Genomic DNA, 523795 nt, shown 5'->3' on the forward strand with positions numbered 1-523795 from the left:
CTTCTGCCTGTCATGAGTTGTTTCTCCTCTGTGATGTCTCTCTGCCATGCCACCCTGCCTTGGACCTCGCTGACTATGAGCATAAATCTCTATAAAATGTGAGTAACACAAATCTTTTCTCTGTTAATTTTGGGTGTCAGTTTTTTTTCTCATCGGTACTGGGAATTGAACTCATGACTGCGTGCTTACAAGGCAGGTGCTTATGCTACTGAGCTAAATTCCCAGCCCCCAGGTGTCAGGTATTTTGTTTCAGAAATAAGAAAAGTAACTAAGGCAATATTTATAGATCTAACTATAGTACAATTTAGATGTCTCTTTAATGTAGGGAGTATAGTATACAAAAGTAGAGGATATATCTCTAGTGATATAATTAATAGAGTCCACACTTATTTAAGGGTCCAGAATTTAAATTTAATCTTCTGAATTTAGGTTTTAAGTCCTTTCTGCAGAAAACTCATCACTAAATGTTGACTTAAACAGAGTGATAATAGATTTCTTGAAAACCTTTTTGAAATTCTCCCCAGTAAATAGATAGAGTATAGGAGAAAAGATATTATTGAAAGATGTTGTCACCACTGTAATTATCAGACTCAACTCTAAAAGTTGTGACTGGTTCTTAGTGAGAAGTAAGCCCTGGTATACATGGTAAGGCATCCAACACACAAAGAAAGAGACAATGGCAGTTGTCATAACTTTGAAGGGCTTCCTGGATTTAAACAGGCCCCTCTCTTTCATCTTGCTGGCTACCCTTCTGTAACAAAAGATGATGATGAATAAAGGCAGAAAGAAACCTAGCAAGAAACGGCTGATGAAACAGGCCACATGAATCTGTTGCCTTAATGTTTGTATCTCTCTGCTGTTCCAGTTGCTAGACACAGCATAGTTATTTCGGCAGGTCACAATTCCTTTGCGGTTGTGATGTGTCTCCCTGAAAACCAGATAGGGTATACCGAGGGCAGTGGCAGAGATCCAGATTCCCAGGACAATGCTGGAAGCCCAGCGTGGGGTTCGGTGCTGCTGGGACCATGCCGGGTGAAGAGTGAGGAGATAACGATCCAGACTGATGGCAGAGAGGAAGAAAACTGAGGCAAACATGGTCACAGACAAAGTGCTGTTGAAGACTTTGCACAAGGCAGTTCCAAAGTTCCAGTGATTGTCCTGGAGAAGGGAGGTGGCTAAAAATGGCAGGATCAATGTTGGAATAAAATATGAAAGAATGAGGTGGAAGAATAAGAGGGTGTTAACAGTCTTTTTCATTTTGAACTTTAGCACCCATAGGTAGAGCCCATTGGTGACGGTACCGATTATAGATGATATGAACAAAGGAAGGGCAATGATGATTTTTGAGGCAGGTAATGGAAAGTGAGTGCTATTGTTTACTAAAGTAGAGGTATTGATTGGATGATTGGTGGAGTTGATCAGATCCATAATTACCTAAGGAGAGAAAAAGTGAAAATTACAACTATAATTACAAGTTTAAACAAAGATATTAAAAGGGTTTTTTTTTTAGCAGTAGTCCAAATGACAACATTTTTAAGAGTGACAAACAATATTTCTATGATAATTCAAATACTGCGATGTGAGGAAAAAGGAACACTTCTACACTGTTGGTGCGAGTGTAGACTGGTGGAACTCAGTGTGGAGATTCCTTAAGAAATTAGAATTAGAGGTTCCATTTGATTCAGCAATTCCCCTTCTGATATTTGAAAACATCATCATACCACAGCTATATGTGTGCACCCATATTTATAGCTGCACAATTTGTAATAGCCAGATCTTGGAAACAACCCAAATGCCCAAATGCCCAGCGATCACAGAATGGATAAAAAGGTGTGGCATTTTAAAATAACATTATACTATTTACATATAAATAGGGTACTATTATACTATTATACTATTATATATACTATTATACTATTATACTATTACATATAAATAGGGTAAACTAGAGACTTTTATAGGTAAATGGATGCAACTAGAAACCATACTCATAACTGAAATAAATCAGACTGGCGTGAGTGAAAACTGTATTGTCTCACAAGTGTAAGAAACAGAAAGAGTAAATAAGACCCAAAAGTTACAATAGGTATAGTGAAAGGGAAAGAAACTGCTCAAAGGAGAAATCATATTGTTTGATCAATTTTACATGCCTGTATCTGGTAACCTGAGCAACTTATTTTGAAGATAACAATATGCAATATTACAACCATTGTTGAATTCCTATCATCTTGTTTTGAAAACCTATATTACTATTTGTTTTGGTCATTGTTTGGCCTTTTTTGTTTGTTTGATTGCTTTTTCTGTGTTTCTCTCTCTCTCTCTCTCTCTCTCTCTCTCTTTTTTTTTTTTTTTTTTTTTGGTACCAGGGATCAAATTCACAACCTCGAGCTTTCCAAACAGGTGTTATGTCCCTGAGTTAAATCCCTGGCCCCGTATATTTCTCTTTAAAATAAAATTTAAAAATAATTCAAATACTTGTCTAAGTCCTGTACTTTTATGCTGTATGAGGCATTAAGATCAGATTAATCTGAGCATGAAAAATAGAAATATTATAGATAAAAAATATAAAAGACAAATAAAGGTTGGGACATTTTGGCAATTGTTCAGTAATTTAGATGGGTAAAAATCTTCTTTTAGGAATTAACCAGAAGTGTAGCTATTTTTAATGGTCACAAAAAACTTGAATAAGACAATTTAGAATCAGTTTTACTTGACTAAGCAAACTTGAAGAGGACAGATGTTGCTAATGAAATAAATTTAAGCAACAAAAATAACAGTAACTGTTGTAGAATAGTAATCAAAGGAGGCTATATTTAGATTTCTCTCATAAGCTATGTATAAATAGTAAATACTATTATTTAGAATTCTAATACTTAGCATTTGATAAGTCTTGATATTGAAGCCCTACGTCACTAAGCACCTTCAAAATCATCAACAAAGGGGAAAGTGTGCTGGAGAATGCAGTTCTTTTTCACTCGAGGAGGGGTGGAGAAGGATCTAGAAGTCAAGGAATTCACATTTGTTTGATACTTGTTATATGCCAGGAACTTTCTATAAAAGTCATTCCTTCTTTTTCCGCAAGGTTCAGCAGGCAAATCTTTAAGCAGAGGAAATTGTGAGGCTTAAAGGTGTTAACTTTCTTGGTGCTGGGAGAACTGGCTATCAATATGTAGAAGACTGAAGCTGGATCAATTATCTTTCCATGTACTAAATTAAAATAAAGATGATTCAAAGATCTTAACATTAAAATAGAAGCAATCTACTGGAAGATAAAATAGGTAAAACTCTTGAAATCATAGTTGTAGGAAAGTAGCTTATGAACAGAACTCCAATTACTCAAGAAAGTCGATGAATGGAATTATATCAAATTAAAATCTTCACAGCAAAGCAAACAATCTGTAGGGTGAAGGGACAACCTATAGGACAGGAAAAAGTTTTGCCAGCTAATCCTCAGACAGATGACTAATATCTAGAACACGTAGAGAATGTAAAAAGTCAAACCACCCAAAATAAAAGACCCAATGAGAAAATGGGCAAATGAAATAAATAGACACTTCTCAGAAGAAGAGGTACAAATGGCCAAAGAGCATATAAAAAAGAATGCTCAATGTCTCTAACCATAGAGAAATGCAAAACAAAACAACACTAAGGTTTTATCTCACAACGGAAAGAACAGCTATCATCAACAAATACTGTTATGGTTGTGATGAAAGAGGAACCTTTCTCCATTGTTGGTGAGAATGTAAGTTAGCACAGGGGTACCTCAGTTCATAAATGCTTTTGTTTTCAAACAACTTGGTTTGCAAACACAGTTGCTTGGCAATTTTTTTTTTTTTGCAAACTCTGGATCAGGTGCAAACATGAACACGGCCATCTCTCCCATACAAACACAAATGGGGTCATTTCCACAATCATAGAACAAATAAAGTTTGTGAGCAAAAGTGCCACTGTACAATCACTATGAAAATCAGCCTGGAGATTCCTCAAAGAAATAAAAAATAGAAATTCCATTTCTATTTCCCTTCTACGCATCTTCCCCAAATACCTAAAGGCACCACATTATAACGATATATACATACTGATGTTTATAGTAGCATAATTCATAGCAGTTAAATCCTGGAAACAATGTGTGTCCAACAGACAAATGGATAAAGCAAATGTGGTATCTATACATAATGGAATAAAGTCTGTCTAAAAGAAGCATAAATGTGAGACACTTATAGGACAATAAATATACATGGTAAGCACAATGTTAAGTGAAAACTCAGATATATGAACTTAAATACCACGTGGTTCCTTTCACTGAGTAATGCAAAATATAAATAAGGAGCAAAATAATATATTGATGAAAGGAAACAGAGGGATAGAAATTTTGAAAACTGAAATAGTTTTGAGAGAGCAAAGGTAAATGGAGGGGAGGAGGAGAAGGAGACATAAAAAGATTTAAGATGTGGTGTGTATATATGCACCACATATTCCCAAAGAATGCAGACATTTTATGTCAAAGACATGGATTAAAACATAATAATATGGAAATGGAATCTAGAGACAGAGGGAAATGAGGGAGGGGAGGGAAAGGAGAATAAAAAAGAATCATGGTATGTTAAGTACATGTACTTACTCCTTAAGGGGTATATAAATATAATGTATTGCCAACATACACTAATAAAATAAAAATTTAAAAAAAGTGTTACATTTCTTGTATCCACCAACATCTCTACCACACATTTTCTGTTATGAAGATGAACCCTACCACTATTTTAGATAGCTTCTTTGAAAACTGGTAATTCATATGGAGTACTTTTGATAATGACCCATGAATCAGGGCCTGTAAATATCAAAGTATCTAAAATATCCAATTTTTTGGATAACGGTTTTGATAGTACTGAAAATACAAACCTGAGAACAGATTTTGGAAAATAGCTATTACAACAGAATCATATCAACAAATTGGTTTTTGATAAATAGAATAAAGCAATAGAAATTACTATTGATGTAGTTTCCTCACTAAGCAAAATCATTCTAGGAATATAAAGAGAAAAGAAAATTAATTGCTATCAAAAAACCCCAACTGTCTTGTGTTAATTTTACCTTCTAAAAGAGTTGCAAAGTTTTTCTTTAAAGTAGAAAAGTGGTTCCCTCATCAGAAAATATCTTAACAGTTTGCTTTGGGAATAAAAAGTGAAGTCCTTAGAGTTTGAAATAGACAGTGCCAAGTAGAAGAGTGCAAAGCCTTTTTTTTTTTAAACAGGGCCTCACTAGGTAGAACATACTGGACTTGAACTTCCTTGTGTAACCCTGGCTAGCTTTGAACTCATGGCCACTTTCCTGCCTCTGCCTCCTAAGTGCTGGAATGACAGGAATGTACCATCATACCTGGCAAGAGTGTAAATTCTTAAAAGAGGCTGTGTAGAGCCCCTGAGACCTTGGGAAGGGAGTTGAGGATGGTCGTGAGACAGGATGGGCAGGAAAAACTCAGCAGAAAGTCAGAAGGCCTAAATAGGAGAAAGGGAGAAGTAGAAATGACACAGGGTGTAAAACTTGGTGTCTAATACTCCATTTTAATCCACGTGCTGTGTTTTGATGTAAGGTAATGTCCTTTCTTCCGATTAACCTACAACTCTTATGTAGGTGATTATTCTGGGGAATCAAAGAAGTTGTGTTAACTAATTGTTCTGGAGTGAGACAGAGAGAGAAGAGTAGCAGAAGGTGAGATGTGAATGATGTGATGTGTACGGTAGAAACTAGACCGTACTAGGGTTTGAGTAAACAAGAAGAAATAAAATCTCTTGGAGTATTTTCCAATACTCTGTGTGTGTTTGTGTGTAGGTTATGTCTGGCTTCTCTGTATCTGTGGTGTACTTGTGTGTATACAGTCAGGAATATGCTCTCTGTGGTATGTGTTTTTATCCATGGAGTATATATTTGAACCTTTCTCTGTGTGTGTGCATATTTGTGCGAATGTAGTCTGTGTATCTATAATGTATCTATGTGGTGTGTGTATGTGTGGTATGTGTGGTTTGTATGTGACTGCCTGCCAGCATTTGGAATGCTGTCTGTGGTGTTTGTGTACCTGTGCATTGTGTATATATGGGGATTCCTTTGTATATGTGCATATTGGAAACTGAATTTTAGGGGCTTTTAAAACAAATTACATGACCAAGCTCCACAAAGGTATCCAAAAATATTGTAGGGTGTGAGCAAAATCAAAGTGAAGCTTTGCTGATCTGTGCTGGTAGTGGTTCTGAAAACCACATCACATTCCCTGGGACCTTTGATTTAGTCCATGTAATAAGAAGTCTTCATTCTAAACGCTCTTTTCAGAAGGTTTTACAGTATGCGAGTATAAACTAATGGAGCAGAGCTCAGGCTTAGTCATGCCACAGTCCTCAGTTTGCATCCAACCTTACAAGCTCTGTGAGCTTAGACTCTTAACTCTTTTAGTCTTTTTCTCCTTGGCCTATGTGAATTTTTATGAAGACTGAGAAAGCACATTTAAATTACTTAGTTCCCTTCATGGCATATGGTAAGTACTCAGTAATTGTTTTAACCTACTATTGTTCAATTTGTTAAATTAAGAGTGGTAAGAGCCTCACATTGCCCTTTTTTTTTTTGGTCTTTTTCCTTTTTATCAGTACCGGGGATCGAACTCACGACTGCCTGCTTGCAAGGCAGGCGCTTATGCTGCTGAGCTAAATCCCCAGCCCCCCTCACACTGCCCTTTTAAAATTAATTAATTTTATTTATTTATTTTTTTAGTACCAGGGATCAAACTCACAACCTCACACTTGCCAGACAGGCGCTTAGGCCACTGCGCTAAATCCTTGGCCCTAATTTACTTTTTCAATCAGATTTTTATCTTGTCCTTTTAATCCTGCAGGCCACAATTCTTTATTCCTCAAGGTGCTGAAGTATTCCTGGGATTTCTGAAAAATCTACATATTCATCTCCTCTGCTAACCTCTCAAAAGAGCTTTGTTGTAATGATACCAGGTGGCACAAGTGACTTTCAGGAAGATGCTCCTCCATAAAAGTATGTAGAGCTACTTTGTGGGGAAGGGTCACAGGGAGGGTCTATTCAGGAGATAGCACTGGAGAAATCTGCTGGTCCAGGGAATCTTACCTCCAAGTGATGTCTTCAAGCCTGATGGTCTCGAACATGCCAAAGTCAATCACCAATCTTCTTTCTAGAGATGGAAGCAAAAATCAGTGACATTTTGTCTTCATTTTACCTGCCTTCTTGCTGATGCAACGTCTCAGTTTTAAATTTAAATACTCCGTGAGTTTTCTTGTTCTTCCTTATTTTGGGGAGTGTACTACTGTAAGGTGGAAGCAGAGAGAGTATTACTTCTTCAAATAATTTCATTTTAAAGGGGAATATAGAAATTTCATAAACAAAGTAATTTCTATTTAATGTCAACAAGCTAATTTCAGATATTAAAACACTGATTAACAATTACTTTCTCATAGTCAGTCACTCAACCAGGCATCCAGTGTATCTCAATTCTAGGGTTTTTATTAGCATATTGATGGAGGATGTTGGGTACATAGGAAGGTGGTAAATACCTGGCATGGAGAAAAACTGGAGAGCTAACTAATCTTCTGGGAAGAAAATGGTTAGAGAAAATTTGAACACTGAGTTACTGAGTTTCACATTAAAATGAAATGTTTGAGCCAGGCATGGTGGCACTTCTGTAATCCCAGAACTCAGGAGGCTGAGGCAGGAGGATTGCCACTATGAGCCTGGACTATCTAGTGTGATAAAGGCCAGTATAGAAAAAAACAGAGAGAGAGAGAGACAGAGAGAGAGAGAGAGAGAGAGAGAGAGAGAGAGAGAGAGAGAGAGAGAGAGAGAGAGACAGCGATAGAGAGAGAGAGAGAGAGAGAAAGAGAGAGAGAGTTGTATGAAGACAGGCCAAAGAGTCATATTATTGGAAAGATGAAGACTGGCAGGCAGAATCATCTGCATTTGTGCAATTGTTGAGAAGAGTGGAAAAAACACACAGTTAGTTACCACATCTTAGAAGACGATCTTATAAAAAACACTAAAATTCAGGGTTATGCAATTAGAACCATTACTGACTCAGTGCTATATCTCCTCTTTTCCCCTCTCTAATCCATCTCTGAAATTTTTCTGAATTTCCCTCTGTGCTGATATGGGTGTCCTGATTTCTTTTCTGCTTTCTTTTCTCTTCATCTTTTCACTAGCAGTGGAGAAGGTACATCAAAACCCCTGTGTAGCTGTAGTGCTAAAGACTTGGGCATCAGAACCATTACTGGGTTACACTGAGATTGTAAAACTTTAAGACGGTAGTTTCATTAGAAATAGGCTTCCATTTGTAGCTGTGACCTTCAACCTAAGAACTGACTTTTCCAGGCTGGGTATTACTTTTTCAATCATTCTACTGCATTTTAAAAGGGGTTTCTTACCAGGTTTTCAGAACTTTTGAGTTAATGCATAGATCCAGAAGCCATTAGAAGTATTATGAGATCCAAGCCTACTAATTTTGCAGATTAGCAAAAAGAGACACAGAAAGGCAAAAAAATAGGTTTTCACCAAATTCTCATTCTATAGGCAAAGAGACTAAGATCCTTAGAGATATTTAAGAAGGTGTCCTAGATCCCATTATCAGTTAATGAAGAAGTTGAAGCAGAAATAATATGCACTAAAAGTACTTGTTATACTTACTGATTGCACAGGCAATATAGGCTAGAAAGCCAAACCCTAGATAAAATTCACACTCTGTCCCTTTTATGTTTCAGTTTCCTCATTTGTTAGTGTCTGACAATGACAACAAAAATATGAAAAGCAATATATCTTTAAAGTATTCTTGGGTGGATTAAATGAGATACCATAGGTAAGGTCTTAGGGTTAACACAAAATATGAAATAAGTGGTAGTTAATACTAATATTGTGCAAGTTATAACAGAACACCAGCAAGCCCAGGGGGCTGGAGCAAATATCTGAGCAGTGTGATTTAGGCAACATTTATTGAGTATCTATTGCACACCAGAGAGTGTTTGAGATTGGGAAAAGCAAGATAAATAATTTAGAGTAATTCTCTTTAATATTTACAGTTATTAAGGAACACAATATCTGAACCAAAGAGCCTGGGGATGTTGAGGAGATTATGTTCTGGACTTTGGAAATTGTATGTTTAAAGGTCCCTCAGTTATGTCATCTGCATCTGCATTGGTAATCTATTTCATACTGTAGTTGTATCAGAACAACATAAAACAGTTTCTGTTTCTATGAGTTCTTTTCTTGAAATCACCTGATTTAATTTGAAATATGAAAAGCGAACTGAATGAAACCACATCCCTAAAGCCACAGAAGAGAAGTTAATTCCTTTAATACAGTCTGCGTATTTCCTGACCATTAATATCATTGGTTTAATTACTTACTGGAAGAAAATATTACCGAGATTATTTGGAGGAGTTATAGAAGAATTCAATTTTGGACTACCTAATGGTGTTATTAGCCCCAGTGCCTGTTTTTCTTTGGGGAAAATTAAATACAGTCACTAATATATTTGCTATTTATATATTTTATTAATTATAGAATTTGGAAGTCTAGAATGAGAGCGAGGAAGAAGAACTTGGCTGAAATTCCTTTTCTTTCTTTCTTTCTTTCTTTCTTTCTTTCTTTCTTTCTTTCTTTCTTTCTTTCTTTTTTTTTTAAAGGATTAAGTAGTGTAGGAAGAAGCAGTAGGCCAAAGCCAGAATTACCTATCTTTTAACAATGATGGAGCATTCACGAGCTTTAATTCATTCACCCACTATTTAGTCAGCATATTGAATTTGAAGCATCATTTTAGCTACAGAGGATACAGAGTAAATGAGAAGAACTATATTTTCATGGAGTTTACATTCTAGTGGGAAGAGATGGCTGATACACTAGTGTATAAATATATAAAGGAAAAACATCAGCTGGCACTCCAGTGCTATGCAGAACATTAACACATGAAAATGTGGTGAGCGACTAAGTGGTCACTTTAGATAAGGTAGCTCAGAGGCTTTTCTATAGGTGACGTTTGATGAGATTAGGGTGACTTGAAGGAGCCAGTTAGCCAGTGATCAAGAGGATGGGCCTTGCTCTGAACCTGCATCATGTTCCATGTCTTTTTACCCCCTATCGGTCCCTTTTTGCTGTCTGTTTGCTTTGTTTTCTTAACTGGACTTTCCCATTTGTAGGAATTTTTGGGTCATGGCTTCTCAGTTTCAGCCATGGTTTGTGGCTTTGAGTTACCGTCCTTAGCAGGATGCCATGGTGTAAGTATGGCTTGACTGTGCCCCCCAAGAGTTCGTATGGTATAAGCTTGGTTCCCAGGATGGCAAAATGAGAGATGGTAGAAACTTAAAGAAAGACAGCTTCATGTGAAGTCTTTGGGGGTGCTTCCCTGAGATGGAATGGATAAGGGTGCTTGTGTGACCCTGATTAGTTCTCATGAGAGGGTTGTTTAGGTTGTTATAAAAGAGCAAGCCTGGGTCCTCTCCATGCTGTCACTTGCTATCTCATCATGTGATTGCTCCTTCTCCCCCTTGCTTCCACCATGATGACAGCTGTCATGAGATAATGCAGCCAGGGACTTCCTCACCACAGCTGGAACTCAGATGTTTGAATTATCAGCCTCCAGAACAATCAGCTAATAAGTGCTTTTCCTAGGTTGTCTAGCTGTGGGTCTTTTGGTAGAGTAATAAAAATGGAATAATACACAGTCCTTGATAGAACTATTGGAAACAAACTCAGCTTTATTCAGGAGCCTGTACTGACAAGCTGCTTTCAACCTTATTGACTATGATCTACAATACTGAGCCTTAGATCCTATTTGTGTCTGAATAGCATTCCCAGCACTGTGGGCAGGATGTACCTAAAAGCGGAAATAGGGAGGTGGAGAACATTGGCCTGGATCTTGATTATGAAAGGATTCTGGTCAGTCTCTGGGGACACAGGGCTGGGCTTTGAAGTACAGGTGCAGAAGATAGACCTTGTACAGAGTCCAAATGTTAAGGTTCATTTCTCTGCAACTTCAGACTCAAGTTGATCTGAGAGTGAACAAACACAGGATGCTGGAGAATGATGAAGGTTCAGATTTCCTATGAAAGTAATGAAGCATATAAAATTATAGGGTGGGTTAAGAATTGGAGATTAGGGACCACTTACTGATGGGTCTACCCTCCAGGGAAGGGGAATATACTTCATCATGCAGATTTTAAATTTTGAGCACTTCAGTATATTATTTTTGCTTCCAGCTGAGTGTAGGTGCAGAAGCAGATTGTTAAAATATTCTGGGCTGATGGTTTCCAAGGTAATATTAAAGGAGAGGAAGCCAGCTGAGCAGACAGCACTGATAAGAGAACAGTGGAAGTGATATAGCATGCTGAGGGTTAGGTGAGAAGGGAATGTGTAAAGCCTTTATGAGTCAGATGGGAGGAAGGGAGAGACTGAGGAACTGGCAGGCAGAGAGTAGTGTTTGTACAACACAAACAAGTATGGGATATTGGAATCTAACATTTTTGAGGTGCAATAGTTCTGAGTGACGGCAAGGCCTCTGTAATGTTGCAACAGAAGTAAGGTAACAAAGCAGCCACTAGAACAGACATCAAGAAATCTGAGTGCTGGGGACCGGGATGGTGGTACAATCTAGAAATTTGGAAGACTGAGGTGGGAGGATCACAAGTTCAAGATCAGTTTGGAAAAATTTTTTCTTTCTCACTGTGTAGTTCTGGCTGGTCTTGAATTTACTGTATAACCCAGCATGACCTTGAACCCACACCAATCCTTCTGCCTTAGCCTCCTGAGTGCTAGGATTACAGGCATGTGTCACCATTCCCATACCAAGACCGTCTCTTTAACATTTAAATAAAAGATTTAAAACAGGCTGGGCATGTAGTTTAGTGATATAGTGCTTGCTGTCATTTTTGAGGTTTTGGGTTTGAAACAAAACAAAACAAAGCAAAACAAAACAAAACTTAAGACTAAAATTTTGGTTGTATCCTAAGAGCGGTTGCAATCACTGAAAGGTTTTAAGCAAGAAGTGATGTAGTCATAGTGATAGTTTATTAAAAATACTTTCCCTATGCGGCAGAGACTGACTGGATTTGTGAGGCATGAGAGTGAAAATAGGAAGCGCAAATAACTTGGTTTGGGTACCCTCAAAAGCAAACTCTGTGACAAGAGTTCAAGGGCAGATGGGGAAGGACTTGGCCCTGAGGGTGCCAGGACACTGTGCCAATCTGTGCCAGGGCATGGGGAGTGTTGGAGCTGCTAAAAGGTCCAGGGGGAGGGATCTGGCTGTATTAGGATTTAAGGGGCGGTGGCTGAGTCAAAAGGGTGTGGGTATTGGGGGTGAGGTAGTTAAGGAGACTCGGAACTAAACAAAGAAACCAAGCTATGTTGGGGAAGAAGTGGGACAAAATTGGGGAACTGAGAGGAGGAGGCCCTATCTGCTGTTTGCCTGGTGGAGATGGCGGACAGATCACATCAGACACAATGGCTGAATGGAATCGATACCAGGACTCCTGGACATACTGCAGAGTGGTGAGCAGCAAAGAAAGAGTCTCTCCAAGAGTTGGTGTCCAGACACTGGAATATAGCAACATGAGAAAGAGAAAAAGGAGGGTGGAACAAGAATCTAAAGTGAGCTTGAAACCCATGGAGAGAGATAATCTAGGGATTCAGCAAAAATAAGAAAAATAGGCCTGCCACTGCAGGCCCAAGGAGAAGAAGCCACACCTCGCCTGTCAACCAGTAGCCAGACTTGGAGAGGAAGCCACTGTCCCCTCACTGAGAGCCATCTGCTGCAGGCCTGGAGAAGAGCCCCTGACCCTGTGGTAAACCTGATGCTAGAGACCCGAGGAGAAGAATTCATGTCCCATGGGGAGCCCCACCCAAAACAAGTCCAGGAGACAGACACCGAATAAATTGGAAGTTACACACCTGAAATTTCTGAAATGATAGCAACTGAAGTAAAGAAACAACTTAGTACTTACATTGTTTGATTAATTTTGCATGCCTATATCTCACCCAGAACAAGTCTAGGAGACAGGTACATAGAAGAAGTTAGAAAAAAAATCTAAAAAAAAAGAAACCACACATCTGAAACTTTTAAAATGATATCAACTGAAGTAAACAAAACAACTCGGGGCTTTATATTGTTTGATTAACTATTTGGAGGATAACAACATGCAGTATAGTAACTATTGTTTATTTCCTACTGTCTTGTTTTTGAAATCCAAGGTTGTTCTTATTGTATTGTCTCATGTTATTGTTTTGTTTTGTTTCTCCGTAAAATAAAAAAAAATTAAAAAAAGAATTCAAGGGCAAGTGGCTTATGTGCTAAATGATACGAGGATACCTAGCAAGGGTGGCAAATAGAGAGGAAAAGACAAAGCAACAAAGGGCAAATTATTAAACAAGTTACAGCTATAGATTGCTGTAGCTTAATCCCACTGAAAAATTCTTGGCTAACTTTATGTGATTCAATTTTGTAACTTGAACAACTATTTCTAGGATGGGAATGTGTGATCTATTAGCTGGTGATTTCTTACTGTTTATTTTTTAAATTTTATATTACGTGTACCCTTTTTCTGTTTTTTTTTTCCCTTTTTCTCCTTAAATAAAAAAATTTCAAAAGAAAAAAAAAAAAGAAAAATTCTTGGCTATACCATATACCTTTGGTTACTCCCGCTGAGATGTGAAGAGCTGTGTATTTATACAGTGTCAGTCATTGCTTGAGGGTGTTAATTGGTTCTTTATCTGCCACACACATGGACAGAGTGGGCTTCTATAGCAAAGGAAAAATTAGAGCAGGAGGGTAGTAGGTTTCAGCAGAAGAAAATCTGGCTAACAAACATTGAAATGGTAAGGGCAAAGACTCGTGCGTGTTTGTTGATAAGGTTGGATAAGGGTTTGTCGATTTTATTTAACCTTTCAAAGAACCAGCTCTTCAATTCATGGATTCTTTGTATTGTTTTTCAGTCTCCAGGGCATTAATTTCTGCTCTGATCCTTATAATTTCCTCCCTCTCATGAGCTTTTGGATTAGCCTGCTCTTCTTTTTCTAGAAGTTTGAGGTTCATCATTAAGTTGTTTATATGCTCTTGCTCTGTTTTCCTGATATGAATATTTACTGTTATAAATTTCCCTCTTAAGACAGCTTTTATTGCGTTTCATAAGTTCTGGTATATTGTATTGTTATCATTCAACTGTAAAAACTATCTCAATTTTTTCTGTAATTTCATCTGTGATCCATTGACTGTTTTGGAAGGTTCTATTTAATTTCCATGTGTTTATGAAGTTCTTTGGTTTCTTTTGCCATGGATTTTCATGGATGTATGTTGAAGAAGATCTGATACATCTGTTAAAAGGCTAAATTAGTCCGTGCAGGTAGTGATGCTTGGTAGTGATGCTACCTCTGGAGAAAAGTGAAAAGAATTTTAAAAGGAGCAAGTATGTTATTTTTGTTCAGACTGATGTCACTCTCCATTTTATTAATCAGAGTTGTTAAAGTCTTGCATTTTTGATTTTCTTTAAAGTAAATTGTAAGATATCCCAGGAAGACAGAAATAAAATCTTATACTCTAACTCCTGATCGAGATTACTACTTAGAGGTGAAAATCTAAGGCAATGTTGGGAACATGGCCAAGAGTACCGATTGTCAGTATCAAAAACCCAGCCAAGAGTATTGTTAGTCTCAAAATGTCATGAGAAAAGTAAAAAACAGAGACAAGTATCGTATTTTAACAATGGCGGGGAGGTTAATGTCTCTGGATTTGACTACTTCCACTGCTAAACAGCCACCATTTATTTGGTCTATACAGTGATAGGTAGGGCTAGCAAAAGGTTATAATTTATCTAAAGACTCTGACTCCAGAGGGTGCAAATAATCTTATATTTGAAGTATCTTGACCCAAGTATAATTCTGCGCTGACTTAAGAAGGTGTAGATGATCTCATGCTTAGAAGTACCTTGTTTTTGAGTATAATTCTCAGATGACTTAAGAAGGTGTAGATGATCTTATGCTTGGAAGAGTCAATGGGAAATCTCAGAATGGGTGGTATCAACAATCTCCATCTTTTCTTTCATCCCACAGGGAAATATGCAAAACCAGTCACTGTGAATTTGTGGTTCCTAACAAGGCAGAATTATATAATAGAAATACTACATGAGTTTCACTAAAAAGTGTTTAGAAACTATATTAAAAAGCAAAAAGAGATGGGTAGAATTAACTTTAGTAGTATATTTTATTTAACTTGATATAATCAAATATTCAAATACATATAGTTAATATAAATATTTTTGATGAAGTCTTTCATATTTTATGAGCTAAATCTTTAAAACATCATGTGTATTTTACCCTCTAGCACATATTAATTTCAACTAGCTATACTTCAAGGACTCAGTGTCTCCCATAGTATACGGTGCTGGTGTAAGGCATGATTTGCTTAAGAAATGTATTCTTATTTTGCATTGTGCTATAAAAAGCAACTTCTGGAGAGAAGGCAAATATTTTCCATTTCAGTATTGAATGTTAAAACTAAAAGGAATATGCAGTATTAATATGGTTTCAAAATTTCTAAAGAGAAGTTCCTTGTATACATATTTATTTTGACATTGCCAAATCAAGCAGGAGATAGAATTTTTAAACTTGGTGTATTTTCTGCTAAGCCAACTAGATAACTAGGAGGACAATTTTTCTAACAAAGAAATTTTTTGTGTGTATCCTTAAAAGAAAATAACATATTGTTATCTTCAAAGTAGTTGTTCAGATTACAAGATACAGGCATGAAAAAAAAATCAAACAAAGGTGGCTTCCTGAAAATAAAGATTTCTTTTTGTTTGTTAGCCAGATGGGAACTGTTCTTTGAGATTTTGACATCAGAATTAGCATTAAAAAATTGTAAACAAATAAACAAAATGATGATACAGAATTTCAAAACAAAATAATAGGAGATTAATACTGGTTAATATAGTGCATATTATTATCTTCTAACTAATCATTCAGATTACAAGATGTAATCATGAAAAAAATGACCAAACAATTGAACAATGAAAGCACAAATTGTTTTTTAAAATGAACTAACAGAGGTTAGTAGTATAGTTATCTATCTTGTATATATTTGTATATATATATATATATATACACACACACACAGGTTTTATATATATGCACAGGTTTTTTTAATATATACAGGTTATATATAAATATAGATAAATTTTTATATATTTATTCATATTAATACATAAAATGTATATAAAATATTTATAAATATATTATATATAAATATATATAAAATATATAAATAATATATAACCTGTATATATAGAATAAATCTGTTCCCTTCTTTCTTTTCCTGCTTTCCCCATTTCAGTTGTTCTTCTCTTTTTTCTCTTTCCCTTCCACAATATCAATTGTATGTTTTGAATCTTAATTTACTCTTTCAGTTTTTTATACTAGGGAGACAATACAGTGTTTATACATGCAAGCTTGATTTATTTCACTTCTGAGTAAGGTCTCAAGTTGCATCCATTTACCTATAAAAGCCTCAAGTTTATTCTTCTTTAGAGCTGAGTAATACTCCATTGTATAAAAATATCACATCTTTTTTTGGTCCATTTTTGTAGTTGATGGGCATTTCTGTTGTTTCCAAGAGTTAGCTATTACAAATTGTGCTGCTATAAACATGGGTGCACACATATTGCTGTGGCATTATGTTTTCATTTCTTGGAAAATACCCAAAAGCAGAATAGCTAGACAGACTGGAGCCTCCCTCTTTAGCTTTTTGAAGAATCTCCACACCGATTTCCACAGTGGTTGTACCAATCAACATTCCCAGCAACAGTAGAAAAGGTTTCCTTTTTCCCCACAGGCCCACCAGCATTTGTAAGTGATTTTTTTGTCTTTTTTGTCTTTATCAGTACCAGGGATCAAACTCACGACCACACACTTGCAAGGCAGGCGCTTATGCTGCTGAGCTAAATCCCCAGCCCCTATTTGTTGCTGATTGATTTCTGAAGATAGCTCTTCTTTCTGGAGTGAGACAGAACTCAGTGTTGTTTTAATTTGCATTTCTCAAATGACTAGTGATGTTGAACATTTTTTCATGTATTTATTTGCTAGCTGTATTTCTTCATCTGACAAGTGTATGTTCATCTTAGATGCTCATTTTTGCAATAGGTCTTTGAATTTATATGGGTCTGACTTTTTCAATTCTTGTGTTCTGGATAGAAGTTCTTTGTCTGAGGGACAGTTGGCTAAAATTTTTTCCCAATCAGTGGATTTTTTTTCATTCTGTTGATTTCTTTTGATGTGCAAAAACTTTTTTTAAAAAGGAGATCTCAGTTGCTGATTCTCTGAAGTACATCCTGTGCAGTCTGGGTTTTGTTCACAAACACTTTGCCTACCCTTATGTCTTTGAGATTTCTACCTACTTTGTCAGTTAATTTAGTGTTTCTGTTTTAATATTTAGATCTTTGATCCATTTTGACTTGACTTTAGTGCACAGTGATAGACATGTGTCTAGTCTTAGTCTAGTGGAAAGCCAATTTTTCCAGCACCATTTATTCAAGAGGTTATCTTTCTTCCAGTGAAGGTGTTTGGCGCTTTTGCAAAAGATAAGGTGGCTTTGTAGTTGTATCCACGTCTTCTAATCTGTACCCCTGATCCTCAGATCTGGGTTTTTTTTTTTTGCCAGTACCATGCATTTTTTTATGGCTCACGTTATTTTTTCTTTTAGGCAGTATTCCAGTGTCCTCTCTTTCTTATCTTATTTCAAATTATAGTCATGAGAAATTCATGTAAGATCGGGATTCAGAACTCTTTGTCTTCTTAATTATGTGTCCCTTTTCTTTTTCCACCTTCTTGATGGCAACAAGAAATTTCCATTATAGGTATGAGGACTTAAAGGAGGGAGGAGCCTTCCTTGTTTTACACATAAAGAATTCTCCTGAGGAAGGCAGGTCACTGTATGAAGAGAGGGCTGGGGTATAGCTCAGTGGTTTATGTCACACTTATCTGTATGTTAAATTATTTTTTCTATATCTGGAAATTTTTCTGTTATTATTTCTGTAAACAGGTTTTTTATGGCCTTTGTACTGTTTTCTGATTTTTCACTCATTCTAATTAATTTTAAAGTAGTATTTTCATCACCAAGCAGCTGTCAAGACTCATTTTTTCATGTTCTCTTGTTATTTTTAAAGTATCTCTTATTAATTGGTAACTGAAATCATCCCTGTCTTCTATTTCTGACACTCTGTCCTCATATCAGCCACTTCTGCTGCCCATTCTTTTATCTGTGCATGTGAGCCCTTGGTGACTAGATGTACAATTCTTGTTTATTAAAGAACACCAATAAGATTGTATTAAAGCCCATCCTAGTGGCCTCATTTTAAGTTAGTTACCTCTTCAAAGGCCTCATCTTCTCACATTTGCAGTGGTACACACCTATAATTCCAACTACTCAAGAGTCTGAGGTGGGAGGATCATAAGGTTGAGGTCAGCCTTGACAGCTTGCTTCAAAATAAAAAATGTAAAAATTTTAGAAAAGGGATAGGTCTCCTTGATAGAGTGACTCCTTAGCACACCTAAGCCCCTCAGTATGATCTCTATCACTTGGGGCAACAAAAGAAAACCAAAAACCAAAGACCCTATCCTTATAGAATCACATTTAGCGATCCTGAGAGTTAAGACCTCAATATGTGAGCTTCATGGGGACACAATGTAGCCTATAATGTCATATACGTGCTGCAGTACAGAGAAAGACTAGGAAGGGGACCCGGAGGGGGTCCAATTGAGGCTACTGTGAGAGATGACAGCAACCTTCCCAGGGTGTGGGCTTTAAGGAAAGAGCAAAGACAACTGGTTTAAGAAGCAGTTTAGTATATGTGCTGTCAAAGAATATAGGAGCACTCAAGAAGTATTTTGATGGAGGTTAAGTGAAATATGGGTGATAGGAAAAGGAAAGAGTTTAATTCTCAATTTTTGTTTTCTACCTCTGACTATCTGGTTGTATAGTTTAAGAATAATGGAAAAGAGGCTTTCTGCCTACTTTGCCATGGACTGTTTCGCCTCTGCCATGCCTTTCTGCCAGCTGTCTATCAACTGAAACCTCTACAAATTGTCAGCTGTAGTACACTTTTACCTCTGGAAAAATAAAGAAGAATAGAAAACAGGAAAAAAATGGTGTATAGGGTAAGGTGATAGTTTCAGTTTTCTTGTTGAATTTAAGATGCCTGTCAAACATCAAGCTGTTGATGAGTAGGCTGGAGAAGGCTTGGAGAAGGTCTAAGCCTCTGCAGTACTCAGAGCTGTGGTCCTCTAGGTCACTTCTTATTGTGGACAAAGTTACTTACCACCCAGTGGTTATAGTTTACTTTTCACGGAAAAAATTGTGCCCCTTTAAAAAAAATGTTCTGTTACAACTCTTAGGAATTTAAAATATGCTAAATTAGAGTTTGGTAGCATTTTGTAGTTAATATTGCAGAATATTTCTCTAAGTAACAGTTTCCCATAGTCACCTTGGCATGCAACTATTGTAATGAACCTTGCAATTGCTTAATGTCATTACCTTCCTGCTGAGAATGAATCTACAGTACTCTTTTCATTTCTTTCCTGTGTGCCAAGTCTTAGTGAAGAAGGAAGTCTTGCCCTAAAAATGAAGTCTAGAAATCTGATATAGATGCTAAAAAAAGAAGCTTTTCTCATAACAGCACAACAGCATGGCTGTATGGAGCTTTGGTGGTCTCCTCAGTAGAAGCAAAGACATTAATGATGGATAAGGAGCAGAAAAGCAGTGTTAGGAGCAGAATGTGCTATGGTATTAGGGTTGAAGGTGTCCTTGGTATGATGACTGCCATGATCAGCTGAAGACAGCTCGGCTAAGTCAGAGTCAATCAGCAAATCTGATTTGCCTTAAGTAGCCTTCATTCATTATCTCAGAGACTAAGGTGGCAATGCCATCTTGCTAAAAAGCAGCTGTATGGGAATAGAATGATTGGGTTTCTTGGTTTGCCTGGGGCTTATGGGTTCTCGGAATATAGGACTTTCAATCAGAAAACTGGGAAAGTCCCAAGGAAATTAAAGCAACTAGTTCACTCTATAAAAAACTCTAATAGACTCAGGTTTGTGATTCAATGGTCCTTGAAGAAACAATTTTATCCTGCAGCAAACAAGACTGATTATGCGACTTAACTATAGTCTTCTTAGTAAAAGAATTATTACAATTTGCTTTATCTTCTTAATAAATTAAATGAGTTTATGTTTTTTTAATAAATTAGAATTATTAGAGTGAATGTTCCAAATTGCCTAAGACAGTCCCATTTTCTCACATTATTAATAGTGTTCTATTCATTCTCAAAACTGTCTGGAGTTGAATGACAAAATGTATGATTACTCTCTCTAATAAAATTATCTTTTTAGTTCTTAAAAATACTATTTTGTGGGTCTTGGCAAAATATACCAATATTTTATTATGGAATATAAAATCTTATTACTAATTGAACAAATTTTCAAATCATTTTATAAGCAAGAAAATTAGAAGTTAAAAATTATACAAGAGCCAATGCAAATTAAGCAAAGGTAAAGAAGAAATTATCCAATTAAGATTATTTAGAGTTGCACTCAATACTCAAATATATCAGGTAGTTTGGTATGAAAACTACATTTTTCTAAACAGAAAATCACATTTAAGTAGTTATTAGAGTATAAGTATTCAGAGAATATAGAGAATGATGATTTAAAAATTGTATACTAAATAAATCACTTCTCAGTCATCCATTTGGATATGCTTCACATTTATGTACAATGAAATTGAATGTTCACCCCCACGTCATCCGTATTTGAGAACACTCTTACACAATTTTTCCATCTTAATGAATGTTATTGACCACTAGAGGGAGAAACAACAAAAGCTTTGAAAATTTTGATAAATCTGAGAGATTAAACATCAGAGTGAAATGTACTAAGTGTAGTAAAATATGGATTCAAGGAAGGAATCTGTGGAGACTATTGGTTTTTGAGGAGTTGTTGATTCTATAGGAATCTATAGAATTAATGTAAAAGAAGACCACATCACTTTTCTAAAAAGTGAGGAAAAACATGTGCTGAGATGGTTGTTTAGCTAAATTACTTTTTTTACATTATAGTTTTCACCCATGTTTGTGCCCAATGAGTAACTACAGAAAGTAAACCTGTTTAATAAGAATGAATGATGAAAGGATTAAATACTCAAGATATCTAAGTGGGAAAATTTGTAGTAAAGAAAAATACTAACATAATAAAATATAATATTTTTATAGTGGTATTAAGTGCACTTGTCCATTAACACTTAAAATTACAAATACATAGGTTTGCTAAAAGGTGACCAGAATTCTAACTGGAGGTCTGTTTATCTTAAATTAGCCAATACGTGACTCTATTCAAGAGATAATTATTTAAAGTCCATGTTTACATAGAAAGTATCTTTGAACTACTGTTCACAAAAATACTGACTCATTTAGTTATAAGGAAAATATATATTAATTCAACAAATAAATGTTGAAAATATATTCAATATAAAATATTCAAGAGACTCAGGACAGAATTGGATGTGAATATTTTCTTCAAGAAAGTATAGGTTTATAGGTTAACAATATTCATTAAAATCTATAAAACAGATTTCCAGGTGAACATGGCGGATAGATAGCAGCAGCTTCGGAGGCTCTCTGAGAAACCACACTTAAAATCCAGGAATGGTGCCAGGCGAGAAATCCTAAGCAAGGGGAGATATACTTTGCCGACCCAGGAACGAACTAAACTAAGAGAAACCAACTGGAAACACAATCCCGGTGATATAACAGGAACAGATAAGGTCTCAGCGTGGAAGCTGGACTCTGTGCCACTGGAAGCCACGATTTGAATTTCCTGCAGCCGCTGCTGCATCCCAATTGGCCTGGCCAGGAGAGAGGTGCAAAGGCTCTGAGTGTGGGAAGCGGTGAATGGAGTTGAGAGCTGGACTGGCCGGGAGGCCCGCATCGACCTGCGATGAGTGAGTGGATCAGGGACCCTTCCATAGAGTAGGAGGCTTCAGCAAAGGACATACTGGGACTGGGCAGGCTGGCCGGGACAGGACGCTGCAGTAACTTCAGTCACATATTCCCTTCTCAAGCAGAATTGGTGGGGAGTGCCTAGCTTGGGTGATGCCACTGACTAAGACCCAGTAAGCTAGCCCAAACCAGGTCCCAGCACCTGGAGGTGCACCCTAGCAGTGAAGCCTTCAGTAGGTTGACCTGGAGGGATTGGCCCAGCATAAGCTGCCCAGGTCTGTGTCTCCCTAGTACACTGCAGTGGACGGGAACACCTAGCTGGCACAATTCAAACAAACTGTAACCGACAAAGAAAGAAACTGGGCCTCCTATGTACGCTTATATAGCAGGAACAAAAAATATGGGAAGAGGGAGCAACAAGAAAGGGTCCTCAGCCCTCAATCCTGAGAACATTGATCCAGGAAAGGTAAATGCAAAGGAGGACAGAAAACATGCAATATCAGACACGGCACCAATAGACATAAAGCATTATCTCCAGAGTCTTACAGACGAGTTCAAAAGTAAAGTATTTAACGGAATAAAGCAAGATATAAGTAGAATAGTTACAGAAATGCTAAGCACCACCCAAGAAAAAACAGATGGTGGAATGGAAGAACAGAAAAAAAGGGGAGAATTGTTTGAGGGAGAAAATAGAGAAAACATAGAATATGTGAAGCAGGTTCAAAGAGATTACCAGGAAACTAAAACTCTATCAAAAGCTGGTGTAACAGCTTGAAAGAAACTAAGGATAGATTATCTGAACTGGAGGGCAGATTTGTAACGTGGGAGCATGAAATGAAAAACTTCTTAAAAATAACAAGAAAACAAACAGCAATAATATAAAGGCTAGAAGACAATAAGAGGATCTATAACTTAAGAATTAAGAACATAAAAGAAGAAGTAGGGACACAAACAAGTGAGCTACAAAAGCTATTCAGAGAAATAATCCAGGAGAATTTCTCTAATTTAGCAAAAGGTTAAAGATACTCAGATGTATGAGGCATACAGGACTCCAGCCACCTACGACCCAAACAGAGCTACACCCAGGTGTACAATAATCAAAATTCCAGAAATCCAATATAAGAACAGAATATTAAAAGCCATCAGAGACAAGAAACAGATCACTTACAAGGGAACACCCATCAGAATTACAGCAGACGTCTTGGCACAAACCATCCAGTCATAAAGAGCATGGGGGGAAATAATTCAAGCTTTGAAAGATAATAACCTCTAGCCAAGATTGATATATCCTGCACAACTGTCCCTAGAAATTGATGGAAAAATAAGGTGCTTCCAGGATAAAATAGGGGAATTTGCAACCACCAATTCAACTCTACAGAGAATACTGCAGGATATTCTAAAAAAAGAAAATACCAAGATTCCAGAAATAGTGGCAGAGAGGCCACAATGAATGGAGCAGAAAGCGAAATGAAGAAGACAAACTGACAAGAAATGACAGAAAAATAGCTCAACAGAAATGAAGCAGAGAAGATCAGATAGTAGGAACAGCTATTTTGGAGAAAACAAGACATCACAATAGCTACTGCTGATTTAGTATCATCTTGTTTTGAAGTCCCATCAAACTTGTATTCTTCAGTCTCCATTGGTCTTAAAAGGTTGTATCTTATTGGATTTTATTATATGTGATAATATAAGCAAAAACTTTTCTAGACAAGGAGATTATACAGAAACCATTGTTCATTTTCTGATAATTGGTTTTAAATACCCTACAATAATGTCATTCTCTTGAATGGTTTTATAGTGTCTTGATATGTTTGGTGCTACAGTATACGAAGTTATACTCAAAACTTTCAAGGAAAGAGACACTATGGTAACTACTTTTATGTTGGGATTAGCTTGTAGTAAAATAATATTTTGCTTAAATTTTTTTTTTTGTCTTTTCCCTTTTTATTGGTACCGGGGATCAAACTCATGACTGCCTGCTTGCAAGGCAGGCGCTTATGCCGCTGAGCTAAATCCCCAGCCCCTTAAATGGTTATGTTTTGACCTGTGCTGTTCTGTTGTTATGCCCTCTTTTCTCTCAATCCCCTTTTTAAAAAAATTATTTACTTTTTTCTTTTTATCTTTTTAATTAAGGGAAAAATAAATAAAAAATAGCAGGATACATTATAGTAACCTACTTTGATTTCCTATTAACTTGATTTGAAATCCTGTATTGGACTCACCATCTTGTTTTGACTGATTTTCCCCTATTCTGCTTTGCTTGATAGTACCAAGTTCGAAAGTATAGGCAAAACTGTGAAGACAATAAGATTCATTATGACGCCCATTCCGGTTGACTATATTATCTTCTTTTAAAGTCCTGTAATGTCTCCATTGCTTTGGTTTTATTCTTTACTGTTTTGTTCAATTTTATTATAACTGGCAATTCGTCTTAAAATAGCAAGAGGCAGTATGGTAACCATTGTTGATCACCTTGTATTTTGTTTTTACATTATCTATTATGTCCATCGTTTTGTTTTGACTGACTCTGTTCTGATATGTCGCATTTGGTTTCAAAAAAAGTAATAAGAATTGTGGAAGTAATAAAACCCAAAATGTGTAATTGTCATTGTACAAAAGAAAAGAAAAGAAAGTGCTCTAAAGGTTATAACTGCATATATGTTTAAGTGTATAAGATAGATAACCATATTACTGAGTGTTTTTGGATCATTGAACAAAACTGTTTGCACTCTCACTGTTTGAAAGTCCACGTTATATGCTTCAATTTTGTAACTTGAAACAACTATTTCTAAGATGAGAATATGTAATCTATTAACTAGTGATTTCTTACTGTTTATTTTTTAAATTTTGTATTACTTGTACCCTTTTTATGTTTTTTTCTTTTTCTTCTTAAATTAAAAAAAAATCTATAAAACAATGCAGGTCTAAAACACATCATTACAGAAGCAGATCCAAGGCAGAAACATGGAAGAATAGAAACACGGAAGTGAAAAATCCTGATGGACAAATCTAGATGCAGCAATGGACTGGGGGGCCCAACTACCATTCAGGGTGACAGCAGAACTTGGTAGCATTCACACTGTGCTGGTTTTATGGTCATGAAGAATGCAAGAGTTATGGGGTCACAGAGACTTCCATGCAGATTTCCGAAAAAGGCCGGGAAGCCCGGCAGTGTGCCCTGAGAGGGGAATATGTGAAGCTGTGAGAATGAAGCCGACAGTGAATGGGAGACCCCAGTTTGCCTCAAATTCACAGTAATCTTCCTACTTCAGCCTCCCCAGTATTGGGATTATAGGCATGTGCCATCATGCCTTGACTCTTGAAGGAGACTTTGGGCTTGGATTTTTCAGTAATACCAGAACTGTTAAGTTTGGAGGCTGTTAGAGATGAACTGAATGCATTTTGCATAAAGAGACAAACATGAGTCAGGTAGGGTCAGTGGTGAATGTTCTGGGTAAGACCTAAAATGGCTCCCAAGCCTTTTGTGTTTAGAAGGTGATTTGATTATGGAAGTCTTATAGCTGACTTACTGTTAGGAAGGATCTTGTAGGAAAAGGGGTGTGACCAGAAAGGATATATATCCCTCCCTATCTCTTCTTCTTTCTGGCTGTCCCGACATGAGCAGCTTTCCCACAGCAGATCCTTCTACTATGCCATTTCTGTCTTGGAACTGGCCAACTATGGACTGAATTCTATAATAACCATGAGCTAAAATAAAGCTATCCTCCTTTAGGTAGTGAAGTGCGGTATTTTGCCTCAGCAATAAGCAATTGACTAAGGTATGTCTTTTGATCTTTGTGTTGGCCTCTTCTATCTGGTCCAATGGAATTCTTTCATGCATGCAACTGGAGAAGCTGACCAGTAACGAGCACTAAAATTATGGTGGTCCAGTGTCAGAGGTAAGAGAGAACTTTCCATTTTTTTTTTCATATACATATATCTGTCCTGGGGAGAGATAATGGTGCACCAAGCCTGTGCACATCCAAGGTGGGAGGAAGACAGGACAGTAGTGATTACTAATCTCACCAAGATCATTGGAAAGGGAGAGGGAAATTCCTCAAAGAAAAAGTGAAGTAAACACACACACACACACACACACACACACACACACATTTACATGCACAAGATTACTAAGGTAATTGTACTACTAATTCTCTTAGTTCAATAAAGGAATGGTTAGTGCTCATCTTGTTTGATCGATTTTGCATGCCTATATTTGGTAATCTGAGCAACTCTTCTGAAGATAACACTATGCAATATAACAACCATTGTGAAATTCCTATCATCTTGCCTTGAAATATAAAAAAAAGACAAAATGAAGTGTTGATACCATAATAGGTGGATTGACTGAAACAACACTTGCCAGTGACCATTTTTTGCTACTAAAATGTTATTGTTTTTCTAATTTACCTTTCTTTGATGTTGAAGATTTGCCTATTTATAAACCTTTTTTAAAATTTAATTTCCTTTTTAAAGAAATTCCACTTTAATATACTTACTATGCATTGACAAATAACCAAGAAAAATGTCTGTACTTGACAAATTGGGCAGCTGAACATTCTCCCTACTTGAACATGATCTCAACTTTGTGCTTATAATCTAATATTCTCTACCTGGAAGTCTCAACCACAGGGGAAAGAAAATACATATATTCTTTGTGATACCTATGTAGACATACTCTAATGATTTTAAATATAGTGAGAACAGAGGCAATTGTGCTAGGCACAAATTTGATTAATAAGTGTGCTTGAGTCATGAAGTATATTTAGTGTGGAGAAGTTAAAAATATAGTAGATTATCCTTTCTGGAAGCTAGCTGAATTGATTTTAATATATTACCTTGTGAGAAAGCTTTTTTAGCTATTACACTAGCATGTTGGCATTATAGGTTGTTCCTGAAGACTCTGAATTATTCAAAATAAGATTTAAAAAGCACATTCAGGATTTAAACTTTAGATTAAGATTTAGAAGTTTTTTAAAAGGAGCCTCACATAATATTCTATTACTTTTTTATTTGCTAAACATTAATTCAGCTAGCATTTATGACCATCATTCTATATGTTGCTATGGTCCACGTGTCAGCCTGTGACTCTGGAGAACAGAGGGGTGGTTCCAGATTCTCTGGTTATTCATTTGTAGATGTCAGTGTGAGAGTAGCTTTGGACTGCTGTCTGAGGTACAAGGGGAGAATTTAAGTCATTGTTGTGCATCACATTCTCCCTCCAAATTAAATGTAAATACCCCTCCAAAAGAGGGGAGATGAGATCTAAAAATAAGGGAACTATTGATCATGCCATGTACCCAGATTATCCAACCAGTTTGATTCCCATTTTTCTTTTAGGAAGATAAAAGTGTTTTCTTTGCCTTTCCAGTTTTTTGCCATGTCTGGCTGATTCAGATGCCTGCTATCCTGTGTCATAATGTACTCAAAGTGGCCCAGACAGAGCTTATTTGTTCGTTTGTTTATTTTTTCAACTCTTAGAGTATAAAGGAAATAACAGATAGAAATATCAGACTCATAATGATTTATTGATAAATGTTAATTACAACCTGGATGTGTGCAACAAAAGTATATTCAAAGAAGTTTTTTATTTTTTTTGAGAAGTTCTTACTATGGTGTCCAGGCTGCTCTTGAATGTTTGTGTTGAACTGACTCTGTTTCAGCTTTCCCAGTTGTTGAAACCATAATCGCATGCCACCACACCCAGCTTCCAACGCCCTTTTATGTGGCAGCCCGAGAAAGTGACATTTATCTTCCAAAAGATGCCTTAGGTCCTGAGACCGCGTACAGAGCAACATACAGCTTAAAGCATCCTGACAGCCATTTGATCTTATGTTTCTCCTCTTTGCTTATATTTTCTAATCTGTTTAAAAGTGTGCATTTTTGTCCTTTGGGTTCAATGTAAATTTATGTTCCCTTGGAAGCAATTTTTTGAGTGTTTGCATTTCATCATGACTTTAGGTGTTCCCTGTCTATACTCTCAGGACATTTTGTGCAAAGTCATATAATTAAGCCCAATTCAATTGCTTTTTCTACCTTCATATTCAACTATAATTTTAGGGCAGAGTGGACTATGTTTTATTCATCTTTGGAACCCTATAACCTATCAAAATATCTGGCTCAGGGGGTACAGAGTATTTGTTGATAGGTCAGTTGAAGTTTAATATAGGGGTCCTCTCAGTTCTCTACTTACTTTCTTTCCTTTGTTTCGTGGTCCCTGCTCTGTCTCACCCAGTTTTGTCATTTTGACTCCTTCATCCATTCTTTTCCTGGCTTGAGGGTGTTTTTTTGCTGCAAGCTCCTCTCTGAGTTTGGAAATAGTTTCCTTGTCATAAACTGCAAATCCCTGGAGAATGAGGAAAGAGTTAATCATCCACTCAAAAGCTGAATCCCTCAGTAATCAGCAACACACCAGTATTTATTTACATTTGGAAATGCATTTCTTTTTTTCCTCCCTCCATCCCTCATACTGCTCCTCCTCTTCTTTTTCTTTCTCTTCCTCTTCCTTCTCCTCTCTCTCTTCCTCTTCCTTATCTCCTCTTCTCCTTCTCCTTCCTTTTCCTATTTTTCTTCTTCTTTCTCCTCTACTTTGTTCTTCTTCTTCCCTCTCTTTATTTCTCTCTTTTGTTGGAAACTGAACCCAGAGCCTTGTGTATACTACACAAGTGTTCTACCTCTAAGTCATATCCCAAACTTGAAATCTGTATTTATTTTATCCATGAGTAAAAATAATACATGTTCATTGTAGATAATTTTTAAAAACATAGACTATCAGTTATAATAAAAACTACACAGCTGTAGTTTTTTTTACCATCAGTATTATAGATAAACATCTTCATATTTTAGCAGACCAGTGCGTACAATAATTCTTTTTTGTGTGCACATGCCATTTTCATTTTACAAAATTGTGGTCATATGGTGTAAGGGCTTTTGTCTTGCTTTTCTATTTACTATTATAAGATAGATGTTTTATCATGACAGCAAGTATTCTTTTAAAATATCATGTATTGAATACTTATTTCTGGACATTCAGGTTTCCCATTTTTTAGTTTTCCCTTTTATAAATAGCTCCAAGATGAACATTCCAGGCATAAATTTGTGCATTTTAATGATTTAAGGTAATTTAAAGTAAATTTACAGAAGATTTATTGATTACTCTGTATTTTAAGATAATTTATTTACATACTTTTATTATTTTAGTTTATTAGTCCATGTGTGTAGTAGATAATGTTCACAACATTGTGGTAACTGATACATGCGTGTATGTAACACAGCTTAATTTCTTGTTTCACTCTTTCTCCTCCCTCACTTTTCTCTCCACTCTTCCCTTAACTTTTTTTTTGCCTCACTATGCCATTTAGGCTGATCTTTAGCTCATGTTGTAGCTCAGACTCATCTCATACTTGCAACAATCCTCCTGCCTCAGCTTCTGGAGTGCTGAGATAACAGGAGTATGCCACCATGCCTGGTTCACCCTTGATCTTCTGATACAGGTAATCAAGACTACTCTGGAAATGTTATATCTTTTATTCATTTATCAACCATTTGTAGAGGCTTTACAGCATGCTAATATTCACTGTGTGGAAACTTGGATTATAATGGCAAATATTATACTCAAGGTATTTGCTCCCAAGGAATTTATATTGTGCTGAAGAGCTAGCTGTCTAGCAAACAAGTAAGAGTACAAAGATAAAAGAAGAATGGATTGTTATTGGTGTTCTGAAGCGGTGCAATCCCTTACTTTTGATACAGTGATGAGAAGAGTCTCTGCTGTGAGAATCCATCTACCTGAAATCTGAAATACTGAGAAGGTACCAGCTGTAGAAGTGGCGAGGACTGTCTGCTGGAGGAAGAAAATGGTAAGAAATGAAGTCGAGGTGGGTAGTGGTCAAGGGACCAAATCACGGTTCTCTACTGGGTGATAATGAAATATTAAAGTCAACCAATCAGGACAATATGTTTATAGGTATAGCCAGATCAATGCTTTATTACTTTTAGTGACTGCTTGCATTTCCACAGACATCTAGTGATGTTTCTCTTAGCTACAAAGAATCCCCCTACTGGTAGAATTTGTGGCACTGTAGTTGGTGGGCATTTCACAAGTTTCCTTGTCATAAACTTCAAACCTCTGGAGAGGAAATTATGCTACAAAGCTACCGTAATAAAATCAACATGGTCCTGCAAAGAAACAGACCTGAGGATCAATGAAACAGAATAAAAGATGCAGAATATATCTTATCTTTGACAAAGGGGCCAAACATGTTCACTGGAATACAAATAGACTCTTTAATAAATGGTGCTGGAAAAACTGGCTTTCTACATGCTGAAGACTTAAATTACATCATGCACTAAACTAAAGTCAAATGGATCAATGATTTAAATATTAAAAAAATACACTAAATATACTGGAAGACAAAGTAAGTAAAAATCTTGAAGACATAGGGGTAGGCAGATGGTTCATGCACAAAACTCAAACTGCACAGGAATTACTTGAAAGAATCAACAGCTGCCTAGCAAGTGCAAGGTCATGAGTTCAATCCCCAGTACAAAAAATAATTAACAACTAGGGTCTTGTCTTATTAAAAAGTTTTTGCACATCAAAGGAAATCTCCAACAGAGTGAAAAGACAACTCAGAATGGGAATCATTTTAGACAACTGTCCCTCAGACAATGAGTTTCTATCTAGAACATAGAAAGAATTGAAAAAAATCAGGTCCCTACAAATTCAAAGTCCCAAACCAAAAATGGGCATCTGAGATGAAAACACATTTCTCAGATGAAAAAATATAAGTGGCAAATAAATAGATAAAAAAATGTTCAACATCACTGTTCATTCAAGACATGCCAATTAAAACAACACTGAGATTCCAGCTCACTCCAGAAAGAATGACTATCATCAAGAAATCAATCAAAACAAATGCTGATGGGGTTGTGGAGAAAAATAAATGCTTCCCAACTGTTGGTGGGAGTGTAGACTGGTACAACCACTGTGGAAAGCAGTGTGGAGGTTTCTCAAAAAAATAGGTTTGGAGGTCCCATTTGATCAGCTGTTCCTCTTTTGGATATTTTCCCTGAACAACTGACTGAAAACATCATACCACAGCAATATGTGTATACCGATGTGTATAGCAGCACAATTTGTAATAGCTAAATCTTGGGAACAACCCAAATACCTATCAACCACAGGCTGGACAAAAAAATGTGATATTTTTATGCAATAGAGTACTACTCCGCAATAAACAAAGATAAACTCAAGCCTTTATAAGTAAATGGATGCAACTTGAGACCATAGTCATTAGTGAAAAAGTCAGACCTGCTTGTGTAAACATTGTATTGTCTTCCTAGTGTGAAAAACTGAAAGAGTCAATAAAATCCAAAATGCTGAATAGATACTGTGAAAGTGAAAGGGGAAGAAATTGTTCAAAATCAAAGAACAACTGTGATGGAAAAAAGGACACAAGAAATAAAGAAAATAATGTGTATATATATATGAAAGATAATTATACTGCTAATATCTGTTAGCTCATCAAAAAAAGATTTTGTGCTTTCAGTGTTTGATCATTTTTCCATGCCTATATCTTGTAATCTGAGCAAGTACTTTGAAGGTAACAATATACAATACATTAACCTTTGTTAATCTCCTATTATTTTGTTTTGAAATGTGAATAATCATTTTAATTCTCTTGTCATTTTAAAATAAAAATAATAAAATGCATTTTAAATATTTAATTATTCTTGCTACAGTTGCATACTGTGCATTACCATCTTATTTACCAGACTTGGTTCCATGCAACTCTTAGCTGTTCTTTGAAGTCCAGATGACAGTGAGAAGATTTGTTTTGAAATGATTCAGAACCTTGAGGCAGCCATGACAGCACAACTAAAGACACTTCAGAAAGTGGCAAGAACAATGAGATAAGTGTGCTCAAACTGAAGGAGGAAAACCTCTCAAAAAATAAACAAGTAAAAAAGAATCCAGTGTGATGGCACACACCTGTAATTCCAGAATTTAGTGGACTGAGGCAGGAGGAGGAACACTATAAGTTTGAGGCCAGCCTGGGCAATACTGAGTTCAAGACCAGTCTGCATTGTAGAGCAAGACCCCATCTCAGATTAAACAAACCAAATCAAAATGATGCGTATGTTTAAGTAAATAATTTATTACGGTATTTTGAGTGTTGTTAATGTCAGTGTGTCTTACTGAAATAAATTTTTTTAAAACTTTTTATCAGTACCAGGGATCGAACTCACGACCGCCTGCTTGCAAGGCAGGTGCTTATGCTGCTGAGCTAAATCCTCAGCCCCCCTTACTGAAATAAATTTAAAAAATTAAAAATGTAATCATGTCATATTTATAATTGCATTTTTTGCTTGTTTTTTGAGACGGGCTTGCTCTGTAGTTCAGGCTGGTCTTGAACTCAGTATGTAACCCAGACTGGACTCGAATTGCAGCAATTCTCCTGCCTTAGCCTCCTGAGTGCTGGGATTAGTGGGGTGTACCACCACACCAGGTTTACGATTGCATATTTTGTGATTAAATACACATATATTATAGATACATGAAGAGATATATGGACAATGAAAGTAATCTTTCGTATTCAGAATTAGAAAAGAATTAATTTCCAAAAAGCTTTACAGTAGTAACAGGGGTACATATATTGACATTCAATAGCAGGAGCTGTTGCAAAAATATAAATTCTCTGCTTTGATTAGTTTATGTTTATGTTATAAATCAGAATCCTTATTCAGCTTTCAGATTTATTTTTGATTATTGTACATTGATGTTTACTGAGCGCTTTCAGATTTATCCATATTTATAAATGAAAAGCTTATTTATTTATTCTGCTTTGGTCTAGAGTTTACCTATCTCTTTTCCCTCAAGAAGTAAATGATTTTTTATTAGAATTCAAGTGTTTTCAACATTACTCTGAAATCAAAATAGAGAGGAAAGCTTTCTTTGAATTCCTTGTCTAAAAGAAGCAGTTCTGTACAATGCCATTCTGATTCTTCACTTTGACAAGATATATTATGATAAGCAATCAAAAACTGTCTTGCATCAAATCACATAAAATCAACAAATACTTACTGAGTGTGTGTAGTGTTCCAGGAGCCCAGTAGTGACTAAGAGGACAATGGAGAGGTGCAGCATTTAATTCCTCCCCTGGAGGAGCTTTCAGCTAGACAAGAGGAGAAAAAAGAGAGGCGTGGGAGGAAACCTAGGGCACTGCCAGGCATGGGGGCACCTGCTATAGCCAGGAACTGTGCTCAGTGCTTCCTCCTAAGTGTTCTCATTTCAGCGAGGTTTATTGTCATTCCCCTAATTCTTCAGTATTTTCTCTCCTATTCTCTATCCACAGTTCCAGCTTTTAGGTCACCCACAGTTCCTGACACCCTTTCTCACCTCTCACATGTAAGCAATCATTAGCAAATTCTGTTCCTGGATTCTGCAGTTGGCCTCCAAAATGGTCTCATTGCTTCTGTTTCCATTCTTACTAGTTCATACTTCTTCCATATTGTAGGCAGAGTAAACTACCTAAAATGAAAATCTGATTAGATTAATTACACTCTTTTGAGATACAAGCAGTGGAGCTTATTTGAGATAATGTGAGCAAAGCCAGGCACAGTATGCTTGCCTGTAGCTCCAGCCACTCAGGGGAATGCAGCAGAATATTGGTTTAGCCCAGGAATTTCAGAGTTTGAAGCCAGGCTGTACATAGCAAGACTCTATCTCTTAAAACAAAACAAAACAAAACAAAACAAAACAAAACACCCCAAACCCCCACAAATATATATATTTATACATGCACACACAAAGGGTAATTTATCATTATAACTGTGTCAGTCACTCTTGGATACCAGGAGTAGGATGCAACTGGGCTGAGAGAACAAAATGGATTGAAATATTAGTCTTTTATATATCTTGTCTTAGCTGCTTTTTTTTATATGCTTACTTTGTTTTTTTACTGCAGCTCAGATTTTTTTCTCTTCTGGTCTATGTGGCAGAAAAATGACACTCAGCCTTACCTGGGCGCTTGCAGCTCCCATTCTAAATTCTTCAGGGAGAAGTCTTATTGGACCTGCTTAGGTTGGGTGTCAACCCTGCATAAGTCACTGATGGTAGTCAGGTTTACTTGGGAAGGACAAAATGATTGAAACCCTGCTGTTGGAGGAGAGGAGGAGTAGTTCTTAGGAAAAGGTTTCCTGGGTGGAAAAATCAACAGGTATTTCTTGGAAAAGCTGAACATTGGAGTTGATTGAAGAATATGGTTGATATAAGGATTAAAAAAACCTAAGGCTGTAAAGTGACAATTTGGGGCCAAAATTTCAATAATTTTTATGTGAAGCTAAAAAATTTGAACTGTATCCTCTACACATTAAAGAGTCATGGCAGCATTTTAGAGAAAATGACACAATGAATCACTATTCAAAATAATTAATCGGGAGGCGGAGTAGGCAGATTCAAATAGGGAGAAACTTGAGCAGAGTCCAGTTTAAAAGAAATTGTAGGAGTCAGATGCAATGATCAGTAATGTGAGCAAAAATATCAGGGAGGACACAGATTATTTCAATTAGGTGATGACTTTTCTCTTTAATCTTTCTGAATTTTTATGATTACCATACTATGATGGAATATAATGAAAATCAACTCACATGCCTCATAGTTCCTAGGCTGGATTCATGTAGTGCTGACAACTCTATCAAGCTCCTTACAGTTTAAATTTTTTTTCCCTCTGAGAGATAAAGCCTAGGTTTTTTTTTAAACCCTTATTTCCAGTCTATCTTACTGTATATTGGGAATATTATGAAAGGTAGAAACAAAGCTGCAAAACTCCAGGGACCAGCTAGAGACAGACGGGACTGAGAAGACTATGATAAATTGTTTTCAGTTGAAAATTGGAGTTTCTGTAACAAGGGAAAAAGACCAATATTATTAGTCAAAGAACTGGTAAGTGAGTCATGTAAAGGAAGCTATATTAAGTTGCCACTGGACTTTCAGAGTTAAGTTTATTGTAGCACTGATCACATCTCATCTTTGACGTATTCCATGTGGCCCCTTCCACACTGGGAAACTTCAATAGGGCAGACCCTCTTGTTTATTAATCTTTGTATCTATGGTGCTTGGCACAATTCTTGATTCGTTATAAGCGCCCAGCAAACGTTGAACATCTTCCTTTGGTTCTAGGCTCTTAATAGTAGCATCTATGCTTTATCACATAGTTTACAATGTGCTTGAAAGGGGAAATCGAACAAAATGTGTGAATATGTGTATTTTCAGCCTTTCTCCTCTCTTGGTCTTTTTCCATTTTTATAGTAAGAACAGAGACAAGTAAGAATGTGAGAGAAAGTGCTGTTCCCCTGCTGTGCTTACTGGTGCAAGGAACTGATCATCTTTGCTCCACTCTGCTCTTCTGCCATGTTTCTGCCTCGGAGCCAGCCGATCACGAATTGAATCTCCTGAAACCCAAGAAAAAAGTTGTCTTTAAACATGCAGTTATTTTGTAGTGTAGTTCTGATTTATATTAGTGAAGAGATAACTTTAGATAATTAATCCTTCCAGTATGATTAAAAATATTAATAGCTTACAGTCTTAAATTTTTAAATAATTTCTTTATAAGTGAAATTCATGAAAACAAATGTTAGTTTAAAAAGAATACCCTTAGCCGGGTGTGGTGGCTCACGTCTGTAATCCCAGCACTCGGGAGGCTGAGGCAGGAGGATCATTGTGAGTTCGAGACCAGCCTGGGATACAAAGTGAGTTCAAGGCCAGCCCGAACTGCATAGAGACCCTGTCTCAAAAGGACAGAAAAAAAAAAAAAGAAAGAATACCCTTGTGTGCAGTGAAACCAGTTTTCTAGAGAACCTTTTTAGAACAGTTAAATGATGATAGTGGTAAGGGTGAAGTACTAAGCTGAGTGGCTTGGAATCACCCAGGGAACATGTAAGTACAGTTTTGGGTGAATTTGGGTGACTCATGGAGATGTGACCTCCTAGGGCTCTTATCTGGTCTTACCCTTCCCCCTCCGGGTCAGCACTTTTGCTGAGCCATGTCCTTTCACCATGATGTTCCTGCCTTGCAGTTGACTGACCATGAAATTAAAATTCTGAAACCATGAGCCAAATTAAATGTCTCCTCCTTTAAATTGTGAGAGTTGGGTATTGTGTCTCAGCAATGGGAAAGCTTACTGATAAAATAGTCATATTTTGAAAAAAATGAAAGAAGAACAAGAGGGCTAGAGTTGGATAAACAGTTTTCTAGAGGCTCATACAGAGAAAGGCAAAGAATTATCTCAGCTATGAGGTCAGTGTGTGAGAGAGCGTACAAGGGGATTTTAAGAAGTGCTAACATAAATTGTATGCCCTTTTCTTGGTGTTCAAACAACACAAATGGAGGACTTGCCATATCTTTTATATTTGTTTTTGTCCTTGGAAAAATGTTCCTTTGATGGCAGTACTCTAGGGATAAAACTATGTAGGTTTTATACTTAGTATGTATCTTAGAAAAGAGAAGAAAAGAGACAGAGCTGGAGGAAAGAATAATTGCAGGGTTTCACATTAATGTTGGATTTCATGAAGGAGGTCCATAAATTTATACCTTGCTTTCTGTTTTGAAGCAAATATGATTCATCATAATTATATGCAAATTTTCTAAGATACCAATGAGATTTTCACTTAGATGTAAAAGTCTGAGTGAGTTTCTCTGAGAATCAAAAGCAAACTTATTTTGCATTAAGAAATTCACCTGAACTGGGCATGCTTGTAGTCTCAGCAGTGAGGAGGCTGAGGCTGGAGGCTCATTACAAGTTTTAGCCCAACCTGGACTGCATAGTGAATTCAAAACCAGCCTGAATAACAAAGTGAGGCTTTGTCTCAAGAAAACATTCAGCTAGATTTTATTAGAAACAAAATAAACACTGATTAGTAATTAAAGAAAGCATTTATCATTTAAAAATATCTGAATTATTAGTTTATAAGATGATATTTTATAGAGAGGCCAGTAATTTTTTTCCAAAGGAATTTTCTCTAACATCTAGCATTTTTATAAAAGAGTATCTTTCATGGGGCAAATAAAAATCCCATTTTTCTCAATAATATATTTAGATGTTGAGATGAATGTGTTATGTTATATTGGAATATACCCTGAGGTACTTTAAAATAGAACATCAAAAATAATCAAAGAGCAAAAGGAACTAATTTCAAGAATGAATTAGTTTTTAGGGTCCTGTATAACTGCTGTTCTTGTATAATATATTTTTGAGTAAATGTCAGAAGTGTGCACGAATGAGCTCAAAGATTATTTTAAAGGTATCTGGAGGCTTTTTCACATTTTAAAAAGTCAGGTTATTGATTCAGAGTCATAGACTTTTGAAACAGAAAGTACTTTTGAGATAATCTTGTTCAATTCGCTCATTTTATAGATTATTAAAGGGTGCTGTTTAGGTGGCAGCAAATTCAATGTCTTCAGTGACTGCTTTTTTTTTTAGGATCACAACTACCGTAACTGAAGCCAATCTTTCACAAAATCACAGCACTGCACATCACACAACTGCAGAAACAGGAAGAACAAAAGAAACAGCAACAAACCTTGGTGTTTGCTGGCAGTTAATATCCTTTCCTCTTGAAGTAAGAAAAGCTTTGGACCAGGAAGGTAGTTGGCTATTTAAACTGAGCTTGCATTTCTAATATTATGGTAGATTTCTTTTTATTTTGCAGTACAGTACTGGGTTTGCACATGCTAGGTAAGAGTTCTGCCTCTGAGCTTCACTCTCACCCCACTAATGGTGGATGCAAAGACACTGAGTGACTTTACTTGAGCAGTTGTGGTGGTCAGGAATTAATTCTTATCCTCCTGAAATGCGACCTGGTCTTTACCAGGTGGTAGATGAACTCCTTTCAGTGAGACTATTTTTGGCTACGTAATACAGAAGGGCAGGATTTATAGCATATGGTGTACATCTACCGACCCATCTGCACAGTTAGGAATGGTAAGATGCTTGCTTGTCTCATAAAACTGATAAGTGCAGATTCCAAGTAAGTTCTGGTGACTAGCAGATGTGCTACTGACCATGAGTTCAACACTGAAGTACACACACCTTTTCTAATAAGTGGTGCTTGCTTTTTAAGGAGGAAATATAAATATCCCCACAGGAAGTCCTAAAACTCCTGTTTTTGATTTATTACTGAAGGTACGGCATATACCACATCCTGACTGAAGAAGAAATGTGGTGAAATTTTTATCTCATGTTTCTCTTAGTCTTTGACATAGCAGGCTCCCTGGTGCCCGCCCAGTAGTCCTTCCCTTTTCTTCTTTGACACACCATGTCTCCTTATCCTCACAAATACGTATGTGTCATTTAGAGGATAGTTACTTTTGTGGATGTGAAGGGATATCTCAATATAGCTTTGAGTTGCAATTCATTTATAGCTAATGATTTTGAAAATCTTCAATGTGATCATTGACCATTTGTTTGTCTTTTTTGAGATTTATATATTTAGAGCTTTTGCCTATCAATTTTAAATTTAGGTTTGTAGAAAACATGAGAAAATAGTAGAGTTCTCAAATATTTCCTTACCACCTCCCCTCCCTGATCCACACATAGTTTCCCTGTTTTTAACATCTTGCGTTAGTGTGGCACATTTATTGGAATTTATGAGCCAATGCTTATACATTACTATTACCTAACATACATAGTTTAAGAGTTTACTGGCTTTATTGTGCATTCTATGGGTATTAACAAATTTATAATGATATGTGTTCATTATTATAGCACCATCTAGAGTAGTTTTAGTGCCCCCCAATTTTCCTGTGCTTTACTTGTTTATCTCTTCTCCCCTTTTGCTTTCAAGCCCTGGCAGCCTCAGATCTTTCATTATCCTCATAGTTTGGCTCTTTCTAGAAGATATTTGGAATCTTACAGTATGTAAGTTTTTAAGTTTGCTTCTTTCACTTAAATACTGATGCATTTATGTTTATTAATGTCTTTTCATGGCTGGAGAGCTTATTTTTTTCTTTACCATTGTATAGATGTACCACATTTATCTGTTTACGTATTATGTATCTTGGTTGATTCTAAGTTTTATCAGTTATGAGTAAATGAGTCTACACAATAGCATGTAGGTTCTTGTATTTCTATGAGTCCAGTTTCTGCATCATATAATATTAGTATTAGTTTTTAAGAAACTTCTAGGCCATCTTCCAAACTGGCTGTGTTGTTTTGCATTTCAACAAGCTATGACTGAGAATTAGTGTCACTCTTTTTGTCAATTTTAAATTGGGTTATTAGTCTTTTTGTTATTGAATTGTAAAAATTCTTTATGTATTCAAGATATGAGTTTCTCTTCAGGTACATGATTTGCAAAAATCATTCACATTATGTGGTTTATCCATGTTTTTTGGTTAGTTTCCTTTGAAGCACAAACTTTAAAAAAATGAAGTCCAATTTATCTTGTTTCTTGTTCTTTGCAAAGTCGTAATTTATTAGTTCTATAGCTTTAGCTCTTTGATTCATTTAAAATTAATATGTGTATGTGGTTAGGAACTCAAATTTATTCTTTGCATGGAAATAGTCTGCTGTCCCAATTCGTTGGAAAGACCATTTGTTGGAAAGACAATTTGTTGGAAAGACCATTTATTCCTTCATTGAATTGTCTTGGCACTCGAATTAAAATGAATTGATTGTAAAAGACAGTCTTTCATTTTGGACTTAATTCTGTTTTGTTGATGTATATTTGTTTCCTCATAACATTACCACATTAACTTGATTACTGTAGCTGCATGGGAAAATTTGACATTGAGAAGTATGACTTCTTCAACTTTATTCTTTTTTTTTCAAGATTTTTTGCTTTCTCTGGGACACTGTATTTCCATATAAATTTTAGAGCTGGTTTGTCATTACTGTAAAGAACTAGTTATGATTTTAACAGGATTGCAATAGCCTAAAAATTGATTTTAATAATACTGCCATCTTAACAGTAAGTCTTATGATCTATGAATATCAGGTTTCTTTCCATTTATTTAGATCTCTAACTATTTCAATAATGCTTTGCAGTTTTCAAAAAATAAGTTTTATACTTTTAAAACTTACATTTATTACTAAATGTTTTATTCTTTTGGGTGCTACTGTAAGTGAAATTGTTCTTATTTCATTTTGGAGTGTTTCTGAGTTATGTAGAGAAATACAATTAGTTTGTATATTTTTATAAATTTATATTTCATATATTGTTCTTAATGTGCTAACACCTGTTAATTGGTTGATTAGCTATTTCTTTTAGTAGATGTATTATGATTTTCCATATAAAAGTTCATATATGAAAATAGAGAGTTTTACTTTTCCTTTCCAATACAGATCATTTTATTTAGCTTTCCTGACTCCTGGATCTGTCTAGAACTTTCCATACACTGTTGAATGGAAATGGGGAAAGTGGACATCTTTGTCTTGCTTCTGACATTGGGTAAATAACCTGTTAGATATCTTTCGTTAGATGTATTTGGGGGGAAGAGGAGACAGCAATGAAGCAATAAAAATAGGTATTGATGTATCTCTTACTGAAGGTCTTATGCCTTATGTTTTGGATCAAGCCCCAAGGAAAGGGTGAAATCTTTGGCTAAGTTATCAAAGAACAGAGTCAGACTGTGTCATGCCCCATAGAGGCAGAAATTAACTCCAAAATAGAAACTGATTTGACTTTTAGGAAAATAAAGCTGCATTTCTTATTCACTTATATTGTGAACTGAGAGTCATCATAATCACTATTACTATTAATCACTGATAAGTCTTTTTTTTTTTTTTTTTTTTTTAAATTTTTTTTTTTAAATTTTATTTAAGGAGAAAAGAAAAAAAAGCAGAGAAAGGGTACAAGTTATACAGATTTGCAGAAAAAAAATGAACAGTAGGAAATTACTAGTTAATGGATTACATATTGTCATCTTAGAAATAATTGTTCAAGTCACAAAATTAAAGCTTGTAAAGTGGACATTCCATCAATGATACTGCAAACAGTTCTGTTCAATGATCCAATAAAATTCTGTGATATCATTTTCTATCTTATACACTTAAATATACATGCAGTTATATAGTACAGAGCACTTTCTTTTCCTCTCTTTTGTACAATGACTATTACACATTTTGGGTTTCATTGCTCCCATGGTTCTTATTACTTTTTTGGAAGAGAGTAAAACCAAATGTGACATAACAGAACAGAATCGGTCAAGTCAAAAGGGTGGACATAATAGATAATGTGAAAACATAATACAAGGTGATCAACAATGGTTACCATAATGCCTCCCGCTATCTCTAATAGAATTGCCTATATTGTTAGTTACAATACAATTGAACAAAACTGTAAAGAATAAAACCGACAAAACCAAAACATTGGAGACATTGTAGGTCTTCAAAAATAGATAAAAGTCAATGAGAATGGGCGTTATAATGAATCTCATTATCTTCACAGCTGATGCCTAAATTTTCGAACCTGATACTATCCAGCAAAACAGAATGGGGGAACATCAGTTAAAAACCAGATGGTGAGAGTAATACAGGGCTTTAAATCGAGGTAATGGAAAGTCAAAGTGGGTTACTATAATATATCCTGCTATTTTTTTCCTTTAATTAAAAGGATAAAAATAAAAAAGTAAATAATGGAGTGGAGATTGAGATAAAAGAGGGCATAACAACGAAACAGCACAGATCAAAACATAACCATTTAAGCAGAATAGTGTTTCACCACCAGATAATCCTGACCTAAAAGTAGTTACCATATTATCTCTTTCCTTGAAATCCTTGAGTACAACTTCGTATACTGTAGCATTAAGTATATCAAAACAATGTAAAACCATTCAAGAGAATGACAGCATTACAGAGTATTTAGAATCGACTAACAGAAAATGAACAATGGTTTCTGTATAATCTCCTTGTCTTTAAAAGGTTTTTGCTTATACTATCATACATAATAAAATCCAGTAAGATACAACCTATTTGGACCATTGGAGACAGAAGGACAAAAGCTAGATGAGACTTCAAAACAAGATGATACTAAATCAGTATTACCTATTAAGATGTCATTTTCTCCAAAATAGCTGTTCCTATCATCCAATCTTCTCTGCCTCATTTCTGTTGAGCTCTTATTCTGTCAGTAGCTGTCAGTTTGTCTTCTTCACTTTGTTCTCTGCTCCATTCGTTGTGACCTCCATTATTTCTGGATTCTTTGTATTTTTCTTTTTTTAGAATATCCTGCAATACTCTCTGTAGAGTTGAATTGGTGGTTGCAAATTCCCCCAGTTCCTCTTTATCCTGGAAGCACCTTGTTTTTCCATCAATTTCGAGGTACAGTTGTGCAGGATATCTCAATCTTGGCTGGAGATTATTATCTTTCAAAACTTGAATTATTTCCCCCCAAGCTCTTCGTGATTTGATGGTTTGTGCAGAGAAATCTGCTGTAATTCTGATGGGTGCTCCCTTGTAAGTGGTCTGCTTCTTGTCTCTGACAGCTTTTAATATTCTGTTCTTGTATTGAATTTCTGGAATTTTTATTATTATATGCCTGGGTGTTGCTCTGTTAGGGTTGTAGGTGGCTGGGGTCCTGTATGCCTCATACATCTGAGTATCTTTACCTTTTGCTAAATTAGGAAAATTCTCCTGGATTATTTCTGTGAGTAGCTTTTGTAGTTCATTTGTTTGTGTCCCTACTTCTTCTTTTATGTTCTTAATCCTTAAGTTATGGCTCCTCTTATCATCTTCTTGTCTTTGTATTATTGCTGTTTGTTTCTTTGTTATTTTTAAGAAGTTTTTCATTTCATTCTCCCATATTACAATTCTGCCCTCCAGTTCAGATAGTCTGTCCTTAGTTTCTTTCAAGCTGTTATGCCAGTCTTCGATAGACTTCTTAGTTTCTTGGTAGTCCCTTTGAACCTGCTTCACGTATTCTATGCTTTCCCTGTTTTCTCCATCAAACACTTCTCCCCTCTTTTTCTGTTCTTCCATTCCACCATCTGTTTTTTCTTGGGTGGTGCTTAGTATTTCTCTAACTATTTTGCATACTTCTAGCTTCAGGTCGTTGATAACTTCATTCCTGAATTGGTCTATGAGGCTCTCTATATGGCGCCTTATGTGTAATGGTGCGGTGTCTGTTATTGCCTGTTTCTCAGAATTGGGGGCCGAGGAGCCTTTCTTGTTGCTGCCTCTTCCCATATTCTCTGTTCCTTATATATGCAAGCTTATATGAGAGGCCTAGCTTCTCTCTCTGTCAGCCACAGCCTGATCGAATTGCGCCGGTTAGGTGTTTCCACTCACTGCTGCACACCAGGCAGCCTAAGCGGGGGCCCGCCCCTCCCGGCCTCCGTCAGGCTCTGGGATCTGGGTTGGGCCAGCCTACGGGGTCCGCCGGCAGCGTCACGCAGGCCAGGCACTTTTCACCAATCCCGCCCGACAGGGGAATGTGTGGCTGGAGTCGCCAGCACGCCCTGCTCCCGCAGGACTGCCCGGGCCCAGAAAGTCCGCTGGAGTCAAACTGTGGTGGAGTGTCAGTTTCTCTCACTCACCTCGCCACAAGTCAGAACATGCCTCCCTGCCTGTCCTGTTTTCGACTCCGTTCACAGACTCCCGTTCTCAGAGTTTCCGTGCGTCTCTCTCCTTGCCGAGCCGACGTAGAGGCAGCCAGCCACCGCGCGGCGGGAAACCCAAATGGCGTGGGGTCCAGCCTCAGCAGCGAGGCTTTTCTGTTCCTGTTTTAGCACCAGGACTGCATTCCAAGTTGGTTTCTCTCAGCCGAGTTCGTTCCTGAGTCAGCAGAGCATAACTCCTCCTGCTTATGTCTCTTTAGTCCGCACCATAGCTGGCTTCTGAGCCTAGTTTTCAGAGAGCCTCCGGTAGTTGCTGTTATCTGTCCGCCATGTTCTCCCGGCTCACTGATAAGTCTTAATTTCACCCATAACTAGTAATGGGCATATGTAATAATAATTTCCTGTAAGTTTTTGAATTCGTATTCTTTTCAAGATGAATTTGTCCAGTGTTATAGAGAATTAAATTTAAAATTCTGTCATTTTTTTGAAATTAACATTGATATTTTTAAGAGAAAACCTGTGGATATATCAGAGTATTTTTAATTGATTTGGAGTCAGAGAATAATGCGTTCACACAAAAAGAATCTCATTTCACAAACAAATCAATTACGTTTTATCATGTAAAGGATTTTAGAAATCTGATGCAGGGTTTAAATTTTGAAATGTTACCTTGAAATATTTGTCTGTATAAAGTTTTTTAATTCTATTTTAAAATTTTATTTAAAGAAAAAAAAAAAAACCAAAACAGTAAAAGGGTACAAATAATACAGAATTTAAAAAAAATAAACAGTAAGAAATCACTAGTTAATAGATTACATATTGTTAGCTTAGAAATAGTTGTTCAAGTTACAAAATTAAAGCATACAAAGTGGACATTCAGACAGTGAGAATGCAACCAGTTGTGTTCAATGATCCAACAAAAACTTAGTAATATGGTCATCTATCTTACACACCTAAACACATTTGCAATTGTATCCTTTAGAGCACTTTCTTTTTCTCTCTTTTTTACAATAACATTTACACATTTTGGGTTTCATTACTCACACAGTTATTATTATTTTTTTTGGAAGAGAATAAGACCAAATGTGACAAAACAAAGCAGTCAGTCAAAACAAAGGATGGACATAGTACATGATGTAAAAACAGAATGCAAGGTAATCAATAATGGTTACCATAATGCCTCTTGCTACCTTAAAAAGAACTGTCTATATTATCAGGTATAATAAAATTGGATAAAATAGTACAGAACAAAACCAATAAAACCTAAACATTGAAAACATTACAGGACTTCAAAAGAAGATAATAGTCAAACCAGAATGGGCATCATAGTGAATCTTATTGCCTTCAAAGTAGTTGCCTATACCCTCAAACTTAATACTATTAAACAGAACAGAATAGAGTAAACTAAGTCAAAACAAGATGGTGAGAGCAATACAGGGCTTCAAATCAAGTTAATAGGAAATCAAAAAAGCTACTATACTATATCCTGCTAATTTTTAAAATTTTTTTTCCTTAATTAAAAAATAATAAAAAATAAATGAATTTTTTTAAAAAGGGGGAGATTGAGATAAAAGAGAATATAACAAATAGGACAGAACAGAACAATTTAAGCAACATAGTGTCTCACCACAAGATAACCTGACTTAATAGTAGTTACCATAGTGCTCTTTCCTTGAAATATTTGAGTATAATTTCATATACTATAGCATCAAACATTAAGACAATGTAAAACCATTCAAGAAGATGAAAGTATTACAGGGTATTTAGAGCCAGCTAACAGAAAAGGAACAATGGTTTCTATATTATCTTTTTGCCTATAAAATTTTTTGTTTATACTATCACATACAATAAAATCCAATAAGATACAACATGATAAAAACCATAGAGATAGAACAACAGTTTGATGGGACTTCAAAAAAAGATGATATTAAGTCAGCACTAGACATTATGTTGTCTTGTTTTCCTCAAAATAGCTATTCATATCATCACAGACAATAAAATCAAGTAGCCCAGAATAAAACCATTCCAATTAATGAGTGAAATCTTTAAAAGGCTTCAAAGCCATATATTGGGGAGTCATGATTACCACATACTTTTATGTATTTGTATTATTTCTTACACTAGGGAAACTTTTTGGTATTTATACATGTGAGTTTGATTTATTTCACTTATGAGTATGGTCCCAAGATGCACCCAATTATTTATAAATATCTCAATGTGATTCTTCTTTGTAGCTGAGTAGTACTCCATTGTATAAAAATAACGCAACTTTTTAATCCATTCCTCAGTTGATGAACTCTTAGGTTGTTTCCAAGATCTGGCTATTACAAATTGTGCTGCTATAAACATAGGTGCACATGTATCACTGTGTTATGATGCTTTAAGTTCTGGGAATGTGTCTAGAAATGGAATAGCTGGAACAAATGGGACTTCTAATCCCAACTTTTTGAGAAATCTCCAGACTGACCTCCACAATGGTTGCACCAGTCTACACTCCCACCAACAGTGCAGGAGAATTCCTTTTTCCCCACAGCCTCTCCAGCATTTGTTATTGGTGGTTTTCTTGATCCTGGCCATTATTTCAGGAGATGGGATCTCAGTGTGGTTTTAATTGGCATTTCTTTAATGAGTAATGATGATGAACATTTTTTCATGTATTTATTTGCCATTTGTATTTCTTCATCTGAGAAGTGTGTATTCATCTCAGATGCCCATTTTTGGGTTGGATCTTTGAATTTTGGGGGTCTGATTTTCTTTAATTTTTTTATATGTTTTAGACAGAAGTCCTTTGTCTGAAGGAGAGTTCCCAGTTTGTGGGTTTTCTTTTCACTATGCTGGAGATTTCTTTTGACATGCATTTTACATACATTTTGACATACATTTTAATAAGACATGATCCCAGTTATTGATTCTGGGAAGTATTTCCCGTGCAGTTTGAGTTCTGTTCATGAATTCTCTACCTACTCTTATGTCTTCAAGGTTCTTACCCAATTTGTCTTCCAATAGATTTAGTGTTTCTGTTTTAATATTTAGATCTTTGATCCATTTAGATTTTAATTTAGTACATGGTGATAAGCATGGGTCTAGTTCTAGTTTTCTGCATATGGAGAGCCAGTTTTTCCAGCACCATTTATTAAAGAGACTGTCATTCTTCCAGTGAACCTGATGGGCCCCTTTATCAAAGATAAGGTAGTTGAGTGTGTTTGTAGTTACGGTTGTATCTTCTAATCTATTCCATTGATCTTCAGCTCTGTTTTGATTCCAGTACCATGTTGATTTTACTATGGTTCATTTGTAGTATAACTTCAAGTCAGCAATTGTGATGCCTCCTGCCTTGCCTTTGCTGCTTAGAACTGTGTTTGCTATTCTAGGTCTTTTCTCACTCCAGATGAATTTTAGGAGTGATTTCTTGAGATTTATGAGGTATGTTGATGGCATTTTTATTGGGATTGCATTTGAATCTGTATAAAAGTTTTGGCAGAATGGCCATTTTCACAATATTTATTCTTCCTATCCATGAGCAAAGGATGTCTTTCCATTTTCTGAGATCTTCTTTGATTTCTTTTTCAGGGTATTATAATTTTCCTGTATAGGTCTCTCACTTCTTTGTTGAGATTAATTCCTAAGTATTTCATTTTTTTGGATGCTACTGTGAAGGGTGTGGCTTCTCTTATTTCTCAGTGATTTTGTTGTTAGTGTATAGGAAGAGTCTTTCAATGGAGTTTTGAGTTTCTTCTATGTAGAGTATCAAGCATCTGCAAACAATGATAAGTTAACTTCTTTTCCTATCTTTACCCCTTTTATTTCTCTCTTTTGTCTAATTTCTCTGGCTAGTATTTCCAGTACTATATTGAATAGGAGCGGTGATAAGGGACATTTTTGTCTTTGAACTGATTTTAAAATAAAGGCCTTCAATTTTTGGCCATTTAGTATGATACTGGCTGATGGTTTGTTGTAGATCGACTTTATCATATTGAGGTAAAGACCATCTATTCCAATTTTCTGTAAATTTCTTATCATAAATGAATGTTGGATCTTATCAAAAGCTTTTTCTGCATCTATAGAAATAATTATGTGATTCTTACTTTTGGCTTGATATGGTGGATTACATTTATTCATTTACGTATATTGAACCATCCCTGCATGCCTGGGATGAATCCCACTTGGTCATGGTGTATAATCTTCTTGATGATTTGCTGCATCCTATTTGCCAATATTTTATTGAGGATTTTTGCATCTGTGTGCATTAGGGAGACTGGCCTGTAGGCCTCTTTTTTAGTTGGGTCTTTCTCAGGATTTGGTACTAAAGTAATATTTGCTTCCAGGAATGACTTAGGAAGGATTGCTTCCCTTTCAAGTTCATTGAAGAGTTCAAGAAGTGTCAGCATTGAATCTTCTTTGTGTTTATTGTAGAATTCTGCAATGAATACATCTGGGCCTGGGCTCTTCTTTGTAGGTAAGGGCTTAATTACATTGTCAATTTCATTAATATAAATTGGGTTATTCAGCAGTTTTACATCTTCTTGACCTAGCTTTGGTACTTCATACGTTTCTAGGAATCTCTCTATTGCTTCTGTGTTATCAAACCTTTGAGAGGAGTGGTTTTCCAAATAGGTATTGATGATCTTCTCTATTTCTATAGAGTCAATAGTGATTTTGCCTTTTTCATTTTTTATTGCATGAATTTGAGCTTTTTCTTCCCTTTTAAAATAAGGTTGACTAGGGGATTATCAATTTTATTTATTCTTTCAAAGAACCAACTCTTTGATTCATTGATTCTTTGTATTGTTTTCTTAGTCCCTATTGCATTGATTTCTACTCTGATTTTTATAAAATTTCCTCTCTTCTTTTTACTTTGGGTTTGACTTGCTCTTCTTTTTCTAGCTGTTTGAGATGTAGCATCAGGTTTTTTATTTGCATTCGTTCTGCTTTCCTGATGTGGGAACTCAGTGCAATAAATTTTCCTCTGAGGATGGCTTTCATGGCATCCCACAGATTCCAGTAAGTTGTATTTGTATTTTTGTTTGCTTGTAGGTATTGTTTAATTTCTTCTTTAATTTCCCCTATGACCTACTGATTACTCAAGAGTGTGTTATTCAGTTTCCATGTGTTTGTGGGATTTTTGCAGTATCTTTTATCATTCCTTTCTAATTTCATAGCACTATGATCCGATAACATGCAAGGGATAATTTCAACTCTTTTGCGTTTATTTAAATATGTTCTGTGAGCTAATATATGGTCTATTTTAGAGAATGACCCATGTACTGCTGAGAAGAATGTATATTCTGATGTTTTTGGATGGGACACTCTGTATATGTCTATTAAGTCCATTTGGAGGTGTGATTCAGTTCTGTTATGTATTTGCTGATTTTCTGTCTGGTTGATCTGTCCCTTGGTGTCAATGGTGTGTTAAGGTCTCCTATTATAATTATGTTACTGCTAATTTGATTTTTCATTTCTGTTAATACTTGTTTTATATAACTGGGTGCTCTGGAATTTGGTGCATATATATTTAAGATAGTTATCTCTTCCTCTTGAAGTTTTCCCCTAAGCAGTATGTAGTGACCTTCTTTATCTCTTTTGATCATTATTGGTTTAAAGTTCACATTGTCTGCAAACAGAATGGCTACTCTCGCTTTTTGAGGGGTTCCGTTTGCATGAAGTATTGTTTTCCTTCATTTGACTTTCAGTCTGTGAGTATCCTTTTGGGTTAGATGGGTTTCTTGTAGACAGCATATGGTTGGATGTTGTTTCTTGATCCATTCTACCAGTCTGTTTCTTTTAATTGGTGCATTGAAACCATTTACATTAATGGTTATAACTGTTATATGTTGGTTTATTGTTGACATGTTATCTTTCTGCTGTTGCATCTTTATCTTTCTGTTCTGTTTAATTGTCTACTTTGCATAGTGGTTTTTTCCTAAGTGTATCTAAACTGTCTTTCAATATTCTTTGCAGAGTTGTCTTGGTGATCATGCAGTTCTTTGGCTGTTCTTTGTCATGGAAGTATCTTATTTCTCCTTTGATTTTGAAGGACAGTTTTTCAGGGTACATCAGTCTAGGTTGGAAATCATTTTGCTTTATGATATGGAATACTTCACTCCCATGGTCTTCTTGACTTTATTGTTTGTACTGAGAAGTCTGCTGTGATTCTGATAGGTTTTCCTTTATAAGTGATCTGTCTTTTCTCTCTGATAGCTTTTAATATTCTATTCTTATATTGGATTTCTAGGATGGTGATTATTATATGTCTGGGTGTAGTTTTATTTTGGTTATGACTATTTGGAGTTCTATATGCTTCACTGATCCTGATGTCAGTTTCCAATCTCATGTTTGGGATATTTTCAGCGATTACTTCTCTAAATATCCTCTTGACATCCTTTATGTTGTCCCTTCTTTTTCATTAATCCCTATCAATCTTATATTGTTTTTCTTTGCATCATCTTGCAGTTGTTGAATTGTTATTTCCTGATTCCTTGTTATTTTTCAAAGATCTTTCCTTTCCTGTTCACTAGCTGAAATCTTGTCTTTGAAGTTTGAAATTCTATCTTTACTTTCATTGAGGTGGTTTTTACAGCTTTCAATTGAATTTTTGATTTCCTGTATATCTCTGTGCATCTGCTTTATGTATTCTGTTTATTTCTTATATTGCTCATCCAGGGATTCTATCTTTTTGTTTAGTTTCTCCAGTTTTTTAACTGTGTCCTCTTTAGATATGTTCAGCATCTCCTTCATTTCTTTTATCATTTCTTCTTTTACCTGGGAGATTATTTCTAGTTTGAATTCCGTTATAGCTCCTCAGAGTTGCTTCTTTATTTTACTTGCTATTATGTCTGATATTTCAGGTGTATGGCATATATTTACTTTTATATACATAGCTTCTGAGGTTTCTTTGGATGGGCTGGAGGTTTGAGATTGTAATTGGGTCTTTTGTTTCATCATTTTCCTATATTTCTGTGTTTCAAGTGTTTCAAGTGTTATTCCAAGGCTTCCCCAGGGTCTGCTGAAAATCCTCTTCTATGACCTCAGCTCTTGGGACTCTGGCCACCTAGTTCCCTGGTTTTAGACAAGGTTAGTGGAGGTGGTGCTGGCCAGCTCAAGCCCAGCCTCTGTAGCTGATGGTGTCTGCTTGCTTTCTTAGAACTCCAGAGTCTGCCAAGCACGGCCAAGCACAGGGAGGCCATTGTACGCCTGCTCAGGACCCGCCATGCTGGTCCAGTGCCTTGTCTGTATAAAATTAAGAACTTATACTTTCCTGTTTTGTTGGACTCTTGCATAATCAGAAGCAAGATTTCAAAAAAAATGGAGATATATGATTTTCTTAGCAAGATAACATATAACATTTTAATTTTTAAACATCCAATCTAAGCTCTTAAATTTCAGTTTTACAATTTCAAACAAAAATATTTAACACATAATTTTTCCTAACTTTTAATGAAAATTACTCTTTGAGAAGCATGTATATCATATTCATTTGAGTGTTTACTTCATTTTTGAAAACAAAAAAATTGCTCAAAATGGTATGTTCTTTGCTTTAAATCAGTGAGTCATAATCTTGCCTAGACAGAATAAATTGGGCTGCTTTTAAAAAATACAAATACTTGGGCCCTAGCTAGCCCTGGGGCTGGGGTATGTCACTGTATTCTTTTTTTAAAATTAAAATTTTTTTATTCTAAAGAGAATAAAACCAAACAAAATAAAACAGAATAAATCCAATCAACCCAAAACAGTGCAATTGATACAGGACTTCAAAACAAGGTAATAAGAAGTCAATAATGGCTGCAATAATGTCTCTTGCTTTCTTCAAAATAGATGTCCATATTACAGACCTAATAAAATTAAACAGAACAGAGTAAAACCAACCAAAACAAAACAATGAAAGCAAACAAACAAATAAACAAACAAAACAATGAAAGCTACACAGGACTCCAAAACAAGATAATAGGAAATTAACATTGGCTACTGTAGGAACAAGAAGTCAGTTCCCCTTTCCTATAACCCAGCACAAGCCATGGGGGTCCTGGGAGGAGAACAAGCCAAATTTTCCCTGCCTATGAGTTGGCAGAAGCCATGCTGGGCCTGGGAGGAGTAATAAGAACAAGAAGCCAATTCACTCTTCTTGTGAACTCACTGATACATAGTCTGGTAGACAAGAACACCCCCCAACCCCTGGAAGCAACTGATTGATTCAGAGAACTGACTGAGTTGATAGGATCTGAGGTACCAAAATAACTTAATGCTTCTATCATTTTATTGACTTTGCAGGCCAAAGGCCTGTAGTCTGAGCATCTATTAAGAGGATAACAATACGCAATAAAGCAAATATGGGGGATTTCTTTTTGTCTTGTTTTTGAAGTCAAATATTGTTCTCATGTTTCATTTTGTTCCATTTTATTGTTTTGTCTTATACAATATTCTGTTTTGATTGATTTCATTCTGTTTTGTTTGATTTTAAAAGATAACAAGAGGCATTATGGTAGCCATTGTTGATTTCCTGTTATCTTGCTTCAAAATCTTTTCTTCTTCTTTTTTTTTTTTTGTCTTTTTGAGGCAAGGGTCTCACTTTGCAGCTCAGACTGGCCTTATTGAACTTGCAATGATCCTCCTGTCTCAGCCTTCCAAGTGCTGAGATTACAGACACGCATCACCATACCCGACTCTGTTTTGAGATCTTTTAATTATACTTTCTCTGTTTTGTTTTGATTGGCTTTATTCTGTTTTATTTTGTTTGGCTTTATTCTCTTTATGCTTTCATTCTTTCGTTTTGATTGGATTTATTCTGTTTAGTTTTGTTTGATCTAATTATGTCTGATGGTATAGGCAGTTATTTTCAAGAAATCAAGAGACATTATGATAGCCATTGTTGATTTCCTATTATTTTGTTTTGAAGTTCTGCATTACTTTCATTGTTCTGTTCTGATTAGCATTATTTTGTTTGATTTTATTCTCTTTAAAATAAAAAATGGCTACCATAATATATCTTGTTATTTTCAAAACAGTTGCCCATGCCATCAGATATAATAAAATCAAACCAAACAAAACAATGAAAATGATACAGGACTTTCAAACAAGATAATAGGGAATTAACAATGGCTAGCATTTCCCCTTTTATACTTTTCTTCCTCTTTCATTTTCACAACACCTACTGTGCATTTTGGAGCCTATCAACTCCTTCAGCTTCTTAACATGATGTTCACCCATGTGAGTCTGAACCATTTCACCCAAAAGCATGATCTTAAGTTGCATGCATTTACCTACAAGAGCCTTGAGATTATCTTTCCTTATACCTGAGTAGCTTTCTATCATATAAAAATGCCATATCTTTCTTATCTATTCTGCAGTCGATAGGCAAATTACCCCTGATTTTTTCTGGCTCCTTGTTATCTGTCCTTTCAGTCTATGAATTTTCTCTCTCCTTTCAATCTATGAATTTTCTTTTGAGTTACAGTATGTTGTCCACAGTATATTGATAGATTTTGTTACTTGATCCACTCTGCCTGTGTTTCTTTTTATTGGTGAATGGAGGCCTCAATGTAGAGGCCTAGTAAGAGGATAACAATATGCAATAAAGCAAATATGGGGGATTATATACACCTCTTTCTTTACTTGGTCAAAGTAACATGAAGAGATATAAAGACAGTGCTAGCTTTTTATCTTTTTGGAACTACTTATTATTATTCCTCTCTCCTATGCAATCACTCATTGGAACTTTGTCCTTTAGCTTCAAACCTTGCCACCTTTAGAAATTACTCTTTTGGTGCTAATCGTTGGCACACTGTCACCAAATCCAATGTGTCACTGGAGTGTATTGCTAATCTCTTCCAGACTTTTTTGTTTGCTTTACTGTAGTATTGGACTGTTTTTGCTATTATATGTTTTTTTTTGTTGACTATATTTTTTTCTTTTTGCTCTCTGAGATTAAATGCTTTTCATGGTACTGTTCTTGTATCCCTTTTCTAAACTATTTATGCTCTTAATTTCATATTTTCCCTCTTATCAACTGATGTTACTTTTTCTTCTCAGTAACCCTAGCTTCTCTGGAGTAACAATGGAAAGGCAGATCTTTTTTGAAAAATCTTAGAAAACTTCATTGTTTTCATGATAAGTCTTGACATTACAGGAATTAACTTTGATAGATGTTTACATTGTTTGCCTTAATCAATTGAAAACTTCACCAAGAACTCTCCATTACATCCCTAGCATTTAGCAAAGTGCCTTGAAGAGCAAAGTGCCAGAATTTTTAAAAATAGTAGTGTATCTTCAATAGAAACACATTTTTGGTTGCTTCTCAGTTCAGTCTCTCTTACATCATACTAAGTCACATGCCAATAGAAGTAGGGGGAATGTACAAAGTCAGCTTGTAAGAGAAGAGGTTTGTTTTGAAACATTGCTGGATTTATCTAGATACTTAAAAGATGAAGGTGTTACCATTCCAATATCAATCAAATGTCAAATTCCATAAATCATAACAATACACTCCAGTTTCAAAAGAACTACACCGCACTCTAAGTAAGAAAAAATTCAGATGAAAGGTCTGTAAGGGGCCTTTGAAGAAAAGAACTCAAAGGGGAGAATTTGACATCCTGTGTCTACTTTTGCCTAGGAAAGCAGTGGACAGATCACCATTGTTCCCCATCAAATGTCTCTATGAAGTTAGCACATCAAGCTATCCTAGCCCTTAAAAGCATTCTTGTAATTGTCCTAGCTCTGATTCTGTGATTAACAAGCGGGAATCAGCTCACATTCTAGCTTCCAAAATAGACATCTATGGACATTAACAAGGTGAACTCTACAGTTGTGTCTCATTTAAAGTTATATTTTTCACTTAAAATTAAAATCTTGACTTTACATAAATTTGTGATTTTGTTACATGTTAGTTGTTCCAGTCCTAGACATCTCTGGATATACCGAAAAAATAGAATTTTTTTGACTTGTAAAACTGGAAAACTATGGTTTCACACAAAGATGATACTACTCTGTGAGCAGTTGACCTTTTAGAAACATGTCTGTTTTTTCTGCTTCTAGCTCCAAAATCCCTAATTAGTTTTTTAGCTCTAACTTTTCCTTAGTTCTATGTAACTGGGCATCTCCACATGGGTTATGTCAGCTTCATCTCAAACTGACTTCTAACTAAAAATCAGTTGTCTCAGACTTTTGGTTCTATCTCTCTCTTTTGGATTTCTTCATAAGTTTCCTAGTTTTTTAGAGCACTTATTTGTTTCATTCGTTTTTTTCCTCCATCAACCAGAATATAAATTCCATGAAAGAGGTGTTTTGTCTGTTTTGTTCACCTATTCAGTGCTTGGCACGTGGTGTATATTTGCTGAATGAACAAAGTCCTTTCAATGTTGTTTGCAAGCATCTTTTAGGTTAATGTCATCCCTTCCCTTCTCCTTGCTCCGGTTATGTTAGACATTTGAAAACCCTAACTGGGACTGTGAAATAGAACCTGCCAAGTCTCCTGTTCTCTAGATTTTTGCTATTTTAGTTAATCTCATGTATCTTTGCCAGATCCATCTTACTTGGGGCACAGTTCTCATTATGTCACTCCCTTACTTGAGATTCAACACTGTTTAAATACAGACTCCTCAGCCAAGCATTTGGAGCCACCCCAGTATGACCTCAATCTGTCACTTAAATTTTATCTCTCACTTTTCTTTTATATATTCTCTACTGTAAAAACAAATTGGGATACTCATTTATTGAATACTTTTTGAACTTTCCTACCTCTGTGCTTTTCTTATGCAATTGCTTTCATTAGGAATATTTATTACTAACTATTTCTCATGGTGTTTCCTTTCATATAACTAAATAATCTTCATATAGCTTTGTCTTTTGATTCATCACTTTTAAAAACATGGACTTTTTGTAGTTGACGGATGATTTAGTTCTTGTACACTATCACATATCCCTTCTGTACCAGGTACTTTTGTTCTTCTCTCCAGTTCCTCTGTTCTAGGAGTCTCCGCTGTACGGAACTCATGAGCAGCTCCCTCATCCTTGGCTCCCTGTTTGGTTTGGTCAAAAGGTCTGGGGGGTTGAAGTGAGGAAGTGAGGTTATTTTTCCAGTATTCCTCAAACAAAGGTCATGCTTCCTTTCATACTGGACTTTTCCTTACAACCTTATTTTGTATTTTTATAACTACTCTTTTTCTTTCTTCTTTAGGTGCAGCAAGTCTAGCTCTGGGTCACTATCTGTGTGATTTCCTTACAAGCTTCCTACATCTTTGTAAATAACCCTTTGGCAAAGAAGCTCTCCTGGTTTATCCTCATCCATCTATTTGGGGTCTGACTAACAGATACATTCCTTCCATCCTCCCACTGAGGCTAAGGACATAGTTGCCAACTAGGCTGACTTACTTCACTTTCTAGTCATAACTTTTGGAATCCCTTGGACACCCAAGCTTCTTATCCACTGGATAAAAATTTAGGAATACTCACAAGCCTCTAGTGAAAATTCACTAGAAAAAGTCATAGAGCTCAGGAAAGACCTATACTTTTGATTATAGCTTTTCATGGTTGGGATCTTCACTTGCCCCAAAGGTCATCTATTGAAGGCTTAGTCACCAGCCTGTGGTGTTGTTAAGAGGTGGTGAAACCTTTAAGAAGTGGGATGTAGGAGATGGAAGTTAGGTCATCAGAGAGGAGACTTTGATGGGCATATTTGGGCTGTAGCTCCTTCTTCTCTTTCTTTTATGCTTCCTGGACGTCTGGAGGTGAGCAGCTTTGTTGTACCATGTTCTTCCCAACACTATCTGTCTTGCCGTGAGCCCCCAAAGCACAGGATCATCTGATTGTAGATTTAAGCCTCTGAAACTATTGGTCAAAATAAATCTTTATTCTTTCCAGATGATTTTCTCATGCATTTTGTCATTAAAACAGCAAGCTGAGTAGCACACGACTTTACTGTAAAGGATACAAATAAGAATCAGCTAAGAAAATACACAGGGAATGGTTAAGGAGATAGTTAAACATAGGGATTTCATGACCTCTCCTCATGGAGTGAGGATATCACCCTCTCAGCACATGAGTGTATTAATTACCTTAAGCTTTTGGGTCCAGAGTATATATGGGATTTTTATTGCATAGGCATGATTCATTGAATTGCTGACTATATGACTGAACTCAGCCCGCTGTAACTCCTTACTCCACAGAAGAGATTGGATTGGGTTGATATCATCTGTCTCAAAGTCTCTAATTTAATCACATGGTTGATGTTTCTACCATGGCCAACCTCCATTATGAGCCACTATATTGTTCTAAACCCAGAGATGGTTTGAAGGGTTCATGTGTAACAAAGGTATTGCTATTACTTGGGAAATCCCTAGCACTTAAAAAATCCCTCCCAGGAACTAAGGATGAAGGCCAATCCAATTCTTTACTATAAAACAGGTACAGACTATCAACATGACTTATCATTGAGGATATTCAGCTTGATTATTTGACTAGGATAATTTTTCTTACTGTAAAGTTACCTTATCAACCCCCCCTTTTTTTCCCTTCATTACTGGGGGCTAAATCCAGGACTCTCACACTCAGTTATATTCCTAGCCCTTTTAAAAGATGTGTTGTAATCTTGAGTTAGAATCTCCCTAAGTTGGGTAGGCTGCACATTGAAATTATAACCCTTGGGATTAAGCCAGGTACTATATCTGGTACTATACTTGACTAAAATATGATTTTATTTTTCAGTACTGGAGATTAAACCCAGGGTCTCATACATGCTAGGCAAGCACACTATTCCTAAGTCTCTACACCTTGTCATACTCTTTGGAAGAAAATTACTGGGATGTGTGAAATATTTTCAGGGGGAAGACTCTACACTAAATAATTTGTAAAAGGAGATTTAGGTCTTTCTGCCTATTTATTAATTCATTATTTATTTATGCCATTATGGGCACATGCATATTTTATTCTTTGGGTTATAATTTCATAATACTTTATTGCTCACATTGTTTTCTAGTCTTGGTCTTTGGGAGCCTTTCCTGTTGGATCCCATGTCCCTTTGACATACTCCCATCATTGTGTTTTGTTTTGTTTTTGTTTTTTAGCATTTTCCTTTTTTTTCTTATATGCTTTAAGCTCACATTATATATTTTCTGCCTCCATCCTAGGATCTGACATTTTTTCAAGGAGTACTGTTTACATAAAATTGGAGAATAATGTCATCTACATTATTTTAAATCATTTTTTCCTAATTATTTGTTTAAACTTTGTTTTTGGAACAATATTACTTATTAGTGTTCATTCCCATTTTAATTTGGATGGGCTTACCAAGATGTAAGAACTATTTCCTTTTCTCTTGCTTGCACTTTTTTTTTTTAACTTTTTTTTTATCGGTACCAGGGATCAAACTCACGGCCGCCTGCTTGCAAGGCAGGTGCTTATGCCGCTGAGCTAAATCCCTAGCCCCTTCCTTTTCTCTTGCATAGGAGAGTTCTAAGTAAAAATTTCAGTTTCAAGAATCTTGAGTGTTTCTTTTTTGATAACATTTGCAGTCCGTGCATGGAGAGAGTTATCTAATACCAGATACAGAAATGCAGCCAGGGAGTTGTATGATGAAGCTACAGAAAAGAAGTAAAGAAAATATGATTTCAGTTTTATTCTTTTTGTATCAATTTTTAAAGATTTTATGTTAGAATTCTGTCTCAATGAGGCCTCAGTCATATCTTTTCTCTTCAATAATTTATAGTAAGAATTTAAAATTTAAAGTGTAAAATTTGAGTGAATTTTATAGTGAAATCTATTCATACCACCTAGGTCTTGCCATGTACTGTTTATTTGTTGTGTAAATATCTATCCATCTATTTGAATCTCTATCCATCTCTTAATCTCTCTAATTGTTTATGCATATAAATTGCAGGCCTCAGATTATCCTTAAACATTTCAGCATGCATATTAATAAGGGAACTCAATATAGTATTTAGCTACAGTTTTTAAAAATGCAGAATTTGTCTTTAATGCAATTTTCAAGTCTTATATGTATATTTGCTGAGTTTTGACAAGTATGTATATGGTAACTCAAACTACTGGGATAACACAGAGCATTATTATCATTCCAGAAAATTGTCTCATCTTCCTTTCAAAGTAATGTCTTCCTTTACCTTCACCACAGGGAAATTGCTGATTTAACATTTTCTCCATTATTGTTTTGTTCTAGAATTTCACATAAATGAAATCATACAGTATATATTCATATATGTTAGATTTGTTTCACTTGTGTGGTTCTGATATTCATGTTTACTATTTGATGTTTTGTTCTTTTTTATTGCCTTTACTTATGAATATGCCAGAATTTTAAGATTCATTCTTATATTGGTTGACTTGGACTATTTCCTATTTGAGACTATTAGAGCTCCAATTTTCATTCAAGTCCATGTTATGAGTCATGTTTCATTCAAATGTGCTTTTAGTTCTCTTGGGCAAATACCTAAGAGTAGAAATGCTTGGTCATAGGATAGATATTGTTATGATTTGTGTCTAGATGTCCCCCCAGTAGCTCATGAGTCATGAGGGCAGGCTTCTAGAGTTTGTGAATGCTTCATGGTCCATTACTGGGATTATGGGTGTGAGTGCTACATCCAAGTGGGTGTGGCCTACATACAATATAGGAGATAGAAAGTTTTCATTCATGCCTTTTCCTTGTCACTTCTGGTATCTGCTGCCACCATAAACTATTACCCTCTGCCACCAGCTACCCTGCCTTGGGTCCAGCAGATTATGGACTAAAACCTCCACAAATTGTAACCTAAATAAACCTCTCCTTCATTTTGGGTATCAAATATTTTTTCTCAGCCATGAAAGAAAAGTAACCAAGAAAGATGTATATTTAATCAGGCCATTTTTCAAAAGGTTTTTATTATTTTCATTTTTTTCACTAGTGTATGAAGTTTGAAGTTAGCCCACAACCTGACTGCATTTGTTTTTGTCAGTTCTTTAAATTTTAGCTATTCTAATGAATATGTAGTGATACATTACCGCATTTTTTAATTTGACTAATGGTATTGGACACTTCTTCATATACTTATTGGCTACTCCTGTAGCTTAACTTTTATAAAGTCACTTTTTAATTTTGTGCCTTCTTTTTCAGCTAGATTCTTAAAACTGTGAGTTGTGATATTTCTTTTTTCTAGGTTAGTGTTGTCCAATAGAATTTTCTGCATTGTCTGATACGGTGATCATGAAATGTGCCCTGGTGAAAATTAGGAACTAATTTTAAAATTGTATTTATTTCAATTAATTTATATCAATATAGCTGTATTGGCTAATGGCTTTCACATTGGATAGTTCAGTTCTAGAAATCACTTCTTTTCAGATACATGCTTTGTGAATATTTTCTGCTGTGGCTTGGAATCTCCTGATGAACAGAAATTTTAAGTTTTAATCAAACTTAGTTTTTCTCATAATTGGTTACATGCTCTGTGACTCTCTAAAATTTTTTGATCACCCTCACTTCAGGAATGGATCCTCCAATTTTGTTCTTTTTCAAAATTGTCTTTCTGGATATTCTAGGTTCTTTGCAAGTTCATGAAATTTTATAAATGCATTAATTGCTGGAATTATGACTAAGATTTTGTTGAATTTACAGACATGAGAAATAAAATGTTTATTTGATATTTCAAATTTGGGATTTTTTAAAGAAATGGATGTCTGTGTAGGTTGATATGTCTCAATGCTATGTCAAAAAAAGAAAACAGATTCTGATCAGTCTTCTGTGTTTTAGGTCACACACTAGATAGCTAAAATAATTATACTACTATTCCTGTTAGTAGAAAGAAAATGTGAGTGCTTATACTGTTTGATGTGTTTTATATGTCTATATCTTTTAATCTGAGCAACTATTTTGAAGTTAACAATATGTAACATAGTGACCATTGTTAATTCCCTATCATCTTGTTTTGAAATCTTATATTGCCTTTATTGTTTTGTTTTCTCTTAATACTTTTAAAATTTAAAAAAGATAGTGTTTCTTCTATTTTGCACTGTTTATTCATAAGAGATTTTGGATAATTATTTTTGTTTGTGTTAATTATATTTACATATAAACTCAAAATTATACTATTAATAAGGTAATATATTTATATAGATGTATATATTATGTAATGCTTAAATTAGTTTAAACATATTTAACTCCCCAAGCATCATTTCTTTTTGGTGAAAATATTGAAAATCTTTTCTTCTAGATTTTGAGATATTCAATATATGATTGTTATCTTTATCTACCCTACTATGCAATAGGATACCAGAATGCCTTAGCTTGATCTAATTATAACTCTAATTATACCCATTGATCAACTTTTCATGGTCACCTCCCATGACTCTCCTTGATCTCTAGTAACCACCATTCTATCCTCAACTTTTATGATATCAAATTTTTTTGGTTCCACATATAGCTAAGATCATGCTGTAATTATTGTTCTGTGCCTGGGCTATTACTTTTTTAAAATTTTTATTACTTTGAAGGTAGTAAAATACAACAGAACAAGACAGAACAAAGCCAATTGAGACAGTGAAGTGACATTAGTTCAGAATGTCACAGCAGGTTACTGGGATAACAGTAACAGGTACTATAGTATATCTTGTTAATTTCACAATAGTTGTTCTTTCAATCAGATATGGCAAAATCAAACCAAATACAGAACATTATAGAAATTATCAAAACAGAATATTGAATAGAGCAATACAATTAATCAGAACAAAGCAAAACAATAATAACAAGGTTTGCTTTCAAAGAGATGATAGAAGGAAATCCCCATATTTGCTATATTGCATATGGTCAACCTCTAAAGAGATGCTCAGACCTCTGGTTCCCATTTGCTAATGAGGGTGGGGTGGATGGGATATTTGATTCTCAACCCATGTACCAATAGGCTTATGGCTGTTTACCAGGGAAGTGAGTGAATTGCTTGCTTTCCCAGTGCCATAAGTTCCAACATGGCATGGATCTTGAGAGACGCTGGCTGGTTCTTTCCCTGGAGTGATCACTGCTTGCCTGTGCCACAGTTGCTTACCAGGGAGGTGAGCAGGCTCACCCAGGCTATTTCAAGTGATGTGATGATCTCCAATTGCAAATGGTTGGAACTCATTTTTAATTTTCTGTATGTACCACATTTTCTTTATCCAACCACCCATTGATAGAAATTTAGATTCTTTTCCTTTCTTGACTGTTGTGAACAGTGCTGCAATGGACTTGGATGTATATTTAAATGTGAGATTTCTGGGTATTCTGGTAGTTCTATTTTTATTTTTTGAGGAATCTCTGTAAATATTTCATAAGTACAGCTATGTTTCCATAATGGCTACACTAATTTACATTCTTGCCAACAGTGTGATGTGTTCCCTTTTGTCCATATCCTTGATAGCACTTGTTACCTTTCACTTTTTGAAATAGCAATTCTTACTGGAGAGAGGTGATAATCTATAAGTGGTTTCAACTTAGATTTCTCTGATGATTAGTAATGAACACTTTTATATTCCTGCTTGATACTTCTATGTCTTCTTTTTGGAAATGACTATTTAGGTTAGTTGTCAATTTTTAATCAGGTTATTATTATTATAATCAGGTTATTATTATTATTTGGATATTGAGTTTTCAGAGTTCCCTAATAGTTTTGCCCATCAATCCCTTGTCAGATAGTATTATTTGCAAATATTTTTCCCATTTTTATGTTGTCTCTTTATTCTGATGTTTGATTCCTTTGCAATACAGAGGCTTTTTAGCCTTAATTGTCTTTTTTTAACCTTGTCTTTTTTTGCTTTTGTTTCCTGTGCTTCTGAAGTCTTGTCAAAAGAAAAAAAGTTCTTGTCCATTCCAATATCCTGAAGTGAAACTTTCTGGTTTTATTTTAATACTTTCATAGTTTTAGATATTATGTTTAGTTTTTAATCCATTAAGTTGATTCTTATAGTTGGTGAGAGGTAGTGGTCTACTTTCATTTTTCCATATATTGCTACCCAATTTTATCACTATTGTTTACTGAAAAAACTGTCTTTTCTCCAGAGTATGTTTTCAGTTCCTTTGTTGCAAATCATTTGTACAACATTGTTTTGGGCAGAACCTGGAACTACAATTGCAGACTCTTTAGATCATGAAAAGTTGAGAATGGAGAGGATCATTGAAGATGGTGGATCAATAAGCAGCAAAGTAAAGAGCCTCTCTGAGGAAACAGCTCAGATGCTGGAATAAACATCCTGGAGAAGACCAGATGGAAGGAGATAGATCCTCTTAACCCAGGAAGAAACTAAAGTGTGGAAAAGAAGAAAGAAAAGAAAAACATGGATGGAAGGGTGTAGCCTGATGTGTTCTCACCAGAGCTGGTCCCACTGTGTACAAAATGCCTCTGGAATCCGAAGATGCGCAGTTGTGGTAAAGTTGGGGATGGGCGAGAGCCTCCGCTGGAGGACACGGTCACGAAGGGGAGTGGCAAAGTGGAGAACAGCACTGGCTTGGATATCTGCACTGGCTTGGTTCACAGTGAGTGTGGGAAACTCAGTCTCCCATGGGAATGGGCAATTGGCCAGGCAACATTTTGGAGTTGGGTAGGATAAGCTCAGAACCAGAACTGCAGTGGCTTCAGTCAGCCACTCCTAGTGCAGAGCAGATTGGTGAGAATTGCTTGGACTGAGTCCTGGCTCTGTGCATGATCGAAGGACACGGTCTCCTTGAAGCTATCCCTAACCAGCCCATCTGCATGGCACACACTAACATGGGGAAGACACCCAGTGGTTGTCCAGCCCAGAAGGGAGGGGCCAGTTTGCCCCACCCCTGCTTGTACTTCAGTGGCCATCAGCAAACTCAGAAGGCAGCAATCTCTAGACAGCATGCTGCAGAATAATTGTAGCCAACACAGGAAGTGCTGGGGACCACCAATTCTCATTTGCCTGGAAGAAATCAGAAATATGACAAGAGGAAGAAACAAAAAGAAGTCTCCAGCCTCTAACCCAAACAGTACTGGCCCAGGAGAGGCAAACAGAGAAGAGATCGGGGGTTGCACACCTTTGGTCTGAAAAAGCAGCATCTGACATAAAGAATTATCTTTGTGACAATATAAAAGAACTAAAAACAGAAATACTAATACATGTAAAGGAAGCTATAAGAAAAATAATACAAAAATGCTACATACCACTCAATAGAAGAATGGAGGAACACAGAAAAAGGAGAGAAACATTCGATGGAGAATATAAATAAACCTACAATACATGAACCAGATTCAAAGAGATTAACAGTAAATTAAAAACTTCATTGAAAGCTGGCAAATCTACTTGAAAGAAACTAAAGATAGATTATCTAAGCTTGAAGAAAGAATTGTAATGTGTGATCACAAAGGGAAGGATCTCTTAAAAATAACAAGGAACCAGGAAGTAACAATACAAAGGCTAGAAGATGACAAGAGGATCTATAACTTAAGAACAAAAAATGTGAGTGAAGACACAGGGGTAATCACAAATGAAATACAAAGACTATTTACAGAAAGGCTATGTAAAGAAACTTCCCAAGCATAGGAAAAGGAAATGATATTCAGATAGATGAGGTATGCAGAACTCCAGGCAGCTATAACCAAAATAGATCTACATCCAGACATATAATAATCAAGATCCCAGAAATTCAACACAAGAACAGAATATCAAAAGCTATCAGAGAAAAGAAACAGATCACCTATAAAGGAAAATCCATCAGAATCACGGCAGACTTCTTGACACAAATCATCAAATCAAGAAGAGCTTGGAGTGAAGTATTCCAAGTCCTGAAAAAAATAACCTCTAACCCAAGTTGATGTACCCTACAAAACTATCTCTGTAAGTTAATGGCGAAACAAGATGCTTCCCTGATAAAGAGGAACTGGGGAAGTTTGTGAACACCAATCCAATCCTACAAAAAATACTGAAGAACATTCTAGAGAGAGAGAGAGAGAGAAAAAGTCAATGGTTTCAAGAACAGCAACAGAGGGGGCTCATTCAATGGAGCAGATAGTGGAATGAAAGGAAAAAGTAGACAACCAACAGCAGAAAAATAGCATGTCATAGATGAGGCAGAGAAGGTTGGCCCTAATCGCTAATATGGATGGCCTCGATATACTAATAAAAAGAAACATAGCAGAGTGGATCAGGAGATAGGGTCCATCAAGATGCTCTATATGAGAAGTATATTTAACCTGTAAGAGGGTTTATGGACTGAAAGTCAAAAATAAGAAAATAATGCTCTATGTGACAGGGAACCAGAAAAAAGTGGGGGTAGCTTGCCCATCTGCTGCAGATTGATTGGAAAGACATAATACTTTTATGCAGTGGAGAACTACTCAGCTAATAGGAAGGAAAATTTTGAGGCTCTTGAAGGTAAGTGGATACAACTTGAGACCATGCTCAGGGGTAAAAAGGTTTAGAACTATTTGGGTGAATAGAGTGTTGCCTCCCTAATCTAAAAACTAAAGGAGTTAATGGGATACAAAATGTACAATGTACCCTGGGAAGGTGAAAGGGGAGGAATTGTCTAAATAGGGAAGGCAGAGGACATTGGTAATCTTGTATCATGGTTTGAAACCCATATTGCTTTCATTGCTCTGTTCAGTTTGGTTATATTCTGTTCCAGTTTGTCTACTTGTACTAGATTTGAGGGTATAGACTGCTATTCCCAGGATATACTATGGTAACCATTTTAAATTTCCTATTAACTTAATCTGAAAACCTGTATTGCTTTCACTGCCTTGCTTTGACTGATTTTATTTGAATATGTTTTGTTTGATAGTATCAAGTCTGAGAGTATAGACAATTACTCTGAAGATGATAAGATTCACTATGATACCCATTGTGGTTTGACTATTATCCTTTTTTGAAGTCCTATAATGTCTTCAATGTTATTTTTTTATTTTGTTCTGTACTGCTATGTTCAATTTTATTGTACCTGACTATATGGGCAATTCTATTGAAGATAACAAGAGACATCATGGTAACCTTGTATTATGGTTTTAAATCATGTGCTCCATCCTTTTGTTTTGAATGACCCCATTTTTTCTCATTTGGTTTTATTCTTTTCAAGATAAAAAAGTTAAGAATTAAAAATTTCAAAAGACAGAATAGAAGCTGTTTCTAAGACCTAATGATGACAAATGTGAGAAATCCCATGAGTCTTTATTTTGTTCTATTTAAGGAAAATGATTTTTATTTTTTCTTACCTTAAGTATATCTAAACTATTGCCCTGAATTTTTCAAAATTATTTAAGAATGTGAAGTTAAACACATATATTTCTTTTAATTTTTTATCATGATTCAATATCAACTTGGAATATAAACCTAAACTATTTAGCATAATTGCTTCATATTGCATGGAAGAAATAAATTCAAGAGCTGTCTGATTTGTACAACATAACACCACTCATTAGTATCAGAGTTCTGATAATATTCCAGATTTTACAACCTCTCTACTGTACTGATAATGCTACTATGCAGATGCTAACCTGTCATAATATCTAACTTGGTCAGTAACTCTTGATGCTTTCCAATGTGTCTGGCACTAATAATACAATTTTGTATTATCACTATGATATGGATCTGATCATCAAATGGCAACACTGAATTGTGATTGAAAACAGGATGTATAGGAGACACTTGATAAATGTGGTTTTGCTAACTTAAATGTATAAGACAAAGGCAACTGCTGACAACTTAAATTCATGCTGCATTAGAAAGGTTAAAGGATCCATTGCTGAAATTAATAAAGACATCTTTATGGGAAAAAGGATTTGAGATAGACTTCTAAGAAATGATAAAATTAGGGCAGAAAGATTACGAGCTATCATAATAGAGACATGAACAATATTTTAATGAAAATGTGAGTACCTGGTAAGTTAAAACGTGATTTCACTGCAGTTCAAAGGAAGCTCATTAGGTATGTTTGTGGGCTTCTGGAAAACATTATTATTATATTCTATTTTAAAAAGATTAAGATAAAAGAGGACATAACAAAACAGATCAGAACAGAACAATTTAAGCAACATGTTTCACCACAAGACTACTCGACGTAACAGTAGCTACCACAGAGTCTCTTTCCTTGAAATATTTGAGTATACCTTCATGCACTATAGTATCAACCATAACAAGATAGTATAAAGCAATTCAAGAGAATGAAAGTATTACAGGGTATTCAAAACCAACTAACAGAAAATGAACAATGGTTACTATATTATCTCCTTGTCCATAAAAATTATTTATACTATCACATATAATAAAATCCAATAAGATACAACATGATAAAACTGATGGAGACAGAAGAACAAAAGCTTCCTAGGACTTCAAAACAAGAGGATATTAAATCAGCACTAGCTATTATAATGCCTTGTTTTCTTCAAAATAGCTGTCCATACCATCACAGATAATAAAATCAAACAACCCAGAATAAAAACCATTCCAACTAATGAATGAAAACATTATAAGGCTTCCAAGCAATATAATGGGGAATCATGGTCACAACTTACTTTTATGTATTCTTATCATTTCTTACACTAGGGAGACTATACGGTATTTATTCATGTGAGTTTGATTTTTTTGCTTATGAGTATGGTCTCAAACTGTGCCCATTTATTTATAAATATCTCAATGTGATCATTCTTTATAGCTGAGTAGCACTCCATTGTATAAAAATACCACAACTTTTTTTATCCATTACTCAGGTGATGGACACTTACATTGTTTCCAAGATGTGGCTTTACAAATTGTGTTGCTGTAAACACGGATGCACATACATCACTGTGGTACGATGTTTTCAGTTCTTCTGGGAATATGCCTAGAGTGGAATATCAGGAACAAATGAGACTTCCAATCCCAGCTTTTTGAGAAATCTCCAGATTGACCTCCACAATGGTTGCACCAGTCTACACTCCCACCAACAGTGCAGGAGAATTCCTTTTTTCCCCACAGCCTCTCCAGCTTTTGTTGTTGGTAGTTTTCTTGATCCTGGCCATTCTTTCAGGAGTGAGATGGGATCTCAGTGTGGTTTGAACTGGCATTTCTTTAATGAGTCATGTATTTATTTGCCATTTGTATTTCTTCATCTGAGAAGAGTGTATTGATCTCAGATGCCCATTTTTGGATTGGATCTTTGAATTTTGGGGGTCTGATTTTCTTTAATTTTTTGATGTTTTGGACAGAAGCCCTTTGTCTGAGGGAGAGTTCACTAAGATTTTTTTCCCAGTTTGTGGGTTTTCTTTTCACTATGCTGGAGATTTCTTTTGACATGCATTTTACATACATTTTGACATACATTTTAATAAGACATGATCCCAGTTATTGATTGTGGGAAGTATTTCCCGTGTAGTTTGAGTTCTGTTCATGAATTCTCTACATACCCCTATGTCTTCAAGGTTTTTACCCAATTTGTCTTCCAACAGATTTAGTGTTTCTGTTTTAATATTTAGATCTTTGATCCATTTAGATTTTAATTTAGTACATGATGATAGGCATGGGTGTAGTTTTAGTTTTCGGCATATGGAGAGTCAGCTACCCACCCCTATGTCCTCAAGTTTTGTTTTTTTTTGTTTTTTTGTTTTTTTGTCTTCAAGGTTTTTACGCAGTTTTCTTCCAATAGATTTAGTGTTTCTGTTTTAATATTCAGATCTTTGATCCATTTAGATTTTAATTTTGTAGATGGTGATAGGCATGGGTCTAGTTTTAGTTTTCAGCATATGGAGAGCCAGTTTTTCCAGCACCATTTATCAAAGAGACTGTCGTTCTTCCCAGTGAACCTGTTTGGCCCCTTTATCAAAGTTAAGGTGGTTGAGTGTGTTTGTAGTTGTGGTTGTATCTTCTAACCGATTCCATTGATCTTCAGCTCTGTTTTGATTCCAGTACCATGTAGATTTTACTACTGTTTCTTTGTAGTATAACTTCAAATCAGGGATTGTGAGGCCTCCTGCCTTGCCTTTGCTGCTTAGAACTGTGTTTGCTATTCTAGGTCTTTTCTCACTCCAGATGAATTTTAGGAGTGATTTCTTGAGATTTATGAGGTATGTTGATGGCATTTTTATTGGGATTGCATTTGAATCTGTATAAAAGTTTTGGCAGAATGGCCATTTTCACAATATTTATTCTTCCTATCCATGAGCAAAGGATGTCTTTCCATTTTCTGAGATCTTCTTTGATTTCTTTTTCAGGGTATTATAATTTTCCTGTATAGGTCTCTCACTTCTTTGTTGAGATTAATTCCTAAGTATTTCATTTTTTTGGATGCTACTGTGAAGGGTGTGGCTTCTCTTATTTCTCAGTGATTTTGTTGTTAGTGTATAGGAATGCTATTGATTTTTGAGTACTGACTTTGTATTCAGCTACATTGCTGAATTTAATTATTATATCTATGAGACTTTCAATGGAGTTTTGGGGGTCTTCTATGTAGTGCATCATGTCATCTGTAAATAATGATAATTTAACTTCTTCTTTTTCTATCATTACCCCTTTTATTTCTCTCTCTTGTCTAATTGCTCTGGCTAGTATTTCCAGTACTATATTGAATAGGAGTGGTGATAAGGGACATCCTTGTCTTGTCCCTGATTTTAAGGAAGAGGCCTTCATTTTTGGTTATTTAGAATGATACTGGCTGTTGGTTTGTCATAGATGGCCTTTATCATATTGAGGTAAAGACCATCTATTCCAATTTTCTGTAAGGTTCTTATCATGAATGAATGTTGGACCTTATCAAAAGCTTTTTCTGCATCTCTAGAAATGATCATGTGATTCTTACTTTTGGCTTCATTGATATGGTGGATTATGTTTTTTGTTTTACGTATGTTGAAACATCCCTGCATGCGTGGGATGAACCCCACTTGGTCATGGTGTATAATCTTCTTGATGATTTCCTGCATCATGTTTGCCAAAATTTTATTGAGGATTTTTGTGTCTATATTCATTAGGGAGATTGGCCTGTAGTTCTTTTTTAGTTCAGTCTTCTCAGGTTTTGGTACTAGAGTAATATTTGCTTCTAGGTATGACTTAGAAAGGATTGCTTCCCTTTTGATTTCATTGAAGAGTTTGAGGAGTGTCAGCATTAAGTCTTCTTTTTATTTCTTATAGAATTCCACAGTGAATCCGTCTGGGCCTTGGTTCTTCTTTGTAGGTAAGGATTTAATTATATTGTCAATTTCATTAATAGAAATTGGGTTATTCAGCAGTTTTACATGTTCTTGATCTAGCTTTGGTACTTCATATGTTTCTAGGAATCTGTCCATTTCTTCTGTGTTATCAAACCTATGAGAGTAGAGGTTTTTGAAATAGGTGTTGACGACCTTCTGTATTTCTACAGAGTCTGTACTAATTTTGCCTTTTTCATTCCTTATTGCATGAATTTGAGCTTTTTCTTCCCTTTTAAAAATAAGGTTGACTAGGGGCTTATCAATTTTATTTATTCTTTCAAAGAACCAACTCTTTGATTCATTGATTCTTTGGGTTGTTTTCTTAGTCTTTATTGCATTAATTTTTGCTCTGATTTTTATAATTTCCTCCCTTCTTTTGGCTTTGGGCTTGATTTGCTCTTCTTTTTCTAGATGTTTGAGATGTAGCATCAGGTTATTTATTTGTATTCGTTCTGTTTTCCTAATGTGGGAACTCAGTTCAATAAATTTTCCTCTGAGGATGGCTTTCATTGCATCCCACAGATTCCAGTAAGTTGTATTTGTATTTTCGTTTGCATGTAGGTATTGTGTAATTTCCTCTTTAATTTCCCCTGATACCCACTGATTACTCAAGAGTGTGTTATTCAGTTTCCATGTGTTTGTGGGATTTTTGCAGTATCTTTTATCATTCATTTCTAATTTCATAGCATTATGATCTGATAACATGCTTGGGATAATTTCAACTCTTTTGCGTTTATTTAAATATGTTCTGTGAGCTAATATATGATCTATTTTAGAGAATGACCCATGTACTGCTGAGAAGAATGTGTATTCTGATGTTTTTGGATGGAACACTCTGTATATGTCTATCCAGTCAATTTGCTCACAGATGTGATTCAGTTCTGTTATGTATTTGCTGATTTTCTGTCTGGTTGATCTGTCCTTTGGTGTCAATGGTGTGTTAAGGTCTCCTGTTATAATTGTGTTATTGCTAATTTGATTTTTCATTTCTATTAATACTTGCTTTGTATAACTGGGTGCTCTGGAATTTGGTGCATATGCATTTATGATTGTTATCTCTTGCTCTTGAAGTTTTCCCTTAACCAGTATGTAATAACTTCCTTTATCTCTTCTCATCACTCTTGTTTTGCAGTTCACATTGTCTGCAAACAGAATAGCTACCCCTACTTTTTTTTGGTTTTCTGTTGCATGAAGTATTGTTTTGCATCCTTTGACTTTCAGTCTGTGAGTATCCTTTTGGGTTAGATGGGTTTCTTGTAGACAGTGTATGGTTGCATGTTGTTTCTTGATCCATTCTGCCAGTCTGTTTCTTTTAATTGGTGCATTGAGACCATTTACATTAATGGTTATAATTGTTATATATTGGTTTATTGTTGACATGTTGTCTTTCTGCTGTTGCACCTTTATCTTTCTGTTCTGCTTAATTGTCTGCTTTGCTTAGTGGTTTTTTTCCTAAGTGTATCTAAGCTGTCTTTCAGTATTCTTTCCAGGGTTGGCTTGGTGATCATGTAGTTCTTCAGCTGCTCTTTGTCATGGAAGTATCTTATTTATCCATCCATTTTTAAAGACATTTTTTCAGGGTACATCAGTCTAGGTTGGAAATCATTTTGCTTTAGGATCTGGAATACTTCACTCCATGCTCTTCTTGACTTTATTGTTTGTGCTGAGAAGTCTGCTGTGAATCTGATAGGTTTTCCTTTATAGGTGATCTGTCTTTTCTCTCTGATAGCTTTTAATATTCTATTCTTACGTTGGATTTCTGGGATTGTGATTATTATATGTCTGGGTGTAGTTTTATTTTGGTTATGGCTATTTGGAGTCCTATATGCTTTACTCATCCTGATGTCAGTTTCCATTCTCATGTGTGGGAAATTTTCAGCTATTACTTCTCTAAATATCCTCTTGATATCCTTTGTATTGTCCCTTTCTTTTGTATTTATCTCTATCAATCTTATGTTGTTTTTCTTAACATCATCTTGCAGCAATTAAATTGTTATTTCCTGCTTCCTTTTTATTTTTAAAACATGTTCCCTTTCTTGTTCATAGCTGCAATCTTGCCTTTGAGATCTGAAATTCTATCTTCACTTTTGTTGAGGCGGTTTTGACAACTTTCAATGGAATCTTTGGTTTCCTATATATCTCTTTGAATCTGCTTCATGTATTCTGTTTGTTTCTTATATTGTTCATCCAGGGATTCTATCTTTTTGTTTTGTTTCTCTAATTTTTTAACTGTGTCTTCTTTAGATGTGTTCAGCATTTCTTTCATGACTTTTATCATTTCTTTTTTTACCTGGGAGATTATTTCTAGTTTGAATTCCTTTAAAGCTTCCCAGAGTTGCTTCCATAGCTCCTAAGCTTTCTTGGGATGGGCTGGAGGTTTGAGATTGTATTTTGGTCTTTTGTTTTGTCATTTTCTTATATTTCCCTGTTTCAAGTGTTGTTCCAAGTCTTCCCCTGGGCCTGTTGGAAATCGTCTTCTATGTCCTCAGGTCCTGGGATTCTGGTTGCCCAGTTCCCCAGAGTGAGAGAAGTTCACTGTGTGGCCTAGGTAGGCCCAAGACCTGCAGGCCATTTGAGTGTGGCAGGAAGGTGGGAGGTTCCTTGAGCATTAGGGAACAATAATCTTGGACTCCTGTGGCTCGAGATGGTGCACAGACACTCACTTCCGGCTTCCCAGTTCCCCAGATTGAGAGAGGGTCACTGGGGGTGGATCAGGCAGGCCTAAGACCTGTGGAGCAGGTTGAGTATGGCAGGAAGCTGGGAAGTTCCTTGGCTAGTGGGAGGGATGATCTGAAGACTCCCAGGCTCAGGATGGTGTGCAGACACTGCTGTAAAACATTATTTTTAAGTTGAGCTAACACAACTTAGATTTACAGAATCAGCTTAGATGTGGAATCACTTACTGAATTAAGTAGTAGAGTTGGAATCTAGGTTTTTCCTGCATGATGTTGTGGTTTCCCTCAGGTCCTTTTTCTATGGTAGCTAGCCATAATGGAATACTATTTTCTCAGCATTACACAGTCTATTTTATTTGCTAGGAGACCTATTTGCTTTCAATAGTTTTCTCTAAAACAGATCATTTAACGTTTTATTTCTTTACCCAGAGTTGGAATTAACAATAATTACTCAACCAACCTTGTAGCAGTCATGAACTCATATACACACAAATTTTGTGATTTACTTTTCAACAAAGCTGGAGAAAAAAAAGAGAATTATAGAGTTAAATGAAGATTCTGTGCAGATAGTCTTAGAACTAAATTCTGTAGACAATGCCTGCTATGAGTCCAACTGGAGGCCTAGAGCCCATGACAATGTCTCATGCAAGTATGTTTCATGGATCTGGGCTGGGAATGCCCAAGGTCGGTGGTAGAAGCTAGAAAGTCTGTGCCATTAGGAGGAAGGATCTATGCCAGCAGGCTGAGGGATCTGCACTGGAGCTAAGAAGTGACATTCAAAATAAGGACCAGAATGCTTGTGAGAATAACAACAGCCATCGTTAACCACAATGAGTCCTGAGCCCCTATAACTATGAGAACAGCTGAGTTCATCTCAGGAAAGCCAGCATGACAAGCTCCTCCAGGAGAACTAACAGCATCAGCTCTTCCTGTTCAGTTCTCCTTTTTATATTGTTGGCAATAACCCTCAGGTGGGCCTTCCATACCCAGCACCACGCTAATTCAGTTCAGCTGGGTGTTACAACTTGACTACTGGTTGTCAGTCCACCACGATGCTTAACTAACAAGTTAACAGTTCTCAGTGAATTATTAACAAAAGAGCCAACTGGGGTGGCACATGTCGGTAGTCTCAGCATTCTGGGAGGCGAAGCAGGAGTGAGCTCAGCCTAGGACAACTTAATGACTTACTGGGATCTTGTCTGAAAATAAAAAATAAAAATGGCTGAGGATATGAGTCATTGTGAAAGCCCTGGGGTCAATCAATAAACAAGCCAAAAAAACAAAAAACAAAAAACAAAACAAAATAAAGAACTAATTAAACACATTAAAACAAATATTTAATTTCTTAATAAAAATGTGATTTTTTTCCCCAGAAAACAATTGCTCACAAAAAATTGTACCTTGAGTGTATAGTCTGATTAAAATATGAGTGACTGCCAGCTGTGGTGGCACACACCTGTATTCTCAGCATTTGGGAGGCTAAGGCAGGAGGATCATTGCATGTTTGGGATCAGCTATATTACAAAGTGAGCTCAAGACCAACCTGAACTCTACAGTGAGACCCTGTCTTAAAAACATTTTTTAGGTGGCTACTAAATATTAGGTATTTGTTTTTCTATAACAAGGTAATACAAATTTAATGGTTTAAAATGCACATATTTATTTTTCTACAGATTCTGTGGGTCAGCAACTGGGTATAACCTGAGTCTTTGGCGTTATGGTCTCTCACAAGTCTGTAATCAAAGGGTCAGCCAGTCCTGGAGTCTCATTTGAAATCTCAACTGGAAAGAATATGATTCCAATCTCACATCGTCATTGGCAGAATGTAGTTTCTTGCAAGGTGTTTGTTGAGGGCCTCGGTATTTTGCTGACCATTGGCTATTCCTTGCCACCTGGGCCAATCACAGCAGCCTGTTTCATAAAGCCATCTGGGGGATCTCCTAGTAAGATAGAAATTATGGTCTCATGCAGTGTTATATAGAAAGGACATCTTATCACCATTGCAGTACTCTGTTGGTTAGAAGCAAGTTACAGGTCTTGCTCATTTACATTTTTGGGGGAGGGTGGTAATGGGGATTTAACTCAGGGCCTTGCGCATGCTAGGCAAGCACTCTACTACTGAGCTACATCCCAAGCCCTGGCTCACTTGTTTTCATGAGGAGAGGATTATACAAGTGTAAGAATATCAAAGGTGGACATTACTAGGACCATTTTAGAATCTAGTGGGTAAGTTCTATCTAATATGACATATAGCATACTTAAAAAGAGAGAAAAATCTTAGGTATCCAGTAACAAGCCATATCAATTCAACTTATTGCCCAGAAAAAATTAATAGGAATGATTTAACACTGAGAAAATAAAAGAAAAATTATGATGAAAGCACCATTAAAAGAGTTTTTCAAAATGGGGTTCAGAGAGAACCAGGCCTCACTGAGAGGTGATCTCCACCTGGAAACCGGCACCAAACAGGGGCTGCTGGCAGAGGGGGGACAGCCACACTGAAGCCTCTCTTCCTGAGTTAGTGCCATTCGAGGACTGTGGAGGGAGAAAACTAGGCCTCATTGGGAGGTGATCCCCACCTGTAAAGCATATCATGTTCATTGTTTTTCTTTTGTTTTATCTGATTATGTTAAATCTGATGGCATGAGCAACTATTTGAAAGATAGCAAGACATACTATGGTAGCCATTTTGGATTTACTATTGGCTTGTTTTGAAGTCCTTTATTGTGTATTCATTCTTTTGTTTTTATCATCTCTGTTCTATTCTCTTCTGTTCTGCTCGATTTTTACTATGTCCGAAGATATCTGCAGCCATTCTGGCATTATGGTAAGTATTGTTGGTTTCATAAGGTTTTGAAGTCCTGTATCACTTATACTGGTTTATTTTGATTGGTTTTATTGTTTCATTTTCTTTGATTTTATTCTTTTTTTTTTTTTTTATCGGTACCGGGGATCGAACTCGCGACCACCTGCTTGCAAGGCAAGTGCTTATGCCGCTGGGCTAAATCCCCAGCCCCGATTTTATTCTCTTTAAAATAAGATAAATAAAGTTTTTAAAAAATGGAGTCCAGAGGCCATCAGAAAGCAAGAATTATGTATTATTCTAGCTGCCACCTTGAATGTGAACTTTGGTTACCTCCTTCCTGTTACTACTGACTTATGGAATGAATGGAATGATAAGACATTTACATCGTGTCCTGGAATTCAAGTTGTATGTCAAGAGGGTACAGAAGTCTTCTTCTATGAACACCTCCATTGTTCGTATATTCTGTTCTTTATTTTCTTGTTTCTTTTTAGCCCCTGTTCTTTCTCAGGCTTCAATAGTCCATTCAAGTTACCATTGTTCCTGCCTTCTTCGGACACTAATTCAGAGCTATCTGAACCTGTGTCTCCTGAACTGCAATAGAATTTTCAATCATGTCGAATCATAAACAAACCCAAACTACTAGGTACATTATTTTCTTCCACAGTTTTGTCCTTTGCCAGTTATGGAAAAGAACCCCACCTCACATCACCTTGGAAAAGTGGTAAATGATAGCATTTCAGAAAAATACGTTAGAGAAAAATCACAATCTTTAAAAACATTTTATTTGAATAATTCCATCTATCAACAAATGCTGTTGATTTTGTTTTACTGGTAACTGAAATCATTAGAAGTTGCATTTCTGGTAGTGCATTGTCAGCTTATTTCCCCACCGAAATAGCACTGGCTAAATAAAATAGCAATTTTTGCACATGATTAGAAGTTAGGAAAAGAGATTAAATGTGGCATTGACATAAGTAAAGTCTTTAATTCATCAAAATTTTATCAGATATATAAAAAAGCTGTTTGTATTCTTATCCAGGTAAAAATACCAACTTTTAAACTACTTATGACAGTTAAGCCCCAAATGAACATTTTCTATGCAAAACCATTTTTATTTGTTTTGAAGACTAGCAAAGACTGAAAAAGCATAAAAGAGGAGAGTCATAGTTATGATTTGAATAATGTTTGAAATGAGTTATGGTTAGTGAGTGGAATTTAATAAGATTGAGAGTAAGTTCATTAGCTTGTATCATGGGTGGTCAGGAAAATTCTATTTTAAAATGTAATTTAGTTAAGCTGGAGAAGAAAATGCTGTGGGAAATTCATGCTCTCTGCCTGTAAGGGTGGTTTGAACGAATTGGAGTATTTCAAGCAGCAATGGAGCTATGCATGAAAGGAAGAAGATGAACTTTATACTTTTTAATGTTTTTGCAGTGTTGAGAATCAAACCCCAATCTCCCACATGGTAGGCAAGTGCTCTACCACTGAGATACATCCTCAGCTCTAAACATTATGCTTTAAAATGTGCCTGGAATATTGATGTTATACATATATAAATAAATACATATAATGTGTAGTATCTTTATACATGCCTTGAAAATCCTAGAAGGAATGATTAATAAATGAATTTGTTACCAGAACCCCAAACAGACTAAGATATAATCCAAGCTGCACAATTATACAGGAAATTGTCACATTGGCAGTATAGTAAGATAGACAAAAATTGCAGTATCTTTTTTCCCTGTAGAAAGTAGAACTTAGTGAAGCAAAGATTTGGTTTCTTGATGGGGCTCTGCTTTGCCATTGTCCTTGGTTTGTCTTCTAAAGTACAAACAGGAAAATTCTCTTCTGAATACATAACAAAGTAAGGTTTTAGCAAAGTCTTATAGAAATTAGTCTTCTAATCTCTAAGACAGGATTGAAGGGTGGGAAAAACTTGGCTGAAAGAATATGTGTTCAGTATCAGAGAAAATGAAATAAAAAAGCAAAAGCATGGGAATATTGAGGTTCTGCATACAGCAAGTATTTGCCTTGGATGATGAATACGTCTTCCAAATTCTGCTTATGTAGCTTCTATTTCAGGATAAGATCTTCTTTGTAGTTTTAAATATTATGTATATTTATAACTTTATCGCTGTATCTAATCTAATCTATTCATCCATAAAGCAAGACTATGAGTTTTTTTCCAATAATTCAATTGTCTTATAAATCATAATTTTAAATGTTAAATCATTTATGATTTGTCCTGCTTTGGTTACTGGCATTTAGAAACCCATCCAGTCATATTTTAGAGACAAAGGATTTGTCATTTGAAGGTATATTCCTACCCACTCTAATTATACATACACACTTAAAATTTTCACTTGTAAGAACAAGGAACAACTTCTTTCTTTCACCTGCTTCTCCTTTTTGACGCTGGGATGGAATTGAGGCCCTCACACATGCATTGTATATCAAAGTTGTACTCCTGGACTTCTGGGAGAACATGGTGGACAGATAACAGCAGCCACGGGGGCTCTCTGAGATTGCCAGCTTAGAATCCAGGAATGATGCGGTGTGAGGAGTCCTAAGCAAGGGGAGATATACCCTGCTGACCCAAGAACGAACTAAGCTGAGAGAAATCAACTGGAAATGCAATCCTGATGCTATAACAGGAACAGATAAAATCTCAGCGCGGAAGCTGGAACCCGTGCCTCAGGAAGTCACGATTGGAATTTCCTGCTTCCGTTGCTGTGTCCCAATCGGCACAGCAGGGAGAGAGATGCCAAACCTCTGAGAACGGGAATTGGTGAACCAAACGGAGTTGAGAACGGGACTGGCAGGGAGCCCTGCATCGACCTGCAGTGAGTGAGAGGAACAGGGACCCTTTCATAGACTAGGAGGCTCCAACAGAGGACATTGTGGGACCGGGCAGACTAGCCAGAACAGGACGCTGCAGTGACTTTAGTTGCATATTCCTCTCTCAAGTGGGATTGGTGGGGAGTGCCTGGCCTGGGTGACGCTGCTGACTAAGACCCAGTAGGCTAGCCCAAACCAGGTCCCAGTGCTTGGAGGTGCACCCTAGCAATGAAGCCTTTGGTAGGGTGATCTGGAGGGGTGGACCCAGCAGAGGCTGCCGAGGTCTGTGTTTCCCTAGTACACTGCAGTGGATGGGAACACCTAGCTGGCGCAATTCAAACAAACTGTAACAGACAAAGAGAAAAAAAACTGGGCCTCCTATACTCGCTTATATGGAAGGAACAAAAAAAAAAGATTATACAGCAATAAGAAAAGGTCCTCAGTTCCCAATCCTGAGAACACTGATCCAGGAAAGGTAAATGCAAAGGAGAATGAAGACAGAAAACATGCAATATCAGACACGGCACCTATAGACAAAAAGTGATATATCCGGAGTCTCATAGACTAGTTCAAAAGTGAAGTATTTAACGAAATAAAGCAAGAAATAGATAGAATAGTTAGAGAAATGCTAAGCACCGCCCAAGAAAAAACAAATGGTGGAATGGAAGAACAGAAAAAGAGGGGAGAATTGTTTAATGGAGAAAATAGAGAAAACATAGAATATGTGAAGTAGGTTCAAAGAGATTACCAGGAAACTAAAAACTCTATCGAAAGGTGGCATAACAGCTTGAAAGAAACTAAGGATAGATTATCTGAACTGGAGGACAGATTTGTAATGTGGGAGCATGAAATGAAAAACTTCTTAAAAAGAAAAAAACAAACAGCAATAATACAAAGGTTAGAAGATGATAGGATCTATAACTTAAGAATTAAGAATATAAAAGAAGAAGTAGGGACACAAACAAATGGACTACAAAAGCTATTCACAGAAATAATCCAGGAGAATTTCCCTAATTTAGCAAAAGGTAAAGATACTCAGCTGTACGAAGCATACAGTACCTCAGCCACCTACAACCCAAACAGAGCTACACCCAGACATATAATAATCAAAATTCCAGAAATACAATGTAAGAACATAATATTAAGAGCCATCAGAGACAAGAAACAGATCACTTACAAGGGAACACCCATCAGAATTACAGCCGACTTCTCGGCACAAACCATCAAATCACGAAGAGCGTGGGGGGAAATAATTCAAGCTTTGAAAGATAATAACCTCCAGCCAAGATTGATATATCCTGCACAACTGTCCCTAGAAATTGATGGAAAAACAAGGTGCTTCCAGGGTAAAGAGGAACCAGGGGAATTTGCAACCACCAATTCAACTCTACAGAGAATACTGTAGGATATTCTAAAAAAGAAAAATACCAAGATTCCAGAAACAGTGGCAGATAGGCCACAATGAATGGAGCAGAAAGAGGACAAACTGACAACTAATGACAGAAAAAGAGCTCAACAGAAATGAGGTAGAGAAGGTTAGATGGTAGGAACAGCTATTTTGGAGAAAACAAGACATCATAATAGCTAGTGCCGATTTAATATCATCTTGTTTTGAAGTCCCATCGAGCTTTTATTCTTCTGTCTCCATCAGTCTTAACATGTTGTATATTATTGAATTTTATTATATGTGATAATATAAACAAAAACTGTTATAGACTAGGAGATTATACAGAAACCATTGTCCATTTTCTGTTAGTTGATTCTAAATACCCTGTAATACTGTCATTCTCTTGAATGGTTTTACATTGTCTTGATATGTTTAGTGCTACAGTATACGAAGTTATACTCAAAGATTTCAAGGAAAGAGACACTATGGTAACCACTTTTATGTCGGGATTAGCTTGTGGTGAAACACTATTTTGCTTAAATGGTTATGTTTTGACCTGCTCTGTTTTGTTGTTATGCCCTCTTTTATCTCAATCTCCTTTTTTTATTATTTACTTTTTCATTTTTATCCTTTTAATTAATGGGAAAATAAATAAAAATAGCAGGATATATTATAGTAAACCACTTTGATTTCCTATTAACTTGATTTGAAACCCTGTATTGCTCTCACCATCTTGTTTTGACTGATTTTCCCGTATTCTGTTTTGCTTGATAGTACCAAGTTCAAAAGTATAGGCAACAATTATGAAGACAATAAGATTCATTATGATGCCCATTCTGGTTGACTATTATCTTCTTTTGAAGTCCTGTAATGTCTCCAATGTTTTGGTTTTATTGGTTTTATTCTTTATTGTTTTGTTCAATTTTTTTATAACTGATGATATAGACAATTCTTTTTAAGATAGCAAGAGGCATAATGGTAACCATTGTTGATCACCTTGTATTTTGTTTTTACATTATGTATTATGTCCATCCTTTTGATTTGGCTGACTCTGTCCTGTTATGTCACATTTGGTTTTACTCTCTTCAAAAAAAAAGTAATAAGAACAGTGGGAGTAATAAAACCCAAAATGTGTAATTGTCATTGTACAAAAGAGAGGAAAAGAAAGTGCTCTAAAGGACATAACTGCATGTATATTTAAGTATATAAGATTGGTAACCATATTACTGAGTTTTATTGGATCATCGAATAGAACTGTTTGTAGTCTCACTGTTTGAATGTCCACTCTATATGCTTTAATTTTTAAGTTGACCAACTATTTCTAAGATGAAAATATGTAATCTATTAACTAGTGATTTCCTACTGTTTATTTTTTCTGAAATTCTGTATAACTTGTACCCTTTTTCTGTTTTTTTTCTTTTTTCTCCTTAAATAAAAATTTTAAAAAGCATATGAAAAAAGTTATACTCCTAATCATAGGAAGTTCTTTGATAGGGCTGGTTTATATGAGCTAAGTTACTGAAAATCCAAGAAATTCTTTAAAATGGGAAACTCCACAAACTTCCTAGGCTGAAAGGCTGATTACTTAAACAGAATTATCCCGTATTTTATTATGTAGGTTTATATTAAGTTAGCAAAGAGATAGTTTCATATTTAAAGTCTTGGGCAGAGAGGCTTTGAATGTAAATATCACTGGCAGGCAAAGGAGGAACAATTAATAGTGTCATTTAGACAAGTCCTATAGATGGGACTAATGTAAGGTTTTTTGGTGAATATCCAGACAGTAGTAGAGATTCACTTCTAGGCACTCACCTTCAAATAAAGGAACTGACACTGAGCTTTGTTCCCTCCCTATATTTAACAGAGACACATATTGTCTGTGACACCTTAGTTTTCACGCATGAGTTGCACAAGGGAGTGAACAGCATGATCTCAGTTGACTATGAGGCAGTCAGAGATGTACAGACAGGAAATGATGTAAGCTTCTCCCCTCATCTGCATGGGAATCAAGTTTCAGACAGTTCTTGGTCAATTAAGCGGGATCTTTTTTAGGGGGACAGCCAACATAGCAGTTACAAACACTTTCTTTCTGAAAAATAACACGACATATTATCCCAGACAAAGGAGACATTTAAAAGAACCCTCTTCGTTTCAATCAGTATTCACTTATTTAAAAATTTCTGTCAAGGTGGTGGAAACAATATAGACAGTTTCCACCAGGGCTGTAGCTAAGCTACAGGAAGCTTATGTAATATCCAAATGTCATTACAGTGTGGCGAATTTAATCCTCAGGTCATCATCTATTCAAACCAGTATCCATGGAGATGCCACCTGCCTAACCACACAGATTGCTGCCAAATGTTCTCTTGCTCATGACTTTCAGGTCTTTTTGGGATTAGCTTTCTCTCAGCCACTTTTGTGGCTCACCCAGACCTGTCTGCCTAAACAAAACACTTGTTCTTGTATCTCCCAAACAGATTTGGGATTCTGTTGTGCCCCTTTCTGCTGGGGCTAAATCTTGGATAAGCAGAGGAGGCGTAAGTACAGAACATGGAGTTTCTTCTTAGGGGCCACTGTATTAACAGGCGTAGATTACTTTAGTTTGAATAACAGAAATTCTAACTAACAGAGGCTTAACCTAGTAGTTATCACACACAACAAGAGGCCTCGGACAGCAGCTTAACTTTTTTACATCATTTGATTGCTATATCTCCACTTTATTATACTTAGCCATTGACTTTTGCCATTGTGTTTGTCGACACTGTGCTTTTCCATATCTGCCATATCTCCAGGTGTCACATTTATGGTCAAAGTTGGATACAGGAGTAGCCTCAGCTATAAAAGCAACCCCGTCTCCATTTCCTTACATTATCTCTAACTATATCACACAAACCCAGAACTATGTCTACAGTTAGTGTGTAATACTGACAAAATTAGTATATGGATTTCCAGCCTGTATAGTTGAAAGTGATAATGAAATGGGTCGAAAGACATTTTAAGTTCTCACTTTTCTTCTTACTCTTTTCATTTCCTATAGTCTCAGGAAATCTTATATAGTCTCTTTAGGACAGATATTGATTTGCCTCACTCAGTATCCATTTCTATATACCTTCTCCCTTGCTTTCTTATAGTCTGTGTGCTGGATTTCTCAGCTTCTCCAGCCAATTCTGTGTGTATATAAGTACGGCATTGATGTGGGGCTTCTTGTCTCAAGTGAAAAAGTCAGAGGGGAAAATTCTTTATATTCGTCACTCCATTTTCTTCCTATCAGGAGCATGGTTTTGATGCCCGCAGGTGCAGTGGTCATCTTATGAGGGGACAAAATGAAGACATAAGATGATGGATGGAATACAAATAATTTGAAATATGATGACATTGTGGATCTATTATGTCAGATTTCTAGGGTCTACCTCTAAACTTTTGATATAAGACCAATATACCCCTGGTTGTTAAGACAGCTGTAGAGTTTTCTGCTGTTTGCAGTCAAATGTATCTCTCTTTGGCAAAAATGAATATAAATAGTAGCACATGATGGTAATCTCAGTACTCCAGAGACCGAGGCAGGAAGATCATATGCCAGCCTGGGCTACACAGTGAGTTCAATGCTGGCCTGCACTGTATTAGTGGGAACTAGTCTCAAAAAAAGTTCAGACATCTTTCTGACATTTTTCTGTGTCAGAAAACGATATCATGTAATATAAGGAAAAAAGTCTTGCTTTATTTATGAAAACACACATGTCAGCATAATTACAAGTACACAGAAACCCACTCATATTAGGCCACAGCAGGAAGAGAATTTACTGGATGGACATAAATAAGCTCGTGGACCTACTGATGGCAAGTCCAGCCTGCACTTCAAAACACACTACAACCAGAACTAGAAAGTCCCGGAAACTACTGCACATACTTCTCTTTTCTTCCACAAGCACACGATCTCTTATAATCTGCTTTCTTTTTTATTGGCATTGACTTTTTCTTCTTTGTGTAAAAAGCAGAAAATAAATCCTTTCTGACATATGAGGTTAAATAAGAATCTCAAATTGAGTAACATTACTTCCGTTTTTGAACTTTGGTGAAACAATCAGATTGGTCCAATTTTTTTTGTTGTGCATCAATTTTTAATCAAATTAGTGGTAATGGGGTGGGATCAAATGTCTTAGGGGCTAAGGGAGAATAGCCCTGTAAGTGGCCACTGGTGAAGAAACAATGGGCATCTCTATTACTTTTCTGAAATTTGAATCAGCTGAATGGTGAAACAACAAATGATCCATTCATTCTACAGACATTAGTCTCACTTGTTCTTAATCATATGTTCTCTCTCAGGGAATGACAGTCCATTCAGGTAGTTCCCATGTCACAATCTGTTGGAGACCACTACAAAGCAGCTCTGAGAAGGATTTAAATTTTACTAATTGGCTTTCTATGTTTATCTGTGAGTCTGTCCTAGGCCTCCGCCCCTTGCCTGGCGATGGGAGCTGATTCAGAGTGTCTATGAATCACTGGTCCTGGCTGAGGCCTGTAGTGGCCTGTGAGGCCAGCAAGATAAGGCCACAGCTGAAGACACCTTGGCTCCAACATTAAGTATACAAAACTGTGGCTGCAAGCATCTCACTCTTGCAGTCTCAATCCTACCATAAATGTTATCTTGGAGATAAGATGGTTTTCCTAAATTGGGTTAACCTACTACTTGGGGAAGTCTTTGAAGTGACCTCCAAGTCCTGTTCATTTCCTTAATTTATTAGTCTTTTGTCTTAGTCCTAATAAAAAGGACTAATCCAGAGAATGCTTTGTCGTAGCCCTTGGATTCCTGAGCTTTAACTAAAGAATTTTGGCCCTCCTGGAGCCCTAAAACTCATACAATTTGTCTCTTTTTATTTAACTTCTGCCACCTGACTCCTTTGGAAGAGCTGGGGATCTAGGTTAGAACCCGATAACAAACTTCTATGCAACCAATAATGATCACAACAGTTAATGTTTATTGACCATGTGCATTGTATAATAAGCATTCTACATGCATTATCTTAAATTTAACCTGACTACAACTCTACAAGTAAGTATTATCTATTTTGTTGATAAGTGAAGTGAAATGAAATTCTGAGATGTTAAATCAAGCTTTTACTATTTCTTTTGGATTACTGAATATTTTATGTTTTCTTATCTGTGATCTTAACTCTCAAATCCCCCCTTTCAAACTCAGTGATCATAATGATGCTTCTAAAACACAAATTTGATCAGGTAACATTCCTGCTTAACCTTTACATGAAATATGAAGCCTTCCAGGATCGGGCCAGTCTTTGTGACTTCCATCCAAATCTTTTTTCACTCTATCTTTAAACTGTGCAGATTATTTGCAGTTGTTGTGTCTTCTATTGTTAATTGACATAATAATGTACACATTTATGAGATATACATTTGCAGTTCATTTCCTATCCCTGTAAAACATCCCTCTAGTCATTCTTCCATCTCACTCCTACATGTTACCTACACTCACAGTGCAGGCTAGATGCTATCCTGTTCAAAAACTTCTGGGTTGAAGTGAATGCTTTGTACTCCTGTAGCACTGAGCACTTTTCTCCTTTACATATCATCAGACTGCAATTGTTTGGTAATTTATCCCTTCTTTTGATCTAAACTGTAAATTCTTTGGAAGGATTATGTTTGTTTCAGTGATAAATCTTCTAAGACTGGTATAGTGCTTACCACATAGTGGCTGCTTAATAAATATTTGTTAAATGAATAAGAAGTACTCCCAAAGTTACATGGAGAGAAATGAATATTCAGCATTTCTTCTTTAGTGAAGGATTATTTTGACAGTTATACCCCTTATCAACAAGCTTTTGCTGTACAATTTATAAAAACTGAGCACCAAAGAATTTAAAATAAAAGTAGTTGAAAAAATGTGTCATAAATAAGTGATATACAACAAGAGACAGCTTTCAAACTTAGTGTAAGATAAAGAAAGTTGTATGAAACAATATGGTTGTGAAATTGGTGGATAAAAAGCAATAAATATTTTTCAGAACTTACTAAATAAAATGCACTTTGTTGGTAATATTTTGTCTTGCAGTAATTTTTTGATATTGTTATGCCCAATAAGGTTAAAAGATAATTAAAATTCAAATTAGATACACTGAATGGTGTATTTTGGATACAACAGCAGACCTACAAATAAGCAAATGAAGGAAATTATAATCAATCCCAGAAAATATTATGGAGTTTATTCCAGGGTAAATCTTACCACACCCAAATTATCCTCTTGCCAGGAGAGGCGTTTTGTATCGGTTTTTGAGCTCTTTCTCCTAAAGTGATTTCTTTCACTTTCTCATCTGCTTTGTATATAGGAATACCTCCTTCCTTTCACCGAGATAAAGTCTACTTCCTCCCTCAAATTCTGTCTCACTGTAACTCCTTTTTTTTTTAAAACCCCGTAGGTACTTCCCAGTACTTAAAAGTTTGCCAGTGGTATAAAATGGCCCTACCACTGAGCTACACCCTGACCCTTAAATTTCTTTTGAGCAAAACTTGCTTCATGAGATCTGTTTTAGATTTAGCTTTCCTTTTTTCCAATTTAATAAAGCACTATGACCTCTTTTTAAGGGAATTGTCAGCAACACAAATGGTGAAAACCAGACTTATTGTAGATCACGCAGGGAAACAAATTAAAATCTTTAACAGTGGTTGTGTTTATGTGACCATATTCGGTACTGTGCACGATGGAAAAGTCCCATCATTTCCAACTTCTGTTAAATTAAGTCAAATACTGTTTTAAACTTTCTAAAGGCACATTGTGTTACTAATAAAAAGAGGATATTAGTAAGTCTTCTGGCTACCCTGACACTTCTGTAAAGATTATATGAGGTGTTTTATGTGAAAATGCTTTTCAAATATTTGGTAAAATGCTGCAAATGTTTGTACCTAGCTACATACAGAACCAAAAAAACTGAGCTCCTGTGCCGAAGTAACCCAAGAAACAGGTCTCCGGGGAAGCTGCAGAGCACAGCTCACCGCGTGACGTCATCACTCCGCGCCCGCCGCGACGCTTTCCCAGCAAGGCTCAGGGCAGGCTTGCTAGCCATGGGGATTTGGCAGCGACTCTTTAGTGGCATGTCGCTTCGGGGTAGTGTTCTGGCCTCTTGGTCGCTTAGGGATATCCGAGCATTTGTTTTTCGCCGCCAGGTCCGTGGTGCTGCGGAGAGAGCAAAGGGAGGCGGGCGGGTTGGCGATGCAGGTCGATTCGGCTGCAGGTTTCCTGTTCGCCACTTGCAAAGGACTCAACTCTCTTGGCTCCTGCCCTCCTTTGGAGTTACACTGAGAGCTATATGGCTGCACTTTCCCATTTTCTGACAGGTCTATAATTGGTCCAGGATGAGGCGTGGCGGGCCCTGAAAAAGATGGTTAGAACAATGGTGTATGTCTTGCACATCCCTTTTGTGATTTGGGGTTAGTTTGTAAATATGTTTTAGAGAAGGCAAACGTGCAGGACTTTATACAGAGGCAACTTACTTATTTTCCAATTTTCAAATTAAGCGTGTTTTGGCAAATTTCAGTTTAAACGTACTTTTACAATGGTGATCCTACTGATAGTAGATAAATAATAAAGAATGAACTAGCGGAGATGAGAATTAGAAAAGAAATCCCTCTTAATGGCAAAGCCCGAGTTGTTTTTACTTTTACAGCAGAAAAACTTTCTTTTTTTTTTTTCTCTGAAGTTATCTGGCGCTGAGAGTGAGAACCTAAAACAGAGAAGAACACAAATCATGTCCCGAGGACTTCCAAAGCAGAAACCCATAGAAGGTGTTAAACAAGTTATAGTTGTGGCTTCTGGAAAGGGTGGAGTTGGAAAGTCTACTACAGCAGGTATTACAGGATATTCTGATACTGATTAAGAACTTATAGTTTTTTTGTATGGTATTTTTGAAGTTTCTAACCGTTCCTTAATATTAGGAGTTGATCATGAATAGGAACTTAGATTATGGAGTTAGACAAAACTAACTATAGAGCTAAGTTGCCTACTCCTTAACTGGTCAGGTGTCTGACTAGCTGCTCTTCAGTTTATCTAGGTATGAAACCTAAGCCTCTTTTATGAGACGGTTAAGCAAATTAAAGAAGCTAACCCCTTAGGCCTGTGACCCCCACAACTGATTGTTGTGAGTTTTAAAACGTGTAGTAACATTAGTACTAAATTATTTCCGTTCTTTTGCAGTATTTATTGGTGGACATATAGCTAGATATTTGCAATGAGCTTGTTTGTATGACTTTTCATTTAACCATAATGCCATTTTCACCGTCTCTATAGTCAACATAGAACTAAGATTTGGAAATGCATGAGAGATTTAACATTGTTATAGTTACTATCTTTTAGTACCATAATAATGTACTACAAGCAAAGATTTTTTTTTGGTAGCCCTTTTTATTGATTATAGTTGTCTCTTTCAAAACATGTGGAAGTGCCACCAGAACTGGAAGAGTTAGGATTTCAGTTAGTTCCAAAAATTTTGGAAGAAATTTTTTATTTCTAGAAAACTTATTCTTGTAAATATAAAAGAGAAAATCACCAGCAGTAAATCGAATTACATTTTCAGCTTTATTGAGGAATAGCGACAAATATTGTGCATATTCAAGGTGTGGGATTTGATGTTTTGATACGTGTATTGTGGAATGATTTCCACAATTAAGCTAATTAATGCATCCATCACCTCAAGCTGAGAATTTAGCTCAGTAGTTGAGGGCTTGTCTAGATGAGCAAGGTCTTGTGTTTAATCTCTAGTATTGGGAAAAGCTCAAACCAAAACAAAACATGTATAACTTCATTTAGTTACATTTGTGTGTGTATGTATGATGAGACTATTTAAGATTACTCTAATGAATTTCAACATGTTATACATTAGGTCTGCAGAATTTGTTCATCTTGTAATTGCAAGTTTGTTCTTTGACTTGTATTATCATAAAGTACTTATATCTTTCACTTATTTTATTGAATTTTCAGTCATTTTAGTAGGGCAACCAAGCAGTCCTTTTTTGCAGTTGATTAAAAATGATCATCTTTAATATACTTTGTCAATTTTGGCCTAGTTCTAGACTGACAAAATTTTTAAAAATTTGAGTTTTTTTTTAGACTATTAACCTAAAATCATAAAGCATATTTACATTAAAATTCTTTAGTTCCATCGAGGTCAACATTTTGAAATAAGAAAGCCCAGGTACAGGATTCTGTGAATGTTGTGGGAGATCTCTTGTGTTGACTGGAAGCCTTGTTTTATCCTTTCTAGATACAACAATTATACTACAGCCAGCTGTAAATCCAAATAGAGTGTCAGCAGCTCCCCTCTTCATTTTAAGTTGAAGAGAATTGTAGAAGAGTTTTGAAGAAATTAAGATTTAGCAAATATTGTATTCATGATATACTCTTATTAGTATTTGACATATATTATTATTAAAAATGGTGGTTTGTTCTTAACGAATTCATGCATGTCCTACACATTTTTGTTTTCTTTTCTGAGGGGCTACCATCTATTTGATGCTTTATTTTTAAAGTCTTTGATTCTAGAATCTGCTTCTTCCTATTTTTGAAAGATTGAAGTTCATTTACTCACACAATGATGTGAGTCTTTTTTGCATGCTCTGTAGTTGGTTGGACTGGATGAAAATGGGAAGTGTTTTCAGGATCATAAGTATAAGTTTTTGGATTTTGTGCAGTGTTAGTTGTTGGGTCTGTAGGTTAGCCCTTTTTCAAAAACAAATTGCTTATTTTAGCTGGAAGATGATCTGTTTCTGTGGAATGTTAAAGCATTTAAATAGGAGAATATATGAGACAGTATACAGTGAATGACACATAGTAGGTGCTTAAGAAATATCCATCTTCATTTCTTTTCTTTTAACATTATACTCGGTGTTCCAAGTAGCTTAGTCTGTACATTTTTATAACAGCTTTGTTAGTATACCTGAGCCTTAGTAATGTAACTTGATTGGTATTGTGTTTCTTTCCTTTGTGTATATTTATTATTGTCCCAAACTATTTCAAAATACTTACTATTTGAATATGTGTGCAGAGTTATTTTGGGTTAGAATGTTGATATTAGTACAAACATGGTCTCTGATTTTCTTGTACGTACACAGGAAGAACTGAACTTTAAGATCAGTTAATCTCTAAGGTTTCTGCTTAAAAGTTGGATTATGTTTATATGTATCTGAAATTCAGAATTATTTTATAAGAATGAGTTTATCAAGTTCCATGCTCTGGGCCAATGATGGTGAACCTATGGCATGCTTGCAGCAATAGGCTATCTGTATCACTAAAAACTCTAAGAGGTTCTGCATCACTTTTCTAGGATCAGTATTTTACATAGAGTGTTTCATTTAATCCTCAATAGTTGTAAAGTAGGAATTCTGTTTGTTTTGTAGAGGAGGAAACAGATTTACAGTTAAAATAACCTAATCAGATTTATATAGTAGGTGGTAATGAACTTGTCTTAAATGTATGCTCTTAACTACTTTAAAGAAAACATTTACTTTATTGTTCTGTAAGAAAGTATGAGTATCTATTTATTAAGTTTAGAAATATATTACTTTAGGATCTCTCTTCTCATATGTCTGTATACTTACTGTAGGGTAAATAATGACACTAGTTTTCCTCCTTTATGTCTCTGGGATTTGCTGCCATAGGCATTTGGAAAATACATTTTATTCCCTTACCTCTGCACAGTGGCCCAGCCTTTTGTATATAAGGGTAATTTATGTATTAGATACTTGGAACTCCTGTCATACCAGCATTTAAAAAGGACAATAAGATTATATCTATTTTTATTAATTGGTATATAATTTTTCTACAAAATGTGATTTTGACAATTATTTAACTATATATTTCATTAACTTTAAAAAATAAAATGAATTATTTGAACAAAATTGCAACAATACAAATGGACTATTTAAAATCTTAAGTTTTGGACAAATGTATATCAATTATATTGCAAAATTAGGTGTTTTTTTTGGTCTTTTTATTTTCTGAATTTTCTCCATGTTCTTGTTCTTTACAAGTAAGGGAGATATATAAAAAATTTCTGTGCTTTGGTTATTACACTAAAAATATTAAAAGGCACAATAGTTTAACTGAAGGAAAGTTACTAAATTTAATTACTTTTTTTATTTTTCAGTAAACCTTGCACTTGCACTGGCAGCGAATGATTCGGTAGGTATTAATAGAAATATTAATGCATTAGAATATTTTTAAGGCAGTGATAAATAGCATATTATTTTTCTTTTTCTCAGAAGCTGTATAGTATAATTTCTCTCAGTCGCACATTTTTAAGGAACTTAAAGTACTATGTTAGCACTTGTTTAATTTAATGATAATGATGATGCATTTATATTATTTGTTTTGTATTCCAGAGAACTCTTTCATGTTCTTATATGGATGTCACATCTTAAACCAATTTTAAGCATTTACTATCTACAGAAGATTATTCTGGGTTCAGTTTTTAAATGTTAGTTTTGTTTTTAAGGAAAAGATACTCTAAAAGTATCTTTAATTGAAACAAAATTCAAATAGAAACCGGTTGTGGTAGTGCACTACTGTAATCCCAGCACTTGCAAGGCTGAGAGAGCAGGAGCACTGTGAGTTCAAGGCCAGCCTGGCCTACATTTTGAGACCCTGTCTCAAAACAAAACAGCACAAAACAAAATGAATATGTGCAACATTAAAAAAAGGCTCAACAACTCTCCCTTTAATACCACAGGGTTAACTGTAGGCAGTAACTTTATATACATCCACTTAATTTTTCTTCTCCATATAAAAATTTAAAAAATATGGATCTATATGTATGTGTATATATATATCTTTCTGTGTTAGGCCTCATTTTTTTTGTCATTTCATTATATGCCTCATTCTTGATTGCTGCTGCATTAGTGGCTGACCATAAAATATTTAACGAATTCTGGTTCTTTTTTGTAGTTTTGAGACAGAGTCTCACTATGTAATTCAGACTGGCCTTGTACTCACTATGTGACGCAGGCTGGTCTTAAACTCACAGTGATTCTCAAGCCTCAGCCTCCCAAGTGGTGGGATTATAGGTGTGCACTGCCATACCTGGCTCAATCAGTTCCTTTTTGATGAAATAGTTAGGTTAGTTCCCTTTTTTTCCTTCTTATTCTAATAATAGTACAGTGGAATGTTATGTAGTAATTACATGCTAATTAATAATATTTGTAATATAGATTCCTGGCAATAAAGCTAGATCAAAAGTAGGCACAATTTACATTGTATGTATATACTTAAAAGTTTGTTTTATTCTAATTGCAGTCAATTGGAATATCCATTTTTCATTTTCCCAGTCATGTTAGTTGTCATCTATCTTTCTAGATATTTAAAATAAAATTGAATAGTGAACATATTTGGATTGGCATAAATTATCAGTAAAAACACAGATTTTTTTCAGGATTGTTTTGAATTTTTCCTTTATACCTATTTTATAAAGTATAGGCAAGAATCATTTAAAATGTGTAGCTGTGGCTGTGCTTCTAGCTTATTTCCTACCATTACCATGCAATTCAGTTCTCAGTAGATAGCACATACGGGAAAATCATGTGTGATATCTGTATAGGTCTGATATTGATTTAGGGAGCCCAGAATCTGCCAGAACCCAGAACTACTCATGTAGAAACTTACGTGTTTTGATTCTGTTATTTCTGAAAATTGGAAAATATTAATAGTAATAAGTACTACTTGGCATAATAAATGTAGTCATGTTTCTCTTAAGTTGTGCTCCTAGAATGAAAAAATTCTGTAATTAAGGTCAACTTTTTTCTTTTTCAATTTCCTTGCAATTCTTTCTTTTATGGGGAGCCTACTTTGTTGTTTCATCTGTTTTCGTTCTTGAACTTTGTTTTCCTGGAAGACATTCTTGAATCCTTCTGTAGTTTGGTGGGACAGAATAATGACCAGCCAAAGATGTCAACATTCTAGTTTCTAGAGTCTGTGCATGTATCTCCTTTCATGGCAAGAAACTTGCTATATGATTAAGTAAAAGATCTTGAGATTGAAGATCTCATTATCTGCGTAGGTTCAGTGTAATCAGAGGGGTCCTTATAAGTGAAAGAGGGGAGCAAGAGAGTCAAAGTCAGAGAGCTTTCATATGAGAGAAATTCAGTTCACCATTGTTGACCTGGAAGCTGGAAGGAGGACCACTGATCAAGGAATGTGGGGACCGCCTGGGAGCTAGGGAAGGCAAGAAAACATACTCTTAAACCTTAATTTTAGCTCACTAAAACTCACTTGAACTTTGATAATATGTATAGAAAGTAAAATTTCTCAGTTTTTTTTGTTTAACTTTTTGGTTCTTAATTCCTAAGATGTTCATATTTAATAGTTTAATGAGAAATGTAATTCCAGATTCAAAATAATTTTCTCTGTGAATTTTGAAAACAGTATACCACTTTCTTTTAGCATGCTAATAAAGTATCTGATGTTAGGCTGCAGATTCATTTATAATTTCATGTATTTCATTTTTTCAAAATTTTTAGTTTTTTTTTTTTTATGAATTTCAAGTTTTTTTTAAAAATGACTTTTATTGTGTTGCCTAGGTTGGCCTCAAGCTCACAATCCGGCCACAGCTTCTGAAGGAGGTGGGATTACAGGCAAATGTCACCAGACCTGACTGGCTTTTAAGTTTAAAATTGTCCTAAAATTGTGCTTAGTTGTTAACTGTAAAAAATTTTATCTGCTTAGAAACGGCTCCTGCAGTATCAAGACTGAATCCTTTTCAGTTGAGGGAAAATTTCTGTTCATTGATTTTTTTTGGATGATGTGTTTGTTTTTTCTCCAGAAACCTATTAGGTAGAATTGATGTCTTATGCTTGTTACTTTTTCTCTCTATTCTGTAATTCTTTGTATTTGCTGTGATTTTCAAGATGCCTTAGACCTGTTCACAGTGCTATATTGGATTTTAGTTGTTTAGCCCTCTGAAAAATTAATTTTTAATTGAGAAATGATTTTTTCTAGTTTTCCAGAACTGTTTAATATATTTCATTTGCCTCTGCAAAAAATGGTTTTTCTGTCCTCTTTAAACTCTCCAAGGATGCTGAGAAGGGTTAATAAGAACCATTTTTGATGATCTTTATTTAATATGGTTCTCATAATGTGGTCCTCTGACTGGCAGAATCAGCAGCACCTGGGAACTTAGGACCTATACCTGAAACCTTACCCTAGCCCTGCAGATCAGAAGGCATGGGATGCAACTCTGTGGTCTGTGTTTTAATCATCTTTGTAGGTTATTTGATGCTAAAGTTTGAGTCTGTGGATCTGTGGGGATGGAACTCCCGCGTATGCTGAATAGTGCTCCACCCCTGAGATATATCCGTATTGTTAGAGTTCTTTTAACCTCTAGCCTAGGACCTCAGAAGGTGATACTGGACTACATGTGATCCACTGAACATGTGAATTTATGTCACCACGAAGGCAGTTCGGAAGATCATAAGGAAATTCTTTCTGTAAAATGATTTCATTTCAGCCAGCAACAATAAATAAACTAATGCACTTTCACAATTAAAAAAAATAAACTTCTAACCTGCTGGTAGCATACTTTTTGTTTTCTAGAGCAGTTAGTAGTTTAGTTTTAAATTACCTTTTTTTCCTTGTCATTTCAGTGGAATTTGGAAGAAAAGAGATGTACATGTATGCAACCTTCCTGAGCCAAGATGTTAAGAGCTAGTGATTTTTTTTTTTAAGTAGGACACTTAATCCTTTGGGGAAAGGTCCCTATCTTCCTTAAGAAAGGGAGGAAACAGGAAAATTCAGTAGGTCGGAAGGTAGATAAATTTTCAGGTGTGAGTCCTTAAATTTTTAAAAATCATTTTACCTAAAGCATTGGTTGTTACAATGTGAAGTAAGTATGTGCTAAGGAAACAAAAAAATGAAAAAGATAGTTAAAAAGGTGTTGATTCCTTTATATTAAATGTTGCTAGTTGTGATGAGATGTTAGCTTGGGAAATTTCTTTTTCTGTTTTTTTCAGGCAGCAGTGGTGACAATAACTTGATTTTTAATGCTTGTTTATATGACAAGAAAATTGACAACAAAAACATTAACACTGTCTTTTTAAAGTGTTTTAAACAAGTTTGTTAAATCTCCTTCAGGAAAGTCTTTAATATAACCCTTAAACTTTTTTTTTTTATCAGAAATCGAAGTCAGGATTTGTGCTTGCCAGGCAGGTGCTTGTGCCACTGGGATATATCCCTGGCTCATGTTTTACGATGCTGATGAAGAAGTTGTTTTATTTTCATTTTTTGACATTTCATAGAAAGTTAGTGCAGAAATTATGAAGAAAACTAAGAAATGTGAGCAGCATGTTTTGGTAATTCTAAGGTAATATGACAAACTACGTTGTACTTTATATATAAATCTAATAAATTTATATATACTTAAGAGAGAAATTTAAGATAGCTTATATAATTGATTAATAGTGTTTTTGATTGGGGAGCAGCATGTTTGACCTAAATAAGATTTTGAAAATGTGATCTGCCGCAAGACTGCCTGACAAAACAATCTATTCTACCTGATTTATATGAATCTGGCAGGTTGTTTGTTCTGTGTTTCCCAACTTAAGGTCTTATTATTACGCTTACTTAGAGGGCATATTTTGTCTTTGGAGAAAGCTCATGGCTCCTAGCCTTCAGTTTACTGGTTGGATGCAGATGGGTAAGGTCCATGGACAGTCATTAAGTATGGTATGATGTGTGTTTTTAAGTGGTAAAAGCTACAGTTAGAATGGTGTCTTTGGAGCCTGTCTGGTCATTTATTCTCAAGGAGTCTAAAATTAGTCATTCATTTCCTATATAAAAGGGTCTGTGCCTTGCTACTTCTTAAATCAGCTTTGCTGAAGACCTTGCAAACTCTTTTCTCACTCCTTTTTAGCATGTTGGTGTCTGTTTTTCAGCACCAGAATAGGAAAATCTGGTAAGATAAGGTTGTAGGGCTAGGACAGTGGTAGTGAACCTACAGCAGGTGGGCTGCAGTAGGCTGTTTGTATCATTGAAAGCTCTAAAAGATTTGTCATCACTGGTCTGTGGAAAATAGTTCCAGGAAATGTTTTATTTACATTTTTACTCTTTTATTATTTTTCTATGTGTTGAGCTTGGGATTAAGGCCTTGCACATGGTAGCTCATTTTATTTTTGATACTGACTTTAGTAATCTGTGAAGTAGATTGTGTAAAGCTAGAAGGGTGTATAAGACAGTCCACTGAGGTATGGGAGGAAAATTTCATTTTCTGTTTATATTAATTTTCTCATGTTTTTTGTGTATGCTTTTTAGTTTATGCATTATTAGTATACTAGTGCTAATGTAATTTATAAATAAATATATTAACATATATTGAGGCTGTGTGCTCAAATATCTATATAGATTTTTAACTGACTGGTATATATGATCAGTAGTATTTAAATGTCACTGGTCTGGGTATAAGGAATTCTGGGTTAGACTACATGCCTGGTTGAAAAGAAGATGGTTGTGTGGCTTGAGGGTACAGGCTTATTGGAATGGGCTGTGAGTTTTCCCTGCTTTCTCCTTACCTTTTGTACTTTTGTTTGGGAACACAGATGGACAGTACTGTAAATCAGAATTTAGAGATGTATGCTGTATATAAATATTTCTCCCAGTGGTATACTGGAGTTGGCTTGTATTGGCTTTTGAGAGCCAACTGTTAAATTTTATGCTGAATTTTGCAAATCGGCATATACAATGTTTTTAGCTCAAAATAGGCCATGGTGTATTTAAACCATTGAAGCTAGAAAACACTGAAAATCAGGCTCCCACTGTATCCCAACTAGTTGTTAACATTTACTGTTACTCTATTGGTCAAACATATTGACAATCATATTTTTTAATTTTTCAAATTGCTTTTATAATGAATCTTATTCTTTTACAGTATAAATTTAATAGATAGTGTGAAAGAGCAGTGAGCTGGGAGATGGAACATGAGTCTGTCAGAAGCCACTGATAAGCTCTGCATGGTTCTTAAATCAATTAAATTCAGTTCATTTTAATTCAGCAAATATATCGAATACTTATAACACTCATTGCCAGATACCCACAGAATGCAAAGTAAATTGAACATACACTATAGAAGCCATAGGCTTTTAAGAATACCTTCATGAAAGTGTTTTATATATTTAAATATACAAAAAAATGTATATATCAGGAAAAGAACACTCTCTTATTTATTTTAATACTAAATTTACTGAGATGTCATGAGATTAATACAAGTTACCTTTGGCATGTACAATTATAAGAAGTGCTTAAAGGACACCGGTAGCTTCCAGACATTTATTAGTACAGTGAACTCTGAAGCATGCATATATCTTTTGGTGGACTCTGTATTTTTTAATATATGTATTTATGCTATAAGTGTTGAATCTGTATTTTTGGATGGTCTGTAGCTGAAATGGTTTTCATGGTAGTTTCCTCTGTGAACGATAAAGTGTTAATAAAAACAATATTTAATAAGATTTTACTGAGCTTCCTAGTAGAGTAGATTCACGATATATACTTAAAGTTTTATAAGCCAGCAATGATAAAAGGAAAACAATTATCTTAAGATGATGAGTTATATTCAGCATCAAATATAGTAGTAAATATTCCCAAGATGAGTAGTTTTTATTCTAGAGTAAAGGAGTCTTTTTTTCATGAGTAATTATATTTGATTCTGACAAAAAATGTGGACCATATAGTATTTGTAGTTTTATAACATTTATTGATTCAACCCTGCCTTGCCACATTTTATCAGCCAACAGATATCCTTGTCTGTGGGTCTGCAACATTTTTCCACTTTGTAGCTTTTGACTATTTCAACTTTAATTAAGGCTTCATTTTGGCAATTCATTTATTTGTCTTAGGCAGTTACTGAGTTCCTCCTCTGTCCCAGGCAGTATGTTAGTTTGGAAGACACAAAACTGAATGAGCCATGAAATTCCTGCTTTGAAGAACTCAGATTAGCACACCACTGCAATGACCTCTTTCCTACCTGCCTATGATCAAAATTCTTCCAGTCCATGATGCAGGTTGCTCTTTATTGGAATCACCTTAGTCACTTGTTCAGCGTCACAGTGGAAAGCCTTGCCAGTATTGAAGATCCTCTACCTTCAACCATTCTCAGTGGTTCCTGTGTGCCAGCTAATCTGGGTTACTTACAGAAGCCAATCTGTGTTAGATATGCTGTTTCTAGAGAGTTTACAGTCTTTTTCTTCATTTTTTTAAAAATTAAATTTATTGGTACATTTTAGGAATATATAATGATCATATTCCATCATAAAAAGTTTATATCTGAACATAATACATCTAGATTATTTTCCCCCATTACCCTACCCTCTCTTCAGCCCCTCTTCCCCTCCTTATTTACAAAAGCTTTGTTTTCCTTTTTTCATTGTTTTTTCATTTTCCTTTACCTTCCTTTCCTCCGCCCCCCTTCCAGTGCCCCTTCCCATTTAAATATTTTCTTCTTATTTCACAATATCTATTATACATTTTGGTCCTTATTACTCTTTCAGTTTCTCACACCAGAGAAACAACATGGTATTTACTTCTTTGTGTCTTTTATCTTACTTAAGAGTGTGGTTGTCCATTGCATCCACTGATCTAAAAATGAGTCAAGTTTATCCTTCTTTATGACTATGTAATACTCCATTGTATAAAAAAATCTTTTTTCTACATTCATCGGTTGATGGGCATATGGATTGTTTCCAGTATTTAGCTGTTGCAAACTGTGCTGCTATAAACAGGGGTGTGCATATATCACTGTAGTATGATGCTTTTAATTCTTTTGGTAAGATACCAAGAGGGGAACAGCTGAGTTGAAATGGAACTTCTAGTTTTAGTTTTTTGAGAAATCTTCACACTGATTTCCACAGTGGTTGTACCAATCTACACTCCAACCAACAATGGGTTAAAGGTTCCTTCCTCCCATAGTCTCGCCAGCATTTGTTATTGGTTGATTTCTTAATAATAGCCATTCTTTTGGGGTGAGATGGAAACTCAGCTTTTTAAAAATTTGCATCTCTCAAATGACCACTGAGTTTGAACATTTTTTCTTCTGTTTATTTGCCATTTCTATTGCTTATTGAAGAAGTGTCTATTCTATTCATTTCAGATACCCATTTTTGATTGAGTCTTTAAATTTGAGATACCTGATTTTTTAAATTCTTTGTGTATTCTAGATAGTAATTCTTTGTCTAAGGAACAGCTGGCCAAAATTTTTTCCCGTACTGTAGGTTGTCTCTTTACTGTGTTGATAGTTTCTCTTGCTAAGCAAAAGCTTTTTAATAAGATGAGATCCCAGTTGTTACTTGTAGTAGTTCCTGTATGATAGGGGTTTTATTCATAAAGTCTTTGCCTACATCAGTATCTACCTATTCCATCTTCTAGCAGACTGAAGAATTTTTGTTTTAATATTTAGATCTCTGAAAATGGACAAAAACTAAAACCTTTCACTCTAAAATTAGGAATCAGTCAAATGTCCCACTGTTACCACTCTTATTCAGTATAGTTCTGGAAAGATTAGAGTAATTAGACAAGAGAAAGAAATAAAAGAAATAATGATAGGAAGGGATGAAATTAAACTATCATTATTTGTGGATGACATGATACTATATCATCCTAAAAAATCCACCAAAAGAATTCTCATTTGATAACCAAATTCAGAAGTGTATCTGGATATAGTTAATGCTCAAAAATCAATAGCCTTCCTGTACACAATAACAAACTCATTGAGAGAGAAATTAGAGGAACATTTTTCATAGTAGTATCCAAAAAATGAAATACATAGGAATAATCTATAAGAAAGTAAAAGACTTCTACATTGCAAATTACAGTACTCTGAAAAAGTAGATTAAAGAGGATATCAGAAAATGGAAAGTTATCCATTGCTCTTGTGTAGGAAGAACCAATATAATGAAAGTGGGTGGTGGTGGGGTGTATAGCTCAAGCACAAGGTCCTGAATTTGATTCCCAGTTCCAAAGGAGAAAAAAAATGGCCAAACTTCCAAAATTATTATACAGATTTCATGCAATCCTGATCATAATGCTAACACCATATCTCACAAAATTAGAGAAACAAATCCTAAAATTCATTTGGAACCAGAGGAGGCATAGAATAGCAAAGGCAATTCTGAGCAACAAAGGAAAGACAGATATCACAATCTGTAACTTGGAAACTATACTACAAAACTACTGTGACAAAAACAGAATGATACTGGCACAAAAACAGACCTGAGGATTAATGGAACAGATTAGAAGATGTAGAAACAACTCCAGATATACTCAGCCACATTATCTTTGACAAAAGAGCCCCTTTGATTAATGGTGCTGGAAAACTGGCTTTCCACTTATTAAAGACTAAAACTAGACCCATGTCTTTCACCATGAAATAAACCACATTTCTAATGAAATGTTTTCTGTTGCTGTTATATACTAATTCTAATTATTTTTAAAACAGTATAACATTTATTGAGAATTTATTGTGTTAAGCACTGTTAATAAATGCTGTACATGAAATAATTTACTTCTTATGATGTAGTTTTTAGCTTACTTCCTCTTCAGAGTAACCAGATCAGAATACATACTGTTATACTTCTTATAAATGAGGAAATAGAAATGCACAGAAGTTAAGTAATTTGCCCAAGGTCACCCCGGAAGAAAATGGCAGAGCTAAGATTTGAATGACAACCTAGGTTCTGTGTTCTTTGCTCCTGTTTTGCCTAAATTCTTATGATTAAGAACTGAGTTATAGCTTGACAAATGTAGCTAGACCCTATCTCTACACAGAACATTCTGGGCAGATATGATAGTATATGCCTGCAGTCCCAGCAACTCAGGAGGCTGAGGCAGGAGGCTTGCTTGAGTCCAGGGGTTTGAGGCTTGGGCAACTTCCTGATACACTGTCTCAGAAACAACACAATGAAAACTTGTTTGTCTTCATCCTTGGCTGCACTCAGCAGTTAGCATAATGCCTATGACTTACAAAATACAAAGTAAATGTTTTCTAAAAAAGATAGATGACTTAAATGCATGTATGAAGTTTTATTTACTTCACTAAGCTTTCCGAGGAGCGTGTGGTGGAATGAGAGCATCTAGGGTGACTTAATGGTCTGCATACTATTTTTGGTTGTTTTTTGAGCCTGCTTTCTCAGCAGATGGCATGCTCTATGATTGTACTTAGCTGTCATCTCATTTTATACTCTACCCTGAAAATATCTTTCCTCATAGCCCATTATTACTGTGTACCCTTGACTCCAAATACATCCACCATCTTGGGTATCTCTGCTGGGCCACAGACATGTTGGTGTAGCTCTCTCCTGTAAGTGACCACTTGAATATTCTGTAAGCATTGCACATTCAGCATGTGTAACACCAAACTCTGCTTCCTTATAACTCTGTCCTATGAGCATGGCATAACTCCTTCCCATCCCCAGATAAATTAAGGTTTGTTTATCTCTTCTGCTAGTCTGTGAACCTTTCAGGGACAGTGATGTTAGTCTTGTTCCATTTTGTTTTCTCTGTGCCTAGTTCAGTGATGACATGTAGTATGATCTTGAAAAATGTTGGAACATGTTAAGTAGAGAGTGTGTGCACATACACACGTGTACACACACAAAGCATGTATGACAGGTTCCAAGTACTGGATAAATTGTCCAAAGAGTATTCAATATAAATTACACTTTTTTTCTCCTGAGCAAATGAAATAATTAAAATTTAAATGGGATGATATATATGAAGTACACAGTGCAATGGATGACCTCTAGTAAGTCATAAACTTTTAGTATAAATAGGTAAAATAAGCAGTATTTCAAATTTTAAAAGTTGACTTTTTTTTTTACTTTAGCAGAACTAATTTTAATTAATTTCCATTGAAGAATGAATCATTAACTAAAATTTTAATTGAATTTAAAAGTGTAAAAGGATACAGTATTATCTTCAAAGAGTTTGTGTGTCTTTGGCTATTTCTTTCATCGATTTCTCTCTCAAAATACAGTAGTTCCTAAGTATTTGTCATTAGTGGGTTCCAAGAGGTATGATGAAATGATGAGGACCATACAAATTGTTTTGATTAGAACTGATAGCAAGTTGAAAAGTTCAGTAGTCTTGAAACAGAACATATTTTGTATTACTACTACTAATACTGTTAATTTGTTCATTAATATATATGTATATGGACATTAATAGTCTTGATATTTGGTATTATGCAGACCTGCCCATGATTTTATCCCTTGCAAACTATATGATTTTTGCCTCTTCTAACTCAAAGAGTTGTTGTATTAAAGCAGCTAATACATATGCATGGTCATACCGTTAATGCTCATAATATTAGAAAGAACTACTCATATTAGTTGTTACAGTACTGCAAACACCAGTCTATGTTGTTATTCTCTGAAATATTATGTGAATTTGGACTAAGATGGATGAAACTTGTTTCTCACAATTGTGTTTAAGAAATCTGATGTAGGGGCTGGGAATTTAGCTCAGCGGCATAAGCGCCTGCCTTGCAAGCAGGCAGTTGTGAGTTCAATCCCCGGTACCGATAAAAAGCAAAAAGACAAAAAAAAAAAAAAAAAAAAAAAAAAGAAATCTGATGTATAGCTACTTAATTCAAGTTTGTAAGATTGGGCCTTTAGAATTTTAAAAAATTATATTAGCATATGTTTGCAGTACATAATAATTAGGTTCAGTATGGGGAGTTGGTACCTGTACGTAATACACCTTAATTCTATTTTTATGTCACCTTTTCTCCTATGTCTCCTCCTTTGGGGGATTTTCTTCAATGCCAGTGCTATAAAGGGATTATATATTAATCTGTTTTAATGTTTTATTGTAAGTTGGAAGCTTATATAATCAATTTCCTAGGGAAAAATAGTTTTAGTATTGTGATTAACCATTTTGGAAGAAACTACACTATTTGTACTTACAGTTATTTGAAAGCTAGAGGAAAAACTAGGGCTAGAGGTCAGATCCAAGAGGAACATTTGTAAGATCACTGGTTTGCTTTTTGTTCCTCAGTTCAAAAGTAATTCATGGTAAGAAATACATTTTGTATATAAAGTACATTTGAATTCACAAATTTTGACACTTACTGAGAAAAGAAAGACTGATTTTTTTTTTTTCCCCCTGAAATAGGGTTTTGCTTTACAGTTCAGTTTGGTCCTGAACTCACTGTGTAGCCTGGACTGGCCTTGACCTTGCAGCAGTCCTGCCTCAACCTCCCTAGTCCTGGGATTACCAGGTATACACCACTACTCCAGGCCTTAAAACTTTTGTGATTATAGCAAATTATTTACTGAAGAATTTCTTTTAGAGTCAGAAATGGGACTATTCATCATAATGGATTTTCTTGTGTCTATCTGATAATTGTGATACCTACATACACAATTAATGCATACTGAATAGATACTAAACAATTACCTTCTCTTGTTCCTTCATACATAGGCACAGTCCTTCATTCACCAGACACATACTGAAAGTCCAAGGTGCTATACTTAGGATGGGAGATACCATGTTGAATGAGCCCTGCCCTCGTCCTCACCTCAATTTATAATCTGAGTGACTGTTTTTGGAGTTTATTACTTCTAGTTTGTACCAGGCAGTCAGTATGACTTGATGATTCTTTGGCTCCAGTCTCCTCCTTTATCACTGATGCTCTTCCTAGTCTTCCCACATGTTCTTAAGTCTTCGGTCCCATTTCTGCTTCTTTATCCCTCACACAGTCTTTCTTACTATTCAGCATGATGAATTTGCTTCACTGTTTTCTGCCCCTATCAAGTGCATCTCTTTTTAAAATTTTCTGCCTCATCATTATTTTTTGCCTCAGAGGAAAAGACATCTGTCCAAATACCTCTACTTGGGCTCTTCATCCGTTGTTTCCTGTCTCTTCTAGGCCTTTGACCTACTATTTTTTTTCTGTTATTTTCAGTTTCTGTTTACTAATTCCTTTCCCGAGGTCTAACTCATCTTAGTCATATACCCTGAGAAATAGAAAATGTATATTTGTTGAGCGAGTGAATGAATCAGCAGACCTCTAACCTCAGCTTATTGTGCAGCTTCTGGCCCTGTTGTCTTTTCTTGTAGCCCTACTTAGAGAGTGACCTGTGCGGACTGTGTCAGTTTAACCAATTCTTATTTATTTTTTAATTTCTGTTATTTGACTTATCACCAGTGTTTTACTATCTTGGTTACCAACAGTATGCCAAATGTTTTTTCTTGATTCTTCTTGATTTTCCCTGCATCTGATGTTGACCACCAGTGCTGACATCCTAGAGAGTTTGTGTTTTGTTGGCTTCCCAGGCCTTATTCTTTATTTATTCTTCTTTCTCTGACCCTTTTGATCTCTCTCAACTTTTCATATTACTTTTTTCCTATATCTTATTTCTTTCCCTTTTGCATCCACTCTTTGCTTCTTCACTCTTTACCTCCTTTTAAAATTCCAGACCCTTCATTTCAATAGCTTACTCAGTATCTCCATTTGATGTTTTCTAGATGTTTTTCTAGATATGTTAGATTAAATATGGTCAGTGTTTTCTAGATGTTTTCTAGATATGTTAGATTAAATACATTCACAATGGGACCACTTTTGTGCATGTCTTGCTGCCAGATGACTCTGATTAGAATCCAGTCATTCCTGCTGGCTTGAACCACCTGTGGTACATGCACGACCAACCCAAGGGGCAGCTTGTACTACTGCTTCTCAGGGTCTTTGATTACAATAATGCAAATAAAGACATTTACTTAGCGGATCAGATATCATCACATGACAGTTCCTTAAGGAAAAGTTATAAATGGTATAAGAAAATTATAATACAGGAACATTTTATACTATTATTATACAGTGGTATAAAAATACTAATTTGTAGTATAGCAATTGTAAATGTACGTTACATACACAACCAGTGACATACTTGTAGGATTTCCATGTTCAAATTTAGAGAATTATTGTTATTTCTTAATCAGATTTTATTGGTACATTTTAGATGTGTGTAATGATCACATAATTTGTACCTGTATATGATATAATTTGTTTTATTCCCATTCTTATAGAGAATTTTTGGTAAACCATTCATAAATATAAATAAATTAAAAAATAAATACATTTTTTAATTGTTGTAATAGTTTTTGAATTAATATAAATGCTGTTACTTTATATTTGGGCAATAATTATTCAAAGTCAAGCAATGAATTAGATTTATAGACTTTTTATTAATTTTCTTAGTAAAAAGAAAAGTCATTAGATCTGTGTCTTGGTTACTTTTCTCTTGTTGCTGGAACAAAACACTTGACACACAAATGAAGGAAGGAAAGGTTTATTTAGCTCACTGTTTGTGGAGGTTTTAGTCAGTAGTCAGCTAGCTCCAAAGCAGGGTGGCATGACACAGAGGCAACACTTCAATGCAGCAGCCAGCAAAAGCAGCCAGAGCAAAAGCAGGGAAAACAAGCCTCTTCTCCTCCCTTATATTGTAAGCAGGTCACCCACACCCTCCTGTAGCACTCACACCTTCTGTGCCCTCCTCTTGCACAGGAAGAGGATGTTTACAAAGACCCTGGCTCCTTGCTGAGTCTCTTAGTTAAACCTTTAAACTTCTCAAGTTGATGCAAGGTATCAACCATAGCAATCTGTTTGTACCACCAGTGGTACAAGCTGCCCAATAGAACAGCCATGCATGGACCTCTGGTATGTTGAGCCACTAGGAATGTGTTAAATGATCTAAATGGAACTTGCCTAATTTTTTTTGTATACAAAGTTTCCCATTCTTATATTCCTTAATAATTCACTTAAATGTTATTACTACCTGTTTCAGTCATCTATTGATGTGTAAGAGACCATTCTAAATTTAGTCATGTAAAGCCACAACCATTTTTATTATGTTTATAGATTCTGTGGGGACAGGAATTTATGAGCAGCAGGAAAGGCTGTCTTGTGGAACATTTGGAACTGCAGCTGGGGAGTCTCGCATGGTGAGGGGCTGGAGTTTATCTGGAGGCTCTTTACTCACACCTGAACTGGAATGAGTTGAAGGCTGGGTTCAACTGGGATTGTTGATTGATGTGCCCTTATATGGCTGCCACATGCTGTGTGGACTTTGCCACAGTGACTGAGAATGCTAATGGTTTGAGTTTTAATAAATAATGAGGTAGTTGTGTGGGTTTTTGTGAGCTAATAATGAGGTAGTAGTGTGGATTTTGTGATCTAGTCTTGGTTGTCAAGCTAGATTCTTGCTTGAAGTAGTCACACATCTTCCCAGACTCAAAGGGAGGGGACATAGACCTCACTTGTGATAGGAATATCAGAAACCTTGAAATCTTGACCTTCTCGTTGGCTGTAATCTCTTCCATCTCTCTACTTTTATCAGCCACTACACATTTACTTCTTAAATCTGAGAAATATTTTTTTTCATTATCATGAACCTATATAAGAATTTTATTTTTTTATTTTAAAAAAGCAAAATAAAAAGATAGAAATAATACAGAATTTAAAAAAACAGCAAGAAATCAACACTAGTTAACATTGTGCATTATCTTACAAGATGTAGGCATAAAAATAATCAAACAATGACAGCACAAACTGTCCTTTTTGATGAACTAACAGAGAATTAGTAGTATAGTTATCTATCTTGCACACATCTAAGTAAGAATTTTATCATCTTTGACTTGAGTTTTCCATGACCTTTTTCTTGCCCAGTCTGTTCTACTTTGGATAAAATAATGATTCCTTGTTTTGTTTGGAGAAAAGTTGTTACTGCATACTGGTCTCTGCCCAAATTGGTTAGCTTGGTTTGTAAAGGCTGGTCTTATCTAATTTTCTGTTGTGTACTTGACTTTGCTTGTACTGTTCCTTTTTACTGATTGTTTTTCTTTCCTTTTTCCCCAGCTTCTATTGTTTTTGAGGTCTCACATTTCCTTGTCACTTTTTCTGTGAAGTCTTCTTAGTGGCATCAAATAATGTTACTTCCTTTTCTTTTGGTTCAGATATTGATCTTTGTCATTAGAATCACCATGACTTCCATGAAGTCGGGGCTGCAGCTTAAATCCTCTGCCACCATTGCTTGTCCCGTTATTAGAATTGAGTGAACTTCTGTGAAGTGATTGAAAACAGATTGCACTTTGGTAGAATTTTCTAAAGATTTGAATAAGCTACTGGGTTTTCTCAAATCTTTATGAAATTACCAAGGAATCATTTTTGCTTTGGGAAAATTATACTTAGAGAAGCTTTTAAAAAAGGGAATTTACATCCGTGATTCAGTGTTTTTATTTCAGTTAAAGCATATACAGCAAAAATTTAAAATTGTGTTTAAAACATTACTCTTAAATGCTAGAAAATTTAGAGAATTGGGCAAGTATTTAAAACAAGCTTTGATAAGATTGAAGGCTATGAGAATAAGATCGAAATCAGAACAGTATTGTTTGTAGTTGTGGCATTTGAAAGCTTTAATTTTGGCTGTGAAATATTTCACATGACAGATTTCATTCCAGCCTGTTTCTTTCTGGTCAGGAACGTGTGATAGTTCACTTTTGGCAGTTGCACTGTGTGAAAGGGCTGGGGTCAGCGTCGCTGTACAGAAATGGGTCAGTGAGTGTTCAGATGAAAGGGAGAACACTTTTAAAGAGCTTTTATTTATTGTTGATATAATAAGACAGAATAATTATAAGCTTGAACCTCTCATCATGTACTTGCTTCCTTCTTCATTTCTCAAATGCTTTGCCAAATTAACCACATCAACTGGTTTTATAGAGAATGGAGTGCTATTTTAAGTAGTTCTTTTAGCTGTTACTTTTAAGAAGCTTCTTCAGAAAGCTTGTCTTCCTAAAGGACATATGTCTTCTTTGTACTTCTGCAAAAGTCTTAAATGGTTGCTTGAAGAGAACAGGCAACGTGTTCTGCTTCTGGGAATGATAAAGTACAACCAACTATTTTTCACCTGAGCTGGAAGAACTCTTTCCTACTGTTGCTTTAAAGGATTATTTCATTACTGTCAGGACAGATAACAAGCTAGGATTTTTCTATGAGCAATAAATGACAAGTTGGATTGCTGCCTATGGCTCTTAAACAATGTAACATTCTTGAATTAAAGAGAAAATATTCAGGTAGTCTTTGAAGGCAGTCTAGATCCTCTGCATGGAGATAAGGTTGCTCTCTATTTTGATTTTTTTCTGTGCATAAAACAGAAAGCATAAGGCTTCTGTAAACCCAGATTTGCCCTCAAATTTGTGCTGGAATGTTATCTGAAGTGCGATGGGCCTCTTTGCCAGTCACCATGGAAACTGACCAACTTGCTAGTTTTGTCCTTGGGCTATTTGGGTGGCTAAAGATGACCAACATGTCCGATCTATTCTTTATATAAGCATTTTCTTTACAAAATGATTCAAAATATAGTTACTTAAGGGAGAATAGAATATTGTGTCATTTTTCTATTAGGCAATTTAAAACATTCCTTTCAGCTGAAGAGAATCCTGGCCAAGAAACATCAATGAAATTATCATTCTAGATGGGCATAATTTCATTGGTTTGTGATTTTGTCTGTTGGCCTCTGTGCTTATATATGCAACAGAGTAACAAATGTTTAATTTTCATTTCTCTGCCTAATGTTGGAGGAAGACTTGTTGTAGAAATTAAGACATGGCTGTTATTTTATCATACCACTGCCAAATGAAATGTGGGTTAAGTGATGGTGTCAGAGACATAAAAGTTAAAAGCATTTGTGAGCAATTATGGCAATTAAATATTCAAATTTTATAGATATCTAATAGTACATCTGAAATGACTAGTCTGTAGCTAAATAGGGAAGGCTTTATGTTTCTGGTTATCTCTGAAAGTCCTTATCTTGTTAGTTTCTTCCATTTTTTTTTAGTGGGGAACTAGTGAATCTCTGAGCAGTAATTCTGGGGAGTTGCTTGGTTTGATGAAGGAATGTTTTTAAATTAGTTAACTTTAAAAATTGAGGTGAAATTCACAGTGATACAAGAGGTACATGTTATATGTTAGACCAATTACATTATTTGTTCCTTTATTTATTTTGGCAGTATTAGGGATTGAACCCATGGTCTTTGCATTGTGATATATCCCCAGCTTATCTATCCATCTGTCTGTCTGTCTGTCTGTCTGTCTATCTATCTTATCTTTAAGATCTCATTAAGTTCTGTAGGTGAAATTTGAGCTTGTGATCCTGCAACTTTAGCCTTCCAAACTTCTGGATTACAAGTGTTCATCACCACACCTGGCTGGGTTTTTTTTTCTATTTTTGAGATCTCAGCCTGACTCTGAAAGCAAAATAAGAAGTTGAATAATTGAAGCTTCTTCTTGGTTGCTTCAAAATGACATACTTGCTTTTAATGTCTAGTAAAGTCTGTCGTATGAAATAAATATCAAAGGAATAAAATTCTGTGGTTCTGCAAATAAGGATAATTTTGATTATTTGTTCAAGAATTTACTGAATACTTACCACATGCTAGGCATTTTGTAGATTGTACAGATGTAGTGGTAAAAGTTTGTGCCTTTAAGGTCTTTACAGTCTAGCAGAAGAGGCATGATGCATCTGTTTTTTAGACAATAGTAAGACAATAAAAAAAGAAAATAGAAAGTGATAGGAGATGCTCTTTTTGTTAGGTTGTCTGTCATGGGCTCTCTGAAGAAATGACATTTGAGCAGAAATCTGAATAAATTGAGAAGCTGGGCTCCAGAAAGAACAAAATCCCTAAGGTAGAATCAACTTGGATTATTTGAAGAACAGGAAGAAGATCAATGTGACGAGGGGAGAAGTAGACAGGTGCATGTCATGCAGAACTTTGAAGCCAGAGCAGAAATTTGGAATTTTTTTTTCTAGGAATAATGTAGTGGATTTTTGATGACATGTTCTAATTCACTCCTTAAAAGTCTGTGATAGAGAATAGACTATAGGGAAATAGAAGTGAAAACAGGGAGACCAGCTAATGGCTAATGCAAGAATCTAGGCCAAAGACAATAGCTACATCAGTAGTGGTGGAGTTAGTGGGAAATTCTTAGGTTCCAAAAATATTTTCAATTTAGAATCAGTACTTCAATTTATAGTACCACCAAAAATTTTGTGTGCATTTGGTATTTTAACTATTTAAAAAGTACTGTTCATTGGCATTAAGTACATTCACATGATTATACCACCATCGCCATTAGCATGCGCAGGACTTTTTCATCATCCCATCAGCATGTGTACAGTATGCAGTGAACGTGCCTCCTTTCCCTGATTATCCTTAGGTCCTGAATAACCACCAGTCTATTTTCTTTCTCTATGAATTAAACTATTCTAGATATCTTATAGATATGGAATCCTATTTATTTTTTTGTGTCTGGATTATTTTACAGCAGAAAATTTTCAGAGTTCATGCATGTTGTAGTATATGTTAGATTTTAATTTCCTTTTTGGTTCTTTAGTTTTAGCAACTGTGTGAGTGGTAGTAGTATTTTCTAAGATACAGAACACTTCTGAAGGAGAGATTGGGAGTTAAAATCAGTTCTTTTTTATACATGTTAAATTCTGAATGCCCTCAGTAAATATATTATCAGTAAATATATTAAGTCCAGTACTCTGCTGAGAGGTTGGGGCTGGGGATTTAAATTTGGGTGTCATCAGATTGTAGCGGCATTTATTGTCAGTAAGATCACCTGTGAAAGTAGGTTAAATTTGAGAAAGTGGTCTTCTAACTATTTGTACATTTTAAGGTTGTGGAATCTGAGTTGTTAATATGTAGTTTAAAAATGACATTGGCTTTTAATTTTCAATTTGCACATTGGTGTTGCACATTAGCTTTGTTGTTTTCCTGTTGTGAGGCAATTCACTTATTTTCCTTGGCTTAAAATAGTGGTTATCTTTGTTCTTTTAGAACTTCTACACAGAATTAAAAACTTGTGTGAGGATAAAATGAATATTGAGACGAATGGTTATTTCCAAAAGCTACACATAATAAAAATTTTATCATGATAAGGACAACCTGAAAATTAATAGATGCCAGTGAAAATAGGATAGAGGGAGCTTGTTTATGAATGGAGTATTTTAGTGCGCAAACACCAGCTGTGCATGACTAAGGGTGGCACCTATCCAGGGGAAGGACATTTGGGAAAATTTGTGTACTTGTTTTTTTCTTTAATAGTAGAGAGGCTTTTTAGTGAGACTACTAGTCTCTTTTCTTTTTGAAAGGATTAAGTTTCAAAAGAAGGATCAGACCCCTTTGATGGGAGGTGAAACGGGGGTGGAGAGGATATTTAGAACAAGAGGGATGTTAGCAGTAATATTGGAGTAGAACTTTTCCCTAGACACTTATTCACAGGCATTTAACCAAGTACTTATGAGGCAAATCTTACTATTGCTTGTTTTTTTATCTTTCTCTTTAGTGAGAGTTGCTCAGCTTGATTTGTTCCCAGTTTTGTCTTTACAAAAATCACTCAATGGAGCTTGTGAATTCCAGTTTTTTGAAAACCGTTTCCCCATTATAAGCAAGACATGTTTTGAGTATCACATCTTTGGAAAAGTAGTCTGGTAGAAGTTGTTTTATAGTGGAGAAAAAAGAGGTTGGTTTCATGTTGCCGAAGGATGTTATAATTAAAGAAAAAGGAAAATTTAAGAATCTAGAGAGTCTAGAAGAGGAAATAATAGGAAAGAATAGACTTGCTTGGAAACAAGTGCTATAAATGGGACTGGAGTAAGTTGATATTTGCCTCTGATAAAATCCCCTGCAAGGCTCTACTTTTTTTTTATAGTCCTGACGTTAGGGCTCTGATATTTTCATGTTTGCCATTGTGATAATATAAAATGAGGTTGTATTTTTATACATGCTTAGATAGGGATGATGGAAGCCAGCTGTTACTTAAACGTGTCTTATGAAGCATAGCAAAGACATGACATAGGTAGTAGTAAATCAAAGGTGGCAGAGGGTATTACTGAGCCTCATGGAATAGGGAGGGGCACATACCTTTCTTGTTTGTCTTGATGACTGTTGGTTTTAGTTTTGGCAGAGTTGGGTAGATTCCTGTAACTGATTGCATCAGAGAATCTGTGGTTTTATGATTTAGTTTGTGAAACTGCAAACCCCAGGCATTCTTTTAAAGTGTGTTTATTAATTACCTACTATATGTCAGACTTGCGGTAGGAATTTTGGATAGAATGGTAAAGAAGAAGGCAGACAGTTCAAGTTATTTATGTCTCTGCTAAGTGCCAGAAAGGAGAAATTCCTTTGTCATAAGAACATATAAACAAGGTGCTGATCCTAATCTGAGGGTGGAAAGAAGACTTCTCCAGGGAATAGTATGAATTACATCTGCCTTCCCACAATCACCATTATTTCTTATGATATCACACGCTCTTACATTTTTATGGTAATAATTACCAGTGCCCCTAGTTCTTTTTATTTATTTTTTGTTCATCTTTAGTGAAACTCTCCCTCAATGGAATGAAAGCTTGTGGAGAGTTAGGTCTTTTGTGCCAGAAAACTCCAAGTGTAAAGGAGTATGTATAGGGAGGAAGAGATGCCAAAAGACTAGTGAGTTGGCAGTCAGTGTAAGAGGGAGGCTTTGAAGATCATGTTAAGAATTTTAGAATTTGGTGTTTATCCTGAAGGCAATGGGATCAGATTTACTTAAAAATTATTTTGCTGTTTTATAGAGGATGGCAGTAGGGGCTATTACATTGGATACGGGAGACCAATCCAGGCTATAAAATTAGCATAAGGAGGAAAGTATGGTGATATCTTTAACTGGGATGTTGGCACTAAAGATGGAACTGGAGGTAGAATGACAGGTCATGTTTATGAATTGGAAATGAAAGAGGAGAGAAAAAGGTCAAAGATGATCTCCATTCAAGGTTTATTGACTACAACTGAGTTGAGTAAAATAGATTTTTCTCAGTGCATTTGAAAAATAATATGTATGTTTTCAAGTTCAGTATACAGAACCTACCTGGCTTATGAAAATTCACAAATGTGTTCAACTTTTTGTATCATCTTTTGGTCAAGATAGAAGAGCAAACCTGTACTCCCAGCACTTGGGAGACTGCAGTAGGAGAATTGCTGCAAGTTTAAGGGCAGCGTGGTTTTACATAGTGAGTTTAGGACCAACTTGAACTATATGGTTAGACCCCATCTCAACAAAACAAAATAAAACAGAGCAAAGCAAAAGATAGAAAAGCAAAATGCTTTTCAGCATATACTGTTTTACTTATTAATAAGTAATCTGTGCTTTTGCTTAAGCTATGCTATTTGTTATGCTTGAGTGTAGTTCTTAAGTTTTAAAAAAATAACTATTGAGGAATAACTCAATAATTACAGAATTCATCTTTCTGAACAGTATAATTCAGTGACTTAGTATTTTTTCAGAGTTTTGCCTTCATCACCATTAATCTTAGAGCATTCTTATTACCCCGAAAAGAAGCCTCACCTCCCTTAGCTGTTACCCCTCAATTTCCCCATATACCCCAGCCCTAGGCGGCTGCTAATTTACTTTATCTCTTTATAGATTTGCCTATTTTAGACATTTCATATTAATGGAATTTTATTAGGTTGGGTCTTTGTAACAAATTACCATAGAGTGGGTGGCTTAGATATCAAAATTTTTTATTTCTCAGTTTTGGAGGCTGGGAAGTCCAGTGATCAAAGGGCTGGGGGCCTGGTGTCTGGTTAAGAACCTGCTTCCTAGTTTAAACATTGCTTTCTTGTATTATAACATGATGGAAAGAGTGAGACAGCTCTCTGGGGTTCCTTTCATAAGGGCTTTAATCCCATTTATGAGGCCTTAATCTTTATGACCTAATTTTTTCTGAAAGGCTCTACCTTTTATCTACTATTGCTTTCATATTGGGGGTTAAGATTTCAACAAAAGAATTTGAGGGGACAGACCATTCAGTGCATCATAAGAATCATTTAACAGATGATCTATTGCAATTGGTTTTTTGCAGTTTACACAATGCTTTCAAGGTTGTCTATGGTATAGTAGTCTATCCTTATCCTCCGATGATGTTACAAGATTCCTGAATGGGATGCCTTAAACTGTAGATAGTGTGAAATCCTATAATCTAGTGACTTTTCCATCTTAACTAAGCACTAATCACATGATTGCTGTAGATTTTATAGTTTGAACGTGATAGCAAAACTAGCATGGTTTCTTTTCTATTGTAATCCCAAATATAGAGTATAGTCATCCAAGTATTGTAATCCCTTTTCCAGTCTTCCTCACAATCCAAAAAGTTATATTTGTAATCCTATTGAGACATTATTGGAATCCTAGCAAGTTAATTCCAATATACCACCTGCAATGCAACCCATTGCGAGAGTAAAGACACCAAGACATAGTCCAAGTTAAGAGCAGCCAAGGGGTCCTAAGTCCAATCCTCACGAGGAAGTACAGGCAAAGGCCTTAATTCTAGGCCTCTCCCAGAATTTGTCATCTTGTGAAGCAGGGGGTGGTTCAGGGATGAGTGACAGTGAGGATGGCAGGAATTATGTGAGTGACTTGAACTGACTAGTCAAGTAGTGAGAAAAGCATCTCTGCAAAATGCAGAGATAAAAATATGCAGAATGATCAAATTTGCATAATTCAATTAAAATAGTAACTGAATTGTTTTTGGTGGCTGTTGCTTTAGTTTCTGATATGCAAACTTTTGTGCCCTGGAGAGTCATAGCTTCTTTACCTTGAGGCTCATACCCAGTTGACATTCTTGGAGCTGACTTGTTCTACCATCTTGCTGTGCCTGTATCTTCTACAGAGAATACTATGGGAGGAAACAGGAGACTGTCTGATGGATTTAGAGTTTATATACAAGTACTTTGGCTAGTCTTATTTGCAATGCTTAGAGCCAACTGAAAAGAGAAGGAAATACTAGTTAGCTCTACTTATTAGTTTAAGGAAATAATATTCGAAAGTCACAGCAATTGTTCTGCATTCAAGGGGAGTCACAAGTAGATCTTAGCAACTCTAGTGTATCATGTTTTTTTTTCATCCCTTAGGTCAAGAACTTTAGCCTTTTCATCTAAAAGAAGCACTTGATAGCTTTTCTTTGGTATATATGTGTTTCCAGTGTCACTACTTTTGTACTTGGAGGTCATTATTAAGTAAAATAGAAGTTTCTTGAATGTATGTACTGTGATGTAGCTACAATTGATTGAATAACCAGATGGTGACTAAGTAGGTTGGGTGGGTAGCATGGATATGCTGGACCAAGCAATGATTTGAGGTCCAAGGGGAGTAAATGGGTGGGGGGATAGGATGATGGGAGGTCTCAGCATTCCATTCAGACAGTGTGCATAAATTAACTATTTCTAGAATTTTCCATTTACTATTTTTGAACTCCAGTTGATCACGGGTAATTGAAACTACAAAAAGTGAAATGATGGAAAGAGAGGACTACTGTGTATTTCAGTATTTCATTTCTTTTTTATTGATATCTATTGTATATACCACATACTGTTTATTAATTTCATCAATTGACATTTGGATTGTTTCCACTTTTTGGCTATTATGGATAATACTGCTGTGAACATTTGTGTACATTGTTTGTGTGGACATGTATTTTAGTTCGTTTGTCAGTAGAATTGCTAGGTCATAAAAAAACTATGTTTAATTGTTTGAGAAATTGACAAATGTTTCTAATGTGGCTATGCCACTTATATTTCAGTATATGAAGATTTCTGTTTCTCCATATCATCACTAAAAGTTTTTTGATTATAGTCATCCTCTTGGGTATGAAGTAGTATCTCATGGCTCTGTAGTTCCCAACTGTTTTTATTGAACTAAAACGAAGCTGGTAAATTTACTGGCTGACATAGAAGTTCAGAAGTAATTTTAATCATAAAAGTAGAGATGAATTGGTATATACATATATGCAGCATTTTGTAAGATTATGTATTGCCTATATGATTCTCATTTAGCAACTAGTAGGATGTTTTATTTAATTTTTTATTTTTGTCAGTACTTGTTTGCAGTACATGTTTACTTTTCTTTTGTGGTGTTAGTATATATACATAAAACATCTTAATTCTTTTATCACCCCCTTTTCTCATTCCTCCCACCATCTCTTGATCCCTTTCCCAAATGAGAAAAATCTCCCTACTTATTATCTATTTTTTTATTTTGCTCTTTATTTATAATTAGGGTTTTCATATAAGAGAAACCATGCTATATTTAAGTTTGTGTATCTGATTTATTTCACTGAAAATTATGGTCTCAAAGTGCATCTATTTTACAAGTGCCTTAAGAGTATCCTTTATGGCAGAGTAGTATACCACTGTACGTAAATACCACATTTTCTTCATTCATCTGTTAATGGACATATAGGCTGCTTCCAAGATTTAACTATTATGAATTGTGCTGCTATAAACATAGGTATGCATGCATCACTGCAATATATTTAATTTTTACTGGAAAACATTAGAAGAGGAATAGCTGAATTAAATGAAATATTTAGTTTAGTTTTTTTGAGGAATCTTGATACTGATTTCCATAGTGGCTGTACTGGTTTACATTCCCACCAATAATGTAAAAGTGTTCTTTTTTCCCTGCAGCCTCTCCAGCATTAGTTATTTTATTTTTCCATGATGGCTGTTATTTCTAGGGTAAGATGGAAACTCAGTGTCATTTTAATTTGCATTTCTTTAATGACTAGTGATGTTGAACATTTCTTCATGTATTTATTGGCCATTTGTACTTCTATGAAGTATCTATTCATTTCAGTTGCCTAGTTTTTGATTATGTCTTTTTTTTTTTTTATCGGTACCAGGGATCAAACTCACGACCTCCTGCTTGCAAGGCAGGTGCTTATGCCACTGAGCTAAATCCCCAGCCCCTTGATTATGTCTTTTATTTTGGGGTGTCTAATATGAGTTCTTTGTGTATTCTAGATATTAGTCTTCTGTCTGAGGAATAATTAATTGATACTTTTTTCCTATTATATTGATTGTCTTTTCATTCAATTGGTTGTTTCTTTTGCTGCTCAGAAGCTTTTTAAATTTGATATGATTCTATTTATTGATTCGTGGTGCTATTGCCTATGCAACCTGGGTTCTGTTCAGAATGTCCTTGTCCATCCTATGACTTCAAGAGTTTTGCATATTTTACCTGCCAGAAGGTTAGGTGTTTTTGTTTTACCATTTAGTTCTTTGATCCACTTTGATTCTAGTTTTTGTTACATGATCAGAGAGATGGTAAATATATATAATACATATAAAGGGTTTTGAATTTTGTTCTGTGGTCATTGGGATACCTTAGAAAGTTTTGTACTAATGAATAATTCATGATAAAAAATCTCTGCTTTTCAAAAGTAAAATTTGTGGTGATATTGAAGAGCAAATCAGATTCTTGCTGTTGTAATACCCAGCTAGTTGAATTATTAACTAAAATTGGTTTTAAAATAGGCTTTATGACGTCATATAACAAGTTTGGAAGTTACAGCATTGCTCTAAAAGCGTGTCAAGTATATCAGGGCTCAAGTGACATCTCTGCATTCCCCTTTGTTTATTCTTTATAGTTGCAAGATGGCTACTTCAGTTGTAAAGAAAAAAAACAAAAGGCATGTGTGTAGTATCTTTTTTTGTTAGGGAAGAAAGCTTTCTCTGATCAGGGTTGGATCTCATGACCGTGTTTTAGCTATAAGGTAGGCTGGGCAAGTATAGAATCTTTAAATTGGAGGTGAACTCTGTCTAAAAAGGAGGGAGGGGGTAGTGGTTAGTGGTGTGTAGCAATCAACAGTAACCACAGATGATGATGTCCCCTGGTTAGTAGTAAAAAGGTCAAGGAAAATAGTGATTTAAGAGATCAAGTAGAAGGGAAGAAGGTATTGAAGATGACTTCTAGGTTTTGCTGGAGAATGAAAAGGTGGTAATGCCATTTACCAAATGAATTTTCCAATCTAAAGTTGATTGGAAAATCTCACTCTCTCACTTGAATCACTTGCTCACTTACTTGAATCTAAAGCTTGATATCCAAGAATTTATAATTCCAGTTTCCAATGACTAAACCTAATGGAAAATGGAGGAGGCAGTTGAAGGTAGTACAGTGGCTTTTAAATGCTACTTCTAGGATCAGTGCCAGCTTGCTGTGTAAGAGTCACTTGGGAGCTTGTTAAATAAATCAGAATCTCTGGGAATTGGTATTTTTAGGTCTAGGATTTGACCATCAGTTTTGCTAACAAGCTCCCCAGGTGATTCTGGTCCACAGCTAGCTATGTTTGGATATTTTGGGTAGAAAAAGTGTAGGCTTTGAATATGGGAAAACCTGAATTTGCACCCCAATTCTTCACTTATTAGCTATGTGAATTTGGGCCAGGTACTTGACCTTGAGAGCTCAGATTCCTCAGCTGTGGAAATGTGTAATAATAATAATAACATCTATGTTACAGAGTTTTTGTGAAAAATAGAGACACTGCATGTGTAAAAGTGTTGGTAATGTCTGACTGTTATAGTCAGGGTTAAGTAACTGGCTGTTATGTGTGTTACCCCATAGTATCATGCATATGATTTAGCACAGAAACACAGATTGCTGTACAACTACAACAAAACAACAAAATAGGAAGCAAAATATTATAAATTGCTTTTCTTGTTGTTTACTATCTGTTGTAATCAATAGTTGATTCACTTTGCCCTGGACAGATATCATCTAGGCTTGATATGACTGTTTATTTTCTTAACTACATTATTGACTATGTGTAATATATATAAGTATATAACTTACAAATTGGCTACTATATCAAAATCTCTAAATCTAATTCCTGAGTAGAGGTTATTTTTCACATTGAATTTTTTACTAGAGTTTTAGGGGGAAAGCTCTGGCTCCAGAAATCCCCATAGACCAGGATTGAGTCTGCCGTTCCAAAACACCGATTAAGGAACAGAGCATGCAGGAGCTTTAATCAGCGTGAACATGCTGGGAAGGACAAATAAAGAGGTCAACCACTGTCTTCCAGGTGCTGACAGCAGCTCTGGAGCCTCATAGAAAAGGGCAACAAAGGCAAGGACCAGAGTTTACATAGCTGGCAAAGTAGATAGTCTTGGTCAGGCTCTGGCCTGGTTGATCATTATCCTAAGACTGCTTCTGGAAGGCAGCTCTGGAGAAGTCCTAATGGTTTTGTAATAGGAGAGGGTCTGAGAAAGTTCCCCAAAGAGATGCCCCCCCCCCCCATTACAATAGGGTAGTTCTGGGTTCACTGCCTTTCATCACAGAAAAAGAATTATCAAGATGTACTAATGAGAACCAGCCACGCTGCACGTGCCCACCACCATAGATGGAGTCTTGGTATAGTTGCACAGGCCAGGAGGAGCAGCCAGCCATGTCCTGCATGTATTGCTGCCCAGGCTGGGAGAAAAAGCAGCTGTGCCTCTGCATACCTGCTGCCACTGGGGGAATCCTCTGTGTAACTGCATGGGTCTGGAGAAACCCATGTGCCTGACCCATTAAAAGCTGTTAGAGAAAATAAACAGATCACCTATAAAGGAAAGCCAAGAAGAGGTTGAAGTATTTCAAATCCAGAAAGAAAACAACTTCCCATGCAGATTGATGTCCCTGAAAAACTATCTTTCAAAATTAATGGAGAAATAAGATACTTTCATGACATAGAACAACTGAAGAAATTCAAGACCACCAAACCAACCCTACAAAGAAAACTGAAAGTTACTTTAGAAACAGATAAAAATGACCACAATTCCAAGAATAACAAAAAGAAATCACCAAGCAGAGCAAGCAATTAAAAGAAGGGAAAAGTTGGGAACCAACTGCAGGAAAATAACATGACAAAGCAAGCTAGTATGTATCAGTCATAACCATTAATGTAGATGGCCTTAATTCACCAATAAAGAGAAACACATACAGAGTGGGTCAAGAAACAAAATTCATCAGTGTGTTGTAGACAAGAAACACCTTTAACTCACAAGGAAATTCATAGACTGAAAGTCAAAGGAGAGAGAACAATACTCCATGTATTGGAGTATTATACAGGAACCCAGAAAAAAGCAGGGGTAGCTTGCCTTTCAACCGCAGAATGATAAGAAAGATGTGATATATATATATATATATATATATATATATATATATATAATGGAAATTGCATCATATATATTGCATCACAATATATATATTGCAATGGAAAGCTACTCAGCTATAAAGAAGGATAATCTTGAGGCTTCTGAAGGTAAATGGGTGCAACTTGAGATTGTGCTCATGGGTAAAATGCTTCAGACTTGCATAGGTGAACATCATGTTGTCTACCTATTATAAAAAAAACTAAAGAAGTTAGTGAGATCCAAAATGTACAATAGAGATTGTGAAAGTGAAAGAGGAGGAAACCGCTAAAAAGGGAAGAAACAACTAGGATAGGGGAAAGATTACGTATCTAGATTATATATATATAATCCATATATGTATAATTATATATCTTATAAAAATAGATATATATCTATCATATGTCTATTGGTAGATAGATATACAATAGATAATTATACTACTAATCTCTGTTAGCCCAAGAAAAAGAATGGTTTGTGCTTTCATTGTTTGATTAATTTTTTCATGCGTACTTCTGGTAATCTGAACAACTACTTTGAAGACAAGAATATGCAATGTATTAACCATTGTTAATCATCTTCTGTTTTGAAATTCTGTATCATCACTTTTATTTTTTCTTTTTAAAATTTAAAAAAATTTTAAAAAGATGCATTAGTGAGAATTATAAAGGAACTTATTAGGCAGATTTTAAAAAGTACACCCACCGGCTGTGGTAGCTCATGCCTGTAATCCCAGCACTCGGGAGGCTGAGATGGGAGGCTCGCTGTGAGTTCGAGACCAGCCTGGGCTACAAAGTGAGCTCAAGGCCAGCCTGAACTGTATAGTGAGATCCCGTCTCAAAAAAAGACAAAAAAAAAAAAAAAAAAAAAAAAAAAAAATTTAAAAGTACACCCAAGAGAAAGGCACATTATAGTCTAGGGTTGGGAGTTTTATGAGCTCTTTGGTGTATCTTTAGGATGGCTGATCTAGAATGTGTATTTCTATTGTCCATTGGGCTATTCATTTGGTGGGCTGGCTAGAGTGCAATCGATTTGCATGTATTTGAGGTTTAGAGATTTGCTGGCCACTTAGCAATATTGCTCTTGAGGATGGAAGTCTGTAGGAAGAAGGGCAATTTACAGCTCAAAGCAGGGGCCCAATTTATGGTCTGTTATTATATATCTTCCAGACCCTTAGGAATTTTTTTTTTGAGTTTCCTGGAAGGAAAAAAGACATTATAAATTCAAATAAGTTTTGTATTGTGAACCTGCAATTTTTCTTGAAAGTGTAGTTTTAAAAATTGTGGTTTTCCTTGCTTTCTTTCTACAAGTCTTTAGTTTTTCTGTCCTACCTCAGAAGTCTTCTTTCCATGAGGTGATTACCTCTGCTTGGGGATGGGGGAAGGGATGGCCTCATCATGGGTTGATCTGCAGAGCTTCGCTTTTGTGGAATTGAGGTGATTGCAGGTTTAGGGCAGTGACTGGGGACTTCTAGGCATTGCTGTGGGTGAGTCTGGAATAGGACACTTCAAATTTGGTAGGTGGTGAATGTCTTAGCAAGCCTTGCATCAATCTTAAAAGAGAATGACTAGATTAGGTAAATTGAGGGTAATAAACTTTGTATTACTAGATTTTAGGCCAAAACTTCTTAAACTATTGATACACTATATGTAGTGCTTAGCAGGGATCTGACCTAAAACGAAGGCAGAGATTCTAAGCTTTATTGTGTTTCAGTTACCTGTGGACATCTGTAGGCCTAGCCTCTATAAGTCTATGTTGTAATCTAATATAAAACCTTAAACTAAATGTGATTTTTGCCCTTAAATAAAGATAAGATAAAATAAGTGCATATGTAGGGTAATTTTATTCTCAAAGTTTATGTTATAGTTGCCTGATGTGAGTTTCACAAATGTGGACTATTTCATATTCTTGACAAAAATTCTGTAAAGTACATCTCTCATTTTTTTGGTCTGAAAATCTCTTCCTCCTCCTTGTTTTTTAAACAGGCTATGCCCTTAATCTTTATTTTACAGGTTAAAAAACAGAGGCTCATTAAGGATATTAACTTCTGTAATCACCCACCTATTGAATCATACAAATACTGGTTTACTTCTTTATATATTCTGTTATGCCTTTAATATATCATTTTTGAAGAAGCCTCTAAAATAGTAATTACTTTTGTGATTTATATGGTATGAAGCAACAGCAATTTTTTTCATTAATCAATTTTTTTTGCAACCACTTGGAAAGATAATTAACTGTTTGTGAACTTTGAGTTAGATGTTAGTATTTTAAAAAAGATCTATTATTTTCCCTTAAAATGTTGCATCATTCTTGGACATGTCCTACATATTGCAATAGTGATTTAATTGAAATTACATAATTATATTTTATCTAGCCTTAGATAATGATATTTTTGTAGCATCATTTTGGGGGTAATAATTATAATAGTGCCTTGAGAATTTAAAAATAGTTTTTGAACTTTATTTTTAACTGGATAATAGGTACATAGTTATATATATTTGAGTATGATTCAATTATTCATTTCACTGGTTCATTCTAGAAGCAATCTGTGATTACATAGCTTACTGAAATCTCAAACCACTAACATATTAGTATTGATTTGAGACATGTGTATATATCTGTGTGGTATTTTTTATAAGAGTAATTCAGTATGCTGAATAAGGAACTTAGCATTGATTATTAAAATGAAAGATATAGGTTTTCAAAATCAGGTATATGATATAAGTAAAAAATATTAAACTAAACCCTAAAGCAAATCTTCTACTAGGAATTTTTCTTTACTTGCTCATCCTTCTCTACAAGGACATAGATTCACACATTATGTTCATCTAATACGATAAAATAAAATACTGTATTAAGATAATTTTCAGATAGGTAAAAAGCTTCCCTTCCATGTTTTCTGTGTGGTTTTAGGTAGAAAGCATTATGCTTTGTGACTTGCAGTTAGAAACAATAGCGATTTTGTTTTTGAATTGCTCTACAGAAGCTGATGTCTTCTTCTCAGTACCCTCTGGCCTACTTTTAAAATTTCTTTTGGTGAAGTGCAGCTTGCGGCCAGTAATTTATTCTCTTACTTTGATCAAGGAGGTTGCTGAACTTGCTTTTGTGTTAGAAAGAGAAAAGTTACCCTAATTATATATTAACTAGATTCTTTTATTCATTCATTCTTTCCTATCCAGATCTTTTCCTTTTACAATTCCTTTTTAAAACTAATTTTCCCTTCTATCTTAACTAGGTTCACACCAATTCACTTTCCCTTTCAGTTTTTTTCCCTCAGTAAACTATTCCCCTACTCCCATTTCCTTGTGAGTTAGGAGGACCTTTGTTCTCAGTAGGCAAAGCTAGAAAGGTTATTCTGGGAAGAGCAGAGCATATGGAGCTATCCCTTCAAAACCGGCTGGTTGACTGCATGGTTTTGTTCCGAGGATAGATCACGTGCTCTTTTAGTACCTAATTCCTGTTTTCTTTGCAAGATCTGCTCTCAGAATTTAAATGTTATTCTCTATTTTGCAGTTTAGTTAAGGACATTCTTAAGGAATTCCTGGTGTTTTTTTTATTACCTTTGGTGTAATACTTTATCTGTTTTGGGAAAGATTCTTGTTTAGTTAGGTTTCTAGGTTCCCAGGCTTAGATTTTGGCAACAAAAAATAGTCATTGTCACAAATAAGATGGCTGTTATTTTTAGGGCTTACTTATCTATGAGCATCTTTTTCTGCGTTTTTGAAAGTATTACTATGGTAATGAAAGGCTTTCTAACTTTCTCAGTATTTGAAGATTACTTACTAAGAGCATTAAAGTTTGAAAAAAATTATGCAGGCCAAGGATTTAAGATTTTTCTTTTTTTAATTTAGGTATTTTACTCCTAATTTATTTTCCCCTGTTACTTACCAAATAAGAGTGTGGTACTGAAGGCAGTTTTATCTTGTTGAAGATAATCCTGTTTATTTTGGTCAGAAAAGGAAAAAGTAAACACAAAATCCTTATGGAGTTCTTTTAAAAATGAAACCATAATGTACCTAATGTTGCTTGTAAGCAGGTTTAAAAATTATTCTCCTTTTTGATTAGCTTTTTAGTAACATATTGCTTCATTTTTAAACTTTTAGATGTCTATCATATCTATTTTCTATCATATTTTATATAGCGGCCCATCATTGCCATAGATTTTTTTCTTCCATGAATTTTCCCCCCACCCAATTGAGATCAACAGAAAAATGAAGATTACATAGGATTTTCTTGGGGGAGATGAGTTAGTTAGGCATAAACTGCACGGAAATTTATGACTCCTTAAATATCAGAATATTTTAAAGTTTGTGTATGTTACTTAGTTTTGATTCTTGTAACAAAATATTTGTATAGAAAATATTTAAAAAAGGAATTTTATTAAGTTGTAGAATGTTAAAGCTTAGGAGGGTCCTTGGGATCATATAGTAACCAACCTGATATTCTGCAGATGAACAAATGGAGATTTCTCATTCATTCATTATTTCATTCATTCAATAGATAGTTAATTTTTACTCTTCTAGGTATATGAGGACATTGATGCCCTTATGGAGCTTACAATAAATAAATACTGAATATCATAATTAAGTTAAATAGTATTTGAGAAGGTGATAAAAATAACGGGATAAAAAGGGGAAAAGTATTTGAGAGTGATGGTGGGTTTACACTTTAAAGTAGAGTGAACATTTGAGCAGAAGGAAGTGAGAATATGTTGTCTGACTCTAGGAGGGGAAAAGCATGTTAGAGAGAAGGAATGGCTAGTGAAAATCTAATAGGTAGGAACATGTTAGCTTATGCGTCAAGAAATAGTGAGAAGGTGCATGTGGCTTCTAGAGGAAGAAGAGACAATGAAAATTAGAAATAAGATATAGTGGAATATTTTAGGAGAAAGCAGTAAGAAATAGTGAAAATTAATAGGGTTTGGAGCAAGAGGTGGGGGAAGAACTGGCTAGATGTATGATTTGGTGAATGATTTTGAGGGCTTTTGTTTTTACCTGAATGAAATAGAGAGAATGTTGGCAAAGGAGAGAGTTGAATAAAATAACATGATCTGATTTATGTTTTAACTAAATCATTCTGGCTCTTCTGTTAGGAAGAGATGCAAGGAGTGATGCCAGACTCAACACACAAAAGTATAGGACATCCATTATATTTGAATTTCTGATGAACAGTGAATAACTTTTTTGTGTACATGCTACATGCACTATTTACTAATTACTCATATGGCAGACAGTTCATTGTTTTAAAAATACTTTAAAAATAGACTATTCAAAGTTATTTATGATTAATGTAGGTTACCATTATGATGCTACTGGTTCTAAGAAGTACATCCTTTTAGCAAATTTTCATCTCTCTCTCTTTTGTATTACCTGTATTTCCATTTTTCACATTTTAGTCATTTTATATCCTAGAGTTTTACACATGCTGTTGTTGGATGCCAGTCCAGATCCAGTGAATCAGAATTTCAAGGATGGAATAGGGAATCCATGACTATCTGCTGTTCTAGATTCTGTGCATACAGTCATGAACAAAATGTGCAAAAATCTTTAACTTCATGGAATTTACATTCTAATGGGACAAACACAGTAAACAAATAAATGTATAGTGTAATGAATACTGATGTAGATATTAAAAAAGAAAAATCGGGAAGGAGAATAGGAAATGTTTATTGCAGTGGTGAGGGGGTTGCAATTTTAGAATGGTTATTAAAGTCATATTGTGTTGATTATGTTTCATGCTTGAAGGGAATGAGGGAGAGACGAGATGGCTGTGGTTAGGAAGTTAAGGAGTTTGGAGGGGGTGAGTAGGTGCAGGATTCTAGACTAAAGGAAAAGCAACTACAAAAGTCCTAAGGTTCTGTCATGCCTGGTATGTTGAAGAAGCTGCAGAAGGGCATTGTGTCTGGTTGGAATGAGAAAGAGGAAGGTAGAAGATGACTGGAGAAAGAGAAAGATGAGTGGCTGGTGATTGTTTGTGTGTAGACTTTCTATTAACATGGAAGAAGAGTTGGATCCTGAGCCCAGCTATGGCTTTATATCTGGGTCTCTCTTCATCACTAGAAAGTGGACTGAAGACTAAAATTAGGTTTCTTGCTGTTTTTAAATAGAGTTTTTAATTTGAAATCTATTACTTTTCTTCCATTTGCAAGCAGTTAATTTCCCTTTTGGAATTTTATACTTTTCCTGAGCTCATCTCTAGTCGACTATGTTCCAATGAAATAGGTGAAATACCTCCTTTATGTTGCTTTTTTTCCTCTCTTTCCTGACTGAACTTGAAGGTGTAGATAGTCATTTGATAAACAGTAGGAAATTATTCTCTTTTTTGCTTTATTCAAGCATTAGTTCTTCAGATGAGATCATATTTCCTATTTAATCCTAGCTAACAGAATTAGGAAACATGTTTTTCTCTATGAAAAAACTAAAATTCTTTTTTTCTTTTAATTTTATTTTAAAAAGAATAAAACCAAGCAAAATAAAACAGAATAAAGCCAGTCAAAACAAGATAATAGGATACAAGGTTTCAAAACAAGGTGTGATACAAGGTTTCAAAACAAGATAACAGGAAATTAACAATGGCTGCTATAATGCCTCTTGTCTTCCAAATAGTTGCCCATACCAACAGACATAGGAAAATCAAACAAAACAGAACAGAAGAGACAAAAACAAAACAATAAATGTAATGCAAAACTTCAAAACAAGGCAACAGCAAATCCAAAGTAGCTCCTATAATATATCTTGCTATTTTTGAAATAGCTGCCCATGCCATCTGATATAACAAAATTAAACAAAACAGAACCAAACCAAACCAAACAATGAAAATGATACAGCACTTCCAAACAAGATAATAGGGAATCAACAATGGCCACCACCTTCAGAAGGAGGTCCCCCATAGAGGCCATACTGTGTATTGTCATCCTCCAAATAGATGATTGGACTACTGGCTTTAGGCCTGCAGTGTCAATGAAACATTAAACACTGTAAGCATTAAGTTGTAATTTACTTTAACAGCTATCATTGCAGCCTGCATTTCTCCAGATCAACTGGTCTTAAGGGGTGGGCGTGGGGGGAACCCTGGCTTTTCTTGTCTCCCAGCCCATGCACGGTGAGCCTCTGTTGGCCTTGTGCATGGCACCAACTCACAAGAAGTGGCTGGCTTCTTGTTCTTCTCCCTGTGGCCTGTGAATGGTGTTAACAGGAAGGAGCTGGTGTCTGGCTGTCCTCCCTGTGGCCTGTGCATGGTGCCAACTCACCAAGAACTGAAATTCTTTTTTTTTTTTTTTTTTGGTACCAGGGATGGAACTCAGGACCACGTGCTTGCAAAGCAGGCACTTATGCCGCTGAGCTAAATCCCCAGCCCTTAAATTCTCATGAATAGCAGCTTGACTTAAAGATAGAAAGAGAAGAAAAAGAGATTTAAATAAACTCTGAATTGAATAAATACCCATTGTCAGTCAGAGATTAAATTAATATAATGTGCAGTGACTCATGGGAATCTTAACTGGATATTTGTATGGAAAGGACAATCTTTAGGTAGGTCTTACGGACATGTTTATTTAGAAATAATTGGATGGAAATGCTTTAGCATATTGTTTTGATGGGTTCTATTAACAGATGACAGGAATAAAATGAACATGTCATGAAGCTTTACAGTCTTCTTTAGGATAAATTCTTTTGGAAGAACAAAGCAGTATAAAAACTGTTAGTGCCTTTGAAATCTAACACACACAAAATAGGGCTTGCAGGCTCTCAAATTGTAGCTTTCATGTTGTAGTAATGAAACAGTATAATCACTTTAAATAATTATGCCACCTTTTATAGCTTTTACAAAGTGTTATAAATTATAAAGAAAGTGTTATAAATTATAAAGAAATCCAAAAATCTAAATGGTATCTTGGGTTTGATCTTGTCTTATGTCATCTGCTAGGTTTTGAATACAGTGAGTCAGAAAAATAAGTATGTTGTTAAATAAAAACGTATTTGACTAAGTTTATGATAACATAAAGATGACAGTCATTTACAGTAAATAATTTTACAGTTAGTTTTGCTAATAATTTTGTTTGTTTTATATCTGTAGGGGCTTTTGTGGTAATTCTTCTGAGCCTGGCTGACATTAAAGATAAAGAAAATCCTAGTTAGAGCTTTCTTTCTTTTTTTTTTTTGGTGGTACCAGGGTTTGAACTCACAACCTCACACTTGCCAGGCGGGTGCTTATACCACTGAACTAAATCCCCAGCTACGTGGAGCTTTCCTGATTAAATATAATTATTATAGGAGGAATGAGGTGGAAAGAATTTATAAAATGTAGCTAGGTAAATAGCTTTATACATTTATTTATAGCCTTTTACCTTACTCATTTAATTTTATATAGCGTAAAATGATTTGAAAGTTTAAACTGAAAGGCTATTTATACTCTTTAAGATAGTGGCTTTTTAAAATAATGGAGTAAATTTTCACGAACAAATAAAGTATATTTGACACATTTTGAATGTGCCTGAATTCTAAACTTGAAAATCAGTGCCTGTTTATTTTATAGCAATGATAATTGTACTGGTTCAGTAGCTTCTTCAGTTCTAATATTATTTAGACAGTGTAGGCTTTGGATGATAATTTTATTCATGCTAGCTATATAAAATTAACCAAGGTATGGTAACTTAGGGAAATTGTCTGAAAAATTCTTCCCTTTATAGAATGAAGAAGTGAATCTTTACTGAGACTGTTCCTCTGACGTTAAAAGAGATAGTGTAATTATATTTTGCACACTATTGGCTCTACCAAGATTACATTGTTGAAAGTTTGAATAAGTTGATAATAAAAAGTTTTATTCCTAAATTGAATGTCAGAAAATTCTGACCTTGCTAAGTCATTAAGTTATCTAGGCTGAGCTTGAGCTTGCAATCCTCCTGCTTTAGTGTCCCAGAGTGCTAGGCTTAAAGGCATGTTCCACTGTCCCCTGGCTCCTTTATGTATTGTGTATGTCTGCTTTGATGTTACAATTGGCAGTGTTGAGTAGTTGCTATTGAAATCATATGATCTGAAAAGCTTAAAATCCTTATTAATTGGCCCTTTAAGAAAACAATTCTTTATATTTAAGTCTTTTGTAATTAGATTGTATTAAAGTTATGGAGTTGGTTTATGAGGTTAGTATTTTCATGTTTTATTTCCCTTCTAAGAAAGAATACATAAAAAGGAGCAAAACATGGTTATTTTGAGTGTTATTTTCCAGTTTTCTTATCTATGTGTAAGGACTCTACTATTTTGTTATAAGGACTAAATGAGAAATGTAGATAAAATACTTAGATTAGAGTGGGGCACCCAGAAGGAAGGTAAGCTATGGGAAGATATTATCAGTGAAAGTCTTGGTGCCTGAATAGTGTAAATGGTATGTTTTTAGATTTTGGAATGCTTATAGATACAGTTTGTAGAGGCCTAATGTATTCAAGGTCTTAATATAACATTGCTGATTAATTTCTCTTCATCTTTTTCTTCCTTCTTTCCCTGCCTTTGTGCCTCATTCTCTTCTTTTCTTCACCATCTTCAGTTTTCCTTCCTTCTGTTTCTTTTTTGATGGGTAAATCATTGAGACTACAAGTATTAACTTCGGGTTACTACTTATAAAGAGAGTAAGCAGATATCCCAATACGTAGAAGATTCTAAGTTATTGTTAAGAACTTAGAAGCAGAAGAATTTTATTTTCCCTTTTTTATGTATGTTGGCAGCCATCTGGGTAGTATGTAAAATTCATTTCTACCACGGCAAGTGTTAGTTCACATCTTTTTTTTTTTTGTCTTTTTTGAGACAGGGTCTTGCTATGCAGTTCAGACTGGCATTGAGCTCACTTTGTGGCCCAGTCTGGTCTCAAACTTACAATGATCCTCCTGCCTCAGCCCCCTGAGTGCCGGCATTATAGCAGTGCACCACCATGCCTGGCTGTTCACACCTTTTTTTCGTAGACCATAGTGCCAAGGGTTCATCTTTAGGTGGTACGGTTTTTAAATTTTTATTTATTTTTTTCTACAAGGTAGGGTAGACATACATTCTCCCTAAGATTTTGAAGGAGACTTAGTTGCAGATCTAGTCATGTGGAAGCTGACCCTAGCAGTTGTACTTAAGTTAGAGCAGTTGGTTGTATTCTTGTTTCAAGTAAACTTATATAAAAGGCTGTTATTTTACTCGATAGTCATTATTAGAAGACCAATTTGAAACTTAGAACCTAATACCCTTAAGTTACTACAAAACCAAAATTGGTATGAATAAGAATAGAGGGAAAAAGGATCTTGTATTTTTTGTTTCTATTAGTGTTTCTTATTATTTTGTGCTAGTTTATAGTCCTTGTAGGTATCACAGAAAACAAGTAAAATTATAGGAAGACGATTACAGCGGTAGCAGAACCTTACATTGTAGTGTTAACAGCTTCATTTCTAAAACTTTTAGGCACCTCATTTGAAATCTTGTCCATAGTAAATGTAATTCTGTTTTAACTCAACTACCTTCTCTTGTTTATTAAATATGTTAGAATTTCTCAAGGAACGTTCCTATCTTTTTAGAGCTAATAACCTAACTGGATTAAATCTAACCTTTATATACCATCGTTTTATTAAAAGTAAAGTTTCTTTTATATTTTTTCATCTTAAGGTTTTTAATAATAAACCAAAAGTTTGACAGGGACAAATGTCAATGTCATGTTTTCCCTCTGAGAACACTGAATCACAGTGAGTGACTAAGGGAGGTTTCTTGAGAACTGCAAGTTGGGCTGGGGACATAGCTCAGCAGCATAGTGCTTACCTGGCAAGTGCAAGGTCCTAAGCTCAGTTCCTAGTACCAAAAAACAAAAACAAAAACAGCCCCCCCCAAAAACCCAATACAAAAAAACCAAACCCCAAATACCCCCCAAATAAAAACAGACAAACAAACAAACAAACAAACAACAACAAAACCCCTTGCAAATTGAGTCAATATAAAGGTAGGAATATAATGTTGAATTTACTTTATTGTGTGTATTTGTAGCAACCAGACAATAAGGTTTTAAAAGTAATTCTGTGATTGGAAATAGATAGGAAAGGGGAAAATGGAAGATGAGGGATTGTTTCAATTTTTAAAAACATTTTGCTGAGGGATTAAGACTTTTGTCTTGCCAGGATGTGTGAGAATGTGAGGAGAGTTGTAAGATTTGGTGAAGTACATTTAATATAAATATTCTGTTTCTTTTTTTTTTTTTTTGTCTTTTTCTTTTTTATCAGTACTGGGGATCGAACTCACGACTGCCTGCTTGCAAGGCAGGCGCTTATGCTGCTGAGCTAAATCCCCAGCCCCTAATATTCTGTTTCTTGTACATGAAAAAAAATTGGAACATTTGATTTTGGGAGAATGCAATAAAGAGACATATTGGGAAAAGTGAATTTTATTTTTGATTCCTTGACCAAACTATTGGTTAACTGGCAGCCAGCAGAGACCAGTAAGGATATCCTGACACTTGGTGACCGTAGGGGCCTTAAAGAAGACAGTTTTTAGTTGTTTATGAACACTGCAAAAAGTCCTGGATATGTAACTATGGCTTGCATGTAAGAGGTTGTCTCTGTATTACATCTGCCAGTGTCCTGGTTAGCACTTTGTCTCTTTTATGCCAGATCTGTATAAGAATGTCTAGCTTGCTCTATTGTGGTCTTGTTTCTGTAATTATTTTGTCCTCTTTGTTATATTAGGTGGGCTTTCCAAAAGTTAATGCTTCATCTCCTTGGTGTTTCATTTGCCATAGTCATTATTTTAACTTTATTTCCATGTCAAAATTATGCTTAGATTAAAAGGTCTTAGTTTTTTGAGACTGTATGGGAGACCTGAACTGTAGTATGTAAAGCATATGGGGTGAATTTTTCTAGTCAGTTATCTGGAACATATTAGTAGATCAAAAAATAATTACTTGAAACAATTTGTGCTATTATTTACTGTTGTTTTGAAAATTTAGGTTATGATATTAAAATATTTTACAAATTTTCTTTTCAGTAATCAAACTTATTGTTGCTGTGTGCTTAATGTTTGATGAAGAATGGGAATAGTTTCATGGTGAATTCTGTTTTCTTTAGTCAAAGGCCATTGGTTTGTTGGATGCCGATGTGTATGGTCCATCAGTTCCAAAGATGATGAATCTGAAAGGAAATCCAGAATTATCACAAAGTAAGTAAAAAAGAGAAATATTATGATAAGAGTTGCACCTTTGTTTGGTACCTACTGGGTTGTATCTGGTACTTACTGGGTCGTCATATCAGATACTATAGGTACCTTACACAGCACACGCTATCTATAATGATTCAGAAATCAGATATGGCACCAGACTCTCTGAGTTTGAATTTCAGGAATGGGTATGAGTAAATTACTTTCACATATTTATTTTGGAGCCCTGTGGTGTTGCAGTTGGTGTTACAGTTGCTGTGAAGATTAGTATAAGTGTAATGCACTTAGCACCATTCCTGGCACATAGTAAGTGATTAGAAGTGTTAGATGTTCATTGTTGTCTCTTTACATCAAATGTATGAATGTATAGTAATATTTGAATAGAAATCTATTTGTGTTACAGAGATGAAAGTTATTTTCTTTAAACAGATTGTTGTATTTTTCTTAAAGTATTTTTTAAAAATGCCTAAAATATTTACTTATCACTCAACCTATTCAGTGCATTAATATGGAGAAATATTTTTTGAGTGACTCTACTATTTATTACTCTCATTATTATATTTTCTTATAAATTTATTAAATATAAACCTTTAAGAGCAAAGTAATGCTATGATTAAACTGAAAAATTTGAAAATCTGTCAATTTTTTTGTAAAATAGTTTTATATGAAAGAATTTGATGAAATTTGTTTCTAATTATAATAAATATAAAATTGAATATTTTCTCATTGTTTCTTAATGGGCCTTTTATTTTCCATGGATCTAGTATAAAATGACTGCACTCATTGAAGGATGTATTGAATTATCTATATAGGTAACAGAATTATTATTTTAGTTATAAAAATCAGGCATTGTCACTATTTAAGCTACTTTTGTTTGTGGTTTATTTGTTGGAGTCAATTATAATGTTAAGACTGGATAAGTCTTTATAGACAGTATAATTAAAACATTTAGAAGAAAATTCAAAGAGCTAGTGGTTTAAAATTGACTGTCAGTCATATATTGCAAACAAAAAACTTAGGTAGTTTTTTCTTGTTTAGTGAAAACATAAGCTTGAAAAGCTGTTACTTTAGTTTCTTTATTCTTATCCTTTTAATGCAACATATACTTAGTTTGCCAACATGTGACATCAGCCAAGATGTCAAAACTTTGCAAAGAAGTAGTGAATTTGTGTACTATAAATGATAGTGATTATGTCTGTCTCTTGATTAAAGTACTATGAGACTGGTGCTTGCAGCACATGAGTGCTGGCAAAATGGAGCCTTCAGTGTCATTCTTGTTTTAAAGTAACCTGTCAGACTGTGCCAAAATAAACACTTACCATGAACTTTAATTTCTTTCTTCTTGCTTTACTGATACTGTAATCTTAGATTTGATGTTTTCAAATTATCAACCATTAAGTAGATGTTTTGGTAGAGACATGATACTGAAAGTCTTAGAAATTTGGGGAAAAATACTTGTTTTGTATTGACAACCTGATCTTAATTTGCCTGGGGAATAAATTGGGTGATTTAGACGTCCATTTAAAAGACTGTGGATTCTTATAAATCCAGCATATAAACTATTTTTTGGAGCTTACAAAAACCTGCTACCATTATACTAATTGGCATCATTTTGACATTTCTACGTTTTTATCATGTTGATTTATTGTTATAGTCTTAATTATAGAAAACACTGCAACATAAAATGATCTAGTAAACAATAAAGAAAACCTATGAAAGACTTGTTTTTAGCAGTTCAGGTTTTAGGGATGTGGACCAAGGAAGTGAACCCTAGCTTTTAGGCATTCCTCTATTGCTAAACTAAACTGGACAATCTTAGAGGCTTAGAGGGACTTCAGCCTTACCTGTCTGTCTTTATTACTTAAATAGAAATATGTTAATATAATGTTTGTCAATTTTTTCATTTTAAGACTCTGTGATAGAGTTGGCAGCTCATACATTTATCCACATTCTCTTCATATCTTTTTTCTTTTAGAGAGAATCATAGACAAACCACACTTTTTGCTATTAAAAAATTTTATCTTTGATAGCCAAATTTTATATTTGATTTGTAGAAAAACAAATTTGGTAACTGAAGGAAATTTTTATGTTTTAATAGTTTTTGGGTTTCTGAGAATGTTTGTATCAGCATAACATATTAGTGATTTTTCTACTGTTATGCAAAATTATGCCAATGAGATTAGACAGTTTGTAGAAAGGATATTGGACAAAAATATCAACAAATTGATAATTGTATTGACTGGTAGTTGCTTTGGGAGCCTAATGGTATTTTGAATAAAATCTAGGTGTCGGAGAACTAGCATCTAAGATGAAATACAACCTTTTTTTTTAAAAAGAACAAATTCTAATTATTTTTCTCCATTTTAATTTTCTAAATAAGACAGTATTCAAATTTTGTATTAGAGCATAGCCAAGTTATAGTCTCAGAAATTATCAACTGTAAGGTTTTCAATAGAAAGCAAATGAATATTAACTTGTAGTCACAAACATGTGTTGTGGGATGGGGATATAGCTCAGCAGAATAAGCACCAGCCTGGCAAGTGCAGGGTCCTGAGTTTGATTCCCGTTACCTCTTCCTTTAAAAAATAAAAAAATCCCACACACACAAAAAAGATCTGTTGATAAATTTCTCCAGTGTAGTAGTGTTTTTTGTGACTAGGCTGGGATTTTTACTAAGCTTTCTAAAATGACTTTTGGTAGTAGGAATCTATGTTACTTTCACAGTTTTGTGATGATAAATCACTTTCTGAATATTTGTGAATTTATTACTACTTAGTTTTACTGAACAGTGTCTTTTAATGTACTGAGTTAATGAAGTAGGAAATTTTTAAAACCCACGGAGAAAGAGTGCTAAAATGAAAATGTCAAGTAATTTTGAGAGTGACACAGTGCTTATTAATGACTAAATATGAGATTTTTTGAGTAGGTTATTCTTGTCTTTTCTATTATTGTGGAATAGTAATTTTGCACCGATTTTATAGGTTTTGTTTTATCTGCCCTAATGTATTAAGCTTTTTTTCAAGTTTAGGAATGAATATGTGCATTTAGGAGAATTTGTGGAAAATCAGCTTGAGCAAATGACCATTTATAATAGCACACATCTCCAGTAGAAGCTCTGGTAAGAAGAACAGTAAGATTTCTTAAAGGTAATTTAAATGTATAAAGAATGAGTGTCCACTAGGATATTTCTGAAGTTATCATAGGGGAGTTCGTGAAGCTGTTAATAATAAATTGTCATAGTCAGATCCTATGGAGCTCTAAAACTTCTGACTTATGATTTGTTTCTTTTGCTCATTTTCTGATGGACCCTTGAGTTTCGTCTGATGTTAGAGTTCCTCAGATTATGTTTAAGGATGTTTCTGGGATGTGTTCCTTAAACATGGTGTTACTGAAGTGACTTTTTTTCCTTGCTTTTTTTTGTGTATCTGTTTTTGTCTTGTATTATGGGTAGAATATTAAGTCAAGTAATATATAAATATATATATGTGTATATATATATTTTTAAACATAATGAGGGGTTAAAAGAATCTTAAAAAGTTTGCTCAGGCTTTAGTTGTTTTTACCTCTGAAATATTTCTGAGATGAGATCATCCTCATTCTAGTTCAGCAAAGCAAATGGTCATTCATTTCTGGTTTGTAGTTTTCCATGTAGTTTGAAATGTAAATATGTGCCTAAAGTAGTGAAACGCTTTTCCTTTTTCCTCTGACATTCTCAGTGGAAAAATAATCAGTCTCTTTTTGAGATTGATTCTTAGCTGGGGATTGCAGCAAGTGAAATCAGTGGAAGAATGCTTTGTTCATGCTAAGAACAACTCATATTTTGGTAGCTACTGCCTGTTCAGCTGTTACTTTTGGTTTCCTTTATTGGTGGGCAGCAAATAGGGTTGATAGTCTGTGTTTGTGTGTGTGAAATAGACTGTACATCTTTGTGTTTGTGATTAGCACCTGCCACCAAAGAAGTCTGGTGTTCTTTTTTCGTGTTTCTCTTTTACTTTTTGTGTTATACCTGAACTGTCCTTGAAATGTACAGGATAGGTTATTATATGGCTATGTGTGATGTAAGTTTTTTTTTACAGTGGTTATACTTCTTATTTCTCCTTTCCAGTCTAGTCTCAGGTTAAAAACAAAATAAAACATCTTATTTTCTAACTTTTTGGTAATTTAAAATATCTTCCAAAATCTTAAAATTATTACTTTTCAGCGTCTTTTTCAGATAAGAAAGCTATAATAATTTACTATTATTAGGTAGAGGAGGATTAGCTAGGAGTTTTATTTATAATACTGTACTCTGTTCTGTGCCTTGTGATGCTGTTGAGAACAGACATCATTATTGCTAATCCATAGTTACTGGAATAATTCACTAGATACTTTTAGTGGTACATAACAAAACTTATCCCCCCCCCCCCGACCTTTTGGTTAACAAAAGGTAAAACATTTCAGAAAGTGAGTCATTTAGTGAAGGTAGGGTGTAAAAATGAGTTTTGAATAAGAAGTAAGGAATCCATGAATCGAGCACTCCAGAAAAAGGCATGAGGATACAAGTAATGACACTGCTAAGAGACATGAGAAGTGTTGAGGTCTGAATTTGGCAAGATTAACTAGACAGAAGAGAAATTATAACTGCTACAAAAAAAGAAAAACAAAGAACTATGGCATGTCTTTTAGCTTTCTGGTATATGGCATGTATCCATATGGATAGGGCCCTGGGTTGAGGTGAAATGTTGTTCCTCAAGATTGTTGTCTTAGTTACTTTCTCTTATTTCTGAGACATAATACTGAACATCATCGACAGTTAAGGGAGGAAATGCTCATTTAGTTCACAGTTTGTAGCAGTTTAAACTGTGAGTACTGGGTGAACTTTAATAGTACTGGGTGGGCTACATCCCCAACACTTTTATATTTTGCTTTGAGACAGAGTCTTGCTAAATTGCCCAGGCTGGCCTTGAATTTGCAGTTTTCCTGCCTCAGCCTCCCTAGTAGCTAGGATTACAGCTATGTGTCACTACATCCACCTTTCTCTTCCTCTTCCTCCTCCTCCTCTTCTTTTCCTCTTCCTTCTTCCCTTCCTCCTCCTCCTTTTTCTTCCTTTTTTTTTGAGGAAAAAGTCTGAATGGTTACTAATAGAACTTCTGAGCATTGTATTATATAGCATGAAATGACTGCTCAGGTTGTTCCCATATAACAGTCCCGTGCTAGTCTTTGTTTTGAACTGTTAAACATTTCTTTGCTTACTTATAGGGAGTTGAATCTTTTGAGACTGAATTTTAGCTGTGATAAAAACTATATTGAGAACCCAGCCCTGGGACTATGACAGTTTGGAAAAAGAAGAGGAATTAGTGGGCAGGGTAGCCCATTGTTCTTTCCCCACACTATCCTCAGTGCCAAGCCAAAACAGTACGCGACACTAATGCAGAGACCATTGAGGCTGTTTACTCTGGAGGCTGGTATTTGTAGCAAGTTAGGAGAAGTAGTGAATGTAGAAGTATTTGACACTAAAGTTTTGATTTTATTTTGCTATCTCTGAGGTGGTTCAATTAAGGAAAAAGCAGAAATAGCAGCTTCCAGTTTAATGAGATTTCCACTGGTTATATAAACCACAAAGTTCTGTTTTGAGATGATAGAGTATCTTAAGCTGGCTTCCCCAGAGAGCAGAAACCTGTGTCCTACTAATCAAGTAGTGTAAAACTGGAGTAAAGAAAGAAAGGTGGGGAAACAAGGTGAAAATATGTTACCAATAATCCCTCAAATCTATTAAGGCAGGGGCTGGGGATTTAGCTCAGTGGCATAAGCACCTGCCTTGCAAGCAGGCAGTCGTGAGTTCGATCCCTGGTACCGATAAAAAGGAAAAAGACAAAAAAAAAAATCTATTAAGGCAGTATATTTCAAGATTTCATTTCTTGAGGAAGCACATACCTCAAGGAGATATATGAATAATATTTTGAAATATAGTTTCAAAGATGTCTTCAATAGAATACATAATGAAAGTAAAGTAGCTTGTGTGAATATTTATTGGCTTTATTCTTTTAATTTGTTAAGTTTTAATTTTTTAAAATATAAAATTTGGTAATGTCAAAGCCTAGAACAGAAATATATTTAATAATGGAGGTTTGGAAATGATCAAAGTATATTGGAAATGATATAAGTATGTATGAATCTGCCAAAATGAAACCCACTAATCCATATAACCAAAATACACTATAAAAAAAGAGGACTTAGGAGAACAAGTACTGCTGATCTGTTTTAAGTGCAGTAGTATTGTGGAGACTGGATTCTAGTGTAAGGGCCACATCTTAACTGATTGTCATTTGATCCTTCTGAATTTGGTTTCTTATTTCAAACAAATGTATAGCAGTGTACATTTAATCATAAACCTCAAATACCAAGAGTGTTCTTACTGTCAGATTTGGGCAAGAATAGTAACTAAAAATTGAAGTACTTTAGTTTTAGTAATCAGGAAGAACTGAGTTCAGATGATTTTGTTTGGATATATTAATAGGCATCATAGTCCTTGGAGGAACATTTAGGGCTTTTTTCATATAAATGTTTATCAAAGAGTCTGTGGCTAAAAAAGTATAGATGTGCATGTATTTAAAGAAAGGAGCTTTTTTTTTAAAATCTTGTTACTTGCTGGTTACTTAACTAACACTGGTTTAAAATATAAAATGGTTGTCCTTGAAAGAAAAACTCCACATATTTGAAACATAATGTTAAGATTTGTAGTTGGATTAAAAAAATCAATGCTGAAAGGGCATTTATTTTCATTTAGTAAATATTTATTGTCTCTTAGGTCATCAATAGGCATATGATATGCTTAGTTCTTTGGCTATCTTATCAAATAAGACTTAGTCCCTTAAGATCTTAGAGTGTACACACAAGACATTGTGATTGTAAGCATCAGTAAAAACTGTAATAAAAACAGTTAGAAATAAAAACATGACTCTTTGTGAACTCTAAATAAAACTGGAGCTTTGAGAAGGCTTTGAAGGAAGTGATTTTTTTTGTGAAACTTTGAAAGTGATGCCTGGGGTCTGTTGTAGGAAGGGGTTGAGGATATAAAGTAAGAAGAAAAACACAAGGATTAGGAATAGGAGATGTTAAAAGATAGAGTATAAGTTATTTGGCGTGGTTCAAGCCAGAGTTGCTATGGGTAGTTGCAAGAGTGAGAAGAAGGCCAGAAGGTAGTTGAGAGCCCCGTCATAAATGCCTTCTTGTGATTGTTTGACAGCTGAAGTGTGATTCAAAAGCTGTGAGAAGCTATCATGGGTTTTAGGTAGATGAGTGACATCAGTTTTGTAGTTAAGGAGAGTCACTTGGCAACAGTGTGGAGGGAGGGTAGTAGGACCAGATGGGAAGTAGGAGGCAGTTAGGAAGCTGTTGCAGTGATCCACGTGAGATGGGCTAAGGCCTGAATTAAGTCTTTGACAACAGAAGTAGAGAGAAGGGGTCCTAACTGAAAGGTAGTAGGGAAATTGAATGAATAAGATTCTGCAATTCATTGAATATGACTGAGAAAATGGTTCTGAGGATGGCTTTTGGATTTCTGGGTTGGATGACTGTGGAGATAGTTGCATCATTCATCAAGAGACAGCAGATAAGAAAAAGGAATAAATTTAAGCAAAACAGTGATGAGTTGGATATGTTGCATTGTTTAAATTTTAAAGATAATACAATTTAAAAAAAAAAAAAACAGAATAAAGCCCATGCAAACAAAGCAGGGAAATTAGTACAGAACTTCAAAGCAGGATACTAGGAAAACAATAATGGTTACCTTGCTGTATCTTGTTATCTTCATAACAAGAATGCTGTCCATTTCATCAGATACAGCAAAATCAAACCAAAACAAAGCAGGATAAAACCAATCAAAATAGAACATTGAAAACAATTAATTGGAACAAAACAAAACAGCGAGAATACTGGATTTCAAAGTCAAGATAGAAGGAAATCCCTCATATTTGCTATATTACATACTGTTATCCTCCCAATAGATACTCATATTACTGGCCCCAGGCCTGAAAAATCAACCAAACCATACAAGCATTCAGTTGCTTTTTGTACCTCAGTTGCTATCAACTCAGCCAGTCCTCTGAACTAGCCAGTGCTTATGAGGTGGGGTGTGGGGTGTGGAGTGTTGATTCTCAGCTCTTGTGCCAGGAGGCTCACGGGAGGCACTGACTTTTCTCTTTCTAGGCCCCACATGGCCTGTAAGGCTTGCCAGAAAGGCTGGCTAGTTGGCTTCATGGTAGGCTCCTCCCAGTCCCAACTTGGCCAATTCTTGGGAGATGCTGCCTTTCTCTTCCTGGACCCTGTCTGGCTTGCGTGGCTTACCAGAAAGGCTGACTAGTTGGTTTCTTGTTGGGCTCTTCTCTGCCCCAGCATGGCTGATTCTCTGGAGGCGCTGACTTTTTCTTCCTGGACTTTTCATGGCTTGCTAGTATGTTGCATTTGATGTGCAAAGAGGGTCAAGAGGTTGGTGAGTTGAAAGTTCAGGAAAGAGGACTGGGCTAAAAATACAGATTAGAAAGTTAGACTTCCGGGAGAACATGGCAGACAGATAGCAGCAGCTACGGAGGCTCTCTGAAACACTCAGCTTAGAATTCAGAATGGTGCTGAGTAAGGAATCATAAGCAAGAGGAAATATGCCCCGGTGACCCAAGAATGAACTGGACTGAGAGAAACCAACTGGGAATGCCATCCTGGTGCTATAACAGGAACAGATAAAGCCTCAGCGTGGAAGCTGGAGCCCACGCCATTGGAAGCTGCGATTTGGGTTTCCCACCGCTGCTTCTGCACCGGCTCGGCAGGGAGAGAGATGCGCGGAAGCTCTGAGAACGGGAATTGGTGAACAGAGTTGAGAGTGGGACGGGCGGGGAGCTGTGCATCCACCTCTGGTGAGTGAGGGAAAACTGGGACTGTTGCACAGTCCAGGAGACTCCAACAGAGGACATTCTGGAACCAGGCAGACTTGCGGGAACAGGGCACTGCAGTGACTTCAGTCACCAATTCCCCTCTCAAGCGGGATTGGTGAGCAGTGCCTAGCCCATGTGACGCTGCTGGCTGAGACCCAGTAGGCTAGCACAGCCCAGGTCCCAGCTCCTGAAAGTAGATTGACCTGGAGGAGGGGCCCCACATAGGCTGCCTGGTCTGCAACTTCCTGGTACGCTGCGGTGGGCGGGAACACCTAGCTGGCGCAATTCAATCAGACTGTGGCTGACAGGGAAGGAAGCTGGGCCTCCTATATATACTTGCATATATAAGGAACAAATAATATGGGAAGAGGCAGCAACAAGAAAGGGTCCTCGGCCCCCAATGCTGAGAAAGAGGCAACAGCAGACACAGCACCAATAGACATAAAGCGCTATCTCGAGAGCCTCATAGACAAGTTCAGGAATGAAGTTATTAATGACCTGAAGCTGGACATAAGCAGAATAGTTAGAGAAATGCTAAGCACCACCCAAGAAAAAACAGATGGTGGAATGGAAGAACAAAAAAAGAGGGGAGAATTGTTTGATGGAGAAAATAGAGAAAGCATACAATATGTGAAGCAGGTTCAAAGAGACTACCAGGAAACTAAAAAGTCTATCGAAAACTGGCATAACAGCGTGAAAGAAACTAAGGACAGATTATCTGAACTGGAGGGCAGATTTGTAATATGGGAGCATGAAATGAAAAAGTTCTTAAAAGTAACAAAGAAACAAACAACAATAATACAAAGACTAGAAGATGATAAGAGGGTCTATAACTTAAGAATTAAGAACATAAAAGAAGAAGTAGGGACACAAACAAATGAACTACGAAAGCTACTCACAGAAATAATCCAGGAGAATTTTCCTAATTTAGCAAAAGGTAAAGATACTCAGTTGTATGAAGCATACAGGACCCCAGCCACCTACAACCCAAACAGAGCACCCAGGCATATAATAATAAAAATTCCAGAAATCCAATACCAGAACAGAATACTAAAAGCCATCAGAGACAAGAAAGAGATCACTTACAAGGGAATACCCATCAGAATTACAGCAGACTTCTCTGCACCAACCATCAAATCACGAAGAGTGTGGAGGGAAATAATTCAAGCTTTGAAAGATAATAATCTCCAGCCAAGATTGATATATCCTGCACAACTATCCCTGGAAATTGATGGAAAAACAAGGTGCTTCCAGGATAAAGAGGAACTAGGGGAATTTGCAACCACCAATTCAACTCTACAGAGAATACTGCAAGATATTCTAAAAAAGAAAAATACGAAAAATCCAGAAATAGTGGCAGAGAGGCCACAATGAATGGAGCAGAAAACAAAATGAAGAAGACAGACTGACAACTAATGACAGAAAAAGAGCTCAACAGAAGTGCGGCAGAGAAGATTGGATGATAAGAACAGCTATTTTGGAGAAAATTACGTCTTAAGAGGTAATGCTGATTTAGTATCGTCTTGTTTTGAAGTCTCATCAAGCTTTTGTTCTTCTGTCTCCATTGGTCTAAACAGGTGGTATCTTATTGGATTTTATTATATATGATAGTATAAGCAAAACCTTTTACAGACAAGGGGATTATACAGAAACCATTGTTCATTTTCTGTTAGTTGATTCTAAATACCCTGTAATACGGTCATTCTCTTAAATGGTTTTACATTTTTTTGATATATTTAATGCTACAATATACAAAGTTATACTCAAAGATTTCAAGGACAGAGACAATATGGTAACTACTTTTAAGTCAGGATAATCTTGTGGTGAAACACCATTTTGCTTAAATGGTTATGTTTTGATCTGTGCCGATTTGCTGTTATGTCCTCTTTTATCTCAATTTTCATTTTATTATTTACTTTTTTATCCTTTTTATTAAGGGAAAAATAAATTTAAAAATAGCAGTATATATTATAGTAACCCATTTTGACTTTCCATTATCTTGATTTAAAGCCCTGTATTGCTCTCACCATCTTGTTTTGACTGATGTTCCTCTATTTTGTTTTGCTTGATAGTACCAGGTTCGCAAGTTTAGGCAACAGCAGTGAAGATAGTGGGATTCATTATGACGCCCATTCTGGTTGACTATTATCTACTTTTGAAGACCTATAATGTCTCCAATGTTTTGGTTTTGTTGGTTTTGTTCTTTACTGTTTTGTTCAATTTTATTATAACTAATGATATAGGCAATTCTATTAGAAATAGCGGGAGGCATTATGGTAACCATTGTTGATCACCTAGTATTATGCTTTTACATTATCTATTATGTCCACCCTTTTGATTTGACTGACTGTTCTGTTATGTCACATTTGGTCCTACTCTCTTCCAAAAAAGTAATAAGAACTGTGGGAGCAACAAAACCCAAAATGTGTAATTGGCATTGTACAAAAGAGAGGAAAAGAAAGTGCTCTAAACAATATAACTGCATGTATATTTAAGTGTATAAGATAAATAATGATATTACTGAGTTTTATTGGATCATTGAACAGAACTGTTTGCAGTCTCACTGTTGGAATGTCCACTTTATAAGCTTTAATTTTGTAACTTGAACAACTTGACAAAATGTAATCCATTAACTAGTGATTTCCTACTGTTTATTTTTTTTTCTGTAAATCTGTATAACTTGTACCGTTTCTCTGCTTTTTTCCTTTTTCTCCTTAAATAAAATTAAAAAAAAAAAAGAAAGGTAACATTGTGTATGGTTCACACATGTGTTCATATCGTGTGTGTATACACATATACATAACAAGCAATCATTGAAGCTTTTAGTTTAGATCAGTATCCCTCAGTCAGGAGTGACTTTGTCTCCCAGAACACAGTTGGCAGTGACTAGAGACATTTTTGATTGTCATGACTAGAGAATGCTACTGGTATCTAGTGGATGGAAGCCAGGGATGCTGCTAAACATCCTGTAATGCTAGAGATATCCTCCCACAACACATTATTATCTGACCTAAATTTGGTGACCCAAAAGAGGGAGTCAAGGATATGACTGATAATAGAACTATGGGATATACTTACCTAAAAGGATGGAAAAAGGCTAAGAAAGGGTGATCAGAGAAACAAAGAATATTAGGGAATAATTTCACCCTAGAACACAAAGGAGATAAATTTGGGAGGAAGTAGTGAATATTTTTTAGGGTGGGTAAAAAAATGAGAACTGAAAGTTGTATTTTAGATATAGCAGTGTGTCCATGTTTTCAATTTATGTAACTACTATTTTGAAGACATCTGAGTACAGTGTGTGTTGTGCCCTTTTCTCTCTCTATTTCTTTCTCTCTCTCCTGTCTCTCTCCACTTCTCTTTCTTCTCAGTATTAGGTACTGAAGGTAGGGAGTTCTGAGCTACATCCTTGGTGCCATTTATTTTTTTTTACTTGAGATGGAGTTTTGCTAAGTTTCCCAGGTTAGGCTCAAATTTGTGATTCTCATTCTCCAGTCTCTCAGATTGCTGGTATTACAGGCATGTGTCACCCTACCTGGCTCAGTAGCCATTATTTGTCTGTTGGTCAGTCTTGCTAGATTTAGTGGGCCATTCCTGTAATCCCAATACTCAGGAGGCTGTGGCAAGGGGATCACTGTGAGTTCAAGACCAGTTTGGGTTACATAATGAGTTCAAGGCCATGCTGAGCCACATAGCAAGATCCTAACAAACAAAACAAATAAAAAAAAAAACAAAAACAAACAAACAAACAAACAAACAGAACAGTGTTGTATGAAAAGTGTCTCTAGTTCAGTTTACAACTCCAAAGCATTATGCTGGGCTTTCCTTCAGATAGCTATTATAGTTCAGCATAGAACAAAGGTACTGTGTGTATACTTCCCATTTGTTGCACAGACTGTTTTTTTTTTTTTTTTTGAAGAGTAGGAAAATTTATTGGAGAACAGGAAAGGGGAAGAGGAATAGCTCCTGAGAGATAGAAGGGGTCCTGAATGGGTTGCCCTGTCGCACAAACTGTTGAAAAGATCTTTACCCATTGGCTGAGATTTAATAAATTCAGTAATTGTTACAATTTCATTCAGGATATCCATCAGTGAAATTGATTTTCACTTTTACTGTGTGTGCATGGTGATGCATGGTAGTAAAGAATATGATAACCATCAGTTGTGGTACCATTGCCTTGATTTTTTTTAAAATTTTATTTAAGGAGAAAAAAAAAAGCAGAGAAAGGGTACAAGTTATACAGATTTACAGAAAAAAAATAAACAGTAGGAAATCACTAGTTGATGGATTACATATTGATATCTTAGAAATAATTGTTCAAGTCACAAAATTAAAGCTTGTAAAGTGGACATTCCAACAGTGAGAATGCAAACAGTTCTGTTCAATGATCCAATAAAACTCAGTGATATCATTTTCTATCTTGTACACTTAAATATATATGCAATTATATCACTTAGAGCACTTTCTTTTCCTCTCTTTTGTACAATGCCAATTACACATTTTGGGTTTTGTTGCTCCCACAGTTCTTATTACTTTTTTGGAAGAGAGTAGGACCAAATGTGACATAACAGAACAGTCAGTCAAATCAAAAGGGTGGACATAATAGATAATGTAAAAGCATAATACTAGGTGATCAACAATGGTTACCATAATGCCTCCCGCTATTTCTAATAGAATTGCCTATATCATCAGTTATAATAAAATTGAACAAACAGTAAAGAACAAAACCGACAAAACCAAAACATTGGAGACATTATAGGTCTTCAAAAGTAGATAAAAGTCAACGAGAATGGGCGTCATATTGAATCTCACTATCTTCACAGCTGTTGCCTAAACTTTGGAACCTGGTACTATCAAGCAAAACAGAATAGGGGGACATCAGTCAAAAACAAGATGGTGAGAGTAATACAGGGCTTTAAATCAAGATAATGGAAAGTCAAAGTGGGTTACTATAATATATCCTGCTATTTTTTATTTATTTTTCCCTTAATTAAAAGGATAAAAATAAAAAAGTAAATAATGAAGTGGAGATTGAGATAAAAGAGGACATAACAGCAAAACAGCGCAGATAAAAACATTACTATTTAAGCAGAATAGTGTTTCACCACAAGATAATCCTGACTTAAAAGTAGTTACCATATTGTCTCTGTCCTTGAAATCTTTGAGTATAACTTCGTATATTGTAGCATCAAAGATATCAAAACAATGTAAAACCATTTAAGAGAATGACAGTATTACAGGGTATTTAGAATCAACTAACAGAAGATGAACAATGGTTTCTGTATAATCTGCTTGTCTTTAAAAGGTTTTGCTTATACTATCGTACATAATAATATCCAATAAGATACCACCTGTTTAGACCAATGGAGACAGAAGAACAAAAGCTTGATGAGACTTCAAAACAAGAAGATACTGAATCAGTATTACCTCTTAAGACGTAATTTTCTCCAAAATAGCTGTTCTTATCATCCAATCTTCTCTGCCTCATTTCTGTTGAGCTCTTTTTCTGTCATTAGTTGTCAGTTTGTCTTCTTCATTTTGTTTTCTGCTCCATTCATTGTTGCCTCTCTGCCACTATTTCTGGATTTTTCGTATTTTTCTTTTTTAGAATATCTTGCAGTATTCTCTGTAGAGTTGAATTGGTGGTTGCAAATTCCCCTAGTTCCTCTTTATCCTGGAAGCACCTTGTTTTTCCATCAATTTCCAGGGATAGTTGAGCAGGATATATCAATCTTGGCTGGAGATTATTATCTTTCAAAGCTTGAATTATTTCCCCCCACACTCTTCGTGATTTGATGGTTTGTGCAGAGAAATCTGCTGTAATTCTGATGGGTGTTCCCTTGTAAGTTGTCTGTTTCTTGTCTCTGACAACTTTTAATATTCTGGTCTGGTATTGGATTTCTGGAATTTTTATTATTATATGCCTGGGTGCTCTGTTTGGGTTGTAGGTGGCTGGGGTCCTGTATGCTTCATACAACTGAGTATCTTTACCTTTTGCTAAATTAGGAAAATTCTCCTGGAATATTTCTGTGAGTAGCTTTTGTAGTTCATTTGTTTGTGTCCCTACTTCTTCTTTTATGTTCTTAATTCTTAAGTTATAGATCCTCTTATCATCTTCTAGTCTTTGTATTATTGTTGTTTGTTTCTTTGTTACTTTTAAGAACTTTTTCATTTCATGCTCCCATATTACAAATCTGCCCTCCAGTTCAGATAGTCTGTCCTTAGTTTCTTTCACGCTGTTATGCCAGTTTTCGATAGACTTTTTAGTTTCCTGGTAGTCTCTTTGAACCTGCTTCACGTATTCTATGCTTTCTCTATTTTCTCCATCAAACAATTCTCCCCTCTTTTTTTGTTCTTCCATTCCACCATCTGTTTTTTCTTGGGTGGTGCTTAGCATTTCTCTAACTATTCTGCTTATTTCTAGTTTCAGGTCATTAATAACTGAGTTGCTGAACTGATCTATGAGGCTCTCTAGATGGCGCTTTATGTCTATTGGTGCGGTGTCCACTATTGCCTGTTTCTCAGGGTTGGGGGCCAAGCGACCTTTCTTGTTGCTGCCTCTTCCCATATGCTTTGTTCCTTATATATGCAAGCTTATATAGAAGGCCCAGCATCCCTCCCTGTCAGCCACAGCCTGATCGAATTGCGCCGGCTAGGTGTTCCCGCCCACCGCAGCACATCAGGAAATTGCAGACCAGGCAGCCTACACGGGGCCCGTCCCTCCAGGTCACCCTCACGTTCTGGGATCTGGGTTGTGTTAGTCCACTGGGTCTCAGCCAGCAGCGTCAGGTAGGCTAGGCACTTCTCACCAATCCCACTTGAGAGGGGGATATGTGGCTGAAGTCGCTGCAGTGCCCTGCTGCCGCAAGTCTGCCTAGTCCCAGAATGTCCTCCGCTGGAGTCTCTTAAACTGTGGAAAAGTGTCAGTTTCTCTCACTCACCTTACCACAAGTCAATGCACAGCTCCCTGCCCGTCCTGTTTTCAATTCCGTTCGCCGATTCCCATTCTCAGAGCTTTCGCGCGTCTGTCTCCCTGCTGAGCCGATGTAGACGCGGCCCCCACGCGCCGGGAAACCAAATCGTGGCTTCCAATGCCGTGGGCTCCAGCTTCCACACTGAGGCTTTTCTGTTCCTGTTATAGCACCAGGACTGCATTCCAAGTTGGTTTCTCTCCTCCCAGTTCATTCCTGGGTCAGCAGAGCATATCTCCACCTGCTTATGACTCCTTACTCCACACCATTCCTGAATTCTAAGCCAAGTCTTTCAGAGAGCCTCCGTAGCTGCTGCTATTTGTCCGCCATGTTCTCCTGGAAGTCCCCATTGCCTTGATTTGTGCCAAGTTGCTGGAGGTTTTACTTATCATTACTTTTTGAATTACTAGAAAAGGCCTGGCCAGCAAAAGGCCAAATAGTATGTATTTTCTCCCAAATGATATTAGTATTAATATGAAAATAGTTTTATCTTTTTGGATCATCTGAGTTTTTTTTTTTTTTTTGTGACTTCCAGAGAACCAGTTAATCCCAGCTCCTGAATCCTTTTTATCTGTAGCTCACTATTCCTGCTGAAAAATTGGTTTCAGATTTTCAGAAACCAGGTATACTAGTAGAAGAACATTAGTTTTATGTCTGACATAACTTGGTAAGAAGGCTAGAAATATCTCCATCAAAAACAGATTAGTGATAACGAAATATGTCAAAACAAGTAAAAATCAACTATAATTATTACTGCTGGTAATCATCTCTAAGACGTTTTCATAGATGGAAAAATATACCAGCTGGTTGTGGGGATGCTTGCCTGTAATCAGTATCTAGCTACTCAGGAGGCCGAGGGGGAAGACTGCTTAAACCTAGGGGTTGGAGACTACCATGGGCAACACAGTGAGACTTGTATTATGAAAGAGAGAGACAAGTAGGTGTAGAGGTAGAAGTAGAGAGACAGACAGACAGAGACAGAGAGACTGAGAGAGGAGAGATATTAATTACAGAATAACTTGTGTATCAAGGCACTATCAAATCATTTTGAGGAACTTGTCTGGGCATTAGCATGCAATCAGAAAAAAGAAACCGATTCCTGTATTACCCAAACTGCAAACAAATGTTGTCATCTGATGTGTTGGAATGGCTGTGAACCTTCTACTTCTTTGGATATATGTGTGGAAAGAGTATGAGACTTAGCAAAAATAGGCCTAACTTCAAATCTGTTTTGCTTCTCTTGCTGTTTAATTTTGGACACAGTAGTTTAACTATTGATTTTTAAAAACTACTTGACATGAAGTTTATGTGAAGTTTGTTGACAGCTTGTCCAATATCACAGCTAATATGTGGCTAATTTCTTATCATAAATAATATTTACATCACTAAAAATACCTAAAGATCAACTTTAGTTCTCACTTTAGACTCTTCCTGAGTCTATGGGACCCACTTCTTTCCTTCTTTTGTCTTCCCCACGATGCTATATTCTATATATTCAACTATAGAGTAGTGGTTTTCTTTTTCCAATCAGATTTTATTGGCATATTTTAGATATATAATGATCACATTCATCATAGAGAATTTGTACCTGTACATGATATAACTTGTTTTTTTTTAACCATTCCCCATCCTCCTTTTAACCCCTCTACCTTTCCCATTTGCAAAAGCTTTGTTTCCAGTTTTTTTCTTTTTTTGAAGAGAATAAAACCAAATGAAACAAAACAGAATAGCCAATCAAAACAAAACAATGAACATGGTACATGACTTTAAAACAAAATACAAGGAAATCAATAATGGCTACCATAATGCCTCTTGTTATTTTCGAAAGAATTGTCCATACCATCAGGCTTAGTAAAATCAAACAAAATAGTACAGAATGAAACCAATAAAGACAACATAATGGAAATAGTACAGAACTTCAAAACAGTGGGTACCATAATGCATCTTGTCTTCAAAGTAGTTGCCTATATCATTAGACATGATACAGTCAAACAAAACAAAATAGAATAAAATCAGCCAAACCAAAACAATGAAAATAATACAGGTCTTTAAAACAAGCTCATAGGAAATCCAAAATGGCTACCATAATATATTTTGTAATCTTTGAAATAGCTGTCCCTGCCATCATATATAATAAAATTAGACAAACCGAAATAGAATCAAACCACGCTAAACGGAACAATGAAAACAATTTGGGTTTCACATCACGATAATAGATTAACAGTGGCCACTGTCTTCCCTTTTTAGACACTTCTTCCACTTTCACTTTCATAGGATATATTGTGCATTTTGTATTCCACTAACTCCTTTAGATTTTATACTAGGGAAACAACACAATGTTTACTCATGTGACTCTGAACCATTTCATTCATGAGCATTATCTCAAGTTGTATCCATTTACCTATAAGAGTCTCAAGATTTTCTTTCTTTATAGCTGAGTAGCTTTCCATTGTATAAAAGTGTCTTTCTTAACCAGTCTGCAGCTAATGGGCAAGCTACCTCTACTGCTTTCTGGTTCCCTGTCACATAGAGCGTTTTTTTCTCTCCTTTGACTTTCAATCTATGAATCTCCTTTTGGGTTAAATGTGTTGCTTGTATAAGTGTATTGATGGACCCTGTCTCCTGATCCACTCTACTTGTGTTTCTTTCTATTAGTGAATTGAGGCAACCTATATTAGTGATTATGGCCAACATGCTCTGCTTCATCTTTCCATGCTATTTTTTTGCCATTGGTTGCCTATTTCCCCCCTCCATTCCGTTGTCTATCCCTCTTCTGTTCCTGGAACCATGGTCTTTTTTATCTTTTTCTATTATGTCCTTCAGGATTTTTTGTAGGTTTGGTTTGGTGGTCATGAATTCCTTCAGTTGTTCTTTGTTGTGGAAGTATCTTGTTTCTCCGTTAATTGTGAAAGATAGTTTTGCAGGGTACATCAATCTGGGTTAGAGTTTATTTTCTTTCAGGACTTGGAATACTTCACTCCAAGCTCTTCTTGATTTGATGGTTTGTTTTGAGACATGCTGCCTCCTAACTGAACTGGTGGAGCCCCCACCATAGCTGTTAGAATATGTGCAGAGGTGGAGCTGGCTGCTGCCTCCAAGCTGAGATGGTTAGGGTGAGGGTTAAAGGAATCTCGGAAATGCCTGTTGAAATGTGAACAGGATCAGGGCTCAGTCCAAGCAATTTTCACAGGTCTGCTCCTAGCTACTAGTTGCTGGAGGAAGCTGGCTGCAGTTGTGGTTCTGGGCTTATCCTGCCTGACTCCAGAACGGCTCCCAGCCAATCACCCTCTCCTGCAGGAGGACTGAGTCTTCTACACTCACTGAGTCCTCCGCATCCACCACTCCCCTCCACCACTGTGTCTCTTTGCAGAGGCCTTCAGGCTTGCCAGCCATTACCATCACTCTGATGTTGTCCCTAAGTTCCAATAGCTTCTCACCCAGTGGGTCTGGCTCTGGGTGAAGGTCCCGCCAGCTACCATCTTCTTCTTTAAGTTTTTTTTTTTTCACTCTCTCTTTGATTTTAGTTCTCACTTTAGACTCTTCCTGAGTCCATGGGACCCACTTCTTTCCTTCTTTTGTCTTCCCCACGATGCTATATTCTAGCATGTGGATTGTTTCTGTCAGAGAGGCTGTTTTCTCTGCTGCTTACTGTTCTGCCATCTTCCCAGAAGTGCAGTTTTTTTTTTTCTCATTTTTCCTTCTCCATTCCCCATTTGATCATTTTCTTCCTATTTAACAATACCTATTACACATTTTGGTTAGTAGAAGTTTTCTTCAATATCTATTTACTTTTGACTGTTTAGCTACTTACAAAATTGTTTTCACCATTTTATATATAATGTTAAACATATTATAAACATGTATGGACATATGTTATGAATACCTACTATTCTAAGCAGAAGGAACATAGTGTTTAATTGGTGTTATGGTTTCTGTTCAGATGCTCCCCCCCCCGGGCCTAATGCAATCATGGATGCAGCTTAATCTAGTACTTGTGATTGGTTCATTGTTTAGCACTCGGATTGGTGGTAGGAGTGCTACACCTGCTCAGGGGTGGAGCCAGCATACAGTATAAGGGCAGGAAGAAGGTGTGCTACTCTCTTGCTCAGTTTGTGCTTTGCTGCAGCTGCTGCCATGAACCACTGCCCCTCAGCTATTTCATTTTGCCTTGGAACCAACTGAGTACGGACTGAAACTTCCAACCTGTAAGAAATAAACCTTCCCTTCCCTAACTGTTGGCATCATGAGTTTTGTCTCAACAAGGAGAGGAGAAAGTAATACAGAGAGTCAGGCTAGAAGAACATTTTGTTAAGTGGTAGATTCTGGAAAAGATTGGGAGCAGTATCATGGAGAACTAGTCTGCAGGCTATGGTGGAAGAAGGGGATTTAGATAAGCAGAGAGGAAGCAGAGGATAGCTTGATTTCCCCAACTTGGAAAGGGAGATTGTTTGCCTCATAAGGTTGCTGTAAATATTTAATGAAACAAACTATGTGGTGTCTAAAATGGGGAGCTTTCTGGTACACAATGTCAGTGCTATTCTTATTTTTCTAGATGAAGGTAAGTGGTACTTTCTTTCATCTCCTTAATTTTCCCTTCCCAGATACCTGACTACTCCCTAAATTTGTAGATGTTACATAATTTTCATCTTAAATTCCAACTGGTTACCTGAAACATGGAGTTGAAAAACTTCTGAGATATCTCAGGTACTAGTAAGGAAGAATGCTGTGATCAATTAGTTCTACCTAGGTAGATCTAAAGCAGGCTGTAGACAGAGAGTGTTGGTGTATGGATGTTGGAGTAGCAGTATATAAACCAAATATTTATCATCCTTGTCTTAAGTTCTGTTGGCTCCTTTGCATTTCTAGTCTTTTTTTTTTTTCACTACTTCTTATTAAACTCAAAAGTATAAAATGGCAGTTTCAGAAGCAGGATACCAGGTTCATATCTGGCCTTCTAGTTACTCAGTAAATTAGTCCCAGAGTAGACAAGAATCTGAAATATTGCTCCTGCTTGAAAATATGAATTCTTGGATTTATAATCTAGTGAGCTAGCTAGCTAGAATATTTTAAAAAATACACACTTCTGCAAAGCTTACATTCTTAATGTGATTAACTTGAGTCAGATTGTTTTTCTAAGGGAGTATATTCATGTAAGAAAATAAAAGTTTGAGCAAGGGTTGGGTTGGAAAGAGCACTTTTTTTTTAAAGTTGGGAGAGAGGAAAAAAAGATTGAGAGAGGTTGGATACCTGAATGGCTTTTAGATGATAGGGTGATGGTATAGGACGTGGTAAAGTTGCAAGGTGGTGCAAAAGGGAAAGTGTACTGAAGACAAGTGCAATTTTAATACTGAGTGATAGAAATTACAAAATTACGAAAACATTTTTTCTTTATTGTCTTTCTGTTTCTGTTATTTTTAAGCTATTCTTCCTTTCTACTTCTAGATAAAGTATTAATAAAAATCTTTTGATTGTCTGGGTTTTTACTCAAGTTTTATATTTTGATCCATTTGTTCCTCCTGTCTTTTTTTATTTTCTATTTTTTTTTTTTTTTATTCTAAGTGAGCAGGTAGAGAGAGCACACTGTTTATTGGTGGCATTACTTTGTTTCACTCAGCCATATAAAATTCTCCTGCAAGGCCAATAATGGCTACATCTTTTGTGCATCTCTAGGTCCTTATAAGAAAGGATGTTGGTCTCAGAAAGAAAGGAAGGAAAGAATAGGGAAGTAAATGTGAGGAAGTAAAACCATAAAATTTGCACTGGGTGCTCTGTCTTCTGTAATTCTTGCACTTCTGCATATTTTTGGGCTTTAACAAATGAGTAAATGCTTATTTCTATCAAATGCTTTTTTTAAAAAAAATAATTTTTAAACTTTGAGTAGTTTTTAAATTTCATGAAATGAGAATGAATATTTTGGCTTTAGTTTCTGTCCTCATTTAAAAAAATATTTTGAGAACTTGTAATGGTGTTTTGGATACTATTCCTGAACCTTATTGTTCTCTTTTATTTAAAAAACCTATGTGATTTTGGAGCTAGGGAAAGAGTGGAAGGTACAAAGATTTCTCAGGCTTATTACTACTACCAAACAAATGGTAATGACTACTCCTTAATTTATGCGTGAACAATGGGACTGCTATAGAAAGAAGATCTGATTATAGGTCAGAGTTATCCTTGAAACATTTAATCATGTCAGCTTTAATAGAAAGATTTAAAGCAACCTTTTTTTATGTCTATTTTTTTTAACCCAGCTCTTCAGTTTGACACGATCATGATGTTATTCATTCTGACTTGACAATTTACAACATAAAAGCAGTCCCTAAATCTATTTAAAATTCACTGATGACATATAGTTAATCAATTAAATTCACACCTGTTAGAAATGAGAGAACTTTGTTGCAGTAGTGTGAGGAGGATGCAGCAAGATGTTATTCTTTGATTGGCATGGTGATGGAAATAGTTTGGCTTAAAGTGAGAATCTTTTGTGGCGCAGTGCTTGAGCTATCATGAGGAGGACAAAAAAGTAGGGAATAATGATCTGTGTCATAGTAACCTTAGATAATTACTGCATTTTCAAAAACCTATTATTCACAGGGCAGTGGATTCTAAAGTTCCTATGTAAAATTTTAACCAGTAGTACTCTATTGTTTATTTGGAGAAATTGGAATACTTATTTTTACAAAATGAAATTCTGTGGCAAAGAAACTAATTTATACCTTTGAGGTGGTGTTCATTAGTTCAATTAAAGAATAAGATTTCAGAGTTTGGCAACATTTTACTTCTAAGAAGTTTATTAATCAATGAAAGTAAAGTGGTTTTAGATGGCATTAATTTTGTTTACTGATTCATTGGAAAAGATGGTGATTAAAGTGCCTATCATTTTTTAAAAATTTTATTTAAGAGGAAAAAGAGAAAAACACAAAACAAAACAAAGCGGTGTAAGGTTACACATAATACAGAACTACAAAAAAAAAAAAAATAACAGTAAGAAATCACCTGTTAATAGATTACATATTATCATCTTGGAAATAGTTGCTCAAATCACAGTATCAAAGAATACAAAGTAGACATTCAAACAGAGACTGCAAACAGCTGTGTTCAATGATCCAAAAACATTAATATAGTCAGCTATTTAACACCCCTAAACACACTTGCTGTTATATCAGTTAGAGCTCTTTTTTTTTTTCCTCCCTCTCTTTTTTACAACAAAATTTATACATTTTGGATTTTATTACTCCTTAGTTCTTATTACTTTTTTTTGGGGGGAGGGAGAATAAAGTCAAATATGGCAAAACAAAGCTGTCAGTCAAAACCAAGGATAGACATGGCACATGATGTAGAACAGAGTACAAGGTTATCAACAATGGTTATCAACATTGTCTCTTGTTTCCTTAAAAAAAATTGTCTATCTCATTAGATATTATAAAGTTGGACAAAACAGTAGAGAACAAGACCAATAAAACTGAGGCATTGTAAACATTACAGGACTTCCAAAGGAGACAATAGTCAAACCAGAATGGGCATCTTAGTGAATCTTATTGCCTTCAAAGTAGTTGCCTATACCCTCAAACTTGATACTATCGCACAGAATGGAACAGAGTCTAATCAGTCAAAACAAGATCGTGGGAGTATTACAGGACTTCAAAACAAGTTAATAGGAAATCAAAAAGAGTTACTATTATATATCCTAATTTTTTAAATTTTTCCCCTTAATTAAAATAAACATAAGAAATAACTAAATAATTTTTTTAAAGAATAAGGGAGAGATTGAGTTAAAACAGGACATAACAATATAACAATAGAGGTCAAAGCATGACTGTTTCAGCAACCTAGTGCTCCACCACCAAACAACCCGACTTAATAGTAGTTACCATCATAGTGTCTGTCTTTTTCCTTGAAATATTTGGATAAAACTTCATATACTCTAGCTTCAAATATTTCCATATCAAGAAGCCCAGAATAAAGCCTTTCTAGTTAATAAGTGAAAATTTTATAAGGCTTCAAGGCCACATAATGGGGAATCATGATTACCACATATTTTTATATATTTGAATCATTACTTACATTAGGGAAACTATTCGGTATTCATACAAGTGCCTATCATTTTCTCAGTAATGTATATGCTGTACATTTTTAGGGCTCAATGTACATTTTTCCCTGTTAACTTTAAAATACCATCCTTGTGAAGGAGTCATGCTAATGTTTTTCCTTTCTTTTTTTTTTTTTTTTTGCTGTTAAATTTTGTTTTCTGTATTTAAGTATACAACATATTTTTATAAGATATTCATATTTGGTAAAGTGGTTGCTATAGTGAAACAGGTTAAAATATCCATCACTTCACAGAGTTATCCATTCCCCTACCTCTATGGTAAGAATGGCTATAATCTGTTGATTTAACAAGAGTCTTGAATATAGTATAGTATTATTGACTATAGTCCTCATGTTATACATGAGCACCTTCAGCTTATTAATCTAACATATTTGGTACTTTGCCTTTTTAATATATGTGTCTTTATTTGCTCCGCTCACCACAACCCTGGTAATCAGTGTTCCATTTTCTTTTGTTTTTAAAATTTTGTTTAAAGAGAAAAAAATCAAAACCAAAAAAAGGGTAGTAATAATACAGAATTTAAAAAAAACAGTAAGAAATCACTAGTTGATAAATTATATACTGTCATCTAAGAAATAGTTGTTCAAGTTACAAAATTAAAACATACGAAGTGGACATTCAAACAGTGAGACTGCAAACAGTTCTGCTCAGCAGTCCAACAAAAACTTAGTAATATGGTCATCTATCTTACACACTTAAACATACATGCAGTTATATCCTTTAGAGCACTTTCTTTTCCTCTCTTTTTTAAAATAGCAATTACACATTTTGGGTTTTCTTACTCCTACAGTTCTTACTACTTTTTACACTAGAGTTATAACGTGATATTTATAAATATGATTCTTATTTATTTCACTTATGAGGATAGTCTCAAGTTGCCTCCATTTACCTATGAAGGCCTCAAGAACATCCTTTTTATAGCTGAGTAATATTCCATTGTATAAAGATACCACATCTTTTTCATCTACTCTGCAGTTGATGGACATTTTGGTTGTTTCCAAGATTTAGCTATTACAAATTGTGCTTCTATAAACAAAAGTGCACATACATCACTGTGACATGACCTTTTCAGTTTTTCTGGGAAAAATACCCAGGAGGGAAACAGCTGGATTGAATGGAACTTCCAATCCCAGTCTTCTGCGAAATCTCCATACTGATTACGATAGTGGTTGCACCAGTCTACACTCCCACCAACAATGGAGCAACACCAACACAGCCTCACCAACATTTGTTATCAGTTGTTTTCTTGATGCAGCTGTTCTTTCCAGGGTGAGATGAAATCTCAATGCTGTTTTAATTTGCATTTCTTGAATGACCAGTGATGGTGAACATTTCTTCATGTGTTTACTTACCATTTGTATATCTTCATCTGAGAAATGCATATTCATCTCAGATGCCCATTTTTGGAGTGGGTCTTTGAGTTTGGGGGGCTTGATGTTTTTAAATTCTTTATACATTCTGGATATAAGTCCTTTGAGGGGTTGCTGGCTATAATTCGTTCCCATTCTATGGGTTTTCTTTCAGTTTGTTGGTGATTTCTTTTGAAATGCAGAAACATTTCAATAATATAAGATCCCAGTTGTTGATTATTTAAAGTGTTTTCCGTGAAATTTGTGTTTTGTACATGAATTGTCTGCCTACCCCTATGTCTCCAAGACTTCTACCTACCTTGTCTTCCAGAATATTTAGTATTTCGGTTTTAATATTTAGATCTTTGATCCATTTAGACCAGTTTTGTGCATGGTGATATGCAGGGGTTTAGTTTCAGTCTTCAGCATGTGGAAAGCCAATTTTTCCAACACCACTTATTAAAGAAGCTATCCTTCTTCCAGTGAACATGTTTAGCCTCTTTGTCGAATATCAGGTGGCTGAGTGTCTTTGCATCTTCTAATCTGTTCCATTGATCTTCAGGTCTATTTCTTTGCCAGTACCATGCTGATTTTATCACTATGGCTTTGTAGTATAGTTTCAAGTCAGGAATTGAGATGCCTCTTGCCTTGCGTTTGTTGCCCAGAATTGCCTTTACTATTCTGGGTTTCTTCTGTTTCCAAATGAATTTTAGGTGTGTTTCCTCTAGATCTGTGAGGTATGTCAATGGTATTTTGATTGGGATTGCATTAAATCTGTATAACAGTTTTGGGAGTATGACCATTTTCACCATGTTGGTTCTTCCTAACTAAGAGCAAGGAATATTCTTCCATTTTCTAATATCCTCTTCAATCTCCTTTTTTAGTGTAGCATAATTTTCATTATATAGATCTTTTATATTCTTAGGTTGACTCCTAAGTATTTCATTTTTTTAGATGCTACTGTGAAAGGCAATATTTCCATAATTTCTCTCTCGGTGAGCTTTTTGTTTGTGTACAGGAATGCTATTGATTTTGAGCACTGACTTTGTATCCAGCTACATTGCTAAATTTGTTTATTACCTCTAGTAGTCTTTTAATGGAGTTTTTTGAGTCTTCTATATAGAGTATCTTGTCATCAGCAAATAGTGATAGTTTAACTTCTTGCTTTCCTATCTTTATTCCTTTTGTTTCTCTCTCTTGTCTGATTGCCCTGGCTAGTATTTCCAGAACTATATTGAATAGAAATGGTGATAGTGGACATCCTTGCCTTGTTCCTGATTTTAGTGTGAAAGCTTTCGGTTTTTGTCCATTTAGTATGGTTGGTTGTCATAGATAGCCTTCATGAAATTGAGGTAGACAGCATATATTCTGAGTTTCTGAAGAATTTTTTTTTAAATCATGAACAAGTTTTGGACTTTATGAAAAGCTTTTTTCTGCATCTATTGAGCTGATCATGTGGTTTTGTTTTTGGCTCTGTTGATGTGGTGTATTACATTTATTGATTTGCATATGTTAATTCCTGCAATTCTGTATTCCTGGAATGAATCCCAGTTGGTTGTGATGTATAATCTTCTTGATGATTTGCTGGATTCTATTTGCCAGTATTTTATTGAGAATCTTTGCATCAATGTTCATTAGTGAGGTTTGCCTGTAGTTCTCGTTTTTCATTGGGTCTTTCTCTGGTTTTGGTATCAGAGTAATACTTGCCTCCAGGAATGATTTAGGGAAGATTGCTTCCTTTTCAATTTCATTGAAGAATTTAAGGAGTATTGGGATCCATATCTCTGAATTTCTTATAGAATTCAACCATGAACCCATCAGGATCTGGGCTTTTGTTGGTAAGTATTTAATTATGTTTTCAAATTCAATAGCTGATATTGCATTATTCAAAGTGCTATATCTTCTTGGTTGAGTTTTGGTAGTTCATGTATTTCTAGAAATCTGTCCATTTCCTCTGTGTTTTCCATTATATGTGAGTAGAGATTTTCAAAGAGATTTTCAAAGTTTGAATTTCTATGGAAGGGCTGGGGATTTAGCTCAGTGGCACAGGAACTTGATTGAATTTCTATGGGATCTATAGTAACTTTCCCCTTTTCAGTACTTATTGCATGAATTGGGTTTTTTCTTTCTTTTTCTTTATAAGGTTAGCTAGAGCTTTCTTAATTTTGTTTATTCCCTCAAAAAATAGCTTTTTGATTCATTAATTCTTTGTATTTTTTTTAGTTTTAATTGCATTGATTTGTGCTCTAATCTTTACAATTTCCTCTCTTTCATGAGCTTTGGGTTTAATTTGCTCTTCTTTTTCTAGAAGCTTGAGATGAAGCATTAGGTTGTTTTTTTGTGTTTGTTCTATTTTCTTGATACAACAATTTATTGCTATATATTTTCCTCTTAAGCCCGCTTTCATTGCATCCCATAGATTTCAAAATGTTGTTTCTGCATTTTCATTGAATTGTAGGTATTGCTTTACTTCTTCTTTAATATCATCTGTAGCCCATTGGTTGTTCAGAAGGTTGTTATGTAATTTCCATGTATTTATGCAGGTTTTGCAATTTTTTTTTGCCTTTAATTTCCAATTTCAGTGCACTATGGTCAGATATTACACATGGGATAATTTCAATCCCTTTGCATTTATTTAAGAATGTTTTATGGGATAATATATGGTTTATTTTGAAGAATGTCCCATGTGCAGCTGAGAAAAATGTGTATTCTGATGTGGTGGGTGGAACATTCTGTAAACATCTACTAAGTCCTGTTGCTCACAGTTATGATTCAGTTCTATTGTTTCTTTGCTAACTTTTTGTTTAGGTGATCTATCTCTTTGTGACAGTGGGGCATTAGGGACCCCTGTTATAATTGTGTTCTTGTGTATTTGGTTTTTCATGTCCTTCCTCTTGAATTTTTCCACTAATGAGTATGTGGTGACTTTTTTTTTTATCTCTTTTAATTGTTTTAGGTTTGAAGTGACTTTGTCTGCAAACAGAATAGCTACCCCTGTTTTTTTCTGGGTTTCTGTCTTGTGGAATACTGTTTCCCTTCCTTTGACTTTTAATCTATGAGTTTCCTTTTGGGTCAAATGTGTTTCTTGTATACAGCATATTGTGGGATCCTGTTTCTTGATCCATTCTGTCAACCTATTTCTTTTGATAGGAGAATTGAGGACATTTACATTTATGGATATCACTGATATGTACTGGCTTGACTTTGCCTTGCTATGTTCTGGTTGTTTGCTTTCTGCTTTTCCCCTTTATTTAATTGCTTGTCCTACTTGGTGGTTTCTTTCTGTTGTTGTTCTGGGGATTGTGGTCATTTTTATCTCTATCTAGTATGTCTTGCAACACTTTTTCTAGGGTTGGTTTGGTGGACATGAATTTCTTCAGTTGTTCTTAGTTATGGAAGTATCTTGTTTGTTCATTAAATTTGATATAAAGTTTTGCTTGATACATCAGTCTGTGTTGAACGTTGTTTTCCTTTAGGACTTAAAATACTTTACTCTGGGGCTGGGGATTTAGCTCAGCAGCATAAGCACCTGCCTTGCAAGCAGGCAGTCGTGAGTTCGATCCCCAGTACCGATAAAAAGGAAAAAAGACAAAAACAAAACAAAACAAAACAAAACAAAAAAACCAACTTTACTCCAAGATTGTCTTGACTTGAGGGTTTGGGCTGAAAAGTCTGCTGTGATTCTAATGGGCTTTCCTTGGTAGGTGAGTTGTGTCTTTTCTCTACAGCTTTTAGTATTCTGTTTTTATGCTGCATGTCTGGGATCTTAATTATTATATGTCTGGGTATAGATTTATGATGGCTGTGATTGTTTGGCATTCTATATGCCTCACTTACCTGCATATCAGATTTTTTCCCTATGTTTGGGAAATTTTCTGCTATTAATTCTGTGAATATTTTAGTTATGTCATTTGCATTGACTCCTGCATCTTCACTGATAACTATTAGTCTTATATTGTTTCTCTTGGCATCATCTTGAAGCTGCTGGACTGTCATTTCATGCTGCTGTTATTTCTATTAAAATTTTTTTTTTTATTTTAAAGGGGGTAAAATTAAACACAACAAAATAGAACAAAATAGGACATAAGAAAACAATGTAAGAGATATAAATTTCAAAGCTAGATGACCTGAGATCTTCACTATCTATCATATTGTCTCTTATTTTCTTCTAAATAGTTGTCCATGTCTTTGCATACAGAGAATTCATATAAAACAACATAGTATAAAACTGTTCTGAACAGAATTAGGAAGGCGATTTAGGTCTTCAAAACCAGACAATAGAGAAGTCACTAATGGCTGTCAGAGAATCTCTCATTCTCTTCAAGATAACTGTCCATACTTTCATGTATGTTGAAGTTCAACAAAACAGAACAGGCAGGGGGGAGAGGTTGCTTTGTTTCCTTGCGCTCCAGGTCCCAGCATGGCTCGGGTCCCAATATATGTTGGTGCCTCCCGTCCTGGGCCACTGGACCCTGCCATGCTCACAGCTGCTCGTCAGGGGGGATGGGTGCTTGGTTTCTTGGTGCTCCATGTCCCAGCATGGCCCGGGTCCCAGTAAATGCCGGTGGCTCCCATCCTGGGCTGCAGGAACGTGCCACGGTCACAGCTTCTCATCAGGCAGGAAGGGTTGATTGGTTTCCTGGCACTCCAGGTTCCAGCATTGCGTGGCCCTAGTAAGCACCAGTGGCTTCCATCCTTGGCCGCCACAGCCTGTTACACTCATAGCTGCTCACTGGGAGGTGGGAGGAGACATTGTTTGGTTTCCTGGCGTTCCAGGTCCCAACATGGCAGGGGTCCCAGTAAACACAAGAGGCTCCCATTCTGGGCTGCTGGAGCCTGCCATGCTTACAGCTGCTTACCAGGGGAGGAGCAGTTGCTTGGTTTCCCAGCGCTCAATGTCCTAGCATGGCACAGGTCCCAGTAAACACTAGAGGCTCCCATCCTGGGCCACCGGAGCCTGCCACGCTCACAGCTGCTCACAGGGGAAAGAAGGGTTGCTTGGTTTCCCAGCGCTCCAGGTCCCAGTATCTGTGGGTCCCAGTAAAGGCCAGTGGCTCCCATTCTGGGCCACCACAGCCTGCCACGCTCACAGTTGCTCATGGGGGGTGGTTGCAAGCTGTTTCTTTCTAATCAATTGACCATTTTACTGCCCAAGTTCTGAAGTGGCCAGCAGATCATAGAAAGACATCTCTTTAGGCTCCTGCTTGAAACCAGCAGCATCAGGAAGCTGCTGGCCTTGATTAAGGACCAGTTTGTTATTTCTAAAAGTTCTGTCCTTTCATGATTGCTAATTGCAATCCTATCCTCAAGGTCCAAAATTCTATCCTCAGCTTCATTTAAATGTTTTTGCCAGCTTTTTATAGAATTTTTTGTTTCTTGGATGTGTCTTTCAGTTTGTTTCATGAATTCTGTTTGTTTTCTGTATTGTTCATTTAAGGTTTCGATCAGTTTCCCATGCTCCTGTACTTTTTATATATTTCTTCTCTAGCTGTGCTGAGCAACTCCTTTACCAAAGTTGTTATTTCTGTTTTTACATGAGAGATTACTTCTAATTTGATTTCCTCTATAGCTCATGGAGTTGTTTTTTTATTTCACTTGCTATCTTTTCAGAGATTTCTGGTGTGTTGCTTTTGAAGTCTGCTATTTCAATGTCTCCTATACTTGCTCCTCATGGCCTAAATGTTTGAGATTGTAATTTGCTTTTTCATTTTGCCATTTTCCCCTTTCGAGTTAATATTTGATCCTTCAATCCCACTAGTGTCACTTGTTGGTAGTGTGTATCTTGGGGTCCTATTATAAAGTTGATGCTTGTGCAATTGCTGGGTCCCACAATGAAGAGGTAGGTCAGTCACCTGAATTCCACCTGCAGGGCTTGTTGGGTGAGTCCCATGTGCTTCCTAGGCTTATAAGCCTAAGAGTATCGATGGAAATCAACCCCTAGTTCCTACTGTTATTATGTCCTCAGGTTGTTCAGAGTCACTACATCTCCCTGTTTATAGTGTTTGTCTTGGCTGGGGCCCTACTGTGTCTCTGGGTGTTCCACAGGCCCCCTTAATTTTTTCCAGGTTGGAGGAGGTCTTGTTGGCACCCTCCTCAACCTACATGATATTCTCTGTGTGGAGAAAGGATTCACCCACCCACTTGCCAAGCTTGCTTATGGCCTACTTCTGGAGGGAGCTTCTCTGTTGCTGTTTACCCACTGAAAGTGACAAACTCTATTCCTATTTTAGGGGCAAACTCACCTCATGGATGGAAGCCTGCTGAGTTCTTACTGAGTCTCCCTTTGATGCTGCATGGTTAATCTACTGCAGTCCAAGGTTCTGGGGGGAGGTGTGGAAGCTTAAGATCAACAGCAAATACAAGGTCCAGGAGGTGGGGTGGGGGGATCCCTGATGGCAGCAGTGTGACTGCAGGGGTGCATGTCATTGGTTGGAGTTCCCAGGTCCTGAGGTGGGTGGTCAGGACTGTGGGACACGGGAGGGCCTGGTTCTGGCCCAGGCCCTTGTGCGCTTCTGGCTGGAGTTCTTTGGTCCTGTGAGGTCATCTGTGGAGATGGCTGGAATTGCAGGAAGGGCCCAGGTCTAGCCCAGCTCCATGCGTGCTGCTGGCTGGTATGCAGTATTTTTTGTCTGTATCTGTCACATATCACTTTGTATAATGTCCTTTATAGAGTTGTAAATGCAGAATCTCATTTTTCAAGACCAAATAGTATTATTATATTGCATATATGTGCTGCATTTCTTTATCCATTTCTTTACTGATAGAAATCTAGCTTGTTTTTCATATCTTGGCTGTTGTGCACAATGCTGCAATGAACATAGGAGGGCAGATCTCTTCATAAGGCAGTGAGTGCATTTCCTTTCGATACATACCCAAAGGAGGGTCTGCTGGCTTACATGCAATTTATTTTAATTTCTTTAGGATCTGCTATCCTGTTTACCAAATGGTACACCGATCTGCATCCCACCAACAGTATACTAGTTTTTCTTTTTCTCTGTATCCTCACCAATGCTTATTCTTGTTTGTCTTTTTAGAATAATGTGTCTTATTGAAATGAGGTGGTATCTCAGTGTGATTTTGATTTGCTTTGCTAACCTTATCATTTGAATTTCAGTATACAATCATGTGCTGAATACTGATATTTCAATCAATGACAAACTGCATATACAAAGATTGTCTCATAAGATTATAATGGAACTGAAAAATTCCTACTACATAGTAATATTGTACCTGTCTTAACATCTTTGTAGCACAACATATTACTCACTTGTTTGTGGGATTCTGATATATATAAACCTACTGCACTACCAATGGTATAAAAGTGCAGTGCATATAATAATGTATAACTCATAATACTTGAAAATAGTAAACACCTGTATTGCTGGTTTGTAACATAAATTTTTATTGTTTTTTTGGAGTTTACTCCTTTTACTTACAAGTTTGCTATAAAATAATGTGGTATGTTTTGCTGGCAGTAGCCTCATAATCTCATGTTTATTGTGTCAGCTTGATTGCGTTATTTTCTCTTTTGCTTGATTTGATTTTGTGTTGTTTTGTTCATCATGACCCGAGGAACATTAAGTGCTCTCTCCCCTCCCCCTCTTCCTCTCTCTCTGTCTCTCTCACACACACACACACACGCATGCAAATACTATGGTAGTCTACATGTGTAGTGGGCTGTATTTCTAGATTTGTATAAATATATTTTATGATGTTCATGCACTAAGGAAATTGTGCAACAGCACGGTTATTACAACATAGCTTCACCATTAACCAACACATTACTGTATGTGTATTATCTGCTTGAGCATCTGTTAAATTTCAAGAAACATATTTAGGGCACAGTGTGGTGGTGTACACCTACAATCCTGGCACCAGGAGGCTGAGGCAGGCCATTCACTATGAGTTTGAGGCCAACCTGGAGTACATAATTAGTTCAAAGCCATCCTGTGCTATATAGTAACACCCTGTCTCAACCCCCCCACCAAAACAAAACAAACAAACAAACAAAACAAAGCATATTTAACATGGTGATGAGTATGCTGATATTGCTGAGTTTTCAAGTGATGATTCATTAGCTATAAAAAATATTTTCATATTTTCTTTGGTTTATTATTTAACATGCTGACAGAGTAAATGAAGATTATTTCTGTATGCAGTGTTAGAGATTTTGTTTTTAGTTTTGTGGGAAGATTTTTGATAGTTTGCATTTCAATTCCCAATCTCAGTTTGAACTGCAAGCCATATATTGAACAGTGTTTAATTAGTTAAAACAGTTAAAACATGCATTTCAACTGGAAAGGTAATTGGATGGATGATATCTGTGTTAACATGTTTTATTTTGGTGTATTTATAATAGTTTGAGATAAATGAATATCTCAAAGTTGATATTAAAAAAGATGAATGAGCTAACCATTTAGCCTAAGAAATTAAAACAATATAATAAATAGAAAGTAAAAGGCACAAAATAATTAAGTGCAGAGATTAATAAACTTGGAAACTAAGCTGTAGTGGAGAAACAGACTAAAGAAGCAAAAAGTGTTTTTTGAAAAGAATTATAAATTAGACTGTCTGGTAGAGTTGATTTTTTAAAAATTAAGGGAAGAGAATACCAAAATATAAATATTTTGGAAATAAAAAGAAACTTGACATATATAACATGGGTTCCAAATGTAAGAAAATATTTGAACAACTCTATGCAGTACATTTAAAAAATTTTGTTGAAATAAGCATCACTAGGAAAATATTAATCCAAAATATGTAAGTCCAAAGCAGATTGGGGCTGGGGATTTAGCTCAGTGGCATAAGCACCTGCCTTACAAGCAGGCGGTCGTGAGTTCGATCCCTGGTACCGATTAAAAAAAAAAAAAAAAAAAAAGAATAAATCCAAAGCAGATTAAGGAAGAAATAGAAAATTGAATTATTCCATATCCATTAAAATGGAATTGGTAGTTAAAATCTTCTACCACAACTTTAGCAAGGCAACACTCAAAAAACAAAATACTACTTTCATTTTTTATATAAACTCGTTCATAGAAAAATATATAACCTTCTCTTTTTGAGGCTAGTAAATCTTAAAAGGCAGAATAAAAAGGAAAAATTATAGTGTCCCTTAACATATATGAAAAATATTAACCAAATATTAGTAAACAAAATATAGCCTTATGTAAAAAAACTGTATTATGATTAAACTGAGTTTAATAGAAGCAAGTTTTTTCAACATTGATTAAAAAACCCTCAATATAATAATTTTAACAGATCAAAGGTGAAAAAACAGTTGATAAATTCTTTACAAAAGAGAAAATAATTTACAAAAGCAAAATATTTTCTTCAGTCACATTAAAAAATGTAATTGAAGAAAATAGTGAAAAAAATGCAGAGCTGATTACGAAACACTATTGCTCTGAAAATTTAAGATGGATGTTTTAAAAGAATTGACAAAATTATATGGGAAGAAAGTACTGGTGTTAAATTAGGTTAGGGGACCTTGAGCTCGAACTAGTTTAGTCAAAAGTTAAAAAAGAAAACCTTAAAAATTGTATACTTTTTCACTGAAGGTCTATAGCTTTGTGAAGGTCTATAGCTTTTTCTTCAAGTAGGAATTCTATGAATGGAGGTCAGCTAAAAACTGTATATAAATCGCACCTGTACATTTTGACTACAATTTTCAGTTTTATGGAATATCCTTATGGAGGAGAAAGAACCTAAATAATGTGAGGTGAAATCTAAATGCAGAATAGTGTTGAACTTTTATGCTTTTGTCCTAAACTTTTAGCTCAGTATCAGTTAAGAAGATTCCTACCACGGTGGAGAAGTAGACTTTGTTGACGTGTATAACACATATTTGTTTTTTATATTTGACTGCATAAAATTATTTTTCTTTTGGGATGAATGCAGTGTCTCAGATTTCAAAATCATTTTTCAACTTTGTTTGATTTTCTTAGTTTTCAAACTTTTAAGAAACTAAAATGAAGTAATGCTCCAACATAGGGAGAACTGATATGTGTATGCATGCAGATATACAAATACATGTATATACATATACATATACATAAGCATATAGATAATTTATGATTTATATATTTATGTATGTGAACAAAATTGGTAGAAAATTAATATCTAGGCTGTATTTTTAGAACACTATTTTGAAATTATAGGTGACTTTTTTTTTTTTTTTTTTTTTAGATAGAGTCTTGCTGTGTAGTTTAGGCTGGCCTTGCATTCACTGTGTAGCCCAGGCTGGTCTTGAAGGCAGTCTTCCTGCCTCAGCCTCCCAGTGCTGGGATTGCAGGCACGTACCATCAGGCTCACGACTGAATTGTTTTTTAATGCAAATGTATCTCAACTATTTCAGATATTGCAACTATTGAGTATAATGTTTAAATGATTGTACATTTTGATGCATTAGTTTAAGTTACATTACACAGTATGAACAGCCTATTTGTATTTCTAATTTGACACTCTTAGAAAGGAGGTGAGAGGGTGGACAGGAAAAGAGGAAAAGAGGAGCTGTTAAACAAAGGGTACAATGTTTCATTCAGATAAAAGGAATGAATACTAATGATCTGTTGCCCATCATGTTGACTAATGTTAAAATACATTCTTAAACATTTCAAAATTGATGAAAGTTATATGTTCCTACCACAAAGAAAGTAGGTGAGGTGATAGATATGTTAATCTAGTTTTCTACAATGTATACATGTATACGTAGTTATGATTTGTCAAAACAATAAACAAAAACTTTTAGAAGTTAGTAATAGTCAGTATATTTAATATATAATGTTTTACTCTTTTAAATGAGAGATTTTTTTCTTATTTCAGATAACCGGATGAGGCCTCTTTTGAATTATGGTATTGCTTGGTGAGCATTTAAAAAAATTTTTGTATTATTTTTTAGAATAGTATCCAGTAGCTTATACACCTGAATTGTACTTTTGTACTACTGTTGCAGTATGTCCATGGGCTTCCTGGTTGAAGAGAGTACACCAGTTGTTTGGAGAGGCCTTATGGTAATGTCTGCTGTTGAGAAACTGTTGAGGCAGGTAAGAAAATTGCGTTAAAAATCGTTTTATTATTGGTAAGGCTGTGGTTCCTGCATTTGTTGACTGGAGAATTGTGAAAGTTTGTAGTTAAATATGAGATATTTTACAAAGCAATCCAATTGATAGGCTGAATATATAATGAGTAATGTGACATGTAATGGGTTATGTGGCACCAGAACCAATGTCACTATTGTATGATTTAATCTTTCTTGTTGCCTTTGAGTACTGAGTATCCTAAGGTCTTCCTTTATATTGTTTTTATTGCTTTCTTGAGTATGCAGTTAGAAGAACAAACAAGTAATCTGTGTTCTTTAGATTTAAGGTTAATCTCATTATGGCTCAAATTGGATTATGAAAGTAGTGCACAAATTCTTCAGATACAAAAAAATTATATAAGGTGTGCTACTTGTGATTTTGAATTGTTTTTCCTAGAAGTATAATTTAATCTAACTTTGAATATGCATACTTGCATAGTTATGTGTATAATATCTGGTCGATCAACTTTAATATGTCTTTAAGAAAAGGGCAGAACATTTCATTGGATAATGTAAGTGGATGGTTGTGTTATATGTTAATTATACTTTGCTTGGAATAAATTTTTCTCAGTGGATATGAATTTATAATTGTGTTGGTAAATATTAAAAGTAATTTGCATTTACTCTACTGAGTTACAACAAGCACCTCTAATTTATTTGGATTCTGCTTTGGGTCTAGCACCATGCTGTAAGTGGATAAATCTAGTCTTTCTTTTCTGAATTTAGGAAAACTGTCAGATAATATGGAATAATTGTGTTAATTGCCTGTGTAATACTTGTCTTTTTTTTTTTTTTTTCTGGTACTGGGTGTTGAACCTAGGCTTCACACATGCTAGGCAAGTGGTCTTATCTCTGAGCTACATCACCAGCCTAACATTATACATGTCAGTATTCAGATTTAGCTGCCCTCTTAACACATTCATCATCCTATTTTACTCAGTGATCTTACTTATCAAAAACACATCTAAGCTCTTCCGGGAGAACATGGCGGACAGATAACAGCAACTACTGGCGGCTCTCTGAAAGACTCGGCTCAGAAGCCAGGAATGGTGCGGACTAAGGAGACATAAGCAGGTGGAGATATGCTCTGCTGACTCAGGAACGAACTGGGCTGAGAGAAGCCAACTTGGAATGCGGTCCTGGTGCTAAAACAGGAACAGAAAAGACTCGGTGTGGAGGCTGGAACCGCGCCATTGTAAGCCGCGATTTGGGTTTCCCGCCGCGCGGCGGCTGGCTGCCTCTACAGCGGCTCGGCAAGGAGAGAGATGCGCAGAAGCTCTGAGAACGGCAATCTGCGAACGGCAGGGAGGCGTGCACTGACTTGTGGTGAGGTGAGTGAGAGAAACTGACACTCTACCACAGTTTGACTCCAGCAGAGGACTTTCTGGGCCCGAGCAGTCCTGCGGGAGCAGGGCGCGGTGGCGACTCCAGCCACACATCCCCCTCTCGGGCGGGATTGGTGAAAAGTGCCTGGCCTGCGTGACGCTGCCGGCGGACCTGGTAGACTGTCCCAACCCAGATCCCAGAGCCTGACGGTGGCCGGGAGGGGAGACGCGTAGGCTGCCTGGTCCATAACTCCCTGGTGCGCAGCGGTGAGCGGGAACACCTAACTGGCGCAATTCGATCAGGCTGTGGCTGACTGGGAGAGAAGCTGGGCCTCTTATATAAGCTTGCATATATAAGGAACAGAGAAGAAGAGGCAGCATGGGAAGAGGCAGCAACAAGAAAGGCTCCTCGGCCCCCAATTCTGAGAAACAGGCAATAGCAGACACCGCACCAATACACATAAGGCACCATATAGAGAGCCTCATAGACCAATTCAGGAATGAAGTTATCAACGACCTGAAGCTAGAAGTATGCAGAATAGTTAGAGAAATGCTAAGCACCACCCAAGAAAAAACAGGTGATGGAATGGAAGAACAGAAAAAAAGGGGAGAATTGTTTGATGGAGAAAACAGAGAAAGCATAGAATACGTGAAGCAGGTTCAAAGGGACTACCAAGATACTAAGAAGTCTATCGAAGACTGGCATAACAGCTTGAAAGAAACTAAGGACAGACTATCTGAACTGGAGGGCAGACTTGTAATATGGGAGAATGAAATGAAAAACTTCTTAAAAATAACAAAGAAACAAACAGCAATAATACAAAGACAAGAAGATGATAAGAGGATCCATAACTTAAGGATTAAGAACATAAAAGAAGAAGTAGGGATGCAAACAAGTGAACTACAAAAGCTACTCACAGAAATAATCCAGGAGAATTTTCCTAATTTAGCAAAAGGTAAAGATACTCAGATGTATGAGGCATACAGGACCCCAGCTACCTACAACCCAAACAGAGCAACACCCAGGCATATAATAATAAAAATTCCAGAAATTCAATACAAGAACAGAATATTAAAAGCTGTAAGAGACAAGAAACAGACCACTTACAAGGGAACACCCATCAGAATTACAGCAGATTTCTCTGCACAAACCATCAAATCACGAAGAGCGTGGGGGGAAATAATTCAAGCATTGAAAGATAATAATCTCCAGCCAAGATTGAGATATCCTGCACAACTGTCCCTGGAAATTGATGGAAAAACAAGGTGCTTCCAGGATAAAGAGGAACTGGGGGAATTTGCAACCACCAATTCAACTCTACAGAAAGTATTGCAGGATATTCTAAAAAAAGAAAAATACAAAGAACCCAGAAATAGTGGTGGGGAGGCCACAACAAATGGAGCAGAGAACAAAATGAAGAAGACAAACTGACAGCTACTGACAGAAAAAGAGCTTAACAGAAATGAGGCAGAGAAGATTTGATGATAGGAACAGCTATTTTGGAGAAAATGACATCTTAATAGGTAATGCTGATTTAGTACCATCTTGTTTTGAAGTCTCATCTAGCTTTTGTCCTTCTGTCTCCAATGGTCTAAATAGGCTGTATCTTATTGGATTTTATTATGTACGATAGTATAAGCAAAAACCTTTTAAAGACAAGGAGATTATACAGAAACCATTGTTCATTTTCTGTTAGTCGATTCTAAATACTCTGTAATGCTGTCATTCTCTTGAATGGTTTTACATTGTTTTGATATACTTAATGCTACAGTATACGAAGTTGTACTCAAGGATTTCAAAGAAAGAAACAATATGGTAACTACTTTTAGGTTAGGATTATCTGGTGGTGAAACACTATTCTGCTTAAATGGTTATGTTTTGATCTGCGCTGTTTCGTTGTTATGCCCTCTTTTATCTCAATCTCCACTCCATTATTTACTTTTTTATCTTTATCCTTTTAATTAAAGGAAAAAAATAGCAGGATATATTATAGTAACCCATTTTGACTTTTCATTACCTTGATTTAAAGCCCTGTATTACTCTCACCATCTGGTTTTTAACTGATGTTCCCCTATTCTGTTTTGCTGGATAGTATCAGGTTCGAAAGTTTAGGCATCAGCTGTGAAGATAATGAGATTCATTATGACGCCCATTCTTGTTGACTTTTAGCTATTTTTGAAGACCTACAATGTCTCCAATGTTTTGGTTTTGTCGGTTTTATTCTTTACTGTTTTGTTCAATTGTATTATAACTAATGATATAGGCAATTCTATTAGAGATAGCGGGAGACATTATGGTAACCATTGTTGATCACCTGTATTATGTTTTTACATTATCTATCATGTCCACCCTTTTGACTTGACCGATTCTGTTCTGTTTTGTCACATTTGGTTTTACTCTCTTCCAAAAAAGCAATAAGAACCGTGGGAGCAATGAAACCCAAAATGTGTAATAGTCACGGTACAAAAGAGAGGAAAAGAAAGTGCTCTAAACTATATAACTGCATGTATATTTAAGTGTATAAGATAGAAAATGATATCACAGAGTTTTATTGGATCAATGAACAGAACTGTTTGCAGTATCATTGATGGAATGTCCACTTTACAAGCTTTAATTTTGTGACTTGAACAATTATTTCTAAGATGACAATATGTAATCCATTAACTAGTGATTTCCTACTGTTCATTTTTTTTCTGTAAATCTGTATAACTTGTACCCTTTCCCTGCTTTTTTTTTTCTTTTCTCCTTAAATAAAATTAAAAAAAAAAAAAAAAAAAAAAAAAAAACACATCTAAAAAACAATATTTAGAGAACCTGGTAGTCTGGTTGAGGACTAAATGGAAATTTAGTGAAAGTGAGCTCTGACAAGTAAATTTTATAAAAGCGACAGTTCATTTTAGCAAGATCTAAAGATAACATTTTCAGTACATATACTATAAAATATCGGGGTGAAAAACAGCAAAAATAGATCTGCATATTATTTTATTGGTATACGTAGAGGCTATCTGAGGTTGTGTATGGATTTGCTCTTTCCTGTAGTCATGGTCATCTGCACCTTTTAATAGGGTCTGCAAGGGACTCTATCTTAGGACTCTACCGACTAGTGCCTGTCAACTGAGCTTCCAGTTAGGGTTTTTTCCCCTCTTTTTAATTATTTATGTATTTTTGGTGATGCTGGAGTTTGAACCCGGGGCATTATGCATTTTAGATTAATGTTCTACCACTAAGTTGTGTCCTGTAACCTCATTTTTTAATTTTAATTTTGCTTTGGAAGCAAACCTCTGCATAACTGAATTGTAGAAGGTAGTTGATTCATTGGCTGGTTTAAAAAAAAACTTAATTATATATACTGAAATACATATTGTGTATCTTTCTACTGTTGATAAACATTTGAGTTGCCTCTACTTTTTGCTTATTGTGGCTAATACTGGTATAAATACTCATATACACATTTTTAAGAATTGGACTTGCTTCACATCTGTCAATATTTGCTTTTGTCAATATCTTTAATTTTAAACATTCTAGTAGGTGTAAAATGGCATCTTGTTATGGTTTTATTTTCCTAATTATTAATGATGTTAAACCTCTCTTCGGGAGGGGTTCCGAAGATGGCGGCTTGCTAGGTCACTGGGTGGAGAGCCTCTCTGGGAAAAACAGCTCAGACTCGGGAATTTGACAACATGGAGAGAGCCGCACAAGGGGAGAGGGAGTCTTGTAACCCCAGGAGGAAACTGAAGGAAAAAGAAAAACAAGAGGAAGAGTGGAGGGCTAGAGCCGGACCTGCTCACTGCACTGAGACTGGTCCCCTGCTGTGTTGAGCGCATGTGGAGTCAGAAGATTCAAGGTTGTGCTGAAGCCACAGCTGCGATAACAGGAGTTGGTGAGTCCCAGGCCTTTGCTGGAGGACGCAGCACAGTGTGGAGTGGAGCCAAGGTGGAGAGCTGCAATAATTCTCGGTGAGTGCTGGAAATTGGGTCCTGCTGTTGGTGTGGCCAGCTGGAACACATTTTGGAGTTGGGCAGAATCTGGTGCCGTGGTGGCTTCAGTCAGTGGCCTGTGGCCCAGAGAGGACAAGTGGGATCAGCTTGGGCTGAGTGATGCCCCCAATCGGGACCCAATAGCCAGGGATGAAACTGTCCTGACTCCGTGACGTCTGCCACAGCACAGTCTAAGTTGCTGAAGGCACTTGCTGGTTGACTGGCTCAGAGAAGAGCGGTTAGTTCACAGTCCCTGTGGCACCTCAGCTAACAGCAAACTGGAGAGGGCAGCACACCCCCAGCCAGCATTCTTCAGAAAAACCCTAAATAATACAGAGAAAGCCTGAGACCTCCACTACACACCTGTCTGAAAGACACCAGAAACATGACAAGAGAAAAAAATAAGAAAAAGCCTCCAGCCACGGACCCTGGGAAAATAAGCCCTGGAGAGGTAAATACAGAAGAGCACTGGTACAGCAATCATGCAATATTGGCCACAACATCAGCGGACATAAAGAAATACCTTCGTGATCTCACAGATGAACTTAAAACTGAAATTCTAAATCAGGTGAGGCAAGATATAAAAAAGATTAACAAAAGAAATGTTAAGCCCCTCTCAAGAAGACACAGATGGAAGAATAGAGGAACCAAGAAAAGGAAGAGAAACCTTTGGTGAAGAATATAAACAAAAACTAGAATACATGAAAAAGATCCAAAGACATTACCAGAAAATTAAAAGCTCCATTGAAACCTGGCAAAATGCCTTGACAGAAACTAAGGTTAGCCTTTCAAAACTTGAAGATACATTCGCAATGTGTGATTATGAAAGAAAAGACCTCTTAAAAATAACAAGGAACCAGGAAGTAACAATTCAAGGGTAGAAGATGACCAGAGGATCTATAACTTAAGAATAAAAAATGTGAGTGAAGAAGCAAGAGTAACCACAAATAAATTACAGAGGCTATTCACAGAAATAATTAAGGAAAACTTCCTGAGCATAGGTGTCTTAGTTACTTTTTACTCATCGCTGAGACAAAATACCTGAAGCCCAAGTTGGGAAAGGAAAGGTTTATTTCTTACAGTTTTTGGAGGTTTCAGTCGACACTCAGTTGGCTCCAAGGCAGGCGGGCGTGGCTGGGCCGACATTCATGGCGGCTGCAAAATCACAAGCCAGAACCAGCAAAGAGCAAGACACACCTTCTTCCTGCCATTACATCACATCCTGGCCCACCCCTATGTGGGTGTAGCACTGACACCATCAATCCAAGCAGTAGACAATGAACCATCACAAATTCACAATGCAAACTCATGAGACCTGGGGGACACAGACATAAACCATGACAATAGGAAAACAAAATGCTATCCAGACAAAAGAGCCATGCAGAACTTCAACCAACTGGAACCAAAACAGATCTACACCCAGACATATAATAATCAAGATCCCAGAAGTCCACCACAAGAACAGAATATTAAAAGTGATCAGAGAAAAGAAGCAAATCACCTATAAAGAAAAATTCGTCAAAATAATGACAGACTTCTAAACACAAACTATCAAATCAAGAAGAGCTTAGAGCAAAGTATTCCAAGCCCTGAAAGAAAACCCTCCAACCCAGTTGATGTACCCTGAAAAACTCTTTCTCAAAATTAATGGGGAAACAAGATGTTTCCAAGACAAGGAGGAATTGTGGGAGTTCATGGCCACCAATCCAACCCTACAAAAAATACTGAAGGACATTCTAGAAAGAGAGAGAGAAAAATACTAGTATTCTAGCAACAGTGGCAGAGAGGCCTCAATGAATGGTGCAGACAGTGGATTGAAGATGAAAAGTAGACAGATAATAGCCGAAAAATAGAATAGCAGAAATGAGGCAGAGAAGGTAGGCTATAATGTCTAATATAGATAGCTTTGATACACTAACAAAAAGAAACACAGGCAGAGTAGATAAGGAGGCAGGATCTATCGAGATGCTCTGAATAGGAAATATACTCAACCTGAAAGAGAGTTAATAAACTGAAAGTCAAAGATGAGAAAACAATGCTGTATGTGACAGGGAACGAGAGAGAAATAGGGACAACTCGTCCAGGAGCTGCAGATAGATTGGAAAGTCATGATACTTTTGTGTAATGGAGAATCACACAGATTTCTTTCCAGAAGGAAGGAAAACCTTGTGACTTTAGTAAGTAAAGGAATACAGCTCAAGATCAAGTTCAGGGGTAAAAAGATTCAGCACCACTCAGATAACGGGTTGCCCCCCTAATCTAAAAACTAAAGGAGCTAGTGGGACCCAAAATATATACAAAACATCCTGAGAAAGGAAAAGATGAGGAATTGCATAAAAAATGAAGGCAGAAGACATTGTTAATAGTGTATCAGGAGTTAAAAGCCACAGTAGTCTTATTGCTCTGTTTAGTTTGATTTTATTTTGTTCCAGTCTGTCTACTCATACTAGATTTGAGAGCACAGACAGCTATCCCAAAAATAGCAGGCTATACTATGGTAACTATCCTTAATTTCCTATTAACTTAAACTGAAGCCCTGTATTACTTACATTGTCTTATTATGACTGATCTTATTTGAAGCTGGTTTTTTAGAGTGTTTTTTTATCTTGACTGATTTTATTTGAATTTGATAAGCTTTATATTATCAAGTCTCAGAGTAGAGGCAACTACTGACAAGATGTAATAAGATACCCATTCTGGTTTGATTATTAACTACTTTTCAAGTCCTACAATGTCTCCAATGTTGTGTTTTTATTAAAATTGCTGTGTAATGCTATGTTCCATTATATTATGTCTTGATAATGTAGACATTTCTATTGAAAATAACACATCACCTAATAATGTGGTTTTATATGTCTTTTTCATTTCATGTTTTTCTAGGAATTTGTTTTGTTGTCTTGTTTTGATCTGTTTTTCCCTATACAGAAAGGATAGATATACATGTAGAGATGCACACATGGGGAGAATTTCTAAACAGTTTACGGGAACAGATTATATAATGCATGATGTAATGAACAGATACTCTGAAGAAGAAGAGACGCTAAGATACCCAGTGTTAATTCTGTAGCGTTATGATATAAAATCTAGCAATACTATTATTTGCTATTCATAATGATATTAGTCTAGTCTCTTATGTTTAATTACAGCATACATAAAGATAGGGACAGCTACTTTGAAGAGAATGAGATACATTATGGCAGTCATTGTTGACTTCCCCAATGTCAGGCCTTGAAGATCTAAAAAGCCTTCATCATCCTGTTATGATTAGATTAGTTCTATAATGTTCAGTATGTATTCAACGTGTGTGAAGATGGGAACAACTATTTGGAAGACAACTAGAAACAATATGATAGACAGTGAAGATCTCCAGTGGACTTACTTTGAAATCCGTGTTTCTTAAAATTGTTTCCTTATGATCTGTTTTGCTATGTTTAATCTTACCCTCTTTAAAATAAAAAAAAGTGTTAAAAAAACCTCTCTTCATGTATGTTAGATCTTGTTATACTTCTGTGAAATATCTGATTGCCTTTTAATCACATCTTTTTTCTTCCCAATCAGATTTTATTGGTACATTGTAGGTATATATAATGAAAACATTCATAGAGAATTTGTACCTGTACATGATATAACTTCTTTCTTTCCTTCAACCCCTCCTGCCCTTCCAATTTATAAAAGCTTTGTTTCCATTTCTTCCTTCTTTTCTCATTTTAAAACTTTTCCTGGTACTGCAAAACAACAGCAGCAACAACAAACTTTTCCCTTCTTTTCTTTTCCCCTGCCACCTTCCTTGTTCCCCTCTCCATTTGATCATTTTCTTCCTGTTTCACAGTATCTCTTATACATTTTGGTTCTTATTTACAGTTTCAGTTTCTCACACATGAGAAACAAGGTTTTTCCACCTGTGTCTGATTTATTTAACTTAAGAGTATAGTCTCAAAGTTCATCAGTGTTCCTTAGAAATGTCCCAACTTATCCTTCTTTTTGTCAGAATAGTACTACATTATATACAAAAATACATTTTTATCCCTTCACCAGTTGATGAGCATTTGATTTTTTCCCCAAGATTTGGCTACTACAAAATGTGCCACTGTAAACACGAGTGTACATATATCACTGTGGTATAATATTTTTAATTCTTTTGGGAAGATACCAAGAAGGAGAATAGCTGGGTCAAATGGAATGTAGTTTTAATGTTTTAAGGAATCTCCAAACCGATTTCCACAGTGGCTACATCAGTCCAAGCTCCTATCAACAGTGGAGAACAGTTCCTTTTTCCTCACAGCCTGGCCAGCATTTTTTTTGGTTGATTTCTTGATAATAGCCATTATTTGGGGGGTGAAATAGAATCTCAGCTTTGTTTTAATTTGCATTTTATGAATGACCCATGATGTTGAACATTGTTTTCATGTATTTATTTGTCATTTCTACTTCTTCAGGTGAGACGTATGTATTCTTTTCAGATGTCCATTGTTGAATTGGGTCTTTAAATATGGTAGGTCTGATTTTTTGTGAGTTCTTTATATGTTTTCAATAGTAATTCTTTGTCTGGGGAACAGCTGGCAAAATTTTTTCCCAGTCTGTGGGTTGTCTCTTCACTCTGGTGGTTTCTTTTACTGTGCAAAAACTTTAAAAAGATGATATCCCAGTTGTTGATTCTTTGTTATAGTTCTAGGCAGTCAAGGTTTTGTTCATAATGTCTTTGTCTGTACCATTGTGTTCAAGAGTTCTACCTAGCCTATCTTGCAGCAGATTGAATGTTTCTGTATTAATATTTAGATGTTAGATCCATGCTAATTTTAGCTTAGTGCATAGTGAAAGACATTGGTCCAATTTTAATTTTCAGCATGTGCAAAGCCAGTTTTTCCAGCACGATTTATTAAAGAGGCTATCTTCTAGGGAATGGTTGTCACCTTTGTCAAAGGTCAGATGGTTAAGTATGTCTGGAATTGTTTCTGCATCTTTGAATCTGATCCATTGATCCTTGGGTCTGGTTTTTTTTTTTTTTTTTTTTTTAAATCACAGTAGCCTTGTAGTATAGTTTCAAGTCAGGGATTTTGATGCCCCCTACCTTGCCTTTGTTGCCTAGAATTGCCTTTATAGCTCTTGGTTTCTTCTGGTTCCAAATGAATTTTAGGACTCTTTTCTCTAATTCCACAATATATGCTGTTGTAATTTTGATTGAAATTACATTAAACCTGCATAAAAATTTTGGGAGCCTTGTCATTTTCACTATATGGTTCTTCCTATCATGAAAGATGTTGGTTCCCTAATTTATTTCTCAGTAAGTATGTTATTTGTGTACAGGAAGGCTATTGATTTTTGAATGTTGACTTTGTATCTAGCTACACTGAGTTTGCTTAATATATTTAGAAGTCTTATAATGGGGTTTTGGGGGTCTTTTTTTTTTTTTAACCTAAAAGTACCAGGGAGTCTTTTTTTTTTTTTTATTTAAGGAGAAAAGAAAAGAAAGAAAAAAAAAGCAGTGAAGGGGTACAAGTTATACAGATTTACAGAAGAAAAAAATGCGCAGTAGGAAATCACTAGTTAATGGATTACATATTGCCGTCTTAGAAATAATTGTTCAAGTCACCAAATTAAAGCTTGTAGAGTGGACATTCCAACAATGATACTGCAAACAGTTCTGTTCAATGATCCAATAAAACTCTGTGATATCATTTTCTATCTTATACATTTAAATATACATGCAGTTATATAGTTTAGAGCACTTTCTTTTCCTCTCTTTTGTACAGTGACTATTACACATTTTGGGTTTCATTGCTCCCACGGTTCTTATTGCTTTTTTGGAAGAGAGTAAAACCAAATGTGACATAACAGAACAGAATCGGTCAAGTCGAAAGGGTGGATATAATAGATAATATAAAAACATAATACAAGGTGATCAACAATGGTTACCATAATGCCTCCCACTATTTCTAATAGAATTGCCTATATCATTAGTTGTAATACAATTGAACAAAACAGTAAAGAATAAAACCGACTAAACCAAAACATTGGAGATATTGTAGGTCTTCAAAAGTAGATAAAAGTCAACGAGAATGGGCGTTATAATGAATCTCATTATCTTCTCAGCTGATGCCTAAACTTTCGAACCTGATACTATCCAGCAAAACAGAATAGAGGAACCTCAGTCAAAAACAAGATGGTGAGAGTAATACAGGGCTTCAAATCGAGATAATAGAAAGTCAAAGTGGGTTACTATATTATATCCTGCTATATTTTTCCCTTTAATTAAATGGATAAAAATAAAAAAGTAAATAATGGAGTGGAGATTGAGAAAAAAGAGGGCATAACAGCGAAACAGGGTAGATCAAAACATAACTGGGGGTCTTCTATATACAGTATCAAGTCATCCATGAATGATGATAATGTAACTTGTTCCTTTTCTATTTTTATTCTCTTACTTCTTTCTCTTGTCTGATTGCTCTGGTTAAAGTTTCCAGAACTATATTGAATAGGAGAGTGATAGTGTACATCCTTGTCTTGTTCCTGATTTTAGAGTAAAAGCTTTCAATTTTTGTCCATTCAGTGTAGTGTTAGCTGGTGGTTTGTCATAAATGGCTTTTTATCAGATTGAGATAATGATCATCTATTCCAGTTTGCTGTAGATTTTTTTATCATGAATAAATTTATCATGCTGGATATTGTCAGAATCTTCTGCATCTATTGAGATGATCATACTGTTTTTGTCCTTGCCTCTGTTAATATGGTGTGTGACGTTTATTGATTTGTGTATGCTGAACCATCCTTGCATCCCTGGGATGAATTCTACTTGGTCATGGTGTATAATTGCCTCAATGATTTGCTGTATTGCATTTCCCAATATCTTACTGAGGATTTCTGCATGTATGTTCATTATTAGTACTGACCTGCAGTTCTCTCTCTTAGTTGAGTCCTTCTCTGGCTTTCGCACCAGGGTAATGTGTGTTTTCAGGAATGAATTTGGAGTATTGTTTTCTTTTCAGTTTCATTAAAGAGTTTGAAGAATAGTGGTATTAGGTCTTCTCTAAATTACATTAAATCTGCATAAAAATTTTGGGAGTCTGGTCATTTTCACTGTATCGGTTCTTCCTACCCAAGAACAAGGGATATCTTTCCTTATCTGGTATCTTCAGTTTCTTTTTTCATAGTATTGTAGTTTTCAATCTAGAATTTTTTTCTTCCTGTGTTAGATTGATTCCTAAGTATTTATTTTTTTTTGAATACTATCATGAAAGATGTTGGTTCCCTAATTTATCTCTCAGTAAGTATGTTATTTATGTGCAGGAAGGCTATTGATTTCCTACCTTGTATCAGTTTTGGTCTTGACTTGCTCTTCTTTTTCTAGGAGCACGAAGTTCAATATTAAGTTGTAAATTTGAAGTACCCGATATAAGTACTGCTATAATATAAGTACTGCTATAAATTTCTCTCATAGGACTGCTTTCATTATATCCCATAAGTTCCAGTATGTTATAATGGTATTATCATTTAACTGTGGAAACTGTCTAGCTTCGTGTATAAATTTATCTGTGACTTACTGGGTTTTCAAAAGGGTGTTATTTAATTTTCACGTGTTTATGAAGTTCGTGTGTGTGTGTGTGTGTGTGTGTGTGTTTGCCAGGGATTTCCAGTTTCATTGTACTATTGTCTGATAATGTGCCTGGGATAATTTCAGTTCCTTTGTACTTAGTTAAACATGTTCTGTGAACTAATATGTGATTTATTTTGGAGAATATCTCATGTGCAGCTGAGAAGATGTTTGGAGTAGAAAACTCTGTAGAAATATACTAAGTGCATTTCTTCAAAAGTTTGTGTTAGTGGAACTATGGTAGAACGCCTTGTACAATGGTCTTACATGTCTTTTTCATTTTGTGTTTATAGGAATATGTTTTGTTTTGTCTTGCTTTGTTTTGTTTCTCCCTCTAATATAGAAAAATAGAAATGCATGTTAAGACTCACACATGTGTAGAACCTATAAACAATTTATGAGAACTGATCTTATGACATATGATGAAATGAATAAATACTTTGAAGAAAAAGAGACACTAAAGTACCCAGTGCTGAAATGTCATGTGAAACCCAGCAATAGTATTATTCTTTGCTCAGAATGATTTTAGGCTGCTTTATTTTGTTTAATCTCAACATAAATGAAGATATGAATAACTGCATGTATGTTTAAGTGTATAGGATTGATAACCATATTACTAAGTTTTTGTTGGATAGTTGAACAGAACTTTGGGCAGTCTCGCTGTTTGAATTCCCACTTTATATGTTCCACTTTTGTGTCTTGAACAACTATTTGTAAAAGGACAGTGTGTAAACATCAACTAGTGATTTCTTACTGTTTATTGTTTCTTTGAACATTTGTATTATTTCTACCCATTTTCTGTTTTGTTTAGTCTTTCTTTAAATAAAATTTAAAACAAAAAAATCCAAAAGTTTGTGTTAGTTCTGATATTTTATTGTTGATTTTTTATCTAGTTGATCTATTTGGGATAAGGGAGATCTTTCTATACAGTTATTTAAGTGCTTATTTGGTTTTTCATGTCCATTAATATTTCTTTTATGTAGCTTGGTGTCCTATGTTTGTTGCATATATATTTGTGATTATCTCTTCCTCTTGAATTGTTCCCTTTCCAAAGATGTAGTGATCTTTGTCTCTTAATTAGTCTTGGCTTGAAATCCAATTAATGTACAAATAGCTACCCTTGCTTTCCTGTTGCATAGAGTTCCTATTGCATAAAGTATTGCTTTCCATTCTTTGACTTTCAGTCTATGACTTTCTTTTTGAAGTAAATGTTTCTTCTATGTAGCATGTTGTTGGATCTTATTTCTGCCAGTTTGTTTTGATTTGATTTGTTTTGATTGAGATCATTAACACTGATGGTTATAACTGATATGTATTTACTTATTCTTGTCATGTTATTATCTTACTGTTGGTTCCTCTTTTTCCCCTTTATGATTGTTTGCCTTGCCTAGTGGATTCATTCTTTTGGGGTTCATGGTGTTGTAGTCCTCCTTATCTCTTTCTAGACTATCCTTCACAACATTTTGGAGTGCTGGTTTAGTGGTCATGAATTTCCTCAGGTGTTCTTTATCATGAAAGTATCTTATTTCTCCGTCAATTTTGAAAAATAGCTTTTGTGTGTTACATAGATCTGGGTTGAAGTTTGTTTTCTGTTAGGGCCTGGAAAACTTCACTCCAAACTCTCCTTGGCTTGTGGGTTTGTGTTGAAAGGTTATCTGTGACTCTGATGGGTTTACCTTTATAGGTGATTTTTTTGTTTTCTCTGACGACTTGTTTTTTTTTTTCTTTTTTCCGGTACCAGGGATCAAACTCAGGACCATCTGCTTGCAAGGCAGGTGCTTATGCCACTGAGCTAAATCCCCAGCCCCTCTCTGACAACTTTTAATATTCTGTTCTTGTGTTGAATTTCTGGAATCTTGATTATGATATATCTTGCTGTCCAGTTTTTTTAATTGGAGTTCTATGTGGTCACTTATCAGTATGACAAATTCATTTTCCCTGCTGTGGAAGTTTTTTTCCATGACATCTGTGAGCAGGTCTTTTATATCATTTGAACTGTCTCCTGCTTTTTCATTGACTACAATCAATTTATGTTATTCATTGCAATACTTTGCAGCAGTTGGATTGGTTTCTTGTGGTCCTTTGCTATTTTTAAGAAGTCATTATTTTTGTGATCTTATAACAGTAAGCCTGTGTTCTATATTTGAGATTCTCTCCTCATATTGGTTTTTTATTCTGCAGATACTTTCAATGGAAGTTTTAGTTTCCCGGATATTTGCTTGAATTTGTTTTATGGATTACATTTCTTTCCTATGGTGGACATTCATGGTTTCCATCATTTTCCTAAGGTCTTCTTTTTTTTTTTTTTTTTAACTCTACAGTCACTAAGCATGTTTTCATTGTGGTCACCATCTTTGAAGTTATCTGAGAAATTACTTCTGATTTGATTTTTTCTAGAGTCTTTTCAGTTGCTTTGTTGTTACCACTTCAGAGAGGCCAGGTGAGTGGCTTTTGGCTTATTCCCCTTCATTATCCACTGGGTTTGTCTGTGGTGAACTGGATGTCTGGAGTTGCATCTTGTTTAAGTGTCTTCTCATTTTCTGTTTTTAAAAACTGCTTGTTTGTTTGTTTTTAGTTTAATTCCTGGGTTGGTGCTTATAAGTTGTTTATGGTAAGTAGCTTTATTTCTAGTAATTAGAACCCTTAGGAAATGCTTCTCAGAGGTGTCTTGAAGGTGTAGCTAGCTTTTGGGTTTTGAGTCTCTTGCAAGATCCTACCTCTTCAATTTATCCTGTTAGAATGTAACTCATTATAAATGTGTTTTTTATTCTTATAGTGCTACCTAAAACAATTATGTATTTTGTGGTCAGTGGAATATGCTAGGTTAAATGTCAGGAGCATCAGTTCTCTATTTGCACAAAAGAAACATTTAGCAGTCTTTAAAACTTTCACATTTCAGGTCATACTTCAGGCAAATAAAACACAAATCTTGAGTGTGCAACCCAAACAGCAACATTTTTGCAGCTATTTCTTGTCCACAGATAAGTTCGGCTGTAGTTTGGACAGTTTTATAAATGACAGTTAAGTGAAAATGAGAATTGAGCTAGAACAAAGAGAAAAAAAGATGTCATGTGGCCATTTCTGGTCTTTTGGTAGAATAGGAAATGCAAAAAAGTTGGATTATGAGGGTTTAAGAATAAATTCAAAGCAAGGCAATGCAATGGAGTTCGAGTTCTATTCTGCTTATTAGATAAAATAGGCCATACATTGGAGATTGGAAAACAGTGTGGTACTTTAAGGAGGAATGTTATCAAATAGAAATGTTTTGTTTTATTGCCCTCTCTACCCAAAAGGGGACAGTCATACCTTTTCCAGATAATAGGATTTATGGAGGAGGGACTGAAGATTATAGAAAATGAGAGGATTATTGAAAGAGGAATATTATAGAAAGACAAAAAGGAATAGGACTAGAAAATCAAATAGATGAATAATGTCTGGAAATCTGTAGTTCCAGGTTGAGACTTGGAATGGAAAAAAGGGCATATGAGGTAACATAGTTATATCTCACACTAAAAATAGGTTAGCAAAAGTTTTCTTTCCTTGATTTTTTTTCTCAGTGGAAGTGAAAGGATGTGATTTTACTCAATAGACAATGATTCACAGATTTTGATGTTTATAAAAATTACCTTGAGAGCTGGTTGAAAATTCAGATCTATAATCTTCTCAGTCAACTTGCACCATTTGAAGGTATTCATTGAGTGAATCCACTGTAGGGCCAAAGAGTTTTAAATTAGGTTATTTTAGGTGACAAAAATAATCAGGTTCTGAAATCAGGTTTAGGTATACAGTAGTACAGAAGGAGTGCTTGTACTTTCAGAGGAGGAATAAATAAAAAAATAAAGAAATGAATGGTAGGACTTATGTTTAGCAGTTAAGGCCAATTGGACATTACATATCAAAACTTTTAGTTTTGCCAAGTTTTTGTAACTATCTTAGTAACTCTAAAGCCTACAAACTGATGTGGGCAAACCTATTATTGAGCATAGGAGTAGTAACTGGTGTGGCAGAAGGTCCAAACATGAAAAATATGCAGGGAATTAATGAGGAAAACATTGAAGTCAAGACTTAAGTGTCCAGGAGCATACTTACTCAGGAGGGATTATGTAAAATGGAAAGGATTATATACTTGAAAGTCTCCTGCTATGGGGCAGAAATAATTGAGAAGTTATAGGAGGAAAGGATGTGAGAAGTGACATAGGAAAATTAGTCATGTTCTTAGAAGGTAGGATCTTGGAAGAATTAGGTACTTTTTTTTTTCTTTTAACAGAATTTGGAAATAGCTTATATGAGGAAATTCAGGTATCTGATGTAGTGAAAATATAGTATTTCAGAATGGTTTAGGGACAGTGTTGTCAGATAACATGTGAGATTCCCAGCTAAGTTTGAACAAGATGTACAGTGTACAATGAACAATTTGGAATATATTCATATGACAAAATTATTCATTATATGTGATATTCAAAGTTAATATAATTTCCTGTATTTTTATTTGCTGAATCTAGGAATTCTAGATGGAAGTGATGTTATTAAGCTAAAAGGGGGACTTGGTAGTAGGCTGTGTGCAGTTACTTGAGAATATGTATTTGAAGTAATACAAAGAGCAGGTTCTTGAGCCCAGATTGGGGGGCATGAGTAATTGAAATGAAATGAGCCTTAAAGTGGGAGATGGGGAGAAGAATTATAATAGGATGTAAGAGCCTTGCTAGTATCATTCTTTGTAATTTAGTGAGAGAGATGGTTTGTCAGCCACTTTTACCAACAAGTGCAATTCATCTGAATTCTAAATACAGAAATCTCAGATTCAACTTGTCAGTTTCTATCAATGTATCAGTATAATTTCACCTCTCTTCCTTCCAACCTGATTTGTTAGAAGGGAGAAGAATGATGAATAAATATGAATATGTTCATGAATTTGTTTTGTGATGCATTGTGAGAAGAATTAATAGGATAAAAAATTAAAAGTTAAATATTAGGATCCATTAGGAAAACTAGGCAGCTATATGCTAGAATGTCATTTTTAAGTCCTGGGCTTTTCTTTATATGTATGTTTGTATTTCTCCAGTATTTGAAACAAGTTCTCTGTATTTTGTATTTTGACTTTAATAACTGAAGTCATAAGCATATAGTATTTTCACTGATTCAATAATTTTTCTGTTAAAAGTCTCGAGTAGAATTTCTTTTCTCTTTAGTTGTGCTCAACATAACTATAATTAATTTAACATAAATGAGGAAGTGTTTTCTTAGAATTTTTGAGTTTGGAAACATGGAATATTGGGAAAATCATTTTATTTATTAGAAAAAGAGCTACAGAAAGAAAAACTTCAAAGGCTTGTCCAAAGTGAGCACCTGCTGTGGTCACCATGTAAACCCTGGGGACCAGGGATTTTGGCAGCAGTTCAGTGCTTTTAGTTCAATCTCTAGAATCCCCAAATGTGAAGCAGATGCCAGTTTTCTTCTCTAGGGTTCTGATAATGGCACATAATGAGTTGGTTGTTTCTTAGCAACTAAAGAAGCAGTTTCACTTTAGCTGATCCTGCAATAAGAATGAGACATTTTCCCTTGATAGTTGGTATTAGTGATTTCCTTGACAATGGAATTTCACTTTTGAATAAGGAATGTTCTCAGCATTTGGTTTCCTAAAGAATTTTGCTTTTGAGTTGGGCTAAGCTCTGCTTAATCCTGTATAAAATGAAAAAATAAAATTGAACCCCCTAAGTACCCCTCATGGGAAGAGCCAAAGGAGGTGGATACATAGTTTCTCAAATGGCAAGTGATTATACAGGAAACCTATAATAGGCGTATTTTTCCCAGTGCTTAATAGGATAATTAACAACCAAATTCTTTTCTGTACTTAATGTTTGCAGCAATAGAGGTTTATTAAGTACCAGCTAAGGTGTTGTGGAAATAAATAACACACAAAATTTTTATTATCAGTACTGTTTCAGTATAAAGTCTGAATAGCAAAAATATCTAATCTGTAGCTCTTTTGATTTCAAACAGTAGTCAATACTAAATATTACTGTTATTATGCCCAAAGATTTTAAATAGGTTCTTAAAGTTCACATTAAGGTGAATTATGGAACAATTAAATGTTTATCTTTTAGGTATTAGTAGTTATAAGACATCTCCACTTAACTAATTATCTTAAAATTCTTGACAGTGGTAATAGATATAGAAATCTTTGTAGCTTTTAAGATATATGGAAACATGAGAAAATTATTCAGTGATTTTTGTATTCATTCATTGTTTGAATAATTTCTAAGGACATTACATAGCTAACACAAAGTACCTTCCCCACCCAGATTTAGCGTATGATACATTAGATTCCAAAGGTTTTCAGACAGTAAGGCAATGAGATAAAATATTAAATGATGTTCTTAAGATAATAAAGTTGGCTATATCTAGACATAAAGTTACTGTCTTTCAAGAAACAGTTGCACATTGTATACATTAACTATACGTGAAGTCATTGAATGGCTCTATTGTTGATTTTGGCATCTGATCTCATTCATTCCTCTTTATAATTTTTGCAACATCATCTACTTACCAGGTCATATATTTAAAAATACTTTGTTATGTCTTCATGATACATTAGGAAGGAAGAAAACTAATTAGTTCAGTTGGAAAGAATAGTCTTTCAAATACCTAAGACATATATATATATATTTTTTAAAAAGAAGCACATTTATTTGAAGGTGGGAGAAAGAGGGAAGAGAGAGAGAGAGAGAAAGAGAGAGAGAGAGAGAGAGAGAGAGAGAGAGAGAGAGACATGGTAGACAGCTACCTGGACAAGTAGGGACTATTTGAAAGGGAAATACTCTTCATACTATTAAAAAATTTTTTTTTAACATGAAGCAGAGTTTCCATATCCAATAACTCTAGTATTGCTCCTTGATTCTTTGGAAACTTAATCCAAGGCTAAAGGGTCAATTATGTTAGGCCTTGTTTTGCATTCTCCTTTCCCTTTTAAAATAATAGATTAGTGAACAAGGAGATAGAAATATAACTAAAAAGAACTTTCAGTTCTTTGAAATACTTTTATAAAGCCCTATTATGTAATATGTGGGCTAGTTTGGTTAATCTAGCAGGAGTTGCTTTTAAGCATGATGTATTCATTCATTTAACAATTATTTATTGAGCTGACATCAGATAATTATTGCTGTACTTTTAAAATATCATTGGCTTTTTATTTTTTATCATCTTCAGTAGTAGATGTTTGTTGGCTAGTTACTGTGTTTGGGATGTTGGTTAGATGCCAAGGATAAAAGGTTTTGTAAGCCACAGTGCCAGACATCAACATTATAAAATCAAGCTTGAAGTTACAGACCTACTTTCAACTTCTGAGCATGACATTCAAATATACTGAAATTTTCATATACTCTTGTACTGTATTTTATTTAACATTATCAAAGTTGGGTCTTAGGGGCCAAGAATGAATATTGTATAGTATTGACTATTTAGACTGGTGGAATTGTTGTCAGATTTTGTAGTTTCATTTAGGTTCCATGTCATAGAAGAAACCCTGCAGTAAGCATTGAAATAGAACAAGTTATCAAAAGGAATTAGAAACAGTATATGAATGTATATGAATGTCAATTCCTGGTTATTTCTTCCCACTTAAAAACATCCTTTTTCTCCAGGGATTAGTTACATCAGTGGCTTCAATTCACTGTGATAACTGAGTATACATATGTAATTTTGAATATTATATTGTTCTTTTTTACATGTTGCTATTATACATATATAAGACCAAAACCTACTGTTCTGTTTCCCACTCAGGTCATTTATGCCAAATTGCTCAAACACTAGGGTAGATCTGTCATTACTTCCACTTTTGCTTACAGACACTTTTCACCAGTAAAACTACTTGATCTGAAGCTTAGAACAGGTAGTTTACTCAAGAAAGCAACAGAAATAAAACAAAGTAATCAAAATTTAAAAAACTATTAGTGTTTTACTTTTTAGTAGCTGATAAAATCACTGTGTTAGTCACTGATATTGTCATTTACAGTTCTGTGTAGTTCTGAATTGGAACAATTTTTAAGGTGGGATGTGCCCTGTTTCTGGGAGTTTTTCCTAACCTAGCACCCAAGGAAAGCCTCCTGTTGTAGCCCTTTGATTATATACAGCTGAGCTAGATTGTCTTCTCTATGTCTGTGATTGGCTGTACTGGATCAGCCTGGCACTTTGGAAAATAAAGGCACTTTAGTATTCTTGGCCATGACTTTGTTTCTTGGATTGAATTTTAGTCATTGAGACATACCTTGCAAGCTGTCTGGGGTGTAGAAACAATATATCACCCACCTTCCCCTTTTTCCCTCATTTGGTATATCATTGTTTCTTTGTTTTTTGTTTTGAGACAGTCTTCCTATGCAGTTCAGGTTGGGCTTGAATTTACTACTTAGCGTAGGCTGACCTCAAACTAGTGGCAATCCTCCTGCCTTAACCTCCTCAGTAGTAGAATTACAGGTGTACACCACCATGCCCAGCTGTAGTTGTCTCTTGGGCTCTCTCTTTAGCAATGTTAATCTTTTCTTGTCTAGTCATACAGCATTCTTTAGAACTTTGAATATGGTAGTATTGTTTTTCAATCATGATCTTCCTCTTACTTGGTAGCTAAAAGCCTTTCTTTATTTTGAATATATCTTTTTGCTTGAGGGAAAGACATGTTCTCAGGTCATTTATGCCAAATTTTCTAGCTAACCCAACCCCTAAGAGTGATTTAAATATGGGTCTGGGTTGCTAGTATTATTTACCTGTCCTTGAGTCATGTGCTTCCTAAGGAGAGGTGAACTTTGCCTTGGTTTTGTCACTTCATATTAATTTTTCATGCTCAGAAAGTAAATATAGAGAATCAGGATTTTTACTTTTAAAACAGAATTGAGAATAGAATTTCACTCTTCAATCCAAACATGAAAGTACAACAACAGATTTCATTTATGACTTTTTCTGGCATCTGCATAAAGAAAGAAAATTAAAGAAAAATAATTCTGGTCTAATTCCAGGTCTGAGTCTGAAAAAAGGAATAAGAAAAGAAGTAACAAGAGAAAAGATATAAAGGCACTAGGAAACTGATCAGCCATTATTGTGGTTTAAACTTGATCAATACTTCTTTGACAAACCGAAAGATATCTGGGTATTCTTTTGTGTTTGACAACAGAAAAACTTTGTTTCCTTCTTTATTGTATATACCAAGAGCAAAATAATAAAATAGAGGCCTTGAGGCAATCATTTGATGTTAAGTCTAGACTCTTAACTGTAGCTCTGACCGAAGTGGAAAACATAGAGAAAACTGGTTATATTTAAAAAGCATTGTTTCTAAGAGAACTGATAAAATGGCAATGTCTCATTTAATTGACACTTAGCAATTAAAAACAGTGTAAAGGAAGCACTGTTAAAAAAAAAACCAACAAACTTTTACTAAGCTAGTGAAATAGTTTGATCAAAGGGGGATGAAAGATGTCAGACACAATTCATTAGCAGCAAAAACCAGTGAGGCTAAAATAAATTTGCCTTTGAAAACGAATAAATTAAAAAGGAGGCTAGCTGCCAAATCCTTACAAAAGCCCATTTTTACCTTGAACACTTCCAAAAGAATTCCTAACCTTTTCGCTCAATTCTTTTGTTGAGACAGACCTTGTAGAATAACCCAGAATGGTTTCAATTGAGTGGAGGATGAGGTGAGGGTGATTGTAGAAGAGAGAGTCTTGTCTTCTGCAGGAATAATTAATAGGCAAATAACTTGCTGAACCTGTCATTGGGCATCTTATTGCTGTGATCCTTTTGGATGGGCAGGGGCTTACCCTGTCACTTCGGGCGCAGACCAGGGATTGTGAGGTTAGAGTCAGATGTCAGAGCCCTCTGTTCAGATTTTAAGGAGACGCAAACAGATCCCAGGAATAATACTGAGGACTGCATAGATTGTGACCTCTTTTTACTATTTAGCCAGGTACTATATTTATTGATTTTAAGATACATATTTTTCAAATTTTAATATCTCTAAAAGGTGGAGTGTATTTTATAATCAATAACATCATAGCATTATGTCTATTTAACTTTTAGCACTTCCTTTTAATTTTAGCATTTTTCTTTCCTGATAGCATATAAAGTAATAGTGTATCTTATAGTGAGTGGTGTTATAGGTATGATTAGATATAGTATTTTTCTGGTGATTATCTTAATACTGACGGACTTGTATTCTTATCTTTATCATAACTCCCGTAGCGAGTCCATATCATTGTTTTGGTCAGGTTTTTGTTTTTTAATTGTTGAAACACAGTTTTAAACTGCTAGTAGAGTTTTGGTAATCTTGTCCTCCTATTACTAATTTTATTTTTCCTCTTATTACTTATTCAGAGAGTGCTAGATTAATTATTCTTTAACTATCATAAGGCTCATGATACTAGTGATTTCTAAGCCTTTCAGTGTTACTTTTTAAAGCATCCTGTCCTCTTTTTTTATTCTTTCAAAAAGTAACTTTAAGAACATTATTATAAATAAGAATGGCATGAAAGCTGCCCCCATACATTCTTTTGGCTAATGTGAATCTTTTTTTGTCTTCTGTAAAATATATTACCAGTTCTATGTGATTATCCATAGTTTGAAAGTAATTCTATAATGTTTACATTCATAAGTATTTGTGTGTTTCATATTTAGCATAATATTAGTTTGGTATTAATAAACTGTTCAAGAGAAATGATTCGTGGTGAGTTAGACATCTTCTGTTGTTTCTTTTTTGAGTATGTGTTTATGCCAAGCCTAAATGTCCATAAAGACAAATATTAGACCTTTATAATTATTTTGTTAGAGTTTGGTACATTAGTTACCTGAATGTAGAAAACATCACATTAAATAGGTTAAATTAATGTATCAACCCTACATAATTTTATGCTGTTAAAATAGCAACTTATTGTTTACTGTATGCTAAGCCATATATACTACTGTTTACTTGTGGTATTATCTTATTTAATCCACACAATTCTGTGTAATAGTGTACTGTCATTGTTTTACAAATGAGTAAATTTAGACACAAAAAATTAAATAATTCAAGTAGGATCCCAGAAGTAGTTTTGCTGATTCTCTAATCTGAGCTATTAAGTAAGCTGTACAACTAAAGTTTTAAGTTTTCACTTAAGAGAGTGAAAGTATCTTGTATCTTCCCTGGTGTTAATTGATACTAATATATTAAGAGCTTTCCTTTATCATTTGTTGCAGATATTACACCTTATATTTTAAAAAGCATTTCTGGAAAAACATCTTAGTAAATCTATTTTGACTCTCATTATTTAAATGCCTCCTTTATATTCCATGTGAATTGCATTTTTATTCATTTAAGTAGAGCGCTTTGATTTTAGAGGTTCTTACTACAAAAATACAAGTATGCGAGGTGATGGGAACTTTTGTTAGTTTCATTTAAGCATTCTACAGTGTTAATATTTATTAAAATATCACATTGTACTCCATAAATATATATTATCATCTATCCATTAAAATTAAAAAAAAATTTAAATTAAAAAATTTAAATTTAAAAAAAATTTAAAAATCGAGTTAAAACTGCAGTATGTACTATTTCAAGTTAATCACACTGCATGTAGGTACAGTGGCATTTGCCAGTTACCAGAACATGGTGTTATTCAGTAAAGAGTGAATGACTTTCTGCCATGGTGATACAGAATCTATTTTATCCAAATGAAGACTTAATATAGCACTTTTTCTTAGTGGTTAATTGTTGAGACTTTTCTACAGTGCTCAGAGGAATTTATGGAAGCAGCTGGCGAGCAGTAGTTCAGAAGACTAGTTACTAATCAGTGACGGTTTCAGCTAACCTCAGGTATTGGGATTTTCAAATCATTTTTTTATCCTGCTGTCAGCAAATAGATTTAGGGAGAACAGATATTGTGAAAAGATTCAATCAAAATATTGAAGTTAGAGAGCATATTCCTCACAAACCTACCTTTACTTTTGACACTGATTGCAAACTTAGGGATTTCCTTAGGTTTAAATTTGCTAGAAGGACTCACAGAATTCACTGAAAGCTACTACACCCATATTTGTAGTTTATTACAAGAAAAAATTACAGGTTAAAATCAGCTGAGAGAAGAAGTACATAGGGCGAAGTCAGGGGATTTGCCAAATCTAGAACTTTCATCTTGCAGAATCAGGATGTGTTAGTCTCTTGGTATTGATTAGTGCAGTGTATTGACCCTGTCAACCAGGGAAGATCACTTGAGCTTTGGGGTTCAACTTTATTTGAGGTACCATGCATGTTTGTCATAATTCATTATCCAGGTGGCTGATTTCAGGCTCTAATATCCTGCTCTGCCAGGCATTACCCAAAGCTCCATTCTGAAGCACTTTTCTATACTGTGTGGCTAGCTCAAGACTGCAGGTGGCAATCTTAGAGACTGCTTTCTAGAAGCTGAGGTCAGCAGCCAATTATTTTAGGGCTAATATGAATACTGGTTTCCAAAAATGAATGCATAGTATATTTGGCTCTAAGTGAGATCCAAGTGCTCAAGAGACTGAGGAAGGAGGATTGTTGCAAGTTTGAGGCCAGCCTGAACTGAATAGCAAAACCCTGTCTAAAAAAAAAAAACAAAAAAACAAAAAAACAAAAAGTAAATTAGAATATTAACTTAGTGTATATGAAACATTGTTAGTAAAAATTTTTAGGTATTTTTCCTTCATACTTACATTCCCTTTGATAGTCATTGCTGTTAAATAGTAATTATAATTACTCTCTTCCTTTTTTTTAAAACCCCTTTTATTACCCTCTTCTGTGTCTTTTCTGGTCACATTTCTTATTTGTGAAAAACATTGGTACTTCCCTTTTGCTGTAGTTGTAGTTACCATCCTGAATGACTTTAGAGTTTATGAAAACTGTCTACTTACTGTGCTAATCTTAACAATTTGTCATGTGCATTGATGCCCTTTACCTTTATTTTATCTTAGCTGCCCATTCTTCTGGCACACCATCAGTCTCTTATTATGGTCACTATGCTTCAGATTCCTTGATTGTCCTACTGTGTTTTTTCATATCTTTCATTTCTTTCCAAACACAATTATACATGCTCATTATTTCTTTCATTGGTTTGCTAATAATTTTAACTCCTTTGCCCCTTTGTCTTTCCATTGTATTGTAAACCCACTGGTACCTTCTTTATCCTCTAAATCCATGAACTGAAGTCTAGAATGGATTCAACCTTCTGCTTTTTCTCTTATACAGGCTGCTGGACACCACTATATATACCCCTGTATGTGGTGTGTGAGTGGTACTATGAATTAATGAGTTCTAATATTGCCCCCAAATTCTTAGATGTTTCTTTCATTGCCCCCCCTTTTTTTGCCTAGAAACCTGTTATCTTGGGTAACAGTCTCTTGCATTCTCCATATGAACTATTTTAAACTCAGCTTTATTATTATGATGTCTTTCTTCTTCTATCTCTCCTTGGATTTGAATTTAATCCCTGGGATTAAAATGAATAATCTCTTTTACACTTCATAAAGAATTAAATTTGTATGGTACAAACTATCCCATTTTTCTGGCAGTCTCATTATAAATTTGAATTCACTTTTGTCCTTTTTCTTCTATTTCTTTGGCTTCTTTCTATTTACTGACTCCCACCAGTATATAAACACGCATGTGGCAAGTATGTGGGCTGGCTGTATAAAGTCATTTCCAAACATGATTCTCATATTTCAAAATAGAATTGGCATGTCAGGTAATCACCAATGTCCTTTTTTATGCCCAACTGAGACCATCTGACCCAGTTATAGCCAATGATATATTCAACAAACTCTAATGGGGTTGTTATGGCTTATGTCAGATGTTCCTCTGAATCCTCATAGGTAGGACTTTTGGGAGGTAACAGGATCGTGGGCATGTGATACAGGATTAGTCTACTGGTCAGTTTAATGTGGTTCTAAGTATGGATCATGGATTTACTGAAGAGAGACCTACTTTCAGTGTGGGTGGTACTGACCAGTAGGCTTGTAGTCTGGATGGAATAAAAGGCTAAAGAAGAAGGACATCTTTTTTTTTTTTTCATTTTTTAAAAATTTTATTTAAAGAGAGAGAAAGAGAAAAACAAACAGAAAAAGGGTACAAGTAATACAGAATTTCAAAAAAAAAGTAGGAAATTACTAGTTAATAAATTACATGTTATCATCTTAGAAATAGTTGTTCAAGTTACAAAATTAAAGCATACAAAGTGGACATTCAAACAGTGAGACTGAAAACAGTGCTGTTCAATGACCCAACAAAAACTTAGTAATATGGTTATCTATCTTACACATTTAAATATACATGCAGTTATATATCCTTTAGAGCACTTTCTTTTCTTCTCTTTTATACAATAACAATTACGCATTTCGGTTTTATTACTCCCACAGTTCTTATTACATTTTTTTTTGAAGGGAATAAAACCAAATGTGACAAAACAAAACAGAGTCAGTCAAATAAAAAGGATGGACATAGTACATGATGTAAAAACAGAATACAAGGTGATCAACAGTGGTTACCATAATGCCTCTTGCTATCTTAAAAAAAGAATTGCTATATCATCAGTTATACTAAAATTGAACAAAACAGGACAGAACAAAACCAATAAAACCAAAACATTGGAGACAATAGTCAAACCAGAATGGGCATCATAGTGAATCTTATTGTCTTCAAAGTAGTTGACTATACCCTCAAACTTGATACTTTCAAGCAAAACAGAATAGAGTAAAATCAGTCAAAACAAGATGGTGAGAGCAATACAGGGGTTCAAATCAGTTTAATAGGAAATCAAAGTGGGTCACTACAATATATCCTGTTATTTTTAAATTTATTTTTTCCCTTAATTAAAAAGATAAAAAAATAATAAAAAAGGAGATTGAGATAAAAGAGGACATAACACAGCAGCACAGGTCAGAACAGAACAATTTAAGCAACATAGTGTTTCACCACAAGATATCCTGACATAACAGTAGTTACCATAGTGTCTCTTTCCTTGAAATATTTGAGTATAACTTTGTATACTGTAGCATCAAACATATCAAGACAATGTAAAACCATTCAAGAGAATGACAGTATTACAGGGTATTTAGAACCAACTAATAGAAAACGAACAATGGTTTCTATATTATCTCCTTGTTTATAAAAATTTTTGTAAGAAAATATAATAAGATACAAGATGATAAACCCGATGGAATAACACAATTATAACAGGAGACCTTAACATACCATTGACACCATGGAACAGATCAACCAAAGAGAAAATCAGCAAAGAAAAAACAGAACTGAATCACACCTGTGAACAAATGGACTTGATAGACATATACAGAATGTTCCACCCAACAACATCAGAATACACATTCTCCTCAGCAGTACATGGGTCATTCTCTAAAATAGACCATATATAAGCTCACAGAACATATTTAAACAAATACAAAAGAGTTGAAATTATTTTATTTTATTTTATTTTTATTTAAGGAGAAAAGAAAAGAAAGAAAAAAAACAGTGAAGGGGTACAAGTTATACAGATTTACAGAAGAAAAAAATGCACAGTAGGAAATCACTAGTTAATGGATTACATATTGCCATCTTAGAAATAATTGTTCAAGTCACAAAATTAAAGCTTGTAGAGTGGACATTCCAACAATGATACTGCAAACAGTTCTGTTCAATGATCCAATAAAACTCTGTGATATCATTTTCTATCTTATACATTTAAATATACATGCAGTTATATAGTTTAGAGCACTTTCTTTTCCTCTCTTTTGTACCGTGACTATTACACATTTTGGGTTTCATTGCTCCCACGGTTCTTATTGCTTTTTTGGAAGAGAGTAAAACCAAATGTGACATAACAGAACAGAATCGGTCAAGTCAAAAGGGTGGACACAATAGATAATATAAAAACATAATACAAGGTGATCAACAATGGTTACCATAATGCCTCCCGCTATTTCTAATAGAATTGCCTATATCATTAGTTGTAATACAATTGAACAAAACCGTAAAGAATAAAACCGACAAAACCAAAACATTGGAGATATTGTAGGTCTTCAAAAGTAGATAAAAGTCAATGAGAATGGGCGTTATAATGATTCTCATTATCTTCTCAGCTGATGCCTAAACTTTCGAACCTGATACTATCCAGCAAAACAGAAAAGAGGAACCTCAGTCAAAAACAAGATGGTGAGAGTAATACAGGGCTTCAAATTGAGATAATAGAAAGTCAAAGTGGGTTACTATATTATATCCTGCCATATTTTTCCCTTTAATTAAAAGGATAAAAATAAAAAAGTAAATAATGGAGTGGAGATTGAGAAAAAAGAGGGCATAACAGCGAAACAGGGCAGATCAAAACATAACCATTTAAGCAGAATAGTGTTTCACCACCAGATAATCCTGACCCCAAAATAGTTACCATATTGACTCCCTCCCTGAAGTCCTTGAGTACAACTTCATATACTGTAGCATTAAGTATATCAAAACAATGTAAAACCATTTAAGAGAATGACAGCATTATAGAGTATTTAGAATCGACTAACAGAAAATGAACAATGGTCTCTGTATAATCTCCTTGTCTTTAAAAGGTTTTTGCTTATACTATCGTACATAACAAAATCCAATAAGATACAACCTGTTTAGACCATTGGAGACAAAAGAACAAAAGCTAGATGAGACTTCAAAACAAGATGGTACTAAATCAGCATTACCTATTAAGATGTCATTTTCTCCAAAAAAAGCTGTTCCTATCATCCAGTCTTCTCTGTCTCATTTCTGTTGAGCTCTTTTTCTGTCAGTAGCTGTCAGTTTGTCTTCTTCATTTTGTTCTCTGCTCCATTCGTTGTGGCCTCCCCGCCACTATTTCTGGGTTCTTTGTATTTTTCTTTTTTTAGAATATCCTGCAATACTTTCTGTAGGGTTGAATTGGTGGTTGCAAATTCCCCCAGTTCCTCTTTATCCTGGAAGCACCTCGTTTTTCCATCAATTTCCAGGGACAGTTGTGCAGGATATCTCAATCTTGGCTGGAGATTATTATCTTTCAAAGCTTGAATTATTTCTCCCCATGCTCTTCGTGATTTGATGGTTTGTGAAGAGAAATCTGCTGTAATTCTGATGGGTATTCCCTTGTAAGTGATCTGTTTCTCGTCTCTTACAGCTTTTAATATTCTGTTCTTGTATTGAATTTCTGGAGTTTTTATTATTATATGCCTGGGTGTTCCTCTGTTAGGGTTGTAGGTAGCTGGGGTCCTGTATGCCTCATACATCTGAGTATCTTTACCTTTTGCTAAATTAGGAAAATTCTCCTGGATTATTTCTGTGAGTAGCTTTTGTAGTTCACTTGTTTGTGTCCCTACTTCTTCTTTTATGTTCTTAATCCTTAAGTTATGGCTCCTCTTATCATCTTCTTGTCTTTGTATTATTGCTGTGTGTTTCTTTGTTATTTTTAAGAAGTTTTTCATTTCATTCTCCCATGTTTCAAGTCTGCCCTCCAATTCAGATAGTCTGTCCTTAGTTTCTTTCAAGCTGTTATGCCAGTCTTGGATAGACTTCTTAATTTCTTGATAGTCCCTTTGAACCTGCTTCACATATTCAATGTTTTCTCTGTTTTCTCCATCAAGCAATTCTCCCCTCTTTTTCTGTTCTTCCATTCCACCATCTGTTTTTTCCTGGGTGATGCTTAGCATTTCTCTAACTATTCTGCATACTTCTAGCTTCAGGTCGTTGATAACTTCATTCCTGAATTGGTCTATGAGGCTCTCTAGATGGCGCTTAATGTATATTGGTGCGGTGTCCACTATTGCCTGTTTCTCAGGATTGGGGGCCGAGGAGCCTTTTTTGTTGCTTCCCTTCCCCATATTTTCTGTTCCGTATAAAATGCAAGCTTACATGGAAGGCCCGGCTTCCCTGCCTGTCAGCCACAGCCTGATCAAATTGCGCTGGCTAGTTGTTCCCGCCCACCGCTGCGCACCAGGGAGTTGCAGAGGAGGCAGCCTACGCGGGAGTCAGTCGCTCCTCCGGGCCACCGTCAGGCTCTGGGATCTGGGTTAGGCCAGCCTTGGGAGTCCGCCAGCAGCGTCACTCAGGCCAGGCACCTTTCACCAATCCCGTCCGAGAGGGGAATGTGTGGCTGGAGTTGCCACCGCGCCCTGCTCTTACAGGACTGCCCGAGCCCAGAAAAACCTCCGCTGGAGTCAAACTGTGTTAGGGGGGCAGTTTCTTGCTCACCTCGCCACCAGTCAGTTTTCCTCCTTGTCCGTCCTGTTTCCGACTCTGTTCGCAGACTCCCGTTCCCAGAGCTTCTGCGCGTCTCTCCTCGCCGAGCCGCTGTGAAGGCAGCCAGCCGCGCAGACTCCCGTTCCCAGAGCTTCTGCGCGTCTCTCCTCGCCGAGCCGCTGTGAAGGCAGCCAGCCGCGCAGACTCCCATTCCCAGAGCTTCTGTGCGTCTCTCCTTGCCGAGCCGCTGTGAAGGCAGCCAGCCACGCAGACTCCCGTTCCCGAGCTTCTGCGGGTCTCTCCTTGCCGAGCTGCTGTGAAGGCAGCCAGCCGCGCAGACTCCCGTTCCCGAGCTTCTGCGCGTCTCTCCTTGCCGAGCCGCTGTGAAGGCAGCCAGCCGCCGGGCGGCGGGAAACCCAAATCGCAGTTTCCAATGGCACGCGGTCGAGCCTCCACACCGAGACTTCTCTGTTCCTATTTTAGCGCCAGGACCGCATTCTAAGTTGGATTCTCTCAGCCCAGTTCGTTAGTCAGCAGAGCACATCTCTACTGGTTCGTATCTCCTTAGTCCGCATCATTCCTGGCCTCTGAGCCGAGCCTTTCAGAGAGCCTTTAGTAGCTACTGCTGTCTGTCCGCCATGTTCTCCCTCCCGAAGAAGGACATCTTGATGCTTGTGCCTACCGTGCCATGGACTGGTTTTCCTCTGCCATGCCTCTCTGCCATCTTTCCCTACCTTGGTGCCCGCCAAATATGGACTGAAACCTTTGCAAACTGTGAACTAAAATAAACCCTTCTTCTTGAGCTTATGTGGGGTATTTTGTCTTAGCAATGAGAACACAACTAAGACAGGCTTCAGGGAAAAATGTTTTGTTTTCCAACAGAGAGACAAGTTTTGTCCTTCCCCATTATATTTGTGGGGAGTATGATTTAAGGATGTGATGCCTAGAGAACGGGAAGACAGAAACAGCCTTGGCCTTTGAGGATATCATTGAGGTTTGAGAGGAAAAAAAAAAAGAAACACACAAACTTAGACTGTCTACTTTTTGATTTTTTAAAGTAAGCAATAAACATCCTTATGGTTTTAGCACTGTTAGATTTTCTTTTACTTGCAGTTGAAGGTATCTTAACTTATGTAAGTTTCTCTCAGTTAAAATAACCAACAAACAAAAATAGAATCTTGACTCTGTGATCCACTGTATTCTAGTATAATCTTTCTTCTCTTATAGGCCAAACTACTTGAAAGAATATCCATCATCTGTTTCTCACTTTCTCATCTACCAGCTACTTCTGTCTGTATTTTGTACCATACTTTTTTCAGGGTCATCAAAGATGCCTTAAAAGATCTTGTATATTTTATTTTAATTGCTCTCTCTGTGGTGTTTACCTTTTATCTTTCTTGTTCTGCTTTACAGGATCTTTTTTCTCTGCTTATTTCAGAAGTACCAGTCCTCAGAATAGGTATAATTATAATTTTATTGGTTTAGAATATAAATAGTTCAAGGTCATGTGCTTAGTAAGTGATGCAGCCAGAGTTTGAACATAGTCTAAAGCCTCTAGAATTTATCTGTAGGAATATCTTCTGATTTTTTGCTGTCCTTGGACAGTCTAGTCCTAAAGCCAAGATACTTATGTTCAGTTTAAATGTTTCTCCCGGGTTGTATGTGCATCCATCATCACTGCCTAGTGGATGGTTCTATTTGACTATTTCATATGTCCTTCAAAGTCATAAGGCGTAGATGAGAACTCATCATTGTGTCATTCACATGGAATTCTTCCTCCTTTGTCTGTGACAGACCAGTTATTGGACTACCATCCATCCAGCTGTTCAGCCCAGAATCCTAAGTGTCATTCTTGCCTCGTCCTTTTTCCTCTCTTACTGCTCATTCTCATCATGTCCTGGGGCCGGTGATGTAGTTCAGTGGCATAAGTACCTACCTTGCAAGCATGTGGTCATGAGTTCAAACCCCAGTACCAAAAAACAAAAACAAACAAAAACAAAAAACCCCCCAAAACAAACAAAAAAAAAAAAAAAAAAAAACCCACCAAAACTAAAACAAACAAAAAGCTCACCTTACTCATCGTGTCCCATTTTCCCATATCTGCTGCTGTCTGTCCTCCAAGGTAGACTTCCTCTTTTGCTCCCTGAGAAAGTTAAAAGACTCCATACTCCATCCCTATTGTAACCTGAGCTAATTACTGTAATCCTTCCAAAGTGCACATACTGTCACGTTACTTTCTTGATTTAGACTCTTTAGTGGAATATTCCCATTGTTATATTCTAGACAGAAGTTTACAGTCTAATTTATGCTAATGAAGCCTTTCTTGATCAGCATATGGTACCTTTTTCTGCTTTGTTCCATCTGTCCTAAACAGTCTAATGTTACTGAATTCATTTTGTTCTCATTTGCCTCTCATGGGTGTCCAGCCGTTTGACTTGCCTAGGCACATGGGTGAAGAGGAATATTTTGGGCCATACATAGACTATGTAATATAGTAAATGTGTGTTGACATAACAAAGTTTCTTTTTTTGTTTGCAGTACTGGGGATCAAACCATGACCTTGTGCTTGCTAGGCTGGCACTTATGTCACTGAGCTAAATCCCCAGCCCTCTTTTTTGTTTTTATCGGTACCAGGGATAGAACTCATGACCGCACACTTGCAAGGCAGGCGTTTATGCCGCTGAGCTAAATACCCAGCCCCTCAAAGTTTCCTTTTAAAATATATTGTATTATGACAACAATTAAAAGGGGCAGGTGCATAGTGGCATAGCAGGGCAGGGGTGGAGAGAATGCCTGGGTGGTGCGTTTTGGAGCTAGTATTATTGGGCAAAAGGAAAATTATATTGTAACAGGTTGCTCCATTCAGATATGTCAGAGGGTAGCACATTGAAAGACCCCAAGCAGCACAAACTAGTTTTGGCACTGTGGGTACCCAGTCAGCCACCAGTTGGACACCTGCCTGGTCTTTACTCCTGCTTTTCCCATTGCTGAATTCCTATCTTCCTAGCTCCATCCATCTCATCCTTCGTGCCTCAGCCGAGATGTTAGCTCGTCTGTGATAATCCGTCACCACACTAAGCGCTCTTGCATGCTGCCGGTGCCTTGGAAAGGGCCTCATGCTTTCTTGTTTCAGGGCCTTTGCGTGTTCTTGCTGTTTGCTCTGCTTTTTGCTTCCTCCATACTTGCATCCTGTTGCTATTCATTCCAGTCAATCTTCCCTCATCATAGCACAGACATTCTTCTCCTTCATTGTGGAATTTGTAACAATTCTGTTACATTCTTATGTTTTAGAAATTTAAGACTTTGAGTCATTTTTAAAGTTTGTTTTCTTTTTTCCTTAATCTAAGCTTTTAAAAGCAAAACAAAACAACCTAAACCTGTTTTTTGGCTTTGTGCTTCTCCAAGCAGGTTGACATTGCCTAACTTGAGAATCAGTTGTGTGCCAAAAGTCAGCTTGTGCTGTTTGTTAAAAGAAAAGGTTTTCAGCTTTCAGCTCCAGCCACTGAACTTGACAAATTCTGACATCTCTTGTCTTGGCTGCCTCTTACTTCTTTTTCTGTTTCCATGGAAATGGACATCAGATCACAGAAACATGGTAAGATACTGGTGGCTAATTGCTATTGCAGATTTTTGAATTCTCTTTTGGAGTGATTATTTAGTGACTCTATCCCACTATGTAGAAGTGGTTAGTTAGCCAAAGCTTCTCAGGCAGTTTCTAGGCTCAAGCTTAGATGATATTTTCCAAGTCATTAGCTGGTAGCCTAAAATGTATTCCTTATTTCATCTTTTTGGATGTATATTTTTTAATTTGAAAACTGATTTTATCAGGAGTGTATACGAGATCTCAATCCAGGAGACTTGGCCACAGTTTTATATTTGCTGCTACCTCACTAGTTAATCTTGGTCAATTTTGTAATATTTGTTGAATGATCCAATTGCTGCTACTTAGCCCTGGGCTTGCTTATCTGTGATCCAGAGAAAGACTACCACTCTGCCAATGTGTTTTACTAGACAACATAAAAATAAGATGTATAGCCAGTTTTAGCTAAGGGAATAAACCAGATCTCTAGACATCTAAAATGGGAAAATACTTTTAATCTCAGCCTTTTATTTTTTCTTGCACTAACAGTTGGAATAAAGCTTGTCATATTGCTAGAAATGTTAATATAATATTACCTTCTAATATATGCATGTTTTCCTAAAACAAGTATACCCCTATCCTATAACAAACTACAGTGATTAAAATTACAAATGAGAAAATTTTCTGTTTTCTATTTAGAATTCTATTCTATTTTCTGTTTTCTATCATAGATAAGCATATATATATATATATATATATATATATATATATGCTTATCTATGATAGGTCAGTGTTTCTTTCTTTCTAAATCTAAATTTAGAACCAGGATAGCTAAATTTTGCTAAGCACAAGAAGGGACTGATGTGTACGTATAAAAAAAGATTAGTGTTTCTGAGCCGCTTCTTCAGCATGTAGCATCTGCTGTATATCAAATGAACCTGAATAATTGAAATTGAATATAAACAGAGTAAATCTCTTTTTTGGATGACTACACAGAATGCAGTATAGGCTTAGACCACATTCCTACTTGTAGTTGCAAGTATACAGATACAAGCAATAGATGTTGTTATGGCTTATATCTAGATTTCCCTCAAAGCCTCATGCTGTCATAGGTGAGGATTTTCAGAGGTGGCTGGATCTGGAGTATGTGGTGCTGGGATCAGGAGAGTGTGATTACTAAATTAGTCACTGATTGGTTTGATATAGTTCTGGGTGGAGTTAAGGGTGATATAGAAGGTACAGACAGAGGGTTGTCACTTGTCACTTGCTGCTTGATGCCTTCTGCCCGACTTGCTTTGCCTCCCTCAAGACCGTCCCGTTCACACTTTGCCCTGTGGTAGAGAATCACTTTGGCTAGGGAACTAGGGTAGCAGTTGGAAGTGAGCTTTATTCTACTCTATGCCACCACCCCAGGGCTCTATGTCTTATCCCTTGTGGGTTTCAGTGGTGTCCCTGGACAACTCATCTTATGTCTTAAGTCGCTTTCTTCATCACTGGGATACAGTAACTGACATCCAAAATTTAAAGAAGGAGAAGTTTATTTCAGGTCGTATTTCTGTTTGTAGTTAGTTGGCTTCAAGGCAGGGCAGCATGGCAGAGGGGCACCCAGGAAATAGAGTGAGTGAAGAGGTGAGATGAAGTAGAAATCACCTTCTAGGGTACACGTCTAAGGACGCACCTCTTCTGATCAGATCAACATCCTAAAAGCAAGCCAGCTATAAGACCTACTTAATCTAATCACCTGACAAACCCCTCATCTCTGAGTGTATGAAGCTTTTGAGGGACATCTAGGTATAAATCCTACCATCTTGAAATGCAGCTGTTTATTTGTTTTCTGGTTCTTCTTTAGGGGAGTACTGGATACCCCTATTTGACCACCTTGCCAGTTGACTGACTATCTGTTGAGTACCTACAAAGTCCTAAATACCATGCTAGGGTTGAAGACGTAGTAAAGAAACAAAGACCTCTTGTGGATCATACACTTTGATGGGAGAGATAGAAAAAAAAATAAAGTGATAGAGTACTGATTAGTGATCAATGCTGCAGAAGGAAAAGCAAGATAAATCAGTAGAGAACAATCCAAGAAGGCTTATCACAGAATGATCAGAGAAGGAGATGAGGTTTATGTACCTATATGAGTCAAAGGAAAAGGAATGAGCCATTTAAGTATTTTGCTGACCACTCAAAGTGGAAGAGCAAGTACAAAGATCCCAAGTGAGGAAGGAAGGGGGCTAGATCATCTAGCATCTTGCAAGCTATGATGAAGATTTTGAGTTTTATTCCAAATGTGATAAGACTTTTAGAGGTGTTGAGCAACAGAGTGACATGGTCAGATTTTTGTTTTAAAAGGATTACTTTGGTGGCTCATGTAGAGGGAATTGAACTGGGTAAGGAAGAGGTGAGAAAAATGGAAGTAAGATACCAATTAAAAACTTGTTAGAAGACTTCAACAATCTTATTAGATAAGCTCTATTATTTTCTCCATTTTTATTTTAGAGTACAGAGGCATAAAGAGTTCAATGGATTATTTAGTGTGCTACAAATTCAGTCTATTTTTAAAAAAATTCTTACTCTTCTTGTGTCTGGCTCCCAAAATTTTAAGAATTTTGGGTTAGCATATCATTCCAATACATCATAGGTAAATTTCAAATGAATGCTGTCTTTCTTAAATCAGTTGGTTTTTTTTTAATAGACAGCAATTTGTAAAAGCATATGTTACATAGAATTTGTTAAACAGAATTAGTGTACCAGCATGGAGAGTTGTGCAGGTAGAATTAACATATTCTTGTTAAAGAACACTTGATATTAGGCTGCTTTTTTTTTTTATTAGAACAAGGTTCTATATATGAGCATAAACTATTCTGAGCTTTAGCTTCCTTGTAAAATTGATTTATATCTATAGTGTAATATGAATACTTGAATTTAAAATATGGGATACTTGGAGTCCTCAAGCTTGACCCTTGAAGGAAGCCCTGTGGACTCTGGAGCCCTGTGGACCTGTGGTTGCTCTGGCATCCTAGAGCTGGTACCCTGGGGTGACTCCTCCCATGGCTCCAGGCCAAGTGTCCCATCATACTGGGTCCTAGCCCTGGCAGGATGCCCACTTCTTGTGTCTGGTGTCCTTACTGATGGGTTTCCTGGGCCAGGCTTGGACCTTGGAGGAAGTAGGAATAGAAGCAAATGAGATAGAAATGGGCTTGCAGGAAGCAGCTCAGGTTCCTCTGGCAGAGCCCCGTTTCCCCTGGGGCTGAAACCCTGACGAGGAGGCTGAAGACTGGGGAGTCTTTGAAGAGGATGGAGAAGTAGGCCTAGGCCTCTGCCTTGACCTGAAAGCCAGCAGTTCTCCTCCTGAAGCCTAGGGATTTTAACATGATAGTGATAAAGAGTACAGCTAGAAGAAAGGAAACAGTGTCCCCAGAGAGCAGGGAAAGGGAATTACAGATGGTCACTTTGCACCCCTGCTCTCCAACCTGATGACAAAAACCCTGCATAAGAGCCCCAGGAGAAGCTGTCAACAAAGAAGCTCCTATAGCCCTTACTTTCCTGGTAGCTCCAGGATCCAAGGATAACACTTGGGTGTATTGGCCAGGATACGAAGAGGAGATAGCCATGGATGAAAAAGGAATAGAGAATAAAGAACCCAGGAAGACTTCTCTCTGTCCCTATTGGTCAGGCTCCAGCCGCAGGCCTGGGGAGTATTGTTTAGGAGAGGCACTTTTTTCAAGAGGAGTGAGAAAAGTCCTGAGAAGCACCTGAGAAAGGAGAGGCTGCCCCAGACCCTTTCCTCAGTTCCCACCCAGTGGCCAGTTTGGGTCTGATGAGGATCAGCCTAGTGAGAACACAGACAAACAGGAAGAAGAGAGGGACGGTGCCTTAGAGGAGGCTGAAAACTCAGAGGAAAAGAGAAGGAGAAAGATGAAGACAGTGATTTGGTATCAGCTAAGGAAGAGGGAGAAGCTCCTCTACCCTGCTCCCTCCCAGCAACTTGCTGGGGGCCTGGGTGTATCCACCTGGAGAGGGAGAGTGAGACAGAGGAGAAAGATGAGTGGGAGGAGGTCCCAGACACAGGACAGTGATTTGCAAGCTGGAAGTGAGAAGATATTGACCAGGGCCTGAGTGCTTCCTTCAGGCCCGAATTCCCTGCTGAGGACTTGGACAGATCCATCTAGAGAGGGCACAAGGAAGAGGAAGTTAACTAAGGACTGGGAAGGAGCTGAGCGCCCTCTCCTTTATGGTGGCCATCAATGACCTTGAAGAGATGTCCCAGCTGTTTGGGCTACTCCTAAGCAGTCCCTCCAACAGCAGAGTAGGCTTAGGTTGTCAGAGACCCCCTACCAGGTTCTGAACACTGAGTCTCCCCTAAAGGCCAGACAGGTGTGTACCTCTAAGAAGGTCACTACCCATTTCCTGGCTGTGTGGACTGGATCTGTGTGGATAAGTGGCTACCAAGACCCTTAGGAGCAGCTTGCCCTGGATTGCTGCTGCTGCTGTGCCCACTGCATCGGCCTGGACCTGGAGGAGCTGGGCCCTGCCTTAGCTGTGCCTCAAGACTCCAAGCTTAGGATCATCTTGAGAGCCCACTCCCATCTCTAGCCCCCACACCTGCTTCTCCTCAAACCCCACCTTCCATCTTGGTCCCTTCCAGGGCCCCAGTCTAGGCCCTGCCCTTAAACTTGCTGTGGCCATACCTTTCCTCTCTCCCATCAGTGAGGCTCCACCTCCTTGCCTGAGTTCTTTGAGAGAGGTGACTAAGACCAAGTAGTTGTGATTATTTAACTAGTTTGTATTTTTTTATTAGTGTGTATTTGTGATACATGATGCCTTCATTTATCATGGGATCTATCTATTTATATAGCAATTTCATCCTTTTTACTTCCTATTTAGCTATTTTCAAAGTGTTGCTTTGTATCATGAATAATGCCTTTTGACATATAGCCAGAATACAAAAGAATTAAAATATGAAGTAAGCAGTACTTTAAGAAACATGCTTTAGCAAAAAGAGCATGAGTTTAGGTAAAGGATATATGGTTTTAAGAAAATTGTTATTGTTTCTGAACATATTATTGTCATGTCTCAACAGAAGATGGTATCTATTTCATAGGATTTCTGTGATTATTAATTATGGTCATGCATTAAAGTGTCAAGCATATTACTTTTTATACAGGAATTTGGAAATGATATATTATCATAAAAATCAGTATTGTAGGTTTGAGAAGAATCATTCAAGTAAAGTTATATAGCAGCTACTTATTAATAATCTAAATTCTTATAGACCTTTAGTATTTTCACTCATTTCCTTTTAGTCTTAAGGATCATATGTTATAAAGAGCTGTCTGAAGTACTTGTAGGATTATGTCAGCCTTTAGGAGACAAAATTCAGAGATATATAATAGCTGTCTTTAAATATGGAAAGCGCTGTCATGTGTAACAGGGATTGTGACTCAAGAGAGCAGAATTATGATTCAAAGTAAAGAGTGGAAAATTAATTTTGGTTCATTAAAATAAAGACATTTCCAAAAACAGAATAAATGCTGATCAGCAGATATGCATATACTGTACATAACAACTTCAGTTTTTTGGTATGTGCCGGGCATTGAGAGTTTTTATTTAGCTTGAACATTTCTTTAGCCTGGGATTCAGCGAAACTAAGCTACTTGGAGGCACAGACCTTAGCTGTTTTGGGAAACACAGATTTTCAATGTCTAGGATCGTGCCCTATACATCTGTTGAAAGCATGAATGAATCAGTCAGTTGTTTTTGGAGGTCATCTGCATGTTTCATTCCTGTTTACCATAAATTCAGTGCTGATTTTTGGTACTTTTTGTTTTCATTTGGGTTAACAGTAACAGAAACTTGGTTGGTTGTTGCTTGATAAGAAAACAAAGGAATCAGTGCAGTGTTTCTCAGTAATGTTCCTATTAACATTTTAGGCTGATATTGTTTTGGGGAGTTGTTGTATACATTGTTGGATTTTTTTTTTTTTTGCAACATCTTTGCAAAAAGATCTCCCCACCTATATCAGTTTTGATAATAAAATATATACCTAGACATTACCATATGCCCCTTTGGGGGCAAATTTGCTCTTGTTGAAATCACTACCCACTTCCCTGGATTGCTGCTCACTGGAACATACCCATACAATCAGACAAATCCAGTAATTAAGTTAAAAATAATAGTGTTACTTAAGAAAGTTCAGTTAAATTATTTAAAACAAACTCTGCACTAATATAATTTGTATGTTGAGGCATGCATATAACTTTATAATGAAAAAGTCTGTTATGCTCCTAGATTTTTACTTTGCTTTGAATATTTATTCAAGTATGTTCCCATTGTTCTTTCATGTTAGTGGAATCTTTATGCTGTTTTAGTCCCATGTTGCTTTGAAAATTATTATATGTTAAAGTACACATGGGGAGTGTTCAAAGCAGGGGGTGGTAGAAATAAACAGTGAATTGTAACTATCAAAGATGAAGATAGCATGAGATGTAATGGCAGAAAGAGTAGTAGCTGTAGATAGCTCTCTAAGGGATATAGAAACAGTTTTATTTTAAAAATTACATATATTTTAAATTGTATTTTGGTCTGAAACAAGAAGTTTGATCATTTCATGATAGATATGATTTCATAAGTAATTATAGTATATATTAGCCATATTGGAAGTCAGTCATGTTTTGGCCCTTCTAAGTTGGACTTGTTGACTCCCTCCCTAATATTTATGTTCATATTTGGTTAAGTCTAAATTAAAGCTTTAATAAATCATTGACTGCATTATATTTTAACTCAGTACATTTTCTTGTTGCATCACACTTTATAATAAACATATCACAGGGAACTATTCATAATCCTGATTTAATTATAAGCTAGGTGTTGCTTTGTTTTAATATATAGGAATTGCATACATATTGTGATAGTCATTTCTAAAATATAGTGGCTTTACCAGGCATTATTATAAAGCAGCATCTGTCAGCATTTTTGTTACAGACCTAAATTTATTTTTAAGGAGTTTCTGACTTGACTTGTTTCTAAATTGCTTTTGGCTGAAACCTAGTATAGAAATTGTCAGCTTAAATTCAAGTTTTGTTATATTATAGAAGGTAAAATTGAAGCTCATGTTTTCAGCTTCTTTATGTCACAGCATTTAAAACCCATTTAGTGGATTCAGATGCTTTAAACTTGGTATTATTTATTTCCCATTAACCCAATTGAGAAAATGGAAACTGACAGTCACTTAAATGGGCTTATTTCTTTTTGTGTGGTAAATAGTAAAGATTTTGATGGACTTACTTGTAAAGTATTTGTCAAGTAGTTGCATTATGCTTTTTGTTAGAATCACATTATAACATGAACGTATCCATATAAAGTCTATAAGTAAGTAGATCCAGGTTTACTGTGAACATAGAAATTTGCAAAAGTACCAGCCATCATGTGATTCTGGAGATATGGCTGTGGTTGTATTTTTCTAGTGGTCAGTAGTTGGCATTAGTTTCCTTCATCCTTTCTTGAGTGGTATTACTGTTGTTACTTTGCAGTCCTAACCTACTCATTTGCTACTTCTTCCTCTTTTTAAGAGACGCTGCTACTAGTGAGCACTTCTAGTGTATTAATTTAAAATTACTTTTAAAGTCATTTGAAAACCAAAGTTATTGCTCAATACCTGAATTTGAACCTGAGATTTTTGGACTCCTCTTCTGAAAGTAAACTTCTACATAAAATGAACTTTATAACTGTAGAATTTCATACACAATTAAAATTTTGAAATTATGAAAGCATTTAAGGAACAGAGCATCATTCAATTATTTGCAGGTATGTACATCTTATCCCCATGTGAAGAATATGTGATATGTAATAAAGAACAAACCTTACCATCTTGTGTAAGATAGAAGGCAGTTACATGCAAGTAATAGACATAGAGTGAAGAATGCCTGTTTATTTATTTTGTATTTCAAAGGCTTGCCCATTTATAAATGATGCACAACACTAAAAATCTACATTTAAGTGTACAGGTTTTGTAAATGTCAAACATATTACTTTAGTTATACCTAAATTCTGGCTGTTTCCACATGAATGAAATCTTTTTGCATATGTTTTAATTCGTAATTGTTATTCTTTAAGAGTATGATTTTTGTGTGTATTTCTTGTACTTGGCCACATTAACAGTGTTGTTTTATATCACTTTTCCTTGGTTTCCTTGATCTATGTCTTTTCTTTTGCACAGTTTATACCTTTGTTTTACTTTTGTTATAGCATTGTCTGGCATTATTAGTTGAATTTTGAATAGTGACAGTGATAGTTGATATCCTTGTCTCATCTATAATATTGATGGCAGTGTTTTTCCTCTTTCATTATTAAGTATGGTGTTTGCTGTAGGTTATAGTAAATCCTTTTAGCAAGTTGAAGATATTTCCTTCAACTGCCAGTTCACAGAGATTTAATTCTTTAGAACAAACATGATTATGCTCTATAATGACAGGTTAGGTAATTTGGATCTAACCTATGAAGGACAACTAAAGAAACTAGACAAAATAACAGAGTCTTAAAGTATCTGGAAGATGAGCCCATAGGAATAAACCTGTTCTCGCAAAGCCACTTGGTTTTTAAAATTTTTTTAGTTTTTAAAATTTATTTATTTATTTATTTTTGAGCCACTTGTTTTAAGGATGTTGTTGAACATAGCTTACCAGATTTGAAGTTGAGTTCTGCATATTCTCCACAGGAAGACTCTGCATCTTAACTCTTGAGTTGGAACCACAAAGGGTAGTTAACATAGCCCTTTCCAAGAACTATCAGCACAATTTTTCATTATTGCTGGATCAGGGAATCTTAAATCTACTTAAAATAGTATTGGATTGGTAGCTCTTCCAAAATCTAGCAGAAACAAGTGGAAGTTCTCCATGCAAGGGGATGTCATCATCTAGTATATAAGTTGTCCAAAATACAAACTAAGACCATCACCATAGAAAGACATAAGGTACCTTGAATAACAAATAGCAAAGGCAGCAGACAATAGAAATAGATTCAGTGAAGATGGACTATTGAAATTGTTAGATATACTTTCCTGGCAGGGGAGATAACAGACTGCAAACAACTTAAGCTTACTATATTCCAAGACATAAAACCAAGAATGAAAATTCATTAAGGAGCTGTAAACTAGAAAAGTTACCTAAATTTGCAAAAGAGCCAGATAATTTAAAAACTGAAAATATATATCATTTAAAGCTTAATCATTAGTTGTTTGGGGGGGGGGCTGGTTTGTTTTGTGGTGATAGGTATCAAACCCGTGGCCTTGAGCATAGTAGGCAAGCACCCTACCACTAAGCTACATGCCCTAGTCATTAGATTTTATATCACATAACATGGAAATGTGGAATAGTTAAAAACTGGAAAATCCAAAGAGGGTCAGGGACATAGATATTCAATGTAAAGAACTAAATATCCAGTTTGAATTCCAGGTTCCATCTTTAGCTTATATAATATATTTGACTTAGATAGCTTTTGGGATTTATCATTTTTTTTTTTGAAATGGATCCTGCTTTGTTAATGTGATTTTTACTTAGCTCCATCTAAAGACTGTTCACATTTTCTGCTGTAATTTTCTCTTCTTTTATTCAGTCATTCAATAAAAATGTTTAGTAAGTATCTAATATTTGCTGTACCCTATGTTAGATGCCAGGCATGGACACAAAGAGCAGTTTGCTCAGGAGAAACTCGAAGACTGCTGTCAAATCGGCAGTTTGTAGCTAGGTAGCAGAAAGGCTGAATTCCTGGAAAGGTCTAGTGTTTTGAAAGCCCGGAGTCAAATAGTTGGCCCTTTGACAGTTATGTATGATTGTGAATTATGTTCAGGAATAACACTGTGTTTTCTAGCTTCTTCAGAAAATAACCTCACTAGAAGATATCTGTAATGTTATCCTAAGTGAAAAATGTAGTATAAGCTGGGACTGGAATTCGGAATTCACTTTGACTCTTCAGATTTTAAGGTTTGTTTTTGTTTTTGTTTTTTTGCTTTTTCTTTGAAAAGAAAGCTGGAAGACCCAGCTTCTATCTCTGTGCTACAAATACTGACCTTACTGTTCTTCCTTATTCCTTTGTAGTTATAACAGATATCAGGTATGTCATTTATTGTATTTGAGATCCACTTACAAAGACAGACAGACAGACAGAGAAAGCAGCAACTTCATTATACACTCTTAGAGCTCTGTTGTGTTTAAAAATGTGAATTAAAGTATATTCAGAATTCTAAAAAAATCAGGAATGAAGCTTAAATTTTTGCTAATTCCTTCTTTTGTTACAGTAGTAATTTTAAAACATGTTAAAACTTAATTGCTTAATTTAATGAGCTATATTAGTTGGATTTTTTGGTGCATACCTAGTGTTACATTTCCAAGATGTATTCTGTGAATATACTCTTGATTCTGTATACCAGTTTTAATATTTAGGATTACACTGGCTCTTTCTCTCTCTGTCTCTGTCTCTGTCTCTGTCTCTGTCTCTGTCTCTGTCTCTGTCTTTATCTCCCTCTTGATCTCTTTCCCAGTCTCTCTGTCTCTGCCTCTGTCTGTCTCTGTGTCAGTCTCTGCATCAATCTCTGTCCCTGTTAGTCTCTCTCTCCTTCTCTTCTCTCACCTCTTCTCTCTGTCTGCATTCCTCTATTTGTCTCTGACTCACTGTCTTTTTGTCTCTCTCCTCCCATCACCCCATTTAGAATCTCCAAATTGGAAGAATTTATTCTTAAAACTGTCAGAGCCAAACGACTTCAAGGGTGGATTGGTTTTTGATTATTTTTCAATTTCTTGTTTTTGTTTTTTCGAGACAGTCTCTTGCTATGTAGTTCAGACTGGCCTTGAACTCACTGTGTAGCCTAAACTGCCCTCCAGCTCATGGCAATTCTCCTGCTTCAGCCTCCTTAGTGCTGGGACTACAGGCCCATGCCACCACACTCTGCTCTTTCTTGTGGTTTTTGTTCATGTTTTCTTTTTCTCCCTGTGACACTTTTGTTAGTTTGTTTTCTTTTTCTTTTTTTTTTTTATGTACATCCTTCAATAAATAAATGTTAGTTTGTTTTCTTAAGAAGTGATTCATTTTACCAGTTTGGTAAATTGTAGTTAAAAATTTTTGCTTATATGATACTGTATTTAGTATTCTCATAATATCAAAACTTTCATAGCTGTTAAATTCATTTTCTTAGTCTTATTTTTTTCCTTAGCCTTGTCAGGATATTCTTTTTATTATTTTCTGAGAAAAATATTGGTTTTATTGACTGATTTTATAGGTTATTTTGTTTTATTGAAGTACAGTATAACTTACATAGAATAAAATGGAGAATAAATAAACATTTTTAGGAATTGTTACAGTGTACACTCTCTTGTAACCAGTATCTAAAACAAGATAAAGAATAAGAACATCTCCATTACAAAAGAAAGGTCTCTTTGACCTCTTCTAGTCAATTCTCATCCCTGTCTCCTGGGACCATAATTTTTTTTTAGCACCTATGTAGTACATACTATTTGCATTTCTTATATGGAACTGGGCATGTACGTAACACATCTTAATTTCATGTTTCATACCTTTTGCCTCCCCCTTCTTTCTCTTCTCCATCTCTTGATCTCTTTCCCATTTGAGAAAGCTCCATCTCCCTACTTTCTATTTTGTTTTACTCTTTATTTATAATTTAGGTTTTTCCTTTAAGAGAAACCATACAATCTTTAAGCTTGTATGTATGGTTTATTTCACTTAACACGGTCTCAAGGTACATCCATTTCCTACAGAGGACTCAAGTTTTTCTTTATGGGAAAGTAGTCCTTCACTGTTTGTAAATAGCACATTTTCTTATAACTTTCTGAATTGTCATAGAGTAGTTTTACTTTTGAGATTTACCCGTGGTTTGTGTACTGTTAAGTTTGTTCTTTTTAGTTGCTGAATATCATTTCATCTTATAAATATGCCATAATTGTGTATCTACTCTCCAGTGGATGGATGATTTGGGTTGTTTATATTTTGGGCAGCTTTTATGAATATAAATATTACTGTACACATTTCTGTACAAGTCCTTTTGTGGACATATATTTTTTATTTCTTTGAATAAATTTCTAGGAATGGTATTGTTGAGTTAGTATTTATATGTTTACTTTATAAGAAGCTACTGAAGTATTCTCCAAAGTGAGCCATTTTACACTGCCACCAGCCTTGTGTAATAATTCCATCTATCTACATTTTACCAGAGTGAGTGTATTCCTTTTTAGTACAATCATTTTAGTGGTAGTATGCTGGTATTTTATTATTTTTAGTTTTTATTTTTCTCATGAGCACTGGAGATGAGCACTTTGTTTTTAGCTATTTGAATACCTTTTTTATGATGAGTAAATCTTTTGCGCATTTTTAAGTTAGTTTTTGAAATTTTTACTTTGTAGAAGTTCCTTGTAGTCTATATATAAGTCCGTTTATATATTCTGAGTATGATTCCTTTATGTTCTCTCATTTTCTCTCTTGCTTTCTGTCTGTATGTATGTATAAAGGGGAGAAAAAGATTTTTTTCTATCATATTTTTGTAATAGTTTACTGTTGTACTGGTTTACACTAGATATTCCCTGAAAACCTCATGTGCTCAGAGGTAGGACTCTGGGGAGGTGACTGGGTCAGGGGAGTATGGCACTCATCCATGGCTTGGTCCACTGCTGAGTTTATCTCCCTCGATCTCTCTTTCCTGGTGCCATGCCATGGGCTGTTTCTCCTCTGCCATGCCTCTCTGCCATGATGCCTTGCGTTGGAGTCAGCTGACTATGGAAAGAAACTTCTATAAGTTGTGAACCAAAATAAATCTCTCCTTCCTTAAATTTCTGTTAGCAAGTATTTGTCTCAGCAGCAAGCAAAGTAAGATAACTAAGATGGTGCCAAAGGTGAAGAAGGAAGCTCCTGCCCCTCTCAAAGCTGAAGCCAGAGCAAAAGCTTTGAAGGCCAAGAAGGCTGTGCTTCAGCCTTTCAAATAATATGGTCTTTCAAAGCATCCACAGCCACAAACAGAAGAAGATCCGCAATTCACCCACCTTCCGCCATCCCCAGACACTGCGGTTCTGGAGGCAGTCCAGATACCCTCGGAAGAGCGCCCAGGAGAAACAAACTTGACCACGATGCCATCATCAAGTTCCCCCTGACCACGGAGTCAGCTAGGAAGAAGATGGAGGACAGCAACACACTCGTGTTCACTGTGGATGTCAAGGCCACAAGCACCAGATCAAACAGGCTGTGAAGAAGCTCTACGACATCGACATGGCCAAGGTCAACACCCAAATCAGGCCTGATGGAGAGAAAAAGGTGTAGGTTCCACCGGCTCCTGATTATGATGCTTTGGGTGTTGCCAACAAAATTGGGATCATGTGAACTGAGTCCAGCTGGCTAATTCCAAATACACATTTTTTTGTTCATTAAAAAAAAAGTAAGATAGTTGTTAAGGTTTATTGTAATTGTTTTCTAGGTTTTTACTTGAATCCTCTATTGAGTTATAAATAAGTCTGTTAATGTCACTCTGAGTTTTGCCTTGGCTAGCTCCCCTACCCCTAGGCTAGGGTTAGGGTGGGTAGGGAATCAGGGACTGGTACATGTTAAGCATATGCTTTATCACTGAACACCTCAGGGTAGTCCAGCCCTGACTACCTCCTTTTAAATATAGTCATGTATCATTTAATATAGAATATGTTCTGAGAAATGCATCAGATGATTTTATTGTTGTGTGAACAGCATACAATGTACTTACACAGACAAATAATATGGCTGACTCCATAGGCCATGTGTGATACACATTTGTGTTGCTTATTGCTTGTAGGGCCATGATGAATGAAGCAACTCAAGAATCAGTCAGATGCAAGAGAAAATAATGCAATCAAGAGACAGTAAACTTGGGATGTGTAGGGCTGCTGCTGGCATCATGACACACTGTTTAATAGTGAACATTAAAGGAAAATATAGAGGAAGTGTACTGTAAAATAATGATTAAAAAGTATACTTTAGTATATATAAGCCAATAATATTTATTATCTTTACCAATATTATGTACTTTATGCAACTATATATGGTATACTTCTGTATGCCTGACAACACAGTACTTTTTTTATATCAGCGTCATTGTAAACACACGAGTAATACATTACACTATGACTTTCAGATGACTACGGTGTCACCTGGTGATAAAAGCTTTTCAGCTCCAAAATAATATTATCAGAGAGCTGTATAATAAAAGATAAGAAACATTGTGGTAGAAATAACATCTAACATCACAGATAATGTTCCAGTTATGGTTCTGCAGAGAATCAGAGTTTCTGCTAGCTGTGCTTGTGCAAATTCTGTATACAATAGTCTTTGGAGAACTGACCTTTGACTTCCATACTCTAGCCAGGAGGACAATTCAGGATGATCAGTGAAATAAAATTTTATAGAATTCTAAGTCCAGAGTTTTTCAACTTTATAATTTTGGACTAGATAGACCTTTGTTAGGAGAGAGAGAGGGCTGTCATATACTAGAAGATATTTAATAATATCTCTGGTTTTCATCCTATAGATGTTCATGGCTCCTAACAATGCAATGTGTTGAGACACTGGTAAATATCCTGGGGTAGAAGTGAGGTCAAAATAGTACATAATAGACAATACTCCTCTAGGTTAAGTTCTTTTTGTCATTTCTGTAGGGCTAATAGATTTCCATGTAACTATATACACTGTTAAATGGCTTTTTCTTTTTTTTCTATTTTAAAAAGCAAAACATGAAAGATAGAAATGATACAGAATTTCAAAAAATAGCAGGAAATTAACACATTAATATATTGCATATTATTATCTTAAAAATAGTTGTTCGGGTTATAAGATTTAGGCACAAAAAATGATCAAACAAACAATGAAAGCATAAACTTCTGTATTAACTAACCGATTAGTATTATAGCTACCTTGTATATATATATATATAATCTTTTCCCTTCTTCCTTTTCTCCTTTCTCCTACCTCAGCTGTTCTTTCCCTTTCAGCATTTCCTTTCCCTTTCATTATCACAAATCTATTATAAATTTCAGATCTTATTACTTTGTTTTTTTTACACTAAGGAGACAATGTGATATTTACAAGTGTGAGTTTGATTTATTTCACTTATGAGTATGATCTCAAGTTGCTTCCGTTTACTGAAGATTATCCTTCTTTATAGTGGAGTAACATTCCATTGCATAAAAATACCACATTTTTTATCCATTCTGTGGTTGATGGGCATTTGGGTTGTCTTCAAGACCCAGCTATTACAAATTGTACTGCTATAAATCTGGGTGCACATATATCGCTGTAGCATGATGTAACAAGAGCTAGCTGTATAACTACCTTAACTATCTTGTGTATATGTATATTTTTCCCTTTACCCATTCTTCCTTTCCCCCATCATAGTTTGTCCCTTCTCTTGTACAGTTTCTTCCCAAGTCATAGTATCTATTGTACACTTTTATTTTAAAGAGAAGAGTGAAAAAACAGAAAAATCAAGATGCAAACAAACCTCCAACAATAAAACAACAACAACAACTATATAGATTTTCAAAACAAGGTGATAGTAACTTAACAAAAGTTGTTCTACTGCATATTATTTATAGTACACAGATACACTAGTTTCTTTTGGATATGCCTAGAAGTGGGATTTCTGGATTTTTGGCTTATGCATGTTTATAAATTGTCCAGTAGCTTTCCAAAATGATTGAACACTTTAATCCCCAAACATTAATATATGAGAGTTGTAGTTATCAGTGTTTGGTATGTCTTGCTCTTTGCAATTCTGGTGGGTGTGTTTTGTTAATTTGTTATGCTTTAAAAATATATTTCCTTATTGAATAATGTTCTTGGCTCTTTGGTGAAGTACTTGTTTATATTTTTGTCCCAATACTGAATCCATGTTTGTTTTTCTTTTTCTTACTGATTTATAGGAGTTCAATATATATTTTGGATGTGATCTCCTTTGTCAGATGTATTGTGAATATCTCAATCTGTGGTTGAATTTTCACTTCCTTAATGGTGTCTTTTGATATAGAAATTATTTTTGAGTAAGCCCTGTTTATAATTTTTTTCCTCCAAATTTATGTGTATTATTTAAGAAATCTTTCTTTTACCTCTGCACAATGTTTTCTTCCAGAAGCTTAATTATTCTAGCTTTTGCAACTAGGACTGTGATCACTGTCAAATTAATTTTTGATAAGGGTGAAATAAATATCAAGGTGGATTATATTTCCCATATGTGTAGCTGGTTGTTCTAACACTTAATCGCAGTGGTCTCTTGATTGTAAGTCAACTGACCATATATGTGATCACCACCCTAGCCTTTGGCAACCATCTTTCTAAGCATCTTACTTATACATCTTTGTATTCAGTACTGTAATGATTAAATAATTCTGTTCAGACTAGTTGTACTTACTGATTGAATTTCTTCTTTATTCCCTTACAGAACTGTATAGACAGTTTGAAACCATAATCCCTCATCTGTGACTTTTTAAGTTTAATTTTTTGAGAATACTCTTCATTTTTATGTTCATTTTTATTTGCAAGTATAATTTTTCTTAAGTAAAAGTAAGGGCTCAGTGATAGCTTTTTATAAACTTTGCATGATTGCTTTTATATTTAGATATTTGAGAACTTTTAAGCTTTTTATTTTTTTTAATAACCAACTTTTAAAATAGCTATTATCATTTCTTATATCATAACTTGCACATCTGTATTTAATATGTTTACTTTCACTAACGTTACTTGGACATGTTTTACTTTCAGGTTATATCACAAAAGCAGTGGATGCTCTGGAAATTACTCAGCAAAGAAAGTAATTGGAAAGTCAAGCTATTTGAAGGGCAATGATGCTATTACATAGGTTTTATTAGAATTCTCTTCACCAGAGGCTGCAATCTTACCAAACTGTGATCAGTGATTTTTTTGTCATGCCATTTTGCCTTTTTACAGAATAAACTTTGGAAGCCCAAATCTCAGATACATGTAATTGGGGGTCCCTTGGCAGCTCCTGTTCTTCCCACCGTTTTTATTTTATTTTATACTCTATTATTTTGTATACATCTAGGTACTTTGAAGAATAGACTTAAATATTATCTCTATACATTGTTTTACACTCAAAAGACAGTGATAATCTAGATAGCCCAAGGCAAGAATGTGTCATTTAATGTTTGAAAAGAAGAATTAATTTCAAATTTCAATACACAACAGAGTCTTCTGGCATCTCTGGTAGTAATTAAAGCACTTCTTAGTTGATTAGAAATGAAAAAGCTTTTCCCCATCTGAAGGGATACTTCTAAAATGAACTAAGCTTTCTGATTTTTCTGTTTTACTAGAGTTCTAATAATTTGTTTATTCATTTATTTTGGTCTTTTTGAGACAGGGTCTCACTATGTAGTTCAGGCTGTCCTTGAGTTCACTTTGTAGCCCAGGCTGGTCTTGACCTCACAGCAATCCTCTTCACTCAGTCTCCTAAGTGTTGGGATTACAGGTGTACCACAATACCCGGCTATTTAGATATTCTTAAAATTACATTTTTATTGAATAAGTATAGCCATTCCCTGTTTCATAAAGTAAGCTTTCAAGGAAAAAAATGAGGGACAAATAAGTTATATATTTTATTTATAGTCACTAAAATTTTTATAGGTTAGGCATAGAGTATTTCTATTATATATGGAACTGATCTGTTAATAAGAATGGGTATACACAGGCAGATTTTTTGAAAGTAATAAGTTGATCAGTAAATTAGGTTGGAGAACGAGATTGTGAGGTTATATGTTTGTGTAAATATGAATTGATTTTAATAGATTTTATTTCTTTAGAGAAGTTTTAGATTCACATCAAAATGGAATATAGACATGGAGTGCCCATTACTCACCCATATGAGTACCTCTGTTCCTCCCTCTGTGAGTACACCCTCCAAGGTGGTGCATTTGTAGCCATTAAACCTTCACTGACACAGCATCATCTCCCAAAGTTGAGAGTTTACTTTTTGTTTGTTTTTGCTTGGTTTTTTCAAGACAGGGTCTTGCTATATAGTTCAGGCTGGTCTTAAATTATGTAGCCCAGGTTGGTTTTGAACTCACAGCAGTCCTTCTGCATCAGTCTCCCTAGTGCTGGAATTACAGACATGCATCACCACACCTGGTTAGAGTTTGTTCTTTTTGAGGGGTGGGTACTGGGAATCAAACTCAGGACCTTTCACTTGCCAGGTGGGCATTTGTGCTGCTGAGCTACGTCTCTGGCTCCAGAGCTTAATCTTAATGTTGTATATTTTACGGGTTTAGACAAATGTATCTCCCATTATAATATCATATAGAATAACTTACTGTCCCAATTTTTTTGTACTAGGAATTGAACTCATGACCTCACGCTTGCCAGGCAGGAGCTATATCCCTGGCGAATCCCAATGTCTTTGTTTCCTGCCTGTTTATCTTTCTTTCTTCCTTGGCTTGTGGAAATCTTGATCTTTTTTTACAGTTTCCATAGTTTGACCTTTTTCCAAAATTTTATAATTGGAATCATTTAGTATATAGCTTTCTCAGATTGCTTTTTTTTTTTTTTTATACTCGGAAATAGGCATGTAAGTCTTCTTGTGGCTTTTAAAGACTTGATATCTTATTTTCTTTTTAGTGCTAATATTCTGTTATCTGGGTATACCAAACTTAAATTTTTATATTCACTTACTGAAGGATATCTTGGCTACTTCCAAGTTTTGGCACTGGTGAATACCCATGTACCAGGCTTTGGTGAACATTAAGGTTTTTGCTTCTGTATGTAAATACTGGGGGAGTGGTGGGGCAGTGGGTCAGTGGGTGGACAATTGTTGGCTCATTTTGGTAAGAATATATTTAGTTTAGCTTAGTTTTATTTTTTGAAAGATTTTTATTTTATGTTTAGTTTTGTAAGAAACTGCCAAACTGACAAAAAAAAAAAAAATGCACTTAGGGGCTGGGGATTTAGCTCAGCAGCATAAGCCTCTGCCTTGCAAGCAGGCAGTTGTGAGTTCAATCCCCAGTACCGATAAAAAGGAAAAAAGACAAAAAAAAAAAAAAAAAAAGAAACTGCCAAACTGTCTTCATAAGTAGTTGTATCATTTTTCATTCTCATCAGCAAGGAATAAACATTTTTGTTGTTTTACACATCCTCACTCACATTTGGAGTTTACCAATGGTTTTGATTTGTACCATTCTAATAAGGGTTTATAGGTTAACATTCTAATAACCTTTTACAGGTTAAATATCCTTTATCTGGAATGTTTAGGCCTAGAAGTGGTTCAAATTTCAGTTTTTTGGATTTTTGAATATTTGCATAGACTTATTGGTTGAGCATTTTTAATCCAAAACTTTTTGTATCCCCTTTCTCAGAAATTTTTAGGAGCTCAGACGTAGCTCATTAGTATAGCATTTCCCTAGTATGGGTAAAAATCTTGGTTTAATCCATAGGAACACACACGTGCCACATATACACACACATGTAACACATATACAGAGAGTTTGGACCTTCAGATTAGGGCTACTCAATTTGTAATAATGAAATAATCTTAGTTCCTCCCTCCCACCCGTTGTGTGTTTGCTGCCGTTCATTTCACTTTTACATGACATGTTTACATATATGACTACCTGATGAGCACACTTTTGCTGTTATTTTGAACAGTGTTAACTGTTAGATCAGTTAAGACTCAGGAAACTACAAGTTTCTATTTCACTTTCATGTATTTCTTCTCAGATGTTCTTCTCTTTGTATAAATCCATATTTCTCACCTGTATCATTTTTTCTGTCTTTTAAGAACTTGTTAATTTTCTTGCAAGGCAGGTTTATTGGCAAAAATTTCTCTTGATTTTTATTTTCCTGAGACATCTTCACATTTGAAGGATAATTCTATAAAGTGCAAAATTCTAGGTTGATTTTTTTCTGTCAACACTTTAAATATTTTACTTACTCTCTTCTTGCTTTGTAAGAGTTGTAAGAAATCAGACATAATGCTTACATTTGTTTCCCTATAGCTAGCATGTTTCTCTTTATTTCTTCTATGATGTTTCCTTTGCTTTGATTTTCCACAGTTTGAATATGACATATCTGCAAGTGAGACTTTGTGTTGTTGTTAATCGTTTTCCACTTGTAGTTGGTATTCTGAGCTTCTTCGGTTTGGTGTGACATATTAATTGGGTGAAATGCTCAATCATTATTGCTTCATTTTTTTTTATTCCTTTCCTTTTTTCCTTCTGATATTCCTGTTACATGTACATTACACCTTTTGTGGTAGTCTCACAAGTCTTGGATATTCTAGTTTTCCCCTAGTCGTTTTTCTCTTTGCTTTTCAGTTTTGTAAGTATCTGTTTGGATATCCTCAAGCTCAGAGATTCTTTTCTCAGCAGTTTCTAGTCTGTGAATCTGTCATGTCATTTAAGACTATTCTCCAATTTTATTACAATATTTTTGTTCTTCAGCATCTTTTTGATTTTTTCCTAGAATTTCCATCCCTCTGCTTAACTTCCTATTTGTTCAGCATGTAGTCTACTTTATTCATTATAGCCCTTAGAATATTAATCATATTTTTAAAAAAACTTTCTGATACGAAAATTTCAACCTCTTTGCCGTATCTGAGGCTAGTTCAAATGCTTGCCCTGACTTTGCAGTGTATTTTTTTTTGCCTCTTAAGTATACATTGTACTTTTTTTCTTGGTAGGCAGACATGCTTTATTATGCAAAAGGACTGCAGTAAATAGAACTTTAAAAATGTGTTGGTAATGCTGGGCTTGGTGGTGCATGTTCTGTAATCCCAGCACTCAGGCAGCTGAGGCAGGAGGATCATTGCAAGTTCTGAGATCAGCTTGCCTTACAAAGTGAGCTCAAAGCCAGCCCAAACTGCATAATGAGACTGTGTCAAAAGACCAAAAACAAACAAACAAACAAACTAAAGTGTTGGTGAGATGTGGATGAAGAGGAAGCATTTTATTATTTCATGAATAGATTTCAGTCCGTTAATGAGTCTTTGCATCTGGAATATGATATTGACAAATGTTTCTCAGACCCCTACCTACCACTTAGACCCCTACCTACCTCCAGCTGGGATGGAATGTCTAGAGGAAGCTGGATTGGGTGTTTCTCTTTTCTTGGGTATGTTAAGCTTTGATCTAAACCTGGCAGATTAGACTCTAGCAACAATAGTTTATTTAGAAGGGTAGAGTATTATGGTGTGTTTCATAATGGCTACTTTTCCTCTTCTGCTGCCAGAAGCATTCTTTTGAGGTATTCAATATGAGAACCTGGGTGAGCTCCTGGAGGTAAAACTCACAAGTGCAAGACCCTCCTGTGACTGCAGCCCCCTGGGCTTCTGACTATAAGAATTGTCCACATGGAGTCTCAAGCAACTTGTCAGTCACGATTTAGGCTTTCCTACTCCTGCCTGTGTTCCCAGAAGGGTTTCTCTACAGATAAATTGTGGTTCTTTGAATCTGCCTCTCTGCCTTGCCAAAGCTGGGATAACAGTTTGGCGTATTTTCTTCGTGCTTTTGTTGATCTGAGAAGAGTTGTTGATTTTTCAGTTTGTTTAGCTCTTTATTTGTTAACAGAGTAGCAGTTTATGAACTCCTTCCATGCCAGACTAGAAAGTAGAAGTCTCCAAGGTGATTCTAAATATTTCATCTCTTTGTAAAAGAAAGTTAAGGCAACCTAAAATAAAACATGAAGCCTTCTCCTCGCCTTAAAAAAAGCTAAAACAGAGGATGAACTTGAACAAATATAGAGAAAAGGGATAGGAAAACCATATCAAAAATTTAAGACAATAGATGTAACACTATGAAATCTCAAGCTCCAGAGATTATTAAAAACAGAGATACTGTTAGAATTAGCTTATTCTTCTCCGACACTGTGGAACCCATTTTCTCTAACCATTATGCACACACACACACACACACACACACAAACTCTCAGAGCTCATGCTGTAAGAATAGCATCTTCTTACCTTTGTCTTTTCTATTACTTATTCAGATATATGCCAAACTTTCAAACGTGTAGGAATCACTTGAGATTCTTGCTAGAGTTTAGATTCTGATTCATTAGGCCTCTGGGAGGGTCTTAGCTTCTATATTCTTAATATCTGCTATCTGAAGCCATCAAACCACACAGCAAGCACCTCTAAGGCCTTAGACCAAGACTCAGTTCAAGAGCTTTTAGTCTTGCACAGACTTGTGCCAATACCTTGTATATCACTTTCCATTCTTCCATCACAATTTACACAAATTTTATTTCCACTAGGTTCTCTTCCAGCCATCCATTGTCATGGTCTCACTAAGGTTTTGGTTGTCGTTTGAGCTTTCTAATCTCTGTGTCTTACCTTTCAGAGTGCTATTGTGACTTTAAACTGCCAGCATTCTTACACCCTCACTTACGGAACTGCTTAATCTTTAACCTCAGTGAGCCTTTAGATCCTGGTATCTTTACTATCTCTGAGCCTACTGGTCCCCAACTTACTGTGTATCTTTTGCTAATCACAAAGTGCATCTCCACCCTTCAGATGACTCTCTTCCATTGTTTTGAAATGATCTATCTCTATATTAGAATTGTAGTTTAGTTTTTCCATTTCCACAGCCAGGTTCAGTTAGGTTCTTACTGTTGCTGCTTTGTGACTCAAAGATTTCCTGGATAAAGAAGGAAGGTGCTTTTCTGCCTGAGTATGGGAAGTTTACTATAAGAGTAATTTGAGGAACTGAGAAATTACAAGGTCTGTGTGTGTGTGTGTGTGTGAGAGAGAGAGACAGAGTGTGTGTGTGTGTGTGTGTGTGTGTGTGTGTGTGTGAGAGAGACAGAGAGTGTGTGTGTGTGTGTGTGTGAGAGAGACAGTGTGTGTGTGTGTGTGTGTGTGTGTGTGTAAGGTCACGTAAAAATAAAGATCCTGAATATAGTGTTGTTTAGTGGTATCAGCAGTTAACAAATGAAAGAACCCAAACTCCCCATGCATCTCTGTAAAGCTCTCTTTCAAGCTACTATCCAGAGCCTTAAGAAGTAGATGGCAAATAGTCCATCAACACCTATTGAATATGTGTCTGCATTTCTCAATTTTTAGTCTTTTTGCTACCCAAATCTTTATTGTTCATTTTTATGATTACGTTTCTCCAAGATTTCTCCTCAATATTCTCATGGTTGCTAATCTTCTTTTATTGCTTTAATATTATAAATGGAAAAAATGTAGTAAGAAGAATGAATGAGAAAAATCAGGTTCTAAGTTTTATAGGGCTCTCTAGGACCTTAAGAACTTGTGCATGCAAAATGCCCTCTTATCCTAAAATTCAATTTGCATATATTTTACTAGTTACTATATTATCTTCATGTATGTTAATAAATTGTTACTGTAAGGGATAAGTGATATAATTTGAGGTATTTGAAAATTAAGCTATTGTGAAGGTATATTGGATAAAGTAAAAACTGAAGAAATGAATGCTGTGGGAAAGGAAGTTTTCAGTGACTCTTCTCTTGCAGTGCTGAGGATTGAATCCATGACCTTGCACATGCTAGGCAAGTGCTATCCAACTGAGCTATATCCCAACCCTTAAAGATTTATCAGAGGCAGCACATGACCTAAATAATTAGTTGGTAGATGTTTCTATAACTCTAAATACTCCTTACTACAAGTCATGATGATATCCTCAATCAGACAATGCTTTTGTTTCAATTTTGAATGTACTATACAATTCTTAAATATTTCTGATGAATGAATATCCTCACTTGCTTATGGAAATTCTAGTTTGGTTGTATGTTGTATATCTTAAACAAAAGAGTTTCCCTCAAATCAGATAATGCTTAAAGTTTTGGGTCCTTATATCTGCACTCATTTAAAGCAGTTAAGGTTCCATTCCATCTGCCTTCTTAGAAACTACATTACAGTAATTCTTATTGTTGAGAGTAAGACTAAGTGTATTTTTGAGAGAAGGAAGAAATAGCAATTGGAAAGGTTAAGGAAATAAAAATCAGAGTCTTGTTCTTGGCAGGCAACTCTGTTTCTTACTTTACCAGGTTAAGGATTATTCAATGGATATTGAAGAAATTCTTAGGGTTTTTTTTTTTTTAATTTTGGGGAGGATTCCACATTTAAATAGGGAGAGAATGAGAAAAAAGAAATATAATGAAATGTTTTACCATGACAGGGGTTGTTTGGGGGAGTGTGAATGAAGTGAGAATGGAGGAAAAAAAGAAAGATAAAGAAATTCTTACTTGGGAAAAGGTAGAATAGCAAAGAAATTTGATGGGAAGAGCCTCATTTGAGACCTTATATAAATAAATATAAATATAGATAACCTATTTTGTATAACAAATAATGTGAATAGATACATCATTTGGGTTTGTACATTTAGTGTTTAAGCAATCAGGTTGGGAATCTTCTGACTGTGTTTTTGAATAATTGATATTCAGAATACAATTTGTCATCTAAAAGATGTTTGATGGAACTAATTTGCATTTAAACATTCATGATGATTCTGAATAAGAAAAATACACAAAAGCACAAAGCACTTAATTATGTCTCTTTAAAAATAAATGTCAAAAAAAGCATTTAAAGTAGAAAGAAAACATAGAACTTAAAGAACAGTTATATCTCAGAAATCAAAATATTTTATCTCTACACAGGATAATAGAATTACTTTATGTATTTTATTATAATTGAAAGATCTTAGAATTTTTTTCTTTCAGTCACAGCTTAAATACCATTCTTTTAAACCATTGTAAATGAACTCAGTACCTTTGCTTTCAACAGTGCTTCTTGGCCGAAGCTCTTTGTAATTATTGAAATATTTGATTTGCATTTGTGGTGTTTGAAATTATTTTGTGCTTATTGTATTTTCTTAGTTTGTAGGATTTTTTTTTTTTTTTTTTTTTTTTTTTTTTTGACTAACAGAACTGTTTCTTTTACTTCTTGAAAGTACATGAGACCAAGGAAGTGGAGCCAGAGCTGTAGGACCTTCCCTAGCTCCTACAACACAAACACGTAGCACACCAGGATTTGCAGATACAATCCGTAGTTATCAGCTACAACAACTACAGCCCGGGCACCAACAGCCAGGTCATGGAGTCCTCTGGTATTATGATTCCAAAACCTCCAAAGCCACCAAATAAGCCACTCATGCCTTGCATGAGGTACAGCAGAGAGGTGTGGGATCAAGTAAAGGCTTCCAATCCTGACCTAAGGTTGTGGGAAATTGGCAAGATTATTGATGGCATGTGGCAAGATCTCACTGATGAAGAGAAACAAGAATGTTTAAATGAATGTGAAAAAAATATGAGAGAGTACAGTGAATCTATGAAGGCCTGTCATAGTTGCTTTGCCATGTGTTGCTTACGTCAGTGTAAAAAGTTGTGCACGAACTGCATGAGAGGAAGAAAGTTGAGAGTCCTGCATGTAGAAAGGAAACTTTCATGAGCATTCATCGTCCTGAAGATCCAGAGGTGATGAGGATGACTCTCCTGTGTAGTATACAGCCACCACCAGTTTCCAGAGAAACCTCTGCCTCATCAGTGAAATCCTCTGTAAGAGTGTGGTGCCAGACAGTCAGTCAGTTGTCACAACAGCTAGGATACAGGTCCTCAAGTGACAAGACCGGTTCTCAATGGTTCGTGTTTCATTAACAAAAACTGAAAGCTGAACTTCTTCAAATACAGGAAAGGTCCCTGAAAAAGAAAAGGGAATTCCTGGAAAGCACAGATTCATTTAACAGTCAATTTAAAAAGTTGTGTGATCTGAAGGTGGAAGTAGATATAGAAAAGACTGTCGCTGAGGAAGAGGCCAGGAAAAGGCAAGATGACCAGGAGAAAGCCCAGGGGAGCAGGCGGAGCCTGTCAGGGCAGCCTGGCACCCCGGAGGTGCAAAGCCAGGGAAAAGAAGAAACAGCTTTCTGTCAGAGACTGAGGAGACAAGCGTTGAAGTCCTCTGGGCTTTACTTTTCAAATATATCTGAAATTGCCTACTTCTCTTTATTTTCTCTACTATTCTAGTACAAGCCAACATCATTTCTTATGTAGAATATTGCAAAAGCCTCTCCAGTGGTCCTTCTTGCTTTTTAATATCACTGCTTCTCCAAACACTGTTCAGAATAATCTTTAAAGACTTCCCTTATTAAATGCTGATGTGCCAGGTAACCAATTCATTTGTTGGAAAATTTTAAAGATAAAAAAGAATCAGGTATTCGTGTTTCCTTTTTCTTAACCAAGTAATTGATGAGAGGAATACCTTTTCTAGAGAAGTATACCAGCTAATAAAGAAGGGATAATAGAAATTAATATCAGCATTTTATAATCTTTAATAAAATATTTTAATAGATCTTGGCAGGAAGTATCTCTGTCTTCTAATGTCATATACACAGAGAAAGCAATGTATTTTTTCTTGCCTAATGGTGAAAGTACATAGCATAAATTATGAGTAATTTTGCTAAAATTAAAAGCTGAATCTGGTTACGTATCCAGATTTAGGGAATACATTAAATAGCAAAACATGCTAAGTGATACTGTGAAAGTGTAATAAATAAATTCAGAGTATGAAAAATCCTGCAGGACAAATAACTCCAACTTTTTATTCTCCAACAAACAAGTTCTAATAGGGGAAAAAATTAAGGAGGGATAACTCAGATTACAAAGATTATAGTCCTGTTTCCAAGAAGAATCTTTATTTTACAGGAACACATGCTGAATATGAGGTTGGAGGAGTGAATAAGGAGTAAAGGGGTATATGTTACCATCAGTTGGTAACTGCTGAAACGAAGTGATAAGCAATACATAGGGGTTTGTTCTGGTCTTTTCTTTCATATGTTATTAAACTTCCTATAATTAAATATAAAACAAAACAAAATGCCATTGTTCTTAGACCATAATTCAAAGTCTTCACCTTAGTTTCAAGGTTCTGCTAAGTCAGATTCTTACTTATCTACCAAGCTCACCCTTGTTCAGAATATATTTCTTCTTTTCTTCAGGTAACTGAAGTTCATGTCCATCTTAGGGCTCTTAATGTCTAGAATCTCCTTTCCATGGATCTTCAGTGTCTGTCCCTCATGTGACATTTAGGTCTCATTTTAAATATCGAAAGAGCAGACTGTCACGATCAGTATCATTTTAATTTATTGTCATCAGAACAGTTCTTATGATTTGACATTTTTCTTTTCTGTTTGAAAAGTGACTGTTTCCATCCATCAGAATGTAAGTTACATGAGGTTTGTGGTAACTTCTTGACTATCTTGTTCACTGTTGAATTCCCAGCATTTCAAGTATAAGATGAATAAGTTGGTATTCAATAAATATTTTTTGAGTGAATAATAATTAAAAGTCTGTTAAACTGTTATATCATACCTATTTTTCATATATAATATCAATAACATGTACTATTGTTGATAAAGAAAATATTTAAAATTCAGTTGGCATTCTTGCTATTAATGTTTTGAAAGACTTATATGTGGGAAAATTAGCTCTGTTAGCAAAGCTTCAAAAATTTAGGAAATTCACAAAATGTCAAACATTTTCTAAGCACTTGTTTGAAAATATTTTTGTTTTTGGTAATTAATGTCGTATGTTGTACAAAACTGTTTTTTATATCTAGATAAATAGAGGTTAAATTTTGTGATTGTGTTTATGTGTGATATGAAAATTTGGCAAACTGTTCTTGGCTCATATGAATAATAATGAAATATGTATAATTATGTCTTCCATGAAGAAGGAGCTGAGAAATATTTTATAAATCAATGCATAAGGCTGTTAAATTATGAGACATCTTTTCAAAAGCATAAAACATGGCCAGGCATGGTAGTACACACCTGTAATCCCAGCACTTGGGAGGCTGAGGCAGGAGGATCACCATGAGTTCAAGGCTAGCCGGGATTACAGAGCAAGACCCTGTCTTTTTTTTTTTTTTTTTTAAGCACACAACACTGTACAGCTATGAGACAGAGAGAGAGAAAGAGAGAGAGAGAGAGAGAGAGAGAGAGAGAGAACATTTAAAATCTACTCTCCTAGTAGTTTTCAAGTATACGATATATGTACTTATTTTTACTCTAGTCACTGTATTGTTTAGTAGATCTCAACATATTTCTGTTAATTGAAATTTTTATATTCCTTGACCAGCATCTTCCCAAAGCTCTAGCTCCTCTAACCACCATTTTACTTTCTGTATTTATTGATTTATCTTTTTTTTAAGATTCCATATATAAATGAGATCATACAGTATTTATCTTTCTGTGCCTGGCTTATTTCAATCAACACAGTGTTGTCTAGGTTCATTCATGTTGTCATAACTGATGGTATTTTGGTCTTTTTTAAAAGAATGAATGGTATTCCACTGTGCATATGTGCATATTTTTTCTTTTTTTTTTTTTTTTTCTTTTTGTCTTTTTCCTTTTTATCGGTACCAGGGATCGAACTCACGACTGCCTGCTTGCAAGGCAGGTGCTTATGCCGCTGAGCTAAATCCCCAGCCCCGCATATTTTTTCTTTATCCATTCATCGAAGTACATTTAGTTTGATTCCCTGCCATGGCTAGTGGGAATAGTCTTATTTTATATTTATTCATATAGTATTGTTTATAGTATTACCTGTTTACCAGATCAGGCTCCAACTGCTTTTTGTCTTTTAAAATTCAAATTCATTTTCATAGGATAAAGATTTCTCACTGAGATACTTTAAAATATTACAAAATTTAAAACTAATTCCATAAAAATATGTGAAAATGTTTTAGGCTATCACAGCACTAATTATAACCTCTCAAACTTTAAACTATGAAGATGACAATACTTTTAACTTTAATACAAAGAAAATATGTATTTTTATAGAAACTTAAGTAGCACCACAATATAAATACATAAAGTAAAAGAGTAAAAATCTTCTAATTCCGTCATTACCCATTTCTTCATGCTGGATAGGGGCCAGAAGGCCAGTAGTTTTAGTGGTGAGAAGTCTTTTTAATTGCCTTCTTTTAATTGAAAAAAATAAGGCCTTTATTGGGTTGATATGTGCCTACTATTACTTAGTGAAAACATAAAAAAGTGAATAAAACTTAATCTCTACCTTTAAAAGGGTGAGTTCAAACTACACTGAAGAAAACAAGATACCATGGTAGCCATTGATGATTTCCTATCACTTGATTCAAAAGCCAATAATGCTTTTATTCTTAGTTTTGATTGGTTTCAGTCTGTTTTCAATTATTTGATTCTAATATGTATGAAAATATGGACAGCTACTTTGAATGGTAGCCATTATTGATTTCCTAGTATGTGGTCTTGAAATCCCTTAAGGCTCTCTTTCTTGTGTTTTGATTGTTTTTATATTATTTTGATGTGTATTAACTTACTGTGTGTGAAGGTATGGACAACTGTTTCGAAAAAAACAAGAGACATTATGGTAGCCACTGTTGATTTCCCGCTGTCTTTTTCTGAAATCCTGTATTATATGCATTGTTTTACTCTGTTCTATTTTGTTTTGTTTTTGCTTTGTCTTGTTTTATTCTCTTTAAAGTAAAAAATATAAAAAGGGTGAGTTCACTGTCTAACAGGAGGGTGGGACATGACTCTATAGTTAGTATGTATTTCTTCTAATCTAAGGGAAGGTGTCCAAGTTTTAGCTTTAGCTTTCGCATTGTACAGGTCTTCTTTCCCTCTGTGTTTCCATGTACCACTGGTTGGAAGAACAGAGGAAAATGAGATATTGGGCTAGAGGAAGAGGTTGAGAGATTGAATCAGACCATTAGCTAATTTATACTGGGAATCTGTTCTTTTTTCTCTGATTTATTGCCTATGTATTAATATTTCACAATTACTGAGATTATACTTGATTCAAAGAGTTAATTCCTTACACCCATATAGTCTTATTTTCTGGTGCAAAAATAGCTTAGTCTGAATTTCAATCCTTTGTTTTATTTCTTCCTTTATACGTAGTTATCATGTGTGTGTATTGTATTACTATTTTTAGTATATGTTTGTATCCATTCTTTCTCAATAATATTTACACTTATTGTGTACAGTTGGTACATGTGCATAACATATTTTAATTCTTTTTTCGCCCCCTACTACCCTATCCATTCCTGCTCTTTCCACTTCTTGGTCCCTTTCCCATTTGCAGAACCTATATTTCTATTTTTTTCTTTCAATTCTTTGCCTGTTTTGATGGAATTTTGCAAACATATGCATTCATCATGTCAAAATTGTTTCTTCAACTGGAAAAGAAAAATTATTATCATCTTAAAATATGAGTTGTAATTTATAATTTGAACAACAGTCTAATTGATAATGGTTTAAAATTGACAGTCCTATTATTTGAAATAAATCACTTATCTGGATATTAGTTTTGAAACTAAGACCGGCAAAATATGCTCTAAAAAACCACATATTTATTATTAAAATCTTATTTGAGAGACCATAGCTTACTGAGTTTCTATGTAGAAAAAAGGCATAAATTGGCCTTAGCATGATCAAATTATTGTTCTTCTATTTCAGCTGTGAGTTATATCTCAAAGCATTCTGTTATGTATATGCCACAGGAAATGGGGGTGGCTCAGGCAACACTGGTGTAGAGTCTACGACTTATTTGTGGATCTTTTGCCTAATGTTTGTTTCCTAAGGAGATAATGACATTTATATAAGTTTTATGAGGTGTCCAGTTTTGTAGATAATAAATTGATATTTTATCAAGATTACAGGTGATACGCTGATTGGCTTTTCATTGCTTTCCTAGCACCCTTTCATGAAAGCAGGAATTTCAGGGGCCTTGTTCATTACTGTATCCCTAGTGTGTAGAAGAGCAATTGACACATAAAAATGTAGATGCTGATTTCTGAGTTAGAGTTAAGGTCTATAAAGATTATCTTCCCTGTCTTGTTATTTTATACTTTGGCTTTAAGCATGTCTAATACTGTGTGATCAGTAATAGCAGATAAACATGAAAACAATAGATATTTGTTGAGATAGGAACAATTTCTAGACACATTGCCACATTTTCTTGCTCATCAGGGTACAACATTATTGTTAGCAAGTTCAATTGTAATGACTAAGGTACTTAAATGTGACTGAAAAGTCAGGTGCTGATTCAATAGTCTTTTAATGAGGTGTAGAAAACGTATTTATTTGCAGTTGAAAGGTCTTAGGCGTCTTAAATGTCTTTTGGGGAGTTATGAGATAATATGTAGTTTAGGAAGTTGCAAATGCTGAAGATAGTGATGTGGGAATTGGGTTGCTTTATGTCTTTTCTCCTATCCTCATCCCTGTTTCCCTCTTTCCTACTATCTCCATCTGGGTTCTCTGGCCTATATTCCTTAATGTTTCTCAAGTCTTGTGCGTTAAAGTGCTGAGCTCTCAGTAGGTTACGCTACTGAAGCTTACTGTTTTCATTTTGGTAGGTGGTGAGTCTACTTAATGGGTATGGTCATTAAAATGTAGATATTTGACTACTGTATTCAAACAACAGATGTAACTTCTGCTCACTTTTTATCCCCTACTTTTAGTCATTTACATATTTTTAAATTATATATTGACCAAATATTTTCACACTTAGTTTTTTTTTCTTTTTTTATTCTAGAGAATTTTCCCTTTAATTTTCAAAAGGTATTTTCCTCTGCTTAAATCACTTAGCCTATGGAAAAACTATTTTAAAATCACTTGTTGGGGCCATTTTGAAGTGGATAACTATTTTCTCAGCATTCTTTTGTAGGAATAAACATGATATATTTAATCAGAAAAAAATTTATAATTTTTACTTGCATGGCACAATAAGCTTTTCATTAACTTTTTGTGATTACTACTACCTAATTACCTAGCATTCCCTTCCCCCAATCTACAATCTCATTTCCTCTTCTAAAAAAAATCTCAGTACAGTAGACAAGAAATATTTTTATTTTTCAGAATAACTTTTGGACAAACTATTTGACTGTGAATTTCAGTTTCTTTATCTGTAAAATAAAGACATTGGACAGATAACCTCTATGGTATTTTCTAGCTTTAAAATTCTCTTTGTGAATCATTGTAAAATGAGGAACCACAAGGGAAAAAAGCAACTCTTGGAAGTTCAAACAGTGAATTACTAACATGGCTTTATGTCTGACTTTCTGCTTGACCTTTTCATTTTCATATTCACACAACTCTTGCCCATCCTGAACCTTTGCTGATTTCTTTCTTGACTGAAAATATAGTAGTTTTTTAAAATGTAAAATAATTTTGCTACAACTATAACTCTTTGAAAATCTTTTGAAAGCTCAAATATAGTTCTATAGTAAAAAAAAAATCCTTAGAATTTAGTTAATTCTTGCTCATATTAAAAAGGGAAGTCACATAAGTAGTAGTTTTCTCCTAGTTATTAAAGACAAATCATAAAGCAATGTATATGCAAAATTGTGTAGGATGAGTAATAAAGTAAATAAAAATAAATATGTAGCAAAAAAGGGTAAGATTATTAAGTAACATTTTCTTCCATACTTACAGTGATCCAAAATTCATATTTGGGTATGTAGAAATTATCGAGGTGAGTGGTGGAGTTTGCTTTGATGGTTAAGTATATACCTGTCATGAGTGTTCACAGAAGACTTTTATCTGCAGGAAGTTAGACTAGATCTCTCAACCTTCAAAAGCTTGTGAATCCCCTCCCCACTCCTTATCTGAACTGAGGGTAGACATTCTCCTTAACAACTTAGAAATGTGTATATTTTGTTAATTACATTTCATATTGTTATGACTCATTGGTTCCTAGAAGTTATAGGGTCGAATATTTTAGCATGGCAGCCAGAATCAGCTATAATCAATTGTAGTTCACTATGAATTTATTTTTGAATTTTTATTATTATTTAAAAAAAAGTAAAACAGAAAAAAGGGTAGAAATGATACAGAATTTCAAAAAAACACTAAGAAATCATTGCTAGTTAATATATTACATATTGTTCTTAGTAGTTGTTCACGTTACAAAATCCAAGCATGAAAAATGAACAATCAAACAATAACAGCATAAACTATTCTTTTTGATGAACTAACAAAAACTTAGTAGTATGGTTATCTATCTTGCTTACTTAAACATACATACAGCTATATGTGTATATCTACAAGTTGTTCTTTCCTTTCAAGCACTTTCTTTCCCTTTAATTATTATAATATTGGTTGTATATTTTGGATCTTGTTACTCTTTCAGTCTTTTAATACTTATTTTTTACACTAGAGAGGCAATATGATATTTACAAATATGAGTCATTTATTTCACTTATGTGTATAGTTTCAAGGTGCCTCGATTTACCTATAAAATCCTCAAGATCAAGATCTTTTATATAGCTGAGTAATATTCCATTGTATAAAAATACCACATCTTTTCATCCATTCTGTGGTTGATGGGCATTTTGGTTGTTCTCAAGATTTAGCTATTACACATTGTGCTGCTATAAACATGGGTGCACATATATCACTGTGACATGACCTTTTCAGTTTTTCTGGGAAAATACCCAGGAGGGAAATAGCTGGATTGAGTGGAACTTCCAATCCTAGTCTTCTGCAAAATCTCCATACTGATTACCATAGTGGCTGCACCAGTCTGCACTCCCACCAACAGTGAAGTGTTCCCTTTTCCCCCACAGCCTCACCAACATTTGTTATCAGTTGATTTCCTGATGGCAGCCGTTCTTTCTGGAGTGAGATGAAATCTCAGTGCTGTTTTAATTTGCATTTCTTGAATGACCAGTGATGGTAAACATTTCTCCATGTATTTGCCACTTGTATATTTTCATCTGAGAAATGCGTATTCCTCTCAGATGCCCATTTTTGAAGTGGGTCTTTGAATTTGGGGAGCTTGATGGTTTTTAGTTCTTTGTATATTCTGGATATAAGCCCTTTGTCTGAGAGACTGCTGGCTAAACTTCTTTTTCATTCTGTGGGTTTTCTTTTCACTTTGCTGATGATTTCTTTTGAAGTACAAAAATTTTTTAATAAGATGAGATCCCAGTTGTTGATTCTTAGAAGTATTCCCTGTGTGATTTGTGTTTTGTTCTTGAACTCTGTGCCTACTCCTATGTCTCCAAGATTTCTACCTACCTTGTCTTCTAGTAGATTAAATGTTTCTGTTTTAATATTTAAATCTTTGATTCACTATAAATTTTAATCAATCTGTCTCTCTTTTGGTAAAATTTAGCTACATTTTTCAACAAAAGTATGATTATTATATAAAATAAATTTGTTAAGTGTACCAAGTAGCTTGGAGTGGTTGTTTTGTTTTGTACTGGGGATCAAAACTCATGACCTTGCGCTTGCCAGGCAAGCACTTGAGCCACCGAGCTAAATCCTCAGCCTGAGTGTTTTTGTTCTGATATTTAAGTGTATCTTTTCTTCTTTCTAAAAACAAAACAAAACAAACAAACTTTTTTTTCCTTTTTGGTGCTTTGTGGTAAAAATAGCTTTTATTCACTTTTTCTGTAAGCAGTGCGCCACAAATACTTTTTACTTTATACAAACATAATTTTCATCCTTTTTTAAAAAAGTAGTTGGACGGAAATTTAGTGATCACCTAACCTAAAATAATTAACAGATGAGAAAACCAAAGTCCAGACTGGCCTGCTATTACACAGATAATTTGTTGCAAAAATGCTTAAAATTTCCTAGATAAAATTCTTTCCTCTATCTGAGAAATAGATATCTTAATTTTTGTCTGGCCCCAGGTAGATTTATAGTCTTGATTTTTGCCAAACTTCTTTTTTTCAGCACATGCTTTTTTCAAAGACCGTAGTATTTAATCGGGATTTAAAATCCAAAAGCTTCAGAATAATAATTCACACTTAAAATGTAACTGCATATGGAGCTAGAATTTCTTACAGTTGGTTTATTTAATGTGATTTAGATCTTTAAAATCCAAAAATGAAATTTACTGACCTAGTTTCAAAAGTATTAATGTTCCAAAGATTTTGTTAAAAAAATCTTTTAGAGTACTATATTTTGTCTATGATTATACTTTATAGGTTGTTTATTTTTATTATTTTCTTTTTTCTCTTTTAAAGAGGATACAACAGAATAAAACTAATTAAAGGAAACCAGTGTAAAAGATACAAGCCTTCAAAACATGAAATCAACAATAGTTACCATAATGCCTTTTAAAAATAGTTGTAGATAACTTCGGATATAGTGAAAATCAGAGTAGAATAGAATAGAAACAATAAAAGCAAAACAATGAATTCAACAAAGGACTTCAAAAGAAGCCTATAATAAATCCAAAATTGCTACATAATATATCTTGCTATCTCTGAAATAGCTTTTCCTACCATCAGATTTGACATAATGAAACAAAACAAAAGAGAATAAAACTGAACCCAACAAAGCAATGGAAACAATATAGGACTTCCAAAACAAGACCACAAGTAATCAGCAAGGGCTACAACCCTCAGAAGGAGATATCCTGCTAGATGCCACACTGCCTACACTATCCTCTGAACCTGTGACCAGACCACTGGCCATAGACCTGCAATGGTAGTGAAACGCCAAAGCACCACAGGCATCTCATTGCATATCACCTCCATAGCTATTGACACAGCCTGTGTTTTTCCAAATGAGCTGGTCACTTAGGGTGGGGTTGGGAGTGTTGGTACTTCATGTTTGTCAGCCCACGCACCTGAAGGAGCTGGGGTCTGTCCCAGTCCACTGGTGGCCCACACATGGCACTGGTTCCCAGTCCAGGTTTGCTTGCTGATGTGGCTTTGTTCTCTACCTGAATGGCACTGACTCACGGGGAGAGGCTGGGGTCTGTCTGTCCCCATCTGGCGGTGGCCTGTGCCTATTTATTTTTATTTAAATGATTATGCCATATATTTGCTTTTGTAGATTGTTGTTAGGAAGATAGTTATTAATTTAAAACAAAATCTTCACTTGGGAGGCTAAAGCAGGAGAAATGTTGTGAGTTCTGGACCAGCTTAGTTTATATAGTGAGTTCAAGGCTGAACTCTGTAGCAAAATTTTGTCTCAGGAAACAAACAAACAAAGAAAAAACCAAAACTAAAGCAAAACAAAAAGCCTGAATTTAATGGTAGGTTATTGAAAGCTAAAATAATCTTCAGTGACACGATGTTAGGAAACTTATGCTCAGATTTCCATCCATGATTACTAAGACCCTTGTTCTTTAATACAAAATGCTCTTAAAGGATCATGTAAGAAAAGAATATTGCAAACAGAGAGAGAGTGAGAGAAAAGGGAAAGAAAGGGAATGATTATTTTATTTCCAACTTCTTTTGTCTTTTTAAGTATATGAAGAGGATATATATATTTTAAAATTTTTAACGAGGTATTGCTATAAATAGTTGCCCATGCTGGTCTCAATTGTGTGATCTTCTTTCCTCAGCCTCCTGAGTAGCTTGTATCTAAGGTGTAGGCTACCACATCTGGCTTGATAACTTCTTAGAAATAAATGTATTTTGATTTTCAAGAAGATCTATAATATTTTAAGCCTTTTTAAGAAGTCTTATTCTTCACTAACATCTACTTTCTAGGCTATGAACATCTGTAAATATAAGAAGTTTCAAGAGCAGAACTTTAAAGAATTTGAGAGATGTTCCCATGAATAACTAAAATATTACTTTTGTTGTAGTGTCATTATTTATATATTTGAAATTTTAGTGTTTTACCTTTACCGTGGAATTACGTAGGCATCTGTGGGGTAACTTACGTTAATATTTCAGGAGATAGGTGTAGAGGCGTCGAGAATTGACCGTTGTATGATTGTTCAGGTAATAGGTCCTCTGTGAACTGATGCTTTCCCATGTTGTCAGGGTCAGCTCCACATCTCTGCTAGCCACACAGCTCGGGAAATGGAAGATGATAAAGGAAAAGAAGAATATGCTATTTTCTTTTCTTTTTAAAGACATAGTTTGCTCTCATTTGAGTTTGGAGAGATTTACCCAAGTATCCTTTGCCCTTCCTTTCTTTTTCCTATAGAAAAGAAGATATTTGAAAATGGATTGGGGCAATTTATCATTTGTGGAGAAATGAAGAGATTAAGGAAGAGAACATATCATTGTTCTAACTTGAATAACATGTTCTCTTGTTTTTATTTTTGTTTAGAGAAAAAAAGCAAAACAAAAAAATGGTAGAATAACAGAATTTTTAAAAAATAATAACACTAAAAAATCACTAGCTGATAAATTACATATTGTCATCTTAGAAATAGTTGTTCAAGTTACAAATCATAACATAAAAAGTGAACAGGTAAACAATGACAGTGCAAATCATTCTATTTGATAATCCAACAAAAACTTAGTAGTATGATTATCTGTCTTACACACTTAAACATACATACAGTTATATCCTTCAGAGCACTTTCCTTCTCTTTCATTATTACAGTGTCTATTATGCATTTTGGATCTTATTAGTCCTTCAGTTTTTATTATTTTTTAAAGTAGAGTGACAAGGTGTTATTTAAAAATATGAGTCTCATTTATTTCACTTATGAGAATAGTCTCGAGTTGCCTCCATTTACCTATATTACCTATAATAATATTCCATTGTATAAACCATATCTTTTTCATCCATCCTCCAGTTGATGGGCATTTTGGTTGTCTCCAAGATTTAATTGTGCTGCTATAAACATGGGCGCACATATATCACTGTGACATGACCTTTTCAATTTTTTGGGGAAAATACTCAGGAGAGGAATAGCTGGATTGAATGGGACTTTCATTATAGTTTTTTGAGGAATCTTCATACTGATTTTCACAGTGGCTCTACCAGTGTACACTCCCACCAACAGTGGAGAAATGTTCCTTTTTCCCCACAGCCTTGCTAACATTTCTTATCAGTTGATTTTTTGATGGCAGCCATTCTTTCTGCAGTGAGATGAAATCTCAATGCTGTTTTAATTTGCATTTGTCGAATGACCAGTGATGGTGAATATTTCTTCATATATTTATTTTCCATTTGTATTTCTTTATCTGAGAAATGCATATTCATCTCAGATGCCCGTTTTTGGAGTGGGTCTTTGAATTTGGGGGACTTGATTTTTTTTTAATTCTTTATATATTTTGGATATAGTTCCTTTGTGTGAGGAACTGCTGGTTAAAATTCTTTCCCATTCTGTGGGTTTTCTTTTCACTTTGTTGGTGATTTCTTTTAAAGTGCAAAGCTTTTTAATAATATGAAATCCCAGTTGTTGATTCTTTGAAGTGTTCCCTCTGTGGTTTGTGTTTTGTTCATAAACACTTTGCTTGCTCCTATGTCTCCAAGATCCCTTGTCTTCCAGTAGATTTAGTGTTTCCAATGTAATATTTAGCTTTTTGATCCATTTTGACTTTAGTTTAGTGCATGATGATAGGCAGGGGTTTGGTTTCAGTCTTCGGCATGTGGAAAGCCAATTTTTCCAACACCATTTATTAAAGAGGCTATCCTTCTTACAGTGAACATGTTTAGCTCCTTTGTCAAATATCAGGTGGCTGAGTGTCTTTGTAGTTGTGTTTGCATCTTCTAATCTGGTTCATTTAATCCTCAAGTCTATTTCTTTGCCAGTACCATGCTGATTTTATCACTGTGGTTTTGTAGTATAGTTTCAAGTCAGGAATTGAGATGCCTGCTGCCTCTCGTTTGTTGCCTAGAATCACTTTCGCTCTTCTAGGTTTCTTCTGTTTCCAAATGAATTTTAGGAGTGTTTTCCCTAGATCTGTAAGTTACGTTAGTGGTATTTTGATTAGGATTGCACTGAGTCTGTATAAAGAGTTTTGGGAGGATGACCATTTATGTAATATTGGTTCTTCCTAACTAAGAGCAAGGAATAGCCTTCCATTTTCTAATATCCTCTTCAATCTTTTTTAGACTAGTATAATTTTCAGCATATAAGTCTTTTATGTTCTTGGTTAGATTGATTCTGAAGTATTTCATTTTTTTTAGACGTTATTGTGAAAGGCAATATTTCCATATTTTTTTCTCAGTGAGTTTTTTGTTTGTGTATAGGAATGCTATTGATTTTTGATTGTTGACTTTTTATCCAGCTGCACTGCTGAATTTATTAACTCTACTATCTTTTTAAAAAAATTATATTTAAAGAAAGACTAAACAAAACCGAAAATAGGTAGAAATAATACATACATTCAGAGAAAAAATAAACAGTAAGAAATCACTAGTTGATGATTATACCTAATGATATAGGCAATTCTTTTTAAGGATGCAAGAGGCATTATGGTAACCACTGTTGATAACCTTGTATTCTGTTTTTACATCATGTGCTATGTCTATCCTTTGTTTTGACTGACTGCTTTGTTTTGTCACATTTGGTTTTATTCTCTTCCAAAAAAAATTAATAAGAACTATGGGAGTAATAAAACCCAAAATGTGTAAATTTTGTTGTAAAAAAGAGAGGAAAAAAAGTGCTCTAAAGGTTACAACTGCAAATGTGTTTAGGTGTGTTAAGATAGATGACCATATTACTAAGTTTTTGTTGGATCATTGAACACAACTGTTTGCAGTCTCACTCTTTGAATATTCACTTTGTATGCTTTAATCCTGTAACTTGAACAACTATTTCTAAGATGACAATATGTAATCTATTAACTAGTGATTTCTTACCTTTTTTTGATAATTCTGTATTACTTGTACCCTTATACTGTTTTTTTTTAATTTAAAGCAAGACTAAACAAAGCAGAAAATGGGTAGAAATAATACATAATTTCAAAGAAAAAAATAAACAGTAAGAAATCACTAGTTGATGATTACAGATTGTCTTCTTACAAATAGTTATTCAAGATACTAATGTAGAGCATATAAAGTGGGGATTCAAACAGTGAGATTGGAATCAGTTCTTTTCAACTACCCAACAAAAACTTAGAAATATGGTTATCAGTCCTATACACTTAAACATACATGCAGTTATCCATATCTTCAATTATGCTGAGATTGAATAAACCCAAGCAGGCTACTATCACTCTGAACAAAGAATACTACTATTGCTGGGTTTCACATTATAACACTCCAGGATCAGCACTGGGTATTTTAGTGTCTCTTTTTCTTCAAAGTATCTGTTCATTTCATCATGTGTCATAAGATCAGTTCTCATAAACTGTTTATAGATTCTACACATGCATGAGTCTTAACATGTATTTCTATCCTTTCTATATTAGAGGGAGAAACAAAACAAAGCAAGACAAAGAAAACATATTCCTATAAACACATGAAACAAAAAAAAAAATATAAGACCGTTGTACAAATCGTTCTACCATAGTTCCTGTGTTGTCTCTTGTTATCTCCAGTAGAATTGGCTATATCATCAGATATACTATAATTGAATATATCCGTACATAACAGTATTAATAAAAACACAACTTTGTATATAGTATAGAACTTCAAAAACTGGCAGTTATCAAACCAGAATGTATGTCATTGAGTCTTGTTATCTTCAGTGTAGTTGCCTATACTCTCAGACTTGATACTATCAATCATATCACTTTTGAATAACATCTTCTCTGCCTTATTTCTGTTATGCTCTTTTTTTGCCATCAGTTGTCTGCTTATCTTCTCATTCTGTTTTCTGCTCCATTCATTGAGGCCTCTCTGCCACTCTTCCTAGAATCCTAGTACTTTTCTCTCTGTCTAGAATGCCCTGCAGTATTCTCTGTAGAGTTGGATTGGTGGTTGTGAATTTTCCAAGTTCCTCTTTGTCTTGGAAGCATCTTGTTTCTCCATTAATTTCTAGAGACAGTTTAGCAGGGTAGATCAATCTGGGTTTAAGGTTATTTTCTTTCAGGGCTAGGAATATTTCATTCCAGGCTCTTCTTGACTTGATGGTTTGTGTTGAGAAGTCTGCTGTTATTCTGATGGACCTTCCATTATAGGTGATCTGTTTCTTCTCTATAACAGCTTTTAATATTCTGTTCTTATATTGAATTTCTGGGATATTGATTATTATATGCCTGGATGTAGATCTGTTTTGGTTGTAGGTGGCTAGAGTTCTGTATGCCTCAGTATCAGAATATCATTTCCTTTTCCGATGTTTGGGAAGTTTTCCTAATTATTTCTGTGAATAACCTTTGTAGTTCTTTTGTTTGTATCCCAGCCTCTTTTTTTTTTAATTTAAAGAGAAAAACAAAACTAAATGAAGCAAAACAGTAAAAGGCTAGAAGTAATACAGAATTTCAAAAGAAAAAATATACAGTAAGTATTCACCAGTTAATAGATCACATATTGTCATCTTAGAAACAGTTGTCCAGATTACAGAATTAAAGCATACAAAGTGGACATTAATACAGTGAGATTACAGTCAGTTCTGTTCAGTGATCCAAGAAAAACCAGCAATATGGTTCTCTATCCACATTTAAATATACTTGCAATTATATCCTTTAGATCACTTTCCTGCGTCTCTTTTTTACGCTAACAATCACACATTTTAGTTTCCATTACTCCCACAGTTTTTATAACTTTTTCTTGAAGAGGAAAAGAAAAAAGATTTTAAAAAAGCCAAAAAACAAAAAACAAAACAAGACGGACCAAAGGAAAACTCAAAGTGACAAAGCAAAACAGAGTCAGTTAGATCAGGAGGATGGACATGTTATATGTCTTAGTTACTTTATGCTCGTTGCTGAGACAAAATGCCTGATGCCCAAGTTGGAAAAGGAAAGGTTTATTTCTTACAGTTTTTGAAGGTTTCAGTCCACACTCAGTTGGCTCCAAGATAGGCGGGCATGGCTGGACCGCCGTTCATGGTGGCTGCAAACAGCAAGCTCAAACCAGCAAAGAGAAAGACACATCTTCTTCCTGCCATTACATCACATCCTGGCTCCACCCCTAAGTGGGTGTAGCACTAATACCATCAATCCAAGCACTAGACAATGAACAAATCACAAATGCACAATTCAAACTCATGAGGCCTGAGGGACACAAACATAAACCATGACAGTATATAATGAAAAAAAAAAGATTACTAGGTGATCAACAATGGTTACCATTATGCCTCTTGTTATCCTAAAAAGAGTAGCCTATATCAGCTGATATAAAAGAATTGAACAAAACAGTACAGAAGACCAATAAAACCCACATTGGAGAGCTTTCAGGACTTCCAAAGAAGAGAATAGTCAAACAATAGTGGGCATCATAGAATATCTGGTTGCCTTCCAAATGGTTGCCTATACCCTCAAACTTGATACTATTAAGCAAAACAGAATATAATAAAATCAGTCAGAACAAGATGTGGAGAACAATACAGGGGTTCAAATCAGGTTAATAGGGAAACAAAAATGTTACTATAATCTATCGCACTATTTTTAATTTAGTTTTCCCTTAGATAAAGATACTAAGAAATAAATTAATTTTAAAAAAAGGAAAGAAAAAGGGGGAGAGTGAGATAAAAAAAGAACATATCAATAGAACAACACTGGTCAGAACTGAAAAATTTAAGCATCATTGTGTTTCACCACCAGATAGCCTGACATTAATAGTAGTTACCATAGTGACTCTTTCCTTGAAATATTTGAGTCTAACTTCGTATACTATAGCATCAAACTTATCAAGACAGTGTGAAACCGTTCAAGAGAATGAAATTATTGCAGGGTATTTAGAACCAGCTAGCAGAAACCGAACATCAATTTCTATATTATCTCTTTGTCTATAAAAAATTTGCTTATACTATTGCATACATTAAGATATAATAAGATACAACATGTTAGAACCAATGGAAACAAGTGAACAACAGCTTGATGGGGCTTCAAAACAGGATGATATTAAATCAGCGCTAGCTATTACGCTCTTATTTTCTTCAAAAAAGTTATTTGTAGTATCACAGACAATAAAATAAAACAACCCAGATTAAAACCATTCCAATTAGTGAGTGAAAACATTATATGGCTTCAAACCAGTGTGACTGGGAATCATGATTACCACGTACTTTCATGTATGTTTATCATTTCTTACACTAGGGAAACTATTCGATACTTATACATGTGAGTTTGATTTATTTCACTTATGAGTATGGTCTCAAGCTGCGTCCATTTATTTATAAATGTCTCAATGTGATCATTCTTTATAGCTGAGTAGTACTCCATTGTATAAAAATACCACAACTTTTTTATCCATTCCTCAGTTGATGGACACTTAGGTTGTTTCCAAGATCTGGCGATTACAAATTGTGCTGCTATAAACATGGATGCACATATATCACTGTGGTATGATGCTTTCAATTCTGGGAATATGCCTAGAAGTGGAATAGCTGGGTCAAATGGTGCTTCCAGTCCCAGCTTTCTGAGAAATCTCCAGACTGACCTTCACAATGGTTGCACCAGTCTACACTCCCACCAACAGTGCAGGAGAGTTCCTTTTTCCCCACAGCCTCTCTAGTATTCGTTGTTGGTGGTTTTCTTGTGTACCCCAGCTTCTTCATTCACATTCTTTATTCTCAAGTTACAGATCCTTTTGTCAAGCCTTTGTGCTAGTGAGTTGCACAGGGACAGCGTATGCTAGCCCCTCCCCTCCGGATCAGTCAAGCTAATGTGGCCTGCGCTGTATTACTTTGCACCATCTCTCCTCCCGGTCAGTCAAACTTCTGAGGCTTCATTGGGTTAGTGTGGTTAGTATGTACCACCGCAGCAGGGACTTGAGCTTGGATAACCTATTGGGTCTCAGCCAGGTCATCTGACCCAGGCCTAGCTCATTCCACCAACCTCATTTGGGACAGGAACAATTGACTGAAATCACTGTTGCCCCTTGTACTTGCCAGTCCTGCCTAGTCCCAGAATGTCATCTGCTGGAGTCCCCCTTTCTATGGAATGGCTCCACTCCCGTCACTTACCACAGGTCGATGTAGGCACCCTGCCAACTCAGCCCTCCGTTCAGCTTTCTGAGCCCCAAACTCAATGTAACTGCGCTTCCAGTGAGTCAAAGCGGGATCTGGGACAGCTCAGCAAGTCGTGTTGGGACCTCGGCAAGTCATGGTGGGACCTCGGATGGTTGGCAAGTCGCCCACTGTGGCGAGAACACTGAACCTTTAGCTGCTCCAGTAATAGCACTGGGACTGTATGTTTGGTTGGTTCTTCTCACCTTAATTTCTTCTTGGGATGAGAGAATTCATCTCCCTCTGTTCGGGGCTCTCCATGCTGTATTATGTTGAATCCTAAGTTGACTATCTCAGGGAGTCTCTGTAACCAGTTGTTATCTATCTGCCATCTTTGCTCCTCCTCCAACTCTACTATCTTTTAATGGAGTTTTTTCTGTCTTCTATATAGAGTATCATGTCATCTGCAAATAGTAATAATTGAATTCTTCCTTTCCTGTCTTTATTCCTTTTATTTTTCTCTTGTCTGATTGCTCTGGCTAATATTTCCAGGACTGTATTGAATAGGAATGCTGATAATGGACATCCTTGTCTTGTTCCTGATTTTAGAGTGAAAGCTTTCAGTTTTTGTCCATTTAGTATAATGTTGGCTGTTGGTTTGTTATAGTTGGTCTTTATGAGATTGAGGTAGATACCATCTATTCTGAGTTTCTGTAGGGTTTTTATTATGAACAAGTGCTGGACTTTATCAAAGCTTTTTCTGCATCTATTGAGATGATCATGTGGTTTTTGTTTTTGACTCTGTTGATGTGGTGTATTACATTTATTGATTTACATATGTTAAACCATTCCTACATTCCTGGAATAAATCCCATTTGATTGTGATGTATAATCTTCTTGATGATTTGCCCAGTATTTTATTGAGGATCTTTGCATCAATGTTCATTAGTGAGATTGGCCTAGTTGTTCTTTTTGGTTAGCTCTTTCTCTGGTTTTGGTATCAGAGTAATACTTGCCTCCAGGAATGAGTTAGGGAAGATTGCTTCCCTTTTGATTCTATTTGAAGAGTTTAAGGAATAGTGGCATCAAATCTTCTCTAAATTTTTTGTACAGTTCAACTGTGAATCCATCAGGACTTGGGCTTTTCTTTGTTGGTAAGCTTTTTTCATCAAGTTTTCAATTTCAATAGCTGATATTGGGTTATTCAAAATTTTTGTATCTTCTTGATTGAGCTTTGGTGGTTCGTACGCTTCTAGAAATCTGTCCCTTTCCTCTGTGTTTTCCACTCTAAATGAATAGAGATTTTCAAAGTAGGTATTCATGATCTTTTTAACTTCCATGGGATCTGTTGTGCTTTCTCTCTTTTCAGTCCTTATTGTGTGAATTTGAGTTTTTTCTTTTGTTTTCTTGATAAGGTTGACTAGAAGTCTATAAATTTTGTTCATTCTCTCAAAAAAACCAGCTCTTTGATTTATTAATTCTTTGTATTTATTTTAGTCTCAATTGCATTAATTTCTGCTCTGACCTTTACAATTTCCTCTCTTTTATGCGCTTTGGGTTTGACTTGCTCTTCTTTTTTTAGAAACTTGAGATGAAGCATTAGGTTGTTTATTTGTGCTCATTCCATTTATTCATATAACAATTTATGGCTATATATTTCCCTCTTAAGACTGCTTTTATTACATCCCACAGGTTTCATTGTGTTGTATCCACATTTTCATTGAATTGTAGATATTGCTTAATTTCTTCTTTAATTTCACCAGTAACCCAGTGATTTTTCAAAAAAGGTTGTTATTTAATTTGAATATATTTATGCAGGTTTTACTATTTCTTTTGCCATTTACTTCCAATTTCAGTGCACTGTAGTCAGATAATATGCAGGGGATAATTTCAATCCCTTTGCATTTTCTTAAGAATGTTTTATGGGTTAATATATGATCTATTTTGGAGAATGATCCATGTGCAGCTGAGAAGAATGTATATTCTGATGTTGTTGGGTGGAACACTCTGTAAACATCTACTAAGTCCATTTGCTCACAGTTATGATTCAGTTCTGTTATTTCTTTGCTGACTTTTTGTCTAGTTAATCTACCTTTTGTGACAATGGAGTATTAAGGTACCCTATTACAACTGTATTCTTCTGTATTTGGTTTTTCATGTCCATTAGTTTGTCTTATATAGTTGGGTGCTCCTGTATTTGATGCATATATATTTATAACTGCTAGTTATTCCTATTGAATTTTTCCACTAACAAGTATGTAGTAGCCTTCTTTATCTCTTTTAATCATTTTAGGCTTGAAGTTCACTTTGTCTGCAAACAGAATAGCTACCCCTGCTTTTTTCTGGGTTCCTGTTGCATGGAATGCTGCTTTCTATCCTTTAATTTTTAATCTGTGAGTTTCCTTTTGAGTCGTATGTGTTTCTTACATAAGCGTATTGTGGGATCCTGTTTCTTGATTCATTCTGTCAATCTATTTCTCTTAATAGGTAAATTGAAGCCATTTACATTGATGGATATAACTGATATGTACTGCCTCAACTTCATCATGTTATGTTGTTGGTTTTCTGTGTTTCCCTCTAGTTTAATTGCTTGCCTTGCCTGGTAGTTTCTTTCTGTTGTTGTCCCAGAAATTGTGGTCATTTTTATCTCTATCTAGTATGTGTTTCAGTACTCTTTCTAATTTGGTGGACATGAATTTCTTTATTTGTTCCTTGTCATGGAAGTATCTTGTTTCTCCATTAAATTTGAAATAAAGTTTTTCTTGGTATATCAGTCTGGGTTGAAAGTAATTTTCTTTCAGGGCTTGAAATACTTCACTCCAAGCTTATCTTAGCTTGATGGTTTATACTGAAAAGTCTGCTATGATTTTGATGGGCTTTCCTTGATAGGTGAGCTGTGTCTTTTCTCTAACAGCTTTTAATATTCTGTTTTTATGCTGTATGTCTTGGATCTTAATATTATATGTCTGGATGTAGATTTATGTTTGTGTGGCTGTTTGGCATTCTATGTGGCTCACTTATGTGCATATCAGATTTTTTCCCCATGCTTAGAAAATTTTCTGCTGTTACTTCTGTGAATAGTTTACCAATGTCATTCGTGTTGACTCCTGCATCTTCAGTGATGCCTGTTAGTCTTATATTAGCATCACCTTGAAGCCACTGAATTGTCATTTCATGCTGCTTTATTTTTAAAAGTTCTATCCTTTCATGATCTCTAACTGCGATCCTGTCTTTAAGATTCAAAATTCTATCCTCAGTTTCATTTAAATGGTTTTGTCAGCTTTCAATAGAATTTTTTGTTCCTTGGATGTCTCTTTGAATTTGTTTTATGGATTCTGCTTGTTTTCTATGTTGTTCATTCAAAGTTTCAATCAGTTTCCCATGCTCCTGTACTTTTGTATTTATTTCTTCTCTAGCTATGCTGAGCAACTCCTTTCCTAAGATTGTTATTTCTGTCTTTATGTGAGAAACTATTTCTAATTTGATTTCCTCTATAGCCTCATGGATTTGGTGTTTTTTATTTCACTTGCTATATTTTCAGAGATTTCTGGGGTATGACTTTTAAAGTCCTCTATTTCAATGTCTCCAATACTTGCTCCTGATGGACTGGATATTTAAGATTGCATTTTGCTTTTTTGTTTTGTCATTTTCATCTTTCAGTCTAATTATTTGGTCTTTCACTCCCACTAGTCTCAACTGTCAGTAGTGTGTATCTTAGGGTTCCATTGTGTGGTTGATGTTTGTCCAATTGCTGGGTACCACAATGAAGAGAAGGGCTCGTCACATGAATTCCTCCTGCAGGACCTATTGGGTGAGTTCTGTATTCTTCCTAGGTTGATTAACCTAGGAGTATTGATGCTAGTCAACCCTTCCTGCTGTTACTATGTCTTTAGGTTGTTCCAGGTTACCAGATCCCCCTGTCTATATGTTTATCTCTGCTGGGGCCCTACTGTGTCACTGAGTGTCTCATAAGCCCTTTTAATTTTCTCCAGGTTGGGAGAGGCCTTATTCGCACACTCCTCAACACACCTCATGTTCTCTGTATGGAGGAAGGACTCACCCACACTCTTGGCAGGCTCGCCGAGGTCCTACAGCTGGAGGACCTTCCCTACTGCTCCTGTTTACCCACTGAAGACCTCTATTTTAGGGGCAAACTCACTACACTGTAGGAAGCCTGCTGAGGTCTGCTGTTTGGATGGGGGTTACTGAGTCTCCCATTATCCTAGCACTGTAGTTCAAGGTTCAGGGAGGAGGAGTGGCAGTGGCAATCTGATTTACAGAATCATTCAGTGGTCATGACTAAATACTGGTTAGATATCATGGAGAGAGGACTGGATGTGGAGGAAGAATAAAGAAATGTTTATAGATGTTCTCTTCTGTTAGGGATCATGCATCAAAATTTAGGAGAGTTATGTAGGAGAGTAACTAGGAATTTTTAGAGCTAGAAGACCCATTTCAGGTCCTGGAAATTAGTTGAATCAAAAGTCCTTGAAGCTTGGTAGTTTGTCTGGAAAATTTGACCATAGTACTGAAACCAGATTAAACACATCTTCTATTATACTTTTTTTAAGTCCATAAGTATCTTTTGCAATAACAAAATCCCATAGGCTGGATGGTTTATAATGAATGGAGGTTTATTTAGCTTATAATTTTGGAGGCTTAAAGTCCAAGATCAAGTGTTGCCATCTGTTTGGTCTCTAATGAAGACATCCTTTGACTATACCACAACCTGATGGGTGACACTGATGGGAACAAGCATGAGGGGGAGAAATCACATGATGAGGCAGGAAGCCAGAGAGATTAGAGAGCCACTCTTGCTCTTTTTTAATAACTCACTCTCTCAAGAATTAACTCACATTGTGAAACCAGCATTAATCCCTTTCAGGGCAGTGCTGTTATGGTCTGATTGTCTTATACTAGGCTACATCTCTTAAAAGTTTCACCACCTGCCCACATTGCCACACTGAGAGACCAGGCTTCTAGCATCTTTGGGGGGATAATAGTTATGATGAATACGGTAAAAACATGAGCAAAGACCTAGGTTACTTTCTTCCAGAAGCACATCTGTTAAGAAGTATATCAGCATAGCAGCCATCAGGCTTACTCCAAAGGATGCAGAAATTGCATATACAAATAGCTGAGATGTAAGTATAGAATAGGAAGGCCTCACAAATGGCTTGTAGTTCCATTTTTGGTTTCACACTGTAAGCAGTTTATCACTGTTAATATCCAAGGTGGCAGTTTGCATCAGCAGCACTACACGGGCCAGATATAAGGCCACAGGGTCAATGCTTGCTTCTCCAGAGAAAGGTGAAGTATTCCAACTCTTATCTTCTGCTAAGAAGGCCAATGTGAGTCTGGTGAAAATAACAGCAAAGGCAGACTCTGGAGAATGTGTGTGGAATGAGGGAAGAATATCATTGCCAAGACAGGCAGGCAGAGGTATACTGATGAGCCAAAATAGTGACCCAGAAGAATTAAAATCCTAAAGGCAAAGAAAAACTGTAACCAAAGAACAAATAGAAAAATCACGGATCAGAAGTGAAGTAGAAGATACGAAGCAAGATTACTTTCATGGTACCACATTCACCATAACTTTTATTTCCAAAATCAATCTACACATCTATATCTATATGTGTCTATATTTGTCCAAATGTAAGATGAAATTTTGTCTCCCAGTCATTCCTCAGAAAGGAAAATTGTCTTTGTCTTCACCTTTGAATTGCTCTTACGTGATTGGACATTATTTTGAATATAAAGTGTTGCTTGGGGAAGACATGTTAGTTTGTTATCTGCCTTACTGTATTTCGGACTCTTTTCCCTAGATAAGGCTGGTAAAAGAGAAAGCAAAATAATTTAAAAGATTCAATAATTATTCATGGTGGCAAAAGTTTCAAATATTGAGTAACTTAATGTAAAAGTGCAATAAAAAGTTTTGTAAGTTATTATTTGTGATGATAGATGCATATGTATTTATTGGGCTGTGGAGATAAAGAGGAAGAAGCAAAGTCAGTTTCTCTTAATTTGTGCTTTCACATTAACCAATTCTCCAGCAGACTGAACAGCAGTCATTAATTCCATTCAGTTCTGACACTGTGTACCTGGAGATAGCGTTAGACTTCACAAATTGAAGTCTTAGTCTTAAAAAGATTGTCCCTCACTTTATTTACTTATTTATTTATTTTGAAGGTATTAAAATACAAAAAAATATGACAGAACAAAGACAATCTAGATAGTACATTGAGTACCCATGAATACATGGGTACAGAACTTCAGAGCAGGATACTGGGATAACAGTAATAGGTACCATAGTATATATTGTTATCTTTACAATAGTTGTCCATTCAATCAGGTATAGCAAAATTAAAACAAAAACAGAACACTATAAATCTTATCAAAACAGAATATTGAATAGACCAAAACAATCAGAGCAAAGCAAAATAGTGAAAACAATATTTGCTTTGAAAGAGAAGATAGAAGGAAATTGCCCGTATTTGCTATACTGCATACTATCATCCTCCCAAGAAATGCTCACACCTCTGGCCCCAGGTCAGCATAATCAGCCCAACAATACAAGCATTTAGTTTGGTGTGCCTTACTTGCTATCAACTCCAGCTGTGCTCCACACCAGCCAGTTGCTAACGGGCCAGGTTAGTGGGGCTGCAGGGAGGGAGATGAGAGGCTTAATTCCCAGCCTCTGGCTGTTAGGCTCATGGGAAACACTGCCTTGTTCTCTCCCTGGTGAGCCCACTGCTCAGTGGCGCCACCACAGCTTACCAGGAAGGGAGGGCTCAATCCCCAAGTTCCAACGTGGCTGGGTCTTGGGATATGCTGACTTACTCTCTCCCTGGTGTGCCTGCTGCTCCTGTCCCTCACTTTAGATGCCAGTTGTAAGCACAGGTTGTGGCTGTAAATTGGGGTTCCCACAGCACCACAGTGGGTTCAATTAATTTGCTAAAGTGGCACAAAAACTTAGGTAACTATTTTATTTATATTTATTCATTTATTACAAAGGATATTACAAAGGATGCAAGTGAACGATAAGATGGAAGAGATAGATAGTGATACAAGAGATTTATAGTGCACAATATGGTAAAAGAGTATAGATCTTCTATCTGCTCTCCTGGTAGGCCACTTCCAGCAGCCTGCACAGGTGTGGTTACTCAGCATTCCCCAAAATGCTGTCCTTTAGGGAGTGTGTGTGTGTGTGTGTGTGTGTGTGTCCCAGGCTGACCTCAAAATTGCTGCAGTCCTCCTGCCTCAGTCTTCTGAGCACAGGGATTGCAGACATGCTCCACCACACCCAGCTTCCTTTGGATTTTTATAAGAAGCTTGAACACATAGGTGTGATTGATTATAACACTGGTTTTCCAATTCAGCCTTTAGTCCCCTTGCTTTTTACTGGAGGTTGGGGGTTAGGGCTGAAAATTCCAACTCTCCAATTACAAGGTTAGTTTCCCTGGCAACCAGCTTCCATCCTGAGGATAACTAGAGGCCTCCAGCCACCTGTCATCTCATTGTCATACAAAAGACACTCTTACTACTCTGGAGATTCCAAGGATTTTAGGACTTTAAGACAAGAAATGGGGACAAAGACCAGACACATATTCCACATATAACAAGGACAGATTAAAAAAAAACCAAACAACTCTTCTAATGTTATTTGAATGGCTTTGGGCAAAAGTTCAGGGACTGTGTTTTATTTGGATTGAAAAGTGTTGTATTTCAAACATGTTACAGGGAAATACAGGTTATTTGTGTGTTACTATACCAAAGAAGCATAGTGGGAAGCTTCTCTGTGCGGACTCAGTCTTAACTACCTGCTCTTGCCCAATTTATTCCTTATCCCATTTTTCCACTTGCCCTGGCTTTGAATTTTTTTGTTTTTTAGGTTTTATGTATGTGTCAACACATAATTGTATGTATTTGTAGTATATAATCTGATGTTTCAATACATTGTATCTCAACAGTCAAATCAGGCTAATTAGCATATCACTCAGCTTAAAATAGTTATGATTTCTTTGTGGTGAGAACATTCAAAATTCTGTCCTCAAACTGCTTTGAAATACACATTCAGTGTACTGCTGGTAACTTTAGTCCCAATACTATGTGCCAGTAAAACAGGAGAAATAAGTTCTGGCTGTGTTTTAGGTTCTTTTATTTTGTCTAACTCCCCGTAAGTTTGATGCACATATTTAACTTTGTAGCTACATTGCTGAAATTTTCTGGAGCTAGGCTGCTTCTCGATCATCAGGGTACTTGGCTACCTCGGTAACTCTACTTCTAGACTGACTCAGTCTCTCCTGCAGGGATCCTTTAAAGTGTGCAGCAGGGGAGGAAACTGAGGTGGTTTCATTAGAGGTTACCAAGCTTCAGTTTAAGGTCTCACATTTACATGGGATCCCGTGAGATACCGTCCTGGGAGTTGTCCCATGTTCTCTGTGGAAAAGGAAGCCAGGTTGCAGGGAGGAAGCACTATTGTTATTCATGAGAGCATAAAGAAGGGAACTTGAATCTCTAAAGCTCCTGCATTTTATGGTGTGTTTTTTAAACATTCTATATAAATACAGGTTGTTCTTACTTAAGGTAGATTTAAGATAGTTTGAATTTACAGTAGTAATAAAGCAATACACATTCATTAGTAACTACTTTGAATTTTGGGTTTTAATGTCTTCCCTGGCCAGTGATATAAGGTCTCTCATTGATGCTGGGCATTGATAGCAACCACAGCTCCCAGGGAGCCATGTAATCACGGGATAAAATACCTAAAACCTGCAATATTCCAGTGTACTCAGTTGCTAAACTACTAATGTTTGATAGGTTACATGTGTGAAATGCAATGTGTGTGTGTGTGTGTGTGTGTGTGTGTGTGTGTGTGTGTGTGTGTGTGTTTTACTGGGAATTGAACCCATTCATGCTGAGCTTTACCGCCAGCCATTTTTTATTTTGAGACAGGAACTCACTAACCACTAATTTGCTCAGGCTGTGTTTTAACTTGCAGTTCTCCAGCCCTTGACCTCCCAGAGTGGTGAGATGCATTTTTTGATTCACATTTTAAAAAATTTATATTGCAATATGGCCCTATCATAAGTCAAAGAATCTCAGTGTTAACCTTTGAACCCAATTTTATGTTCATAATTTTGTATTTTTGTTGTTAGAGAGGACTCCTCAAATTGTGTGTGCTTCTGGTCACACAAAATCTGGATTCACCTCTGGGTTTTACTAAATGAGATTCCTGAGTATATTTGTATGCATTTAATGAAACAGAATTCATACAAGTAAATAAGCACTGAATAGAATCTTGAAAATCTCTGAATTATTCTAAAATGAACTCTTTGGGTGGCTTTTACAAGAGAACTGGAACTTCTTGCCAGCCAGTATAGTTTAGTGTTAGTGTTACGGAATGCCATAAAATTGAACTGACTTTAGTTCAGCCCAGATCCAATCAGCAAGACTTTATGGAAAGCCTACTATATATGATGAAGTTCCTGGGCCATGTTCTTTTTTTCAGATAGTTTAAACTCAATTTAAGAGCCATTCAAAATAAATTGCCTTAACAGTGAACTATTTTTGGTTCCTTGGAGCTTTAGTTCTCTGAAATGAGAAATTGGAGGTAACATGATAAATATGATTAAATGCCAGGGAAAACAATGACAAATTGTTGGCATCAGTCACTTGGTGTTCTCTAAAACAAAGAAAGTTGTCAGCCTGCCAGTGCTGGCAGTTTCAGGGCTGATGCTGAAAAATTAAAAGTGTCTTTATCTGTTTTTGGAGATAGTTTCATAGATGGTGGCCATTGGGTAAACTTTGGGTGACAGTTTTTTAAATCAAAGACCCTTGTATTGAAGACAAACTAATTTATGTTCATCCTTTCACTGCTCTCATAATGTATTACATTATATCAGTATTAAGAACATGTATTTGTGAAATAGTATAGGGCTCCTAAAAGATGAACCAATATATAGTGTCACATACTGATATATGTTTTGAGGAAAAACAGTTCCAGGGAAGGAGAGAGACCAATGACTAAAGGGGTGCTATTAGAATGAGTGTGTGGATTTCTTAGCTATTCCTCGAATGTGCCGTATCCCTGTTTTAGGGCACTTTCACTTAGTAGGGCTTCTATCTGCATTATTTTCCTTTAGACACCTGTCATCAGTTGTCTTTACTTCATTTGGAATATGAATGAATCCATTTGGCCTGATCTTATTAAAGATTTTTACTTTTTAAAAATGATTATATGAAGAAATACATAATATACATTCTTTTACAGAACAGAATATGGTATTATATACATAGTTTTCACTGAGATTAAAAAACTCAGACCTTTGCATGTGTTCATTTATTCATTTGTTCATTAAGAGAAAACTTACCAAGCATCTTCTGTGTGTCCAGTTTTTGCTAAGGGGTTCTAACTCAGTGTTATGGGAAGATGAATCATGAAACAAGAGTAAAATGATACCCTTCTTACTCACTGTTCTCCATTAATATTGATCTTTAAATTCCCAAAGTTAATAAGTTCGTTCCTTTGCACATTTTACTGTCTTCAGTGTTTCTTGTTTTTATGAAACTGGCAATGTTGTATTTATTTAGGTGATTATTTGCTTAATATCCTTCTCTTTATATTTTGTAAATTCCACAAGCAGGAATCATACACCATTTAATTATTAATACCTAACTCAGTGTCAAAAATGCAGAAAGTACTTAAACAGTCTTAGATAAATGAATGACTAGATGAAGTATATAGTAGAACTGTATGTCTAATCTTGGTAGATGTTAGGAGAAGTTTCCCTGAGCAATTTTAAGCTAGGATCTCAAGTGTAAGGAGAGATAAGTGAAGAAGGCCATACAGAATGTTCTGGAGCTGAGCTCAGACTTTATGCTAAAAGCTAGAATTTCAAACAAGGAAAGCACAGTTGGACTGTTTTTTATTGTTGTTAGAGACATAGGCAGTAGAGGAGCAGAGAAAGTGGTCATGAGGCTTATTAAAGTGATAGATGATGATGGATTCTTGGCAGTAGAGGTGAGACAGAAGAAAAAGATTTTTATCAGAGTGGTGGGGAGGATAAAGAAGCATTTTAAAATATAATTACACCTTCTGCTTTAGGCAACTGAAAAGATTCTAAGGCCTTTCATAGAGACGAGAAGGTTGGAGGGGAAAAGTTTCTAAGGAGAAAAAGAGAATGATATGATTAAGACTTATCCAAGTCAAGTCTGAGTATTACAGGCTTGATTATGTAGCTGAAGTAAAACAAAAAAATACCTGGAAAGAAAGAACTGCAATGCTAATAACCCTGAGATATTTTGTTATTATTTAGTTTTATTTAGTTTAAACGACACATTTTTTATTAGTATATATTTGCAATACATAACGATGGTATTCAACATAGAGAGTTAGTACGTGCACATAATTAATCTTAATACTTTTTCCAACCCTTTCGCCTCCTCATGTTCCTCTATTTGCCCATCTCTTGGTACTGTTCCCTTTTGAAAAAGATCTCCTCCCCATCCTGGCTGCGCTTGGAGAACTGTGGAGCTTCCAACAAGCAGGTGGGCGCACAGTGTCCCTGAAGCCCAGCTTATCTGGAACTACAGAGTTCTAAACAGGCAGAAGAGGGCCATTGGTTCTACAGGCCCAGTGGCTTGGGGTAATGGGTGCCAGAGTCTCAGGAGCTGCGAACATAAAAGGGGGTTTCCAACAGACCCTGAGGAAGCTTTCAAATAACACTTGAAACACAGAAATATAGGAAAATGACAAAACGAAAGACCAAATTACAACCTCAAACCTCCAGCCCATCTCAAGAAACCTTAGGAGCAATGTATTTAAAAGAAGATATATGCCATTCACCTCAAATATTGGACACAATAGCTACTGAAATTAACAAGCAACTCCAGGAAGCTTTAAAGAAATTCAAACTCGAAATAATCTCCCAGGTAAAAGAAGAAATGATGAAAGAAATGAAAGAGATTCTGAATATATCTAAAGAAAACACAGATAAAAAATTGGAGGAACTAAACAAAAAAATAGAATCCCTAGATGAGCAATATAAGAAACAACAGAATACATAATGCAGATGCACAGAGATATACAGAAAATAAAAAACTCCACTGAAAGTTGTAAAAACCGCCTCAATAAAAGTGAAGATAGAATTTCAGACCTTGAAGACAGGATTGCAGCTAGTGAACAGGAAAGGAAAGATCTCTTAAAAATAACAAGGAATCAGGAAACAACAATTCAACAACTGCAAGACGATGCAAAGAAAAATAACATTATAATGATAGGGGTTAATGAAAAAGAAGGAGACAACATAAAGGATGTCAAGAGGATATTTAGAGAAGTAATAGCTGAAAATTTCCCAAGCATGAGATCAGAAACCGACATCAGGATCAGTGAAGCATATAGAACTCCAAATAGTCATAACCAAAATAAAACTACACCCAGACATATAATAATCACCATCCCAGAAATCCAACACAAGAATAGATTATTAAAAGCTGTCAGAGAGAAAAGACAGATCACTTATAAAGGAAAACCTATCAGAATCACAGCAGACTTCTCAGCACAAATAATAAAGTCAAGAAGAGCATGGAGTGAAGTATTCCAGATCCTAAAGCAAAATGATTTCCAACCTAGACTGATGTATCCTGCAAAACTATCATTCAAAATAGATGGTGAAATACGATACTTCCATGACAAAGAACAGCTGAAGAACTTCATGAACACCAAACCAACCCTGCAAAAAATATTGAAAGACAGTTTAGATACACAAAGGAAAAAACCACTAAGCAAAGCAGATAATTAAACAGAACAGAAAGATAAAGATGCAACAGCAGAGAGATAACATGTCAACAATAAACCAGCATTTAACAGTAATAACCATTAATGTAAATGGTCTCAATGCACCAATCAAAAGAAACAGACTAGCAAAATGGATCAAGAAACAAAATCCAACCATATGCGGTTTACAGGACACCCATCTAACCCAGAAGGATACTCACAGACTGAAAGTCAAAGGATGGAAAACAATACTTCATGCAGCAGGAATCAAAAAAAAAAAAAAAGCAGGAGTAGCCATGCTGTGTGCAGACAATGTGAACTTTAAACCAACAGTGACCATAAAGGACAAAAAAGGTCACTACATACTCGTTAGGGGAAAACTCCAAGAGGAAGAGATAACTATCGTAAATATATATGCACCAAACTCCAGAGCACCCAGTTATATAAAACAACTATTAACAGAAATGAAAACTCAAATTATCAGTAACACAATTGTAACAGAAGACCTTAATATGCCATTGACACCAAGGAACAGATCAACTAGACAGAAAATGAGCAAAGAAATAACAGATCTGAATCACACCTGCGAACAAATGGATTTGATAGATATATACAGAATGTTCCACTCAACAACATCAGAATACACATTCTTCTCAGCAGTCCATGGATCATTCTCTAACATAGACCATATATTAGCTCACAGAACATGTTTAAACAAATGCAAAAGAGTTGAAATCATCCATTGCATGTTATCGGATCATGGCGCTCTGAAATTAGAAATTAATGATAAAAGATACTGCAAAAATCCCGCAAACACATGGAAACTGAATAACACACTCTTGAGTAATCAGTGGGTCACAGAAGAAATTAAAGAAGAAATTAAACAATACCTAAAAGAAAATGAAAATGCAGATACAACTTACCGGAATTTGTGGGATGCAATGAAAGCCATCCTGAGTGGAAAATTTATTGCACTGAGTTCCCACATCAGGAAAACAGAACGAATACAAATAAATAACTTGATGCTACACCTCAAACAGCTAGAAAAAGAAGAGCAAATCAAGCCCAAAGCCAAAAGAAGAGAGGAAATTATAAATATCATAGCAGAAATCAATGCAGTAGAGACTAAGAAAACAATCCAAAGAATCAACAAATCAAAGAGTTGGTTCTTTGAAAGAATAAATAAAATCAATAAGCCCCTAGCCAACCTTATTAAAAAAAGGGAAGAAAAAGCTCAAATTCATGCAATAAGAAATGAAAAAGGTGAAATCACTACAGACCTGTTATGGTTTATGTTTGTGTCCCCCAGGACTCATGAGTTTGCATTGTTCATTTGTGGTGGTTCATTGTATAGTGCTTGGATTGATGGTGTCAGTGCTCCACCCACATAGGGGTGGAGCCGGGATGTGATGTAATGGCAGGAAGAAGGTGTGTCTTTCTTTTTGCTGGTTCGAGTTTGCTGTTGGCAGCCGCCATGAACTGCAGCCCAGCCATGCCTGCCCGTCTTGGAGCCAACTGAGTATGGACTGAAACCTCCAAAAACTGTAAGAAATAAACCTTTCCTTTCCCAGCCTTGGGCTTCAGGTATTTTGTCTCAGCAACGAGTGAAAAGTAACTAAGATAGAAATTTGGTACCGAGAGTGGGGTGGTTTGCTGTGACTATACCTGGCCATGTTTTTCAAGAGGCTTTGGAAATGGCTTGTGGGCGGAGTTTGGAAAGGTTTGGACATGTCGCCTGGATGCATAGAGCTGGAGCAGCTTAGGCTGTTCTGTGGAGGAGATTCTGGTCAGAGCTCAGGAGACCAGAAGGCTGATGATAGAAAGCCTCTTGGTAAAGACCAGGCTTGGGAGGTTTCTGCTGGAAAGGACTGCATTGGTTGTTCGACTCCACATGATGTGTGTTATGGCTTGGCAGAAAGTTTGTCTGCATTTTGCTCCTGCCCAGAGACTTTGCCTGAGACTGAGACAAAGGGCAATGGACTGATTAATCTTGAAACAGAAATTAAAAAGCAATCAAACATTGAGGCTGTGGCAAGGCTATTGTTGGGAGCTTTTAGCCAGCTTTATGTTTCAAATCAGGAGCAAAGAGTCCAGCAGGATAATGTACAATGCTGTGAGTTTGGCACGAAGGAAGATTCCAGGAAGGGTGTGGATTGTAAAGACAGAGTTGAGATTTTGATTCCTGAGGAGAAACAGAGAGATAAGAAAGATGGCCCCGGGGCATCCCAGGAAGCAAGTCCCCACCTTGTGCAGCCTCATAGCAAAGTGAAAATTTTGCTCAGAGGAAAAATCTACGGAGTGCCATGCTCCAGAATGACAACAGAGGCCAAGTGAGGTTCCAGAATGGCGACAGAGGCCACGTGAGGTTCCAGAATGGCGACAGAGGCCACGTGAGGTTCCAGAATGGCGACAGAGGCCATGTGAGGTTCCAGAATGGCGACAGAGGCCACATGAGTTTCCAGAAAGGCAGCAACATAGAGAAGCCTTTCATCACAATCAGGTAAACAGAGCCCTGGGATCCAGGCAACTGACCCCTACAGCCAAGAGAGAGAAAAGCCTGGCTGCTGCTTCAGCTAGCAGCAAACCTTGGCGGCATCCACAAGGTGCTGATTTTAGGTGCAAGGAAAATGCACAAATTCTGAGAGTAAGAAGGCTTCCACCTCAATTGCAAAGGGCCTGGCTGGCCCAGCTGTGTCCCCCTGAGAGGGCAATTTGTGAAGATGTAAGTGTGAAGCCGAAGGTACAGTGGAGACCCCAGAAGTTTGGAAAAGCCAGGAACGTGGATGATCCAAGGAAAGCTGCAAAAGGTGAGCAGAGAGGATTTAAGAGAAAAGCTACGGGAGTTGAAATCACTGGAAGTGCCCTGGGGGTGGAATCACCCAAGGCTTTTGGAACTTGCAGCCAGATTGCTTCAGATGCTGAGTGTAGAACTCTAGGACTTAATGTTTGCCCTGCTGGATGTTGGAATTGCTTTGTTCCGAATGCTTTCTATTCTCCTGTTTATAACTTTTGGAATGGTAATGTTTATCTTGTGACTTTGCATTTCAGAAATGTTTAACCTTGTTTCTTTTGTACAGGAGCTTACAGTTAAGAGTTTGCCATAGATCTTGTAAGAGACTTGGGACTTGGACTTTTCAGCAATGTTGAAGATGTTAGGACTTTGGCAACTCTTGGAGGTGGACTAAATGTCTTTTGTATAAAGGATGTACATGAGTCCTGGGGGCCAGGGGTGGAATGTTATGGTTTATGTTTGTGTCCCCCAGGACTCATGAGTTTGCATTGTTCATTTGTGGTGGTTCATTGTATAGTGCTTGGATTGATGGTGTCAGTGCTCCACCCACATAGGGGTGGAGCCAGGATGTGATGTAATGGCAGGAAGAAGGTGTGTCTTTCTTTTTGCTGATTTGAGTTTGCTGTTGGCAGCTGCTATGTACTGCAGCCCAGCCATGCCTGCCCGTCTTGGAGCCAACTGAGTATGGACTGAAACCTCCAAAAACTGTAAGAAATAAACCTTTCCTTTCCCAGCCTTGGGCTTCAGGTATTTTGTCTCAGCAACGAGTAAAAAGTAACTAAGATAAGACCCAATAGAAATACAGAAGATCATCAACACCTATTTTGAAAACCTCTACTCTCAAAGGTTTGATAACACAGAAGAAATAGACAGATTTTTAGAAACACATGAAGTACCAAAGCTATATCAAGAGGATCTAAAACTGTTGAAAACCCAATCTCTGTTAATGAAATTGAAAATGTAATTAAGTCCTTACTTACAAAGAAGAGCCCAGGCCCAGATGGATTCACTGCAGAATTCTACAAGAAATACAAAGAAGACCTAATGCCGACACTCCTCAAACTATTCAGTGAAATTGAAAGGGAAGCAAACCTTCCTAAGTCATTCCTGGAAACAAATATTACTCTAGTACCAAAACCTGAGAACGACCCAACTGAAAAAGAGAATTATAGACCGATCTCCCTAATGAATACAGATGCAGAAATCCTCAATAAAATATTGGCAAATAGGATGCAGCAAATCATCAAGAAGATTATATACCATGACCAAGTGGGATTCATCCCAGGAATGCAAGGATGGTTCAACATACGTAAATCAATAAATGTAATCTGCCTTATCAATAAAGCCAAAAATAAGAATCACATGATCATTTCTATAGATGCAGAAAAAGCCTTCAATAAGGTCCAACATTTATTCATGATAAGAACTTTACAGAAAATTGGAATAGATGGTCTTTACCTCAGTGTAGTAAAGGCCATTTATGACAAACCAACAGCCAGCATCATACTAAATGGCCAAAAATTGAAAGCCTTTACTTTAAAGTCAGGCACAAGACAAGGATGTCCTTTATCACCACTCCTATTTAATATAGTACTGGAAGTACTAGCCAGAGCAATTAGGCAAGAGAGAGAAATAAAAGGGGTAAAGATAGGAAAAGAAAAAGTTAAATTATCATTGTTTGCAGATGACATGATACTTTACATAGAAGACCCCCTAAACTCCATTGAAAGACTCTTAGATACAATAAATAAATTCAGTAATGTGGCTGGATACAAAATCAATACTCAGAAATCAATAGCATTCCTATACACGAACAACAAAATCACAGAGAGGGAAATAAGAGAAACCGCACTCTTCACATTAGCAAGCAAAAAAATGAAATATTTAGGAATTACTCTTACGAAAGAAGTGAAAGACCTATACAGTGAAAATTATAATACACTGAAAAAAGAAATTGAAGATGATCTCAGAAAATGGAAAGACATCCCTTGGTCATGGATAGGAAGAACAAACATTGTGAAAATGGCCATTCTCCCAAAACTGTTATACAGATTCAATGCAACCCCAATAAAAATATCGTCAACATACCTTAGAGATCTAGAGAAATCACTCCTAAATTTCATCTGGAACCAGAAGAGACCTAGAATAGCAAAGGCAATTCTAAGCAGCAAAGGCAAGGCAGGAGGCATCACAATCCCTGACTTGAAGTTATACTACAAAGCAACAGTAGTAAAATCAACATGGTATTGGAATCAAAACAGAGCCGAAGATCAGTGGAATAGATTAGAAGATACAACCACAACTACAAACACACTCAACCACCTTATCTTTGATAAAGGAGCCAAGCAGGTTCACTGGAAGAACGACAGTCTCTTTAATAAATGGTGCTGGAAAAACTGGCTCTCCATTTGCCGAAAACTAAAGCTAGACCCATGTCTATCACCATGTACTAAATTAAAATGTAAATGGGCCAAAGATCTGAATATTAAAACAGAAACACTAAATCTATTGGAAGACAAATTGGGTAGAAACCTTGAAGACATAGGATTAGGTAGAGAATTCATGAACAGGACTCAAACCGCACGGGAAATACTTCCCAGAATCAATAACTGGGACCACTTCTTATTAAAAAGTTTCTGCATGTTAAAAGAAATCTCCAGCATAGTGAAAAGAAAATCCACAAACTTGGAAAAGATTTTAGTGAACTCTCTCTCAGACAAGGGACTCTTGTCTAAAACATATAAAGAATTAAAGAAACTCAGACCTCCAAAATTCAAAGATCCAATCCAAAAATGGGCATCTGAGATGAATACGCACTTCTCAGATGAAGAAATACAAATGGCAAATAAATACATGAAAAAATGTTCATCATCATTGGTCATTAGAGAAATGCAAATTAAAACCACACTGAGATACCATCTCACTCCTGAAAGAATGGCCAGGATCAAGAAAACCAACAACAACAAATGCTGGAGAGGCTGTGGGGAAAAAGGAACTCTCCTACACTGTTGTTGGGAGTGTAGACTGGTACAACCTTTAGAGGTCAGTCTGGAGATTTCTCAAAAAGCTGGGATTGGAAGTCCCATTTATTCCAGCTATTCCACTTCTAGGCATATTTCCAGAAGAACTGAAAGCATCATACCACAGTGATATATGTGCACCCATGTTTATAGCAGCACAATTTGTAATCGCCAGATCTTGGAAACAACCCAAGTGTCCATCAACTGAGGAATGGATAAAAAAGTGGTGGTATTTCTATACAATGGAGTATTACTCAGCTATAAAGAAGGATCACATTGAGATATTCATCAATATATGGGCGCAGCTTGAGACCATACTCAAGTGAAATAAATCAATCTCGCATGTGTGAATACCGAATAGTTTCCCTAATGTAAATAATGATTCAAATATATAAAAATATGTGGTAATCATGATTCCCCATTATGTGGCCTTGAAGCCTTATAATGTTTTCACTTATTCATTGGAAAGGCTTTATTCTGGGCTTCTTAATATGGAAATATTTGAAGCTATAGTATATGAAGTTTTATTCAAATATTTCAAGGAAAAAGACACTATGGTAAGTACTATTAAGTCGGGTTATTTGTTGGTGAAACACTAGGTTGCTGAAACAGTCATGCTTTGACCTGTATTGTTATATTGTTATGTCCTGTTTTATCTCAATCTCTCCCTTATCCCTTAAAAAAATTATTTAGTTATTTTTTATGGTTTTTTTAATTAAGGGGAAAAGTTAAAAAAATTAGCAGGATATATAATAGTAACTTTTTTTTGATTTCCTGTTAACTTGTTTTGAAGTCTTGTAATACTCCCACTATCTTGTTTTGACTGTTTAGACTCTGTTCCATTCTGTATGATAGTATCAAGTTTGAGGGTGTAGGCAACTACTTTGAAGGCAATAAGATTCACTAAGATGCCCATTCTGGTTTGACTATTGTCTCCTTTGGAAGTCCTGTAATGTTTACAATGCTTAAGTTTTATTGGTCTTGTTCTCTACTGTTTTGTTCAACTTTATGACACCTAATGAGATAGACAGTTCTTTTTTAGGAAACAAGAGACATTATGGCAACCATTGTTGATAACCTTGTAGTCTGTTTTCACATCATGTGCTATGTCTATCCTTGGTTTTGACTGACAGCTTTGTTTTGCCATATTTGACTTTATTCTTCCCCCCCAAAAAAACTAGTAAGATCTAAGGAGCAATAAAACTCAAAATGTGTAAATTTTGTTGTAAAAAAGAGAGGGGAAAAAAAGAGCTCTAAAGGATACAACAGCAAGTGTGTTTAGGGGTGTTAAATAGCTGACCATATTAATGTTCTTGGTTAGATCATTGAACACAACTGTTTGCAGTCTCACTGTTTGAATGTCCACTTTGTATGCTTTGATACTGTGACTTGAGCAACTGTCTCTAGGATGACAATATGTAATCTATTAACTGGTGATTTCTTACTGTTTTTTTTTTTTTTTTTTTGTAGTTCTGTATTACTTGTACCCTTACACCGCTTTGTTCTGTTTTGTTTTTTTCTTTTTCCTTTTAAATAAAATTTAAAAAAAAAGAAAAAGAAAAAGATCTCTATCTTTGTATTATGTTTTATTTTGCTTTCTGGATACTTTGAGTTTCTCATATGAATGAAACCATGCAATATTCAAGCTATTTGTATGATTTCTTTCACTTAGCATTGTGGTCTCAAACTGCCTCCATTTTCCTAAAATGACTAATGATTGAGTTGAAACTTTGTACTCAGTCTAGAGTACCACAGAATATTAAAAGAAAGGAGGCAACTAGATTTTAAAAAAAGAGTTTAATGCAGGCATGGAGGGAGTCAGCACAAAGAAGACTGTAGTGGGGGCTGGGGATTTAGCTCAGCGTCATAAGCACCTGCCTTGCAAGCAGGCAGTCGTAAGTTCGATCCCTGGTACCGATAAAAACGAAAAAGACAAAAAAAAAAAAAAAAAAAAAAAATTAAAAAAAAGAAGACTGTAGTGGCTCTCTGCAGACAAAGAGTGGGTTTTGCCCTATATAGCTCTGATCAGGAAGGGCTTTGGGGACTAGTGTAAGCTAATTTATTTTGTGAGAGTGTAGGAAACTGGGTAAATCTTTACACACATGAACTTTGGCAAAAACTTTTGGGAGGAAGAAGTCATGGGGCTTCTGGGAAGACGGAGCTAAGCACCATGATGATTTAGCATTGCACTGCTGCCATGATGACTGGGCAAATCCTGGGCAGGGCCCTATCAACTAATACCACTTTTTCTTTTCTCTTTTCTCTCTTCTCTTTCTTCTTTCCTTTCCTTTCCTTTCCTTTTTGTCTTTTTTTCTTTTCTTCTCCTTGCTTTTTAGCTGTTCTCTCCTTGTGTCTTCACACTGACTTCCTTGTATGTGATGGCAATCTATGTTATTTTCCTTTTTTTTATTTTAAAGAGGATAAAACCACGGAAAATAAAACAGAATAACGTCAATCCAAATAAACCAGAATAAGTGATATAGGACTTCCAAACTTTATGCAATCAACAATGCCTTTGCTGTCTTCAAAATAGCTGCAGATACTACTTGCAGACACATTAAAAACGAAACAGAACAGGACAGAATAGAAACAATAAAAACAAAACAATGAATGAATAAAGGACATCAAAACAAGCCAGTAGTAAATACATAATGCCTTCCATAACAGGAGTTGGTATCTTTTAAATAGCTGTGCATGCCATCAGAGTTAACATAAACAAAACAAAAGAAAATAAAACCCCAACCCAACCAAACAATGAAAATGATATGGTTTCTAGGTGGGGATCTCCTCCCTGTGGGGCCTGGCTCTCTCCCTCCACAGTCTGTGGATGGTGCTGACTGACTGACGGAGGATTGGGTCTGGCGCGCCCCATGCTGGCAGTGGCCCACACATGGTGCTGGTTTCTGGGTGTGGATCTCCTCCCTGTGGGCCTGGGTCTTTCCCTCCACAGTCATGGAGAGAGGCTCTCCTTTTCTTTTAAGAACAGCAGTCATATTGGATTAGGATCTACCCTAAGAGCTCATTTTAACTTAATAATCCTTATCTTCCCAACAGTCACATTCTGAGGTTTTGGAGGCTAGGGCATTAATATATCAGTTTGAATAGGACATAATTCAATCATAAAACCATGCATGGGTAAAATTTTTCAAATGCTGACAATCTGACTTGCAGAAAGCTTAGTCAGTGGTGGTGAACCTATGGCATGTGTGCTGCAGCCATCATTGAAAGCCATTATTATAGGCTATCACTGAAAGTTCTAAAAAGTTCACCATCACTGGCCTAGATTATTTTTCTTTCTAGCCAACACTGTTGGAAAGCAAAGTGAGTCTTTCCTGGCAATCCACAGATCCTTAATTTGATCTTTACTTTATTTGTGCCTGGCATATCATAGATAATCAACAAATATTTATAGAATAGTCACTGGGATAAACTCTTTCTTTCTCTCTCTCTCTCTCTCTCTCTCTCTCTCTCTCTCTCTCTCTTTCTCTCTCTCTCTCCCTCTCTCTCTGTCTCTGTCTCTGTCTCTGTCTCTGTCTCTGTCTTTCTTTCTTTCTGTACCAGGAACTGAACTCGAGATCTCATGCTTGCCAGGCAGGTGTTTATGCTGCTGAGCTAAATACCTGGCCAAAATATTTGTTTGTTAAAGCCAATTTGTGGATTTCCCAAGCTGTTGTTTTTTTTTTTTAAGAAATTAATATTATACTTGATTGAAAAATTAATATTATACTTGATTGAAAAAATTTTTACATTTGTGGGCATAGTGTGATGTTTTGCTATATGTACATAATGTGGCATGAATAAATCAGATATTTAACATTATGTATCACCTTGTTTACCTTTTTTATATATGCCAGGCACTGTGCAGAGCATTTCATTTTTTATTTTAAATTTAATTAAGTTATTGGTACAACTTAGGTATATACAATGATCACAAATATCATAGGGAATTTATACGTGTACATGATATACCTTTTGTCTTTCTTTTTCTATCCATTCCCCTCCCCTCCCTTAAACCTCTGTTCCTCTCCTTATTTATAAAGCTTTGTTTCCATTTAATGTTTAGTCTTAGTTTTCATTATTGGTGTTTTATTTTAATGAAGGGAAAATGATTATACACACATGTATATCTCCAAACAAAAAGAACAAAAGTATATGGAACAAAAAGATGTGACCTTCTTAGACAAAATCTGGGCTCTACTGTATCCTGGACTATACTATATCCTATAAATAATTTATCAGTATGAAACAGCTTCATTATTGTATGTGTAGGGATCAATTATCTACAAATTTTGTCCCTGGCTAGTATGAGTTCTATTATCTGCCCTCTTTTTCAGGGTCCAGTCAAGAGAAGGTCCCCATACTGACTTGTAAGGTTCTCCAGTCAGCTGAGTGTTGTTCAATTCTCATAGATTACTAATTGGCAAAACTTCACTCTTTTAATATTAACAGCCCTGGACTTTTAACGCCAGTGGCTGTTGGTGCTTTTGCAATAACAGCCGCCCTTGCCTCATGGAGGAAGCAGCTCAGGAGCTCTTTGGGTCTCTGGAGGTGGTGGCTGCCAGCTGTGCTTATTTCTCTTCCATATTTCCCTGGTGCTAGCTGCCTTCATGGTTATCAGTCTGGGTGCTGGTGGCTTTTGGTGCCAGTGGCTTTTTGTGTGCCAGCTCAGCATTCTCTACATGACCTAGAAATCACAAATAGGCATGGATATGCCATCTGGAAATAACTTTCCTAAGAATTACGTGGGAGCATATTGGGGAACAGCGCACAGCGTGAACCCATTATGAGTATGTGGAGGTTTCTTTAAAAAGGAGAACAGTTGGGCATGTGTATACGCACTGTCAGACTTTCTCTTTGGTGTGGGTAGGGGTGGATCCTTTCACTAACCTAAATGAGGAGAGCCGCACGGGGTTCAAATATCCAGAGAGGCTGCAGATCAGAATCATCTGGGATAGGCCAGCAATTGAGCTCTGCCATAACCAAAGCAAATACCAGGGCTGCCAGTGGGGCACCTGATACAGCCAGCTGCCTACAAAGTGTTCGGGGCAGCCATGGAAAGAAGTACCTTTCAGGCAGCACTAGGCTCTCCTGTCTCCATTTAAACTTATCATTCCCAGCTCTACTAGTGACAGTAACTTGACACTTAACTCCTTCCTGTATCCTTAGTCCTTAGCTCCTTAGTCCAGGGACCTGAGGATGACTCATGGTAATTACTGTTTTAGATTTGTTATTAATACTGTAATTTTGTTCATATCACTACCCACTGTAATAGTTATACAATAATGTTTTTCTGTTATTTTGGTTTTTAGGTAGATTGGGGGCAACTGGACTATTTAGTTGTTGACATGCCACCAGGAACGGGAGATGTGCAATTATCAGTTTCACAGAATATTCCCATTTCAGGTAAATCTTAGAAATTTAAAGTAACTTATACTTTCTTTGGTGCACTGATGTTGCTATACAGAAAAACAAATTTGATGACAAGCAAGTATTTATGTCTTAAAGAATAATTTATAAATTTCCCACAAAAGCTCAGAACCATAAATTGAATTTTCATAATTATGAAAATGAGTATATTTACAAAAACATAAAGACACTTTGAAAAATTGGTGATACAGATCTATTCTAGAAAAGCTGTAGCAGTTAAGTAGATTTAGATAATATATGATTGGTTGACTGCATTTCAACACATACAGCACTGGTTCATGGCAGCTCTGGATAAATGTTTATGAAGTAAAAATAAATATTAGGAAAATTGAACTTTTGTTAAATACAGTGATGGGAGAATTACATGTTCTGCTACTTATTTAACAGTAATGTCAAGACAGCAATAAACATAATAGCTTACATGAAATGCAAAATAATTTAACATGGAAGTGCGTGTCATTTTTATGATACAGAATTTAAAAACTAGCAGTTACCCTTTATACTGAACCCATTTCTAAAAATTTACCTACATTTCACTGGAGAAATAGTTGCAAATCTGTTTCACATGTGATAAGGACTTCCAGAAAGATAATGAGAAATTTAAGTGTCTTTACAAATCAGTTATAGTTATCCAAATTGTGCCATATTATCAAAGACTGGGAATCTTAAGTTTTTGATGAGACATACATGTTATATGGAAGTATAAAGACAGCCTTATTACCATGGATATTTTTAATACATTTGTAATCTTAATAGAATTTGAGACTTTTTTTTAGTGAGGTAGACTGTAAAGTTTGAGATGGAAGTAAGATGACATGAAAATAATTAATCTTTTCTTGAGTTGCTGATTTTTCTTTTTCATATCAAATATTTCACTTTATTCCTTTTTTCATGGAAATAATTTTGTAGTATTTTATTCCAAATGGTGTGGACACTGGTGGGAGTGTTTTAAAATTTTTTTATTAGTATATACTTGTAGTGCATAATTATTACATTTATTATGGGCAGTTAACACACATATATATAACACATCTCAATTTTTTTATCCACTTTACCTTCCTTCCATCTCTCCCTCAGCCCTTCTCTTAATCTTCTTCCCATTTCAAAAAGATCTATCTCTTTACTTCCTATTACCCTGTAGTTAACTCTTTTTATTTATACGTTGAGTTTCTCATATAAGAGAAATGATGTGATATTTAAATTTGTGTGTCTGATTTATTTCAATTAAAATTATGGTCTATCACTGGGCATCAAGGTGCACACTTGTAATTCCAGCACTTGGGAGGCTGAGGCAGGGCCAGCTTGGGCTACATAGTGAGCTTAAGGATATTCTGAACTATGTAATGAAACCATCTAAAAACAAAACAAAACACAACACAAAGCAAAACAAAACATAACTATGGTCTCAAGGTGCATCTGTTTTCCCACAGAAAACTCAAGTTTATCTTTCCTTATTGCAGAATAGTACTCCTTGGTATTTAAATAGCACCTTTTCTTTATCCATTCACCTGTTGATGGACATATAGGCTGCTTCCAAGATTTAGCTGTTAAGACTCGTGCTGCTATACACATAGGCATCCATGCAGCACTGTAATATGATGTCTTTAACTCTTTCTGGAAGATACCAGTGGGGAAATAGCTGACTCAAATGGAATATATTTTTATTTTTTTGAGGAATGTTCATGTTGCTTTTCATAGTGTTTGTACTATTTTACATTCCTACTAACAGTGTAGAAGGGTTGCTTTTTCCCTGCAGCTTTACCAGCATTTGTTATTATTTGAGTTCTTGATTATTACCATTCTTTCTGGATTAAGATAGAATCTCAGTGTTACTTTAACTTACATTTCTCTAATAGCCAGTAATGTTGAACATTTTTTCATATGATTATTAGCTTTTGTGGGGTGGGGTGTACCAGGGATCAAACTCATGACCTTGCTCCTGCCAGGCAAGTGCTTGAGCCACTGAGCTAAATCCTCAGCCCCCGCCATTTGTACTTCTTTATCTAAGAAGTTGTTTATTCATTTCTGTTGCCTATTTTTTGAGTCATTTATTTTGGCGGGAGGGTCTGATTTTTCTTTCTTTTTTTTTTTTTTTTTTTTTAGTTATTATGTATACTAAATATTAGTCCTCTGAGGAATAGGTGACAAAAATTATTTTTACCATTCTATAGATTGTCTTTTCACTCTGTTGGTTATTTCTTTTTCTGTGCAGAAGTTTTTAAATTTAAAGTGCTCCCATTTGCTGATTCTTTGTACTATTTCTTGTGCCATTGAAGTTCTGTTTAGAAAGAGCTTGCCTATGCCTCTGAGTTCAAGAGTTTTACCATTTTACCTTCCAGCAGAATGTGTCTGTTTTAAATCTTTGATCTATTTTGATTTTGGTTTATTACATGTTGAGATATATATGTCTACATTTAGTTTTTTTGCATCTTGATTGCCAGTTTCCCTAGAACCATTTGTTAAAGAGCTCTTTCCTCCATGTATATTTTTGTTTCGTCTCCCACAGATCAAACAGCTGAATATGCCTGAGGTTGTTTCTCTATCCTCTGTTCTGGTCCATGGATACACATGTCTATTTTTATGCCAGTGCCATGCTGTTTTTATCATTGTAGCTTTGTAATACGACTTCAAATCCAGATTCTGAACTGTCTTATTCACCAGCATTGTATCTATTTCTCCAGGCTTCTTCTGTTTCATATGAATTTTAGAATTGTTTTCTCTAGGAATGAGGAATGCTCTTGGTATATTAGTTGGGATTGTATTATATCTATATTTGAGTTTTAAAAGTACAGCCATTTTGACAATATTTTTCTGCCCATCCAGGAACAGATGATATGTAGTTTTTGTAGTAGAGATCTTTTACTTTTTTGGTTAGATAAAATTTTACAACAATATCCTCAATGATAGCATCAAGAAATATATATTTAATATTGAGGGTATTGTTGAGGGTATTGTTTTCATAATTTCTTCTAAGTAAGTTCTTTATTGATATACAGAAATGCTATTGATTATTATGTATTGATTTTGCATCCTGTTACATTGTTGAATGTGGTTATTAATTCTCAACTCTATTGGTGGAATGTTTTGGGTTTTCCATGTACTGGATCATGTCATCTGCCAAAAGTGATTATTTGACTTCTTCCTTTCCTGTTCAAATTCTTTTGTTTCTTTTTCTTCTTGATTGCTCTAGCTAATGTTTTAGGTACTGTGTTGAACAGAAGTGGTGATAGTGGACATTCTTGTCTTATTTCTAAATTTAGAAGGAAAACTTTCAGTTTTCCCCCATAAATCATGTGAATTTTGCCTTGTTTCTGTTTGTGATACATTTTTTGAGTTGTTGAACCAACTGTACACCCATAGAATGAAGCCTACTTGGTCATAATATATGACCTTTTTGATTATTTATTGCATTCTGTTTACCAGTATCTCACTGAGGTTTTCTTGGTAAAATTTTTTATTACTGCTTCAGTTTCATTTTATGTTATTTTTAAATCTTTTTGGCTCAGCTTTGGTAACTCGTAGATATCTAGAATCTATCCATTTCTTCTCAGTTCTGTAATTTAATAGCATATAGTTTTATGTAGAGGTTGATAATAATCTGGATTTCAGCAGTGTCTGTTGTGATTTCACCCTTTTCATTTGTAATTGTATTGATTTGGATGTTTTGTTATTGTGAGGTTTCTAGAGGGATTTTGTTGCCTTGTCCTCTCACAGTTCTGTTTTATTTTTGTTTATTTGTTTATTTTGGGTGTGTGCTATGCTTACAGGTTGTTTATACTGGAAGACATGGTTGCAGGTCTGGAGATCTCTTTAGTTTTTGTCTGTGTGTTGTCCAGTGTGCTGTCTGGGTATAGCTAAATATAGATCTTTGCCTTTGTCCCAGAATCGTGTTTGTTTTACAATTTGTTTTATTTTAAAGATAGTAAAATCCAACAAAACAAAACAGAACAAAGCCAGTCAAAACAAGCAGCAAAATTGGTAGAGAACTTCAAAGCAGGATACTAGGAAAACAGCAATAGCTACCATACTGTTTCTTGTTATCTTCACAGTAGTTGTCCATTCCATCAAGTATGGCAAAGTCAAACCAAAAACAAAACAGAATAAAACCAATCAACAAAATACTGAATAAAGCAAAACAATCAGAACAAAAGAAAACAGTGAGACTAATATTGGATTTCAAAGACAAGATAGAAGGAAATCCCCCATATTTGCTATATTCTATACTGTCATCCTTCAAAGAGATGCTCAGATTGCCAGCCCCAGGTGTGCAAAATCAACCAAATTGTACATTTAGTTGCTTTATGTACCTTAGTTGCTATTAACTCAGCCTGTCCTCCAAACCAGAACCAGACGGTTGCTTACAAGGGCAAGGCGGGCTGGAGCGATGTAGGTGTGTGTGTGTGTGTGTGTGTGTGTGTGTGTGTGTGTGTGTGTGTGTGTTTGATTCTCAGCCTGCATACTGGTAGGCTCATGGGAGGCTTTGACTTTTATCTTCTTGGAAGCCACACAGCTTGCATGGCTCACCAGAAAGGCTGGCCGGTTGGCTGCTTGGATCTTCCCAGTCCCTGCATGGCAGATTCTCAGGAGGCACTGACTTTTCTGTTCCTGCCCCAGAATCTTAACATCTCTATTTATTTAGAAGGGGAGGCTATAGTATATTTGGCTCAGTACCCAGTTCTCCAGTAGTGGACAATGATATAGTTAATACAGCAAGGCAGTCTGCTGTTAGCATGCAGAGAAAATCAGTTGATAACAACTATGTCATCTGGCTATCGTAATAAAATCAGCAACAATAATAGCATCAAAGACACACTGGATATTGACATGTCCTAAGACTCAATAATATATCATCCTTAATCATATAAAAGATCTATAATTATATTATAAGCACTAAATAATACTAAATGGACCTGCTTTGCTTCCAATAAGAATAGAACACTATTCAACAATAATAGCATAGAGTTAACCATCTAAATGTATATAAAACTTAATGATTACACTAGTAAAGAGTGTGGGATCCTAAAATTGAGAAAAGTAATATTTAAAATATTAATCAATGGAAAATGAGAAGGGAAGGGAAGAAAACAAAAAACAAAAGATATAAACAACAGCAAAGTCAAAATAATAATATAGGATTTTCAAAACAGAATGAAAGAAATTTACCAATGATTGGTATATTGCATATTGTTCTCTTTTTTTTTAAAGAAAGAAAAGAAAATGGAAAAACATAAAAGAAGGGTGGAACAATACCAAATTCAAAAAAATTAACATCATAAAATCGCTAGTTGATACATTACTCATTGTCATCCTAAAAAATATTGCCAAAGTCACAAAATCAAAGTGTAAATAGTGGCTAGACACTCAAACATTGATGCAAATCCTTCTGTTCAATGTTCCAACAGAAATTCAGTAATATGATCATCTATCTTACGCACATACATACTGTTATACTCCTTAGAGCACTTTCCTTCCCTTTCACTTTCACAATATCTATTATACTTTTTGGATCACATTATTCTGTCAGTTTTTAATTTTTTTACACTAGAGAGACAATGTGATATTTACTAGTGTGAGTCATGTTTATTTCATTAATGAGGGTATTTTCAAGTTGTCTCCATTTACCTATAAAGGCCTCAAGATCATCCTTTTTATAGCTGAGTAATATTCCATTGTATAAAAATACCACATTTTATTTATCCACCCTGCAGTTGATGGGCATTTTGGTTGTCTCCAAGATTTAGTTATCACAAATTATCCTGCTATGAATATTGGTGTACATATATCTCTGTGACATAACCAATTCAATTTTTCTGGGAAAATACCCAGGAGGGGAATAGCTAGATTGAGTATACTGTAGGCTTCCAGAATGTCTATACTATACATGTTGATCAACAATTGATTTTTATGAAATGGACTAAATTACCATTCATGCTCTGAGACATGTCTTGGTACTAGAAAAAGTATAATATATTTAACATAGATAAATGAAGTCCCTAAGCATTTTTTTGTTTGCTTTTTTTAAAATGAGGTAATAACCATCTATTTGGACAAGATTTATAATTAGGGGCTGGGGATTTAGCTCAGCGGCATAAGCTCCTGCCTTGCAAGCAGGCAGTCGTGAGTTCGATCCCTGGTACCGATAAAAACAAAAAAGACGAAAAAAAAAAGAAAAGAAAAAGATTTATAATTAAATTATCCTATATTAGTTTTTCTTGTGTTCTAGGGTTAGAATTTCTTTCCCCTTTCTTTTAGTACATAGTACAATACTATGTATCCTAAAAATTTCTTTCGAACATCTTAAAATTTAGCTAGTAAGAGTTTTTTATGTAGTAGCTGAGTAATATTATATGAGAGACTTTGGGCTTGAGGGGAATGTGAAACCTTTTCATAGATGCAATCCTTAATGTGTAAATAAGATGTATGATAGAATGTTCCAGATAGCACCAAACCTTGTTTTCTTTCCTTTTTTTTTTTTTTGACAAGAAAAAGAAACCTCAAAATGAAACTAGAAGCTTAACATATATTTCATTCCTTAAGTCTCTTAATTTTTTTTAAAATTGGGCCAGTTGCTAAAGATACTTCTGAAAATTCATGAATTTAGTTATTTCTGGACTATGGGATTAAAATTAGTGCTTATCAGAACTTTCTACATTCTCTATAATTATCTTAGTTGCTTTTTTCATTGCTGGGAAATACCTGACAAGTTAAAGGAAGAATGATTTATTTCAGCTCACAGGTTGTAGCGATTTCAGTTCAAAGACAGCTGACTCCGAGGCAGTTGGCATGGCAAAGGCGTGCAGCAGAGGAGAAGCAGTGTATTTTGGCAGGCAGAAGAGAGCAAGCAATAGTAGCAGAGGTAGAAGCAGGCCGCCCTTTCCCTTTTCTCTCACAGGCCACAAGCCCTTTGGCTGGTACTACTCTCACCCAGGGTGGGCATTCCCATCCTCTACGCCCAGAACTATGCTAATTCTGATCAGTGGACTAAGTTAGTATCATACACCCTGAATGTCGGTATCACATACCCTAGATCCAGCCAGCTCTGTAAAGCTCCACCTATAAGTGCATGAGGTTTCGGGGGGAATGTCTAGATACAGTAATGAACAGATGTATTTGTATAGTCTATAAAGTTAATTTAAAAATGCTAATTCCTCAGGACAGTCTATTTCTGTATGAAGTGGTACCATACAGTATACAGTGTTGCAGTGGCTACCAGTTAATGACAGTCTTCTACATATTAATTTTTATATTTGAAACTCACAGGTGTTATGTCTGTTTTCCTAAATCTTAGAATGGGTAACTTTCTCAAGATCACACAGTTACAGTGGGCCATAGCTAAGGTTAATATCAGTTCTGACTGAGTTTAAAGCTCTTGTTCTTACTCTGTACATCAAGGTGCCCTAATATATAACCTACCCAACAGTGTTTGACTCAGGTTTTCTGAGTTCAGTTTTAGTGCATTCAGATCCATTTATGTGAAAATTAATCAAAGTGACTTCCTGATGAAAACTTATCTATGAATATGCCCTAACCTATAGTGAATATGCATACTTATAAGATTAACGGCCATCCAGTGGTCTGTATTACTTACTGTCTTCAATAATTTTTGTGAATCCAAAGAGATTATTTTAGGCTTCTTTAACTCCCATATTCCAGGAAAAGTCTGAAGATAATCTAGAACCAGTTTCTTTTTAACTTTTAGGAGTAGACCCTCAAGTGATTCTTTGAAAGACCGGTGTTACTCATATTTGTCTTGAACATTAGGCTTGTTCTAGGTACATCTGACCCCTCTGTAAAATTATAGCAGTTAGTATTACTGCATTCATATTATAGGTTATTTATGTCACTATTAAAATTGATAAGATCAGATTTTCTACAGTGAATATGTATCTTATAATTAGAAAAAAAATGCCAGCGTTGGGGGTATAGTTGAGTGGTTGTGTTGAGCTTGTACAAGACTCTGTGCTCAATCTCCACCACCAGAAAAAGAATTTAAGAAACAAATAATGAAAGGAAGAGAGGGAGAGAGGATAAAAAAGGAAAGAGGAAACAAAGGAAAGAACAGCAGATAATATCTCAAGAAGATGTCAGGGAGAGTTTGGGGAAGGATAGGGATAGTGTCTATGTGTGATGTTTGTTAAAGGCTTAGTTATTACAGCTGGATTTTATTCAGGCCTGTGTCATTTCATCATGCATGTATCTAAGAAGTTAGCAAACTTGAACCAGCTTCCAGGATTTAGGCAGAATGGCCCCTAATAATCTAGAACAGCCTATCAGGATCATATTTGCCCTTCAAAGTTAATTATATATCTGTTCTCTAATTACAACTCGTAATTTTCCCTTCCTTTATTATCACTGACTTTAGAACTCTTTTACAATACTATGTATTTAGCCTTTTCAATGTTTCATATCCTCTGAATCACAAAAACTCTTTAGGCTCATTTGAGGACCCGTGTCATTTGACTTCCTGTTCCTTCCCACTGAATCCCTCATACAGGACATTCCTCCACCCCATAACTTTCTTTGCTTTTCTTTCCAGATTCTGTCTGTGTGTACATTTGGCCCTTATGTAGACTGTCTTTCCTCCTCAACCAGTGGTACTCAAATCTGCATAACTTGTAAAAGCTAGCTAATTCAAATGCCTCCACTTTGTCATCTTCCCCAAACCACAAGTTTTTAATCATCTTTCCCACTTTGGAATTACCATAGCATATTATTTGAACCACTTCTCTTGTACTTGTGATGTTTCTCATCCAGCACCTACACACTTTTGTTACCTTGTCTTCCCACTGCTACTAGCTGGGAGGCTAGGCTATGTGACATTCCTTTTTCTATTTATCGCATTTCCAAACTTACTACCTTATTGCAACTATTCAGGAAAATATTGATGACTGAATGTTTTATCTGTGTGTCTGTATTATTTTTCCATTAGGCTGTAAACTGCTTGAAAGTAAGAATTTTTTCCTACTCATTCTAATATTTCTTATACTACCTTGGGCGGGAGCCTATGCAAATAGTATTGACTGAATGACAAAGTTAGGCTGGCTAGTTATTACCATTTATATGAAGAGATTTTTTCCTCCTTATCTTTCTTACCTCTCACTGACTCATTCCTATCACCATCCCCCACCACACATTCACTCAAGTACTTTTTCTATGGTATAGTTAAAGGAAGCATTTTTAAAAAACATATATCATATTTTACCTCCCTTGTGAGAGAAATGTACTTTAATTTTAGATATTTATGCTATTTTTTTGCTTTACTATATGTAATATTTTGTGCTCCGTTGATGCCTTTTAGTATTCCCTTCATGTCTGTGTCTTCAGATAATAGTGTGTGTGTATAGGCTCTATTTGGTTACATGCTGACTCTACATTAAATTTCTAATGAGACTCACTAGCAGTGGTCTCTTGTAAGATAAGAATTCTGTGAATTTATCTGCCATAATGTTTACAAAGGTGGTAACTGCCTCTTGACTCTAGCCTTACCCGCAGAACACCTGCCTGCCCCACACAGACTTGCAAGGATCAAGTGAGATAATGCAAAAGTTCACTTGAAAACTTAGAGCTTTTGGGCAGATGGGGCGGGTGTTGGTGTTAGTGAAATGTTTTGAATTTGAAAGAACCTTTGTATCAGCATTGCATTTCTTTTGAATCCATGTTGAAAATAAAATTAACGCCCCGCCTAGCCATCGGTGTGCAGAGGAGGGGCTTGGCGGATCTGGGGCGCCTGATCAGCTTCCCCAAGTGTCTGGAGGACTGTGGATATCTCAGCATGCAGGGAGGGATCGCACGTTCCTGAGGCACCGTGGCCTGTGGCGAGTGCTCAGTGCACTCTGCCCAAATCCCAGACTGTTCCAGACCCTCCAGGCTTCCAGGTGCAGTGAAGTGGAGAAGTGGGTTTGAGGCCTCTACATCTGCCTGCCCACCCCAGCTGCACTTGGAGAACTGCTGAGCTGATAATGGGTGGGCGGGCCCACACTATCCCCAGAGCCCAGGCTGTTTGGGCCTCCCGCACCTTACCATCGGTGTGCAGAGGAGGGGCTGGGTGGATCTGGGGCGCCTGCATCGGCCTCCCTGTGTGTCTGGAGGACTGTGGATGTCTCGGCGGGCGGTGGACATCGTGGTTCCTGAGGCCCTGCAGCCCCGTGGAGAGTGCTCAGCACACTCTGCCCAGAGCCCAGACTGTTTGGGTCCCTCCAGGCTTCCAGGTGCAGTGAAGTGGAGAGGTGGGTTTGAGGCCTCTACATCTGCCTCCACATCCCGGCTGTGATTGGAGAGCTATGGAGCTTCCAAGGGGCAGGTGGGCGCACAGTGTCCCTGAGGCCCAGCTTGTCTGGAACTGCGGAGTTCTGAGCAGGCAGAGGAGGGCCATTGGTTCTGCAGGCCCAGTGGCTTGGGGTAGCGTGGTGCCAGAGTCTCAATAGCTGCAAACATAGAAGGGGATTTCCAACAGATCCTGAGGAAGCTTTCAAATAACACTTAAAACACAGAAATATAGGAAAATGACAAAACGAAAGACCAAATTACAACCTCAAACCTCCAGCCCATCTCAAGAAACCCTAGGAGCAAAGTATATAGAAGAAAATATATGCCATTCACCTCAAATATTGGACACAATTGCTACTGAAATTAACAAGTAACTCCAGGAAGCTTTAAAGAAATTCAAACTCGAAATAATCTCCCAGGTAAAAGAAGAAATGATAAAAGAAATGAAAGAGATTCTGAATATATCTAAAGAAAACACAGATTAAAAAATTGGAGGAACTAAACAAAAAGATAGAATCCCTAGACGAGCAATATAAGAAACAAACAGAATACATAATGCAGATACACAGAGATATACAGGAAATAAAAAACTCCACTGAAAGTTGTAAAAACCGCCTCAATAAAAGTGAAGATAGAATTTCAGACCTTGAAGACAGGATTGCAGCTAGTGAACAGGAAAGGAAAGATCTTTTAAAAATAACAAGTAATCAGGAAACAACAATTCAACAACTGCAAGACGATGCAAAGAAAAATAACATTATAATGATAGGGGTTAATGAAAAAGAAGGAGACAACATAAAGGATGTCAAGAGGATATTTAGAGAAGTAATAGATGAAAATTTCCCAAGCATGAGATCAGAAACCGACATCAGGATCAGTGAAGCATATAGAACTCCAAATAGTTATAACCAAAATAAAACTACACCCAGACATATAATAATCACCATCCCAGAAATCCAACACAAGAATAGATTATTAAAAGCTGTCAGACAGAAAAGACAGATCACTTATAAAGGAAAACCTATCAGAATCACAGCAGACTCCTCAGCACAAACAATAATTTCAAGAAGAGCATGGAGTGAAGTATTCCAGATCCTAAAGCAAAATGATTTCCAACCTAGACTGATATATCCTGCAAAACTATCATTCAAAATAGATGGTGAAATACGATACTTCCATGACAAAGAACAGCTGAAGAACTTCATGAACACCAAACCAACCCTGCAAAAAATATTGAAAGACAGTTTAGATACACAAAGGGAAAAAACCACTAAGCAAAGCAAATAATTAAACAGAACCGAAAGATAAAGATGCAACAGCAGAGAGATAACATTCCTACAATTAACCAGCATTTAACAGTAATAACCATTAATGTAAATGGTCTCAATGCACCAATCAAAAGACACAGACTAGCAGAATGGATCAAGAAACAAAATCCAACCATATGCTGTTTACAGGAAACCCATCTAACCCAGAAGGATACTCACAGACTGAAAGTCAAGGGATGGAAAACAATACTTCATGCAGCAGGAATCCAAAAAAAGGCAGGAGTAGCCATTCTGTTTGCAGACAACGTGAACTTTAAACCAACAGTTATCATAAAGGACAAAGAAGGTCACTACATACTCGTTAGGGGAAAACTCCAGGAGGAAGAGATAACTATCTTAAATATATATGCACCAAACTCCAGAGCACCCAGTTATATAGAACAACTATTAACAGAAATGAAAACTCAAATTATCAGTAACACAATTGTAACAGAAGACCTTAATACGCCATTGACACCAAGGGACAGATCAACCAGACAGAAAATGAGCAAAGAAATAACAGATCTGAATCACACCTGCGAAAAAATGGGTTTAATAGACATATACAGAATGTTCCACCCAACAACATCAGAATACACATTCTTCTCAGCAGTCCATGGATCATTCTCTAACATAGACCATATATTAGCTCACAGAACATATTTAAACAAATGCAAAAGAGTTGAAATCATCCCTTGCATGTTATCGGATCATAGCGCTCTGAAATTAGAAATTAATGATAAATGATACGGCAAAAATCCCCAAACACATGGAAACTGAATAACACACTCTTGAGTAATCAGTGGGTCACAGGAGAAATTAAAGAAGAAATTAAACAATACCTAAAAGAAAATGAAAATGCAGATACAACTTATCGGAATTTGTGGGATGCAATGAAAGCCGTCCTGAGTGGAAAATTTATTGCACTGAGTTCCCACATCAGGAAATCAGAACGAATACAAATAAATAACTTGATGCTACACCTCCAATAGCTAGAAAAAGAAGAGCAAGTCAAGCCCAAAGCCAAAAGAAGAGAGGAAATTATAAAAATCAGAGCAGAAATCAATGCAGTAGAGACTAAGAAAACAATCCAAAGAATCAACGAATCAAAGAGTTGGTTCTTTGAAAGAATAAATAAAATCGATAAGCCCCTAGCCAACCTTACTAAAAAAAGGGAAGAAAAAGCTCAAATTCATGCAATAAGAAATGAAAAACGAGAAATCACTACAGACCCAATAGAAATACAGAAGATCATCAACACCTATTTTGAAAACCTCTACCCTCAAAAGTTTGATAACACAGAAGAAATAGACAGATTCTTAGAAACATATGAAGTACCAAAGCTAGATCAAGAGGATGTAAAACTGTTGAATAACCCAATCTCTGTTAATGAAATTAAAAATGTAATTAAATCCTTACCCACCAAGAAGAGCTCAGGCCCAGATGGATTCACTGCAGAATTCTACAAGAAATACAAAGAAGACCTAATGCCGACACTCCTCAAACTATTCAATGAAATTGAAAGTGAAGCATTCCTTCCTAAGTCATTCCTGGAAACAAATATTACTCTAGTACCAAAACCTGAGAAAGACCCAACTAAAAAAGAGAACTATAGACCAATCTCCCTAATGAACACAGATGCAAAAATCCTCAAAAAAATATTGGCAAATAAGATGCAGCAAATCATCAAGAAGATTATATACCATGACCAAGTGGGATTCATCCCAGGAATGCAAGGATGGTTCAACATACGTAAATCAATAAATGTAATCCACCATACAATAAAGCCAAAAATAAGAATCACATAGATGCAGAAAAAGCCTTCGATAAGGTCCAACATTTATTCATGATAAGAACTTTACAGAAAATTGGAATAGATGGTCTTTACCTCAATATAATAAAGGCCATTTATGACAAACCAACAGCCAGCATCATACTAAATGGCCAAAAATTGAAAGCCTTTATTTTAAAATCAGGCACAAGACAAGGATGTCCTTTATCACCACTCCTATTTAATATAGTACTGGAAGTACTAGCCAGAGCAATTAGGCAAGAGAGAGAAATAAAAGGGGTAAAGATGGGAAAAGAAAAAGTTAAATTATCATTGTTTGCAGATGACACGATACTCTACATAGAAGACCCTCTAAACTCCATTGAAAGACTCTTAGATACAATAAATAAATTCAGTAATGTGGCTGGATACAAAATCAATACTCAGAAATCAATAGCATTCCTATACATGAACAACAAAATCACAGAGAGGGAAATAAGAGAAACCACACTCTTCACATTAGCAAGCAAAAAACTGAAATATTTAGGAATTACTCTTACGAAAGAAGTGAAAGACCTATACAGGGAAAATTATAATACACTGAAAAAAGAAATTGAAGATGATCTCAGAAAATGAAAGACATCCCTTGCTCATGGATAGGAAGAACAAACATTGTGAAAATGGCCATTCTCCCAAAACTGTTATACAGATTCAATGCAACCCCAATAAAAATATCGTCAACATACCTTAGAGATCTAGAGAAATCACTCCTAAATTTCATCTGGAACCAGAAGAGACCTAGAATAGCAAAGGCAATTCTAAGCAGCAAAGGCAAGGCAGGAGGCATCACAACCCCTGACTTGAAGTTATACTACAAAGCAACAGTAGTAAAATCAACATGGTATTGGAATCAAAACAGAGCCGAAGATCAATGGAATAGATTAGAAGATATAACCACAACTACAAACACACTCAAGCACCTTATCTTTGATAAAGGAGCCAAGCAGGTTCACTGGAAGAAGGACAGTCTCTTTAATAAATGGTGCTGGAAAAACTGGCTCTCCATTTGCTGAAAACTAAAGCTAGACCCATGTCTATCACCATGTACTAAATTAAAATCTAAATGGGTCAAAGATCTGAATATTAAAACAGAAACACTAAATCTATTGGAAGACAAATTGGGTAGAAACCTTGAAGACATAGGAGTAGGCAGAGAATTCATGAACAGGACTCAAACCGCACAGGAAATACTTCCCAGAATCAATAACTGGGACCACTTCTTATTAAAAAGTTTCTGCATGTCAAAAGAAATCTCCAGCATAGTGAAAAGAAAACCCACACACTGGGAAAAGATTTTAGTGAACTCTCTCTCAGGCAAGGGACTCTTGTCTAAAACATATAAAGAATTAGAAAACTCAGACCCCCAAAATTCAAAGATCCAATCCAAAAATGGGCATCTGAGATGAATACGCACTTCTCAGATGAAGGAATGCAAATGGCAAATAAATACATGAAAAAATGTTCATCATCATTGGTCATTAGAGAAATGCAAATTAAAACCACACGGAGATACCATCTCACTCCTGAAAGAATGGCCAGGATCAAGAAAACCAACAACAACAAATGCTGGAGAGGCTGTGGGGAAAAAGGAACTCTCCTACACTGTTGGTGGGAGTGTACACTGGTGCAGCCTTTGTGGAGGTCAGTCTGGAGATTTCTCAAAAAGCTGGGATTGGAAGTCCCATTTATTCCAGCTATTCGACTTCTAGGCATATTCCCAGAAGAACTGAAAGCATCATACCACAGTGATATATGTGCACCTATGTTTATAGCAGCACAATTTGTAATCGCCAGATCTTGGAAACAACCCAAGTGTCCATCAACTGAGGAATGGATAAAAAAAGTTGTGGTATTTCCATACAATGGAGTATTATTCAGCTATAAAGAAGGATCACATTGAGATATTCATCAATAAATGGGCGCAGCTTGAGACCATACTCATAAGTAAAATAAATCAATCTCGCATGTGTAAATACCGAATAGTTTCCCTAATGTAAGTAATGATTCAAATATATAAAAATATGTGGTAATCATGATTCCCCATTATGTGGCCTTGAAGCCTTACAAAGTTTTCACTTATTAATTGGAAAGGCTTTATTCTGGGCTTCTTGATATGGAAATATTTGAAGCTATAGTGTATGAAGTTTTATTCAAATACTTCAAGGTAAAAGACAGACACTATGGTAACTACTATTAATTCAGGTTATTTGTTGGTGAAGCACTAGGTTGCTGAAACAGTCATGCTTTGACCTGTATTGTTATATTGTTATGTCCTATTTTATCTCAATCTCTCCCTTATTCCTTAAAAAAATTATTTAGTTATTTCTTATGTTTGTTTTAATTAAGGGGAAAAATTAAAAAAATTAGCAGGATATATAATAGTAACTTTTTTTGATTTCCTATTAACTTGTTTTGAAGTCTTGTAATACTCACACTATCTTGTTTTGACTGTTTAGACTCTGTTCCATTCTGTATGATAGTATCAAGTTTGATGGTATAGGCAACTACTTTGAAGGCAATAAGATTCACTAAGATGCCCATTCTGGTTTGACTATTGTCTGTTTTCGAAGTCCTGTAATGTTTATAATGCTTAAGTTTTATTGGTCTTGTTCTCTGCTGTTTTGTTCAACTTTTAATTTCTAATGAGATAGACAATTCTTTTTAAGGAAACAAGAGACATTGTTGATAACCATTGTTGATAACCTTGTAGTCTGTTTTTACATCAAGTGCTATGTCTATCCTTGGTCTTGACTGACAGTGTTGTTTTGCCATATTTGACTTTATTCTCTCCCCCCAAGAAAAGTAATAAGAACTAAGGAGTAATAAAACCCAAAATGTGTACATTTTGTTGTAAAAAAGAGAGGGAAAAAATGCTCTAAAGGATACAACAGCAAGTGTGTTTAGGGGTGTTAAATAGCTGACCATATTAATGTTTTTGTTTGGTTCATTGAACACAACTGTTTGCAGTCTCACTGTTTGAATGTCCACTTTGTATTCTTTGATACTGTGATTTGAGCAAGTATTTCTTAGATGATAATATATAATCTATTAAGGTGATTTCTTACTGTTTTTTTTTTCGTAGTTCTGTATTACTCGTACCCTTATACCACTTTGTTTTGTTTTGTGTTTTTCTCTTTTTCCTTTTAAATAAAATTAAAAAAAAAAAAGAAAAGAAAATTAAGTGTTTTATACTTGGAAAAAGACATTCTTTTGGCAAATGCATGGAGACAGACCTGCACAACGAAAAAGATCCTCTTTCTGAATGCTGATTAGCAACTCCTTGTACGTGCTCCATTTTGTTCCATGGGTTGGATGACAAGCTTATTATAAGAAAAAACTTTAAAGAAAAGGAAGTCATTCTCTTATTTGTGTTAAAAGTATTGTATAGCAACAATAGAGATAAATGTGTTGACAGCAATATTAGTAGTTAATGACTTTAAATTTAAGTTTTCATAGACTATCCAGTTTTTTCTATAACAATAATAGGCCAAAATGATATCTAGTAGTTGTCGTAATTACTAGAGGGAAAGGAACTGGGATAAAGGATAGGAAATAACCAGTTATAGTCTTTAGATTTGCTCTTGTCTTGTTGAATTTACAAAGAGGAGAGGGCAGAATTATTAGCACTAGTTTTATTATTGTTTTTACTTCTTTTTTTGTTGTTTTATTTTTAGGGTTCGGTTGATACAGTTTGTTAGGTTTTCGCTTAGGTGATAAATTAGTTGTTGCTGTATACTAAGTTGAATAGATCTTGGGGTTGACTTCTGTGGGACTTTTTAAAAAATACATGCTGATATACTCTGTGAAATTATTAATTGCTTTTCCCAAAAGAAGATTAATTTTCTTGATTAGTATGATTTCCTTGACCATTTTGAAAATACATGCATTGTTCTAGTGTTACCTAAAATATTTTTCTTTCTTCCCTTGCTTTAACCAGAGATCTCTGAATGATCTTCTGCAGACTATCTTAGTTTTATTTTAACTCATGATATTAAGCAAAGAGTTTATGCTTTACATGAAAAGGGTAAAGCACATTTTTCTTTTTCAAGGATTGAAGAGTTTTTAGTGACTGTTATAGTTTTTGTCTGGCTGTCCCCCCAAAGCCTCATGCAGTCATGGAGGTAGGCCTCTAGAATTTGTGATTGATTCATGGTCCAATTCTGGAATTAAAGGTGTGAGTGCTACACCCACCCTAGGGTGGGCATTACCTACAAGCAATATAAGGAACAGAGTCCTTTCTCTTATACTCCTCCCTTTTTTCTCTTGTTGCTTTTACTATCTTCTGCCTCCATGAACTGTTTGTGTTCCTCTGCCATGAGCCACTGTGCCTTTGGAGCTGGCTGATTATAAACTGAAACCTCCACAAATTGTGAGCTAAATAACCTTTCCTTAATTTTGGATATTGGATATTTTGTCTGAGCAATGAGAGAAAAGTAACTGACATAATAACTCACATTAATATGTTAATGACAGAACCATAGTTCATATTCTTGCTGCTGAGTGGCTTGAACCACTGATGGTACATATATGACTGTCTCATGCATAGCTGTACCACTTGTACCACCAGCTGTACAAATCACCCAGCGAGACAGTAATGCATGTATCATTGGTGGTTCAGGTGAGTGGAAATATGTTAAAAGTCCACAGGGTCATGGCAGGAAATAAAAAAAGATTTAGCAATTTAATGAAGAGATTAGTTGTAGAGGTGTGGGTAGCATTAAAAGAGTCAACAGGAGATGGTGATGTAACCAGGGACTAGTGATAGTAGGAAGTTATAGCTTCCCTTCCATGTGAAGAGGCAAGGGAACAAACTATATTAGTGGAAGCTGGTGACTGCTTAGGACCATGGAAAAGGGGCTGCCTAATGGACACTATGGCTACTCTCAGATTGACTGCAAGGTAGAATGCAGTAATATGTGAGGATAAATATTTTACCATTGTTTTCCCTCCCATAATCTCATCTCATCTTCTGCTGATACCTCTTCATGGCAAATCTCCATTGGAAACAGAGGGCAAGGAAACCCAAACGATAGAGTAGGCCACAGCAGTCAGCTGCCAGGGCATTGCCGTAGTCAGGGATTGCTAGAAGAATAAGACAACACATGACATAATTTGTAGTATTATTATATAATGGTCACCCAAAGAGTTAAATACAAGAAGTATAAATCTGTCCCCATATTGAGACCCAAAGAATCCAGCTGAGGGCTTAGGTCCCACGGCTGCTGAAGACCGGGAGCCATGACACTGGCCCCCATGAGTCCACCTAGAGAGGCCTGGAGCCCACAACAGAGCCAGATGATGCAAGTCTGTTTTACATATCTGTGCTGGAAGGCCCAAAGGTCAGCGGTGGAAGCAAGAAAGTCTGTGCCAGTGGGATGAAGGATCTGTGACACCAGGCTGAGGGACCTGTACTGGCCAAGAAGTGATACTCAAACTAAGGACCAGCGCTCCCCCAAAAAGTACGACAGCCATCCTCGGTAACAACGAGGTCCCAAATTCCTCTGACAATGACAACAGCCAAGTTCATATCGAGAAGCCAGTGTGACAAGCTTCTCCTGAAGATTTAACAACATACTATTTTCCCCTCCGGAGCCAGAAAGTGATGTTCAAAGTATGAACCGGAGCTCCCCCAAAGTGAACCACAGCCTTTCTGAGCGACAACAAGGTCCTGAGCTTCCTGAGCTCCTCTGACGATGAGAACAGCCATGTTCACAGTAGGAAAGGAGCTCAACAAGCCCCTCCAGGAGAGCCTACAGTAGCAGGAGAACCAACAGCACCACTTCTTCCTCTCAGTTCTCCTTTCTATTTTGGCAACAATCCTCAGGTGGGCCCTTCACACCCAGCACCACACAATGATTCAATTCAGCTGGTATTACAAGTTGACCACCAGTTGTCAATCTACCACAGGCGCTGATCAAGACTGAGAGAGCTGGACACTGGATCCAGGCAGAGCTGGAGAGGGGAATGCAGCAAGCAGAATAACTGACACCCACAGCTTCTCTTCTGCTCCGTTGGCATTTAATTGTGAATTAGTGATCTGAGACAGATGAAATACAGAGCAAGGGGAAAGAATTTCTGCCCTCTAAAATTTTATAGCTATTACAAGGAACTACTGATACATTACTACAATCAAATTAGTGAAAATTTATACTGTCATGAGGCAACTTGTCCTATCATTAAACTTCTGATTAGAATATTTATATTGTAGTATATGTTGTGTAGTGGAATTTGTGTGTTTGTTTGTTGTGTTCCTGGAGAGTGAATCCAGGGGCCTTGCACATTTTAGGCAAGTGCTGTACCACCTAGCTACATTCCTATTTTTTTTTTTTTAATCTTTATTTGAAACAAGGTCGGCCACAAACTTGTGATCTTCCTGCCTCAGCCTTCTGGAATACAGGCATGCACTAGTACATCTGGTGAAAGTGTTTGATAGGAGAGAGTTAGGGGACAGACTCCCCTTTCACTACATTAAGTATAGCTTGGTGGAGAAATGAAATTTTTGGAAATTGCTCTTAGAAGAGAAAACATCTGAGCAGCTGAGAGGTTGTTGTGGTCCCTCATTTGTTATCTTTTTCTTCAAGGGAATCGCAGAAGTGGCACAGAAAAGATCCAGGCAGTTCTACTGGTCCTCATAGTCCTTAGAATGTGCTATTTTGATTTCTTGTCTCCTTGAAGGGGAGAAACTGCTATGTATGGTAGAATAGTCAAGTAGTTAACTTGCTGAAGATCTGTGGGTTTAAGCAAAGCTGCCCTAACGTCTTACTTTGTATTATGAAAGTGAGATGATGTCCTTTCTGTCTAGAACTCTTCCTTCCTGCAGCCTACAGATAGAAGGAAAGCCGGAGGCCCCTTTGCCTCTCATTCATTTAACTGAGATGGCATGGGCATTTTTAGTAAGCCACTTTAATATTTTAGTCATTGCATAAAGTGAAAGGCATGTATGCTTGTAAAAGGTGTTGGGTCTATTGCTACAGTGATTGAACTCCTATTACTTATCAAAAACTCCTGAGAAGAGTCTATATATGTTTTCACACCGATATTTCCCCCTCCATCAGCATTTCACTTTGTTTTGTCAGTTATCTCTTTTACATAACAGTTTGAATTGGCAATTTGGACAGTGGTTTTCATGATGTGAAAGCCTGCTCTTTAGGGCTATATATTATATAACAGAAGTTATAGTATATTGGTTACTAGTTAAAAGAAAACAGCCTGAGAATCAATTTTTAAAGTCTATGACTTTAAAAATCACAAATTTTAAATCATTTCCTAGTGATTCTTATGAATATATAGTTCAGTTTCAGAATGACTTGTCTAAACCAGTCATTTAATGTTTGGGTTCCTACCACGCGGTCAACTATGTTTGGATAGAAAGCTTCAGAGATACTTCAATTTTTTTTTTTTGTTGAAACAAGGTTTGTGATGTAGTTTAGATCAGCCTTGAACTCAGTATCTAGCCCAGACTGAACTTGAATTTGTAGCAATCCTCCTGCCTCAGCATCCAAAGTGCTAGGGTTACAGGTTTGCACCACTATGCCCAGCTATTCTCAGTTTCATTGTTGAAGAGTTTCTGGTTATTTCCTTCATTGCATGCTGGGCAGCTAACATTCCTTTATGTTTTAAAGCTGAATGAATAGTGAACAGCCAGTGTATAATCAGATTTATATTAAAAACTACTTTGAAATCCATTAAACATTGGGGAAAGTAAAAGTTCCACAATCTGAAAAGCTTTTGCATTTGATTGTAGATGTTAGAAATTTGATCAGAATCTGAAGTATAGCTTTGAAAACTGTCTTCACATCTTTACTCTGATAATATTTGGATATGGACCAATGCCTTTCTATATAAAACTCAGTCATTCCTCTCCTTTCTCAAATATAGTTTTCCTCTCTGGAATTTCCTTTAGAAAAAGAATGGGTATGAAAAGCATATGTTCCATTATTAAACAAAAAGGCTTTAGTAGTAGCTCACTGCAGCCATGGGTAGGCTGAGCTTCACATGTATCTAACAGAATTTGAAATTCAAAGTGTTAAATCTTAAGAGTTGAATGTGAACAGACACTCAGGGAAGAGCAAAAGAGGTTTTCTAAACTGTAGAGACGTGTATACAGCAGGTAGGCTCCCTCGGGTGCTTCCTGATCAGCAAAACCATGAATTCAAGACTAGAAAGAGGTCAGGATTTTATATTAACTATCAGAGGGACAGACGAAGGAAAGAAAGGTGGGAATGAGAGAGAAACGTGTATATATGACAGAGTTCTCTCTGGATTCCTGCCTGCATTCCTTAAAATCTGTGGAAGGCTCATTTGTCCCTAGTGGTTCTTCAGGTTGAAGCAGCCTGTGTAGTTCTGGTTAATCACTGAGATGACATGATTGAAAATCACTGGCTTTTGAATCCATTGTATTGAAGAACCAATTGTTGTCCCTAAATAGCAGATACATATATAGATTCCTTTAATGAATTTGAATTCTTAACGTCTCAAAAAAAAAGGGCATGCTCTGTCCTATTAGTGATTTTGAAATATTGTAGTTTCCATTAATTATTGTGTTTGATAATTTTTGGCAGCAATTAATGTAATTTAATAACATTTATTTCTGTAGTGAGCAAACTAACAAGTGATATTTAAATTAAGGAAAATTATCACCTATGTGACTGTGGTCAATTCTCGCCTCTATTAGAAGCGAGCATAGAATCCAAATCTGTGATCATTCCAATAATTGTTGCTGTTGGAACACAGTCCATGAATATAGTTCAGGTGAATTTACCTTTAAGTCATATTTTACTTAAGCTAATACTAATATTAGTGAGCATTTTTTGATCTTACAGCAATAATATTTACAATTCAGGAAGTTCAGATGTGACAGAGGAAAAACAGGAGAGCTAAAAAGATATTCCAAAGCCAGTCTATTTTATATCATTTTAAAAATTGTAAATTCATTTGGCATTTTTTGTATTAAGCTAGCAGAGGTTGAATGATTCTCGTTCTTTCTTTCTTTCCTTCTTTTTATTTTTCTTTCTTTTTTTATGGCACTGGGAACCTAACCTTGGGCCTCATGCATGGTAAGCATGAGCTCGACTACTGACCTACATCCCTAGTTTCTGATTATCTTCTTTTGCTGCAAGCGTACTTCTAAATAAATCAAGGAGAATCAGCAGTACTAAATATTGAAGGCTCTGTGAACATTAAGAATAGCAGTTAATGTTTTAGTTGGTTTTACATTGATGTGCTCAGTGGTTATAAGATATAGAATTATTCCTTGAGGTATAATTCTGAACAGGTTTCCTTGTACATGGTTATTAGATTCTAACACTGAAGTTCTCAATCAAGCATGGGAATTAGATATAATCTATGCCCTGGAGACAACAATGCATAGTTGAACACTTCAACACTGGTGTAATTATGATCAGCCTAACATCTGGAATAATTAGTTTTAAATGTTTAACTACTCTGAACTCTGACCCAAATCCTGATATGCAGTTATATATTTTCCTCTTAATAGTCAAGATAAATTAACAATTAAGACAATACTCTAAATAATTATTTTGTAAGAATTTTAAATGTTTATCAGACTATCCCAGGCAGTCTTTGATAGTCTGATCAGTTGATTTAAGAATTTAAAAAGACCACAAATTGAGAAATATATCAAACAAAATTTTCTATTTCCACTTTCACATTTGCCATAGAAAATGAATGCAAAATTCTCTGTTGGATTCTTAACCACCAAAATAATCACATGTATAGCAAATTAAACATTTTTTTTTGCTTTGGCTGACATTTCCTGTGGTCAGTAGAGGGAGTACAAGTTTTCCAACAAATCCTACATCACAGAACAGAAGTGACATCATTAGTGATGCTACAAAGGGAAAAGTCTAGGCTTGTTCATATTGGCTCATGTTTCATAAGTCTCTAGCAAAATTAAAATTTACCAACCAAGAACCATAAAGATAGAATCTGATTTTGGAGACCTTTTCTTAAGCAGTATTGTATACTAATAAGTTCTTTTAAAGTTTAAAATTTGAGGTTATGATATGTAAAATTGACTAAGGGTTAAATTTAGTAAAGGTTTGTTGGTTGGTTGTTTATACTGTTCTCACACATTCTAAATGTCATTGTAGTGTTGTTTAAAATGGTTATATATTAGTGTAACAGAAGAGATAGCGATTTATGTATGGATCAGGGTACTATCCCATAGGTTGATTACATTGTGATTAAAGATGTAATAATAAACAACATAAAAAGCATAAAAAGTCTTATAACAAAATATCTTCTACAAATATGGTAGGTAGATCCAATGAAAAGTTTAAATCTTCTGAGCATTTGAGGTAATGTGGAAGATTATCATTGTCCTTATCAAAAAGTTATTGTGTTTGAATGGTACTATTAAGATAATTCCACCAAGAAATTCAGATGGAATGGATGTTTATTTGTGATGCTGTTAGGGTTAAGTACAAAATAAAAATCATTTTAGTCCTTCTACCTTGGGTCTTAGAGCTATGAAAATAATGTTACTAAACTTTTTTTGGAGGAGTGGGGGGGACCAGGGATCGAATTCATGACCTCACACCTGCCAGGCAGGTACTTGTGCTGCTGAGCTCTATCTCTGGACCCTCATTAAGCATTTTTATAAGACTTTTAAATTCTTCTTTTTTTAAAAAAAAAATGGAACAGCTCTTTAAGTTAAGTAGATTCATTTCATAAAGGAACTAGTTGAGATGTATTGTCAAAGTTTTATAGTACATTAACACAGTAAACAAAACCAGAATTTGAAGCTCTTAACTCTTCATTTAAGGAGTTACCAACTAAAAATTAATGTTTCAGTAAACTAGGGTATACAGTTCTGAAAATATAGGAAAATTACTTAATCAGTTACCTTTTATTAACTGCCTAATTTGTGAAAAGTATTGTGGCATTAGTTTTGCTTGATTAAAAGTACAAATGTAGGGCTAGAGATTTAGCTCAGCAGCATAAGCACCTGCCTGGGAAGCATGAGGTAGTGAGTTTGATCCTCAGTACCAAAATAATAATAATAATAATTATTATTATTATTATTATATACACACACACACACACACACACACACACACCTGCCCATTATACTCATCTATTTTCTAGTGCTATAACAAAATACCTGGGGCGTGGGGACTTTATAAAGAGCAGTATTTAACTCACAGTTTTGGAGAGTGAAAACCTGGGGCCAGCGAGCTCCATCCATTTGGCTGGCTTCTGATGGGTGTCCCCTTTTCTGCACCACATTGTGGTAAATAGCATCATGGTGTAAGGGTGGGCAAGAAGAAAGGATCATGTGGTGAAACCGGAAGTCAGAAAAACTTAAGGATCAGGTTTTTTCTCTTTCTTTCTTTCTTTCTTTCTTTCTTTCTTTCTTTCTTTCGAGACACAGTCTTGCCATGTAATCCAGGTTGTCCTCAAACTTGCAGTGATCCTCTGCCTCAGCTCCTGAGCGCTGGAGTGACAGGTGTGTACCACCACACATAGCTTCTCTGTTTTATAGCAACTTAGTTTTGGAGGAACTAACTAGGGTCCCACAGGAGCTACCTAACCCCTCTTAAGGGATATAACTAGGGACCTAATTGTTCTTCACTCACTAGGCCCCAACTCCTAAAGGTTCGATCATGTCACTGCCATGACATGATCACTAAGCTTGCAAAAAATGGAGGGATATCAATCACATCCAAATCCTTGTAACACCCATGAAGCTATATTGTGTTGTAATGAGATAAATAACTGACAAGGTTGTTAAAGCAATAGTTTGTTTATAGCATTGGAAAACTATGGTTACTTTTTATAACTGACAAATAGAGCACCTCCTATGCAGCAGTATATAGTTAAAGAGAAGATTTGGGGAAAATTGGCCAGGGAAGTGCCCCATGTATATCTGAAGAGAATTGTCTCTAAGATTGAGAAGCAATACTTCTTTGAGGAGGAGACATTTCACATTCACTTAAGAAAGATTATGGGGACAGTCAGATTGAGCAGAGATAGGGTTGGAAATACTTACGGTTAAGAAGGAATCCTGAATCATATAATGAGAGATAACTGATAGGTTGGATACTATCTAATGAATGCACTAGATCCATAGCTAAGGAAACTGAGATCCACAGTGATTCAAGTTCTTTGCCCAAGATTAGTCAGTCGCATAGCTAGATGGAACTAGATCTGAATTAGATCCCTTCAAATTGAGTGGATATTAAAAAAATAGTGAAACAGATTGAGAGAAGAATCTAGAGGTTTAGAAAATGTGAAAATATACTACATGTGCATACTGCATATGTTTTGCAGAGATGTGAAATCTATTAGTCTTTAAGAGAGAAGAAAGAACTGTTGACTAAGTTTTGGTTCTTAGGTAAAGTAAATCAAAATAGAAAGACATAGCAATCCATGGCACAATTTGTAAAGTGGAGTGAGCTGCTTGATAGTATGTAGGAAAGCAACATCTAAGTAATTTATTAATAATAAATATAATAATGGTAATGACATTAACAGCAGCTACTATTTATTGAAGTAAGGCATCATATTATTTTAATCACCTGTGATCTAAAAGTATTATTGGGCCATTTTGTAAATGAAGAAACTGAATCCTCTTATGTTTGAATTCTAAAGCCAATGTATCTCAAACTTGAACAATGAATATAGATTTTCCTTCTCAAGGAAAAGTAATTTTCCCCATATCATATACAGAAATCCTTTAAATTCGTAGCTTTTATAATTTTCAAAACTAGACAAATAAGTCAAACACAAGCAAAACTTACAAAATTAATATAAAGGAGAAAGTTTTTGCTGAAATTTAAATACCAACTACAAGAATTTCTACCTGCTGTTGCATGAGATTTTTGTTTGTTTGACCTGGACATGCTTATACTACCACGTGCTTCGCTTTCCCATCACTCTTCTCTGTTCTAACTTCTTAAAAATATCCCTTTAGTTAATTCTTTGCAGTGTCATTTGACCTTCATGAGGCATAGTCAGTTACTTATTAATCTTTCTATTTCTGTTAGGTGTGGTAAAGACTGCCAGTTGATACCAGTTTAATGGTTTGATGTTCTGAAATGTCCTGGCATCATGTTTTTACTTATAAGGTGATGATTAGCTGTGTGATCTATAATATATTCATGTTAATTTTTTAAGTTATTATCTAGAAGAAAGCACAAAGTTTTAGAAATTCACAGGCTGTGCCATTCATAAACAGGCATTTGTTGCTGTCACTTAAAGAAAAATTGTATTGCACTTTCCTCAAACTGTTTTTGTAGCTCATCGTGAGATCTAGTAAAGCCCTATCACCATCACTTCAGTGCTGCCTTAACTCAGGCCACCAATCTTCTGTTTGAATTTTTGCCACAGATTTCAGCTTAATGCCCACCAAACCATTCTGTGCTTTTACAATATAAACCTTTAGGTTGCAGTTTAGGAATTCACTGTGTCCAGAAACTCTTCCCTATTGTTGTTTCTCCTTATCTTTTGCTTCCCCACCTAGCTGTTGCAGTTTACTGTCCTCTCTCCTGGGTAGCTTTGTCCTTTGCATACCTCTGTTGTAATACTTATCACTGTGTTAAAATCCTTGTATTTTGATTTCCCCAGTAGACAGTCAACTTCTTGAAGGCAAAGTCTGACTATGTGCCAAGACAGTCCTCTTATCCAAGTGTGATCTTGAATCATGGATGAATCAATAGTTTTAGAAATGAGGGACCAAAGGTAGGCAAGAGCAAAGCAGACATTTCCTTATCATTAAATTACCTAGCTAACATAGAGACATTGAGCATGGGAGCAACATAGCATTAGAGGCCCTTTTGCCTTAAAGAACTTAAAGGTAGCATCATTTTGTTTATCTTTTTGTTAGGCGCTGTGATTGTATCCACGCCCCAGGACATTGCACTAATGGATGCACACAAGGGTGCTGAAATGTTTCGCAAAGTCCATGTGCCTGTAAGTATTTACAGCTTTAACCCTGAAAAATATGAAACTTTAAGGGAAGAAGCAAGTTATTTAGTTCTATGCTGAAATTTTCATGAAATTCCTTGTTCATCTTTATGGTTACTTTAAAAACACACTTTTAGTTAGAAGTATGTCTACATATTAATGCAAAAGAATTTTGAAACATCCTTCAGGTATGAGCTTTCTTATGAAGTCCTTCCTCTTTCAAACACTTGTAACCATCACTGACCAAAAAACAGTCATTTAGGAAATTATTTAGGTAGATAAACTTGAATAGATCACTTGTGCAAAAAGAGATGAAAGCAGATTACTTCTTTTCTTCTGTCCTCTTACAGGTTAACCCATTGATAGCCCACCTTTCTTCTAAAAGGCATTGCAGAATTTTCTTCACCAAATGACAGTAAAATATTTTAAATGTAGACAAAGAATAATTAAAACCAGCTGGAGTTATAAGTAAAGTCAGTCAACAAAATGCATGCCATTAAGGAATTTAAATATGTGCTAGTGATTTGCCATTAAATTTTCTCTAACAGCCAAGGGGAAAAATATAATGTACCATGAAAGCATTATCCATTTATACAAGGTTAAGAAAGAACTAGATGCTCAAGAGAAACAGAGCTGAAACCAGAGACATGTCTTTGCTAGGTTATCAGAAAAGAGAAACTATGTATGTGTGGGGCACACTTTTACCACTTTCTTTACAGAAAGCAGCCATGTTTCCTTCTAGTGTGCTTCAGAAAACACAAGGGAATTGTGACAGGACAACTGGAGCAAGCATTTCAGTACGAGGCCAACACGAACTCTCCATGTATGTGGCTTTCTAGTGGCCTTATTCAAGGATTTTAGAGTTTAGAGACCAGAGCTTCATAAACTTCAGCCCAGGGACTAGCTTCAGGGATCTCATAATTTTCACTCACCTGCTCCACCACAGACTGTTTGTTCAGTTGTTCTTGTTTTGATATGAAAAGAATTCACAACCTAGGATACTGCTCAATGGTAGAGTGCTCGTCTAGCATGCATTAGCTCCTGACTTTGATGGGGATGGAGGGAGACAGAAAATAAGAAGAAGAAAGAATGAAAGGGCCTGTTTATTAGCAGAGGTGAAATTGTGATTACTAAGTAGTTTAAGACCTGTGTTCTGTGTTGTGATTTTTTTTTTTTTTTTTTTTTTTTTTTAGCTTGGAAAAATTTTAAAGCAATGATAACCAAGTGGCCACGTTAGACAGAAAACTTTGTCTCTGAAACACCTAATTTAAGTACTGTGACTTCATATTATAATCTCCAAGATACAAATAATGCCTACCCAGATAACTTGATTGTGTTATTTATTACATGAGGTTTTAAAATATAAATCAGAGAAAGATATGTTGGCGGGTTTTTTTTTTTTTTTTTTTTTTTTGGAGGCAGGGTCTCACTATAGTAAAAGATTTAATTCTTTCTGTTAGAAATTAGGTAACAGGAGTGGTCTATTAAGACCACTTCAAGGTCAGGATAATAGCCATTTTTTCTGCTTATAAGTGAAAGCTTAACTCCTCATTCTGCGAGGTAAGGATAGAGACATATGTCTAACTCACTCAAAAACACCATCAAACCCTTACGGGAAAACTTTTATAAGAAGCAGAAGTTTGAACTTGTTCTTATTTTACCCCTCTAGATATTATTATTTGTTTTCCAACAGGCCATGTCAACTGAAGTTGTCATTTGAGGTAGCAACAGAGGCAGGCCCTACTAGACTACTAGACTTTGTTATTTGAGAGTCTAATGATGATAGTTGCCAAATTCAGCGTGTGTACCTTTTAGTTCAGATGTTATTTTTGCTTACCTGCAGCCCTTTAATTACGAGCCAGGCAAGCTGTTACTATTCTGACAGATTTTTCTCTAGACTGTTCTTGTATCTTGAGCATAACACCACCTCCACTTTTGCCTTTTAAAAACTTATTTGCCCTCTAAGCTGCATAGATATTCAATAATGTGTGTGAGTAAATGAGTGAGAACTTTATGGCCATGAGCTCTATATGCAGTTTGACACCCATGGTAAGCTACATTGGGAAGGGGGTTTCAGTCATACGTGGGAAGTGGATCTGATGACTTCTGAGATCCCTCTGACTCTTAAAAGCCTCAAAGTCTAAATAATAATAAAATGTTTGAAATTAGTAAGTGTTCTATAAATACAAAGGAGATGTTTTGCTTTGTTTGTTTCACTTTATTCCATTTTCCATCCTTGGTTTTTAAGTCTGATTCTCTATTTCTCTCTTTTGAAGTGCATTAGTTACCATGGAAACAATGACATCATTGGCATGCATTGGTATGGACAGAGTTTAGTAACATCTGCAAGAACATTTTGAAGTTAATTTAAATGATTTCTTAAAATTCTGAACATAGATATGGAAAGGAAGAGATGAACTACAAAATTCTCCATTCTCTAAAATGATATCCTGGTAGATAGGTAGTAGACTATTTTTTTAAATAATAAATATGTTTAGTTTTAAACATCTTTAATAATGAGAGGATATATGCTGTATCATTCTCACTTATTTTTGTTACCTCCTTTTACAAGGAAGTCCCAGGCACCTTGATTTGGAATCCTGCCCCAGTCATTGAGCTTTTGTGTCACAGGAATTTCACTACCCAGCCCTTCCATTTTTCATAGTGTCATTTTTGGTTCCTGAAGTATCTTAACGTTTATTTCCTGGCTACTCTTTCACCATTTAAGGGATCACTTAATTTTAACTCCACAAACAGTTACTTATTCCACAAATATATATTTACTGATATTTAGTGCTTTGTGTAAGTACTGTGATACCCTTCCATTGATGATTTTTAAACAAAGAAGATGAAGCCTGTTTATTCAAGTATTTACTGTAAATTCCAATGAGACCAAAAACACCTTTTCCTCTGGACTATCAGGATAACTTCATGGAAGAGCTATGATTTTTCTTTTCTGTCCCTGCATTTTACATGCTGGTCCTTTGTCCACTAAGTTATTGTCAGCTTACGGAATTCAAACTCACATTTTAGCTTTCTGTTTAGGCATTTCTTCCCCTAGGAAAGCTTTCCCTGGAAAAGGTAAAATCCTTTCTGTGAACTACTTGTACATTTATCTGCTTTGGCTCAGATTCCATAGCAGATTTACCTATCAGTCTTTATAGGAGAACATGTTACGAGGTGGCAGGAAAACACACCATGAACATCCTCACAGGTGTGATAAATGCCTGGCTGTAGCCGTTAACACCAGCTGTGATCTGCTGCTCCACGTGCCCCAGGCTCCTGAGCTGCTCTCAATCACATTTTCTCTGCCCTGACCAAATTGGTCTTGCATTTCTTGGACTTTTCTCAGTACCATTTCTTTCCTCAGACCCTAAGGCATGCTGTTTTCCTCCCGGAGAGAATTTTCCCCTCATTTTACACCTGAGAAATCCTTTTTTTGTCCTTTTGTACTTAGCTTTTCTTCTGGGATACCTACCTGTCCTACAACTCAAGTACATTGTAGTTCCCTTTTGTAACTGTTGTCACATTTGTCAGTACTTTTACATTTACAGTACCATACTGTAAGTGTCACCTTCCTCTCTCACTGCCTAGAATAGGCAACTGCTCCCTAAATCCATGCTGAGTGGAGTAGGGTTTTGCTGGGCAGAACTAGGGACTAGAGAGGGTGGAAATTCAATCAGAAAAGAATCAAGAAAGAATCAAGAATTGTGTTCAGGACTCTGTAGTTGAGGTAATGTATCTGGGCAGGCCAAGGAATTTGGACTTTCTTCTTAAAAGAAGAATCCATAAAAAATGGTGACTAGGAAGCAGACATAATTAGGATGTAACTTTAAAACGTTTTAATCTAGTAAAGACAAATAAAACACACAGACTGCAGGAGAGGATGGGAGCAGTGAAAAGCATTTGCATGGTCAGAGTTATTCACATTGCAAGTTGTGACCGAACAATAGTCCAAAAATCAATACAGTGTCAGGGTAAAACTTTATTTCATAAAGACTTTTTATCAGTTATGAACATACATGTGTATTTATTTATATTGATCAAGATAAAAAAATTTTCTCTTTTTCTTATTGCTGTGAGTTCGAGGCCGGTCTGAGCTACATAGTGAGATCTAGTCTCCAAAAAAAAAGTTAGAAAAATTGGTGTAGGTAATAGGCATTCAAAGTCTTGATTTAGAATAATGGCGGGGAGCATGGATGGGTAAATTAAACATATCTGATATTTTGAAGAAAAATTTGGCAGCATTGGCAATTGATTGCGTTGGGTACTGAGTTTCAAATCAAAATAAATTCAATGGAATTTTGAGAGTTATGTTGCCATTTTAATAAACGTACCAAGAGCTGGTTTTCTGCTCAGGTCAATACACTAGAAATAAGAGGTTAGGTCTGCAGAGATCCTTGTCCTGCAACAAATATGTATCTTAAAGCCTAGTGTTGGTTACTGAACTTACTTATTTCCAAATAAATAATTCTGAAAATTTTATAATTATTTCAGCCTTGCAAATAATTACTTGTCTTATAAGAGAATTTTTTTTTTCTACTGAAAAAGAAAGAAAAAAGCTACCATAGAACTTTTTTTGTGATTATAAAGGTTAATGGTTATATTTCTTTCTTATTTTATTTTATTGAGACAGGGTCATGCTATGTAGTCCAGGCTGGCCTTGAACTCACAGTGATCTTCATGCCTTAGCCTCCCACGTGTTGGGATTATAGACATGCTTTAGCATACCCAGATCATCTCTTTTAAAGACTAATTATATTCCTTAAAAATTAGATTATCTTAGAGCCTCAAGTATGTGATTCCTATCAATGTCTTCTTGATGCTTTCTATTACCAAAGCTCCCACAAGTTACTATATGGGATACCTTCTTGGAAGTGAGGATCAGGATTGTGGCTTATTATTTTTCTGGCAAAGTAATTATTTATGGAAGTACATTATTTTTTTAACCAAAAGTTCCACATCTTCACCTTTGAATACCTGTAGCATTAGTGTAATTGTGATGCTGACCACAGAGCTTTTTCAGTATCCAGTTTGCCTGTTTTACCTAATTCTCTGGCCTACGCATACTAACAAGCCATTGAGAAACAGGCAGTCTTACATGAAAATGTAAGACTTTTTCATTCTTGGGCATAATTTGTTGTTCTGATCATCACATGGTCTCCTTTGATTCTGTGGGAATTTTTTTTACCTTTGATGTTTATATGGCTTAGATGTTTTTTTGTCCCCCAAGGTTCATGTGCTGGAGGCTTGGTCCTCAGTGTAAGTGGTAGATTATTTGAGAGGTGGGGCCTACTAGGAGGTCCTTGGGTCTTTGGAGAGATGTTCTTGGAAAGGATGTGGGATCTTTGAGCTCTCATAAGAATGAATTATTAAAGCAAACTTATACCCTGAATCCATCTCTGCCTTCTGGCTTGGCAAGGTGATCTCTCCCTCTCCCACAAGTTCTTGCCATGTACCATGAGATTTTCACCAGGTCCAGGTTGTTCCTGGTGTCATGCTCTTTAACTATGAATTAAATAAACCTCTTTTTTGTTAGTCCACCTTGGATATTTTGTTATAGTAATGGAAAACAGACTAATACAGATTTAAAGAATCTTTGAGTATTTTCTTTGGAGGCTTTGAAAGTGCTACTTAAATACTTTTTTAGGAGTACATGAATGATTTACATATGACATATCACATATGGCTTCCTTCTTTACCATTGGGTAATTTTACTATTTTTAGAGAAATGATCTTTTTAGTGATAACATTTATAAGACTATATAGCATTCTGCAGCTCTACCATAGTTATATCTGAGAAACTAAAAATATATGTTCATCTGTGTCTTTCCACAGGAACTCCTCAAAGATCGTGTGCACTGCAAACTAGAATAGTGCATAATCTACATGAATTAGACCCAATACTGTGAAGTAGAAAACTTTATTTTCCTCATTTTTTAGATGATAAACTCATATAAAGCTACCCATTTGTGTAGGAGGGCATCTTCTGGTCTCCTATCCCAAGAACATCCCATGTTTTGTTTTCAGTAGTGGGAATCAAACTAGGACCTTGTACATGTTAGGCAAGCACTGTTCCCAGAGCTGCAACCCCAACTTCTAAAGCCCACATTTTTACTTGCAGCTTCTACAGATAATCCAGAGTTGAGTCTTAGTATTGTGGCCATCATGGAATATCACTGGATATTATAGGGCTTAGGAACTGTCTTCATCATATTTGTTCATCTTTGAATTCTGATTATTCAGGTAGACGAGTAAAGCTGGAGGAAAACTAATGGATTAAAAATGTGGAGGAGTTAAGGATCTGTCTTCATGTTGCTGGGGCAAAATACTCAAAACCCCTAAGTTAAAAGAGAAAAGGTTCATTTTAGCTCACAGTTTGTAGAGATTCCAGTCCCAAATCAGTTGGTGCCAAGTCAGAGCAGCATGGCGGAGTGGGATGAAGGAGCATAGCACGGCAGGCAGGGGGCAGTGAAGAAGCAGTATCAAGCCTCCCTTTCCCATTTATTCCATTCAGGCTACAAACCTGTGAGTCGGTGCCATCCACACCCAGAACTACACTAAACCAGTTCAGTTATCATGCACACACCCTAGATCCAACCACCTTTGAAAAGCCTCACCTATGAGCACATGAGGCTTTGGGGGCTCACCTAGACACAAGCCATAACAGGATCCACAGCTTCTGTTTTGTATCGAGAGAGGTGCACTGAGAGTGAAAGGGCAAGGAGTTCCTTGTCCAGAGTCTTGGAGGAGGGGATGAAGCCTAAAACTTGATGGTTGTGCCTACTGACAGATGATGGTTTAGATCAGACCTTTCCTATAATTGTGTTCTTGATTATTAGGTTAAGTTGCTCTAAACTATATGGACTTGCTGTTTTCTCAGGGCACCTTATTTCATGCACAATATGCTCTAGTCTATTTCATGCTTATTTTGTTTGGTGACCTCCATTAATAAACTGATGCCCTACGTAGTTTGAAATTGGGCTTTGTAATTTACTATGTGACCTACAATCTAGTGTCAGTGTTCCATCCATAAAATAGGGTGAACCCATCCCATTGGTCATTATACCATGGGCTTATATATCTGGTACTTAGCATAACCTTAGCACACAGTAACTGCATGTAATTTTTATAGTGATAGACATTGTAAGTCATAATTCTCATTGGTCAGATTAAGAATTCAAAGTATAGAGAAGCTGAGTTGCATATCATGGGCTCATAGCTACTAATCTGGTCTCTGAGAGGAATGTGGATGCAGGCCTTTCTATTCATTATTGTTTGTATGTTAGAACACTTTTTCTAAGAACTAAAACAACTCCCATCTCATTTTTAAAAATTATAGTATCTGTATACATCTTCAAGTATATACCAAAAACTGGCTCAAGGCTAATGGAAAACTGAGAGACATTTTTGAATGTAACACATTCCAGTTATTATTATTCATTCTCTACTTAACAATGAGTTTTTCCTCCTGATTTTTCTTTAAACATAGATTTTAATCCTTCTGACAAGTTCCAACCAGCAAGCATTTAACCTGATTGTAACCTTGAGAAATTGGATTACATAGTAGCCTGAAAATGTAGCTTGTTACTTACTTGAATCTGGATTTAAAATGCCAAGAAGAAATTAAAACTGGGGCCTTTCTGAGCCTGCTTAATTCAGTACATTTCAACACAAAAATCCAATAATAAGAGCAATGTTGATATTCAAAAGAGTCAATTTTTTAAAAGTTAGTAAAAAAAAAAAAAGGCTCCCATTCTGAGCGGGAGATGGTTTGGAATAACATAAGAGTAACATGAAATATTTTTGATAGCTGATGTTAGTCAGGCATGCTTGCTTTCTTTCAGTGAAACTAGCTGAAGTTGTTTTTAAAAAAAAAGGAGCTTATACTTCGATGAGGCATTAAAAAATGATTGAGCATGCTTACAGCTGCATCTCGATGGCATTATGTAAATTAAGCTATAGCAAAACATCTGTTTTCCAGTGTTTCTACTATCAAAGGATAAACACAATAGCTCTGCAATAAACACAAATAGCTTAACAACACATAAAGTTTCACAAGATGTAAGGCCTTTTTTTTAAACAAACATGTGGATATGAATTCTTACCTATTTAAGAGAGAAATTTTTGGGAATAAAATTGAAATATAGATATTCTAATATTCTTCCTTATTACATTGGTTTCTACCATTCAGAATCTTGATGACTACAGAAGACTGCTCTTAGATAAGAGTAGTAGTTTCTAAATTTTTTTTAGTACTGTACTCATACCTTTTAGATTTTTACCACAGCTAATGAGTTAATGACTAATTTATTATATATATACACACACAGAAAGAGAGAGAGAGAGAGAGAGAGAGCCAGCTTCTACACTGACTGAAACTGCCAGTGTTAACATTTTTGGTTGATGTGATTGCAACTAAAAGCAAAGAAACTTGATAGTTTATCTGTTCTGTGTATCTTTTCTTTCCAGTGTATTCTTGAAAGTAAACATTTCATTTCTTTTCAGTGTTTTAAAATATTTATAATAAATTACAGAATCTGATAAAATATTTTTATATACTTTTAGAACTTTAAAATAGGGTGACTACTAGAAAGATTCTGTACTCAGACTTTGTCAAGAGCACTGCAATCCAATGGAAATATAGTGTGAGCCACAAATTTAAAGTTTTTAGTAACTATTTTAAAAATGGAAATAAAAAGAAGCAAGTGAAGTTGACTATATTTAAAGCAGTATATTAAAAATATTTTAGCATGATATTCATATAAAAATTTAAAAGAATCAAAAGGAATTATTTTAATATGTATTTTATTAGTACCTATTAATTTTATAAAATACAGAGTTTCAATGTGGTATTTTCAAACGTGTATATTTTTATTATATCCCTCTCCCCTGCTCTTATTTATATCCCTTTTCCCTCCCACTCATTTCTTTCCTCTTGTCTAATAATAGGCTCCCCTTTACTTACATGTCATCATTTTAAGATTTTATCTACAGTATTAGGGAAAGTGTGATAATTGTCTGAATATTCTGTATTTTATTTAACATGGTGATTTCTGTCCATTTTTCTAAAATAGCAAAATTATGTGTATCTATTAATTTTCTTTATTCATTTGTCTGTAAATAGGCACCTAGGCTTAGCTCTTGTGAACATGGCCATGGAGGTATCTCTGTAGTGTGCTTACTTTAATTCTGTCACCAAGGAGTGAGTAGCTAGGTCATATGGTAGTTCTGTTTATAGTTTTTTGAGGCACCTCCATAATGATTATCATAATGACCATACTAATTAACATTCTCACCAACAGTATAGGAATACCCTCACCAGCATTTATTGTTTTTTGTTTTGTTTGGGTTTTTGTATTGTTGATGATAGCCATTTTGACTGGTATGAGGTAGAATCTCAATGTAGTTTGATTGACATTTCCCTAGTAGTTAATGTTGTTGCGCTCTCTCTCTCTCTCTCTCTCTCTCTCTCTCTCTCTCTCTCTCTCTCCCTTCCTCCCACCCTTCCTCCCCACTCTCTCTCTCTTTTTTAAGACAGGGTCTACCTATGCAGTTCAGGATGGCTTTGAGTTCACTTTGTAGCTCTGGTCTCAAACTTGAAAAAATCCTCTTGCCTCAGCCTCCTGAGTGATGGAATTACAGGTGTACACCACCATGCCCAGCTGATGTTACTACACTTTTTAAAATCCTCATATTGGCCATTTGTACTTATTTTAAGAAGTGTCAGTTCAGTTCATTTTCTCATTTATTGCTTGGGCCATTTGGTCTTTTGGTGTTACTTTTTTTAGTTCTTTCTATGTTCTAGATATAATCTTCTGTCAGAAGAGTAGCTGGCAAAGATTTTCTGCCATTCTGTAGGTTGTCTGTTCAGTTAGTTGTCTGCCTTGAAGTGGAGAAACTTTTTAATTTGATATAATTCCATTATTGATTCTTGCTATCATTTCCTGTGCTGTTAAGGTCATGTTCACGAAATCTTTGCCTGTGCCTACAGCTTCAGCAGGTTCCCCTGTGTTTTCACTTAGGAGTTTCCGGTTCAGGTCTTATGCCTAGGTCTTTGATCCATTTTAAACTGATATTTATAGAGGATGTGAGATAGTTTCAGTCATCTACATTTGGATACCCAGTTTTTCCAACAACATTTGTTAAAGAGACTATCTTTTCTCCAACATATGTTGTTTACTCCTTTGTCAAGAATCATATGGTGTAGTTTCTGTGTCCTTTGTTCCATGGCTTACACTTACAGGTCTATTTTTGTGGTGGTACCATGCTGTGTGTATGTTGTTTGGTTGTTTGACTCTGTCTTTGTAGAAGGATTTGAAATAGGTATTATATCTTCAGCATTCCTCTTTTTGGTTAGGATTGCTTTGACTATTTTGTGTCTATGTCTTTTGCATTTCCATAGAAATTTTGGGACTTTCTTTTTCTAGTTCAATGAAGAATATCATTGTCACTTTGAGGGGGTTACATTGAATCTATAGACATTTTGATAATATGGCCATTTTAACAGTATTAATTCTGCTGATCTATGAACATAGGTCTTTCCATCTTTTAGTATCTTCAATTTCTTTTTCATTGTATCTTTAATTTCTTTCTTTACTGTTCTGTATCTTTCATTGTGGAGATAGATCTTTAACTTCTTTGGTTAAGTTGATCTCTAGATTTTTTTTTAAGCTATTGTGAATGAAATTCTTTTCCTGATTTCTTCTTCACTTTGCTCATTATTGCTGTATAGAAAAAAGTTCTTGGTTTTTTTAATGTTGACTTTTGTATCTTTAACCAACGGATTTTGTTTTAAACTACTAGGAAATCTTACAATTCATTGAGGAAAAATTAGTTGCAAAAATAAACAAGATACATGAACATTTTTTCAGAAGATAACATACAAATAACAATAAATATTTGAAAATATTCTCACCTTCATTAATAATTATGACAGTGCAAGTTAAATCCACAATAGAAATAATAGTTGGGGTGTAACCTAACACCTAACCAAAAAGAGATGGGGGACATATAAAAACATTCATAGAAGCATTATTTATAAAATCCAGAGGCTGAAGATAGGACTTTGTTTCTAGTTCTGTGAAGAGCATCATGTTTCAGTGAGAGAATGCATTATAAAATTGTGAAACTCAACAAAAAGTTTAGCTATATGAGTCATTTGGGCAAAAAATATAATGTATAATTGTATTCATATCAAGTTCAAGACTAGGAAAAAAATTTATGACGTTAGATATCAGACTGTTCTTTGGAGAATTGTTTTGAAGGGTATAAAAAGAAATACCTAATGTCGTGGCAGTGTTTCATTTCTTGACAGGGCCTTGCTGATGTGGGTGTTCTTTATTAGTCCATACACTTAGGATTTGTACATTTTGTGTATTCATGATATACTTTGATGAAAAACATAAAAATAGTTTATAAGCTTAAAAAATTGCTGAAATATTTTACATACATTGACTCATACCGTCATTGATAGTGTATATTTTCCACTAAAAATACATCTTAATCCATGTATGCTGAAGATCGGTTTTTTGAAATTTTACATGAAATTCATATATATTACCTAGAAAAATTAAAGGACCAAGAATTTGAAGAGAAAAAATTATATCATGTTCCATTGTAATGGGCATCCCAAAGCTGGAAGACTAGGCATTTAAGAGTTAATTCTGACTAGCCACGTATCAAGTGCTCAGTGGCCACGTGATTACCTTATTAGACCTTTTAATGTGTAATTCTATCATTTTGGAACTTCTCTGGGGTTAGATTTTCTTTCAGTCTTTCATTGGAGTGGAGGAAGAACAGGAAATTGTTCTTCCCCAGAACTCATCTTAATTACATTGCTGCATCTTCATTTTTATAGACTACAAAGCAGGTGATTATTTTTGTATGCAGGTTGGTAGGATGCTTAATACACCATTGTTTTAGTTATTTATACTCACTGCTTTACTACTTCTTGCTTTATTGCTTATTCTTCTTATGGCCACTTTCTTTTTTCTTCTGAGGCCAGGTCTTATTAAGTTGCCCAGGTTGGGTTTGAATTGGTAATCTCTTTGTCTCAGCCTCTCAGAGTGCTGAGATTAAGGCCATGCACCGCCATACCTGACTGGACTCCACATTGTGACAGCTAGATTGCTGTTGCCTGTGAACTTTTTATAAATGGGATATGTAGTGATACAGTGTATGTTGTTCATACTAGGCTTTTTGCTAGTATGGATTGTAGCTATAGGCTTCTTTGTATAGCACTTCATTATGTGAAAATAACCAGGGTTTTTTTTTTTGCTGATTAAAAGGAACATGAATACAGCGAATATTTGCAGAGTCAGCATATTTATTCAATGGGACCATTCAATAATAATGTTTACTGAAGAACTATTTTGTGTAGAAGATAGAGGACTTTTGTTTTAAACAAAAACATTCTAACGAGAGCTGAAATTCAATCTTTTGCTGCCACTGTCCTCTTCCTTAGCTACAAGAGGGAAAGGGGACAAGAGGAGTGAGAAAGGAGTGAGAAAGTGAGAAAGGAGTGCTTTTGGCTTTGTCAGTTCTTTTAGTATAGTGCCACTTCCTTAGCTATAAAACACTCACTACTAAAGTTCTTATGAAGAATAAGATAGTACCTTTAAAGTACTTTATTATAGTACATGACATGTAATAGGCAGTCAATATATATCAGTTACTATTGTTTTCAATTTTTTTATTAGTACATGTTTGCAGTACATACTGATTGCATTCCTCCTGGGAGCTGGTGCACACAGAGAGTTTAATTCTTTCTTCAGCTCCTTTCTCACTCCTCTTGTCCCCTTTCCTCCATCTCTTAGTCCCCTTCCCCTTTGGCAAGAAACCTACCTCATGATGTATCTTTCGTTTTGCTTTTTATTTAGCCTAGTGTTGACCATGGGACTGTCCATAGTTGACCTCTGAACTGTTGTCCTCTGTTTCTGCTCTTTCTTCATGTTGGCTTCAGTAAGTTGCTACCACACATATCTGATTGTGTGGCACTACCTCTGATACCATCTTTTCAACTTTAAAAACCTTTGTGCTTTCTTCTGTCTGATAAGAAAATCTCAGTGCATAGACAGCGTGTAGCATCTTGCCATCTAACTCTTGTTACCAAACCGTCTTCTGCCCTGACCATCCTCCGGGTTGCAGCCCAGATAGTTTTATTTTGCAGCGTTGCTTGTGTTCTTCCTTCTGCCCGTATTTCCTGCTGTAGTCTCACCTCCAATTTCCAAGTTCTTCTTCTTCCCAGTTAAAGATTTTTTGGTTGCTGTTTACACATCTCTTTTTAGCATTTATCACTATATTAAAGTTAATTACCCGTGTCTGATCTCTAACTTGTGAGGTCCTTAAGGACAGAGACCAAAACTCATCTTTATATCACTACCTACTAGAAACATTGTAAAAACATGTTGAAATAATATATTGAGATCTGATGTGATTTAATTTTCAATTTGTTTTTATTATTTTAGGTTCTTGGCCTTATCCAGAATATGAGTGTTTTCCAGTGTCCAAAATGTAAACACAAAACTCATATCTTTGGTGCTGATGGTGCAAAGAGGCTGGCACAGTCCCTTGGTCTTGATGTCCTGGGTAAGACCATATGATATTCCTTTACAGTGCAAGTTTCAGAAGAGAAAGTGGAGATGAGGCTTGGTGGTAAAGAGCATGTCAATTAGTTGCTTTTGGCTTTGTCAGTTCTTTTAGTATAGTGCCATGATATGTGTTTACTTTTCTTTGGCTTTTTAAAATATGTCTTTCTGGGGCTGGGGATTTAGCTCAGCAGCATAAGTGCCTGCCTTGCAAGCGCACAATTGAGTTCAATCCCTGGTACCAAAAAAAAAAAAAAAGTACAATATGTCTTTCTTACCAACTATGATAAATAATCTCTACTTTAGATAAAAACCATCTATAAATTACATTTGAGAAGAGAATTTTGCGGTCCAAGTAACTGTATTTGTGGTCCAAGTGATTTGAAGCCATATTTTAAATGACAGTCATCAATTTGGTTATTAAATTAGCTATAAATATGTTTGTATAAACAGATATACATGAAAATACAGATTTTTGGATAAAATACGATTTTTCAGAAACCCACAGCGAACTAATGGACTTTTTAGGAAACAAGTTTTTTTTTTTTTTTTTAATGTTCTGGGCAAAATCAGATATTAGATGGTGAATAGGGACCACATAAAATAAATTATTAGTTTTAGATAGTTAAAAAATTAAAATCTCTTGGAGATCAAGGAATTTCAAACAATTCCTTTACTGTAATTAAGTTTCTAAAAGTTAAATGTATTATTGTTATCTATTTGCACTGTAGCAGAAACTACAATATCAGGTGAATGCTAATGATATATTTTAATACATTGCTATAATTAAAGCCACTAATTATATTCTGCAGCTATATTTCATTTCACTAATGTAGAAAGTTCAATTATCCAAATCTGTATAATAACATAACAGATTGACATTCACTTATATAATAAAATAAATGTGTAATTATAATGGCATTATTGAATTATACTTACAGTATTATAATTTTCTAACTTATAAATGAGTGGCACAATTTTGTAAGTCATTTATTTAGAATTTGAAACATCTTATGGAGAGATATTCTTATATTTGGAAGTTATGGATTCAACCTATAGCTCACAAATGTATAGTTTTCTGAAAATGTTTCAGAAACAGTGATTACTAATCACAAAAACTGGTCAGGGCCATAGACTGCTGTGTCAAACAGTGTTATGGGAAAAGTAATTTATATAGTTCCAACTCGGGACTCATCTCCTTCTTTTAATATAATCACAATGTCCCAGAGGTGTCTCCCATCAACTGGAGTCGGGAATCCATTATGAAAAGGCTAAAATTGGGACGAGTAACTGAAATCAGAGAAAGTTCTCTCAGCTAAGGCCTTCCAGCTGTTCAGACTCCCTAAGAATGCTGTTTGTCCTGTTTCAACTTCCTAGCAGCTGCTTAATTTATTTTTATTCTTTGGGTTATGTTTTAAATGATTATTTGCTAAAAATGACTCCTCAAAATTTTGTCCATATTTGCTTCCAGTGAGAGTTTATGGTCAGCAGTTAAAGTCTCAGGCTATCTCAGAGAAAACCCTGTAATCTAGTTCATATCTGAGCTGTGCCCTCACCTCTTTCAGAGCTGGCCCCTCAGAGACACTTGTCATACCCGAACTGGTCCTTGTTACTCTTTACGCCATTTCTCCTCCCTTGATATGACTGTTAGCCTATGACCATCCTCACTGTTTTCTAACAAGTGTTTCCCTTTCATAGTCTGCTACTGTGTGAGTGTTTGGGGGGCAGAAACAGTGCCAATAGGTGGCTATGTAAGGAAGTGTTTACTTTTTTTACTTACATTTATGCAGTAGAAATGATGTCATCCAGGATTCCAGACTATAATGGTAGTTCATAAACCAAGGGAAAAAACTGGAGCCTAGGGATGTAGCTGAGCGCATGTCTAGCATGTGTGAGGCCCTTGGTTCCCTCCTCAGCACAAGAGGGGTTAGGAGGGAAGAGAGGAAGCAAGGAGAGGAGAGAGGGATTTTTTTGGTGGGCTTCAGGACATTTTCTATAATTTATTATGCCATGTCTGTCCCTGTGACAGTTTCCTACAGCGTTAAATTGATCTATAGAATAGACATAACATTTACTGGAAAGCTAATTTTTTTTTAATTTTATTTAAGGAGAAAAAAGAAAAAAAAACAGAAAAAGGGTACAAGTTATACAGAATTTCAGAAAAAACAAACAGTAGGAAATCACTAGTTAATTACATATTGTCATCTTAGAAATAGTTGTTGAAGTTACAAAATTAAAGCATATAGAGGGGACTTTCAAACAGTGAGACTGCAAACAGTTTTGTTCAATGATCCAACATATATGCAGTTATATCTTTTAGAGAACTTTCTTTTCCTTTCTTTTGTACAATGACAATTACACCTTTTGGGTTTTATTGCTCCCACAGTTCTTATTACTTTTTTTTTTTTTTGAAGAAAGTAAAACCAAATGTGACATACCAGGACAGAGTCAGTCAAATCAAAAGGATGGACATAATACATAATGTAAAAACAAAATACAAGGTGATCAACAATGGTTACCATAATCCCTCTTGTTATCTTAAAAAGAATTGCCTATATCATCAGTTATAATAAAATTGAACAAAACAGTAAAGAATAAGACCAATAAAACCAAAACATTGGAGACATTAGAGGACTTCAAAAGAAGATAATAGTCAACCAGAATGGGCGTCACAATGAATCTTATTGTCTTCATAGTTGTTGCCTATACTTTCAAATTTGGTACTATCAAGCATAACAGAATAGAGGAAAATCAGTCAAAACAAGACAGTGAAAGCAATACAGAGTTTCAAATCAAGTTAATAGGAAATCAAAGTGGGTTACTGTAATATATCCTGCTATTTTTTATTTATTTTTCCCTTAATTAAAAGGATAAAAATGAAAAAGTAGATAATAAAAAGGAGATGAGATTAAAAAAAAAAAAAGAGGGCATAACAACAAAACAGCGCAGGTCAAAACATAGCCATTTAAGCAAAATAGTGTTTCACCACAAGATAATCTCGACATAATAGTAGTTACCATAGTGTCTCTTTCCTTAAAATCTTTGGGTATAACTTCGTATACTGTAGCATCAAACATATCAAGACAGTGTAAAACCGTTCAAGAGAATGACAGTATTACAGGGTATTTAGAATCAACTAACAGAAAATGAACAATGGTTTCTGTATAATTTCCTTGTCTATAAAAGTTTTTGTTTATATTATCACATATAATAAAATCCAATAAGATACAACACGTTAAAACTGATGGAGACAGAAGAACAAAAGCTTGATGGGACTTCAAAACAAGAGGATATTAAATCAGCACTACTTATTATGATGTCTTGTTTTCTCCAAAATGGCTGTTCCTACCATCCAACCTTCTCTGCCTCATTTCTGCTGAGCTCTTTTTCTGTCATTAGTTGTCAGTTTGTCCTCTTCATTTCGCTTTCTGCTCCATTCATTGTGGCCTCTCTGCCACTGTTTCTGGAATCTTGGTATTTTTCATTTTTAGAATATCCTGCAGTAATCTCTGTAGAGTTGAATTGGTGGTTGTAAATTCCCCTAGTTCCTCTTTATCCTGGAAGCACCTTGTTTTTCCATCAATTTCTAGGGACAGTTGTGCAGGATATATCAATCTTGCTGGAGGTTATTATCTTTCAAAGCTTAATTATTTCCTCCCGCGCTCCTCGTGATTTGATGGTTTGTGCTGAGAAGTCTGCTGTAATTCTGATAGGTGTTCCCTTGTAAGTGATCTGTTTCTTGTCTCTGATGGCTTTTAATATTCTGTTCTTATATTGGATTTCTGGAATTTTGATTACTATATGCCTGGGTGTAGCACTGTTTGGGTTGTAGGTGGCTGGGGTCCTGTATGCCTCATACATCTGAGTATCTTTACCTTTTGCTAAATTAGGGAAATTCTCCTGGATTATTTCTGTGAATAGCTTTTGTAGTTCATTTGTTTGTGTCCCTACTTCTTCTTTTATGTTCTTAATTCTTAAGTTATGGCTCCTCTTATCATCTTCTAGACTTTGTATTATTGCTGTTTGTTTTCTTGTTATTTTTAAGAAGTTTTTCATTTCATGCTCCCACCTTACAAATCTGTCCTCCAGTTCTGATAATCTATCCTTAGTTTCTTTCAAGCTGTTATGCCAACTTTCAATAGAGTTTTTAGTTTCCTGGTAATCTCTTTGAACCTGCTTCACGTATTCTATGTTTTCTCTATTTTCTCCATCAAACAATTCTCCCCTTTTTTTCTGTTCTTCCATTCCACCATCTGTTTTTTCTTGGGCGGTGCTTAGCATTGCTCTAACTATTCCACTTATTTCTTGCTTTATTTCATTAAATACTTCATTTTTGAACTCATCTATGAGGTTCCAGAGACCGCTTTATGTCTATAGGTGCCGTGTCTGATATTGCATGTTTGCTGTTCTCATTCTCCTTTGCACTTCCCTTTCCTGGATCAGTGTTCTCAGGATTGGGGACTGAGGACCCTTTCTTATTGTTCTCTCTTCCCATACTTTTTGTTCCTTCCATACAAGCATATATAGGAGGCCCAGTTTTTTTTTTTTTTTCTCTTTGTGGGTTACAGTTTGTTTGAATTGCACTGGCTAGGTGTTCCCGCCCACTGCAGTGTACTAGGGAGACACAGACCTAAGCAGCCTCTGTTGGGCCCGCCCCTCCAGGTCAACCTCTGAATGCTTCACTGCTAGGGTGTACCACCAGGCACAGGGACCTGATTTGGGCTAGCCTACTGAATCTTAGTCCGCGGCGTCACCAGGCCAGGTGCTCCCCACCACTCCTGCTTGAGAGGGGAATATGCGACTAAAGTCACCGCAGGGCCCTGTTCTGGCTAGTCTGCTCGTTCCCAGAATGTCCTCTGTTAGAGCCTCCTATTCTATGAAAGGGTCCCCATTTCTCTCACTCACTGCAGGTCGATACACGGCTCCCTGCCAGTCCTGCTCTCAACACCTTTGATTCTCCACGTACGTCTCTCTCCCTCTCCCTGCCGTGTGGATTGGGATGCAGTATTGGCAGCAGGAAATTCAAATCGCGGCTTCCAATGGCGCGGGATCCAGCTTCCACACTGAGGTTTTATCTGTTCCTGTTATAGCATCAGGATTGCATTTCCAGTTGGTTTCTCTCAGCTTAGTTTGTTCCTAGGTTGGCAGGGTACATCTCCCCTCAGGTAGGACTCCTCACACGGCACTGCTCCTGGATTCTAAACTGATAATCTTAGAGAGCCTCCGTGGCTGCTGTTATTTGTCCGCCATGTTCTCCTGGAACTGGAAAGCTAATTTTTAAATGCTTAGTGAAATATCCCTGTATTTTGTCATTTGCTCTTAGGTATTAAGGTAAGACTCAGAGTTAAGATTGAAAAATTTGCTGACAACAGGAGCATGAAATATCTGTTTCTCTGACATCTACTTCATAATAAATTGTAAATTTTTGCAACACATACTTCTGCATTATTTACATTGCCTGGCAAGGTGCTGAATGACTTATTTATATAAAACACACACACATTTCAGTAAACTTTGCACAGATTTGGAGTGGTTCTGAGATTTCTGAATACTATGTCAGGTACTTAAGACTCCATTTATTGCATTTTAAATCTCAGTGTTTGAAAGACTTTATTTATGATGGTGTGGTGGAAAGCTGGTATAGGATAATGGGACCATTTTACTCTTAAATCCCATCACCTAATAGAAATATATCCTTAGGAAAGATGTGTAACATCTCCAAAGGTAGTGTGTATGTTAAAGTCTCATATTAAGTGCTTCCTGAAAACTCATCAAGCACACAGGTTTATACACAAAGTAACAGAATTGGTTATTGTATTAAATTAGTAAATAGTAAGAGGAAATAATTCTGTCGAAGAGGCAGATAATTGAGATAACAGGTCTGGTCTTTTTAATCTTCTCTTTGCTCACTTATTTGCCAAGACGAGGAAGATGATTTTGTTGTACTTTTTTGTACTATGCTTCTGCATCTTTTCCTCTTTGATTTTTTTTTCTTACTATGTGGTATAATATACCTGTGTCAGATATTATGGGAGAAAATCTCTTATAAATGTCTTCCAAGCCATTCCTTGCTAAAAGACATCTAGTGAAGAATGAATCAGAGGTCTCATCTCTTGTCTGCTCGCTTTCATGTATACTTCTGTAGTCACCTTCAAGTTGACTGTTTTGTCCTTTCATTTTCATTTCTAGAGATTTAGTAAATTGAGGATAGGTATAACTCAAGTTAATTCAAATGAGTTCATATTTTATTTCTGTTCAAACTGAGATTCTAAATGTCTTGCAAACTTCTCTGATAGTAACTGACATCTCTTGGGCTCTTTTAGGAGACATTCCATTACACCTCAGTATCAGGGAAGCTTCCGACAGGGGCCAGCCAGTTGTGTTTTCACAGCCTGAAAGTGATGAGGTAAGTTACATGTTTATTTATTTTTATTTCCTTGTCAGATACATACTATTTGATATGTAGAGTTGGGAAGATCAAGCTTATCTGTTGGCAGGACATGCATATATGAATAAGGATTAGCTGGGCGTGGTGGCACACTCCTGTAATCCCAGCACTGAGGTGGTTGAAGGAGGCAGGTCATTGCAAGTTGGAGACCAGCCTGGGCTACAAAGTGAGCCCAAGGCTAGTCTGAACCAAATAATGAGACCTCGTCTGAAAAAAGACAAAAAATAAACAAGGATTAGGGAACTGTCCAAAATATTTTTGATATTTACTGTCTTACCTGCTGGCCTATTAGTGTTACCTCTAAACTATCAATTCAACAAATTTACCTGCATAGAATCATCACCTAACTAGTTTTCTCAAAAAGAACACAAACAATGGGAGTTTATAAAGTTCTCATCTTGCTGGCTAGCAGTATCTAATTGTTATTTCAGTATTACAAAATCAGTCGATTATTGTGAAAGGAGAACCTAAAGTAAGAAAGTATTACATCCGATAAAGAGCGTCCAATTATTAGGGATAAGATGTTTATTGCACTTATTGTAATAAACATAATGGCAGGTTAATTGGGAAGACTGGCACTGTTTCATTGGCCAGCAACCTGGGTATATGGGTGACAGATTTTCAGAATTGCTTATACCTAAAGCCTTTGGGCTAGGGATGGCTCAGTGTAGAGTTCTTGCCTTGGATGCCGGAGGCCCTAGTTCAATTCCCAGTACCCCTCCCCACAAAACTTTTAAGCATAAAATCTCTCATTTCAATCTTTTTTAAAAAATAGAAATAAAATCACATGCTTGCTTTGGCAGCATGTATACTAAAACTGAAATAAAATAGAATCATATTTCCTAAAAAGTACTTGCTATTTAACTTGGAAATTGAGTTGTCATTTGGTACATCAAGATTTTATGTGTTTGTTTGTTTGTTTTTTGATACAGGGTCTTGAACTCACTTATATAGCCCAGGCTGGCCTTGAACTCACATCAGTCCTCCTGCCTCAGCCCCGAGTGCAGGGATTACAGGTGTTGCCACCACACCAGGCTGCTACGTCAGTTTTGGTTCCCTTTTCCTCCACACTCCCAGCCAGTCTTCCAATAGTTTTCTTTTAGTTACTGATTATAATTATAACATTATAGTACTATGATTTTTTCCCTGTATAACTATTATACTTTGATTCTAGTTTACTTCCTTTGATCGTATGTGAACTAGAAAATAAAAGGCCTGGAATGATTAAATCTATAAATAAAGTTAAGAGTAAATGAAGTTAATCAGGAGTCTTGGAGAAGTGAAGCTGATCCATTTTGAGTCATCTCTTGGGGGCCCAGAGGTTCTTTACTTTCCATGGAATGGCGATGTGAATAGATGCAGTGTAGTATTATCACTGTTCTTTTCTGTACGGTATGGCTTCATTTCCCAATAATTGCAAGGTTAGTTCAGTGTCTGAACTGTGTTATATGTATAAGCTGGCTTTTAGTTCCGCTCCTTTCATAATATCACAGAGGTCTGGAGAAGAAATGGAGAAGACTGTGCCCATCAGGCTCTCTAGGTGTGCACAGGAGCAGGGCATAACACTGAGGATCTTAGCCTGAGCCTGAGAATATCCTGAAACTATATCCATTATGTATGAAGGTGCATTTTTCTGGGGAATGGGGCAGGAGCTTTGTCAGATTCTTAAAAGGGGGTCTCTACATGGAAACAAAAGCACTGAATCTGAACCAGCATAGTTTCATTATCAAATTTTTCACTTCCTATGTGTAACTTTTCCCTAACTCCTTGAACCTTAATCTCCATTTAGAAATTGATGTCCTAAGTAAGATTTGATGAGATATTATGAAAATGCTTTCAAAAATGTCAGATAGAATGCAACTGTACTTATTACCTTCTAAAACTTCCTAAGCTACATGACACTAAATGTCTTTCCTCTTCTGTTTATGAAGGGCTGAGTGCACTTACGCCCTCACCCTGACACAGCATGAAGTAAATGGGATTCTTTGATGGCATTTAAAATGTAGAAAAGCAGAATTTGAATCGTGAAATGAGAGTAGAGTTCCCAGCTTCAACATTAAAAATGTTAGGAATCTGCCTCATTTCTGGAATCAGGATCCTTCTAGCTAGTTTTGTGATGAAGTTTGCCTGGTGATAATCCCCTTTTCCCTTACAAACAGCCACAGCCCTTTTTAACAGATCTGTGGCATCTGTGGAAGCCCATTGCCCACTCTACTCACATGAAGGCAGCATTAATTTGATAGCATAAATTTCTGCAAAATATGATAGAAATTATAAAATTAATTGTTAACCTCTTAGCCTGACACTTTTTATTGTTTGTTTTTGGGAACTGAGTCAGAGATAAAGTTACAATCACCGGAAGTTTTATTTTTCACTGTTTTCCTTCGTACTCCACCTTTTCTCTTCCATATCCCTCACTTCCTCTTCCAATACCAGAGGCAGAGCTCTATCTTTTGGCCCCCCATGAAATTTAGGGCTGAGAGATTTAACTTTCCCATTAACATTTAACTTTGAGAAAGACAAACACTAACGAGGAAGGCACTGGTCAACTTATGAATTGTGAATTTTTGAGATATCTTGGAAACATTGGAAGGTCTAGTGGTACCAGTTAAAAAGCACTAGCAGGTTTATGATTACCCAGCAAATGGGAAAAAAACTTCCTCACATATGTACTAGTTAAGAAGCAAGAAGAGTAGATCCTTAGAACTCTTAAATTCAATAGAATTGTTTCATGCAGACTGGATTGTAATTGTTGATTGGACTAAAAGTATCTTTTCCTTTGACTGCGACTCAAGTAATGGACACATGTGGTTTGATCTTTGTTATTAAGTAAAGTTTTAGGATACAGAAAGATGTGCTACATCAGATACTCCTCATAAAGGCTTTCTAATATAAGGGAAATTTTATTCTATAATTTCTAAATTATTACCTCGGAGTTTTAATATGAAATGGCTGTGCATGGTAAGTTTGGGCTTCAAATATTAAAAACACAAAGGTAACTTCCATCGAGTTTCTTGCACTTCATTTACCATTAATTCCCATTGCTTGTTAATGACACAATAGACAAATAGGGTCCAGCTGTATTATCTGGCCTGAAAAGGCCTTAAAACAGACCCGTCATGGGAAAGTTGATAGTCTATGTAAGATGAGTAGATGAGAGGAAGTAGTATTAACAGTTTGAGAAATCTCAAACTGTTATCTTTTTCATATGTATACCAACTGCGATCAGAACTTACAGTGAATATTTAAAAATGTATTACAATAAAAGACACAATGCCTTTTATGCCCCCTCCAATATTTCCCCTCCTTCAAACACAGCCCATCGTTCTTCCCACTTTCTGAGGATTCTGGAAGACCTTCTTGTATCTTTTATAAAGTGTAGTACAGTACGTGGTGCGTGCCACTGCCAAATGCCGTCTAGCAGAAATGCAGGCCATAAACACATTATAGTGTATCCTTATCTACCTTATTCACTGAATCTGGAGCCATGTGTCTTCTGAATCTTCTCCAAAGTCAAACTGACCACAAAAGGTAAACATTTCAAATTGATTGAGAACAGCTGAGGCCGTGATGACAGAGCAATTAAAGACGTCCTAGAAGAAGGACTTCCAGAGGTGCGTCAGAAGGTGGTGAGAAGAGTGGGATGGTGTGTCAGAAGCAAGGAGAAGTATTTTGAGGGGAGTTAATAATAGTATATCTTTTACTGTAATAAAATTTTTAAAATTTAAATATTCACCATATTTTTCAAACACCTCATCTGTGTCACCTTCTTGCTAGCTACGCTTTAAACAAAAGGAGTGATTTAATTTTCCTCAGGTGGGAATAAGGCGTAACAAGTGTGGGTATGAAGGAAGTAGTTTTAAAGCTCCTTAAAACCGTGCAGCTAGACACTGTTATATTAATCATTTGTAGCTGTGGAGACTAGAAGGGTTAAGTAACTTGTACAAGACCCCTTAGCAAAGAAATAATGAAGCCAAGATTCTAAATGTGGCCTGACTTCAAGGGCCCAACCCTTCACCAGCAAGCAGTTCTGCTTCCATTCTATATCATTCTGTCACATGGATTTGGCAACACAGTGCTTTTCATGCACTAAGAACTAAAATGTATTTGCCAAAATGATACAGCAATGGCTGAAAAAATTAAGTCTCCAGTTTTGTAGAAATTGAAACTGTTTAAGCACTTTCAGTGATTTCTCAGCAAATGACAATCTGTTACCTTGAGCATGATTTAATGGAGATTTCCATTGAAAAGCAAAGTTAAATATGGCAAATGTTATTATTCTGTAATCATTCAGAATGTTTTTGGTATTCTCATAGGTTATGTATCTAATTAATGGGGGTTAGTACTAAGAAATTACAAAGTGATGTCCTTTCCTCAGCTTGCTTTAATGAACTTTAAATTTTCATCACAAAGTATGAGACATAAATACTTAGATAATCACTATGAGATAAAAGCTGTTTATAAAGATACATGGGTAAAAACTAGCATGTTAGATATGAGAGAAATATTTATAATTCATTTCTATTTTTAGGCAAAAACTATTGTTTCTGTCAGCTATAAAACAGTGAAACCATTCTAGACTATGCATTATGATTAGAATTTCTTATGAGTTCACTCATAAGATAGTACAAAGAGCTGGGCTTTGAATTCAGTTGAATCCAGATTTCTTCGACTTCGACTCCGGATTTCACGAGCTTGAACAAGTAACTCCCAGTTTCTTCATCTAAGTTGAGCTAATGGTGCTTGTCTTACATGATTGCGATCACTTTGTGCGAAGTGCTTGGTATTATAGGCATCCAGTTAAAAAAATTAAAGCCCTATTCATCTTTTTAGAGCTTTTAAAAGGACTTTTAAAATGAAGTTTTAACACTTGGATAAAATGAAACATGGCTCAGCTGTTAGGGCTCGGAATAGTCTTTAAAAATGAAAATGTGTGAAACACCCTTAAATCACTTCCCCAAGTCAGCAAACAGACCTCAAATATCTCTTTTAACTGCAGAGTAGGAGTTAGTATGCTTTGGTTCAAAGCCCAGCTCATTACCTACTGGCAATAATACTTGAAGCAGATTTTGCCTTTCTGGATCTTTTCCTTGTCTATCCGGTGATAACGGCAGGATTTAACCCCATGATTAACAGTGCAGGCAAAAGGAAATGCTTGGTAAATATTAAGTGCTCAGTAAATTTTGACTGTTATCATTAATAGTGATAGCAGTATGTAGGTAAGTGTATCAGTGTGGAAATTAGTGGTTTTAGAAATTCTTGCTATTATGTTTTATAATTATTTCTTATGAGTCAGGTAGGGAAAGTAAATAGTATTTGTATTGAAATTATTTAAGAGAATTCTAAAAACATAAATATCATAATTGTTGATGTAATGTGGACATGTGGGCATTGCAGTTGTTTGTGGCCTGCTGTGTGGCTTGGGGGCTACTCTTAGTAATTCACTGCACTGGGGAACCCAGAGATTAAGAGTGTGATGACTGAACCAGAATCTTGCCTGATACCCAAAATTTGCTAAGTGAAAGTTTATGACTTCTCAGTGCTAGTACTGCAAACTATTCTCAGGAAAAAAGAAGAAAGTACTTTCTAAAGATAAACCAGGGGGTGGTGGTAAATAATCTGCCTCAAAATGACTAATATTTCTTATGCCAAAGAAGTCTTGGCACTAACTCAGGTCATCAGTTTGTCAGAGGAGAAAGGTATAATTTTTCTCCAACTATCCTGACTTGCTGGTTTGCTGATATGAGGACTAGAGTTTGAAAAACAGTATTTTCTGGTTCTAAATGTTTCTTGCAGGAAGTCACCTTCCAAATAATTACCATTCAAATCACCTAAAATTCTTTTCTGCTCCGCTTGCAGTGTACACAGCATCATCTTTTCATAACTGAACTTCCTCCTCCCACCTACTTCCAAATACAGACGGCATTCATGACAGACAGTTCACAAGTCACTCAGTGTCGTGGGGAGACACACAGAACAAATGAATCTTTCTCTTTTCCAGGCCAAAGTTTACCTGAGAATTGCTGTGGAAGTGGTGAGAAGATTGCCACCACCTCCAGAATGATTCCCAAGCATGCTGGAGATTGACCTGGTACTTGACTCAGAAATGAGCTGTGTGGTGGAGGAACCTGAAGAAATATTAGCAATCATGAGTTTTTTTCTTTCATTCCTTAGGAAATAATGTCTCATTGTCAGATTTGATTTGTTATAGTGTGACTCATAAATAAAATTTTCATGTATCAATGCTAATTGCTATATTTAGGAATTTTTTTGAAAGCTGATATGTTATCAATTGTGCTTAGTTGTATTTTATTTTATTGAACTATCTCTTATGGAATCATGATTTTATGCTATTACTGCCCAGTTTTTGGCAGGACCAAAGAATTAGTTATTTAAAGAATTTACTAATTTATGTATGGACATTTATGTGGCACTTCCCTAGCCAGCACTTTGTTCTGAGTTTGAGTCTGTCTCTGATACTATCTTAGACATGTTCTTAATAAAGAACTTCTTCATTTAGACCAGATTCTGCCCAGACTTAATGAATTTGAATCTCCAGGGGTGGGGCCTAGATATTTTTTTTTTAACAAGATCATAATAATTTTGATGATGCTTTGGATTATGTCAGCAATAATAATAAATAATAGCATTTACCAGTTGCTTCCTATGTGTCCTCACAATCTTTTCTTCTGTTCACACAAGTTGAGTACTATTACTGTATTTATTTTCCAGGTGAAGAAATAGAGGTATGAAGTGTCCTACCTAGCAACGATAAGGCTGGGATGTGAGCTTGGGAAGTTCGGTGCAGGATTCTTCCCTTTGTACACTAATGTGCATGTGTTAATTTCAGAAAGGTATCTAACATGCACTGTGAGCATGAAATACTCCCCCTTCCTTAGAAACATTTCATAAAGTTCTTATTTTAAGGCATGTACTTTGGAAAACATGTGTCTTGACTTACTGAAACTGAGTTAAGGACTTTGCAAGGTCAGGTAGCAGATAGACAAAAGCTGCAAGCTCTGATAAGAGTAAGTCATTAGTTAATCACAAGGAAGTGATCTGTGACCTCTAGCAAATCTTTTGATGTCCTTTGCTCTCTAGTTATCAGCCAGAAAGTTACACAGAGTTGCACATCATTATATTTTCACAGAAAAACCCTTACAGGGATATTTGTAACAGCTTTATCTGTAATAGCCAAAACAACCCAAGTGTTCTTTCACATGTGAATAATTAAATGGTGACATCTTGTTATGGTTGAGATCTAAAAGGTCCCTCATTGTTCAGAGGTGGAGCTTTTGGAAGGTGACTGGAACGTGGGGCACTGTACTCATCAGTTGATTAATGCATTGCTTAGTTCACAACGGAGTGTGCTGTTAGGAAGTGCAGCCTGGCTGGAGGGGGATCCCTGGGGGCGTGACTTGAAAGGGTCTATTGCCCCCAGCTCTCCCTGCCTTTTTTCTCCCTGATTCCTGGCTGCCACTGGAGTGAGCTTCAGTCCTCCATCACCTTCTACCATGCTGTTTTTGCCTTGGAGCAGCCAGCCATCATCTGAACCACTGAAAATAAGGCAAATGGACCTTCTCCTTTAAGTTGTGCATGTCAGTTATTTTGTCCCAGCAATGGAAAAGTGGATGAGTGAAAAGGCTAGCATCAAAAGATTGTGTACTGTATAATTCCGTTTATGTACTATTCTTGAAAGACAAGGTTATAAAAATGGAAAACAGATTAGTAGTAGCTGGTTAAGGAGAGAGAGGTATGGAGGGCATTGAGTGTGGCTATGAAAAGGCAACATGAGGGAAACTGGCAATTGAAATTTCTGTATCATGACTTTTGGTGTCAATAAATACTTGTTTTGCAAGATGTTACTTTTTGAGGAATTTGTGTTAGGGCACATGGGCTCTGTATGTTGTTCCTTACAGTTGAATGTACATCTAAGTTCTCTCAAAATAAAAAGTAAAAATTTAACTAAATATGCAGTGCTGTATGTGAACTGAAATTATTTGGGCTGTATTACCCTAATTCATACAATGAGTAAAAACTTCCGTGGATATACAGTAATCATCATTCATCACTGAAAAGAAAGTAATGACTTCAAGTTGCAGTTTCTTACTTGTTCTTATTGTCTGTTTGGGAGGGGACAATATAAATGAACAAACTTTGGAAAAAGAATGATTTATGTAAGCTTCAGAGATGCTTTAAGTTGTGTGCCATGATTTAATATACCTAAAAGGAAAATGGGATAATCTTTGCTCATAAATACATGCCTTGGCAAAGATTCACAGCTTTTACTCAGCTAGCATCTTCAGATGCTTTGGGGAAAACTACTGAGAAAATACAAATTTTAAAAAAGTTTGGGGGCTGGGGATTTAGCTCAGCGGCATAAGCGCCTGCCTTGCAAAAGTGATTAGAGTATATGTCAGTCATGCTTAAGAGCCAAGGACTGCAAGGTGCAGTGTTCCATGCCTGTAACCTCAGCTCCTCAGGAGAACAAGGAAGGAGGATTTCAAGTTCAAGGCCAGCCTAAACAATTTAGTGATAGCCTGTCTTAAAACAAAAACAAAAACAGAACAACAAAGGAAAGCATGGAACTGTCCTCCAAGCACAGCTAGTCTGTTGTTAAGAGGTAACACTCTTCATTCATCCCATTTCCACAGAAATAGCATTCTTCTATTGAGGAGGGAAAGAAAATTGCCTCACTCCGTTCCAGGAAAGGAGGAATGACTCATCTTACAGAAAATTTTCTCCGCAATGCCTCTGCTTTTCATCACAAGGTGTTCTGCATGTCTTTGATTTCACCCAAATTCTAAGATGTCTAAGGCAGGCTGCATGGAAGCCTGAGGCTGTCCATTTCTGCATTGGACATGAGTGGGCAAGGTCATCTAATTTAGGTGAGCCTGTGTAGTGTCCCATTGTGGTCACACATTCTCCACTCCAGCTCCTGAGTATAGTAAAGCTAAATTGTTTATTTTATCCGAAGTCTCCGTCTCTCATTTCAGAGCAGTGGAACCTCACTTCCCCTAGGACCACCCTCTACTCTTCTGTAGTTCCACCTTCAGTGTAAATTAAATGTCTGTGTTTTTCTGGATCCATTTCTGGGGTCTCTGTTTCATTGATTTATTTGTTTTTGTTCCAGTAACTTTTTTTTTTTTTGCCATCACTTTGTTCTTCAAGAATGTTTTGGAAATTCATGATTCTTTGTTTTTTCATATCAATTTCAAGGGTGACTTGGGAAGCTCAAAAGCAGCAACATATCTGCACTTAGCATAAGGAAAAAGTAGCTGGGCATGTAGCTCATGCCTGTAATCCCAGTGTTCCAGGAGGCTGAGGCAGAATTGTAATTTTGAACCCAACCTAAGCAATTTAGTGATTGAGAACTTGTCACAAAATTTCAAAAACAAGACAACTGAAAAAACAAAAAACTTTTACAAAAATGCGGGGGGAAGGTAACTGGGAAAGATTTTCTTAGTGGAAAGGATCTGAGGAGGTGAGTAGCTGCCACTATGAGGAAATCACAAAGCCCTGCTTGTTGCCTGTAGAACGCATGCCATAATGGGGGGGGGGGCGGGAAGGTAATGCAATAGCCAGTCTTCTAGACCTTGGCATAGATGAAGACCTATTTTTACCAGAGGAAGAGAAAATAGAACAACTCTATTCCTAGTGGAGAAACAGGAAGTCCTTTTGGATCCAAGCCAGTAAAGATATCCTGTCACTAGGGGAGGAGTAAGATCTCTGAAAAATTGAAATTGCCAAGACCCAGGGTCACAGGGCTTCTTTAAAGCTGAGGCTAAACTAGGACAACAGAGAACCTCGTGCTCCCCAGCAACCTAGCAGGCACTACCTGCCTAGCAGTCTGCCTCTAGAGGAGAGGCACAAGATGAAGAAAGAAAAAATTGAAAGTTAAAGCAGGGCAGGAACATTAAGGGGAAAAAAATCAACTTTTAACCTAAACACAAGTAATACTAGAGGTAACCATAACAACCACAAAATCTAAACAAGATGAACTGACCAGACAGCCCTGCACAGTAAAGCACTGTCAGAAGATGAACTATGTTCATTTCTAAACATATGCTCTTTTATTTTATTCTTTACTGCCCTATGCATGCATAGTGCCCAATATTTAATAATTTTTTAAAATTAAGTAAAAGAAGTCAAGGAAAATCAACCCCTGTGTCAATAGTCAAAGCAATCAACAGAGCCAGACACAAAGACAATCCAGATGTTGATATTATTGAATGGGTAAGTTTAAATGCATGAAATTAATATGTTGAAAGGTCTAATGAGATAGGTGGACAACATGCTTGGGCAGATGAATTTTAGTGGAGAAATGAAAACCATAAGAACAAGTAAAATCAGTCAAATTTTAAAAAAACAATAGCAAAGATGAATGCCTTTGGGATCATCAGAAAATTTAATACATATGAAGCAATGAACTTGAAACAGGAAGTACAAAAGTTAAGATAAAGAGTACAAAGTTACACACATACATATACTATGCGAGGAGGTGGGCAAGTTGGAGTCTTATCAGGAGAACAGGGGCACATAAGGACAGATGATATACTTTAAGGAATTAAGTAATGAAAATTTTCAAAGACATCAAACCATGAAATTCACAAAGCTCAGAAAGTCCAGAGCAAAATTTTTTAAATCCAGATAACGTGATATGGAAATGTTGAAAGTCAGAGAAAATCTTGAAGGCTGTAAAAGAAAAAAAGTCATTTTACGTATAAACAGAATTATAGCATTATTATGTCAGTGGAGTGACATTTTGAAAGTGCTAAAGTTAACAGCTTTCAACCAAGTTAAAAACAACATTCAGAAGGTAAAATTTTGCCAACCAGAAACTGAGAGAGTTCATTAACAACTATAGTACAATAAATGTAACAGGAAGTTCTTCAAGTGGAAGGAACAGAATACCAGACAGAAACTAAGCTATTCAAACAAATGAAGATCTCTGAAAATGGTTAAGATAAAAATAAAATACAGGAAATACTGTTTTATCTTTAATTATTCTAAAAGACAATTGGCTAAATAGCAATGTATTATTGGTATGTAGCAAATGTAAACAAAATATATGGCCACCATAATTTAAAACATCAGGCTATATTGAGAATCCACTATTATAAACAACATGGTATGAAAAATGGTATATATTTTAATGGAATAATTAAAACTGAGCATTACAAATAAAAATCTTTACTAACATTTTTAAAGTTAAATAAGCCAGTAGTGGTGATATAGTGGAATTATAAAAAGTACTTTTTCCAAAGGCAAGGAGAAAAAGTTACCAAAAAAAAAAAAAAAAGAACAAATAGAAAATGTCTAGAAACATTGCAGACTTTAATCCAAACATTCGTAATTTTAGTGAACAAAATTGCTTCACATGTACTAATTAAAAGGTGAATGTCCAATTGGATATAAAAGAAAGGCCTAACCACTATGTGTTCTCTAAAAGAAATCTCTCTCTCTGTCTGTCTCTCTCTCTCTCTCTCTCTCTCTCTCTCTCTCTCTCCCCCTATCTCTCTCTTTCTCTCTCTGTTTCTGTCTCTGTGTCTGTGTCTGTCTCTGTGTCTGTCTCTTTCTCTCTCTCTCCAGGGCCTCTCTGTGTTTTCTATGCTGTTCTTCAGCTCCTGGACTCAAGCCTCATCTCAGCCTCCCAAACACTTGAACCATAGGCAAGGCCATCACACCCTATCTACAAAAATTATTTTAAATACAAAGATCAAATGGGTTAAGGTGAAAAAATATACAAGGTAAACATTAATCAAAAGAAAGTGATTAATATAGGAGTGACTATGTATCAGGCAATGTTGGCGTTGGTGTAAGGAACATTACATGAAGAGAGACATTATATAATAATAGAAGTGTTAAGAACCAAGAAGATGCACCAGTTCTAACCATGTATCCCATTAACAAGACAGCCTTGAAATACAGGAAGCAAACACTGATAGAACTAGAAGTAAATAAATTCAGAATTATTTCTGAAGACTTCAGTACTCCCCTCTCAGGGAACATGGAACAAGAACACATGATCAGGAAGGGGCAGACCAGACCAGACCAGTATTTACAGGCCACTTCATCCCAAAAGAGCAAAATATGCATTATTTTTGCATATATTAGGAACATGTACCAAGATAGACCATGTTCCAGCCATAAAACATATTTAAACATTTAATATAAACCATGTAAAATATGTTCTATTATTGTAACAAAATTAAATAGAATCCAGTAACAAAAAGATGTCTCCCACATGTGGAAATAAAGCAATTTTAAATGATTTTACACAAATGAATCATAACGAAGGGAAATTATAAACATTTTTAAATGAATAAAAATGAGAACAAAACATCAAAACTTGTGAGATGCAGCTAAAGCAACGTTTAGCAATGTTAAAACTCCTACATTAAACAAGGATAAAGATCTCATATCAATGAAGTAAACTACATAAGAACCTAGAAATCAAAGAACGAATAGAAAAGGAAAAAATCAGTACAGTTGAGAAGGAAAACAATAGACAAAACAATGAAATCAAAGCCAGTGTAAACGTAGAAATCCAGATCTGTGGGACAGAATAGAGTATTAAGAAATATACATACATAGATATGGCAATTTATTTTCAGCAAAAATGACAAGACAATTCAATGGATAATGGTTATTTTCAATATTATGCTTGAACAATTAGACAACTTTTTGCAAAGAAATGAGTCCTCTACCTTCCAATTCTACAAAAAAAAAAAAAAAAAAAAAAAAAAAAAAAAATTAAAATAGCCCATATAGCTAAATGCAAAATTGAAAGCTATGATACTTCTGGAAGGAAAACACAGGGACAAATCAAATCTGTAGGGTCTTTTGTTATGCAAACATTTCTTTAAAAGACACAAAAACCACTCTAAATTAAACAAAGAATCAATCGCCTGTTCAGTCCTGCTGTCCTGGCTGCCTTGATGTCCCAAATCTTCCAGAATGGTTACTCTTCATAAACATCTTGACTTTGGGGAAGAGCCAAAAGTTGCTCAATGCCAGAACTGGTAAATAAGGAGGATGAGGGCACACTGTAAGGTTTTCATGAGCTTCCTTTTGGATGACACTCAGCAGCTGCCTCACTGTGTTGTAGTTTTTTACCACATTTTGTAAAGATAGAAAAGAGAATTTGCCTGAATACTTAGGAAGAGGCAAAAATGATAGGACAAGTAAGTGCATTTGAAGGGAGATATTTTGAGGGGGATTAATGACAATGTGTCTTTTATTATATTACATTTTAAAATTTAAACAGTTACTGTATTTTGCTCACTCTTTGTGTACTCAGGTTCATTATTTTGTTTATATGTACAAAAACTGGCAACAATTCAAATGGTAACAAAAGGTGGAAGTAGAACAAAGTTTACTGTATACAGACAATAGAGAACTCCTCAGCCCCAATACAACACTTCCAATGAATCATAAAATAATGATGCCAATTGAAAGAGGAGACCAGAAAAGGTACAACTTGTATGACTGCACTTATATACAGCTCTAAAAAATGCAAATTAAACTACCTGGCAAAGTAAATTGGTGGCCAGAAATGGGCAGTGGGGAAGAAATGTATGGATTAAAAAGAAAATTAATAAAGAAACTTTGGAAGTTTCAGAAATATTCATCAACTCACCTGTAATAATGGTTTCACAGGTGTATACTTCAGTCAAAACCAATAAAAATATGTTTTGAGTATGTGCAGTTTTGTGTATCAGTTACATTTCAATTAAGCTGTAAAAATCTTGTATTAATGACTTTCTGATACTGGGTTATACTTTTCAGAATAGTTTTTGTAAGACCCTAACCCTTTTTAAATTTATAAAATGTCACTGAAAGAGTTTTGGCCCAGATAGGACACTGTAGCTGATGAAGGCTTAGAGGCGGAACCAAGGAGCTCCTATCTCCCCCACCCCTAGGAATCTACCTGTGACTCCATCTTCCCCGCCCCTAGGAATTTACCTATGGTGCCAAACAAAGACCAATGGGCTACCCGTGCATCCCTAATGCCCCCTTAGGGTCCACCCCAAACCGAGGCTACTTACATACCCCCCCCCCAATGCCACATGTCCGCCAGAGAGAAAGCCGGACTCCAGCGGTCGGGGGGTGTTTTGATTTTCTCTCCACGTTCTCAGAATAAAGGCCTCTTGTTTTATACTTTTCATCTTTTGGACATAATCTTACCATTTGATGCCGTGACTCGATCAGCAGGCAATTGACTCCTGGGACACACCCAGTGCAAGTCCCCAGCCGATTCACAAACCGGATTACATCCTGGATTAATTCTCTGTTTTTTTTCGTCTCCCGGGACCTGCTTAATTTGTCACCAACCACTCTCACACAACACCGGCCCGATTAATCTCAGGTGAGCAAACTCTGGAGAATTCTTCAGTGCTGGACTCAGCCCCAGGTGGGTTTTCTCCCCACTTTTCGTGGGTTTGTCACATTCTCACATCCTTAAGACAGCCAGGGCAGGGTCTTTCTGGGAAACCTGTGTCCACACTTGAAAGCTCTCATGTCCTTTGGGTTCAGATAGCCCAAGGCACAGTTTTCCTGGGCCAGCCCACACTGGAAGGCTCTCATGTCCCTTAGAGCTTCACACTCTCATGGGCAGAACTGATACTGAACCCACATGGAAGCCACTTGTACATCTCTTGGTGACGACTGGGAAAATACGAGTTTTTGGAACCTAACTGCTGTTTGGTGCCACGGGACGAGTGATGGCTCAACTCCTGGACCATGGCTTGTTTCTTGCCTGAATTAGTCATGGGAAACACTCTCTCTACTTCCCAAAAGATGCCACTACAATGCTTAATTTCCAATCTACGTACTCTTAAAATTAAAAGCACCATAAAAACTAAACAATTTTTTACTGCCAGGAAGTTTGGCCGACCTACCCACTTACCAGAAGCCCATGGCCCAAAGCGGAGACGTTTGACCCCTGTATTCTCAAAAATCTGTATGATTTCTGCCAAGCTGGTGACAAGTTAAAAGAGATCCCTTACATACAGGCTTTCTTTGCTCTGAGAATGTGCCTGTCTCTCATTAAATCTTGTACCCCCACCCAGGTACTTTTAGCTAACTCTGCTGTGCCGCAAACTCTCCCCTCCTGCCCTCATGATCTGCTAGATGAAGTACCCCCGTTTTTTTATCGGCCGCCGCCTGCCTATCCCCAAAATCGTTCCTTGCCATTATCTCCCGCTGTGTGATCATCTTCCCCTCCCTCTCCTGGACCCCAAAACTCTCCCAGTGGCTCTAATCCCTCTGTTAGCGCTTCTTTGCAGTCTCCAACCTCTTACTCTCCTGAAAATTCTCTGTCCCCTATGGCATTCTCACCCCCAGCCCACCATACTAGATCTTGGTTGCTATATCCTTCCGGCAAGCCACGTGACTGTTGCAGCTTGCGCCAGGGACGGTCGCCATGTTGCGGCCCTCTGCCACGTGAAAGGGTACCACCATCTTGGGACAGATCTCACGGTCAATGGCCGCCCTCTTGTGGCTCCTCTTATGATCAGCAACAGCCACCCTGTTACGGGCCACATGATGGTTCGCTGTGCTGTGGACAGCAAGTGCATTGCTTCAAGGCACACAGTGAGGTGCTAACAGCTTGTGTTTCATTGTCCCATGTTAACTTCCAGCTGCTTTGTAGCCGCTCTACAGATAATTGCTCATGCACGCCTAATGGATGGATGGCTGCCCAATGGCCATCTACTCCGCAATCTTCTCCTCATTTTCTGCTACCACTTTGGGAGCAAGCTGGCCCTGAGGGACTTGTTAATATACATGTGCCTTTCTCCCTTTCTGACTTATCTCAGATTACCCATAAATTAGGTTGCTTCTCTGTTGACCCACAGAATTATATTAGGCAATTTGAATTTGTAACTAATTGTTATGATTTACATTTTAAGGATGTTTATGTGATTCTAAATACCACTCTCAGCTCACAAGAGTGAATACAGCTGTGGCAAGCAGCTTGAGAAGAAGCTGATCGCAGACATAAGGCGAACACTGCTGATAATGACCCTGGGCCTACTGCTGTGCCAGAGCAAGATCCTAACTGGAACTATCAAAATGGAGAAGGTTCAACAAAATTACATAAAATGATTGTGGGCCTTAATAAGATTGCTTACAAACATACTAACTATAACAAACTTTTAGAACAGGTCCAGGAGGCTAATGAAAACCCAGCTGGGTTCCTAAATTGGCTTTGGGAAACCTTAATTAAGTTCACTAATGTGGACCCAGACTCTCATGAAGGGATAATTGTTGTTAACTCTTATTTTATTTCCCAGTCTGCTCCTGATATTCGTGCAAAATTACAAAAGGTTGAACGTGGACCTCGAACTCCACAAGGGAATCTTCTTAAATTAGCTTTCCGTGTATTCAACAACAGAGATAAAATTCAAAAAGAGGGAAAACAAGTTCAAAAAGTAAAGTTTGCTAAATATCAGTCTGATCTCTTAGCGGTGGCACTCGGGGCTCCCAGGACAAGAAATCCGAAACAAGGTGTGGCTGCCTGAGTCCCGCCCAGACCGTGCTTTAAATGCAGCAAACAAGGACACTGGGCAAAAGATTGCCCCAACCCTGGCATCCCTCTAGGACCATGTCCCTACTGCAATGATAAGGGCCGTTGGAAGAGTGACTGTCCTAGCTGCCAGCAAGTGGGTAAGCCATCCTCTAATTCCTCACCCTCACAGGAGACTCTGTCAATGCCAGATTTGTTGCTGACTGATCTCCTCGGACTTGCTGCGGAAGATTGACGGGGCTCTGGGCTCACAGCCCCCACTCCGGTAACCTTGTCGGAGCCCCAAGTCTCACTGGAGGTCTCAGATAAGATAATATCTCTGCTTGTAGATACGGGGGTGACTTATAGTGTACTTCCTGAATTTTCAGGACCTTGTAGTAAGTCCTTGATTTCTGTTGTGGGCATTGACGGCCAGCCTACCCAGCCTTTGCAAACTGGGCCTGTCCCATGTCGATTCCAGACTCTTTTCTTTACCCATAGCTTCCTAGTAATCCTAACATGCGCCACACCCCTTTTAGGTAGAGACCTTCTTCAAAAGCTTAACTTCTCCGTCACTTTCTCCCTCCCTACAGCCCTAATCCTCCAAACAGCCTCACAATGCATCAAAAAGCCATTCCCTCCCCTTTCTCCATCTCTGGTCGACCCCATAGTTTGGGACACATCCAATCCCACTCTTGCTACACATGCCATGCCTGTTTTAATCCGTCTCAGGGATCCCTCAGTTTTTCCCTGCGTTCCCCAATACCCCATAGCTCCCAACATTTAAGGGGACTTAAACCCATAATTAAGCACCTTTTGGACAACAGTTTTCTTAAACCTACCCATTCACCACACAATACTCCCATTCTCCCGGTACTCAAGCCTACTGGGTCCTATTGCCTGGTACAGTACTTAGAGTAATCAACAGTGCTGTTACCCCACCTCACCCAGTCATGCCAAATCTCTGTACCATGCTCTCTCATATCCCTCTCTCCACCACTCACTTTACAGTTATAGATCTTAAAGATGCCTTCTTTACTATCCCCCTACACCCTGGTTGCCAGAACCTCTTTGCATTTACATGGACTGATCCAGACACTCTCAGGTCTCAACAACTTACTTAGACAGTGCTCCCCCAAGGGTTCAGAGATAGCCCCCATTTCTTTAGTCAAGCTCTCACTACTGACCTCACAGAACTTGATCTCAAGCCTAGTGTTCTTCTTCAATACATAGATGACCTTCTGTTATATTCCCCATCCCACATGTTAGCCATACACCATTCAGCCAGTCTTCTTAATTTCCTTGCTAGTCGTGGATACAGGGTCTTTCCTGCTAAAGCCCAGATAACCTCCCCAAAAGTCAAATACCTCCACCACTCATTCTATCACCTCAGATCATAAGGCAATTCTTTGTGATCTCCAGGTGCCCATAACTAAACAACAGGTTACATCTTTCCTAGGTTTAGCTAATTTCTTTCGTCTCTGGATTCCTAACTTTGCAGCCCTAGCTCAAGCCCTCTGCAAGGCCACTAAGGATCCTTCATCAGAACTCCTGGACCCTACTAGGCCCATACATGTCTCCTTTCATAAATTAAAAGAGGCTCTCCTAAAAGCTATTACCCTTCCTGATCTCACCCAACCTTTCATCCTATACACTACTTCTCAGGGTCACAATGCTATAGGTGTACTAGGACACAAAAAGGGACCTTCTTTTCAAGCAGTAGCTTACTTGTCAAAACAGTTAGATCACACAGTAAAAGGATGGGCTCCTTGTCTCCAAGCCTTTGCAGCTGCAGCCCTCCTGACACAAGAAGCTAAGAAGTTTACATTAGGGCAATCTATTACAGTACACTCACCTCATCACCTATGTGAGCTTATCTCACATAAGGTGCTCCCTGCCCTAATGACCCCTTCTTGCCTTCAACAGGTACACTTAGCTCTGTCTCAAGACCCTTGCATTTCTATTGCAACTAGTGATCCTCTTAATGTGGCAACCTTACTTCCTACCTCAGAGGGCCATCCTCACCATGACTGTATTGAGTTCTTACAGATGACTTCCACCCCTTTCCCTCACATTAGTAGCACACCTGTCTCTTTAGCCTTTGACACATGGTTTATAGATGGCAGTTCAACAAACACAGACAACCAAAAGAAGGCAAGATATGCAATAGTTAAACCAGTTGAAAGTTATAGAGGCAAATCCACTGCCACCTGGCACCTCATTGCAGAGGGCAGAATTTATTGCCCTTACAAGGGCTCTTACATTAGCAAAGGACAAGATTATAAATATATACACTGATTCAAAGTATACATTTAGAATTTTACACTCTCATGCCTCTATCTGGCAAGAATGGGGTTTTATTACCACTCAGGGAACCCCCATCATTAATGCTCCCCTTATCCTTAAACTTCTAGAGGCAGCCCAACTTCCAAAGCAGGCAGCAGTTATTCATTGTAGAGAACACCAAAACTCTACAGATCCTATTGCTCAAAGCAATGCCTTTGCAGATTCACAAGCCAAGATAGCTGCACAAGGGCCCTGCCCTTCTCATCTTCTCCTGTTAGTCCTAAACCTCAGCCTAATTATTCACTAGAGCAGTTACAGCTACTTCATAAACCAGATTACACACAAAACACTCAGGGATGGATTTTTCAGGGATCTAAACTTGTTCTCCCATATCAACAGGCCTTAGATATCATCACTGACTTACAGAACTGTTTTCATATAGGATCACAGGCCCTATACAAACTCTTAGCCCCAATAGTCACACACCCTTCTCTAAAAGATATCATTCTTAAGATTACTCACACCTGTTATCTCTGTGCTAAGACCTCTCCTCAGGGACATATGGCACCCCCTTCCTTTCCTACCCATCAGTTTTGAGGACACATCCCTGGTCAGGACTGGCAGATAGATTTTACACACATGCCCCACCACAAAATTCTCAAATATCTTCTCACCTTTGTTTGTACCTTTTCAGGATGGATAGAAGCCTTTCCCACAATCAGGGAAACTACTGATGTAGTTACCAAAGTCATATTACAACAAAGCATTCCAAGGTTTGGTCTACCTCAGAGTATTCAGTCAGATAATGGTCTTGATTTATTTCTCAGATAACTCAACAGGTATCCTCAAGCTTACACATCACCTGGCACCTACACATCCCATACTATCCACAATCCTCAGGGAAAGTAGAAAAGGCAAATGGCCTCATAAAGACACACCTTACAAAACTCACTTTAGAACTACACCAACCTTGGCCTCAACTTTTGCCCTTAGCCTTAGCCAAGCTCAGGGCACTTCCCTGGGCTCCTACTTTCTTAAGTCCTTTTGAACTTACATATGGCAGGCCATTCTTACTCCACAATCTTCCTACTCCCCCAAATCTCCCTCCCCTTGCTGACTATGTCCCAGGCTTCTCCTTCCTCCGACACTTGTTGTGACAACATGCTGATCTCTGCCTTCCACAACCCTCTGGAGAGGCCAAACCAGATCCTCCCATATTCCCAGGAGATCTAATTTACCTCAAATGTTCTAAATCCACAGGACTACAACCAAGGTAGAGTGGCCCCTATTTGGTCTATTTGACGACCCCTACAGCGGTCAAAGTTGTTGGACTCCCATCCTGGTTTCACATCACTCAGGCTAAGCAGTGCCCTCCCAGCCCTAAATCTGATCATTCTGAGTGGTCATCTCATCTTCTGTCGCCCACCTGTCTCCATCTCACGAAGGCCCTGCTGCCACAGTTAACAGGCTAAGTCATGTTTTGTTATCCACTTTGGTTCCTAATTTCTTATGTTCTATTAATGATCATTTTTACAGCAGGACTCTTGACAGTCTTTCCTAAAGACTCCCACATCATGCGTAAGATAATCTTCATAATGTTCTATGTGATGACTGTCACAGTTCTTTCTACCCTCAGCTCTCTGGTTAAATGCGACATCCCTGAAAGCCTAAGCCCTTACCTTCCCTATACTGGTACAGCCACCACCTTCCCTGCTCCCCCTTTTTTTTCCAGTTCAACTCCTGGACCAGAGACAAATTTTATACACCTACCCTCTTAACTTTTATGCTTTCAGATGGGGGAGTAATCACCTCTCATAACTTCACTCCTCCTAACCTCACATTTATTTTTCAGAATTCTATCTCACCATGACAATGATCTTACCTCAACGTCATCCTGATATAATGACATGTCTAAATCAAAAGCATCCTTCCTTCTACCTCACCTGGGACCTTAAATATGATAGTGCCATGTCTCCTCATAACATCTTGTCCCTTTGTTTTTCCAGTCTAACATACGTGCATTCACCAGGGAAGTTGTCCTGGCTAAAACACCTGACACCAGTGTCTACCTGGGCATCAACCGTCATTCCATCGACTCCCCTAGACCCAATACAGCGCCCCCTGACAGCAGGAAGTAGTTAAGGAGAGAAATCTTTGTCCCTTTTCATAATAATCATAAGACGGGATGTGAAAGAGTTTTGGCCCAGACAGGACACTGTAGCCAGTAAAGCCTTAGAGGCAGAACCAAGGAGCTCCTATCTCCCCCACCCCTAGGAATTTACCTGTGACTCCATCTTCCCTGCCCCTAGGAATTTACCTATGGCACCAAACAAAGACCAATGGGCTACCCATGCATCCCTAATGCCCCCTTAGATTCCACCCCAAACCGAGGCTACTTATATACTCCCCATGCCATGTGTCCACCAGAGAGAAAGCTGGACTCCAGCGGTCGGGGGGTGTTTTGGTTTTCTCTCTCCACGTTCTCAGAATAAAGGCCTCTTTCATTTTATACTTCTCATCTTTTGGATATAATCTTATCAGTCACAACTTCCATACATGATTATTTTTAAATTTCTTTTTCAAAATCTCCCTCTTGCTCTCAAAGATATTTTTACTGAAAAACTAGCTAAGCAGTCTCTTTTCCTTTTGCTAGTTTGTTTGGCTCCTTAGTTTGCTACTGACGTTTGGAGATGAGGCTGAAACTTGAAGGATAGGCCACTCAGTTATTTGCTATTTTCTTTCCTTGCCACATCCTGCAGTGTGGCCTGTCTTGTAATCCACAAATGAGCCCCCCAAAGCCCCCAACTTTGAATCCAAAAATGGGGCAAGACATGTTTTAAAAAAGCAGCGCTGATTTATTTTATCCTGGGCCCAGCGACACAGTGTAGCTGGAGTTTGCAAAAGCTGTGTGTCTCCCTCAAAACTCTTTAGACCTTTTGTAGAAAGCATAGTTTACAAAGTAAGGGGTTATGGTCATAGATCAGGAAATCTGCTAAGGAATGAGGAAGACCTTTACTTTCCTTTGCAGAGGAGAGAGAAGTCTAGCAGAAATCAACAATCCTTTGTCAACTTATCTTAGCACTCAATTTTAGATAACATCTGTTATTTGTGGACGGCAGCAATGGTTAACATACCAATTAGGTCGGGTTTCCAGGGATTTACAATTCTTTACAGAGGGGAGCATTGATTAACATATCAATTAGGTCACCCAGAAAAAACCCATACAGAACAGTATGGCGGGCATTACAGATACTTTGGTTATATAACAGACATAACACAAACATAATGAAGCTCTTTTTGCTAGTGTACAGCAGTCTGTAGCAGCAAGTAGGTTTAGCATTTCAAAATTTTCAAATAATTTGCTTTAAAATTTCCAGAGTACAGACCACTTTCCTAATTAGAAATTCTTAAGTAACAATAAAATCCGACCTTCAATTCTAAGTTACTAAAAGAGCTCCAAAAGACTTGTTCAACTCTGAGATTGTGCCATACTTCCAACTAATAAATTGAGATGTGCTGTGCGGAATTCCAACATATGAACTGAAAAATAACTGACTTTTTTCTCATGAATGGCAGGTTTACAACATATAGTTGATAGGAAGAAATTCTTTAATACAAAAAAAGTTCTTTGATTAAAAGAAGACAAAAGGTCTCAGTATTTAATTGATCTTTTATAGCTATGTTAAAGTTCTATAGCTGTTAGTCTTGGTTTCATTTCATTTGTAACTGTACCTTTGGTCATTTTAATATTATAGGCTCCTTTAGACCTTTTAATTAATATCAGTAGTCCTTAGAAAGTAAATATTATTTAATTTGATCATTATGATTTTGTTTTATTTTAATTGAAAAATAAAATAGAAAAAATACATTCAACCATATATGTTTCAAGCATAAAAACTATTTTGAAGAACAAGTATTATTTACACATTATTTCTCATATAGTGTCTAATGGATTTAAGTAGGGCTCAGACAGTTGCTTCTTTATCATCTCTTGAGATGGAGAACCATACAGATACATTGTAAACCACCATAAGAATTATTAGGCTCCATGTGCTGCTGATATTTTAAAAATCACTTTCAAACAAATTCTTCTAAACACATGTCACCTCTAGTCATAGTTGCTCACCTTGATCCAGTACAACAGAGAGCAAACATATGAAATTAAAAGGCCTGTGGTTGGTCCCAAAGGTTAGGGATAGTGGCTTATCTAAAATATGGTTAACACTGAGACAACTAATCAAGATGTTTCTTTAACTCTTTTCCCTTGGGGTGCTCATAGTTTAATTAAGGACACAAAACTATCCTGAATGAAGTAAGTTTTAAAGGTTATGAGGCAAAACCTGACTTTCAGTTCATGTGTTATTTTAAGGAAGTATATATGAGAAGTGTAAGAAACTGCAGAATCAGTTTGGAAGAATAGGTGGTTGTATATGAGCAGAGCAATGAGGGTATCATAATGGACTGGAAGTCGTACCAATGGCAGAGCCTACTTAGAGATACAACTTTGTATTCACAAGTAGTGGGTAATAGGATGGTTAGAATACAGAGCCTTTAATGACGTGGAAATATCATTTTTAAGGAAAAATTTTAAAAATGAGAAAATATGACTTTTCTAACCATTGGAAGGAAGACTATTAAGTTACAAAAAGCACTGATCAGACAAGATTGCTAAGTTTAAGAATGCCTCTTCAGTAAGAAATCGTCTAGAAAGCGAAGAGATAAGTCACAAGAAGGGAAGGCATTTGAGGTACCTACAGCAAATCAAGAATTAGTTGAGATAATTCGAGAATCTTTATAATCAATAAGGGGTAAAGGGGATCTTGATTAGAAATTGAGCGTAGAAAAAAGCAGGCATTTCACAGAAGAGAGACCATAAGAGCCAAGAACATAATTCAGTCCCAGTAGTAATAATCAGGAATATTCAAATCAAAACCAATCAGATGCCATTCTATACCTGCTAGATGGTAAGACCTAAGTCTGATAAAATGTTAGGTGTCTTTAACACTGCTGACAAGAATAATTAGCAGGCACAACCATTTTGGAGCACACTTTGCTGTAATATTGCTCTGTCTCTGGATATTTTGAAGAGAATTTCTTGTGCACATCACCATAAGACTCATATAAGAAAATTCAGGCTGAGCGTGGTGGTGCGTACCTGTAATCTCAGCACTCAGGAGGCTGAGGCAAGAGGATTGCAGTAAGTTGGAGGCCAGCCTGGGTTCCATAATGAGTACAAGACCATTCTAAATTATGTAATTGGTTAGAGAGACCTTAGGGAGAGGTGAGGAGAGAATACTCATAGTAGCGGTGTTGAAAGTAGCAAAACCAGGGGCTGGGGATTTAGCTCAGCGGCATAAGCACCTGCCTTGTAAGCAGGCAGTCGTGAGTTCTATCCCTGGTACTGATAAAAAACGAAAAAGACCAAAAAAAAAAAAAAAAAAAAAAAAAAAGTAGCACAACCAGCAAATAACCCAGTTGTCTGAGGCTGTTAGTTGAATGTTTGTGATCCTCTGCTATGGCTTGGGTATGGTTTCACTGTCCTCCAAGGGTCCATTGTCATTGGAAAATGTCATTGGCTTAGTCTTGGGGGGATGCTATTGTGAAGTGGGAGAGTCTTTGGGAGACAGGGCCAGGGGTGAGGTGGCTAAGTGCCTTGGAATGTGCCCTGGGATGTAGTTCTCACTAGACTGCTTGATGGTTCTCAAGAGAGGGTTATGTAAAAGTCCAGTGCCCATCCGTCTCAACCTCTGCTTCAGAATGCGATGCTGGCTCACTTCTGCCTCGGCTGGCTACCACGATGTGATGCTGTGGGAACCTTCAAAATGGTGAACCAAAGTAGCCTCTGTCAGCCTATTTCATTACAATGACTAAAACCTGAGTAAAGCCCTCCCTCAAATCCATACGCTGAAATCTCAACCCCAGGGTATAGTATCAGGAGGCAGAGCTTTTGAGGGAGTTTTTATTAGGTGAGAAGGTTCCATGGGTTTTTGTACTCTTACCTAAGAGCTCCTGGAGAGGTAGCTATGCCTCCCTCCTACCATATGAGTTTATAGCCGAAAGACAGACACAGCTGTCTTATAAACCCGAATTGGAATCTCACTAGAAACCAGTACCTTGAATTTTTCAGCATCCAGAGCTGCAAGAAATAAATGATTATTGTTTAAAAGCTACCCAGTAGGTTAGCAACAACAAAAGATCAAGACATTTGTTGACAGAGAATGGACAAATTCCTTGTAGTAGTCACATAGTAGAATATCGGTTCTTTTTTTAAAAGGATGAATCTTAGCAACATAATTTTAACCAAAAAACATAATAATAATACACATTACAGAAGACTATTTACAGTATATCATTTTATAAAGCTCAAAACCAACCACTATCTGGTTTAGCCATTATATGTGTGATAAAATTTTCTTTAAAACCTAAAGGAATAATAAACATTAAAGTCAGGTAAGTCTAAGCATGAGACAAGAAAGGGGCTCAAGGGTAGATAGAATATTGGTAAACTTCAGGTGCATTGTTTTTAAATTGGGAGGATGAGTGGGGGCCTTTTCGCGATCTATTTCTTAACTCATTTTTACATTTTGAATGCGTATGGAAATCAAATCTTACTCTAATGATTTGGATTTACATTCTTCTCACACAAACACCATCTCCCCTCCTCAGATGCTTGTTGAATACATTAGGGAAAACCCATACAATGGAGTGTAAGCAGTTACTGAAGAATGAAAGCACAAATGCTGTGAAAGGGAAGATCCCTGGGTTATGTTGTTCAAAGGGGAAATGGGTGAGAAATGCCGCAATTTGCATCAAAACCTACATCCACATGGTGGCATATGCATGCCTGAGTTACCTGTGTCAGGTTGGCAAGTGACTGGCAAATGTAAATTTTGTCCTCTGGACATGACTTATAGAAGCCATCTGTAGATCAGGTGGCGGCAGTGGTGGTGAGACAGGGAGGGAGCCAAGAGGGGGCGCTGAGGAAGGAAACCAGTGAAACCCGTCACAGGGATACAGCACCAGGGAAATGGGGGGTGGCAGTGAGACGCGATGACACAGTCTAAGCAAGTGAAGTGCATATTTCAATGATATAAATGATTGATTGCACAGTGCAGTCTGCCTGATTACTGTCACCAATATCCAGTAGTCTAAAAAGTCATATAAAACTACATTTCTAATCTGTACATGCAATTTATTATTAATAGCCTGTTCAAAGTGTGGTCATAAACTGTCACAGCAAAGGTGATCTTCAGAAGCTCTTGTGAAATCTCTTTTAGCCTGAATACCACAGAGGGAGGAACCTCTACAAAAGGTGTGATTCTCCCTCATGTGTTCTATATAAAATAATTTTTGACCTTTCATCCCAAGAAGGACTTAATTGATATGTCTTTAGTGGGCTTATGAAAATGTTTGCCTCCTAAGTGTCCTAGGCAGCAGAGCCTGAACTCCCCTCCTTTCTGGATATTCTAAGTAAAAGTACTTTTAAGGTAAATTTAGTCTCTGTACATCTACAATTAAACTTAGCGAAACTGCCCTGCCTTAGATATTTGGGCTACTGTCACAAAATATCTTAGACTGGGTGATTTATAAACAATAGAATTTTTTTCTCATAATTCTGGAGGCTCAGAACTCTTAATAATCAGGCGTTAGCAGATTTGGTGTTGGTGAAGACCTACTTTGTGCTTAAAAGATGGCGCCTGCTACCTTCATCTTCACATGGCAGAGGAGGGAAGGGACACCAGGCTCCCTCAGACTTCTTTCATTAGGACACTAATCCCATTCTTAAGGGTGGAGCCCTGGTGACTTTAAGGGTTTTAAGACCCTTAAGGTTCCACCTCTTCATGCCACATTAGCTTTGAACATAAGAATTTTAGTGGGACACATTCAGACCGTAGCATCCTATAAGTTTTTTCTCTTACCTAACTACTGTATCTTATGTATGAACTTTGTGTATTTATAGAGTTAGAGTGGCCTCATCAATATTGATTTACCCACAGTTATACTAATTTTTGTGGAAGCTGCTGGCATTCTAATCTAGGAGACCGGTCCACGGTCCACTTTTTTCTCCTTTTCCTACACTCATGCCTGCTTTCTTCAGCATTTCTTGCCATTGTAACTCTTTGTGCAGTTTTGTTTTTGTCAAAAAGAAGCCAAGAACCAGTTGCAAGCAGATATACTGAATGTGGTAGTGTGTGTGTGACTTTCCACTGTCCTGTTTTCATGAGCCTTTGATGGAACCGTCACCCTCATCAGTACAAATCAATTACTTTTTGTTGAAGTCCCGAGCCTTTGAACATCTGTTGTTCCTTACTTCATTTATGGGATTTAAAAAACCCACTTGAAGTTTTTTCTCTGTACCGCAGGGATTTTTCTAATCTTGTGTGATTTCCTGTGGCCCAGAGATTGTTTCATTTTCCTGCAAGAGGGGAAAAAAATGATATAAATGTTTCCTGTGATTGCATAAAGTTTAATTTTAGGAACTGAAATCTGCTGTCTTTTTTTTTTTTCTATTACATACTATTTTAATTGCTGAAGAATTTAATTCATATAGGATATTGGGCGATGTTCTTTCCCTTGTGCCAAGGAATCATTTCTCTTACTGACTAGAAAGTTTTGGAATAAATATTATGCGACCTTCCTGTTCAAAATTCAGGCTTGTGGTGTTTGGTGGAGGAACAATGCATTGTTCTGAGGTGCTCTCCTTACTGGCATTGGTGACATTTAGATTCAATGTAAAAAGTAGCATTTTTTGCCCTCCTGCTGCATTAAGTAGGTTTTTTGATTTATGTAAATGAAATTACCAACAAGCAAAAATATTAAAAACCCATATTAATTTGTATATTTTTATAGCTAGGAAAGACTTATTGTCTCGAATTAGCAAGTGGTTGTTTTCCGATAAACCAGGAAGATTTCCTGTCTTTCCTAGAAAGACGTTTTCTTTTTTCTTTTTTTTTTTTTTGTAGAGGGAATCAAACTCAGGCTCTCGCACTTGCCAGGCAGACCCTGTGCCACTGAGCTATATCCCAGACCCAACAAATTTTCATATAAACAATCTTTTTGCGTTTGCCTGAGGCTTCTGATTAACCGATTTACGGTGAACTATCAAAAATGAAGATTCATAGTAACTGTTTCTCATAGGTAAAGACCAGCACATGGGAACTCTAGTCAGGTTGATTTTTATAAAATGAAACATTGCAGGAAGAAAGTATTGCATCTGCGTGTTGTGGCCGGAGCCTGGACACTCCACTTTCTTTCCTGAATGATGCCTTTATTGCCATGTATTTCACATGTTTCAGTGTCTCACACGTTTAGAAACGAATGTGCATGTGGCTTGCCTGCACATTTCCTAAGAGCATTTTTCCAAGTGCAGAATAGGGGCTGCCCCTTCAGTTTTGATTTCACTTCACAACTCTGTTAATAAAAACCTTTGTTTTGAATTATATTCCTTGACAATTTCTAGCAACTCTAACAGCCTATTATTTTAGGCAATAATGGCATTATCGGCTCTCATACAAACAAAAGCATTAGTCAGTATCTCCAGGATTGGTTTGAGAGAGGTGGAGGATCGATTTCCTGATATGAGAGATCAGATTGTGAGAATAATTTCCTCTTTATGTGGTTAGTTTATCTGTGGTTGAAAACATCAACATGAATTTCTTATATTTTTTCTCGTATAGGTAAGCCTGAGATCCCATTTTTTTTTTTCAGGTGAAGGAAACAAGCTTGGAAAGTTCAATTTACCAAGATTAGATCAACAAAGGAAGAGTACAGTTGGGAATTATGACAAGCCTTTGTTATCTGGAACAGTCCATAGTATTAAGTAGGTAGAAACTGACTTGGTTAACACTATCCATCTGAAGTTCCTTGCTTTAGTTTGTGGAATACTAAATATAAACTTGAAGGGATTCCAGATGACTAGGTCAGATGAATTAGAATAAATTTAAGTGCCATCCTGTCAAATTAAACATTAGTCAAGATTTAATTTTGACTTTCATTCATTTCCTATGACCCTCCTCTGAAGGATTTGTTATATTTTATAGTTTAAAGTTATATTTGGCTTTCTCCAACTTCATTGCTCATGTGTATCTGGTTTTTATAATAGGACTGGGGAAAGTTTTCAACAGAGGTTGGCATCTGGGAGAAATGAGGAGTTTGCTTCTTGATTTCTCCACCGTGGAGAGCAGTAGAGAGGAAGTGTGGAATGCTTGAAGTGATTAAATTTGTTGGGCCATCTGGCCATCAAGAAAAGGCTGTGTTTTCAATTTCACAGTGAATAAGAAGTTTATTAAGGAAAGAGAGTAGTTTTTTTAAAAAAGGAATCATGCTATATTTCTGCTACTCAGAGTTTCAGCTTGCTTAATTTCAAAAAGAAGTTCTCTGGTGTAAACTGACTGTAGGTCAACCTCCATAATGATGTTGTCTGCATCACTAGGAGAATTTGGGGGCCATGGTTTAGGAAGATGAATAAACACACATGGGTAGCCATGTGCAATGAAATTGCTCCTAATGTTTTTCCTCATCCCATTCAATTTTTATGAAGGGGAAAAAAATGAGGCACAGGGGTGAATTTTCTCAAACAAAGGAAAGAAGTCAGAGCACCTGGTTCCTTAAAGTTTACTACCAGAGTCTCTAATTCAGTCGCTAATATCACCTGGGAAGCCAGGGATCAAGTATAACTGATTAGCATCCATCCATTCATCTATTTATTGCTCTACCTCATGCTTTAAATGTTAAGACTAGGCTCATGTTTTATTTACTACTTTAAAAATAAAGACTAAGCCCAAGAGATGCTATGGGAAAAATTTGAGAATAGTAAAATAAATCCATGCAAAAAAAAAAAAAAGCTTATATCTTCAGTGAACACTGAAACTGGAAGTCTGGCAGAGAGGTGGCAAGGGACAAGAGCGTGCAAAAAAAAAAAAAAAAAAAGCGCTTGGAGGTGAACCCTCCCCTACCACCTGCTGCATCCGCGTCCTCATCTTTGCTGGTAATTAATACATGTATCTGATGCTACTTGAATCCAAACTTAGAAGCTCAAATCCAGGGATATGATTAGGCTGAGACTTTTTGAAGAATTTGTAAAACCTGCAGTTGCACAGAAAAATGCAGTTTGTCTCATTTAAAGTACAACCAGTCACTGAATACACAAAGAAAATTTCTCAAACCTTTAATAAACTATTGCCTAGACAGCCATTGATATATTCGGAATGCTTGTCAAAATGAGAACTCTTTTTTTTTTTTTTTTTGTCTTTTTCCTTTTTATCGGTACCAGGGATCAAACTCATGACTGCCTGCTTTCAAGGCAGGCGCTTATGCCACTGAGCTAAACCCCCAGCCCCTGAGAACTCTTTTTAGCTTCATTTGAAGACTCTAGTACAGAGAGATGGAGTCAAGGACAGAATACCAGGCAGGAAGACTGGGATGTGCACAGCCTTGAAGATCAAGACCCTAGTCTGCCTCCAGATCATAGACACACACACACACACACACACACACACACACACACACACACACACACACACAGAGTCAATGTGGTTGAAGTCAGATCAGGCTGGAACTGGGCAGAATTGAGCTGAGAAGGTATAAACAACTAGGCAAGAAGGACCTTTACATCAGGTGCAGGAGTTAAATGCTAACCATAGAAGTCTTTGGAAAATGTTAGTAGACAGCTTCTGTTTACTAACACCCTGGCTCAGTCTTTCTGCCTTCCCAAGCCCCACATTCAGGTGGGAAAGTCTGCTCCGTGGTGCATGGGGAGCCCATTGAGCATCCCTGGTTCCCTCAGTTCTCATGGTCTCCACATCTACTGTGTTCTGGATCAGACCCACTCTGTGTCTGAAATCTGAAACTCTCTGAACTGACTCATCCTATTCCCTTACGCCATTTCCTTTACTGACTTTGCTTTTCAGGACTCTGGTGTCTTGATGTCCCTTCCTTTCTCTCCTGGGTTATCTTCTACATTAGTCAGGGCTTATCAGAGAGCAGAACCTATAGAGTAGAAGAGAGAGAGAGGCTTTGTTTTAAGGAAATGGCTTACATCATTACTGAGCCTGGCAAGTTCAGAATCAGCAGGGCAGGTTTGCTGACTGTGGACTCAGGGAGGATCCCATGATATGGTTTGAGTGGTTCAAGTAACCAGGGTCTACTGGTTTTGTAGCACTATAATTGGCTGCTTGATCATGGGTTTCTTTCTTTTGCTAACAGAATCTGTATGAGAAGGTAGCTAACACAGAGTGTGTTGTGGTTAATCTAAGAAGGATCTCCCCTTCCCTTCCCTTCCCTTCCCTTCCCTTCCCTTTCCTTCCCTTCCCTTCCCTTCCCTTCTCCTCCCTTCCCTTCCCTCCACCCTTCCCTTCCCTTCCCTTCCCTTCCCTTCCCTTCCCTCCACCATTCCCTTTCCTTTCCTTCCCTCCATCCTTCCCTTCCCTTCCCTTCCCTCCATCTTTCCCTTCCCTCCACCCTTCCCTTCCCTTCCCTCCATCCTTCCCTTCCCTCCACCCTTCCATTCCCTTCCCTTCCCTTCCCTTCCCTCCATCCTTCCCTTCCCTTCCCTTCCCTCCATCCTTCCCTTCCCTTCCCTTCCCTCCATCCTTCCCTTCCCTTCCCTCCACCCTTCCCTTCCCTTCCCTTCCCTTCCCTTCCCTCCACCCTTCCCTTCCCTTCCCTTCCCTCTATCCTTCCCTTCCCTTCCCTTCCCTTCCCTTCCCTCCACCCTTCTCTTCCCTTCCCTTCCCTTCCCTCCACCCTTCCCTTCCCTTCCCTCCATCCTTCCCTTCCCTTCCCTCCACCCTTCCCTTCCCTTCCCTTCCCTTCCCTCCACCCTTCCCTTCCCTTCCCTTCCCTCTATCCTTCCCTTCCCTTCCCTTCCCTTCCCTCCACCCTTCTCTTCCCTTCCCTTCCCTTCCCTTCCCTTCCCTCCACCCTTCCCTTCCCTTCCCTCCATCCTTCCCTTCCCTTCCCTCCACCCTTCCCTTCCCTTCCCTTCCCTCCATCCTTCCCTTCCCTTCCCTCTATCCTTCCCTTCCCTTCCCTCCACCCTTCTCTTCCCTTCCCTTCCCTTCCCTCCACCCTTCCCTTCCCTTCCCTCCATCCTTCCCTTCCCTTCCCTCCACCCTTCCCTTCCCTTCCCTTCCCTTCCCTCCACCCTTCCCTTCCCTTCCCTTCCCTCTATCCTTCCCTTCCCTTCCCTTCCCTTCCCTCCACCCTTCTCTTCCCTTCCCTTCCCTTCCCTCCACCCTTCCCTTCCCTTCCCTCCATCCTTCCCTTCCCTTCCCTCCACCCTTCCCTTCCCTTCCCTTCCCTCCATCCTTCCCTTCCCTTCCCTCCACCCTTCCCTTCCCTTCCCTTCCCTCCATCCTTCCCTTCCCTTCCCTTCCCTCCCCTCCCCTCTCCTCCTCTCCCTTTCCCTCTGCCTCTCTTTTTCTTTCTTTCCTTTCCTTTCTCTTCCTTTCCCCCTCCCTCCCTCCCTCCCTTCCTTTCTTATTTCTCTTTTTACCTTTCTTTGTGAGATGGGGTCTTGCCATGTTGTGCAGACTGGTATCCAGCTCCTGGGCTCAAGTGATTCTCCTGCTGTAGCCTCCAAAGTAGCTGGGATTGTAAGTGGATGCAACCACATCTAGCTCTACCTTCTATTTCCCATCTCTTCAAGTAATGGCTCAACATGTTGATTTCAACATGCTGGCTTTGATCCTCATACTACTCAAGGTTACATGTTCTGGTGTCTGCTTTACTGGAGGAAGATGGTGGCAGTGTCTTAAAAGTCCTGCTTTCAACTCCTGTATCTGTGTTCTCAGATGGATAATGTTCCAAGGGACTTTAGCAGTTCCCCCATCTAATGTGACACACTACAATTTTAACTACTAGCCTCTCAGCAACAGCCAATATCTATAGCAATTACAAATCTCTAAGAGAACTTCCATACATCCTCCTGTGCTTACTATTGAGATGTCTTTGAAGGGCAAAAACCATTAATAGCTGACTCCTGCCTCCACCTGCTCCCTCCAGAGCATCTTTTAACTTGCTTCACCTGCTGAATGTCCACTTTCAACTCCACCTCTAGCCCAATAATTCAGGAATTAAGGAACCTAAGTAGTATTTAGAAGTGGGAGAGATGGGTACCCTCATGGGACAGGAGACATGGATTCTCAGGCCTTAGTCCATGATCTGTTCTCCACTAAAAATGGAGACATCTCTTTTTTCTTATCCTCTTTTGTTAACAATGTATATAATGCTCCTTCTCTTGTCCTCTAAGTGCACTGCAACCGTCAGGGTAATCTCTAAGGTGAGGGTGACTGGTATTTCATATCCTACAGAGAGGCCATCCCATAGACATGCGGAAGAAGTACTCTTTAAACAGCCTTACTTGTGAGCCCATGAGAATTACTAACCCCCACCTAGCCCACCACAGTGAAGCCATAAAAGCTAGTACTGTTCTTTCATTCATAGGCCATTCTCATCACCCAAACAATGCTCAGGAGCTCCTTAAGCTAAAAATTCATTTTCTCTGACTTTCTAACTTGCCCAGTATATCTGCCTAAGCTCTTCACCAATAAGTCCCAAAGTTCTTTTTCACTGACAAAAGTTGAGAAAATTGCAAATTGAGCCCCCAGCTTCTCTTTGGTAACCTCCTTGGACCCATCTAGTGACCTGAAAATTTTGTGATTTCCATTCAAATTGAGCAACAGAACTCTTGGCTGACTGCTAACAGTAAGGCTGTCTGGATGTGATTGGGAGGCAGAGAGTACTGGTCATGGAGAGAGCTGACGATAGGAGGAGGAGCAGAATGATTCAGGAGGAAAAGGATAGGTAGATGTGGCCATTTAAGTCTTTGGTCCTGATGAAACAGTTGTAACCATTGTGACCTCTTCAGGGCTCTTTTGCCTAGATCATACAGTCTGACTTACTATCTTCCCTCAAGAGTATGTAGATTGCAGTTTAATCTTACAGGATGCTTGCATAAAAGAAACAGGGCCACTCACTAATCCCAGTTATTTAAACAAGGAAAGATTTGTTATTTGTTATGTGTAAGACCCCTGTTACAACAGGATTGCTGTTAGCACATGTCAGGCCCCTGTCCTAGCTTATGGAAGCTTTAGTGATCTCTCATTCTCTTTGCATGGTAAAATCTTGCCATCTTTATCCAACTGCTAATGGTCAGAAACTGATGATAACAAATGAGCAGACTCAAGTCGGTGAGCTAATAATGAGGAGAGAAATACCTTAAATACCATCAACTAATGAGTATTATTTGGGTCAAGTGTGTATTTTCTGCAAAATTATCAAATAAGTTTCTTCAAAAGACCCCATTTTATTCATCAGTTAATCTAAGCATGTAATATGGTTGCTCCTTCAATGATAAATTTGAGTTATTTGTAGAAAAATGAATGCCCCTTGAATCCATAACACTGAGTGAAATAAATCAGATACATAAGCTTAAATATTACATGGTTTCTTTTATATGAGAAACTCAAAATATAAATAAAGAACAAAATAAAGGATAGATATTAAGAAGTGGGGAGACAGATCTTTCTCATATGAGATAGGGATTAAGAGATGACGAAAGGTCATAAGAACTGTGGGAGTAATAAAACCCAAAATGTGTAATTGTCATTGTACAAAAGAGAGGAAAAGAAAGTGCTCTAAAGGTCATAACTGAATGTATATTTAAATGTATAAAATAGAAAACCATATTACTGAGTTTTGTTGGATCATTGAACAGAACTGTTTACTGTCTCACTGTTTGAATGTCCACTCTATATGCTTTAATTTTGTAACTTGAACAACTATTTCTAAGATGACAATATGTAATCTATTAACTAGTGATTTCCTATTGTTTATTTTTTCTGAAATTCTGTATAACTTGTACCCTTTTTCTGTTTTTTTTTCTTTTTTCTCCTTAAATAAAATTTTTAAAAAAGAGAGATGACGAAAGGTTAAAAAATAAGATCTATGAGGTACATGTACCAACTCTTCATAAGGAATGTAATCATTATGTATTGGAAACATATATGGATAAAAAACTGAAAAAATAATTGCTCCTTCAAGTGCTAGACAACAAGGGGAGAGGAAGAGAGAAGGCGTGGAGTGGAGGAATGAGGAGGGCACCTAAATGCACTATGGTTATCTGAAAGGGTCTAAAGTTGTCAGTCACCATTTGCAACTGCTGATTGGCACCAGAGACAGGAGGCATGGAAGAAACATGTTTTCCAGGAATGTATCTCTAGACTGAGAACCTGGCTCATGTCCTGTACACAGGCCTGCGCCTAAAAGGAGATTTTATAAACTAACAATAACAAATGATAGCAAATGCCAAGTGTGGATGCATACAAATGTGACTTGAATGCTGAGCATTAGAAACAGGCCGTGCAAACCTCTGTACCATCAGGTGATAGTGTCAGGAAGGCAGTTCTGTGCACAGCTGGGAGCTGGAACTGGCAGCACCCTTGGCACGATGGTGGATATTAAAGTATTCTGTTCTTCTTTAGTTACCTTTTGCATCTATCAGCACACAAACTCCTTAATTTAGAAGGTTCAGCAGACAAGGTTCCTCTTTTATTTTATTTTATTTTACTTTTTTTGTCTTTTTCCTTTTTATTGGTACCGGGGATCGAACTCACGACTGCCTGCTTGCAAGGCAGGCGCTTATGCCGCTGAGCTAAATCCCCAGTCCCAAGGTTCCTCTTTAAAGAGTACTGAAATTTCTTCCATTATCATACAGTTGTGAGCTCCTATGCTATATCAGTAACCTTTTTAGCATAAAAATAAAAGGAAAAAACTCTGTGAAATTTAAAATGGGGAGCCAGATGAGGTAGTGCATGCCTGAAATTCCAGCCAGCACTCAGAAGGCTTAGGCAGAGGATTGCTGTGAGTTTGAAGCCAGCCTGGATTGCGTAGTGAGTTCCAAGCCAGCCTGAACTACATAATGAGACCTTGTCTCAAAAATACAAAAACAAACTAATGGATAAAATGGGGAACAATTTAAAGCTATTTTTATTAATTTCAGGAAGATTGGAGAGCAAACAGACATCACCAAATGTCTTATAAGAATGAAATTCTTTAAGAATTTTCAGTCCATCAGAAAAGAGTTGGTAGGATGCATAGAAAAGTAGACAAGTCAGTTGTCCTACTTATAAAATACTGAGATATACCTGAGGCATATCCAAGTGTAAAATTAAAAAAAGTGAATGAATGAGTCATTGAGTTCTCTCTGATGTTAAGCAATCTGGGATGTCCATTTTCTTTCTTAGCTCGCAAATGAGAGCCATAGTGGTCTAGTGCCGTATTCCTAAACCAAGAGTGAAAAAAAAAAATGGACTTGGGCTGGGGATTTAGCCCGGCAAGCACAAGGTCATGAGTTTGATCCCCCTCCAAAAGATGGACTTAATAGCCTTGTTAATTCATTATTTAACTACATTATTTCATCAAGTTCCACCAAGGAATTACTGCCAGGTCATTCAGTATTTTTTGTTTTTTTTTTTTTTGTAAAAAATGCTCCAGATAAGGTATATTGTCATTCTTTAGGTCAGCTCTCCAAGAGGTGTGGTGTCCCAGAGCCAGGAGACTAACTTCCAAGGTTGATGACAACAGATCTTATATTATTAATCCAAATATGCTTAGCTGAGAATATTGATAATGTTATTCATTTTCATTTAGGGCTGCTTCACAGTGACAGATGGTCAAATGCAAGGTACTGCCTCTGGCACTTTTTTATTACTTTAATATTTTTTATATAATCTGTAGTTGTGGATGGGTGCCAGACTGCATTTAATATTTCTATATCACCTAGAACTGCAACTGTTAGTTTTATGTGTTAATTCTTTAAGGAAAAGATGTTTTTCTCTGTGAAGATGTGGTGTTTCAACTGAACAATGTGACTTCTGCTCCCTAAACATGTTACACTTTAATTAACAGCAATGAATGTTTAACGAGATATGAGGATTAAATGAAATATTCAATTATTGAAGGCTTCTAAAACAAAATTTATATATCCTTGCTTTTATAATTTATATTCAGTCTAGTCTGTTTATCTTTCTTTGATTAGTCTGGGTCTTGTCATGCTTCAGGACATAAACAATCATTTCTATTTCTACTAATATATCTAAACACATACATGCACATACTGAGGGAGAAAGAAATTTTACTCTTTTTATTTCCAGAATCTAAGCTCAGAATTGGAGCTAAAGCCACAGCTAAAATCTTTTATTCCTATTTGTTTTCTTTAGGTTGCCTCTTTAACCTCAGGGTTAAGTGAGCACTGTCTCAAATTCAATTTTACTGGGGATTTAGTTATTTGTGGCTTTAAAACCACTCTTAATCTGTTTTCCTATTTCAACTGGAAGTCAAATATTTTAATAAAATATGTTTATGTTGCTTACTAAGCCAAAGAGATGAGTGTTCCCTAAGTTCCAGGGAGTATTTTTAACAAAATGCTAAATTAGATTACCTTAGATGTGAATTATCTGATGATTGAATACTATAATCGTCTCCAGCCTTCTTGTAACTTCATTCACTGCTCAGGCAATGAATATTTATCAAGTGTCTGTGACCTGTCAGACAGGGTATGAAATGCAGAGGAACAAGTAGATGACAAACTGCAATCTCTGCCCTCAATATGCTTAGAAGGCTAGTGAGGCATCAGGCAGGGATTCTCTTTTCAGTGTCACTGGCTGATAAAATAAAGGCTAGATTTCAAGTTCATTATTCTCCGTCAATAAAAAGGCACAATTTTAGCATCCTTCCTGGAAAACTCAAACTTGCCTCTGACTGCTAAAGTTTGCAAGGGCTTTAACATATGATTGTTCTAGATCAGTGGTTCACAGACTTGATAGTGCCTGGAATCACTGGAGGCTTGTTAAAGCACAAATCGGTGAGCCCCATCCCAAAGGCTCTGATTCAGAGGCTCTAGGCTTTGGGCCGGCGGATTTGCATTTGTAGTAAGTGCACAGGTGAAGCAGAAGAGGGTGCTGGCTTAAGGACCACACTCTGAGAACCACTGGTCTGAATTGCCTTATTGCTTCATAGCCCCCTTCCCAGGGCCAACAGTGATGCTAGTAACAGTGAAAGTAAGTCACAGTGAGCTCTGTGGAGTGTCAGTGTTTTGCCCTTTACATCCATCATTGTATTGAACACTCACAACAACCTAATAAAATAGACGTTCCTACTACCTCATTCTGAAAGCAAGGAAGTAAACACGTGAAGAGGTTAATTAATTTGCTTGAGGTCACAGAGATAGTAAGCGACAAAGGCCAGGATGTGAACTGAAATCATGTCTGTGCTCCAACCATCATGCTCGCCTGCCTTCCTTTGATGGCCAGCACACCTGGGCACTATGGAGCAGTGCAAGCATGATCTCCTCGCGAGACACTTGTTGACATCTCTGTGACCTGTCTTCATGTGCACCTGCACTGGATAGGGGGTTCTGAATAGGCAGTTCTTTAGGCCCTGTGGGAGCAATCTATTCTAGTGGCTAAAAGGCTTTTGTGATGGGAAATTTTGTATAATTAGATAAAATGCTTCTCTTATATGGATTTTTAAAGCCATTAAATGATCAAGAATTGTATAACCACAGCACAGTATACTCAGTTGAACTGACCACAGTGCTAAATGAAACAAGATTTGACAGCCAGGATTGGAACATCACCCGTTGGTTTTTCTGGAAGGTCAGACAACACTTTTCCAATCCTCAGTCACTTACAATTCTCTCTAAAAGGTATCTGTAAAATTAGTTTGAGCTTTCCTGACCTGTCTCAGTTAAAGTACTTTTGCATAGCTCCTGACATAAAAATAACAATTATCTGGTATATTAATTAACAGTTTTCTCAGGAGGGTTCAAATATTTTCCTTCCCTACAGGGTGGAGAAATCAAAAACTGTGCTGGCGGTCCAGTAGCACACTGGGAAAGGTGCTTTTTGTTGCTTGCAGAATCACTCTGATATTTTGAGCCTTTACTATACTCTGCTTCACCCACAAAATGGTGGGGGGCCCTTTCCATACAAGCGCAGGGTCTATCCTATCATCACATTTAATCTTGACTCCTTTTCTCTTTTCCTTCATGTTTTCACCCCCATCACGGACGATCACTAAACCTTAACCCGCTGTAGATGGAAGTCAGTTATTTTCTTTGGCCAGTGATTGTGAGTAAATAGAATAGTTTACTGTATTCTTTGTCTTTACAATACTGTGGATATGTTTTGCTTCTCTTTAATGGCAACTGAGGGGCCTCCACTCTGACTGTTTGTTTGCCAGATGTAAAGCTTTAAAAAGTGAGCTCTCCTCCAAGAGGCCTTTTTGCTGACCAGACTGACCAAACCGTTGTATTGGGGAGGTTTTCATTATTATTAAAAGATAAAGCACAGCTTCAGAAAACAGCACCGTCATGGTTTATGTCTGTGTCCCCCAGGCCTCATGAGTTTGCATTGTTCATTTGTGATGGTTCATTGTCTTGCACTTGAATTGATGGTGTCAGTGCTCCACCCACATAAGGGTGGAGCCAGGATGTGATGTAATGGCAGGAAGAAGGTGTGTCTTGCTCTTTGCTGGTTTTTGCTTGCTGCTGGTGGCAGCCATGAAGTGCTGCCCAGCCATGCCCGCCTGCCTTGGAGCCAGCTGAGTGTGGACTGAAACCTCCAAAAAAAAAAAAAAAACTGTAAGAAATAAACCTTTCCTTTCCCAACTTTGGGCTTCAGGTATTTTGTCTCAGCAATGAGTAAAAAGTAACTAAGACAAGCACAAAACAATAATGTGACTTAATGAGTTCCTCTAAGGTGAACATTCCTGAAACTGTTCTAATCAAGGTATAGAATGTTGTCATTCATACTATTCTGCTTGCCCCATTCCAATCACAGGTCCTTCCGGCCAACAAAAGTAACCCATATCCTGACTTTGTCTCTGGTGTAACAAGATCTTCTGGCTTGTTTGTGTATTTCCTGTGCCATATTGGAATCATCTCTCTAGTAGGCTCCCTGTTCTTTTAGTGACAATTTGTCTTCCAAAACCAAACCAGGCTTGGTGATGCACACCTGTAAATTCCAGTACTCAGGAAGTTGAGGCAGAAATATTATAAATTTGAGGAGAACCTGGCCTATATAGCAAGACTGGGTCTCAAAAATAAACAAACCAAGACCCAGGACAACCAGGCTCGGTGTGGGGCACTCATGCCTTTGGCAGGCAGAGAGACCAGAACCAAGACCCAGGACAGCTGGCCCTGGCTCAGGGGCACACACGGCCTTTGGAGGGAGTAGTAATCAGTGAGACCAGCACTATGGAAGTGTCTGAAGCAGCAGCGAGGAGCCAGCAGTGGGCTTTGGAGAAGTCCACCAACAGAAGAGCAGCCCCAGCCCCCACACGCAGAGGCCAAGACCAGCTGCACACCCACAGCACAATTCCCGTGGCAAACTTGGGTGGCATACACAGTGTATTTCTGAGGTCTGCTATGGACACTATCATAGAACTGTAAACACAGAGGTGTGTTTTACTACTTTTATTCCCCCTTGTTTGTCTGACTGGCTATCCCTTTCCTGTCTGGTTGGCTGTCATCTTGTTTTGTTTTGTATTTTGTGGTTATTTTTGTTTTGGATTTTTTTCTTTCCTTCTTTTTCTCCTCTCTTTCTCTGGTCTCCTTTTTTTCCTTTATTTTCTACTTTTCTTTTTGTTCTATTCATTTTTTGCTCTTTTTTCCATTTAAGTTTCTCAGCTTTCTTTTTCATTTTCTTCTATTGATCCTGTTTCTCTTTCCTCAACTACTTCTTGAATTTTAACCCTCAAGTGAGTGAACATCGTCTCTTCCCTTTTAGTTTACTCCTTATTGTTCTGTTTCATTTTTTCTCTTCTGTGTCCTCCAGTTTCCCAAAAACTGTAGCGTGATCTTCCTTTGATCTCCAGCCTTGACTTTACTATATTTGAGCTCACTCATCACTTTAACCTGTCCCCTACCCATCTTAATTAACCCCCGTTACCTGCTGCAGGAGAGTAAATATCACTCCATTAAGAAGAAAATCACTGCACACAAGTATATGGTATATTTTTGATTTTGTTATATAACTTAAGAGTTTGGTCCTGTGGTCAGAGATGGCAAGTTAATGGTTATCATAGTTTGTCAGTAGTTAAGCTGTACTTGAAATTATTATTATTATCACTAATGGTACTACTTTACCCAAGATGTCATATATGATATAATCAATTTTTCTACCTTGTATTATAACACTGTGATTGTATGGGTCATAACCATCACCACAACTTAGTACCAATGGATTAGGTGTTGAGCCAAATAGGAACTTTGCATCCTTTAAAAGTTGAGAAGGTAGGGTTTTGGAGAACCACCTACATATAGAGGACATTCCAAAGAACAGACATCTCTTAGGAAAGCCTCAATACTAGTGATAAAGCTGTCAATCATAAGAAATCAGCATCAAATAAATAAAATAGAGAAAATAAAAAATGAAAAGACACAGAAACAAAATGCAACCCCAGACCCCCAACCTACCCAGGAACACAATGAGATATGAAAGTTAAACATTGGAACTTTCTGAAATGGTAGCAACAGAAGTGAAAAAACACATGGAAAAGGCTATAGAGAAAAGAAACATGTACAAAAAGAAATGATACTTAAAGATATTAGGGAAGATACAGATAAAAGAATAGTTGAACTTAGAAAAATGATGCAAACAAAAAATACCTAACATAGGAAAGAAATGGAATCCCTGAAGCAGATCCAAACAGAAATCCAATAGGTTAAAACCTCCATTGAAAGTATATGCAACAGGGGCTGGGGATTTAGCTCAGCGGCATAAGCACCTGCCTTGCAAGCATGTGGTTGTGAGTTTGATCCCTGGTACCAGTAAAAATGCAGAAAAAAAAAAAAAAAGTATATGCAACAGATTGAATGAAGGAGAGGGTAGAATATCAGATCTTGAAGACAGAATTGCAACCAATGATTATGAAGGTACAGATCTCTTTCTCTCTCTCTCTCTCTCTCTCTGTTTCGGTCTCTGTCCCTCTCTGTCCCTGTCTCTCTCTCCTTTTCTCTCTGTCTTTTGGTACTGGGAATTGAACTCAAAACCTTTTACCAGGCAGATACTGTGCCACTGAGCTATCTCCCTGGCAGAAAGATATCTTAAAAATAGGAAGAGATCACAAAATATCAATGCAACAGCTATAAGATGAAGCAAAGAAGAATAGCATAAGCAGGATTGGGGTCAATGAAAAAGCTGGAGGCAATACACATTCCATAAAAAATCCTTTTCACAAGGGCTTCCAGGAAGATGGCAAAGTGGTAAGCAGCAGAGAAAACAGCCTCTCTGAGAGTTGCCATCCAGATGCTGTAATATAGAATTATGAGGAAGACAAGAAGGAAAGAAATGGGTCTTCTGGGCCCAGAAAGAATCTGAAGTGCAAATTGAAACCCACAGAGAGTGAAAAGAAAAACTTCATGGAAGAAGAAGGTGGTAGCCGGTGATGCCTTTGCCCTGAGATGGGACTCACTGCATGAGAGGAGCTGTTTAAAACTGGGGACACTTGATCATGGTGATGGTGATTGCTGGCTACTGCAGAGGCCTCTGCAGAGAGATGCAGTAGCGGAGGAAAGCAGCAGATGTGGAGGACTACAGTGGCTGGTGGTGAGCGCAGAGAACTTAGTCCTTCCACAGGGAGAGAACGATTAGCTGGAAGCCATTTTGTAGACCAGTTGGCTGAGCTCGAAACCCAGAACTGTTGGCTGACTCTAGCAGCTCCCAGCTGGGCTCAGACCCATGGAACCTGCTTGGACTGTGGCAAGCCCAGTGAGTCTGGTCTCAGGGTGGGCCTACTGAGATTACCCACTGCCCTGCTATAAAGCAACTGCTGGCTTTCCGTGATAGATCGGCATGATGGGGACTAGTGAAAGTAGAGAGAATCCTAGAAGTGAACCATTTGTTTTTCTTTTTCTTTTTTTTCTCTTTCTCTTTCATTGTTTTTATGAGGGGAAAAGTGGTTCCTAACCTCTTTGTGGTTGTGGTTCTGTTCTTCCTTTTATCTCTCTTTTCCTTCAGTCTTCTGCACCAGTTTCCCCATGATCCCTCTTGTCATCCAACCTTACTTCTAATCTATTTCTCTTCTTCCACTTCTTTATTTTCTCCTTAATCCATTTTAAATTTTAACCCTATAGGGCAAAATTGACACATTAGACTCATATACTGCATAGAATTATCTGGCTTGCTTTACATTTTGTTAGATAATCACAAATTTAGTTCAGACAGTTAAAAGTTGCAAATTAAGAGTTAGCTCAGTTTGTTGTTTTCTACGCTATGTTTGATGCTATTGGAACCGCTATAGCCAAAATTGACATAACTGTTCTAAGCAACAGTTCATCCTGGTATTCCATGACTGAGATTAACTAAGGGTCACAGAAAATACAGTGGCACAGTGCCATGGAACCAGGGACTAGGCCAAACAAGCAACAACTTCTCACCTTCAACAAACTGAAGACATAAGATCTTCCAATTGACTCAAAATCCAAAAACCACAGCTATATCTGGAACATACCTCAGAGAAGTAATAATCACCTAAGGGTCCTAAAGACTACCAATAAAGCAACTCACCATAGGTAATTTACAAGCATCACCCTAGGAATTAAACTAAAAAGAGAGAGAAAATAAAATGAGAAGATACTTAGCAAAATGCAACCCTAAACATCTTGTTCACCAAAGACAAATCCAGGGGTCAATGACATGGGACAATCTGAGAGCCCCCACCAGGTCTCTCTGAAGTGGTAACAAGAAAGCAATTGAATGAGGCTCTTGAAAAAATGAAATCATAAGTAATCTCTCAGATGACAACAGAGATTACCACAAGATACACCTTGCATAGTTATGTTAGAGCAGACACAAACAAAAAATAGACAAACTTAAGAAAATTATGGAAAATCAGCATAGGAAAGAAATGGAATTCATAAAACAGATTCAAGCAGATATTCAGGAAAATAAAAAGCAGATTAGGCCAATATATGGACAGGATCTCAAATATTGAAGACAGGTTTGTAGTTAGTGACCAGGAAAAGAAAGATTTCTCAAGAATAGCTAGGGACCATGAGAAATCAATTTAGCACTTGCTAAATGAGACAAAGAATAATAACTTATGATTAACTGGAGTCAATGAACAAGCAGAAGACACCACAAATGACATTAAAAATATGTTTACAGACATTGCAAAAGAAAACTTTTCTGGTAAAGACAAAGAATTTGACATACAAATAAGTGAGGCATACAGAACTCCAATTTGCAATGATCAAAAACAAAAATGTATAGCCAGGCATATCATAGTCAAGATTTCAGAAATTCAATACAAGAATAGAATTCTAAAAGCTGTTAGGGAAAAGAAACAAATCACCTATAAAGGATAATCCATTAGAATTACAGATGACTTCTCAGAACAAACTCTAAAATCAAAGACAGTTGGAGTGAAGTACTCCAAGTTCTAAAGGAAAACACTTTTGCCCAAACTGATGTATCCCACAAAACTATCTTTCAAAATTAATGGCTGAATAAGATACATCCATGACAAAGAACATCTGAGGAAATTTATGACCACCAAACCAGTGCTCCAAAATGTTCTGAAGGACATTCTAAAAAGAGATAATAAGGACTAGAACTACAAAATTGCAACAGAAGGAATCCACCAGGAAAGGCAAACAATTGGTGGGGGGAGGGGGGAAATCAACATGGAGAAAAACATGACAAGGATAACTCAATACATATCAGTTATAACCACCAATGTTAATGGTTTCAGTTCACCAGTCAAAAGACAGACAGGCAGAATGGATCAAGAAGCAAGATTCGACAATATGCTGCATAAAAGAAATACATTTTATTCAAAAAGAAATTCATAGACTGAAAGTCAAAGCTTGGAAAACAATATTTCATGCAACAGGGACCCAGCAAAAAGCAGGGGTAGCTATTTGCAAAGTGAATGGTAATCCAAGACTGATTAAGAGAGATAAATAAGGTCACTACATTCTTGTAAAGGAAACAATACAAGAGGAAAAGATACCAATCATAAATATATGTATAACAAACACCACTGCACCCAACTACATACAACAATTACAGATATGAAAAGTCAAATAAACCCTAATACAACTGTATTGGGAGACCTCAATACCCCACTGTTACAAAATCAATAATGAACAAAATCAGACTTTTGAACAAATGGACTTAGTAGATGTCTATATAGTATTCTACCCCATGACATTAGAATTCATATTACTCTTAGCTACACGTGGGACATTCACCAAAATAGATCATAGGCTCATAGAACATGCTTAAGTAAACACAAAGGAATTCAGATTATCCCATTCATCCTATCAGACCACAATGCAATGGATTTGGAAGTCCATGCCAAAGGAAACTATAAGAATGTCATAAACACATGGGAATTAAATAGCACCCTACTGAACAACCAGTGGGTCACAGATGAAATTGAAGAAATTAGACAGTTTTTACAATTGAAGGATAATGACAACACAATATACCGGAACTTATGGGACACAATGAGAGCAGTCTTAAGAGAGAAATTTATAGCAGTAAATACCCACATTAAGAAAACATAGCAAGTGCATATAAACAACTTAGGGTTCAATTTCAAACTTTTAGAAGAAGTGCGGACTAAGTCAGAAGCTCATACAAGGAAGAAAATTATAAAGATCAGAACAGAAATTAATACACTGGAGACTATAAAAACAATACAAAGAGTCAATCATCGAAGAGTTGGTTCCTTGAAAGATTAAATAAAATTGACAAACTCTTACAAAATTTATCAAAAAAAGGAAAGAAAAGTCTCAAATCCATGCAATTAGGAATGGAAATGGTGAAATCATAACAGACCCTGCAGAAATCCAAAAAATCATCTATACCTACTCTGAAAACTTGTATTCTATAAGATGGAAAATACAGAAAAAAGGAACAGGTACATATGAATTACCAAAGCTGAATCAAGAAGTTTAAAGAAACCTAAATGACCCAATGCCAATAAATGAAATTGAAGATGTAATTAAAAACCTATCAACAAAGAAAAGCCCAGGCTCTACTGAATTCACTGCTAAATTGTACAAAAAAATTAGAGAAGACCTAATACCACTACTTCTCAAACTCTTTAATGAAATTGAAAGGGAATCAATACTTCCAAATTTATTCCTAGAAGCAAGCATTACCCTGATACAAATACCAGAGAAGGACCCAACTAAGAAAGGGAATTATAGGCCAATCTCCCTAATGAACACTTTTCTAGATATAAAAATCCTCAGTAAGATACTGGCAAACAGACTGCAGCAAATTATCAATAAGATTGCACACCATAATCAAGTAGAATTCATCCCAGGGATGCAGGAGTAGTTCAGCATATATAAATTCATAAACATTATACACCATCTTAACAGAGCCAAAGACAAAAATCATATGATCATTTAATAGATGCAGAAAAAGCTTTTGACAAAGTCCAGCACCCATTTATGATAAAAACCCTACAGAAAATTGGAATAGATGCTCTTTATCTCAATCTGATAAAATCCATCTATGACAAACTAACAGCCAACATCATACTAAATGAACAAAAACTTAAAGCTTTCACTCTAAAATTAGGAACAAGACAAGATGTCCACTGTATCTACCCAAACTTCATGGGAAAGACTTCAAAGAATCAACAACTGGGATCTCATTAAAAAGGTTTTGCACACATATAACTTGTATGTTTCTTACTATGTCCTTAGGACATTTTAATATCAAAACTTTTATTCAAATATGAAGTATAAGAATTGTGTGGTTGAATTTTTACTCTAGTGATATTTAATACTGACTGTAGATATTCTGCAAATATTGGAAACCTTTCTTTACTCACACAAATGGCTCACATTTATGAGGCACACCATGTAGGTCCTATAAATGCTTCATATACTGATCTCAGTATTTTCTTAGTAATAAAGGACATTTTAACTTCTAAAAAAAAAAGTTCTTACACATTGAAAGAAATCGCCAAAAGAGTGAAAAGACAACCCAGAGTGGGAAAAAATTTTAGCCAAGTGTCCCTCAGACAAAGGATTTATATCTAGAACATGTAAAGAATTGAAAAAATCAGACTCCCCAAATTCAAAGCCCCAATCCAAAAATGGACATTTGAGATGAACACACATTTCTCAGATGAAGAAATACAAATAGCAAATAAATAAATGAGAAAATGTTAAAAATCATTGTTCATTTGACAGATGCAAATAAAAGCAACACTGAGATTTCATCTCACCCCAGAAAGAATGACTGTCATAAAGGAGTCAACCAATAACAAATGCTGATAGGGCTGTGGGAAAAAGGAACACTTCACTGTTGGCAAGAGTGCACACTGGTGCAACCACTGTGAAAATCAGTGTGGAGATTACTCACTAGGATTAGAGGTCCCTTTCCACCGAACTATTCCCCTTCTGGATATTTTCACAGAAGAATTATAAACACCATACCACAGGGATATATGTGTACCTATGTTTATAGTAGTATAGTAGTACAGTTTTTAATAACTAAATCTTAACAAACCAAATTCTCATCAACCATGAATGTGGCATTTTTATACAACAGAGTATAAAACAGGATAAAGTTGAGACTTTCGTGGAAAAATGGATGAACCTTGAGACCATACTCATAAGTGAAATAAATCAGACTCATATGTCCAAACATTGTATTGTCTCCCTAGTGTAAGAAGATTAAAATATAAATCCAAAATGTTCAGTAGATATTGGGAAATGGGAAGAAATTTTCATAAGGAAAGAGAAACTGGGATGGGGGAAAGGAGAAAAGAAGGAAGAGAGAAGGAATAATAAATATGTATGTGTGATAGTTAAAATAATGCTACCATTAATTTCTATTAGTTTATTGAAAAAAAAAAGGTTTGTGCTTATATTGTTTGATCAGTTTTTCAGGCCTGTATCTTGTAATCTGAGCTACTACTTTGCAGATAACACTACACAATGTATTAGTCATTGTTCTCTCCTACTATTTTGATTTGAAATTTTGAATCATTGTTTTTATGTCTGGATAGAGATGCTCTTCACTATAGGGTTAGTCTTTGTTTCCAAGCCCTTTCCCTGAACGGGGGGGGGGGGAGGAAATAAGCGTGTGGTATGTATGTATGTAGATTTTGAATCTGTTCCTTCCCCCATGTTTCAGTATATGTGTTTTTCAGTTTCTTAGCCTTCTAGTATTAGCTCCACAGGCCAAGTGTATATCTATCCATCACCAATGCTTATGTCACTGTCACCCTAGACATTTTGGTTGGCAGAAGCTTACTCCTCAGAAAAGACTCTTGAGTCCTTGCATGGCAATAAATCTGTCTCTGCATTTTATATGGAAAGAGAATTTTTCTGGATATAAAATCATCAGCTCATTTGTCCTTTGAGTACCTTAAATACATTATTCTATTTCTTTTTGACAGAAAGCACTGTGGAAAACATAATGACTATGTAATTTCTTCTAAGTCAAATGCTCTTTTTCTAGGCACCCAAAGGACCTTTCCTCTTTTCTCCTATCCCTTCTCTTCCTCTCTTTTCTTGTTTGTTTTGTTTTATCCTACCACCATGGTTATTTTATTAGGATGTGGCTTGGTATTGATTATTCTGGGAAGACAGTCTCAGCTACATGGATTTTTTTCAATAAATAAACTTATTTTATTTAGTTTTGTTTTTTTGAGACAGGGTCTCACTATGTAATGCAGGCTGGCCTTGAACTTGCTATGTAGCCCAGGCTGGCCTCAAACTCATGCAATCCTCCTGTCTAAGTCTTCTAAGTACTGGGATTACAAGTATGCACCACCACTCCCCATGAAAAATTATTATTTTGTTTTGTTTTGTTTATTTTGAAGGTAGTAAAATACAACAGAACAAGACAGAATAAAGCCAGCTGAGACAGTGTAGTGAAATTGGTACAGAACTTCACAGCAGGATACTGGGATAACAGTAATAGATAATGGAATAACACTGTATCTCATTATCTTCACAATAGTTGTTCTTTCAATCATGTATATCAAAATAAAATGAAATATAGAACATTATAGAACTTATCAAAGCAGAGTATTGAATAGAGCAGTACCATTAATCAGAATAGAGCAAAACAGTAATAAAAATACTTGCCTTCAAAGAGATGGTAGAAGGAAATCCCCCTTATTTTCTATGGTCAACCTCCCAAGAGATGCTCAGATTTCTGGTTCCCATTTGCTAATGGGGGGGAGGGGAGGGACAGGAGAAGTGGGATAGGGGAAGTGGGATGTTTGACTCTACGCTGTGCACCAGTAGGCTCACTATTGCTTAGCAGGGAGGCAGCCTGGTTGCTTGGTTTCCCAGTGTCCTAAGATCCAACATGGCGTGGATCTCAGGAGACACTGGTGGTTCACCCCCTGGAGGGGCCGCAGCCTGCCGCACCACAGCTGCTTACCAGGGAGGGGAGCTGCTTGCTTGGTTTCCCAGGGTCCTAAGTTCCAGCATGGCATGGATCTCAGGGGCTGCTGGTGATCTCCCCCTGGAGCCAGCTGCAACACGCCACACCACAGCCGCTTACCAGGGAAGGGAGCTGCTTGCTTGAAAAAATTATGTTGAATATGATAGTTTTTAGAATTTGTTCTATTCCCTCACTTTAGCCTTTTTTCTATGGAGGATGTTCATCATTAAAATTTAATATTTGTTGCTTATCTTTAATAGTTCTCATTTTTAAAAATTGCGTTTATTTATTTTTTTAAAAATGTTTCTTTTGCATATTTCATTTCTCTTAAGACATTAGACACTGGATATACTTGTTCATGTGTTTCTTCTAGTTTATTCATTTTTGAAACTTTATTTCCCATTTTTTAGTTCTGACACCTCATTTTTAAATGTCTTTAATTTTGATTGAAATTTTATGCTTTCTACTATTTTCTTAATATTTTAAACTCACTTTCAAGTATTAGTTTGTAGTTTTGCTGTTTTTTAGGCATGCCTTTCCAGCATGTTTCTTTGCTTATAAGATGATAGTCAATTCCTTATTTTCTTTTTCCTTGTACTGTATCTAACTTAATATTTTTCTGCAGTTCATTTTTAATGAAATTAGCTTCCCTGAAATTTATAGAGGCAGGATTCAAAAAGGCATTGCTTACTTCACTGGACTCTCTCTTTTGTTGTTTTGTGTAGTATTCAAATATATAGCAGCTTATTTTCTGAGCTGTTCCCTACCCTATTTTAGTTTGGTCTCTGTTTCCTTTGTCTCCATTGTCCTTATTCTTGTCCATTTTGATTGTAATTATCAGCTTCTCTCAGCATGGACTTTGTTCTAGACAAAAGCCCTGAGCTAGCTTGGAGTGTTTGTAGGGAACCCTTCAGTCCTTCCACTGCAGCCTCTTGTGCTCACTTGCTGCGTGAGAGGGCAATGTCTCCCAGCTCCAAATGCTGTTCTCACACTGTTCCTCTGTATTTCCTGTGAGCACCTGCCTTCTGTGTGGCGGCCTTTGCTTCTCTCAGGTCCCCAATGCAGAAGGCCCAGTTCTCCCTGTTCCTCCTCCTGCAGTACTGGGCTTCCATGCTGGTCTGGTGAATACTGGTAGTTTGTTCCCACCTGCTTACGTATATTTTAAGGTTCATCTGGTTTTGTTGTAAATATTGTTCATGTGTTTTAGGGTTTGCTATCTTGTCTTTTCTACTTTGGTATGGGTATTTGGAGAGGTCGATGACCTATGCTTGTAACTACTGCTGCCTTGCCAGAGTCTTGGTCTAGCAGGGAGCTCTTAAGGAATGCCCCACACCATTTCCTTCTCAGAGGAAAACAAACTATTTTAGCCTCTGTGGTGAAGAACTTTAAATGTGGTTTATTGTATTTTGGGGGAGTTTTTGTTCACTTGTTTTGGTGCTGGGAATTGAGCATGTGTTCTACCACTCAGATATACCCCAGCCTCAAAAGCTTTTTTGATAGAGAATTCTCTTTTTTCTTTTTGGCCCGCTTGAGACCTCTTCCCCCATCCTTTTTCTCCCAGACAAGTTTTAGCACTATGGAGGGGAACAGAATTTAGCAGTATGAGAAGATCAATGAACGTTTTTGTGTCTTACTCTCTGTAGTACTGAACCAAAGGACAGTGCGAACCCAGTGCTTCAGAGATGACAGCTGACAGTTGTGCCTGCCTCACCTGGAGCTTTAGTCTTTCATCCTCCATTTAAAACATGGTTTTTCTATAGCTGGTAATACACTTCCAGGTGAGGCAGGCACCATGAGCGGACACTAGCGCTGTGGACTTGAGAAGTATTTTCAATGCTTGTATTCCACAGGGAAAAGTGGAAAGATCTAGACTTTAATCCTCTTATAAAAACTATCCTCGTGAGTATAAAAATGCAACAGCTCCTCACCCAAGATGGCTTTCTTCCTCACTCTTGCCTCTGGGGAAAGGCAGCCACATGGCCAAGTCACCACTCTCTGTCCTCTCCAGGCCTGTGAAGGACTGTCCAGTCACCAGGCTCTGCAGTTTTTCTGTGCAGGTGCTTGATATCCCCAGGGATCATAGCATTGTCCTGCCTGGGGACACCACTGACAGCCAGGGCTCCCTTTGAGCTTGAACCAGGCCAGAGGGCCCCCTTTGATTGGCATTTCCTTTATTAGCTGGAAACTTTCAAACAATCAGCCCTTCTACTGCATGCCAGCACTCTGTGTTTGGCCTGCAAGTGTCTCTTGGTGACCTTTATTTGCATTGGCTTGCAGATAATAGTCAGTTTCCTTAGTGAGGAGGACAGAGGAGGTAAAGGGCGTTTGTGAAGCCTAAGTAGAACTGTGAGGACTTAAGTATAGGATGTGCGGCTGACTCCGGCAACCTCAGTTCCGCTGCCCTTTATGAAACGGACGGGAGCGTATCATTAGCCACCCTGGCCAACCACCACCACAGAGCACTTGCAAGTTCAAAGATTTCAGAGATTAAACAGCCAGTGTCCTGCAAGGGATCCCAAAACAGGAGGCCACACGTGATAACTAACAGAAAGCCATGTAGGAGAGGTTACCAACTGGAAGTCTGACTTTTGTTTGGACTTTATAGAGTCAAAAAAATCTTAATTAGTTACCAACATTTAAATGTCAAAGGATTCTATCTTTTTTATTTAAAAGAGAAAAAAAAATGTCAATTCCTGGCTTTTGAGAAAGCAGAGGCCTGGCAACAATTGACTGGAGTTGAGGGGAGCTGTCCCCTGGTTTGGAAGACTGTGTGCTCCTGTTGTCATTGTTCCTCTGTCTCCCCTAGCATCATTTTTGCTCTTTTCCCTGGAATATTCCAATCAATGCACACACCCAGAGTTATTTCTCCCTTCTTAATAGTCAGCCGTAGCTAGGCTCACATGTATAATCCCAGCAGTCTGGAAGCCTGAGGCAGATGGATCATAAATTCATGCCCAGTCCGGGCAATTTAGGAACTTAGTGAGACCTGGTCTCAAAATAAAAGAAATATGTAAAAAGAACTGGGGATGTAGCTCACCACAAAGACCCTGGGTTCAGTTACACGTAAGGCACACACAGACACAGACACATACACAGACCCAGACACACACACAGACACACACACAGACACAGACACACACGCTTCCATGACTCCACTTCCCTTGCTCCTTCCAATTTGCTTTTTCCTCTTTGCAGCAAAAATTCTTGAAAGATTTGTTCACACTCAGCCTCCAATGCTCTGCTCCCATTCGCTCTAACATGTACTCAAGCTTTGCCTGCCATGACGCCTCCTCAGCACCGGGTAAAATGTTTCCTCATGTGATGCCATCTCTCCACCTTCCTCAGAGTGTCCCTTTGAGCTTTCTGTGACAGAATCCCCTTCCCTTCCTTCAGGGCTTACTGCCCTTTAGAAATGAGCCCCCAGATGCAAATTGTTGGTGCCAGAAAGAATACACTCAGACAGCAAGCAAGAGGGCTCAAGGCAAAGTTTAATTTACTTCTGCAGAAGGGCACAAGGGCACTCAGACTGGAGCAGTAGGCAAGCTGAGTGGCAGGGAAGCAGGAGTTTTAACCCTAAAGCGTGAGAAGCAGCTGACCTTTCCTCCCATTGGCTGAATTAAAGGTTCACAGTGTACCCGGATTGGCTAGTGTAAACCGCATTAGGATCTGAAGGATTGCTGAGGAGGAGGAGGAGGAGGCGGAGGAGGAGGAGGAGGAAGGGAGAGGGTGTGGGGAACAGAAAGTCCTTGGCTGTTAATAAACTGGCTTTGACCCGCAGCTATGTTCTCAAAATTTAGGTGTTTCCCATAATTTCAGTGTGAGGGGTGCAGCCGCTTAAGATGGACTAGAGTCTAAGATGGAGGCACCCCTGTCATATCTTTTGGTAGAAAAGATAGGACTACAGTTTCTCACCCGGCCCTCCAGGCCCCTCTCTTTGGAGTTTTCCCTTTTCTGTGTTTAATCTCTTAGCTTAGCCTCAGGTCTTCCCTTAGTCCTCCTCTCTCCCACACAATCCCCTTTGTGATTATCTTCAAATTTAGGGCTTAAAAAAGCCTGCTGGGTCCCAAGTGCATAACTGTAGCTCACGCTGCAGATGTAGCAGCCCAGCAACCCCTCCTCCGAGGGTCTAGCAGACCTCACAGACTTGGCACATCCTAACTGAACTCTGGGTCGTTCCCTTTCATCAGCCAGCTTCTGTGCCTCTCTGTGGCCACTCTCCACTTGCCCTGCTCTCCTCCACTCTGCCCTGCACACTGACTTGTCTGCACGCTCCTACCTCTGGCTCCACTGAGGCAGAGCCTAGCAGGAGGTCAGGGAGAAGGGGGAGTGGAGTGAGAGGCCTCTGCATGCCCACAGGCATCCCCACACAGTTCTTTTCTTTCTGGTCTCAGAAAGCCCTAGGCCTGTGGCTGGTAGTGACCTCTTTACTAGCCTTGGGGTATGACACTGTGGTTTCTGGTTCCCTGTACCCTGCCCATGTATTTATAAATAGTCCCTTCATTAAGCACTCTGAATTATCCTAATTTGAGTATGCCATCTGTTTCCTGCTGAGACTTTGATTGTACCCTACATTGTGTTGTCACCCTTTTATTTAAAGAGGGTATAATTGAGAGTGACCATCCTTTGTGTTCAGCCAGTTAGGAAAGGCGAATGTGTGTCTGTCATTTTCAGGCCATACACTCGGGAAGCCCGGGGGAAAGCAGGACCACAGTCATGCCAGTGAATAGTGACCAGATCTTCACCCAAGAGGACAGGTTACAATACCTAAACAAATGCCAAGGGGTGGAAAGAGCATTTACCTTACATAATGACTGCTGCATAAGTCTGCTGATGTCAAAGGTGTGTGTGCTTCACTCCAGGTGTGGGAATATAAAAATCATCATTCACAGAACCCTTCAAAGAAGGCAGTGAACTGCATTTGCAACCATTTTTTCCAAGGTCCATGGAGTGAAGGGATATTACATCTCCTTATTCTGAAGAGTAGGCATTGATTTAGCTGCCAAAGACAGAGGAAGGCATTATTAATTTATGTACAAGCACTGACCCACACCATTAATAAGCTGGAGGACCAATGTGAAGATTCTGTTTCATTGTTTACTCTTGTTAGTGCTTTTATGTGCTCTGCAAAAACTCAAGCATGAGTTCAGTTTGTAAATGCTTCACATTCTTTTGGCATTTCATGGAATATAAAAGGAAGAAATATGATAGCTGATCTACTAGGGATGGTTGGGACCACAGAAAGGGAGACTTCCCCGTATGTGGAACTGTGAGGCAGAGCTGTTATTTCTAACTTCATTTCCACTCCTTGTTCTTCTCTACTAACTCCTCCTTCTCAGATTTCCTTTTACCTCTGGTTTCTTGGATTTAGATACAGCCTTGTTTTTCTTTCTGCAAATAAAACAATCTAATACATGTATTAACACAAAGGTTTCAGAGATAAGATCTGTGGACAAAAATAGCACCTTTGTTTTCAAAATGAGTAGAAAAAAACAATAGTTTACACCTATAAAACATAAGTCAAAGTGAAATAAGTGACAGTTAAAATTAATTTAAAATTTTGTATTTTGAAGATGTTCAGATGAAGGAAAATTAAACTACAAGAGGCAAATTATTTGAGAAGCAAAGATTTATGCACCAAAAGATTTGTTCTAGAATTGCACAGTCTTGTATAAACAATAGGTAAATTGTAACATCCATATAATAGTTAAACAAGTTACATACTCCATAAACATGCATCAAAAGCCATCTTTTCAGAGTGATGAACACATAGTGACCTGTTCAATGTAAAATGCTACATGGAAAAAGCAACTGCGTTGATGTTTCTCCTGTGTTGAGTATCTCTCTCTTGTTCCTTTATGTATTTGGTTTAATAGCTAAAACATTGTGAGAGCATGTGCCAAAATGCTAGCAGTAATTATCTCCAGATGATAAATTGTAGATGAGCAATATTTTGGTTCTTTATAACGTTTGTATTTTGTAGATTTTTGGCAATAAATGTATACATATGTTAATTTTATAATTACACATGGTAAATACCCTGAAAACAAAAAGGTATTGATTTACAAAAAGGTTTGGTGGAATTTCAGGCTTTAAGGAGTGGACATTTTACTGCATATAAGAGCCTTGTATTACACTGTACAAAACAGACAATAATTACAACAGGTTTAACAGAATAATGACTGATAAACCTTGACTGTGTACTTACATTTGCCAAGCTCTATGCCTTAACACATTTCATTGTCATTGTTATTATACTAATTCATTGATAGTTTCCCTTTTAATCCATTTTAACAGTACTGTTAAGGTAGATACTAAAATTATCTGAAGAGGCAAGTGTAGAACAGTTAAGTATCTTAGTTAGGGTAAAACAAACTGCTGTCACACAAACTGGAAATCTTACTGGATTAATTAAAAGGAAGATTAATCACATAAAAGTTATTTTTTAATCATATAAAATCTTATTGGGAGCAACAGTGGAGGCTGGAATGGGTTTTCCACTCCCTGCACTGGTAGAGGCTGCTGTCTCTAAGGCACGGCTTCCAACGTTGCCCTGGATGTTCATCAGGCCAGCAGCCAAGACGAGCGGGTAATGGAGGCCTGTGCAGTTTTTACAAGGCAGTCCTGGAAGTGGTATAATTTCCACTCACATTCCAGTAGTCATAACTCAGTCATGTGGTTACTCCCTGTACCCACTGCAAAGGAGGCTGGGGAAGACAGTCTACTCACATCCTCAAAAGGAAAGGGGAAAAAAGGATTTTTGTGAATGGCACAGTAATGTGTGCCATGTGAGGCATCTTACTAAATCACACATCAAATGAGTAACAGATTCTGGGTTTGCGTATAGTTGGGCCTGTTCCCAAGCTGACCATCTTAACCCATTACACATTCATACTATCAGTATGGAGAAGCTGTCATCTCAAGATTCTGCTGCTTTATTACCTCTGAAATCTGCCCCTGGCTTTCGCTCCTGCCTTCTCTTAGCTCATCTTACACTATTCAGTTTCTTGCCAGGATTATTGTAATTCTCTTCTGATGAAGTCTCCCTACTTCACACTCCAGCTGTGGCAATCCATACTTCACAATTCTGCAGAGATGTATTTTAAACATGCAAATATGTTTACATTACTTCTTTGCTTACAGTTTTCAATACTCCTATGAATAAAACTCCGATCACTTAGTCTGAAGCAAGGCTCCCAGGTGCCCTGTCTGCCCTTCTCCCTTCACCTTCCAGCGCTCCCCTTTGTAAATTCTATGCAGTTCTTTGGACACAACATTCTCGCTCTTTCTTACCTTACTGGCTTTGCCCAGAATATGCCTGGTTCCTATTTTCCTGAATTATACTCACCCTTGAAGGTTTATCCAAGCATTATCTTCTTCTGGAAGCTTCTCCTGACCATGTCTGTCCCGTGTTAAATATTCCTTTGATTCATTCAGTTAGGAATTAGTTGCAGCTAACAATCTGCTCAGCTAGCTTTAAAAAAAACAGGGGATTGTGTGCCTATAAAATTATTGGGAGCATTGGAAAGCAAGCTGTAGGCTGAATTTCCAAGAGCAAGTTCCAAATTAACACTGCAGAACTGGCCCACCAAAATTATTGCCTCTGCCATGACTGGGGAGCCAGAAAATGAGGAAGGCATCACTATAATCCTTAGCTCTAGGTTCATTCTGCCTCTGCCAAGATCCACAACAGCATTGTAACCAGGGACTGATACCAGACACTGGTATCACTGCCACTGAAACATCAGAAGCCACCGCAGCCCTGCCTGACAGTGTGGACCAGGCAGCCATGACCCAGGGCCTCTTCTTCATGGTGACCACACCCTCTTCCAAGGCTTTCAGTCTTTGTTTCTGTTTGGCAGAGGCAAGAAGCAGGTACATATAAGGAGCTGCAGGAAAGGTAGGAAATGGACTGTTTAGTTTTCCAGCTCCTGTCCCAGTGTGCTAGAAAGAGAATGAAATAAAGTAGGGGGCGGTGGGAGGAGACCTCAATCCTTCATGCTCTGGTACCTTCCTTTAGGAATGCAGCCCTGCAGTAAAGGCTCTGCTCGGCTTTTCCTCCTGCCTGCCTGTCTTATGTCACTGGGCTGTAAGCTCACCATCCTTGCTCACCTCTACACTGTGCCTGGCAAGGGTATGTTCTCAGCAAATGAAGGAATGTATAAAAACTTTTAGTATTATCTTAGAATTTTCCTTTAATTTACCAGCCAGGGGGCTTTATTAATTCTATTCCCAATATATCCTTCCAGCAAGCTCTTATCATCTCCTTATTAATTCATATTACTATGATCCATTCTGTAAGCTAAACTTCATATCACCACTCTATTTACTTTTCTAGAACACGAATCTCATATCACTCCCTATCCTAAAAACTTTCAATGGCTTTTCCTTTAAGAAAGGTACAAATTCCTTACCTTATCATTTAAACTACTTCTAGGTTTCTACTTCCTAGCTTCTATCCACCTTCTACTTTTCTAGCCTCGATCCTGATCACTCTCTCTAGCTACCTGGAGCGCCCTTGCCTTTCCTCTGGCCGCCCTGCCCTATGAAGTTTCCACTACTGCTCTTTATCCCTTCACTCCCAGTACTCCAGATTGCTTTCCCCTCTTCTGAAGGTCTAGAGCAGTGCTTTTTCCTCCATGTTCACAGGGCCCTGGGGCTCCTTGCAGATGTCCAGGGCCTCTTAAGGGAACAGAGTGAGGCTGGTGGATGAGGTCATGAGCTTCCATCTCATTTCTGCCAGAGTAGCTCTGCTTCAGTCTGATTCCTGTATTGTGTTTTATAAGGCTTTGTTGGGACACGAGGTTCTATTGTTGTGAAAAAAAAAAAAAACCCTTAAAAATACTTTGTAGAAGACTTTGTATTGTATGTACAGTGCTTGTCGCCATGTATGGAGTGTAATTATGTGTGTCTGGTACCATGTGATGCTCAGTTTTGAATACTCTACGGTTCACCAAATAGAGGCAGCGGCATAAGCTGCATGGGACAAGGGGCTGGACTTTTTCTATTTCCCTAGAGCAACAAAAAATGAATATCAAAGGATGCGTTACAGGAGTGGAAGTGCTAGATCCTCGTGAGCAATGCTTCACTTTGATCCAGGTTGTGAAGGACTGTCTCACAAAAGCCTGCCAGACCGTGCAGTCATCCACCAGCAAGGACACCGAAGTGATCTCAGTGTGGGTTTGGCCGTCCCACAGAACACCTTGTGGGTCCCTTTGACTTCTGTCCTCTCTGACCTTCTCTTGTAATTATAAGCAGTCCACACTGAGATTCCAGATGGCTCAGTCTCTGAACTTCTCAAGATCGTAGTATCAGCAGTATTTTTTTTAACTTAGAAAACAAATTGGTTTGATGCCTTTGTATCAAATTGATTGTTGTCTGCTTTTGACTAAAAGTCCCCTGAGGCTGTTTTAGAAAGGCAACCCCAAGACCAAGGAGGTGGTGTCAAATGAGGGAGCCAAAGCTGTTACTGAGGCAATGTTGGCGTCTTCTGGTCACTGATTTGCTAGGACAGCACATTTAGAGGAAAATTTATAGCTTGTGCTCCTTAGCAGTAAATTGGAATCCACTTGTGTGAGGTAATGGATTGTGCGAGTTTCTGTAATTGTCTCTGTGGGTGGTCGGCAGTCACCTGTCAGCGGCGTTAGAAGTGAAGGGTTTACTTTCCTGCTCCTTTCACATTATGCTTTTACTGCAGTTTGATTGAGTTTTCCCACTTGGAGGTAGGTAATAGTACATTTTATTCCCAGAACAACTAACTTTCTACAAGAAGCCAAAATTACCTATGCTTTCATGGTATGGCATCCTTTATGTGATGTGTTTTGGAATATACTGGCAGGGGAGATGAACAATGACCCTGGGGGTTGCCACGATTTTCAGAGAATTTTGACACTGTATACCTAGAAACATTGAAAGATTTGCTCATTTAACTGGACCGAATTCTCATCTTTTCTAGAAATGTTTTATAAGATGGAAAAATACTAGATGTAGCTTGATAATTTTTATTGCTGTTATTCCAATTAGTTCTTGAAGACCTGTCTAATGTCCGCAGGGAAGAATGGTTGGAACAATTAACTGTATTTCTCTTTTCCTTTCAATTTCCAGGGGTGGTCATTTAATTAAAGAGTTATGGCATAGTGTTTTTCTTTAATAAGGAGAAATGTTTTGTTTTGCTTTATGAATCTCATATGCTGTTTTAAATAAGCAATCAACAAATAAACAGTGAACACCATATCTTCATATCATGAGAGGATATCATCCTTAACTAGTTAGCCTTGCAAATAGAAGGCTAAACAGAAGCACAGTCAAAAAATAATATTCTAGGGGCTGGGGATTTAACTCAGCGGCATAAGTTAAGCGCCTGGCTGGCAAGCGCAAGGTTGTGAGTTCGACCCCCAGTACCAAAAAAAAAAAATTTCTAGATATTAACTGACATTGACATTCATGCTAAATATGTGGCTTGCAGATAGCCCTGTACAATTTGTGCTTATCAGAATATTTTCTTCTGTATCTTAATCTGCCCTATGTCATTTAGTTTCTTGAACATATATGTGTACCTTCCATGTTTGTTTCCTAATATGTCACCCTGTTACCTGTTTGAAATAGTTGCCCCTCAGGTGAGTATCCTTTCCCATTCAACCATTGTTCTATAATCAAAGGTCCCTTTTCAAATTCTGGCAAAGTCATTAGGTGTCTCATTTTCTTAAATCTGATGCTTCATTAACAAGATCATTCAGTTATTCTCATTTGCAACACAGTGAATTAGAAAGGAGTTTATTAAATTGTCCATGGCTTAAGCTAACAGGATTAAAAACTCAGATAGTGTGTGTTACAAACATATGGCCCCTTTTCATGACTAATCACTTGAGATATGTAAATGGTGTCACCATAGAAGCAGCAGAAGGAAATATAAAAAGATGTGATATAATTATGTTTCAGAAGAGGAATAGCCAATTATATTATACAAGCCCAGCTCTGAAAAAAAAAATCAAAAAACTTCTTGTGTGTGGCTAAGGATCAAACAGTGCTTTATTTCTAGGTTCAAACAAATAAGTTCAGAAACCAAAGTCCAGGATTAAAAGGACTATCATAAGGGATGCAAAATGCCCAGCACAGACACAATCTTTGATGCAAATGTCACAGTTCTAAAAATTGCCTGATAGTGTTGGGCAGCCTTTGAAATTTGGTTCATATGTTAAGCTTGTCAATATACTATCCTTTTTGCCAGCAGCTTAAAATTCACTCTTTCTTGGTTCATTTGGGGTGGGGGTAAGGGAATGCAAAATTTGTTGTTCATTCATCATATGTACAAGGCAACATCTGTTCCCTGCTTATGTGTTTCCTGCATTTCTGCTTTCAGAGTATGTTAAGTAACCATAGAAATGAGCTTCATGATAACCCCAAAGGTGCACATAAATAGATAGATACATTACTTGGGCTAATGTTCAGTTAGATGCGCCAGCTGTGAAAACACTAAACCGTTTCTTGTTGATTGGTAAATAGATGGTTGGCAAATCCTGACCCCTCTAAGTGTTTCTGCCCTGCCTGTCCTAGCCCTTCTCTTGCAACCCTCTGCAATCCAGCAACTAAAAAATAATGCCTGGTACAACAGTGGTTCCAGAGTACTGCTGGAGTTTTATGTTAAAGATTGTGAATAGAACTCTTGCACAGTACCAAACTTTCTGAAAAGCAGCTTTGCAGTCAAAGACTGTTATATTTCTGCCCCTCAGTATTGAACAGTGTAGCATTACCTTGTCAGGATCCCAGTGGGAAAGAGAGAGCACACTGAAATTAAGATAATCTGATAAGAGTTTATTCATGAGGGAATTACAAAGATGTGCATGGGTGGGTGTGGGTATGGATGTGGTTGTGGGTGGTGTGGGGGGAACTCGCAGGGGCTGTGCAGTAACATAGGCTCAGGGACAGAAAAGCAGCCCTCATGCTGAGCCCCAGTGGACAGAGAAGTGGTGGCTCTAACAGAGAGGAGGCTATCTTGTGACAAATGACCTTAAATCAAGGACAGTCAACCAGAAGCAACTCTGAAGACAAGAATTCCATTCCAATTAGCCAGTGGGAAGCTGGGAACCACAAGAGCCCCAAAACAGTCTATTGCCTTCTGGGGCCATGCTGGGGTGGGGGGTGGGGTAGGAGGGTGTTGGAAAGTACATCTGGAAGAAAAAAACAAAGACACTCAGCCCATCATCCAAGAATCTTTCTCCTGTGGAGTTTTTCAAAATAGCTCATGCCCCGCATTAAGTGCTGTATGCTTTGCAAGGAGGGCATATTAAAGATTTACATTGTTCTTTAAGTACTTTACACTGCGTCAGGAAATGTTGGCTTCATTCTGCATGTTATGTCTAATACCAAATCAAAGCCACATCTCAAGTTAATTTTTCAGTCAATGAGATTTACTGTTTCAGAATTAGAATGATGAAAACAAATAGGTGTGCAATTGTTTAGCAGAGACTCCTGAAAACAAAGTTAGAGACACTCTGATAGATGTAATTACTCTTGAGGTTGGGCAGAGTAAACCCTTATGCCCAGTAAGATTCAACTGCATCCCTGTGGTAGCTGGAATGTGAAAACACACCTTTGTGGGTGAAAAATCATTCTGATTCAGGTTACAGTTCTTTCAGGCCGGATAGGTTCATGCCATTTCTGCATGTAAAAATAGATGCATACTATCTACATATTAAAAGATGAAGAGATAGATTATAGGCTCGAAGAGAAACTGCTTCTATTTTTATGGAACAAAAAACACCCAAACAAACAAACAAACACGGTCTTTGTTATTTTTCAGCCTCACCTCCAAAGTGCTGGTCCCCGGTGGCCTTGTTCGAGTTGGATAGTGCTGCCTGCTACTTGCCTCAGGTCCCCACAGTCCTCTGTTGCTTCTCACACTCCCTTGGCAGCCTCAGTCTTTGAAAAACCATCAGAATTCAATAGTAGCACACATGTGTGGCAGATGCGGGGCAGCAAAAGTCCTCTTACCCTGATGACGCAGACAATTTGGAAATATTGCCAGTTCTTTAATCTAAGAGGGACCCTTGGCTATACTAGCATTATTGGATCAGTTATTCCCAGGAGTAACATCCTGGTCCCTATAGCTGGTCACAGGGGAGCTGAGTTCTAGATTGCAATTAGGTAAATCGCTTAATTTCTTGCAAGACAGGGAACTTATTTGACTGTGGAACGCTTTTGAGAACATGCTCCCAGTAAGGTGCAATGATGCCTGCCTGTAGTCCCAGCTGCTCAGGGGGCTAAGACAGATGGATTCTTTGAGTCCTGGAGTTTGGGACCAGTCTGACAGTGAGACTCCTATCCCTTAAAAATAAAAAAATAATTAAAGTGAAGGAGCTGCAACATGCTCTGCCATGGCCAGGGGAAGCACTTTTCTCTTAGCCAAGGTCTGAGAGGGCTGTTTTTACTCTTTGTCATCTGCAGCTTTTGCATTTATGGTGATGTCAGCCCTTCTTGGCACTGCACTAAGGAAATTATAATGTCCTCACTTCCTAAGGATATAATCTAAGGCAAAGACATACAAACAGCTTTGTATTTGGAAAAGTGTTCCATCTAAACAGAAGAAGAGTGAGAGTTTTAAAATTCTCCAAATGTTGAGTTTTTTTTCTTTCAGCAGTATGTCTCAAATATGCAGCAAGAAACTTGGATAATGAAAAGACAATAGGTAATTCTGAGTCATTATTTATTAAAGGCCTACTGAATGCCCAGCACTGTGCCAAATGCTAGAGCAAGGAGACCGTGTGATGTTATAACTGGTCCTGATAGGAGAGCACATTTACACTTAGGAGGACAAGTGGCAAGCAGGAGAGTGGAAACAGGGAAAGCTTCTTAGAGGAAGTGACATCTGAACTGGACTTTGGCAGATAAGTTCTAAGCACAGGAAACTATGTTGGTAAAGACTCTGGGTATGAAAGCCATTGTGATGGGCTGGGAGAAGGCATGGTTGAGAGGACAGGTCTGGAAGGCAAACAGAGACTGTTGTGCAGGGTCTTGTGTTAGAATCTTGGACTTTATCCAGGATGCAGTGGTGAGCTAATACTAGGTGAGGATGTGGTCAGTTTGACAATTTTAAGCTATCAGCCCCCTGTGAGTCTGGGAAATGAGCTAAATATTTCTATTCCAAACATTTTTATTGTATTAAAATAGCCTTCTAACTTGCTTTAACTTCCATTAACAGTGAAGTTAACTGTTTATTAATGGGGACAGAAAACACAACAGTTATTTTAATGGAGATAATTTAATGCATGGAATGTTTAACAAGGTATTTGTGTGTGTGCGTGTGTGTGTGTGTGTGTGTGTGTGTGTGTGTGGTGATGGGGACTGAACCCAGGGCCTTGTGCATGCACGGCAAGAACTCTCACTGAGCTACATCCCCAGCCCTTTAACAAGGTACTGAGAAACTGAGAAGACAGAATACATTAAGGTATCCTGGTGGTAGAAACTGAAGAAACACCTTCCCAGCCCTGAAGACTAAGGGACACAGGAAAGAGGTCAGAATTATTGGAATTCAAAAGCTTTTGGGGGTGGTGGTCCAAACTATTAGTAAGCCTGTGCCTAGAATCCACTGCTGTTACAGGAGTGGATTGCCACTGCCAGGAAACAAGTGAATCTCGAGAGGTGCTGACAGGTAGAAGCAATCAGAAAGCAAATGGGAGCAAGCAAAGGTCTTCTTCCTTCCCCAGGCTTGACTTCTTTGGCTAGCAATTCATAGCAGAGCCTGCTAGGGAGCTGGCAGGTCAGAGTAGAGAAGTGTAGAGCTGAGCGGTTACAGCACAGTTACCCTTCCCAGAGTGGATATCAGAGAATGACAGGAAATGGGGCAAGTGTTCTAGAAACTAGAGATTCTTAAGATTTTAGGAAGTAATGAGTCACCTTTTAGACTTATTTTCATGTTCTCTATGGGTGCTACAGTAGTTGTCTTCATGACGTCGACATCTCATTTTTTTTTTTTTTATCTTAGGACTTACTGGTTAAACATTTCTGAACGCTCCCAGCCCAAGTCTTATTATCCTGCAGATTACAGAACTTTAGGGAAAAGTATGATTTTGGCCCAAAGGCATCAAGAGGTGGGCATTGTTATCTGTGGCCCACAGAAGTAGGCCAGAATAGATAACTATTGTAGTTATCTTGGGTGATCTGAGGTATGTATGTGATTGACAGAACAACTTTATTTCCTTTAGTTATTTCTTCTCCATCAGCATCCTAGCAAGTACTTCCCTTGGAGGCTTGGTCTCTGTAGTCATTTGTACTTGTGGAGTGAATTCACAAATGACTCTTGATCATGTGAATTAAGCATTAGATTGTATCCTACTTATGTCTTCCCCTAATTGATTTCTCTTGCCTCACTCACTAGATGACAATCTCCTTCAGGGAAGGTCTCCATGGTGGGAAACCATTGATTTAGAGTCCACAGAATTAGGTCCTGAGCTGTGATATTTATTAAGTTACTTAAGCCAGCGAGTTAATTCTAAATCTTAATTCTTCATCTGGAAAATAATGTTAAGTACAGTATCTATGGTAGTACATTACGGTGATGAAGTAGAATAATATCATAACGAAATTTGTTATTCAATAGATGTTTAATAACTGACTTAGCTCCTCTTCCCTTTATTTTGTATCTCTCTGAACATATCTTATGCTAGGAATGCAGTAATAGTGGTAGCCTGGCTTTCCAAATTAGAGAAGTGGAATTCCTTTTGGAGAGAAACTGAAATATCCTTATATAATTCAGCTCCTCCCTAGGCAACTAGAACTTTGGGTACACCAATAACAACTAATATGTAAGTATAAGTGTATATAAAAACTGTAAGTTCTAGAAAGGAAGGTCATCTTCAGTGTACATGGATGCAAGCTGCCAAATACTCTGTCAGAACAATAGCTATTCATTGTGTTAGTTTCAAAGCTGGCACCGGCAAGCTAATATCTCAGTGTTAGTCCCACAAATAAATCTCGATCAAAATTTCCATGACTTGTTGGTTTGTTGTAAACAACTCACTGCAAGACTGTTTTTTTTTTAACATGGGTCACTGTGTCATTTATACAAATACTCAATGCTTTTTGAGCAGTCTTATGTGCAAAACATAAGAATTAATGGTTTTTTAAAAAACCCAAACAACAATGGAAAAATGCCATGGGCCCTGCTCTCAGGATTGTGTTTTGCTGCAGAGTACATAGAATAAACAGCTCCTTCCACCAGAGCTGCACACGAAGATGCAGCCGTCAGATAACACAGGTTGAGGGAAAATCCTTTGAAGGCCCTGAAGCATTGACAGGCCAGCTGAGGCTGTGGGCTGCCAGAGGTCCTGACTTCTGGGCCAAAGAATAACAACAGGCTTTTTATTTTTAAGTAGAAGTTAGCATTTGATGGCACTTAATCTCTGCAGTGACCTTTACAGCTATTGTTATTAGTTCTTTCATTCAGAAGCTCTTTGAATAAATGAAACAACTATTTTTACTCAGCTCCTCCAACTCTGTCTCCTTCCACTCTAATCGCAAGACCAGTGGGGTGATCAGCACACAGACGTTCACCTAGGGGTAAACGGCATTTCCCAGTGAGCAAGTGATGTCAGTGATGTAGCATATTTTCAAGTCAAAACAATATTAAATGCAGAGCCATAAGTCAGATCATGTTAACTTCTCTGCTTAAAATCCTGCCATTTTCGTCCATTTCACTCAATGGAAAGCCAACTCCGCAATGGCAACTCTGGAAGACTTGTGACCTCCCCTCACCGTTTTTACCTCACTTCCTGCTCCTTGTCTCCTCCCTGTCCTGCCCTAATCCCTCTACCTCCTTGCAGTCAGTCCACCCAGGCAGGCTCTTTTCCTAGGCCTTTGCACTGGCTGTTTCCCTGCTTCTGACCTGGGTCCCTCCCTCAGACCTCTTTCAGGTCTTTGCTTAAATGTCACCTTCTCCAAGAGGTCTCTCTCGCTACAGCTGTGGTCAAATGCTTATCGCCTCCTAATACACTGCACATCACTTATTCAAGTTATGTTTGCTGTTTATTTCACACCCTACCCCCACGATTGTAGGGCATGGATCCTTGTTCACTTAGTTTGCGGCTCTGCATCAGGTACTTGGAGCAATAAATATGCAGAGAAGGCATGTAATAAATACTTGTCAAATAACAAATACTACTCCCTTAAAGGCTATCATGAAATTTGACCTGCAGACTTACAATGCATCTCAATATGTAATCTATCTTTGTATTCCATAGTAAATATTCTTAAGCTTATTTTCTATTCATAACAAACAATTCATTTTAATAATAATTCTGTACAGTTAACTGAAGTGCACAAATTCTTAAGGTTGGAAGGAAGGGTAAAATCTCAGTGTTGCAGCATAGCAAAAGGATTTAGTGTTCCAGTCCAACATCCCACCTGTTCTAATCCCACCAAATGTGTCACCCTGTGGTATTTCATCACTCTTCCCATCTTTACAAGGAGATACGTACGTATACAGCTGGAATCAGCTTTGCAATGAAGTGGCCATATCAGTCAGTTCTTGTTTCAACAGTGTCCATCTGTGACCGTGATACTTTACCATTTCTCAACTTGGGTTTCTCTCTCTCTCTCTCTCTCTCTCTCTCTCTCTCTCTCTCTTTCTTTTGGAGTGTATGTGTTTGTGTGTTTTTGCACTTTACAGGGGCTGAACCTAGGGCCCTTTCTTTGAGCTACAACTCTACATTCCTTTTTTAAATTTTAATTTTTTATGTTGAGACAAGATCTTTCTAAGTTGCACAGGCTGGGCTTGAATTTCTGATTTTCCTGCCTCAGCCTCCCAGAGGTCTGGGATTATAGGCATGTGCTATCATACCTGACTTCAGCCCTAGTTTTCTTATCTATAAAATAGTGGTGAAAAACACTCCTGGACTGGGGATATAGCTCAGTGGAACAGTGCCTGCCTGACAAGTATCATGAATTTGATTCCTGGTACCAAAAAATAATAATAATAATAATAATAAAAAATAAAAAAAATAAAGAAAAGAAAAGGAAAAAAAGAAAAGAAAAGAAAAGAACTCTTTGCCTCTTAGCCTTCCACCCCCACCATTTTTAAAATTGTAGTAAGATATGTAAACTTTATCATCAGAAACAATTTCAAGCATATAGGTCAGTGATATTAATTTCATTCATAGCATTGTATAACCATTACCACCTATCCATCTCCACAACCTTTTTCATCTTGCAAAACTAAACTGTACACCCATCAAGCATGAATCCCCCTTTTTCCTTTCTCTCAGCCCCATTCTATTTTGTTTCTGTGATTTTTGCCTACTTTCAATATTTTATAAAAGTGGAATCATACAGTACATATTTGTAATAGTTTGTTTCACTTAACGTAATATCTTCGAGGCTAGGTATTGTAGTATATGTCAGGATCTCCTTCCTTTGTAAGGCTGAATAATATTCAGTGAATTATATACCACATTTTCTTTCTCAGTTTTTCCATCTGTGACCACTTGGGGTTTTTTTAATAGTCATAAGGTTTTGTGATGATTAATGAGCTAAGGCATGTAAAGAGTTTGGCACATTGTAAACACAAAAAAATTTTTTCTGCTACTACTATTAATTCCTATTTTTAGATAATCCTAAGTATTAAGCTTAATCAAATCACCTTTAATAAATACAACTGATATAATTCACTATAACAGCTTTGAGGTGAGGGGGACAAATACAAGATTCATCTTTCCCCCCTCTTAGTTTCCAGAACATCTTCTATTCACATTACCAGAAAGCCCAACATTCGTCTCTAAGGCTCATATCTCTTCTATTTCCCATCTCTTATAAACATCTGAGATTTCCAAGCACCCTGGTCTTACTTCTATACAAAAAGGCCAGTTCCACTTCCAAACACAAGCATGTTAAACTGGAGGGCTGGAGAGGTCTGCCAGAATTGCTGCTCCTCACCATGGGGTGCTCCTCACCATGGGGTGCTCCTCACCATGGGGTACACCAGAAGCTAACTATCCTCAGCCCCGTGTCACTTCCTGGCTGCTGCTGGAGATCCTCCCATTGGCCTGGACCCTCTGGCTGGTATGAGGGTCTGAGGTCCAAGAGGCCAACCCTTACAACTCCTATTGCTCTCTTGTTATTCTCAAATCACACCCATGTCTAGAAGGATCTCTAGTCTCAGCCTCTGACTGTGTTAGAACCAGGCTCCCCCAGCCTGCAGGTATCCCAAAATCAGCAGTTGAGACTGCTTCTTTTCTAGTGATGAGTTTCCCTTCCAGAGTCTTTGGTGTCCTTTGCTCCAGGGAACTTCTTGTGAAGTCTACCCTGACCCAGCAGGAAGATTCTAATCATGTCTTCTCCTCTCTTCAGAGGTCACTTTGCATAATAGAGCATGTGAAGGGGCAGTATTTGCCAGGCCACAGGGTCTCCCTTCCAGGGCTATTGCCCTATTTATGTCTTATTAGACATAAACATCTTTTAGCATAGTTAAATAACAGTGGCATTTAATGATTCTCCCCTGAATGAGGAGGATGTGTATAGGAGCCTCTTCCTGATTCCCTGTTACAGGGTTTCACTGCTGTGGTTTGGATATAGAATATCTGCTAAAATTCTCACAAGCTCAGAGGCCAGACTTTTGGAAGGTGATCAGGCCATGGGGTGATATACCCACCAATGTTAGGAGGTGGAGTCTGACAGGTTACTATGGGATGTGACCTGAAAAAGTAATGCTTCCTCCTGGTCCCTGTCTTCCCTCTTTGCTTCCTAGCTGCCCTGAGTGAGTGGCTTCCTCTGGGGCAGACCTTTCCACCATGCAGTTTCTGCCTGGAAGTCTGTGAACCCAAACGAACCTCTCTTCCTTAAGTTGTGGGTGTTGACTATTGTGTCTCAGAGTGGGGAAAGCAGCTAAGATATTCACCAAGTAACTACTCAGAGCCCCTAGATTCTTTTCTTCACTGGACTCATTTATTCTTTGGATGATGTTAGGTTTCTAACAGTAATAATAGCTGATATTTTTTGTGCTTACTACATGCCCAACAGTGAGCTAAGTGTTCTAATATATTGGCTAATACTTTTTCTCTTTAAGAAACTCCATCTAGGGCTGGGGATTTAGCTCAGCGACATAAGTACCTGCCTTGCAAGCAGGCTGTCGTGAGTTCGATCCCCAGTACTGATTTAAAAAAAAAAAAAAAAAAGAAGAAACTCCATCTATGAAAAGACTCCCCCTTTGGTAGTTGAAGAAAGTAAAGCTTAGCAAGGCTTGATGAGTAGTATCCTCCAAATCACACAGTGGCTAGGATTTGAACTAGGCTCTCTGCCTTCATAACATGGGTACAACAGTGCTTCCCCAACTCAAATTGTAGTGCAGAGACAGACTGTCATGGTAAGGATTAGATGCATGAAGAAATGATTCACATTAGCTCTGTAAGTGCTCAGAAAGTGGAAGTGGTCATTTGCTACCTTTCCCCCTCCACTCAAATGAGCATATCATAGCTTAACTACTTTGTGTGTGTGTGTGTTTTTTTTTTTTTTTTTTTTGTCTTTTTCCTTTTTATCGGTACCAGGGATCGAACTCACGACTGCCTGCTTTCAAGGCAGGCGCTTATGCCGCTGAGCTAAATCCCCAGCAACTACTTTGTGTTTTAAGTGTCTGGCTTGAGTGGGTACTCAGCAGGTGGTAAATTACTCCTGTTTTTAAAGAGTGTGGTTTGAATGCCCTGCCCAATTCTGACTGTTTTCTACGTTAGATCTTAAGAGTGTGGCATCCAGAACGGTATGTGCTGCACCAGGTGAGCTCAGACAAATGAGTGAAGAGGACAGTCACCTTTTTCACACAGGGCACTGTAGCCTGTTATCTGTGGTCTTAGGAGGCAACATTTTTTTAGTCATTCAGTGTCAACAGATATTGAAAATGTTGTCAGTCCAGTCCTTGACATCTCTTACCCTACTACTGGTCTGTACTTCATTTGGTTTGTCCTTATTTTTTTCTTTTCCAAAAATGTCCTCTTTTTTTTTTTTTTTCCCTGATTACTTAACTACTATGTGTTTTTGTGGAGACTTTGGGGAAAAATACAGAAAATCACAAAGGGGAAAATTAAGTCACTGTGAATTGCATGATCTAGAGATACCCACTATTATTATGTTTACTTTGTTTTTCTAATATGTATATTTATTTTTAAAAGCAAGTAAGACTCACACTGTTTTTGAATATATATTGTATCTGCTACTTTTTACCATTTTCTCTCAGCCTGAGTCACTACCTTCTCTTTCTTAGATTATTGCAAAACTATAAACCATACCATAAAATTAGTTTCCTTGCTTTCATTTTTATCTGTGTAAGTCTATTCTCAAGAAAAAAGCAATCCTCTAAAGTCCTAGTTCTCTCCTGCTCAAAGCCCTCTGTGGCTACATGTATTACAGAAAAGAAAACCACAGCTTGCATGATGGAGCCACTCCAGTCTCTTTTCTTTCTACTACCTTTTCTCTGTCTCTTGCTGACCTGCTTCGGCCTCATCAGCTTTTTCCCAGGACCAGCTCTTTCCTGTTGGGGACTTTTGTTCTTCTTAGAGTACATGGCTCAGGCCCTCATTTCCGTCTGATCAACCACCACTTTGTGGGAGCCCACCTAAATAGTACTTCTGCCTCTAGCTTGCTGTGTTCCCTGATTTTGATTCTTTTCCTTCATTATGTTATTGTTCTGCAACATGATTTTTTGTTCATTTATATTTCTTTGTGTGCTTTGAACACTCGTGAGTATGTCCACAGTATATTTCCAGAGATAACTGACATCTAAACCAGCAAACTGAGCAGGGGATGACCCAGTCTGACTGTGAGTGGCACTATGTGTGACTGGCTTGTGGCATAGATGGAATAAGAAAAAGGAAGGAGGAAGTTGGAGTGCATTTTGAAGAGCTCCATTCTGCTTGAGCTGGAACATGTTTTGCTGCTGTCCTGTGTGGATGCCAGTTACCAGGTTCTTCAGCCTTCCAATAGAATCTCACTCCGGTGGCGCTCCAGGGAGCTTCCAGGCCTTCAGGTTCAGACTGGCACTCATGCTTGATCTACCATGTGCCGTGACTTCTAGCTCATTGAACTGAGTAACTACTGGATTCTTTGGTTCTCCAGCAAGCAGATGTCCATTGCGGACTCTCCTGACTCTGAATCTGTAAGTTTACCTAATAAAATTCCCTTACATGAGTTATATAGAGATCTTATAGATGGTTACTTATATAGTCATATAGTTAATATATATATATTAACTACAGTATATAAAATATAACACATATAATACATATTATATTATATTAACTATATTATACATATTATATTAACATATATAATTATATATTAACATATTATATATGTGTTATATATAATATAGTATATAATATAATAACACATATATAATACATACTATATTATATATATATATATGAATGACATCCTAACAAGTGATACCTCATCATGATTTTGGTTCACATTTTTCTGATAATTAATGATACTAAGAACTTTCTTGTATACTCATTGACCATTTTTATCTCTCCTTTGGAGGACAGCTCCTCTGTCAATACTTAAAGCAGGTTTTTCTTTTTTTGCTATTAAATTGTATGAGTTCCTTATATATTTTGGATATATGGTTCACAAAAGCTTTTTCTCAATTTGAAGTTTGCCTTTTCATTTTAGTAATTGTTTGCTGCACAAAAAGGTTTTTAGTTTGATGAAATCCTATTTATTTATTTTTGTTTTTGTTGCCTGTAACATAACTTTAATGACTATAATATTGTATTCTGTCTATATAATGACACCCCTATTGTTTTTAGGTTGCTTTCCTTTCAGGTAATATTAGTTATACTAAATATCTTTATAGTTTTCATTTTGTGAGATTCTCTCATTTTAGCCTTGTAGAGGTGGATGGGATCTTATTTATAATCATAATTGTATACTAAATACATTATATGTAGTAATTTAATCTCACTCATTTATTAAAGTATATACAATTATTATCCCCATTTTCTAGATGGGAAAATTGAGAGGGTATAACTTCTTTAGCAATACAACTATTAAGTGGTAGAGCTAAGATTAAAGAATAGGGTTCTTGTTTAATATAGTTTAAAGTCTCAGCCCCTCTTCCACCTCACTAGCTGGCTTTCTCCCAGTAGATGTCAGCAAACATCCTTTGTCCTGGTAAGTCACGCCTGCCCTCTACATAGGAAGCTATTGAAAACGGAGTCACATGCCATTAAAATCTCTCTGCAGACTAATGCCAACCTGGCCTCCCACGCTCTTTTGACATCATAGCTGGGCCACTCCGAGTGCTCCTAGTGGAACTATCATGGAGTCCATATTTTTTTTTTTTTTCTGGTCTCCAAAGAGATGGTGCAGCTTGGCTTATTACTATTTCTTAACTGGATAATTTCAATGGAATAAAATTGCCATCTCAGATATCTTGTTAGGGAGGAGGAGAGATTAGTCAGATTATCATTTTTCTTCCTGGACCAACAAAAGGTGTCTCATCTGTGCTAGAGTTTTGCTAAAAGTCTCTATTAATAAAATTGAGACATTTATCCCTCTGCAAGTAAACTTTCATATCTTATTATATTATCACTTTTTCCCAGAAAATGTTTAAATTCTCGTTCTTAAAGGTCTTGGGCTGATTTTTTTGTTCTTTCATTTTTTACCATCTCTGTTCTGGTGAGTTTTTGAGGACATGTACAGACAGGGCTGAGACGTAATTCATCTGAACCTGGAGATTTAAATATAGCAACCAGGTGCTCTCTTCTTATCTTTGCACTGTTTCTGACTTTAATTTCCTCTCAGTTATGTTTTTGCTCTTTTCTGGTGCCAAGATTATTCTTGATAGAGAAGATGGAAACAGACGAGGAGTGGAGTGATTCTGTTTTCACCGTGTCATCTGTAAGTTAACCATGTCATCTGCTCCAAGCCAAAGCTTCTCTGGTTCTTTTCCTTGTTCTGAAAAATCCCAGTGGCTCTTATTGTAGTTCTATGTAGCATTATCCCAAGCCCAACTTTCCACTTCCTCAATTTGATTCTTTCTTTTAATGCCTCTCCTTTGTATTAGCTTTTGGGTGAAGATTCCTCCTGCTCTTTTAAGTGTCCTGGTAAAATATAAGCTCATTGGAGACATGGTGATTTCTTTGGCAAGCTCCCAGTCTTTTATCTTTGCAGAATTATTCATGAGTGGACAGTCACCATTAAATCATGTGGAGCCTCTAGTTCTTCTAGAATCAAGTTCTACATGAGTAAAGTCCCCAGCCATGGAACCAAAGAACATTTAGTGCCTTGAGTGTGGGAAGTCTGCAGTAATGGCAACAGTAACAATAATGCCAGTCTTTGTTGAGGGTTTGACATGATTCAGGCACTGTGTTAGGGCGCTATATGCTTTATCTGGTTTACTTCTCATAATCTCCAGAATGGTATAGGACTAATTATGCATGATTGTAGATGAAGAAATTGAGATTCAGGGAGGTGATACTTGCACAACCATAAGAACAGAGCCACAAGCCTGACTGGTGTGCTCATATTCCTGAGAGTGTTCTTTAACCTCCCTAGTATTGCTTTCTGAGATTTAGTCACCTAAAAATCACTTTCTTTTTTTGGACTTCGGGTGTTCTGTGTTTCTCGTCTCAGGAACAAACTACTCCTATTCCCTTCCTTGCACTTACAAATCACGATAACAAGGTCCCTTTTCACGCCAAGTACCAGTCACTTCCACTCTGTCATCTGTCCAGTTCTCCCTCATTGGTCGAAAATAAGTCTAAGCAGCAGCTCTCTTCACTGTGTCTTTGTCCTTCAGAGATGTGAAGCTGTCTGTAGAGCAAGGCTTGAGTGAAATAGATGCTCTGCTTCTGGCAGAGTGGGGCTCCTCACAGACCTCTGCACAGTTCTTCCATCATTCCTCAGTCCGCGGAGAAAAGGGCCCGATGCCTGGAGAGACAGCTGTGCTTAGACAGGTGGTCCTGAGGGGGACCAGCCCTCTGCCTTGCCCTCTCCCTGCTGGCTTTTTATGCTCTGGGAATATTGTGCTGGATTGAAGGTTTTTCCTCAACCGTGATTTACATGACATCTACTTTCAAAAAGAAAGTGAAGTAGTTCACAATAAAATATGTCTAAAACAGGACAGTTAGACACATTTTTTAAAAAGGGCAGACAGAAGTCAGAAATCACTCAGTCTGCAAGGCTGACAAGAGATTTTATAGCAGATGGATGCTTTTGATCAACTCACAGTACATGTCTAGGTGTATGGGAACGGCAGGAAAACCCTGCAGGTGGAGAGAACCTAGACCTCAAGGGCCCATTATCTACAAGTCTTAGTCACTTTCTCATCCCTGAGACACAATATCTGACACAATTTAAAGGATGAGAGGTTTATTTTAGCTCACAGTTACAGTCTCAGGTTGACTGGCTCCAATGCAGAAATGGCAGAGGAAAGCTGCTCATATCATTGTGGTCAGGAGGCGGAGAGGGAAGAGAGGGAAGAGCGGAGGATGGAGATACATTTCCCTGAGTCACCCTCCCAGTGACTGTGCCCTGCCTTCTAACAGCAAGGCAGCCATGGCACCCTCACGATCCAATCACCTTCCAAAATCATGCCTCTGAGTGCATTCAAGTTCGAGGTTCATTCTTGATCCCAACCACAATAATCTATGTCTAAATCAAACAGCATCTTGCCTAATGACATCCGTGGAGATACACTTACACTAGTTCATCTCAGTAAGCCTCAGAGGAAGGCAGCAGAGAGACAACTGCAGGCGTTAATTCTAAGTATATTGTAGCTAGTCTGTGGAAAGGTCACAGCTAGGGTAATTTGTCATTGTCATTGATGAAGAACCACAATAAATTTGTCTTTAAATATTAATATCGAATTCATACACTATGCAGATAAAACTCATACTATCCATTTATCTCTTTGTTATTCTTTTTAAGCACATAAACAGGATAAATCATAATGGAACTTTTTATTGTTATTGCACTTGTTTCAAAGGGTGGTTTGCTGTGGTTTGTCTGTTAAAGCACATTTCTAGTAGGGAATGGATAAGTGAGAAATGAATGAGAGAATGAGTGAGTTCCTGTATGATCCCATGACACTAGTAAACCAGCCTCATACTAGCCGTGCCATAAACAATTCATTCATTAGAGTGAGTGTGACATCAGACAGCACGTCCTGTTGTGACACTGCTGGCACTAAGGCAGTTCTGAGTCAGATTCAAAGCTAGCACCATGACTCAGGGCATCATGGGCAGGGCAGGGGAGCACAGGAACTGCTCTGACCGCTGCCCATGCACACAGCCACACTTAGCTTGATAGTTTTACATATGACCAAGTTCGTTTTACAGCTGCATGGAGAAACAGAGACGCCATGATGGTGATGAAGAGTTGACTTGTGAATTTCCGTGTTGTAAGAGATGAAATAAATACTCAATGTGACCAGATGAATCAGAAGAGATTCACTGAGGTTTCTGGTGAGAATTTCCTCTTCACTTACATATCTATAGGAATATTTCTGTAGCTTGTAGAGTGGAATCAAAATATACCAAGTATTGTCAAGGTCAGTTAAAGCAATTAAGTAATAAAATGTCAGGCAACAGCTCTAACTACAAGCATTATCTTTCTGTTTTCTTAATGTGAAGAATTCAAGTGTATAGGTATTTATGGGAGAGGTAGTAGCTATTTGTTGTAGGAAAATACACACACTGAGCTACACGAAGTCATTCCACACGGGCATAATTGGAGCAGAGGAAATGGCATTGGTAAATCTGAGTGTGCCTTTTTTTGTTAGCTTGATAGAATCTGATGAGAAATAATTTTTTAAAAGTTATGTAAGGTGAATTAAAATATGTAATTTAAAACTTCTTGGGATAATTTACAACACAACACAGTGTCTACAAGTGATTGTGTAAATTTACTCAATTTGTCAACTATTTGTCGATCACTTGGTATTCATCCACTTCACCTTCCATCATTCATTCATAAACAGTTAGTGAGCAATATGTTCTGAACTTTGACCTTCCTCCCTCTAATATTTATCCATTGAAATCATAATCCTCAGTATTTCAGAATATGACTGCATTCAGAGGCAGGGTCTTTAAAGAGGTGATTCAGTTGAAAAGAGATCATTAAGTAGGCGCTCGTCCTGTATGACTAGTGTCTTCATAAGAAGAAGAAATCTGAACAGATGCAAAGGGAGAGACCACATAGAGACACAGAGAGAGATAATCATCTACAAACCAAGGAAAAAAGACTCAGAAGAAAATAACACCTTCACATCAGAGTGCAAGCCTCCAAACTTTTTTGTGAGATAATATTTTTTTTATCAGTCACAGAATTCCAAATTTTGAAGAGGTATGAGAGGTCATGGTTTGTTTTTTAATTCATGCTGCATCATTTAGGTATAAAACAGTCTTCAGAGAATTTTTGTTGGTTTAAACTCATCAACAAACTTGTTTTCACAGTAAAATCATTTCTTCATGGCAGATCCATTTATTTCCAGGAAAATCATTTCTTCCCAGCAGACACATTTATTCCCAGCTCACATGGCCTCAGCTGATCCCCAGAAGAAGTGGAAGGTACAGCAGTAACAGCAGGCAGTCTGGCCTATGTATGTTCCATTTGTGCAATTGCTGTGTAGCAGAGCTTCCAACTTAGGGAGCAAAGTATGGCTTGAACCAAGGTGGGAGGCATGGAGCAGGGCTCTGTGGCTTTTGGAGCAGAACCTACTCACACGTTTTAAGAAAAAGCATAAACCAAAGTATAGAAACATGGAATTTTGAGAGCTGTGAGGTACTTTAGATATTGACCAAGGCCCTCATTTTAGATGTTTGCCTGAAGTGAAAATCTAGCTAGTTGCAGAAATGGGATGAAGACCTTGGTTTCTTTCTCGGTATTGCTGTCTCTTCTGCCACCACAGGTTTGGGAGTTTGGAAATTAGAATTCCAGAGCTAATTCACTCATAAATGCTGTGTTTGTAATTGAGATCTGTCATTGCTGAATAGAAAGCGTTGTCTGCTTCTTGGTATTGGCCGAGCAGCTAGACTTCATATTACTGTGCATTTGAATGAGAAACTAAAAAATACAGCTGTTCAAGCCAGTCATGCTGGCCCACATTTATAATCCCAGGACTCAGGAGGCTGAGGCAGATGGATCGAGGAGAGTTAGGTGCCAACCTGGACTACACAGTGAGCTTAAGACCAGCCTAACCTACATAGCAAAAGCCTGTCTTAAAACATACACAGGCGCACACACACATAAACACACCCTAAAATAAAACAAAGTTTATTAATAAACAGAACTGTTTATTAGTAGGATAAATGTAGAAAAAATGGGGGAAAATGCCTATTTAGTTAAGAATTTGTGGCAGGTACTGTGGGGATCTTCACAGCATCTTACACAGAAAACTGAAGGTCAAAGAGATTATGTCTCTTAGCCAAGATCTCTAAGACCAATAACAGTTTCAGAAATTGTTTTGTCCCAGGACCTTCAATTCTGTGATTCTGCATCCTTCCCTTTTGCATAACTGATAAGTACCATAAGGCTAACCTAAATTTATGTAAGGATTTAAACACATACACACCTGGAATTATATCATATCTATTAACTTTGACTTTTCCCAGGCGGTCCCTGTTACTGCAGCCTTGGTTCCATCTCCAGACTATAACAGAGCACACGCTTATTTGGAACTTTTTGGCTTGGAATTTGCCCAGAGTTCTAAACCGTGAACAGCTATACATCAAGGCTCCCTGGAGGTGACTTTCAGTTACCCTGGTAAGTGGTAAAAGATTTGCTACCTCCGTGGGTCCTCTTATCTCTTGTCACATCTGGCTGTACCGGTAGCTGAAGGGTGTCTCTCTTCTATGAAGATCATTTTTCATTTCATAGATGGCCATGAGTACTATTCCTTGTTCTTGTGGTAAGAAATGTAATTGCTGAGGTACATATTGAATTTTGTTTTTTCTTTAATAGAAAGATAAAGTGAACAATCATAGTAATTTATAGTGTGTCAGCCTGACTACTTAGATTCTGTTTCTGGATTTCTTTTTCTATAGAGCTAATATTTACTGAGCACTGATGTCCCAGGCACCCTCTAACCTCCTGCTATATATTTGTGTGGTCTCCCTTAAAATTCTGAGTAACGTACTTATTTTATAGAGGGGCAAACTTTTGCTTAGGAGGATCAAACGACACAGCCTGACTGATCCTGCTGTCAAAAGCAGAACACAGCTTTGAACTCAGACTTGTGTGCACAAACCCCTGTGCTTTCTACTCCTGTGCTTCTCTTTGTGTCTTTGTTCCTTTCTTGAAGGATTTTCTTGCCTGCCCATTTATTTTCCATAACTCTTGCTCTTGGGACAGATGATTTCCCAAATCCCTTGAGTGTTGAGATTCCATGACTGATGAAAGTTGTATTTAATGCAGTTTGATTAATTTGTACTAATACCCCATTCATTCATGATGTTAATTTCTTTACGGAAGGTTCTAGCAACTTTTTAGTTTACTTACTCTTTTCCTGATGTTAAACAAATCATGCTGCTTTTCCTTGAATAATGTTTAAAACCACAATTTAAAAAGTGTAAGGTTTAAAACATATCTGAAAGAATTTTACCATGCAGACAACATACCAATTTTCCATATGGACCAAAATAGTTGTTTTTAGCCCCCATTCTCTCTGTCCTCTCTTCCCAGTCTTACAGATGCGGTGTTAATTGCTTGCAGCTTTGGGTCCTTCCTAACATGAGGTAACAATTTGAGCATCTTGGGCTTGAGAGCTCAGTTGTTAAGACATGCCAGACCTGGAATTGGCATTGGCTCATTAGAATGCTGAATCCAGATGGAGATCAACTCATCTGATCTTCAGGAGGCTTCTGGAGAACTGAGTGTTGACTTCTCGAAGACTCAGAGAGCCAGCGAGGTGTGGCTGTTTCTATAATCAGGACACCAGTGGGTTAGACACAGCAGCTTTAGGCACAGCTCACTTGGAGCAGCGCAGGCATGTGAGTCTTTCTAGCTGAGCTGTGATGGTTGAAGCATGGTTCTAGAAGTGACTTTATTCCCAGACCCGCCAGTTGGGCTAGTTCTCAGTGTCTGAGTGTCTCCTTGCAACTGAGGGCAGCCTTTGCTGAAGGTGTATCTAAAACAGACTGTTCTGACAAAACAAGGAGACTCAAAAGAAAGCGGGATTCTGCAATCACATTCGTAATTATGGAATCATGCACAATAACTTTGGAGACCATCTTGATCCTACCTTGTTTGTAACTCTGGTATTTGGAATCAGGCAAGCCTACACACCAGGCAAGCTCTGTTCTTACTGGCTGTCTGATAGTGAAGGCCTCACGGGACTTCCTTGCACTTTCATTTCCTCATCTGTAAATTGGGGGTGAAATGCCTCCCCAGAGTCTGTTGTGAGGACAGCCTGCAATGGTGCTGCCAAAGCTCACTCGGGGCACCCTATGCTCAGCTGCACAGCCAGTGCTCAGTCCGCAGCTGCACTATACTATTTTTATTTCCTCTTTTGCTCCCTCTCCTCAGGCTGTTCTCTAGAAAAACAAGGTTCATAAAAACCGGCATTGTACCGCTGCTTACACAGTGCTCCATGCAATGCATATGTGCTTGATGAGGTTTTAATAAATTTAATTTCAAAATCATATTTTACAGAAAGGTATCCAGAGTGACTGTTTTATAACAAAAACAGTGATAACTTCTAAATGGTTTTCATTTAGGCTTCTTATATGTTGTGTTTTCACAGAATGAGAGGCCGCCTCACGGCTCGCTAGAGAACAATAGCTACATGCAGACAGTTCTTGCCTCCTGGAGCTTTCCACAGCCACCCCTTTTCATGTTTCTCCTAAAGGCTGTCTCACGTAATGGTGCCATCATGGCCTTGCTACTCTCTGTAGGCCTTTCTCTCTCCTGTGATGAGTAGAAGTGGGCCAAGTTCCACAGCTGGCCAAGACTTGAACTAGAGTGTTGAAATCAAAAAGTCAAAATGGTTCTGCATCACAGGACTAGCAGAGAGGGGAGACACTGTCCTCCTGGAAGCTGCCTGAGGCTGTGCTGCAGTGAGGATGGTCTTTATCTTGATCCAGAGATCAAATTCCCCACGTAAGTCCAGGTGAAGCATAGCTATGCTCAGCACATAGTAAGTATGCAGTGTTGACTATCATTTTTATTACTGTGACTGTTACTACAGACCTGTCCCAAGATTCTGGGATTTGGCTCAGATTGTATTTCCTCAATAGTCTTCCATCTTACAGAAGTGAGGGGTGGATTTTGAAACCAGTAGTTGCAGAAACAACGAAGAAGCAATTAGGCAACCTCAGGACTGATTCTATGAGGCATCTCAGACCCTCTGTGTTTGCCTTATTTTCCATAAATTGCTGAGGCTAGCTGGCTCCAGCTGGGTCTATCTAATTTATCTGGACTATTGCTGTCTTCTGTGTACTGGGATGAGCGTGCTGTTGTGTATTCATCTGATGGGCTGGCTGAAATGGTATGCAGCCAGACTGCTAAGTCCACACTGTCTGGCATTTAGTCCTCAGATATCTGAATCTAAGATTGTATACTTTGTATTTGCAATCTAGATTTTAGGGGAAAGTTTTAGACAGAATATCCCAAGCCAGGTCTGGGTAATTTAAAGCCAGGGTGAAATGGGGCAGAAAGAGCCCAGAATATACAGGTCTGAATCTTGGCTAGCGAGATGGGGAAGATTCCAGGCGCCAGACGGCTGGCCTGTCTCCAAGTGTTTACCACCCTGGTGCCATGGGGCTGTAGGCTGGGCAGCCCATGTGCTCATTCTCCCCCTTCTCTCCCCGCTCCACACCTTCTCCCTGCTTCTTCCTCCTCATGTTTTCTGTAGGCTGCAGAGACTCAGGACCCAGAAGGAGGACAGCCCATCACTTATGACAGAGAACTCAGACTCTACCCTGGTGGAGGACACTGTGTGCTTACAGCACACCGTTTCTCTGCCTGTGAGATGTAAGAGTTGTCCCTGGGCTTTGAACTCCAGCCTCACCCACATCTGCCAGGGTATGTCCCTTTTTTCCTGGAAGCTTTTCTTGCTCTTGAGGGTGGGGATGGAAATAAGGGAATGGTGTGAGGCTTGAGAGTGAATCTCCAGGAAATAAAAGGCTGTGGGTGGCCATGGACTAAGACAAAGCCAATGAGGACAAAGACAGCTGTTTCCTCTGTGCTGCTCCCTGCCCTCCCCGCTTCCCACACTCACCTCTTTGTCCTGTGGTGCCCAGGATGCCTGCCCTGCTTGGACACCACAGACCTTGCCATCGGCCCCCTCTGAGACCTCTGGGGCTTGCAGCTGATGATCCCTTTGTCTCCCCGAGTCCGCCTCCCAAAGGAGAAAGCGTGTGTTATGGGCATCAACTGCAGCTCCTCCTTGGTGCACCTGCTACTCGGGCAATTATTGATGTTCAGCCCAGGATTGCTTCTTCCTCTTCCTAAAGCTTTCTATCGTATGGAGTTTGAATTCTGAGCCAGTCTAGTCTCTGGGGACAGAAGATTTGCGACATTTTACAAAGCCACGGTGTTGTAGGAAATGCACAGGAGAAGTGTTTCTCCACTTGCTTCCCCACCTGTATATCTATGAATGAGACTAAAGGAATTCCCTCCATAAGGTGAAAAGAGGATATCTTGTGATTGTCATTTCTTCACTTCCTGTTGCTAACAGCCAAGTGCCTGAGGGCAGAGGAAGCCAGAGGCCAGACAGGTGGCCAGCCCTGGCGTGAATAATGACTATGTGTGCAGGAGTCTGGCACTGCATGGGAATATCTACAGCAGCTTGTCTGCACGCCCTCTAGTGTACCTGGGGCCCCCTCTGGCAGGCTGTTGCAAGACACACTGATGATGGTCACCCCTGTAGCCTGACCACACAGATGCTCCAGGCACCATAATTAGGATTTCTTTTCAGAGGTCCTCTTGGATTTGTCCTAGGAGGATAGCAAAGGGGGGCATCCAGAGATCTCACATTCATAGAAGGTTTCAAGTGTTTATCTCCCAAGATGTGCTTATGGCATGAAAGATGAAAATAATTATCTGCTTTTATGCCCAAGCTTAGTATGAGGCCTGTTACTTTTAAAAATCAATTCTAAGCCAGACATGGTGGTACACACCTGTAATCCCAGCATTTGGGAGGCTGAGGCAGGAGAATCACTGTGAGTTTGAGGTCAGCTTGGGCTACAAAGTGAGTTGAAGGCTAGCTTGAACTGCACAGTGGAGACCTTGTCTCAAAAAGACCCCCCCCCAAAAAGTATAAAAATTAATCTGCTATTAACTTGTGAAAAGGATGGTTATATTGGCTTTCATGTGTTTTTACATTTTTTCACATTAAAAGCTTTAATTTATTAGACATAAATTTCTGAAATAGATCATATTGGAGATACTGTTTGACCAGTTCTTTACCTTAAATCATCAGAAGTTTCAGAAAATGGAAGTCTCTCAGATCTCCTTGACCCCCAAGTAGCTTGCTGACCTCTCCCGTCTAGATGGGCTGTGACAAGAAGCTGTTCCCTTTCTGTGGCTTGTGGCTCTGGGGGAACAGCTGGCTCATGTTCTGAAGTCCTTTCCCTTGATGCACACTGGAATTAGGTGGGGAGTTTCCCCAAAAGTAATGCCTACACTCTACCCTGAGAGATTTTGACTTGACACAGATGTGGCGTGGGCATTGCAGCAGAATTTCAGAAACAGGGCCTCTAGACAGTGATTCTCAAACATTAAATTCATCAGGACAATGTAGGGCAGCTTGTTAAAATACTGGCTGATTCAGAGTGCTACATGGCACTTGATACTCTAAAATTTCTAACAAGGTCCAGGAGATGTGACGCTATCCTGGGGACCACGTTTCAAGAGCAGCTCTCCAGTCCTGCCATTTACTCTTGTACATGTGGTAAAATATATATCACACACAAAAGTTACCATTTCAATAATTTTAAGTGTGTTGTTCAGCGGCATTAAGTACACCTTCATTGTTCTCCAGCTATCACTCCCATCTATCTCCACAATTCCTTTCCTCCTAACTGCAATTCTGTGCCCATTAAGCATCAATTCCTCCCTTAAACCCCTGTTAACCGCTATTTTACTTTCTGTCTCTATACAGATACCTTATCTAAGTAGAATCATAACAATATTTGTGACCGGTTTACTTCACTTAGTGTCATGTCTACAAGGTTCATCCACATTGAGGGATGTGTCAAAATTGCTGTTCTTGGTTGAATAATAGTTTATTATATATGTGTACTATTTATACATCAATAGACACATGTGTGGCTTCTGCCTTTGGGCTATTATCTGCTATTTACTGCAAAATAATAGATTATGGCCATCTTTCTATGTGAGTTCTTAGCAAGCCACTGCATTCTCCCTGTCTATTATCCTATTGTGTGGAAGTGGCTAATCTAGATTCACACTACCAGTTACGGTACAGCAGGGATTCAAACCCAGTTCTTTCCGACTTCAAGGACTGAGTGCTTTTTACCATTCCAGGAAACATAAGGATGTGCACTTTTTCAGCTACCACAAGGCTGGCATAGAGCTATGCAAGTACAAAATGTTATATAGACCTATAGATACAGCTCAGTGGTAGTGAGCTTGCCTTGCATGTTCAATGCCCTGGATTCAATCCCAGCAGTATACACACAAACTACCAAATAAGCCCTCTAAAATAATGTGGCACAGTTTGCTTATGTTCTGCAAGGATTCTGATATATAGATTGACAAGGAGGGAAGTCAGATCTAGCCTGACTAAGGAGTGTCTACTCTCTATCCTCCTACAACACAGTTATTGCCAGCTCTTGGCTAATGCTGACCTAGCCACCTCTTGGGGTAGCTGGAATAACAATGATTGGCAGCATCTGTAGCCAGAAGGAAGCTCAGAGTTCATTCGGCCCTGCCTTTGTTTTAGAAGAGGAGGCAATCTGAGCCTGAGAGATGAGTCCAGCAGAAACACAGGAATCTGAGGGTGTGGCTGCTAGCTAAGTAATTTCATTCTATTTTATGGACTGATAGTCACTCGATAAGAATTGAAAACTCATTTTCTCATGATATTTTTGTTGTTTATTGCTCCTGTTTATGTGTATCCTTCCAGCATCTTGCCTGGCTTTATTAAAAGATATGTTTTCAGATCACTTCCACTTCTTTTTCTTCCTTTTAGGAATGGAAAATCAATCCGAGTGTCATTGGAGGAAAATTCTCTGAAGAAGATGGCTGGTGACAGTGGATCTGTCACCTAACTTTCTGTCCTTTAAGGTACAATTGAAATTTCTGTCTCAGCGGATGAAACCTGGTGTTATTTCACTGTCTGAACCCTGAACACTGCCAGACTTTTTACTGACTTGCCAAGTTTTCATTCTGTTGTCTCACTGCTATCCACTGATCTCTCCACTGATGAATTAGTTTCAAACCCCTTCATAGTGACCTCATAACACTGGCTTGTTTAATATGTGTCAGGAAGTTTCTGCGAGTGTTTCACAGAGTCTCTGATAAGGGGCTTTTTTTTCTGCTGCCTGTAGGAGACAACCCTTGGGAGAGAGAGGCTGTCCTTCCTGCAATCTCTTGAATTACATGGAACAAATGCCAACATGATGGTGGGATTCTTCCTGCTGCTGGGTCTGAATGCTTTCCCAAGCTCATCTGCCCATTAACTGGGCAGTTCTTCCATGTCTTCTTGCCAGAACACTTGGGACTGTTGTCTTTCCACCTCTGGAGGCTGTCTGCACTGATTCTAAGCAACAGAACATAGCCTGTTGGTGTGGGGCCTGCTGGATATCCCTGCCACCAAGAGCCAGGGCAGAATCACAGTTACTTCCCCAGCTCCAGGCTCATATCACTTGATTTATAAGCCCCTACCTTTTATCTTTTCTTTTCTTTTCTTTCTTTCCTTTCTTTCCTTCTTTCTTTCTTTCTTTCTCTTTCTTGATTCTGATCTCCTCATGACAGATTGCAGTAAAAGTCTCAAAGTTGAATGTTTTCTCATCTGTCACAAAGAGATATGGGTGGGAAGAATAATATAAGTGGCCTTAAAGGGGAGCAGCATATTCAGTTACAAGTCAAAAGCATCTTGGGTGCAGGACTGATCCAAGGCACTCTGCAAGATGTCTTTTAGGGTGTACTTACTCACTGGCTAGAATTAAAATTCCAATAGCTGCTTTCCCAATCAGCAATCACACCAGAAAGCAGAGAGCTTGTTTATTTACCACCATCAGACTTCTCTGCCCAACTAATCTCTGCATGCATATCTCCTTAAGATAGCTTTCATAAAATCTTCTTAAAATTCCCTCAAATTCCCCTGAGACTGCTTACTTTCTAACTGGGCTATTCAAGCCTGCTGAGGCCCCCTGGGTAGGAGATGTCTCATACATCTCCATCAGGCTAGAGGAGAACTGTAGCCAGAAGTGAGCCACCCCCACACCTCTGCGGTGCAGCCCCGCTGTGTGCACAAGGCAGGGCCCTGGGAGCTGCTGTTCAGGCTGCAGCATTTGGCTGATTCATTTGTCTTCATTAATGTTGCTTGTAGCCGAGGCCTTTGTCACATATATGATTATGTGGGATGTGACTCTCTCAAACATGTAAAAACAGCTCTAGCATGAGTCTCCCAGCAGGCAGCAGCCTGGAGAGAAGATTTTCTGTTGCTGGGGAGTGGGAATGGTTTATGCTGTTAGCCCAAGGGATGGGGCTGCACTGTAGACCTGCATTTTAAGTGCCAGGAAATGATTCTTGGAGTGATAAAGGTTAGGGATGCTGCTGCTCTGGTCCCTAGCCCTAGGGACTTGCCTCTACAGGGCAGTCACCTTACAGAATATGCCCCCCCTCCCCTCTTATAGGGAGGCTCCTCATTCACCAAATCCACTCATTGTTATCACCCAAATGTCTCTTCACTGAGTTCTCTTCCTCTCTCTCCTTTAGGGACTGGTCTTCATCTAGACCATGGGTCTTACTGAGTGAAAAGGAATTGTCTGTTAAATAACAATAAATGCCTATCTTTTCAGGCATACACATATGTGCAGGTAGGTTGAAATACCATTGTTGATAATTTTACTCGCCAAATTGTTCAAATGCGTGTACATCTGATACACTGGGCTTGCATTAGACTGACTGTGCTGCAGGAGCTGTGCTGCAACAGCAAGAGTTGGTGCTGCAGTGTTCCCTGGTCCGCACAGCTGGGTGGGAGCACTGTCCAATCAACTCATGAAGTGTATCTCTAAAAATCACATCCGATGTTAAAATATATAATCTTGTGGCACTACATTACTTGGTGTTCAGGGCTGTATTCAGTCTGTGGGCTGTAGGTTAGATACACTAGATAAGGACATCATCATCTCATGCCCATCTTCCCAAGACAGTCTCTCAATCTTTCACCTTCTGGTCTTGTTCCTCTGTGATCCACTCTCCACCCTGCTGATATCTTAGTCATGTGTGTCAGCATGGGCCATCCCCTTCCTCTGGAAGTCAGCCGTGTAGGATGGTGTACAAGGCCCTTCAGGACGAGGCCTCTACGCCTTCCAAGCTTCAGTGCCACCAATACGGCCATTTGTTTCCATTTGCTTTCACCTTTTTCTTTCTTTGGGAGTTATACTTTGTAACAGGGTTCCAAAACAATTCCACCTTGCGCCTAAAGGCTTAAGGCTTTTAAATAAAACAATTTTTAACTCAACTACTCCAATAAGACAAGGAATTGGAGCCTCCAAAAAAATGTCTTAATTCAATACTTTACTAGGTATTATTCTTTTCCAGAGACTGAAGTTTCATTTTTAAATCATCATATTCAGACCACTGCAAAGGAATTAAAAAAAAACAAACAGTCAAATTACCAGAGAAAAGAAGGGTAGAATTACTAAAAGATACACATGTGTGTCAGCACCCACCACCCATTACAGCTTCCTATGGTCTGACAGAAGGCGATGGTCCTGAGCTGTGTCTCTGAGCCAGGCTGTGGGTTGAGTGTCCTTGGATCAGAATTCTTTCCCACTCTTTTCCCCTATGGCTTTGACCCAAGGGAAGTTTATAAGAGTATCCTGCCCCATTATCAGGGACGGGAACATCTTATCAGTAGGAGATTATATTCATTTGTTAGAGCTACTATAACAAAATAGTATGTTCTGGGTAGCTCCAACAACAGAAATGTATTGTCTCTGTTCTGGATGCTAGAAACTTGTAATCAAGGTTTTTCCTTCTGAGAAATATGGGGGAGAATCGTTCTGTTCCATTATCCCAGCTTCTGGTAGCCTCTGGTGTTTCTTGGCTTATAGACGATTTTTTTTTCTTGTGCCTCCACGTTGTCTTTCTTCTATGCATGTCTTTCTCTATCTATATTTTACCTTTTTATAAAGGCACTAGTCATTTTGGTTTAGAACCCACACTAATGATCTCAACTTGATCATCCACAAAGACCCTATTTCCCAATAAGGTCATATTTGCTGGTACTGGTGCTAGGAGTTGATTCTCATTTGGGGAGACACTGTTCAAGCCATGACCATGGTGGCTAAGGCACAGCCAAAAGATACATCACTTGTTATCCTCCTGAACCTCTTAAGAAGACCCGTAGTCAGTCCTCCACATATAGCTAGGTACTAGAGAAAAGAAACATTAAATTCAGATTGAAGGTATCATCCAAGTATAGAGAAGCTAGTTTACTCCAGATAAACACATTCCACTGCATCATTGGCCTGGAATATAACTTTTCTGTTCTGACCAGGGATAGGTCATTTATACTAAGGAGCAGTCACAGCCCTGATACTAACTATTAACATGGTTCATAACAACAATGTAATGATAATATTGTGTATGTATTAGGGTTTTCAGAAAGTTTACACATACCTTTTTTATTTGATCCTCACAGTGACTGTGACACAGGAAGAGGAGATTGGTATTATAATTTCTGTGACTCCTTTCCTCATCTGTGAAAAGAACAGTAATGATATCTACTCAAGGCTTGTTGAATGGTTAAAGGAATTAAAAATAAAACACTGGCACCCTGAACCCACCACAGGGTTGGGGCTGGCCCGTGTAGCTCAAGGACAGGAGGACCAAATGTAAACTCAGACAGGGAGTGCCCCTCCATTCCTGTTACCTCTTCCTGTCTTACTTCCTGCAGTTACTTTGCGAGGCTTCTCTAGTGCCATTTTCTTTAACTTTGTTTCATTTGTTTTATTTCCTGTCAAAGCAATTTTCATTATCACTGTTAGAAAAGTATAAAGAAAATATTCTTCAGTATAAACATAATGGGCAACGGTTTAGTTATGTCTATGATATCTGCAGCGTATGCAGTCTAATCCTTATCAAACCACAAAAGGAAAGGCATGCTCACATGTGTACCTGTCCCCCTTGGGATCAGAAGACGTGGGATCTAGAAGATGGTTCAGCATGTTTCTTTACTTTCTTCGTTTCACTGCCTGTGTCAAGCCATCTCCTAGCTCTGTTCTTGGATGTTTTAGATTGGGTTCTCTAGAGACTGCTTTTGAGATTAAAAAAAAAAAAATCATGTGAAAATGATTTATTTGGAAGCATTTCCAGGAAAAACCAGGGAGGGCGCAGGACTGGGAAGTACAGAGAGGAAGCAAGCAAAGCTTCACAGAGGCATGTTTGGAGACAGAGAAGCCTACATCGGAGAATCCTCACTGAGGAGTGGGCTGACAAGTTGCTGGAGTAGTTCACACCCCCGCAGCCATCAGATTCTGAATCTTAAGGCTTCTCCCTCACCACTACTCCACAGCATGGAGATCCCCAGTCCTTTTAGCAATCTCTGTGCAGCCCCAGGCATCCCTTCAAGGGCAGGACTGGCAACTGGGAAGAAAGGTACAGCTGAGGATGATCTGTGGCGAGGCGGCACCAGCAGGTATGTGACGAATCCAGATGGTTCTGGCTCCTGACTGGCTTGCAAGATGTGGCTTCAAGTTTCTCCTTGTGGGGCTGAGGGACGCATTAGATCCTCTTAGCCTACAAAGCAGACATGGCTTTCTGCTACTCACACACATGAACTATTGCTCCTGGCAATGCTTTGATATGTTTTATACTAAACAGGGTTTATTTTTATGTCTGTCTTCACACATTCAGAGAAGGCAAGGAAACGATAAGGGTACAGGTGGGGGAAAATCCTACCACACACAACTTTAAATCTACTTTCTTGATTTTTACATGAAATTAAGGTTGGATGGGATTGACTTTTTATGTCAGTTAAATACATGTCTTGGGCCCAAGAGCCTACAATCTTCCCACCTCAGAAAGTTCCTGATTCACTGTCCAGTGCTATGCAACCAGCCCTGTGTTTTAAGGCTTTGATCCCATATCTTTATTTTTCTTTCTTAGTTCCTCTCTTCTGCCTACCATTGGCCTTGATTTCTTTCTTGTTTCAAAGGCATGGGCTTCTGGCAGGGGAGATCTGCAAAGAGAAAGGTGAGTTGAGCACCCTGCCTGGATCATTTGGGGGACCAGGGTTCTTTTTGAGAGGAGAGACTTGGTAAGCTGTCCATGAAAGATGAAAAAATTAGGTTTGCAAATAAAATGGAGAGGAGCACGGTGTCTGGGCTCACAGTGTCTGTCCAGAGGGCAGGTTCACGAGAGAAGGCACCCTTTTGAATTTGGAAGAGGGGTTTCTGGCCTGAGGAGTCAAGGTGTGGAGTGGGAGGAGGAGGAGATGCGCACGGACAAGGTGAAGAGCTGCCAGCACCTGTGGCAGGGAACAGGGCCACTGGTCTTCACTGCCTCTTTGCAGAAAGGCAAGGTACTTTCTAAAGGAGATGGATGAAGCCGGAACTCAGAGAGATAATGAACTGAAACAAGACACCTTTCTGAATTGAAAGTCAGGACTGGAGATAATGAATGCAATTGTCTATTGAGCCTAGAAGCTCCACTAGGCACAGGTCTGTGTGAAAAGAGGCCTTCCTCTTAGGACGACAGAGTGCAAGGAAAGGGATCTTTGTTTAAATTGTGTTAAACAGAGCTAAGGAAAGTCAAGAAATACCTTCCAACTCAACAGATTAATGCTGGAAGCTAGGCACTTGGTACTCTGTAAGAGGCTTGAAGTCTTCTCAAGGCTTCTGGCAACCTCTGAAAGGAGAGATTCAAGGTTCCTTCTGCCCTGGAGAAGTGTAGGCATCTCAAGGGTAACCTGCAATTGTTGTATAAGATTATTTTTCTGAATGGTGGGATGTTCTCAATTTGGAAATTGGCGATGTTATGGGCAAACAAAAGGCAATAGAACCTCAGGTGTAAGCACTTGAGAAATCTAGGAAGATGTTTTTCTGGGCTCGGGTTGGGGGAGTATCTACAAAACATCCCAGACTTTGAGGCACATTAAAAAAGAGACTTAAGGATATTCATTTTATGATAAGTTCAGATAACAATCTAATGATCCTTATTCCTAGTATAACTCCCCACCTCATTAGCATTTAGAGGGTGCAGAATGCAAAATTGCTGTAGATTGGAGAGAAGCTGTATAGTTTATTTCTTTTTAATTAATATCTATCTTTATAGCATTTGATATGGTATTGTTACTCACTAAATTGTTGACTCATGCCCTGTATGACAGTCAATAGTACATGTAGTTTATGGTTTAGAAAATTTTGGGTAGATTGAATTTTTTGTAAGCCAATCATAATTTTAATGGTGTAAGGATAATAACATGCATCTATGTATAACTTCCAAAATTTGTAAAGCATTTGCAAAAACTCATGAGACATTCAGGATTTGTATTTTTCCCAGTTATCATCTCTATTTTCCAGATGAGGAAACTAGAACTCCTGGGGATTAAAGGATATGCTCAACCTTCTGCTACTTCCTGGCTTATGTTCAGAAATCAGTTCTCTTGACTGCAAATCTTATTTTCTTTATTCTGGATTTGTTTATTAATTTCTTCACAGAGTAAATACTTATGCTAGCAAGTTAATTTTTGTGCATATACAAATTTAATATGAATAAACATTTATTTTTATTTATCAAGTTGTGAGGTGGGATATACTTAAAAGGTCAACACTGAATAACTGTCAACCATTGACTCTAAAAGTAGTATTATCCCTACATTGTACATAAGAGAGCAAAAGCATGGTGAGATCAAGTGAATTTCCAAGTCTTGGAGACAGGCATCAGCATGGAGTATTTCAAGTTTCTTGGTCAGCCCACAAAATACGCCTGCATTTTCGTTTCTTGCTTTAATAGGCTTGTCATTACAATGCCCAGAAAAACACTGCCAATAGAGGCATAATACATGAGCTTCCAAAAGACCCAGAGAAAGAGCCAGATTACACACTTTGAAAGACTAATTACAAGAAAAAGAATACAAAATTAATGAAGAGTTCAGAAGATTAGGCTTCATTACATTTCCTGGTAAATCTACATCCATTGCTGTCTGGCAGAAATGCTTTAGTAGTTCTCTTCCAGGCTGTCATCACTCCCCAGAGTTACACTATCCCAGGAGACAGGCATGAATTGGTTTTTGTTTCCAATTATCAATGAAGACATGCCCTGTAGAGGTAGGATAAAGCCTCAATTGTGAATCTGGAGAGCAGGTAACTATGTGAAATCTATTCAAGTCAATAAGTTCAGATAAATTACATTCCAAACAAAATAATGTAACAATATGACTGAGGAACTATTTTAACTATCTTTGACCAAGTTATCAAGGAATGAATTTCAGAGGTGGATTCTAGAAGCCACAGTCTGGAAATCTTTGTGCCAGCCACCATCAAATTTCTAGAATGGGTTATGAAACAAATAACTTGTTAAAATGTGAAGAGAGGAGGCATAATTACTGGGTTCTAACACTGATGCGCTAAAAATAGATCATCACCAATTAAATTCATTTCCATTTTTTATTGAAATATGAAACCCAAAGTTCAGGGGAATGAAATTTGGATTTTAGAAAGCTGTTTGACAGAATCTTTCATGGTTTTGTTTTTTGTTTTTGTTTTTGTTTTTTGCACACAAATTGGAGAAATGTAGATGGAATTATAAAACAGTAAAGTAGATTTGTTTGGTTGACTGATAGAGTGAGGTGAATTAGTGCCCAAATAAAAAGTTGGAAGTATTGCCCATTTTTCCCCTATTCTTTTCAGGGATAATGGAGATACAAAGATGATTAAGTCAGGGCACCTGCATTTAAAAGTTAAACAGGGGGAAAAGACACACCGTGAGCTATGGTCTTTTTGAAGACAGCTGTATGGTTAGTTGAATGGAATGGCAGAAGGATAATCACTGGGATGAGGTGTGGGAGACCTTCATGGTGACGAGTTACAGCCAACTGTCTGTAGGCAGACTCCCTTCATCTTGATGACTCCCATCACCAAGCAACGTGATTTCAGATAAAAATGATGTTACTGTTGGGGAAGAACTCCAGATCAGAGAGACCAAATTTTAGGATTCCTTCAAACGCTGAGGTCCTGAGTTTGCTTACCATCAAATCACAATAGACACACTTGCTCAGAGCACCCAGCATAGAACCTAACACTGGGCAGGTGACTGAGATTGGATAATGGGTCAGCTCCATTGGAAATCAAAGCTACACTAAGGTGGAAGGAAAGAAAATGAACACTTGTTACCTCCAGCAGATTACTGAGTTCTTCATAAAAGCAAATGTGTTTGACTATCAAAAAATTATAAGCTGATGGGTACAGGAATGAAGGAAAGCTGTGGCTCAGCAAATAAAAACTGGCAGTATGGGCATGAGGCTGTTCATTCAAAACATTGTGTTTCTGTCTGGATTGTGCTAAAAATCTTCATACTTTCACTTCAAGCCTTTTCTAAGCCATTGAAAAGACTGATCCTGTTTTTTCTAAAGAACAATGTGAGTTATTTATTAACACTGATAAGAAATATTTCAGTAATGCCACCTCAGGGTTTGAAACCAACCTGAATGACACACAGCTTAAGTCTGAAAATTTCTGAGCAGAGCATAGATCAAAATGAAATATTAAGCCATTGAATCATTTAAGTACCCGGAAACAATTTACATTGGATCAGCAAGAATTTATTAGAAAAACACATCACAGTCCCCTAACACAGAAGCCTATAGTTAGTTCCCTGCGCACAGTGATCGCCAGTAGAGTTCTATTAGATTCTCTAAATGTTCTGGCCTCAGTTCTAACTGGGAATCTCCCCCCCCCCACCTCAAAGTTACCACAACAAGATAGCCACACATCCTCAAAGTTTTTTATAAATCTATCCCCCTTGGGGCTTACCCTTTCTCACATTGGCACTCTCCTCTGAGGACCGAAACTGTACGTGTGGTGTGAAAAAAGCCCTTTTCGTAGGGCCAGCTCCTAATTACGCACAGCCTTTCTCCAGTGTTCCCAGCGTCAAAGCCCTGCAAGCACAATTAACTCATGTTGCAGGGCTCCGGATAATGCTGGTCATTTAATGTGGCTGAATATCGCAGCCAGGGCCTTCCTGTTTCCAAACCAGTCAATAGAGTTGTGAGGCCTTGAGTTTGTTTCACAGCCTCCTGCCATCCCCACGGAAAACAAAGGAGAGTTTGATGTTTGTGCCCAGAATACTTAGCATGAGATGTTGAAGTCTAGCCGCTTACTCGGCACAGGGATGGAAGGTTTATACTTTGACAAATTAGGGTACAGCTCAGTTTGCTAGGCAGCACCATGCCTTTCCATTCATTGGTTGCAATGTGACTAGAAGGCTCTTTAGTAACAAAATATTATCTATTCTCCTGCATAAACACCCAGATATCCTGTTCAGCTCCTTCAGAAACTTAAAAATATTTATTGAATTTAACCATGCATTTTGCACTCTGGCATTTCATGTTTTATTTGTAAAACCACCGTGTTCTTTAAAATTTAATGAAACAATATTAAATAAATAATCCAGAAGCAGCATAATAAAATACCAGTACATCCAGGCTGTGACTCTGAGTTCAGGAAAATAAGTGATATATAAATCCTGCCTTCTTTCTATTCAAAGAACAAACTGCCCTGCTAATCTGCACATGTGAAAACCCAGCTGGATGGGCCTCAGCCCTCTGGCTCTCAGTAATAGGAAGGGAGTACAGATTTGTATGTAGACAGCCTCTTCATTTTATCCATGATAGCTGGCAGTCACATTATTCCCCCATTTGGGTTGAAAAGGAAATGCTATGAATAGTAAGAGTGCCTGGAACCAATGGACAAGAGGAATGTTCCATAAGTAAATGTCCAATCTATTCTGCTCTCCTTCCCTTCCTCCCTAGCCTTCGTTGGTAAGCAACACTGTCCCAAACATCTCAGGCATGCAAAGATGATATCTGTGTTTTTACCTAGTCATGTCCAGCAATATGCAGAATTTTATGATGTAAACTTGGCTGATTTGTAAACTTGCCTCATTCCGTTTCCATTCCACACTCCTGCCCTTTTGTTCCATTTGACTCATTTTTCCTACTGAGTTCTAGTTAAGCAACATCATTAAATCAGTCTGTATGCCTTTTGGAGCAAGATGGAGAATATGTAGATAGATGGATAGAGAGATAGTTAGACAGACATCGGCAGGCAGATAATTACATTACTATTTAATCACTATTTTGACATAAAGTTCTTGTAAGTAAATAGAGGAAAACCAAAATGACATTCCTGCTAAATGAATAAGCAACATTAAATCCCAGTTACTTTAAGGTATTATTATTCCCTCGTTTTCCCTAGTACCACTAACCAGCTAACTCAAAGTCTTATTTTAAGAAAGGTTAACTCTAGAAGCCTTCCATTATTTCCTAAGACTAAGGTTGGGAGCCTTCATTATGTCTTCCTATAGCATGCTATCTGTCCACTATCAGGGCACCCTTAGGCCAGTCTGTACTAAAACTTGTCTCTTTTCCACTGATCTACAACTTCACTAAGGTCAAGGACCTTACCTGTCATTTTCACAGTTTAATCACTAGCACAGACCTTAGCATGCAGTAGATGCTCAATAGACACTTGTGTGAATGAAGGACCTTGCTATAATTCAAAGGCACTTTGGTCTTTGCAAAACCAACAAGTATGATTGTGACCCTCTATAGGCAGATGCTATACTCTGTCCTGAGTCTGGGGAGGCTTTTGAAACTTACAAGGGATGCTCTGCTTTGAAATCCTTTGCATGATAGGCAAATGAGATAGAAAATTATCAAGAGCTGCCAATTTCAGCTGACACTGAGATCACGGAGGCCTAAGAAATCTGGTAAGTCTTGAAGGGATAAAAGAGGATCAGAATCTGATTAGACAGGATGAAGAGGGCATTGCAGGAAGGAGAAACAAAAAATAGAAGCAGGAACAAGTCTGGCATGAGTAGGAACTGGGAGGAGCAGGAATTGGAAGAGTCCAGATTTTCTATAAACTGCAGGAGTTAGAGCTGGATACGGCCATGATGAACCCGGCGGCATAGCGCCTACCTGGCAAGCACAAGATCATGAGTTTGATTCCTGGGACCATTAAAAAAAATAAATAATAACCTAAAAAAGAAGCTAGAGCTGGATTATGGAAGAATTAGAAAGCTAGGCAGAGAGGCTTGGGCTTCAGACCCTGCCAAGTAGGACATCAGTGTAAAACTGTGAGTAAAGGCATTTTATGATAACAAAAGCTGTTTAGGAAGAAGATCATATGGTCAATGGCAGCGAGAGCTGGACAGGGAGATCGTGATCTGAGAATATCATAGTAGCTATTGTGACTATTCAGGAAGGAGTTTTCATGACCTGGGTCAGAGAAGTGAATGAAAAAGAGAAGGAAAGGAAAACATTTTGAAGAAATAAGGGCCAGGCTGGACTCCCCTAGACTCCTACTTTAAGTGCCCAGGAGGCCAGATTTCCTTGACTCTACAAATGCCTACTCCTGGAACCAGTGTTCAGCACCGGGTGTCGGGTAAGAAGGGAGAAGATGGGTTAGATGGCTCTGGTACTGTCCTGATTCCCTTGATTCCCCTAGGACTGTGTGCCTGCCCACTCCTCAGTGTCACTTTCTCCTCTCAGCACAGTTTTCCATTCCAGGTAGGTGGCTTAAGGACAGTTTTCCTCTTGCTACCTTGCAGAGTTTTAAATCCCTCCTGGACTGAGGCCGCAGGCTGTGCTGAGCTCTAGGCACACAGTGGTGACCGAGAAAGAATTAATTTTCAAAATATGCCAGTCTTTGACTATCTTCTCTAAGGCCTTCACACTCTCTGCCAATAGCTTTTCATCATGGTCTTAGCCATCTTCATATCAATAAAGTGCCACTTCTCAAAAATATGCTAGGGGAGGGGAACTGTTCCCCTTGCACCACCACTTATTCCCAGCTGAGCTCCTGTTTTGGAGGGTTGGGGACCTCAAGGCCATGATTTATCATTCTGGCATCATTCCTGGACAGCCAGCCTGCTCCCTAGTTCTTCTTTTCATCACCACTTGGGGGCTGTTTGCTATTGCTGTTGCTGTTGGTTGGATCTGACCTCTTGGCGTTGTGTCACCTTGGCTGAGGAAAGGCCACAGGCGAGTCCAGCTGATAGGGGCACACCAAGCTCATGAGGAAGGGTGGAGGCTGGGAAAGGCCTCTGATACATGCTGTGCTTCCTAGCTAGAGAGGGAGTTCATCAAGGCACCAGCCTAGTTGCCTTTTTAGAGCACTCCCTGGCAGCAGGGGTTGCCATTGTGGTGTGGCTCCCTGGTGATTCCTTAGTTCCTGCTGCCCCTCAGGCTCTCATGCCACTGTCACCTCCCAACAAAGTAAGTGACTGTGGTCCTCTCCACATTGTGCTTCATTTAAATAAACACTAAAGCAGCCCTGTGGGCAAGGTGTAACTACCTGCCTCCATTTAGGACCCAAGGACCTACCCACCTTCTAAGTGCCTCCTCCACACCTACCCTATCCCCAGCCGGAGACAGCAGAGGATTAGAGAAAGGACTCGGGCCTAGACATCTGGAGATCCAGCAGTCCAGAATCATCTCTACATTGACAAATCCTGAGTTGCCTACCAAACTACCAGCTTCCATTTTTGGCCAGGACAGCTGGCTTTAGCATTACTGATTAGGTTTTATGTGTTAAGCTGTTTACACAAACAGTTAATCTCCAGAACAACCCTTAAGAGAATGAAAATGATAACCCAAGGCTGTGTGGTTAGTAAATGCTGAAGCTGCACTGGGTCTTCTTAACTTCAAACTCAGGCTCTTCTTCCTGTACCATACCGCCTCTGAGAAATGGTGGGACAGCCACGCACTGGATCTTCTGATGTGCATATTAGAAAGATGTTATTGATATAAAAAACAGTTTTACATACTGAGTAACTTCAATAAGGCAAGAAAATATTTTTGGCTTTTCAGGGAAAATCCGATATAAAACTCAAATTAGGCATTTGCATTTCCTACCCACTCTTTGCAGGGCTGTTTTGATTACTCTGTGACGTCACTGTTGGGCATCAGGCTTTGGAGGATTCAGCAGCCTGTCTACTGTCAACCTAGATGAGACAGCATCGTTCAGTGAGGACAACGCCTGAACACGAGAGCCTGTGCTCTGATCTGGCTGCTTTCCTGTATCAGACAACTCATGATGTATCATTTCTATACCTCTACCTAAAAGGAAAATGAGACCCCATGTCCTACAGAGCTATGGTACAAAGACGGGTGCAAGTATTTTGGATTCACAGAGTTCCCAACAAAAGGCAAAACTTGAAAAAGTGTGGTCGTGTGTCATAGAATGATGAGAACACCTTTTGAGAAATACATCATCAGGAAATTTTTGTTGTTGTGAAAACATCCTAGAGTATATGTACATAAACCCGGATGGCTACTATATTCCTAGGTGATATTATCTCATGGGACCACCACTGTGTATGCTATCACTGACTGAAATGTTATTGTATAGCACATGAGTATAATTTCCTGTTGTCCCCTTCTGTGATCACAGAAGGAAGATGGTCTCCTCTAAACAAGCTTTCCTGGAACTTAAAGAGGATCCCTTCACTTCTTAAGCAAGTCCTACCTTCCTGTTACCCTAAACATAAGGCAGATGCAGTTTGCATTGTCAAATTATTTAATACCAATATCTCCTGCGTGGAAGGGGAGCTTAGATGGGGGAGCAGGAAGCTTATAGCTGAGGCAAGTCCCCTGGGCAGACCCAGTCACCGAGCTAGCAAGGAAATTTCTGTTTTAGTCCTCTTCTTATTAGGACGTACAGCTCAGTCTTTGAGGTGATTGACTTGCATAGTTGTGACAGTGAAGCTTGATTGTGTCAATCTGATTGGCTTGGAAACACACAGGAGATGGGTGGAGCATCCGTCTGGGTGTGTTTGGGTAGATCACAGAGGTGTGACCTTCTGGTCTATTTCTGGTTCTTCCTCTCTGGCATCGTTCCCATGCTCTTTTCCCCAGCTGCCATGAACTAACCAGCTTTGCTCCACCATGCCCTTTTTCTGTGATGTTCCTCCCTTGCAGCTTGTTGATCGGAACTGAAACCTCTGAAACTGTGAACCAAATTAAACCTCTCCTCCTCTAAATTGTAGGTGCTGGGTACTGTGCTCCAGCAATGGGATAGCTGATTAAAATATCAGGTCTCCTGGTTTCTGGGCTCTGGGTGTTTAAGTTTCTGGAGTCTCTAGGAAAATAGAACCTTTATCTGACTGGGCTTCAGATCCAGCTCCAGGGTCACTCCTAGAGTTAGGATGGAGCTGCTTTGCAGGTACCTAACAACCTGTAATCCTCAGGTTTCCAGTGGGTTCCTCCCAGGTCCCTCTCTCATCTTTCTTAGGTGACCTCACACTCTTTCACAGCCCTGAGCTCTAGCTTACTGATGGCTAATAGACGACATCTGTACAAAAACAACCAGCCAGTAAAACTATATGAAACATAGAGTCACCAAAGAGAAAGGATAACTAGACTGGATAAGCGATGTCCTCTGCAGGCTTGGGAGTAAAGGCTGGTGAGCGTGCCTTTGTATATACTTGATGTTTCTATACCTGCATCAAGAGCTTGCTTCCACAGCTTTACATAAGAGTTCTGTGCTTTTTAAAACATCTTTATTCAGCTCACAGATTTCCTCCTTGAATGTGCAGTACCATTTTTCCTCTGATAAGAGTAGCATGTTTAAAAGTACACACTTACATTTTATCCTAACTGTCCTCTCAACACAGTGATTTTTAGAGGAGGAGTCCTACTCTTATAGGCACTGAGTCCTGTAGAAAATCTTGGAAATGGGTACTAGAAACTTACACATTCAGTAAATAATGCTTTATTAAGTGTTTTTTTTTTTTTTTTTTTTTTGTGCCAACGTGTTTCTGGATGTCCAGGATACAAAACTGGCAATGGCATGGGACTCTCCTTACAAGGAGCTTACATTCTAGTCTGGTAGAGTCACACATTAGCACTATGATATTATTGGAACTGAGAATGTTTCTCACCAACTCTGATTTTCTAGAGAGGCTAAGCTATTGGAGGAAGAAGTGCCTCCTCTATGTTACTTTCCATCAGTGATTCTCAGTTCCCAGGGTCAAAAATTCTACAATGTCTTTACAGTGCTTTCAGGAAAGAGTTGCTGGAATAAACTAATATTTCTAACTGAGGTGGCAGCAGTTCTCAGAACCACTGTGTCCTTCCTTTCCAGCTGCACAGGTTCTTGTGTCAAGTACTTGGCTGCCCACCCTGGCTGCTGATTCCCTTTCCTGAACTCGAGTCTGGACTCAACTCCTACTGCAACCTCACACCCTGGGTTTCAGATTTGGGGCTTCCCTCTGAAACAGTGCTTTGTACTTTCTCATCTGAATGCCATGGCTAATGTTGCTGTCCATCTTCAATGCTGCCTTCTCAGACCAGGTCTGACCCCATGCCTGACCTGGCATGTCCAAATTCCATTTCAGCTGAGAGTCACTGCACCAGAATGAGTCACCCATGTGGTTGCTGAATGGTGCTAGAGCTTGGGGAAATGCCTGAATTATTTTGGCCATGTCCAGGTATTTCACATTTGCTTTCATTGTGATTCTGGGCTGAATTTCAGTATTCATCAACATATTTGGCAATACAGAGACACAGCCTTGGCCTGGAGAAGGCTTAAGCCATCTGTTCTTTTAAGTGATAGAAAGGACAAGACTGGATTAACTAGAACCAGGAAAACACAGGAATGCTTTCTGAATAGCATGACCCTGGTGGAAATTTTGCTTTGTACACTTACATAGAGATACATAAAAGTATTAAATGCAGTGATCAGAAATCTATGGTCAGAGACAGGAAATAGATTAGTGGTTCCAGCAGTTGGGGAGGAAAAAATGGAGAAACCCTCAGCACTTTTTGAGGGGAGAGGGAGAAGAAAATATTCTAAAATTAAATAGTGGTGTTAATTTCACAACTCTGAATATTCTAAAAAAAAAAACCACCAAATTGTACATTATACCTCTTCTTCCTTTTTAAAAATCATTGCTATGTATTGAATGCTATACAGGGCCTTGATCATACTAGGTAAGTGCTCCATCACTCAGTTACAACTTGAATTGTATACTTTAAAGGGATAAATTTTATGGGGACACATATATCTCAATAAAGCTACTATTTTAAAAAGGGAATCTATGATTTATAGCAAAAAAATACACACCTTAGTTCATATTTAACAAATATATTTTCAACATCCACTGTGTACTGGCTTTGTCAAAGGCATGAAAGACATTCAGAAATGTGTAAACAAGTATGCAGTCCCAAATAACCCCAGGATTCACTGAAATCCCTTCCTGTCCACATCTATGGCTTGCCCTGGATTTTGTCTGCCTAGAGCCAGGGAATACCTCAGAGAAGAACTGGCTTATCTTGGTCATTCATTAGTAATCACAGAAACATAACAGGCTGCAGTGGGTCATTTTCTTCCTCAGTGCTCATGGGAGTCATCCAGGCTTTTCTCTGGAGCCTCACAATGCAAGGGTTGAGGAGTCGGGGCTCTAAAACAAACATACTACACGGAGGGGTAGCACTCCTGTGATGTGGGATTGCTGATAGTTATAAGACCTAGTTTTTGTCCTTACCATGGGCTTGCTAAAGTGGCTGTCATGACCTGGATGCAGTGAGTCCCTCTACTTTCTCACTAGGAGATTGAATCTGGCTTTGTAGAAGAATGCATGTTTTTATGTGAAATTCTTCTCAGCCATGGTACTTGATCATATCTCCATCTGTGATCAAAATTAAAAGAGCCTAGAAGCAATCCTCTACCCTCCATAGTTGTATTTTCTAGTTTCCAGAAATATCCAACTCCCAGTCAGTCCTCAATCTTCTCTCCAAACCAGAACAAATCCAGGCCCTGACTGACCTCACTAAATACAACCCAGGTGTCCAACACCTACCTCTCCTCTGTATTAAAAAATATCAATTGCACCCAGCTGAGAATTTCCACGTTACCAAATAAGTCCCATGGCAGGAGAACAAAGAAACAGTTTAGAAAGATGTCACCCAGCAGGGAGACAGGCAGGAGTCCACAATCTGGTGGCCCAAGGGCTGTGAACTGCTCTGTGCGTGTCCCCAAAAGAAGGGAAAGCATTACAGGCAAACAGTTCTAATAGTGTATTTGGAAGTTCCTGGAGGCTGCAAGTGCAAAGAGGGCTGAGAGAAGACAAGAGGACCAGGGCATTTAGAAACCAGACACTTCTAATTTGAAAGCTGTCTGGGGAGTTAGGTGGAGGCTTGCGATACCAACTATAAAAGCTTGGGCCGGATAGGGAAGCTCATTTGGCAGAGGTAATAGAAACAAGACAGTTCATTTTTATTTTTGATGAAGTGAAACTTCAGCTTAAAAAATACAGAAGTCTGTTACAACTAGAGCCAATGTGAAGGATAAACACAGAAAAGTACTATTGGCTACCACCATCCACTTTTAGAAATTATGCCTTGAAATCACAATAAAGTGGCAATTTAAAGGTCACAAACAGGTTCTGTCCAGCTGTCTAACAGGAGGAGAAAACAGGAGAGCAGAAGGGGAAGAGTTTAAAATAACAAGAGGGTTCTTTAAATAGAGCTATAAAGCTGGGTAGCAAACCTAGTCCAAGGGTTAAAAAAAAAGCTCTTCCTCCAAAGTTTCTATGGTAACTAGATAAAATCTACAGCAAGCGTGTAGTTAATGAAATATTTCTTCTAGACCAACATGTAGCAATAAGTACTGCAAAGCGACTTTGTGCAAGCTCCAATATGGGTTACATTTTTAGATGCTGCTTCTTTTTGTCTTTCCTGGCAAAGACTCCATTGACTACAGCACAGTCTCAAAAGCTGATGTTTATCCAAATCGCTTGGAATGAAGAGACACCTTCTCTGTCTCCCTTTCCTTGCCCCTACCAACAGTTTGGATTCATTTGACATGCTCTTGCAGTGTTAATTTGGACAGTTAGAAAAAATGCTCATGACTAACTAATTTTATCTGTACACAAAGAATAAACACAATCTGGTGAGGTTAGTTGGGAGTTATTCATGTACTTGACTAAGTAGCATTGAAAATGCTTAGACTTGGAGACTTAGAAGTGATATTTTATTCAGCCCATTATTGGCAATAGAACATTGGGCAAAGTTTTTAATCTTTCTGTGTCTCAATTTCCTATAAAATGGGCCTGGGTGTAGAACCCACTGAAAAGCTGACTGAAAGATTAAAAGAGATTAAAATATATAAATGTTCCTAGCCATGATTGTCATAGTTACCTAAAAATATTCTTTAAATTTATCCAAATTACTTTAGGCTTCCAGAGAACTTCTGTATCTCTCAACAAGAAGATTGAGCACCACATTCGTTATATTAGAATGGCTTCTCAGAGAAAAATTAAACAATGTGAGATTATCTTCAGTATGAAACACACCATCAGATAATAATGAAAATGGCTAACATTTTTGACACATATTTTGTGTCAGGCAATGTTCTAAGTACTTTATATGTATTTGCTCATAATCCTCATAAAACCCTAACAGGTAGGCAACACTGTTGTCATTGTTTAACAGATGAGGAAATTGGGGCCTAGACAGTTTAAAACTCTGGAAAAAGTCGTGTATTGTGTAAGTTACTACTACCACCACCATTATTTGTTTGTTTGTTTGTTTGTTCTTTGTCTTTTTCATTTTTATTGGTACCGGGGATCGAACTCACGACTGCCTGCTTGCAAGGCAGGCGCTTATGCTGCTGAGCTAAATCCCCAGCCCCACCACCACCATTATTATTAACACTAATATTTTATGAGGCCAATACAGTGCTAAGTACATGTGTACAGCTAAGTACAGCTCATCCCATGCTGATAACTAAGTATCACCATTTTACAGTTGAAGGCAAAAAAGATTGTTACACTAAATATTTAGCCACGAATCACAAACTATCAGATGGTAGAGTCATGATTTAACATAAGCAATCATGTCATATATGAAAGGCGGACTTTGTTATGCTATTTATTTCCTGTCTTGTGTTACTGCAGTGGCTACAACCTCCATGTTCAATGATGGCTAGATATCATAAGGGTGAATATTCTTGCCCTGCTCCCATCCTTCGAGGGAAGCAGCACTAAGTAGAATGTTTGCTGTGGGTTTTTATAGATGCTCTTCATCACACTTAGGAAAGTTCTTTCCCAGTTCTCAATTACTGAGAATGTTTACCACATATGAATATAGAATTTATCAAATGCATTTGCTGTACCATTGAGATGATGCTATGGCTTTTCCATTTTGTTAAAGTGTTGAATTTCAGTGATTGCTTTTCAGTATTTCATCAACTTTCATTCTGGAATAAACCTTAATCATAATGTAATTCTCTTTTTTATATTTCTATATTTGATTTACTAAAATTTTATTTTGAATTTCATCTTTATATTTTTGAGGAATTATGGTTAATAATTTTCTTCTTTCCTGGTTTTTTGTCAAATACTGGTCTCAGGGACATCTAGTCTTACAAAAGAAATTGGGAATCTATCAGCCAGACTTCCATCAGAAAAAGAATTCTGAGGTATATTTACAAGAGATGATTAAAATATGCAGTGAATGTTTAAAACATTTATTATAGTAAAAAGACACAATTCCAATTAATACCTCAATTCCAATTAATACCTCTCTATAATTCCAATTAATATCCTCCCTTACTCAAATGTGTTTATTCCATCATTCTTGCCATTTTATGAAGCAATTCCGAAAGTTGTATTTTATGGGTAGAGTTGAGAGATGTGACCTAAAATACAGTGAGTGCTGTCATCAGTGGAAAAGCAGACCCACAATGACTTCATAGTGTGTCATACACCTTATTCTCTGGCAATGTGTGATTTCTGGCACTTCTCCGATATCAAAGTGGCCATGAAAGGTGAATGATAGGATTTGATCCAGAACACTGAGGCAGCCACAATAGCACAGCTAAAGATTCTTATGAAAGAAGACCTCCAGAACTACTTCAGAAATTTGCAGAAATAGTGTGTTTAAGCTGAAGGGGAGTATTTTGAGAAATTAATGGCAATGTATCTTTTACTATATTCAATTCTTTAAAACAAAAAATGAAACATTCGCCATATTATTGATCATACTGTATGTGTGTAGATAAATAGGTAGATAGGTATTACATGGAACTGCCTTGTACAATTCTGGAGACTGGTTAGACAGGTCTAAAATTTGTATGGCAGGCCATAAAGAAAGGCAAGTTGGAAATTCTTATGTAGAAGATGTTCAGTCCACAAGCAGAATATTTTCTTCCTCAGAGAAACCTCAGTAATACTCTTGATGTCTTTCAGTTTATTGGGTCAGGTGCACCCAGGTTACTGAGAATATTTTTCCTTATTTAGAATCAAAGGATTTAGGTGTTACTCACAAACAAACTATCGTTAGAGCAATAAGGAACACATTCAGAACAAAATAAGAAGGAATTACTTATAACAGTTCTTATTTCTACACTTTGTCACTCACCATTGCTGGTATATGTAACTGCCTTCTACTACTATTTTCATAGTGCTTTTATATAGAGCCAGCATAACTCTGTAGTTTTTGCTTGGTAGTGTGATCCATAATTATGTTCTTGAAGGGTTGGGACCTCTAGCAGTATGGCTTGAATTAGGTTGTTGTACTTTCCCACTAACTACAGTCCTAGGGAATGGTAGTTGTCTTAATTCAGGCTGCTAAAACCAAGAACATGAGCAAGTAGCTTTGTCTAAGAAGAATATCAAACAGCACATTATATGGTTGTCAGTTCACAACAGGTCACTGAAGCAAAACCTCTTCCCTCTGGGACCTCGGTTCAAAAGGCAGAGTTAATAGCTCTTACTTGGGCATTGATATTAGGAAAAGGCAAAAATCTAAATATATATACACAGACTCCAAATATGCCATTCTGGTGCTACATCCCTGTGTTGTAATCTGGAAAGAAATGAGCTTGCTAACTAATAACTATCTATAAGGCACAAGCTAGAAATTGTCCTAGAAACAGTCCATCTTGCCAAGCAGGTCGCAGCCATGCATTGTACGGAGCACCAGAGAGACGTGTCTAAAGTCTCCTTGGGAAATCAAAAGGCTGATAGGGAAGCAAAAAGGGCAGGCTTACAGCCCCTTGAGACTCATTCCCAGTTCCTGAAGCACCATTAAAACTAGTCTCTTCTGGCCAGGAAAAATAATGGGCATTAAGACAAGAGGGAATTAAAAAGGGCTCTGATGGTACTTAGAAAACAAACTGGTCCTTCCTCAAGGGACACAGTGAAAGTCAATAAAAACACTTCATGATTTCTTCCATATGTGAAGAGGTGCTACACTGGAAATGGTTACTTAAATTTTTTACTGGACTAAGACCAGTGGTAACCACCTGTCAGGTCTGCAAATCTTGCCTACTATGTGTCTACAAGAACCCTGTCAAGCCCAAACCACCTCCTTTGTTAGAACGAACCTGTATGAGAGAGAAGAATACATTCGGAGAAAAGTGGCAATTAGACTTGACCCATGTGCCACCACATGGGGCATTTAAATAGAAGTTGGTCCTAACTGACACCTTTACAGACTGGACTGAAGTCTTTCCTACCTGTACAGAAAAGGCTATTGGGGTAGTTAAAATGTTCCTTACAGATGTCATCTCCCAACCTTTTGGACTTCCCCGGTGCCTCCAGAATGACAATGGGAGTGCTTTTACTCTCAGATAACTCAGAGAGTGGTAAAGGCGTTAGGAATTCCTATCATCTGCATTCTATGTGGGAACAATCTTTTGGAAAAGTTGAAAGGGTCAACCAGATCCTAAAGCAAACTCTGACAAACCTTTGTTAAGAGACTTCTGTGTCCTGGCTCCAATTACTGCCAATGGCTCTCATGAGGGTTTAAAACATGCCCCAAACTGAGCTAATTTGAGCCCATTTGAGATGTTATATGGGAGGCCATTTCTATCCTCTAATATGGTAATGAACCCACAGATCACAAGACTCATAAAACAACTTATTAATTTCAGCCAAGAACAATAGGCTATCCAAAGGTATGGGAACAGAGTCCAACCAGCTCTTGGTCCAGGGGGGCCATCTAACACTCATAATGGAGACCTAGTGTTCATAAAAGGTTGAAAAATAAGGATTCCTGCAGACCATTAAGATCAAAATGAAAGGGCTGCTTTTCAGTGATCCTTGCCATATACTACAATAAAGGTAGCAGAGATAGATAACTGGATTCATCTTTCTAGGAAAAAGCCAGCTCCACTTGAACCATCTGAAGAAAAAGATCACCCAAAAGGAAAAAGCAATTCCTGTGACCCTTCAGAAGATTTGAAATTTCTCTTCAAAAAGCAAGACTCCAGTCCTGCTATATAAGTAAAGTGGACCTTGCTAAGGCCATGACTCTCAGCCCATTGATAATTTATTGGATATTCCTCTCTGACATATGTTTTTCTCCATAGTAAATATGGAAACCTGACCCTTTTCTTTTCCCCATACTTGGAAAACAGTGGTTTCTTTCTCCCATCAAACAAGCAGTTTAATGGTCACTGGTTCTTTTTTAATTTTTAACAGTTTTTCTCTTCAATCCAGTCAGTGAGCTACAACATCCCAAAGTAGTTGGAAAGCAAGCACATAATCCCCACTAGACAGGGTCTACAGTCTCTTCTAGCCAGAGGTAGCTATAAGAAGATAGGGGCTTCCACTCCCTAAACACCCCGTAAAGAATTCTCGGGACATATGTTTCTCAGGGAGAAATAAGGCAGGAAGGTGGGGCACAGCTAAAAGTAGCTTAGGGAAGGAAGTGCGATATCCTGAAACACATGCACAGAACAGTTCCCCAAACCCTGAATGTGGACAGCTCATGAGAACTTTCAGCAGGTTTTTGATAGGATGATCTAGACATAATGCCAGCATGGGAAACATGAAAGGGACCATCACCATTGAGCACTCCATTTCATGCTTCATGATAACCTACACTGTCAGGTGTATTTTTTTATCTTTACATTTTTCTCCCTTTTTACTCACCCCAAACTCACTCTTCAAAGTTCATTCTTTCCCTATCATGTTTTCCCCCCTGCATTTAATCAATGTGAAACTTTGCCAGTTTGAGCCTAAACAACAAAAATTTATTTAAGTGTAAGATCACAGTGCTGGCTGGTTCCTGCTAAAAGTCTTTTTCCAGGTTTGCAAATGGGTACCTTCTTCCTATATCCTCACATGCAAAGAATGAGATTCTCTTGTGTCTTTTCTTGTAAGGGCACGAATCTCATGAAGGCTCCATTGTGATTAACTAATTTACCTTTCAAAGGCCCCATCTCTAAATACCATTACACTAGGGATTAGGATTTAAATATTTGAACTTCCAGGAGACACAACATTTGTTTTATAACAAACAAATGTTTGTTAAGAGACACCCTGTCTAAGAGACACCCTGAGGGACCTCCTGAATTCTACACATACTCTTACATTCAGTGGTTAGTATCAATCCAATTTCACCTTGATTAATCAGGACCAGCAATCCTAGCCAGCACAGTCGTTTTCTTTTTTGCCTATGGGCTCAGAGGCATGAGGGACCCACACAGGCCAGATGGTGGTCATAATTTTTAGTTCAATGGAATCATTGTTGTGTCTCCTTATAGACCTTCCTGCCTTTCAAATCAAGATTTCTCAACCAGCAGGGAATGAATTCACATGGACAGGAAGCTAGAGTTTTATTAGTGACTCTGTAGAGGTACTGTTGAGTAGTGCTCCTTCCACTTCCTCCCACTGATTCCTGGATCCCTGAATCCTAGGAGAAGGAGCACCAAATAGCACATGCAATTGTGCAAACATGTACAGTCTCCTGGAGGATAATGCCACAGACCTACAAGGTATTATCACCTTGTGCTATGACTCAATTTTTGTAAAGCCATTGTACTGTTTTGTCAAGTCAGCTGCTTCAAGGATGACAGGGACCTTACTAAGACCAATGAATCGTATGACCATGGTCCTATTGGTACACTTCTATTGCTGTGAAGTGAGTTTCTTGATCAGAAATAATGCTTCATAAAATATTGTGATGGTGAACAAGGCATTGCTAAGCCCATATGGTAGTTTTGGCAGAAGCCTTGTGCACAAAGGAAGCAGACTTCTACCCAGAGTAGGTATTTGTTCCAGTAAGAACCAAACAGTGCTCTTTTCATGGTAGAAGTAGTGCTAGCAATCAACCATCTACCAAGCAGCTGGCTGATTACTGTAGGGGAAGATGCTGGTAGTGCTTAGCTTGTTTTTAAAAAGCGGCTTGTCATCTAAGTGTTACTAGCTTCTGGATTGCTTGCCTTTCCGTCTGGAGTTGGGTTCCAGGTTTTTCTTGCCTTAAACAAAGAATTGAATTAAATGAGCAAAAATCAGTGGCAAAGTTTATTCAAGAAAGCAAAAATGAAGAATGGGAGAGAAACTGGTTATGCAGAGTGAACTTGGATTGAATAAATAGAAATAAAAGGAGACAGCAAAGACAAAGGAACCCACTGCATCTGGGAAACAGAGTGGACTATGGAAAGTTATGATAGCATAGGCTCCTCATGGTTACCGTTTTCTTTCTTTTCTTTTCTTTTTTTATTTTAAAAATATTGTCCAAATCTCAAGGAAATGTAGAACTGTATCCAGGTCCTAAGAAGCAGTGCTGAGATCCCATGTCTCAGGCTGACATCAGATTTAGGCCAACCTAGGGAAAATGGCTCAGGTTCTCCCGAGAAATCCACATAAGGAATTTTAGAACTGTTTTGCACATCTGTCTGGGATTTTGTAGTTAAACAGGCCTGATTCCCAGCCGGCTTTTGCCATGCCCTGATCTCCTGGAATCTTAGTGCCATGGTAAGGACACAATACTGGTCTCTGCTACTGTCCAATTGGGTGCTTAGCAGTAACTGCTCCCCGACAGGCCTTGGTGGATTCTATTCATGTTTCTGATACCACTTGTAACATTCTTCCTACCATGACCATTTTGTCCGTGACCTCTTTGGGTAACTGTGGGAGTGGCTGGGAAAAACAATTTACTTGCATATACAAAAAGGATCATTCTGTCCACTTGATCATTAAAATTCTCTTCTGCCAAAATCACATTTAATAAGAATTTATATGGGACACAATTTCATTTTCTTTGCCAATTCATAGAAGACTATCTCTTCTCCAGAGTTGTCACCAATTTTTCACTCATATTACTTTCATGTTCCTGCCAATCAGTCTCAACTATTGACCATAGCCTATACATCAGTATGCATTCATATCTCTTTACCATTTCTCCTTCTAAGCAAAATGAACACCAAGAAGAGTTCTCATTACCCCTATCATTTGGGGATATCCCAGAGATAGGCTAGTGTATTGTAGTTTTCTACTTTTACATGGTACTCAAATATCACCCAGTGTAATCTATAACCAGATCTGACTTTTCTTCAGTCAACGAATGGTTGAAAACTCCCTATGAGGTCATAGGTGTGGGTTGGTAGAGAAAAGGGTAGTGTAGTAAAGGTCTGGGCCAGAGGCATTTAATCCACCTCTTCATGTCACTTTGGTGTAGTTTCAAAGCCTGCTCAAGCCCAGTCTTGCAAAGTACTGCTTCCATTTGATGATACAGTGGTGTTGGTCATGCCCAAGTTTATCACTTGGTCTTCAGACACCCAGTTCATGATGGGAAACTAAGGTGCCATGATAACTTGATGGTTCACAATTAAGACACTCAGCCCCCACTAAGGCACTATTGCTAGCTGTTATGGCTTATATATAGATGTTCATGAAAAGTCTCATGCACTCATAGTTCAGAGTTGGCTGGATCTAGGGTGTGTGACTGGGATTAAGGCCATGTGGTACTAAATTAGTTTACTGATTAGAATTAGCATAGTTCTGGGTGTGGATAATGGAAGCCTCAGCGGATGTGGGTGGCACCAACCAATAGGCTTCTAGCCTAGAAGGAATATAAAGGAAGGGAGGGGATTCAGAGGAGCTGCTGCTGCTTGCTGCTTTGATGCTTCTTGCCTGCCCTGCTGTGGATTATTTCTCCTCTAAAACGCCCCTCTGGCATGCCGTCCTAACTGGGAGTCCACTGACCACAGACTAAAACCTCTACAACCTTTCCTCCTTCCACTTGTGGGTGTCAGGTATTTTGTCCCAGTGATCATCTTAGTTACTTTTCTTGTTGCTGGGACAAAACTTTCCCACATCAAAAGTAAAAGGAGAAAAGGTTTATTTCAGGTAATAGTTTGTAGAGGCTTCAGCCCATAGTCAGCAGGCTCCAAGTCAAGGTGAACAGCAGAAGGGACATCACAGAGGAAAAGCAGCCCATGACAATCAGGCAGGAGCCAGCAAAGCAGTAAGCTGCCTTCTTTCTGTCCCTTTAATGTTTCATCCAGGCTACATGTTTATTGAGTGATGCCACCTACACCCAGAGTTTAGCATCCTTAACCCCAGCATCATATTCTTAATTTCAATATCCTACCATTAATCCATATTTATACATCCTAATCCATTCACCTTTGAAACTCCTTACCTAAGACCTTATGAGCCTTTGAGAAGACATCTCAACAGATACAACCATAACAGAAACCAAATGCTATTTTTCAAAAAGAGAATAGTTACCTACAGAAGTGTAACTATTCTTTTTTGAAAAATAGACCTCAAATCTTAGAGGTCTGTGTTGTGATTTACCTGTGTCTGTCAAAGGTTTCAAAGAGCATCTTTAGCAGCCATTAACACTTCAAGCACTGTCACATCTGGTGATTGTCATTGTCAGTGACAAAACAGTTTGAATAGCAGCCCAAACCTATTCCTGAGCCTTCTGTTGTTCTAGCCACAAGCAAAACTGGCACCATTTTCAGGTTATGGGGCACATCCAAATGAGGAACATGTGGCCTGAGCCATTCAAGGAGGCCTAGTGAGTGCTACGCCTGTGTTGTGGCTACAGAACGGGCCAGATGCAACACCTTATCTTTCATCTTAGAAGGGAAACTTAATATGTCCTGCACTACTAGACTCCTAAAAATTTAATGAAGTGCTTGAATTTTTGTCAGATTTATTCCCCACACTTTGATATACAAATTATCTTACCAGTAAGTATACAGAAGTTGCTCATGAGGTACAATCAGCATGTCATCAATGTAATGGGTCAGTGTGGTGTCTGCTGGAAGGGAAAAATAATGAAGTTACCTATGGACTAAATTATGACTATAATGTCAGAGAATTGCTATACCTCTGAAGCAGTGAAGGTATACTGCTGAAGATGCTAGCTGAAAGCAAACTGCTTCTGATAGTCTTTATTGACAGGCATAGAGAAACAGTCACTGCCTACTCAATAGCTATAAACCATCTACCAGTGGATGTGTTAATTTGCTCAACAATGAAACATCTGGATCATCTGCTGCAAGTAGAGTCACCATAATGGTTAAGCTTATATAAAAAAAGTCCATCTGGTTTCTGCATAGGCCAAGAGACAAGTTGAGTAGGGGTATGGTGGGAATTCCACTCCTGCATCGTTAAAGTCCTTGATGGTGATTATATTATTCTTTAAGTGTATAAGAGAGGACTGAGTATGTGTCTCAGTGGTAGAATGTTTGCTTAGCATGTGTGAGCTCCTAGGTTCAATACCCAGTTCTACCACACAGACACAGACACAGACAGACACAGACACAGACACAGACACACACACACACACACACACACACACACACACACACACAGAGTGTAAGACAATTAATTCATTATTTAAGAACAAGAGAAAAAGAAATAACTAAGCCTGAAGTTGCCTTTGTGAAAATTTTTAATTATAAATTAAATGTTTAGTAAGCATAGATCTATGTAGATTTTTCCTATTTTTGTTTTCTTAATTCATCATTGCTTTATTTTCAATTTTATTAATTTTTATCATGTTTCTTATTCCTTTGTTTTAACTTATTCGTGTCTATAACTAAATAATTTTTTCTTCTAGGTTTTTGTTTTTTAATTAAGGATTGAATACAGGGCTTCACATACAAGGCAAGTGCGCTGCCACTGAGCTATAATCCATCCCTATTTATTTATTTTGACGTAAGATCTTACTAATTTACCTGAGCTGGCCTCAGACGTGTAGTCCTCCTGTTCCGCTCCCATGTACTAGGATTATAGTCATGTGTCACCTCACTCAGCTTTTATTTTTAAAGCTTTATAAGAAAAAATCAATATCTTTAGACTTAAATCATTCTTATTTTCAACATAAGGTAAACAAGGCTGGAAATTTCCTTCTAAGTATTACTTTACTCCATCACACAAATTTTACTGTATTGTATGTCATTATTAATCCACTTGGGATGTTTTCTACTTTCCTTTGTCACTAACTGCTTTGATATTTAAAACTATGTTGGCCTCAGAAGCCATGTGGGGCCCAGGAAGAAAGAAGTCTGCACCTGCTGAGAATCAGCCATGCTGGGACTGGGAGGAGCCCACCAACAAGCCAACTAGCCAGCCTTGCTGATAAGCTGCACAGGCAGTGCAAGGCCCAAGGAAAGTCAGACAGCACCTGCTGTGAGCCTGATCACCAACTCCCCCCACACCCCCAGCAATCAGCTTGTTCGGAGGACAGGCTGAGTTGATAGCAACAGAGATACAAAAAGCAACTGAATGCTGGTATTGTTGTTTGACTTTGCAGACCTGGAGCCAGCAGTCTGAGCATCTTTTGGGAGGATGACAGTGTGTAATATAGCAAATATGGGGGATTTCCTTCTATCTTGTTTTTAAACCCAATATTGTTCTCACTGTTTTGTTTTGCTTTATTTAATGCTCTGGTTTTGATTGATTTTGTCCTATTTCATTTCGATTTTGCTATATCTGATGAAATGAACAACTATTGTGAAGATAACAAGAAATACTATGGTAGCCATTGTTGTTTTCCTATTATGCTGCTTTGAAGTTCTGTACCAATTTCATTGCTTTCTTTGATTGGCTTTATTCTGTTTTGTTGGGTTTTATTATCTTTAAAATTGAAAAAAAAACCTGTGTTGTTTCATTTCAAAATATTTGGGTACTTTATAGATATTATTTTTGTGTTTCCAAATTAATTTCATTATAGTTCTGGAATGTGCTTTGTAAGATTTCAGTTCTGTGATTTATTGATTCTTATTTTATGGTCCATTATGTAGACTTTTTAATGAATGTTCTATGTATTCCTAAAGAGAATATTCATTTCCAGTTGTTGGGTATCTTATCACTAGTTGAGACAAACTAGTTGATAGTTTTGTTCTTATTTTCCCTATCTTTTCTTGGTTTTCTTTTTGTCTAATTGCTCTATCAATTACTGATAGATATGTTTGAAATACTGAACTGAGTATCTATTTCTCCCTTTACTTTTTTTTTTTCCGAACTGGGCATTGAACTCACACTTGCCAGGGTGGTGCTTGTGCCACTGAGCTAAATCCTTGGTCCTTCTCCCTCCAACTCTTGTCAATGTGTATTTTGAAACTAGGTAAGTACAAATTTAGAATTTTTATGTCTTTCTGATCAAGTTTACCTTTTTATCTTTAAGAAATGTTTTGCTTTTTTAAAAAAAAATTACTGTACCTGTCCCACATTAATATGCCACACTGTGTTTTCTTTATGCTTTCTTTATATGATATGTATTTATCCATCCTTACACTTTGAGCCATTTGTCATTATATCACAAGGTACTTCCTTAAAGACAATATTTATTTGAGTCTCATTTTTTTAAAGTTCTGTCTTTTAAGTGGAATGTTTAGTCCTTGGGTAATCTAATTACTGATTTTAAGTCAACCATCTCATTTTTTTTCTCATTGGTACATCTCTTTCTGTTCCTCTGTTTCTCCTTTCCTAACTTCTTTTAAGCTAATAGAATATTTTTTAACATTTCACTTTAATTATTATATTGACTTTCTAACTATAATTATATGTATATGTTTTGTTTATATTTGTCTTAGCACTTACTCTTGGAATGACAATACAGATCCTTAATTTATCATAATCTATTTGGAGTAATATACAACTTCAAATCAATTGTGAGAATCTTTCACAGTAAAATTTCATTTTTCATCTGCCTAAAATTTGTGCCATTGTTGGCATATATTTATTTTTATCTACCTGTAAGATAAATCCTATAACAAAATTATAATTCTTGCTTTAAACATATATTCTTTGATGTTTCAAAGAAGTTAAAATATATTTTATTTAGAGTGCTCTTCATTTCTCCCTGCAGATTTGATTTTCTTTCACTGTCATCTCTCTCTATCCTGAAACACTTTCGTTAGTCTTTCATATTCTTACAAGTCCACTGTTGTCCAATTCTCTAAATTTTATGTATAAAATTTATTTTACCCTTACTTATGATGGATTTTTTTTTGCTTGATATAGAACTCTAGGTTAATAAGTATTTCCTTCTTTCAGTTCTTTAAAGATGTTATTCCATTGTCTACTGGCCTTTAATATTTCTTGTCTTTTCTTTTCTTTGTACTGGGGATCAAACTCGTGACCTGGCACCCAGGCACTTATGCCGATGAGCTAAATCTCCAGCCCCTGGCCTCTAATATTTCTAATGAGAAGTTAGAAATCATATGTATCATTTTCTCCCATATGAATTGTCTTAGTTTGGACAACTAAAAAAATACAGGCTGGTAGCTTTAACAGCAGACATTTATTTTTAAAAAGTTTTGGAAGGTGGGAAACCCAAGATTAAGACTTTGACAGATCTGGTATCCACTTGCTTCTTGGTTGCAGGTAGACAACTGCTCATTGTGTCTCCACATTGTAGAAAGAGCACAAACCAGATAACTGACTGGTGTTTTTTACTGTTTTCTTAAAACGTAAAGACACTAATCTTATTCATTAAAGCTCCAGCTTCATGAGTTATTTACCTGCCGAAGGGTCTACCTACAAATACCATCCCATAGCAAATGAGTTATCTACAAATGAATTTTGGAGGGGACACAGATATTCAGTCAAAAGGTGTAATGTGTCTTCCTGTTGATTGGTTTTTTGTTCTAGAGTTTCTCTCTCCCTGCTTTTATTATTGTCTTCTTATCGCTAGTTTTCAGACTTTGATTTTCTAAGATGATGTTCTCTTTGTATTCATCATTCTTGGAATTTATTGAGTTTTATTTGGACCTGTAATTTGATGTTGTTTACCAGATTTGGGGGTATTTTGGCTATTTCTCCAAATAATTTCCTTCTCTGTTCTTTCTCTCTACTCCTCGTGGAGCTTAAATTATGTTTATATTAGATCACATAATTGTTCCATTGATCACTGAGGTTTGTTTATTTTTAATAACCTATCTCTAAACTTCAAATTGGATGATTTCTATTTGTCTTTCTTCAGGTTATCACATAACCTGAAGTCTCTATTTATCTATATAATTTTTATATATTGCATTTGAACATTTAGAATTTCCATTTGTTTCTTTTCTATATTTTCTATTTCTCTGCTGAGATTCCACATCAGTATGCTCATTCTGATCATGTTTTACATGATGTCCTTGAGCATATTTATAGTAGCTACTTGAAGTGTGTTGCCTAATAATTCCAAAATCTGAATCACCTTGGGTTCTGTTTCCTTTTCTTTTCCTTTTTTTTGTTTTGTTTCTTTGTTTGGGTCACATCCGTCTGTTTCTTTACATAGCTGGTAAAATTTTGTTATAGCCTAGACATTTATATAAGAACCCTGGATTATGTGCTAAATGTAGAGTTTAGAGAGTGTTACATTTTGTTGTTGGCAGTTAAATTTTGATTCTGTCAGGATCAGCTTGGTCCTTTGTTAGAGCAGGTCTAATTTAGTTTTTAATTTAGCCTAGGTATGTCTGTACTGTGTAATGTGGTCCTTATTCTTAAGGTTCTTATTTCTAAAGTAGGACCTTTATTCTTGAGGCATAGTGTTTCTGGAGTATTAATTAAATTCTAGGCCATCACTTCAATAACTCCCAACATCACTCACTCTCTGCATTACTATTCAACACACAATCCTACAGAAATCAAGCTTCGTGGAGACTTGACCTGTGCCTGTATAGCTTAGTCCTTGCCAAGGACCCATGGTAAATTCTCATTCAGACATTTGAGACTTCCCCCTTTGTACTGGTGCTTCTCTGTCCTCTGTATTACAAATTCCAACAGTTTTAGCAGCCTGGAGCTGTAATCTCTGCTCATCAGTTAACTCTGCTTTGTCTCTGTTTCTCTATGCCATGACAGGAAAATGTGCTCCAGATACAAAGCCGGGGCAACCATGGACCTCACTTTATGCTTCTTTTCTCTCAACAGTTATAGTCCAAAATGCCTGTAGTTATTTTCCAAAAAAGAGTTAACTCTTCTATTTTGTTCATTGTTATAGATTATTTGAATGCCAACATAAGTAGTTGTTCTATCATTGTGGGAAGTTGAAGTCCCTAAACAAATTATCTGAAAACTAGTTTTGAAATGTTGCAAAGAACAAACTCTTACATATGACACCAATGAGAAGAAAGCAAAATACGATCATTTGTGATCTTCTTTAATGAATGTTTTGGAAACTATTACAACTGGAAATGTAATACCACTGATTCATGTATCAATAGCTACAAAGTACCTACATTTTGAACTTGGTGTGTACCAAAGAAGGATAAAGTCATTTAAACAAATATTCTTAACAACTCACTTATGAGACTCAGAGAGGCACAAAGAAGATAAAACAGAGCCCTAATTTCACGACCCTTCTGCTGCACCAGGAAAGATGGGTCATATATACAACAGCAAGTTTAAAATGAAGGCGAGGTGGAATATGATTATATGCTAAGACTGACTGAACAAGGAGGGAAGATGATCCCCGCTTCACTTCCCCTTCCTTCTGTGCTACACTTGGTCCCTCTCCCATGGCCAAGTCACAGGAGCTGGGTCAGGATTGGAGACCAGCTCAAGCATAGAGCTTAGCCAATGATATTTCCCTCTAAGAATTTGAATTAAAAGGCTCAGAGTACAGTTAAAAAGACAGCAGATATTTAGCTGGTAAAATCATACAGAGTTGCCAACTGAGTGGTCATTAGGGCAAGCCAAAGTCATGACCAATTTGTGGCTTTGTAGAAGCAAAAATGACCAAGTTGTGGCTTGAATAAACCACCTATAGAGAGCGCAAAGTAGATACACAGAAGAAATAGCCCTGAGGCAGAAGGGAAAATAACAGAATCCTACTCGACAATTTTCTCACTAAATCTCCTTTGTACATCTAATATTTATACTTAGACTATTCTATTATATCCTTTCAGTAATTACCTTTTTACTTGATAAGCCTTCAGTGGCTGTTTTCCACTTCACACGTGGTCTCACTTCCTCTAACAGCCTAACTAGAGCCAAGTTTAGACGAAAAATGCTGAGAGTAAGAGATCAACCAAGATAGAAATTCCTTCATGCTGTAGCAGTCAGAGAAGGCTTCATAGAGGAATAAATCCTTAGGTTCCTCTCAGAGGGAAAGCTATGTTTGAATAGAGTAGCATGTGGGTGGCTTTCACATACCTCAAAAGTGCCCTTTGCCACCTATACTGCACAATATGTATTTTAAGGAAACCATGTTCCCACCAGTCACTGATAGTTTTTACTCTGTTTGCTTCCCGTGTAAGACGATGGACTATCTTATTCTTTGAGAGGTCTCAAGGTCTCAGTCTGCTGTGTTTTACCTTCACTTGATTTTACATGTTATATTTCAAACAACGAACTACAGTTAAAGCTTACAGAAATGCTATTAACATTCCATGGAATCACTTTTTAAACTTCGTCTTGGCTGCATTTGCTTTGTGCCTCTGAGATGTAGAATCATTTAGGATAATACAAGCACTAAATGAAAATCCAGTGTTTTAATTCCAGCTTGGCTAATTCCTTTGTGGCCTTGCAGCACCCTGCCTCATTTATCCTGTGGGCAAAGGGTGAGTGCCGATGGCTTTGGTCCTACCTCATCTCAGAGGATCGTGATGGGAAGTGATGAGATCATATTTATGAGCGGATTTGATTTCTTCACTGTGGTAAAACATCAGAGAATGAAAAGCCATCCTGCAAGTGTTGCCACAATAACTATTGTAAGCAATAGGAAACCTAAAGAGATAAGTGATTTTCTACTTTTTTAGAAGATTATAAAGAAGATTGACACGTAAGAAGGAGGGGGTGAAGAAATAAAAGCCAGCCTTGCTGTGACTTCAGTGGCATCTCAGTTCCCCTTGGAGGCAGCTGGAGATGAGTCTCAGAAGGAATAATTTCCTGATCATTACCACAACCTTCTCACTGTCTCCTTTGAGAAAGCATCAGTGAAGACAGCTACGTCCTTAACTCGTGCTTTCCTATTTGTTGGGATAAATGGTGACATTTGGTGTCACGGTAAAACAGGTCAGTTTGAACAACTGCTTTTCTGTGAAGGGATTCCGGAGCAAAAGCGGTGAGCAGCATCAAACAGGAACAGTTACAATGTCTGCTGAAACAAGGGCCTCATTCTGCAGGTTTTAGATGGTCTATGTTTGTGTGCAGAGAGCATTCTGATATGTTTTGGTAGAAATATCAAGCAACACTGAATGATTAAGAATGCTCCCCACGAAAAGAAAAGCTAGGAGCAAAAAAGCAACCAACTATCATAAAGTAATTAATTATCTTACTTTTTAATAGTCTGGCAAGACTGCCTTTTTAAAAAAAATGAATCACACAAATGGGACCATAATGTCAGACAGACTATCCACTGAGACTTAAGAGACTAGTTGCTGCTATAAATTAGGATAATGAGTTATTTTTAAAAATGTTTTATGAGGTTGAGAAGTACGGTGTCAAATTATTTTTCTTAAATCTCTCATTGCTTTGAATGCCTTTCAGAACTCAGAGGGTAACATTTCCTTTCAAAAATTCCTTCCAAGTTTAGTGGCTGTTGTTTTACCAATCAGGTCTTTCTCCAAGGATGGTTTTAGTCCATGATTTTCATGACTCAGCTTAAAATGAACAAGACCCCATTGTTGGCTTTCTTGTTTTCGCACCAGCATTATTGACAAGATCTGCATAACTCTTGGTAAAAGGTCTGTTGTCTAACCAAGCTACTATGGAAACCTGATCCAGGCCATTTAGATGCCTAATGCCTTTCCTCTTGAATTTGTGAAGAATTTCAAGACTGGTCAGACTTTACTTAGAAAATATTCATCAGGGCAGAGGGGTACAGCTTGTTCGCTCCATTTCACTTTTCATTTTAAATCAGCTTTGCAAATAGATTGGCCCGGGGGGAAGGGAGTGCTGCCCATGGGTCATTGTGAATCATGAAGATTTCATTATTGTGTGTCTTACATTTTCACTGGCAGCAGCAGGAAGGGGTAAAAGAATTAACTTTTTTTATTTTTTAAAAGAAACCTTAACAAAACTGGTAAGTGGGGCAAAAATATTAAGTGCTTGTTCAACATCAGTAAATAGTTCCTTATTCATGAGAAGAGTTGTAGTTTTACCACAGATCGGTAGGTTCTAAAAGAGCTCAGAAATGTAGTTGCTCTCTCACGAGAATTTTCTTCCTTTCCGTCGTTTTCCTTGAGTATCAATAGGAAAAGTAAAATAACCCTTATGGAAAATGAGGAAGGAGTCTGAGTATCACCTTAGGAGCATACTCTGTCTTCTGAATGTCCAGGATTGTCTGGTCAAGGACTTTCCTCAATAAATTTTTCAGGCCATTTCCTTTCCTTGTTTATTGCCAAGTATTTTGAGGCCTTGAAGGGTTGAGGGAGGCTTTACTGCCAATATCTTTAGGTGCAAATCTCATCTCAGTAAAACAAGCCTTGCAAAATTTATAATGTGGTTATTCATGGTTATTTATGATTCATATGTATTTACACTGCATGGTGACTGACCACAGCCACCTCTTTTGGAACTCAGGCCAGAAGTGTAGAGCTATGGGAATGTTTTCTGTGAAGATTAAAAGATCTCTCACTTCTTGCCAATTGGGTACTGGATGTCTTCAGGTGAGTGACATCTCCTTCTTGGGAATGATGACAAATTATATGTCTGTGGTGCGCTGAGCAGGTACAGAACCTGAGGAGATCAGAGGCATTTCACATTTCCCTTTGTCCTCCCTAGAGATGATGATGATATATCCCCACCCATGTCCAGTTTAACTGAAATAACCCAGTATACAGGCCCTGCTGTAGTTCATACGCTAATGTTCTGAACTCTTTCCCTGCTAGATCTTTTATGCAGGATAGAAAATCAATTTTGTCTTTCTCTTGTACTTTTGCTCAATTTATGCAGACAGTATCAATAATGTTAGTCCAAAAGCAAAGCAAGGAAAGTAATTTGAAAAGTCCAGTGCTGATCTGTCCACCCCCAGCAGGCAAGAACTACAGCCCTTCCTAGTCCAGAAGGTCTAGTTGGGGTTAGGGTACATTTTCGGCTTTTGCAGATTTTTTCTGGGGAAAGTACATTTTTTCCCACAGATTTCTTTATAAGGTCTAAAATACTGGCACAGAGTTTTCAAAAATGTGGTCAGATTCCTGGCAGATTCAGTGAGACATAGATTCTTGGACTGGGGAAAAAACGACCTAAATTAATAGATTTCTTAACTGATTCAGGCTACAAACTTTATTGACTAACTACAAGGCGCTGTTCTAGATTCTTTTGAATCATGCCTGAACAAAAATGACAAAGTAAGGGGGACTGGAACGTTAGAATGGTGCCACTCTTATTTTAAACAGTATTAATTCATCAGTGTGGCCAGGGTAGATCTGAGAAGTAAATTTGAGGAAAGGAGACTGAAGGAGGTGAGGGAGTCAGCTAGGGAGCCTTGTGGAGGAAACACCTTCTGATGGAAGGACAGACTGGACAAAGGTCGTTAGGTCAGAGCCTGCTAGTGCATATGAGGACAGCAGAGAGGCCTACTGTCTGATCACAGTGAGCAAGTGGGACTGGAGTAGATGTCAGAGGTGATGGGGCGGGGAGATCGAGCAAAGAGAGAGATAATGAAGACTCGGGTTTTTATTCTGTGTGAGATGGGCTACCACTAGACACTTTGAGGAGAGGAATGACATGATCTGCTGTGCTACAAGGACCTTTCTAGCTGTTGTACTAATAGACTCTGTAAGGATGAGAGTAGAAACCAAAGATCAGTTAGGAAGCTGTTGTAATAATCAATGTGAGAAATAACAGGGGGCCTCAGACCAGAGAGGTAGGAATGGCAGAGGTGCCAAGAGAGAGAAAAAGAGGATTCCAGATGTGTTTTAAAGGGCAAGCTAAAAAGCTTTGCTGATGGGCGAGTGGCTGGGTACAGCTCCTGAAGTACTGTGACAAACCTGAGCAGGAAAAATGCATCTCAGTGTCCAGTAACAGCCACCTTGGACCTCAGTTGGTTCCAAAGAGCTGGGGCAACAGTAGCAGGGACATCAGTAACTCCATCGCTGCTTGGCTGTGCTGGTTCCCCAAGTGGGTAAGTGAGAGCCTGGACTTTTGGCTCATTCTTCCCATTTCTCTCCCTAACTACAAAGCTTCAGGCGTCTTTGGAATAGGGGTCAACATAATGTTAAATTTGTATTTTAGAGTTTATTCATCTATCATGCAAGTATGTTGGTAGCACCTGTTTTGCACCAGCAGTTGATGAGTATTGCAGAGAGGATAATAGTCTTGGAATCACGATTTGGTTTATTCAGTTGTGCTGGGATCTCTGCTTAGTGCTTCAAGGCAATCTCATTTAACTTCTCCCAACAACTCTCCGGGATGAAGACTGACTTTGGCCCCATTTTACAAATGAGAAAGCTGAGGCTTTGAGGGGTTAAATAGCTTTCCAAGATCACAAGGTAAAGAGCAATGGGGCCGCCGATTTAGCTCAGTGGCACAAGTGCCTGCCTGGCCAGTCGAGGTCATAAGTTCCATCCCAGTTACCACAAAAAAAAAAAAAAAAAGATGAGCTATAATATGAAGCTAGACCCATTCTCTATGCTGTAAAATAGGAATTTGCAATAAATTTGAATTTTCATGTTACAAAATATCATTCTTCATCTGATTTTTAGCAACCATCTAAAAGTGTAAACATCATTCTTAACTTGTAGGTCATTTAAAAGTCAGGAAGGCAGGAAGCTAGATTTAGGCCATGGACCATATTTGTAGACCCCTCTTCTAAAAAATAAAGTTTCTTTCCTAATGAGCTTAAAACCTAGGAATTTCCTCCACACACTGTGTCAATTAGATTTTGATCCTCTTAACTCTGAGATTTGGAGAAGAGGAAGCTGAGGCCCACAGGGGCTATCGCTTTCTGAGAATTACAGCAACTGGCCTAGTTCTGCTGGATGTGTTTGTGGCCCTCCATTTGGGCCATTTCCCTTCTCTCCTTGCTGTCTGTGGAAAGCAGAGAGCATCAGTCTCTTAGGAACACCACCAGGTCTATGCTGGCCCTCAGTGTTCTTAGGTCAGGGCCTCAAATTTAAAATCTCAAGACCCAAAAGGAAAATAATTCCTGACTTGAGGGGAGACTTAACAAGAACGTGTAAGGGAGTAATTATACATCTTTCAAGAGCCTCAGCCTCCAGCACTTGGGCTGAACAAAATAACTGTCTCCTGCCAATCCCTTTGCTTTGGATTTAGCTGTCTCTGTATTTCCTCTGCCAAGCCCAGGCAGTCCTCGTAAGTGGCAAAATGAGCGTGCCCCCTGCATATGGTGAGAGCTTCTCTGCCAGGAGTACACAGGACTTGCCATACCAGCTGTACTTGTCAGATTCCTTCTACAATCTGTCTATGGTGCCCAAGACAAAATGACTGAGCTTGTAATTTTGGTTCCACGTTAGCTATAGGTCTTTAAAAGGACCTATTGTAAGTTCCATTTTCCCTGTTACATAAACTTTTAAGGCACTTTTAGCTTAAAATAATTGCTTTTTAAAAATCAAAAAAATGCATAGTGTAATAAAGCTCCTACTGCCTTTGAAAGGGATGCAGGAGATAAAAGGGCATCCTTGGAGAAGGAAGAGGATAGTATTTGAGAGGTCAATGGCCTGACATTTCTAGAAGTTGGCCCTCAAATGACTTCTACTGAATGGGGAGCACACGGCAGGATGCCTGCCCCATGATATAGGTGAATAGCCCCAGGGTGAGCACTGGCTCATCAGTGGAATGTCAGAGACTTCAGAACTCTTGGCCAGGCTTGTAAAGATAGTCTGAGATTGCTAGATTACTCTGTTGGCAACTGAGAGTGAGAGAGCAGAGGGAGAGGTGGAGCAAGAAACTGAGAGCTAGAACTGTCATGCATCATGGTACAGGCTAAGGTTACGAGGAAATGAGAAGTCAAGGAAAGGAGAAGACCTTAAATCATGATGGAGCGCTATAGTCGAGATCTTCCTTGCCCCTCCACTGAAGTTCAGTTCCCACCTCCAGTTCTGCCTTCAGGATGCACTGCCATAGCCAGGAGCCTACTAATAGTCTTGTTCTTTTAAGTCTTTTTTGTTAAATCCCTTTTCTTGAGTTTGCTTGAGCAAGTATTCCAATCAACTAGAGTATGTGTAGTGAAAATTACATCCAATCGTCTGCTCTTCCACTCTCTGTGTCTGGGAAGACACAGAGTATAAATAAAGCATAAGCTGCCCCTATGAAATTCACATCCTTATGAGGGAATTAAGATGCTAAACAAACAAGTAAATATGTGTTATATCAGATTCTAGTAAGTTACAATGGAAAAATGTGAAGAATTGACAGAACAGTGGAAGAAGAGTTTTCACTGATAAGGTGACTTGTTTTTAGAGACCTTAGGAAGAAGAAGAGCCAATCTCACAAACAGGTGAGGGAAGCATTTCAGGCCAAAAACATAATGAATACAAAGAAGTAGCAGGACAATGATGTAAAAGAAGCCTCTATGTTTTCATGCAGAATTGCATTAGTTCAGTGTGTTTTCATCAGACCGTGCTTCATGTGTCTGAGAATCAGCCAGGGGACCCAGGCTGCTGGGCTGAGTGAGTGTTTGGTGAAAGCACCAAAGGATACAACAGAGAGGCCGAGAGAGTTTTCAGATTATTATTCATTCAGAGATCTTTATCCTACTATGTGTAAGTATTTGAGAAGGCTCTGGAATCAGGGACTAGGACTCATACCTTCTAACTTCAAAGGCTCCAAATTTCACTCCAGCTCATCTGAGACTAATCTGCAGCTGGTACTTTCTGTGCTAAGAAAACGAGACAAATGCATTAGGAGAGATAAAGTGATTAAGTGATTCGCTTATTTCCTGGGGCCAATATATCACATGGAAAAAGATACAGAATTGCAGGATTGAAATGAGTCTTTAAAGTTGTCTTTATCTACTCGGCCCCTGCCTGTGAAAATGAGTGCTCCCAAGTTTCCCAGAAGTGCAGCCCTCTCCCGTGCTTTGAAGAGATCCAAATGAGGAATTTCCATAGTTTTCTGTGAAATGATTATGTACCAAACCAACACATTGAACTTATACAATTCTACACAAAAACAACAACAACAACAACAAAAACACTTCTCAATTCTCTGCTACTATCAAAATGTCACCAGGTGACCCAATTCCTTCATTCAAATGTTGTTTTTAGTGAATGTCAGAAAAAGGAAGAGTAGCATTATGAAGTTGAGAACAAACCCTCTGCATACACCTCCCCCTTTCATCTGCACCAGCTTTGGAGGAAGAGGGACACTGGACCAATCTCATACGAGAAGATGGTGTCTGACTAGAGCACAGAATGATCACGCTTCAGTCAAAAATGGCTGTCTGTTACAAAGAAAATCAAAACTGTTCCCAAATTAAGTTCCTAAATACATAATAACTCTGCTAAGTAATGGACTTGAATGTAATTTATCATTTCCCCAGAGACAGAAATAATGTTAATAACTATAATTTGGATACAACTACCCTTCAGATTTATAATCCATCTAACAGATTGTATTTGTTTCTATGTCGGCTATGAAAAATCTTAGCATTAACCTGTGAACCTTTAAAGAAAATGCACGAAAATGAAGTATTATCAAGGCTCCCACTGTGTTCTTGTGATAGACAAAATTGCTGGTCACTCTTATCTCTGCTACGTAGCTTTTGGTGGATGCATGTGTATGTGTGCACATGTGTATGTCTGTGTGTCTGACTCTATATGTACGTTTCGAGAATCATCAATCTTCCCCTCTCCCCAGTGAATTTTCACTTCCTGTTCTTTTGTTCTTATAAGCCAAAAAAGGCAAACTGAAAGTTTTCTCAATTATCAGAAACCCAGCTTCTTGCTATGTGTTTGCCAAGACACAAAAAACAAAATTTCTCAAAATAACACAGGGAATTTGATGAAGGGAATTGGTTTCTCTGAATAATTCAATCAGAGCACAGGTTCAATCTCTTAGGGGCCACCTAAAGCCAACAGTGATGAAACCACCTTTGTAGTCACGTATCTGACACCTAAACTTTGATGAGCTGTCCTCTCAGTGTTTGCTGTTGGCCACATATAGAAAACCATATGACGTGAGTTTGGCTCCGTAAAAATTATTATGGAGGACATGCTTCCAAGGTCTAGCCCTGCTGATGGGAAATACTATCTTTATGGCATAATGACTAAATGAAGTAGAATGCAAAGTTGAGGCTTATGTAAATATAAGGAACTCAATGTCTGTACACAGATGTGTATTTTGTTCAGTATGATTGTTTTTTAATACCTAGTAGAGTGTAGTAGTTAAGATCTTGAGCTTCAGAGTCAGAGAATTTTTAATTTGGAAACTTCCTTCACTTTTTACTGGCTATGCCATCTTGGAAAAATTTATGGGTCTCTCTAATCTTGCCCCTGCTATGTGTTAGAGTTTTACACAGCTCATTATCATGAGGATTATGTGAATTGATGCATGTAAAACTCTTGGCATAATACTTTTCCATGATGAGGATATTAATCTTCTTTCTGCTGCTATAACAAAATATCTGCCTGGCTACTTCATAAAGAAAAGTGGATTATTTTGGCTCAAAGTTCTGGAAGCTGGGAATTTTGAGATCAGGGCCTACATCCGTTGAGGACCTTGCCATGGTGGGGGAAGTAGAGGGCACGTAGGCACATGCAGAAGAGAAGCACTTGTGTAGGGGGAGGTGCCAGGCTCACTTTATAGCCTCCCACTCTCAAAGTAACCTGTCTGGTTCCACCACAGCAAGAACTCGCTCTCCTGAGAAGGGCATAAAAGCCCCATTTCCCAGTGCTACTAGGTTGGAAACCGAAGTTCATTTTGAGTAATTTTTTCAGGAATAAATTATCCAAATCATAGCAAAAAGCGTTCAGTAAATGGTAGTTGTTGATATCCAGCATCATTTGCTTCTATAGATAATAATAGTGGCCACTGCATCAGGTTGTTGAAAGCATTAAATGAAATCATTCAAATAATAAGCATTAATGAGACAATCTGGTTCATAAATGATAGTAAAGGTTCAATAAATGCTGGTCAGGATAATACTGATGGTAACGAGAGTTCCCAGAGAGGTAAAGTAATTACAACAAATTCACACAGCTTGCTAGTAGGTAAGTAGGAAACAGAATTTGAGTGTAACACCACTATTACTAGCTATGCATCTACATGAAAATGTGAACTAAGAACTTGTCATGAAAATGATGCTCCATGAATCTTAAGTTTTTCTCTCAGTATCATCAGACAAATTTTTAATATTTGAAAATGTTGTTTCTCCTTACTTTGACGAATCCAGGTTTTTAAAGGACCACCTTTCTAGTAAAAGTCTGTTTCTTGTACTTTTATTCAGACTATGAGTTAGCCATCTTTTCATTTTTTCAATAAATTCATTTGTCATTTCTCATAGAGAAAGCTCTGAAAAGTTATTGAAGTACCAGAGCAGGAAATGACAACAAAGCCATGTTGAGCTGAGGTTCAAAATGACAAATTCCTTTATATCATAGAACTCTGGGGCCCCTTACAAATAGCAGAAATTGCAGACTGTAAATATGCCAATGTTAAATTCTCAGGTGCCAATGGTCTGCAACCCCCATTCCTCCCATCCTATCCCAGGAAAAATCTTTGTAAGCCTTGGAGAAAAGCCTGAAATAATTTCAAAAAACATTAACCTCAAAGTGTCCCTTGGTATGAGTGTTTCCTAGAAGTTCAAATTTAGTCAAATTCATTTTTTAAAATTTCAATAAAGAACTATGATAAAGGATACCTATTATCACAGTCGGCACAGGAGAAAAAGTTATTATTCTAATTGCAGTGACTCATCATGAAGGTTCAAGATGGCTGGAGATAGGAAAACCATGTTTCCTTAGTGACTGGAAAGATTTTTCTTCCACAAACTCATTTGAAATTTTAGATTTTATCATAATTCTTACCATATGTTTTTATGCCAATTAATTATTACTTAGATTTAAGATAAACATTTTCAAAAATCATTCTAACTATGTCATCTAGGTCTTCCAGAGGAAAATAAGGCCTAAATGTATCTGAAATTATAGAAACAACCAAACGTATTTCTCATTTGTTTGCCTTTCTCATTCAGCAAAACTTTCACTTTTCATGATAGTAAAAGGTATACGAGACATCATAAAGAGTGGCAGAGGAGGACAATGGGATGGGTTGACAGAAAAGAATAAGCCTTGAGCGATACTGGGCGCCAAGGAAGGAGGACATTTCTTAGTGATCAGGCATCCGTGGAGATGAAGGCAGCCCATCTTGGCAGGCAGGATGCTCACACACACTGACTGGGCTTCCCTGGAATCAGGCGGCAGTGGAAGGACGAGGTGGCACTACGGCTCTTGGTTCCTGTTTCAAGCAAAATGGTTTATGGCTCATCCAAGCATCCATGTGTGCAGTCCTTGCTCATTTGCTACTTTCCCATGCATGCTACTAGCACCTTGTCCTGCTTCCCGCTAGGCAATAAAGCACCTCAAAGCCCTCAGTTGAGAGCTTTGCATGTGCAGCAGACTTTATGTAAATATAGGGAGATGGGAGGATTTTAAACTACTGAACCATAAATACTTTAAAACTTAATTTAATACACCCCTGAGCATAATATCTCTACTCCTGTCTTCTGGAATGTTAGAGCCTTTCTTCTTCCCTTTCTCTCCTAAGAGCCAGTTTCTTCCACTCTCTTATGCACAGTTATACAGCTAGTCCTTTGTTCCACATTGTCCTTTCAAGTGCTGCATTTGACCTAAGTCGCCCATCAATATGTTTTGTATGTATTTTCTTTAAAAAGTATTTTTTGAGTGCTTATCGTGTACTGAGCACTGAACACTGTGTATTCAAAGAAGGATAAAAGATATATAGTCTCTACTATATATCTTCTGTAGTCTTTATAGAACTTGGCTGTTAGTTCTCTTCACAAAGGGGATTCCAGTAACAATAGTTATCATAGTAATTCTATTTTTTAAATCTCACTACATTATAAGTTAGTATCTGAGCTTCCTAATTCATCATGGCATCTGATATTTTGTCATTATCATAATTTTCAAATGTGTTCTACCCTCATGGGATCATGGAAGTCAGGTATTGCTGCCTCAAATAAGTTTTTCAACTTTAAGATCAATAAAAGAAGAACCAGATCTCCAAAAGTATTTAAGATGCGAAGTACAAGATGAGGTGGCACACATTTGAAATCCAAGCTACTTGACAGGCAGAAGCAGGAGGATGACAAGTTTAAGGTCAATCAGAACAACTTGGTGAAACCTTGTTTCAAAAAATAAAAAGAATTGTAGATATAGCTCAGTGGTTTCCTAGCATGTATGGGCCCTTGGGTTCAATCTCCAGTATCGCAGAAAACCAGACAGATAGACAAACACACAGAGAGGAGGCGGGGAGCTAAATCCAGAGATTATGCTGAGCTGTGGAACTGTTTCTGAAGGCCTAGACATAGCTGCCATCTCCAGCCTCCTTCTTTCTTTGGGGGAGGCGGGGGCTAGCTCACCATGTTCCTGGGAGTAAGGCTCTAAATAAATAGTGCATTGTGGAGGCATGAAAACAGCATTCTTTAAACATGTTTATGTCTTAAATTAGAAATCTTCAAGACACACAAGTGTGAGGGACAGGAGTATGAATTAGCTCAAAAGGACTCTTACAAGTGCCACGCAGGTGCGACTGAAAAGCATTCAATTGGGGACAGTTAGAGACATGCAAACTAAGAGTCTAAGCCAGGAGACTCTGGTACTTGGGACTAGAAAAGAAGGCCAGCAGTCAATGGGCAGATTGTGCTGGCTTCTTATCAGGCCTCACAAGCTAAATAGTGTGGGACTTGTCCAATATGCAGATGGGGAAAGAGCAGATTCTTGTTTTCTGCTAATGGCCTCATAACTACTGTCAAGTGAGAAGCAATAGCAACAGGCAGACAGTGGGGGTTTATTTAGAGCAGGAGAAATAGAATAGCTCATTTCAACCCAGGCATCACGCAACCAGGCCATACAGCCCATGGTCTGGGTCAGCCCTGGCCAACAGAACCCTAGCTGCTGAACAATGCGAGAACACCAAGGCAACAGGTCGTCTTCATTAGATAGAGCAAGATTTGATTCCCAAATGTTTCTGCCCGAGCACCCCTACCTCACCCACAAGAAAAAGAAAATGTGGATACAGTCCTCAGGAAGCCCAACACAGCAGAATACTCATTTCAGCTGGAAATTTGATAGCACATTCCATTGTTGTGTTACAAACACATTAGAATATTGTATTCTACTGCATGTTGCATTGTGCTTAGATAGAAAATTACTTAAGTCACCAATTAAGTTGCTTTATGTGACCTACCCTCAAATCTTTGAGGAAAAATTCACAGGAATTATTAATGAAGTTGTTACTTCCTTTACTACCAGTACCTGATGCATGGCTATATATTCCCAGAAGGAAAATAATGAAATGGAAAGGCATATCAGTGCCAACCAAAATGTTGTTTTGCACAGGTCAGGACAGGGATAGAGATGCAGTTTTTCGAGTCATCATTTTGTTTGGAGCTATCGCCACTGCCCCTCTTTTCCCACCTGTTCCCTAATGTTGGTGTCATCTGAATGTCATTTCTTGCAAGTTCTCAGTCATTTTTGCATGATAAACAGCCACATACCCACCTCCTTAATAGACTGAAAAGCTATGCATTATTGAAACTCACTTGTCTCAGCCTTTGCCAGGCAGAATCAACACAGCCTCTGTCCTCTCTGGACAAGGCTATGAGGAATGTTCTGAGACAGAGAGAGATGATCAAAAGCCTTTGATCATCAACTTTTTCCTTTTTTATTTTGGAATGAAATAATGGGAATAAAAGGAGATGTGTAACTTCCATCTTTTCTGTGCTATTCTAAAATAGCACAGAAACTGAGAAGAGAGTAAAGTAAAAGAATAAAAAATCTAATCCCTTCTCAACTTTGTAATAGGATCACTTGGAGTTAGGGAATCTATGGGAGAGAGATGTGTGAGACTACATTTATATCTAAAAATCCATGTCTTCAAAGTAAAACAGATGTTGGAGGACAAGTGTCCTGATAAAATCCAGTCTGTTTCTAAATCAACCTGGATGATTCAGACACAAATGAGATATTGCCTGAATGGCCCAGAAAGGCAATTGATCTGATGAGAGCTCGCTCCAAATGAAGAATGTTAATATAACTGTTTGAGACATATCATACATGTTCAGAGAATAATTAGCCAAACCTGGGAAACCTGTTTACCGAGGAAAATAATTATAAATCTGTTTCTCAGAGGCTCACCTCTCTAGTTGGATATGTCACTTGAGCACCCCAGGAAAATCTGGGATGTGGAATTGCATCATGAAGTTGGGTATATATTTTCATGTAGAGGACGTACTTACTGGTCAAGGGGAAATCAGAATACTTGTCGGGGCTGAGGAAAATGTCTATCCTCTAACCTCAAGTTTCACCTACATGTTGAGTCCTGGAAGATTTGCTGTCTTAAATGAGAAGCAAGAACTCTCATGACCCAGAATGAGTTACCTCAGTTTGAAATGCACACCAGGAAGGGTGGTGACTAGCAGATGAAAATATTGTCAGATGCAGCAGACCTGCCAAAATCCATAGAAAATGAGAACGTAGTGGTCAGACTTAAAATCACTTCTGAAATTCCAGTCTTAAAAGTAAGAAGAGTGTTCATACTCTGTGTTTGGAGGTTACCGCTAGGACACTGTATAATAAGGACTTTGGGGAATAAATGAGGATTCCCTGGTGGAGCCTGTTCAGGACAGATGTGACAGGGCCCTCCTATCCATACATGATAAATAGCTGCTACTTACCCAACATGCAACTTGAATAGATATCAACTTTTCTTTCTTTTTTTTTTTTTTTTAAACCAAGCCTTTAACCTGGGAGAAAATTGCTAAGGTACCAAAGTCGAGATTTTATTGACCTAACTTGACCTCATACCCAAGAACATTCCACACTGAACATCTAGGGCTGCAGATCAAGATTGTGAGGGCTGCATCCTGAGAGGAGCACTATTTGTGTACCAGCTTAATAGGCCACTGACGAGAAACTGGTTGTGGAGTCTTCAAAACCGTTGGCTGGCTGGACCAAGGCGGGAGGCTGGGATGCCTGAGTTCTCACTGCTGTAGTAATCAGGACAGGACATAGGCAGCACCATTCATGGAAGAGTGTGCCTACAAGCCCTCCCACCCTCCTATCCTCACTCCCAGCAGCTCCCAGGAAACCGGGGGTCCTGCCTCTTCTCTTCCAAGGTAACCATTTGATGAACAAATTCCCACTAGCTTATGAGTTACTCACCATGTAGTTTTCTGTCTCCTTCCAGGAGATGGAAGGGAAGGAATCTTAATGATAAGAGTTTCACAGACATTATTGCCCTTAGGAGAAAGTGTTGATTGAGGATAGACCCAACCACTTATCTATCAGAAGAAAGCCTGCAACACTCCCAGCTCCACACTTACTGTTCTGACATGGAGTCAGTCATCTGCTTCCCTGTCCCAAAGGAAGCCAGTCTTGCTGGGTAAGTGTCTGACTCGTATGAAGGAAAAGGAATGTAGTGCCTTTTCTGTAGGCACCTACAATATCTTGGAGATTAAGGAGTCTGTGCAAAAGTAAACAGTTACAGAAGACAAAATAGACTAAGTTTAGTCCTGGATTTTGTTGTGTGGAGCTTGCAATACCATTTGGGGCATTAAAAAATAATGTGAGGATTACTTCCTTTGCTTCCCTGTTTGTTCTCTGAGTCATGCTCTTGTTTAAGCATCAAGAAAAATGATGACCTTCCTCTTCAGTGTGACTTAAAAGAGACGTGGTGCCTAATGGAAAATTTTGAGAAAGTTCTTATTATGAACCAATACAATGGCACAAGCATTTATGGTCAGGCTCTTTTCTGAAGAAAGAATTTCGGGGTGTGAACCCTGGTACCGAAAGAGGATGAACTGAGAGGCCTAGGACCTTGTGTCCCACTAATGTCTAAAAGTGGCCAAGACCAGGAACAAGCTCCCCTTCTTGGCTGTGACTCTCAGATTATTCTTGAGATTTTTCTGGACTTCTGACATGCTTCCATTAACAGAGAATTTTTCTTGCTTAGGGATTTTTGGAACAGTAGGCAGAGCAAGAAATTTCAAGTCCAGACATTGGAGTCCCCTGCCCCTCCTGGCTGTGCTGATAACCTTCTGGGGAAAAGAACATTCTGTGTTCTTCTTTCTTGTAATCATCCTTGGCCTTATGGTGTCTTATAAAAATTTACAGAGGATTATGTCATGTTTAGGTGATAATCTGTGCTAAACATTTTTGACAAAATATGCAGTTAATTCCTAATCTGAAAATGTTTAATTATGATTCTGTTTCCTGTGGCAGGCCCGTGAGACTGTGTACTGGGATGTGCTAGGAAAAGACAGCAGGAATAGATCTCATTATCTAGTTATTTTTCAAAGCTTCGCTTGTGGGGAAATGGAACTGAATGACCTAAGAGTAAGAAAAATGTACTATATGTAAGATAGACATTAATTAATTCTTCTATGGGGACTAGAAAGAGAAGGCATAAGAGAATTTACAAAGAGAGATACAGGTGAAAAGCTTGCTGATTATGAGCATTTTAAGTTGCTAAGTAGAGTAGGCAAAAGCATGATCTTGCCTTTGGTCAATAGAGAAAGCAATGATGGGAACCAGGTTTCACACAAGGGAAGAGTTCTGGTTATCTGAGTTAAGTCAGGTCTGCTTTCAGATTTCTGGTAGAAACAGGCCTTGCTTGTCTGTAACCAGCACTCTGATCCGTGAGCATGACGACTTTTTAGGGTCTCTTCCTAGAAAGTTCTTTTTGGAAACTAGTCTTTCTCATCACTGTGAAAGTGAAGTCCCTGACAGTTCCCAGTTATAAAAAGACTTTTTTTTTTTTTTTAAGCCAGAGAGGGTTTTCTTTTCTTCTCTTTTTTCCTTTCCCTCCCCGCCCCCTTTTGCCCCCTTTCAGTCTGTTAGCCCACCAGAGACACAGACTCATTCCAAGGGGTTATTTCTGCATCCCATTTATTGAGACTACCAGGTCATATCACTTGTTTTCAACTTACTCAGAGCTATTTAAAGCTCCTATTAGGCCATTACATGCTTTGCTAGATGTCTGCACTCCAGCCTGGCTTCCCCGTACTCTTCCTCCCCATGTTCTGTGTCCTTCATTTCTCCACACTCCCTTTTCCTCTGTCCCACATCTTCTCTCGCTATTCTGACAATTCTTTCTTTCTTTCCTTCCTCCTTCCTTCTCCTCTCCTCTCAACACTTTTCCCTTGTAAATCATAAATACTGCATAATATAAACCATAATGAATATGAATCACTCTGCACCTTTCAGAGGTATGGTTAGAAAAACTAGATTGCTTCTTAAAATCTGAAATAGAATGTTTGACTGAAAACCACTTCTGGGAGGACTAGGAAAACCAGAACAGATGTTCAGTTTTGTTTATTCATTTGGAAAATATTTATTGAGCAGCTACTTATGTGGCAGGGCCCTGAGATTAAAATTATTGGCAATCTACAAACTGAGAGACAGAGATAAACAGTCCTGTCAATCTGACATATAAACTTAATTTAGGACTACAGAATGAACTTTTTTTATTCCTTAGCTTTATGGGGAATAAGTGATTCCAGATCATCAGTGATTATTGCTACCAAAAAAAAAAAAGTGCAGTCAGAGTCCTTTACAAATGTAGCAGATATCCTCATGGCCACCATGGTTTGCCTTGGAATGTCAGGAGGGCTGTGAATAATTAGCTTCCTCTTTTCAGCCAAAGAACCTCTCAGCATTGTAGTGTCTGGTCCTTTCAAATTCTCTCTGAGCATCAGTTTCTAGATAATTTTAGCCAGTCATTTCCTGTGGGCAAACCCTTCTTGATAATGAGCTCATCATCCCATCAGGTGAAAATACAGCAGCACAATTAATATTTAGGGATGAAAATTACTGTTTTCTGAATAATGAGCTTTGCATCTATTTTAGATCTGACAACGTAGCAAAAGACCAAAATTCAATTATTTTCACGAGAACTGACAGACTTTACTTCAAACCAACTATAGTTCATTAAAACTGTGATAAGAGTCTGCAAAGCGCCATAGAAAGATTGCAGCTGTGGGCTCTCCAAGAGAAGGAAAGAAGCCTTATATTGTTCAAGTATGACACAATAAGTTTGAAATGGAATCACTCCATCTCCAATACATCTGGAGTCAATGCATTGATTCTCCTCGCTTGCCACCCGGGTTCATTTAATGGTGAAAGGGAGGCAGTGTGCAAAGCAACCAATTCTTTTACTTTAAATGGTGCAAGAATTCAGCAATCCCGGTGGGGGTGGAGGCTGCGGCAGAATAAGAAGGATGAGCTCCCTCTAACTTAGAATCAGGTACCGTGACCAACAGAATTTAGAAAAGTCATTCCTGCCCAGATGTGCAGGAGGAGGGAGAAAAGGGTGAAAACTTGACAGGAGGTCCAGGGAGGTGGAAGCAGTGACCAAACTTTGTGACTATGTAGGTGCCCTCACCTCTGATCTGAGAGATGGTGGGGTGGTCAGAGAGTATCTTCTCCAGAAAGCCTCTTCTAACTCTTCAGATTGTTAGCTTGCTTCCCTGAGCACCCAAAGTATCTTGTATATACTCCTTTACAGGATACTCCTTTATAGTTCTTGCTATCTTTTGCTGAAATTATCTGCTTTTTCACAGTGATTGACAAGATAGTCTTTTGAGAAACTTAGTAAGCCTCTATTGTTACTTGGCTATGTAACCTTTTGAGCCTCAGTTTCCTTATGAATAATAATATTTAATGGGTTGGTATGGAAGGACCAAATGAGTTCATAAAGGACCTGACATATATATTGGTCATCATCATCAAAAACATCATCATTCCCCTTAATCATAAGTTTCTCAAGTAAGGGTTCATATGTTATTGCCACCTTCTAAGAGCACAGTATACTCTCAAAAGTCTGTTCATGGATTTCATAGCAGTAGTTGCCAGACAAAATGAGGGTCTCCATGTCCTTTGAGATGATGTTAACTTAGAAAAGGTAAATGGTCAACAGTGAGACTGATAGTGACTCACTGATTTAGAAGTAGTCATCTACTCTACATCTTTGCCTTTGTCATGAGAACGAATAAAAATGGCCTTTACTATGAGTGGTTGGGATAGGAAACACTTCTTTGTAAGAATATAGTGTAAGCCACAGTGGTGGCTGATATGTGTAATCCTGGCACTCTAAGAGACTGAGGCAGGGGATCACAAGTACCAGCTCATACTGGGCAGCTTTGTGACTTAGGAAGCAACTTTTTGAACAGCCTCAAAAATAATTTTTAAAAAGGGCTAGAGATGTGTGTGGCTCAATGTGTAAAACCTGGGTTCTATCCCGAGTACAGCCAACAAAAGAAAAGAATATGTTATGAAGAATCCAGAGATTTTTGTACCAGATACAAACTCTCAGTCACATTCTGGGTGTGAGAAGGGTGTGACTCATGGGTCTGTCTCCCAGGAAATCTCTGTGATAGAGTCTAGTATAAAGTGTGTAGGAAACGCTGCTATGGGTTAACTTTCACCCTTCTCTATCTGCATCGCATTTCATGGTCCTCCAGGGTGGGTTCTCTGGTCCCTTCCCACACTGTGCCTTGTGTGGTATGTACTCATGTGGGGCTCCCTTCTAAAGAAAATTATCAGAAACTAAATATCAGTTCTGAGGGAAGATTCCTCTGTACAAATGGCTATTCCATTTACATTTGGGAGTAGCAGCATTGACATGTTTAAGGGGAACAAACTTGGTAACTTTTCTGGCTCCTTTTCTGCCCAGAGTACAAGGAATAGTAGAAATGTGTGCTCCTGCATGCGTGCATGCATGTATGTGTAAATGTGTGTGCTGTATAGAGAGACAGAGGCAAAGAAGGGAAACTCATTGCATTTATAACCAATAATATGGCCCCTCTTAAAACTAGCATAGCTAGTGAAATGAAGAGATGGCCTCTAAATTCAAAATATTTCAGACAGCATTGTTTCCACCAATTCACTAGAAATGTCACTAAGCCTGAGAATAACTAAAATTTAGTAATATAGATACTTCTTTAGTAGCCTTGCTCAAGAAAAGAGACTGGCTTGCTCCTGGAACAATGGACTTGAAAATTAAGGAGGGAGATAGCCATGTGACAAGATAGCAAAAATATAGCCAAGAAGAAAGCCTCATTACTGAGCGAGAAACATAGAAGGAAATGCCTAACAGGAGTTTGGACATCTGGGCTCTCGTCCAAAATCTGCTACTACAGTGTGACCATGGGCAAGTCACTTCATTTCTTTGGATTTCAGTTTTTGTATCTGACAGATACCCTCTAGCTCTAATATTCTAACTTACAAAAGCATAAAGGTATGTACAAGTGAAATATATCAAAAAAGACATAACTATACTCTTTACCTGTCTTTTCACATTGTATTGTGACCCTGTGTTAGTCTATATTTATCAATGTCTAGACAAATGTAAAAATGGACCACACACTGACACACATACACATAATTCTCTTGCAGAAAAATTTTCTTACAATAAAAATCCCTCTATCAGTTAAAAAATGGGCATCCTCATCTCATACCATCTAATTCAGGTAATAGTTTCTACAATTAACCTTTCATCTTTTTAAAAAGCATTTTAAATCCAACTGTGTATAGTACTATCCAAAGAAAGATGGCAACAAGACCACTGTACTTAAGAAACCATCACAAAATGACAGTCCAATAAACCAACATTAGCAGAATCTTGGACTTTGTCCCAGGATCTGACCTGGACATGCATTTTAAAGTGAGAATTAACATGAGTATTTCAACTGAAGGCAAGTAGGCCTGCCACATCATATAAAATGTTTTCTTCACTACTGTGTCAGCCAGGATTGTATTGACTAACTTGAATCGTGGCTGGTGTAAAATTCCACTTCTTTCATTCAAGGGATAATGGAAAAACAAAGAAGTTCCACCCAAAGTCTGAAAATACAGGGCCTGTGTCTTACTTACTTTTTTTTCCTTTCTGAGACAAAATACCTGACACCCAAAACTACAGAAGGAAAGATTTACCTAGCTCACAGTATGTAGAGTTTTCAATCCTTAATATTTGGCTCCAAGGCAAGGTGGCATGGCAGAGATGTGAGAGTTCATAGCAGTAGAAGACTGCAAAAGCAGCAAAAAAGTGGGTGAGCAAGTCCCTTCTCCTCCCCTATATTGTGAGCAGGCTACCACCTCCCAGGGTGAATGTAGCACTCACACCATCTCCTTGTCCACCTCTTGGACAGGATGAGGATGTTTACAAAGTGAGGACCCTGGCCCATGATGAGTCCCTTAGTTAAACTTCTAAACTTCTCAAGTTGACACAGTGTATCAACCATTCCAGCCTGGGCTCCATACTAACTTTGCAGAGGATAATGAGAATCCCCTCTGTGTTGAAATTGTCCGTTGGGTTCCATGTGTAGAGAGGTAGTCATAATGGGTGTTGACTGGAGATCTGGGCATGAAAGATGTCTATTGTATATTTTCCTATTAGCATTTTTCTGTTTTTGGGGAATATTACCAGGTCTGCTCGTCTCTGTGTACTGCAAAAATGGAAATTTATTTTGTTCCCAAAACTGAGAGGTAGAAAAAAAACAAAACGAAAAGCAATGAAAAAGCTATCATCAAATCAGAGTGGCACAATGGAGAAGGGTGCTGTATAGATATAAGATTTGTAAATATTTAGCAGGAATTTTTATAAAATATCTTACAAGTTAATCCGTTATATCAATAATTTGATTTTGTGTTGTGTGTATGTGTTTTTCTGTTTGTCTGTCCCTCTGTCTGTCTTAAGGATCCAGAAGCACTAAGAATTGGACCAGAACGGGTGGTCAGATGTTACTGTTGGGAGGAATTAAGGCAATCACAATGTCAGTACCCAGTTGTCATGGTTTACAAGAGTTTTCAGGAACCTCTTGGACAAATAATTTTACTGAGTTCTCTATCAAACTGGAGGAAAATGATCTGAGGAAGAAAGATCTCTGCAATATAAAACCGCAAGAGCTGTGAAATCCCTGGGAGAAAATTTATCCTTAGGGGCAGAAAAATTGTAGCACAGCAAGCTGGGCTTAGCAATAGGAATTAAGGATCAAAAGGAATAATGAGCTTTGGTTCAGCACAGACGCTGAGATTTGAACCTATCCTGGCCCAATTATCTTGATGTTGTATGCTGACCCTAGAGAAAGTAAATGAAACTGGAAAAGTAGAACTGTCAGGCTCTCTAGCATCACGGATCCCAAGCAACTCCAGTGCGGGATAAGGCCTCTCTCACGGAAGAGCATAAAAAATGGGAGACATCATCTCTTTTCTTTGTAAAAGTGTCTGAGTGACTGAGGCACTGGCAAGGCTTTTCCTCCAGAGCAGAGCATTGGCGTGGCAAGCTGTCCATCTAGAGAGGCAGAGGCCACCTGTCTTAGGAGCAGGATCCACACAGCGGTGTGGTCATAGGATACACAAGCACAGAAGGAGGCTCAAGCACTTTTGAGAAGCCCTTTCTGGCCAGACTTCCTAAGAATACCTACGGGGTGAGAAGAATGTAGATAGAGTCTCAGGAGCCAGTGGAACGCAATAGTAGTCAGAATTTCTTCACCCATTTCTATAGCCTAGAGTAGGGTCACCTTTCTTTGGAAATGTGCTTATGAGAAGTATATTCAACACTTCTGTTTCACTTCAGGTATTTTCAGCCTCATTTGTCTTGTTCTAGCTGTTAAAGCAATAACCAGCTGTGAGTGGGCTTCAGGGGGCTTAGCACAAGTGCAACTTGATTCTGCCTAGCCCCATAACTGCACTTCAGTCATTTATCTTCTTTCTAAATTTTTTTATTAGTGTATGTTTGTGGTAAATAATAAATGCATTCATCATGGGAAATTGGTACATATATGTATTGCACCTTCACTGCTCTGGTTCTTTTTACTTCCCCTTCTCCTCTCTTTCCTCCCTACTCCTGTTTTCCTTATCTCTTTAAAGTCTGTCTCCCTGTTTTCTATCATCTATTTTTCACTTTTCTCTTTAAATTATTTATACATTGATTTTATCATATAAGAGAAACCATTCAATATTTAACCTTCTGTATTTGATTTGTTTCATTCAGCTTGATGACCTCAGTGAGCATCCATTTTTTTTATAAATGAGTCATTTATCTTTTGTGACTAATATTCCATTGTGTATATATACCACATTTGTTTTGCACATTTATCCATTGAAGAAACTCTTCATCTTCTTACCAGGGTTTCTCTGTGGTCACAGGGCTAATGGACCTCGTTAGATGCCCATGTTTATTTTACAACCTGTAAATGCAAGAGAGCTAACAGCTTCTTGGTTGAACATTTGACAGTAGGTAGGAAGGACCAGTGGAGAGATATTTCTCTTTCCCGTATCCCAATGCAACAAACAGTCCTTGAGATGTGTTTTTTTACACAGTTGTTTTGGAAATGGTCTCACCAGATGGAGCAAGAAGATATGGAGAAGTGGCATTTGGCTTGACCTGCAGTACAGGACATAAATTTACAGACCTTTTTGTGTCTCAAGTTAATGATTACCAAAGAAGAGGATTTTAGCAACTAAGGGCACAGGTGCTGATTTTGTGCAGTCCTCCCACAAAGAGTGACGAAAGTAGCAAGTTGAAGCCTTTGAATAGGTCCAAATGTATGGCCTCCTTCTTACTAAGGCTGCTGTAACTATTGTGCCTGTCAGAAGCAGAAACTGCTATTGATTCCTGGATATGACACCATTCTTCAGTGAAACTGGAAACCATTTCATGGCAGGAAAGTTAAATGGGTGCTAAGGGAGCAGCAATCTATCTTTGCTTGTGAAACTCATACCTAATCTGTAAATAGGCTGTTTGTTTTCCCTTCCCATAGTTTCTCAACCATTTGAGGCCTTTCATAATGCCTGCTCTATTAATGTAGTAGTTACCCAGGGCCAGGAGACTCATTTGTGGCAACCACAAAAGAGGTATGACAATAGACTATAGAAACCGTCACATATATTTCCATCATCCAGAAGTGGCGGTCTAATAGCAGGGTAGAATGGGCTATTAAAAACTCGGGTAAGTCACTAGTCTGACGAAAATACCCAGAAAAGTATGAGCATTCTCCTTTGGGCATGCCCTGTGTGAGTTGAGCAGTCAGTCAATATATGATATTATGACCCCAGTAGTTACAATACATGGTTCTGAAAACAAGGCATGGCCTCTCGAATCATCACTCTCAGTGAATCTCTTACGGCATTTGTGTTTTCCAGCACATAATCTTAGAATTTTCCAGAAGTAGAAGTTCTGGTTCATATAGGTCAATATTTTCTGCTGAGCTTGAAGTTGCAACTTTCACTTATGTTGATAGATCACCAAACTAAGAAAACTATAGTTACATGAGTAGACAATTTCAGTAATCACAACCCAACAGCAAGGCAAGACCTCAGACCCCTCAGTGATAAAAGTCCTAATCATAACACTGGCAAACAGTAAAAACTTTGGCAAAGTGCTTGCCAAGGGTAACAGAAATCTGAAATGATAAAGAAGTGGAGGATTGTATTGGCTAGGGTCCTCTAGAGAAACAAAAGCAATGGAAAAAATACATGCATGTGTGTGGCTGTTTAGGGTAGAGTATCAGCTTGATTGGCTTTGGGATTTGCTTGGAGGGGGAACTGGTGGAGTATACTTCTGGGTGTTTGTAGTTGGGTCATGAAGGTATAACCTGGGGTATATGTCAGATCCATGGCGCATTTCCTGGCAGGCAGCATTCCCTGCTCTGTTTTCCATTTGTTATGAACCAAACAGTTCTGCTATGTCTTTCTCCTATGACGTCACTAGCTTGGAGCCCTCTAACCATAGACTGAATCTCCCAAACCCATAAGCCAAATTAAAACTCTCTTCATTTAAATTGTGGATGCTGCATATTGTATCCAGCAACACAAAAGCTAATACTATGTATATGTATATATATATATATATATATATATATATATATATATGTACACTATATAAAATCAGTCTTAAGACCAGTTACAGTTGAAGGGCTGATGTTATTATCCCTATTGTCCTGAATCATTTTGGAAGTTCAACTTCCACCATCTTGAGGGAAACTAGCTGATTAAACTTATATCTCCCCTCTCGGGAAAAAACGGGGCTCTGGTTCCCAGAATGGTCAAGTGGGCCAGCTGTATAGTCAGGAGTGGACATATTTCAACTGCTTTTGTCTAGCACTTTAGATCTTTTTGCTTTTTTGTTCTCATCCCAGATATTAAAGGAGGAAATAGCTTCCAGCACAAGCAGACCACACTTTGCCTCACGCCCTTCCTGTGTACCTCTCACCTTTTACTGTGGGACTTCTCTGTTGGATACCGAGACACAGAAACTGACAGCTACCCTCATACATGTGCATGCTGGCTGTGCAGGATAATGAATCCTACAGAGTAAATTTTAACCAGTATCAAAATAGAATAAATTCTTCCCTTTGTCTCCCTTAGAGAAACATTTCTAAGACATTATTTATGTGTATTCATGGAAAATAGTCCTACGGTATCAAACAATAAGTTGTGCTTAGTGATAGCTACCTTAATACACTCCTTGAAATGATTTGATCTTTCTTCTTATCTTACTTCCCTTGCCCTTCCCTCCAGATCCTTAGTGTATACTTCCTAATAAAATAATGACACATAAACCCTTGCCTTAGGCTCTGCTTCCTGAAGCAACCAAGTTAAGAAGAGGCATGTCTCTGAAGGGAAAGAAATAATGAAATATTCAAAAAGAAAAATACTCCCCTCCACAGAAGGAACAGAAGAGGTATAATAAAAATATACAGTGAATATTTAATTTTCTTTAAAAATGTATTATATTAAAGGCACATTGGCTATTAATACCACTCAAAATACTCCCTATCTTTTTGAACAGACTTATCTCGTAGTTCTTGTACTGTTTGGAAGCAGTTGTGCAAGTTCCCTTTTGTGTCTTTGCAGGATGTTATAAAAATACAGTGAACTGAACGACTGCTGTCAGATGCCTTCCAATGGACAGGCAGGCAGGTAAAACCATCACTTTGTGCTTTCATTCACCTTATTTACTGGATCTCCCTGAAAGTCAAAATGGCCACAGAATGTAAATGTTTTGAATTTATTCAGGACATTGAGGCAACCACAATAGAGTCACTTATACAATTATTATAGCACAACTGAAGACACTCACAAAAAGAGGATTTCTAGAACCACTTCAGAAAGTGGCAAGAACAGTTGGACAAGTGTGTACAAAGTGAAAGGGGGAGTGTTTGGGGAATTAATGATAATACGTCTTTTACTATAATAATTTTTAAAAATTTAAACAGTCACTATGTTTTTAATTACACTTCATAATTCAAAAATTAAACCTAACCAAACAACCTCTGGCACTCTGTCCTCTACAGGGATAATATTTGAGCTTAAATCCTTGGTTTTAAATGGAAGAGCTGTAGAAAAACAGCTTTAAAAGCCTTTTTAAATTGCCACAGTACACTCCACTGTAGCTCCAGAAATTCATTGTATAGAATTGAACATCAGCAAATATCAAGATCAGGGTTTGGACTGGTTTAGCATAACCTTGTAAAGATGAAGTTGATCTTTAATGCTTCTCAGGTAGTAGTTCATCATCTCACTCCTCTCTTAAGACAGGGCTTACCTCCTCTGCTCCTTCTTCTTTATTCTAACCCTTTGCACTACATGTTATTTAGAAGCAATGTCACTTAAATTGATTTGCAGTTCACTATTAGTGACTGATGGAATTTAATCCAATAGTTCTCCAAGAATCCCAAGAGGGTTTTGTAAAATAACCTCTTAACTCAAAAGATCATGTTTTTAGCAGTACAATTTCTGGAGCAACACTTGGTTAATAGAAATAGATTTGAGAGTTATTTTTAAAAAAGAGTCACATACACAGTTATTACTTTTCATTTCTATCTAAGGCTTGTCTAAGCTATTTTATTTCCATGTCTCTTCAGATAATGTTCTCTAATTATTAGAAGAAAGAGTAAGACAAAGAAATTACTAAATCAGTTTTTTCCTCACCCTATAATTATGAAAATTTTCAGTTAAATTGAAACTTAAAATAAATTATATAAATGGTCTTATACTGATCATCTATTTTTATTAATATTTTTCTACACTTGCCTCATTGATCCATTTGAAAGCAAACTACAGGCATCAGTATTCTTCCCTACTTTCCTGACTTGATTTTCTCTTAAATAGTTTGCATGTTGGAACAAAGCAAAGAATTCAGCAATTGCTACTTTAAAACTCATTCATTATTTTGGGAATCAAGACAAAGTGGATGAATTTAATCCAGTCCCTCCTGTTACTTCACTGGCAAGGAGTGACCAAAATTATGAATGTTTGTTTTCTGGGAATTGAAGTCCTGACTTGTCATCTTTCTTGTGTGAAAGAGCCAACAAACATATTAATTAGTTCTTATGTAGCCACATACTAGAGTAAAAGCATCTCTCAACTGTTTAAAGATACTCAAATAGTTTTGCAGTATCTTTGTGTTTACAGGAAAGAGCATTTAAAACTATAAATCGTGACTTTGAACTAAGTTTGAGTCAGACCAACACAAGCTGTCTAACTGCATTCTTGACCTTCACTGATAACCTCTGTAGATGAAGCAAGTTGCTCCATCTCAGTCTTAATTCATGATCTGCCTGACAGGGAATAAGCCACTAGGGTTGTGGTTTCACCAACCACAGGGCTTTTTGAACTCCGCTTGGCATGGGCTCTGCTTGCTACTACTAAATCCAGCATTTTGTATCGAATAACTCTGTCTCCTGTGGAAGTCTCAGTGCTTGGGGGTAGGAGGACTTACACACTCCGTGCTAGGGAAGTGGGCCTGTTAAAATGTGACTCATTTAAACCTCTACAGATTTAAAATCTTCTTACATATATCCACTAATGTATTCATTTATTTTAAAGTTTTATTCTTACTAGTACATGTTTACAGAACATGATAAATACATTCATTGTGGGTGGATAGTACATGTATGTGACACATCTTAATTCTTTCTATGTTCTCTTCTCCTCCCTGCTCCCAACATCTCCTTATCCTCTTTCCCATTTGCAAAAAATCTATCTTCCCAGTATCTTTATCTTTTACTTTGTTCATATATATATATATGGTTTCTCTTGTAAGAGAAATAATATGATATTTAAACTCATATCTGATTTATTTCATTTAGTATTATAGATTCAAAGTGTATCTATTTCTCTACAAATGACTCAAATTTATTCTTCTTCATAGCAGAGTAGTAGTTTATTATATATAAACAACACACTTTTTACCCATGCTTCTATTGATGGACTGTAGGTTGGCTCCTAGATTTAGCTATTATGATATGTATTTCTATAGATATGGCTATGCATGTGTCACTTTAAAGTGATGTCTAGCTTTTTTTTTTTTTTTTTTTTTTTTGTCTTTTTCGTTTTTACCGGTACCGGGGATCAAACTCATGACTGCCTGCTTGCAAAGCAGGCGCTTATGCCGCTGAGCTAAATCCCCAGCCCCCAATGATCGGTTCTTTTTTTTTTTTTTTTTTTTTTTGTCTTTTTCCTTTTTATCGGTATAGAGGATTGAACTCACAATCGCCTGCTTGCAAGGCAGGTGCTTATGCCGCTGAGCTAAACCCCCAGCCCCTGTGATGTCTAGCTTTTCAGATAAAAACCTAGAAGAAGATTAGCTGGATTGAATGGAAATTCTATTTTTAGCTTTTTTGAGGTATCTTTGCACTAATTTCCATAATGGTTACATTAGTTTACATTCCCACAATGTAGAAAGATTTAGAGTTATTGTACAGTTCACTGTTTGGCCTACTTGCTTCTCAAAAACTGCCTCTGAGTACTTCGAAGGGCTTCTCCTAGGGTATGTGGTCATGGTAGTTAATATCAGTGAGAAGACTTTTCTAGCAAGTCCTCAGGCAATTATCACGAGCTGAACTTAGAGACAGGGCTTTTCTGTGTCAGAGCCAGAATTCAGAAATGCTCTGCTTTTCTTGGTTACAAGAGACCCGGGATTTTTCTTTTCAAGACCGTTTGCACTGACCTCTTTTCCTGCCTTCTCAGTAAAAGGATTAAGGACTCAGGAAGCAGTGGGAGAAAAAAATGGCTTGTTTAACTGAAGAGGAGGACTTAGGCAAATCTAATACTGTGGGGGCAGTGGGGACGGGGTCATCATGAGCTTCCATTGCTCTGCTTCTGGCAGTTCTGTAAACCCTGGTTCCTGTGCACAGCAATGTGTTGCCACATTTCTATTAATTACATTGAGTCAAACTGTTCCTTCAGGAAAGAACAGCCTGGGAGTTAGCACTGAGTGCTAAGCACTAAGGCAATTCATTAGCCAGAACCCTAGTGACCTCTAAAGTGTTTACATTGGCTTCCAAAAGAATCGAGTCTCTTGAGAATGTAGCTCCCGTAGCATGATATTGATCCTTACATGAGACATCGTGTGGGTGTTTAGCTACGTAACATAATAATGTGCTTTAAAAATGAAAACAGATACTGGCAATAGATGAAGGTGCCTGTTTTCTAGATTTCACTTGAGAAATTTTCTTCTCTTTCTGAATTTTATGATAAAGGAAAGTCATCTATCTACAAGTTCACTTGAAATACTGAAAATAATTTCAAAGGTGTGATAATAAGTTCATTCCTGACCCGAGCTGGATTTAATTCTAGAATCCAGACAAGCTACACAGCGACTCTCTTTTCACTATCCTTGTTCTTACTGTAATTTTATGATGGTGTCAATGAAGAACAGAGATTGAAAGAAATCTGTAGGAATTTATCATCAGAGTTGGAGATACCAATGCGTGTTATCCAGCATGAAGCCAACTGTCTGGAGAAGAATAAGTCCCAGGGTTTCTACTTTTATAATTTCTCCTTTCTCTGTCATTCTAAAAGGTCATTGCTTTCAACATTTTTCAGAACAGCCTGTCCAAGAATAATGTGGAAAACCAAGAAGTGTGGAGAACAAACTTTATTAAAAGAAACCTAAGTGCATCAGGGATGCCAAGGCAAGGCAGTTTTGCAGTATATTGACAAAGAAGCATGGGAGGTCTTTTGGGAGCTACTCATTCCTCCCTCCACACCTAAACATGAGGCAGCCCTGGAGGCTCTCCACCTCTTACATGGTGAAGCACCTGAAGGGTTGAAGAGACTCTGACAGCCACCTCCGATGCATCCTCTGATCAGCGCCATCAGGGTGTCTGTGATCTGTAGCTGGCAAACCTGCTGTGCTGCATCTTGATCCTAGACCTGTTCTCCTTAAACACTGATGCCCATAGGGGAGGCTGGTGTCAGGCTCACAGTCTATTTAATTGTGATTCCTAGAGCAGACTGAAGAGCATCAGTGTCAGATGTTCAGAAAGGAGCATCTCATCTCCGCAAGAGGAGGAAGTATTACATGGTAAGCAAACTCAATAGAGCAGCTGAAGGCAGACATGGCAGGACTACATTAGTAACTATAATACGTGGGATTAGTCAATAGGCAGTAAGAATATCCAGTATTAGAATATCTGTTGAGTTAGGCAGTCCCAGAATTGGGCCAGTATCTCTAAAATGCAAAGACATTGAGACAAAGTCTTCCCAATTCTCTTGACTCTCCTGTTGTAGTTACAAAATTGTTTCCATAACTCCAGGCATTCTGACCTTACAAAGTGATTTCCAAAGGCAGGACCCAGGAATGCTCAGCACATGGCTTCTTCCTTATTAATTATAATAGTAACTTTTTTTTTTTTTAGTACTGGGGATGGAACTGATGACCTCACACTTGCCAGGCAGGCACTTATGCTATTGTACTAAATCCCCAATAATAGTAACCTTTTTTAGTGAGAAACTATGTGTCAGATACTGTCTTAGGTACCCTATATATTAATTCACTCAATTTAAAGCATATAAGAAAAACCCAAGAACAAAGAACATAATTTTCTCAGCATTACACAGATAAGTAGTAGAAATGGGACTTCACTCTGAGAGTTTGGGTCCCGTACCCTTATGTCAAACCACTTCTCAAGGGAAGAAGAGGCTTCTCAGAACTCTGTCAGCAGATTTTACCTTCGTTTCATTGTTTGGACCTGGATCACATGACCATGTGGCCACAAGGGACATTACAAATATCTGCCTATTTCAACTTTAGGTGGATGCCGGCTGGGAAATTTATTTGAGCAGTCAACCAGTAATGTCTGCTGCAGTTACAAAAGAAACAATGGCCTTTCATATAGGGGGAAAAACCTGGCACACTAACAACTTAGGTGAAAGTCGAAGGTCACTGGGCTATTTGGCTTTTGGCTATTGAGGAAAAAACCAAGCTTCTGCTAAAATCCATTCAACAATAGTGAAAATGACAGCATGACAATCTTATCTTCCAACCAGGCACTGGCATAGTATATAAGCAGTTCTTACTAAATTATTCATCCTGGGAGGAAATCAGACGCAACAGGTATGGCTCTTCCTGCTTGTTGAATGGTTTTAAAAGACGCTTCCAGATGCTTGTTGCCTCAGGGAGGGCAGCAGGAGGACAAACCAACTGTATTTTAAGCTAATTACTGAAATGCTAGGGGCTGGGGGTTTAGCTCAGCGGCATAAGCACCTGCCTTGCAAGCAGGCGGTCGTGAGTTCGATCCCCGGTACCGATAAAAATGAAAAAGACAAAAAAAAAAAAAAAAAAAAGAAATGCTACAATACCTGTTAAATGGGGACATTTTGTTCCAGTGGCCAGTGGTCTTAGAACAGCAGAATTCTAGGGTAGAAGGAGAAATTGCATAGGCAACTTGCTTTACATACAAGGGAAAAAAAAAACCTCTCAGGTAAAGACATAGTCACATTCCAAGTATCTTTATACCGTCTTACAAACTAGGTAGAATCTCATTTTTACTAGTTCAAAGAGGCTTCACAATTGCCACATTATTAGATCCAAAGCTTATTAAACATTAAGCCGGTTGCTATAATATAGTAAAATATACAGTGTTATTTTCTGCTTTAAAATTCACTTGCACAAAGCAAGTGTGAGGTATACAGTTCAGTTGCAAATGATATGGGAGAGTAGGGAGGGAGGAAGAGGTGATTACGAATAGATGTGTTTGGCTTGTTTCTGATACATGAAAGCCAAAGAGGGCAAATGATGCTACATCCATGACTGCCTTTGACTGACCATTTAGGAAATGCACCTGCTTTAACTCTTTTTTGTTTCTCTTTCTGCTTTTCTGGTTGGTTTGTTGGTTTGTTTGTTTATTTGTTTTTTATACTAGGAATCAAACTCAAGCAGGTACTGTGCTACTGAGCTATATCCCTGGCCTCATGAATGCAACTGAGTATGACACAATACCTTAAGGAAATAGGGCATGTTTTTTAAATGTTAGGTGATTATGTTTCACCACTTTATAAAGTGTGTGGTTCTTTTTGCCCTGATTTTCTACCTCTTTTTCAGTCATGAGCTCATTGCATTAGCCCTAATAGTTAAACAATGCTATAAAGAGAGCAGAATTTTGAGTTGCAATAATCTATTCAAAAAGGAAAAGTACATCTAAGGCAGTCTGTAAGTAGAAGGCAGTGAGATTCCACAAAGCATGAACTACTCAGTTGTTTTCTCTGCTTGGCTCTCCAAAGCCATCACCTGCATTGTCCCTAATCTTCCTGTGACTTGGCTTTCTCATCTGCAAAATAGGGAACTGGATTCCATGATCGCTAGGACCTTTGAAGTTATGAGGGTCTAAAATTCTATGATTTGTTAAGTCCTGAATCAGGATTTAACTAAATCTCCAAATTTTATCAAGTCACAAACTGACATACTTTTCTATATACCACTAAGAATATTTAACAAAGCAAAGAAGACACTCTATGAAAAAGAAAATAGCTTTATTCAAAGGATGGCCTATTAAAAAGATAAATGCCTTATGTAACTGAAATTTTTTCTGCAGTTTCCTATATTTGCACCAACAAATAATGTTAATATGTGAAACTCTCTAAAGGGATGGAGGTGGCCTTGCTCAGTTGGTTGTTGAAATGGCTTTCTCCCTATATTATGCTTTATAAATGGAAGGTTAATGGGATTGCACATGTCTCAGTTTTCACTTTGTAATAGGAATGAGACTGTCCTACCTTCAATTTGGTTTTTATTAAATTAAGCATATTTTAAAGGAAGGACCATTTTATTCTGCTATTCTACTTTATATTATAGTAGCAAGATGACGTACTAAGTGCTTTCTCTTGTTGATTCTTTTAAATTTCCTGTTTCTAGAGAATTTGCTATAAATTTATGTTGTGCATACAGAAGAAAAAAGTAGGAGTTTCTTTGAAGTTCCTTAAAACAAGACAGAGGCTGTCTTTTGGATTCCTATAGCTTGTATTCATCTTATCTAAAGAGGATGACAAACACAACTTTAGTATTCCTTAGCTCAAAGGCTCTCAGCTGGGGAGTGTAATCAGTTGTTCTCAACTGAGGTACAATGGGCACTGGATAAGACATTAGTCTTGCATGATTGTCCTGTGCATTGCAACATATTTGGCATCCCTGCTCCCACCCACAAAATACCAGACACACTTCCTAATCTTTGCAACAACCATACGGACCCACACGTATTTCCAAACGCCAGTTTCTCTGAATCTAAAGTGCGCATGTCTTTAAAAAAAAAAAAGGAGGTGGGGTGGAAAAAGATTAGTTGTCAAAAGCCTAAAAAAGACCTCTTTATATGTGGGAAAATGTGGTCTTGATCATTCCAGTTCATATCTTCAGTTACCACACCTTGGTAACATCATTATTCCCCAGAGGATAACACTTTTATTAAAGGAAAAGTATAAGAGGATGTTGAGAAGCACCTGGATTATAAAGCATGTATTGTTCTTGCACCTCAGGCAAAAATAGAGCTTTTTATCTTATTACATAAGGAAATGAAGACATGTTTCTCTTTTACGCTTCCATGGCCTAGATTAAGTGTGATCCATTATGAAATGATCCTCTACACATAAAAGATCCTTCAAAGGCAACATATATAGGACAATGAGTGCATTTTGTTTCTGTATCCCAGATTCCTTTGTGGTGTTGGAATTTTGAATTCCAGTAATTCAACAAATAGGTATCAGCTGCTAAATGAGACAGATGCTCTCTTTGGTTCTGGGAATATAAAAGAAGAATAAGACATGTTCTCTGCCTTTGGGGCTCACAGCTGTGCTTGGAAGATTGACTCTTGAATTTCTAGAGTGTAAAATGATAAAAATCAAAAGATAAATGGATTTATGCCAGAGTTTTCACCCAGGTGTAAGGGAATGGTGATGGGAGACAGGACCAAGGAAAGCGTCTGAGAGAATACAATGATTGAGTTGGGCCTTTAAGGATAAATGAGTATTAACCATAAGACAATAGGACAGGAGATGGCACTCCAACCACTGAATATCTGTGGTTACAAAAGAAAGAGATTACAGAAGCTTCAGTATGTGTGGTCATTAGTTAAGGATGATAGAGATTAGGTCACAAGGTAATTAGGGGGTGGAGCTCTAAGAAGTTGGAACTTTTATAGGTAACAAGGAGTAATCTTAGATTTTGAAGTAAAAAAGTGAAATGGTCACTTATATGTATATATCAGGACAAAAATGCTAATGGAAGTACAAAATATAGATAGATGTATACAAAGTTTAGATGAGCGTCTTAGATACTGTCTCATCACTGAGACACAACATCCAACACTCACAGCTAAAGGAGGAGCAGTTTATTTTAGCTTCTGATTTTAATCCATGATCAACTGGCTTCAAGACATGGAGAGCATGATGGGAAAGCCTGGCAGAGGAAAGCTACCCATGATTTGGCAGCTAGGAATAAAAGGAAAGGGGGCTGGAGATTTAGCTCAGCGGCATAAGTGCCTGCCTTGCAAGCAGGCAGTCGTAAGTTCGATCCCTGGTACCGATAAAAAAAAGGAAAAAGACAAAAAAAAAAAAAAAAAAAAAAAAAAAGAGAAAAAAGGAATAAAAGGAAAAGGAAAGGCAAACCCTTCTAAGTCATGCCTTCAGTGACCGATCTCTTGTAGCCAGGCTCCACATTCCAGCAGCACACTCAGCTGCTGAACTCACCAGTGGACGACTCCACTGGTAAACACAGTGTCCCCATGACCCAGTTGCCTCACAAGCCCTGTCTGTGGCTGCACAAGGCTTTGGAGGGATGTTCTTCATCTTAATTGTAACATTCTGCACCTGTCTGGCAAAAGACTTATACATATCTCATTATGCACTTAATCCACCTTTGAGAATCTCCAAAGTCTTAATAGTTTTAGAAATGCTGAAAGTCCAAGTTCAAAGACCAGTCTGAGAATCAAGTCTGAGACAAACTCTTAGTTATGAGTACCTGTAAAAATCAAAGAGAACTAAACACTTCCAACATACAATGGCACAGAAAAACATTCCCATTCCAAAAGGGAGAAATGAGAAAGTATGGGAACAAAGTAATACTGAAACCCAGCAGGAAAAACATTAAATCCTGGAGTTCTATGTTCAGTTCCGAGTAGGTTGGACAGCCCTAATCCTGTAGCATTTCTGGTTGCAGCCCTTCTGGCCTCTCTCTTGGGTAGGCTGTATTTACTATCTACAGTCTTCCTTAGCAGATATTTACATTCCTGGCATCTCTAATTTTTTCAAAGCAATCCTTCACTTTTACACCCTGAGCCTATGAAAGGTAGGGTCTTGCTGATTCCTGGGTTTCCCAAAACATCTTTCCTATTGTCCTGATGCAAACTACTTATCTTCTTTTTAATGAAAATCTTTCAGCAATCATACTCTTCTCTGGGCAAACTTTTCAAGCCCTCTGTTTATGGCAAAAGTTATCAAATGAGCTCTTTGCTTCTGATTTTCAGTATAAATCTGGCAAAAAGCCACCAGCATTGCCCATGCCACAGCCTTGATATTAGGCTTCTTTGAAATTTCTTCTACTGCCCTTAATCTCAGTTTCCCCCAAAGTATTAGGGCATGAACAAATGAAGACAGATTTTCTGCCAGAGCATAACACATCATAGTCTCAAATTTAATTGTCAATGAAACAATCCTTGTTCTCAGCTGAAACCTCCTGAACCCGGCCTTTACCATATTCATTTCTGTCAACATTCTGGTCTTCTGAGGTCTGATCAGAATCTCTCATCAAGCTTGACTTACATCATTGTAGGGATTTTCTAGCTGGCATCTCCAAACCTTTCTGAACCTCTAGCATGAACCACTTCCAAAGGCTTCTAAATTCTAGGATCGGGTATAGTTCTATCAATGGCCCCACTCCCAGTACCAAAGTCTGTTTTAGTCACTTTGTCATCCCTGGGACACAGTAACAACACCCACAATTTAAAGGAAGAGAGATTTATTTTGGTTCATGCTTTCAGTTCATGATCAGCTGCCTCAAAGGCAGGAATGGCATGATGGAAGAGACTAGTGGAGGAAGACTACTCAAGGCATAGGAGCTAGAAGGTAGCGATAGAAGAAATTTGCCAAGAAGAGATACATATTCTTGCAGAGCATGCCTCTAGTGACCTCCTTTTTCTGGTGAGATCTCACCTTCCAACAGCTGCTGAACTGATTTCATTGATGAGTACAGTGTCCCATGATCCAAACATCTTCCACAAGCCCTGCCTGTGAGTACCCTGAAGCTTTGCTGGAATATTTTTAACATAAATCATACATTAGGAATACTAGGTAAGAGGTAGTGACTTTCTTTCTTTCTGTTTTTTTTTTTTTTTTTTTTTTTTGAGACAGGGTCTCACTATGCAGTTCAGGCTGGCCTTGAGCTCACTTTGTAGCCCAGGCTGCTCTCGAACTCACAACAATCCTCCTACCTCAGCCTTCCGAGTGCTGGGATTATAGGCATGAGCCACCACATTTGGCTAAGTAGTGACTTTCATACTTCACTTTTAATTATTCATTCTTGTGATTTAGAAAACAATGTGAATCCATAGAAAATTGAGGGCAATTAATAAATTTGAAAATTTTTACTACTTGGAATTTTTAATGATTTTCTCTATTGCTCATATTCAGAATGCCATCTTTAACCAATGTGTCTTTCTGAACAAGGAAGTGTGAAGCATTGTGTTAGCTAGGTCCTCACATTTGTGTGATATATCCCACCATGGTCATCGTTGATTGAACCAGATAGTTATGCTAGGCAGAAATGCAGCTACCACTATCCTGGTGAACTGGCTTTGCTTCTGTGCAATGATGGGTACTCATTATTGCATGAGATTGATCTAACAGTCAGATCCTCTTTAGAGTATCTGAGTATAGACAGAGACACAAATAGACTCCCAGATTCACAGAAAACACACTAGCAAAGAAATCAAGTTATACAAAGAGGAAATCTCATAGAAGAAACTAGGTGATATGAGAAGAGCAGACATCAACCAGAAACCTTGTGAAAGAAAAATGCTGAGCATTTAGTGGTGCTCAGACTTCTTTTTTGGATTGCCCATTCTTATTTCCTTGTATCTCTAAAAATTATTTAAGTGAGATAACTCATGTACCATTTTTTTTGCAACCTAAAGAAAATAAACACATTTTACAGGGTAAGCTGATAGCATTGCTTCATAGTTAATAATAAAAATGGCAATCATTTATAGAGGTTTTCATATATACTAGGCACCATGATAAGAGATTTATATACATGGTCATATTTGAGCTCCATGACAGCACAAGAAAATGGATTGTTTCATTATACCTATTTTGAAAATAAGGAAAGGGGCTCATAAAGGTCAAATAACAAGACAGCACAACTGGTGAGTGGCAAACTGGAGTCTCGATCCAGATCCATTCGGCTCTAACGTATTTCTGAACACTTGGGCCTAACAGTTGCCCAACTGTGCTCCACCTTCCATGAAACACAGCTGTGGAAGGAAATTAACTGCCCAGATGATCACTGTATTTCCCAACCCTCCACACTTCCAAGAGTGAACCAGAGTGAACCAGAATATGAACTTTGATTTCGCAAATGGGCTGAAAGTGTGTTCTCCAAACTCTCCTCTTCAGCAAGCCAAATACCAGTGACCACAAGGCTACAGGGAACAACATAACCACGGTGCAGAAAAGTCTATGCTCCTGATTACAACATGGAAGAAAACTGTTGCATGGGTGCACCCATACCTACTGTTAAGTGAGCAATCACTAAGCGGAGATGTGTGGATTCTATTTGTCTCTATAATCTAGTACAGCCTTACTGCCTCCCTTTCCTTCCTTGTGGCTTGGAAGCATTACAGCAGGCGCATAGCTCAAATCTCTGCTGCTGTTAAAACCCAGTGAGTTTCTAAAAAATGGTGGGAATTATCTCAGCTGGCACTGTTTTCCCAAATCAGAAGTAACTTCCTCTTTTTATTCAACATAACAGAAAAGCCAGAAGGTGTCATGAACACAGAATGTATTTGTAAACACATTGTTTTCATGCCTTCCTCCAAATCTTGAACACTCAGGAGGAAAAAACAAACAGCAGACACTGAGCCTAGTAGCGCCTCTCATCTGTAAGAAGCCTTATTTTAGTGTAACTTACATTTAGATGTAATTTCCTATTTCACACCTCTGCCTTCAGAATCACAGCCACCTTTGGTGTGAAACACAGCACCTGTTTAATGGGCTCATAAGAAGTAACACAGATGTTTTCAATAGTAAGCAAAAGAGTAACACACCTGGGACAAGGCAGCATGACTGGGAAGGAGAAAAATGGGGAATTTGGAGAGTTCGCCATTACTATATTGTTACAGAGTTGTGCACCATCTCCTGGATGTAGGCAGCTGGGATTGATCCCATAAGGACCTTCACAGGAATCACCTCAGAGTGGGGTGAGGAATCACCTCACCCTATTTGTTCTCATCCACCACTGACCAAGCAAGGGTGGGGTGTTAAGAACCTTGCATTTCCATATTTCAAGTTCCTGAAGGCCAGTTCCAGAGATGTACCATGCTGAGATGTATGCTTCCTTCTCCCCACTGAAGAAGAACATGGGTAGGGTCTGGTACAAGTCTCAGTACTAAGAAATGCAGGTGCAATTTAACTTCTGTGCCTTCTAAGACCAAAGTACAGTGTCACTGCCTACACGCCACTGCTTACCTGGTCTGGAGAGATGATGCAGGCCTGAAAGATGGATTGGATTATGCTCTGGAGTTGCTAGTGATGGTACACATGAAATGGACAAATCATTTAATATCTGGGCCTCAGTTTTCTTGTCTTTAAAATAGGAGTATTTAATTGCTACATTATCTTCCAAGTGTATTCCATGGTATAGAATGTTAACAGGTATAATTAGGAAGAAAAGTGTAGTTAGGAATAAGATTGGTAAACAGATTTTTTTAAGCTATACAAATTTCATCCCTGAAAAATATCTGAGGGTCTTTATAATATATAGTATACAAGATCCCTTATTTGAGACACATATTATAAAACTAGGCTATTTTTACGTTCATTTGTTATTTGCTAGTTGACATAATTGTAAGGCATTATACTAAGAACTTCTCATGTATTCTTTCATCCATTAATTTATTAAAATAACATTTCTTGAGTTCTGCTATGTGCATCATATTGTTTTCAGCACTGAGAATACCTCCACAAAAAATGTCCCTGATTTTTACACTGATGGTGAGGTAAAGACAACCTGACAATAAACAAATACATAAAAAAATTGGCATGTATCATCTCATTTTATTTTCTTTCACAAGTTATGAAACAGGGACTATTTTTCTCATACACATTTTCCAAAGTGAAATTGAAGGTTAGAGATGGAAACTTATTTAAACCATAGAGCTAGAAATACCAGAGCCAGACTACACCTGGATTAGAATCTCCTTTAAAGATATTTCTGAGATAATGTGCACAGAATTGCATTAACTTGTATTCTGGGCCCGTCATATACCTTAATGTCCGTCTGTGTAAAGTGCAAATCTACAACCAATACAGACTCAACCACCCTGCTCTTTTGTCTTCCATCGTCCTGAGGTTTAGTACCGTTCAAAATACTAATGTGAAAAATAAGACACCAGATATTCTGGAGAAAGGATCTTCAGGCTCCAATGAGATAAGCAGCAAAAAAAGGTTATACTTTAACGCATAGTGGAGAACAGAATTAAAGTGATTGAAAGGTGACAGTATTGCAAAGTACTGTATAATGTCATGACAATTATGTCTCTTAACAATTCTGAGTAGATTTACATTATTCTTAGTATAATAATTAAAATTTTCCTCTATAAAAAGTAAGTGATGTTTCCAGAAATTCTTGCAACTTTAATAATCTAAGGAATGACTTGGCAGGGATAAGCTGATTTAAAAAGCAAATACTTTATCTTGAAGTCCTTCACTAAAGAAAATTTTAAAAATCCAGTGCCCAATTTTAACAATCCTTTGGTCCACAATATCATCATCAGAAATAATAAAGTTTGGAAAAGAGATCATAATTTCTTTATATGGCCTATTGAAATAGCCAGGATTATTGAATGATAGAAAGAACAAAATATCCTTTGAAGTTATGAACTATTTTTCTGTAGATAATGCTTCCTTATATGCTTTGTTATTTTTTTTCTTTTACTATTGAAAGACTCCTCTTAAACTCCATCTATATCTTAAGAAAACTGGGGGAGTTATAATTTACATAAAATCACACAAAACATGAAAACATCACACATGCATATACACTAGCACATATGCGTGCACACATGCAGGCGTTTTATTTTTCCTTTTGCTTCCCCTCACTGACATTAAGCTGACTTTTATTATTCAGGGATGCATTAGGGAAGGGAATGGGATTTTAAAAGGGAACAAGAGAGTCAATTATATATCATATGTTTTGTTTAATTTTCTAATTTTGAATTTTTTCTTCAAAAGCCATGACTTACTTACGTCCTTCTATATTTTTGCAAATTTTAAATAGTAATAATGATCTGCTGTTCAATTTTATTATTTATTTATAAATTATATTTGGCACATTTTTGTACACATTTATAAGGTACAGTATTATATATAAGGTAATTATCAAATCAAGGTAATTCGCATTTTCATCTCATTAAATTTTTTTATTTGTATCTGTTGGTAAACTTGACTCCTCTTTTCTAGTTATTTAGAGATATAACATAGATCATTATAGACTATAATTACCATTCTATCCTATAGAACGTTGGATCTAATGCCTACTCTCTAACTGCATTTTGATAACTATTTAATTTTTCTCAAGATCCCTTCCTTCTTCTCTCCTTGTAAGTTTCTGTGACCACTTCTATGAGATGGACTTTTTTCCCCAAAAAATGTGTGAAAAGATTCAATATTTGGTTTTTACATGCTTGGTTTAGTTCTCTTAACACAAATAACAGAATTTCATTCCTTTTTATGACTAAATGATTTTCCATTATGAGATATAATCAAAATATGCCAATATAAGTTGTTTTTATTGTTTGCTTCTTGATTTTTCTTTTTTCTCTTTTTTTTTAAATTTAAGGAGAAAAAGAAAAAAACAGAGAAAGGGTACAAATAATACAAAATTTAAAAAATAAACAGTAAGAAATCACTAGTTAATAGATTACATATTCTCATCTTAGAAATAGTTGTTCAAGTTACAAAATTAAAGAATATAAAATGGACTTTCAAACAGTGAGAGTGTAAACAGTTTTGTTCAATGATCAAAAAAAACTCAGTAATATGGTTATCCATCTTATACACTCAAACATATACGCAGTTATAACCTTTAGAGCACCTTCTTTTCTTTTCTTTTGTACAATGACAATTACACATTTTGGGTTTTATTACTCCCACAGTTCGTATTACTTTTTTTGAAGAGAGTAAAACCAAATGTGACATATCAGAACAGAGTCAGTCAAATCAAAAGGACGGACATAATAGATGATGTAAAAACAAAATACTAGGTGATCAACAATGGTTACCATACTGCCTCTTGCTATCTTAAGAAGAATTGCCTATATCATCAGTTATAATAAAATTGAACAAAACAGTAGAGAATACAACCAAAACATTGGAGACTTCACAGGGCTTTAAAAGAAGATAATAGTCAACCAGAATGGGTGTCATAATGGATCTTATTGTCTTCACAGTTGTTGCCTATACTTTCGAACTTGGTACTATCAAGCAAAGCAGAATAGGGGAAAATCAGTCAAAGCAAGATGATGAGGGCAATACAGGGTTTCAAATCAAGTTAATAGGAAATCAAAGTAGGTTACTATAATATATCCTGCTACTTTTTATTTATTTTTCCATTAATTAAAAAGATAAAAATATGGGGGCTGGGGATTTAGCTCAGCGGCATAAGCTCCTGCCTTGCAAGCAGGCAGTCATGAGTTCAATTTCTGGTACCGATAAAAAGGAAAAAGACCAAAAAAAAAAAAAAAAAAAAAAAAAGATAAAAATGAAGTAAATAAAAAAGAAAGAAAAAAAAGGGGATTGAGATAAAAGAGGGCATAACAACAGAACAGCGCAGGTCAAAACATAACCATTTAAGCAAAATAGTGTTTCGCCTCAAGATATCCTGACATAAAAGTAGTTACCATAGTGACTCCTTGAAATCTTTGAATATAACTTCGTATACTATAGCACCAAACCTATCAAGACACTGTAAAACAATTCAAGAGAATGACATTATTACAGGGTATTTAGAACCAGCTAACAGAAAATGAACAATGGTTTCTGTATAATCTCCTTGTCTATAAAAGTTTTTGCTTATATTATCACATATAATAAAATCCAATAAGATACAACCTGTTAAGACCAATGGAGACAGAAGAATACAAGCTTGATGGGACTTCAAAACAAGATGATACTAAGTCAGCACTAGCTATTATGATGTCTTCTTGTTTTCTCCAAAATAGCTGTTCATACCATCCAACCTTCTCTGCCTCATTTCTGTTGAGCTCTTTTTCTGTCGTTAGTTGTCTGTCTTCTTCATTTTGCTTTCTGCTTCATTCATTGTGGCCTCTCTGCCATTATTTCTGGAATCTTGGTATTTTCCTTTTTTAGAATATCCTGCAGTATTCTCTGTAGAGTTGAATTGGTGGTTGCAAATTCCCCTAGTTCCTCTTTATCCTGGAAGCACCTTGTTTTTCCATCAATTTCCAGGAACAGTTGTGCAGGATATATCAATCTTGGCTGGAGGTTATTATCTTTCAAAGCTTGAATTATTTCCCCCCATGCTCTTCATGATTTGATACTTTCTGCCGAGAAGTCTGCTGTACTTCTGATGGGTATTCTCTTGTAAGTGATCTGTTTCTTGTCTCTGACAGCTTTTAATATTCTGTTCTTATATTGGATTTCTGGAATTTTGATTATTATATGCCTGGGCGTAGCTCTGTTTGGGTTGTAGGTGGCTGGGGTCCTGTATGCCTCATACATCTGAGTATCTTTACCTTTTGCTAAATTAGGGAAATTCTCCTGGATTATTTCTGTGAATAGCTTCTGTAGTCCATTTGTTTGTGTCCCTACTTCTTCTTTTATGTTCTTAATTCTTAAGTTATAGATCTTCTTATCATCTTCTAGCCTTTGTATTATTGCTGGGGTTTTTTTGTTATTTTTAAGAAGTTTTTCATTTCATGCTCCCATATTATGAATCTGCCCTCCAGTTTAGATAATCTAGCCTTAGTTTCTTTCAAGCTGTTATGCCACCTTTCAATAGAGTTTTTAGTTTCCTGGTAATCTCTTTGAACCTGCTTCATGTATTCTATGTTTTTTCTATTTTCTCCATCAAACAATTCTCCCCTTTTTTTCTGTTCTTCCATTCCACCATCTGTTTTTTCTTGGGCGGTGCTTAGCATTTCTCTAACTATTCTACTTATATCTTGCTTTAGGTCATTAATAACTTCATTCCTAAACTTGTGTATGAGGCTCTGGAGATATCACTTTATGTCTATTGGTGCCATGTCTGCTATTGCATGTTTCTCAGGATTGGGGGCCGAGGACCCTTTCTTGTTGTTCCCTCTTTCCATATTTTTTGTTCTTGCTATATAAGCGTACATAGGAGGCCCAGTTTCTTTCTTTGTTGGTTACAGTTTGTTTGAATTGCGCCGGCTAGGGAAGTGTTCCCGCCCACTGCAGTGTATGAGAGAGACACAGACCTGGGCAGCCTCTGCTGGGCCCACCCCTCCAGGTCAACCTACCAAAGGCTTCACTGCTAGGGTGCACCTCTAGGCGCTGGGACCTGGTTTGGGCTAGCCTACTAGGTTTTAGGTCAGTGGCGTCACTCAGGCCAGGTACTTCCCACCAATCCCACTTGAGAGGGGAATATATACCTAAGGACACTGCAGCATCCTGTTCTGGCTAATCTGCCTGGTCCCAGTATGTCCTTTGCTGAAGCCTCCTACTCTTTGGAAGGGTCTCAGATCCGCTCACTCACCACAGGTCAATGCAGGGCTCCTGGCCTGTCCCGCTCTCAACTCCGTTCACCATTTCCCACTCTCAGAGCTGCTGCGCCTCTCTCCTTGCCATGCTGATTGGGACACGGCAATGGCTGCAGGAAATTCAAATCGTGGCTTCCAGTGGCATGGGGTCCAGCTTCCATGCTGAGACTTTATCTGTTCCTGTTATGTCATCAGGATTGCATTTCCAGTTGGCTTCTCTTAGTTTAGTCCGTTCCTGGGTCGGCAGGGTTGTATCTCCCCTTGCTTAGGACTTCTCGCCCGGCACCATTCCTGGATTTTAAGTGTGGTTTCTCAGAGAGCCTTCGAAGCTGCTGCTATCTATCCACCATGTTCTCCCAGAAGTAGTTTTTAGAGGTTTCAGTTCATACTTAGTTGGCTCCAAGGCAGGGTGGCATGACGAGGCTGCAGTTCATGGTAGAATTTGGAGGTTTCAGTCCATACTCAACTGGCTACAAGGCAAGTTGGCATACCAGTTGCAAACAGCAGGTTCCAATGGGCAATAGAGAGAGACCTCTTTTTTCTCTTTAAAATAAAAAAAATTCAACAAAAGCAAAATGTCAACAACAACAACAAAAACAATAGCCATATAGCAAACAAGATGATAGGAATTTAACAATGGTTGTCATATTATATACTGTCATCTTCAAAACAGTTGCTCAGGTTACTGGACACAGGTGTGCAAGATTGATCAAACAATATAATTTCCCTTTGAGAAGTTTTTTTTCTGTTTTACTAAATCAATTGGAATTTTTGGATTTTATTTACTCTTTCAGTTTCTTACACTAGTGAGGCACTATGATGTTTACACTTGCAAGTCTGATCTATTTCACTTATGAGTATAGTTTCTAGTTGCATTCATTTACCTATACAAACCTTCTTTATGGCCGAATAGTATTCTATTGTATAAAAATATCACATCTTTTTATCCATTCCTTAGTTGATGGGCATATGGGTTGTTTCCAAGACCTATCTATTACAAACTGTGCAGCTATAAACATGGGTGTACATACATTGCTATAGTATGATGTTTTCAGCTCTTCTGGTAAAATCGCCAAAGGGGAATATCTGAGTCAGATGGAAACTCTAATCCTAGTTTTTTTAGGCAACTCCTCACTGATTTCCATAAGTGGACATTCAGGTCTACACTCCCACCAACAGTGGAGAAGTGTTCATTTTTCTCCATAGCCCTGCCAGCATTTGTTACTGATTAATTTCTTGATGTTAGACATTCTTTCTGGAGTGAGGTGATATCTCAGTATTGTTTTAATTTACATTTCTCACCTGGGATTTAGCTCAGTGGCTTAAGTGCCTGCTTGGCAAAGGCAAGGTCATGAGTTCGATCCCTGGTACCAAATAATAATAATAAAATTTTAAAAAATAATTTGCATTTCTCAAATGACCAGTGTTATTGAATATTTTTATATGTTTATTTTCCACTTGTATTTCTTCATCTGAGAATTGCATATTCATCTCAGAGGCCCATTTTTGGATTGGGTCTTTAATTTGAGGGGGTCTGATTTTTTTCAATTCTTTATGTTCTAGGTAAAATCCTTTTGTCTGAGGGAGAGTTAGCAAAAATCTTTTCCCAACCTGTGAGTCTTCTTTTCCCTCTGTTGGTGATTTCTTTTGACATGCAAAGCTTTTCAATAAGACAAAATTCCAGTTGTTGATTCTTTGAAATACTTCCTGTGCAATTTGGTTTTGTTCATGAATTCTTTACCTACCCCCAAGTCCTTGAGATTTCTGCCTACTTTGTCTCTTGGTAAGTTTAGTGTTTTTGCCTTAATTTTTAGATCTCTGATCCATGTTGACCTTAGTTTAGGTGACAGGCATGGGTCTAATTTAAATTTTGACATGTAGAAAGTCAGTTTTTCCAAAACCACTTATTGAAGAAGCTATCTTTCTTCCAGTGAGCATTTTTGGCCCCTTTGTCAAAGACATGGTGGCTGAGTATGTTTGTAGTTGTTTCCATATCTTCTGCTCTGTTCCATTGATCTTCAGGACTGTTTTTTTTTTTTTTTTTGTTTGTTTTGTTTTGTTTTTTACCAGTATCATGCTAATCTTATTTTAGCAGCTTTGTAATATAATTTCAAGTCTGGGATTGTGATGCCTCCTGACTTGCCTTTGTTATCCAGAACTGCCTTTGCTATTTTAAGTCTCTAATGGTTCCATATGAATTTTAGGAATGTTTTCTCTAGATCAATGAGGTAGGGTAATGGTATTTTGATCGAGATTGTGTATAACAGTTTTGGGAGTATGGCCATTTCACAATGTTGGTTCTTCCTATCCAGGAGCAAGAAATGTCTTTCCATTTTCTGAATTCCTCCTCAATTTTCTTTTTCAGAGTACTACAGTTTTCAATGTATATATCTTTTACTTCCTTTGTTAGATTGATTAGGTATTTCATTCTTTAAAATGTTATTATAAAGGTATAGTTTCCCTAATTTCTCTCTCAGCAACTTTGTTGTTTGTATACAGGAATGCTATTGACTTTTAAGTATTGACTTTGTACCCAGCTGTACTACTGAATTTACTTAAGTTTAGAAGTCTGTTGGTAGAGTTTTGGGGTCTTCTATGTAGAGTATCATGTCATCTGCAAATTTCTCTCTCTCTTATCTAATTGCTCTGGCTAAATGTTCTAGAACTATATTGAATAGGAGTGGTGATAGTGGACAGCCTTGTCTTTTTCCTGATTTTAGAGTGAAAGCTTTCAGTTTTTCACCAGCTTTGGCTGTTGGTTTGTATTGTAAAAACCATCTATTCTGATTTCCTCTAAGGTTTTTACTATTAATGAGTGTTGGACTTTATCAAAACCTTTTTCTGCATCTATTGAGATGATCATGTGATTTTTGTCTTTTGCTCTGTTGATATAGTATTTTACATTTATTGATTTGTGTATGTTGAACCATCACTGCAAGTTGAATGTTTAAATAAAAATTATTATAGTAAAAGACACCTTACCGTGAATACTCCTTAAGAATAATCCCACACACTTTGAACACATATCTCCTCATTCTTGTCATTTTCTGCAGCAGTTCTAGAAATCCTCTTCCATGACGTGTGATCAAAATAAAATGAATCCTGCTTCTGAGTGCCATCCAATAAAAAGGCAGGCTCCTAAAAACATTAAGGTGTGTCCTCCTGCTTATTCACTGAAATCTGTCATTGTGTGACTTCTGGTTCTTTCCCAGTGTCAAAATGAGCATGAAAGAAAAACATTCTGAATTGATTCAGGACACCGAGGCAGTCATGACAAACCAACTAAAAATGTGAAAAATGATTTCTAGAACTGTTTCAGAAAGTGGCAAGAACAATGACAATTATGTTCAAAGCAAGGGGGAGCATTTTGGGGGGATTAATGTGTTTTTACTGTAACATTTTTAAAATGTAAACTGTCAGTGTATTTCTCCATCATATGCCATATGTAGATGAGCCATATTTTCTTTATTCATTTACCCATCAGTGGACAACTTGGTTTATCCCATATTTGGCTATTCTGATTAGGGTTACATCAAGACTAGAGTAAATGTAGCTCTTTGATATAATGATTTCATTTCCTCCAGATGTATATCCAATAGTGAGATTGTGGGATCATATGGTAGTTCTATTTTTAGTTATTTTGAGGAACCTGTATCCTGTTTTCCATTGTGACCGTACTAATTTACATTCTCACCAAAAAGTGTGCAAGGGTTTCACAACCTTACCACCATTTGTCTGTTTGATAATAGCCATCCATTCCTTTTGATAATAACAATTGTCTCTTTTATAATAGTCATTCTTACTGGAGTGAGGCGTTATTTCCTTGTGGTTTTGATTTGCATTTCTCTGATGATTAGTGATGTTGAGATTTTTTTCCATATATTTGTCAAGCATTTGTATGTTTTGTTTTCAAAATATCACCTTCTTTTGTAGGGCTGAGTAGGGGATTACGTATCCTTCTGACACTGATACAGAGAAGATAACTTACCGTGTGTTGGAGACGTCACTGGGAGAATGTTGAAACATTGTGTTTTTATGATTTCTCCTTAGGCCCCTTATGGAGGTCTCAAAAATCATTTACCTATCTCCCTGTAAAAAATGTGGTAATCTATACCCAACTACTTTTTAAAAATCTAGTGATATAGGGGAATGAAACTCCTGACCTGCTATGACTGGTATGAGTTCCTGTTCTCTAAAATTGAAGAATGATTTTAGGAACAATGGAGGTTAAGAGTAGAATATATTTATTGAGAAAAACAAAGCTTCTGTCTGAGACAGAGGGGACCTGAGCAGATTGCCAAAGACTCAATCTTTTCCAGGGACTTTTTAGGGTAAAATTATAGGGTGAGACAGGTTCAAGATGGGGAAAACTGGGAACTCACAAGGCAGATGGGCATAAGTTGGGCCAGAACTATAGTTAACCAATAAGATTAATAGTTCAGGTAAAATTGATTACATTAGGGACAAATGGGGAAGCAAGTCACCTAGAAAGTGGACATTCTGAGGGAGCAGTGACTCTTCTCTTAGGGGGTTGGAATGGGGACTCCTGACTTTCTCAGGGAAATGAGACCTATTTAGAATATCAGTCCTTAGGGTATGGACACATTTGTTTGATCTTTTGTCTTGAGGCCTGGCCCACAACAGGAGGTGTCTGTCTCCCCACAGTTGCAAATTATCTGGGCTTCTGCACTGGCTCCATGAAGGGCCCAGCCCTGTCTGACTGCCTACAATATTTCTAACTAACTCAGCTGCCTGCAACATGAGGTTTTATCAGTGTAAAATAATTATACTATGTTCAAGTAGATAATCCAGGGAATGCATTCTCTTCTAAATAGGAAAACTAATTATGAATGACAGCAAAAAGAAAAGAGTGGGATGTATGGATAGTGCTATAGAAGAGCATTATAAAGCACAAGCCATTTCATTTGGTCTTTGAAGTTATTGTTTCAAGATTCCTTTAGCCCCAGGTTAAGAGGAAGTAGATGTAAAGCTATAATTCTGATTCAGAACAAGAGACCATTTGCTACCTCTACAAGCATTCTTTGGATACTCATGAAAGTCAGAAAGAAGGGGAAAAACCTTGCAAAGGAAACAGTTGCCTGCCTATCCTATAATAAGATTAAGAACTGCTTTCTGGCAATGAATGGGACAGTAAATAATCTATGTCCTCTGGCTTTTAGAGATTTAGTTCAACAAGGTCTCCTGTGCCTTGATCCTTTCTGCCTTATTTCCACCAATCTTACTCCTTTCTCGGGTTAAAAATCCACCTCAGGGGCAGCACATTTTCTCATCAGAATAACGAAAACAGAATACCTTCCATGCTAAGTATCCTTTGGCTATTGAAGTTACCACCTGAAACAAGTGCACAGGTAGCTCAATTTTTACTTCATGAATTTATCAACATATACCAAGTGCCAGTCATGTCTCTCCTAGGACATGGCAACACCAAAATGGATTGTACTTTGTTCTCATCACACTTTCAGTGTAGCGTGAGTGATGCATACAACCACAGGAAATCACAGTTAGTGGAGGGAGAAGATGCTTCGGAAATCAGTGAAAACCACCACAAGTTGCCAAGCAATAATGCTAATGGAAAAGGGATTCAGACTTGAGTAAAATTCCCCTTTATGCATGTTCTCTTGGTGCCCGAAAGCACAGAAGCCTCTTTTAGAAGCCCCCCGTAATTTTCCCCCTGAATGCACCACCTTATGCTATGGTAAGTTGCGTAACTCTGAAGGGTCTGTTGGTGGCCCCTTCCTCACCCTGTTAGTTGTACAGGGTGCATTGGTTTCATGCTGTCTGACTTCTTTTCTAGGCTTGATACAAAGGCAGTGCTGGGCACAGGTCCAGTTGAAGAGCTCAGCCTTCATCATTGTCTTTTAACAGAAGCACAATGCCAGCTTTGTCTCTTTTATTATGCCAGTACCCTGCACTAATCAAATTTAACATTTTTGTCCTTCCATTCATTTCCTACAGATACTACTGGTTTGCTATTTCATTGCTTATTTCTTGAAAAGATACTTTTTACCTTAAGACGGCAGAGAGGTAGAAAAGAAGCTGATTGTAAAACATTTATCTAAACAGAGATTTGTATTAAAGCAGGGTCTTATTCACTTCTTTTTTATGGAGACACAAGACACAACACCTGGAACTTAAAGGAGAAGAGGTTTACTTGGGCGCACAGTTTCAGGTGCTTCAGTCTGTGTTTCACAGGCCTAAACACGTGGTGGAAGGGGCTGGCAGCCAGGAAGCAGAGAGAGAGAAACAAGGTTGCTTTCCAGGTCAAGTCCCTAGTGACATTGCCTCTTCTGACCAGCCCCCACCTCCTAACAGCAAGTCTGCTATGTCTCCCTCTCTGATTCAGTCACTTTCCAAAAGTCTTGCCTACGTGTGCACGAGGCCTTCAGGGACACTTCTGATCTAAACTATCATAAACATTTCATATCAACTGAACAACAACAGCAAAAAGAATCTATCATGTACTGTATATAAGCAACTTAAATTTGAGATATGTATCTGAGCATATATGCAGATAAATGGGTGGATGATTGATTGGATGGATGGATACAGACAGAAGTACAGTCAGAAAAAGCAGGTGGCCCTGTCCTCTAAAATCTCATCAAGAGAAAAATAATCTGTACTCCTCTTCAGATATTATGCCATAACTACAACAGGGTCTCAGTCAAGCCTCCTTGTGTGGTTGAGCTGACGGACTATTTGAAACTGAAGTCTCCTGGGAGTGAGGACTTACGTTCGCTCTACCTATAAGTCAAAACAAAATCTTAGAAAAACAAACTAATTCTGACCAAGAAAAGACGGATGCCTCTACAGAGGAATTTGTATGTGGATTGGCTGGATTATTCCATCAAGTGGGCAACGGTGCAGAGCACAGGGAACAAGGGCATGGAGTGATCCAGTTGGGCTGAGTCTAGGGTTTCGGCCCGAGAGCTGGAGAGGAAGCTGGAGAGAGGAGCTGGGGCTGATTTTGAAGGAGTTTTTGCTCTGTGGAAAATGAGAAGCCATAGATGAAATAGAAGTGAAACCTAAAATGAGCAGGAGGGCAAAGAAATTTGCCAGTGCACGTCAAGCTCCAAAAGGGCAGAAACCATGTTTTCCATTTCTGTTTTACAAGTAAACTTTAAACCTTGGAAAATGCATCTGTGACCCAACATCCCTCATTTTCAAATGAGAAAACTTAATGACTTACATGTCGTATCTAATTACAGCACTTAAATGACTCAAGTATTATTCAGTGATAAAACCAAAGTATCTGTTTTGCCTTCATCACTGTGGCTTTAGGCAAATTACTTAACCTGTCCAAGTCTTAGCTGTCTCATCTGTAGGACTGATGGTTGTTGTGATAATTCAGTGATAATATATGTAAATGCTTAGTAAAATGTCTGGCATGTAGGGAAGAGCGCAATATTAACGAATAACTTCCATGTTATTAAAGTTCCCCTGATTCTTTCCAGAGCTCTTTTGTGTATGTCAGTACCCAATGCTAATACCTGCCTCATCATCTCCTCATCTTTGGTATTTTAGAAAGTTAAAAATTCCTGGCCTGGGATGGTGGACCATGCATATAGTCTTGGCACTTGAGAGGCTGAAGCAGGAAAATCAGCATGAATTCAAAGCCAGTCTGACCTACACATTGAGTTCAAGGCTAGTCTCAACTACATAGCAAGACCTTGTCTCAAGAAACAGAAATAAAAGAGAGAATCATAAACTTCCTGACTGACTCAAGACCCACTCGTCTGAATCTTGAGGTGGTTAGAGAATCTGAACTTTTGGAGAGCTATGTAGCACCGACAACATAAACAAGGATTAGAAACAACTGCTCCTACTTGCTGCTCATCAAACTTTATTTACTGTTTTTGAATGATTATAAGAATTATTTTCCAATGGTTTAGTGTTTTGTATGTAGGTGAAAGCATAAGAATTGAGTGTTAAGTCAGAAATATTGCACATAATGTTGGGATCCCAGGAAGTTAGAAATATACATCTGTGCTCAAAAATTGGAGAGAGGGGTTGGATGACAATATTGGGAGATGGCGTATTCATTATTGATAGAAATGATTAATTATGCTTAGTTTTGCACATACATTTGCATGCCCCTTAATAAAACATATGCAAATTTCTCTTTAATAGCCTGTCTTGTTTGCCAATGCTAACTGTAAATAATTTCTATTTTCTGTACTGTTTAGGAAACTTCAATATGGCACTTGCTGGCAGACAGTTTGTGTCTTCTAGATTTAGCAACATATTAAGTAATCATCACAAAAACATTTTTCACTTACTCTTAACAAAAGAAGTCTAGACAACAATTTCTGGTTGTCTATAGAAACAGAATAGATAAGACAGAAATAATTCAGATTTATGGAAAAATTTAAAATATGGCCTATAGTTTGCAGTTTTTTCTTACTGAGTTTTTGCAGAGCAAAATAGAAGTTTCACCCCTTCTTTTAGAATCCTCTTTACCTTTACTGATGATGTTGTCAACAGCCAACAAAAGATAGGTAGCAGGATGAAGGAGAGAAAATAACTAAGGGCCTCAGCAGTCAGTGCCTAGATTCTGGTCCCTGCATACTAAACCTGTTGACACTCCCAGCCCCTAATTCATTGTAGTCAATCTGTATAAAAGTCTCAAAAACCCCTTTTTTGACAGATTCCCAGGCCCCACCTCCAGAGTTTCTTATACAGTATATTTAGGGGTAGAACTAGGAATCTACACTAATAATAATCCCCCAAATAATTTTGCCATCCTGATATAAATGATTTTCAGAGAATACTTTGAGTAACACTTCTCTGGTTAATGTGAGAGCATCAACATTTATATTAACTGAGTTTATTAAAAATATAAAATATCAGGACCCACCTCAGGCCCTATCAAACAGAATCTGCATTCATAGGCTTATTCAAGTTCAAAGCATTGTCCTAAATGAGGCATATTCTTCCCTCCTTGAGTGTTTTTCGTCTCTTAAATTACAGATTGTTTAGATCAGTGGTTCTTATTGTGGGTCCTCAGAACTACTGAGTCAGAAACTCTTGGGGGGAGGACCCAGCATGATTATTCTAAGAGGGCCTCTGGCCCAGGTGGTTCTGAAGCATGAAATCTGAGAACCTCTCGCATAGTTAATGTTATTGGCTTGCATTTTTAAAGTGAAATTCATCAGAATATTCAGTACAAATGTCAACAGGAGTAGAACAAATCAGACTTTTGCTTTCCTATCCTTAGTCCCCTGAATCAATTTTATATCTCCTGTTTCACTAGTAAAGAGGATGCTTTGACTAATGCAAGCCTCAGAGGCCAAGATCTCTTGTAGTAATTAATGAAATGCCAGACTCTGAGAGCAACCTGGGCAGCTATCTGCGTAATGGTATCAGGGGATGAGTTGTTTCAACAGTTGAGTTTCAAATGAAAAATAACTTCCGGATGCAAATACCTTGGAGGTTATGAATTAGTATTTTTAACTCTTGGGGGACTGACACAACTGGAACAATATGAGCAACAACTTCAAGGCTGAATGGTGCTTGGAAGAGAGCCCCTGAGCATCAGCTGAGAGTACAGCTTGGTCAAAAGTTCAGGGACAATACGACTGGACAACTAAACAAGTCAAGTTGAATTAAATACACTGACCATTATTTGTCTCTTTCTTGGACTTTTCAATAGATTAGTATACTTAACACCTAATCTAATACCCACTAGCTCTCGTTTTTTATTTGTTCTCTCTGCCTCTCTCTCCACGTCATGTCTTGGGCTGTCTCTGTTGCCCAGCCCACATGTCTTTTCTTCTCTGTCTCTTCTTCACGTTCTATGTCCCTTTGAACATATTTTTGCTCCCTATTCAACCCAATTTCTTTAATGAAAAGTTTCAAGACACCTCTCAAGGGATGAAGGAGGGAAAAGTAGATTTCCACATAGACTGAAGCAAAGAAGCTGCCAATATATTGTTAGTGCTGGTAATTTTCTTATGCAGGAGAGTTCTATGTTATCTAGCTATCTCTGTGTCTTTTAATTTGCAAGTGTTTGCTATAGATTTTTATCATACTATTTCTCAATGGAACTGAAGTACTAGTTTATCAAAATGTCAGCATAAAGACCAAAAGTCAAGCAAATTTGCTGCAATAAGGAAAGGCTGTAAATTTGCTGTCAGTTAAGAAATCCTCTTGAATTCAAAGTGCAAGCCCAGCTGAAAACATTTTTAGTAATTGTTAACGTATGAATATGAGGTTAACCCAGTGGACATGCACTTTAATCTTGTGCCTCGTTAAATTTCTCAGTTTTAATAATCGGGGCCAATTATTTATTCTATGATTCCAAGAGTTATCAAGGAATACAGAAAATATAAAATAGGATTCATTTTGCTAATTTAATTTATTGTAATACACTTCTATTCCCCTTTTATTCTTTTTAAATGTTAATGATTATGTAACCTGGAATAACTTTCTTAAGTCCTAGTTATAGTTCGGTTGAAAAGCTGAATCATTTTAATATTGAAAGTTATTTGGAAAATAGGCTGATAAAATAAATTTTATAAAAATTCTCATTGTGATATCTTGGATATAAGCACAAAGATATGGAACATGTAGGGAAAGAAATTTTTATTCTCCTTGGAATTTTAAGCCTTTTTATAGTACACAAAACAATAAACTCACAGAAGACAAAACATTCCTCAAAATCTAGCTATCAAAAAGCAATTTATCTTGCTTGAATATCTCAACTAGCACATCTGTCTTAGTTACTTTTTCATCTCTGAGACACAATACCTGACAATCAGGATTTAAAGAAAGGAAGGTTTATTTTGGCTCATAGTTTGTAGAGGTTAAAGTCCATATTTGGCTGTCAAATATGGCAGGGCATAGTAGCAGAGGGGCATCACAGAAAATTTCTCATTGCATGGCTAGCAAGAAGCAGAGAGAGATCAAGGAAGGAGGGAGGAAGATACACCCATCCAGGCCATGCCCTCAGTGACCTACTTCCTCAGACGAGGCTTCACCTCCCAATATCAAATTTAACTATAAACTTGTAAGTGAGCTAATCTGCTGATTAGCTCCCATGATCCAGTCACAGCCCAAAAGCTCCACCTGTGAGCACATGCGGCTTTAGGGGGAGGACATCTAGACATAAGCCAGAACAGCGTCCGTAAAGTCACATTCTCAATTCACCTTCTTGTCCGATATGTGGAGTGTGTGTGTGTGTGTGTGTGTGTGTGTGTGTGTGTTTGGAAAATCCTCAGCATATGGTAGAAAAAATGCAATTTTTCTAATTTTATGTCTCATTTCTTAATGACCAATTTTTCTGCAGCAACTTTACTTGACTGATAAAAGCTTGGTCTGATTTTGTGTGTGTGTGTGTGTGTGTGTGTGTGTGTGTGTGTGTGAGTTCTTTACTCTGGACAGTGACTCAGCTGGGATGGACCTGAGACATTACATGATTGTTATATTATATATGGAGGGGGCATTGCATTGGCCTTGGATTTTTTGCTCTTGAAAAGAGCTTATAAGCTATAGGCACTCAGAACAAGTGGCATTATTTAGTGATTGTCAAATATCTTAAGGATATAGGACTGATATAGAACTCTGATATTCAGTGAAAAGAAAATAAAACAGGGGCTCAGGTGTTCCAGGGAACCTGGTCCAAGAGTAACACTGAGATATGACATTGGGTAAATCACTTAATCTTAATTCTTCACCTTTAAAATAAGGTGAATAGATGCATTTAACTTCATTGAAATGCAGCAAGTTATCAGAGCAGTATTTACCGAACACATGGAAATCTTTTCACTTAAGAGAATTATTGTGGGTAAGATTTTACAAAATAGTGTTTAATATAGGCACCTTCATATCTAAGATTTTATATAAATTGCATGTGTCATGCAGGGCATCATACTCTAACTAAAAAGATCACTGGCAGAATAATTATTTTGTTTTCCTAAAGATAGGAAAAATGATCTGGCTCTTTAAAAACTTGGTATTTTGTAACTAATATCAAAATTGCATGGACAATTTAATCAATCAGTATTTTATAGCCTGGGTCAAAAGATCAGGCCCACATTAGTATTCTCATCAAATGCTAATTTTCATATGAATCAATAAAGCAAACCACAACTATTGATCTTAGTTTCTCCTATGTAATCACTAGATTTTGCACTGCTGATTTGGGGTTGAACTAGCACTATTGAAGAATAGAATTTTTTATGGTGAAAGAAATACTCTGTATTGGTACTGTCTCATGTAGTTCACACCAGTTACTTGAGGACTTCAAATGTAGCTAATGTGATTGAGAAACCAAATTTTAAATTTTATTTCATCTAAAACATCTTCCAGTTCAAATAATTATGTGAGGCTAATGACTGCGTTATTGGATGACCAATGTAATTAAAGACAAAATTAATAACAATGCTGACAGCATAAACTATAGTTAAAGAAACAGGCTTACAGGTATCCTGTCATTGTAAAATTATTAGTGACTATGCATACTGAGGTACATAAAGCAGTGCTGAGTATGCGGGGGAACCTCAAATGGGCCTTGCTGGGAAGGGAAAGACAGAAGAGAGGAAAGAAAGGAAGATGTTCTGGGCTGAGGAAATAAAAACTAGAGGCAATAAGAGTTTAATGCTATTCCTGGACAGGTAGGTAATCATCCTGAAAATTCCTGTTAGAACCAAAGAAAAAATACAATTGAACACAGGGTAGGTTTTAAGTACCATGCATTATATCAGGTACTTCATATATGTGGTATAATTTAATCCTTACAACCAGTGGATGAAGTACTCACTACAGTACTATTATCTTTATTTTATTTTTAGGTGGTAGATTCAGATAAGTTAAGTAATTTTCTCAGGCTCACAGAGCCAGAAAGTAACAGGATAAGCTTTAGAACCGAAGTTGATTTCTTTAAGATGCTATGTTCCCTAATCACTTCATTTGACTGCAGTAATTAAGGATTTGGACTCTGGAACCAAGCCAAGTAGTTAAGAATTTGAACTCAGGTGATGCATGCCTGTAATCTCAGCATTTGGGAGGCTGAGGCAGAATGATTGTTGCAAGTTTGAGACCAGCCTGGGCTACAAAGTGAGCCCAAGGCCAGCCTGAATTGCATAGTGAGATCCTGTCTCAAAAACACCAAAAAAAAAAAAAAAAAAAAAAAAAAGAAAGAGAGAGACAGAGAGAGAGAGAGAGAGAGAAGTTGGACTCTGGAATTTTCCAATTTATATCTATATCATGGGCATCTATAAATTGAAAACAAAAAAAAAGTACATCATTTAAAGTTACTATGCTAAGATTATATAAGGTATTGCATGTAGAACACCTACAGGGTCTAGCAGGTAATAAGGGCTCAATAAATCTTCACATAATTATATTATGTCAGAACAAGTCGCAAAAAGCAGGAAAGAAATTAGGGCCTGCTTGAATAGGCATTAATCAACTAATGCAGCTTGTCGAACCATGGATTAACATGTTGAAATTCTTATAAAGAACAAAGGACAGGAGGGGAAAGGGAAGGAAACTGGAATCAGGAGCCTCCAAAAGGCAGCTGTAGACTTTACTGGGTCTGAGATTCACATTTAAATGGTGAAAGAAATGTGGCTTAATGTTTTCCCTTAAAATGAAAGTAATATGCATTGATTGAAGATCATTTTAATTTTTTAGAAAAGAATAAGGAAGATTAAAATCATCAGTAATACCACATCTAAGAGATAATCATAGTATTTTGATGTATATCCTAGATTTTTATGTTTGTGTCTGTATGTGCTAGTTCATTTTTTAAGTTTACTAAATTCAAAAGTAAAAGTCACAATTTTGAGATGTCATTCTATGAGTCTGTTAAGCAAGCATCACCAGCACAATCAACATGAACAGCTCTAGAGCTGTTCAGAACCAAATCATTTTGCTGTCTTTCTGATCAAGCTGCCTTCTAATTCCTGTCTCCAGCCTGATGACCACTGATGTATTTTCTGTTCTTATGACTTTTGTCCCTTCTGGGTTGTCATGTAAGAAGAATCACACAGGATATAGTGATTTGAATCTAACTTCTTTCACTTAGTCTAAGATATTTGAGGTTATCCATAGCATTGCATGTATGAATAATTCAGTTCTTTTTACTACTGAGTGATATTTCATTACCTAGATATATCACAGTTTATTTTTATTTACTAGTTGAAGGACATTCAGGTCATCTCCAGTTTTTAACAATTATGAATAAAGCCCTAAAACATCAAAGAAAAGTTTTATATGGAAATAAGTTTTTGTTTTTCTTGGGTAAACACTTAGAAATAGTATTATACTGGACCATATGTTACATGTATGTTTAACTTTACGAGAAAATGTACAACAGCTTTTCAGAATAGCTGGATCATTTTACATTGCTACCACTGTGTATATGCCTCAACCAGCATTTGGATGATCAGATTATTAAGTCACTCTAATATGTATATAGTTGTATATCACAGTAGTTTTATTTTATTTTCCTAGTAACTAATGTTGTTGAGAATCTTTAGATGTGCTCAGTTGTCTTCATATAGAAAAATTGTACCTATTTCCAATTTGTATGCATTTATTTATGTTCTGCACCTTTTTGTATTTGCTAGGACCTCAGCACAATGTTGGGTAGAGTGGTGATATCCTTACCTTATTCCCATTCTTGAGGAGAAAGCATTGATACTAGCTGTAGGTTTTCATAGATGTCCTTTATTTCCTTGTTTGTGAGAATGTGCTGAATAGATATAGAATTTTTCAAGTGTTTTTGTAAGAAGATTGAGATGATTGTATGATTTTTCTTTTTTAGTTGGTGGTATGGTGAATTACTTTGATTTCTCAGTGCTAATCTGGCCTTGCATTCCTAAGATAAGTCCCACTTAGCTATGACATATTATCTTTTCTATGTGTCACTATATTTGATTTATATGTTTAAAAAACCAGAATGGTACTATGCCCATGCTGATTTGTAATTTTTTGAAAATTTGTTTTCTCTTTAAAAGAAATACATGTTTATAAGCAAAGCTCATCACAGTTCCTTAGTAGATTATTTTCCCTGTTTTCTTTCGGTAAGGGAGTAAAAATCTAGAATACATATTTTGTTTCAGGTTAGTTAAATTAAAAAACAAGGATGAGAAATTCCTAACCCACATAGACCAATTCTTCTAAGAAGCTGATAAACTCCAAGAATGATTTACATCTTTTAAAGAATGTGAAGAGAAAACCGCTGTAGATTTGAAAGATCTTTATAAAAGCTAACAGCAGAGAGATGAGAGTAAATCTAAGCACTCTCCAGGTATCTGGAGAATGCAAAATCTCTGCCTTGTGATAACTGTAAATAACCTTAGTTACACATCAGAGAGCTCTGAAATGTGTGAAGAGTTCTATCTTTTTTTTTTTTTTTTTTGTCTTTTTCCTTTTTATCGGTACCAGGGATCAAACTCACGACTGCCTGCTTGCAAGGCAGGCGCTTATGCCGCTGAGCTAAATCCCCAGCCCCAAAGAGTTCTATCTTCTGTTACAAAACACTTGCATAGATAGATATATACATAGGTATGGAGGGAGATCATCAACAGTCTTGAACATTTTTATTTTAAAACATTTAAAACTTTTGTGAGTTGTTTCTTCCCTAGATAGGAAGGTCATTTAATGAATGAAATAATGAAAGAAAGAAAGAAAGAAAGAAAGAAAGAAAGAAAGAAAGAAAGAAAGAAAGAAGAAAGTTACTTCCTACTCCAAAAACATGCATTTGATTTTGACACTTTCTAGGTACCCATTTCAGACTTAGTTTCAGAATTCAAAGACTGGTATTCCCTCACTCTGGTTTAATTTTAGAAAATGCAATCTAGTTACCCTTATATCCTCATAAAGCAAAGTGGCTGGCTTTATTTTATATGTGAGGTGGAGCTTGAAATAATGGTAAATCTTGCCTAAGGCCTCAAGGATACTGAGCATGAATTTTTGGAAGATTTTGTTTTATTTTTTAAGGATGCCCCTCATTACCAGTCTTGAGTTAAAATGATTCCGGGCCTCACAAAACATTTGTACGAGAGGATGAACTTCAGTGATTGCATGGTTTCCCCTGTTTTATACTCTCCTCGCATAGACCACAGCTGAGAGTTTTAGAGAAAAGGCGCTTTCGGCAAGTGCAAAGTGGTATTGTCATGTTGCTACTGGAGCTGACTGCGAGAGCCAAGAAAATAGGACAGAATAAAAAGGAAGTAAAATAAGTCATAGTGAAATCTTCTCCCTCAGAGGAAGGAAAGCAAACATTGAAATATTGCTTTTTCCTGGCTGCTTATTAAAGGGAAAAGTTGCCTACTGTGTTGGAAGAGTCTTTTATTCATCATTCTGTTGATGTGAAGCCTCCAACTTGAGGTTTGTTTTTCAATGCATAACCCATTCTGTGTCTTAAGGTGATTTCAAGTGACAGTGGGTATTGAACAGATTCAGCATTTCTCTGATTGGGAAGTGTGTTGACTTGTTTTAATCATTCAATGATTTAAACTAGACCCCATTACCAGAAATGGTTTGATGTAAATGTTTGCTCCAAAGTCATTGTTATGAAATACCAAAAGTCACTATTTTTATGAGTTTTATTTTGCTTTAGTAATGAATCTTATTTAAAATTAAATTGCTACTTAGGTAAGTTAATAGAACTTAACATAGTTCTGTCATTTTCAGAAATGTTTAGGTTCAGGGTATTGTAAATTAATCAACTATATAAAACCCCAAGTTTATTGGTATAGAATTATAGTGCCATATTGTGCAATTAAATACCCTACATTCTGTTTTCATAAGTTCAAGGTCACTGGCCTAAATTACAATTACATAATTTCTGTTATGATTGCTAGTGATTGGTATAATTTGACTAATTATTGCCTAAACAATGAAAGTTGGCCAAGACTCAAACTTTTTTATATGAGAAGAACCAAATGCTTTCTTTTTCTTTTGTCTTTCATTGAGGCGCTGCAATTAATCATAAATATTGTACTGGGAGGGAATGCATAGAAAGCTTTCTTTCTTTTTTAGGATCATCTTTCTTGGATGGGATAGAAGGCAACCCTCCAGAGAAAAATAAATGACTATGTTTAGAGAAGCATTACTGCGACTGACTAATTGGAAGGATGGTGGAAAAATCCCACAGGAAATAGTCCTGAGTCTAGGACTTTTATAGTCAATATTCTTCTTAGGCCCAGAAAACATTCCTTTGAATGGTTAAAAAAAAAAAATCCATTTAAATTGAAAGTACCACCTGCCTACCCTAATCTGACCACAGATTCAAGAATAACCATTGACAGATGAGGAAATAATAAAATGTTTCATGAAATATTTGAAACTGGTATCTAGTTTCAGGTATTTGAAACTGGTGTCTAATTACCAGCATGAACTGGTATCTAGACAATAGAAATGTGATTTTATAGAAGATAATACCTTTTAAAAAGTCATTTGTACTTTTAGGCAGTTTAGTATATTACATAATTCACTAACAATTCTTAGTGTTTCTAGCCTGTTCTAGTAATTTCTCCGTTTTTTACTATAAGTTTTGAATGAATTGATCATAAGAGAATTTAGTTACTGTCATTTTCCAAAGGCATGCAATCTTTGTGAGTACAGTTAATATAGAACCCCACAATTGAGAATAGAAAGATGGGGGGGGGGAATAGTGTATGTGATTTACTATGCCTCAAGATGTTAGGAATTGCCCAGAATTCCTGGAATTCCTTAGCAGTACTAGGACTAAAGAATACACTGGTCCCCAAAGGTAAGAGATGATGTTAAGTGTCCCACTGCTGAGGAGGTGCTGCTGGGACATCCCAGCTTCCTGATCAGACTTGACAAGTTTCTTCCAGGCACCTCAAGGAATCAAGGTCTTCTTATTTGGCGTGATACAAGTGAGAATTCAGTCTGTCTTATGTCTACTTACAAATTCTAAGTGGAGAGTTCTTCCATCTTTATTCCCTTACAAAGAGCTTTAGGACCTAGAATGTGTTCACGAAGCCATAATTTCATGCTTGTGAACTTTATAACCCCAATGCTATAGATATGCCAGTTGAAAAGAACAACAGACTGGATAGGGCACATCTTTTATGCTAATATCACATTCCAAAACTAATAGCATTCTGAAATACTGAACGAACTAAATTGCCTCTGGGGAATCACAATATGGTATAAATAAAAATATGAGTTCCTTATTCACTTCTCATTTAAATATTTTATGCTGCTTTCCTTAAAGATAGATGGCTCATTTCCTTGACAACTAATGACAGGTAAGCAGAGATAAGCTGACCACTGTAGAGCTCGACTTGAGAAAACAAAAGAGGTATTTTCTGGAAGGCAACAAATCATGCTGTTGAAACATGTTTGATCTGGAACCCAATTGAATGAATTAAATTCTAATTTTGTTATTACCAGCTATGAATCCTAGGTAAGATGCTTAACTTTTGTGGGCCTCAGTTTCTTTATATATAAAACAATACATAATTATATCTATATCAAAGAATTGCCATGAAGATTCTTGAATATCACTCATGTCAAGCACTTGATAACTTTTAGCTGCATTAAAATTAACTTCACTTACTTTTATTCCTTCTGTGGATCTTTCAGACATCAGAATTACTCAGAATTAAATCTTTTTCAGAATTAGTCTACCAAAATTTAGACTACCATTTGTGTGCTTGTGTGTATGAGTGCACAGTACTGGGGATAAAACCCAGGGGTGCTCTACCACCAAGCTATATTGTCTGCCCCTATCTTTTTTTTATCTTGAGGCAAGATCGCCCTAAATTCCCCAAGATATCCTCACATTTGTGATCCTACGGTCTCAGCCTCCCATATAGCTGTGATTACAAGTATGGATCGCCAAGCCCAGTTCTTACCAGTATTTACCCTTTAATTACAAAAGAGATGCATTTCCAACAAAGTTCTCTCTGTCTCTGACTCTCTGTTTTTATCTCTGTGTGTGTTACTCTTGCCGTTAATGGTAAATACTTAGTCCATAATTACTTTCAAAGCTGCTTAAGTGGGCCCAAAGCCTTTAAGAAATTAGGTAATTAAATGCAAAATTTACAGGCCAAGTTGCATTCCACTGATTTCTGAAAGTCATGGTTATAGAAGTCTCTGATCCTCTGGGAACATACTTTTCTCATTTGTCTTGGTAGAGAGAGCTCTATAGTTTCACTAGTCCCTTTCAGTCTCACAAAACTGTTTTTTACTTTAGAAGATGCAAGCAAATGTGAAGGCAGAAGGTATCTAAGCACGTACATAGCCTGGGGCCCAGCTGACCTTTGATGAGTCATCAGTGGTTCAGTTCCAAAATACGTATTTTGGGTTATGTGTGCATTATAGCTTATTGGCTGGAATTTTTTGAGTAGGAAAAAAACCCCATCAGAAATGGTTTAAGTCATAGATTTTGCAGATGTTATTAAGAATTAATGTAGAATATTTTAAAAACTGAATTTTTGACCTAAAAACATAACCTTTGCATTTTAACTTATGGAGTTTACCTTATAATACAGGCAAATAAACTGTAGCAATATTATATTCCTTGGATGCAACAGGAAACATTTTATCTTTGTTGATGCTACAAAATCATAGTCAAAGTCAATTTATGAACTCTCCAAGCTCATATTTATCCTTACAAAACTTGCAAAATAATCTCAATTTACTTCCCCAAGTGATTCCACTATGCTATGTAAGCTAGGTAAGATGATGAATGCATTGAGTTTACTTAATATGATGCTTTTGTAAATATGGTGTAATTGAAAGATTTGGGGATTAAAATTAATATCAGTTGAGTTAAAAGTTCCTTATTATTTTAAGTTATACCTCAAAATGCTGGAGAAAACATTATACGCTGTCTCAATGTAAAATTAATGTCTGCATTATTGATATAAGTAGTACATCTCAATTTAGTTCATAATTGAGTGAATTGTTTTTGATGATTCAGATTTTCCATATAGTAATATAGCTTTTCATTGTTTCTTTACTCAAATTTTGATGCTAAATTAGTATATTTGAACAAGCATATTAGTGCCTCCCAGGAAGGTACTCGTAAATTGCAGAGCAAAGAGGAAGATTTCAAGGGAAGAAAGCACACACATAATTTTATGAGAATGTAACCAACTCATTTACTGTTTTGCCCACTGAGTTAAAACTACATGAATCTTCTGTCAATAGACTTCCTTCTGCTTTGCAGTTTGAGACTTTATCTGTGTGCCTCACTTCCCTTAAGTTTGTCTCCATAGACACCAACCATCTAATATGCCATATTATGGTTATTTTTTAATTCAACTTATAAATCAGCAGTTCTTAGACTGTGTCTTTAATATCCATCACATATAAATGCAAATCAAGGAGTATCTTTAGTTCTTTAAAAACAAACTCAAAATAGCTTTGTGCTGCAAGATGCTATTAAAGAAAAGATGTGATTGAAAATTAGAATGAATGTACAATAACTCAATTTCTAAGATTTGAAATACTATATGCTTGAAGCATTCTTAGCTACAGATGCAACTACCTGATTGAGGAAATTGGTTGCTAAGCAAACAACTGAATTCACTTAATGATATAACTAAAGTTATAATGGTTTTTATCTTTGGATTCCCATCTTCTCCTCCTAAACCTATATAATATTTGGAGGTATTGTGTGAGTATTATGAACTAATGCATAAAGTAGGCTCTGCTTCTTATATTTCACTGTTGAAATATTTAGGTTTTATGGATTACCATAATTTAAATTTTTTCCCTTCTCCAGCCAAATAAAATGCTACATATGTGATTTTAGAAATTCACTGTCTTCTATGAAAGGAAACAAAGGTCCATGTATTTTAAAGAAATTATTTGTTTCCTCAAATTGTCTGCAACAGTTTTACCCAGAATACCAGCTACCCCTTACCAATGTTGTATTTTGCATCTGCATCTGACTATTTCATTGATATAGCTCCATAGATCTTAGAATAAAGTGAATGATAAGGCAAAGGAATAATAAACTGAAAATTGACAATTTGAGATAAGATCTATGATATTACTTTTCAGGATATGATCCGAGGATTTCTTACAGAGACTTCTTGGGTGTCCAAATTGTTGTAGAAGTGGAAATAGAAATATGCAATTTAATAAGCTCTCTAGATAATTTTTATGCATGTTAAAGTTACATTCCAGGGGCTGGGGATTTAGCTCAGCGGCATAAGCACCTGCCTTACAAGCAGGCAGTTGTGAGTTCGATCCCCGGTACCGATAAAAAGGAAAAAGACAAATAAATAAATAAATAAATAAATAAATAAATAAAGTTACATTCCCTAGGCCAATGATGTCCCACATGTTCTACTGGAATACTAGTTTATATATTTAAATTGACATAATAACAATACATTTTCATTTGAAGAATGTGTAATGCTTTGCAGTGGAGCTTAAGGAGTGCTATAGAGGAGACCTGTGGTGAAAGGAAATGGCATAGCATTTGGATTCCAATCCAGGCCCCATTACCTTGCTATGTGGACCTGGGCAAATTACTGAACTCTTTGAGTGTCCAAATTTTTCTTCTTTAAAATAAGATTAATGCCACCTTTGTACGGTTGCTGTGAGATAATGGATATAAAATACCTGGCAGGCACTGGGCTTGGTATAGTCAAAGGCATGCAACTATTAATTACTGTCATTGCCTAAGCTAACATAACTATTATTTCCATGCCTCTCACCTTATCTTGTGAGGCGAGAATACACTGAATTCTACATTGTTTCAGACCTAGCTACCATTTTTGGATTATTTCTCTCCCTTCTTCTTCCTTGGCCTCCTCCTCCTCCTCCTCCTCTCCTTTGTGGCTTTCTGCCTACCCCTTGGCCATTTCACTGCTCATTAGTCACCTCTAGCAGAAGGAGGAAAGGGAAAATAAGAAATGTTTCTCAAAATACTCATTTTCCTCATATCTTATTACTCCTAGCAAGGGTTTGGTTTAGAAAAGAGGCTGACATTGGTTTAAAAAATACTTGTGAATTTTCTGAAGGTTTAGTTTACCTGCTTTTTTAAAAAGTTTCTGTTGCATCTCTTACAATAGATATGTGGTAGTCATCCCCTTAAAATGCCCTCATTGAAAGTGTTTTAAATCAACATACATCCTATAGTAAAAGAATATTTCTAAATGATTCATTTTTTAATCTTGTTGCTTTTCTTACTTTGAAGGAAAACCAAGATTTGGTTTAAGGAAACTCATTAAGATGCTACAGAGAAAAAGCTTAAGTATGAAGGAGGTCAGATTCAGTCTTCCTGATCATGCCTTGCAGGCATTGCTGACTGAGTTTCTAGATCAGCGGAGGTGGCCTGTGCATGGGTGATTTCCTCAACTGCAGAGCCTTTCAGTTTAGGTTCAAACCTAATGAGAAGGTGTCTGTGCATTCTGCAGCCAGACTTGATTGTAACGCACAATGCATTCAGTTCCTTCAGACTGGGGTTTTCCTCATGAAATACTTTGAATCTTGGCATTAGTCATCTGCTGGTTGGAAAGGAGATCCACCATAACAGCTGCAGAAGTATGAGATTCTGAAGGTGGTAACCACCCAAAGCATACACTGAGCAGTAAGAGGGGAATTTTCTCTTAATCCCTTTGCTGTATACCTGGAATCTGGCAGTAGAGTGGGTCAGGGGTAGTATCTGAAGCTCTGGTGTTTTCTTTTCCCTGCTCATTATTTATTGCCAGATCTGGGTCCTGACGGTGTCTGACACTGGCCTTTGGTAAAACCAGCCCACTAGCATGGTAACTTATTAAAGGAAGGATTCTTAGTCACTATCCCAGGAACTGGGCCGGGTAGAAAGAGGCACTCACCAAATACTTATTGGATAAACAGAAAACAAATTAGATATCAAGCTTAAAAGATGTTTGTTGAAAGACAAGAAGAACAAGAGAAAACATAGAAGAAGGAAACATGGGATAATGATTGGTTTGGTTGAGCAAATTTGTTAATCTGAAGAGAGTGCCCTTTTCAGTTTAAAAAGTATTATTTTTTTTGGCTCAAAGATATCTAAATTTCTTGCTACTTTCTTGCTAGAGCCTCCAAATGGGTTTCAGGGTCTATCCCTGGTAATACTAATGCTAGTAATTTGACTGAAAAATAACAGCAGTAACAGTGGTGTATAATAAAACATGTAGCAACATCTAATATTTATATAACACTTGCAACATATGGATTATCTTTTCCAACCGGTTTTTAAAAGCTAATGAATGATAATAAGTATACAGTGACATTTTGCCACAGTACAACTGTGGTAGCTAGGACTTTCAGTACAGGAACATGATCTTGCAAACAGGTCCGAAAGGCAGCATGCTACCCTGATTTCTCTAAATAAATACTGTTTGTGTATGTGTGCTTGCACATGCTTGTGTGTGTGTACATGTAAGTGTGTGAATGCATATAAAAATACATAAACCCTACTCAGAATCATTTTGGTAATAACCTTAATTCTAGGAATTGAGTTGCTAGCTAAAGCTAAATGTAATTTTTATGTTAACATCATATCCTTTTTTTGAGATCATTGTTTTCTGGGAAGTTTCCAAAACCACAAATACAAATAGCGTATGCATCTCCAGAAATTTTCCTTTTAGGAGAATAGGAGTATGAAAACAAAGATGAAATACAGACTATTTTTAAAAGGTCCTAACTAGCCTTGTATTTTATAGATCTGCTTATGCAACCCTTGTTTTTACATGTTTGCTGCTTTAACACGTCAGCTTTTGAAGATACTGTATTTAAATCCAACGAAGGCCATCTGGAAAGAATGGAACAATAAATTTTACTGTCCTTGACTCTGTCGTGTGGAAAGGCCTTGGACTTTGAAATAAGATGGACTTGGATGGTTTGGATCCCAGCTCTGCTAGTGATCACCTGTGTAACTTGGATAACTTTCTTAACAGAGTTGTCATCTACAAAATAGAGAAAGAGAGAAATAAATCCTCAGGGATGTTGTGAATGTTAACCAAGAAAATACATGTGAAACTGCTTAGCACAATAATATGACACACATAAGATGTGTACATAATTACTTCTCTCTTTTCTTGGTCTTACTTATCTCTCAATATCCTACACAGGATAGGCAGTCTGAAAATCTTTGTATCTGTGAAACTATAGCAGTCTCTTCTTTCTCTGAGTTCTTTCTTCTTGTTTGTCTGAGTTCTATAGAACTTAGGCAACATCTTTATCTCCTAGACTATTACAAGTACAGGTAGATTTTTGTATACCAGCCTACTCCCTGCATTTTTATAAGTCTTTCTCTCTCTCTCTCTCTCTCTCTCTCTCTCTCTCTCTCTCTCTCTCTCTATCTCCTTGCTTCTGTGCCTGCAGGATAAAGCTAAACTCTTTGTCAAGCATGCAAACCTTCCTCACATGGCTTTAGAGCTATGGACTCATTTCTTGCTGGTCCTGAATTGTTCCTTCATCTTTGCCATCCTTTTTACATCACTATGCCTTTGTAGTTTTTTCTTTTTTGCCAACTTAGAACTCTTCTTTTCTCCACCCAGTGAATATCTACTATTTCTTCTTTCAAGCTCTATGTTGTCTATAAAGTATTTCTAAACTGCCTGAAGCCAAGTCTGTCACTCTCCTTTAGGCCTCTGTGGCTCTCGTAGCTCTTTGTTTATATCTCTGTCATAGCAGCGTTCTATGGTAATTAAAATATAAACGTATTTGTCAATACTTCTTCCTTGACATGTGACCTTGGGGGAAAGCTTGACCTCTATCAGTTTGTCTTTGTATGGAAGATGAAGATAAATAACACTCACCCGACAGAGTTCTTTTAAATATTAAATGAGATAATCAATACAAAGTGCATAGTACAGTGACTAGAACTCAATAACTGTTCAGTAGTATAGTATTATACTAGAGTAGAATAATGTCTTTATGAGTCCATTTCATAAACTGTGAGCAATTTCATTTTTGTGTCTGTATTTTCTAGCCCAAGTCCCAGATCACTGTAGGTATTCCATATGTTTGTAGGCAGGAAGGAGGCAACATGCTTTCATTCTGATTAGTAAAGAGAAATGTTAAGCTGTATAATATTTATAAGGAAAGCCTATTAACTGTCTTTCCTGTCCTCCTGTAGTTGATACTTGTAGATCTTCAGTTTTACCAACCATAAAGTACCAGGGCCTTTCAATCCCCCAAAATCTCATAAGACACAATATGCAAAAATTACAAGACCTTAAGATGTTAGGATACCTCTTGACTATAGAAACTATACTTGGAACTTGGGGTATAGCTGAGTGGTAGAATGCTTGCTTAACATGAAAAAGTCCATCAGTTTGATCCCCAGAATTCCTGAAGAAAAAACAAGGTATTGTGAAGCACCGAAGTTATATATTGCCAGGTAAGGTGGTGAAAGCCTGTAATCCCAGCACTTGAGAAGCTGAGGCAGGTAGATCATGTGAATTCAAAAGGCCTGAGCCATATAGTGAATTCAAGGCCAGTCTAAACTACACAATGAGATCCTGTCTCAAAATCAAAACCCAAAGACAAAATCAAACAAAAAACTATATCATTATTGCACCCAACCCACAAAAGGAGGAAAAAATGTCTCCTACATTAAGGATGCATATAAACTATGAAATTAAAGAAATCTGGTAAAATGGAGATCACATAAGTCATTCATTAGTATTTCTAGATTTATTCATTTTCTGTAAATAGTGCCAATGGTTTTGTTTTCAGGAAATTTAGTTGCCCAATTATCAACTCTTTTTTCTGAAGTATTTGTTAACAAAATGACACTATTGTCTTCTTATACTTAAAATTAAAAACTCAACTATTAAAAACACACACTGTGTTTCATTGTAATGAACTGTATCAGTCTCTTTGTCTCTCTACAGCTTGTTGGTTTTTGTTTTTGTTTTGTTTTGTTTTGGTACTGGGAATTGAACTCACAACCTTGTACTTGCCAGGCAGGAGCTTATGCCACTGAGTTAAATCCCTGGCCCTGTCTTTTTGTCTGTCTGTCTAGAAGTGCATTTTGGCAAATCCAAAGAGTTTTGGATCATTGTTCTGGAGCAAGTAGTAGTAAGGAATTAGTCTAGACAAGTTTATAATTTACCATCCTAACGATTTGCTAATTATTTCTTAGATACTCTGAGAATTTTTAATACTACTTAATTTCCTTCAGTTTAAGTTTCTTGTTTGCAAAAGGTAAAAATTCATACATGAAGACTGAGGGTTAATTGTGAAGATTAAGTAAATAATGTATATAAAATACCTAGCATAGTGTTTGGTATATAGTAGATGCCCAATCAGTGTTACCTTTTTCTCATCAGAATTTTGTTTATGATACTATATTTTTATGATACTATATTTTTACATATGGGTCTATCCCACTTTGTATAAACTCATCTGAGGTATGATGATGTCATATTAAGTTTGAATTCTTAGCCACCAGTACTGCTTGAAACATAATATATTTAATATATATTTGTTGAAAGCAGGCATTAAGAAAGGATAGGAGGAAAAAAAAGAAAGAGAGAGGAGGAAAAGGAGTAAATTAGGTAAATCTATGTGCCATGGAACAAAATCCCTACACCATTCATTATTACAGTTAAGTTAATTATGTATTATCATGTTACTTCTAATAATTCTAAAAAATTACAACAGTATAAAATATGTCTGAATATGGCTTCATAGTTTTGAATGAAAAAGTCCCGATGTATATCCTTTTCGCTTTATGCTGATATACATGAACAAGCATTATTGAATGAAAGTTGCTTGTCAAAAATGTTACAAATGTGAGAAAAGGCCATGATTTGAGGGTATGTGTCATTAATAGGTGGGCAATGTGAGGAGTATTACCGTGTTTCAGGACCCCTGCGTAGCACTCAAAAAATTTTACAGTCTGAAACTACTTGTTTTGTGACCTACTCAAGGTGATTAAACATAAGTAAAATGGGGCTGGGGATTTAGCTCAGTGGCATAAGCACCTGCCTTGTAAGCAGGCAGTCATGAGTTCGATCCCTGGTACCGGTAAAAATGAAAAAGACAAAAAAAAAAAAAAAAAAAACCTGTAATCAAATAAAATATTAAAAAAAAAAAACATAAGTAAAATGTATGCATTTTGTGACCTTTTAGGGACACACTTGACAGATAATACAAAATGATACAATCTGTATGGTATGAAGTTTCAGTGGATGTCAATCTGAGATATTATGCTTTTGGGTTGCCAAATTTGGTGTTTAAAAACACCTCATCTGATACCAAGAAAAGAACAAGAAGCTGGTACTAACACAGTTTCAGCTTCTCAAGTAGACTTCTACTACCATTCTTTAGTGTATGCTATGGATCCTTCCTTTATTTTAGGCTTTTTGTTGTTATTCTTTTCACTTAGTTAACAAATGATGCCTGTGGTTTGTGTGTGTGTTTTAATTTTAAACATTTTAATGAGGAAGATTAAAATAATATAAAAAAGTTTAAGAACCATAAACAAATTCTTTCTTGCTTTCTCTGTAGCCCTTCCCTGTGCTCCATCCACTTTCCTCTGTATTAAATTGACACACCTTTCCCCTAAATTAAATTTACAGATTTATGTGGGTATACAAATGCATGTATTTGTTTACTTAAGTTGTCTCCAGCTTTTATACACTAGAACCTTGGTTCACAAACTTGATCCTTTCCATGATTCTGATTACAAACCAAATTGGATGGGAACCTAATTAAATTCAATGGTCAGGTTCAGTGTTCAATGTTCAGTGTTGACTCAAACAAGTTCAGTTTGCAACCAGAATTGTGGAGAGAACTGAGGCACCACTGTTTCACTAATCAACATGATTTTCTGCACCTAATGCCTTTTCATGTTAGTACATATAAATAGAATGCTTTCTTTCTAATAGTTGCAAACTATTGCAAAGCAGCTCAGTATGATTTATTTAACCATTCCCCTTCCAATTAGAATGTTTATTTTCACTGACATAAGTTTACCTTTCCACAGAATAGTCCTGGAAGCATGTCATCTTTCAGTGCCAGCTAAAATAATCATTTTAATAGTTAATAATATCTTTTTGCTGTTATTCTGCTCAGTTTCGCATAAGATTGTGATTCTGCTCTGCCTTAACTGATTTTCCATGTGTAATAAGGTGTCATAACGAAGCTTTAGCTTCTTAAGCAGAAGAGGAACAAGGAAAGATTGTGCCACTCTTGTTAATTTGATTAGAAAGTTTGATGATGTTTTAATGTTTGATTTTCCTTACGACCAATTTGATTTAAAGTTGAGTACAGTTTTTACTTTCTATAGTTCTATCTTGCAATACATTCAAAGAGAATTTAACTTTTTAAATGAAGTATTCACTTAAAAATATCCCATAACATGAATTTGAAAGGACACACAAAAATGTAATGAAATACTTGTTAGTAGATTATGCAACTGGAAGCCAGTTCTATCAAAAAAATCACAAAATGATTGCAGCTAATTTAATGTGTACTTTCTGAGTTGGGGATGGGGTAATGCTTCCACTGTTTCTTTTGTATTAGAGAAAGAAATGCAAATGAGTTTTCAAAGTTTTAAAATGATTTCATTTACAACTGTATGAATCATGTTTCGAATTACATCCTTCAAATGTCATAGACATTTCTAAGATCACAACCTCTTAAACAGGAAGTTACAAATAATGTTAAGGAACTAGGACAGTAGCATTTTAGAAAATTATTATTGGATAATGGCCTAAATTATGGGCCATTTGGCTATACCCTTGGACTCCCTTGTTTTCCCTGTGTCCTTCTCCACCTATCCTGTTAGCTGTGGTCACAACTGAAAGTTGACCTTCTTTATTACATTTATTGTTAAGCTTATGCTACAGCTTCAAAAATCAGAAAATTTCAAAGTAGAAAAAGGGTCCTTGGAGATCACTGACTCTTTTCTTCAGTCCAAAGCAATAAAGCACAGAGACACATATCAAAAGTAAATATACTGTGGAAAAATTGCTAAACAATAATATTTGGAAAACATAGGTAGGTATATGCAGTTTTGTAAAAATGATTAAACTGAAATAGGATTAGCAAAAATGTAGGGCTCAAGATTAACACAGAATTAATTTCTTAACAAGCAGGTTATGTTAGCTACTTTCTCATTACAGGGACACAGTACACAGCATTCATAAATTAAAGTAGGAAATGTTTATTGTGGCTCACTTTATAGATATTTCAGTATGTAGTTGACTGGTTCTAAGGATGGGAGGCATGGCAGGGGAGAATTGCAGTAGCATAACAGGCAAGAAGAAGAGCGAGATCAAGGAAGGAGGGAAGGAGCTGTCTCCCTCCATGTCACACCTCCAGTGACCTACCTCATCACACACCAGGCTTTGTCTCCAAAAATCATGGTTAGCTATAAACTTATTAATCAACTAATCCACTGATGAATATTGTGCCCTCATGATCCCATTGCCTCCCCAAAACCCGAACTGTGAGCATATGAAGCTTCGGCAAGACATCTAGATATAAATCATAACATGGGCTGTCTTGGTTCATTTAATTGTTTCCGGTGTGATTATATAACTGATCATTTTTTCTGTAAGCCTTGAAAATTAGTAGTGCTTTTCAATTTTTTATTTGTCTCTGTGTCTAGAATCTCATCTGGTATACTCTTCATCATGCAGTGGCCAATCAAGGACCTATTTATACCCTGAGAATTTCTGACTAGTTACTTGTGACCCTAATTATCTCATGCAGCGCTTTCTAGTTTATATCTGAACCATTTCCTATTTAGTGTATTTTTAGGACGCTCCTCTTCTGCTGACTCCACTAAGCAATCCTGGGAAAGCTTCTTGAAAAGACTGCTCAGCAGCCCTGAATCTGCAAATGTCTAATCAGGATGCAAAACCTACTCTGCTGGTTTGGAGAGTCATTTTCAATGAATGCATCAATCTCCTCCCAGCAAAGTGACTGTGAAGGAGACTAACCTTTTCAGGGGCTTACAATGTGGTTTAGATCCCATCTTTTCCCAGGAATGATAAAGCTTTTTGTTTTAAAGGAAGGGCTGAGGTGAAGGAAGTCTCAGTACCGCATTCCTGGGTCTCTAAAAGTTTTCTGGATTTGCATACCTCATTTTTTAGGCTCTATTTTTCTCTTTCGCATTGCCAGGTAACCCCCTGGATCCTTATCATGTTTATTTCATCTTAATAGAAATCTTTAGTTCTTATGCAATGTATAAGTGGATGAATGTATAAATTTGTATACATGGATGAAATGCAAACACACTAAATCCTTGTTAAACTGGTACTGATTTATTCTAGAGAATAGTGCTATTGCTCCAAAATGAAAACTACTCTTGCTGGCACATTGGGTACTGAAGTTGCTCTTAAAAGATTGGCTTCCCATTTGTTAAAGGAGAATCTTTTCATTTCTAGACTGCCAGTATTTCAGAGCAAAGATATTTCCCTATTATTTTATATTAGTCATTTTCTAGTCAGTAGACAACCCATACCGAAGGAGAGGTTTACTTTAGCTCACAACGTCAGAGATTTCAGTCCATGGTCAGTGGCTCTGTTGCAGAAACTGCATAATGGAAAAGTATGGCAGAAGGAAACTGTTTAATCTGTGGCGGTGAGGAAGCAGAGATAGAAGAGAAGAACCAGGGAGAATACACCTTTCCTTTTACAGCCTCAGTGACTCATCTTCTGGCCAGACTCTACCTCCTAACAGCATAATCAGCTGTGAACTCCCCAGTGGACTAATCCTGTTAACTATAGCATCTTCATGATCCAATCACCTTCCAAAGGCACCACATCTGAACATGAGCGTTTGGGGGGAACGTTTTAGATGTAAACCATAATACATATAATAAAGCATGACAACTACTGTATAGCTAAGGATGAAAGTTATTCATATGGCTAACTAAAATATCCACTGAGAATTAAAATGATTGACAAAAGGGAAAATACGTGCATGAAATTTAGATATTATATACGTATATTTTTGTGTTAAGTCATTTAGTTTTGCATAAGAACTCATTTTAGGAAAAACATAGTAAAATAAATGCTAATTGTAATTGTCGCATTGTATTACTGAAGAAAAGTAAACGTATAAAATAAGTCTTTAAACATTAAAGTTAAAATGTAACTGAATATTTTAAAATTAAAAGTAAAATAATTTATTGAAAACACTAAGAACATCTCTGATTAGAATTTTGCTAATTCATTTACTCTTAAAAATTTCTTCCAAATTATATTTAAATAAACAAATTCTCTAGCATGAAATGCGTATTACTACTGCTACCTGTGGACACTGAGATCCACACATAACACTTAAAAAGTAGTTGTGTATGGTTGCTGAAGGGGCCAATATAATCGGAACAGCTTTAAAGCTCAAAGGATTCTACAAGAGCAGCTAATCCAATCTCTTCATTTTAAGGGTATTTAGGGTTTGAAAGAGAAATGTCATTTCATGTGTTCAAGGAGTTACTGAAGACCCAGGAATGATCAGCTTCTGTTATTTCCAACATTCAAGTTTGGAGGCCTTGTAGGACTGACTTTTCCTAACATGAAGTATTGTCTAAAGATATGAAGCATATGAAGCACTGTCTGAAGACTTAACATATTGTGTCCCACATTTTTAAAATGTGCATAAAAGCCACTAGTATTAACAAAACCCACTCATTTTAAAATAAAAATTCATGAATTTTTGTTGTTATTTTGCATTTGATAAATAGAAACCATAGAAAGTTTTGGAAGTGACAATTCCTTTTTCTAATATTTTTTAAAATGTTGGATAATTTAAAAGGTTACCAACATTGGAAAACATTAATGATTTAATTCTTCATTTATTCATTATTGTTACTATGAGGTATGGGAATGGAATATCAGTAGTGCTAATGTAAAGATGAGTCTCATATTAAAGACACAGACTATTCCAATGAACCATATAAAGCAATATACTATCCTAATATATACAGCATGCCACTTGGGTATTTTACCACGTGGTCATATCAAGCAAAGGATAATGTCTTTGTTTTGGAGGCATGGTAAGATACATAGAATATTTGATTTTTAAGGTATTTTTGACTTGACCAATGAGCTATCATGGAAACATTTAACTAGTCTTTTACCCTAAGTTAACCAACAACACAGCTGTCTCTGTTTTCTTTTTTCCAGTTGACATGAAAAATTGTACATTTTATTGTGAAATATTATGTGATGTTTTGATACAAATATACATTGTTAATAGTCTAACCATAATATATTCTAACCATGGTACTGTGCCTAAAACTTTTATCATTTCTCTATTGTGAAAATATTTAAAGGTTTTCTTCTAGCTTTTAAAAATATACAGTACATTATATGAGCTACAGTCACCTTACTGTGCAGCAGAACATCAGAACTCGTTTCTCCTATTGAACTTTGACTTAGTCAACTGAAGTTTCAGCACTGACCCCTCCCGTCTACTCTCCAAAACTCTAGGAACCATTATTCTATTTTCAACTTCTTCAAGGCCAACTCTTAGATTCCATGTGTGAGTGAGATCATAAGGTATTTATCTTTCCGTGCTGGCTTATTTTCCTGGACATAATGATCTCCAGTTCCATCCTCATAATCAAAATGTCAGAGTTTTGTTCTTTTTATAGCTGAGTACCATTCCATTGTACATCACATTTCCACTGTGAGTATTTATCTCCATATACATATGTATACATACACATTTTCATTACACAGTCATCCTTCAGTGAACACTTGGTATAATGAATAGTGCTGAAATGCACATAGAAATATGGATGTTGTTTTTGATAGACTAGTTTTATTTCCTTTGAATTTGTGAAATCAGCATGGTATTGGCAAAAAATAGACCTGAGGATCAATGGAACAGAATAGAAGATGCAGGCACAACTATAAACACACTCATCTTTGACAAAGGGTCCAAACATGTTCACTGGAGAAAAATAGCCTCCTTAATAAATAGTACTAGAAAAATTGGCTTTCCATATGCTGAAGATTAAAAAATTTTTGAGGAATTTCCATAATGCTTTCCATACAGCTGTGCTAATTTATATTCCTACCAACAGTGTATTAGGATTCTCTTTCTCCACATCCTTGACGACACTTGTTATTTTTTGTCCTTTAAGTGTGAAGTGCTAACTCACTGTGGTTTTGATTTGCACTGCTGTAAAATTCATATGGAACCACACACATGCACATATTCCCAAATAGCCAAAGTAATCAAGCAAAAAGAGCAGAGCAGGAAGCATTACATTATCTGACTTCAAAATACATTACAAATATATACTAATCAAAACCATATAGTATTGGCATAAAAAGAGATGTGTAGGTCAATGAAACAGAATAGAGATCCAGAAGTAAACCCAGGAGTCTACAATTAACTGATTTTCAACACTTGTTAAAAACATGCACAATGGAAATGGTACTTTTCTCATAATGCAGGAAGAAATAGATACTCATATGCAGAAAAGTAAAACTAGACCCCATCTCTCACCATACACAAAAATCAACTATGAAACTCTTGGGGGGGGGGGAACAGAGGAAACACTTCAGGATACTCGGCAATTTTTTCTTTCTTTCTTTTTCAACAAGATCCCCAAAGTTAGGAAACAAAAGCAAAAATAGACAAATCTTTTTAACTTCAAACTAAATAGCTTTGATATAGCCAAGGAAACAGAATGAGGAGACAGCCTACAGAATGAGAAAAAATATTTTTGCTGATTATACATCAGACGAAGAACAAATGTCTAGAATACATAAAGAACTCCAAAACAACAACAACAAAAAAAATTCAAATAACCTGATCTTAAAATGGTAAATGACCAAAATAGGCACTTTTTCCAAAAGAAGACATACTTTAAACAGGTATGTGAAAAAAAAATGTTTAGGTTCACTAATCTGGTTTTGAAACACTACTCTAAAACCCACAAAACCCTATAAAATTTTAAAACCTACACTACCAGGATGTTCTTCATTCTTTTTAATCTTGTGGCAGTGTAAAATTATTTCCCTTTGTTTTTTCTTCATCACTCACACAGTTGAAAACACTTTTCCTTCTCTCAAGCACAAGAACCTGTTACTTCTGCTTTTAGGAATATATTTCCCATAAATTGGTGTACTCAGAAGTATTTGTATTAAATTGTGCTCGATGAAGAGACAGCGAGTAACACATCACTAGAATAAAACATTCTACAGTGAATCTGCACAAAGGCAGTTTGAAAAAAAAAAGAAAAGAAAACAAGAGAAGAAATAGAGCAGAGGCATTCTCTCAGAAGCCTTAACAAGGGAGCTGGAATACAACCTTAATGTCTATTCAACAAACCAGCTGGAATTCACAGAACATGCTCCCTATTTTCTCTGCTCTTATATTCTGCAGTTTCCGTGTTCACCTGGATGTATGCATCTCATCCCCATTAAGTTTCATGAGTTTTATCAGCACATCAAAATAGATGCATGGGGAGCTGATACTGTACAACCTATCCTTAAGTTTCTTTTTGCACTTAAATTACTTCAGGTGAAAAATCAGCTTTGTATTTAAAAGAAATTTAAGATTTTTAGCCTAAAACTTGGCCACTCAGAAAAGTCTAGATTTTGTATAAAAATTTGAGAAAGAACATATATGACTAAAGAGTTAGGAATATTATTTATATTGAATCATCACACATATGTAAGTGTTTTTAATTTTGTAATTTTCTGGACCACTTTAAAAGTTAATATTTTAAGTACCTAACTATATTATGATTTTATATTATTAACTCTAGTTATTCTGCTGGCATTACTATTAACACTACCAGAAGGACTTTCTGTATAACAATTCTGTGTTTTCTTTGTTTTAAAACACATCCTTTTGTCACTTTTCTTGGAATGTCTTGCTAAAGGTTTAGTTATATTGAAGGAAATAAAAACAGCATATGAAGGAGGAATAGCTTCTATGAAATGGAATTTTTGGAATGCTCTTATTTCAGATGAGTTGCAGACTTTTAAATTCCACAGAAACCCAAATGAAAACAGTTACATGCCAGTTAAAACAAGGTTTCGCTTGGTCTCAGAGTGGCCACTTTGTCATGTGGAGGCATGGCCCTCACATGAAGACTGCAAAAAACAAAACAAATAACACAAAACGAGATTATGACAAAACATGAGTCTGACAATAGAAGAGAAAAACAACAGGGCTGATGCAAAGTGCCTCTACTATTTAGAATGTGAGTTTGGAGGGGCCAGGAATTTAGCTCAGCAGCACAAGTGTCTGCCTGGCAAATGTAAGGTTGTGAGTTCGATCCCTGGTACAAAAAAATAAATAAATAAATAAATAAATCCAAGTGTAGAATGTGGTTTGGAAAATATAGCCTCATCACGAAAGTGATTGGAGCAAGATAGCTGGTCAATTTGGTAAAAGAGAAATTTTTAGCCATTCAAATTTGTCATTCTCCAAAATCTTTATCTCTAATTCTACTTCTCTTGTCATGTTTGTCATATTTAAAATGAGAAATTGTAAATGATGAGACTTTTATAGTGTGACAGAAAATGACTTTTTTACTCTTCATTAAAAGATGTAATCTATAGCCCTTCTCAGTTAAGATCCAATCTTGTGACAAAATTTTAAAAAAGGGAAAGAAAGAAGAAAAAAAATGAAAAGAACGTGTTTTAGGCAGAAATAATATCTTTAATTTTTTTGGCTTGAGCACAATCTTTGGCACATAGTGAATTCAATTGCTGCTAAATAAGAGAATGTATCAAAGTTGTACTCCAAAGAGAACATCTACCTAACATTCAAAATTTGCATTGTATTATACTATCCAGTATAATTTTGGAATGTGTTGAATGAAAAGAAACATGATTAGCTCATATACATTATTTAAAAATATCTTCTTTTTTAAATTTTAAAAAAACTTAGTGATATATAAGAAACTACATACAATAATATAAAGTAAATATATAAGAAAAAATACAAAATGAATATTAGCAGGAGCCAACCACTCTTTTATTTTGATGTATTTTTTTCCAGAATGTTTAACAATTCACATTTGTACAAATTTGAGATCATACTGAATTTTCAGAATATATAAATTTTCAAGTAGAGCATGTATATAAAATAATCCAGAATAAACTAGAAATAATTACCCTACAACCAACTTATATGCAAAATGTATCACTTTTAAACAGTAACAACAAAATTAAAGCAAAAACTAAGGCTAAATAAGATTTAGATAAACACTAGGACTAAGTAGGACTTGGTAGTGTTCTAGGATATGTAATTTGTCAGTATTCCTAAGATATTCATGCTTTGTATAAAAAGTCACTTTTCAAATGAGGACTTTTTCCTTATATTTTCTTGATAGGCATGAGTTCTAAGCTGTAGGAATGCATAATGGCAACTGATCAGAAAATACTTTTGCAAATACATACAATTGTGATGATTTAGCTAAAATGGATAAGGTATTATTATTGAATGGTGAGTTATGGCACTAGATTATAGTGAGTTAATTGATGACATGATTAGTGAAAAGTTTCACTCTCAGGTAAATTCAAAGAATAGTTAGCAGCCTGTTCCATTACAAGGCAAACACACAAAACATTGTCAAAGCCAGAGCTCTTTTATTAGAATTAGGATGACACCTGGGATGCGTACCACAGTAACATGAACCCGGGGGCCACACTGCAGATGTGCACACAGTAAATCAGAAGTGAGTATGCCAACTGCAGTAACCTCTTTTCTTTCTAATCCTTAAATAACTGTGGCAAGTGATTTCTTTGGAGAGAAGGAGTTGTCTTAAACAGCAAAATATTAAAAGCGTTGTTAGTATTTTGAGGTGTCAAATGAAAAGAACATTTTGAACTGCTCTAAAATTGTTCTACTCTGACTTAAAAGAGTTAATTCACATTCAAAGACACTAACTGAAAATAAATCAGACACCAAAGAGAGGCTAGTTGTTGTCCCTCACTTTAGATTGACATACCTCAAAAGTCCTGCTCAAAGATCATGATGTTGAGGTGGAGATTTCAGTGGTAAGTGGGTCAGAGAAGACATTGGTCACTGTTTAATAATCTTTTCACTCAGATATTTTTGACAGAGTATATTTCTTTAAAAAGTAAGTAACTGGAAAACTGCACAAGGAAACACAGGGAAAGAAAGTTCAAAACAACCACTACTGCCACAAAAACATACACCAGCTGTGAATGCCCTAAAGAGAATTTTACTCAATGAAATTTTACGGTTTTTGCAAAATGGGAAAAAGAAGTACTGCAAGCATGTAAGGAGGTGGATCTTGGGAAGTGTCATAAGGAAAATAAAGCCATTTTGTATTAAGAAAAGACTTTAAGGGTTCGTTTTGAATTTAATTCAGACACAACAAAATTCAACTCAATTAGAAGACAACTTCCTAGATTTAAAAAGGGCAGAAGACTTGATAAGATATACTATCAAATACATTACACCAATGTTTTATAAGCATGTAAGGTGTCAGCCATTTGCGGACTGGGGGGAAGAGAGAACTGTGGCCGCAGCCCTGGGAGCCAGCGTCATGCGCAGGCCGCCCCTGGACTGGGATCAGTTATACTCAAGCCTCTCCCTGTGAATCAGCACCATTTGCGGACTGCAGCGGGGAGCGAACAGTGCTCCCCACCAGCAAACAAGCCTGGTCTGGGAACCAGCACCATGCACAGGCCACTGCCAAACTGGGAACCGCCAGACCCCAGCTACTCTCTGTGCCTGTGCTGGCAAACAAGAAGTATCAACTCTCTCAACAACCGGCTGCCCACCCCGAAGCAAACAACCAGCTGATCCACAGAAACACAGGCTGTGATGATAGCTATCAAGGTGAAGTGCAATCGGATGCCTGTGGTGCTTCGGTGTTTCACCGACATTGCAGGTCTAGGGCCAGCGGTCTGATCGTAGGTTCAGAGGACATCAGTACACAGTGTAGCATCTAGGGGGATCTCCTTCTGAGGGTTTTAGCCATTGTTGATTCCCTGTGGTCTTGTTTTGAGGTCCTATATCATTTCCATTGTTTTGTTGGGTTATTCTCTTTTGTTTTGTTTGATTATGTTAAACCTGATGGCAGGAGAAGCTATTTCAAGGGTAGCAAGATATATTATGGTAGCAATTTTGGATTTATTATTGGCTTGTTTTGAAATCCTTTATTGCATTCATTGTTTTGTTTTTATTGTTTCTATTCCATTTTGTTCTGTTTGATTTTTACAATATCTGAACTTATCCATAGCTATTTTGAAGATATCAAAAGGCATTATGGTATCTATTGTTGATATCATAATGTTTTGAAGTTCTATATCTCTTATATTGGTTTGTTTTGATTGGTTTTATTCTGTTTTATCCTCTTTAAAATTAAAAAAAATAAAAAGCACATAAGATGTCTAATGTCATGAGATACTACTTCATACCTATTAGAATGGCTATAATAAACTGCTAGACAATAAGTGTTGGCCAGCTTACAGGGAAACTAGAATAGTCATACATTATCAATGGAAATATAAAATCTCTGGAGAAAGAAAGAATAATGGTTGTTTGGGGCTAAGGGTGGAAACAAGATTGATAATAAATAAACAGAAGAAGAGAAAAAGACATGGCCTACATAGGTTTCTGAACAGGTCTGTTAGGACCCAGAATGTGCTATGCCTTGGATTGTATTTCTTGAAGCTGTGCTGCTTGGGAGTGTTGTACTGTTAGGTGATGAATAAATTTGGGGATTTTAAGAAGTGTGGGCTTAGGAAATACAAGGTAATCTTTTGGCAAAGAAGGTGCAGAGTAGGGAAACTTACAACATGAATGGGAGGAGTTTGTTCTGAGATGTCTGGAAAGCCAAAGCTAGTGAAATAGATTTTAAGAATTTGGATTTGAACAAAATAAATTTACTTGGTCTCCTCAAGTTGAAGGTTTCTGTTACTTTTTTATTAGTATGTATTTGCAATATATAATTATCACATTGATACAGGTAAATAGTACATCTTAATTTTCATCTTTGTAGGGAAGAGGAAGTAAGAGTCTCAGACCAAAAGGTAAACTAAAGCTAAGAGTAACAGCTTTGTTTTGAGAGTGATGGTCGGAGTAGATGGGTGTTGAATTATGTGTAAACCAGAAAAAAGTGAAGCCTAGTCTGTGGAATAACTGCAAAGTAACTTCAACTAAATGTTAAGAGTGGCAAAGCACCATTTTATGGATAAGAAAACCAGCTCGGGGAGGTTCAGTGACTTTAAAGATCATAACATTAAGCAGAATTTGAGATAAACTTCAGTTGTACAGATCCCCCAGTTCAGTAGCTTTCCATGACACACTAATTTACACATAACAGTTCCTTTGCACTGTAAATAAGGCATTGATTGAGCTATGCTGAGGAATATAGAGTGATGGAGTAGCTCTACAAAAGAAATGCCGCAACTTGGAACAGCAGTCCTCAGTTACCAGGGCAGTAGTATGAAAAGGTATACCAAGTATTAGTGAAGTCGAGTGGGAAATCACCCAGATGACAAGTTATCATCAAGTTACCTTGGGTCCAAGAGGGGAAGATCAGAACCTGTGGAAAGACCAGCTTGACTCTATTAGCATTAGTAAAAACTATCTGTTGTCTGCACCCAAATGCTTTTGAATGAAGTCATAATACAAAAACAGTTTTAAAAAGACACTACATGAGACCATTTGAAATGTAGACAGTACCATTGAATTTTACATGTTGAAGAAGCAATGTAACATGGTTTTGTTTGATATATTTTGTTCTGTAAGAACTAAAAATAAACCATTAAAGACAATAGACAATAATATATTTACCTAGTCTATTTCATTCCATTACATGGTTGAAGCAGACAACCAGCCAATGCCCAAAGTGGTCTATGAGAGGCCTAAGAGATAATTAAGAAAGAAGAAAAAAAGGGAAAAATTTTACAATGTTTAAAAAGAAAGGAGTAAACATATAAAGGGAGAGTAAGAGAGAACAAAGATAAAGAAGAAAAAGAAAGGCCAAAACAGAAAATAAAGAGATACGTGGTAGGCAGTTTTGTTGGTGTAAGAAAAGTTACCTTATCTTGCTTTACAAATTGTCTTTCCCAGTTTTCAACCCACAAAAATTCACATTTTTACTGTACAATAAAAAATATGCTCATTGTAGAAAATTGGAAACTATAGAAAAAGCAAAAACAAAACAACACAAAATATTAGGTATAATTCTACCACCTAGATTAAATCTGATAACATTATTATCACCTTATTTCCAATTTTTTTTTTAAAATGCTACCTTTATTGCTTTGTATTGTGACCTTTTTTCTCCACATAAACTATTGTGGTTATTTTTCTAGCTCAATAAATACATACTCCTAAAATATTTTAAATAATTGCCTCCATTAAATTTTTTATAAGACTTTGATTTATAAGATATATGTAGCCCTTTATAAATTTTGTGAGATAGTTTTTAATTTGTAATATTTATAAAACCTAAGAATTCTTCATCAAAATACCTTCTTGGCCAAGAATGAAAAAGAATTATTTAATATCCATTTCTATGAGAATTAGAACTAGATTCAAACAATGTGACAGAGCCCTGTCCTTGGTTATGCTGAGGAGAGGTAAGAAGCCAAGTTGGGGAAAGAAGATATTCCTTATTATTTAATAGATATAGATATAGCTAAAAGATGATATGTCCATTAGAAATGTCACATTATTTTCTGAAAAGTATTTAGAAATATGTATTTATTGATCTAGAGAAACAGCTATGATAATTTTGGTGTTTTGGAGACAATTCAGAAGCATAAATTGGCAAGGCAAATATTTGCCATACATGATAGTTTATAATAATAGAGAAAATTGATAGAAGCATAATTGCAGAGTGATTAACCACCTTACTGTTGATTGCAGAACCTCTTATGTTGCACCAGTTCTTTTTAATGTTCCCTGATGTTTCAGACTCATAGTTATCTGTTGCTAGTAACAGACACATTTACTTGCTAGAGAGATGTTATGTGGAGAATGTAGGTTGTACTTGGGGAAAGACATCTAACTCAATTTTTGCAAGATAATTCAGCAATTCCTCTAAATGATTTTTTCCCCAAAGTGATTATCTCAGCTGGTACTTCAAAGCATAACATAAGCCCTTCTTGTTGGCAAAAAATTCACAGAAATCTATAAAACCTATAGTGTTTCATATTATCAAAATTTGTTGAGCTTTCTATTAATGCCTTTCTAGTCATTGTATAGAGTCACATATTCATTTATGATTTCTAAATAGGGAGCTCACAATCTAAATTTGGTCTAAACATAATGAAAATATGAAAATTCATAAAAATTAAAATTACATTCATGTGATTAGTTAAACAAAGTAAGTGCATGTTTCCTATTGAAACGATTTACAAGTTGACAGTGGTATCAATCTTAAAGAAAGAATTTAAATCTTTCACTCACCAATCTTTACAATTATTTTTTAGCTTTATAGGGTTAACCTTATTGGGGTTGATTAAATTCAAGCTGAGATCTTTCATAAAGACTCAATGGAGGGTCCAGATGGCCCAACAATACCTCCTTTTGTGAGAGAAAATAACTTGAAAATTTTTGTCTAATTAAAGTATTTGTGCTGGTGAGACCAGAATGAATTGTTATTCTTTTAAAGGAGTCTGTGTTACTAATAATCTTTATAAAATACTAATTATTTTAAAATAGAGTGCATAATTTTAGTTATATCCTAGGGCCACAGTGGCACAAACATGACATTTTGAAGCTAGACTCTAATACCATCTTTGGGATTTCACTCTGAAAATACAAATCTAGAGAATCAGAAGAATAAGGATCTGTGGAATAAAATGCCAGGAGAGTCACTGCATTGCTTACCTCCTGTTCCAGTCTCATGCTCACAGTTACCTTATTTTTTGTCAAAATATTTTCTGTAGTTACAACCAAGACATTATTAGCACCTTTTCTTCATGTCGAAAATATCATTGGTAGCTATAAAAAGATTTGAGGAAAGCCCTTAAGCACATCATCTCAGCAAATGACTGCTATGGTTATTGATATACCATGATTTGTCTACCTGCAGGAATAACACCTCATCTTAACCTGCCTTTCTAGTCCCGCATTTCTAACTGTACGAGATAGGGAGAAAGAGAGAATTCCAGGTGTTAGGTGGGGATAACATGGAAATGAGTTGGGAAGTGCAGTCAGAAACTGGATAACAAACTTATAAGTGCTTTTAGTATATTTCGTTATTTGCAGCATTATTTTCCAAACTTTTTGTGTATTTTGTTTGCAGTCAAGAAGATATTCTGAGATAATTTATTCTCCAAAAGCCTGTCTTGTATCAGACAGGCAAAAGTGTTTATCACTCTTGTCATGAGTAGAAAGGTCCCACATGTATTTGACTTTTCACATGTTCTCAGTTGAGACTACAGAAACCAGAGTTGTTATGATCAAAGATTTCCAGCAGGGGGTGTAGCTACTTCTATAGGGTAAATTCTTTTGAAGCCACTTCACATTCAAGCATTTGAATATTGAACGGTTACCCCTCACAGGAGAGACCAGAATGATAACATATTTTACGACTGTCACCCCTTTTTGATTCAAAAAAGAACATGCATATTAATACTTTATTAGGATATGTTGAAGAAGTAGAAATTTGTGGAGAGAATATTTAAATTAAAAATCTAAAGTGCCTGACTGAAATCTTTATTCTGCCATTTTTTTCAAAGTAAATGGAGAACAAAGTTTCAGATTTTAATTATCCAGTACAGCAGTATAAGTGCTTAAATTTTTTATTCTAGATAAGGAGAGAAGTCGATCTGAGAAGGCTTGGGAATATTTATTCTACCTCTCCCTCACATTTGCACATGTACATATAAAGAAAATAAATTCGTTATTTTCTCAAAATATACCCTTTTGGGTGGGGAGGATGAGTGTTTTAAAGCTTTTTCTCTGAAGCCACAGCTACTTATCAAGTTTGAAAAATGACATTGTATCCTTTTCCCTCTGTTCTTTAATGCCTTTTATTTGTGGGTATATAATGTAGATATAAGCATTGTTAAACACAGAGTATTGGCCCCCAAATCCTATTTTCAGATTTGTACTGGTGCAGAAAGCTGTATATTTCATTTTTCAGAAAAGCAACATAAAAATGATAAAAGTGATAACTTACTTGTATGTAGCTTTAGATTATTAGTATTAATAAGAAAGCCATACATTTCCAGATTCCTTAAATCTAGGTGGATGTAGGAATAAAAATAATGTCATCTATGAAATTAACATTTAAAATACTTTATTTTAAAAATACTTTCTAGTGTCTTCATTAAGTGAAAATATTTCAAATCTTTTCTTCCAGTTTCATGTTTTGTAACTGAAAACTACAGTTTCTAAAGTTAATTTTTGCTTTCAAAGATCTGATTTGACTTTATATTGATACTCTACATGTCCATGATTAAAAGTTTTCTGGGAAATAACTTTTAAATTATATTTAGGTTGGACACCTATATAGTAACTAACATTTTACTCAGATGTTGGTTTCATGTATTTTAAGCTTTTAGTGCAAAGACGAAAACATGTATTTAAATATATTAGCTTTCCAATCTTTCTAAGTGACATACCTAAGGTATTAGTAGCACGGTTTGAACTCCTTTCTCCAATTCCTGTCTCTATTTTTTCCTATTTTCATTACAGGCTTTTTTCAATGCCCTTTCCCTTGCCTATAGTTTGTCACTCGACAAATAAAGCATCTATAGTCTTTAACTTAGCCTTATTTGATCTGCCTGGTAGCATTCAGACACAAGGGAGAGGCTGGAATTGGAATTTTGTTAAAATTGAGGAGTAAGAGATACATAGAAAAAACAGAAATGTCTTTCTAGCTTTTAAGTTTACCTTTGAAAATACGGAGAATGAATGGGCAAGGGAGAAGGAACAAATGAACAGAACTTCTGCTGGAATATTGTGACAGATTTACCGACAAATATTTTCTAACAGATTTTTACCAACAGGCATTTTTTGTTTTCTTTACTAATAGACTATAAACATACTTCTGTTTGCTAGCAGCTGCACCGTTATAACACTAAAAAGCAACCTTGGCTAACTCCAGTACCTTATGTAACATCAGAAATAATAACTTGAATTTTAAAGAGCTTTTATATGTTAACTTTACTGATAAACTTTTTTCAATGCGGGAAATAAATCTTTCCTAAAGAGAAATTGTCCCCAAATTACTTTTTTCTTTTAGACTTAACAAATGCAGTGAGATTTGTGTTTTTACTCATTCTTTTATGTGCTGACAACTACTTTAAGACCTCTCTATAAGTAAGATTCTGGTGACCTTGGGAGTCACAGGACCCTCAGTTTCTTTAACGTTGAAAAGGAAGGCCGTGGTTTTTTACAAGTCTTCCTATACCAGTCAATGCACAAATAGGAAATACACGGAAAGCTCAGTGTGCACCCAAGCTTGTGAAATTTCTAGAGGTAAAAAAGATACTAATATATGTATGGAAGTATAATACAAGCCATGCAGCTGATAAAGTTGGGATAGTAGTGGTGTGAGCTGGAGTCTTTGGGGCCACCCCAACGATCATATCAAGACTTGGCATCTCGCTCAACTCCCATTAGGAAGGGACTAAATCAGGCCCGAGTCCCTGGGCTGTAACAACAGAGAAAGGGACAACTCTTCCTTGGAGTTTTGTCCTCTTGAATGTGGCCCCAAGTCCTGGGCGGGCGAAGTCTGTAGCTGGCAAGAGATTCCTCAGGCAGAAAATTGGCCACACATCCAGGAGCACACACACGAACGTGTCCCAGGAAACAAGCTGGGGCGCATACTGTATTTTCCCTCTGCATTCTTTAACGCTCAGAGATTTATCGAGAAGCATTCGGTGCTCGTAGCTGTTTTGCAACGGCTAACACATCAGGTTCTCTTGCAGTATTGTGGTTTGCTCTGAGT

General features: G+C 37.0%; 3 protein-coding genes, 2 long non-coding RNA genes, 1 other non-coding gene and 2 pseudogenes across 14 annotated transcripts in view; 5 read left to right on the forward strand and 3 right to left on the reverse strand.

Annotated features, from left to right (window-relative positions):
* Positions 1 to 7255, reverse strand: part of Gpr33 (G protein-coupled receptor 33) — an 8977-nt gene extending 1722 nt beyond the window's left edge. The window contains exons 1-2 of the mRNA XM_063246453.1: positions 7123 to 7255; positions 1 to 1434 (exon numbers count right to left, since the gene is read on the reverse strand). The exon at positions 1 to 1434 is cut by the window's left edge and continues 1722 nt beyond it. Coding sequence (XP_063102523.1) covers positions 433 to 1428 — 996 coding nt within the window. The 5' untranslated portion in view covers positions 1429 to 1434; positions 7123 to 7255 and the 3' untranslated portion in view covers positions 1 to 432. The remainder of the gene's footprint in view (positions 1435 to 7122) is intronic.
* Positions 7256 to 86434: 79179 nt separating this feature from the next.
* Positions 86435 to 325756, forward strand: Nubpl (NUBP iron-sulfur cluster assembly factor, mitochondrial). 3 transcript variants are annotated; one of them, XM_013147006.3, is made up of 12 exons: positions 86435 to 86577; positions 87111 to 87258; positions 90552 to 90586; positions 92977 to 93018; positions 131505 to 131595; positions 167747 to 167786; positions 167877 to 167967; positions 270299 to 270392; positions 297670 to 297755; positions 311219 to 311339; positions 317662 to 317744; positions 323788 to 325756. In XM_013147006.3, the coding sequence occupies exons 1-12, from the start codon at positions 86476 to 86478 to the stop codon at positions 323848 to 323850; spliced, it is 996 nt and encodes a 331-aa protein (XP_013002460.1). In that variant the 5' UTR covers positions 86435 to 86475; the 3' UTR covers positions 323851 to 325756. The 3 variants fall into 3 exon arrangements, with proteins under 3 accessions (XP_013002460.1, XP_003464812.1, XP_063102552.1); XM_003464764.5 differs by lacking the exon at positions 92977 to 93018; XM_063246482.1 differs by lacking the exons at positions 270299 to 270392; positions 297670 to 297755.
* On the reverse strand, positions 162040 to 162176 carry LOC111755432 (small nucleolar RNA SNORA2/SNORA34 family). Its single transcript, XR_002789984.1, has one exon. It is a non-coding gene; the product is annotated as a small nucleolar RNA SNORA2/SNORA34 family (small nucleolar RNA).
* LOC134474881 (protein phosphatase 1 regulatory subunit 15A-like) lies at positions 204275 to 212848 on the forward strand. Its single transcript, XM_063243920.1, has 3 exons — positions 204275 to 204313; positions 205780 to 205933; positions 206943 to 212848. The coding sequence occupies exons 1-3, from the start codon at positions 204275 to 204277 to the stop codon at positions 207140 to 207142; spliced, it is 393 nt and encodes a 130-aa protein (XP_063099990.1). The 3' UTR covers positions 207143 to 212848.
* LOC100715208 (large ribosomal subunit protein uL23-like) lies at positions 213401 to 216058 on the forward strand (annotated as a pseudogene).
* Positions 226830 to 229021, forward strand: LOC106026464 (SWI/SNF-related matrix-associated actin-dependent regulator of chromatin subfamily E member 1-like; annotated as a pseudogene).
* A 73019-nt stretch (positions 325757 to 398775) lies between the features above and the next one.
* On the forward strand, positions 398776 to 418452 carry LOC134475511 (uncharacterized). The gene is made up of 4 exons (XR_010046694.1): positions 398776 to 399020; positions 402154 to 402248; positions 402512 to 406833; positions 415289 to 418452. It is a non-coding gene; the product is annotated as an uncharacterized LOC134475511 (long non-coding RNA).
* Positions 402034 to 411383, reverse strand: LOC111755425 (uncharacterized). Of its 7 annotated transcripts, XR_010046693.1 has the most exons (8): positions 411170 to 411383; positions 410121 to 410308; positions 409312 to 409457; positions 407959 to 408105; positions 406306 to 407376; positions 406069 to 406152; positions 405816 to 405895; positions 402034 to 404771 (listed from the first exon to the last, which is right to left on the reverse strand). It is a non-coding gene; the product is annotated as an uncharacterized LOC111755425 (long non-coding RNA). The 7 variants fall into 7 exon arrangements; XR_010046691.1 differs by having other exon boundaries at positions 406306 to 408105; XR_010046689.1 differs by having other exon boundaries at positions 404687 to 404771; positions 407959 to 409457.
* Positions 418453 to 523795: the final 105343 nt, after the last annotated feature.

This window comes from Cavia porcellus, unplaced genomic scaffold (genome assembly GCF_034190915.1).
Source record: "Cavia porcellus strain 051 isolate PalLab524CR breed Dunkin Hartley unplaced genomic scaffold, mCavPor4.1 scaffold_1, whole genome shotgun sequence".
NCBI classification, from domain to species: domain Eukaryota; kingdom Metazoa; phylum Chordata; class Mammalia; order Rodentia; family Caviidae; genus Cavia; species Cavia porcellus.

Excerpts from the sequence above, each read along its gene's own strand:
- Nubpl (XM_013147006.3), top strand. The coding sequence starts at position 86,476 with ATGGGGATTTGGCAGCGACTCTTTAGTGGCATGTCGCTTCGGGGTAGT. Across the intron at positions 90,587-92,976 it reads CACTGGCAGCGAATGATTCG|GTTGGCCTCAAGCTCACAAT; the intron begins GTAGGTATTAAT and ends TGTGTTGCCTAG. Across the intron at positions 297,756-311,218 it reads TTCGCAAAGTCCATGTGCCT|GTTCTTGGCCTTATCCAGAA; the intron begins GTAAGTATTTAC and ends TTATTATTTTAG.
- LOC134474881 (XM_063243920.1), top strand. The coding sequence starts at position 204,275 with ATGGCAGAGGGGCACCCAGGAAATAGAGTGAGTGAAGAG. Across the intron at positions 204,314-205,779 it reads GAAATAGAGTGAGTGAAGAG|GATGCCCACTTCTTGTGTCT; the intron begins GTGAGATGAAGT and ends TAGCCCTGGCAG. Across the intron at positions 205,934-206,942 it reads GCCCCGTTTCCCCTGGGGCT|ATGTCCCAGCTGTTTGGGCT; the intron begins GAAACCCTGACG and ends GACCTTGAAGAG.